The sequence below is a fragment of the Lynx rufus genome, unplaced genomic scaffold (assembly GCF_022079265.1).
Source record: "Lynx rufus isolate CCGP_SWC_20201006 ecotype Redwood Valley unplaced genomic scaffold, mLynRuf1.p SCAF_9, whole genome shotgun sequence".
NCBI lineage: Eukaryota > Metazoa > Chordata > Mammalia > Carnivora > Felidae > Lynx > Lynx rufus.
The window spans coordinates 53892063-54468778 of NW_025814897.1; the positions used below are offsets into that span (position 1 = coordinate 53892063).

General features: G+C 41.3%; 8 protein-coding genes and 1 pseudogene across 11 annotated transcripts in view; 6 read left to right on the top strand and 3 right to left on the bottom strand.

The window, feature by feature from the left end:
* The first annotated feature begins 34167 nt into the window (after positions 1 to 34167).
* NARS2 (asparaginyl-tRNA synthetase 2, mitochondrial) lies at positions 34168 to 169847 on the top strand. 2 transcript variants are annotated; one of them, XM_047071466.1, is made up of 15 exons: positions 34168 to 34656; positions 37942 to 38051; positions 38798 to 38918; positions 41098 to 41238; positions 47659 to 47739; positions 94334 to 94428; positions 124270 to 124402; positions 128473 to 128571; positions 128677 to 128714; positions 138266 to 138332; positions 139650 to 139787; positions 152706 to 152803; positions 155086 to 155112; positions 158354 to 158536; positions 166588 to 169847. In XM_047071466.1, the coding sequence occupies exons 1-14, from the start codon at positions 34516 to 34518 to the stop codon at positions 158496 to 158498; spliced, it is 1434 nt and encodes a 477-aa protein (XP_046927422.1). In that variant the 5' UTR covers positions 34168 to 34515; the 3' UTR covers positions 158499 to 158536; positions 166588 to 169847. The 2 variants fall into 2 exon arrangements, with proteins under 2 accessions (XP_046927422.1, XP_046927421.1); XM_047071465.1 differs by lacking the exon at positions 166588 to 169847 and having other exon boundaries at positions 158354 to 160294.
* Positions 169848 to 175129: 5282 nt separating this feature from the next.
* On the top strand, positions 175130 to 365903 carry GAB2 (GRB2 associated binding protein 2). Its single transcript, XM_047071266.1, has 10 exons — positions 175130 to 175294; positions 305596 to 305896; positions 335685 to 335928; positions 355616 to 356208; positions 357460 to 357554; positions 358539 to 358803; positions 359507 to 359597; positions 359863 to 359965; positions 361633 to 361758; positions 362445 to 365903. Exons 1-10 carry the CDS (start codon positions 175220 to 175222, stop codon positions 362586 to 362588), a joined length of 2037 nt encoding a protein of 678 aa, XP_046927222.1. The 5' UTR covers positions 175130 to 175219; the 3' UTR covers positions 362589 to 365903.
* Positions 233452 to 234519, bottom strand: LOC124504976 (proteasome subunit beta type-3-like; annotated as a pseudogene).
* An 895-nt stretch (positions 365904 to 366798) lies between the features above and the next one.
* USP35 (ubiquitin specific peptidase 35) lies at positions 366799 to 423571 on the bottom strand. 2 transcript variants are annotated; one of them, XM_047071264.1, is made up of 13 exons: positions 419297 to 420734; positions 418011 to 418131; positions 417658 to 417728; positions 416665 to 417346; positions 415498 to 415630; positions 413853 to 413982; positions 413344 to 413445; positions 411623 to 411781; positions 406728 to 406921; positions 371967 to 372060; positions 370935 to 371041; positions 369165 to 370419; positions 366799 to 367900 (listed from the first exon to the last, which is right to left on the bottom strand). In XM_047071264.1, the coding sequence occupies exons 4-13, from the start codon at positions 417335 to 417337 to the stop codon at positions 367733 to 367735; spliced, it is 3015 nt and encodes a 1004-aa protein (XP_046927220.1). In that variant the 5' UTR covers positions 417338 to 417346; positions 417658 to 417728; positions 418011 to 418131; positions 419297 to 420734; the 3' UTR covers positions 366799 to 367732. The 2 variants fall into 2 exon arrangements, with proteins under 2 accessions (XP_046927220.1, XP_046927221.1); XM_047071265.1 differs by lacking the exons at positions 417658 to 417728; positions 418011 to 418131; positions 419297 to 420734 and adding an exon at positions 423316 to 423571.
* A 315-nt stretch (positions 423572 to 423886) lies between these two features.
* Positions 423887 to 439644, top strand: KCTD21 (potassium channel tetramerization domain containing 21). Of its 2 annotated transcripts, XM_047071600.1 has the most exons (3): positions 423887 to 423971; positions 424506 to 424597; positions 436573 to 439644. In XM_047071600.1, the coding sequence occupies exon 3, from the start codon at positions 436603 to 436605 to the stop codon at positions 437383 to 437385; it is 783 nt and encodes a 260-aa protein (XP_046927556.1). In that variant the 5' UTR covers positions 423887 to 423971; positions 424506 to 424597; positions 436573 to 436602; the 3' UTR covers positions 437386 to 439644. The 2 variants fall into 2 exon arrangements, with proteins under 2 accessions (XP_046927556.1, XP_046927555.1); XM_047071599.1 differs by lacking the exon at positions 424506 to 424597 and having other exon boundaries at positions 423890 to 423971.
* Positions 439645 to 484617: 44973 nt separating this feature from the next.
* ALG8 (ALG8 alpha-1,3-glucosyltransferase) lies at positions 484618 to 511616 on the top strand. The gene is made up of 13 exons (XM_047071862.1): positions 484618 to 484728; positions 488418 to 488496; positions 493373 to 493566; positions 496262 to 496371; positions 498324 to 498391; positions 500652 to 500778; positions 501036 to 501139; positions 501833 to 501953; positions 505071 to 505210; positions 506781 to 506920; positions 508237 to 508334; positions 508652 to 508724; positions 510946 to 511616. Exons 1-13 carry the CDS (start codon positions 484634 to 484636, stop codon positions 511175 to 511177), a joined length of 1581 nt encoding a protein of 526 aa, XP_046927818.1. The 5' UTR covers positions 484618 to 484633; the 3' UTR covers positions 511178 to 511616.
* A 22311-nt stretch (positions 511617 to 533927) lies between these two features.
* NDUFC2 (NADH:ubiquinone oxidoreductase subunit C2) lies at positions 533928 to 543001 on the top strand. The gene is made up of 3 exons (XM_047072142.1): positions 533928 to 534197; positions 540258 to 540401; positions 542820 to 543001. Exons 1-3 carry the CDS (start codon positions 534029 to 534031, stop codon positions 542867 to 542869), a joined length of 363 nt encoding a protein of 120 aa, XP_046928098.1. The 5' UTR covers positions 533928 to 534028; the 3' UTR covers positions 542870 to 543001.
* A 3686-nt stretch (positions 543002 to 546687) lies between these two features.
* On the bottom strand, positions 546688 to 547158 carry THRSP (thyroid hormone responsive). The gene has a single exon (XM_047070547.1). It carries the CDS (start codon positions 547156 to 547158, stop codon positions 546688 to 546690), a length of 471 nt encoding a protein of 156 aa, XP_046926503.1.
* A 29043-nt stretch (positions 547159 to 576201) lies between these two features.
* The window catches only part of KCTD14 (potassium channel tetramerization domain containing 14), a 6517-nt gene continuing 6002 nt past the window's right edge, over positions 576202 to 576716 (top strand). The window contains exon 1 of the mRNA XM_047071975.1: positions 576202 to 576270. Coding sequence (XP_046927931.1) covers positions 576202 to 576270 — 69 coding nt within the window. The remainder of the gene's footprint in view (positions 576271 to 576716) is intronic.

The following is a 576716-nucleotide window of genomic DNA, read 5'->3' on the forward strand; positions in this document are numbered from 1 at the left end:
GCAGTTTGGCCTGAAGAACACGTTTGTTTTTTAAATCCAAAATAGACTCATGCCTCTCAAAACATACTCTTGATACAAGGAGCCCTTGGGTGAAGCTCTCGTGCCCATTAGCCTAGCTGATCGGTTCCATCTTGGCTACCTAACATCAGTCGAGACCTGCTGGGGACATCTACTTGAAGGTCAGAGCCAACATGAGAGCCAAGGGAATCATCTCCCTACACCATCCCCACCCTCTGAACCCTCCACCCCCACCCCCCACCAAAGTAATAGGATGGACTTGTAAAGATCAAAAACACAGAATTATTGCATGTTCCTTCACGTTTTGCCTTTCCTGGGCTCCACACCACCAAGGAGGCCCAGCATCAGTACGGGGAGAAGTTGAAGCATTCTTTCTTTAGAGAAAAGATCTCAGGTGTGGCGTAGGCAGCATCACGCACTGTGGTTTCACATCGGTACTGTTGCTCCTGGAGACGGTGCTTCTGGCCTGGCCTTTTGGAGTGGGCTTCCATTAGGGCTGGCAGGTGACATGGCACCTCCTTTCTCAGTCTGTCCTTCTGCTGAGACCAGCAGCCCCAATCTCACAGCAAGAGTGAGTCTGAAGGCATAAGCCAGAGTTCCCCATGCCCACCGAGTGGCCTCTGAGCATCAAATCCCACCCTCGATGGCACCTGCCCTTTTAGCACTAAGCTACTCAAAGTGTCCATTTCTTGGAGAAACCAGCCTTCCCTCACTGGCCCAGGTTCACGATTCTGCAGGATGTTGCCCTAGCAAAGGGTTTGTTTTGGAAGAGTTCCTGCCTTCTCCCCTGCCTTCCATGGGTACCATCGCCCCCTGATCCTCAGCCTCTCTGCCATTGCTTTAAACAGGACTTATTCCCCAGCTCTGTTTTTCGTAAGATGAGATTCCCTTTTTTTACCCAGCCTCCAGACAGACATCATTGGAGGGCAGAGCTATGACAAGGGAATGAAGGGGAAGAAACTCTGGGGTAAATTGCACCTTTAGCAGCCCCTGATGCTGGTCTCTCAGAATTGTTGGCTGAGAACCCAAGGAACAGCCCAGTGCCTGATTTCCACCTAGGGATGGAAAATTTGAAACAATCCCTAGGAAACTGACCAGAAGTTGAGAGTGGTTTAAATAATCAGGATGGGGTGGGGCAGAAGCAGAAAGTGACGGTGAGGCAAAGGAAGATAACACTGGGCAGTGTTTTCATAGACACATAACAAAAAAATCACATTTGCTTGAAAAAAAAATTATAAAGGACCTTTTCAGCTGTGACTTGTAAGTACCACCTTTGTAGGTGGCTGTTTCCATTATGCAAAGATCGGGCTTTCGGTGTGAAGTCTTAGAATGCAGGTTCACATCTGCAGCCTCGTGTTTGTGGTTGCCACGTGGTGAGGGCAGGGATGCTGAGCTTGGCGCCCAGGAGGAAGGAGCTTGCCAGGACTCTGCAGGATCCTGGGCTTTGGGGTTTGACATCCCTGGTGCTCAAAGTCGGATCTATTCTCCATTCCTCGTAGCAGCCACTAAGCCCAGTCCATGCCTTCTGGTCCTGAGCTGGGGCCTGCCTCCTGAGGGGTTCCAGAAAGAACCCAGTCTCCTCTTTCTGTTGGGATCCTTGTTACAACAAAAAGCCCTCCACTTGAGGCTTATAATTCCCAGCTAGGTTTATACACTTGTCTATATTTTATTGGAAGGGAGGGGGTTAAAAGAAAGAACTCTGTAGTTCAAGACCCTTTCATTTAACCGTCAGAAAACAGCAAACTCATTTTAAAGACTCATTGCTCAGGTGATAGAAACTTTATCCTCTCCAACCTTTACATTCTCAAAAACCAGCCCTGTGTACTTGACCGCCCCAGACAGCGGTGAGCTCTTAGGTTTCATCATGAATGTGGAAGATCAGAGTGGGGGGAGGCCTCGGTGGGGCTCATGTTGGGTTTCTTACCCCCTCTGGAATGCCAAAGGCATGACACTGGGTGACGCCTCGGTCCCCAAGAACATGTGATTGATTCTGAGGGCCAACTGCCAACGGAGAACCAGCCCTCAGGCAGGCTCAGCCATTCCGGCAGAAGCTGGGTCACAGATGTCTGGTGGGGCCCGGCAACCCTGGTTTCACCCAACACCAGAATCCCACTTTTCTAAACCCGCCTGTTCTTGAACACTTCTGAACCCGCAGCTTTGGCAAAAGGACTGTCCCAAGCTGCCTTTGGACGACCAACACTGGAGACTCTGGCCTTACCATGTGGAAATAGTTTTCCTGAAGTCTGGAACTAATTTTGAGAAGTTTTTTTCTCGACACTTTTGTGTTTCTAACACTGTATTCTTGACTGTGTAAATACCGACAAGGCTGTAAATAAATGCAGATGTAGATACCTTCTAGAAAAAGAAAAAAAAAGGCATAAAAACAAAACCAGAAGTGATCCCGTGTAGCCTTCGTTGACAAATAAAAGAATATTTTGTGTTTAAGGTGTCTGGTGGCCTTTGTTCAGAAAGTAGCGACTGCCTGAGCTAGTCCTCTGAGTTTGCACTTTTGGATGCTGCTCTGTTCTCGGGATGCCCTGGAAGACTCAGGTCCTTGGCCCCAGAATCCCTCGTAAGCTGCCATCAGCATTTCCAGAGGCCACATGACCCTGGGGCTTAGCCTCATGAATGTCATCATGCTGTGACATCAGCTATGTCCCAGGGCTCCCCCAGGCCATCCCGCACCCCCCCCCCAAGCTGATGTCTTCACTGGCCTCAGGGACAGACTCCAAGGGGCAGGAAAGCCCAATACTGCCCTGAAGAGAGAACCACTGGGCACAGAGTTGTCTCCTATGCTACGAGTTGCACTTTTTTTTTTTAATGTTTATTTATTTTTGAGGGAGAGCGAAAGCAGGGGAGAGGCGGGGGGGGGGGACAGAAGATCCAAAGTGGGCTCTGTGCTGACAGCAGAGACCCCGATGTGGGGCCTGAACTCAGGAACCATGAGATCATGACCTGAGCTGAAGTCAGATGCCTAACTGACTGAACTACCCAGGCACCCCGTACTTTTGAAACTAAATGAATGCGGAGTCCTCTTGCAAACTATTGGGGGGAAAAATTATTTTAGCATTTTTTCCCTTTCCTTTGTGTCTTCTTACTGTATCTTTAAAAATAAAAAAAAACTAAGGTAGTTATAATCACAGCATACAGGTAATTTTTCACCCTGCTTTTCTCACTTAACCTCACATTTAACCTCTCAGCTCTAGAAGTCCGAGATGACAGCTGGTCACTTCAGAAAGTGCATTTGCTAAGCCCAGCTCCCCGGTGTGAATGGCAAACCTTATGAAAATGCAAGTAATTGAGCAGAGGAGTAAGAGCAAGCCTCCCTGCCCTCCCGTTAGCCCCAGCACTGGCTCAGCACCAGGCCCTCTGGGAAGCTCCAGGCCCCTCCCTTCCCCCAGGCAACCAGTGGCTCTCCAGGCACAGAGACTCAGACCACCACTTTGCTGTGGTGCCAGGAGGCACCTACAGTGGTAGAGAAAATCCCTACTCCACTTTGGGAGTCAGGCCAACCTGGGTGCAGAAATTGGCTCCAGCTCTTACTATGGAATCATGGCAAGTCTTTTAACCCTTCTAAGCCTTGGTCTAACATCTGTGATGCCGGTATGATGATGCACATGCCTCAGAGGACACGGTATGCAATGAGGCACAATACAGCACAACGCGCTTTCTCCCAGGTAAGTTTTCTACAGCATACTCCTCCCTCCCCAGCCCCCACCCCCACGCCCACCTACTTTCCAAAGTCCCCTCCTCTTCCCACCACACTAGTGCTTCTCAACCTTGGGCCTCCATCAGATTCACCTGCAGAGCTTATCAAGACAGACTGCTGCTTCTCTCCCCGCCCCCACCCCCCTACAGAACTTCTGAATCAGTGGGGGTGTCTGAGTGGCTCAGTCCGTTAAGTGTCAGACCTCAGCTCAGGTCATGAACTCACAGTTCATGGGTTCAAGCTGACAACTCAGAGCCTGGAGCCTACTTCAGATTCTGTGCTCCCTGTCTCTCTGCCCCTCCTCTACTCACACTCTCTGTCTCTCAAAAATGAATAAACGTTAAAAATTAAAAAACAATTTCTGAATCAGTGGGTCTGAGACAGGGCCCATTAATTTGTATTTCTCACATCTTCCCAGGGTACAGTGATACCCCTTCATGCTTTGAGACCCAGGGCTGACTACACAGTCTACGAAACCTGCCGTGGACAGTACAGCAGGTGTATCAGACCCTCCCCTGCCACCCCCTCCTCTGTCTTCCTCTGTCAGCTGCACAGGAGCGCACCCCCCCCCCCGCCCCTCTCAAACATGCCCGTGGACCTTCACACCTGAGGGCCTTCACTGCTTCTTCAGGCCCAGCTGAAATGTATTCCTGACGCACTCTCGCAGCTCATTCCCCGGTCAGAAGGCACTCCCTGAGCGCCCGACGCGTGCCAGGCACTTCTCAATTACCCTTGCACGGGAACCCCTCGAGCCCCACGTCCCCACCGAGGCCGTGTCTTTTCTAATGCTCTGCGAGCGTCCCCGAGCGTCCCGTGTCCAAAGCAGGTGCTGCGCTGGGGGTCACCCTAGGTTCAGCTTTCCCTTTGCCTTAGGGGCTCACTCTCTCTGGTATATTTGAGAAACAGCGGGGTTGTCTCCTGTCCCCTTCTGAATGAAGGCCACCTCCCGTCTGAACTGGGGGCGGCTCCTCCACTGAACGCCCTGCCCCCTGCCGCAAGCCTCTGGAGCTGAGAGAGCGGAGCTTGGAGCTTGTCTTCTCCCCAGCGCCCCGGCCCCGCCCTCTGTAACCCCTTCCCCAATCAGGCTGAGGCTGATTCACCCTTTCTAGATCCGCAGGCCTAGAGGCCATGAAGGAAGCCACAACCTGTGAGGAAAAAGACTTTAAAAGTGAGTACTACTATACCTTTTCCCATATCAAAGGGAGAAGTGTCTAAGAATTGAACCTCTTAGGTTTAACCTCTTAGTTGCGCCTACAAGGGCTTTCCAGTTGGTCTCATCCCTCGCTGACTTTGTTCTCCATCCTCACTCTGGCACCCCTGTGGGTGTCTCTTCCTCCAAACCCACAGTGGAGATCTCTCTCCCGGCCATGGGACGCTCATCCCTGCTGGAGAGTCCACCTCTACCCCCATCAGGCAGTCCAGCATTTATTTTTTTTAAGATTATTTATTTATTTTTGAGAGAGAGAGAGAGAGAGAGAGAGAGCATGCACGAACACACAGGGGGAAGGGGCAGAGAGAGAGGTAGAGAGAGAATCCCAAGCAGGCTCCATGCTGTCAGCACAGAGCCCCACTTGGGGTTCCATCTCACAAACCATGAGATCATGACCTGAGCCGAAATCAAGAGTCCCACACTTAACCAACTGAGCTACCCAGGCACCCCCAGCATTTCTTTCTTGTCTGAATTCATCCGTCTGGAATAACCCCAGGATCAGCTCCAACCACCATCCCCCAGGCTGGTCCCCTTTCAGAAACGTGTCAGGGGCAGTAGGAGTTGCATATACATTCTTTGCCCTTCAAGACGTATCCAAAGCATATTTGTGGAGACATACGTTGCAAAGATATATATCAGTTCTTAGGGCTGTAGAATTTTAAGCCCATTGGAAAGAATAGAAGCATTTTCCTACCTGTCCTATAATCTCCAAGCCCACTTGTGTCTAGTAGAGGTCAGTAGGTGACAATGTACGCAGAGCAGGTGGGCTTTCACTTTGTCATCCCCTCTCTCAGCTTTAATATATGTCCATTCCAAACTCCCAGGACTAAATTCTTAGGGTAAAAATCTCTGGCCCAGTCTGTGAGATGGGAACAGAGGAAATTGAGTCATTCTTTTGGATGTAGATATTTATTATAGCACTGGGTGGGTGAACGGATGGATGGATGGAAAGATAATGGATGATGAAGTGAATGGATGCTATAACCAGGCCCTTGGGGAGGCATAGAAGAGAAATTGCAATTAATCAGCAAATGTGTAATGAGCACTTCACATATGTTAGATAAGATATTACCCCAAGCAGCCTAAAAGGGACCTTAAGATAGAAAACAGGACCCTTGGCTTAAAAAATCAGGGGGTGTAGAAAGATTCAGAAAACAGAGTAAGTGCTGTCACTACTCCAGAAAGAAGCCTCGGCACGCAGGCTTGCTAGAACTCCAAAGACTGGTGAAGGAGCAGATACTTTCTAGGTTTTGCCCCAAGAAAGTTGGCCAGAGGCCCAGTCTCTGGAACAAAGTGGCACCACAAGCTTGAGCTTCATCTAGGGAATAGGGAGTTTCCAGTTTTAGAGCAGAAGCATGGCAAGACAGCTAGGGAGTCCAGGCACTACAGTGTGTAGGGCTATTGGGAGCAGAACCCTATCAATATCCAAGGGTCCGGTCCAGACCCTGAGGGCAGGTGTATCTGGGTATAGGCAGGTGGGCTGGGCAGGCAAATAAGGCAAGGCTTCATACCTGGTAGGTGGGCTCACAGATGCCATGGTATCCACGCTTTACCAACATACATTTGGTTTTAGGAGGAAACAAGCTCTGGGGACTTGAGCTCATCCTCTGCCCATAACCTGTAATAGCAGGGCCGGCCCCACTTCCCACCTCCTGCCATGGCTAAGGCTCTTGATATGCTCCTTGCGTGATCAGCCTGTGATTTCCCCTAGAAATTCAGAGACTCCAGCTAACTTGAGAGGAGGAAGGGGACTGAGCCAAGTGCTAAGAAAGTGGTTCCAACAAAAACCACTTTCCAAGGTGCCAAAAAAGGGGAGCTCAGGGTAGGCTGATTGGGGGTGGGGAGGAATCTGAGAAAATTTCCTGGAAGAGGTGGGTTTGGTGAGAAAGGATTAGTTGAGAGTGGAAGACATTCCTGGTAGGAGGAAAGGGTGCTGTCTATATGGGCCAAGGGAATCATGGGCCTTTAAGCCCTACTCCTGTGAACCTAGTCCACACAAGCATAAAGCCAAAAATTCCCAGGAATATGACCCAGCATGGCTCAACTTTTTTCACACAGCAAAACTCACAATGGTTGATGTTTTTGGGTTTTTTTAATGTTTATTATTTTTGAGAGAGAGCCAGAGAGAGAGCATGAGCTAGGGAGGGGCAGAGAGAGAGAGGGAGACACAGAATCCAAAGCAGGCTCCAGGCTCTGAGCTGTCAGCACAGAGCCTGGCACAGAGCTCAAGCCCAAGAGCAGTGAGATCATAACCTGAACCGAAGTCAGATGCTTAACTGACTGAGCCACCCAGCTGCCCCACAATGGTTGATGTTTACATGCAGAACCCACTCTCATGGGTGTATCTAGATTTGGTAAAAGAAAGGTGTAGGTTATGTGCAAATCCCACCCAGCAAGCAAGAATATTTCCCCACTCAGAAAATATATCAGAATGCAAATGAGGGAGAGTGATCATACTACAGGGATAATTTTGGATGCACTCTATAACAAAAGGAATTATTTTGCAAAGCTGTACTTTATTATTCATAATAACTTACCTCTGACACGTGGCATCACTCTTCATAGTAACATGAAGACTGGGAACAACCGAACCTCTTTTTTTTTCATCTTCTTTTCTATCTTCAGTGAGGGAGTTCCCCATAAACAGATCCTGAACAAAGATTTGTCTGAAAGTTACTGGGAAGTGGTCCGAGGAAACACAGGTAGACAAATGAAGAGGAGGGACAAGAAAAGGCTATCACAGGTGTGAGATCAAGCAAAGTCCCAAGAGGGTAACTTTGGCTCAGTCCAGTGGGCGACTTGTGCAAATAAGCTAAGGAGTGCCTGAGAGCTGTCCCCAGCCGTGACAGGAGTATTGACACCTCTGTCAATCATGTGTTAAGGGCTGCCCCTGGGGATGTCATTTCCTGGTCACTTCTGGCTCTCAGTGCACTTGGCCAGCGGGCTCCACCAGCGTGAGGACAGCCTGCCTGCAAAGAGTCACAGGTGTTGGCTTTGGGGAATGAAATCACACAGCTTTCATTCATTTTGATCTGAGGAGGTTAGTGGGGTTTCGTAGCACCTGCTGTGGTCTCATTTCCTGCCTCATAGTGTGCACCTAGTAAATGCTGCTGGACTGTTGGCTAGTGACAAATGCATCCAAGAGAACAGGACACAGTAATCACACACATTAAGCAGACAGACAACGGGACCCCAACTGTTATGCTTACCACTATATCCTCGGCACCTGGCATAGGAAACGTTCACATGCGTTTGTTGGAAAAATTATGAATGAATCTTCCCCCCACACACCATGGTAATTCTTGATTTAAGAATATCTCCAGGGTCTCCCGAGTGCTCTCTTTCATTGCTTGCTTGACTATGGGACATTCAGGAAGGGCTCCTTGGGATCTTCCATATGGTGACCCTCCTCACTGGGCAAACATCCCCCAGCTGTTAGGCCCAATGTCTGCTCCTGTTCTCTCCTGATCATATGTTTCTACGGACATACGGTGAGGCTCAGTGAGGAGAGCTCAGCGAGATGCGGTAGGTGTGGGCTCTAGACCAAGTGCTACCTACATGAAATCTCATTTGCATATTCATGGTAGATATTATTACCTCCCATTTTGCATATGAGGCCTGGAGATGTTCATGATTTGTGCTGTTAAGCAATGGAATCAGAATTTGAATCCAGGTTGGCTTAACTCTAAATTTGAGGCTGTTTCTCTTATGTCTTAAACCTGGGGAGTAAGGAAATGTCTGATGTGAAGGGCTTCATACACTAAATGGTCTGTTGATGGCCAACCCCTTTCAAGCAGCCAGTGGCTCACCTGATGGCTATGCAACAGACATGAGGACTACCTGAGACTTTGCTCAACCCCAGACTCAGGGCCGCCTTCACAGGTGTGCAACCCGTGCAGTCACACAGGCCCCTGCGGTCAGAAGGGCCCTGCTCTTTGTTTACTGCTCTGCTGTCTCCATCTTGAAATTCATCATAGTTTTGAATAAGGGGTCCAGTATTTTCATTTTGCACCGGACTTTGCAATTCATATAGCCAATCCCCCGCCCCCACACACTGCTTACCCAGTGTGGACAAACTTAGCATGCTAGGTCATTCTCAGGGCATGAGGCAGAGAGTGGGCCCTGGAACTCCAAAGGGATGCTGTAGGCAAGAAAACTCTTACACATTTTGAGGGGGCAGAGGAGACTGAGTAGAACTAGCCTGATGGCTTCTCACCCCCATCAACACCTAGCCAGGAAATCCATACTCAATGGCAAACCTCTAAGTCCACTAAAGTGGCAAAGACCTGGGAAAGAAGGGGGTGTAGGGACAGTGGGGCACAAAGAAGCTAGTAGCCTAATCAGGGGAGGCTCCCAGGGGGAGGCAACACCCTGAGAAAAGAATGAAGAGGGGCGCCTGGGTGGCTCAGTCGGTTAGGTGTCAGACTTCGGCTCAGGTCATGATCTCACAGTTTGTGAGTTCAAGCCCCGCATGAGGCTCTGTGCTTACAGCTCAGAGACTGGAACCTGCTTCGGATTCTAGGTCTCCCTCTCTCTCTGCCTCTTCCCTGCTTGTGCTCTGTCTCTCTCTCTCTCTTTCTCTCTCTCTCTCAAAAATAAATAAACATTAAAAAAAAAAGAATGAAGAAGGGTATGGTGGGCAGAGGGCATGGTGAGGTAAAGGCACCGTGGTGTCTTGGGGGTACTTGGGCACATCTCCTGGGCAAGGCAAAGGAGGGACCTCAGGAATCAGGACTGGACTGATGGGCTGGGGCCAATCAGTGTGCTTGACTTTACCTCCTTGACCCTAGCTTTCTTGTGTATATTCTCCTGGGCCAGTAACCCTTCCCACCCCGAATCTTGCCAGGATGGCTGAAATTTATTGAGATAGGGGATTTGATCTTCTCCAGATAGATGTTTATCTGCTCTTCCATTCTATCGCACAGGGCAGGTGATGAGCTTATATAGCTAATTAGTGATTTCTTCACGTTGATAACGCCACCTAGTGGTCACCTGTCACACACACTTTGCCATTTGATCATACTGACATGCAGAAAAAAATGGAGAGATTATATAGGACCGTAATAATTCCCTGTCCTGCCCTGTACTTTGTGTGTTCACTTTGAAGTTCAGATGAACTTCATACAGGAATCCTTTTGACCTGCACAACAGCCCCAAAGTTGAGCAATGACTCTTGGAAGATGCTCCCAAAAGCACATGGATGCGCGCACACACATGCGCACACACACACACACACACACACACACACACCAGAAAGGGGACAGAGGAGAAAAAAAACAGCTCTGGAGGTCCCTTCCTCAGTGCCTTCTGATCCTTGGGCTACTGTGACAGGGTCCTTGAATCCTAGATATTCTGTCATAACACCACGTGGATGACTGCAGAGGCCAAGGCTGTGGCTGGAAGAAGGTGGTCAAAACAGCACTCATGACTTGTGGGCCTTTGGAAACTCACCTTGGACCTCTCCAAACATTCAGTAATAATCACATCAATAGCAAGAAGCAGGAGGAAAAGAGGAGCTAGAGGGGAAGATGCTGTTTCTTGAGAGCCATCTCCTTTAGGCATCCTCCGTGAATGCATTTTTGCAAGTGCATTAAATCTGTCTCAGAGTACAGCAAGGTTCAGATGGCAGTTAATATACACTGGGTGCCTACTGAGTGCCAGGCACTCTTCTGAGCACTTTAAATGTGTTTTCTCATTAAGTCCTGGCCATAGGACAACAAGAGAGGTAGTATTGCATCTCCATTGTGCAGGTAGGGAAATGGAGGGGCCTGTCTGAGGATGTGCAGCTAGTACGTGGAGGAAGTGATATCTGAAGCTGAACAATCCAGTTGCAGGGCATGTACGACTAAACCACTACTCAGGCTACCTAGTAGGCTGAGAGACAAGAAGAAACTGTATATACCCTGTCCTGGAGACTGCTGGAGAGGGAGGATATGTGATTGAATATCTGTAATGCATTTACTTATTCACTCGACAAATGTTTCCTGAAGGACATCTTCTTACACCAGGTCTGGGTGGGTACATAGGTGTAAATTATCCCCCCTCTGATGGGGAAGAGAAGCTGAACCCGATTGGACCTGCATACAAGTGATTCAGGATAGAGCAGGAGGCATTGGGACAAAAGCAGGGTCAAGGCACAGCTCACCAGGCAGTACTTGACATCTGGGCTAACTGGGTCTAAGGAATGCCACTCAGCCTAGCAAATAATGAATCCTCAGCAAACTGCTAGAATCCTAATTATATCTAAGAAGCCCCACTGAATCTCTCAGCTTTACGCTACCTACCTAGGAAGAGAAGGGGAGCACCGGACGAGGCAAGATTCTCCTTTTTACAGCAAAATAAGACTAGCTCCTTCTGGGGTCCAGGTTCCAGATAGACTGGCCTGAACTGCCATCTACTGGCCAACTGTACACACTGCACTGGGGATGAACAGGGTCCAGATGCAGAGGGAAAGGGACTGAAGGTAGCTGAATGCTTTGAACCCTAAGTAGCCTTGAGAGGGAGGTTGTCACCTCCATGTTTTACAACTAAAGAAGAGACTGAGTCTCTGAGAGGTGACAAGAGGTAATAATAGCTTTCATTTACCATTTTCCAGACACTGTGCCAAGCATTTCACATTCCTTATTCCCTTGAATCTTCTCAAGAATCCTGAGATTTATCTCCCCCTTTACTCGTCATATCTCTGAAATCCCTTTATTCTATCATAGTTCCATATTCTTCTTAAAGCCATGTGTGTGGGGGGACAGCAGGTCATTTGTACTATGGGAGTTCTTACAACCTGGGTTTGAGTGGTAGGTCTTCAGTGTCACCTCACTCTTACGTCTCCATGCCTCCTATAAGCTGGCATGGAGCCCTAAAAACTTAATTAAATTCAGGTCAATTGTTTCAAGCAGGACTAATTCATATGTTCTGTTGCATCCCATCAGGAGGCACATAACGTGTGGTTCTAGTGATGTTAAGATTTAGTTTTGTTAAAGCAATGTTGGGGGTGTCTGGGTGGCTCAGTTGGTTAAGTGTCCCACACTTGATTTGGGCTCAGATCATGATCTTGCAGTTTGTGGGTTCAAGCCCTTCTTTGGGCTCTGTGCTGACAGTGTGGAGATTGCTTAGGATTCTCTCTTTCTCTCTCTCTCCCTCTCTCCCTGCCCGTCCGTAACTTGTGCTTGCTCCCTCTCCCTCTCTCTCAAAATAAATAAATAAACATTAAAAAATATTTAAAAAAAAATTTTTTTTAAAGCAGTATTGACTTAAGTGGGACCCTTATTTAAAGAAGAACTTTCCAGGCACCTGAGTGGCTCATTTGGTTAAGTGTCCGACTTTGACTCAGGTCATGATCTCACAGTTCATGAGTTCGGGCCCCACATCGGGCTCTGGTTCTGACAGCTCAGAGCCTGGAGCCTGCTTCAGAATCTCTGTCTCCCTCTCTCTCTCCATCCCTCCCCTGCTTACAATCTCAATATCTTTCTCTCTCTCTCTCTCTCTCTCTCTCTCAAAATAAATAAACATTAAAAAAAATTTTTTTTAATATTTTAAAGGTGTTCTAAGAGTAAGGGTGAAGACTCTTGAAGCAAATGGAAAGAAAAAGTCTCAGAAAATAAATAAAAGATATAAGGAAACAAATGGAAACTTGTGGAAACTGCTAAAGAACACATGAAACAAAAGTTTAAAAACTCAATGGATGGTTCGGTATGGCAGAATGGAGATGACAGGGCAAGAATCAATGAAGATGAACTGATTAAATGATAGATAGATAGATAGATCCAACTGGGACATTTATCTTTCTTCATAAAGAGAATGCTCTAGTAATTGAACAACTTCTAGACATTTCTCAAAACATCTGTGTAACATTTTTATTGTTCGGAACTTCATTCTGCCCGTGAACAATTTTAGTATAATGGAAGTTCATTTTATTGTTAAAAATAAATGAATAATAAATAAGAGAGGGCCTGGGAAGCACAAATGATATTCATGTATTATAAACCAAGAATTATGACTAACCCAATTTGGTATGCCTGAGGTACAATTAGAAAAAAATAATTATGGTAACTTTTAGAAGGGTAGAAAAAGGGAGAAGGAGGAGCAGTTAGGGGAAGAAGAGAAAAAGGGAGAAGGAGAAGAAAAATGGGGTTTTTTTTCAACCATTTAACTCTGAAATACACTTCATATAAGAAAGGCATGGGGTGCCTGGGTGGCTCAGTTGGTTGAGCATCCAACTCTTGATTTCGGCTCAGGTCATGACTTGAGGGTCAATTGAGTCCTGCATTGGGCTGCAAGCTGAGTATGGAGACTGCTTAAGATTCTCAATCTCTCCCTTTGCTCCCTCCCCCTTTGCATGTGCTCTCTCTCTCTCAAAACAAATAAATATGTACGTGTTAATTAATTTAATTAAAACAAAATAAAAAATGAATTTTAAAAAGTTTAAAATAAAAATTCATTAGTTCATGATGACACTTGAAAAAAAGTCTTATTCTGGGGGGCACCTGGGTGGCTCAGTCAGTTAAGCGTCTGACAGCAACTCAGGTCATGATCTCACAGTTCATGAGTTCGAGCCCTGTGTCGGGTTCTGTGCTGACAGCTCAGAGCCTGGAGTCTGCTTCCAATTCTGTGTCTCTCTCTCTCTCTGCCCCTCCTCCACTCACGCTGCCTCTCTTTCTCAAAAATAAATAAACAGTAGAAAAAAAACCTTATTTATAATTTCTCTGTGTGTGTGTGTATCCATCCATACATATACATATACATATATGTGTGTGTATGTACACACACACACACACACACACACACAAACTAGGGTACCAGTGAATTGATTTGAAAACTGATCAACAAAGGGCAGAATCAAGAATGTGTTCCACCTTTTTTTTTTCTTTGAGAGAGAGAAAGAAAGTGCACCAGCAGAGAGAGAGACAGAGGGAGATAAAGAATCTTAAGCAGGCTCCATGTTCAGAGTGGAGCCTGACATGGCTCTATCCCCTGACCCAGGTATCATGACCTGACCTGAAATCAAGAGTCTGAGGCTCAACCAACTGAGCCACCCAGGCGCCCTGAGCGAATGAGTTTTTATGATGTGATGAGCTTCAGTCAATTGCCTTTTCATATATAAATTGTCCTTTGTTAGGACGGTTGACTTCTATTGTCCTTTTGACATGACCCCAGTTGCTTGCTAACAGAGTGAGATATCCCAAATTCACTTTGTACATTTCATACCTCAGAATTGGAATCAATCATTTCTCAAAAGATCTCTGGTTCCTTTTGGTGAGAAAATGTATTTAGAAACCACAGTCCAGAAGAGATGGGTGCTCGATGTTACAGGGTTTTTGTGGCATCTAGGCCTTTTCAGTGATCAGAGCTAGAATTATATTTTTTTAATGTGGAGGAAAATCACAACTTCTTACTGCATTTGTGATTATAATCTATAATTACATGGTTTTTGCATCTATGATTTTATACTTCATTATCTTTCCTCTTAAGCTGAATATTTTTATTTCAAAACACATTAATATAACTACTTTTTAAATTTATCCCACAAGAAACCTTTAATAGTTTCAACATGATAATGAGACAACTGAATATGGCTTAAGATTTCTTTGTAGAATTTTTTGGTTTTGTTTTTGTTGTAGTTTTATATCATTTGAAGAATTTTTTTTCTCAGTGTGTTTATGCTATGACCTTGGAATAGTTGGGCTTATTTGTTTCAATTTGTTTTTTATTGTTATTCTTTCTTCATATAACTTTATCTTTTTATGTATCTAAAACGTTAACATCATCCCAAGTCAAAACTATTTAATAACCTGAATTTATATGTCTGTCTTCTCCCCTCTATTTTTTTCTCTCCCCTCATACATAGCAATTAGACATTAGTTTAACATTTCTTTCTTCTTTCTGTCTTATTTATTTTATTTATTTGGCAAAAATTAGCACACTTGACCCTATTCTCTACCTTGCTTTTTTTTTTTCACTCAGCAATATATCCTAGAAATCACTTTCTTTCAGTATTTAATGATCTTTTCACTGCTTCTTGGAGCTTCATCATATTTCATTGTGTGGATGTACCATCATATCTTCAGCTAGCTCCCTATTGGTGGACATTCTGGGCTGTCTCCAATCATTTGTTACTATAAATTAAACTACAACTTGGTGCTTAGATCATATTTTATTTTTGTTGGTGTATCTTTGGAATCCTATTCCTAGAAGTGGGATTGCTGAGTCAAAAGATAAATGATCTATAACTTTGCTAACATGTCACCAAATTCCCTTATGAATTCCCTTGTAAATTCCCTTGTAAATTCCCTTACAACTTAAGTTGTATCATTTGGGTTCTTGCCAGAAAGGTACCAGGGTTCCAGAGTGCCTGTTTCCTTCATATCCTTCTCAACAGAACATTTTCTCAAAATTTTGAATGTTTGCCAATCTGATAGATGAGCAGTGATAAATATCCACATTTTATTTTTTCTATCTGATTATAATTGAGGTGGAGCATCTAACATGTGTAAGAGTGTTTTTGTTTAGTTCTCTTTCTGTGCCTATCTTTTGTCCTTTTCATTCCTGAAGAATTGTTGGTCTTTTTTTTCCCCTCAATTTTTCAAATGTTTAGGCCTTTATTTGTGATTTGAGCAGCAAAGCTTTTTCTAGTTGTCACTTGTCTTTTAGCTTTGCTTGCGCTGTTTTGCTCTGGAAAAAAAAAATTACAGCCTAATTTATCAAATTTTCTTTTATTGCTTATAGATTTTGAAACATAAGAAAATTTTCCTTCCCTTGGGTTATTGAAGTAGTAGGAACATTTAAGCTATAATTGAAAAAATGTTGGTGGCTCATTGTTTACTAGTTTGAGAGTTTAAAACTTTGGGTACCCAATCTTAGGGAGACCCCCACACTTAACACTTTTACAAGTTTTACCTCCAGAAATCTCATCTGGCTCTCAGGGTATAGGTTGAGAACAATCCCTTTATGCTTCCAGTAGAGGTAACCATCATGAAATATACCCAAATTTTCTCCTTAACAAAAGCCTGCCCTCAAAGGAAATTATTTTACCAGAGTGTAACCTACGTGGAAGAAGAGAAATACCCAACTACAGCCGCTTCTGCACTTTTCGTCTCACCTAAGGGGGGAAAAAAGCTGAAAATTGCTTGTAAAGGTCATAGCTTAAGGGCACAGGCTCTTTGAAAGTCTGAAACCTAATTATAGAATTATGGAATCTTCTCCCCCACACATGTACACACACCTTGTGGTACTACATAAATCAGTCTCCTGTATAGTAACAGGGCATTCATTACTACTGAAAGAACTGCAAAACTCAGACTTTGTTCAAGAAAGAGTCTCTAGTAGGAGAGACGCCTGGGTGGCTCAGTCAGTTAAGCATCTGACTTCAGCTCAGGTCGTGATCTCCTAGTTCATGAGTTTGGGCCCTGCATCAGGCCCTGTGCTGACAGCTCAGAGCCTGGAGCCTGCTTCAGATTCTGTGTCTCCCTCTCTCTACCCCTCCCCTGCTCACACTCTGTGTGTGTGTCTCTCTCTCTCAAAAATAAATAAACATTAAAAAAAATTTGAAGGAAGGAAGAAAGAAAGAAAAGAAAGAGTCTCTAAGGAATTCCAAAGATGACAGGTGAGACGAAAACAAGGACAGTACGGGAGATTTTAGCCTCTCTACAGCTACAGCAAACAGTAAACCTAGTCTAATTCAGATAAACACAAAACCTCACAATAAAGGCCTGTTTAACTCAATTCCCTTTACCTGATACTCCATGTCCAGCTTTCCACAAAAAAAGGGCCAAGGCATGCTAAAAAGCACAAGCATAGTCTGAAGAGATAAAGCAAGCCTCAAACCAGGCTCAGATGTGACATAAAGTGTGGAGCTATCAGACTAGGAATTTAAAATAACTGTGAGTGATATGCTAAGAGATCTAATGAAAATATGAACATGTAAAACAAATGGGTAGCTTAAGCTGAGATATGGAAACTCTAAGAAAGAATCAAAAGGAAAGCGTAGAACGCAAAAACAATATAACAAAGAAAGATGCCATTGATGGGCTCATCAGCAGACTGGATGTGGCTGATGGAAGAATCAACAAGTGTGAACATGTGTCAACAGAAACTTTCCAAACTGAGAAGGAGAAAGAAAAAAAAAGTAATAAGAAAAAGGAATGGAATATCCTAGAATTGTGGGACAATTACAAAAGGTACAACACATGTGTAACGAAATACCAGAAGGAGAAGAAAGGAAGGAACAGAAGAAATATTTGAAGTCACTAATGGCTGAGAATTTTCTAAAAGTAATGACAGACACCATACCTCAGATCCAGGAACCCCAGAGAATGTCAAATATGAGAAATTCCAAAACATTCACACATGAACATATTATGTTGAAACTGCAGAAAAATCAAAGAGAAAATTTTAAAATAAGGCACAAGGTGTGGGTGGGGGTGGGGAGAACGCTTACCTATAGAGGAATAAGGATAAGAATTATATCAAGTTTCTCTTCAGAAACCATGTAAGCAAGTAGAGAACAGAGTGAAGTATTTAAAGTATTAAAAGAAAAAAGCCCCAATTTAGAATTCTTTATCCAGTTGGTACTTACCTTTCAAAAGGAAAGGAGAAGTAAAGCCTTCCTCAAACAAATGAAAATTGAGGGAATTTGTCACCAGTAGATCTGCCTTACAAGAAATTTGTTAAAAGTTCTTCTGAGAGAAAGAAATTATAATGGTTAGAAACTCAGGTCTACGTAAAGAAAGTCAGGGTGTTAGGAATAAACGATGGTAAAATAACATTTTTTATTTTTATTTTATTTTTTTAGAGAGAGTGTGTGAGTGGGGGAAGGGCAGAGGGAGAGAGAGAGAGAGTCCTAAGCAGCTTCCACACTCAACACAGAGCCTGACATGGGGCTCAATCCCACAACCCTGCGGTGGAATCAAGAGTCGGATGCTGAACTGACTGAGCCATGGAGACGCCCTATTTTTTTATTCTTAATTTAAGAGATAACAATTCGTTCACAAGAATACAGATAATGCATTTGGTGATTATAGCTTAAAGATAAGTGAAATGACTGACATCAATGTTAGAAGAGTAAAAGCCAAAGGAGAAGAGAAACAAATAGAAAATAGTTATAAATATGGTAGATATTAAACCAACTATAGTCACTTTAAATTTGAATGTTCCAAATGCATCAAATAAGAGACAAACTATCAGAATGTATTAAAAAAGAAAAAGAACTCAAGTATACGTTGTCTATAGAAACTCACTTTAAATATAAAGGCACAGATTAAAAATAAAGGGATAATGAAAGACATACAAGGCTGATACTAGTCAAAAGAAAACTGAAGTAGCTGTAGTAATTTCGGACAAGGCTGACTTCAGAGCAAAGAAAATTATCAGGGATAAAAAGGAGCATTACATACTGATAAAGGGATCAATTAATTCTCCAGTAAATCTTAGCTTTTCAAATCAGTGGCTATTTGGTTGTGAGCACATGATGGGGGTGGTAACAGAAAAGGACATGAGAGGAATTAGTGATAGAAGATCATGAGGAAATTTTTAGGGGTGATGGAGTCACTACCTTGACTGTGGTGAAGGTTTCACCAGTGGACAGATGTGTCAAAACCTGTAATGTGTGTCAATTATAACCCAATAAAACCCTTCAAAAAAAAATTTTTTTTTCAATCTATGCTATCATCATCCTTCTCTAACTGAAAGCCATTATTCCTTTTCACAGGTAAGAAATTTGAAGCACAGACAAGTTAAGTTGCTTGCCCAAGATCGCTCAGCGAATAAATAGCAGTGTCAGAATTTGAAGTTAATTTGACTCCAGAGTCCATGCTCTTAAGCACTTTGCCTCAGTGAATTGAAGGAGGCCCGTGTTTCCATTGCTGCTTTTGGAGCTGGCCCAGAGGCTGTTTGCTATTGTTGAAGTAATCCTTGAGGACAGGGACATCCAACCACTGAAGACAGAGAAGTTCTAGAGAAGGCCTGAGTTCTCCCAGTGTCAGGAAACCAACTTACAACTCTGCAAGCGCCATGGGGAAGTGATAGGGATGGTATGTGTGTATCACATTTGAGTCTTTGGGATCTGAAAAGGGACTCTTCTCTCATAGCCTTCCTCCCTCCTGGGCCATGCCCACCCACACTGCCCAGCAGCTGGCATCAACTTTCAGAGCTCCCATTCACATACTCTTGATAAGATGATCAGGGAGTACGCTGGGGAGATGAACTGATTATACCTACTGCAAATAAGGAGGAAGAATACTGTAGTTTGATGAGGTGGACACATGCCTTCTTGGATCAGACTACCCTGGAACTGAATATCTGCCACTAACTAGATTTGTGGCCTTGGGCAAACCCTTTCTTGATCCTCAGTTTTCCCAAAGATAAATTAGGAACCATGTACTTACCTCACAGAATTATGAGTTTTCATTTAGATGACATAGGAGTGTCTTTTTTTTTTTTAATGTTTATATATTTTTGAGAGAGAGAGTGCAGGCGCATGAGTGGGGGAGGGGCAGAGAGAGAAGGGGACAGAGCATCCCAAGCAGGCTCTGCACTGATAGAAGAGAGCCCGATGCAGGGCTTGAACTTACGAACCATGAGATCATGACCTGAGCCGAAGTAAGGTGCTCAACTGACTGAGCCACCCAGGTGCCCCGGCGGAATGTCTCACACAGGAACCAGCACATACCACAGTATGTGGTATGCACAGTAAATAATGGTTACTATTACTATTGCATTAACTTCCTTATTCTGTGGAAGGAATGCCACATTGGCTTGTGACTAGACCACGCAGTGAATTCACTGACACCTTAGGAGAGCTTTAAAAAGGAGGGTATGCCCATGGTTTAGGTTGGATTTAGAGAGTCTTGCCAAAAGCAGAGTGATAAAGAAAATGATCTCGGTGGTTTCGTATGATGCTGATATTCTGTGGTCTCAGATTTTGAAACCCATGGATGAACTGAGAAAGGGAGTGTCAAAATGGACAGCTGACAGTCATAACTGTGGGCTTCCTTGTCTATGAACTCCTTGAAAGTAGAGACAAAGATATTTTTGTGTCCCTACTACCTAAAACAAGGTCTGGTGGCAATAACTGTTCAGTAAACATTTATTAAATCAGTCAATCCCCATACCTGCGCTTTGGGTTGCTGGTGGCAGGTCACCAGTTGTCCCTGTTTAGGATAGCTTCAGATGAGAGAAGTAAGAATGCATCCTATGAGCCACAGATAATATAAATCTTTCTGTGTAGGATAGTCTTATCATCCACCTTCCAGCTTAATCCAATTCAACATTACTTGAACACTTACTTATGCAAGTAACTTATGAACAACTTACCATGAAAGTATTAAAAGAAATCTATCTACTAAATACAAGTTAAATACTCTCATCAATAATAGATATTATCACTGCATGCTTATCCAGCTCTTGTCCTTCTCACACTGTCCAGGTCCCTCTGGGGGTCCCCAGCAAATACTCAGCCCCTGACTCAGCTCAAGGGTCCATTGATTTGCTAACACCTTCCTGTTACTCTGCTCAATACTCCTAATTGTTCCAAGCTTCAGCTCCCTGGATAGGATCTGAGCTCCTGACCTTTGCATATTTTCTTTTTGTCATCTTGTTCTGAACCAAAGCCACAAAGATGCTATTTGCTCTGATTTTGTAGCTCTAGTTTTCCTCCGGCCTGATGCCTACTTTTCATGTGACTTTTTACAAAAAGAGAAGAGAAAGAGCTCTAGATTTCTTGAAGGGATCAGACCCTTTTCCCTTTGGAACTCCCTTTATAATGTCAATATTTTAAAACTATCAAACTAAACAAGGCAGATTTTTTAGCAAGCTTATAGATTAGGATCTTTGCAATATGTTACAGCTAAATGTCAGACTGGATAATGTCAACATAAATCAAAATGGCCACCTAAGAATTGAAATGGTGTGCGAACTACTTGGGTCCCTAACATTCAGGAGGTAACACTGCATTAGCAGTTGTCCAAGTTAACAATGTTAGGCAACTAAATGTGGAACCTCCTGAGCATATGTTGGACGTTAGCTGATCAGCATTGATATTAATCATGCTTCGGACAGTAGACAGACAATCTATAAATTCCCAGTTGGCATCAAGGAAGAAAACTAATCTTACTTTCTTCTCTTGCTGTTGAAGCCCTGACCATATTTCTTGTTATACTTGAAGTAAGTTCATTGACTGTGCTCCATCTACACCTTGTACATACTTCTGTATTTGGGATTTACTGCCATCTATTCTAATTATTTCTTTATTTATCTCTCTCCCACACTAGCCTGTGAGATTCTTGAAGGCAGAGACGGTGGTTTACTAATACCTGCCAAGCCTGCAATGGAATAAGTAGGGGCTTGGGAATTAAAAAGATTTGAATTTAAATCCTGGCTCTTGAACTTTCTGTGTCATCATGGGTAAGTTTCTTAACTTCTCAAAGTCTAATAATGCTGATCTATAAAACAGGGATTTTAATACCTACTTAGAAGAGTTTATTAGGATTAAATTATATAACTGACTGTATTATAAAGATTCTTTGGTTGTAAACAACAGGAAGAAACTGTATCATTAACACTGGTTATAAGAACAGAAATAAACTCTGGCTAATTTGAGAAAAAAGAACATGACAACTAAATGCAATGTGTAATCTGGGATTGGATCCTGGGTGAGAAAGGGAAATTGATATAAATGACATTTTGGGGACAATTAGTATAATCTGAAAAGTGGATTACATGTAATAAAATAGTATTAAATCTTACATTTCCTGAATTTGATCCTTATATTGTGGTTACATAAGAGGACATCCTTGTTCTTAGGAAATAAACAACGTAGGATTTGGGGTAAAGGAGCATGGGTCTGTAACTTTGAAATGGCTTAGGAAAATATCATACATATATACTAAATATCCTGTATATAATATATATGTATAGCGTACACTTAAATACACATACCACATACATAATATGTATATAACATACAGAGTGCAATAAAGTAAGTATGCAAAATATTAATAATGCCTAAGTAAAGGGCATGGGAGTTATTTGAACTGTTCTGTCATTCCACATTACTTTGAAATACTTTGAAAATTCAAAACACTTTTAAAAGAAAAAAGGAAGGATTTATTGAAATAATCATGGAACTCTCAAAATTAATAGGAAGGCTGAAGAACCAGGTGAAGAAACTCAACAGGAACCAGGACGAGGACTATCAGAGTACCCTGGAAAACATGATGTTCTTCCTTTCCATCAGTTCACACAGGACTCACAATCCTAGGACAGAGTCCTGTTGAGTGAATCAGCACAGGGAGAAGGGATGGGATCTGGCAGAATGAGTTTCCAGATGGATTTACCATTGTATTGCTCAAAACCCAGGACAGTGCCTGGCTCAGCACATGGTGGGTGCTCAAAAAGTAATTTTTAATGCACATTTGTCTTCTAGCACATGACAGGCCCACAAGAAACCTACACAGGAGCGTTAGTTGTCTTCCTTTCCCTTTTGTACCTCTTAGCTATGTTCAAGTATACAATATACTGTTGTTAACTATAGTCATCATGCTGTACATTACATCCCCAGGACTTACTTATCTTTTCACAGAAGGGATTAGCATTTAAACTGATGGACTAAGAAAAGCAACTGACCGTCTCCAATGTGGGTGGGCATCATCCAATCCATTCAGGGATTGAACAGAAGAAAAAGGCAGAGGAAGGTTGAAATTCTCTCTGCCTGACTGAATGAGCTGGGACATCAGTCTTCTGCCCTCTTAGCTTTTGGTTCTCAGGCCTTCAGACTTGGACTGGTAGCTACACCATAGGCTCTCTGGCTGTTAAAACTTTCAAACTACACCAGTGGCCTTCCTTGGTCTCCAGCTTGCAAAGGACAGATCGTGAGACTTCTCAGGCTCCATAGTCACATGAGCCAATACCATTAAATACATACCTACATACAATACACAGTAACTCACTAACTCATTCACTCACTAATGAATTCACTAACTCAGGGTTCTCTAGAGAAACAACAAATAGAATATGTCTATCTCATACAGTAATACAGTAGCGCTAACTACTGGCAAGATGCCTCAGTTCCTCAGCATGTGGGCATCTTTGTAGGGCTAGGTGAGTATCTTTATGACATGGTACCTGGAAACTCCCAGAGAAATTGATCCAAGAGAAGCTGGAAGGGGCAGTATTTTTTTTTTTTTTTTGGACTTATCCTCAGAAGTCACACACTAAGACATCTGCTATATTATTTTGGTTATATGGACTAATCTTGTGCGACTTATGTGGAAAGGACTCTAAAAGGAGGCAAGGATCATTGCGTCCGTTTTAGAGACTGGGAACTACAACCAGTCACTAGGAAATGTAAACCAAACTGTATAATTTTACTGGGCTCCAGCCAAACTGATAAATATAAACTACTTTTTTTTAAGTAGGCTCCATGCCTGATGTGAGGCTGGAACTCACAACCCTGAGATCAAAGGTTGTATGCTCTACCAACTGAGCCAGCCAGGTGCCCCAAATATTAAATACTTTTTAAATGGGGATTACATCAACAGCTTTTTAATGTAACTTCTGATTAATGTGTTTGTTTGAATATACATATATACACACATATATCTACACACATACTTTGTAGAAATATATATACATATATATCTCATACTCCTTTGTGGTATATATTATACTCTAGTAAGAAATGTTAAGTTGCTTAATCTAATATATTGGAAATTAAAATTTTACATTTTTCTGTCAATGTACATGTTCTGAACGTAAAGCCTGAAAAGAGGAGGATAAATTAGTTTTGGGAAAGTCACATTATCAGTCGAATCTTCTTACCGCTGTCCATAGGGGATGGTGGAGCTCAAGGAAGTTCTGCTAGAAATGTAGGAGAAGAAATATCCAGGTCCCTGAATGTCCAGGCATGAGTTTTCTTGAGGTACAATCTACTTGCCATCCTTGTTTTAATATATCTTTCACAAGCCCCTTCTATTAGAAGTTCAAAACAGTTTACCAAGTCATCAGTATTTTTTTTCTTGTTTGGAAAACCAGGGGATAAGCATATCTCCTTTTTGTGTCTTTAAGTGCTTATGGAATTGTCTGTTCATTTTAGACCACTGGTGAGTGCTAGTGTTCCTTTGCATTCCAGAAAAACATCTCTTCCAAACTCTGCCATAAGGAAAAAATTCTCTTCAGTTAGAATTTGCATATTTTTAAGCAGAGGCTATTCTGTTCCAAACATATGGCTCATTATTTATGACATTATGTACCTATATCTATCTGTCCATATATACTGGGCTGAGAGGGTTAATCCCTCAGAAGCAGCAGGGAACTTTCTTAAATGAAAAAAAAAATTTGTCAAAAGTCTGCAGAAAATATTATGCTTGATAGTGGCAGCAAACCGAGGTTGGGGCAGTGGAAGTAGTCTGCCCAAAGTGCAAGCAATAAGGGGGTGTACAACTTTAGAAAATTTAAAAACATGGGGCAGTTGGTTAGGCATCTGACTCTTAATCTCCTCTCAGATCATGATCTCGCCATTGGTGAGGTTGAGCCCCACATCAGGCTCTGCACTGATGGTGGGGAGCCTACTTGAGATCCTGTCTCTCCTTCTCTCCGCCCCATCCATGCTTGTGTGCGCTCTCTCTCTCTCCCTCCCACCCTTTCCCTCTCTCTCTCTCTCAAAATAAATAAACTTTCAAAAATTGAAAAAAAAGAAAATTTAAAAACAATAATAAGATGGACCAAAAGCCAATCTGCTTTTTATTTACGGTTATAAACCAAAATTCTGTCTGTGATAAGGCACTCCTCCATGAAAAAAAATACCTAGGGGCACCTGGGTGACTCAGTCAGTTAGGCATCTGACTTTGGCTCAGGCCATGATCCCGTGGCTCTGAGTTCAAGCACTGCGTCGGGCTCTGTGCTGACAGCTGAGCCTGGAGCCTACTTTGGATTCTGTGTCTCCCTCTCTCTCTCTGCCCCTCCCCTGCTTGTACTCTGTTTCTCTCTCTCTCTCACTCTCTCTCTCTCTCTCAAAAATAAATAAAACATTTAAAACAATACCTAAACATTTGTGGAGTTTTATTATTTGGAAACATTTCTTTGTGCATAACATTTTTGGAAACTTTAGGAGAGAAAGTATCTGTTCTTTACATTTTTATTTTATCAGTGGGAAATGCTGCAAAAATGTAGGCATGACTGTAGGTATAGGCCGTGAAAAGATTTTCCCAGACAAGATGTACTGAGTGCTCATTATGAAGCTGTGTGTGCATTAAAGACATTTTGAAAAGCTAACTTCATTCTTTGAAGCTCTGAGTGAATGAAAAGAAAATATGAATATAGAAAGATCCACTCAGATTGTATTGTCTCTTACATGTAATTTTCTGAGTTATCTGGTTTTCTGCTATGAAATTTTAGAGGTTGGTTATACACAGCAATATTTGCAAACAGCCAGAATTAGCTTCAAACAATTTCAAGTGAAATTCCAAGCTTTAAGATTATTCCCTGAAGATTAACACACAGATGTATGTAGAAAAGACCATTAACCATGCAAAAAAAAAAGGCGGGGGGCAGGGGGGAGGTGGTGGTAAAAAAGTAAACCTTTGAATAGGAAAAAATCCATTTTTAAAGAAGAACAATAAGAGAAATGCCAAACGATGTTGGTCTTACATTGTCCAAATAAATCAAAGGGTAATTTTGAGCATCCATAATTTTGTTCAAGAACTAGACACTATTTCTAAAGCAGAGGATCAAATAATGTCAAGGTTTGCTCTCATTCGGCCATTTCCTCACACTACATCATAGTAAAGGCAACCCACAGAGTGGGTGAAGGTATTTGCACTGGTTATCACTGAGAAGAGCTTATGTCTAAATTATGGACGTAATGGGGCACCTGGTTGGCTGGATCAGTGGAACATGTGACTCTTGATCTTGGGGTTGTGGGTTCAAGCCCCATGTTGGATGTAGAGATTACTTAAAAATAATTTTTTTTAAGTTTGTTTATTTACTTTGAGAGACGGAGAGAGAAATTCTGAAGCAGGCTCCATGCTGTTAGCACAGAGCCCGATGAGGGCCTTGAACTCATGAACTGTGAGATCATGACCTGAGCCGAAATCAAGAGTCAGACAGTCAACCAAATGAGCCACCCAGGCACCCCTTAAAAATAAAAATCTTTTAAAAAAATAATAAATTATATACGTAAGAACTGGTGTAGATTAATTAGAAAATAAGTTACAAAGACTACTCAGTGGAAAAAATGGGCAAAAGATTTAGTGAATTCACTAAAGAAGACGACCTAGTGAAAATAAACATTTCAGGATGCTCAACAAGCAATAATCAGGGAGATGCAAACTAAAACTGCAATGAGATTAATACACCTCCACCAATATGGCTAAATTTAAAAGTCTGATGAGACCATGTGTCAGTGAGAAGGTAAAGCAACAGGAATTCCCAGAAGTGGCTGGTGACACTTTGGGAAAAGTCTGGCCCTGTTTACTAAAGCTGAAGTTTGTATATCTTGTGATACAGCAATTTCACTCCTAGATATTATTACCAGATTAAATACATACACATGTGCAATAAATTCTGTACAAAAATATTCGTAATAACCCCAAACTGGAAACAACCCAAACATCCATTAACAGAATGGATAAACTGGTTTATAATCATAAAATGGGATACCATATGTCAATGACAATGAACAAACTTTAGCTATAGGCAATGACATAGCTGATTCTCACAAAAATAATATGGAGGAAAAGAAATCATACACAAAAGAACACATACTGTATGACTGTATTTATATAAAGTCTAAAAATAGAGGAAACAAAATCATAATGTCTAGACTATATACTGAAGTGGTAAAACTGTAAAGAAAAGCAAAGATGGGGCGCCTGGGTGGCGCAGTCGGTTGAGCGTCCGACTTCAGCCAGGTCACGATCTCGCGGTCCGGGAGTTCGAGCCCCGTGTCAGGCTCTGGGCTGATGGCTCGGAGCCTGGAGCCTGTTTCCGATTCTGTGTCTCCCTCTCTCTCTGCCCCTCCCCCGTTCATGCTCTGTCTCTCTCTGTCCCAAAAATAAATAAAAACGTTGAAAAAAAAATAAAAAAAAAAAGAAAAGCAAAGATCACCAAGAAGGTCAGGAGAGTAGGGAGACTGTGCTTTCCAAGGGGAAGGGCCTGGGCTGGAAGAATCCTGGGAAAGTTCTTTTCCTTGACCTGGATGGTGGTTACTCAAGTATTCATTTCATAAGCATTCATTAACTACACTCTTATATTTTATGTATTTTTCTGTCATTTGCATGATAACAAAAACATTTTTTAAGTCTCCTTTTATCCTCATCAGTGAAAGCCTAGGCTATTACTATATCCCAAATTATAAGGCATAAAAATTTGCCTGCCTTACACACTAACCTATTTGCAGGGGATGTTATAATTTACTTTCAACCCCAGTTTCAGATGTGCAAACATTTATCAACGAGCTCACCAGTTAACAAGTATCAAACTCCAGAAATAACTGTACAAAATCAAAATTTGTCGTAACCTATCTAGTAGCAGACTGTGTCCAGTCTCTGATAAATCTAAATTTTAAAGGGTGGTAAAAACCTTAGCTACTCCTGGGAGTATGTTTTGTTTCATCTGCAGTGTAGTCACTGCATTATAGAAATCTATTTTCTAATGTTTATTTATTTTTTTGAGAGAGAGAGACAGAGTATGAGCGGGGGAGAGGCAGAGAGAGAGAGAGGGAGACACAGAATCCGAAGCAGACTCCAGGCTCTGAGCTGTCAGCACAGAGCCCGACGACGCAGGCCTCTAACCCATGAACTGTGAGATCATGACCTGAGCCAAAGTCAGATGCTTAACTGACTGAGCCACCCAGGTGCCCTAAGATCTTCTAGGATCTTAAAAGATTTCTAGGGTCTTAATAGATTTCCAGGTCTTAAAAACTAAATAAAATGAAATAAATAAAATAAAAATTTCCAGGTCTTTGCCACATGTATAGACACTAAAACCACAGTGGGTAAGATCAGGATCTCAAAATGGGGGATGAAGAGAGCAACTGGATACATAAAACAACCTTAAAGATATTTATGAAACAAATTTTTGTTTTATTTATTTTTATCATTTCTAGGAGTGTATCCTGCAGATATACATGTTGTGCATGCATCATGTATGAACAAAATACTCCGTGCAGATTGCACTTGGGCCTCAGCAGAGCCAGGTGAGGAAGAAAGTCCTGGTGCACTCCCAGGGTCATGCTCCACCCAGGGTGCACTGCCCCCTCCCCCCCAACACACCCGCCATGGAAGGCAGCATGGATGCAGGTTACTTTGTTACAGCTTCTTTGAAAATACATCAGGAGTTTGGGGAACCTGGGTGGCTCAGTGGTTTGGTTAAGCCTCTTCCTGACTCTTGGTCTGGGCTCAGGTTCTATGAGAGTGGAGGGCTCTGGGATGGCAGCAGGGAGCCTACTTGGGATTCAGTGTTTCCCTCTCTCTCTGCCACTCCCCTGCTTGCAGGCGCGCGCTCTCTCTCTCTCTCTCTCTCTAAACAAATAAATAAATAAACTTAAAATAATTTTTATAATTAAAAGGAAAAGTACATTAAAAGTTTAATAATAGTAGTAGCAGTAGTACAGAAGAAAAGAAGTTTGAGTCTCAGAGGGCCTCCTGAAGGCAAAAGGAAGAACCCAGGGAAAGGAGACCCAACTACAGAGCCAGAGTGTTTTTCAAAGTGAGTGGAGTCATCAGACAGCAGACCCAGGAATTTGCATTTCAACAATTGCTGCTGGTGTTTCCGAGTCCCACTGAAGAACTGCACCTAAAAGAAATTACAGAGTAGATAGAAATAATCTTGAGCCTTCTGCTTTGAGAATTAAAGAGAACTGGCTGATAAAATTTAGGGGATTCCTTAACTCTAAAACTCAAACAATGGGAAGTATGCAGATACCTACCATGTGCATTTGTCGATCACAGAATTCACAAGTCACTGCAGTTAACCCTGTCAACAGCCCTGTGAAGGAAGTCTAGCGTTTAAATGACTTCTTGAAGTTTCCACAGCAAGGGGGCCATGGACAAGATTTGAACCAGGACTCCTTTCGAATTGCCTGGCTAGTGCTCTTTCCACTATGCTATGGATAATGATGGGTGTTATGGTTGAAAAAGAATTTCAAGGAAAAACAAAAGAACAAAGAACATACAATCTCTAAAAACACTGAGATACTCTTTCTTAACCCAGAATTGGTAAAAAATCAAAAGCCTGACTCTGTCTGTTGTCACTAAAGGTATGGTGCTCTGAGAATCTTTGTATGCTTGCTGGAGGATATATAAATTAGAATCCTCACTCTGGAGAGCAATTTGTCAGTGCCTAGTAAAGTTGAAGGCACGTGGCTTCTGTACGTGAGGCTTATGATGCACAGACATGCTTTCATGTGTCCGATGTCGTTATTGCAGCATGCTAGTAACGAAGGGCAGATCCTGTTCTGTGGGGCTTGAAGCTTACATAATTTAGGAGGTTCTTTTTAAGGAAAATAATACAGAATTACGAATATTAAGGTAAATATTTGTTTAGAATGAGAGACAAGGTGCCTAGGTGGCTCAGTCGATTAAGCGGCTGACTTCAGCTCCAGTCATGATCTCACAGTCCGTGAGCTTGAGCCCCGCATCGGCTCTGTGCTGATAGCTCAGAGCCTGGAGCCTGCTTTGGATTCTGTGTCTCCCCCTCTCTCTGCCCCTCCTCCACTTGCGCTCTGTCTCTCTCTCTCTCTCTCTCAAAAGTGAATAAACATTAAAAAAAAAAGTTTTAGGGGCGCCTGGGTGGCTCAGTCGGTTGAGCGGCCGACTTTGGCTCAGGTCATGATCTCGCGGTCCATGAGTTCGAGCCTCACATCGGGCTCTGCGCTGACAGCTCAGAGCCTGGAGCCTGTTTCGGACTCTGTGTCTACCTCTCTCTGACCCTCCCCTGTTCATGCTCTGTCTCTCCCTGTCTCAAAAATAAATAAAACGTTAAGAAAAAAAATTAAAAAAAAAAAGTTTTAGAATGAGAGAAGTTACAAGAAATTTCTAGAACTTTGGCAATTCATGCCCTCTGAGTTCCTTTGGACTCAGATTGCTGATTGCTTCCGCTCTTGCTTTACAACTCCCAGCAGCTCCCAGCACTTTGGGGGTAGAGGGGGATGCTAAGAGGTTCACACCCTTATGAATTTCATATACTTTGCATTGCATAAATGCAAATAAGGAGCTTGGAGTTTACCCTTCATTAGCTTCATGATAAACCCACCTCTGTTTGTAATAGAAAAACATTGAAAGCAGCCCAAATAACTATCAGAATGAGAATGAATTGTGTCATATTCATATAACAGAATATTAAAAAGAATGAGCTGGAGCTACATGGTTATATCTCAAAAAGTAAATTTGAGTTGCAGAATAATTTATAGAGCAAGATACCATTAATTTAAAGTTTAAAAATCTGTAAAACAATACAAAAGACTATAAATGCATAATGTATATATACATATATGTATATGTACCTAGATGTGTGTATTATATATATAATTATTTGTATGTATGTGTCTAATTAAAATATAAAAACATGGAAAGAAATTATAAACACAGAATTCTGGATAGTGGTTACATCTATCCAGGAGGAAAAGTGGGAAATAGGATTGCAGAGGAGTACAAAGGAGATCCATTTCCTGGAAAGAGAAAGATCTCAAGGAGATAGGACAAAATATTAGGATTTGATATGACAAACTTAGGTGGTAGCTACCAGGTTTTATTACATTATTTTCTAAACTCTTCCATATGCAGGAAATAGTTTACATGTTTTTTTAAAAAAAGGCTCTTGCACTAGCCAGGGAAAGAAGATGCTTTCATCCTATCAGCAGACTTGATTCCCCTATTTTTTAAAGGTTATTTATTTATTTTGAAAGAGAGAGAGAGAGAGAGAGAGAGAGAGAGAGAATCCCAAGCAGACTCCACACTTGGAGCCTGACACAGGGCTCAAATTCATGAACTGTGAGATCGTGACCTGAGCCAGGATCAAGAGACGCTAAGCCAACTGAACCACCCAGGCACCACTGATTCTCCTATTTTTAATATTTAATTTCTATTTTTATTGAGGTATATGTAAGTAAAATGCACAAATCTTAAGTTTATAGCTCAAGGAATGTTTACATATGTGATCTACCCAGATCATTATCTAGAACGATGTCAACTCTCTTCATCACATACAATTCCCCTCTTCCTGGCTGTTATTCATCCTTTGGCTCAACTTAGATGTCACTTCCTCTAGGAAAGTGCAGATCCTGGAAAACCGCTAGGAAAACCACCTTTCTCTCTCTAGGGAAACCACCTTGCTTCCTCAACACTTGGTTACTACTGTGTCTTTTCCTTTCGTTGACCACTTGCTTGTCAGCTTCTCTTTATAATTATGAGCTGCTTTCCCGAAGGTTCCAAACTACAAATGTGTCTTCTTATTCCGCTTTGTGCCTGTGCCTTTCCATTTTTCAAGTTAAACCGTATTCACCCTTGTTAGCTTCTTCAGAGAAACCCAGGTTCCTTTACAATATTCATCCAATCCTTGTCTACAACTAATGTCTCCATAATTTCTGCATCAAATACTATGTTCCTCTATGTTTTGAGGTCATGACCTTGAAATCAAATTTTGGGTGTTGCGAGTTTCATGAGTGGATTCAAGCATAATGAAAACCCTGAATACAGAGTTGTATTTTATGACCACATTGGGTATCAGAGTGATGCCTGCTTTTTAGAAGTCCTGAAGCTTTGCAAGTTAAGCTAAAAACCTGTCATGCTGAGCCTGATTAAAACGTTCTCTAAAGCTGACAAGTAATGCTGACAGTGTTCATTGCCCAGACCCGTATTATCAAAAGGTAACAATAAGGACATTTCACTTCTGTTCCTCACTCCAGGGCACCTCAGGGAACTCCCAGAATCATAGAGAGCCCGGTAGGCATGCTAAAGAAGACAAGTCCTCTTTATGTTGTAGGGACAGCCACTGAAGAGTGGTTTAATCACTGGAGTAACAAGTGGGGAAGAGAATGGACTCTGGTGCCAGACTGCCAGTGTAACTTGGTAGAAGCTCGAAACCTCTCCAAGCTTCAGTTTCTCCTTTGGAAACTGGGGATGATGATGCTAACCCTACTTCAGAGGGATATTGTGTGGATTGAGTTCATATGTGAAAACTTCCTAGCACATAGGAAGCATTTTATAGCACTATTATTACCAGCATAGTAATATATTAATTTTGGAAAGATCATTCTGGCTACTGTCTGAAAGGTGACAAATCTAAAAAACAGCAGTGTCATTCCAACACTGAAAATAAAAATAAGAAAACACAATTTGATATAACACAAGATAAATACATGGAGTGGTTTGAACTTAGCACCAGACACATGATTGCTATAGTTGACTTTCAGTTGTATACATTTTCAGTTAACTACTGCTAATTTTCAGTTACACCCACTGGCTTCCCTTGTCTTCATCATACTAGTAGGCACTGGTCCCTGCTTAGAAATTAACTAACCCTTTGGCTTAAACAGGCAGTAAGTAAGAGGGTAAAGGAAGTAAGGTTCCTCACTTCCTGAGAAACCATAGTTCTTACAATTGACGGAGAAGGGGTGGAAAAAGAAGGCAAGACAGAAAAACAGCCCGGGTAGGAAGTGAGCCAGTTGGCCACTACTTTTCAACCCTTAGGCAAGGTAGGCATAGTCAAAGAGGAGATTTGAATTGAAAAACATGTTATTGCTGTGATTGAGTTCTTCCCAGATTTTGTAGCCAATACACCAAAGCCGTGCTTATTTTTTTGTTAAAGGCCCAAAGCTACATAATTCTGAAGGTATTTGGACGTTTCCATATTTAAATTTTTTTTTTATTTAAGCAATCTCTATGCCAAATGTGGGGCTCGAACTCATGACTCCAAGATCAAGAGTCACATCCTCTCCCAACTGAGCTAGCCAAGTGCCCCTCAATATTCTTTTTGCAAGGTTCAAGAAGTGTCCAAGAACTATGGTATTGTTGTGGGAGATATTTTTCAGTCTGTCTTAAGAACAGTTTTACAATTATTCCAGGCTGTTTGCCCTCCTGGCAACCTTTCCTGCCTACCTTCTGGCAGGAAATACTCTTTCTTACATCCCAACATTGCAAAATTCTGATCCTCCTCAAAAAACTCACCTTATTTCCTTCTCTAGACTACCACTCCACGTGGCTCATATATTTATGTGAACTTATTGGTTTATATTGCAATAATTTGTTTGGTTGCCGTTTCCTAGGTCCAGGCCATGAGCTTCTTGGTGGAAGGGACCATGATTTTATTTCCCACCTTGAGACATTGTATATAGCATAATAGTTTAGTGCATGGAGCCAGAGTTTCTAAGTTAAAATCTCACACCTATAGGATATATATCCTTGACTAAGTCATTTCACTTTCCTGTGCCCAAGTTCCCGTATCTATAAAATGGGCATAATAATAGCAGCAACTTTATGTTATTAGGCCTTCTTTCTTTTAATTAGATAGAAACCTTTTCATGATTGTCACTGAATTACAGAATTTTTTTTTAATTGGTGGTGGGGGGATAAACTTAAAAGGGTCATTGTTTCCTGGTCAAACAAATGCAGATAACTGTGTTGGAAAAAAAGAGATTTGAAGATTCCGGCAGGCAATGGCCAACATTCCCTCTAGCCTCTCCCCAACATCTTCACACGGTCGTGCCTTCTCTGAATGGCATAAACAAAGTCCCTTCAGTTACTCTTCAGTCGTCAGAGGGTTACCTTCTCCAGTAAGCCATCTCTGGCATCCTATCACTCTTATGCACTTCTCTGTTTAGATGTCTGATACCACACAACTGTGACTTAAGCAAGGGTCTGTGTCTCGTCTTTGTGCTCAGAACTCAGGAATGGCCGATATCCTCAGGCTAATCCTCTCAACAACTAAGTCTCCTGGAGGCTTTCCCTGTGCATCAGTCACTCCTTGCCTCTCAGTGTCCTTCGGCATCAACTGGAAGCTGTAGAAATGAAGACCTTTCAGACCTCATCCCAGCTGTGCTCCTCAGTTGCTCCAGCAACAACACCTACATACAACCAGAATGCTTTAGCTCCTGGCCCCGCCTCCTCCCCTGCTCAGCCAGCCCCTGCCTCCGGCCCGCCCCCTCCGTAAACTGGAGTCACCAGTGCGCACGCTCCTTCTTGGTCTCCTTGTAGCGTGATGACGTTGACGTTGGCTTGTGGCGTAGGGGCGGCGGCCGCGCGTGTTTCAGCTGGGGGAGGCGGTGTGGTCTGTGGGTTTGGAAAAGACGCGGGTCCCTGAAGTGTCTCTGCTGGCTACGGCGCGTGGTATTTTAGGCTTAGGCAGCTGGCTGTGTTGTCTCCGCTCCTCCCTGTCTGCGGAGAGGGAAGTGGCGGGGAGGTGGTTGGGGGCACAGCTGGAGCCCCTGAAGGGGAAGGGAGCAGCCGGGGTTAGGGGTAGGAGGTGTGGAGCGCGTGAGTGCAGGGCTGCGGTCCAGAATCGGGGAGCAGTCGATAGTAGGGGAGGGTTCCACAGGCAAAGTGCTCACCCGCCGGGATCCCTGCTGGTCCCGAGGAGAGCTTGCGGCAGCAGCGCGATGTTCGGGGCCCGGTGCCTGCTCCGAGCCCTGCGCTCCTGCACCTCAGCCCCCTGCCCGAGACACAAACCTTCCGCCAGACTGAGCGTTCGGGACGCGCTCGGGGCCCGGAGCACGAATGGGGAGCGCGTTAAGGTCCAGGTTGGTGTATGGGAAGGGGATGGGTTTTTCTTTTTAGTAACTTACATGCCACCTCCGTGTCTAGGCTTACCTTGTCAGGTCAGACAAAACGACAGACAGAGAAAGGAGGAAATGTTGGCCATCGTGTGCATTCACACTTTTCTCCTTTCCTTGCCTATCGTTAGTTTGCGCAGAACTGTTGGGATTGACTATGACGTGCTGGAACTTTGCTTTCACGGTACCAGAGCATTACCTGTAAACTTGTTAGTTATACGGCAGAATAAACGTACGAGCTTCTTTTCCTTTATCCCTCATAACGAATAACCACAGTTACATAGCGGTTGCCTTGAGCTAGCTCCATGAGAGCGGACACCATGTCTTACCGGTCTTGGTATTCCCATGTCTTACAGTAAATGTATGTTCAACTAAACAATGGCTTTTATTCAACTCTTAACCACCCTGAGGCCGAAAAAAGGGTTTGCACATAATGTATGTTTAATACATAGGAGAAAGAGTAGAGTGTAGCGGTTTGAAACAACTCTGGAGTCAGGGTGACTAGGTTCAAATCTGTGGCACTTAGTGGCTCATTAATTATGGGTCTCTTCTATAATAGTAATTATGGTCTCTTCTCTCCTCTAAACCCGTTTGCTTCTTATGGCAATGAAGCTAATAATAGCCTTAACCTCATAGAATGGTGAAGATTAAGTGAGATGACAGGTATTATGACATTTAGAACAGTGGCCCACAGTCAATCAATGTTAGCTGCTATTATTTCTCTTGCTAGTATTTGCAGCAGCTCTACAGAGAAGACTTTCCTTTAAGGGAGTAGACCAAGCAAGGTGGTTTGACCCTTTTCGGTTGCTGAAACACTGCTGCAGTTATTTTTGTTGTCCTCGAATTCTTTGATTTTTAGCAGTATGACTCCTCTGCATTTTTGGGGGTTTCATGTTTTTTCCATGATCCAAATCAAGCCCTTTTCTTGTATTCATCTATTAATTTGACATACATACATTAATGATCCCTTCTAAGTGGTAGTCAAGAAAGGATGCAAAGATAAAAAGAACAAAAGCTACTGCCTAGATCAGAGGCTTTCATTTTAGTGCTGTGTGGTCTAAGATAGTAGCTACCTGTCATTTGTGGCACTGAGCTCTTAAAATGTGGCTAGTCCACATTGAAGGGTAACTGTAAATTTAAAATACACACCAATTTTGGAGAACAAAAGAATACAAAATATCTCAATATATATATTGATTACACGTTGACAATGTTGGCAGAATGGGTTAGAATATTAAAGTTAAGTGTACCTGTCTACTTTTAGTGTGACCACTAAAACAAGCAAAATTACATATATGGCTCACATTATATGTTTGTGGGACAGCCTTGGTCTAATGGCTAAGACAAGTAATTGGGACAACGTGATAAGTATTAGTGGAATAAGGAACTTTGAGAAAACAGGGACATCCTTAACTATGTGAGGTCAAGGAAGACTTCTTGTGTTAAGTGACATTTCACTTGAGTCCTGAAGGATATGTTCCTCAGGGAGAGGAACTGGGGATGGGGTGGAGATCACATTCCAGAAAAGCTTGATAACATGAACTTTGAACTGAGAACTGTATTTGAATTCTAGCTCTACTCCTTGGGAACTGTGATTTTAATTATTTAGAGAGGTTGTCCTAACTTACTTAATATGTTCTTCATTTCTAAAATGAGAATATTCACTTCATTAAGTTCTTGTAAGGATTAAGTGTAAAATATTTATAAAGAGCTTAGAGCAGAAGCACATTAAACACTGCTCCACAAATGTTAACTTTTACTAACAAGTGAAAAGCAAGACAGTGGTGCTTTAGGAATTACTATTGATTAAACATAACCAAAGAGCCGCTGCCATCAGGGAAATGTGGGGAGGTGAAACCAGAAAGGGCACACTCGGTTGTGAAAGGCCTTGTATAGGAGACAGGCAATTTACACTTTTTTTCAGTGTAGCCCTAGAAAAAGACCAAAGGCTTTCTGGTAGACCTGGGTCCAAATTCAGGCTCTGTCTACCAGCAGTGTGACCTTTGACAACTTATTTGACTTCTCTGAGCCGAGGTTCTTCACTTGTGAGACAGGTTATAATGATAATCCACAGAGCTGTTGTGAGAAAAAGATGAGATAGTATATGAAGAAGGTAGTAAAACATTTGTCACATAGATTTTTAGTGCATGGTAGATATCCTTTCACTGAAAACCATTAACGAACTATCTACTGTGTCCCTGACAATGGCCTTCAAAGCCACTAAAGCATGGTTCTTAAACCTTCACAATATGATAGACATATGAATAAGTAATGGGAGAGCTTTAATAGCGTTGTCCGTAGGGTGTGGTGGGAACACAAAGTAAGGGTCAATACAGTTTTTCTAAATAGAATCCTCTCGCTTTTCCCAAGCATGTCTGATAATCAAACACAATCAGTTGTTCACAGTTTTTCAGTGTCTGCTAGAAGAATATTGTCTCTTCTGTGCTAGTTAAATTTAAGTTGGATGTGATCTGTGAGAGCTGTTTTTAGTGTTATTGGTTTTAGTGTTACTACTAGAAGACCTCATTTGTACTTACCTGTCATTTAAATTCACAGTGTCTTTGAAAGCTTATGTACTAAATATATGTCACAGTGAAAAGCTTTTTGAGAAGTCTGTGTGATATTTTGTAAAAGGAAAAATCCAATGAAGATGTTTCTGTTCTATAACTACATAATTTCCCTCCTGGGAGTTTAGTATAAAAGGAGACAGGGACCCAAATAATGTGCCCTATTATTATTACCTGGAATGAATACCCGGAATAGTCAATATTGGGGAAATTGATTATATGAATTAGGCTCATCGGCCTAATGGAATGTTAGGCATGTATTCAGAATGATGAGGTTTTTTTGTTTTTTTGTTTTTTAAATTAAGTTTACTTATTTATTTTGAGAGAGAGACAGAATAAGCAGGGGAGGGCAGGGAGAGAGAGTGTGAAGCCTGATGTGGGACTTGAACTCACGAACTGTGGTGATATGACCTGAGCCAAAACCAACCTGAACGCTCAACCAACTGAGCCACCCAGGTGCCCCTGAGAATGATGAGTTTTATATTAACAAAACAAAAAGGTGGAATGCCAAAGCTGTATCTCCCTGAGATAAGAATCCTATTGAATTATATATGCTAAAAGCAATTGATTTGTTAAGGCAGGACTGAGGACTTTTTTTTTCATTTAGTCTTGTGTGTGCATGTGTAATGAAAATGTAAAATATTTACATGTTTTAAACTCACATTTAGAAATTTTTCTTCATTAGGGATGGATTCGTTCAGTCCGATCCCAGAAGGAAGTGTTATTCCTGCATATAAATGATGGATCATCTTTGGAAAGCCTTCAAGTTGTAGCTGATTCAAGCTTTGACAGTAGGTAAGTTTTTTTTTTTAACAAAAGAATCTTTTTTTCATCTCCTTTGCTCCCCTTTTCCCTAATCCAATGTTCACATATTTTTTTTAATGTTTATTTTTGAGAGAGAGAGGGAGACAAAGGGTCTGAAGTGGGCTCTACACTGACAGCAGCAAGCCTGATGTGGGGCTTGAACTCACGAACCATGAGATCATGACCTGAGCCAAAGTTGGATGCTCAACCAACTGAGTCCCTTAGGCACCCCAGAGTGATCTTTCTAAACAGACCTGCTTTTCAAAGCTTTAAGGCTAAGTCCAAATACTTGGAATCAAGATCCTTCAAGCTCAGGCCTTTCTTTTTTATTTTTTTAAAGCTTGTGTTTTTATTTTGAGAGAAAGACAGTGCAAGTGGGGGAGGGACAGAGAAAGGGAGAGAGAGATAGTCCCAAGCAGGCTTTGTGGTATTAGCATGAAGCCCGACGCTGGGCTCCATCCCACAAGCGAGAACATGACCTAAGCTGAAATCAAGAGTCAGATGCTGAACTAACTGACTGAGCCACCCAGGCGCTCCCAGACCTTTCTTTTTTTTAACATCTTCACATAATAATATCCCCTACTTATCCTTTGCTTCAGTCTCTCTTAATTATTTGCTGCCCATTTAAGGGTGAAACCTCTATCATTAAATACTGTAATGTTCTGATAGCAAGTTTTGTATTAAAATGAACGTTCTGTATAATGATATCTTGTTTATGCTGTTTTTTGTTACTATAGAGAACTGGCTTTTGGGAGTTCTGTGGAAGTTCAAGGGCAGCTGGTGAAAAGTCCATCCAAAAAGCAGAATGTGGAACTGAAGGCAGAAAAAATTGAAATTGTTGGAAATTGTGATGCCAAAGTATGCTTCGTGATACTTCTATGGAGACTATTTAGGCTTAATTTAAAACAGCAATCTGTTTTAAGTGTGATTATTGGGAAGGTGGCACTTAGAACATGTTTCAGTTGTGACTTCCGAGATAATTGAAGCAGGCTATGGAGCCTGAGGAATGTAGAGAACATAGCAAACAGTATGTAAATGGCTGAATTTTATGACTGAAAGCAAAGTATTAACCTATACATCTCTTTGGACACCTGTCATAATTGAAACTTGCCACTTTTAGAAGCATGCCCAGTTAATTTCAGTGACAGAGACGTGCTGGGGAGAACGTGTTCTAAGGAAAGCCCTGCCTAGAAATGACTTTTACAGGATCTAGAACTGTGTTGTCCCAATATAGTAGCCACTAGCCACCTGCAGTTGTTTAGTATTAATTAATTTAATATTAAATCAAGTAATAAAATCAGTTCCTCAGTGACATTAGATACATTTTACATGCAGCTGCTGGCTACCATATTGGATAGTGTGGGTACGGAACTTATCACAGAAAATTCTGTCAGATAGTACTTATCATGCTTGGGCTGAAGAAAGATAAGAAATCCTACATTAAGACATGTTTGCTTAGCCCAAGCATGATAATACTGTCCCAACAGAATTTTTTCTGTTTTTGCAAGACTCCTTGTTAGTAGCTTTTATTCATCACCTGATAAAGAGGTTAGAGAGAATAAAATTATAGGTTGGCAATCCATCTTCTGAAATTGGAGAAAATGAGGCCCAGGCAGGAGACATGGCTTGCCCAAGGTTATATTGCTGACTAGTGCCACAGCTGGAATTTGTGTACTAGCCATTTGACTCCTCTGTAGTTTTGCTATACTTGTCTTCCAAGTATCTGATGAACAAAACACAAGGAAATATAGGGAAATTGCATCATTTTAATTCATTTTTATTTTTTTTTTTTGGATAATTGGAGGAAAATAAATATAAGGAAATAAGAAAATGGGCACCTTTTTGAAAAATGTCCTTCTGAATAGTTTTCCAAGAAATTCTAATAATACTAATAAATACTGATTGACATGTAAAATCAGGAATCAGGTTTTAAGGTTTCTGAAAAGTAGACTGTGAAAAATAATTTGGAATTCAGAGAGGAATGGAGATGGTAACCATTTTTGTTTTTGCTTTTTTTAGAGGGGTGTATGATTATTAAAATGCGCCATGTGTGTTACTCTTTTTAAGCCGTTCTCTCTTGGCTTCTGTGATTGTCCCTCACCTTCTCTTCCCCTTAATTTCAGTGTCATTTTGTAAGTATTCAGACATTAGGGAATTCTGGTCCCTACGCAGTCCCCAGACACCTACCTATTAATGTGGTCATATTTTGACTTCAGTAGGTATGGTGCTTATTTCTATTATGAAATAAATTAGCATGTGCACTAAAAGAAATAGATAAGACTATATGTAATAAGCTACCAGCTTGGCTTTTTTATTTAAAATAGTTTCTCTACTATCTTTTTTATTGAAACTTTGGTTTTGTTCTTTAGAACAAGTTTAGAACAGTTTGTTTTTATCTTCTAAATCTTGTAACATGAATGTTCACAGGGTGGAATATTTCTACATAGAGTCATAATTTGAAATTTTTGAAATATACACTACTCTGCTAGTGACAGAAGGCTGTTGACCCTCCCTCATGTTCTTAGACTTGTTGATAAACAGTGAAAAACAGTGCCAATTGATTATAAATGATTGTGGGCTTTCAAGACGTTTGGGTGATTTTAAAATTGAATGCCAGCTGTGTGTACACAGCTGTAGAAAATAATCTTTAATATCTACAATATTCTGAACTCCTATGTGCCAAACAGTGGACTGTTTTTGCATAATTATATACTAATCTCTCTATTTGTAAGTGGTGACCGATATAAGCTAATGGATAGAAATTTGATAAATAACAGATTAGACTCAGCAATACTAATTTTGCCCAAGGTTCCATGCCTAATAAGTAGTAGAGCTGGATTCAAAACCACATCTCTGATTCCTACCTCACCATTCAATTAACTTGTAGTTAATTGGACCATGTTCACTTATATTAAGAAATAGAGAAAGAAAGCTTTTAATTTTGTTACAAAGCATTACTATTTAACAAATATTCTGGAAACTGATTTTATAGAACATATGTCTTAGCTTTCAATTTGTTTTTTCCATTTATTGGCAGGCTTTTCCTCTTAAATATAAAGAGAGGCATCCTCTGGAGTATCTGAGACAGTATCCCCACCTCAGGTGCAGGACTAATGCTCTGGGTTCCATACTGAGGATTCGCAGTGAAGCCACAGCTGCTATTCATTCTTTCTTTAAGGTGAGGTGCTTGGTGTGCTTCTAGCTACTCTTTTTCTTTTTTCTTCCTAGCTGTTCTTTCTTGTGGAGAAATTGAATGATTGTAACCCTGGAGTGTTATCCTGAACGTTTTGTTAGTTACAGTGTTTATTCCAAGCACCCTTTACTTGCGTGGTACTTTTTTTCTTTGATTTAAAAATTTCTCGGGGCGCCTGGGTGGCTCAGTCGGTTGAGCGTCCGACTTCGCCTCAGGTCACGATCTCACGGTCCGTGAGTTCGAGCCCCGCGTCAGGCTCTGGGCTGACGGCTCAGAGCCTGGAGCCTGCTTCCGATTCTGTGTCTCCCTCTCTCTCTGCCCCTCCCCGTTCATGCTCTGTCTCTCTCTGTCCCAAAAATAAATAAACGTTAAAAAAAATTTTTTTTTAATTTCTCTTTATCACTGGTTTTAAGCAGTTAGATTATGATGTGCCGGCGCAGTTTTCTTTGTTCCTTGTGTTTAGACCTTGTTGAATTTCTTGGATCTATGGGTTTTAATTTTCATTAAGTTTTTCATCCATTATTTCTTCAAATATTTTTTATGTTACTTCCTGCCTTTGGAGACTTCTGTTGTCCATATATTAGGCCACTTGATACTTCCATAGCTCAGTGACGTTCTTTTCTTTTTTTTTTAATTTCTTTTTCCCTGTGTGTTTTTTTTTGGAAGGTAGTTTCTGCCCTTCTAGCTTCCTGATCTTTCCTTTTACAATGACTAATTTGTTGTTACTCCAATCCAGTGCATTTTTCATCTCACATTGTAGGTTTCATATCTCTATGTTTGATTTGGGCCTTTTGGAAAAAATATATTGCATGTCTCTGTTTAACTTTTAAAATATATGCAGGGCAGGGGCGCCTGGGTGGCTCAGTCAGTTGAGTGTCCAACTTCGGCTCAGGTCATGATCTCACAGTGTGGGTTCGAGCCCTGTGTCGGGCTCTGTGCTGATAGCTCAGAGCCGGGACCCTGCTTTGGATTCTGTGTCTCCCTCTCTCTCCGCTCCTCCCCCACTCATGCTCTGTCTCGTTGTCTCTCAAAAATAAACATAAAAAAAAATTAAAAAAAAAACATATACAGGGCAGTTTTATGCATTTTTTAAACATATATTAATTTTTATTTTACATTTACTTTCTTCTTTTTATTTTTTATTTTTTGAGACAGAGAGAGAGAGAGAGCACGGGCAGGGGAGAGGGGCAGAGGGAGAGAGAAAGAGAATCTTAAGCAGGCTTCACACTCAGCACCGAGCCCGACACAGGGCTCTATCCCATTATCCTGGGATCATGACCTGAGCTGAAGTCAAGAATCAGATGCTCAACTGACTGAGCCACCTAGGTGCCCCCACAATACGGTTTTAATTAAAAATATTTATGTTTTTAGTAGCTATTTGATATCTATTTTATGTCCTAATTCTATCATGTCTGTCAGTTATGAGTCAGCTTTGATTGATTCATTAGTCTCTTCATTACAGTTTATGATTTCTTGCCTCTTGGCATACCTGCTAATCTTTGGTTAGATGCCACAGACATTGTGAATTTTACCATGTTGGATATTTATAAAGCTTCTTAAATTTTGTTCTGGTGTGTGGTTAAGCTACTTGAAAACTGTTTGATCCTATTGGGTCTTTTATGATTTGGTAAATGGGTCTGGAACAGTGCTCAGTCTAGGGCTAATTAACCAGCCACATGTGAGCACCAGGCACTGTTTCCTCTAATCTTTCTGGATGGTTCTTTCCTTGGCCTTTGACAGTTTCCCCACATGGATGTGTCCGTCATCCCTCTACCTGACACACTAGAGTGACCCTCTGTACATCCTTGGAGTTCTCTGTGCTGCTCTCTCCTCTCTGATACTCTGTCCTATGAATTCTAGCCACTTTTGTCCCTTCACACTCTCAGCTCTGTCTCCTCAACTCAAGAGGTCTCCTGGGCTCCACTTTATTTCTCCCCCTCTTCCTGCTATGGCCTGGATAATCTCAAGGTGGTAAGCAGGGCTACTGATAGGATTTGCTAAGTATCTCCGGGATCACTCTCTTTTGTTGTCTGAATCCATCATCTTAAAAACCAGCCTTTCATGTGGTTTGCTTGTGGGGGCTTTATTTTTGTTTTTGGTAGGTTTTTTTGGTTGTTTCAAGGGGGAGGGTAAATCTGGTCCCTGTTTCTCCATCTTGGTCATAGGCATATTTTATACATAGTAAGCACTGATTTGAAAGTTATTGGTATTTTTTTCTTTATGTATATATTTTTTAATGTTTTTATTTATTTTTGAGAGAGAGACAGACTGAGTGCAAGCAGGGGGGGTACAGAGAGAGAGAGGGAGACACCAAATCTGAAGCAGGCTTCAGGCTCTGAGCTGTTAGTATAGAACCCGACGTGGGACTCGAACTCGTAAAGCACAAGATCATGACCTGAGCCGACGTCGGACGCTTAACTGACCGAGCCACCCAGGCGCCCTAAGAGTTATTGGTATTAATCAAGTAGATTGATGTACAACTAAAGGTATTTTGTCGTTTTTAGCTTTGCTTGTCAGCCATTTCCCCCTACCCAGGAAAGCCACAGTGGAATATAGTTGGTAAGTTGATGAGGTGAAGGGATCCTCCCCACATGTGGATGAGAGGACCCCAAAGGCAAGGAATGGCCCGGCACATGAGGTTCAGTGTTATTCTGAGTGGTTCTGGAGCTCTTCCTATGCCACTTCTCCAGATCCAGTTCATCTGCAGAGATTGTCTAACATCATACCCCTTCTTTGGACTGCATCCAAATTCATGCAGGGCCAGCCCAACCGTAGTTTACCATGAGAGTTCTTGCTCTTTGAAAAGTTCCTTTAGAGCGAATTTCTGGTGAAACAGCTAAAGAGCATCATGGCTTTAAAGCATATAGTTTTGAATAAACAAAGAAAAATAATCACATTATACTATATCATCCCATTATAGTTTGAAAGGGTGCATTTCCATATGCTCCATAAACTTTCTGTGCAACTTCCATATGGCTTTTTAGTAGTGCTTGAACCACACAAAATTTGTTCAGATCTAAAAATGTTTTTTTTCCCCATATGGCTTTAAACAGTGGATAAAGCCACCCTGCTTCAATACTGAAGGTTTTATAGATTTCTGGCCACTAGGTGGTGGTATTGGCAGTCCACTGACTAGTGAGCTTTACCTACTTTCTGTATATACTTCCTACTTGAGGCTTCTATAAATACGTAAACAACTTAAAAATAAACTGGGAAATTTTGAAATAAAAAAAACAAAGTAATATTTTAACTGGTTGAAAATAATGAATTTTAGCACTATTGGTTATAGTTATAAAGGTAGGTAATTTTGAGTATTATAAATTCACTTTTTAATTATGAAGCCTTGGAAAATATAATTCTGATAATTCTATAATGTTACCCACTTGTATGTGGAACAGTTGGGATTGGATTGAAATCACAGAGTACTAAGGGACATTAAATAATACTTATATGTTATTTAGTACTTTGGACTATAATTCACTACTTTAGGCATCCTAAAAGATGTTGAGACTTAAAACTCTATGTTTTAGTTTCTAAGTAAAAATTTCATAACTTAAAGTATCTTAACTTAAGAGGGACTATTTTAGTTTCTGTTTTTTCCTAATATTTTTAGATTAGAAAGTTAATTTTTTTGAAGTTTATTTATTTTGAGAACACACGTGCGTGGGAGAGGAGCAGAGAGAGAGGGAGAGAGAGAGAATCCCAAGCAGGCTCCATGCTGTCAGTGCAGAGCTGGATGCAGGGCTTGAACTCACCAACCACGAGATCATGACCTGAGCTGAAACCAAGAGTCAGGAGCTTAACTGACTGAACCACCCAGGCACCCTAGAAATTCAGTTGTTGGTTCAAGTGATCAAACGTGTTTTGTGTATGACTTGGTTTGTGCATAAAATTGACACATTTGCTATGCACCAAAATTTGGGTGTGGAGAAACCTCAAGGAATGAGTTATTTAGAAGAGCTAAGTTTCTCAAATAACAGGATTATCTCTTTAGGTACTATCTTTTTTTTCCAATTTCCAGTGGAGGTTATCCTAAAGTGTGTTACATATTTCCTTGCTTCCTAAATTGAGCCATTAAAGAGTTTGTCCTTTCTTGATGAGTCAAGGTTCTTCCTTTGAGTATCAGATTTTTCCCTCCTCTAGACGGATATGCCTTAAAAGCCTGCCAGGGTGTATTCTTTGCCCCTCTGTTGAATGACCCCAGACTACTGTGTCTTCGAGTTCTTGTGACTGCTTTTTATGGAAGTTTTTTTTTTTTGTCTTCTTGCTGTCATTTTTGGTTGCCAGTGGCTGACAGTTTTTGTCATTTTTTGTTGTTGATTGTAATTAAATAATGATACTTTGTGTGAATGTGAAAGATAAATACAGTCTGTGAGTGTTTGATATGCAAGGGCCTTAGTATGTGAATTAATTTTGTAATTTTTAGATACTCAGTGCCATATAAAACATCTGGTTCTAGAATGTGTATCTGTCAAAAATATTTAGATATTTAGAGGTGGTGTGTGGAATCAGAAAAATTGGGTAAGTGCGTGCTTTTATTTTTGGCCCCTTCTCTGGCCTTCCTATCTCTAGTTAGGAACCCCCTTGTGCAGGATGGGATAAATACTTGACAACTGTTACCCTGGTGGAGGCAGACAGTACTCCTCTGACTCCTTATTATTTTTCTTCCTTTTCATTTTTCTACTTCCCTATCTACTTTCTCTGTTTTGGATTTTGTTTTCAGTGCTTTGTTATTTTTCCTTTGGCCTCTCTTCATAGCTTTTGGTGGTAATGTTATACACTTTGATATAAGCCTTCTAGCAGTATTAGACTTAAAAAGCTGGTGACACCTTTTGAAAGGTTTAGTGTTAATTGAGTATTAAGAATAATTCCCACAACTTGAGTGATTTAAAAAAAAAAAAAACCCATATGGTTATTTTCATAAGATTTGCAGTTTTGTTTCTTGTGGCAATTGACCAGTTCTAACTTTGGCAATTACATTTAGCCGTTAAATTTTCTCCTCCCTCCCCCCCTCCCTCTCGCCACCCTCGTTTCCTTTGGATTTTTCACTTCCTTTCTTTGTTTACTGCACTCCTGCTCATAGTTGCCTGCATTCATGTGGAATAAATGATTCATGTCCATAATTCTTGGTTCCTAGGAGATAAAAATTTCATGCAGTAATGTTATTGATTATATTTCATTCATTGTCTATAATGTGCGTTGTGTGGCACCTCTAGGCACATGGCTCCCAGTTTAAGTACCTATTTGAATATTTTCTGAGACTCCTAATTTATAGTGTGAATATTTATTTAATCATTCTACATCCTAAGACAAGTTAACTGGGCACTTTGTATCATAGCAAGGATACTTGAATTCAACCTTTTTTAGGAAGGAAGGGGCAAATTTGGGAGGCCCCTAGTGTGATGCACTAGAGACATTTTACATTACACCAGTGATACACAGAATTTGGCAGAGATTAAATGTGTATGTATGAATGTATTGTATTGATTTCAAGACCCAAATTTTTGTGTGAAACACGTACTATTCTGCCTCTGCAGCATATGTTCACTTGTGCTACCTCCACGCCCACCTGCAACATTTACACGGAATGTAACCTTTTGCCTACATCCATAGTCAAAATGAAAGAAGCATAACCTTGAAGTTGCTGGGTTATTTCAATCCAACTAGCAAACAGCTTTTGTGGTTCACTAATGGAAATAGTTCAGACGTTGGAGCGGAAGAATTGCAATTGGCGCCTCAGTAATGGATGGATTTGCTGCTCAGAATCTTTGAGGGAAAGGAAGTGCAATGCCTGTGCCATGTGTAGTGTGCTGTGCCATCAATTTAATGACAGACTTCCTAAAAATCATTTCTGCCTTTTTTGCTATGTATTTCTCCAGTCCCTATTTGTCAACTTTAATTTTTCTCCTTTTTGGTGGTTTGTGACAATTAGAGGTCTCATTCCAAAATAGCTGCACTTCATATTGATCATTTGTAGTCCCTTAGCAATACAGGCAGCATTATTATGCATTAGCCTTAAGTGTGTGTGTGTATGTTAAATCACTACTAGTGTGCTAGAGAAGTGGGAAGAAAAAAACAGCACCAGAGAGACCCTGCAGGCCTAGGTTCCACTCCTGGCTCTCTCTGCCATTGACTAGATATGTGAATTTTTTGTTAAATCTCTCTGGGCCTCAGTTTCTGATGCTGTTTTGAAGTGATACTGGATTAGGTAATGTCTAAGTCAGTTTTTGATTTAAAATTCTTTGTGCTGCTGTGTACAGTGGAACCCTCAGCTTGATATCTCAATAGTTACATTTGGGGGGTTAGGGATTTGATATGGCAATCTCTTAGTGCTCTTTTAATAGTATAATAGAGTTGTTTCATGTACACATGTACTGAAAAAAAGTGGGTTTTCTTTTTTTCCAGGACAGTGGCTTTGTCCATATTCATACTCCAATAATCACATCCAATGACTGTGAAGGGGCTGGAGAACTGTTCCAAGTTGAAGTAAGTTGTGCTTCTCATCTTGAAGGATAGGTTGCTCTTCAATATTGTTCTTTTGAGGGTTTGCTTTAAATTTAATAAGAGTTGTATGGATAGACCATGACTAGAACCTGAAATGTTGTCAGTAGTAATCCTTAAAAAACATACATAGAAAATTCAAACCTCTCTGATTTCCTGTCCTACTGGCTATCTTACTTGCATTATGACTCAAAGGAATGGGTCTTTAATTTAGTACTTCATTTGCTTTCCTTCTACAACTATGAATTGGTGAACTAGAAAACCCTGAAGAGATTAATAAAGATTTTAAGATCCCTTTTGTGCATGTTAAGCCCTAGTTAATGTTTTTGGATATGAGTCATATTTTAAAAGATAAAATAAGAAAGTATACATGTGGATATTTTCTTCTCCAAAGTCTTTTAAAAACATGTTTTCATAAGAAATGTATACCTTATGTATACTTCATTAAGCCTCTGATTTTTTTTTTATTATCTTTTAGAGTTTATTCATTTATTTTGAGAGATAGAGAAAGCGCGAATCGGGGGGGGGGGGGGGGGGCAGAAAGGGGGAATCCCAAACAGGCTCTGCACTGTCAGCACAGAGCCAGATGCAGGACTCAAACCCACGAAGTGGGAGATCATGACCTGGGCCGAAGTTGGCCGCTTAACTAATAACTAAGCCACCCAGGTACCCCATGAATGCTCCAATTTTAATTCTTTGTTCAGCAGTAATTTTTTGAGCTCCTGATATATGCCAGGCATTGTCAGCTTGCCCTTGTTGCACATTATTTGAAAGTTACCAGTTTTGTTTTTTTTTTTTTACTTGTAGGCAGTTGAAAGTCATTCATTTACCAATTTCACAGCCTGTTTAAAATCATTGGCCAGTAATACAATAATACACAAAGAAATTATGTTAATAAGTGGTGCTTTTTGTATTTCTTTCATTTATTCAGTGATTTCTTTATCTCTAAGAAGTCAGAATTCTTATTTATACATCTGGGTGATTCCATTAAATGGCAAGACCTGTATATAATTGTTCTGCTCTAGTTCTGAACATCCTGACTCTTGATAATGGTGCTTTCTCTTATTATTGAACAAAGTATTCACTGGGAGAAGTTGTCCTGATGTGTTGAAGGCATTATTCAAAATGATAATCAAATGCTGTCTATATTCATACATAGTTTGAAGAAATCTTGATAGTTTTTGCAAAAACGCAAAATAAAAATTCTTCATTGAACATTTAAACTGGTAGTGTTAGCATTTATAAATATGAGTTCAAAAAAGGTAGCAAATGATAAAAGAACAATACCCACATTATGAAAAACATTCTCTTTAAGCATTTATGTTGTGTATTTTCTCTGCACCTTAATAGCCTTCTGAATACTGAAGTGAAGAAGAGTTACCCACCTTAACTACATGTCATAGTCCCTTATTCTAAGCAACCGAATATTAAAAACCAAATGACAGGTAAAGAAAGGTATAATTTAAAGGAGTTTTTACAAATAAGAAGGTAATTATTAAAGAGACCCAAATTAAACAAGTAAAAAAAAATCTGTAATAAACTGAAATAATGATACATTTGAAGATAACTGCTTTGCTACCAGGGAAATCCCATAAGCACGTCTGAATGATTACAGTCTGTGTGTTTTGGCTTTTAAACAATATAAGGCAAGCTACCAGTTAAGTATAAATACAGGAGAAGGGAAAGATAGATACTTCTGAAGCTAAACAAATGAGAAGTGTTCAGTGTTTGTGTCATTTCAGGGCCAGGTTAAAGAATTTCATATAGTGGAATTAGACTTGCCTATACAGGATACCAGAAAGAAATGCTCTGAAATTTTGTAGGCTCCTGCAGTCAGGCTTTAGATCAGGTTTCAGCAATTGGTGGCTTCTCTGCTATGACCTGCTGTCTTTGTTGCTTTTAGAAGTTTGGTGTTTAAGACTTGTCTTCTGCCCCTGCTGCTCCTCTGTCCTTTGAAAGCAGTGCTCCTTCTTATTCCCGCCTCAGACACCTCTGTTCAGTACTAATTCCAAGGGTCATTGTGTTAATTTCCTCCTAACTGCACGTAAAGGCACTGGGGTTTGAATCTTGGCACCCCACTGTTAGGAGGAAGTAGAGTTGCATATTTAAATTCTTCCTTCTCTTTATAGTGCTCTTTTTTACTGTGACAACAATGAAGTGTTAGTAACTATTTAAAGTTAAGGATGCCTAGTCCACACCCAAGTTTGAGGACAATAGTAAATGGCCACCTTGAAATGCACTATAGGAACGCATGCTTCTCTAATACACTCTTGAGAAGTGATAGCATGTCCCAGCATTTTAGTTCCTTTTTCTTCACTTCTGTTTCCTGCTTTAAGACTTTGGATATTTGTTAAGGTTTTGGTACTACTGAACACATATGGAGGAAGTTGCATTCAAGGCATGTGTATGTTATTCAGCAGACATTTGTACCACCTGTGTTCAAGATGCTAGCTCCTCCCTGAGAAGGTAAAAGAGATTAAAGCCAAGAATTAGAGATTATGACAAAAATTAGCTGTTCATTCTCTAAGATGAAACTGCTTTATGTATGTATTTGAGGTTACAGTGTTACCAATTACAAGTGGCATGGAATCTAGAGGAAAATTAGGTCCATGAGGATTGACTTGGTCAGTAAAATCTTCAAAATGAATTTGTGACTTGAGTGTAACCTAGGGAGAATATTCCTTATAGGGGAACACTGTGAGCAGAGTCAAGTAATTGAGTGTGGGGTTTTCCTTGGACTCTGGGTGGACAAATTAGAAGGTTCATATTGGTAAATGATAGAAAATAAACTTGGATAGCTATAGGAATGAAAAGATGGAGCAGATTTTTAAAAGAACTTTATTGAGATATAGTTTACATACCATAAAATTTACCCACTTAAAACATACAGTTCCATGGTTTTTAGTATATTCACCAGATTGTGCAGCCATCAGTTACTACAATCTAATTTTAGGCCTTTTCATCACCCCAAAGTGAAACCTGGTACCCATTAGCAGTCCCTTCGCATTCCCACCCCCAGCTTTAGGGAACGACTAAACTGCTCTCTATAGATTTGTCTTTTGGGGAACATTTCATATAAATGGAATCATATAACATTTCTGGCTTTTTTTCACTTAGCACGAAGTTTTTGAAGTTCATTCATGCTGTAGCATTTATCAGTACTTCATTCCCTTTAACATTCAACTAGTATACTGTTGTGTAGATGTACAACATTATGTTTATCCATTTGGCAGTTGTTTGGTATTTGGGTTGTTTCTACCTTCTGGCTGTTATGAATAATGCTACTATGAACATTTGTGAAAACATTTCGATGAACATATGATTTCATGTCTCTTGGGTGGAATTGCTGAGTCATATGGTAACCCTGTGTTTAATATTTTGAGAAGCTGCCAAACCATTTTCCAAAGTGACTGCACCATCGTATGTTACGACCCACAATGCATGGGGTTCCAGTTTCTCCACATCTTTGCCAACCCTTATTATTGCCCTTCTGTTTTTGTTTTTTTGTTTCTTAAACATAGCCATACCCAGAGGGTATGAAGTTGTATTTCATTGTTTGCTTTTTGCTTTTGACCATTTGCAATTTATATGTAAATGTGTAATTCACATTTAAGTTTTTAAAATTACAATTCTGTTATGCCAAAGCGTGATAGATAAATGGTCACACATTGTGAAATTAAATTAGGCTGAGAAAATCTAAAAGTAATACTTCATATAATAGGAATATTATTCAAGCCTAGAAATTACACATTTAAATACTTTTTAAAGCTAAGAATGAACTGAAAGTGTAAGCCTATTAAATGAAACCCAAGAAGATGTGTAATTTCATAGCTGAATCTCATACTGTGGGGAGTCTCATACTAAGATTTTCATGCTGAATCTTACACTGTATATTGAAGTTTGGCATTAGATTGGTTTGCTTTTGTGTTTGTGTGTGTGGTAATACATGTAACAAAATTTACCATTTTAACCATTTTTAAGTGTACAATTCAATACCATTAGTTCTGTTTACAGTGCTATACAACCGTTACTACTTTCGGTTTCTTAAAAGTTCTTCATCACTCCGACAGAAGCTCTGTGGCAGAAGCTCTTGATTCCCCTCTCCCCCTAGTAACCTCTAATCTACTTTTTCGCTCTATGGATTTCTCGTTCTGGAATTTCGTATAAATGGAATCATACAATATGTGGCCTTTTGTGTCTGGCTTCTGTTGTAGCATGTATCTGAATTTCATTTCTTTTTATTACTAAGTCATATTATACTGTGTGGATATACCATATTTTGTTCAACCATTTATTCACTGGTAGACATTAGGTTGTGTCTACCTTTGGATGTTATTGATAATGCTGCTCTGAATATTTGTGTACAAGTTTTTGTTTGAACACTTGTTTTCGGTTCTTCTGAGTATATACCAAGGAGTGGAACTGCTGGGTCATATGACTATTCTATGTTTAACTCTTTGAGAAACTGCCAAATTAATTTTCCACAGTGGCCGCACCATATTATATTCCCAGCAGCAGTGTGTGAGGGTTCCAGTTTCACTGCATCATCGCCAATGCTTGTAATTTTCAGTTTCTGATTATAGCCATTCTAATGGATGCAGTATCTCTTTGTGGGTTTGATTTGCACTTCCTTAATGACAAACAATGTTGAGCATCTTTTCATTTGCCTGTTGGTCATTTGTATATCTTTGGAGAAGTGTCTACTTAAGTCTTTTTTCAATTTTTTAATTAGCTTATTTGTCTTTTTGTTGTTGAGTATAGGAGTTCTTTTTCTTCTATTCTAGAAACAAGTCTATTCCCTCCATTTCTCCAGCAGTGTGAATGAAGCCTCTGATGTTGCCCCTGGGTGGCACAGCCTTGGTATGCCCTAATCTCCCAGAGATGGCATTGATTCTGGCTGGACTCTCTGGCCATCTCTTTCCCATAGCACACCCGGCTCTTAAACTCCACCAATTCCAGGTGATTGCACTATTGTTTTCAACAATATTCCGGAGCATAAATTGCTTCACAGACTGATCCAGTCAAATTCAGGCCCCTTTAAAGGTGTACTTCCCAAAGTCAGTGTTTGAATGTATCCTGAGCCCACAAAGTCTCCTCCCTGCTATCTCTCAGTTTCTCTCCAACAAACTAGCAGGTTTGCAGTTTAGTCTTTGTCTCCAGTGAGTCTGTCCATAGCTAGCATTAGCCTTTTAGCACAAGCATTTTTTTTTTTAATTTTTTTTCAACGTTTATTTTATTTATTTTTTGGGGGACAGAGAGAGACAGAGCATGAACGGGGGAGGGGCAGAGAGAGGGAGACACAGAATCGGAAACAGGCTCCAGGCTCTGAGCCATCAGCCCAGAGCCTGACGCGGGGCTCGAACTCACAGACCACGAGATCGTGACCTGGCTGAAGTCGGACGCTCAACCGACTGCGCCACCCAGGCGCCCCTAGCACAAGCATTTTTTAAGAGTACCCTTAGGTTTGAACTTCTCCATACTCTGTTGCAAATCAAGTTGGTTTCTTTAAAAAAGAATTGAAAGTGCTTTTATAGCCTGCTTCTATCCCTGGGCAAAATCCCTGAACCAGGCTGTGGTACTGGAGGCAGGGACAATGGACACTTCTCTCTAAGTGACATGCCGATATAGCAACCGAGCTCCACGGAGTGGGTGGCAGCCCCACGTCTCCTCGGCTTGCCTCTCCCAGTGTGGAACCCACACCCTGTGAGGCTGGGCAGGAGAATCAGGGCCCAGTATTCTTAGTGCCTTGCCCAAGGCCGAGCCTCCTTCTGATCAGCAGGGACTGGGCAGAAGAAGGGAGACCCTACCTCTTGGCCACATTCACCCAGAACTTAGCTTCAACAGTAGGTAGCTGTGGAGAAGGTGAGAAATGCTGGCATGCTGTCCCTCCTGCTAAGGTAGTCCTCCAGCTGGGAGCTGAGGTTTAAAAAAGCCTTCTTTCATTGGCTGTTTTATCTATCTGGAGTGGAGTTTCTGTCATGCTGAGCTGTGATGGGGAAGGGAGGGGGAGTGGGTTGTCATTCAAACACCACTTGTCCTTACCAAGTTTTGGTAGATTTTCTTGAATAGATGTTTCTTCATTTGCAGTATGTCCTTAGGACCATTCCCAGAGACTTTGAATGGCTGGGGTGAGGGTAAGGTGTGTTTTTTATTTTTTATTTTATAGCTTTCATCAGTTTCACTGAGGAGTGGGTCTGCGCAACTACCCCTCTGTCATGCCAAAGGTGAGAGTTAAAAAGGGGGAAAAAAGACTCGTTACTTTGAACTACTTTTTACCACCACAATCCTCAGTTTTCTCACTTGTAAAATGTGATTGACACTATGCTTATAAGTTGTAAGGATTAAGTGACACGTATGAAAACTTAAAACTGCTTTTCAAAAATAAAAGTTCATATGCAAACTTAATAAGATAAAATATGCAAAACTTAATAAGCAAAACTTTCTCTTTTCCGAACTGTTGTGCATTCTAGAAATGGTAACCGTAAGTTACTGGACCTCAGAAATTTTACTTCTTTTATGTTTTTATGGCTAAGTCATTTATGACACACATCATTTTGGTTCTGCTTGATGTTTGCACTCTTCTAATACTCTTACCTGTTTCTTTTAAACCTTCAAGATGGTATGAGGGCTAACCCAGCTCCAACCTCTTTTCAGAACAACTTTTTCATCTAACATGAAGCTTTTCCTTCTTCCAAATCCTGTTGTACTTGTGTTCAGTTGCTGTATAGCCTATTTTGACATTCAGTTGTTCTTTACTGGGGTTTTTTTACATGTTTTGTTTCCTCATGTAGATTGTAAATTTCTTACGGGGAAGAATTGTGTCCTCCACGCTACCTGACATTGGTGGGACATTTGGATGCTTGGGCTTTTTTTTTTTTTTTAAGTTTATTTATCTATTTTGAGAGAGAGAATTGGGGAGAATTGGGGAAGCAGAGAGAGAGAGAGAGAGAATTCAAGCCGGCTTCACACTGTCAGCGCAGAGCCCATCGTGTGGCTCAGACTTACCAATTGTGAGATCATGACCTGAGCCGAGATCAAGAGTTGGACGCTTAACCAACTGAGCCACCCAGGCACCCAGGATACTTGTTTTGATTAATATTTTCTGTGGGCGCTTTTAGCTTTGCAGAACTTTCAGCTTTAAGATTAATCCTTTTCTTCTTTGTCGAGAATGTTCATTTCTGCTAGGGGCATCCAGTTTCTGCCATGTGAAAAATGCCTACAACACATATGTAGGAAAATAGATAAGAGACATACATACTAGTGTTTGCCCCAGGCCCGGAGCCTACTGTTTTGTGTGCTTTGAATTTTTAATCATCTGCTTGTATTACTTAAAAACAACAACAACAAAAATATGTAAAAGTTACGTTCACAAGTGACAAAGGGTGTGTAAAAAATTAGTTTCCCTTCCACTCCTGACTCAGCTACCCAGTTCTCCTTGCCCTAGGCAGTCACTGTTCTCGTTTTCTCTTGAGAGTTTGTACCAGCCTTTATTTCTGTCAGCAATATGCGTGGGTGCTATTTCTTATGAATCATCTGTCAGTGTATTACCAAATTTTTTTAACTTTTCTTTTCCAATTTTAACCAGATACATTACTTTTTCAATGAAACTAATTAAAGAGAAGAAAGAAAATATCACAGTAGATTAAGAGAAGCAAATCTGCTTTCTGGGGCATTGAGAAGAGCACTGACTTGATACTGTGTTTTTGCTGTTTCCACTGTGAAGTGAGGATTTTGTGAATCAACACATGGTTTAAAAAAAAGAAAAATCCCTCAGACTGTGAGCCCATACAGCCTGCTGCTACTAGGTCTCATTCGGAAGACTGAGCTATTTCTTCCATCCTACGGCATCCACCAAGTAGAGTACGTTCTTAAAATGATCTAATCTCATCAGCCACACAACTGGACTAAAATTGCACTATTTGATTCATCTTGTAAATATTTGTTAATCCTCCTTTCTTGTGAAAACTACTGTGCTAGTTAGTGCTGTTTGACTTACAAAGTTATTTCCGTTTTGCTTCTCAGCAAATGAATTTGCAAGACATTTTTAAATGGGAAAAACAAAATCCAGGATAATAAATGCCACCAAAATAATGTGACTTTGAAAGCCAGACATATTAAAAGAAAATTGCAGATATTACAAGGATACATTTTAAGTCAAATCATTAAGAATATAAAAACACTGTGAAATCTGAATCCAGTTATGCTTGGGTTCATAATTTTAAAATAGTTTTACTTTGATTCAGATGCCAGTATTTTACCCTGATGATAGATCAAACTAATAACATCTAATGTTTTGTACAGTATGTTAAGTCAACTAATACTTTTATAGTACTTGATATATGTATGCTATTTCATTGGTGTTTTTTGTAATGTTAGACCACTAGACAGGCTTTCTAAAAGGACTAATCCCATTTTATTAGCTTTAAGTAATCCAGGCAGAAAAAGAAAGAGAAATAACATTTATTGAATACCAAGTATATTTCAGGCACCATGTCAAGTTCCTTTATATTATATCATCTTTTCAGCAACCTTTTGAAGTAGGAATTTGTTTGCCTTTGGGAGAACAAATACCGTGTGTTTCTTGTACATTATTGTATAATACCTGGTACATTCTCTGGCACGTGGTAGGTGCTCCATAAATATTTGTAGAGTAAGTTCTCTTTCTTTTTTACATGAGGAAACCAGGCTCAGATTTAAAAACAAAACAAAACAAAAAAAAACAGCTTACCAAAGACCGCACAGTTAAGGGACAGAGTTGTAGTTTAAACAAGAACTGTTTGGCAGTCAAGTAAATGCTGTTTGTACACATCACATTGACTCCTGAAATTGGCTTTTGAGAAAGATACCAAAACTTTAAAGTTTTGAAGTTAAAGATTCTTCATGAGGTAGCAGACTACTGTTCAGGGCTGAGCACCACACTAAAATAAAGTATCCTTGCCTTTTCTTTTTGGCCATTCTTCCCAGACGACCTTTTATTTTCCTTGGGGAAGGAGAATAACAACATTTACTGATAACCTATGGTTGACAAGAGCTTTAAGTACTGCTTGTTTTTGTATAAGTAACCTATGAGTAATTCTTAATTCATTTCATTAAATATCATGTAGATATCAAATAATGCAAGCTATGTAGGCAGTGTAAAGCATACACCTGTACCCATTACTGAACTTAAGAAATAGAACATTGTTAGTACCTTTGATCCCTCATTTTGTGCCTTTCCCATTCCATCTCCCTCCCTTTTCCTACTGTGCCAATTTTATGTTTGTTTTCCTGTGCTTTAAAAAAAAAAAAAAGTTTTAGGGGTGCCTGGGTGGTTTAGTCAGTTAAGTGTCGACTTCAGCTCAGGTCATGATCTCACAGTTTGTGATCAAGCCCCATGTTGGGCTGGCTGCTGTCAGTGCAGAGCCCACTTCGGATCCTGTTTACCCCTTTTTCTGCCCCTCCCCCGCTCTTGCTTGTGCTTTCTCTCTCTCTTTCTCAAAAATAAACAAACATTAAAATAGTTTTAGGGATGCCTGGCTAGCTGAGTCTTTTAAGTTCAGGTCATGTTCTCACAGTTAGTGAGATTGAGCCCTGCATTGGGCACTGATAACTGGAGCCTGCTTGGGATTTGGGATTCTCTCTCTCTCTCTCTCTCTCTCTCTCTCTCTCTCTCTCCCTCCCTCCTTCCCTCTCCGCTCCCCACCTGTCCCTCTCCTGCTCCTGCTTTCTCTCAAAATAAAAAAACTTTAAAAGGTAATAAATAAAAAAAATATTTTTACCACATGGGTGTGCTTGTAGGCAAAATATTGTTTCTTTTTGCATGGTTTTCAACTTAATACAAATGGAATCATTCTATTCTGTGATAAGTTGGGTTTTTGTTTTTGGTGTGGTTTTTTTTTCCCCCTCTGTATATTTCAATTCAATCCAAATCTCTGGGAAATAAGATTTAAGCATTAGTATTTTTTAAGGCTCTCCGGGTGATTCCAATATGCCTTCAAGAGTATTTACGAAATAGTGGAAGTGCATGTTTATAGTTTCAGTTTTGCTACATAAATCCAGATTTTTACTGAAAGAGAAGAATGTATTCAAACTCCCACCAGTAGGGTGTGCTGTTCCACATCCTTGCCAACACCTGATATTTTTAGTCTTCTAAAATTTCACCAATCTCAAGGATGTAAAGTGGGATCTTGATGTCATTTTCTCTGATAAATATTGAGGTTGGGAATGTTTTCTTATGGTTATTGGCCACTCATTTCTTTTTCTATAATATTTTCTATTGTGTTGTCTTTTCATATCAGTGTTTTTATATTCTGGATAATATTTACCCTTTGTTGAGTGTATTGTTGCAGATATTTTATCTCAGTTTCTGGCTTGCATTTTTTCTTTCTTTATAGTATCTTTTGATAAACAGTTCTTAATTTGAGTTTAGTCAAGCTTCAGTCATTTCCTTTATGGTCTGTGCTTTTGTATCTTGCTTAAGAAATCTTTTATTGGGATGCCTGAGTGGCTCAGTCGGTTAAGCATCCAACTTCAGCTTAGGTCATGATCTCATGGTTTGTGAGTTTGAGCCCTGTTTCGGGCTCAGTGGTGACAGCTCGGAGCCTAGAGCCTGCTTCTGATTCTGTCTCTCTTTCTGTCCCCTCTCCCACTTGCACTCTGTCTCTCTCAAAAATAAATAAACATTTAAAAAAGTTTTTTAAATAAATCTTTTATTGTCTCCTAAAAATTTTATAGCTTGTGCATTATACATATGTCTTTAATCTACCTGGAATTGAGTTTTGAATATGATGTAAGAGTCCCGGTTTTTTTTAATGGATAACTGTTTCAGCACTGTTTATTGAATAGTTCGTTTCTCTTCTTGTGATCACAGTTGCCAACTCTGTCATAAATCAAGTTTCCACATATGTGTGTGTTTCTGTATGTTGTATTCAGTGGTTTATCAGAATATTCCTATGCCAATACCTCACTCTCTCAATTGCTATAGCTATTTGAGAAATCTTAACATGTAGTAAGAATCTTTCTACCCGTTCTTAGGAGTTTCTTGGCTATCCTGGATCTTTTTCTCTTCCATAGAAATTAATCAATCATGTTGACAAGCCCCAAAAGGAACTCTATCTGGCCTTTAATTGGAATAGCACTGATTCTGTAGATCAATTTGGAAAAACTGGCATCTTTATGGTGTCAAATTCTTATCCCTGGACATGATAGATCACTCTGTATTAGGAGTTTTTAATCTTTTTCAAAACAGTTTAATCATTTTCTTTATACAGATTATGAATACCTTTTTATATTTAATCCTAGGCACTTTATATTTTTTGTATTATTAAATGTTGTGTTTATCTTTGGAAGTATATTTTTCATTTATTGGGTACAGTTTTCAATATATATGTATTAGAACAAGATTATTGTATATGCAGATATGTAATATGTTTACTGATATTTAGTATACTTTATCTGCCATTTACTGATATGTTAAAATCCTCTGGTACTTTTTCCATTTTTTCTCATAGTTTTTGCTTTATGTGTTCTTTAGGCTATGTTACTGGGTATATACAAACTTAGAACCACTTGTTGATTAAAATCAATGTGCAGTTTTATAGTGGGCCTCTTTCATTCTAGCACTGTTTTTTGCCTCATTGTCTATTTTGTTTGATGTTGACTTCATACTAACTCGGTTTTGATCAGTATTTGGCATGCTTTTTACTATCACTCATTGTTTTACTGTTAACCTTTTGATTTTGTCTTATGTTTATTTTTTTTTATATGAAATTTATTGACAAATTGGTTTCCATACAACACCCAGTGCTCATCCCAAAAGGTGCCCTCCTCAATACCCATCACCCACCCTCCCCTCCCTCCCACCCCCCATCAACCCTCAGTTTGTTCTCAGTTTTTAACAGTCTCTTATGCTTTGGCTCTCTCCCACTCTAACGTCCTTTTTTTTTTTTTTTCCTTCCCCTCCCCCATGGGTTCCTGTTAAGTTTCTCAGGATCCACATAAGAGTGATACCATATGGTATCTGTCTTTCTCTGTATGGCTTATTTCACTTAGCATCACACTCTCCAGTTCCATCCACGTTGCTACAAAAGGCCATATTTCATTTTTTCTCATTGCCACGTAGTATTCCATTGTGTATATAAACCACAATTTCTTTATCCATTCATCAGTTGATGGACATTTAGGCTCTTTCCATAATTTGGCTATTGTTGAGAGTGCTGCTATGAACATTGGGGTACAAGTGCCCCTATGCATCAGTACTCCTGTATCCCTTGGGTAAATTCCTAGCAGTGCTATTGCTGGGTCATAGGGTAGGTCTATTTTTAATTTTCTGAGGAACCTCCACACTGCTTTCCAGAGCGGCTGCACCAATTTGCATTCCCACCAACAGTGCAAGAGGGTTCCCGTTTCTCCACATCCTCGCCAGCATCTATAGTCTCCTGATTTGTTCATTTTGGCCACTCTGACTGGCGTGAGGTGATACCTGAGTGTGGTTTTGATTTGTATTTCCCTGATAAGGAGCGACGCTGAACATCTTTTCATGTGCCTGTTGGCCATCTGGATGTCTTCTTTAGAGAAGTGTCTATTCATGTCTTCTGCCCATTTCTTCACTGGGTTATTTGTTTTTCGGGTGTGGAGTTTGGTGAGCTCTTTATAGATTTTAGATACTAGCCCTTTGTCCGATATGTCATTTGCAAATATCTTTTCCCATTGCGTTGGTTGCCTTTTAGTTTTGTTGGTTGTTTCCTTTGCTGTGCAGAAGCTTTTTATCTTCATAAGGTCCCAGTAATTCACTTTTGCTTTTAATTCCCTTGCCTTTGGGGATGTGTCGAGTAAGAGATTGCTACGGCTGAGGTCAGAGAGGTCTTTTCCTGCTTTCTCCTCTAAGGTTTTGATGGTTTCCTGTCTCACATTTAGGTCCTTTATCCATTTTGAGTTTATTTTTGTAAATGGTGTGAGAAAGTGGTCTAGTTTCAACCTTCTGCATGTTGCTGTCCAGTTCTCCCAGCACCATTTGTTAAAGAGGCTGTCTTTTTTCCATTGGATGTTCTTTCCTGCTTTGTCAAAGATGAGTTGGCCATACGTTTGTGGGTCTAGTTCTGGGGTTTCTATTCTATTCCATTGGTCTGTGTGTCTGTTTTTGTGCCATTGTCTTATGTTTAAATTGTAATCTTGGAAACAGCATATAGTTTAGATTTTTGAAAACATTAAATCACTTAGTCTTTGCCCTTTTCCTGTTTAATTTAGTCCACTAATGTTTATTGTGATTGCTTATGCATTTGGATTTCTTTTAAACATCTTACTTGGTGCCTCTGTCCTTTTTTTTTTTTCTTTAAAAAAAAAAGTTCCTCCCTTTTTTGCCTTCTTTTGAAAAAATTAAAATCTTTTACTGGTTCTTTTTTGTGTGTGTGTGTGCTCCTTGTTTAGAAGAGACTGCTGGGGGCAAAGGAAAAAGGAGAATTTGAGGCAGTGATTCTCAATCTTGACTGCATGTTTAATTCACCTAGAAACATTAAAAAGTATGAATACCATGAGGCACCTGGGTGGCTCAGTCGGTTAAGCATCTGACTTCAGCTCAGGTCATGGTCTCATGGTCTGTGAGTTCAAGCCCCGTGTCAGGCTCTGTGCTCACAGCTCAGAGCCTGGAGCCTGCTTCGGATTCTGTGTCTCCCTCTCTCTCTGCTCCTCCCCTGCTCATGTTCTATCTCTGTCTCAAAAATAAATAAAAACATTTCTAAAAAATTAAAAAAAAAAGTATGAATACCTGGGCTGTGCCCCCAGAAATCCAAATTAATTGGTCTGAGATGTCATCTAGCCTGGGGAATTTTTAAAGCTTACCAGGTGCAGTCAATATTAAAAGCTACCGCCTTTGGAGAAACTCTTAAATATACGACATCAAATGTAGAAACAGGCTTAAAAAGCTAGGTGATTATGGTGAACATCCTTTTCTCCCCTATACCTATAACTCTTTTGCCTCTACCAACTAGGAAAATTCACTAGCTAGTTCAGTTTTTTTTCCCTGTTATGTACTAGTAAGCACAGCTTCATATTGTGTCATGTTGAGAATTTTTATTAAAAATTGTTTTTTAAATTAAAATGAGCAGGGGAGCACCTGACTGGCTCAGTCAATGGAACATGTGACTCTTGGTTGATTTGGGGATTGTGAGTACAAGCCCCACATTGGGTGTAGAGATTTCTTAAAAATAAAATCTTTTAAAAAATAATAAAATGAGCTGGTCCTCAAATCTTTATCCCGAAGATAAAGCTGACACATGAAACTGTAGATGGAATAACTAAATATTTAATTGGATTTTATATGGTAATTGTACAGAATTATTAAATGTCAAATGTAGTTCACATTTTGTTTGGTAAGTCTGCTAGGAGAATTCTCTGACAAGAGAAATTAGGTGCTAGAGTGGTTAGTAATGTCCACAGGACAAAGTAGGCAATTTGTGACTCTTTTTGATATTTCTGTCTTTGATTTTTGCTCTTAATTTTATCTTTCACTTTCTGCGATGAATAATTGTAGAAAGAGAAGCACGGTGAGTAAAATATATAGTGTATTAGGTATTGTAGTGACTGTCTCAAAAGGTAGCTCCCTAGTGTACTGTGCTTCCCAGTGTTAAAACCCTTCTGTTGTCCCCTCCCACACTTCATTTGAGCCATTTCTGTGTAACCAGTAAAGCAAGATAGAAATGAAGCTTCCTTAGCTAGGTCAAAACCTTAGTTTCTGCCTTTGGTCTTTCGGAATGTCAGCTCTAGGGGAAGGCAGCATCTGTATGAGAAGTCTGACTGCCATGAGACCATCATGCTTTGAGCTAGCCCACACTAGTCATGTGGGAAAGCTAAAGACAAAGATTCCAGGCCAGCACCCAGCTGTTGGAGCCATCCCAGCTAAGGTACCAGACTTGTGGTTGAAGAAATCATCTTGGATGTCTAGCCCAGTTGAACCTTCAGATGACTTCAGTCCCAGCAGCCATTTGGCTGTAACCACATGAGAGATCCCAAGCAAGAACCACCCAGATGAGCCTAAGCAACCCACAGAATCATGAAAGATAGCAGTAGATGTTTATTTTAAGCCACTGAGGTTTAGAGTGCTGTGTTACTCGGCAATGGATAATCAGAACAGATGGTGATTTGTACTGTGGAATAAATTAAAGTCGGGGAAAAGAGGTTAGGAAGTTGTTGGAAGGGCATTCAGGTTTAAACTGGGTGGTCAGAAAAAGACTCAGAAGATATTCAAACAAAAATATGATGGATGTGAGGGAGTGAGTGAGTAATGTTGATGCCTGGGGGAAGAACATTCTTCAGTCAGAAGGAATAGCAAATACAAAGGCCCTGTGCCTGAAGCTGCCTAAAGTTTTTAAGAAATAACCATGAAGGCCAGTGTAGATGTAGTGAACGAGGGGAACTCAGACTGGTGGTGTAACAGGTTGGGAGTAGGGGCAGGTGATCTAGGGCTGTGATGTTTAACTTCGTAAGGTGCAATATAACAAGTGTATTGTGATAACCCCTTTTTCTCTTGAAGTATAGATAATAGAAGCTTTTAAGCACTTTATTTTAAAAAGAAAATAATACAGTGTCCCCAGCTTCCTTATAAAGAAGACATTAGGTGAAAGTAATATAATTTGCATATTTCGTTGTATGAATGCTGTGGTGTGACAAGTCTAGATAGGCAAGCCATTATATAGAGTTGCTCACACTTTGAGAGCTGTAAATTAGGATTTAAATAGATATGTTGTATTAGTGACTCTAAAGCCATGAAATGTGTTGCTAATGATGTTGGGATTTTGTGATATAGTGAATAATTCTTGGTGTAGAGTTCTACACCAAAGTGCAAGCTTCCCTTAATTAACATGGAAGATGCATCCTGGAAGATTCAGAGTATATTGAAAGAACAAAATTCACATAATTCACAAGAATGTTCCATGGAATATTTGAAACTGATAGTACCCACTAAACACCAATACTTCTCCCTAATCATTGTGATGATCAAGATTCCTACTAGAAACCTCAGATAGAGGGCTTTACAAAAGGCCATTGTGAGAAATTTAACTTGTAGTGAGATGCAAAGTCATTAGGGAGTTCTAAGCAAAGGCATGATATAAATCACGTCTGTTTTAATGAAATTACTCTGCTGTATGGAGAATAAATGGTAGGTGGGTAAGTACAGAAGAAGAAGAACTACTTAAGAATCTAATGCAGTAATCCAGGTAGACAGATGATAGGGGTTTAGACCAGAGTTGAAATGGTAGATCCTAAAATGTGGTTGGATTCTGGATATATTTAGAAAGTAGTTTATGCATGTCAGCACCAAGGCACATTTTTTGTTGTTGTTGTTTTTGTTGTTGTTTTTGTCTCTACTCCTGGCCTGTATTTTCCCAGTAGTTATGATGGCGAGTCCACATCTGTTAAAACCTTTAAACTTTTAATATGGAGGAGATTGTTTTTTTCTACAAATGGTTGTTTCCATTGCTTATTTTTTATCATTTTATTTTTTTAAATTTTTTTCATCATGATAAGTGTACTCTTTAATCCCCATCCTGTATTTCCCCCCATTCCCCTCCCCACCTCCCCTCTGGTAACCATCAGTTCCTTCTCTGTAGTTAAGAGTCTGTTTCTTGGTTTGTCTTTTTTTTTTTCCTTTGCTCTTTTGTTTTGTTTCTTAAATTCCACATGTGAGTGAAATCATATGGTATTTGTCTTTGACTTATTTCGCTTAGCATAATACTCTAGCTCCATCCATTTTGTTGAAAATTAAATAATTAAATTAGAATACATTAAATAATTAAAGTATGAAGTTGACTTTCCTTTTTTTTTTTTTTTTTTTTTTTTTTTTTTGTTAACATGAACTTTAATGTTTCTGGTCCAGACATTAGAATTTAGTTAAGTGCTCAAATGAAAAGGTCAGCTTCATAAACACTAGAAAACTCTTTTGAGCTTATTCTTTTTAGGGCCAATGCCATTTAATTGTTTTGAGGAATGGATTTTTGTTGAAAGTCAGACACTTATTTTATGGTTGCCATCTTTGAAGGAAGCATTCCATGGCATTGTTGACTTAAGGAGACACTTTGATCTCCAAAAATGATACAAATCTTTTTTTGATGATGTTTGAGTAGCACCAAAATGATGACATTTATATTCATATGCTTTATAATAGTTTGTTCTTAAGTACCACAGCCACAGGTGAAAATGACCAAGCCCTTCTGTTCCAAGTATCATCATCTCGCTTTGCTCCACACAGCAACTGCAGGAATATGTTTTTACATTGTTGATTGGATTCAATTTTTATACTGGGAGGAGGTATGGGACATAAGGGACAGGCTTTCTTAGAAATTTGACAAGGATTCAAGATGCTTGCTGCAATTTTGTTTTATAAAGATTTGAGTGTCTATTATGTCTAGTGGTAGCCAAGTCCTTTAGGAGGGACAAAAGAAATATAAAATAGTCCCTATCAGGAAGGAACTAGGGAAGACATGAGTGCATACAAAGTTGAATAACATTATAAACCATTAAATGATTAGGTGGAGAAGATTGCTGAAGCATTATATCTCGGGGAACAGCAAAAACAAACACTGAGGGTAAGAATGACTAAGGTAAATGGAGGGAACAAGATCAGTTAGGTTTGAAGAGTATTTTCAATATGTTTTTCTGTTTTTCAGAGGTTTTAATTGAAAATAATAGAAAGAAGCCTGAAAAGGTAAAGGAGCTTAGAACAGAGTAGAGGACACACTGCAAAACCAGTGAGGATTTATAAGCTCGATGAAAGCATCAAGAATAGGGTAGAAGGAGGGAGAGATAGGAGTAGGTAGTAGATCATGGACATAAAATCTAGATATGAAGTGATACAGACCAGGTCTTGGTAGCGATGGTAAACATGGAAAGGAGGGAGCGAAAGAGAAGTTTTAAAGTGTTGACGAAAAGGTTTGGAACCAATGCTTTTATGATCAGAAAGAGCTAAAGGGGAATTTTTCTGATAAAGTCATATTTCAAATTAGCCTTTATTGCTTGAATATTTCCCTCCCGCCTCCTCTTAGGGTTCTCACTTTTTCCTTTACCTCAGTAAATGTGAGATGTTCATTTAGTTGATACGTACAAGTGGTTTGGAGACTTAACTCTGGACAATAGATTTCCCTTCTCATGGAAAAGGGCTAGAAAATGGGACAAGCTAGAAGCATGTCATATCTGTCTTTATAGCCCCAGTCTGATAACTAATATGGCCAAATTAATATTTTTTAAATGATAATGAAGAAAATGGTTGCTACATTTTCCCTTACCCCTTCATATTTGGGAGCAAATTTGACTTTTGGCAATTATTATTGTTTCTCTCCTGAAAGAAAAAAAAGGTAAGGCAGCATTGTTTATTCACCTTTTGTTTTGCCCCCACCTCACCCTCTGATCTTACAGACAACCAAACCCATTTTCTTGTTATTTCCTTTGTTCTTTCTCTCTTTCTCAACTGCTCAGCAGGAAAGCGGACTGTTTACAAACAGTCTGAGCTAACAACTTCCTTTTCTGCTGATCAAATAGTTGCCAAAATGAAACCTTTCACAGGGCTGAGGGTGGGTGTTCTAGCTAGTGGGTGTTCTGGAATGTAAATGGATCTTTATTTTAAGAAAGATTATTTTTATATTAGAAGTTCAGTGTATACCAAGATACACACATTTGTAGCGATTGGAAAGTAAGGAAACATGACCTGGACTTACTGGAGATTATTGAATCATTGAAAGACCTACTTACATGGCTTGTTAATAGTAGGAGACTCTCAAAACTACCATAATCAGCAAAGTAGAATATAGCTTATTGTGCCTGTTTTCCTTGGGTTTGGTTTTTATAGATGTGGGATGCAGTCTATGGCATGTCAGGGCAATTGCTGTGACAGGATACCAGCCCCCTTTGAGACACAGCTTGACAGGGAACATAAAACTACAAAACCACCAACCTTTGGGGACTATATGACAGATTTAGTTTCTCTGTTTTGTTTTATATAATCAGAATTCCATACTTAGGAGAGACTAATAGACTTTTTTAAAAAAGCATTTTGAATCCTATTGTGTTGTTTCTACTGACAGGAAAAAAAAAAAATAGAGCAACCTGGTGTATTAGAAAGATAATTGTACCAGAAGCTGAGAAATCTGGATTTTACTATTAGTCTTGCCAAAAACTATTTCAGTATGACATTTGACTTAGCATTTAACACAACATTTTTAAGCATTAGGGTCTTTTTTTTTTTTTCTCTTAATGGCAGTTATATTAAAGTCTCATCTAACTCAGAGTTTCTTTGATTCTTTATTATATGTGTCATGAAAGGCATAGCCTCTCAATAAACCCTTAAATGCAGTAAAGAAAGAAAATATGATATTCACTGGTTACGTGGAGCTTACAGATGGTAAGTAGTCTCCTTTTCCTTCATGCTCTTTAAAGGAAATTGCGGATTAGGGTAAACAGGGCAATGGCATGCTGTTTTGATTTTAGACCTTTTAGATTTCTGTGCCATGCTTCATCTTTATACATTCTGTTCTTGACTTTTCCTCCTGGGATTATGAGTAAATGAAATAGGGGAAAATGTAGGTGGGGGAGGAGGGGACAAAGTAGAAGATGGAAACAGGGTAAAAGGGAGTCAAATAGGATGTGGGTGCTTCGGTAACTTCGGAGGTCAAATAAATTTTCCATTGTTGATTGTCTTCTTTTCTACTGTTCGGTTTACTGCTCCTTACTCTCTCCTTGCTCTGTGTTTTACATGGAGTCAGAGTCAGATTTGTGTGGGCTTTTCTACTCTATTCCCTTGGGATTTTGAAACTACTCAGCTATATTTGTTCTGCTATGAGAACAGATAAAAAAACAGCAATTCGAAATACTTATTTAATATTTTCTTGGAAATCCTCAAAGAAACAGAGAGAAATTTAGACCCCCATGATAGGAAACTCCCTGGGATACACATATTTAAAAATTTTTTTTCTTGACTTTGTATTTTCTGTCTTCCAATGGCAGAATAACCTAGCAAAAGAACATTTTCTGTTGTGCAGGATAGAGAAAGGCTGGGTTAAATTGCATTGCACTATTTAAACTTTATGTGATCAGGGCAAAGTTAGTTGAATCAAAGCCCATTCAAGTGGGAGGAACTTTAAAATCATCCATTGTAATTTTCATATGTTTTTGCTCAAAAGTCATTTCTAAATAAAACCTTATACTGTGACCCAGTATATAAACTAGATAAAAGTAATTGTTTCTCAGGCAGCTCAAATCTGCATTGTTGGTCATTTTACGCTGATCGCCTGTATTAATATCAAGCAGAAAGTTGGAAGATTGCCAGAAAACATCTTAGTTATGTAGGACTCTGTACATATTGCAGGACAACCTTGACTCCTGTCCACTAAATCCCCCTAAAGTTTCCAAAATATTTGCTAGGAAACATTACCATCACCGTTGAGAGGCAGGAGTCTATGATCTCTCCTGCAGTAATCTTACCCAGTTCCAAGGCTTTGTGTGCCACCTACATACTGATGACTACAAACCGTTATCTCCATCCCCACCCTCTCTTTCTGGGCTCCAGATTTGTAAAAGCAACTGCCTACTTGATGTTTTTTCTTTGATGTCTAGTATACATTCAAACATAATATGTCTCAGATATAACTCTCAACTTCTTCTCTCCGTAGCCTCTTCCTCTTCCAGTCTTTACCATCTCAATAAAAGTTACTGCTACCGGTTCAGTTGTTTATTAAGTAAACAACCTAAAAGTGAAACTTATTCATGCTTGTCCTGTCTTCCTCAACCCCACATCCAATGTATTAGCAGATTTTGTTGATTTACCTCAGTGTAAATTCTCATTATCTCTCTTTCTGTTTCCAATGTTACCCTTCTGATCTAAGCCACTGTCTTTTCTTGCCTGTGATTAGTCTCACCATTTACACTCTTGTTCTCCTATTATCTGTTCTCCTCTCAGACACTAGTGTAATCTTAATACACATCATGCCAAAACACTGCTTAAAATATTTCAGTGGTTACTCTGTGTTCTTAAAATAAAATCGAAACTTCTTATCATGATTTATGAAGGCACTACAGTGATCTCACTCCTGCCTGCCTCTCCAACTGAATCTGTTAACACACTCTCTCTCTAATCCTAATCTTCTCAAGCTACAGTAACCTGCCTTCTACTCCTCAAATGTATGAAGCCCCTTTCTACTTCCTGGACTCTCCACTAGCTATTCTTTGTGTCTGGAATATTCCTCCCTCATAGAGCAAACCCATTCTCGTCCTTGAGGTCCCTGCTGACCCGTTGCTGCTTCAGAACACTGCCCACCCCACTCCCCCATATCCCTGACTCATTTATCACTACTTGTACTTATCTTGAATCTTTATTAGTTTACATGTTCATTTTCTTTCTTGCCCATGAGGCAATATAAGCTCCCAAAGAGAGCTCTTTTATTCATTGCTTTGTCTTTTTGTCTAGCACGGTGCCTGGATAAAGGAATGACTAGCATATACAGGTTATTATGGAAGTACATAGGAGGGTCCTTTTCCTAACCTAGGCTCAGAGTGAGCATTAGGCGTGGCCATTAGTAGTAAGAAGGCTTCATGGATCAGTGATTTTTATCAGCTGAATCTTGAAGGACAAGTAACTTAGTCCACTCAGGGCTTCTGGGTAGAGGGAGCAATGTACTGTGTACAAAGACCCAGAGATTAACGAGGGCATTTGCAATACAATTTGAGTAGGGTGCACAAAATGAGTATGAATTAGAGCAAGAAAGCTTTAGAAGGTTAATGCCAGAGAAGGAAGTTTCTTTTATGCTAGTTCAAGGGAGGCTTTGGGGAACCATCAAAGGATTTTTGTGTTGTTTTCAGAGTAATCAAAATTTCAGTTTTATAAAGATTGTTCTGGCAGGAGGCTTGAGGTTTGATTGGAAGTTTTCAGTATTGAAGACGGTGAGACTTCTGCCTATAATTCTATTTGGACATCTTCTATTTATTAAGGCTTTCTTTTAGGCCTTGATTGTGTTAAGTAACCTACTTTGTTTCCTCTTGGGGGAGACAAATTGTTTTGGTACAGCATTCCCTAAACCCCTTTACACTAAAAAGTTATGGAGGACCCTGACAAGCTTTTGTTATATGAGGTATATTGATATTTGCCACATTAGAAATCAAAGCTGAGAATAATTTAAAATTTTTATTACTTCATGTAAAGTTACTTATAGACTCATTATTTTAGCATAAATAAAATATTTTCTATGAAAAATAAATGTATTTTCTAAAACAAAAAGATTTCAGAAAAGTGGTATTGTTTTCTATATTTGTACATCTCATTAAAGTCTGACTAATATAAGACATCTGGATTCTCTTATTTCTGTCTGCATCTACTCTGTTGCAATGTGTTGTTTTAGTTGAAGGGGATTAAGATCTAGCCTCATATAGGTATGTAGTTGGAAAAGGAGTATTCTAGTAGTCTTTTCAGATTTCTGTGGCTATTCTTTGATATCACAATTGAACAAATGGTAGTTTTTTAAAGATTAGTTATGTTGCAGAATCTGTACTGATATTATAACGTACTGATCTCTTCCTTGGCTCTTGCTTATGCCTGGAATGCTCTTCCCAGTTCACACTACAGGCATATCCCAGAGACACTGCAGGTTCAGTTCCAGACCACTGAAGTAAAGTGAATATCATAATAAAGCAAGTCAAATGAACTTTTTGATTTCCTGTGCATATAAAAATTATGTTTACACTATACACGAGTCTCTTAAGTGTGCATTAGTATTATGTCTAAAAAAACACCTTAATTTAAAAATACTTTATTGCTAAAAAATGCTAACCATTGTCTGAGCTTTCAGTGAATTGTAACCTTTCTTGCTGGTGAGGGGTCTTGCCTAGATGTTGTTGGCAACCGCTGACTGATCAGGGTGGTGGTTGCTGAAGGATAGGGTGGCCGTGGCAGTTTCTTAAACTGCCTCTGTCAGTTGACTTTTCATTTCTTGAACAGTTTCTATGTAGCATGCAGTGCTGTTTGCTAGCGTTTTACCCTCACAATTCTTTCAGAATTGGAGTCAATCCTCCCAAACCCTGCTGTCATTTTATCAAGTAAGTTTATGTAATTTTCTGAATCCTTTGTGGTCATTTCAACAGTCTTTATAGCATCTTCACCAGGAGTAGATACTATCTCAAAAAACCACTTTCTTAATTCATCCATGAGAAGCCACTCCTCATCTGTTCAAGTTTTGTCATGAGATTGCAGCACTTAAGTCACATCTTCAGGATCCGCTTGTCATTCTAGTTCTCTTGCTATTTCTACCACAGCTGCAGTTACTTCCTCCACTGAAGTCTTGAACCCCATGAAGTCATCCTTGAGGGTTGGAATCCACAAACTCCTGTTCATGTTGATATTTTGACCTCTTCCCATGAATCACAAATGTTGTTCGTGGTATCTAGAATGGTGAATATTTTCCAGAAGGTCTTCTGTTTACTTTGCCCCAGTCTTTCTGAGAAATCACTATCTGTGGCAACTATAGCCTTGCAAAATGTATTTCTTATAGAAAGAGATTTAAAAATCAAAGTGACTCCTGATCCATGAGCTGCAGAATGGATGTTGTGTTACTTACAGGCATGAAAACACAATTCATTTTGTTGTACATCTCCATCAGAGCTCTTGGGTGACCAGGTGCATTGTCAATGAGCAGTAACATTTTGAAAATAATCTGTTTTTCTGAGCAGTAGATCTCAACAGTAGGCTTAAAATACTCAGGAAGCCATGTTGTAAACAGATGTGCTGTCATCCAGGCTTTGTTGTTCCATTTATAGAGCACAGGCAGAATAGATTTAGCATAATTCTTAAGGGCCCTAGGATTTTAGGAATGGTAAATGAGCACTGGCTTCAACTTAAAGTCACCAGCTGCATTAGCCCCTAACAAGAAAGTCAGCCTCTCCTTTGAAGCTTTGAAGCCAAGCATTGATTTCTCTCTAGCTGCAAAAGTCCTAGATGGCATCTTCTTCCAACAGAAGGCTTATTTTATCTGCATTGAAAATCTACTGTTTATTGTAGCCATTTTCATGAATTATCTTAGCTAGATCTTCTAGATAACTTGCTGTGGCTTCTGTATCAGCACTTGCTGTTTCACCTTGCATTTTTATGTTGTGGAGGCGGCTTCTTTCCTTAACACTCATGAACCAACTTCTGCTAGCTTCATATTTGTCTTCTGCAGCTTCCTCAGCCTTCCTAGAATCGAAGAGAGTTAGGGCTTTGCTCTGGATTAGACTTTGGCCTGAGGGAATATTGTAGCTGGTTTGATATTCTATCCAGACTACTAAAACTTTCTCCATATCAACAATAAGGCTGTTTTGCTTTCTTATTATTTATGCATTTACTGGATAGCACTTTTAATTTCCTTCAAGAACTTTTCCTATGTGCACAGGTGCACACAAGGTGGCTAACTAGTGCAAGAGAGCTGCCTTTCCACCTGCCTTGGCTTTCAATATCCCTTCCTTACTAAGCTTGATCATTTGTAGATTTTGATTTAAAGTGAGAGATGTGACACTATTCCTTTCACTGGAACACTTAGAGGCTATTGTAGGGTTATTAATTGGCTTAATCTCAGTGTTATGTCTCAGGGAATAGGGAAGCCTGAGGAGAGGGAGAGAGATGGAACAGCCAGTCAGTGGGACAATCAGAATACACACATTTATCAATTAAATTCACCATCTTATGTGGCTGGTTCATGGTATCCCACAACAATTACGCATCTGATCACAGATTCCCATAACAAATATAATAATAATGAAAATGTTTGAAGTATTATGAGAATTCCCAAATGTGACATAGACACCAAGTGAACAGATGCTGTTGGAAAAATGGCACCGATACACTTGCTCACTGCAGGGTTGCCACAAACCTTCAATTTGTAAAAACACACCAAAATCCCACAATATTTGTGAAGCACAATAAAACAAGGTATGCCTGTATAACCAATATATTTATATCCTTTCGTACTGTTACATTGAAATCCTTTGATCTGTATTACAATTTGAGTAATATACGTGGGATCTTTTTACCCATGTATAATTTTGTAGCATCATGTATTTGTTATTGGAAAATATTATCTGAGTTATACAGTTGTTTTAAACGTTGGCATATGTAAATTTATTAATATCCACTCTAAATATCATCAAAACAGTCTTTAAATATAAGGAAGCTATCAAGCTCACAGTGGCAGATTCACATTTTCCAAAATCCTAATTTTTGCTTGAAAGCTCAAATTTCATCATTGGGGAAAAAAAAATACTGTTGCTTGGTTTTTTTGCAATGATAGCTTCCCTTCATTCATTTTTGAGAAAATGTCAGCCAAATATCCAAGACTGCTAATCACTCTTTCAAGTAAAATTGGTGTTCCATGAAATAAAGTAGCTTGTTCAACTCTCAGCTCAATCACACAGTGCTTTTGCCTGAGACAGCATTTGTACTTCAGTATATCCCCCGCTTCAGTGTTTTATGTGTACTTCTTGATTTGTCATACCAAATACTAAAAAGACTTGTACTAAGGGTCAAGATTTAACAAAATTAATAAATAAAACATCTTCATCAAAGACACTCTATTTTTGGTTTTTGGTGTGTGTTTTTTTTTTTTTTTATTTTGTTTTTTTACTATTTTTAAAGCTTATTTACTTTGGGAAAGAGAGAGAGCAAGCTGGGGAGGGACAGAGAGAGAGAATCCCAAGTAGGCTCCACATTGCCAGCTCAGAGCCCAATTTGGGGCCTGAACTCATGAACCGTGAGGTTGTGACTTGAGCCAAAATCTAGAGTCAGATGCTTAACAGACTAAGTCACTCAGGCACCCCCATCAAAGACACTGTTAGGTGAAACTGGCTTGTTTTTGTTTTTGTTTTTGTTTTTGTTTTTGTTTTTGTTTTCATTGTGAATGCAGGTGGTGAAGAATACAAGGACTATTATAGTTTGGTGCCATTGCCATGATTTGAATGAGATGCCAGTAGTATTATGCAATTGCTGCACCATCAGTGCAAATATCAATGGAGTGGCAAAGACAACTCATTACTATTATTATGACAATAATATGGCAAATTTGAGCTCATGAGCTTTCTGAAAAGATCTTGGGAAACCCCACCCCACATAACCACAGACTACCTATTGAGAATCATCACTACTTTGATACAGTACAGTGTGAAATCTTATACACAGCTGGTGGCAAAGGACATTGGTGTAACCACTTGGAAAACAGTTTGCATAATCTACTAATGTCAAAGATAGGCATTCTCAACAGTTCCCCATGTAAATGCATGTCACTAGACATTAAAAATGTACATAACAGTATTACTCATACTAGCTTCAAGTGGGAACAGTTCAAATGTCTATCAACAGAATAGGTGAATTGTCAAAAATTAGAAAATGGAATACTCTACAATAATAAAAATGAATTTCAGCAAAACACAACAACATGGATAAGTCGCTTAAGTACAATTCTGAGTGAATGAAGTCAAACATACTATATGATTGCCTTTATATAAAGTCAGAAACAAAAGTAATCTAAAGCTTTTTTCTCAGCTTTACTGAGGTATAATTGACACCTAAAATTGTAAGATATGTTAAAGTGTAAATGATGATTCAATATACTTACACACTATGAAAGGATTCCCCCCGTGAAGTTTATTAGCACATGTACCACCTTACTTATATACCTTTTTTGGTGGGGAGGACATTTAAATTCTATTGTCTTAGCAAATTTCAATTACATAATACAGTGTTATCAACTGTAGTCATCATATTGTACATTAGATCCTCAGACCTTATTTTTTTTTTTTTTAATTTTTTTTTCAACGTTTTATTTATTTTTGGGACAGAGAGAGACAGAGCATGAACGGGGGAGGGGCAGAGAGAGAGGGAGACACAGAATCGGAAACAGGCTCCAGGCTCTGAGCCATCAGCCCAGAGCCTGACGCGGGGCTCGAACTCGCGGACCGCGAGATCGTGACCTGGCTGAAGTCGGACGCTTAACCGACTGCGCCACCCAGGCGCCCCATCCTCAGACCTTATTTATCTTATAACTGAACGTTTGTACCCTTTTACCATCCTTTCCCTATTTTCCCCACTGGCTAGCCACCACTTTCCTACTCTCTGTTTCTATGAGTTTGGTTTTTTTGGGTTTTTGTTGTTTTGTGTTTTAAGAGTCCACATTTAAGGGATATCATGAGGTATTTGCCTTTCTCTGTCTGGCTTTCTCCCTTAGCATGTTACCTTCAAGTTTCATCCATGTTGTTGCAAATGACAGGATTTCCTTCTTTTTTTTTTTTTTTTTAAGACTCAGTAATATTCCCCTGTGTATGTGTGTGCATGCATGTGTATATATGTGTATAAATACACACATCTCACAAATTTATGACATCTCACATCTACACATCTCACAACCATTCATCTGTTGACAAACACTTAAGTTATTTCCAGACCTTGGCTATTGTGAACAATGCTGTTACGAACATGGAGATACTCTTTGAGATAATGATTTCATATCCTTTGGATATAGACTCAGAAGCAGGATTGTTGTATCATATGGTAGTTCTATTTTTAATTTCTTGAGGAACCTCCATACTGTTTTGTATAGTGGCTTTGCCAGTTCACATTCCCACCAGCAAACATAAAATTTTGAGTTTCCTTTTCTCCACATCTTCCCTGGCATTTGTTATCCCTTATCTTTTTGGTAATAGAATCCTAACAGCTATTTCATTGTGGTTTTGGTTTGTATTTCTCTGATGATTAATGATGTTGAGCACCTTTTCTTGTACCTGTTGGCCATTTGTATGTCTTCTCTAGAACAATGTCTATTTAGGTCCTTTGCCCATTCTTTAATTGGTTTCTTTATTTTGCTATTGAGTTATATTGAGTTCTTTGTTTATTTTGGATATTAGCCCCTTATCAGATAGGTGATTTGCAAATATTTTCTCCCATTCCATAGGTTTCCTTTTCATCTTGTTGATGGTTTCCTTTGCTGTGCGGAAGCATTTTAGTTTGATATAGTCTTACTTGGGTTTCTCTGCTCTTGATGCCAAATCCAAAAATGTCATTGTCATGACCATTGTCAAGGAGCTTATCCTCTAGGTTGAAGTTCTAGGAGTTTTATGGCTTCAGGTCTGGTGTTCAAGTCTTTAATCCATTTTGAGTTAATTTTGTGGAAAAAGTGGTCTAGTTTCATTGTTTTGCTTGTAGCTGTCCAGTTTTCCCAACACAATTTCTTGAAGAGACTACCCTTTTCCCATTGTATATTTTTGGCTCCTTTGTTATAAATTAATTGACCATTTATGCATGAGTTTATTTCCGGAATCTGTTCTGTTCCATTTATCCATGTGTCTGTTATTATGCCAATAGCATACTGTCTTGATAGCTTTGTCATATAGTTGGAAATCAGGAAGTGTGATGCCTCCAGCTTTGCTTTTCTTTCTCAAGATTGCTTTGGCTATTCAGTCTTTTGTGGTTCTATACAAATGTTGGGATTTTTTCTATTTCTGTGAAAAATGCCACTGGAATTTTTATAGGGATTGCATTGCATCTGTAGATCGCTTTAGGGAGTATGGACATTTTCACAATATTAATTCTTTTGATCCATGAGCATGGAGGATCTTTTATTTGTGTCTTCTTCAGCTTCTTTCTTCAGTGTCTTAGTTTTCAATGTACAGATCTTTTGCCTCCTTGGTTAAATTTATTCCTGGGTGTTTGTTGTTCTAACTGTAAATGAGATTATTTTCTTTACTTCTCTTTCCATTAGTTCATTGTTGTTGTATAAAAATGCAGCAGATGTTTGTATATTGGTTTTGTATCTTGCCATTTTACTGAATATTTATTCTAACAGTTTTTTTTGTGGAGTCTTTAAGATTTTCCATGTAGAATACCTTATGTCATGTGCAAATATTGACAGTTTTACTTCTTCCTTTCCAATTTGGATGCCTTTTTTTTCTTTTTTTCCTTTTTTGCCTAATTACTCTGGCTAGGACTTCCATTACTATGCTGTTTAAAAGTGATGAGAGTGAACACCCTTGTCTTTTTCCTGATCTTAGAGGAAAGGCTTTCCACATTTCATTTCTGAGTATGATGTTAGCTGTGGGCTTGTCATAGATGGCCTTGTGTTGAGTACATTCCTTCTATACCCAAGTTATTGGGAGTTTTTATCATGAAAGAATGGTGAATTTTATCAAGTGCTTTTTCCTCATCAGCTGAGATGATCATATGATTTTTAACCTTCATTTTGTTCATGTTATATATCACATTGTTGGATATATGGATATTAAACCATCTTTGCATTCCTGGGATAAATCCACTTGATCATAGTGTATGGCCTTTTAATGTATAGTTGAATTTGGTTTGCTCATATTTTGTTGAGTGTGTTGTATCCATGTTCATCAGGAATATTGCCTATTATTTTCTTTTCTTCTAGTGTCTTTGCCTGGCTTTGGCATTATTAGGGTAATATTGCCCTTGTAAAATGAGTTTGGAAGTATTCCTTTTCATTTTTTGGATGAGTTTGAGAAGAATTGGGATTAGTTCTTCTTTAAATGTGGTAGAATTCACCAGTGAAACCCTCTCGTCCTGGACTTTGTCGGAAGGCTTTTGATTACTTTTCTTTATGGTAGGTGTATGTTTCTAGGAATTTATCTGTTTCTTCTAGATTGTCCAATTTGGGAGCATATAGTTATTCATAGTAATCTCATAATCCTTTGTATTTATGCGATATAAGTTGTAATGTCTCCTCTTTCATTTATAATTTTATTTATTGAGCCCTCTCTCTTTTTTCTTGGTAAGTTTAGCTAATGGTTTGCCTATTTTGTTTATCTTTTCAAAAACTAGCTCTTAGTTTTATTGATCTTTTCTGTTGTCTTTTTAGTTTCTATTTCATTTATTTCCACTCTATCTTTGTTATTCCTCCCTTCTGTTAACTTGGGGCTTAGTTTTTCTTAAAGAAGTAATGTCAGGTTTTGGTGGTTAGATTAACATTTGGGGAGGAAGGATGAGTTATTGGGGGGCACCTGGGTGGCTCAGTTAAGCATCCCACTTTGGCTCAGGTTATGATCCCACAGTTTGTGAGTTCATGCTCTGTGTTGGGCTCTGTGCTGACAGTGCAGAGCCTGGAGCCTGCTTCAGATTCTGTGTCTTCCTCTCTCTCTGCCCCTCCTCCACTCACACTGTCTCGCTCCCTCTCAAAAATGAATAAACATTTCAGAAAAAAAAAAAAAAAGATGAGTTATTGGAAGCAGGGTTACTAGAGTTTTGTCATATGTTCTTACTGTTCTATTTTATGTGCTGGGTAATAGTCATTGAGGCATATATTTTGTGATACATCATGGAGCTGTACATTTTCTGTACTTTTCTGCATGTGTGGTATATGTTGCAATAGAAAAGTTAAAGAAAAAAGATTAGCAGCTTTTTAGTGTTATTTCAGCAAATGCTTTTACTTAGAAACATGGTATTTTTGCCTCATAAGTAAATTATTACCTATTTTTTTAATGCTTTAAACCATGCAACCCCAGCATCAAAAACTGTCTTTTCTAAAGTTTTAACATGTTCACAAATTAAATTTTTTGTTTATATCAAGTGAGATTATATTCCTTATTGCTAGTGTAGTAAGCTTAAAAGTTCCAGCTAAGGAATATCTTAAATAATGAGGTGATAGTTAAGTCAGTTCTGTTCCTAAGGATTTATTTAATTATTAGTCTTATTATCTAATTCTGAAACCTTTGGGCACATCTACAAAGTGTAAAAAAATAAATACATTCCTGTTTCTGATTCTCATATTTGTGATAAACAAGCCAGTGTAAAGATCAAGATATGCCCTATCTGAACACAAACAAGCTCTACAGCTTCCTGGTGCTACTTGTGTCCTGTGTGAAGAATCCTTTATCTCTCTTTTGTTTACATTTGCTGAGACTGATAGAAATGAGACCATTTCTCTTGGCAAATGAAGGATATAGCATGTTGATTATAGAGATCCATCTATATGTTGACTTGAGTTTTTTTAATGGATTTTCCTTTTTAGAGTAGTTTCAGTTTGAGAGCGAGATTGAGCAAAAACACAAATACTTCCCATAAACTCCCTGCCCCATACGTGCATAGCCTCCTCCTTGTCAACATCCCCCACCAGAGTGGTACATTTGTTAAATTGTTGACTGTATTGACACATTATTGTCAACCAAAGTCCCTAGTTTGCATTAGGTTCACTCGTTGTGTTGTGTATTCTATGTTTGGACATAGCATTCTGTGTTGACGTGTATCTACCATTACAGTATCATACGTAGTCGTTTCACTGCTTTAAAAATCCTGTGTTCTACCTATTCATCCCTCTCTCCACCCTACCCCTGGCAACTGATCTTTGTTATTATCTCCATGGTTTTGTCTTTTCCAGAATGTCATATAGTTGGAATCCTATAGTATATAGCCTTTTCAAACTGGCTTTTTTCACTTAGTAATAGGCATTTGTTTCCTGTATGTCTTTTCATGGCCTGATAGCTCATTTCTTTTTAGCTGAATAATATTCTGGTATCTGGATGTACCACAGTTTATCCATTCACCTACTGAAGGACATCTTGGTTGCTTCCAAGTTTTGGCAGTTGTGAATAAAGCTGCTGTAAATATGTGTGCAGGTTTTGATACACGTTTTCAACTCCTTTGGGCAAATACCAAGCAGTGCGATTGCTCAAGAGTATATTTAGTTTTCTTTTTTTTTTTTAATTTTTTTTTTAACGTTTATTTATTTTTGAGACAGAGAGAGACAGAGCATGAATGGGGGAGGGACAGAGAGAGAGGGAGACACAGAATCGGAAGCAGGCTCCAAGCTCTGAGCCATCAGCCCAGAGCCTGACATGGGGCTCGAGCCCACAGACCGAGAGATCGTGACCTGAGCCGAAGTCGGACGTTTAACCGACTGAGCCACCCAGGCGCTCCATAGTTTTCTAAGAAACCACCAAACTGTTTTCTAAAGTGACTGCCCCATTTTGCATTCCCACCAGCAATGAACAGGAAAGAGTTCCTATTGCTGTATATCTTCACCAGCATTTGGTGTTATCGGTGTTCTGGATCTTGGCCATTCTAATATGTGTGTGGTGGTATTGACTGGCTTTTCAGCATGCTTGGCCAAGACGCTGCTTGTGAGGCATTTTCTATGGATCACATGCTTTGTATACCCCCACCCTCAGCCATAAAAATGAACAGCAGTTAGTTTTTTCAGCAATCTGTGAGCCAGTTTTTATCGGAATTTTGAACACTTAAAAGAATAAAAAACATGGGGAAAGTTCTGTAAGTTCCTTTGGGGTGCTAGATTCATTGATGAATGAGTCAGGAAGTTAGAACTTTGTTGATATAACCTCCTCCAGATGCATTCACAAGTTAGCAAAACTCAGTATCATTGCTTCATATTAAATAACTTTTGTTTCTGGGGCGCCTGGGTGGCGCAGTCGGTTAAGCGTCCGACTTCAGCCAGGTCACGATCTCACGGTCCGTGGGTTCGAGCCCCGCGTCGGGCTCTGGGCTGATGGCCCAGAGCCTGGAGCCTGTTTCTGATTCTGTGTCTCCCTCTCTCTCTGCTCCTCCCCCGTTCATGCTCTGTCTCGCTCTGTCCCAAAAATAAATAAAAAACGTTTAAAAAAATAAAAATAAATAAATAAATAAATAAATAAATAAATAAATAAATAACTTTTGTTTCATGGTGTTAACCCATGAAACTGAAAACAATTGGAGTTCCTCAGGGACCTTGTTATTCACTACTGTATGCCTGCATTTAACCTAGTGCTGGGCACATAAGAGTCACTTTAAATATTTGTTCAACTGAAAATTGAAGTAGGGCCTGGAAGTATGGGAGATAACTGTATTTTTCAACTGAGAATTTTTTTTTCAAATTTATTTTTCAACTGAGAGACATTGGAAAAGGCTTCATTCATGTTAATGCTAAAGAATACAGTGATCAAAAATGGTGGGCTGTACAATTTCTTTCTAGATAGGTCTCCTGAGGCAAGGGAAACAAAAGTAAACTGTTGGGACTACATCAAGATAAAAAGCTTCTGCGCAGTGAAGTAAATAATCAACAAAACTAAAAGGCAGCCTATGGAATAGGAGAAGATATTTGCAAATAACATACCCAGTAAAGGATTAGTATTCAAAATCAATAAAGAAGTTATCAAGCTCAACACCCGAAAAACAAATAACCTGATTAAAAAATGGGTGGAAGACATGAACAGACATTTCTCCAAAGAGGGCACCCAGATGGCCAACAGATACCTGAAAAGATGGTGAACATTTATCATCAGAGAAATGTAACTCAAACCTACAATGAAAGACCACCTCACTTACACCTGTCAGAATGGCTCAAATCAACAATGCAAGAAACAACAGGTGTTGGTGAGGCTGCAGACAAAGGGGAACCCTCTTATTCTGTTGGTGGGAATGCCAACTGGTACAGCTACTCTGGAAAATAGTATGGAGGTTCCTCAAAAAGTTAAAAATAGAACTAACCCACAATCCAGCAGTTGCATCACTAGATATTTACCCAAAGAATACAAAAATAAAATTCAAAGAGATAAATGTACCCTGATGTTTATAGCAGCATTATTTACTGTAACCAAATTATGGAAACAGCTCAAATGTTCATCAGTTGATAAGTGGATAAAGAAATGTGTACACACACAATGGAATATTACTCAGCCATAAAAAGAGTGAAATCTTGCCATTTACAGCAACGTGAATGGAATTAGAGAATATAATGCTAAATGAAATAAGTCAGAAAAAGACAAATACCATATGATCTCACTCATGTGTGGAATTTAAAAAACAAGCAAAGGGAAAAAGGGAGGGGGCAAACCAAGAAACAGACTCTTGGCTGTAGAGACCAAATGGATAGTTACCAGGGGGAGCTTAGTGGGAGGATGGGTTAAATAGGTGATGGGGATTAGAGTGTACTTGTGATGAGCTCTGGGTGATGTGTGGAAGTGTTGAATCACTATATTGTACACCTGAAACTAATATTACACTATATGTTAAGTAATTAGAATTTAAACAAAAAATTTAAAAAAAAAATAAAAAATTCATAAAATTGGTGGAATAACCAGAAATTAAAATATGCTATAAAGCATCTAAATTAGAGTGTTATTGGTGCATAAATAAACCGGGGGCTAGAACTTAAAGGCTCAGAAAGAGACCTCAGCTATACTACAAAGATTGTATCTTACATCATTGAAGTAAATGGCCCTAGGTCAATTTGGTAGCTATGTCATTGTGTCAACCAGAAATAAGTTGCAGAATTTTATTTACATTGTGGCAGATGGTGTGATGTGAATATATGTTTATCCCCCCAGCAATTTGGGGATAATAATGCTGTGGTAATTTGTAGTATCTCCAGCACATCAGTAGTAATTTCCATAATCTTAGAATTATAGTACATAATTCATCTACTTTTAACCCACCTTGAACATATTTCTTTCAAACTATGAGTATTTTATTTGGGAGAAATAATAAAATGTAAAAGAATATAAAGACACTTTTTTAAAGTACTGTACATTGAAATAAATTTTTAGAATCAGAGCATTTATTCATTTTGAAAAATATTTCCAAACATAAACCAGGAAGAATGCTTGGTATCTTATTACTTGCCTCATACTTAATGATGTTGGCATTATGGTGTTTTGGTAGTGTATAAAGTACTTTAATTTCTACTTTATTTCTTTAATTACATTTAGTTTAGTTACTTTGTTTTCTTTTTTAAGATACAGCAGAAACACAATATTCAGAGATTCAGAAAATTTATTTTTAAGGGGATTATTTTGGATCATAGAAGTCATTTTCCCTTGCAGAAGTTGTAATAATTATATTCATAGGGTAGCATAAGACTAATGCATCTTGTAGGTAAAATACTAGAACTTTTAAGGAAAACTTACAGAACACTGGTCACTAAGCAAAACAAAAATGGTGAAATTGAATTAAAAAAACCTTTATTTTGTGCTTGAAGAAAATAGGTTGAGAAGTATTGATATTTATGGGGATCAGACAGTTATATGCTGGACATTTTTAAGAGCTGTAAATATTGATCTGTGGTTTTTTTGTAATTTTAAACATACAGGAAAAGCATAGAAAGTAAACAATCAAATGTCACCCAACTCAATATTTTGCTTCAGAAACTTTTAGAAATAAATAAAACGTGTGATTTTTAGTATTATGTTTAATTTTTACTTTAAAACTTTTGGTTCTCCTGATGCTTTGTGTAAATTTGGGTAATTTTAAGACTTGCAAGTTTAAAGAAAGAAGGAAATTAACTGTCCCATAGGTGAGTGGGAGTGATTGGTTTACAGAGTAAAGGGTATCTAAGAAAGTACATAGATACATACCCTCTTTGGAACTGAGTGAGCCACATCCATGAGAATGCAGAAGCAGATGAAATTGATCAGATTTTTTCCCAAATTTTCCTGTTTGATGTCAGAATTAGGGGAACGGTGTTGAGTAAGCTTGGCAGGAGAGAGAATATGTCTTTGTTTTGTTTTAAAGGTTATGTCTTTATTTAGAGTGTGTGTGAGTGGGGCAGGGACAGAGAGAAAGGGAGTGAGAGAGAGAATCTCAAGTAGGCCCTGCACTGCCAGCACAGAGCCCGATGTGGGGCTTAAACCTACGAGCCATGAGATCATGATGTGAGCCAAAGTCAAGAACCAGACAACTAACCAACAGAGCCACACAGGTGCCCCAAGAATATGTCTTTTTATATCTAGCCAAAAATGGCATTTAATTATAAAAGATATCTGCAAATTATGTGCTTGTGAGTCAGAGTGGATAGGAGGAAGATAGAGTCATAGTAGGCACATAATTTATTTCTCTGAAGAAAATGAAAAGTTTTCTCTAAGCACTTTAACCATACAACCATATATTCAAAATACATTCTCTACCCTTTGTATTTTTAAAAATTCCTGTAGGTGCAACCCAGCAATTGCACTGCTAGGTATTCATCCAAATGATACAGAGTGCTCTGAAGGGGCACATGCACCCCAGTGTTTGTAGCAGTCCTGTCAACAATAGCCAAGGTATGGAAAGAACCCAAATGTCCAACAGATGAATGGATAAACAAGATGTGGTGTGTGTATGTATATGTATATATATACACACATATAAATACACACATATATATACTATTACTTAGTGATCAAAAAGAATGTAATTTTGCCATTTGCAACAATGTGGATGGAGTTGGAGTGTATTATATTAAGCCAGATAAGTCAGAAGAAAGACAAATATGATTTCATTCATGTGTAGAACTTGAGAACAAAACAGGTGAACGTAAGGGAACAAAACAGATGAACATAAGGGAAGGGAAGGGAAGCAAAAATAATATAAAAACAGAGAGGGAGACAAACCACAAGAGACTCTGAAATATAGAGAACAAACAGGGTGGCTTGTGTGGTGTTGGGTGGGGGGGATGGGCTAAATGGGCAAGGGGCATGAAGGAGGGCACTTATTGGAATGAGCACTGGGTGTTACATGTAAGTGATGAATCACTAAATTGTATTCCTGAAATCATTATTACACTACATGTTAAGTAACTTGGGTTTAAATTTAAAAAATAATAATGATAAATAAAGAATAAATTAATAAAATAAAAATTCTTGTAGGTGTTAATTGGGGTGACATTAAAGAAAGACACGGTAAACATCTATTTACAGGTCTACTAGGAAATAACAGAATTAATTATAAGCAGTATAATTATAAAAGTTAATATAAGAAATACTTCCTTTTTGTAGTACTCTGCTTATCAGTACCTATGTTTGAAAACAAACATACTGCTAAAAGTGTCCAAAGGTATCTTTTAGACCAGCAAAGCCATGACACTTTGCTAGAAGCTTTTATGGCTAAATGTGCTACATATGCCTTTTGTGCTTTCCTTGCTGCTTGTTTTTTTTTCCCTCTTTTTTAATGTTTTGTTTATTTTGAGAGAGAGGGTGCAAGTTGGGGGGGGGCAGGGAGAGAGGGAGAGAGAGAATCCCAAGCAGGCTCCGTGCTGTCAGCACACAGCCTGATGCAGGGTTTGAACCCATGAACCATGAGATCATGACCTGAGCAGATATCAAGAGTCAATCCCTTAATCAAGTGAGCCACCCAGGTGCCCCTTTCCTTGCTTTCTTTTTATCAGACTTCGTCTCTTCTGATTTCTGATGGCTAACTCCCTCCACTCGCACTTGACATCACTCTTGGTTAACAAGCATTTTTGGAACAATTAACTGGTCTCTGGCACTGTGCTAGGTATTTAATATACTAAGATGTATAAATTCATTCCCTATTCAAAGAACTCAGTGATCATTTGGCCTTCTCTTCTCTTGGCCTTCCCTCAACTGTTTTCATTACAGGTAGTGCAATGTAACCACCAACATTCTTCCTGGTATTTGACTTTGTTCCATACTTTGTTCTTGTTTTTTAAATTTTTTTATTGGTGCCGATCAAAGGAATCCATGCCACCATAGGACAAAAGATAAAATCATTAATGTTTATGTGATAAAGAATACACAGAGAATGGGGCACCTGGCTGGCTCGTTCATTAGAGCATACAACTCTTGATCTCAGGTCATGAGTTCAAGCACCACTTTGGGCATAGAGCTTACTTTAAAACAACAGCAATAATAATAATAAATGAAGTCTGTGTCAAAAAAAGATAGTGAAAAAAAAACGAATACACAGGGAATAAAACCCATATACCATTTGAGTACCTGCAGAGTCCTACTTTAAAAAATATATTATTTTAAATGTATTTTGGGGTTTGTTTTTTGGTTTTCTGTTTTGTTTTGCTTTGTTTTTTAGAGAGAGCACAGGTGAGTGGGGCAGGGGCCAGAGAGAGAGAGAGAGAATGAATCCCAAGCAGGCTCCATACTCTGTGCTGAGCCCAAAGTGGGACTCAATCCCACTACCCGAAGTTGGACTCTTAACTAACTGAGCCACCCAAGCACCCCCTTTTTTTTTTCTTTTTTTCTTTTTAAATGTTTACTCATTTTGGTAAAGAGAGAAAGAGAGTGCTCAAGCAGGGGAGAGTCAGAGAGAGCAGGAGAGAATTCCAAGCAGGCTCTAAGCTGTCAGCGCAGATCCTGACACAGGGTTCAATTTCAAGAACGGTGAGGTCATGACCTGAGTCAAAATCAAGAGGCAGACACTCAACCAACTGAGCCACCCAGGCACCTCCGAATGTGTATTCTTTTAATCTCAGCAATATGGAGTTCAGTTAAACATAATTTTCATTCATGGTGCACTGTCGTTATTGGTCTTCCCAAGGCACTTGTGTCATATTACTTTGTAACAAAACCATTTATTCTTTCCTATGAGTCTACAGGTCATTTGGGTGATACTGATCTCAGTTGGACCTGGTTAGCTGATGGTTTAGCTGGAAACTGGCCAATCTAGATGACCTCACATGTCTCTCAGACATGCCTAATCAGGGCATGATCTGTTTGCTAGCATAGGTCCAAGAAGGAATGTGGAAATGCATAGCTACTATTTTTGTAAATTTTTGTTACCATACCATCAGTCAAAACGAGTCACATGGCCAAACTCAGAATTAGGGTGTGATATACTAAGGGGTGCCAATACAGAGAGGTGTGAAAAATTGAAGCCATTAATTCAGTTAATCTAATCTAATCTAATCTAATCTAATCTAACACTGTAGTAATTGCAGTACAGCACTTGGTGGTTGCCGTAGAGCTACCATTGGTCAGTAGTACAGAAAAGCTAGAAACTAGAGATCACCCAGCCCTTCAGTATATGTGTGTCACTGGGGCAGACTGCCACAGTCTTCTGAGAGTCACGACTTGAGCTTTATTTTCTCCTCTCAAATCTTTTGCACTTACCTCTCCAATAGTAGATGACCAACTATAACCTGGAACCAAGCAGGAAAGGGAATTTTAGGAAACATAGTCCTTAGTTTGGATGGGGACAGTAATGCCAAGCTGGCAAAACACAATTCAACATAGTCCCTTTCTTGTTTTATTTTTTCCTCTTTATTCCAATCTCCTGTCCCATTCTTTTTTCTTCTCTTTTGGAGGTGCTCACTTTAATATTGTTGATATGTCATCTTTTATTGTGTCTATAGTCTCATAAAATATGAGTGATCTTTTATATGTGCTTTTAGTTTACATTAATGATAATGTACTATGAATCTTGTTCTGTTTCTTACTTTTTCCCATTTAATTCTGTTGAAATTCTGTCCCCGTAGGTACATTTATTTGTTGCTTCTCATTGGTACAAAATATTCAGTGGTATTTTTCTGCTACATTTTACTTATTCATTCTTCTAGTTAAGGGCTCTTTGGTTGTGTCCAGTTCCAAGTTACACCCAGAAAAAAAGTACTGCGTAAATGGTCTTCAATGTATTCCCTAATGGACTTGTATAAAAATTTTTCTGGAATATATATCGAGGAATATATTGCATGTGGCCTTCTCTCTCAAAGCCAGTGACAGCTTGTTGAATCCTTGTCCTTCTTCAAATCTCTGACTTCCTCTTTTGCAACCAGCTGTAGAAAATTCTGCTTTTAAAGGGCTCACGTGGTTAGGTTGGGGACACCCAGAAAATCTCCACATCTTGAGGCCATCTGACTTGGAAGTTTATTTTATTTTTGTATTTGGGGGACCTTTTAGTAAATAAACTGTAAGGCAGGAGGAATAAGTATCATCTCACTTTATTTTTTTTTTTAATTTTTTGCTCATTGCTTTATTTTTTTCATCACAAGTGTATTCTTTAATACCCATCCTCTATTTCGCCCATCCTCCCCCCACCCACTTGTCTGGTAACTATCAGTTTGTTTTCTATGGTTCTTTTCTCTATGGTTCTCTTTTTTCCTTTTATTTGCTCATTTGTTTTGTTTCTTAAATTCTGCTTATGAGTAAGATCCCATGATATTTGTCTTTTTCTGACTTATTTCACTTAGCATTATACTCTGTATCTCTATGTTGTGCAAATAGCAAGATTTCATACTTTTTAATGGCTAAATAATATCCCACTGTTACAATATAATAAATCCATCATACATACACACACACACACACACGCGCGCGCATATCACATCTTGTCTATCCATTCATCTGTCGATGGACACTTGGGGTGCTTCCATAGTTTGGCTATTGTAAATAATGCTGCAATAAATATAAGGGTGCATGTATACTTTGAATTCGTATTTTTGTATGGGGGTAAATACCCAGCAGTGCGATTACTGGATCGTAGGGGAGGTCTATTTTTAATTTTTTGAGGAGCCTCCATACAGTTTTCGAGAGTAGCTGCACCAGTTTGCATTCTCACCAACACTGCAAGAGAGGGTGTCCTCTTTCTCCACATCCTTGCCAACACCTGTTGTATCTTATGTTTTTTATTTTAGCCATTCTGACAGATATGAGGTGATACCTCATTGTAGTTTTGATTTGCATTTCCCTGATGATAAGTGATGATGAGCATCTTTTCATGTATCTGTTGGCCATCTGGTTGTCTTCTTTGGAGAAATGTCTGTTCATGTGTTCTGCCCATTTTTTAATGGGAATACTATTTGGTTTTTGTGTGTTGAGCTGTATAAGTCCTTTATATATTTTGGATACTAACCCTTTGTCAGATATGTTATTGCAAATATCTTCTCCCATTCAGTAGGTTGTCTTTTAGTTTTGTTTTTCCTTCCATGTGCAGAGCTTTTTATTTTGATGTAGTCCCAATAGTTTTTGTTTTTTTTGTTTTTGTTTTTGTTTTTTTCCTTTTCTTTCCTTTGCCTCAGTAGACATATCTAGATAAATGTTGCTACGGCAGATGTCAGAGAAATTACTGCATGTGTTCTCTGATTTGGAAATTGAATTGCAAAATCCCTTCTTGGCAGTTCCTGCCTTAGTGGTTGACTAAATAAAGCTGGGGTTGAGAACCTTGGGGTACATCTTAGAAATCTGCCTATCGTACCCTGAGTCTACACCTACACTTGACATTAAACAACTTTCTAATGTTTGTCAATCTGGTAAATGTAATGAATTTTTCTTAAAATGCCTTATTTTCATTTGCATTTCTTTAATTTGTAATGAATTTGAGTGTTTCCTCTTTCATCTCAGCCATTTGAATTTTCCTTTTTGTAAATCTCTTTTCATATCCCTTGCCCAGTTGGGAAGCAGCATATTTTCTTGTTTTCTTGGCAGGAGGCCCTTATATATCCTGTCCGTTAATCACTTGTCAATATTAGATGCTGAAAATATTTTATTCTTTTTTGAAAGATTTTATTATTAAGTGATCTCTACACCCAACATGGGGCTCAAACTCAACCCTGAGATCAAGAGTCACATTATCTATTGACTGAGCAAGCCAGGTGCCCTGAAAACATTTTCTTCTTAATCTGTCATTCTTCTTCTGACTTTGCTTATATACTTTCTTTATTAAATAGAAATCCGTAATGCTAATGTCAAATTTGTCAGGGCGCCTGGGTAGCTCAGTCGAATGGTTAAGTGTCCAACATTGGCTCAGGTCATGGTCTCATGGTTTGTAAGTCTGAGCCTAGCACTGGGCTCTCTGCTGTCAGTGCAGATCTTGCTTCGGATCCGCTGCCTCCCTTTCACTCTGCCTCTGTCTCTCAAAAATAAATAAAAGCATTTTTAAAAAACTAAAACATAATTGTTCATATTTCAGTTTATCATTTGGATTTGGTGGATCTTGTTAAAGAAGTCCTACCCACTGGCAAAGTCACAAATTGGATGCATAATTGGTATATTTTATTCTTCATTTCTAACAAGTATTGAAGATTACAAATCTTAAATTTGCAGTGTTATTAGTTTTTGACCCTGTCATCTCTAATAGTTACTTGTTTATATATGCTTTTTAAAAAATTGAGGTGAGGGGCGCCTGGGTGGCGCAGTCGGTTAAGCGTCCGACTTCAGCCAGGTCACGATCTCGCGGTCAGTGAGTTCGAGCCCCACGTCGGGCTCTGGGCTGATGGCTCGGAGCCTGGAGCCTGTTTCCGATTCTGTGTCTCCCTCTCTCTCTGCCCCTCGCCCGTTCATGCTCTGTCTCTCTCTGTCCCAAAAATAAATAAACGTTGAAAAAAAAAATTAAAAAAAAAATTGAGGTGAAATTCATATAACATAATTAACCATTTTAAAGGGTACATTTTGTGGCATTTAATGCATTTTTATCATGTTATATAACTACCACCCGTATCAAGTTCCAAAACATTTTCATTACCCCAAAAGAAAACTCCTGCCCGTTGCCATTTCTCCTTCCTCCTCCAGACCCATGGCTCTCACCAGTCTTTATGGATTTACCTCTTTGAGACATTTCCTTATAAATGGGATCATACAATATGTGGCCTTTTATGTCTTACTTTCACTTAGCATAACGTGTTCAAGGTAAGCCATGTTTCAATGTGTATATAAGTATTTCATTTCATCTTCTGGCTGAATATTATTCCATTCTTTGCATATATTAATTTTGTTCATTCATTTATCCATTAGTGGACATTTGAATTGTTTCCATCTCTGGCTATAGCAAATAGTGCTGTTACGAACATTAAGGTACATGTATGTATTTGAGTACCTGGCTTTTTTTTTTTTTAATGTTTTATTTATTTTTGAGAGAGAGAGAGAGTGCACGCACGTGCAAGAGGGAAGGGGAGGGGTAGAAAGAGAGGGAGACACAGAATCTGAAGCAGGCTCCAGGCTCCAAGCTGTCAACATAGAGCCCGACGCAGGCCTCGAACCCACAAACCTTGAGATCATGACCTGACCCAAAACCAAGTGTTGGATGCTTAACTGACTGAGCCACTCAGGTGCCCTGACTACCTGGCTTTAATTCTTTAAGGTATATACCTAGGAGTAGAATTGGTAGGTTGTATAGTAATTCTTTATCTTTTTAAGGAACCACCAAACTGTTTTCCTAAGCAACTACACCATTTAACGTTTCTGGTTTCACTCCATTATGACCAAGGAAAAAAACTTGTATGATTTCAGTCTTTTTTAGTTTATTGAGATGTGTTTTATGTCTTAGGATATGGTGTCCTCAACAATATTCCATGTGTACTTGAGACAAATGTGCAGTCTGCCATTGTTGGGTGGAGTCTATCACTTTTAAATTTCCTCTCTCTTAATTCAGCATGTCTTTGGTTGCTATAAACCTTTGACTGTTTTCCAGAGTTCCCACAGTTGATTCTGACAGTTTTTACTCATTATTTTTAGTTGTTCTGTGGAGGGACAGTCCTTCAGAGGTACCCATCCTGTCATGTTTGCCAACATCACTCTCAGTAATTCCTTTTTAAAATATTTTGTAATGTCTCTTTAACATTCTGAAGTAAAATGTATAGGTAATCTAACTTAATTCATAGAGAAGTTTAAAAAAAAACAATGTAATGTGGGGGGCCTGGGTGGCTCAGTTGGTTGGGCATCTGACTTCAGCTCAGGTCATGATCTTGCAGTTTGTGGGTTTGAGCCCCTCATTGGGCTCTGTGCTGACAGCTCAGAGCCTGGAGCCTGCTTAGAGTTCTGTGTCTCCCTCTCTGTTCCTGCCCTACTCGTGCTCTGTCTCTCTCTCTGTCTCTCTGTCTCTCTCTCTCTCATGAATAAACATTAAGGGGCGCCCGGGTGGCTCAGTCAGTTAGGCGTCCGACTTCGGCTCAGGTCATGATCTCACGGTTCGTGGGTTCCAGCCCCACGTCAGGCTCTGTGCTGACAGCTCAGAGCCTGGAGCCTGTTTCAGATTCTGTGTCTCCCACTCTCTCTGCTCCCCCCTGTTCACACTCTGTCTCTGTCTCAAAAATAAATAAACATTAAAAAAATTAAAAAAAAACTCAATGTAATGTATAAACTGTAGTGTATAGGAGAAATAAAAGGAAGTAATTTTTAAAGCATAGTATGAATTTCAGTATGTGAGTACATATGATATTGGAAGGCATAATGAAGTAGTGACATGTTTTACCTATTTAAATAAGTTGGATTAAAGAGATGTAAGAGGACCAGATTCCTTTTTGTTCAAATGCTAATAAGTGAAAGACTAAAATGTAGTCATAAAAACTAAACTTTTTATATGTACAGGAAATGAGAGAAATCACTTAAGGAGGAGTTGAGGTAAAACATCAATACAAATTATAGACTAAAGAGGTGAAAGAAAGGAGAAAGTGTAATATTCTTATAAATATGCTGGACCTTATTTGAATCATAATTGCTTTGTAAAGAGTGAGGAAATATATTTTTTTATTTGAAATCCTAACACATGTCAGGGCAAATATGTTAGTATTGAGTACTTAAGTCCCTGGAAACAACGTCCTTTCAGTGAATATGGGATTCAGAGATGGATTTTTAAAAAGCAGTGATGGGGAGTGCCCGGGTGGCTCACTTGGGTAAACGCCCAACTCTTCTTTTTAGCCCAGGTCGTGATCTCCCAGTTCATGGGTTTGGGCTCCATGCTGACAGAACAGTCTGCTTAGGATTCTCTCTCTCTCCCTCTCTCTGTCTGTCCCTCTCCCCCTGCCCCACCTCTCTAAATAAATAAACATTAAAAAAAATAAAAAGCAGTGATAGGACGTTTAGGACCAGTTTCAAAGTAAGTTTGAAAAATAACCAGCAATTACAAAATAAATGAATGATTTTAATTGGTAATTTTTACACTAGATTTCTCATTCATATACATATATGCCTATATATGATATGCAATATTTTTAGAACCAATGGAATTAAATAAGATGCCTTCATTTCTCTTTCTTTCTTTTTTTTTTTTTAAAAGTAGGCTTCGTGCCCAGCACAGAGCCCAAACTCCTGACCATGAGATCAAGACCAGAGTCAAGATCAAGAGTCAGATGCTAAGCCAACTGAGCCCCCCACGTGCCCTAAGAGGCCTTTGTTTCATGTATTTCTGTAATTCAGTATTTGATACTAAGTCTCTTAAAAGGAGTTTCACATTCTCTCTTGTGTATTTAAAATTGGCTTTTTTCAGGCACCTGGGTGGCTCAGTTAGGTGATCCTATGGTCGTGGGGCTCCACACTGAACATGGAGCCTGCCTTGGGGGATTCTCTCTCTGCCCCTTCCCTGCTTGCACACACTCTCTTAAAATATAAGTAAACAAAATAAAATAGGCTTTATGCTATAGTAACTGCACTGTTACACCAAAACACTTTCAAACATGCACAATTTGAGGTACAAGCATAAGTAAATTAATTTTCTTCCTAAAAAGTGAGTATAATAGTCATATCTGGATCCAGAAGCTTTCTTAAATTTATACTATTTAAATTGTGTTGACCTTCAGATAATTTTTTAGCTTGTTATAAATGTTGCCTAGCTTGTTTCCTACCTGTTTCAAATAGAATGAGCACCCTCTTTTGTAAATTTGTAAAGATCTTTAAATCTAATTGCTCCCAATCTTTTAAATATTTTTTTTTAAAGTTTATTTATTTATTTTGAGAGAGACAGAGACAGTACAAGCTGGGGGGAGCAGAGAGAGAGAGAGAGCGCGAGAGAGAAGCCCAAGCAAGCTCCACCCTGTCAGCACTGAGCTCTACGTGGGGCTCAAACCCACGAAACCACAAGATCGTGACCTGAGCCAAAACCAAGAATTGGACGCTTAACCTAAACCTGAGCTACCCAGGTGCCCCAGTTGCTCCCAATATCTTTTAAAGATAGGGTTCTGCTCTTCTTACCTCTGAGTTGTGGTGGAAATTAAGTGAAATAATGTAATAAAAGTTTATAATGTGTTTATAAAAATCTGCATTAAAAGCATTATTTTTTTTTTTCAACATTTATTTATTTTTTTTGGGACAGAGAGAGACAGAGCATGAACGGGGAAGGGGCAGAGAGAGAGGGAGACACAGAATCGGAAACAGGCTCCAGGCTCTGAGCCATCAGCCCAGAGCCTGACGCGGGGCTCGAACTCACGGACCGCGAGATCGTGACCTGGCTGAAGTCGGACGCTCAACCGACTGCGCCACCCAGGCGCCCCTAAAAGCATTATTAATAAAATTTAATAATAGGACAACACATGTTCTAGAGGCTATTCCCTTGAGAAAATCAAATCTCAAGTATAGGTCAGAATTTTAAGAGATTATATAATTCTTCACATTTAAAAATTTTAATTCATAGTCTCTTACTTTGGCTTGTCTCTCAATCAGAAATACTTTTTTTTTTTTTTAACCTTTATTTATTTTTGAGACAGAGAGAGACAGAGCATGAATGGGGGAAGGTCAGAGAGAGAGGGAGACACAGAATCTGAAACAGGCTCCAGGCGCTGAGCTGTCAGCACAGAGCCCAACACGGGGCTCAAACTCACGGACTGCGAGATCATGGCCTGAGCTGAAGTCGGACACTTAACTGACTGAGCCACCTAGGCGCCCCATCAATCAGAAATACTTTTTATGCAGAAATGTATTTTGTGACAAAAGTACTTTGCCCTTTGGTTGTTGTACATTTTGAAAATACAGAGCAAACTTCCTTGACCTTAGCACTTTCCAAGTAGGCATCTTCTCTTTTAAGAATATACTGAGAACTGCCTCCATTTTTAAGAAAATGACTTGTCCTCACATATGTTTAATTGCATTGTAATTTTTAGTTGTGGCATGTATGTGAATGCAAAAAGTAGAACAAAACATCTCATAGCTTTTTGTGGTTCGTGTTTTTCATTTGCAGCCTTCAAGTAAAATTAAGGTGCCTGAGGAGAATTTCTTCAATGTTCCTGCTTTCTTAACCGTTTCAGGACAACTTCACCTAGAAGTGATGTCAGGGTACAGAATTTTCTTTCTCTTTTGCTTTAATAGACTACTGATTATGGGTTGTGTAAGAGTGAAATAATGCTTTTCTTCCCAATGCTAAAACCTAAAAATTGAAATTAGTGTTTATAATTAGTCCACTTGAATTCACCAGAGTACATTTAGATTTCACAATAACCAGGTTTCTTCCAAAAATACAGTAGTCTAGACTTCTGGTTTTAGTGAAAAATATAATACTGGAAAGATGAAGTGATTTTTTTTCTTTCTGCTAATTTTTTTTTTTTTTTTTTGCGTAAATCTCACAATTTACGTGTACTTAATCATGTTTATGAAAGTAAAGGCAGTTTTAGTTCACATCAGAGCCAGGTATTAGCCCCTTTCATTTAAAAAAAACAAAAACAAAAAAAGTAGTACCTGGAACAGATGGAAGAAAAAAATTTTTTAAGTAATTGGCTTAAATATAGAAAATTAACCCACAGAACCATCAGGAGCGACATATGACAAATCAGAAAGTCTTGGAAGTCAGATCACATGGTCTTGAAAATAACATATACTTTACTTAGATTCTTTTTTCTGATTTATCTTTGAGACAGAAATTGTTATTTGATAAGTCTAATAACCAGATAATTAACAAGACTATCAGAATACTGTGCAGAAAACCTATTATTGTAATAGCCCTGTGAGAGTGTAGGATTTGCAGAGCTGTGTGTGGAAAAGGTCATGTTAGGCATGTCATGGAAAATTCCGTACGCCTTTCAAAGCATAATTTTAAAAAATTAAAGGGGCACCTGGGTGGCTCGGTCGGTTAAGCGGCCGACTTCGGCTCAGGTCATGATTTCACGGTCCGTGAGTTTGAGCCCCACGTCGGGCTCTGTGCTGACAGCTCAGAGCCTGGAGCCTGTTTCAGATTCTGTGTCTCCCTCTCTCTCTGCCCCTCCCCCATTCATGCTCTGTCTCTCTCTGTCTCAAAAATAAATAAACGTTAAAAAATAATTTAAAAAATTAAAATCATGCCTCATACAAATATAAACTGAACATGTATCAAATATTTTATTCAATTCATTAATTACTGAGGGAACAAGTAAAGGAGTAAGACTAGTTCAGAGAGCATTTGAAGAGCTGTATATTCATAGGCAATTTAAGAAAGGAATTTTAGAATAAGATTACTAGGGTAGTTACAAACTGGTTAATAATGTCCTAGACACCATTTCTTTAATTTGGAATTTTCTCTTCTACCTGACAAATGATTTGCAGCTCTACTAGACAAAAATCTACAAGTTAACATGTAAATTTACTTAATCTGGGGTATTTAATTCAATAGTAAATAGAATAATAGAGCAGAGTACTTTCTGATAAGCAATTAAATAACATTTGAATGGGTCTGTGTCCTCATAGTCCATTGAAAGGACACACTATTTACCTTGTGGCCTTACATCCAAGTTTTTTGCATAATCTTTCTTAATTTTTTGGTTTTCTTTTTTTTTTTATCTATAAAGTTAATGGCAAAGTACCTTCCCCTCAGAAATGTCCTAATACGTGAAAGACATAAATTTACCAAGTGTTTGCCATTATAATACCAACTAGTGGATTAAATATGTTCCCTCTTTCTCAGTAACGTGAAATGAACCATAGAACACAGTGTACAGCGAAACCTGACAGAAGATTAAATTGGCAGAAGAGGAGGTTCAGTATTGTTTAATGTGTTTTGAAGTATTTCTAATAAGTCAGTCAAATGTATCTAGTTGAATATGCATAGTTCTAGGACTATTAATATGCAGTACCTCATGTTTCAGATTAATGCCTGATTTAATCTCCAATGAAAAATTGTTACTCTTCCCTCTGCTTTTTCTTTCATTGTATTCAGCAGACTTTCAAATTTTTGTTTTTGTTTTGTTTTTGAGAGAGAGAGAGTGTGAGCAGGGAGAGATTGGGGGTCAGAGGATCTGAAGCAGGCTCAGTGCTGACAGCAGTGAGCCTGATGCGGGGCTCAAACTCACAAACCTGATCATGCCCTGAGCCGAAGTCGGATGCTCAACTGACTGAGCACCCAGGCACCCCTATTTAGTGGACTTTCAAAATGGAGTAAATGGTAGTTAAATTTGGAACGTCAACATTTTTCAAAAAAATATCTATGTTGATTTAGTGGTTTTATGGCTCCATATTAAAGTTTAATTTTGTTGTTGTTTTTAATAAACTTTCTAATTTTGAGAAATTTTTAAATATATAAAAGTTGCACAGATAGTGCAGACTTTTTTATACCTCTTGCCCAGTTTCCCCCATTCTTACTATTGTACATTGCCATGATACAGCCGACAAAACTAAGAACCCAATGTTAATACATTACTATTAACTGCACTCCAGACTTTATTTGGATTTCATGTTTTCCAGCAGTGCCTTCTTCTTCCAGGATCCAGTTTGTCATGCCTCCCCAGTCTCTTCTAGTCTGTATCAATTCATCAGTCTTTCTTTCTTTTTCATGACTTGTAGAATGTATCCCAGTCTGGATTTGTGTAATGTTTTTCTCATATTTAAACTGGGGTTATATGGGTTTTTGGAAAGAGTACTATAGAGGTGAAGTGATCTGATATCAGGGGGTATGTGACATCCATGTTAACCTTTATTAATATTTAATATTATTAACTTTATTACTTGGCTAAAATAGTGTCTGTTGGGTTTCTCCACTGAAAATATACTATTTTTCCCTTTCTTTGTTCTTTGGAAGTAAGTCACCAGGTCTAGCCCACCCTCACTCTAGGGAGGTGGGAGATAGAATTAAGCATCACCTCCTGGAAGGTAGGGTATTTGGAATTCTTCTGTATGGAACATTTGTTACCACTTCTCTCTTAGTGATTTTTATACTCACTTATATCAGGAGGGACTCATGTATTTATTTTATAGGTTGGGTTATACTCTAGTTCTGTTACATATTTTGTTGTTCAAACTGTCATAGTTTTAGCTGTTGGCAACTCATTCACATCAATTCTCATATCCTTTTGACATGCCCCTATCATTTTGTTTTTTGAGTACTTCCTTATTCTCTGGTACTGTAAGATACCCCTTATTTATTTATTTATTTATTTATTTATTTATTTATTAATGTATTTATTTATTTAGATCAGTGAACCTACACTGACACATTATTAATACTCTTAAGTTTGTAGTTTACATTAGGATTCACTTTTGGTGGTGTACATTCTATTGTTTTGGACAAATGTGTAATAATGGCATGTATCTGCCACTATAGTATCATTTAGAATAGTTTCACTATCCTATAAGTCCTCTGTGCTCTTCCCCTTCCCTTTTTTTGGTGCAAAAAGGTGATTTTAATTTTTTAGATTTTTTAAAAATATAATTTATTGTCAAATTGGCTAACATACAGTGTGTACAGTGTTTTGGGGAGGTTTTGGGGGGCTTGGGGGTAGATTCCTATGGTTCATTGCTTACATACAACACCCAGTGCCTATCCCAACAAGTGCCCTCTTGAATGCCCATCACCCATTTTCCCCTCTCCCCCAACCCCTCATTTGCCCTCGGTTTGTTCTCTAAGAGTCTCTTATGGTTTGCCTCCCTCCCTCTCTGTTTGTAACTATTTTTTTTCTCCTTCCCTTCCCCCACGGTCTTCTGTCAAGTTTCTCAAGTTCCACATATGAGTGAACACATATGATATCTGTCTTTCTCCGACTGACTTATTTCACTTAACATAATACCTTCCAGTTCCATACACATTGCTGCAAATGGCATGGTTTCATTCTTTCTCATTTTTGCCAAGTAATATTCCACTGTAGATATAAACCACATCTTCTTTATCCATTCATCAGTTGATAGACATTTAGGCTGTTTCCATAATTTGGCTATTGTTGAAAGTGCTGCTGTAAACATTGTGGCATGTGCCCCTGTACATCAGCACTCCCATATCCTTTGGGTAAATTCCTAGTAGTGCTATTGCTGGGTCGTAGGGTAGTTCTATTTTTAATACTGAAAAAGAAAACCAAAGCGGGAGGCATCACAATCCCAGACTTCAGCCTCTGCTACAAAGCTGTAATAGCAAGACAGTATGGTATTGGCACAAAAACAGACACATAGACCAGTGGAATAGAATAGAGAACCCAGAATTGGACCTACAGATGTATGGCCAACTAATCGTTGACAAAGCAGGAAGGAGTATCCAATGGAAAAAAGACAGTCTCTTTAGCAAACGGTGCTGAGACAACTGGACAGCAACACGCAGAAGAATGAAACGAGACCACTTTCTTACACCATTCACAAAAAATAAACTCAAAATGGATCAAAGACCTAAATGTGCTCTTCCTATTCATCACTCCCTCCCTCTTAATCCCTGGCAACCACTGTTCTTTTTACTGCCTCCAGAGTTTTGCCTTTTTCAGAATGTCCTATAGTCGGAATCGTAGAGTAAGTAGCCTTTTAAGATTGGTTTCTTTCACTTAGTGTTGTATACATTCAAGGTTCCTCCAGGTCTTGGTAGCTCATTTCTTTTTAGTGCTGAATAATATTCTATTATCTGGGTGGACCATAGTTTACCCATTCACCTGCCGAGGGATACCTTGGTTGCTCCCAAGTTTTGGCATTTATCCTAGGTTTTTAATTTTCCCTACCCAGACCCAGAATCAGCCATTTCTTCAGAGACTTGGTTCCTTTTACTGGAAAGTGTTATTTTAGAAACCAAGACTCAGTCACTGGGTATCTTGCTGCTCTAGGGGGATTATTGCTTCTACACCCTCAGTAGACACAGCTATAAATACATTTTTTAAATAAGAGAAAGCTAAGTGTTTTTATCATATTCTGCCTCTAAATATAACTTATACATGACATATTTATTCTGAGAAAATTAGGAATACTAAATTGCAAAACCTATGTTCAGAAATGTCATGTGATAAAAATTTACATTTCTTGTCAGTTAAAGCCAGAATAAGGAAAATATTCAACCTCATGTATTTGAAACAGCTTTTGATTATTATTGGTTTTTTATTTTATTTTATTTTTTTTATTTTATTTTATTTTATTTTATTTTATTTTATATTTTACTTTTTAATGTTCTTGAGAGAGAGAGAGAGAATGTATGAGCAGGGGAGGGGCAGAGAGAGGGAGACACAGAATCTGAAGCAGGCTACAGGCTCTGAGCTGTCAGCACAAAGCTGGATGCGGGGCTTGAACTCACAGACCACAAGATCATGATCTGAGCCAGGCACCCCTGATTATTATTGTTTTTCTTTTGTTGGTTTTGTTTTGCTTTTGCTTTTTGCTTTTGGTGTTTTGTTAACAGGTGTTTTTTCCTTATTATGTATTTTTCTAGTAAGCTATGAAGGCAAGCATATTTCAGTTTTATAACATGTTTTCCTCTTGAACATTGCTGTTGGAAATGTAAATTGGTAGAGCCTCTCTATAGAAATACCTTTTACCAAGGATTTCATGTCTAGGAATTTTTCTTAAGAGAATGATCTTACAACTTTGTAAAGATGTATAAACAAAAATGTTGAAAGCAACTTTATTCACTCTAGGGAAAATTACTAATAATCGAAATATCCATTTAGGAAGCTTGATTAACCCTCACTGTACCAAGAAAATAGTCATCACCTTTTACCATCTGGGGATAATTCACCTTATTTTTAAATAAATATTTTTAAGCCATCTTCTGAATAATTTTCAGAAGCAAAAATAAAGAAATAGTGAAAATCAACTTTATTAGAATTTTAATAAGAATTTAAACATAGCAAACCCAAATTTTTACAGACTGATTTATTGAGAGATAACTTACTTACCATAAAATTTATCAATTTAAAGGACACAATTCAATGGGTTTTAGTGTATTTTCACAGTTCAAATATCACCATAATCTAATTTAAGAATATTTTTGTCATCCAAAAAGAAACTTTTTCCCATTAGCACTTACCCTCTATCCTCCCTCCCACTCCGTGCAACCACTTGTCTACTTTATGTGTCTGTGCATTTGCCCATTCTGGATATTTCATACAAATGAAATACATAGTATATCATATTTTGTTCCACTTTGCATAATATTTTCAATGTCTGTACACATTGCAGCATGTAGTAGTATTTCATTTGATTTTATTGGCAAATAACATATATGAGTATACTATAGTTGTTTATACATTCAGCAGGTAATAATGGGCATTTGGGTTATTTCTACTTTTTGGCTATTATTAGTAAGAGCGAATATAGTGATAGCGAATAGTGAATATTTGAGTGCAAATATTTGTGTGACCATTTCTCTTGATAGGTACTTAGAAATGGAACCTGTGTGTCACATGGTAGGAACTGTGAGGAACTGCTAGGCTGTTTTCCACAGTGCCTGCATTACATTCTTGTCAACACGTACTGTATGTCTTTTTTATTGTGCCAAAATGGCATCTTATTATGGTTTTGATTTTCATTTCCCTAATGACTACTGATGGTGAGTGTGCCTGTTGGCCATTTGGATATCTTCTGTGGAAGACTGTCTATTTAAGTCTTTGGTTCATTTTTTTTTTCTTTTTTTTTTTTTTTTTTTCGGTTTGGTTGTCTTTTATTATTTAGTTGTGAGAGTTCTTTATATACTCTGGATATAAGTCCCTTATCAGATATATGATTTACACATTTTTTTTTTCTGATTCTTGGTGTTGTTTTTCATTGTCTTGATGATGGTAGCAAACCTCAATTTTTATTCCCACTTTTCTGGGTTTTAAAAATACCCCATCTAGACACAGCACTTTGAATGTAGCTATTTATTGACTGCAATGGCATGAACCAGAAATATATCTATACTTAATACAGATTCTCGATTTCAAATATTTCTTTAATATTGTCTAGCTTATTATTACTTCTTGTTCTTGCACTCTCATCATCAAAAAGTAATACTTTTGAAAACAGGATAGCTCATAATCTTGTTGAAGAAAGTTGGCCATCTATTTTGATCCATAATTGCAAAATATTTTTATTTTTAGATTCGTAAACACCAATTATCAAATCACTTAACTTCTTTTATTTCTACGTGATATTATTTCCTCCAAACACCCTTGTATACATCCTTGCCTTCAGCCTTTGTTCATTTATTAACCATATCAAGTAAATTCTTATGCACAAATGATGAAACAATATTGTTGCATACCCTTTCAGCAGAATGGTATGATCCAAGTTCTTGTTGCATATCATTGCATGATGAAGTCGTAACTGTAGAATAACTAATTGGATAAAAATATCATGTTTCCTTTTTGCCCTTAAAAATGTATTGTTCCCTTATCAGTTCTTGGGTTTGAGAAAATTCATTTAGGATATCGTTATCTGTGTAGGCTCATTGTCTGAGATTTCACTTATATACAACCAATTTTACCATTATTACTAGAGACTAGCTTGTTACTATCTGTCTCTTTGCGTTCATTTCCTGGCTTGCCTAATATTTATGAAGCATCTTTATCATTTTTCTTCTCTTTGTCATTGTGAGTGAAGAATAAAAGATCTCAATTCTCAACTGTGTTCTCTGAAAACTACAAAAAGACTTTAACAATACTGTCTCCAGGCTTTTCTTACAGATGACACAATTCTGTGTGTACTGCGGTAAGAAAATTGAGGATGATATAATGGTGCTGATTTATCTCATTCTGTATCTTCCTCTTATCCACTATGTGTCTGTCATAGGCACCCACCATTCTTCTATTTTCAATATTTTACTCTTTTTTAACCTAATTAGGAGTAATTGATGAGTAATGATGAAATAATTTATAGGATGATGAAATAGCAAAATGTTTTAAATATATAGGGAAAATAAGATCACTAAACCCTATATGCATCTTAGGTTCATGAAAGGATTCAGTTAGTTTTATTCTATTTGAACAAAGTGGTACAAATTTCTCTGTCTTTTGGATGACATCTGTAGTGGCTTGAATTAATGTACCCCAAAAAGAAATCCCTTGAATACAGCCTGATTTGGAAAAAAGATCTTTGCAGATAGAATCAAATTAAAATAGTGGATTAGGGTGGGCCTAAATTCACTGACTCTTATCTTTCAAAAGAAATAAGGGTGTTTGGATTCAGAGACATGGAGGAGATAGTCATGGAGGGAAGAAGACCATGTGAAGACAGAAGCAGAGATAGGAGTGATGCTGAGGAATGCATACTAAAGATTGCTGAGAGGCACCAGAAACTAGGAAGATTCCTCCTTAGAACCTTACAAGGAGCATGGCTCTGCCAACACTTCGATTTCAGATTTCTAGCATTTATAACTGTGAGAGAATAAATGTGTATGCTTTTACGCCTAGCACTTTGTGGTAATTTGTTATGACCACCTTAGGAAACTAATATAACTTTTAAGAAAGTATAAATCATGAAGTGCTAATTTAAGAAATAGTTAAAACGGCTCAACAACAGACTCCTAGCTGTAGAGAACAAACTGATGGTTACCAGAGGGGTGGTGGTTGGGAGGGTGGGTGAAATAGGGGATGGGGATTAAGAGTACACTTATCTTGATGAGCACTGAGTAATGGATGGAACTGTTGAATCACGATATTGTACACCTGAAACTAATATAACATTGTATGTTAACTCTACTGGAATTAAAATTTTCTTTAAAAATTCTTCCTCTTTCGGGGTGCCTGGGCGGCTCAGTCGGTTAAGCGTCCGACTTCGGCTCAGGTCATGATCTCACAGTTCGTGGGTTCGAGCCCTGTGTCAGGCTCTGAGCCTGGAACCTGCTTCAAATTCTGTGTCTACCTCTCTCTCTGCCCCTCCCCAGCTCGAACTCTGTCTCTCTCTCTCTCTCTCTCTCTCAAAAATAAACATTTAAAAAAAAATTAAAAAAAACTTCCTCTTTCAATATAACAACACATTGCTCAACAAAGAAACTTAAAAATTAAAACTGGATATAATGGACCTTGGCAATGAACTGAGGGTAAAATTAATTATGAATCATCCAAACAATGGAATACTGTACAGCTTTTAAAACTGATGATAAAGCTTTACACCATGTTGTTAAAAGGGGGAAAATGGTTATGAAACAGAAAGTAGAATGTGATTCCAGGTTTTTATAATGTGTATGCATGTGTGTGCAGGAAAAATATACATCATTGTTCAACTAATAAGCAGTGGCCATCTCTGCTAATTTTTATTTTCTTCTTTAAGTTTGTCTTTTATTCAGATCCAAAAAACTAGTATTTATTACTTTTTTAATCAGAAAAAATCAGCTGTTTCCATTGTGGGGACAAGGAGGAATCAGCTTACACTTCAAGTTGATTTTATTCTAGTTTGATTGTTTGCTTTGTGATTGGTATGAGCAATCTTAAACTCACTCCCGTGGGTCATCTCATCAGTTCACATGCTGAGCTCACAAGCCATGAAACATTCATACTCAGGATGTACTCATCCTGTTAAGTGGCTGTGGTAAGGATGTCAACATGTGAACCTGAGTTACAGAGGTATCCTTTATAATTGAGTGTGAAACTGTCTTCCCATCCCATATAACTTTCTCATTCCTCATCCACTTGATGCTTAGATGATTATCTGAACTTTGTTAATGTATACTTCTTTGGTTTTCAAGAGTCTTTTGATTATAGCTATTATTCATTCTATATGTTTTTGCACATGCCTGTTTCTAATGTCCCTCCCTGTAGCAGTAGACTGCTTTTTTTCCATATCTCATTTCTCCACAGCTCAACTGAAAGCAGACTTTCTCCTTGAGTCCTTCCCTGCTTTTCTCAAATATTATTTTTCTCTTTTTTCTTACAGTACTCACCTATCTCATGTCCTAAAGGAAAAAAGTTCCTCTTAACATTTAGCCAGTTTTTAGTTCTTTTCATGTCTACCTCATATTATAAACATCCTAAATATTTATGTCTACTAAAATTAGTAGATATTTAGTAAGTATTGGTAAATTGAATTCTCATTCTTCCAAATTTGTCTGTATAGTTTCTGCTATAAAATCAAGCCCACACCAGAGTTAAATATATATTAATCACTTCTTTTACTCTATTTCATGGAAAAGATATCACCATGAAACTTTGAGATCTTTAATTACCTAATTTCATGAATAATGAAATAGGAATAATGAATAATGATGGTTCTTTATGCTGTTCTCTTGATATGATAATGGGACCTTAAAGCAAAGAGATTTCTTTTTAGTGTATTATGTATGTTAAAAATTAACTATTTTGGGGCACCTGGATGGCTCAGTCAGTTAAGTGTCCGACTCTTAATTTTGGCTTAGGTCATGATCTCACTATTTGTGAGATCAAGCGCCATGTCAGGGTCTGACAGTGCAGAGCCTGCTTGGGAGTCCCCCCCCCCGCCCCCGTCCTTCTCCCCTGCTTGCATTCTCTCTCTCTCTCTCTCTCAAAAATAAATAAATAAACTTTAAAAAGGAAAAAAATAACTTTTGGTAGAAATATGAATTCGCAGACTATTTGTATAAAAGACTCAGGAACTTCATTGTCTCCTTACCAATTTCTTCATCTGTACAGTATAGCTAGCGGATGAGCATTTCAGGCAAATTGAGCAGTAAGTGCAGAGGCTTTTCATTTTTAGTAGGAATATTTAGTTTGGGTGCAGTACAGAGATTGTGAATATTTGGGTTAACCAGGGGTTGGGTATTGCCAAATGAGATTGATGGAAGTAGATAGGTACGGAAGGTCATGATCAAGAAGGAGTGAGGAAGTCGGGGTGGTGGGTGATGATGGAAAAAGTGGTGGATTTAAAGAATTGGTGGTCTCAATGAAGAATCATTGGTTCTTCAGTGCTGGAAGTGCTAGGTAGGGTTAAAATCTGCACAATTATGAGGTAATGGTCAAAGAATGGTGTTGTGAAATTCATATCTCCAATGTGAAATCTCTGCTCGGTTCCCACCTGTGAAATGCTAGTTGTCTTCTCCAGTTGGCTATTGTTTAACCATCTCAACATGTTCAAAACTAAATCCATCATCTTATTCCCTCAGTCTGTTTTTTCCTTCTGAATTCCCGATGCCAGGAAATGGTACTACCTTCTTTCCAGTTTGTGTTAATCTTTCCAGTAGCTGTGTTAATATCATCCCCAACTTTTCTTTTTCAACACCCATTGCATCTTTTCAGTCATTTGCATCTACTTCGTTTTGCTTCAGCTATCCTAAACTGCTTATAACTGTCTAATCACATCCTGTTTAATATACAGGTGTTTCTGTGCCTTTGTTGTTATTCTGCCTGGAATGTCCCCATGCCTTTGTCTAGCTAACCCCTGCTTATCCCATCTAAACTCAGCTTAAAAATGATCTCTCCCAGGGACGCCTGGGTGGCTTAGTGAGTTAAGCATCCGACTTCAGCTCAGGTCATGATCTCATGTTTGTGGGTTCAAGCCTCGTGACGGGCTCTATGCTGACAGGTTGGAGCCTGGAGCCTGCTTCGAATTCTGTGTCTCCCTGTCTCTCTGTACCTCCCCGCTTGCGCTCTCTCTCAAAAATAAGTAGATATTAAAAAAATTTTTTTAACTTAAAAAAAAGTCTCTCCCAGGATCCCCACTCCCACCCCCACATCTTACTTGTTTAAGTGTGCTTCTTTTGTACATCCGTGTTGCTTTATTCTGTTTTATAACACTGGAATCACTGATTTTTTTCTCTGTTGATTAGACTCTGAGCTTTTGGATTTAGGGACTGTTTAATTTTGTAACATTATTAATACAGAATCAAGACTTTAATACCTGTTGGAAAGGATTTCTAGCAATCCTATTTATAAAAAACTTGTAATTACCTGTTTATATGCTTATCTCCCAATTAGCCCACAAATTCCTCAAACTGTATCATGTTCCTCTTTGTCTTCATAATTTCTTTTGCTATCATTTGCCTGATTCAGAGCTCAAAAATCAACCTCCGCTTGACTGAACATTTGTTGAGAGTCAGCTGTGTACCAAACACTAGGTTAGGTGCTGGGATACAGAGATGAACACAACAGATAGGATCCCAACCTTCATGACCCTGTACAATCGAATGAGCATGATAGGCATTAAGTAAAAAACTCACAGCATGGTAACTGTTATATATACAAAAGACTGTCCTGAGGCAAGAACAGCATATGGCAAGGGAATTTCAACCTTGTCTAGGTCGAATTGAATTTAGAAGTAACCTTATCAGTGGAATGATTACATGAGAGTGCATTTTAAAATGTCATTTATATTTAATGACCCCTGGCTGTTATATTTAGTTTGGATTCTATTGCTTTTCTGTTCTTGGAACAACAGGACTCTAGTTAATACAACTTTAGAGCATTTCTGGTATACAGACTTTTAGTTACCCCAGTACATGTTATCTGTATTTGGTTGTGGAATGTCTTTTGGTACTTTAATGTCTTGTGTAATACACTATCCTTGAATGAATTATATTTAGCCAAATCATGAAAAGCTAGTAAACTATCTAGCTTTTCTGCCCTGTTCCCTTATCTACTTCCAAATACTTACAATCTTTTATTAAACTTTGTATGAAAAGGTTGTGACTTCGTATCCTATCTGACTTTAGGGCAACAGCCAGGATGAGAGGGATGTGGACATCATGGTCTAAAGAAATGGTTGAAGAATCTGAGTAAGTTTAGCATAGGAAAGGCAAAAGGGAGACATGATTTAAAATTTTTTCCAATCTATTTGTTGGGCTTTGGTTAGAGCCCTGTGTACAGATGAGTAAATGATTTTTTAAAGAAGAACTTTATTGAGATATAACTAACTTACCATAAAATTCACGCTTTAAAATTTATAATTCAGTAGTTTTTACTGTATTTGCAAAATTGTGCAACTGTAATTAGGGCCCAGGGGTGCAGGAGCACATGGCTTTGGAGGTCCCAAACAGACCAGGTTGAGCCCTTTGCTGCTGGCAAAATCCAAAGGCGGAAAGACAGGTGGTGGTGAAACAAGACAGGAATTTATATCAGTGAGGACCATGCTGGGAAAATAGCAGACTAATATCCCAAAGGCTGTCTCCAATGTGCTGAAAATACTGGCAGGTTCATATAAGGAAGATGTGGGACAAAGATTGGTGAGTTTGTGCAGGTGGGCGGTAAAGATCAGGTCGGTCATGGTTTTGGAGTCAGTCATGTGGGGGCTTGCTGAAGTCAGGGCAGTCAGTGCTCAAGGGGGTAGTTTTGGTTCCCATCACAGGATGCTTTGCCCATTGGGTCTTTTGCCTGAGTGAAAAGATAAGCTGGAAAGAACTTCAGTTAGAAAGTATAGTCTGAAGTCAAAATAGAGGCAGTTTAAAGCACAGCTGGGTCCTCTTTCACAACCATTACCACTATCTAATTTTATATTTTTTATAGTTTCATTACTTATCCATTAGTAGGCACCACCCATTCCTCTTCTCCCCAGCCCCTGGCAACCACTACTGGATTAGAAACAGTGGGAGTGGGGCCCGGCAATCTGTGTCATGACAAACCTATCAGGTGAGGATGATGCTGAGGACTACTGCCCTGGAGAAAGACTCTTCCCTGGTTGATGGCGACATCTGGCTTCCAGCCATTCTGTGGGAAGTGTGAGAGGGCTGACAGTTCTGTATGTAAACTCAATCAGTGAATCTCCATTTCCCCCATCTCCAGCCTCACCAAGGTTCTGTGTGCAGTTCACCTCCTGTCTTCTGCAGCATACTTAACTCTCTATTCTAGGTAATGGTTTCCAGACTTTGACACATTGGTCATCACTCAACAACTATTTCTTCAACCAAAGATTGGTTGAAGTCTCTTGTCCCCTGAAGACCCTCTTCCCCTTTCTTCCTTTTAACTTATTATTATTTTAAGATTGTCTCAGGAAGGAGTGAATGTAAATATCTGTGTTTTTTTTTTTTTTAAGATCTAATTGTCTTTATGAAATGATTCATGAATCGGGCATTACCCCATCTAGCAAGTAGAAGGGGGACTCCTATAAATATCTGTGTTCAATTTACTATTTGAACTTCATTTTTATTAGCTTGAGTGGTAATGATTTACTTTCATTTCTCGTTAGGCTCTGCATTATTTGTGTGATGAGTTAGTGCCTTTGTCTAACGCATTATTAACTCTGCAGTATCAGCATACCACCTTGCAAGTCTAAACATGGGCTTCTCTACCTATTTCTAGTATTGCATTCCTTTGTGAAGGCTGTTACTAATTTTCCTTTTCTCCACTTCAGGTGTATCAGAGAATCAGCCCCATTCTTCTTTTATCTCAGGTCTGGCTGAGCAAAATATCTAAAGGATTGAATGCCTTTGAAATAAGCACGTTTGCTGTGAGTTAAAAAAAATTACCAGTCAGTCCTTTGAGGAATGATACAAACAGAACTCATTTTGCATAAAATGCAATGCCTGTTAGCATTGTCTAACAGGTTACTATAGTGAGGTATCAATTAATCTGTAGTAATTTAAGCATTATGGATGGTAATTGGAACTATAAAGAGCAAAACTGATATTATTATTGTCTACAATTACTGTGTAATCTTGTCCAAATTCTGTTTTGCTCTGGTGGGTTTAATTACTTTTTTAGGAGAAGGGGGAAAAAAAATCTGTTTATTACATGTTTGTAGAATTTAAGTTGGGTTGGGAACAGAGAAAATTTGTGTCGTTTGTCTTTTTTTCCCCCTAGCTTGTTTTCTTCTACCTAAAAATAACTCTGGGTACTCATTTATTCGGTAATAATTTTAGTGTTTACCCAGATGGTATGTAACTGTGTTGGACACCAAGGAGAATGTTAAAAATATGGGACAGACTTGTCAATTGACATATAGAGGGTTGCCAGTGCTATTACAGAGTGAAGTAGCTACTGAGATAACGTTATCCCTACCAGAAAGTGCTGAATTTGTCCAAGCAAATTGTCATATAGTCAAACTTAAATTAGAATTCTCCTTTAAAAAAAAAAAACGAAAAACAAAAAAAACACTTTTTTATTTTTTTAAATGTTTATTTATTTTTGAGAGAGAGAGGCAGGGGAGGGGCAGAGAGAGAAGGAGACACAGAATCGGAAGTAGGCTCCAGGCTCTGAGCTGTTAGCACAGAGCCCGATGGGCTCGAACCCACGAACCATGAGATCACGGCCTGAACTGAAGTCAGATGGCTTAACCAACTGAGCCACCCACGTGCCCCAAATTAGCATTCTCCTTTTATACATACTAGTTTTGTAAGTTTATCTGAGCCTCCACTTCCTAACTATAAGGATGAATAGTAATGGCCTTGCAGAGCTATTGTGAGAATTAGATACTGTGTGCAGCCCAGTGTTTATCACAGTTTGACGCTGAAATGGTAAGTGCTGTGATGATGGTCGTTATGACATCTGGGACCTGTAGAACCCAGGGTGATTATAAAGAAAGAAGCCAAGGTGTTGTAACCAGGAAAAATAGCAGGCAGCCAGTTTCATAAGAGTAACAGCACTGGCGTTTATGCAAAGCAGAAGACTGAGACAAATAGTGAGTCTGCCAGAATTCAAAACTCACAAGACAAGACAGGTCAGAAGGTTAAACTATACCAGTACCTTGGAATGAAGGAAGGGATTAGGACACAAAAATAAGATACCTTTCAGAATTTGAAGACCAAATCAGAAATAAACTCTGAGAGCAGATCAGGTCATAATCTACCCTAAGAGCTGTGGTCAGCTATGTTGACAATGAGACATCACTGAGTTCTGGAATCTCTTGTTCTTTGAAGTAGATGATTGCTATGCCCCTTCTATGGTTCCAGGAGCCTGACACTTCACCTTTTATAGTGTAGTGATTAGAACTTAAGTAACAGGCCAATTGAGTAATTAAGCCAATGCATGAATAAGCGCTTTTTGTTATTGTTGTTTCTCAATCAACTTTATTGAATATACTTTATATACGAGAAAACCACCCATTGTAAATGTACAGTTCAATAAATTTTGACAAATTAATAAAGCCTTATAACCACTACTGTAATAAAAATAAATGTTTCTATCACCAAAATAAAAGTCCCCTGTTTCCCTTTGCAGGCAGTCTCCCTCTCTGGCCCCAGGCCCTAAACAACCATTGATCAACTTTCTGTTGTCACAGACTAGAATTTTCCTTTCCTGTAAGACTCCTGGGTGGCTCAGTTGGTTAAGCATCCAACTTCGGCTCAGGTCATGATCTCCCGGCTTGTGAGTTTGAGCCCTGCATCGAGCTCTGTGCTAACAGCTCGAATCCTCGAACCTGCTTCAGATCCTTTGTCTCCCTCACTCTTTGCCCCTCTCCCATTCATGTACTGTCTCTGTCTCTCAAAAATAAATAAACATTGAAAAAAATTTATTGAATTTTTCTTTTCTAGAATTTCATATAAATAGTATTTATATAATTTGTTTAGGTTTATATAAATAGTATTATACAGTATTTACTTTTTTGTATTTGACTTCTTTCACTCAACATAATGCTTTTGAGATTCATCCAGTAGTTTGTTCCTTTTTGTTGCTAAATATTATTCCATTGCATGAATATACAATTTGTTAATTCACTTACCTTTTGATGGACATTAGTTTCCAGTTTGGGGATATTATAATGAAACTGTATAAAAATTTATGCACAAGTCTATGTGTGCACATGTTTTCATTTCCTCTGGGTAAATACCTAGGAATTGCTGGATTGTATGGTAAATGTGTGGTTAATTTTATAAGAAACTGCCCAACAGTTTTGCGAAGTACTTGTATTATTTTATATGCCCACCAACAAAAGATGCGAGTTCTGTTTGATCCACGTGTTTGACAAAAATTGATGTTGTCAGTATTTTTTTTAGTCCTTCTAAGTATATGTCTCATTACAGTTTTAATTTGCATTTCTGTGATGACTAATATTGTTGAAATTTTTTTTCTCATATGCTTATTGGCCATTTATGTATCTTCTTTTGTTAACTGTGTTTTCAGTTCCTTTCCACATTTTTGTTAGGTTCTTTGTCTTTTTATTATTTAGTTATAAGAGTTATTCATATGCTTTAGATACTAGTCCTTTATCATATGTATGTATTGTACATACTTTCTCCCAGTGTGTCTTGCTATTTCCATCTTTTTACAGTACCTTTTAAAGACTAAAGTTTTTTTTTATTTTGTTGATACATACTTACTCACTTTTTTCTTAGTTGATTCATGATTTTTATATCTTACTCAAAAGGTTACAAGGATTTTCTTCTATTTTTTTCCTTAGGAATTTTGTCATTGTAGCTTGTACATTTAGGTCTGTGATTTCCCCTCCTAGTCTATATAAGCCTTGAGGGCAAAGGCCATGCCTGATTTATTTCTTTTTTTATAGTGGTTAGTAGCCTAATGTTTGTTTAATGAAGAAATAAATGAATATGACTTCATAGTAGATAATGATTGTTGTAAGATAGTTAGGCCCTAGGCTGCTATATCTATTTCTTCTCGGTTGGTTGCTATGACCTGTAGGCTTGAATTACTTCTGTACTTTTGACTTTTTTCACCAATCTTTCTACTTAAAAAAATTTTTTTTCCATCAAAAAATACATTAACACACCTGGAATAATATATTGGATCTGTTTAGATATTTTAATGTAACATTATTTCATTTAACAGAATTTCATTTTACCATCCCATATTGTTGGTATGAATTTCTTTTTGTATGAATTTAGAAACTTTGGTGTTATTAAAAATTATTTTAAATCACCTATAAACTATGTACATGAATTACAGAAACCACTTGTATGTATTTTGCTTTAGTAAGACAGATTTGCTTCCTTTTTTATAAAATAAAAGGAAATTTCATTTTTGCTTCTCGAAAAGAAATTGGTAATAAGACACTTAGCCAGCCATGGTTTTTTGCTTCTCTCTCACCAGTAGAAATTGGTAACAAATAAGCTCACTCACATTTGTTAGTTGATAATCGTATTTATTTCTCCTGATGTCAGTTCCCAGTTTATCTCCTATTGTATACCCCTGCACTGAAAAATTAAAACCCATATTTTGCCACTTGAAACAGGTGCATAGGACAGATAAATATACATGTGTCACATAAATCTCTACAATTTGGAGAACATGCAAAACCTGAGCCAGCCATATTTCACATTTAAGAGGCAAATTTAGTGTGTGGATCATGATGGAGGTTGAAAGATAAAGATAAAAACCTAAATGTTTTTGTTTCTGTAACATCTTTTAGTGACTTTTACTTAGTTTCTTCAACTGGGTAATTATTCTGTGCTTTCCTCCTGATTCTACTTCACAGCAGTATAGTGCAAGATTCAGTGAGAACATTTGAAGTCTGGGAAGACTGTGCTTTGGGGACTACTGTATAAAGAATTATCTCAAAATTTACAAGCATGCCCATTGTAGCCAAAATATGTGTTTGATATGATAATACTGGTATTTCATATATAGCTATTGAGCATTGAGTATGACAGGAGAATTTGAAGATACCTGCTCAAATTGTTCAATCCAAAGTCTCCCTACCTTTTGTGTAGATTATACCATAATCCATATAATTAAAAGTATTTGTTTTTAGTATTATTCAGCACTCATTGTTTCTTTTTGGCATTTAGTGACGTATTTATAAGTGAAACCAAATCAAAAGATGGAAGAACTATTCATTGTATCATGTATCTGTTTTGAATGTTCCTTCTCAGGAAACCACTATCATTGGAGAATAGTTGGTTCATCCTCATCTTTTGAAGATGATAAATGCAATGGCTTATAGTTGGCCATGGGATGATTTAATAGCCTGTCAAAGCCTGCTTCTCAGAGTTAGGTATGCACATAGATGGAAAGTTAAATAAAAGCTAGAAATATGGATTACTGAATAATTCTTAGGTTGTGTATCAGTGCCTTTCAGAAAGGCAGCCATTTTATCAGAAGAGGGAAACTATGGCTCCAAACACAAAGCAGGGCATTATTATTATAAAGCAACAGATATGAGACGGGAGGAGAGCCACAGGGACCTGACATGACAGGTCAATAGCTGTGGGTAAAGTAAAACATGTATGAGTAGGCCCCAGCAACTCTGGCCTCCTTTGATCCCTTCCCTCATGTCCCATTGTCTGAGCACATGTTTTTCTCAGTTGTTTATCTTCTGTATTCATTGAGAATTCAGCAGTCTACTTTGGTGCTAGACAGTAGGACTCACTGCAGCAATGGGAGTGTTCTGTATCTTCACTGTCCAATACAGTAGCCACTAGCTGCTGTATGTGGCTGTTGAGCACTTGAAATGTGGCCAGTTTGAGAGACTGAATTTTTATTAATTTTACTTAATTTTAAGTAGTGTAAATGTTAAATAGCCATATATGGCTAGTAGTCACCATATTGAACAGTGCAAATTTAACTGACCTCTGGCCAAAGCATAAAGCATTGAAGTCACTCGTGTTACATGCTGTGAGGTGCTAAGGTTTCTGTTGCCCTTAGCACAGTAATAATGCTGGACAAATACAGGTACTCAGGGTGTATTAATGTTTGTTGAGTTAAATTGAATGGACAGAGAGAGGAGAAAGGTAGGAAGTATGAAGAACTGAGTGGCATCGTGGTCAGGTGTTTGGGGCTCTGATGCCAATGCCTGCTCTTTAGTTTTAGTATAATTTTGTCATTTTTACTTTTTATTGTGTTCCATTAGTTTGTCCATCCTGTGTCTTTTTTGGTGCCTAAATATTGCATGGACACAAAATTACTTTTTAAATAGATGTGTAAGTAAAGTATAAAGAATAATGGTATATTCAACACTCTGGTCCTCCCAAAATGTTTCTGTAGTCTCCTCTACATACTTTCCCCTTCCCTCCCCATGAAAACTAGCCACTAGCCTCAATTTTGTGTTTATCATTTTTTGTTCATAGTGTCATCACATATGTTCATAAACAACTCATTTTTTAGTTTCACAAGCTTTTGAATTTTGTATAAATGGAATCATCTGTGTGTATTCTTCTATGACTTCCTTTATTCACTTAATATATTCCTAATAGCCTCCACATTGTTACCTTATATTCATGTTGCATAATCTATTCATTTTCGCTACTGTGGGATATTCCTTTGTATGAATATGCCACAAATCATCTATTTTATTACTGATGGGTATTTTTTCCTAGTGTTTTCCTAGTGCATTGTTGTGCAGCTCTGAAATCCCTGTATATGTCACTTGGTACACTCGTAAAAGACTTACTGCAGGGCCTAAATGGGTATTTCTCTATTCTGTGTCTTCCTTTTCTCCTCTCACCCATCCTTTCCCTCCCCCTCCTCTTCCTCCTCTTCTAGAATACAGGGAAAATGAATGCAGAGAAATAGAGATTTTTCTGCATTATTTCTGCAGGCCAAGTGTTCCTCTAAAAGCATCTTGCCTCTGTTTCTAGTCTGTCATGGTCTCTTTATGCTTTTGTGTTCATAGAACAAGCTCTGATTTGGAGTTGGTCAAGAATATTAAAAATGTCTTATTTCATTCTTAGTCTATAGCTCTTATGCAAATGGTACCTCTGTACCAGTTATTTGTCCCTTTTATGTTGCATTATATTTTTTTTTTCAACATTTATTTATTTTTGGGACAGAGAGAGACAGAGCATGAACAGGGGAGGGGCAGAGAGAGAGGGAGACACAGAATCGGAAACAGGCTCCAGGCTCTGAGCCATCAGCCCAGAGCCCGACGCGGGGCTCGAACTCACGGACTGCGAGATCGTGACCTGGCTGAAGTCGGACGCTTAACCGACTGCGCCACCCAGGCGCCCCTATGTTGCATTATAATTGGTAATTAGAAGGTCTGCATCAGCGGTTCTCAACTCTAGCTGTCCATTAGAATGTCTGGAGGGAAAGAAAGAATGTCTGGCTAGCCTTTTAAAAAATATAGGTGCATCATATTTCAACTGAAGCCCCCAGAAAAACAGATTTAATCGGTCTGCAGGTGGGACTGGGTCTCATGATTGTTTTTGAAGAACCATAACTTACTCTACACAGTCAAGATTGAGAACCCCACCCCCCCCTCCAGATCGGTTGTCCTCAAAGTGTTGTCCTTGGACCAGCAGCATCACTTGGGAGCTTGTAGAAATATGACCTCTCAGGCCTACCCTAAGACCTACTGAAGCAGAAACCTTGAGTGTGGGGTCCAGCAAGCTGAATTTTAACAAGCCCCAGGGAGTCTAATGCTGCTAAAGTTGTAGAACCACTGCAGTACATCATTTAAGCATTTACAACAAAACTTCCTTTTACTCAGTCAGTAAACTGACTGAATCCTTTTAGAATCCACAGTGTTCCACAACAGCTTTAGACCAGAGAGTAGCTAAAGGAGGTAGGGGGGAAAGACACATGCCAAAAAGAAGTCATTTTTGGTAAATCTCTGAGCCTGAGCAAAAGGGATCTTAAAAGCTATAAACTTTATTGGATGTGTTACCATTAGGTTGTAACCTAAAATGAAATGAAAAAGTATCCTGATTGACCATCAGTGCTTACTAAGAAAGGACTGTAGGTAGAGGAAAGCGTAAGATGGGAAAGAGCAGCCGTAAGTGGTCGGAAGTGGCAGTCTCAGAGATTGCAAGCAGCTGAAAGAGGAGTCAGAAATAGCCACCAAGAACAGGATGACCATGTTGTATAGTGCTTTTTGGGTAGCAAGGATAAAATGAAATGTGTGAAGTACCTCATGGACAATTAGTTCCAATAAACTTAAAAGAACTTTTTATTGTGATAAAATACACGTAACAAGAAGTTTACTATCCATGCCATTGTGCAACCAACACCACTGTCTAGTTCCAGAACATTTTCATCACTGGGAAATCCCATACCCACGAAGCATTCACTCTCTATTCCCCCTTCTCCCTGGTCCTTGGCGCTCACTCTTCTGCTTTCTGTCTCTAAATATTTGCCTGTTCTGGATATTTCACAGAAATGAAAGCTTACAATATGGGGCTTTTCATGTCTGCCTTCTTTAGTTTCAGCATAATGCCAAAGTTTATCCATATTGTGGGGTATATTAGTACTTCATTCCTCTTTCTGGTTGAATAATATTCCATTGTATGGATGTGTCACCTTTTGTTTTTCCATTAGTCTGTTAACATACATTTGGGGTTTTTCCAAGTTTTGGCTATCATGAATAATGCTGCTATGAACATTCATGTACAAGGTTTTGTTTCAACATCTATTTTCATTTCTTTGAGGTATATACTCAGAAGTAGAATTGCTGGGTCATATGATAATTCTATGTTTAACTTTTTGAGGGATCACCAGACTTCTCCACAGCAGCTGCACAATTTTACATTCCTACAAGCTGTGTATGAGGAGTTTCTCTACATCCTCACCAAAACATGTTATCGTTCATTTAAGAATTTTAGTCAAGAGGCTTTCTAAAAAAGGATATCAATTAGGGAATCTAAACATTTTTTAGAGTAGTGGTTCTTAATCATGGGTTCACATAATAATTACTTTTGGAACTTTTAAAATATACTCATTGCCACCACCCTTCTGAGTGAAGGTCTCCAGAGATAAAGCCAAGAATTAATACTCCTCATTGAGAACCATTTTCTGAAGTGGTGATTCTCAAGAATTTGGTCTGGAGATTCCCTGAGGCCTCCTGAGATCCTTTCAGGAGAGGCCTTTGAGATTAAAATTATTTTCATAGTAATACTAAGACAGTATTTGCCTTTTTCATTCTCATTCTCTCATGAGTGTACATTGAAGTTTTCCAAAGTCTTCGTGACATGTGATAGCACAACAGATTGAATGCATAAGCAGATATGAGAATCCAGCTGTCTTCTATTAAGCCAGACATGAAAGAGATTTATAAAAATGTAAAACAGTACCACTCCTCTTATGAATTTTTATTAAAAAATGTTCTTTATGACTTATATGGGTTTATCATTGTTTTAAAATCAACACAGTTTTTTAAATTTCTCAATTTTGATGGTAAATACTAGTGGACATAACCTACATAAACAAAATCCCTTTGAGATCTTCAGTAATTGAAAGTATAAAGAGGTCTTGAGACCAACCAAATGAGAACTTAGACCTTTGGAAAGAAAGGAAACAAACAAAAAAGTAGTTATTACCCATTTGTTGGACACTTACCATTTAGTTAATATGAGGTTAAGCTTTTCACATATTTTGTTTCATTTTATCTTTATAATAACTTCATGACATATGTATTAACTACATACATACATATGTATACTACATACTTAACCCCATTTTCACATGGAGAAATTTATTCTCAAAAGAAGTTAACTTGGCTAGTTCGTAAGTGGAGGAGCCAGGATTTCAGTTTAAGTTTTTAGAGTACATGTTCTTAATCATTACCATAACCTTAAAAAAGTAAGGGTCCTTTGTACAGGATGTAAGCCCAGGAAATTGTTGATAGTTCAATGCCATAATGACTCATCTACCTCTAGCATCAGGCCTCAGAAAGATAACCTCAGAAATCTTTATAGACTTCAATAATATGTAAATACCATGTGGTGCACGTACCACATTTTGTTCTCTTTAGTGGTCCTCATTATAAGGGCTGTTAAATACGAGAAGTATAAGAAGGATAATCTAGGTATGAATAGATGCAGTTGACAATGTTTAGCTTTAGCTTTTTTGGAAAAGTGATTTTAGTGTCTTATTGAAACAGGATAAATATTCATTTAGGACTGTCCGCAAATTATGGCCTTTTACAAAAATCTTATTTTCTAAGACCTCCTATCCAATCAGCCAGTCTGCTGAAGAGCCCATCATTGCAGGAATGATGAAGTGGAATAATTGTTCTAAATTGTTGGTATCCACTGTCACAAAAGCAAAAGAATCAGCTGTTGCTCTGTTTACATAGAATGAGACTTAGGGTGATTTTTTCATGTGATAATATTTCAGTTCATCAAGAAATAAAATCTTTGCTACATAGAGAAGTTCACCAGATCTAGTCCTTTTCAAAAATTTATTTGTTGACTATAGAGTAAAAACTAGTATATGGGCAGTCATTTTTCAAAAAACTGATTTTGTTATCTCCTAGTGCCTTCTGTGAAAAACTATTTTAGAAAATAGCAGAATTTTTTGCTTAGTAATTTATATTCTGTTTACCATCTTCCTCATATTACTCCTCTATCCTCACCCCTAACCTAATGCTGTTTCAAATATTCAGTTTGGGGATCAGCACATTTTATGGAAAACAAGTTATTTGCTTATTTGACAGACTGTAATTGTCTGGTGTTGTTGGGCACTGGGTTAAGACTGAGAGTAATATGATGAACCAAAAAATAGATAAGGTAATGAAATCTACAGACAAATGAAGGAGATGGACAGACATTAAACAAATGATCACATCTATGTGTTTCTTTTTTTTTTTTTTTTTAATTTTAAAAGGTGCTGTGAACAGGAGTACATGGTATTACTGAAAAGAGCCTAATGGGAGGATTGACTTAAGAAGGCTAGAAGAAGATTGAAGACAAAATGAGGGTAGGGGAAGGTGTGAGTTGCATTTGTGACAAGTCAGCAGATCAGTCGAATAGCTGATATGCTTCTGGAGCCTAGAGAAGAAATGTGGGCAGGAGATATAAATGTGTGAATTGTATGCCGATAGGTGATTGATTGAAATTTGTTGGCTGAGGTGAGCTCATTTAGGGAGAATGCCTACCGTGAGAACAGAGGAGCCTCTAGTGACTAAGTATTGAGGAACTCTAGTGTTTAATAAACAGCTAGAGTAGAAGGTAAGAGACAGAGATGGACATCAAATAAATAGGAAAACTAGAAGAATACAGTGTTAAATGTTTCAAGAGGAGAGAATCTTCCAAGGAGAATCAAATATCCAGACTTTCCTATTATCATGCTTGTTCCTACCTTAGACCTGTGTGCTTGATGTTCCCTTTTCTGGAATGTCCTTCCCCCAGAGCAAGATGTTATCTCCTTGGAGAAGAGTAGCCAACCCTCCAGGATTGTAGTCAGATTCTCTTGATCTTTGAAGCTCATTATACAGTTAAGATTAAATTTTGTTTGGGCCTCAAACTCAGTACTAAATCAAATATTTAGGAAACATTAAAGACAATTTTTTAAGAAATGTTTAACAGTGATGGTAGAGAATAATTTTTAGATTTGAGGATGCATCCTCCCTAAGGCATCTTGACATGAATTGTTGAAATGGTGAGAGCTCCGTCTTACACCCTTCCACCTAGTGTATCATTGGATGGTCAGAGGGAGAGGGGAAAGCTGAAAGGTAGGGGTCCGCTCTGTGGAAATAATGAATGGCAAATGTGTCATAGTATTGATAAGCCAGTGGATTCAAAGCAGTAGTAAAACAGATAATTTCTTTCTGAAAGATGGGAATACCATTTGACAAAGACTGTTTTAAAAGCTAGGTGAAAGCTGTGAGTTCATTTTAGTTCAATGGATGTTTTTTGAGCTGACCACAGACAAGTGATAGGAGGTTGGGAGTGGGGGCCTTAGGGAAAGTTGCAGATCCATCTTCTGCTGAATAAGTTCTTCCCCAGCTCAGGAACAGTAATTCCTCTATTCTTTCAAAATATGAAGATTAGCTCTTAAATTTTAGGGCCCAAAAGAATAAATGGCCAAGCACTCAGTGACCATTTTATAGTAATCCACTTACCAATTTATGGCTGTAGTACAACCTTTTTTTGGTAACTTTATTTTTTATTTTTAAAAAGCTGTTTTTGTAGTTAAGTTGGTTGATGTGTATTGAATGTACTTTTGTTATCTTAAACATCAAGTCCAAGCTCGTGGACTTTCCTTATATAGTTTGCCTCTCTCCGTAATTTGGCACAAGAATGCTTTTTAGTGCTGAGTGTTTTCTTTCTCTGCTGGTCTCTTCTCACAGCAGTACTGGCCTTTCACCTGGTTTTGTGTCTTATTTTAGAAATGGTCTTGTTGTCAGATCTTATTTTAAATGTTGGTTAGTCCAAGCCTTGCTGCAAATGTCTTTCATGTCTGTGGAAGACAGAAAAGAAGAAGAAGTCAGCATAAATTAAAATACGAATGATTTCACATGGACCTAGAAACAAAATTGTTGTAAAAGACACTAGAGATTAATGCCAAGCTGCTCCTATCTCCCACTCATGTAAGAATTTGAGACCAGAAAGGCTAAATGACTTGCTAAAGGTTAGGAAATATTGATGAAAATTTATCATTCTTCTTACATGAAGGCAACATATCCTAGTAAGCTATAACTTTAACACATAAAACAAATAAACTATTCGTCAGGTAGATAAATATATCAATATAATAAATACAATACAATAAATATATCAAACTACTCACCCTGATTATCTCTGAGAAGAGTATGGGGGGAGGTGCATTATAAAGTTTTCTTTGTAATTCTCTGGGTCTGTCAGTGTTCAGTTATGAGCATCATTATTTTCATATCGTGATAAAGGCCGTGACCACTAGGATCAGATCTGGATTTGAATCTGGCCTGTACCACTTAAGAGGCTGCGACTCTGTGACTTAAGGGAAAGCTTCTTAACCTCTCTTAAGTTCCATTTCTTAGCTTGAAAAAGAGAAGTAACAATACATACTTTATTGAGTTAACTATAAAGGAGTTAACTGTAAGGTTCTTACAGTTAGTGCGTGGCCCACAAGGAGTACTTCTAACAGCAGCTGCTATCGCTGGTACTTCTGCTGCTGTCCCTACTTTTATAAGCGAACACTGGGCACTGGCATAAGATGTTCATTATGGAATGATTAAATGTTCCTCTGCTTAAAGACTAGATACTGAATTAGGCAGTTTTGTAACATAGCTTCCAGATCATTTTAAATTTCTGTTAATTCAGAGGAAGCACATGGCCATCAGTTTTTACTTACCCTATTAGAGTAATACTTAACTCTTGGGTACCTCAATCAGAGCCTGATCCATATTATAATTAAAATAAGAATCCCTGGCATTCTTCATTATTTTATACTAGAGCGGCTTACCCTACATTGCTAGAGAAAATTATTAACCATCGTTAAACTAAAAATCCCTATTGCTACTCATCTTTGGGCACCCTACATAGAATTGCCATGTGAGAAGCAGATGTCCTTTTGACTGGAACTTGTAGTTCTTCTTATAAACTATTTTCTCTGTAACTAGTATCTTAATACAGATTATATGTGTCTTTTGAAAAACAGTCTCATTGGCTTTCCTTGTATATCAGGAAGATCACTGATGAAGTCTCAGAAAGAAATGTCATTTCATTTATGTAGATATACTACTGACAACCTACCTAGAGATTGTGTAGTCACAGATTGGAAACCCAGGGCCTTATAATTTTTTAGGTTATTATTTGGAACAGGCCTAGATTGTTTGACACCTTTTAGGTACTGAGTAACAGCCACAGTAAAATATATCTGAGTATTTTTCTGTACATTATTTGTAATGTTACTGTTTGTGAGCATGCTGTACTTTTCCACTTTACAACTGAGGAAGCCTGTCATCATCATTAGTACTCATTCATTCAGCATGAGCACCTGTTTTATCTTAGGCACTGGAGATGTAAATATGAATAAAACATGATTCCTGCTCTGGAAAATTTCGTAGTTTATTGGGAGAGAAAGACACATATTTAATTGCATTTCAAAGTGATATATTCTGTATAATATACGAACAAAATGTCATAGTCCTATAAAGGAGGGAACAGTAAATTTGGGGATGTATGGTAAGGTTACAAAGAGAAAGTGGCATTTGAGCCAAGTCTTGAAGGGCAGTTGGGAATTTGCTCTTTGGAGAGAGAGGAGCCAGTGATGGTCATTAGAGGCAGGGAACAGCCTAGCAAAGGCCTAAAGACTTGCCTGAGCATGCTGTGTGAGGGGAGTATCTTCAGCATAACCAGAGAAAAGGCTTTGAGAAAGAAAGTGAGTCAAAGTTAGGAGTTTGAATTGTATCATTTAAACAGTAGGGAATCATTGAAGATTTTTAAATTATGGCTGGTATAATCACACATGAGTTTGAGAAGTCATAGTAGCTTGGGGCTGGAGGAAGAAAGACAAGTGGCAGTCACCGGTTAAAAAGTTGTTGTAGTTCGGGGTGCCTGGGTGGCTCAGTCGGTTAGGCATCCAACTCTTGGTTTCGGCTCAGGTCGTGATCTCACAGTTGGTGATTTAGAGCCCTGAGTCAAGGTCTGTGCTGACAGCGCACATCCTGCTTGGGATTCTCTCTCTCCTACTCTCTCTGCCCCTCCCCTGCTTGCACTCTCTCTAAATAAGTTAATTAATTTTAAAAAGTTGTAGTTCTCCAGGCACTACATGAGAGTTTACACTAGCAGTATCTTTGAAGATTAAAAAAAAAAAAAGAAAAAGAAAAAGTGGGGGCAGGGGCACCTGGGCGGCTCAGTCAGTTAAGCATCCAACTCTTGATTTCAGCTCAGGTCATGATTCCGGGGTCATGTGTTTGAGCCCCTGTCAGGCTCCACACTGAGCAATGGGCACACTTGGGATTCTCTCTTTACCCCTCTGCTCCCTCCCCAACATGCACTCTCTCTCTCTCAAATAAAAAATAAATAAAATAAAATAAAATAAAATAAAATAAAATAAAATAAAATAAAATAAAATAAAATAATAAAGGGAGGGGCAGGGAGTCTCTGGATTTGCGAGAGTTTTCCTAGGTGTAAACAATATGATATGGGAAATGTGGGCAGTGGGAGAACTGGTTTGGGTGATGAGGTGGAGTAACTGAGATTAATAGAATTGTGGAAAGTGAAAAAGGAGAAGAAGGATTGTTCTTTGTTTTTTGTTTACTCTGGGAGCAGGGCAAGGATTTTCATTTTGCACAAGGTAGGGTCAGTGTTTTCAGGAACATTCTAGTAGGCACGTCTGGATCTGAAGTTCAACAGAGAGGTTACCATAGTAATATTTTTGAGTTCTTATTGTTTATTTTTCCATTAAAAACTAAGGTTCTTGGAGGTTAACTGATTATGGTTTCAGGAAGGTGACTAGAACCAAAACATAAATTCCTAAGCTTCTTACCAACTAGGCCTCAACTAAAATAGCCTTTTGAAAGAAAAAATAAATATCTTGATTTCCATTATAATTGTCTTACTGTTTTATTTCCTAGAGTATCTTAAAAAAAAAAAAGCCCAATGGGTGTGTGTGTGTGTGTGTGTGTGTGTGTGTGTGTGTCCATAATCTATTTTCTGCACTGTTTTCTGATCTTAGTGTTGTTTGACTAATGCCAGTCAAATGATGAATACTCACGATAATAGCTGAGGAGCCCCAAGTCTCTTGTTTTGTCCTAGCAAAATCTTAAAATTCAAAGATTAGATAGTCCTCAGGAAATACTCAGTATTTCATATATGTTTGATTTACCCCCAGTTGTTGGCCTGATTCCACATGAGGGAGACTCTAAGTGTTAAAGAATGAAAGTGTAGTGTCCACTTTTCTGCAGGAATTGAAAAGTAAGATTTTCCCCCACTATTTGAATTGTTGCGCTATGAGCTATTCTCTTGAATACCAGAGAATAAAGTAGACAGTTCTTCAAAATCCGTCTTCACCCCCAAGTTTCAGGGGTCATTCAGCGATCATTGAAACACTTGGGTGGTTGTGAAGGACCTGAGGAGGATTTGAGCAAGACAGATCACCATACATATCAGATACTCTTTTTTCACTTAAAAAAAAAAAAATGAGCATACTTTATCCATGTGAAATTCTAGTTTTAACTGTGACTATATAGAATCTCTGTGAAGCTTGTTGGGCTGTGGTATTTTTCCTTTACTTTGTTCTTGATTGCTGCGAAGTGTAGTTGCCTGCTGTTTAAGGCAGCTGCAGTTGAGTGCGCCCAGAAGTGGTTGATTCTATATTTAGTAAGCCATAGGGTTTGTAAAGCATTTGCAAATTCCTTCGGGATAAAATGGTTTCTATAAATGTAACATTTTTAATGAAACTATTATTATCACCCATTAGAGAAATATAGCAGCTAATATGGGTGGATTTGTGACAAGACAGAGGCACAAAACCTTTTACACTTAAGAGTACACTGAGTGTTTTAAATACTTAAAATTAATAATGTGAATCCTGTTTTTATACTTTTAATCTTGAATTACAGAGCTTTTACTCAAGTGTTTACCTTTGGTCCAACATTCCGAGCAGAGAATTCTCAGAGCCGGAGACACCTGGCAGAGTTTTATATGGTAGAAGCAGAGATTTCTTTTGTTGAGAGTCTTCAAGATCTCATGCAGGTAGGTATGCAAGTTTTAAAACAATTTCTGAATAACAGATATCTGTGAGATTGAAGTGCTTCTGTGTACATCTGTGCATTATAGGTGTTCATGGAGTGAAGAAGATGGAGAACTAAATTTGATAAACATTAAGTGCCTTTAAAGTATAAGAGTCAGACAGATTTAAGCTCATATCCCAGCTCTGCCATTACTTTTGTTTTGATGTTATCTAACCTTGATGATCTTTAGCTTTCTCAACTATAAAATGAGAATAATAGTAACTATTTCATAAGGTTATGGGGAGGAGTAAATGAAATAATGTTTGTATAATGTAAAGCACCTAGTATTGGGCCTGGCATATGGCAGGCTCAGTAAATGCTAGCTCTTGTTATTTGTTAGGCAAATAAATAAAACATCCTTATAGTTAGAGAAATGTCTCCATAGCTATATTGGAAAGCATGTACAGGAGCCAGCAGAGCTCTGTTTGGGAAGAAGAGGGACAAGAGGTACGGCCAGAGAGATAGTTAAGAGTCAGATCATGAAAGAAAGACTTTGTAAATGCCATACTAAGTAGTTTGGACTTAAAGGAGAAAGAGTTCTCAGTTGGGAAAAGCCATTGTCTATTATAGTTTAGAAACATCTCTTACGTAACAATTTAATTATTTAGAGGGAGATAAAAATGGGGGTGGGAGCTTTTTTAGGAGGCTGTGGCCATAATCCAGATAGAGCACATAAGCTCTGAAGTTGGATGGACCAGGAATGTTTAGCTCCACCACTTACTTGCTATGTGACCTTAGACAAAGGAGTTAATTCTCTGAGCCTCAGTTTCCTCATCTGTAAAATGAGAGTAATAGTTCCTACTTTAAAATTTTTTTTTTCAACGTTTATTTATTTTTGGGACAGAGAGAGACAGAGCATGAACGGGGGAGGGGCAGAGAGAGAGGGAGACACAGAATCGGAAACAGGCTCCAGGCTCTGAGCCATCAGCCCAGAGCCCGACGCGGGGCTCGAACTCACGGACCGCGAGATCGTGACCTGGCTGAAGTCGGACGCTTAACCGACTGCGCCACCCAGGCGCCCCAATAGTTCCTACTTTATGCGGTAGTTCAGAGGATTACACAGATAATATATATGAGGCACATAGAATAATAATAGGTCATGGCACTTTGTACCCAGAAATGATTGTTGTTATTATGAATTGTCTCTCCAGTACCACTAATATCTTAGTTTGGATTTGTAATTACAGAATGTTTCAACTTTCATCAACTCTCACTTCTATTCATTTTATATCTTTCTACTCTTACCCAGTAAATGGCCCAATTCTACTTAAAACATAAATACCACGTATATCATCAAATAGAATGGACTTACTATTTTATTATCCAGTCCTGGTTGGATTTCCTAGTAAACAAACTATAGAGCAGATTTGGGGGTTGGGATTATTGGGGAATGCTCTGGAGAACAATATCTGTAAGGAAAGGAAGAAAGCTGTATTGGGCAGAGGGAAAAGTTGAACTACAATGCATTTACAGAGGCCTTAGCTAATTCTTTGAGGAACTTTGGAGCTGGAATGTTCATAGTTGTCCCATAGGAAGACAAGGGGGTGGTGGGCCTTTGTTCTTTCCCTGTCAAACAGTTACCTGACATGGATTAGTCTTGGAAGAGACATACTCTTGCGTAAGATAGCACTCTTGGCCTGGCCAGTTCCTGAAGAGGAATCCAACCATGAGACATCAGCAGTTAATATTCCAAGTGGAGAAAAAACTCTTGGTCCTGAAGGGGTGTTTTGACCATACCCCACAGTATCCACTTACCCCTTTAACATCTCCCACTGATTGTTCTCGGATCAGTGTTCCCCAGGGGACGTTTTTGGTTGTCTCTCCTAGGAAGTGGATGGAAGAGACGGGTGAGTGGTTGCTACTGGCATCTAGTGGGTAAAGGCTAGGGATGCTGTTCAGCATGCTAAAATGCACAGGTCCCTCCCCCTCAACAAACAATTATCTGGCCAAAAATGGCAACAGTAATGCTGTCAAGTAGCTCTTTTCTAAGTTGTGGGGATTCAGGATCTGAGACTCACGAGGAGGCTTAAAATTCCTTAAGCAGCTTTCAGTCTGAGCATACCACCCTATTCTGTATTACTCTTTGATTTAGACAGTGAGAGTATTGTAAGCAGTGGGACCACACCCTTTACTCCCTGTTTTTGCCTTGACTCTCTCTGTCTCTCCTGCCCAAACATAGATATCAGAGAAAAGTTCCAAAGACAAAAGTTAGATTAGAATGTATTAAACATGATAACCTTTGCTCTATAATTGTATATTCTGTAACTAAATAATTCTTATTTGGTATTCCACTGAGTGGTACTCAGCACACACTGTTGAATGATTTTTAATTAATTGAAATGCAAGCTTTTCCTTAAAGACAGAAGAAAGATGTGCATCCCTGAAAATTAATCTTCTGCTTCTCTTAATTTTCTCCCTTTTATAAATTACATTCTGTGGAAATTATTATCTTGATGAAAATATGAAATCAGAGTAACAAAGGATTTTTCCCTCAAGAGGCATAAACAAATAAATATTACTATTTTTGACCCATTGAGTAATATATTTTTAAAAACATCTGAAGGTTATGCTAACCGTTCAGTTAAGTTTCTGTTTTCTTCAAATATATTTATAGAGCATAGTCTGAAAGTCAAGGTTAGAGAAGGCAATGATTTTCTTCTTCAAATGGAAATTTACTGCTCATGTGAAACACACCAGTTTAACAACCCCAGTGGTCAAAGTCTTCATCTTACAGATAGGTGTATTGTACCCCTTACTAGTACAGGCTTGGTATCCAATCAGCCTGTTTTTGTGTGTTCCCCGTATGTGCCAGCTTTTGTTAGTGATTGAGGTATATGACCCTTCATAAATAATTCAGTTACTTTGTGATTTCTTTATCTCACTGTTAGATTGAAGGTAATATAGGCTCAAGGGAAAAGATCTTTAGCTTCCTTTTGTTCTTCTTTCATCAGGTTTTTCCTTACTTTTCTACAAAAAAAAAATATATATATATATGTGTGTGTATATATATATATATATATATATATATATGCGCACGCACACACACACACTATATAAAAAATAAATGTATCTGGTTGTCGGTTGGTAATTAAATATGTTCCTGTATCTGGTCATATTAAGTTAATTCAGTAGATGCTTGTGCCCCACCCTGTGGGTACCATGATAGGGTGTACCAGAAATGCAAGAGAGGAAGGGAAGATACCTGACTTTGAGGCAGCCTGTACTTAATGAATGTCTGTATCTTTCTGAATACAACATTTAGAGGGCCTAATAGCTCCCTGACTTCAGACCAAAAATTTTAGTTTTGATTAGAAATATCTTCCATTCCACTTTTTTTCTTCTAACAAGAGTTTCTTCTGTGAGATGTCTGTGGATACTCCTAGTAGAATGAATTCTTACATACTGATTTGTGTTGTATCATGATTTGTGTTCTTTTTATTGTATGCTTTAGCAAAGCAAAAATCTACGTAGATTTATCTCTCTATATATAAAATCTATATAGGTGTATCTCATTGCTCCTCCAATTTTAAAGTCAACTTTCATTTACCAGTGACTGAATGAAGCACTTCTCAAAGTGTCTTACTGTTCACAACAACTAATGTTTGTTGTATGCTTCTCTGACCCAGGTACTAAAGCTAAGTCTTACACATGGATTATCTCATTTAATTATCATAACAATCCTGTGAACTAGGTACTGTCATTGTCCTGATTCTACAGTGAGTATATTGCAGTTTAGAGAGATGTCAGTTTTGGCTGTTCGTTTAACATCCTGCTTCAATACTAAGTATTGAAACTATGAACAGAAGAGTCATACAGTTTTCTTTCTTTTTTTTTTTTTACCCACTCTGGGAAGAAGTTGCACTGCCTCCCCAAAGCAATCTGGAAAACTGAACTAACTTGGTATAGTCCATTCAGGGATTAAGAAGCCTAATGGATTGATAGCCGCTAAAACCTGGAGATCAGTCCGCACCCTAAACAGGTTTTCATATAAAGTAGCCTACTTGTCAGGCAATTCTATGTCATTTCTCTTAGGTTATGGAGGGGCTCTTCAAGACTGCAACAATGATGGTTCTTTCAAACTGTACTGAAGATGTTGAACTCTGTCACAAATTCATAGCTCCTGGTCAAAAGGTAATTAGTTTTGTGGATAAAGTCCAATCCATCTACTCTTTAAGTATATTAATCACATATAAATATAATTGCATTTAATAATTTTTTTTCTCTTTTCTTACCAAGGACAGATTAGAACATATGCTAAAAAACAACTTTTTAATGTAAGTAATTATACTTTCTCTGAACTTTGTTTACACTTTATCACAGTATATATTGCACTCCATTAAATTTATATATATATATCTCTCCTTATCACAAGGAAGGCCCAGGTTTTAAATGTTTTTATAGCTCTTGTGTCTGCTTCCTAGGTGATAATGTTTCATGAATAAATAAATGAATAAATCATAGCAAGATAAATGAACAGAGTAATTATTAATTGTATTAATGCAATTCAAACTAATACTGACTTTAGTAATCAAAATTTGGCTCAATTAAAAAGCTTTTATTTTAATTCCCATATAATTAACATAGGGTATTATATCAGGTTCAGGTGATACAATGTGATTCAACAATTATATATGTTATTCATTGCTTATCATGATAAGTGTATTTTTAATCCCCATCACCTCCCCACCTCCCCTCTGGTAGCCATCCGTTTGTTCTCTATAGTTAAGAGTCTGGGGGGTTTTTTGGTTCGTCTGTTTTTTTCCTTGTTTGTTTTGTTTCTTAAGTCCTACATATAAGTGAAATCATATGGCATTTGTCTTTCTCTGACTGACTTAATTCTCTTAGCATTATACTCTCCAGATTCATCCATGTTGTTGTGAATGGCAAGATTTTGTTCCTTTTTTATGGCTGGGTAATATTCCATTGTGTACATATTGATACCACATCTTCTTTATCCATTCATCTATCAGTGGACACACTTCCATAATTTGGCTGTTGTAAATAGTGGTCAATAAACATAAGCACGCATACATTTTTTTTCAAATGAGTGTTTTTTAATTTTTTGGGTAAATACCCAGTAGTGGAATTACTGGATCATATGGTAGTTCTGTTTTTAATTTTTTGAGCAACCTCCATACTGTTTTCCACAGTGGCTGCACCAGTTGCATTCCCACCAATAGTGCACGAGGGTTCCTTTTTCTCCACATTTTTGCCAACACTTGTTTCATGTTTTGTTGATTTTAGCCTTTCTGACTGGTGTGAGGTGATACCTCATTGTGGTTTTAATTTACATTTCTCTGATGATGAGTGATGTTGAGCATCTTTTCATGTATCTGTTGGCCATCTGTCTATATCTTCTTGGAGAAATGTCTGTGTCTTCTGCCCATTTTTTAGTATATGTGCTGCCGAAGCGAGCACTTCTGCCCATTTTTTAATTGGACTATTTGTTTTTTGGGTGTTGAGTTATATCAGTTTTTTATATATTATTAATACTAACCCTTTATTGGCTATGTCATTTGCAGATGTCTTCTTCTGTTCAATAGGTTATCCTTTAATTTTGTCGATTGTTTCCTTTGCTGTGCCAAAGCTTTTTATTTTAGTGTAGTCCCCGTAGTTTATTTTGGCCTTTGTTTCCCTTGCCCCAGGAGACATATCTAAAAAAGTGTTGCTGTGGTTGAGGTCAGAGAAATTGCTGCCTGTGCTGTCCTCTAGGAGTCTATAGTTTCAGGCCTCACATTTAGGTTCTTAATCTATTTTGAGTTTATTTTTGTGTATGGTGTAAGAATGTGGTCCAGTTTTATTCTTTTGCATGTAGGTGTCCACTTTTCCCAACACCATTTGTTGAAGAGACTGCCTTTTTCCCATTGGATATTCTTGCCTCCTTGCCAAAGATAATTTGACCATGCAATTGTATGTTTATTTCTGGGCTCTTTATCTGTTCCATTGATCTGTGTGTCTCTTTTTGTGCCAGTACTATACATTTTGATTACTGCAGCTTTGTAGTACCTCTTGAAATCTAGGATTGTGATACCTCCGGTTTTGTTCATCTTTTTCAAGATTGCTTTGGCTATTTGGGGTCTTTTGTGGTTCTATACAAGTTTTAGAATTGTTTGTTCTACTTCTGTAAAAAATACTATTGGTATTTTGATAGGGATTGCATTAAAATTGTAGATTACTTTGGATAGTATGGACATTTTAACAGTATTTGTTTTTTCCAATCCATGAGCGTGGAATATCTTTCCATTTGTGTCATCTAAAAAACCAACTTATAAAATACATACATGTAATGTCTGCCTATCACTTTTATTGTTTCAGTCTTTTTTTTTAATTTACCTTCAATTGCTCTAATCTGATAATATATTCTAAACCTGGTTTTTTGGTGACTTTTTTAAATCTAAAGATCTGTGTTTTAAGTATAACACATACATTTGTTCTTCATTTCCACTATCCTATACAAGTAGTACTTGATATCAGACTATTAATTCCACTAACCGTACTAATCAGATAAGTTGTTCCATTTTACAGTTTATTATAAAACAAACACATACTTGATATGGGAAAAGAACAATAAGCAATCTCTCCATAAATAATACAAATCATTTATATAAGTCTTAGTATTCGGTGTATTTAGTGTGTATAGGAGTTAAGTTTGGTACTCAGAAGACTAGAAAATTGTTTCTGAACGTAAGTTGGTATCATTCTTCACTTGCTATCATTAGCTTTAGGAAGTTTTTGTTCTAAGAGAATAAAGAATTCAGCCTGTCCTGGAGAATGGTAATAAGAAAAACTTGGCATACTTGACTGAGCTGAGAATTTCAGATATCAGTGTAGACCTTCAGGCTACAAGTTAAAAGTGATGAGTCGTTGAGCCTGAATAAATAGCAAAACAACAGATGTAAGATCAGAAAAAGAGGAAATAGGAGCCCTATGATAGAGAATCGAAAGGCAGTGGAGTACAACTGAAAGCTTTTGAGGTTTTTTTTTTCTTTCACTTAAGTGTATATGGAGTATGTTAACTAACTGGAATTTAAATGAAAACTTGAAAAAAGGAAAAAACAGTGTATATTGAATTCTTACAATGTGCCAGGCTTGTTCTAAAATCTAAAACAACTGTTTTAAAGCAGCAAACAAAGCAGATAAAATTCCCTTCCTTCATTGAGCTTACATTTCTGGGGAGGAAATAAGAAACAAGAAACAAGATAAATAAGTAAAACATACAGTCTGTGAGAATGAATAATACTAAGGGAGAAGAAACCCAGAGAAGAGAGAGAAGATAAGACAAAAAGAGTGAAGAGGTAGAAGTTTTATTTAGTGTGACAGAGAAGATCTCACTGAGATGATTTTTTTTTTAATTTTTTTTTTTCAACGTTTATTTATTTTTGGGACAGAGAGAGACAGAGCATGAACGGGGGAGGGGCAGAGAGAGAGGGAGACACAGAATCGGAAGCAGGCTCCAGGCTCTGAGCCATCAGCCCAGAGCCCGACGCAGGGCTCGAACTCACGGAGCGCGAGATCGTGACCTGGCTGAAGTCGGACGCTTAACTGACTGCGCCACCCAGGCGCCCCTTTTCTTTTTTTTTTTTTTTAATTTTTTTTTTTTTTAGATGATTTTTGAGTAAAGAGTTAAAGAAACTAAGAGAACTAGCTATATGGATATGTGGAAAAAGAATATTCTAGGCAGAGGGAATAGCAAGTACAAAGGCCCTGAGGTTGGGCCATACCTGGTTTGTTCAAGTAATAGTGAGGAGTGGATAAGGGAAAAGGATAATAGAAGACAAGGAAAGGTGGTGGGAGGTGGAAAATCATGTATAGCTTTTTAGGTCACTGTGAAGAGTTTGGGTTTTTGCTTGAGTAAGGTAAGGAAACCATCGAAAGGTTCTGTGCAGGACTGATAAGATCTGAATTGGATTTAATAGGATCACTCTGGCTACTGGGTGAGAACAGACTTCAGGGTGAGAGCCAGCACAAGAGTGAGAGCAGAAAACCAACCAGAAGATTATTAGAGTCATCTGGATGAGAGTACATGATGATTTAGACCATGTATTAGATTTATACAGAGAAACAAAACCGACATGATGTGTATATGTAAATATTTATTTTTAAGGAATCATCTCCTACAGTGTGGATCCTTGAGGAGTTCAAAATTTGATGGAGTAGTTCAGCAGGCTAGAGTCTCAGGGAAGAGTTACAGCTGGGAGTCCAAAGGCATTCTGCTGGCAGAATTCCCTCTTTCTTGGGAGAGACCAGTCTTTGTCCTATTAAAGCCTTCAACTAATTGGATGTGGCCCACACTGTGGAGAGTACTCTGCTTTACTCAGAGTCCACTGATTTAAATGTTAATCTCACCCAAAAACACCTTCAGAGAAACATCCTGAATAATGTTTGAGCAAATACCTGAATACCATTGCCCAGCCAAGTTGACACATAAAATAACCATCATAGGCCAGGATGGTAGCAGTGGAGATAGTTTTTCTATTCTGGATATATTTTAAAGATAGAGCAAACAGGATGTGCTGAGAATATTTGGGAGAGAGAAAATAAGTCAAGAGTGACTTCAAACCTTTTGTCTTATACAGCTATAAAAATGGAGTTGCCGTTAACTGAGATTCGGAAAGTGGTATCCCCCTTGGGGGAAGTTGGGAGGAGGTATCAGGATCATCATCATCAGGTGTCATGTTAAGGCTGAGATTCTTTTCAGGTAGATGTTGGGTAGGCAGTTTCAGTGTACAGATCCGGAGCTTACAGAAGACTTCTGAACATTGCATATTGATAAAAGTAGTAAGTAAGCAGGTAGGAAAGAATTAATTTGGGCATCCGAAGGATCTGTGCTGGGGAGAGAAAACCAGAGAGAACATCTTATCTAGTGAATAAGATCTAAGATGGGAAAAAAATATCCACCTTTTATTGACTATTTGCTATGTGCCAGGTAGTGATACACTTTACATACACCAGTAGTTCGTTGTATCTTCACAACAACTCTGTGAATAGTTGTTACTGCCATTCTGTAGATGAAGAATCAACTCAGATTAGGCAAATAAAACATGAAATGGGGATTCAAACTCACTCGTCTGATTTCACAGCTCGTGCTTTCAACCACTATGCTTCATGTTATTCAAAAGGGCATTGGAATTAATGCTAGAGTAGCTGTAGCTCCTTGCTGTCCTTATGACCGTCACATATCACTTAACTTGTGCTTTGGAGTCCAGGTCTGTAAAATACTGAGGTTGGGAAATGACCTCGTGGGCTATGTCCCATCAATCATTGCCGGCATCATCATCCATTCCACGGCACAAATCATGGTTGTGGTTTAAATGTATACCTGTGATGATTTGTTTAGTGTTTTCAACTCCATATGGTAGGGAGCTTGTTGATTTTGTTTACTGTTACAACACCCCCCGTGCTTAGTACCTCTAACAGGAACTCAGTAAATATTTATTGAATAATGGAATGAATGAGTAAATGAAATTTGCGCGACCATGGGACCGAGAGTATTCTTCTTTAGGCTAGGTCCTCTCCCTGAGGTTTCCTGTTAACATGTATCACTGTTTACTCTGGGCAGTGAATGCAATGAGCTATGGCTTAGAGGACCTGGATTCTAATTCTGGCTATACTTGTTATCAGCCATTAGTCAGTGGGTTAGTATTTTTCAACACATATTTATTGGCTACCTGCTGTGAGTTAGGCACTATGCTAGTCATTAACAATTCAGTAGTGAATACAGGCAAGGATTGTTCCTTTTATGGAATTTAAAATCTAGAGCAAAAGATGAATAGTTAACTATTTGAATGATTATCTAATTACAACTATGAACTCGGTTAATAGTAAATCTTTAATCATTTTGAACCTCAGTTTCCTCTTCTATAAAGTAATAACTTGTCAGTGCACCTGGGTGGCTCAGTCACTTGAGCATCCAACTCTTGGTTTTCAGCTCAGGTCATGATCTCACAGTTCTCGGGTTCGAGCCCCACCTCAGGCTCCGTGCTAACCGTGCGGGGCCTGCTTGAGATTCTCTTTCTCCTTCTCTCTCTGCTCCTCCCCCACTTACACTCTCTTTCTCAAAATAAATAAACATGAAAAAAAGTAATAACTTGTCTATCATACTGTTTAAAGGATCTAATGACCATACTGCTTAAACAGTGTGCCAGGCTAGATAACTTAAATAAAACTCCTGCTACAAAACATCTAAAAATGCTTGTTAAAAATTATAAGAAAATTTTTAAATACACTATTGAATTCACTGGAAAGTAGGAGGAAGTTCCAGGAGCTAGAAGTGAAGAGGGAACTGAACACCAGAGGGGTATACATAAATGACATGACGTAGAGTTTTCTCAAGGTGTGGAGTATATGCTAGATGGAGGGGATGTTGCTAGATTTTGAAACCAAAGATTTTAACAGCCATAAGAGGACATGAGAGTAGACCTAAGCATGATGAATTAGAATTGAGACACTCCCCAAAGTATACATGCACATGCACACACACGCATACACAGAAGATACCATGTGACTTGTGTTCTTATGCATAAACAGATTTCATTGTATTCTTGGCCACTTGTTAGGATTGTTTTTTATGAAGATGTATTATTTAAAGGTCTTGTGTAGTAATTGAATTTAGCCTTTACCAAGCAGAAATAGAATTCATTTATTTTATTCTTCTTTATAGCATTAAGGTTTTTTTAAAAATAGAGTACTTACCTTCTTTTGCTCTTCGTTTATCTGTGAATTTGAGTCAAAGAATGCGAATAATTTTCTCTTAGCAGTTTTACTCCAACAGCTTCAGAATAATTTTCTTCATTCAACAATAAAAAATTTAAATATCAAGGTAGTTTGATACTGCATCATGCAATATCAGTGTCTGTTCCTCCTTCCTCAAAGTACTTTAGAAATAACTTCTGGGAAGAAGAACTATTATTCTCTGTACATACAAAAAAAAATTTACTAGAGAGAGAGTTCATAAAAGCCACTAAGGATATCCAGTGTCAGAACTGTAATTTGAACTCAAAAGCTGTGCTTCAACTTAGGGTGTAGGGGGAGTGGGGCAGAAGATCCAGAATAACAAGAGATACTTACACAGAGAGTCATTTTCTTAAAATAATGTAGCAGTAACATATCACTGGCACAAAATCCTGGTGCTTCCCACTTAGCTCTTATATTTGTCAGTATAAGGAGTAGATCATCTCAAGCAATTGATGGAATAGAACAATAGAATGTCTAAGCAGGAAAGAATTGTAGACAATGTAGTCCAATACCCTTATTTTACAAGTAGGAATATTTAATTTTTTTTTTTTTTACTGGTTGTATAAAACATTACAGAAATTTATAAAAAGTTTTCCTTAAGGTAAAGTGATTTACATAGTACCCAATAAGTGGTAGAGTCAGGGAGAACTCAGAGCCCATTGTGTTTGTTTTGATTGAGCATAATTAAACTCCCAAGTGTTCTAGGCATTATCTTAGTATTTAAAAGCTTAGGCTCTGGAGTCAGCACATCAGGTTTACTATTTATTTGTGTGAGTGATTTTTGGCAACTTACTGTCCCCTCTAACCTTCTATTCCCCTTCTGTAAAATACTCATTTAAAAATTATTACTACCATCAACACCATCACCATTGTTACCTTAGAAATAACTTGTTATGTAATACTAGATTTTAACTTGAATAAATTTTTCATCTTGGAAAAATCACTCAAAACAGCTTTGGAAGCTTCATTTGTGCTATATACATAACTCTTTCTAATTAGTTATCAGAGGTATGAACTTCATTTTTCCCTCAGTGAATAAGTTTGTGTTAAGTAAGTTACTTTTTGAACTCAAAGTCCTTTAGAAAATTTGTAGATCTTGGGGTTTTGTTTGGTTTGTTTTGGGGTTTGGGTGGAGGTTTTTTTGATGTTTTATTGTAGATTTTTGTTTTTAATCATCCAAAGTACTGTTGCAAATGGCATAGGGAAACTGACATTTTTGTTTACTACTAATAGGCATAAATTGGTAGAACACTATAAAAGGGAAGCAGAATCTTTGGCAGTATCAAAATATATAAAAACTGTAAATGTAAATACACATTGATCCAACAATTCTATTTTTTCCAAATTCAAAATTAATATGGAATTAATGTAGAATCATTTGTAATTGATGTATGTAGTCATGATTTCTAATAGTAAAAGATAGAAACAGCTGAAATGTCCATCAGTAGGTTAGTAGTTAAACTAATTAGGGTACAGCCACAAAATGGAATATTATGTAATAATTCAAAAAAATGAAGAAACTCTTTATATACTGATATGGAAAGATCTGCATGGCATGTGATTGAGGAAAACAAGTGTATATGGCAGCTATACTGTGGCTGTCATCTGTTAAACAAGATTGTATATTAATATTTGCTAATAGGTGTATAAAACTCTGTGGAAGGATACACAAGAAACCAATAACAGTGTTTGTATGTCAGGAGTGGAGCCAGGTAGCTATGAGACAGGAGATGTACGCTCTTTTAAACATAGTGATTTTTTTTTTTTACTATGTTCATATATTACCTATTAAGTTAAATTAAAACAAATGCTTGGCTTGACTTGCTTTAGACATGAGAGTTTCTTACTGAGATAACTAATGGTATTTTTCCTAGTCAGTCTTACAACCCTGAGCATGTATTACAAAGCCCTGACTATGGCCTGAAAGACTCCATAAGATCTGACCTCTGACTGTCTCTCCTATCTAATTTCCTGACATTCCTCCCCTTGTTCACTATGCTACAGGCACACTGACCTTTTTGTTCCTTGAATGAGCCAAACTGTTCCTTCACTTCAGGCCTTTGTACTTACTGTTCCTTTTGCCTGGAATACTTCCCCTCAGATATTTGTATGGTTCATTTCCTTATGTCATGCAGGTCCCCAGCTCAGTGAGACTTTTCTTGGCCATCTTATTTAAAATAGCACCCCCAAGAGGTGCCTGGGTGGCTCAGTCAGTTAAGCGTCCAACTCTGGGTCAGGTCATGACCTCATGGTTCATGAGTTCAAGCCCCGCGTCGGGCCCTGTGCTGACAGCCCAGAGCCTGGAGCCTGCTTCCAATTCTGTGTCTCCCTCTCTCTGCCCCTTCCCTGCTCACACTCTGTGTGTGTCTCTCTCTCTCAAAAATAGATAACATTAAAAAAAAATTTGTTTAATAAAATAAAATAGCGTCCCCAAACATCCTTTGTCTTCTCACCTTGCTTTATTTTTCTTCACAGCTCCAATAGCACCCTGACATGATATTCTTTATGTTTATCTTTCTTCCCACCCACCATCCCCATCACACACCACACATCACACCACACACACACACACACACACACACACACACACACACGAATATCTGCTCCATAAAGGCTTTGTTTTTATTTACTATTTCTCCAGTGCCTAGAATAATGCCTAGCACATAGTAGGTGCTCAATAAATGTATATTGTATGAATGAATGATGACTTTATAGAAAGACTTTTGCTCTTTCAACCTCAATATTTCATACCTTTTATTAGGGCATTGGCATAGCATGAATTCAGAGAAAATCTTTACTTGCTTAAGTGACTAGTTCCTCTGTGTACACTACAAGTAGATCAGGAATAGGATTATTGAATGGCTGTTTCTCTTCATACTGATCAGACTCTTGTACGATTAGATCAGCCTTAATTTCTGATTACTCAGTGATGATTTGTTTTTAATCATTCTTGATTACTCAATAACCACTTGGTACTCATTTGTGACCTCAAAGATTATATGGGAATAGGCCTTTTGTGGTTTTCAGATGGACTAATTAACAACATACCATTGCATTGACTTTTCTCTGCTTTTATCCTGTTCCTTTCCAGCATTTCTTATACTGAAGCAGTAGAGATCTTAAAGCAGGCATCTCAGAACTTCACCTTCACCCCAGAGGTAGTATTTTTATTTACATTTATATTAATACTTATATGTATCTCCCCCTGCTCTTGTCCTTATCATCTGTCATTAACAATGCTGACGTGTGGCTCAGTCGGTAGAGCATTCAACCCTTAATCTCAGGGTCGTGAGTTCAAACCCCATGTTGGGAGTAGAGCTTACTTTAAAAAAGAAAAAAAAAAAGAATCCTTTAAAATAATCTTATTTCTCTTATTAGCAGTGTTTAGTATTTGCTTATCTTTAGATTGGCCTTTTTTTGATGTTTGCTTAACCTTGTTGAAACAGTTAGAATAAATAATAATTTTGAAGTAGAATCCTATCCTTTATAATAGTCATGACTAAAGGGTTATAAAGAAGTTTCCCAAGTTTAGGAAGGTGAAAATCCTTTAAGAGAATGGTAACATATTCAGAGAGGTCACATGACTTATCAGTGGGCATGCCCATAATGTTAGAGGTGAGTCTCCTTGTTCCTATGTCAGAGCTTCTTCTCTATAATTAAGGTATTGGCAGACAGTAGGAATAATATAATGTTAAGAATTTCTATAATGACTCTATCTTCAAACTATTCCATATACTGTTCCTATCCCCAGTCCAGTCAGATCCTCTTATGAGTTATAATAGTTATGCTTGTTATATTTATAATCAGTTAATTTGTATAATTTTTTATTTAATATTTGTCTCCCACCCTGGAAGCTTCATGAAGTTGGGGATTCTGTTTTTCTCACCACTATGTTCAGTATCTAGCTAGCATGGTACCCGGGATTTAATAGGCACATTAGTATTTGTTGAATGAATAAACAGTGTTATTAAATATTCATCAGAACATCTGATATATGAATTGACTCTTTTATTAAAAAAAATTCACTGAGAGAAGCCATCTAGCCAGAGATAGACTGAATATTAGGAATATTATCTTTCATCATTTAATTTCCTGTGACTTAGGAACAGTAACCATAGAAGAAGCTGTAGGCGATATTAATAAAAGCCATGATTTTGAAGTCCATTTTTACACACTGTGGGAAGTGTACTTTATTTTCTTGCAGATGCGATTCATCTGCTAAATGCCGCTCCCCAAGATGGGGGACAGAAAGCATAGTGTTTATCTACTGGTTTCAGTTTTCATCTCTCCAGGCCTTCGGATGTTCTCATAACACACCTCTCTGTTTCACTTATCTGTGTAACCTCAGCAGACAGCTCCACACATCACTGATACACAGAGGAAGCCCTTGGAACTGATACAGGTTATTTTCGGGTACTGCATTGTGTATTTCAGCTTTGTCTTCTCCTTTGATAACTTCTTTTTTCTCACTACAGTGGGGTGTTGATCTACATACTGAACATGAAAAGTACCTGGTGAAACATTGTGGCAACATACCAGTCTTCGTCATTAATTATCCATTAGCACTCAAGCCTTTCTACATGAGGGATAATGAAGATGGCCCTCAGCACACAGTAAGAAAGATCACTAAATAAATCAGGGTTGGTCATCTCAGAGTCTGGGCTTTTCCCTTGATTTAATTTCATTTATCTTTTGGCATATTTTACAAAATTATATCCATCACTTGACCTGTCTTAAAGTAATAAAATTTCTCAAAGCACCTCTAAAAAAAAGTGTTCCTACAGAAGATCTCAGTGTTCTATAAACATATTTCCTCCTCTCTGTCGCATTATGTCCTTCTTAGTTTAGCAGATGCAAATGTAAATGTGTTTTTTGTTTTCTTTTGTTTTTTTAAGTAATTGAGAGGAAGTGGCCCAGAGCAGTGTTGAACAGTGGCAGGTCTACCGTCACGTAAAATACTGAGAAGGACTGAGGGGCGGAGGGATGCGGGTAAGAAAGGAAAGCAGTGGTATGATCAGGCGGAGGAAGAGCTTCCTTGGCAGAGCAGGAGGCTTAGAGTGCTTTGGTTTGGCTGTGATACAGAAATGGTGAGGCTGAATCTGGAGGGATCCGAGAGGGCCGGGCAGATTCTCCTGTCACTCCTCTTCTGACTGTCTCTTCTCTGTCTTTTCTCTGTCTCTTTCTCTGCTTTTGCCTCTCCTGTGCTCTGTCCTTTTTTCACCCTTAACTTTCATTGCTTTTTTATTCTTCTGGTTTACTTTTTCCTTTTGTTCTTTTTTTTTGTGTGTGTCTTTATCCCACTCTAACAAAATTAGCCGTAATATAAAATAAGAATATATTTTAATCTTTAAATACTTATTGAATAGTTAAATACTTAATATCATTAATGGTAAAAGTCTGTGAGACAAATAAATTATGTTTAACTCACAAAAGGTCTAAGACCTAAACTTTGCTATCTGGGGCTTTTCACTTGTCTCTAGATAAATACCAATAGAAAAATTATATCAGGGCCCACCAGTAAATAAAATGCCTTCATCTTAGGAATACAAGGTTCTCTATTTGAATGTATTACCTGTTTTCTCTATATATTATAGTATTAGTAAAATAGCATTAGCCATCGATTAATAGATTCCTATCAGGCGACACTACATCTCATCTCTAACTTGCCAAGAAACTTATTTCTCCCATTTTACAGATGAGAAGCTGGGGTTCAGGGACATCGATTGCACTTCCCATGGCTGCATAGGCAGCGAATGACAGAGTTGGTAATCAGATCTGACTCCCTCTGGCTCTGAAGTCTGTGTTCTTTCCTACTCTGTCATACTACCTCGAAGCCATAAATATAAAATTACATTGATTTTACGCATCCCACCTTTTCACACAACATTATCCAAAACCAGTGAGCGCACAGTTGATTTATGATTCTTATTTTCTCTTCTCCCTACCAACCTTCTGGTATAATTGATTATGAGAGAGGAATTGGCCCACAGGTCAACAGCAAAAAATAGGAGAGACTAGGACATAGATTACCCAGTCCTAAAAAATTCAGTATTGAGCCTACGTCACAAAACAGAACTGCGTCCATATGTGTTGGCTTTTTTATCACTCTATCCCATCCTGCTTCCACCTCGCCACTCCCCCCACCCCCATACACACGCCGTGTAGTGTTTGCATGTAACTTCCTGACGTTCAGCACTTCTCAGACATTCAGTTGTGCACTTCTTAAATACTCCTTCTCTCTATTATAATAATAATGTGGCATGGTGACAGCTGGTGACTACACTTGTTGTGGTGAGCATTGAGTAATGTATTTCATTGTTGAGTCACTGTTGTCCACCTGAAACTTATACATTGTATGTCAACTATACTTCAATGATTTAAAAATCAATTCAAAGTTTTTTAATTAATAACTTTGCCACTTTATAGACTTTCCTGGGTTACCCAGTCACCTTGAGCCTTCCTCTTCTGAATTTCTATAGCATGTAAAGAATTAGTAAAACTGGTAACGTTGTGTCTATTTTTTGTACTCTCTGTATTGGTTTTCCTTTCTCAAATGAAACTCTTCTCAGGATGGGAATAAGTTTCTTATAGCCACCATGGCTTCTACTACTCATTCTTCATTCCCTCTAACTGTGACTTCCACACCTGTCGTACCACTGAAGCAGCTCTTTCTAGGGTCAGTAATAACTGTCATGTTATTAAATCCACAGACTTTAAAAGTCTTAATTTTTACTTTACCTCTCGGCATTACTCAGCACTAATGGCTTTCTTATTTTGAAATTTTTCTCCTCCCTTGGCTCCTGTGACATTGCATTCTCCCAGTTTTCCTCTGTTCTCAGTGGTTTATTCTTTCTCAGTCTCTTATATAGGTTTGTCCTCTTCCATCGATCCAGTGGATGATGGGATTCCTCAGGGCTCCATCATAGATCTTTTTTCTCCTCGGGTGATTTCATCTGTACTCACAGCTTAATATTTATTTTCAGACAACTCAGACAGTCCTGTCTCTAATCCATACTTCTGCTCTGAGCTCTTACTGCCATTTATATGTCTCAGAGGCATCTCAGCAAATCTAAAACTTACCCACGATTTCTACTCTTCTCCCCTCCTCCCACCAAATTTGACCTTCTTTCAATGTTCCCTGCCATCTAAGCAAGCCATATACCAGCCTCGTCTTTGAAATCTTCCTCACTTCCCATATTCAAGCTGTTATGAAGTTGTCATTTTTATACTTTTAAATAAATCTCAAATCCATCCGCTTCTCCTCATTTCCACTTTTACCTTTTTAGATTAAGGTACCATCATCTCTTGCCTGGTTTATTTCAGAAGCTTCCTGACTGGTCCTCCTGTGTCCACTTTTTCCTCCTCTGAGTCATTTCTCCCCACTTCAGTGTAGGCTTTTAGAAAATGTGAATCTGGTTATGTTATCTCCCCTCTTAAAACCATTCAGTGGCCTCCCATTGCTTTTTGTACCAAAGTCAGAATCCTTTCTTTGGCCCCTAGGCTGCTCCTGTCTCTCTTGCCTGATGTACTATGCTGCTCCCCTTTGCTATTTCTGCTACATTCACATCACCCTTCCATGTCTTCAGACATGTACTGCTTTCTCTCATCATGGTATCTTTGCACAGTGTTCCCTCAATCTAGAACAATTTTCTTTACCTAAGTAATTTTGCTATTTCTCCAAATCTCTATTCAGTCATCATTTCCCCAGAGAAACCTTCCATGACCCTCCAGACTGAGTCAGAGACCACTGTTAGACATTACAGTGGTACCAGATTAAATTTCAGACCCAGAGCTACTAACTCTTCTTTTTTCTTTTTAATTTTTTTTTTACATTTATTTTTGAGAGAGAGAGCGAGCACACAAGCAAGGGAGGGGCAGAGAGAGAAGGAGACACAGAATCTGAAGCAGGCTCCAGGCTCCGAGCTGTCTGCACAGAGCTGGATGCGGGCTCAAACTCACAAACCGTGAGATTATGACCTGAGCCGAAGTCGGACACTCAACCGACTGAGCCACCCAGGCGCCCCAGAGCTACTAACTCTTAATTCATCATAATCCTTAACACAGTTGTAATTTTACATTTATTTTTATGACTGTTTAATTAACGACTCTTCTTTATGCCACAGGACTCGTGGACCTCCTTTTCACTCATCGTTGTATCCGTAGTACCTAGCATAATGCCTGGAGCGTCACAGGCACTTGATACCTATTTGGTGATAGATTGGGTATTGGGCAGATGGATGAATTGACCCCAACACAGTTGTAGACACACAGTGGAGAAGTAGTGAGTGAGTGACTTCATTTGCTGAGGAAACTTCTGGGAAGCCAAAGAACAGCTTTTCTCTAAACCTCTAGAGTGACAGTGACATATTGTATAAAGGAAAGTCCAGTGGCTTTAGAATCACTCTTAGGTTCAAGTCCCAGGTCTGTGTGTTATAGGCCATGTGATCTTAAGTAAACCACCTAATTTCTTTGAATCTTAGTTTCCCCATCCATAAAAAATAAGATGATAATCTTATTCCAGCCTTGTGAAGATTAAATTAGATAATCTAAGAAAAATATCTAGCACAGTGTTTGGGGTGGCAGGTAGTCAGTAAGTGCAAAGCTCTCTTTCCTTCTAAATTTTGATACAATCTTTATTGTGATAAAGCACAGTAATGTTAAAATAATGTGTTTTGCAACATCAAACATGCTCTTACACAAGATTCTTTAAAAAGCCATTCTCTGATAGACTGCAGTCGCAAACATTTCTTCCCTTATGACAAGTCTCTCTAATAATGTGGTCTCACAGTTTGAAAACTGAAAGTATTATAATGGTATTTTAGTGTCCTCATATAATTTAGACAGTACTGTAATATATAGCTTCTCAGAGCTAAATTATTAAAGCATAATGTAGTTAAACTATATATATATATATTAGACATAGATTATAACGTTGATTTATTAACATCCTAGATTTCAACCCACTTGTATAGGGTACCTGCTTTCATCCCCTACTTTATTTTTTTCAATGGTGAATGAACAGGCTTTGGGCCAAATAACTAAGTTCTGTGTTTCTTTTAGTTGGGCTATAATAACAGGTTGTGGGCAGGGTTGCAAGAGTTCCTGCACTGGGTGCAATGCAATGTAAAAAATTCAGACAGACATGTTTCATAGGTGCCTTCCCTGGGGAATCAAAAGAGAAGGGTAGAGAAACGTTTAGCCTGCATCTGTAACATTTAACCAGAGGTCATAAATAGTACAATTGTGTATTTTTCCAGTTGTTGTTCCTTTTTCTTTCTTTTCACCCCTTCCCCACCCCCTCCAAAAAACAAAAAATGAAGATAGGCACTATTATTATAATGAAAAGTACACTGGACTAAGGAGTTAATAGTGCCGGGCTTGAAATCCAGCTATCTTACTAGTTAGCTATATGACCTCAGTCAAGTCTGTCCAGTCTCTGAGCCTCACTTTCTCCCTCTGTAAAATCAGAGAATTGGATTAGATGACTCCACTGTACTAAACAGCTTTAAGATCATCTGTTTTCAAGTAGCATAAGTTTTTCCCCACTTGGATATATAAGAATAACTTGTAAATTAGTAAATATATTTGCTAGTTTGAAGGACACAGATCATGGGCCTAAATAAAATGAATCAAACAGGCAAAGTGCTGTATTTCCCTGGATCTGGGTCCCTAAGTAAGTCCTCCAAAGACCAGTGCCAAGTATTCAGTTAGGGAAATGGCTTTGCAGAGAAGAGGATCTTTTCATTCCAGCCATTGTGATCAGGAGAAAGTAACTGCCCAGCAGTCCCTGGTGAGATGCCAAGATCACCAGGTAATGTTCTAATTTTTTAAATTGTATCAGTATTACTTAGCAAATCACAAAAACTTAAGCATTAGTGGGCATTCAATAAAGTACATACTGTGAAGTTGGCTTGGAAGGAGTAATAGTCAACCAAGGGATATCTAATGAATTTCCCTGGCTGGTGCTAATTAACCAACCTCCATCAAACCAACAGAAATAGCAATGAAGGGAATGGCTAATTTTTCTCATATCTAGGACTAATGACTATCCAGGGCATTTATGTCAAAGTCGAAAGTATGCATTTTATTCCATCTAAAATGCTCCCAGACCAGCTAGCCATTTACTAGGCAAAGTCCATTTTTGGCCATTGCTACCTGCAGCCCATTTGAATCTTTACACCATCTCATCTGGAAGGCTCTCTTTCCTACCTGTGCCTCTTTGTTTTTAGGGCACAATACTGTCTGTCAGCAGTGAGAACAAAAGTTCATAGAGGCTGAAACCACAAACAGGTTTCCTGTGGTTTGTGGAACATTCTTCTTCTCTTGATAATAATACGTAATGTTCCTCCATTGTTGGTAGCAGCCTATGAGAAACTGAATAGGGAGGTGTTCAATTTGTGTTTTTCATTAATAGTTAAAAATACTGAGGTAGGAAGAAAGGTAGCAGAGGAAGGGATATTAAACTCCTCCCTCCCCCGAAATTAGCATAGAAAAGGTAATGTATTAAAGGCCTTATTCCTGTCTAGCCTAGTTTGTTTTTTAATTCAAGGTCTGCATTTTATTTTCAATATATTGATTGAAATCAAAGAGTAAGAGTCAAAGGGAGTGTCATAAATAGAGACCAGGGCTTGTGGAGCTTGAACACCAGCACAAACTATTTCTAGACAGTGTGCCGCCGCAACTGTGGGACTTAAACCAAATAAAAACTCACGTACAGTGGAGGAGGATGTGTCCAGCAGCATTCTGGCCTAGAAGATGTGTCCAAAGTGGAATAAGTTTTGTTTAGGACTAAGGAAGTTAGCTAAGAAGGTAGTACAATCATTTGTAGCCTTCATTGTTACCATGTAGGAGAGTGAAAGTTCAGCAGAACTAAAATCTTTCCACTTCTTTCAAGTCTGCCGAAGGTGCATAGGAACAGAAGTGCTCACATTTGGTCAAATTTGTGAAGAGGACTTTCTACGGTGTAGCCTAATTTTCACTTTCCCTAATGAAGGGCAGTATTGCTTGGCCCTAGCTCTGTAAGCGAGCCTCAGTCTCCCATAAACCACAGACATGCCAGCCCATAAGGGCAAATTGTAATCACCAGCTAATGTTCTAGGCAACTTGCTTGTTTCCAGCCTGTTTGCACTCTAACCCCCTACCACCCTTCACTTGGCAAACACACAGCCAAGTTTTTCTCATTAGTTCTTAAGGAATTTGTGTGATTCCCTCCATGTTTTACAATTTGTGCACCTTTATGTCATGATTTATATTATATCTGTATGTTCCCTTTACCTCCACTAGATCCCTGGAAAGACCCTAGTTTCTATAGTAATTAGCTCAGTAGTTACCAGGGGGAGACACAAGATAGAAGAATCCTTCCGGGAACCTCAACCCTAACTAAAAGGTATGGAAATTTGAAGGGGCTGTGTTAGTAATCTTTAGGGAATGCAGTATTTTTTATATCATATCAGAAGAAAGTGCAGCTGTGTGTATACCAAATGTAAATGTCTTTGTTTATAGTTGAGGAATACTTTGCTCTATTATATCTTCTCAGAAAGTGTGTAGAATCTCTTAGAGAGATGGGAGGATATCATGATAAAAGGAAAGCAGGAAGTATAATAATCTGACAGGGTCAAAAGGAAACTAAGCATATAGAAGAAGAGAAGGGAAGAAGGTTATATGGAGGAAGAAGAGAAAACAAGGCCTTTGTGGAGCTTTCTTTACAAAGAGATGAATCTGTCCTTGATAAAAAAGAAACGGCACCCTTTGGTCTTGGAGCATCCACGAGGCATTGTGAAGGAATGCTTTACTCAAAAGGTACATCTGTCTTAAGAGGAGAAGCAGCTTTACTCTTTGTCAAGAAAACATAACGTGAAATTCATCCACCTGGAGGTGTGAATTTTCAGACCATCCAAAGAATGGACATAGATGATGTATGTATTCCCTTCATGTCACAAAATTAGGAGTGATATGGGACTTGATCCAGAGGTCTTCTAAAATTTTTATTCAATTAAAATAGGCTATTTTGTTAAGTTCTTTCCTATTCTGGTAAGTTCTTTCCTTTTGCTTGATACGTTCCTCTCCCAGAGTAGAGTGGAAGAAAATAGGAGAACTGCTATTCTGACCTTAATTATAGCTAACAATGAGGATTTGGTTGGGAGAGTGGAAGTGGAAGGTGAAGGAGAGGGGAGGAAACAAGGTAAACTTTTCTAATGTACATAAGTAGTTGCCACTTCTCCCAGGATTGTACTTCCCTGCTCCATCAGCATGAGTTATGTGACTTGTATTGGCCAAAGAATAGTGAGCAAACGTGATCTACATGCATTACTCCTCGACAAATGCTTTAATACATAGTTGTCTGTGCTTTTTTTCCATCTGCCCAGTCAGCAATACCTCATAAAGAGGACTTTTTTTTTTTTTTTTTTAATCAGCTTCAAGCCAGGATGGACATGTAGCGTAAGTTTAAAAGATCCAATTCACTGTTGTAAAGCATTGGTTCTCAGTCAGGTGTTATTCTGTTTCGTCTCCCTACCCCCAACCCCCTACTCCCATGCAGGAGACATTTAGCAATGTCTGGCAACATTTCTGGTTGTCAGAACTAGGGCAGTGCAACTGGCATCTGGTGGAGAGAGGGCAGGTATGCTGTAAATATCCCACAACGCACAGGACAGACCCTCACAACAAAATTATCTGGCCAAAAATATCACTAATGCTGAGATTGAGAAGCCCTGTTGTAAACTTCTGGGATTGTTTATTACTAGGTTATTAGCATAATCTAACCTGTCCTGACTAATACAGCAACTACCACATTAATTTTATAATAGCTAATGTGGAAATAACTGGGCTTAACCAGCTGGATGCCTTCTTTATTAGGAAGACAGGTTTAAAGAAATCCAGCAGGGGGAATGTAGATATTGTACTATGGCATAAGATTTTGAAGGTGGTTCAAAAGATTCAGAAGCTACCAGTTCTACAACTATTGCTGTGCAGTTGCAAATATTCTAGATAAGCAAAAATTAAACAGAAAGGTCTAAAACCAGTATGGTTTCTCCAATGAACTCAAATATTAAAATAAAGGAGGTTTTTAATCAAAGATAAATATGCGTCTTTCATGGTCCTCTAAAAATAATATATATTTTTTAAATTTTTTAATGTTTATTTATTCTTGAGAGAAAGAGAGACAGAACATGAGTGGGGGGAGGGGTAGAGAGAGAGGGAGACACAGAATCAGCAGCAGGCTCCAGGCTCCGAGCTGTCAGCACAGAACCCGACGCAGTGCTGGAACTCCCAAACTGAGATATCATGACCTGAGTTGAAGTCAGACGCTCAACTGACTGAGCCACCCAGATATCCTCTGAAAATAATATTGAAGAAAACTAAGGTTCAAAATTAACATAATTGAGACCCACAGAAAGTGCTAAGATTTACAAAGGTTTTTTTTTTTTTTTTTTACTTGTTTTAGTTGCATTAGCAGTAAGACCAAGCAGGAAATGAGTGTCTTGTTTGATTCTTATAATGGATAGAGAAAGCAGAACAACTCCTTCCCTCATCATTGGCCACCAGCCCCAGCTGGACTATTATTTCTTATTCTTCCATGATAGCTGATTGTCCAGCATCTTTTTTTTTTTTTTTTTTTTTTTTTGAGGCAGTAGACCTTTATAGCTCTGGCTTTTAAAGCTTTGCCTACACTAAAAGTACCAGAAGAAATTACTGCTTACCTTTGTGGCTTGGAATTGCCTCAACTTCAAAACCTTGCAGAGATACCTGGGTGGTTCAATTAGTTGAGCTTCTGAGTTTTGGTTTTGGCTCAGGTCATGATCTCATCGGGAGATCGGCCCCCACATTGGACTCCATGCTGCCAGCACAGAGCCTGCTTGGGATTCTCTCTTTCCCTCTCTGCCCCTCCCCCACTCACGTGCACACATGCACACACTCATGCTCTCTCTCAAAATAAATAAACTTAAAAATAAAAAATAAAATCCTTGGAAATGATAGGTTTTAGATATACCTGTCCCTTGTTAGTAGTCAGAACTACCCAAAGGTGGAATGCTATATTTCAGGGGTAGTGGTTCTCAGTCTTTAAATATTTTAAAGCAAAGACCAGAGAACCACTTGGTTGTCTATTCTTTTCTAATCTTGATTCCTTATAAGTCTAAATTTAAAACAATGTATTAAAGTTAACAGATTTGGGGGAGGCACCTGGATGGCCTAGTTGGTTAAGCATCCGACTCAGTTTCGGCTCAGGTCATGATCTCATGGTTCGTGGGTTCGAGCCTCATGTCGGGCTCCATGCTGACAGCACAGAGCCTGCTTGAGATTCCCTCTCTCTAGCCCTCTATCACTGCCCCTCCCCTGTTCTTACTCTCTCTGCCCCTCCCCTGCTCTTTCTCTTTCTCTCAAATAAATAAACCTAAAAAATAAAGTTAAATTTTTGAACACATGTCTCAACTTCTAGGATATTTTAGCCATGTCCAAAGGCAAGATACTGAGAAATAAAGATGCCAGTCCTTCAGTGGCCGTAAAAACTCCCTTGAAATTTCCCCTTTCTCTGAGAATAGGAAGGGCAACTGCAGGGTTCTGATTGGAGTCCAACTCTATTAACTATATAGCCCATGACAGTTTACTCTAAGGCTGTCTTGTCCACCTGTCCAAAACTGTGTTTCATTACCTGTCATCGCATCTGAGTCACCAAATCCACATTCTGAATTACCTGCTTGGTCATTGTACTCCCCCCAAGTTCACAGAAGAATTACTAAAATGTGGTCAATAAGCAGTGGTAGTGTGACAAAATCTGTTTGTCTTCCCACCAGCTTATTGAGTGGTAAGAAATTTAGTAAAAGTAGAAGCCATTAGTGAATTTCTGTTCTTTCTCATTCTAATTCAGCCAAGTGAAGAAAATTATACCTGATGTTTTTCTCCTTTAACGATAATAATGAGGATGAGACATACAGTATTTGGAGCACATTCTTGAATTATTACATTCTTTATTAATCTCAATTATTTATAGAGGATATATCAGTCAAAAGTTCTGAAATCAGGGGCACATGGGTTGGTCAGTCAGTTAAGCATCCAATTCTTGATCTCAGCTCAGGTCTTGATCTCAGAGTCATGGGCTCCATGCTGGGTGTGAAGCCTACTTAGAAGAAAAAAAAAAGTTCTGAAATCAGAACAGGGTGATGGCTTAATAATACAATGAGGTAAAATTTAAGAAAAGAGTTTATACTATAATATGGCATTTAAAGATTAAAATGTGAGGGGCGCATGGCTGGCTAAGTTGTTAGAGCATGTGACTCTTGACCTTGGGATTGTGAGTTCAAGCCCCAGTTGAGTGTAGAGTTTACTTTAAAAATAATAATAATAATAATAATTGAAGATTAAAATATGCTTTATGTGGGGCACCTGGGTGGCTCATTTGGTTAAGTATCTGACTTCGGCTCAGGTCATGATTTCTTGGTTTGTGGGTTTGAGCCCTGCATTGGGCTCTGTGCTAACAGCTCAGAGCCTGGAGCCTGCTTCAGATTCTGTGTCTTCCTCTCTCTGCCCCTCCCCTGCTTGCACTCTGTCTCTCTCTCTCTCTCAAAAATAAATAAAAAATTTTTAAAAATTTTTTTAATTAAATAAATAAAATGTGTTTTATGAGTTCCTAATCTTTCATTTGTTGCATGCTTTTTTAGTTTTGTGCCTTTAGATTCTTGGTGTTAATAATGCTTACCCTGCCCCACAAAAAAGAATTACCAGATCACAAAATAATATAGATAGCAAATAAACATTCTCAAAAATTAAGTATTACTAGTAAATCGAGAAATACAAATTAAAATATGAAGCTGCCATTTTCCCCTATTAAAAGTTTTCTGTTATTTTCTTAACACAAAAGTGTAATACATCCTCATTGTAGAAAATAAAATACCAGAGAAAAGAAGAAATCACAGTGGCAGCATAATTAACATCTCATTATTTTAGATGCCAATCTTTTTTTCTTTCTGTGTCTAAGATTTATCTGTCATCTCCTATTGACATATGCTTGAACAAAATTTTGTTATTGTAAGTAGTGTCGCAACAAATACTCTATGCAGTAATCTTTTCTGTTTTTTTTCTTTTTTTCCTGTTTTTCGTTTTTTGCTTTTTGTTGTTTGGTTTTTTTTGCATCTCTGATTATTTTGTTAGGACTAGCTCCTAGAACTGCCATTGCCAGGTCACAGCATATGGATGTTTAAGGCTTTTGATTATCTTCTCCCAAGTTGCTGACCAGAAAGGTTTTGTCAGTCGTGGGAGAGTAGTGGCTCATGTATCTTCTAATCCATGCTGTTTATGTTGGTTTTTTGCCTTCACATTTTGATAACTCTAAAATGCTATCTCATTGTTTCAGTTTTTACTTCTTTGGTTAATCATCGGAACATTTTTGGGGCCCCTGGATGGCTCCATCGGTTAAGCGTCCACCTCTTGATTTCTGTTCAGGTCACGATCTCATGGTTCATGAGATCAAGCCCCACGCTGGGCTCTGCGCCAACAGCATAGAGCCTGCTTGGGATTCTGTCTCTCCCTGCCTCTCTATCTTTCCCTTCCCTGCTCGATCTCTCTCAAAATAAATAAACAAACGTTAAAAAAATAATCATCGGGGGCGCCTGGGTGGCTCAGTCAGTTAAGCGTCTGACTTCAGCTCAGGTTATGATCTCGCAGTTCATGAGTTTAAGCCCCGCGTGGGGCTCTGTGCTGACAGCTCAGAGCCTGGAGCCTGCTTCAGATTCTGTGTCTCCCTCTCTCTCTGCCCCTCTCCTGCTCACACTCTGTCTGTTTCTCTCTCTCTCTCTCTCAAGAAATAAACACTAAAAATAATAATAATAATCAGAACATATTTTACAAGTCCTACCAAAATACTATAAATTAAAGAAAAAATCTTCATTGTCAAATTATTAAAGAGAAAACAAACAACACACACCAAAATATTCAACAACAAAAAAGCAGTTAAATAAAAACTGATAACTTCTTTTTTTTTTTTTTAAGTTTATTTTATTCATTTTGAGAGAGAATAGGGGAAGGGCAGAGAGAGGGAGAGACAGAATCCCAAGCAGGCTCTGCATTGTCAGCACAGAGCCCTACGCAGGGCTTGATCTACCCCTCCCTGGCAAAGTGGGACTTTCCCTAGCCTGATTTTCAAAATAAAGAATACAACATCTAAAAACAAAAAATGCAATTTATTCTGCATGGTGATAGGTGATTTTTAATATCTCATAATTTTTAATACTTGCCACATTTTTTGTCACATTTTTTATAATTAACATACCACATTTGTGAAGAAAACACATTTAAATACATTGTATACATGGTGCAAGAAAGGAGAGGTAACTGTCCACAATTTCTGTATCATTTATTCTAAAGATTATATTAAAAATATGATTTTGAAACCACGTCAACAGATAACATAAATAATATTCTGGTAAGCAGTTAAATAGCCAGTCGCCAAAATGTTAAAAGTTCCACTTGCTTGAGAAGCTGACAATTGTTGGAATCCTCTGAACGTGTGAGATTGTTTATAGTTTTTTCCTTTTTAGGTTGCTGCTGTTGATCTTCTGGTTCCTGGAGTTGGAGAGCTCTTTGGAGGAAGCCTCAGAGAGGAACGGTACCATTTCTTAGAGCAGCGACTGGCCAGGTAATGATCAGACCTAAAAGAAACAAAGTTCAGAAATTGATGATGAGGCAGTCTTGGCAAAGTAACAGAGAAGAGTGAATGAGCCTCAGCGCCTGACTGACCTGGATCTCAGATTCTTTGTGGCCTTGAGCAAGTTGTCATGTGACTTCTCTGAGTTTCCCTGTCTTAAAGATTGGAACTGTTACGTGAAATAAGGCCATAGTGTTACTTGTCCACTAATTTGTATGTATCTCTCCCTATGGAAATTGCTTTAAAAAATTTTTTTTAATGTTCATTGATTTATTTTGAGAGAGAGAGCACGAGTGAGGGAGGGGCAGAGAGAGAGAGGGAGAGAGAATCCCAAGCAGGCTCCACACTGTCAGCGCAGAATGCGACACGGGGCTCCATCCCATGAATTATTTGATCATGTCCTGAGCTCAAATCAAGAGTCAGACGCTTAAGCACTGAGCCACCCAGGCACCCCAGAAATTGCTTTTTTAAAAGTTAATGATAGAAGCCAACCTTAAAGCTTGTCCTTCATTTTTTGTCTTCTCTGTGTACTTTATTTACTCTAAATTATGATTGGGGACATAAACAAAGACTCCTATAGGGACATAAAGACAGACTCTGAACCAGAGAAAGGATAAAGCTGGAGAAAGAAAGATACTAAAAATATCCACTAAACTAACATTTAGAATAAGCAGTTTTCCCTTCCTTGGGTTTTCTGCTATGTAAGGGTCTTGATTAAGCTATTTGAATAACTTATTTTAACTTGCTGTTTGAGACCTAGAAATTAATCCATAAAATGCAGAAAATGTTTTGGAGATGAGAAGTAGAGAATTGTGTTTCTAATTGAACTACCACTCCTATGCATGCGTGGTTTGCCAACAAACCACAATGACTTCCTAAACTAACCAAGGTTATAAACTTCTGTTTTCCATGGTTTCCACTTTTGCTGTGCCAGACTTTAAAAAAAAAAAAGTTTTTCCCATGCTGAAGGCTTAATCCCACTCTCCTACTCTCCAGATAATACTGGGTTTCAGAGTAACCTGGAAAAGCCATAATACTTTGAAAATATCCTGTAAAATTAGCCATTTGTAAGTTCTTCTTTTCCTAGTGGAGAAATGCTTAAAAAGTTGATGTTTTTTCCAAGATCCCAACCTATAAATCTGTTAGGTAACTTGGTTTTGTAATCCCAATCATTTGAACTGCTCTATTTGGTCAGGGTCCAGAAGAAAGGGAATAAATATGTTCTGGGAGGCTTCTTTTTTGTTAGTTAGGCCCCTAATTCCTTACTACTATAATGTTAGAAAGTCCTGGGAAAATTGTAGAATTGAAGTAAAGGTCAAACTCCTTAGATGGAAAGAATTTTAAGATTCTCTGGGTTTTTTTTAAGCACAATAAAAATCACACATGGCAAGAAACCTCATCTGTTGAAAGATTAATTGGTCTGTTTTCTTTGCTTGCTTCCTTCCTTCAGGAAACCTTTCCTCATAACATTACATGTTTACCTAATATCTGATTATATCCAAATTTATCTTTCCTAATGAAATGGTTATATGTGTTTCCCTATCTTAGGGATATATCTGTGACTTCTGTTCATGTTTTCTGTATATCTGGTTTTTTCATAGTCTTTATCACTTCAGATGCACTGTGATCCCAAACATTTTTTTAAAAAGCTGAAATTACTTTTTTTTTAAGATTTTATTTTTAAGTAATCTGTACACCCAACGTGAGTCTCAGACATAACTACACCGAAGTCAAGAGTCGCACACTCCACCGACCGAGCCAGCCAAGCTTTAAAGGGCTGAAATTAATTTTCATGAGTACTAAGAGCTTAAAACTTTATTAGCATTTTTCAAATTGGCCAGAAAACAATTTTCAACCATATTCTGGAGGCAGAATCTATATTATTATTTCAATGTTACAGAATGAAAGTTGTGTCTTTGTGTTCCTTCTGTGTGCCTCCCAGCACCCATAATTATGGTGCTTTTCTTATGTCACAGGACTGTAAGCTCATCTGACATGGACCCCTTCTTTTGGGCTCTGGACTATACTTCCTGTAGCATTTGTTGTCTCTGCCACTCACTTGATAACACCTTAGACTATTGGATACGTTAGCTTTCTTACCATATTAAAGGTTCAGCTTCTCAACTGTATTGCATGTTCTTTGAGAGCACAGGTTTTTGTGTGTACTTCTTTATAAAGAGCACTTTGCATACAACCCAGAATAAATGTTTGGTGGTTAGTATCTTTATCTTCTTGCCATTCTCTGAAAGAATTTTGTTATTTTCCTCTTACAGATCAGGACTAACGGAAGCCTACCAATGGTAAGAATGTGACCCTTAATCATTCTTATTATAGCTGTTTGGTCTGATTGTTACACAAGTTTTACGTGTATTCCCAAGGCACTGTGAAACATTGTTAAGAAAAATGAATAGTTCAGTTCTCAGATTATTTATTGTCTTTGAATCCTGGAAAAATAGTAATGATAGTGGCTGCCGTTTATTTATTACTTATTGGGTGCTGCTGGATAACTGTGTTAAAATTTTAATGTATATTTTCTTATGTAATTATCATAACACCCTGCGAGTTGGTTACTATTCTCATCTCCTTTTTATTACCCCTCCAGACCTAAGGTCTAGAGATATTAACTAACTTAACCAAGAGCACACAGAAACATGGAGCTGGGGCTTTTTTCCTAACCATTATGCTTCAGTTTCTCTGTGTGTGAAATTAGAGTTTGAGCGAAGCGATCCCTAAAGTCTGTAGAAATCTGTGCTGTGTAGGAAAGAGCACTTGTCTGCATTCATACATTTACTTCTCCAGAATTGCTCTGGTTTTCTTTCTGCAAACCCTTTCTTCAAGTACTTTTGAATACATACAAATTATGTACTTATATTTTTATATAGTAACTTTCCTTCAGGATCTTGGTGTAATAATACCAACAATATTATTAATTCTTCTGCTGTCCTCAGGAGAAGGAAGGGTCAAATTGTACACTTGCCTTTTGAAATACCTAGATTACAGAAGGGCAGAAGCCTAAAATGATGTGCAGGTCATGACCCTTAAATGCCTTATTATTTACCAATAGTGACTTTATTTTCTTATTTTTTATTTTTTCAATATATGAAGTTTATTGTCAAATTGGTTTCCATACAACACCCAGTGCTCATCCCAAAAGGTGCCCTCCTCAATACCCATCACCCACCCTCCCCTCCCTCCCACCCCCCATCAACCCTCTGTTCTCAGTACCAATAGTGACTTTAGACATACTTAATCCCTCTGAGTCTTGGTTTTCTTGGCTCTGAAATGGGATGATAATATCAACTTAAGAGGATTATTGTGAGGATGAAATGAAATAATATAGGGTAAGTATCTACCTAGAATAGAACCTCAGTAAAAGCTAGTTTCCTTTCCCCTTTCCTTTGTTCTGAGTCTCGCTATGAGGTAGATGAGCCTCCTGATTGAGCAAGCTTATGCGTTTTGCCTGTTTTTGTCTGTCTACAAGATAATCTTCATAGTATGCAAAAACTAGCTAAATACAAATTTTAATTGTTTGTTAAATAAGTGTAGGCCTTTCTGGTCTTACTCATTTCAGTACTATTCTTGTCCCAGCTAAAGTTTTCAAACTCTTAAGATCTCTAAATATAAATCTCTGTTATTCTACTCTGCTTCCTTTTATCTGGTAATCACAGTATTTTAAAGGTGGAAGGGATTTTAGAAATCTTCAAGTCTGCGATCTCTGCTAGTGTTCCACTACATTGTGAGTAACCACCCCAGGTGTCTAAAGATTTTACTCACTTCCTATTTCTCCGTGCCATATGCAAATAACATCTGTAACTAGTTCCACAAATTTTCGTGCCATCTCTTCTGTAACCTGGCTGCCGTAGAATCAGTTTAACAACAATCTAACAAACACATATTCCTTCGAAAACTTGTTTTTTAGAAGTGGATTTTTCTATATATCAAAGCAAGGGCAAGAAAAATGCTACAGACTAAACCCATCTGCTGAATTCAGTTTCCAGCCATTTATGCCAGTGTTTTGACATCGATGTATGAGAAATTTAGAGCCAGCTGAAACTATTGCTGGACTTTTAGCAGCCAGCCCAGATCCTGCAGGTGTTTGTGGCAGGTGGCTTGACAGGCCTTTCATCTCATTTTCTCAGTATATCAAAGTATGCCCTGCCCCCATGCCTTGTAAACTTGAAGTCAATTCAGCTACCAAACATTTCATTTACTCAAGATTGTGCTTTTTCCATTATTCCTGATAGTTCTTACTGGTCTGAAGTTTTATACTAGATACTCCTGTTCATTGATCCCTCGCTTGGTGGTAACTCACCCAGTTGCAATTCCTCTTTTATTTTAGAAAGATCCATATTCAATCTTAATTGCCTAAAATACCAATACATGTGGTCATTATTACTGATAGTGGGTAAATTAGGTAATAGTCTTTATACTTGAGGATCCAAATGACTACCGGCTATGGCACTTAAGTTTTATACTGGAAGTGATTTTACAAATCATTCAAGAAGCTATAAAGAAATCCCCCACCAAATGACATAATAAAAATACCTGTAAAGTCTTCCTCCTCCTTCCTTTCCTAAATTAATTTATGACAAGCCGGTGTATTGAAATCTGAGTTTGAATCATGGCTGTACCATTTTCTAGCCACATGATTTTAAATGGGAATAGAATTAGTATAGCTAGGTTTTGTAGGCTATCTAGCCTTCCAGAAAAATGGATTTGGACATACTATACTAGGTTTGAAGCACAGGACTGGAAATTTCACTCTAGCATTCAAGAGTATATTTTTGTGCCTTCAGACAACAAATCTTCATGGAGGAAGCATCTACTCCAGAGCAGACAGTAGAGATAAAATGGTTGAATAAGGCACAGTTCCTGTTCTTGATAGAGCTTACAATCTAATACAGAGGGTATCATTTTATAACCTATCAGGCAAAACTCTTCACTCTTCTCTCTGTATTGAACAACATGATTTTAGTAGGGAAAAAAAAGCATTAACAAACAAAAATAGAAGAAGAATATATTTTCAAGAAAATTAATAAAGTTATTAGAACATTTTCTGTAGTCTCATGAGGCAAATTTTCTTCATATAAGTACATAAATAACTTAAAAAGGATCAAGTGACCAAAGCCTATGAATGCATGACAGGAATGCTATTTGAGTTACCTTGGACAGCTCATTATAACTTGTTCTTCACCTGTCTTTGGAGGGAAAAGATTTGTTTACTACTGTGATGTAGATCATGGTGCCTGGGTGGCTCAGTTGATTGAGTACCAGACTCTTGATTTCAGCTCAGGTCATGATCTCATAGTTTGTGAGATCAAGTCTCATGTTGGGCTCTGCTCTGACAGCACGGAACCTGCTTGGGATTCATTCTCTCTCTCTCTCTCTCTCTCTCTTTCTGTCTCAAAATAAATAAACATTTTTTTAAAATGATGTAGATGGTAACAAATGGCTGCAAAATATTTTTGAAATGTAAAATTCTATCATGACATCTGATACAATACAGCATCTAATAGGTGATGATTCTCTTTTCAAAATCAGGTATCTGGACCTCCGTCGATTTGGATCTGTACCACATGGAGGCTTTGGGATGGGATTTGAACGCTATCTGCAGTGCATCTTGGGAATTGACAATATCAAAGATGTTATCCCTTTTCCAAGATTTACTCATTCGTGTGTTTTATAGCTGGAAGACCAGTTAAAGAAAATCACCCTTTGCCAGAGGTACTGCGTGTGAATGTGCATATAAGAGAATACATGTTTGAAGTATAGAAATGCAAAAGTTTTCAATATGTAATTGTCATGCCCTAAGATATGACCTATGAAAAATAGAAGTGATCATGATTTTCTTAGAAAGTTGAGAGCAATTCATGGAAAAATGAACTCTCTCAAAAAGATACTTGCAGCAGGTAGAATCTCAAAATCTATTATGTCAATTAAGAAGAAATGAAGAAACTAAACTGTGGTCTCAGAGGTCCTTTCAGACTCTTAAGACAGGATGAGATCATGTGTTTTACTTTGTCTTTAATCATTAGAGCACTGCTCTTTGTGACCTCTGAGAAACAACTAGGAGCTAAAAATAAAATGTTGGATCTTTTCTCCCTTTCCAGTTAATCTATGATAAATGCCCATCTTATTCTCACCGTTTTACTAAACATTACAGAAGAAAATATTCCTTTTGGGGTCTTTTTTGAGTTAATATTAAGTTAATGTTCTGAATTGAAATCTTTCATCAGACGGGGTGCAAAAAGTCACATTTAATAACTGCTGATCTTTAAGTATAAAAATAGCAAATGGGATGTATTAATTATTTAAACTAATGACTGTTGTAGTTTATAGTAGATGTTTGTAACTTCTCTAATAATAAAATAGATTTTTGATACCTCTGAAAGAAAAATACAGATATATTTTTAAATTCCATTTGACCTTTCCACAGTGAAAAGTGGAAGAAGGTATTTCCAGTGTAAGATGAGCATGCAAATGTAGCTAAACCTGAAGGACGGGTAATTTTGGACTCAAAAGGCAATATTGTCTATTAGAGTTTTTGTGAGGATTGCTGATTTGGGAATCTGATACCTGACAACTGTAGCACTTTACATGTATGATTTGGACAAGCCGTTTACTCTGTATGAGCTCATACATCATTTTCCTCAGAGTTGATACAACAATTACATGAAAGTGTGTGTGTGTGCATGTGTGTGCATGCACACACATGCACGCTTAAAACTGAAATACTACACAAATTTTTTTTAACTCTTGTAGTCTTCATTGAGTTACATATCTATGGACTTACAGCCAAATTATATGCTCAGTAGAATTTATATGTATCAAATAATGGTAAATGGCATGCATGCCTAAATAATCAATTTTCTAAGTCTCATTAGATAACTTATCTGAGGTTATTTCCTGATGAGTTTGTATGTGGACTTTATTTTATCCTAACCCAAAGCAAATGACTGAAAGGAACTGCCAAACCTTAGAGCTGGAAATCACAGAAGCCACTAAGATGTTCTCATGACCAAACTTCTGCCTGATGCAGAGAGAGCCTATACCTGGGCAGGCACTTGTTGGCAAAGAGCTCAGTATCCCACAAAATAGCTCATTCCATTTCTGAATCTGTCTCATTTTTCGTTTTTGTGGAGCTAAAATATGCTTCCCTAGAACTTTAATCCCCTGGGCTCAGATACCAAGTTTAGGGCAGGTAAAAAGAGATAATTAGAGCTTTCATAAGGCTTGCCTCAATCATGGGCTAGAGAGATAAATTCATTTGTTTGTGTAACAGATATTATTTAAGCTTACTCAGTATGCCAAGAATGGGGCTAGGTGGTAAATAAATGATAGTGAACAAAAGAGAAATGACCCATGCCTTCATGGAATTTACAGTCTATTAGAGAAGATACACAATCAGTAAGCAAACAAATGTATTTCAAAATATGACATATGCTATAATATTTTATAAAGAACAGGGCAAGCATAGGGGTGCCTGGGTGGCTCAGTCGGTTGAGCATCCGACTTCGGCTCAGGTCATGATCTTGCGGTCTGTGAGTTCGAGCCCCGCGTCGGGCTCTGTGCTGACAGCTCAGAGCCTGGAGCCTGCTTCGGATTCTGTGTCTCCCTCTCTCTCTGCCCCTCCCCCGCTCATGCTCTGTCTCTCTCTCTGTCAAAAATAAATAAACATAAAAAAAATTAAAAAAAAAAAGGAACAAGGCAAGCATAGATAACTTTGCTAGAGAAGGTATCTCTGAAAAGGTGATATTTAACCTTAGACCTGGAAGATAAATGCAGAAACCATTTTAAAACATTTGCAACATCAGTCAGTATTGATTTGACATTCAAGTCTTGATACTGTATTAATTTTGTGAAGTGAGAATCAGAGACTCTCACAGGCCCCCAACCTGAAGCACTAATATTTTCCCAGGCTCTCGGGCATCATGTCTCCAGTGATTTTTGAGGAACCAGATAGAATTATAATGTTAATATGATGGTGGGGCATCAAAAATAACAGTGATAGAAAGAACAGTGAATCACAGAAACCCCAGGTGCTGATCCCAGAGCCACCATTGATTTAGCTGGAGAGTGTTAATCTGGTACGATCATCTTTGTGCCCTCCAGTTATTTCACCTGCAGAACTATCATTTCGAAATAGATCAACTCTAAGGATTCTTTTTCTATCTCTTAATCTTTCAGGAATCTGTGCTGGAGATAGTCACTAATAACAATCGATTTAGAGTCTAACTTATACACTTGATTTTTAGCACATGTCAGGTCTCTGAAAATGTACAGTGAAGTCAAATCACTGAAAGTTCTGCAATAGACTTCAGTGTGTTCATTGTGTGTGTGCGTGGGGTGGGAGAAGGTCCTCCTCAAATAAACATCGTTCTTGCCTTTTTGGTAAGTTTCAGCAGTGTATTTCCCAACTTTCATACTTACTTGTTCTTTTCCTCTACGGTTGATCACACAGTGAGGATCTGGTTGAAGCCAAACACTTGCCACTCATCACAAGCCTCAAAATTGACATCTTTGACTCATTACTTTTATTTTACCGATAATTGAGCAACAGCAACTACTGGTGTCAGACAAAGATCATGAAAATGCCAAAACTAAACTCGCCGGCAGGGCAGACAGCATCTACAGGGAAAACTTTAAAATGCCCACTTGTCAGCTGCTATATGAATATCCAGATTCTGCAGAGAAGCAGCATTGTAGAATCCTGTGTAGAATGAATAAAAGTCAAGGACTACCCACGCTATAATACTGTTCTTATAGGGCTTAAACTGTGAGTTAAAAGGTGATTTGAGGGTGTTAACTTCTGCTTGAGTAACCAGTTTCCAATGAGGGAAAAATCAGATTCTGTTTTCCCAAGATTTCCAAACGTCACCTCAAAATAGCAACCCCAGCCACCCAAGAAAGAGTGTGTGTATTTTAAAACTTAGAAATGGTTTTTCCATCATTAATTTCCATTCTCATTTCAAATTTTGCATTAGGTGGGGAAAAATAGTTACTTTCCATCTGGCTGTCCTCTGGCCTGGTGAGGTTGTGCTTCTATTTATTCATTCATTCATGTATTTTTTTGGTCTCATAAGAACTTAATTGTGTGAGTGATCCATTCCAGATCTAGACATAATTCTCCCACCCTCTGACCCAGCCCAGAGACTGACTGTCACAGAACAGCAAAGGGACTGTTTGACCTTTTGTCCCTCTCAGACAGTATCTGCCAGAAGCGTCCCTCTACAATGTTATACATTCATTCTCTCTATAAATTGAATCTGGACATTCAAGCATGACTGAACAGGCACTGAAGATGCAAATGGTGAGATGGATTAACTCTACTCTTCTTTAAATCTCTTGTTTCAGATAATTATAGATGAAAGATGCTTATTTGGATCGGATTGCTATTTATTCACATATTTATTTTAGTAAGTGGTGAGGCAAGAACATAAAAATGCAGAGTTGAAAGACAAATTGGCCTGGATTGAATTGATAAGAAATGCGTGGGGCTTGTTGGCTTCTGATCAATATTTGTATTCAGTCTGCAATCTTAAGTATGTATAATAAAAAGAAAACAGGTGGGAGTAATATCTGACTGTAGTTTCTTCCCAGTGTATAGTCCAAATTAAAAGGCATTCAGGACAAAAAATAACCTTAATCACCTGACACAAAAATGATTACGATCTGTCCACAAGACAGATCTTATTAGATCATGACCAACACACCTCCAGAAACTTATACATTCTGCCATTACTGGAGTCCTGAATTACTCCTCTGATCAGCTAAGGTCCCAGGTAGCTCTTGGGCATTCTAGTTAGCTCCAGTTTGGTTTGGAGTCCAGTGAATTTACAACCACTATTAGCACACTGTGTGGGAGTTTCCAGGGAACTTTGTAAAGAAGTCAGGAGTTTGGGTGGTTCTTGAACTGTCATTCAGGCAGCTATTGAGTTAACATAGTTCATGACTCTTCTGTAACTTCCTGCTACATCTTTACTGTTCATAATTATTATTAGTAATATGACTATCAATTGAACATTGCTTTACAGTTTACAGAATTTTTTAATGTATTCACAATGTATTATGAACCTTGTTCTTTTGTAGCTTACTATGCCTCAAATTCATTTGGTTTAATAAAAGATTAGTTTGTTATGAAGATTGGTTATTAGGAATTCCTAATATCAAGGGAGAGTAAGACGGCAAATAAAGTCCACCACTCTTAGCCTCCAGAGAAACTGAAAGCACAGAGCTTTATGGTAACCAAAGAAGTTTGTATCTTAAGCCTCAGAGTTTAGTGGACATGTTGCAAAACACACACTTTGGCCTCTGATTTCCTTGTTTTACACAGGGGGGAGAGTTGAGAGGGTGAGGGAAATGACGGTCGAGTTCAAATGCATTCTAGTACAGAGAAGCACTGGAATAAAGGGCCCTGGACCCAGGAGTGTACTTAAGCTCACTGTGTCTCTCTCTCTCTTTTTTTTTTTTATGTGTTTATGCTCATATTTGCCTTACTTACCCTCCTCTTAGGATCATCCTAGAATATACATGGAAAGATAGATGCAGGAACTTTGGTGGGGATTATTAATATCCTCCCCCAAAGTGATCAGCCTTTGATATGTCAAGATGATGCTCTGAGAATAGAAACGTGGTAGGCCCATCCAGCACAGGTTTTATCATGCTACAAATACACATATGCACAGCTAGAACTGTATTCTGCAAAACCTGGGCCATTTGCAGCTGTGACTCTTTGACTTATAACCTTCTCTGCACACTGGTTCAACAATAACTGCTTTGCTCTTTTCCTAGGATCCTGGATTTGAAAATCTCTTAAAGATCATATTTCTTCCCCTGTCTGTGATGTATAAACTGCCCTCTCTTGTATTTTCCCAGCTCCTGGTAGTTTACCCTGTCCCTTCAGTGAATAGGAGCTCTCTACTTAAGGGAGAACTTTTGCTATCCTTGGAGAATTCTGACCTGATAATACCCAAACCTGCCTCTCTCTAGCAAATGTAATAAGGAACACAGGAACACCATTTCTTCTTCCCAGCCTTCTCTTCTCCAAGATAGAATCTCCGGGGCTGCACCCCACTAGGTTATTCATCGGGCAGTGTATTCTTAAAGTGGGCCTTTCTCTTGGTAGAGGAATGCTTCCCTCCACTGTCCACTCAGCTACTACCCAAGTATGCTGTGATACTGGTTTTGATACTAGAAGAGCTTAAAAGTCTCCAGTGCCTCCCTTCCAGCTGTCTTACATCCTCTAGTGGTTGCCTGTATATGTAATAACTGCTGAGGAATCTTAATTACGGTTTCAAAATGTTCAGGGCAATCCCATCCCCCTTCATTTGGGGATTGCAAAAATGGATTTGGGTCACATACACATTTGTTGTTGAAGAACATTAAGTTTTTTCACTGAAGATTTCCACCAATTCACATGATCTTTGCAGTGTCCCAAAAGGCAGGAACTCATTCCTGTACAGTTAGGATATAGCTGGCCAGTGATCTCTTTAAGTGTGATTTCCATCTTCTACATTCTGTACTAAAGGTTTTCACATCGGGAAACTGTTGGGTCATATTCCTGCCAGAAAATGTGGTGGAGGTTTAGTGTGTTGGAAAAGATATTAGACAAAGAAAAGACCTTTTCTTTTTTCTTTTTTTTTTTTTTTTTTTTGAGAGAGTGTGGGGGTGGGGGGTGTGTATGCACGCAAGCTGGGGAGGGGCAGAAGGAGAGAGAGGGAGACAATGTCAAGCAGGCTGCACACTCACTGCGGAGCCTGGAGATCAGCTCAGGGCTCATTCTCACCGTGAGATCATGACCTGAGCTGAAATCAAGAGTTGGACGCTTAACCCACTGAGCCTCCCAGGCGCCCCTCTGATTGAAGTCTTGACGCTCTGCTTTTGAACTGCGGAACCTTGAGCAAGTGATTTTATCTGTGGGTTTGGATAGGCATCTGCAGAATGAGGGTAGTGCTTATCTTACAAGTGTTGTGAGAAACAAAACTGTGTGAAAGGGTTCCCTAAACTGAAAAGACTGCACAAATATAAGATCTCCTGAGGGAAACCTTTTTAAAACTCAAAAAAAAAAAAAAAAAAACTGTATCGACTAAAATATCTATTGCATGTTGAATGAAATAGTTTATAGCCATCAAAAATTATGAGTGAAAATGTGTTCAAAAAATGTTAAATTGTAGTTTACAGTTACCAGTAGTGTAAAACCTGTGTACATGGACTAGAAGCATACGGGGAAAAAATGAAATCAGCTATTTCAGGGCAGTGGAATTGAGTGACTTTTTCTTTTAAAACCTCTTTGGTGTGTTCAGTTCAGTTCAGTAAACTTACTGAGCACTCAAACTGCCAGGTGCAGTGCTAGACTCTGCACATACAGAGATAAGTAGGACATGGGCCTTGCCTCAGGGACTCCCATTGCAGATGGTCTTGGGCAGAGTTTATTGTGAATAAGAATCACCTGGGGAGCTTATTAAAAATTTCAGGGGGCACCTGGGTGACTCAGTGGGTTAAGCATCCAACTCTTGATTTTGGCTCAGGTCATTGATCTCACAGTTCGTGAGATTGAGCCCCCATATTGTGCTGTGCTCTGTCAGTGTGGAGCCTGCTTGGGATTCTCTCTCTCCCTCTCTCTACCCCTCCCCTACTCACGCACACATGCGCTTCCTCTGTCCCTCTCTCTCTGTCTCCCCCAGAGTAAATAAACTTAAAAAAATTATTTAAAAATTTTCAGATTACCTTGGTTCTACCATAGAAAGTCTGATTCAGTAGATGGAACAGCTGGCAGTTTGCGTTTCTTAAACAGTCACCCTGAGTGATCCTAATGTAGGTGGTTTAATTCCATGCTGTGAGAAAGCTTCAGGGAGGTTTTAATATTTTTACAGTAAAAGGTAATAATTACACAAATCTGCTCATTGAAGAACATACTATTTTTGATTGTTCTGCCTGCACCTTGGAGCTGGTTTTTTATGCCTCTGTACCAAGGAGGGAAAGCCAGCCCACAGAGTGATGTTACTCTTAAATCCATGCAGCATGAAGCCTTCCACACCTCTTGACCTAGATCTGTTTTCCTCCCTTTCTTGTCCACTGCCTCCCCCATGTTTTTTCCCCCTGTGCATCTGTATCTCTCCCGCTCTGATTCTTCCAATGCCCAGTAATATATCAACATCCAGATTCTTCCCCTTCCTTTTTCCAGCCTGTCCCCCCCGCCAACCAGACATGTCAATTTTGTTGAAACAAACATGTCTGCTTTACTAACTTGTTCTGGAAGGCTCTTATGTATGGTTAGTATTTCTCAGAAAACTTAGGAGTGGGCTATTCACTGATCAACAACCACAAAATTATCATGTGTGGAAACTTCTGTGTTTTGGTGCTTGACTGTCGTATAGCTCTTGATTAACTTTTTTCCATTGGGTTAGCCGTCCTCAACAGATTGCTGTCCTGCCCGTCGAGCTGGAGTATACCCTGCATTCTGACACAGCACTGCTTGTCTCCACATGCCTGTAGATGGGCTTGGGTGGCTTTCCCAGGCGACACACCTGTCACCTCTTAGTCACCTAGAATCAAAATAATACAACTCTAATCACACTGAGGCTGTGAGGCTTTATTTTAGGAGGGGTGACACTCCAAAATGCAACTAGAGTTTCTACATTTTCACGTTTATGTTACTTGTACTTCAAGATACCAATGGTTGGACAGTGGCTTCCAGAATCACTCCTTTCATTATGCTCCCTGAAAACCATATGCAAATACCAGCCATCTTACACTGCCATTTGTCTTCTCTGCAGGAAGGAGAGCTCCGTAACACAAGAGAGACCGCATCCATCTTTGTATCTGCAGTGCCCTGGAGAGTATCCAGCACATAGTGGGTACTCATTAAAAAACTCTTGAATGAATTAGGTGTCATTGAGGTGTCCAAAAAAAAACCCAAAAAGAAAAGGAAAAAGAAATATGTCCATCAGACAACAGGGAAATTCTCCTTAAAAAGTAATTCCCAAACTGGTGTTTCCCTCTTTATGTATCTGAAATATTTCATAAAATTTTAAACTAGCCTTTTCAGCATAAAAATCCAAGTCTGGAGCCTTTGCCTGAACATAGAACAAAAAGTTAAAAATTAAAAGTATAAGTTCAACTGGTAATTTATCTTTAGGAGCTGTTACTGAACGTGAGTTTCTAAGGTGTCTCTCCTGGTGTTGCTTCTAGAGTACAGTAACTAAATAGAGTTCTCAAGAACTTCGCTCTCCTGTTCATCATTACAAAATCAGCACCGACCCATGTCCTTGCACACAGTGAGTGCTCAGTACATAACAAGTGAATATATTTGATTGAGGGGAGAAATTCACAGCAAGTCTCAGATGAACTCAGAGTTGCTCAGATTTTCAGTTAATTACTGCTAACTCAGTGCCTATCTCTGTGGGGCACCCCAAAACAAGAAAAACCTAAGAGCTCATAGTTTTAGTTCCCATGCAGCTGGATGATAATTCTCTGTGTTCCCACAATCCTTTGAACATACCTCTACTACAACATTGTCCACACACTACTGTAGACCCCTGCCTACCTATTTCTCTCCCCAGAAACACCCTGAACTTCTTAACTTCTTAACTTCTGGTCTTACTCATCTCGGTGTCCCTATGCTGAACTCATGGTAGTAGGCTCTCAGAAAATCCTTACTGAGAATTAAATAACAAGGACATAAATGACCTTTCCTAAGTAACATGTATTTGAATATATAGTTTGCATTGGGATAAGAGTATATGCCTTTCTAAGTGTTTTCAGAGTTTCAAACGATAGGTACTGGGTAAGTCCTGAAAGAAAGTAGATCAGTTTTCATGCCTCTCTTAAATACTTGGCAAGGTGTCAGTTTAGTTATCAAGCCCATTCCTGCTCTGAGAATCACCGCCCCCACCGCACCCTAGCCCATGGATCCCCTGCAGACATAGTGGGGACAGGAGCTTCCCTTGCTGAGTGGACTGGCAGTGGATACCTGACCCAAAATGGGCCAGTATCATTTTCCCTTGGAAAAGTGGGATTGAGAACACTAGAAAGTCTGGACTGGTTGCTTGGACCAGGAATATATAAACTTAGGAAATGCAGAGCAACCATGTGCCTCAAGAGACAGAGAAGGCAGTCTGCAGAGAGAAATGAAGGCACATGCTCGGAGATGAAAAACCAGATGGCCTGTGAGAGACAGACACACACATCCAAACTGGCTGCCTAGTTTTTGCTATATTTAGTCCTCAGTTACTAACCTTCCTGAGGCCAGATTATTCAACTTTTTCTTGGGTTCCATGGGATGTGCCTCTTTTTTTTTTTTAAACCAATAAATTTCCTATTTGGGCTTAAGGAAATTTAAAACAGGTATCTGCTTTTGCAACTAAAAGAGAACATTAATACACTATCTGATTTATGGAAAGAATTCTCATTACTTTTTGTTGTTGTTGTACTTCCATTACCTTTTAGTCATACCCCCACATTATCCCAGAATACATGTTAATCAGGAAATTATTTAGATGAGAAATTTCTGATAGATAAGATGCCATCGGAGGATAAGTGAGTGACATATTTGCTTTTCAAGTGTCTTGATACCCTGAGTCACAAAAACAAAACAAATGAATAGATGCTTATTTACAGAGGGGGGTTGGACAAATATCAGACCTTTTTTGAAGTGCAAAATCAGATTAGAGAGGTTTTGAAGAACCAATACATTTGGCAGCTTCCCAAGGCATCTATTTTTGAAGATTCTTTCCAAAACTATATAAGAATGGCTTTTGTCATAAGCCTTAGCTGGGTTTCAGACTAGCCAAAACTGCCAACTGTAAGAGACTAAATAAAAAAGCATGTGTGCCTAGAGCAAACCAGACCCTGCTGTTGGCCGGCCATAAACAATGAAAGTAAGATAAAAGATTTTGCTCTTCAGAAACAGTTCCAAATGTGTTTAGAGTTTTGTGTACCATATTCATTCAACCCTGGCATGCCGCACCCTGAATTTAGTCCTCGCTTAAAATAATCATTTTGAAAACATGCATGGAAAATAGGGAACTGGGAACTGCTAAAATCATCATTTGGTTCCGGAAAATTTTTTCTGAAGAAAATCTTCGGGCTTTTTCCTAGAATGTTACGAAAACGTTAACTTATAATGATTACTGCCAACATATTTCTAATCATTCTAGGAAAAGAAAACAGCAACAAATAAGTTTCCAGCTCTTTGCACAGTCAACACTCTGGACCTTGGAGAAGCTTGCATGTAATTTGACTGCAACTACTTTCCTTTTTTAGTTAATTGTGTTAAATGTGCCTCATAACTCCTAATCCCGGTGGGGCTGTCATTTAGAAGGGGCTGGGGGGAAGCTGTTTTAATTCTGGCTTTTGTTTCAGCCACTAAATGTAATACCACATGATTGTTGACCCAACAGTAATCCAGTTAAAAAACAGTCTTCAGAGTTACTGCATCATCAAAATTAACCCTGATTACATCAAATTATGTTGAAAACAGACCACAGCTGTTTGCCCTGTTGAAGCAACTGCTTGAGAGCTCATCCAGAAGATCTATCTGGGTGTCAGGAAGATACATTTTGTTTTTTATCTTTGTTTCTCGTCACAAATGTACGAGGGAAACACTATGTTCTTCCCAGGGTGCTTGGGGGAGTTGAAAACTTTGTGATCCTCCAGAATCCAAAATCTTCTTAATTCCAAAGTAGAAGAAAATCAGATCTTTTAAGGTTTCAGTTTTCTATAGAAAGGATGTCAGAAGAAGGAAATGTAAATCTATTGAGTATTGCTCTTGTCAGCAGGAAAGAAATGGAACTTTACAGAGAAGGATGGCGGGGCCTCCTCTGGTAGGCTGCGTGCAGTCATATGCTAGGGATGGCTCATACCAACCCATGAGCGCAGACGTGGTGAAAAATTTTGCAACCTGGTTGCTAAAAAATAGCATTATTAAAATTAAATAATTTTAAATGGAAAGTAACAAGAATCGGAGAAGATGGGAGACAGATTGGAACTCTCATACATTGCTGGTAATGCAAAATGGTGTAACCACTGTGGGAAACAGTTCAACCATTCCTTAAAAAGTTAAACACACGGGTGCCTGGCTGGCTCAGTCCGTAGAGCATGTGACTTTTGATCTCGGGGCCATGGGTTTGAGGCCCACGTTGGGTGTAGAGATTACTTTAAAAAAAAAAAATTAAGCACAGAGTCACCCTGTGATCCAGCAATTTGACTCCTAGGTATATACCCAAGAGCAGTGAAGATGTAGGTTCACACAAAAACTTGTACACATATGAATGTTCACAGCAACATTCATAGTAGCCAAAAAGTGGAAACAACTGAAATATCCATCAACTGAAGAATGAATAAATAAAATGTGATACATCCAGTCAAGGAAATATTAATATTTGTAATATTGCAATATTTGCAATAGAAGAACTGATGTATGCTACAACATGAATGGACCTTGAAAATGTTATAGAAAGTGAAAGAAGTCAGACACAAGAGACCATGGATTCCAATTATATGAAATGTCCAGAATTGGCAAATCCATAGAGACAAAGTAGATTAGTGGCTGCCGGGGGTTCAGATTAGGGGAATGAAGAGTGGCTGCTAATGGATATGGAATCTCTTTTGGGGGTAATAAAAATGGTCTAAAATTAGATAGCAATAACGGTTACATAACTCCGTGAAATACTAAAAACTGAGCTGCACACTTTAAAAGGGTGACTTTTATGGCATATGAATGATACATTAATAAGTTAACTCATAAACTTACAGTTAAATAAATTATATGAAAAACAAAGGGAATAAGTAACCAGAACTATCAGTTACTAATTCACTACATTTTCCTGTTATCTCTGCTCTGTCTATTGTATCTTTATTTTGGAAGTACTAAATAAAGATATATTATGAGCATCCCTTAACTGTATTCATGAACATAAAGTCTATAGCTTGAAATTGTTCAGGAAGGTGGGGAGGGTATAGTATTAGCACCACAAAAATTGTCGTATACTACAAATCAAGGCTACGTCCACTACAACCACCAGTGAGCCAGGTTTTAAACATTTATCAGCACAACACTGGTTGTATGGATCAGATAACCATTGTGGGTACCTCTGGTAGAAATAAAATGAGATGGTCTCCTGTGGCCTTTGGATCCCCAACAAAAATACTAGCAAATCTGCAAAGCCACTGTACATGCATTCATTGCAGAAGAAAATGACATTTCTGGTCAGCTGTTACAAGAAACTCAACTTGGACTCAGGAGACATATGTTCTCCTGTTTTGCTAGTATTGTGTTTGGGTACAAAGGGCTAAATGATAGAGCACCTGTAGTACTGTCACAATGAGGCCAGATATCAGACAAACCACATATGATTTAATTCTTAGCCCCAGAGAGGAGAGTATCTGGGGAGTCTGCACAACAGTGTCGGGGTTTGGAAACCAAAAGTTAACACAGTTACTTCTCTGGAGCCTGGAGATAGGAGTCAAAAGGTCTAAGGAGCCGTTGTTTTAGAAACTACCCCAGGATTTCAACCACCTGTGAACATGAAACTGCATAGGATTACCTCCACCTGCTCAGCCCCTTCCATGAGACCAGTCACTGTGGATTTAAACACTCTAGTTGCTTATAAGTACCTTCACAGATCCTGTTCTCTGGTGTGGATGGATCAGAGACTTCTGGATGCTTCAGGAGTCCACAGCTCCCAGTTGTCATCCATTAAGGGTTGTTTTTTTTCATTCTCACGACATTTAGGAGCATTGATTATGTGCCTGGCACCATGCAGAGAGGTTTTAGGGATACCACAAACGAGGACGACCCAGCCCTGCTCAGGTATTTGCAGTACAGTGTGATAACCTAATTTATATATGTGCAATGTGAATTCAAGAAAAACATGAACAACTGTGCTGAGGTGTGGGGATGGTGAGTTTTAAGGAAAGGGGTCTTGACATATGTTCAAGATCCAATCCAAGGTAGAAGTTCTCTGAAGGAAGTAAGAGGCCATCATGCAAAGTATGGTTTGGAATACCAGGGCACTTTCTCAGGGACTTGACAAGTCTTCGTTCCTGGGAGAATATGATAAATCCACAGCATGGTCTCTGAATACAGTGATGTACCACCCTCACCAGTGTCTGCAGAAATGTCCCAGAACCCTTACTGCCCCAAAGCAATTAGCACAAGTTCTAATTTTTCACAAAAGAGAAATTGGGAAACGGGACTTGCTCCAACTTTTCCCATAAGAAAGTTTATTTCCAGAATATCTAACACTGGGTGTAATGTCAAGTAACTCTCAGACTTTTAGCAGCTGCAGACAGGGAGGAAACCACACTATTAGGTCTTCAGCCACACCCCAAGCCCACTTTCAGATCTCTGTCCCATCCAGATGCCAGAAATTGATTTGAGTAGCTCACAGTAATTAGATGGAACTAAGTGAGCTCAAAGCATCCGGGGTTAAAGTGGCACACACCTCAACATTCATGAGAGTCCAGTGTCCTGAAAGTCACCAGCTGAGGTGGCTCAGCTGGCCACAATGACCTTAGCAAGCAGCACTCAGCTCTGAAATTAACCTGTCAACTAAATTGAAGGGGAGAAAAGGCTAGGCTAGGACACAAACATCCATCCCCACCCCCGGTCCAATCACTGACGTCAAGCTTGGCGTGGGTGGTATTAATCATGCCAGCCTGGTGTGCAGTTGAGGACAGCTCTCCTTCCAGCCCTTCCAACCCGTTCCTGGGACCGTTCCATCAGCCATGCACCTGCCGCTGGCCACAAACCCTCAACTCGCAGACAGGCACGGATGCAGGCTGTTGATGACGACACTCAAAGCCAGAGTGCACCCTTTAGAACCCAGGCTTGGGTGGGGGAGGGGCGGGAGCAAACCCTGTGCCCATGCTTTCTTCCCAGGTGTGCAGTTCTCTAATTTCTGCAATGCTTCCTCCAGAGAAGCTCTCACCATGAGATGGTCATTTCCTGAGGATTTAATGAGAATATAGGATTAATGACCCAAAGCACTCTTTGCAGCCGGTCATTAATTCCCCCCAGGAAATACCCATGGTCTTTAATCAAAATTGCCTAAATTATAGACTAGTGATGCGTGTCCTCACAGGTTTGGGGGCTGTGGGGGGCGGGGGCTGTCATCCCTACTGGTTCCAATAGATGGCGCCTATCTTCGTGTAAATAAACCACTCCTAATTCATTTCTCACTTCTCACCAGCGAAAACCAGAGGGCATTAACAACAACAAAAAACAGCACGCAGTGGAGAGGACTTAGTGAAGGCCCAGACGTTCTGTTCAAGGGCTGTCCCCAGGCCTGGCACACATCTCAGGCTCAGAAGACTGAGGCACACCAGGGTGCGGCCAGAGACCTTAACAACAGTCCAGCCTCCTGTGTGCAGTCTGAGCTGGGTGCTGGCAGCTAAGTAATGAGAAAGGTGGGGTGAGGCACCGAGCACCGAGAAGAGGCCCTTTCTGTAGGCTTTGGGGGAAGGAATGGGATGTTCAGAGAAGACTTCTTGAAGCTGATACAGGTTTCCCAGACTATCCACAAGTTTGCTTTATGCCCCTTCACTTTTACGAAAGACCTACATTACTGCTTGTTTTGCTCACCAACAGAATTTTCACCTTTTGGTGATGGTAATTGCTTCTTCACTTTACCCTATTTCAGCTTACCAAAGGGTTTCATGGGAACACACCCGTCTTGGATTGCAGGGGTAGGGGGAAACCTGTACTCTGTAACTGTTGTATTTCAAGGCCCCTCCTTTCATTGCCCACAAAACACCAAACTTTTCTTTTTCCACATGGAATTGTAAATAATGGGGAGGAAAGAGTCTTTTGCAAAACAATTTAAGAGCTTCTGGCAGAATGCAGCCCAACGCCCAACTAACCATTGCTGAATCTGCTGCCAGTCTGTCTTGAATCATACACCTATCAAAGGATATGTATCAGAAGACTACTCTTCTAGGGAAAGATGAGGCATATGTATGCCTGACTTGCATCATATACCTTCAGCTGCAGACAATCCATGCAGATCTCTCAGACTGCAATCCCTGAGACTTGGCACTATGACTCAGATGTGAATGAAGTCAGAAAGATTGCTTTATTTTGGTTGGGAGTCGCTGCCTCCTGATCGATTTGGCAGGCTTGAGTATTTTGATATTTGTCTCAGGGTTCCAAGGTACTAAAGCCAGAGGTTAAAATGGCCATAATTCTAGTGGCGGCCCTTAAATGTGGCATAAGGATCGCTCAATCAGAAAGCTAAGGCAGCTCCGATCCCAGCTGTAGCCTGATAGTTCTGGCTCTACATTCAATCCAGCAGGATAGTGAAATGAGGGGTGCAGGGGAGCTGACTTCTACCTCTCATGATGCTTAGAAAAGCTGGCAGATAGTAAAGGATTTGCTTTTACAAATTGATTAAAGTGAGTGAACTTTCTCCAACCCAGGTATAAAACCAGAACGATGTCCAACAGCTTGAAACAACTAGCTTCACTGCACAGAAACTGGAAAATGGACAAAATAGCCTTAGTCCAACGTGGTGTGGAGAGTGTGAGATGCTGTGTCTCCTACTTACCTGCCCATAGCACACTTCTCTATGGATAAAATGGATTACGACCCACTTGGCTCTCCATTGTACAGGCTTTGGCACTTTAGGCTTTCTGTAAAATGGGAATAATACCGCTCGCCCAATTTGTAGATTTGTGAAGACAAGTAAGTAAACAAGGAATGTAAAAGCGACCAGCACGTATTACTCTGTTTTCATCTTCACTTCTCCCGCCAAGGGGGTGCGAGAGTTAATCAAACTCTTGCTGGGAAGCGGATCACGTATTTCAGCCAGAACCTGACCCACTGAAACCTGAAACTCAGAGTGCATAGGAAACGCGAGCAGCCCTCGGGTCCCTTCCTGACGACCCTCTGTGAAAAATCGATTCTCGATCGAGGGCGCGCAGACCCTTCCCTTCACCCCACCCCCCGTTCCCACCAGGGGCGCGGCCGCATCCCCGGATCGCTGTTGAAGCTTGAGGGCGGAAAGCAAGACCCGGGGGCGTGGCTGGCGGCCAGCCGCCGGCCTCGGCGTCTGCTCAAACCTCGGGCTTCCCGGGTCCCTAGAGGCAAGGCGGTGTTTGCGTCTTTGAAGGCGGCCCGCCGGGGGGCGCGGCGGGCTGTGGGCGTGGCGAGCGCGCGCCGCCCTTTTTCCTGCTGTGGCGCCCCCACCGCGGCCCGGCTGGGAGTGCGCGCGGGCGCGCGCGGGGAGAGCGGGAGCGCGCGAGGCAGCCGGGCCCGCGCCGCGCCGCCTCGTCCTCGCCCCGCGGCCGCTGGCCGCCCCGGCCCCTCCCCTCCCCCGTGAGCTGCGCACCGCCGGCCGGCTGACCCAGCGGCCCGCGTCCGCGCCCTTGTCAGCCCGACCCCGCGGCGGGCTCCAGGCGGCCGGCAGCATGAGCGGCGGCGGCGACGTGGTGTGCACCGGCTGGCTGAGGAAATCGCCTCCCGAGAAGAAGTTGAGGCGCTATGTGAGTGCGGGCGACGAGCGGGTGCGGCCGCCGAGGGCGCGGGTGGAGGGCGCCCCGCGGCCTGCCCAGGGGCTGGGGGCTCCGGGAGGGGCGTCGCCGACGGAGAGGGCGGGCCCTGGGGGCCCCGGGGGGCGAGGAGCGGCCCGCGCGCCCCGCGACTCGGGGCTGTGTGGGGCACCTGCACACCTGTCACAGGTGCGCGGCCGAGGGGCGGAGCGGGCGGGCGGGCGGGCAGGTTGAGGCTGCGGCTCCTTCTTCGCCGGGCGGGCGCGGCGGCAGCGCCTCCCCAGCCAGCTTCCCTGTAAACTAAATACGGTATCGAAGTTTGTATTGATTGTTTTGGAGACCGAGAGAGTTGATTCCCGGGGCTGGGGGACCATAGTAACCCCGAGCGGCTTCAGCCTGCAGGGCTGCGGGAGTGGGCGGGAAAGGGGGGCGCAGGCTGCGGGGCGGCTCGGTCCGGCCCCCACAAAGGGCGAGGCTCCTCACACCCTTTCCCCCTTCCCTTTCTCTGCCCGCCCCTCCCGGTGACCGCCTGCTTCCTTCCAGTCCACAGCCTCTGCATCACGGGCAGCGTCAGCGGCATGTGCAGCTCTTGTATTAAGTGACTCATTTGTTTGTCCCCCTTCATTCCGTATGTCTCTCACAGACATCCCCCCACCCCACCCCACGATGGTGACATTGCAGTTTGGTCTGGTATAACTGGCCGGGATTTTGTGTCGTCCTTGGTGTCTGGGGTCGGGAGAAATCAAGGTTCTCAGTTGCCAGGTGGTGCTGACCGACGGTGTTTACCGAAATCGCTGGGACAGCTTCTCCCTTCCAAGTGAGAAACTGGCAACATCGAGCGAGGGGAAGGTGGGATACAGTCTGGTGCCGCCTGGTGAAGAGATCTGGCTAACCGCCCCTCTCGTCGCCCCCCCCCCCCATCCAGTGCCTTGCCTGGTGGGGTCAAAGTACACGATGGTAGTAATTACAATCAACTCTGGGCCGTTTGCAGGCGTTTGGAAATGGAAGTAAGGTCGGTATAAGGTGTCAAGGTCTCTCTTCTGTTCCGTTTTCACTTCCTTTGAAATGCCCTTGTTAAACTGACTCCTGGTGCTGGCCTCTCTGGGATCATTCCCACAGCATGAAAGTGAGCTGTTGCCTTCCAGCTGCAGTGCATCAAGGGAACTCCGAACAGACCCTGCCCTCTGTCAGCTGCACCAGTGGCTGTCCATGGGGGGAGAGGCAGAAGCTTAGCAGAGTTTCCTGTCTTGGCTCCCCAGATCAGAACTGAGGGACTTCTGGCCTCTGGATTGAGGAAGTGACATTCTGTTTTTCAAAGGAAATGTTGTTGGGGAGTGCAAGTGTGTGTGTGTATGTAAATGAAAGCAGGCTCTTATTTAAATCACTTGCTGGGAAGACTCTAACAGTGACTTTTCAAAGTGGACCTAGATTTAAAATACAGTAAAGATGAGGCAATGGAGGGTTCATCTCCGTTCTTACGTTCGTTTTTCAGGGATGTGCAAGGAGCCAAAGCATTACAACTGCTAAGAAAGAAACGTTCCCCCTTTTCAGAGTTGTATCAGCTCATTAGGAAAGGTGAATTTTTATATTAGGTTAAGGATGAGTAGTTTGCTATGGATGTTTTTATAATTATAAAAAACAAAACAAAAAGTTTTTGGCCCCAAAGAGCTTAAGAAAGCTATCAGTTGAAGTGTAGTAACATACCAGCTAGTGGAATAGAGTATCCAGTGACAAATGTGACTCTTAATTTTCGAATTAGAGCACTACCCTAAAGATCCTTGAAACTTTGCTTTTGATACAGTTTGCAAACAGTTTGACGCCATATCTCTATTTGATGACTACTTCAACTCTATCACCCAGACTCTCTTTACGACCCATTTCTTTGGTATTTTTGTTCCCAAGCAACTTTAGCTCAAAAACAAGTTTGGAGGCTTTGGGGTCAAGCAACTTTTTCACCCACTTGAAGTACTTGACATCCTACAGTCCTATGATGACCTCACCCGCTTTCCCACTTCCTTGCAGCTCCAGCCCATGGACATCTGATCAAACTACTAACAACTTCTCTTGGGCTTGGGTGTAATGTGTTCCGTTGATATGACTGAAACTGAGTGCGAGCTCAGTTCTCTTAGTTGAAACTGGGCTGAGTTGTCTAACCCCAAGCTCTTGGGGTTAGAGTCTGCCTTTACATCTTTTCTTTTTGGGCGTTGAGAATTTCTGCACCTTGCTTTAAGTTAAAACTTTGCCAGTTCCCTGTGTTCATTAGAGACCCAAATTCATTAGAATCAAACTAGGAAACAAGTTATTTCCCAGCCTCGTTACTAAACACACACTCTAAAATAGCTGCTTATTCTGGTATATACAATAGACATGTGGTATCATGGATTGTTAAGTCTCCATTTTAAGAATATATCACATATCTGAGATCAAGGGAAAAGAAGTTCATGAAATAGATTGCAACTATTTACAATGAATTTTAAAAAAACCTCTCTCTACTTTGAAGAGGTGGTAGGTTGAGGGAGGAAAAAACAACTTGAAGCCATAGCAAATGTTAGCAGAGATTAGGTTTAGGGATGTTTTTGTCAGCCTTTTCTAATTTATTAATCATAAGAAGATGTAAAGATCTATTCAGTATTGCTGTGCACTTTGGGGGAATTACAAAAAGTGACCTCTGGAAAATGGTGAGTATTGCCTCTGGACCATCATCATATGGTTGCAGTGGGAGGCTAGCGGGAGGAACAGCCCTCCCATCATGCTGTAGTGTGCATGTGTATGAGTGTGTGTGCATATACATGCACACACATATATAAGGCAGAAGCCAGATTTTCTTGAGGAAAAACATTTTATGACCTACACTGCTCTGTAATTTTCTATTGATTTCACTGGGGTAAAAGAAAGAAACTATGGACAGCCGCACCGCCCTCTAGTGGCTAATTTGGAGAAAATTGTGTAGTGATTCTAATGAACAACTGCTTTGAGGAAACTAATTGTTTATTTTATTAAGTCAACTTGCTTATTAAATATCTGTATCTCTGGATTTGATGCTCGGGATAAAAATTAAGCCATCCTGTCAGTCTTAGCAGATTACCTTGCCTTCTTCACCAAGAACATTGAAGCTATCAGAGGGTAGCTGTCTGCACATACTGCAACCAGATTTCCAAATTTACCTGCATCTGCATGATTCCTTTCCTTTTCCCTACTTCTTAGAGTAGATGAGGTGCCCCTTCTAACTGAGCAATCCTGCTACCTGTGCTTTGGATCATATCCCATCCTATCTGTTCAAGTCATTATTACCCTTTCTGTTAGGGATATTCTGTGTCTTCCCCTCTCTACCTATTTCTATCCATTAACATGTAAACACACTTCCTTTTAACAAAATCCTCCCTCAGTATCCCATCCTTTCCTTCTCACTGTGCTTTCTGCTTTTCTTTAGAGCTAAGCTTCTTCATGGTTGTTTATACTGTTTCCATTTCTCCTCCCTTCTTGTCAGTTGGTTCCAGTCTGAAACCTACTTTGTCATTTCACAAAAGCTGTTCTCTGAAAGGTGCCAGTGATACCCAGGTCACAGAATTCAGAGGTCTGTTTTTTCACTTCTCATTTTAATTTCTTCACTGCTTAGTCACAGTAGACCACTCACTCTTTCTTGAAGCACCTTATTCTTTTTTTTTTTTATTTTTATTTTTTTTTTAAATTTTTTTTTTCAACGTTTATTTATTTTTGGGACAGAGAGAGACAGAGCATGAACGGGGGAGGGGCAGAGAGAGAGGGAGACACAGAATCGGAAACAGGCTCCAGGCTCTGAGCCATCAGCCCAGAGCCTGACGCGGGGCTCGAACTCACGGACCGCGAGATCGTGACCTGGCTGAAGTCGGACGCTTAACCGACTGCGCCACCCAGGCGCCCCTGAAGCACCTTATTCTTAAGTGATATGATAAATGCCTGACTTTTCTCCCTTGTGTTTTTTTTTGTTTGTTTTTTGTTTTTTTTGTTTTTTGGCTGCTGTATGTCTCTTTTGCTAAATTGACCCTTGTTACCCAATCCTTAAAATTTGAAGCTCATTTATGGTCACAGTGGCTATGGTCTAGGCTCTTTTCTCCTTCTCAGTATCTTGTCCCTTCTCCTGGCTTCAGTTATCATTGCATGCTGGTTGTTATCAAGTTAAATTTCCATCCCAGAGTTGTGTTCTCAACTCCAGACCTGCATATACGGTTGTTAACTGGACATCTCTACTCGAATGTCTCCCAGTCATCACAAACTCACCACACCCAAAACTAAACTCTCATTCTTCATCCCATATCTGCTCAATAAATGGTGCCACTGACCACCCACTTGCTCAAATGTGAAACCGGAATCAGCCTTGACTCCCTGTCACCCACTATTCCACATCTAATCATTCACCAACCAAATCTACTAGTGCTATCATCTTAATATAGTTTTCTCTACACTTCTCCCTCCCCACTGCCATGACTCTTAATATTGTCATTTTAATAGCTGTCTGTTGATGGCTTACTTTGTGGCAAGCACTGTGCTTAGACCATTGATCTTTTAATTTAATCATTTTAGCCCTATGAGGAAGGAATGTGACTTGTCCAACATCACCTGGCTTTGTCCCAAAGCCTAAGCTTTTGTTGTTGTTGTTGTTGTTAATTAAACTTTTACTCTGAGGTAATCATAGGTACACATCTATTTGTAAAGACAGTAAAAAGAGATATGTGTACTCTTTACTCACTTTCTCCTAATGGTAACATTTAGCAAAACTATAGTGCAATATCACCATCAGGATATTGATAATGATAGACTCAAGATACAGGACATTTCCATCACCACGTGATCCCTCATGTTGCCCTTTTATAGTCCCATCCACTACCAAGGCATTCCCACCACATCCTTAGCCTGTGACAACCACTAATCTGTTCTCCATTTTTATGTTTTATTATTTCAAGAATCTTATATAAATGAATTTGTAAGTTTGTAACTTTGAGGGATTGGCTTTTTTCACTCAGCATAATTCTCTGGAGATTCATCCAAGTGGCTGTATATATCACTAGTCCATTCTTTTTAATGCCCGATAGTATTCCATGGTATACATGTACCATAATTCATTTCTCAAACTGTTCACTTACTGGTTTTAATTTACACTTTCTTATGGTAGATGATATTGAACATCTTTTCAGATGAATATTTATCATCTGTATGTCCTCTTTGGTCAAATGTCTTCCTTTAAGTCTTTTGTCCATTTTCTGTAAGAATTGTTTGGTTTTTGGTTTTTGGTTTGTTTGCTTTTTTAAGTTTTTATTTAAGTAATCTCTATTCCCCCTATGGGGCTTGAACTCAGGACCCGGAGGTCAAGAGTTGCATGCTCCTTCGATTGAGCCAGCCAGGTGCCCCTGGAGTGTTATTTTTCTTATGGTTGAGTTTTGAGAGTACTTTATATGCTCAAGATACTAGTCCTTGTCAAATAATGTGGCTTGCAAATATTTCCTCCCAGTCTATAACTCGTCTTTTCACCCACTTCACTGGGCTTTAGGAGAGCTAAAGTTTTTAGTTTGGATGAGATCCAGTTTATCAATTTTTCCTTCTATGAGTTGTACTTTTTTTTTGGTCAAGTCTAAGAACTCTTTGCTGAGCTAAAGCTGCAGAGCTTTTCTTCTTTTCCCTAAACATTTTTTAGTTTTAAGTCCATGATCTGTTTTTTAGTTAGTTTTGTAGGAGATTTGAAACTTTGAGATTTTTTTGGTGGTGTTGTGTGTTTTCGGCAATGGACTCCCAGTTGCCCCTGCACCTTTTGTTGACAAGGCCATGCTTCCTTTATTGAATTCCTTTTGCATCTTGGTCGTAAATCACTTGGGCATATTTGTTTGGGTCTATTTTCTATTCTGCTCCATAGTTCTACTGCCAATACCACATAGTCTTGATAACTATAGCTGTATGAGAAGTCTTAAAATCTGGTAGACTGATTTCTCCATTTTATTCCTGATCAGGTTAATCTTAATTTTTTTTTTAAGGTAAATTTGAAAAGTCAGCCTATCATTAGAAAATTTGAATAATACTAAAATACAAATAAAAATTACCTGTAATCCCATTAGTCTTGAATTTTTCTTTAAATTTGTCTTTTCAACACGGAATGTGAGTGTGACAAATATATTAGTTTAATAATTTATCAAGCAGCCATTATATGCCAAGCATTCAAGTTCTGGGACTATGCAGAAGAAGAAGAAGAAAAGGCTTCCTGGAGAGGTGGCCATGACTAGAAGTAAGCCAAAAGAAGAAAGTCTTCCAGACACTGAGACCACAGACAGTGGCGGCCAGTGGCAAAGAACTGCAGAGTGTGTGCAGGGACACTAAAGAGAGTTTGGTGTTGCTGGACCATCTACAGGGTGATGCAGATAATGGCCTATGAGGCTGAAGAGGTAGACAAGAAAGAACCTGTGGGTTGGAGAACAAGGGAGAGGTATAGATAACCAACAGGTACATGAAAAGGTGCTCAGCATTGTTAATCATCGGGGAAATGCAAATCAAAACCACAATGAGATATCACCTCACACCTGTCAGAATGGCTATAATTAAAAAGAAAACAGTATGGAACCTCCTCAAAAAATTAAAAATAGAAGTATCATATGATCCAACAATGCCATTTCTGGGTGTATATCCAAAGGAAATGAAAACAGGATGTTAAAGAGACATCTGCACTCCATGTTCATTATAGCATTATTCACAATAGCAAAGACATGGAAACAACCTAAGCATCCTTCAGTGGATAAATAGATAAAGAAGATGTGTGTGTCGTGTGTGCGTGTATGTACACACACACAAGAATATTATGCATCCATGAGAAGGAAGGAAATCCTGCCATTTGCAACAACATGGATGGACCTTGAGGGCATTATGCTAAGTGAAATAAGTCAGAGAAATACTGTATGATCTCACTTATATGTGGAATCTAAAACAGCTGAGCTCATAGAAATAGTAGAATTGTGGTTACTGGAGATTAAGAGCATGGGGGAAGTGAAGAGATATTAGTCAAAGGGTACAAACTTCCAATTAAAAATGAATTAAGTTATGGGGCACCTGGGTGGCTCAGTCAGTTAAGCGTCCAACTTCAGCTCAGGTCATGACCTCACAGTCTGTGAGCTCAAGCCCCGCATTGGGCTCCGCGCTGACAGCTCGGAGCCTGGGGCCTGCTTCCGATTCTGTGTCTCCCTCTCTCTCCACCCCTCCCCTGCTCACACTCTGTCTCTGTCTCTCTCTCTCTCAAAAATAAATAAACATAAAAAAAAATTAAAAAAAAATTAAGTTCTGAAGATCTAATGCACAGCCTTGTGATTGTACTTAAAATACCATGTCGTATACTCAAAAGTTGCTAAGAGAGTGGATGTTAAATGTTCCCATCAGAAAAAAGAAATGGTAATTGTGTGATGTGATAGAGGTGTTCGCTCATGCTGTGGTGGTATGTCATACTGCGATATACAAGTGTGTCGAGCCAATGTTATACCCCTTAAACTTACACATGTCAATTAGGCCTCAATCAAGCAAAGATAAAAAGGAGAAGGAGAACAACAACAACAAGGGAATAGGAGGTCTTCAGAAATAAGCAAATCTAAGATTTGTTCATCCTAAGAAGCCAGAGCTTTATTACAACAGACTCTTTGAGTGTTTAAATAAAATTTCTGTCTGGTCCACATTCCTGGGACAGATAGCCAGGCGGACATTCCTTTAGCGGCTTTCTGTTCTGTGGTCCTAATCACTGGATTGATTCTGTGATAGTGTTTAACATCAAAGAGACTGCTCTAACCCAGGGCCGGTCTCTGAGCTTCTTGTTACTAGCATTGGATCACAGTTCCTCATTTGGAATCAGCCACATGCCTATCAACAGATGAAGGAATAAATAAAATGTATTTTGTATAAATATATACCATGGAATATGATTCAGCTCAAAAGGAAGGAAGTTCTGACACATGAACATTCTACAACATGGATAAATCTTAGTGACGTTATGTTAAGTAAAATAAACCGATCTTGAAAGGACACAAGCTATATGATTCCGCTTATATGAAGCACCAAGGAGTCAGATTCATAGAGAGGGAAGGTAGAATGGTGGTTTCAGGGAGAGGAGAATGGGGAGCTATTGTTTGATGAGTACGGAGTTTCAGTTTTGTAAGATGAAAGCAGTTCTGGGGGATGTATGCTGATGATGATAGCACAACAGTGTGACTACTTCATGCCAGTGAACCGTGCACACTTAAAAATAGTTAAGATAAATGTTAGGATACGTGCATTTTAGCACAATTTCAAAAGAACACAACTCATTAGTGAAGGGTTAGTACGTGGCCCAGCTAATACTTCTCATCCAAGGGAAAAGACAGGATAGAATCCCTATAGCCCTGAATGCGTATGGAATGTCCTTTCAGGGATATCTGAGGACCAGAGGCAGTAAAATTGTACAAAGCAGGAATGCACGAATGCACGCCTGCTGCTTTGCTTAATGAAACAACTTTGATGTTGCTTTCTATTTCTCATTGGCCTTTCTCAAGCAGGAAGGGAATAATGGAATATGGTAACCTCAAGCTTATAGGAAATGCTGAGAAATAAAGGTTCCCGAGCAGGCTATTGCCTTCATCCAGTTAATGTTGACAAGCATTTATAGAGTATGTTTTGTGTCCTTTGTCTTCCCAAAGGAATAAATCAATTCTCAACACTGGCTTCAAGGAACCAGCAGTCTAGGGAGACCAGAAGTGTACATGTGAAACAGAGCAATGCCCTTGTATAGAGATATATGGTCCAGGTAGCAAGGATGTTCATGAAGGCAAGAGCTCTGGGCATGGAAAAAGATGGCAGGGCTTCTTGGAGTAGGAGTTGTGGATGTGAGTCAGACTCGAAACATCGGGGCCTAGGGATGAGCACTGGGTGTTGTATGGAAACCAATTTGACAATAAACTTCATACATTGGAAAAAAAAAAAAAAGAAACATCAGGGCCTAGTTAAAATGGGAAAGGGGCAGTGCACATGGGGTGGGGGGGAGGCAGTGAAATTCCATCCACAGTGGAGTCTTTAGTGGAAATCAGTGGTTTGAATAGTAAATAGCCGTGGGGATAGTCCGTGAAAGACGTTGGGTGATAGAATAACATTTATTAATAAAGCACATCACTCTAACTCAGTCTCTGCCTCTCAGATAGCCACTCCTTCAATGGGAAATGTCAGTCGTGTGTTGACATTGTTTGTATTCAGAAGATCTCTTTGTATTTCAAGGGCCTTTGGGTCCCTAAGCAAATGACTTGATTCTCTGAGCCTATATCATTGTCTATGAATCTGGTGTACTGTTTCTTCACAGGGTCTGAGAATTTATTAGGATAACAAGTGAAAACAATCTTAGTACAGTGTCTAGCCCAGAGTAGGTATTGAATAATGGAGGATGTTGCAGGAGGGGCTGGTGTCGATTTGCAATTGTTAACCCTCTCATAGGAACTCCGAACGTGAACATGAGGGTCTTCACGTCCTTTTCAAATTTGGGCCAGACCTGAATTTTATATAATATCAGAATGTAAGTGGAACCCCCAAGCTAGATATTCTGTCAACTCTAGGGAGTTAATCCTTTCCTGAAAGGAACATCTCATGGCTCTCCTGATCTCAGAGAAGGGAAGCAGAGCCACATGGTTATTTTATTTGCCTGAAGCTGTCACTTGGACCAGTCCCCGGGGAACGAGTGTGTGCTAGGGGATGTAAGATCAATGTGTGAGATTCTGGAGCCCGATTTCAAAAATGTTGGAAAAACTTCCCAGTAAGTGGTAAACCCTTTAAGCTCAGGTGTCTCCTTACCCTCCAGGAACCCCTGAAGTGAGCCCTCTTCTTGGCTTGTTTTTATGGTGTTGTTTCATACCCCCGCATTCTCGCATCAGGCTTGTATCAGTCTCCTTTTGCTAGATTACGAGCACGCTACCTGATGATATAAGCTTCCCACTTAGTGCTAGATGAAGCCTTGTCCAGTACTAGCTACAAGGAAGGCAAAGTTGCCGTCATTTATTCTTAACAGCTACCTCCCCTGCCCCCCAGCTTTAAACTTGTTTCTTTTTGTTCATTGGCCAGTTGTGAAAAATAAGAGAGTGAGTTCCATAATACCCTTCAAAGCAGTTAGTTAGGGTATTTTTAGTATCATTATGAGCTCACGTATTTAGATACATTTGATGTGTTTGAATCTTTTCAAGTTGTTTTACATTTTAAAAGATTTTACTTTTAAGTAACCTGTGTACCCAACTTGGGGCTGGAACTCACAACCCTGAATCAAGAGTTTTGTGTTCCACCAACTGAGCCAGGCACCCCTCTTGGTTATTCTTATTGATGTGCATGTTGTACAATCTTTAGCCAGTGACTGAAGATATTTAGGTTGGCTTCTCAGTCCCTTTGACATGATCTTACTAGTATTCGATAGTTTGTTATCTGGTATGACAAGATGTTTCAGGTTTGTTTTGTACATTGCCTGATCCAGACCTGAGATTAGCCAGTTCCTCAAAGAATCCTTTCCTTTCAGTAAAAATGTTATCCAGAAACTCACATGGGCGTTAAGGGGCTCTTATTGCTTGCTGGTTGGTCATACATATAATTTTACATGGTTATAAGCAACATGAACTGTCACTTGCATTCTGCTTCCCCTGCCCCCACAATCTACCACTGTGAATATTTTCACTTCTACATAGTATTTTTCCCATTTTTAGTGATGAAAAATTTCAGTCATACACAAAAATAAAGAAAATGGTCTCATGACCACCAATTCATAGTTTGAAATACTATCAAGGTTTTATCATATTTGTTTTATCTATCCCTTTTACTCTTTCTTTACTGGAATATTTTAAAGCAAATCCTGGGCATGTACATAATAAGTTTAAAAAAAAATATGCAAGTGAACGTACTGTATCTTATATACACATGTCCTCTGGTTAGACATCTGTGTTACTTCCACTTAACTCACTGTTATATGCTGTACAGACCTGTTATAGAGGTGGAATTTCTGAGAATTTCATCCCAGCTGATGAGCCACCGCATTTGGGTATCATACACTATCACTGCAACTCACTTGGAAGATTTTCTTGGACTGGCTATCAGTGTGTCTTTCCTTAGCCTGCTTTGGAAGAATGTTCTGGTTGGAGCTCTGCTGGCTTGCAAAAGCAAGGAAAAGTGTTAAGTTTTATATATAGTAGACAGGCTGATATCCTTGGGAGGATTATAGGAATGAGTCTGTTGCTTTGATCTTTTGATACAGTTTTCTAGAGGAAAAAGAAATGGATAGGTGTGTATACTGTATACTTCTTTGGATACCAGCAGAGGCTACAATGTGTTGAGTTTAATGCCCTTTAGAAATCTTGCAGGGATGCCTGGGTGACTCAGTCAGTTAAGCATCTGACTTGGGCTCAGGTAATGATCTTGCGGTTTGTGAGTTTGAGCCCTGTGTCGTGCTCTGTGCTTGCTGACGGCTCAGAGCCTGGAGCCTGCTTCAGATTCTGTGTCTTCCTCTCTCTCTGACCCTCCTCTGCTCATGCTCGTGCGCTCTCTCTCTGTCTCTCTCTCAAAAAATGAATAAACATTAAAAAAATTTTTTTTAAGTCTTGCAGAAATTACTGTCAATAACAAATGGTAAGAGTGTACAAAGTACATAGTATTCTCCTCCTAGTTTATAATCTTGCTGGGGAACATGCCTGAATTAGTATGTCAGGCAGTACAAATGGCAAAGACGAGTGCTGCAGGAGCCGAGGAGAGATGGCTCTCGTGTGGTCAGTGAGTTCAGTTTCAAAGGACCTATGTTTGTATTTTACTTGCTGGGTAATCTGCCATTTCACATTTCTATGCTTATTTCCTGATACATTCTTGGGACGCATTTCACGTGTCACCTTGTGGCTGCCTTTGATCCTGCCCTCCCCATCAGAAGCCAGCCTCTTCCTGGCTCTTGTGTTGTTATTTATGCCCTAGCACCAGTGACTGTTGGTTTAGCTTCTGGAGAGCACCCCATTCTTAGTTCACCCTTGTAGCCCTGGTACCTAAAGCACAATAAGTTACTGGTTGTGGTAGATAGAGCATGCGACCCCTGATCTTAGGGTTGTGAGTTCAAGCCCCATGTTCGGTGTGGAACCTACTTAAAAAAACAATGAGTTATTGGTTGACTAGTACTTCCTGTGCTTTTAGGTTTTGAATAAATATTACTTTAGGATTGGTTATGTTTCTTTGGAGACAAAAGAGCTTGAGCTGAAGTGGATTGAAGGTGCAATTTTTTTTAGCAACAAGTTTTGAGAACTTTCATAGGATAGGCTATTAAAAATTTATTTTTTTGTAATACTTAAATTTCACTCATAGTCAACTTACTGCAAACACAGGATTACAAAAAACAAATAGCGATATGAATAAGGAGCGCCTGTAATACCCCTACGATGGTGTAAACATTTTTTTAGTGTTTCCCAGTCTGTTTTTTTCTATATTTGTATGTGCTTTATACATTTACAAAGAATAAGACCGTATCACCTCTTGTGAAAAACGTTTCTTGAAAAACGTTTCTTCTTGAAAAAAAACGTTTTTTTTTTATTTATTTATTTTTGAGACAGAGAGAGACAGAGCATGAACGGGGGAGGGTCACAGAGAGAGGGAGACACAGAATCTGAAACAGGCTCCAGGCTCTGAGCTGTCAGCACAGAGCCCGACGCAGGGCTCGAACTCACGGAGTGTGAGATCATGACCTGAGCTGAAGTCGGACACTCAACCAACCAAGCCACTCAGGTGCCCCTAAGGCATGGCTTTTAATGGCTGCTTCAGCAAAGTAACATAACCCAACACTTCTCAAGTGTGTGGCGTATAAAGACACTTTAAACATCTTTACAGATTTTTGGTGTTGAATTAAATGATCTTTATTATTATGTCACGAAAGTGTCCATAAACAAAAACTGAGATACTAATGTACACTTACTAGCTCTTCTACAATTACAAAACCAAAGTAGATTAACAAAGCTTCAGAACCAATATACTTCGCATTAACAATAGTGGGTATTTTGCTGAAATTAAATTGCTCCTTGAGATGTGAATATGGCCCTTCCTCCTCTGGAGCCTGTGTGTTCTGTGCCCCATTCTTCTCTCTCATCTCATTTCTGTGTTTGAACTACAGTGAAACTTTGGTCTGTTTAGGAAACCGTTTGGCTTTTAATTGGTATGACCACATTTATATACCATCACCTCTGTCTTTTTTCATTAGTCATTAGTGTATGAAAATTAAGAAGCATACTTGATATTAATAGGATTATGAATGCAAATGCTGGTAATCAAATAGCAGCATTCTCTGGTAAGATGATCATTCAAATGATCTAGATTATGTTTATATATTTTAAGATCACCCTTAAGGTGAAATCTTGAAAACTGTTTGAAATGGATTTGCACATCCCTGGTAATATGCCGCTGGGCCCTATATTGAAAAATCCTGGTGTGCTGTAAAAGGCGTGTCCTCTGGGATTAGTCCTGGGTTAGAAGCCAAATTGAGCCTCCCACATGCTTTGCAGTCTTGAGCATATTTCTTTGTTTCAGAGCTCTGATTCCCTAATTTGTGAAGTGGAGATAATGGTAACTTTAACCAGTTAATTGAATAATTTTAACTCAGAGGGGTGTAAACATGAATGCTTATCTTTGTCCAGTCAGAACTCCCAATCGTGCTTTATCAAGATCTTCTCCTCTACGGGACAGATCACTTGATACCTTTGGCAGAGGCCACAGCCTTCTGGTCACTCTGGGTTATTGAAAGTCTACCATTTTAAAATTTCAGTATAGCCAATCGAAAGCTTTTCCTACTCCTATTACTGCCCAGACTTGTGGTTCTGAAGATATGAAGTGGAAGAAGGTAGATACTGTTTATTTTTATACTCCTCTTCTCCGTTCCTCCCTTTGGAGATTATAGGGATGGGGGAGGAATGGTCTGGGATACTTCTGCTCTGCCTGTTCTGGGCTCTGCCTCTTCTAGGCTCCAGTTCTGGTGTGTAGGGATGGGCAAGAGGGAAAGGGACAGGGATAAGTGTCTCTCTCTCTTTTTTAAGTTTATTTAGAGAGAGAGAGAGAGAGAGCAGGGGAGGGGCAGAGACAGAATCCCAAGCAGGTTATGTGTGTCAGCCCCAACTCAGGGCTCAAACCCATGTACCATGAGATCACGACCTGAGCCAAAATCAGCAGTTGGGTGCTTAACCACCTCAGCCACCCAGGCACCCCTTAAATGGCTGTCGTTGGGTCCTCCTTGATGGCATTTACTGTTACCTGACCAGCACTGCCTGTGTGTGTGCTCTCTACACTTATGAGTTCTTGAGAGGGTAGGTTCTCTAGATCTGGAGAAGAAACTGGTGTTAAGTTCTTTCAGCCTCTGTCAGGCCAGTCACTCCCTTTATTGTACCCCACAGCTGGGCCCCACTTGCTCATTTGACAGCCCTCTTGGGTGGGGATTTGATAAGAGAACTCAAGGCCAACAATTTCCATGGGACTGCTTGACCCAGGGGACTCACATCCATGCCAAACAGTGGGGGAATAGCATTGGTGCCCCTTCTCACTCCATTTCCCTTTTCCCTGTCCAGAATGGCACAGGGCAGATCTGTAAGTTAACTGCCTGAGCAGATAACCACTAGGCATTATAATTTTTAAAAAATCTTGCCCCAAGCCTTTTTTTTTTCGGCATCTCTAATCTGTGTAATGGATTCTCTTAGAAGAACCCTCTGTAGAGAGAGTACCACCCCAAAACACAGCACTACCTGCTAGGGCATGGTTTCCCCTCCTCCTCTCTACTCTTCCTTTGTGTAGTGTGGAGGGGAGAGAGGGCAGTGCAGAGGCACAGGTGATGGTTTTATTAGCAGGTGTCATACTATAGCTTCTTACCAAATTCTTGAAATAGTCCAGCCCCAGTTATAGACTGCTGTCTTTACCTTGTGGGAAATTTACCTCCTGTCTAATCTTAGCTGTGCATTCTCTTTGCTACTTTTGAGAGCAGTGGGAAAAGCCTCAGTCAACATTCACTTATATGACTCCCTTATAGATTGCTGTAGTATTAAATATGATAATGCCAGGCACATGGTGAGCACTCTGTAAATGGTAACTGTTACACTTAATGCAGCACCAAATTTATTTGACGCTAACGTTTGGCATTTAGGTAGTTTATTATTTTTTGCTATTCTAAATAATGCTGTGATGATCTTTGTAGCAAAGATTTGTATTCTTAAGATAATTCCTATAAACGGAATTTCTAATTCAAAGAGTGCAGTTATTTACAAGTTTTTGATACATTGTATCAGACTGCCTCTCAGAAAGGAGAAAGTTTTAGTTTCCCTGATTCTTCTCTGATACACATGGTAAATTTTTGAAAATACTTCACCATTTGACAGGTAAAAAAGTAGTTCCTTCTTCTAACTTTGATTTCTTTGCTACCAATTTGAATGCATTTTCACATATTATGGACTCATATTTTATAAAGAGTTGCATCTTCAAATGATAGGTACCTTCTGACATAAATGGTTGCTATAATTGGGAAGGACGACTGTGAGTGGCTTTGGGTGTGGTAAAAAGGGAACTTGGAATGACCTGAACAGGGAATTTCCCACAGTAGGGAGGGAAAAGATTGACCAGACCTGACCAGACTTCTCTTACTTAGCCATTCCCTTCCTAGACCTGTTTAGCTCTGATTCCATAGATTCCGCCCCCAGGCAGCCTTCTGATCTTAATTTGGAAAGGCCTACCTAAGATGTCACCTACCTCGTGCCACTTCCTGATTTACTTCTGATAGAGATTGTCTTCCCACATCATCTCATTATGCCTCCTTACAGCTCTTGTGACATTGCTATGTGACTGTGTTTTTAGATCTCTCCCCTTAATTATGTGCGCTCCTCAAAGGCAGTCATTTTTCTTTTTTAACCTAGAGTTTGGCACATAGGCACTCAAGCAGGAGATAAGGCGATGAATAGGAATCTTCCTTGCTCTCTGGTAACTCACAGTTTATCAAGGAAAATAGACATCTAAACTTACTAAATATCATGGAGAATATTCTGCTACACTAGAAGTTGAGCAGCGTGTTGCAGTGAAAGGGGGGGTACGACGAGTGATTCCACTTGGAGTGGAGCAGTATGAGGGAGGGCTCAGGGAATGTGACAGTTGAGGAAGGCTTTGAAGAACGAGTAGGTGTTCATCAAACAGATGGGCAAAGAACCTTTCAAGTAATGAGAACGACCTAACTAAGGATGCAAGCACGTGAATGTTGAGGGAAAGTGTTTGGATGGGGAAAGGATTAAGAATGAGGTCTAAGTGGCCCACTCTGTTCTCCCTAGGGACCCCAGTGTTGTTACCTTTACTCACCATGATCTCTTTGCTTTGCCTGGAATTTCTTCTCTCTCCCCTGAATCCTTGGACCCTATCAATCATTCTACAAAGCTACTGAGTACCTCTTGTTTACCATATGCCAAGGGAAAGAGGCAAAATTGATTTCATAGACAGCTCTGAATGGCATCATGGGAATGTCAGCCCCGTACTGAGAATATAGACAAGAGAATGATGTCTTACCAAATTCTTTTTGGACGACCCAGATTATAGCTTTTTTTTTTTTAATGTTTATTTATTTTTGAGAGAGAGACAGAGTCCGAGGAGGAGAGGGGCAGAGAGAGGGGGAGACATAGAATCTGAAGCAGGCTCTAGGCTCCAAGCTGTTAGCACAGAGCCCCATGCGGGGCTTGAACTCACAAACCATGAGATCATGACCTGAGCCGAAGTCAGACGCTTAGCTGACTGAGACACCCAGGCACCCCCTTCATGGCCTCTTTTAATGGCCCAGGCTTAGAAGTTACACAGTGTTACTTTTGTCATACTCCAGTGATTGAAGGAGTCACAAGCCCACTCAGATTCACAGAGAGGTAATAACATAGACTCACAGCCTCTTGGTAGATAGAACATCAAAGAATTTGTGGCCGGACGCCTGGGTGGCTCAGTTGGTTGAGCATCTGACTTGGACTCAGGTCATGATCTTGCAATTTATGAGTTCAAGCCCTGAGTTGGGCTCTGTGCTGACAGCTCACAACCTGGAGCCTGCTTCAGATTCTGTGTCTTTCTCTCTCTCTCTGCCCCTCCCTTACTTGCTGTCTGTCTTTGTGTCTCTCAGAAGTAAATAAACATTAAACAAATTTTTATTAAAAATTTGTCCTAATTTTTTTAATTTTTAAATTTTTTAATAAAAATTTTTAATAAAAATTTGTTTAATGCTTATTTATTTTTGAGAGACAGACAGAGAGAGAGAGAGAGAGAGAGAGAGAAAGAGCATGAGTGGGCGAGGGGCAGAGAGAGAGGAAGACACAGAATGTAAAGCAGGCTCCAGGCTCTGAGCTGTCAGTACAGAGCCCGATGCGGGGCTTGAAATCACGGACGGTGAGATCATGACCTGAGCCAAAGTTGGACACTCAACTGACTGAGCCACCCAGGCACCCCAACATTAAACAAATTTTTAAAAAAATAATTTTTGGCCATTTTTAAATCTGTCATAATAATACCTTAATTTTTCACAATAAACAGTCTCCCGTGAATCTTTCCGAAATTCAACTTCCTAAGAAGAGCTCTTTGAGTAAATACCTCATCTTTCAGAGTTTTGCCCACTTCCCTTTCACCACCCTAAAATCTTGTTTGGTCAGGGCAGGGGCTTTGTCTGCATCATTTATCTCCAAGACCTTCTCAGCCTGGAACAAAGTCTGAGAAACAGTTGATCCGGAATACCTATTAGTGACTGCTTAATAATAATGCCTCCCATGTCTTTGTGTGAGTATCTACGTGGTGTCCTCTGCTTCATTGTCCAGTTTGGGATGTATCCCGGAGTTGTTTGTTGAGTTGAGACTAATTCTGTTTGATCTTTGGGCATGATGTGCACAGACCCCCTATGGAGGTTGTGATGTGTTAGCACAAAGTTCCTGTCCACTGAGAACTCTGCTTTCACAGCACACCTCTGCTGGTCTGGCCACCTCATAATAACTTCTGAATGCCCTGCCTGCCAGACTCGAGCTTTCGGGGGTGAGCAGTGCTGCCCCATGCCCATCTTTTGGCCTCTTCCTGCTGCTGCCTCCAAGCCTTATAACAGCACAGGGCTGCACAGTGAACTTTAGTAGCCTGAAACCCACCCCATGTTATGTCTGGGATAATGAGTCTTGAAAATTTCTGAAGCTCCACTGCTCCCTGAGTTGAACCTGCTTTGATGGGAAGGAGGAGCGTGTATGCGGGGAGAGGGTATGTGAATGAGAATCGTGCCTTTGTTTACCTCTTGTGCCCCTTTCCTTCCCCATGGGGCCAGAGGGGCAGGCTTCTCTGCTGCTTCCCCTTCCTAGGCTAGGGCTTCTCCCCTGTCACATCCCCCTTTCCAGCTCCAGCTGGGCTGGTAATAACCAGGAGGCACTTGATGGAAGGAGTACATGAAGAGAAACTGCTCCGCCAACAGCAGGATACAAATTAGGAAACATTTCAAAAATACTGAAGCTCAGGTAAAATTATATTCTTTTGAAGCCCAAGTACAATTACCTAAAAACTAGTGACAGACTTGCTTCCTTCCCCCAAACCGCATTTTCACAACGCCAGTACCATAAGGGTTTGGACACTTTGTATCAGGAAGATGTTGTGGGGCACCCTCAGGACTCTAAAAGAGTGCTGCCCAGTCCTTGTTGCCGACTTCAAGGAGTGAATTCTTGAGCCTCGGTTTTCTCTTCAGCAAAATTGGCGTATGCTGCCAGTCCTCTGACAAGTTTAACATGACTGTTAAATGAATATTTGGATGATTTGCATGGAAACCAGTTTCCCATCCTCATGTGCCTAAAAGTTCCTAACACTGAGTGTTTCCAAATGATGTGAATTCAAATGCCAGCCTTCTGTGGCCTAGGTAAATCAGAACCTCTGAGGGATGGGGTCCATGGATGTGTGTTAAAAAGTTAATTCGTGTGACTTTGTGTGCCCACAATGAAAAACCTCTGCAAAAAAATAAAAAGACTAGAAATATAATACTGTAATAATCTGAGAGTCTTTTTATGAGATTGTCTGAGTCTTCTGTTGAAGTTGGGTTTGACCAAGTTAGATATCATTTATTTATAGCTTGCTCTTGTGGCCCCCAAAGTAGTAATAGCCTTGCCAAGCCTGGTTTCATAGATTCTAAACCCTTTGTAAACTGAGAGGGCAGGTACAAAGTGCCTCCTTATTTACATGGGCATTCGCAGCAGAGTTTTCTGTTAACTGGATTTGTGATTGCTAAGCTCTTAGCCCATAAGCGTTGTGCTCTTTTCGTTACTGAGGTTGGTGTGTGTGGTGTTAGTATAAACCAGCCACTAAAGTTGCCTGATCCTGAACTAATGCATTCGTGTGGTGGATACAAAAGGATCTATATTATCCTGAATAGAACTAAACAGTATTATCTTGTCCTTGTACAAAGTTATTGTGTAACAAATGCCTGAAATGCTTCTGCCAGGCATTGTGAGGAACTAGAGTGTTCCAACAAGGAGTCCTACTAAGCTGATAGTCCGTGACCTGTGGGGATTTGGGTAGGAGGGATAATCAGAGGGGCTGCAACTTTATAGAGTTTCAGCTTTTTTCTTCAATAACAGCTTTGTTGAGATATAATTCAGATACTATAAAATTCACCATTTTAAAGTGTATAATTCAGTGTTTTCAGTATATCCGAAAAGTTGTAAGACCATCACCACTGTTTAACTCCAGAACATTCTTATCCCCAAAGAAAACTTCATACCTAATAAGCAGTCACTCTCCATACCTTCCCTCCCAAATCCCATGGCGACCACTCTTCTATTTTCAGTCTCTACAGATTTGCCTACTCTGAATATTTCATACAAGTGGAATCATATAATATGTGGTCTTTTGTGACTTTTTTTTTTTTTTACTTAGCATAATCGTTTCCAGGTTCATCCATGATGTAGTGTTTATATACGTCATTCCTTTTTACGTCCGAATGATATTCCATTGTGTGAGTATATCACATTTTATTTAACAAGTTTAATAAGATTGTTAAATGAATGCTTGGATGATTTGCATGGAAACCAGTTTCCCATCCCATTCTTCCTAAAGGACCCAGTGGAATTGCTAGGTCATGTGGTAAGTCTGTGTTTAACTTTCCGAGGAGATGCCAAGCTACTTGTCTCAGTTTTTTTTTTTTTTTTAATAATAAGAATATATTCGCACGCTATTTTTGTACTTACAAATCAATTTTAAATTACTTTAAAAATAGAACAGTAAGTATTACAGGGGATGCTAAGAGTATATGCCCAGTCCTGATTGTGTTCTCTGGAACTTGCCAAGTTCTGCTGCCTTTATAAAAAATTAAAGTCCAAGAATCAAAACAGCAAAAGAGCAACTTCCTTCTTGTAGAGTCTCTAAAAGAAAAGATGGAGAAGAACATGGGCTCGTTCTTGATGTCAGTCTCAGATGTTTCCCCCACAGTAAAATGTTAATCTTCCCTCTTCTGACTTCAGAGCATGTTGATTGATACTCTGTTCTGGCACGTTGCACATTCTGCCCAGGAGCTAGGAGCTCTAATCCTGCTAGATTCTGAGAACGCTGAGAGCAGAGACTGAGCCATGTGCTCATATTTGTGGTGCCTGTATAAAGCATGTGCTTCATATGTACCCCTTAAAATTAATCGGAACTATATTAATATCCTTAGACTTTTCAAGGTGATATTAAAAGGAAAATTCTTTTCTGATGAAGATATCCATCGTTCACTTCTCTGTTAAGTGGAATTTCTCATTCCTCTGTTTCCACCCAAAGAGCTATGGTTTTAAGACACAGTTAACTATTTTTTCTTTTTTTTTTTTTTAAGAAAACAAATGTAGGCAAGACTTGTGGTAGGTGTAAGATGGTTACATTGCTTACTGTAAAGCTACACTCTCTAAAGATATCCATAGCTCTGAGGGCAAAAGGTTGGTAAAGAGCACTTAGATGAAGAGAAGAGAAATTTTAAGACTATATTGTGAGCCAGGGCTGCTGGGCGGCTCAGTCGGCTGAGCATCCAATTCTTGATTTCGGCTCAGGTCATGTTCTCATGGTTCATGAGAAGGAGCCCCACATCATCGGACTTGGTGCTGTCAGCATGGAGCCTGCTTGGAATTCTCCCTTACCCTCTCTTTACCCACCCACCCCCCAATAAATACATGAACATTGAAAAAATATATATAGTTCGAGCATGTGGACTTGCTTACTCATGTACAGATTTGTATGTTCATGCACACAGCACACAGATGTACACAAACTCTGTATTATCGCATTTAACCTCCACAGCAGCTCTAAGAGGTAGGCACTTTTGTTTTTTCTGTTTCATGGATGAGGAACTGAAGAACAGGGAATTGAGGAAATTTAGTAAGATTTCTCCATGAGAAAAGAAAGAAGTCAGATTTTGATCCCAAGCTGTCTGCCCCCAGTGCCTGGCTGGTCTCTCTGTGCTGAATAAGTGCATGTTCTTGATCAGGTAGATCTGAGTCTGAATCTGAGCTCTACTGTTGAGTAAGAATACAACCTCGGACAAATGATCTGATACCTCCCCACCTCCTTTCGACATGGGGTCCTCGATGAGCTGTGAGTCAAGTTCCTCATTCCATTTTAATTCCTTCTGCCACTTTGTGGCATGCCTTTGCTAACATTACCCAACCTGACAGTGACAGGATGGCAGATTTCAATGGACATGTTTGGAGTTTGGTTGTGTGACAAGTAAGCCGTTCAACACGTCCTTTTCTGGCTACGTTGACACCTTTGCTTTCTCACCCCACTGAGAGACCACTGTTATTATGGACTTAATTCTGACCCAGTGGGAAATACCCTGGTAATATGAACTTGATGAGAGCTTGGGAACATGATGGTCAATTTGGTTTACTATCAGTGAAGGTAGAAAATTGTACCCCATGGGAATGCAGGCTGGTGCAGCCACTCTGGAAAACAGTACGGAGGTTCCTCAAAAAACTAAAAATAGAACTACCCTATGACCCAGAAATTGCACTACTAGGCATTTATCCAGGGGGTACAGGTGTTCTGTTTCGAAGGGACACATGCACCCCCATGTTTATAGCAGCACTATCAACAATAGCCAAAGTATGGAAAGAGCCCAAATGTCCATCGATGGATGAATGGATAAAGAAGATGTGTGTGTGTGTATACATACACACATATGTATACACACACATGTATACACACATGTATACACACATATGTATACATATGTATACACACACATATACATACATACATACAATGGAGTATTACTCGGCAATCAAAAAGAATGAAATCTTGCCATTTGCAATTACATGGATGGAACTGGAGGGATAATAGCATAATAGCTAAGTGAAATTAGTCAGAGAAAGACAAAAATCATATGACTTCACTCATATGAGGACTTTAAGATGATCATAAGGGAAGGGAAACAAAAATAATATAAAAACAGGGAAGGGGACAAAACAGAAGAGACTCATAAATACAGAGAACAAACAGGGTTACTAGAGGGGTTGTGGGAGGGGCGATGGGCTACGTGGGTAAGGGGCACTAAGGAATCTACTCCTGAAATCGCTGTTGCACTCTATGCTAACTAATTTGGATGTAAATTTTAAAAAATAAAAAATAAAATTAAAAAAAAAAAAGATTGTACCCCAGACTTTGGGAATGTGTATTTCAGAAAGTGTGTATTTAAGATCTAGTGTATCTGGAGAAGATGGCCAAAGGCTTGTGGGAACCAGGTCCTAAAAGGAGTAGTTGTAGCCTCAGAGCCCTTTTGGTGTGAGGGAAAGGGAAAAAAATATATTTATTTTCCTCTAGCTATGATATTTCTTGTGCTTCAGTGTTTGAATTCATGAATTCTGTATCTTAATCTTACCTCCCATAGAAATAGTAGTATGACTTTCTGCTTTTGCTTGAAGTCTGTTTATAAAGTCAGACCAAAGTTATATTAAATGTGTTTTTTAAGAAATATTAGAGAATCTGAGAGAAAACTTCACCATGAGTAGAAGAACCATAGGCCATAACCACTAGTTTTGATCTCATACCATTGATCCTATTGAAATCCCTTGTTATTAGTAGACACACAAATAAAATTAATGTTTTCTGCTCCCGAATCTACAGGGACTTTATTAAAATTGGATGAACAGTATTTTCCAGTGCTTTGAGCTGTTAGAAGAATAGGCTTTATACATCCAGATGGCCAACCGACACATGAAAAAATGCTCAACATCACTCATCATCAGGGAAATACAAATCAAAACTACAATGAGATACCACCTTACACCTGTCAGAATGGCTAACATTAACAACTCAGGCAACAACAGATGTTGGTGAGGATGCAAAGAAAGAGGATGTCTTTTGCATTGTTGGTGGGAATGCAAGCTGGTGCAGCCACTCTGGAAAACAGTACGGAGCGTCCTCAAAAAACTAAAAATAGAACTACCCTGCGACCCAGTAATTGCACTACTAGGCATTTATCCATGGGATACAGGTGTGCTGTTTCGAAGGGACACTTGCACCCCCATGTTTATGGCAGCGCTATCAACAATAGCCAAAGTATGGAAAGAGCCCAAATGTCCATCGATGGATGAATGGATAAAGAAGATGTGGTATATATATATATACAATGGAGTGTTAACTCTTTTCAAAAAGAATGAAATCTTGCCATTTGCAACTATGTGGATGGAACTGGAGGGTATTATGCTAAGCAAAATTAGTCAGAGAAAGACAAATATATGACTTCATTCATATGAGGACTTTAAGAGACAAAAGGGAAGGGAAGCAAAAATAATATAAAAACAGGGAAAGGGACAAAACATGAGAGACTCTTAAGTATGGAGAACAAACAGAGGATTATTGGAGGGGGTTTGGGAGGGGGGATGGGCTATGTGGGTAAGGAGCATTAAGGAATCTACTCCTGAAATCATTGTTGCACTGTATTTGGATGTAAATTTTAAAAAATTAAAAATAAATATTAAAAAAAAGAAAGAGTAGGCTTTACTATGGCTAAATCTAAAGGGGGCTCTTGATTATAATTGGCTGTGAAAAGATAGAAATGAGTTGATCTCCATGCTTGTCGACTCGACTTTGTGTAGGGAACTATGCAGTACACAGTTATTTAAATGCTGTTCTTAGAAGGTCCATTAGGCATAAAAACATAACTATCCCTCTTGTTAATTGTACTAGGGGAAAAAAAGGCATAATTCAAGTCTTCCCTTTTGTGGATCCAGGAAAGCTTTGTTTTGGAATCTGGAGGCCTCAAAAGGAGAGGGCTAAGGAAATGTAGGCTTTTACTGAGTACCTACAGGATGCTCCTCACTGGGGATGTAAATGGTACAGTATTTGGCTTTCAGGAGCCTGCATTAGAAGGAAATCCATCAGTCGATCAATAGCTAACCGAGACCCACTGAGAAGAGTACTGCAGTGCAGGTGTAAACAGAGCCCTGCGAGAGCACATGGAGGGGCACAGCTAAGTGAGGGGGCAAGACCAGAGAAGGCTTCAGTGAGGTCTTGTGTGAAGGATGTCTGGAAGCCCCAGGGGGAGACTTCATTGGAAGGGGAGAAGAAAGGTATTCTAGCCAGAGAGAAGACCTTGTGAGCCTGGTCCCCTGCCGCGATGAGAAGGCAGCTGATGGGGGTGGGAGGGAGTATTGACAAGGTGAATGGCACCAAGTTAGAAAGACTCTTGTATGTTATGTTAAGGAGTCAGAGTTTTTATTCTTTAAGAATAGGGAACTGTGAAGATAGGGCATAGATTTTAATGGCCCTACCTCAGCCCTCAGACATGTGGTACAGCAGCCTTTGGTTTTATGGTCAAATAAGCTGGGAAACATTCCATACTATATTTCTCTTTTTTGGAGATAATATGTACGTAATCATATTGAAGACTCCAAAATGATAAACCCATGAAACTTGTTTAAAACTCAGTCAGATGTGTTCAAACATGTTTCTTTCTTTCTTTCTTTCTTTCTTTCTTTCTTTCTTTCTTTCTTTCTACCTTTTAGTATCATGTTTAGGACTTCTGAAATAGGGAAAGGAGAAGGAGAAACATCAGGTTTCTAGAAAAAGAAGAAGCTTGCTCACGAATCTAACAATATTTGGGGACAAGACGGCAGTTAGGGAAGGGGAGCCATTTTCTAAACCAGAGCCCTGGTGTGAGGTAGTCTGGGTTCTTATTCTGGCTTTGCTGTGAAATATGCTGTATGTCCTTGGCCAGTTCCCGGTCTAGAGACTCTTTCTCAAGACACAAATAATGCTGCCTGACCACAAATTAATTGGAAAGCGTGTTAAGCACTTTACGCACATTAGGTCATTAAATCCTCAAAGCAAACCTAAACTTAGATTCCCATTTCTGAGATGAGAAAACTGAGGGATTGAGGGATTGAAAAAACCATTCAAAGTCACTGGTCTAGTAAATGAAGTTTCTCAGGTAGGTGGGGGATGGGGCATTTTCAGTGGAAGAAACCGTGAAAAGGCACAGAAGTGAAAAGGGGCAGGCAGTCTTCAAGGAACCACATGTATTTTAATCTAGTGTGTAGCCCACTTGAAAGAATGGTAGGAAGCAAGAAGGAAAAAGGTTTGTTTAGGTCAGGTCATAGGGGGCCTTTGAATTTTATTTACATTTTATTGTGTAGCCATTATGGCATCTTTCTCATTTCATTTTCCAAGTGAGGGCTCATAAAGGTCTTACTTATTCAGTGTTCATTGATTCTCAGCTGGTATATATTTAAACATATAGGGTTATTTTATGTAGTGCTAAGAAGGGAAAAAATGTCTTAATGAAAGAGTGCTCTTAGACTTACTTGGACATGGAATTATAGTGGTCTCTGTCTTACATAAACAAAAAGAGAAGTATAAATGAAGTATGTTGGTAAAGGATTCCTAAAACTTCTTGATATTTGATTCCAGCCTTGAATCACTTTCTGACTCATTATCCACATTTTTCCACTTTTGTCCTCTATGCCATCAAGAACATTGAAGGTACAACACTTCTTTAAAAAGTTCCATTATTATTCATACTTTACTTCCAAGTCACTGACACATATTCTGTCGGTTTCAGCGCTGGCATTTTCTTGATCTTACCAGAAGATCTTAACAAAAAGTCTTCTCCTAGCTACTGAGATTTCTATTTCTCCCTGAAACGGACCTTGAATTGTTTATTCTGGCTTGTACTTGAGCAGTCACAGCACCAGAAATGACAACCAAGTACACCTTTGTTGACAGCTATGTCCCAACTGGAACGTAAGAAACATTCTGGTTCTGATATTAAAATATTCAAGAAAAAAGGAGATTTTACAATTAATGACATATGGTAGCTTACTGAAGGTCACACAGTGATAGAAGTAAGCAGGACCGATATTCAGAGGTAAGGAATATGGATCCTGGAGCCAGACTGCTCAAAACCCCCACTTGCAACCTTTGTGACATTGGGCAAGTTTCTCCACCTCTCGGAGTCAATTTCCTCATCTGTAAAATTAGGATAGGATAGTAACACCTGCCTTAAAGAGTTGTTGAGAAGAAAAAAACTGCAAAACACTTGGAACAGTGCCTGGTACCTATTAAGTGCTTGTGCACACGCTCTCTCTTTCTCTCTCTCTATACATGTATAATATATATAATCTTCTGTTATTATATATGTATATATATATATATATACATGTATATGTATATATGCATATATATGTGTGTGTGTATATATATATAAAATCTGTCAATAACATTTTTGAGAGAATCAATATCTGTGGAACATTTATATCTTTGGGCCTATTTAATAGATGGAGAAACTTGAGACTCAGATCAGCTCCTTCACACCCTCACAGCTAGTGAGTGACAGACCTGGAACTTGGGACTTCTGGTTTGATCCATTGCTTTTTCCATTGTTGTACTTTGTCTCCCTTCCTACTGGTTGTACCAGAAATATGGATACAGGATTGTATCCTTTGCATTGCTTTGCAGGGCTAGCCAATGGTCAGAGTGAATAGTGGTCTCAGAAAAGACATTCACTAGTGCCCCTTACTTGCAGTCCTGGAGGAGTTACCATCTTTGGCTGCCAGATTGATGTGTTGACAGTTTAGGTATATCTAGACATCACAGGGCATCCAAATAATGCTCTCCCTACTACTGTCTATAAGATTGGAGCTGCTTTGTTTTCTTGAGCATCACTGGATTTCTGGAATGAAATCCACCTAGTGTGAATCTTTCCTAATGTTAAAAATATAGCAGATAAACTGGATCTGGCATGCCAGATGACCACTTGGACCCTGTGATCTGAAGGATGGGGCATATCAGGGCCTGTCTCCTCCCTGAAGAGCCCACTGTAACTTGCTTCTTGTCAAGAATGTGTAAGGGCTCCTGTGTCACCTGTCTGCAATCATGCCTGGTAGACTGTTTATCCATATTTCTGCTGTTCTTTGTCTAAGCAGAGAGAATGGGGGAAAGAAGGGAAAAGTGAAGACAAAGTCTCTGGAAAAGCAGGATCCATAAAAGAGGCTCTTCTCTCCTTCCTTCTTCCCCCCAGGCTCAGCTCGTCCAAGAATAAGCTGATGCTGTTACCATCTTTCCTTTCTTCCACATTCCTGGGGACATGGGGTATAATTAATTATCTGGGGGCCACGTCTTTCTTCATTTGTTACATTTTGCTCTTCAGTGTCCCCTTTTCACCGGGACCCTAGGTCATCATTTGCCTGATGTTGTCTGACCAGGAGATTGAAGACACAGGTCAGCATAGGATACCAGGGCTCAGCTGAGGCCCTGACAGGAACCTCCCTCAGCAACAACAAGTGATGGCAAACATATTGGTGTAAGAGTCTGAAATGCAGATTCTATTTCAGAACCGAAGGGCTGGACAAAGACAGGAACTAAACAAGAAACCTTGGCTTCTGGTCAGTGCCACATTCAGAGACAAGGTATTCCTCATCTAAGGTCCCACAGCATTTCTCTCCAACTTCTGTTCCTCAGCAGAACCTCAGAAACCTATAGGTGCATCTTCTGTTTATAGCCAGATGCTTTTCCAGGAAGGTAGAGGCTTGTTTTCAACAAATGAATTATATTTAGCTTAACTTGATGTCATGTGTGGTTGTGGCTGAAAGACTGAGCTTCAGAGTCAGACCCAAATGGTTTTAATCCGGGCTCTTCTGCCTAATAGCTATGTGTCTGAGGAAATGTACTTCATCTGTTAAGCCTTGCTTTCTACAGCTACAAAATGGGGAGGAAAATAATACATATCACAGGGCCATTGTATTAAGAAATGATGTAGGGGTGCCTGGGTGGTTCAGTCGGTTAAGCATCCAACTCTTGATTTTGGCTCAGATCATGATCCAGTTCCACATCAGTCTCGAGCCGTGTGTCAGTCTCTGTGCTGAGTGTGGAGCCTACTTAAGATTCTCTCTTTCCCCCTCTGCCTCTCTTCCCAGCTTGTGTTTGTTCTCTCTCTCTCTCTCTTCTCTCTCTCAAAAAAAAAAAAAAAGCAGACAAACAAACAAAAAAAACAAATACTTAAGTCTCCACTGTGTTTATACCCTCAGTTGGATGTACAGGGATGCAGCAAAGGATAAGAAGGTCTCTGCTGGGGGACCTGGGTGGCTCAGTTGGTTGGACATCTGACTCTTGGTTTCAGCTCAGGTCATCATCTCACAGTTTCATGGGTTTGAGCTCCACGCTGACAGTGCAGACCCTGCTTGGGATTCTCTCTTTCCCTCTCTCTTTGCCCCTACCCCACTTGCACTGTCTCTGTCTCTCTCAAAATAAATAAACTTAAAAAAAATGTCTCTGCCTTTGAAGAAGTCTGTACTTTATACATGAATAATAAAAACTAGTACTTACCCATGGGAAACTAGTAACACTCTATATGGGGCCATCTCCTAGACCTTGGGCATGAAACTGAGCAAGAGACAAGGTGCCTGACAGTGGTACTTACATTCGGATTGGGGGTGTGCATTGAAGGCAAAATTATAGCACAGAGGGTATTAGGAAGTATGTATGTACAGGGTACAGTTTCAACTAAAATAGGGAAGGTTTCTGAGAACTGACATTTGAGCAAAAACTGAAACGAGATGAGGAAGGAACCATGCTGTTGTCTGGAACAGGAATTTCAGAAAGAAGGAACTGCAGGGGCAAAGCCTCTGAGTCAAGGGAGCATTTAGACAGCCCCAATAAAGGGAAGGATGGTAGGAAATGAAGCCAAAGAGGTAATGGGGAAATAGAAAACTTGGGCCATTGTGAGGAATTTCATATTAGCCAAGTGAGGCAAGAGTGAAATAAGCATTATGAAGGAATTAAGTGATGAGCTAATTGGATAAAATATTCAATATATAAATAAAATACTCAAAAATCAAGTCCCTCAAACACATTTTCTTCATACTGTTTTTATGTATGTCTGGATTGAAAATTATTTATTGTCCATGATTTTGGAGTTTTATCCTTAAATTTTGAGGTGGGAGAAGTTCCAGTTCTAGTGATGGTAAAGTAGATTTTATCAGATTCAATCTCCAGGGGGAAAAATTATAAGCTCTCAACAAAATATATTTTAAAAAATGATTGTTTGAGGTCATTGAAGAACAAACAGAGCAGGCAAAAACCAGAGAGGGTTTGACTTGTAAAATAAGGGATAGACATTGGGTGAAGCCACGGTTGTGCGGCTTTTCTTTTGAGGGTATTCCCTAAGGCCGATGGCTGGAACTCAAATTGAAAGCTGAAGACTTTGAGATTGACAAAACACTAGGAGAGGGTGAGGGAGAATCCTGGAAGAGGGGAGCAACAGAGTCTATGTATAAACACCCCTCAACTATTTGGTTGACCTCTGAATTGTACACAGGTGAGTGAGACCTTCAAGGCCTAAGGAGGAAACAACAGCTGGAGGGCCTAGTCTGCTGATCTCATATTTCAGCTGTTGCCCAACAGGGAGATAGATTTTATAGTCAGAGACCTACCAGGTTGGAAGGGCATGGGTAAGTACTTCAAGTTTTCAATGAGACCTTGGAAGGGCCACAACTTGAAATTACAGAGGCTGTCCCCAGACAATGGAGGGAGTCACCTTAGGACTAAGGGCACACCTTTCCCAACAAAGTACAACATAAAGCCTCCATAAGTTCGAGGTTATCCTTTAGTAATTCAGCTGCCTGCTAGACATAACTCACTCTTCAGAGAATGATAATGGAATTCATAATCTCTTCAATGTATCATCCAAAGTAAAAGATGATTCAACATGTGAGGAAGCTGGAAAATATGTCCATGCTCAAGAGAAAAATAAGTTTTTAGAGACCTACAAACAACCCAGGTGTTGGAATTCAGAGACAAGACCTTTAAAGAAACTATAATAGGGGTGTCTGGCTGGCCCGGTCAGTAGAGCATGCAACTCCTGATCATGGGGTGGTAAGTTCAAGCCCCACATTGAGAGGAGAGTTTGCTTAAAATAAATAAATTAAATAAATAAATAAATAAATAAATAAATAAATAAATAAATAAAATCTTTGGGAAGAAAAAAAAAGAAACTGTGATAAATATGTTCATGTGTACAGCAAAAAAAAAAAAAGGTTACAGTAGGGGAATGGATAGGGACTTTCAGTAAAGATTGGGAGATTTGGGGGGTGGGATCCAAATGGAAATTCTGTAACTAGAAAAGATAATATGAAATAAAAAATTAATTAGTGAGATTAACAGAACCTAAAGAAAAAAAGACAGGAACAGGAAAAATGACATAAGTTTAAGAGAGATTATTCAAACCAAAGTACAGAAAAAAGATTTAATAGAAAATAAATAGAAGCTCAGTGACTTCTGGGATAGTGTCAAGAAATCTAACATATGTATAATTGGAGTTCCAGAAAGGGTGGAGGTGGAGGAGACTAGGGCAGAAGAAAAATATTTGAAGGAATATTGGCTGAAATTTTGCCAAATTTGGTCACAAACAGCAACCCACAAATCCTGGAGGCTCAGTTAATTCCAAGCAGGATAAATGCAAAGAAGGACATGCCTAGGCCTATCATGGCCAAACTGCTTTAACAAGAAAAAAGAAAAAATTGTATAAATTTTTTTTTAATGGCCCAAGAGGGAAAGCACACACACACATACATGTTACCAGAATGATAGTCACTTTTGTCAGAAATAGTGGAAGCCAGAAGATAATGTAATAACATCGTTACAGTCCTAGAAGAACACTATCATTTTAGACCCTATACCCAGAGAAACCTTATGTTTTATATGTAAGGGCAAAATAAAAACATTGTCAGATTAAAACAAAAACAAAAATAAACTGAAAAAAATTACCAGATGACTGACCCACAATATAAAAAAAGTCTAGAAGAAATAATCCAGGCTGAAGGAAATTAGTACCAGATGGAAAATTAATTCTATAGGAAGGGAGGAAGGGTTGCCAGAAGAAATGATAAATATGACTAAATCTAAAAAATTATTTTTTTCTTGTCAATTTATAAAAGTAAATTGACTTTTTAAACCAAAAATAATAACAGCAGTGTATTTGGGGGGGGGGGTTTGTAACATACATAGAAGTAAAATGTATGACAGATATAGATAAATAGGTAGATAGACAGATATAGATGGCACAAGAATGGAATAGGGTGTAAGTGGAATTTCAAGTTTCTTTTTTTTTTTTTAACGTTTATTTATTATTGAAAGTCAGAGAGAGAGCATGAGCAGGGGAGGGGCAGAGGGAGAGGGAGACACAGAATTTGAAGCAGGCTCCAGGCTCTGAGCTGTCAGCACAGAGCCCAAAATAGGGCTCGAACTCACAAAGTGCGAGATCATGACCTGAGCCGAAGTCAGACACTTAACCGACTGAGCCACCCAGGTGCCCCTGGAATTTGAAGTTCCTTGCATAGTGTGATGAATTCAGGATGTGTATTATAATCTTAAGAACTAGCACCAAAGAAAGAAAGATGGAGGGAGAATAAGGGGAGAAAAGCTTAAAAGTTTGATTGAAAGAAGAGAGGAGAAACAAACAGAAATAAACTCTACTTAAACCTGACTATATCAATAAATATATTGATATATTGAATATAAATATTCAATTTATAAATATTATATATTGAATATAAATGAGCTAAACTAATTAAATGACCAAGATCATCATGTTGGATAAAAATTTAAGACTCAACTATAGTTGTATATCTCAATTTGGAAAGGAAAAAAAAAGGCTATGTAAGAATGTTTATAGCAGTTTTATTCATAATTGTCAAAAACTGGAAACTCCCAAATGGGCACTGTATTCCACAACTATAGAATTAATTTTCTTTTCAAATATTCAAGTAATACATATTCAGGTAATACATGTGAATCACAGCTAAGCTTTTTTGATTATCAGTCAAATGAAGTAGACTATGGCACCCTTCTTTTGTAAGTCAGGAAACAAGTCTCAGAGGAAGATTGGTCTTGTCCAAGATGGTAGTCTTGATGAGAGGGAGGACATTCTCACCAGGAAGATGAACAGTGAACATCTGTTCAACGTTAAAACTGTTCTTTCTACTTAAGAGCTCAGAGTGAGTTAGAGTATTAGATCTAGAAGCCAAGTCTCTTGAATCCTAGTCTAGAGCTATAAATCTGTATCATTTTCTTAATATACTCTAACAGAAATTTCTATAAAAAACCCATTTGCTCACCATTGTCAGTCTAACCAGTGGGAATCTGTTTTATTGGTCAGCTGAGTGATAAAACCTTGTCCTGATGGAAAGTTTTACCTTTTTTAATTTTCCCATTATTTTGAGTTTATGCTTACTAAGGAGGAAGCCAAGGCAAGGAGATAGCCAAGAACATTTTATTTTATTTTATTTTTTAATTTTATTTATTTTTTTATATATATATATGAAATTTATTGACAAATTGGTTTCCATACAACACCCAGTGCTCATCCCAAAAGGTGCCCTCCTCAATACCCATCATCCACCCTCCCCTCCCTCCCACCCCCCATCAACCCTCAGTTTGTTCTCAGTTTTTAACAGTCTCTTATGCTTTGGCTCTTTCCCACTCTAACGTCCTTTTTTTTTTTCTTTTTTTACTTCCCCTCCCCCATGGGTTCCTGTTAAGTTTCTCAGGATCCACATAAGAGTGAAACCATATGGTATCTGTCTTTCTCTGTATTAGCCAAGAACATTTTAATTGAGTCAAGTGGGACATGCTTTAATCAAGTCTTTGGTTTTACAACTTGTGGAAAATGCCTTGCTATCTCTTATTCATCTCGCCAAATCAGCATTTCAGTTTGGTACTCATGAGTGTTTAGAGAGTCATTGATGAACTAACTAGATTTCCTTTGGAGAATAGCTGAAGCTTCTGGAGGACAACAGTCTTAAATGAGACTGAAGAAGTATGAGATCACAATAGAAAATAATAGGAACAAAGGGAGTTATTGATTGATGATTCATAAATCTAGATAATCTCAAACACTTGTTTATTCCAGCTTTCCTTGTGGGTATACAGTGAACACTGTTGATTGCTTCCCTTATGTCCATTGCCCCCTTTCTCCTTCCTGGCAGCACCTTAATTTCTGTTAAGACATCTCTGTTGTTCTGGGGAAGGCGGCTCAATCTACCCTTAAGATTTGGCCAGTCAGCCATTCCATTCCCCTGACCACCATGATTGTTTTGGATTGGGCCTGTGGCTGAAGCAAGTACGATCTGAGCAAACTCTCATGGTGTGGTAATGTGGGTGTAATTTTGTTTGATCAGGAAGTGACTATCAGTCATGACCCTAGGCTTATAAAAGAGTTCACCCTAAGTGGATGTGCAATTGGAATGAAGGAGGTAAGAGAACCAGGGCCTTCCCATCAGGGCTGCTGTGAGGGTTGAATGAGATCTCATCCATAAAGCACCTTGAATAAAATCTGGCATAAAATATAAATTCATGTTTTAAGGACTTTTGAGTTAGTAATGACAGAAACTACTTCAGACAAACTTTTTAAAAAAAAAGGAGAAAGAAAGAAAAAGAAGAAATGTATTGGTATAATATTAAGCTGAGAAAATTGAAGAAAATGTGCTAGCTATCTGGGCAACTCTAGGGACTTTGGACCTAAAATCATATTTCAGTGCCCCCAGCACTCTCCTTGTGTCCAATTACTGCCTGTCTGTGGTTGCGTTTCTTTTCTCTAGGTGATAAGAAATGAAGGTCACCAGCAGCCCCCAGTCTCCCCATCTTTGTGACCCAAAAGGCAAGGTCCTTACTCCTGGAACTCCAAAGTGAAAAATATTAAGGAAGGTTTCTGACCTCTTGAGTCAAACTCACATCCCTGGACCAATGGCTATGGCCAGAGTAGGGCCATATGTGCTCCACCTAACACTCCCTAGGTAGGTGTGGGGCGCTATGAGTGGTAGTTCCACCCAGAATCATGTTTTCACTGCATAAAAAACAATTTCCCCCAAATGGTGCTAAATAGTAAAACAGTGTCCATAGTTATTGAGTATTGCTTTCCTTTCTAAACAGATTTATTCTCCTCTCTCTACTGGGGGCCAGGCAGGGAAAATAGGAAGTGAGGTTGGTTAAGTGTGAATTTTATTGTTCACTCACTCTATAGTAAGAAACGTTTGCATGTATTAGCCTAATTCATCTCATTTCATCTTTTTATTTTAATATTTATTTATCTTAGACTGAACACACAAACGGGAGTAGTGGGGGAGCAGAGAGAGAGAGGGAGAGAGAGAATCCGAATCAGGCTCCATGCTGCACCGCAGAGCTCGATGCAGCTCCATCTCATAAACCCATGAGATCATGACCTGAGCTGAAATCAAGAGTTGGACACTTAACTGACTGAGCCACTCAGGTGCCCCTCATCTCATTTAATCTTTGCTGCAATACTGTGTGGTAGATACTATTGCCTTTTCAGCCAGAAGACAAGATCAGGCTAAGAAACCAGCCCGGGAACACAAAATATATATGTGATAGAGCCAGCAGCTGAAGCGGGGTCCACTTGTCTCCCCAGTGTACCATGGTCCTCCGAATGAAGGAAGAAGCTATGCTTCCCTGGTCAACCCTCGTCACTCTCGTCCTCCCTCCGCATCATGAGCCTGCATTAGAACTTGAAACCTAGGTTTCTCCAGACCTATAAGGACATTCTTGTCTTATCTCACAGCAGACAAAGGATGTGCTCCCCATCTTACACACTAGAGTGCTTGCGTGTTGACCTGGAGAAGCTGGAGAACACATTTCTGAAAATAGCTTTTTACTTAAAGTGGTGAAACGGTTGTAGCAAGAGCTGCGTGGCCTATATTTGAATCCCACCACTTAGTACCTGGGCAGCATATTCTGTGCCTCATGCATGAAGTGAGGCTATTGATAGAACCTAGCTCACAGTGTTTGTTGTAAGGATTAAATGAGTTGATATATAAAGCACTTAGAACAGAATGTGGTACACAGCATGTCATTTATCAGTGTAAGCTCTCTATTAGAAGTGTTGTGGTTTGTTGTCATTAGTGAGCTCTTCTGATTAATGCCAAAGCAGGCAGCCTTTTTGCTTAAGGAATCTTCATTTGGCTAGTTGGGATCACATCTGGGATGTATGCGCTTGGCTCTCAAAGGGGTTAAACCTGTCCTAGTGTAATATAAGGCAGAAATAAATTACTTGTGATTTGGAAATACAGTTGTAAGGGGGAAGCAGTCTCCCTGTCTCATCCTGTTCACACACCTATTATTAACATTTCCCCCATTAATGTCCCCTAATCATATCTACATGCTGATCTCCCATGGACAGTCAGTGAAGTGGAGTACAGTGTCCACAGTGAAGAGCTAGGACAGCATGGCAGAACTCCAGGGTTGCAGGGCCCCCAGAGAGAATTTGAAGAGCACTGTATGTGACACATCAATCACTAAGTCACAGGGAAATGGAGGACTGCTTACTCTCACTGACTGGGTAAGCTTGATAGGTTGTGGGGTGGCCCAGTGCTGGGGCTCTTTCTCTGTCTCTGTGAAGCTCAAATCAGATTAGTACCTGATTCAGGGATTGGATCTGAGTCATTTGTAGTTGATAAATCCCAAGAGTTTGCCCCTACATCAGCAGCCTCCATATGTTGTTAAGTTGTTTAGTGATTGCTCCGGTCTGTTTATGAATCTCTCTTTGTAATTTTTCCATCTATTTGCTCTACAGTTAAATGATTTTTCCATGTAAGACATTTACAGCAAAAACTTCCCCCATGTCTCTGCAACTGAAAAGACATTTTATTCAGAAACAGAACCTTGGATTTTTCAAACTGTATCTGGATCAAAAGACAAAAGTCAGCCTACTTCAGAATCAAAGTGAACACTTGTAGACTTTGATTTCAAAAAGCTCATAGGATGGATGAGCATATTTTGTAATAGTAGTTTACTCCAAATACCTGAATGTTGCCAAGTGTGCAGTGTGTGGCCTACCCTTTATTACAAATATTCCTGTGTGTAAAATAGAATTCTCCTTACAGCAATGAGAACAACATCTGACTACATTTGGTGCTGTTCTTGATAGGAGATCAAGCTTAACAACTGCATTCTGGCATTTGTTCCCCTTCTCACCCACTGCTCGTTGTATGCATAGAATGAATAAACCCCTAGCATGTTCTTTCTTGGTTCTTACTTCCCAGATGTGTCTACCCACTCACTCAGAGAGAATAACGGGTCTCACCTTCATACTTCAGTAGAACAATGTGTATCCTCCCATTACAGTACTTACCACATTACATAACAGTTGTGTGTGATCCCTCTCCAGCTCTGGTGGAGTATCAGAATCTTGAAGATAGGTATATTCTCATTCATCTTTGTATTTTTGACATTCAGCATGATGCCCAGCACATAATAGACATTCAGCAAATATTTGAATGAATCATCATTTTATACATAAAGAAATGGATGATTAGTGAGGTTTAATGACTTTGACAAGTCAGTGTAGAAATAGGCCTAGAACTCAGTTCTTAAGTACCCCCTCCCCCAGCCTCATCTTGGGTCTTTCTGTCATAGTAGGTGTTTGTGGACACGGATAGTAAAGTCCTACAAAGACATAATTTTATAATGAGTTCAGAAATGGCACAACAAAAGCCAAACCTATGACATACAAGATTGTATTGTATTGTAAAGCCTTTAAATTTTTGTTTTTCTTTGGGAGTTGAGATGAGGTCATGAGATCAGACAGACACAGTAGTCAAGCATATGGAAAATCTTTATTGAGGAAGTGGTATTTTTAAGTTACAAAACTAAATTGGGATTAACTTGACTTTTTAAGTCACTTACTGGAACGTGTGATTGCACTTGCTCTGTTTATCATATGTTACATTTCGGTATTAGCTCTAGTCAGACCTTCTGATTTGTCAGATCCTTGCCAAATGGTCTCATAGAAGGTAACCTGGGACCGGAATGTTTCACTTAACAAAAGCCAGTCCTTCCACAGGCATGTGTTGATACCAACTGTGTGTCAGGCACTGTGCTAGGCTGGAGCAACAGAGAAGCCCCTTGCCTCACAGGAGCTATTAAGTCAGCTTTCCTCCCTAAATTGAACTTGTGCACAAAGTTGTAAATTTTGTGAAAGAGGTATATGTAGGTAACCTAACAACAAAGGAGTGGGGGTGGAAAGGCCCTGGTCAATAACGGTAACAATCATAACTACATTAATTGACTATCATGCCAGGTACTATTCTAAGCAATTTTGCATGCATTACTTACGTATTTGCTTTTGTTTTTCGAAGTTTTCCTTGTCTTGGCCCCTTCAGTATATTAAAGGATTTTTATCTCTGCATTCAAACCTTTGACCTTTTTTGTTTTATGACTTGGGCTGTATTATTTGATCAGAGAGAGTCATTACAACCACCTGGCAGCTTTAGAACTGGATGTTTATATAGTGTATATAACAGGGAAAAGTTATTCATATCACTGTTTACTATTTCCCCCTTACTTTCTCCCTGGTTTCCAAGGGGCATGGACTTTTGCTTTCTGGGTCTTCTCCCAGAACTCTACTTTGTTCTAGTAGGCTGAATGGGGCGAAAATGTCAAAATTAGGAAGACACATAATCTCTGTAATAAAAAATTAAAAGATGAAGAGGAAAGAGAATGCAGATTTACAACTGGGTTTGAAGGTTGGGGGCAGGGTAGGTTGGTGAGTGGGAGACCCTTGAACAACTGTAGTAATTAGTGAGAAGATAAAAAGTGTGGATTATAACTTTGATTGCTTTTATATCCATTGAGAAATGCAAATAAAGACTGGAATTACTTTTTTTTTTTTTTTTTTTACCTTTGATTGCTGGATTGATGGCTCTAAATACCATTCTGCCCAGGACTAAGGTAATTCCATCGTTGGGATTTATTCAGGTTACACTTACCCTGTCTTTCCACTTTAGCTGGCTTTTTGTCCTTTCAGTGCTTAATAGTTTTTCTGTTTAGGCAAGTAACTGATGAAAGAGGAATTCTTACATTCTTTTTAAGAGTTTTTCCTGAAAGGAAAATTTTAGAGTGAGTCTAGGAAATAACGCAAGCCTTATGTATCCACTGTTGCATCTTAAGGGGATGGTCGAATTTATCTGAAACAGTTATTTTTTGCCATAGGATCAACTAAGACTCGGATATCTTTCTTACTTACTGCAGTCCACTCTATACACAAGCGTATGTGTTGTTTGGGACTCAATTAATACATCTACCCGGATTCCCTTCGTTCTGCCTGACCCCCCAGACCCTAGTTGGCTTGCAAAATGGCTAGTCTTAGCTGCTGCTGCTTTTGCCATATTTCCTAACACTGCTGGCTGTCTCGGCCTTCCTCTGAGTGAGGGCTGGGCTCTGGTATAGTCTCTGTTGTGCCCACTGTGGAAAGAGCCACAGCAGCTCAGAGACCGAGGCTCCATCTGACCAGACCTAAATGGGTTCTGGCTGCTCCTACCACTTCCAGATTCAGAGGTAGAGTGTGTTCTTCCCCAGTGAATATCCAGAGGGGCTGGGTAGCACTGACAAAGGCTAGGTGGCCTGACAAAAAAAGTTGGAAGCTGGGGAGGGAAGGAGCCAACCAGTAAATTGCACACTGTCTGCTTTTTTCCTCCTCCCTTTCCCATTTCCTCACACACACTATTCTCAGATACAGTAGTTCTGTATAGTTTATCCTGAAACATTCTTGATCTTGCAGTTGGTTGTGTTTTCATGTTAACCTGTAGCCAGTTTATTAATACATAGCCTTGTGTTTGCTTTCCTTCCTACTCTGTCTTGCTAACCTTTATTCCTTCTGTGCTCTGGGATTTCAACACCTGAGTAAAAGCCAGGTAAGTTTTGTCGTAGGCTCTGTTTTCTAGGGAACCTGGACAGGGTAGTATTCAATGAAAAATAAATATCTTTTCCATCTCAGACCCTTGCCCAGTTTACCCTTGTTATTTTCTAATGTATTTAACAATATAATAGTAGGTAATATTTGAATGCTTATGTGCCAGACTTTAAGTCCTTATGATTAATGTACACCACAACCTTATGAGATAAAATAAACCATGGAGATAGTTCCATTTGAACATTCAGAGATCAATTACATTTATTTTTTAAAGGAATGACTATCACTTTTGTTAAAATAACACATATTCATTATAAATCGAGAATGGTGAAAAATCCAGACAAAGCAAAAACTCACCCAGATCTCACCCCAAATAACCATTAAGCAAATAACATTCCATGCAGTTCTCATGAACCTCTAGTTTTCACAACTGTGTAGTGTTGCATAAATGTAAGTGCTTTTGTTATTTCCATCATTTGCTGGCATATGAAACATGTTTCTTTCCCTCTAGTCCCAAAATTGCTTCCTGATATTATCTTGTGTCAAATGCACATGTATTACCAATGGAAATCTCTGGGCCAAAGCAAAAGATACTCAACAGCAAGGTGAACTGTGATTTCTCTGAGGAGAATGAGAACGCAAAATACCATAGAGATACAAGTTTCACATCCTAGAGTTTTATTTATTTTTTAAATGCTAATTCATTTTTTGAGAGAGAAACAGAGAGTGAGTGGGGGAGGGGCAGAGAGAGAAAGAGAGAGAGAGAAGACAGAATCCAAAGCAGGCTCCAGGCTCTGAGCTGTCAGCAGAGCCTGACTCAGGGCTCGAACTCATGAATTGTTAGATCATGACCTGAGCTGAAGTCGGACACTTAACTGACTGAGCCACCCAGGCACTGCAAACATCCTAGAGTTTTAGAACCAAAGAAACCATAGGGGATCAGAGGTACATTTAGGGTGATTCCATTACATTTTTTTAATTTTTTTTTTTATTTTTAGAGAGAGAGAGTGTGTGTGTTTGTGGGCAAGGGAGAGGAGCAGAGGGAAGGAGAGAGAAAGAATCTCAAGCAGGCTCCACCATCACTGTGGATCTGGACGTGGGGCTTGATCCCATGACCCTGGGATCATGATTTGATCCGAAATCAAGAGTCAGACGTTCAACCAATTGAGCCACCCAGGCACCCCCATTCCATTACATTTTAGATTTAAATTTTGCTACACTAAGGCATGGCTCAAAAGTAGTAGAGGCACTGATTTATCATTAAGATCATGTACACTATAAAACCACCCCAGATGAAGGGCAACAGACCCCTATTTTGAAAGCAGGGGTGACTCAGTTTCTAGTGTAGTGAGTGCCACTGATTAAGAGAATCAACTGGAGACCAGCAGGGATGGAGTTTTCCTGGCACTGGGGATGAACTACTTAACTTTGAAGATGATTTTCTAGGACCTGAGGTGAAGATTAAAACTTTTACAATGAAATTTTTTTCTTCTTTTCTTTTTTTGTTTGTTATGCTGTATAGTTCATTTCTATAGGTGTAGAGTCATTTTCATTAAATATCAGCTTCTGGGGCGCCTGGGTGTTTCAGCTGGTAAGGCATCCAACTTCGGCTCAGGTCTTGATCTTGGAGTTTGTGGGTTCTAGCCCCGCTTAGGGCTCTGGGCTGTCAGCTCAGAGTCTGGAGCCTGCTTCGGATTCTGTGTCTCTGTCTGTTTCTACACCTCCCCCACTAGCACTCTGTCTCTGTCTCTCTGTCTCTCTGTCTCTCTCAAAAATAAACATTAAAAAAATTTACAAAATAAATACCAGATTCTATTAGACTCCACTGTTTCTTCTCTGACTTGCTATGTACAAATACTGAAATTCTTGCTTTATATAGTGTGCTTTGTTCCATTTTTTATTAAAGCATTTGCTTATATTGTGGCTACCTGTATAGTAATTGGTGTACATTTATTTTAGATTTTAGCATGTTTTTTCATCACCAGTACCATATTTCACTGATTTCTGGGCAAATGTGACTTAGCTATAAAATCAATGTCTACTAGAATTTTTGAGTCAAAGCATTTAACAAAAGTTAAAGTGAATTTAAATTTTAATAGATGTTGTCAACTCACCTTTGAAAGAAATGATGAGAAATAAAGAATGACTGAATGGGTTCATTTTTTTTTCATATATTTTCAAGGTTTCGGGTTTATTTGGTTTTGTTTTGTTTTGTTTGCCTAGAATAGGCATAAAGTCCCTGTTTTGAGAATTTGAGGTGACAGAACTTTTCTGAATATCTTTCCAGATAGCAAGCCTATTTCAGAGCATATGGGAATTAGTCATATTAATGAGCAGTGTTAATCTGTTGATTGATCAAACAAACCAGCAAGGCAGTGGCTTAGATAACATTGCTGTTTGTGGACTTTCTGGTTGAAGAAAGAAATCTTGCCATTCGTAGCAAAGAAGTACCTAGACAAGTGTCCACAGGACAGTGTAGCCATAAGTGCTGTGAGAAATCAAGAAACAATGAGAGAATTAAGAATACAAATATTCTGGGGTATTTTCTGAAGGAGGCTTTCACCTCCTTGATGCTTGCCCAGACCTCCTTAGCTAGAACTCTTTCCTTCTCAAGTCCTGTAGCACTTAGTTTAAGACATTTGTATATAGTGACTATGTCTCTAAACCAAAAATCATGGTACATTGTTGTAATACAAAGGTCATAAGCTGGTATCTTTGGCCTGAATTCCATCCGCAGACTGTCTTTCTTTGCCTGTAGAGTTTTAAACAATTTTAATCAGTTATAGGTTATTAAAAGGTGAGAAATTTTACATAAAATTGTCAACGTCCAGATCTGGGAACACTGGGCCTAAATTTTTGCTTTGCAGCAATTAATTAGAAGTGTGAGGCAGCTGCCCACGTTAGCCAGAGCCTATAGGCTTTTAGATTCACTGTATTCTCTCCCCTCCCCCACCTTGGATCACCTGTGTATATACCTGCTTGGCTTTTCACCTCTCTCAAACGTATGCCCTCTGAAGGCAGGATTTTTGTCTGTTTTGTTCCACTGCTTTTTCCTCATGACCAGAATGTTGTCTGGCACATAGTAGGTTAAAGAATATTGTTTTCTTTTTCTTTATTTTTTTAATGTTTATTTATTTTTGAGACACACACACACACACACACACACACACACACACACACACACAGTGTGAGTGGGGGAGGGGCAGAAGGAGAGGCAGTGGGAGACACAGAATCTGAAGCAGGCTCCAGGCTCCAAGCTGTCAGCACAGAGCCCAATGCAGGGCGGGAACTCACCACAAGATCATGGCCTGAGCCAAAGTCCGACGCTTAACCGACTGAGCCACCCAGGTGCCCCAAGAATATTGTTTGATGGAAAGAATGAATTTTGACTCTTGGTCTTACTTTATGGGGGACAATGAGACAAAGGTTTTGATTTTCAACTCTTCTAGAGAGGGATAATGTTCCCCTTAACCCTTTAGGCATTATATATGGCTTAGCATTATAAGAGACCTGCCTTGTAGTATTTTGTATCCTTAATAATATCATACACATAGTGGATGTTTAAGTATTCTTTGAATGATTGGCAGAATTTTTAAGTTTCTCATGAAAAAGAACTTTGTGGGGGCGCCTGGGTGGCTCAGTCGGTTAAGCGTCCGACTTCAGCTCAGGTCACGATCTCGCGGTCCGCGAGTTCGAGTCCCGCGTCGGGCTCTGGGCTGATGGCTCAGAGCCTGGAGCCTGCTTCCGATTCTGTGTCTCCCTCTCCCTCTGCCACTCCCCCATTCATGCTCTGTCTCTCTCTGTCTCAAAAATAAATAAACGTTAAAAAATAAAAATAAAAAAGAACTTTGTGAATAAAGGCAGGGATATTAATGAATTTGTTCTAATGGGGGATCATGAAATGGCACATTTGAATTTCCAGCTATATTTTCTCCAGACCCTCAGCCCCAATTACATTCTGTTCACTATCAGAGTTTTGGACAGTCCTGACCCCTATTCTTTAGTAGCAGGATAAATTACTCTTCCTTCCTTACTCCGTGCCTACTCTTAGTACTTATACTCTCCTGGAGAACTTGTCTCCTACCATCAGTCTGTGATTTCCACATAGTCTGTTTGGTTTATTTTTGTATACCCAACAGCTAATATTTATAACATCTGTGCACCAACTCTGTATAAACACTGTGCTAGGAATTTACTAAATGTTTGAATTTAGTTGCATTGGTATTAGGAGTTGAATTAAAGCTTTTACACAACTTTACAGTTTATAAAACATTTCTGTATTGTCTCATTTGATCTTGAAATCAACTCTGAGAGCTGCAGATGAGAAAATCAAAGCCAGAGAACCGGTGACTCGTGTAGAGTCACAGGGCAGGAGTGACTGAACATCCAGGCTGCACTTTGCCAGTTAGTGGCTGAACATTCACTAAATTATGGTACATAGATAGGAAGGGATAGAACTGTGGAAGACTTGTCATTCTTGGCTGAGCAGTTTGGACCTGTGTCTTGAAATAAGGGAAAGGGAAATGTTTCTTGATAATTTATTTTTGGATGAGGGCTCTTGGCCATACAAGGCTTTATCCCCTCAATCTGGACCACAATAGCATTCCTTAGGGGGGTGAGAACGATGATGAGTATTCATTAGTTGCTTGCCTCACCCAGATTCCATTCCTACCTCCCAGAATTTTCCCTGTTTCCACCCAGCTCTTATGTACAATCAATTCCAATCAGTGGCTGTACTCTACTTTTTGGATCAAGGAATACCCCTCCCTTCTCTGTCTTCCTCCTTAGGGCTTTGGATAGGAGTCCTTTAATTGCTGTTGACTAAAGAGCTGGAGGCCAGCCCCTGCATACCGGGAATGCCAGTGGCTTTGTTAGCTGAGGAGGGCACTGCATTAGTACCGCCTGCCGCCTGCCTGCTAAATCCCAGAGCAGGTGGAGGAAATCTAATTAGCACTTAGTAAGCTAAGGCCTCTTGGAGAATTTCTGATAAAGAAAAGGTCAACGTAAAGGAGAAGCAACACAGAGAGACTTCGTTTTCCTAGTGCGAACTTTCTGAAACGGACTGGGTATGGAATAAGCTAGATTCTAATCCTTGCTTTACCGGTGGCTTTTTGGCCCCTGGCAAGTCCCTGTATTTATCTGAGGTTTCATTTTTCTGGTCTATGTCTACTCCTTTGCTAAACCGTCTTTCCTAAACAAATATTTGTTTTGTAAGAGTAGAAGGAACCTCAAATCATCAATTCACTACCACCTGGGAAGTTTTTCCCAGAATTCACATTCACATCTCACTCTGTATCAGTAGATACATAGTAAATATGTACAGTTTGGCGAGTTTCCCAGGAAAATTTTATAATATCCTTGGTTTATGCTTTTTGGAGAACTTAGCCACAAACAGCAGGCTTGAGGCTAGCAGAGTGTTTCCTCTGCACATAGTAGTTGCTCAGCGATATGTTTGGAGGGGACTTTTCCTGGGATGTCAAGTGGGGAGCTAGAATTGGCATTCCAATTAGAAGCAATAGAGAGAAGCACATTATAGACCATCCCAAGCATTAAGTATTTTACAAAATGGGGTTGAGAGTTGTTATTGAGTGTGAAGTCAGTGGTAGTTGTGACTAGCATTAAAAAAAAAAAAAATAGAATAGAGAATAGCATGCATTGTATCCAGTAAGGACATCTAATGAAACTTAAATTTATGAGTACTGTGCTGCAGTTTTAAAAGAATTTCTTGTTGGATTGTGGTCAAGGCCATCCATCTAGATAGATATCTGTATTGAGGTAAAGAGACTCCATAAGGGGAAGGACTGTCGAGAAACCATGTAGAAAAGACACCAGTCTTTACCCAAGCTGTTTGAGCAAATCACATTTTCTTCTGAATTTCATATTCTTATTTCTCATTGCCCTGAATATCCTCTGCCTGACTCCCCCTGTCCCTGCCCTATACACACATCTACTTGGCAAGACTTAAGTCAAATGTCCCTTCTCTAGCACATGCCTGATTCTAGAATATAGTGGGTACTTAGAATTACATGTTAAATGAGAACTTTCCCTCAAATTTCCAGGTGCTTTGTTGGGAGAGGGGTCTCCACTCAAACCTCTATTTATAGCTTTTTAAAAGATATATTTCTGTTTCTCTTCTCCTGGAGAACAGACACTGCTTTATTAGTCTGTGTATTCCCAGTACTTAATATAGTGCTTGGTATATAATAGGCGCTTCATAAATGTTGGAATATTTTTGAAGGGAATGTGTAAAGATGATTCAATAAAACACTGAGCACTTACTAGGCTTGTGGTAGGTGCTGGGATAGATAAAAAATATGTATAAAAGAACAACATCTTCCCCTAAAGAGCTTAGAGATTAAGAAATTGAAGCATAAGCACATAGAGTTGCTGACAAAGTCACTAGTATTAGTGTCTGGCTATAATGGTCACTGTGCAGATAAGGTGTAACTTACCATTTTTACATTTGTATATGGTCACCAAAACCAGACAAGAAGCATGTTTCTCTATCCTGATTTATTTTCTCAAGAAGTGAGTGAGAAACCTCGTTTCCCGTGTGATCTAGCAGTTCCAAAGTGCATTAATTTGAGGAGCCAAAAGGAGAGCCTCACCCTTTTTATATCAATTACTGAAAGGTTGTTTAAAATCTCCCATGATGATAATGGATTTGTCAGGGATAGCAATTCTTGCAGTGTTAGCAATTCTTGCTTTATATATTTTGAGACCAATATTTTAGAATTAGATATCTTCTCTACCTTTGAACCTCCTGTTTTTGCAAAGTGACCCTTTTGCTTTAATGTCTCTTTACTTAATATAAGTCATATAACCATAGTGTCATTTTTTTTGAATAGTATATATGCCTCATGTAATTTTTTCCAAACTTTGACTTTCAGCCTACTTGTGTTCTTATATTTTAGGTGCATCTTTTAAGAACAGTATATAGCTTGATTGTGTTTTTGTTTAGCCTGACAGTCTTTGTCTTTTAACTGAGAAGTTTAGGTAATTGATGTTTATTATGGTTAATAAAACAGTGAGACAGTCTTTGTCTTTTAATTGAATTTAATTGATTAACATTTATTGTAATTAAGGAAATATTTAGTTTTATTTCTCATATTGTTTTGCCTTCTGTGTGTTCTTGCCTTTTGGATTAAGTATTTTACTTTTTCTAATTTTATTTTTACTCCTCGACTAATTTGGAAATTATACTCTGTTTGCTTTGTTAACATATTCTATTATGCAAACTTACAAAGATTTTTAAATGTGTAATAGATAATACTTTAACATGGTTTTAATGTCAAATATTTTGAAAGGTATACTATGAAGAGTATAACTTCTTTCTCTCCCCATCTGCTTAAATCCAATCCATGTGTGTGTGTTTATAAAATATATATATATATGTTGCCCTATATATTCAACATAGATTATAAATATAAATACAAATATGTAGATACTCTCTTTAACTATTTCATACAAATGGCAGCATAAGGCACAATTTTATGTTTAGCCTTTTTTACTTAATAGTTCATCTTGATACTCTTTTCCATGTTAGTACATAAGGAGTTTCCTTCTCTAGTCCTTTCTGTTGTGTTTTTTTTTTAACAGTCAACTGGTATTTCATGAATTAATGGAACCATAACAAAATGTCTTTGATGGACATTTACATTGTTTTTCATCTTATTCCTTTAAACAGATCTGCAAAATGTACGTATGTCATCGTGCACATGTATTAGTTTGTCTCACAGTAAATTTCTAGAAAGGAATTTCTTGGTTAAAGGATAAATAGTATTAGAATTTTAATATACTATATGTAACTTTGCCACAGTACCCTCCATAGGGTGTGTAATTATTTCTACTCCCACCAGAAGTGTATGAAAGTGTCTGTTTTCCCACAGTTTTGTCCACATAGTTACCGAACTTCTGGATTTTTGCCAGTCCAATGAAATAGTATTTCAGTGTAGTTTTAATTCATATTTCTTTTTCTGTAAATAATTTGTTCATATGCTTTGCTTATTTTTCCACAGAGCTGTTAGTCTTACTAATTTATAGGACCTCTTTAAGAGATCAGCCTTTTATAATAGAAATTGCAATTTTTAGAACAGTATTTATGATTCTAACCCAGTTTATCATTTGTTTTCTTGCTTTGCCTATAGGGTGTGTGTGTGTGTGTGTGTGTGTGTGTGTGCGCACGCGCACATGTGTGTACACACTTGTGTGCTTGTTTGTTTATGTTGCCATGCAGGATTTGTAGGTTTTTGTGTAGTCACTCTAACGATTTTTCTTTTTTATGGCTTCTAGACAGCATGTAATAGAATGAGTTTCCCACTCAGAAGTTATAAAAGAAATTGTACTGTGCTTTATTTTATTACTTTTATGGTTGCATTTTATATTATGTTTAAATCTCTGCTTTGTTTGAAATATATACTGATCTGTGCTTAGAGGGACAGATTCACCTTTGTCATTTAAATCTCAAATGCCAAGAGACTCTTAAAAACTGAGAACAAACTGAGGGTTGATGGGGGGTGGGAGGGAGGGGAGGGTGGGTGATGGGTATTGAGGAGGGCACCTTTTGGGATGAGCACTGGGTGTTGTATGGAAACCAATTTGACAATAAATTTCATATATTGAAAAAAAAATCTCAAATGCCATCTTAAATCTTTTTCCCACAATTTGAAATGCCACATCTATCACAACCTAAATATTTTATGCATTAATACCCATTTGTGGATTTACAATATATTAAATTACAATGGTTGGTCTGTCTGTATATATGGCAACACACTTTGTTTTAACTAATGAGGTTTTATAGTATGGTTTTATCATATAGTTGCCTAAGTTTCCCGTTACTGATATTCTTGTTTATTTTTCTGTATGAACCTTAATAACTACCTTTTGTATTAAAAAAAAAAGTTGGTATTTTTACTGAGTTCATGTTAAATTTATAAATCCACTTAGGGAGAATTGAGCTGTTATTAGCTCATACATTCTAATTTGGCCTAAAGTAATATTCTTTCTGTATTAGTTTCTTGCAGTTACTATATAAAATTACTACAAATCTGTTGGCTTAAGACAATAGAAATTTAATCTCTCACAGTTCTAGAGGCCAGAAGTCCAAAACAAGGTGTCAAAGGGCTGCGCTCCCTCTGAAGACTCTAGAGAGAATCTTTTCTGTGCCTCTCCCAGTTTCTAGTGGCTCCAGATGATGGTGGCTCTGTCATTCTGTTCTCTCTCTCCATAGTCACATTGTCTCCTCCTTTTCTGTGTCTTCTCCTTTGTGTGTCTGTTTTAACTCTACCTCTCCTTCAGAAGAGTACATGTGATTGCATTTAGAGCCCACCTGGATTATCCAGGGAAAGTGCCTCCTCTCAAGATCTTTCACTTAGTCACATATTTTGCCATAGAAGATAATATTCACAGGTTCCAGGGATTAGAGTGCAGATGTAGGTTTTGGAGGAACCACGATTCAATACACTACACTATCCTTCTGAATTACATAAGAATCATAGAATAAACTCCTACCACTTCTCTTGTGTTCTTGTTCTCTAATATTTTAATTCTATCTTGTTTATTTATAACCACACCAGTTAAGTAGTATTCTTGTTTCACACTGGCAGTGTGCAGATTTCCCACATATTTATCAATATCTTTGCTCATGTGTGTTTCCTTTTAGTTTAGATATTCCACATGGGATCATTTTCCTTCTTCCTCAAGTACATCCTTTAGAATTGCCTGTAGTGATGGTCTGTATGTGGCAGTCTCTCTGTTTTCTCTCAATGATGGTTTTATCTTTCTTTCATTGTTGAAAGAGCATTATTAGCTGTAGACTTCTGCACTGACATTTAATATTTTTAAGATTTTATTCTTAGAACAGTTTTGGGTACAGAGCAAAATTGAAGAGAAGGTACAGAAATCTCCCATATAACGCCTACCCTTACACATGCATACACTCCCCTGTTATCATCATCCCCCATCAGAATGGTGCATTTTTTAAAATTGCTGCACCTGCATTAATATAATCACACAAAATTACATAGTATATATTATGTACACACTCTTGGTGTTGTACATTCTGTGGGTTTGAACAGATGCATCATGACATGCATCCGTCATTATGATATCCTACAGAATATTTTCACTACCCTGAGAATTTTCTGTGCTTCTCCTATTCATCTCTTCCCCTGTCCCCTAACCTCTGGCAACCATTGATCTCTTTACTATCTCCACAGTTTTGTTTTCTCCAGAATGTCATTTGTTGAAATCATATAGTTTGTAGCCTTTTCAGATTGGCTTCTTTCACTTTGTAATATCCATTTAAGATCCCTCTATGTCTTTTCATGGCTTTTGATAGTTTATTTTTTTTATTGAGTTATATTTGACATAACATTGTATAAGTTGAAGGTGTTCAACATAGTGATTTGATACATTTATTTGCAGTAAATGTACATATAATTGCCATAGCAATGGCTAACACCTCTATCTTGTCACATAATTATCATTTCTCCTGTGTTTGGAATAGTTTGTGTCTTTTTAGTGCTGAATAATATTTCACTGTCTGAATGTACCATAGTTTATCCATCCACCTTTTGACATTGTGGTTGCTTCCAGGTTTGGACAGTCATGAATAAAGCTGCTATGAATATCAGTGTGAAAGTTTTTATATAGACATAAGTTTTCATCTCCTTTGGGTAAATTCCAAGGAGCATGATAACTGGATCATATACTAAGAGTATGTTTATTTCATAAGAAACCACCAAATTGTTTTCCAAAACAGCTGTACCATTTTGCATTCCCCATCATCAGTGAATGAGAATTCCTGTTGGCACCACCCCACCAGCATTTGGTGTTGTCAGTGTTCTGGATTTTGGCTATTATAGTAGGTGTGTAATGGTATCTTATTGTTTTAATTTGCATTTCCCTGATGGCATATAACATGCAGCATCTTTTCATATGCTTATTTGCCATTTGTTTATCTTCTTTAGTGAGGTATGTGTTAAGGTCTTTGGCCCATTTTTTAAATCAGGGTATTTATTTCCTTATTGTTGAGGGGGTTTCTGATTTTATTTTTATTTTATTAAGTTTTTTATTTTAATTTCAGTCTAGTTAACATACAGTGCTGTATTAGTTTCAGGTATACAATACAGTGATTCAACAATTCTGTACATTATTCGGTGCTCATCATGATAAATGTACTCTTTAATCCCCATCACCTATTTCACCCCATTCCCCACCTGCCACCTTTCTGGTAACCATCAGTTTGTTCTCTATAGTTAAGTGTGTGCTTCTTGGTTCACCTCTCTCTGTCTCTTTTTTCCCCCCTCTTTGCTTGTTTGTTTTGTTTCTTAAATTCTACATATAAGTGAAATCACATGGTATTTGTCTTTTCTCTGACGGACTTACTTGTGTTAGCATTATACTCTCTAGCTCCATCCATGTTGGTGCAAGTGGCAAGATTTCATTCTTTTTATGATATATATATATATAATTTTTTATGATATATATATATGTAATTATATGTGAGAAATATATATCACATCTCTTTTATCCATTCATTTATCAATGGACCCTTGGCTGTTTCCATAATTTGGCTCTTGTAAATAATGCTGCAATACATATAAGGGTGCATGTATCCTTTTGAATCAGCACCTTTGTACTCTTTGAGTAAATAGCCAGTAGTGAGATTACTGGATCATAGGGTAGTTCTATTTTTAATTTCTTAAAGAACCTCCATACTGTTTTCCACAGTGGCTGCACCAGTTTGTATTTCCACCAGTAGTGCAAGAGGGTTCCTTTTTCTCCACATCTTCACTAACACTTGTTTGTCATGTTTTTGATTTTAGCCATCTGACAGGTGTGCAGTGATATCTCGTAGTTTTGATTTGTATTTCCCTAATGATGAGTGATGTTGAGCATCTTTTCCTGTGTCTGTTGGCCATCTATCTCTCTTCTTTAGAGAAATGTCTGTTCATGTCTTCTGCCCATTTTTTAATTGGATTGTTTGGTTTTGGGTGTTGAGTTGTATGAGTTCTTTATATATTTTGGATACTAACCCTTTTTTTGGATATGTCATTTGTAAATGTCTTCTCCCATTCAGCAGTTTATCTTTTAGTTTTGTTAGTTATTGCCAGATATTGAATTCTTGTATGACATTTTTTTTCTTTCAGTACTTTAAATATATCATTTCACTGCCTTCTGGCCTCCATGATTTCTGATGAGAAATCAGTTATTAATCATTTTGAAGATCCTTTGTATACAATGAGTCTCTCTTACTTTGTCTTTTGACAGTTTGATTTTAACGTGTCTCAGTGTGGATCTTTTTTCCCCCTTTTTGGTGCAGAAACCTTTTATTTGGATGTAGTCCCAATAGTTTACTTTTGTTTTTATTTCCCTTGCCTTCAGGAGAAATATCTAGAAAGGTATTGCTACAACCACTGTCAGAGAAATTATGCCTGTGCTCTCTTCTAGGATTTTTTATGATTTCAGGTCTCATATTTAGGTCCTTAATCCATTTTGAGTTTATTTATGTGTATGGTGTAATAAAGTGGTCCAGTTTCATTCTTTTGCATGTAGCTGTCCAGTTTTCCCAACAACATTTGTTGAAGAGACTGTGTTTTTCCCATTGCATATTCTTTCCTCCTTAGTTAAAAGATTAACTGACAATATGATTGTGGGTTATTGTTGAGTTTTAAGAGTTCCTTTGTGTATTTATCAGATGCATGTGTTAAAAATATTTTCTCCCTGTCTGTGGTTTGTCTTTTCATTCTCTTGACATTTCTTTTTTTTCACACATTGAAAATATTATTCTGTGGTCTTCTGGATCTTGCTGTTGAAAAGTCAGCTGATAGTCTAATGCTGTTCTTTTGTAGGTGATCTCTGCTTCTCTTTTAATATCTTAATTTTTGTCTTTGGTGTTCTTAAGTTTCATTACAATATGTTGCTTATTTCTATTTATCTTGCTTGACATTTGTTCAACTTCCTGGATATGAAGATTGGTGTTCTATCAGTGATTCTGGGAAAATTCTCAGCTGTTAGCTATTTGAATAATGCCTTCCTCCATCCTCTTTAACTCATTCTTGAACTTCAGTTAAAAGATTAGACCCTTTTACTATATCATCTATGTCTCTTAAACTCTCATATTTTCCATGTCTTTATTTCTTAGTCACATTCTATGGAATTTTTTTGGATCACTCTTCCAGTTCATTGTTTTGTTTTGTTGTTTTGTTTTGTTTTGTTTTGTTTTGTTTTAGCTGTGTCTAATCTGCTGTTTAACCTGGCCATTGACTTTATCATTTTAATTATAATTTCATTTCAGGAAGTTCTGTTTGGTTTGTTTTCAAATGCACTTGTGTTTTGTTTTTGTTTTTTATACTCTCTTGTTCCTTGCTAATTTTTGGCAAGCCTCTCTTTTAAATATTAGAATATAATATTCATAAACCTGTTATATTGTGTATCTAATTCCAATATCTGAAGTCTTTGAGGATCTGATTTTACTGTCTGTTTTTCCTGATTCTCATTCATGTGGCTTATTTCTGGGTGTGTGTTTTGTGTTTTGTTTTTAAGGTCTAATGTTTCTTTAGACTTTACCTGTAGAAAGTATGTGAGACCTGAGTTAAGCTTTTATTCCACCAGAAAGGATGAGGAGTTGCTTCTACCAATAGTCTGAAGACATAACTAACTGGACTACTTTTAGATCTTCACTTAAGATTGCATGGATTTGGGGGCACGTCGGTTAAGCATCTGACTCTTGGTTTCTGCCCAGGTCATGATCTCATGATTGGATTCATGAGTTCAAGCCCCACATCAGGCTCTGCGCTGATGGTGTGGAGGCTGCTTGGGATTCTCTGTCTCCCTCCCTCTTTGCCCCTCCCTCACTCACACTCTCTCTCTGTCTCTCTCAAAAATAAATAAACATTAAAAAAAAAAAAAAGATTGCATGGATTTGGTCACAAACCTTCACTAGAGCCAGCTTTTAGTTAGAGATTCTAAGAGACATTTTTCCTTCTCTACTGGCTAAAAGAAGACAGTTTCTTTATGGTCTCTTTCAGTGCTATTTGTGATTCATCTATGCACCAAAGGTATAGTCCCTTGGTATCCCAAGTGTATAAGGGGCTTCATATATGATTGTGAGCCCTGAGCTTTACCTTCTATTACCCACACCCAAGCAATCATTGCACACCCCTATCCCAACCACTGGAAAACCCTATTCTGCTTTTGGTCTGTATGATTTTGACTACTCGAGGTACTCCATATAAGTGGAATCATAGGGAATTTGCCCTTTAATGTCTGGCTTGTGTCACTTAGTATAATGTTTTCCAAGTTCATCCATGTTGTAGTGTGTACCAGAACTTCCTTTTTAATGTGGCTGAATAATCCAATATATGAATAAACCATATTTTCTTTGTCCTTTCATTGCTGATGGACATTTGGGTTGTTTCTGTCTGCTTTCATTCCATTTGATTTTTGTTCTGTGTACATTCCTTACTTTCTTCACAGTTCAGCATGATGCATTTTAAAAATTATTTTTTAGGAATATTTTATTTAGCTTTTTATTTTTCATTTTTATTAATTTATTTTAGAGAGAGAGCATGCAAACAGGGCAAAAAGTTGGGGAGGGAGAGAGCGAGAGAGAGAGAGCAAAAAAGAATCTTAAGCAGGCTCCATGTTCAGTGTGGAGCCCGACATGGGGCTTGATCCCACAACTCTGGGATCATGAGAATCAGACGCTCAACTGACTGAGCCACCCAGGCACCCTTATGTAGCTTTTTAAATTGTTTTCTTTGGGACGGTTAATTAAGAGGATCTAACCACCTGACTCCTGGAAACCAAAGTCTTATACCTTCTATATGAAGACCAGAAGACAACTGCAGAGAACACATTTTTTACATTCTTTCTTTTAGGCCACTATATAAAGAAAATTCTGAGATATGTGGCAAATTAATATATAGTTTTATGTGTTTTAGTTCTTCCCTGGAAGTCTGGTAGGTAATTTTTTCCTTATCTATGAGAAGACCTTTAGAATATCATAAGAAAACTCACCTTTTGGGATGAGCACTGGGTGTTGTATGGAAACCAATTTGTCAATAAACTTCATATAAAAAAAAATAATAATAATAAAAAAAAAAAAAAAAAAGGACGTTAGAGTGGGAGAGAGCCAAAGCATAAGAGACTGTTAAAAACTGAGAACAAACTGAGGGTTGATGGGGGGTGGGAGGGAGGGGCGGGTGGGTGATGGGTATTGAGGAGGGCACCTTTTGGGATGAGCACTGGGTGTTGTATGGAAACCAATTTGTCAATAAACTTCATATAAAAATAAATAAATAAATAAATAAATATATGTCCCTACCAAAAAAAAAAAAAAAGAAAACTCATCTCTTGCTTGTAGGATTTGGCATTCCTAGTGTGCTTTTTGTGCCAAACTCCACCCACCCCTGCATGCCCCAATATCCAATGGTGGCGTTTGAAACTTTTACAAAGATATCAAAATCACAGACTGAGCGAAAAGCTTTCATTCTACCCTCTCTCCTCTGCCACTGTGTCTTGAAGATGAGTTGGCCAAGGTTAGGTGACGGACTCAGGTTCATAGAAGGAGTCTGTGACAGTTAGAACTTTGGTTCTGTCCAAGTATAGCATGTACTGCTATGTCCTTTCTCTATTTGGGGAGACTCTGTGTGATCTGTTAATGAGTTCAGAGTTTGGTCTTATGAGAAGTTGCTATGGATTTTGATGAAGATGATCTGACACTGATATATGGGTCAGGGTAGAGGCAAAAATCCTCATCAGATTAACTGCTTGAAGACCAGAGTTGACTTTTCGAATATTACTCCACTCCTGTCTCCCCTATTCATAGGGTCTTTTTAGATAATAGAATGTTAGAGCTGAAGGAACCCTTGTGATCTTTTGGTCCAGTCCCAGGTTGCCTACAAGGACCTTTTGGAATCTTCTGCCTGGGAGCTTTGCTATTCTTTATAGATGAGAAACTGAAACCTAAAAGATGCAAATGATTTCCCCAAGGTCACATAAGGTGTTCATAGCAAAGCCAGACCTATACCCAGGTGTCCTAATTCCTATTCTAGCAGAGGATTTCCATCACACTAATGAATTTAACTTTATTCCTGATCTTCAACGATGCTCTGCTTTCACGATCTGTGTTTTAAGATTGTGAAATGTCCTAGGGGTGGTTTGACTTTGAGAATAAGCCAGAACCTGAAGGGTTAATAGAAATTGAACAATGAAGGGAGCTTCTTTCCCCTCTCCCTGACTGGGGAGCTGCTGGGATGTTTCACTTGCACCGCATGTGTTCCATTATGGTATAATGATGTAATTACCAGTAATGCTGCTAGAGTAGTGGTGGAGAGGCAGCATTAAGGAAAAGACTAGCCCCGTTCTCTCCTAAGAGCCATTTCAGCCTACTTCAGTCTATTAGATTGAAGATGCTGGAAGGCGAATGGCTTCAGCAGAAGAAAAGGTCAGATTTAAAAGCTTTTCTGGGCACGGTATTTATTGTTGCTTTTTTGACCTTCAGAAAAATCCCCTGTGTGTTTGTCCTTGATTCTTGCCTTTCCCATTAATGCTTGAAAGCTGCATTGCTGGATGGGCCAGGTCTTTGGCATAGATGGTTTTGTATGCAGTGTGATTTGAGAAGGTATAGCCCCCATCCAGATTTCTAGGCCTGTTGCCTTTCATACCATTATAGTGTCAGAAGTCTTTTTCATTCTTGAATGTTTTAGTTTTCAGTATCTCTGTATATATGTATAAAATATTATGTATAAGTTACATATATATTACATATGTAATCTATGTAAAATATGTATGCATATATATGTACACACTCTTCTGTAAATCTACTTAGATGTAAACAACTTATGAGATAATACTTTAAAATACAGAAGAATAAGAAATAAGACCTATTACCTTGGGCAGATCAATTAACCTTTCTGTGCATTTCTTCTGAAACATATAGCCTGCCACCTGATGATTATGAGGAAGTAATCATGGTCTTGGAAACATGACAGACACTTCCAAATGTCTTCCTGTTTGGAGACATGGGGTGTGCCCATTATACTCTCAGTGATGTCATATACCTGCTGGAACCAAGATACTGAGCTCATATGGACTATGAGACATACAGAATGGGAAGGTGTCAGTTCCTACTCTCAGGGAACTTTACCTTTATATATTAATTTGATTAACACAAAGGAAAACATTGGTTAGAATTGTAGAAAAGTAGGGGCACCTAGGGGGCTCAGTTGGTTAAGCATCCAATTTTGGCTCAAGTCATGATCTCGTGGTTCATGAGTTCAAGCCCACGTCGGGCTCTGTGCTGACAGCTCAGAGCCTGGTGCCTGCTTTGGATTCTGTGTCTCCCTCTGTTTCTGCCCCTCCTCCACTTGTGCTCTGTCTTTCTGTCTCTCAACAATGAGTAAACTTTTAAAAACAAACAAACAAAAAAAGAATTGTGCAAAGGTAGTTTTTATGTAGGTTATAAGAAGGCAAAAAAAAAAAAAAGTTTTGCTTACTTCAGTGCTTCTCAGAGTGGGTTCCCTGGGTCAGTAGCATCAGCATCATATAGGTGCCTATTAGAAGTGCAAATTCTTGGAGCACCTGGGTGACTCATTTGGTTGAGAGTTTGACTCTTGATGTTGGCTTGGGTTGTGATTTTGTGGTCCTGGGATAGAGCCCCTTATCAGGCTCTGCACTGGACATGGAGCCTGCTTGGGATTCTTTCTCTCACTCTCTCTCTACCCCTCCCTGGCTTTGGCATATGCTGTCTCCCTCTTTCTCAAAAATAAACATTAAAAAAAGAAGTGCAAATTCTCAAACCCCAAGCTAGGCCTACTGAACCATAAATTGTAGGGGTGGGAGCCTATAATCGGTGTTTTATAACCCCTTTAGTGATGGAGATACATACTGAAGTTTGAGAACCACTGCCTATTTTATGACTTAGTATTGAGCCATTTGATAATGTAAAATCCTTTATGGTTGTCTAGAGCTGCAGTAACCACTAGCCACAGGGATATTTAAATTTAAATAAACTAAAACAAAGTAAAATTATAAATCTAGCCTATTGGCTGCACTGCCACATTATAAGTGCTCAATAGACATACGTGGCTAGTGTCTACCATACTGGATAGTGCAGATGTAAACATTTTTGTCATCATAGAAATTAATGGTGAGCTCAGGGCAGTTGTCCTCAAACTTTGGCATGAATCAGATCACTTGGAAGACTTAGTAAAACATAAATTGCTAGACTCCGCTACAAGGATTTCTGATTCAGTAGGTCTGGGGTTTGGCTAGAGAAATTATTTTTCTGATTTTTCTAAATTTCCAGGTCATGCTGATGCCGCTGGTCCAGGGAGCACACTTTGAGAACTGCTGGTATAGAGTAAGGACTCTTGACCTGAAACCTGTAAATCTTTTATAGTTGAAGACAAAATATTGCATATATCCACATGATAAAAGTTACAGGAGGGGTGTCTGGGTGGCTCAATCAGTTAAGCTTCTGACTCTTGATTTCAGCTCAGGTCATGATCTCAAGGTTGTGAGATTGAGCCCCACATCGGGCTTTGTGCTGACTGCATGGATCATGCTTGGGATTCTTTCTCTCTCTTTCTCTGCTTCTCTCTCTCTCTCTCTCTCAAAACAAATAAGTAAACATTAAAAAAAGGTTATTGGATATAAGGCCTATACTTTCAGTCTCATAGTTTTTGGTTCATAGTTTTTGAAAGAAAAGCTTTTTTTTTTAAGTTTATTTATTTTGAGAGAGAAAGAGAGAGTGAGTGCACACAAGTTGGGGAGGGGCAGAGAGAGAGGGAGAGAGAGAGAGAATCCCAAGCAGGCTCCACACTGTCAGCAGAGCCCCATGTGGGGCTTGAACTCACAAATTAAGATCATGACCTGAGCCAAAATCAAGAGTCAGATGCTTAACTGACTAAACCACCCAGGTGTCCCAAATGAAATTACAACTATTTTATTAAAAAAAAAAAAAAGTAGACTCTGAGAACAGAGAGTTAGTCCACGCAGGCCTTCAGTGTCCTGGTGGTAATTGTGTCCTTCTCAATGATGTGGACAGTGACTCCCATTCCTGACACTGCATCCCTATCCAAGCATTCATCATGGCTTGTGAGATGGTTTCGGACAGGTGTTCTGGATCCGTGGTGGGCTCCCAGAGGGACTCATGCATCCCATATGTTTGTTCAGAGCAGATGCCACTGACCACAAAGTCCGTCAGTCAGCATGGGGCCAGTGAGGTCTAGAAAACAAATGAAGTGCTTAAAGGTCTTTGGGTCCAATCCAGAGATGATGGCTCTGTGTAGAAGGGTCCAAACCATTTCTCATATGACAGGTTGTCCACCGTGCTCATGAGGATGTAAGGCTTGATCTGCCAGCCTTCCTTCAGCTCATACAGACTTAGCTGGAACTTGAGATGCTGGGCAGCAGTCTGGACCTCAGTGGCGAGTCTGGCCAGGCCTATGTATAGCCGACCTTCCAGGGAAAGATCTTCTGGAAGTCTGTGGTCACCATCTGGGCCTGGATCCCTAAGTGCCTGTTGGCAGCAATGACCACACAGTTCTCCCCCTGCATGGCTGTGATGGTCCCTCCATTATAGGACATAATATACAGGACTGCGATGTACTGGGACCTCCAGTCACCACAGTTGCAGTCAACCAGCTAAGGCCAGTTAAGGCTAAGCAACCACTCTTGCTGCCTACTCTCTCAGGTGGGTCAGCAGATCAGTCAGGAAAACTTTTAGTCACACTTAACAGAAAATCTGAGTAAATTACAAGGACATTGGTGTTCATGTAGCCCAGTAAGAGGGAGGAAGCTTCAGGGTTCTGTCATTGACTCAAGCATGTTACCAAGAAAAACAGGCACTTTCTTTCCCCTTTAGAAAACTTGCGTTGTTTTGGTCAGAACTAGGTTATATGCCCACCTGTCTAGTCCAATCCTGGCAAAGGGAAATTGATTTGCATAATTGCTTTAGACCAGTTGTGATTCAACCCCTAGGGCTGAGGGGCAGGGGGTTTACCTTTCCCATGACCATGAAGTCTCTACCAGTTCTCTGAACAAAATAGTTCTGTAACAAGGTACAAAGAGAGAAATGGCTATTAAGTTGATAGGGATCTGTGTCTATCTCTGCGAGTGACCTGGAAAACATTAGGAACATCTGTTCTGCATCTTTTCTGCTCATGATATGCTTTCAACTTGCTAGACACAAGTAGGGCCTGGATATGCTCAGCTGTGAAGATTTACTTGGCTCTCTCCTCTCATACCTTAGGATAGGTCTGTGAAACAGTTCTGCTTGTAATGGGGATGAGGTGGGGTAGGATTTAAGAACTTGATCCAGGCCTCTGGGAATTAACATGAAGTCAGCCTGAAAGCTAGCCCCCCTCTGACTTTGGCCCCCGATTCTAAGAAGAGCTCTTGCCTGGTTCCTTTTGGCCAAGTCCTTCCCCTGCACTTTGATTCTTTAGGGATTCCCATTATTCTTTTTCTCTCCCTAGTCCTCTGACAGCTAGAGTGTTGGTCCTGAATTTTGGGAACAAACACTTGGATTCTGCTGCCAGACTGTCTGCATGCCTGGATCCCTGCTTTTCTCTTCCCATCCATATGTTTCAGATGCTCTGCTAAGTAAAGAGATCATGTCTTAAAGTGTATAATTTGAGTCTTCCATATAGAAACGATCAACAAAGCATTGGGAATTAATGATATCGTTGAAGAAGACATAAGGGGAAAGAAAAATGCTGAGAACAACCACCCTAGCCTACTGAATCAAATTAAGGGCATGATCATCTATGTTTTTATCTGTGAACTCCACAAATCAGTAGGCCTACCAATCACACATGAATCAACCCACATCAGTAGACCTAACAGTGTTCCTTGTGGCCCTAGGAGTCCAGAGAGTTGCCTGACGAAAGGGATGATGGCAGCTGAGTGGCAGAGCTCTCCCACGCCGGGTCGTCTATCCCCCAGAGCTCAAATTTATTTTTTTGTGTTATGGTTCTGCACAATATTTTGTATGTAAAAATAAAGGTTTACACTTCTTAGAGCTCCAGACCTGGAAGCTAGAAACAGGTGCTAAGCTGTAAACATGTGAAGCAGAAGCATAGTACTTTGCTGTTTTAGGAGCAAGGGATCAGACCCCTTTGTTCTCCTCTGGTTTTGAGCTGACTGTTGCCTTATTTAACAGCTGGATACAGTACACAATTGTTTGCAGCAAAAGTCCTGCAAGTTTGCTTCCTTTAAAAGCTTCTTCCGCAACTTCCCTGCCCCCATCCTCCCAGGACAGAAGTGGACACTGGGGGAGAATGTTTCAGTTCCCCTGCTGGGTTGTGGGTCTTTCTTTCACACCCTGTCCAGATCGTCTAGGGAATTTTTACTTTGCAAAGTTGCTTACCAGAAACAATTTGGCAGAGTGTAGTTTGGGGGAGGATGCTCTAGTTAAAGGAGCACAAAAGCACATGTCCCTGTGACTTCTTACCATGTGTGAAGAAGGGAGCAAAGGAGCTTTAGTAAAATTGCAGTTCAAACTAAATCGGGAGAGGAAATGAAGAACAACCAAAAATACTGCAGTTTGCAATAGGGCATCTAATCTCTGGTTCTCAATGCCACACACTAAGGATTATGACAGAATTTCAGTATATGTTTGTATATACTGTTTGAAAGTTTTTGTCTGGGATTATAATATACTAGTACACTGAAGTTGCCTATTTTTATAGTATAAACTTCAGAAAGTGAAGCTTGGCTGTGGGGGAATAAAAAGGCAACAGAGCAATTCTCAAAGAGGAAGTGCATGAGAATCTGAGGGTTTAGGGGGAAGATTATTTTTGGTTATAAACGGAGGGCCTTTGTTAAAAGTTGAAAAACATGTTTAGTCCAATCTTCTGAGACTCTGAGAGGGACAGTGACGTGACAGAGTCTCTAACTTAATTATACAAAGTTAATCCCAGAACCCAGGTCTCTTTACGCTCTGTCCACAATGTTGGTCCCAGTGCCGAGCCGCCCCTCCAGGTCCTAGTTTCCCATGGCCCATTTTCTGCAGCTCAAGGCACCTTCTTGTTGGCCTGGCTTCAGGGGAGATGGGCTACAGCTGGTCTGAAATAGGAAGACTGTAAATTTATTTAAACTTCCAGCATGATCCATTTGCCTTACTTTTTCCACTATGATGAATGAAAATGTAGACAAGAAAATGTTTCAGAAGATGGATAACTCAAAGAGAATAAGGAAAATGCAGAACAAGGAAGTGTGCAGTTTGTTTTTGCTTTTAAAAAGAAGCATATTTACAGAATGTCTTTTTTTTTTTTTTTTTTTTTTTACCTCTGTCATCTGTGACCCATTCGCCTGTTCAGCCAAGATATTTTGGCTTTTTTTCCCTGGGAAACCAGTGGGTGGGTGAATATGGAGGAGCCAAGAGTTAACAAAATACCAGCAGATGCTGGAACCGAGAGAGAGGATTGTCTTTGGCCTCACAAGCAGAGCTGCACCCCATTTCCCATCCTCCCAGTCTCCTTTGAAATAGACTGCTAAAACTCCCCTGCTTGAGAGGATTTCCCAGTTCTGATAAAGGAAATCTTCACTAACACTTCCTGTCTCTGGGCCATCACGGCTCTGCCTTTCTGAGGATGCCCTAAGCACTGTAGGAAATAATAGCATTGTCTTTGAAGTCAAGCTTACTGTTTTGAATCCAGATCCATCCTTGACTCTAACTCTACCATTTACATCTGGGTGGCTTTGGATGAATTTCTTAAATTTTCTGAACCTGTTTCCTCAACAGGTAAAAGAGCTAATAGTGCCTACCTCGTCAAATTTGTTAGAATTAAATAAGATAATATATATGAAGTGCCTTATTTTACCAAACACCTGATTGATATTCAATAAATGAAACACTTTATTGATACTAAATTACAGGGCTTTTGCAATACCACCCTTTTATGTACAGCTTTTTGTTTCCCCTGTGACCAAGAAGTGGGCGGTAGTAGCTTTTTAACTTGATTCTAGTGGTAGGAGAGGCAAAGTGAATTAATTTTTTTTCCTTATCAACTTTAAGGAATAATGTACACAAAATAAATCTGTTTAAATTCAGTGAGTTTGACAGTTGCTCTGCCCATGAAATGACTACTACAGTCAAGATACAGAACATTTCCCTTAGTCCCCCCAAAATTTCTCTTGTCCCTTTGCAATCTGTCCCTTTCTTTTTCCTCAGCCTCAGGCAAGCATTCCTCTGTTGTCAGATGAGTTTGCATTTTATGTGAATAGAATTATGTAATATAGACACTTTTGGTTTGACTTCTTTCCGCATAATGTTTTTTAGATGTGTCCATGTTGGTGCACAGGTCCTTTTTATCACTGAGTAGGATTCCACCTATTGATGGACATTGGGTTTTTTCAGTTTCTGGCTATTTTAAATAAAGCTGATAGGAGCATTTATTTGCACATCTTTGTGCGGATATATGTTTTCATTTCTCTTGTGTAAATACCCAGGAGTCAAATGGGCTGGGTCATAGAATAATTGTTTCTTAAACTTTTTAAAACATTGTTTTCCAGACTGGCTGTACTATTGTACATCCCCAGCAACAGTATGTGATTTTCAGTTGCTCTGCATTCTCATCAGCACTTGGTATGGTCAGTCTTTTTAATTTTAGTTTTTCTGATGGGTTTACAGGTAATAGTGTATAACTGTGGTTTCAGTTTACTTTTTCCTGATGTCTAATAATCGTTAGCATCTTTTCATGTGCTAACTGGCTTTTTGTATAGCTTCTTTTGTGTAGTCTCTGATTAAGGCTTCTGATCATTTTTTATATGGTTTCATTTATCTTCTTGTTAACTAAGTTCTAAGAGTTTTTTTAAATGGTCTGGGTACCAGCTTTTTGTAAGGTAGAAATAGCTGTAATTTTTCTGTTGGTGTGTGAAAACATGTATTTTCTTTCAGTATGGCTTGCCTTTTCATTTTCTTTAATGGTGCCATTTGAGGAGCAAAAGCTTTGAATTTTGGTGGTCTATTTATTCTGTTTTTCTTTTATGATTATGTTTTTTTGTTTGTTTTTCTGCCTCAAAGTTATGAAGATTTTTCTCTTATCTTTTCTTCGAGGAGCTGTGAGTTTTAGCTTTTACACTTAGATCTATGATCCATTTCAAGTTAAATTTTTTATATGGTGTGAGGTAAGGATTAATATGGAAATTATCTTTACAGTGTTTTATGTATCAGGAACTCTATTTAATTCTCAATAACTAAGTGTTCTAAGGTAATTATCCCTCATTTTAATGATGAGGAAAATAAGTCTCAGAAAGATTAAGTATCTTGTTCAGATCTTACAACCAAGATTCAAGTCCATGATGGCCCAATGCCAAATCCCATATTCTTTCTACTCTATTACACTGGCATTTTGTTTTCAATATTGAATTGGAATCTGTATTTTAAAAGCCCAGCTGTAACCTGTGAGAAGGGTATAAAAATACAGGATGACGCTGCCATTATCAGGACATTCATATCCCCAAGCACAACCTTATGACATTAACTATAGCAGGTATATTGGAATTAGGGCCCGGGACTCCATGTCAGGCCATTTGCTTAGGTCTGTATTTCAGAAGCTATAAATACAACTCTCTTGGTGCTCTCTTGACAAGAAACCTTATTATGAGTTCTTCTTCCATTTTACAGCGGTCCATCTGAAATATGAAGTTAAGTGCCTGGCCACACACCCAGTTAATCCTTAAGAGCACCCAGCTGGATAGCTGAGTCTCACTGTGTTTTGCTTCAGTTTTTATATTTGGAAAACAAATAATGAGTCAGTCTCCCTTCTCTCCCTCTCTCTTCTCCACCACCCCTTCTAAATTCTCTTAGATTCTGTGGTCACACTAGGTAAGTATCTTTTCCCTAAAATAACCTTTGAGCTGTGACAGACTCATGTGAGAGGAGAAGTCCCTTACTTTCTGATATTTAATTCCCCCCTTCCCCTTTGAAAGAAAGGTCTACTTAAGGCTCTTTGTTTTTGTCATTTTAGAAGAGTCTGAGTCTTATTAAGACCATTTTGTTTCTTTAAAAAATATATATGGGAGGGTTTGTGAAGATAACAGCTGTACCTCTCTGTTCTTGCTTTTCAACAATGTAGCTTTGGTAAATTCACTCCTTCTTTCTTTCTTTCTGAGGCTGTATGGTATAGGGGGAAGAGCACTGAGTTTTGAAGTAAGAAGTTTGTAGATTTGAATTCCAGCTCCAGTATTTACATAGGCAGCAAATCACTCAATCTCTGTGAAGTTGAACTTCCTTTTCCTTGCCTGTAAAATGGGCATAACAAGTGCTCTATGGATTTGTTATAGAATGTCTATACGATGTCTGGCATGTGTGTGTGCTTATATTATCTCTTCCTGTTCTCCTCTTCTATTATATCTCTTTCCAAAGAATAAACACTCTTTTTATGGGTTACTTATAAATAGTCTGAAGAAGGGGTGTTTGAGACTTGTAAAGGATGTTTTTTAGTACGGAGCCCTAATTTAAGATGCCTTAACAAATATACTGCTTTGTTTAAGCTGGGTAGTCTTATATCGAAGTCCAGCCATGGAAGGTGAAGCATTAAATTCATTCTGCCTGTTTTTTCCCTTGAGGATTCCAAGTAGATTATCCTGGGTCTCTAGAAGCAAACTCTACATCTGAGTGTTTGCTAGTGAGAAGCTTATCTTCTGGGCAGAAGCCTAAGTTGGGAGAAGAATGGAAGAGAAAAGATAGTCTATTTGGCTAATACAGACAGGATCAAGTATAGGTTAATGGGAAGAAGGGAACTCAGTTTACACATTTGGGAGTAGCTCCATCTTCTGCAATATAGCCTCCAAAACATGAATCTCTGTGTCAGTGGTGGGATGGGGACAAACCAGTGTCTCTCAGTAACTTCTGGTTACCACACCTTAAAAGTAGCCTCATTTTCCTGTCTTCCATGGGAGTCTTCTTTGCATTTCAGTCTGAGGAGTTGGCCCTTCACCCATTAAGGAGTCTGGGGTCTCCCCAGTCACCATTTCAAACCTGTCCATCCTTTGAGATACAATTCAGGGTTTACCTCTTCCAGGAAGCCTCCTTTGGCTACACTGCCAAGCTGGATGGTTCCTTGGCCATCCTAAAACATTCAAGTAGCCTTGAGAATCTTAATCTGTGAATATTTAGCAAGTATAAACTGTGTGTGTTGGGGAAGGGAGATTGTTTACAGAGATAGATCAGATGTAGTACCAGTGCCTGGCACTTACACTTGACTATTCTTTGTACACTTGTGTTTCCTCAACTGGATTCTCAAGCCTCTCAGAAGTCTGGTGATTACTTAACTCTAACCTAAGTCTCTCCTAATACGTATAAATGTAGCTCTAATTTCATTTCATTTGCCCAGGCTTCATACTGTCTATAATTTTGGATATAGTTTATCTCACTTCACATTATAAGTTTTAAAATGCTTGTTATAAATTTTGAAGATAATTTAATGACTGCAATGTGATTCAGCCATTAAAATACTTTGTAGCACCAGAATATTGGATCCTTAGCGTTTCTGGATAAAGAACAGGGGCATCATTGTATTATTAAGGCCCCTTAGTCAGACTTATCTTACGCAGCTTACCACTTACACCAAAAATTCTATTTTTCTCTCTTTAACTGTATATAGAATATTTTGGCTTTCCAACAAGTAAGATGAGATAATTAGTCCATTCCTATCATAAGGTATGTATTGTGTAACTAAATAACATTTACATTCAGATTTCTAAAATAAAGAAGTCTTAAGTTTCACCTGGGGATTGATTCTAAGAATTAAAAACTAATAAATATCCTTTTCAGTATTACAATTATATAAATATTTACAGCACAGAAGAATTGCATAAGTTGACCCATAAGAAGAAAATAAAGTTCTTTGGTACTAAACCCATGACACTTAAACGAGACTATTTCAAACATCAAGATCAAAAAGATTCTCTTTCTACATTCCATCACTTGCCATATTTTCTTTGCTTCATATTTACACCTTGTCTTTGTTTTTTGTTTTCTTGGGAGTTTTGGATTGCCTTTTTTTCCTGACTGAGGAAAGAAGCATCTGCCTTTACCTTATGACTAACATCAGTTGGCTTCCTAATCATACTGTTTGTTTTAGGGAAATAACTTTCATCTTTTATTATTTCTTTTTTACATTTTATTTATTTTTGAGAAAGAGAGAGACAGAGCACAAATGCGGGAGGGGCAGAGAGAGAGGGAAACACAGAATCCGAAGCAGGCTCCAGGCTCTGAGCTGTCAGCACAGAGCCCGATGCCGGGCTCAAACCCACGAACCATGACATCATGACCTGAGATGAAGTCAGTTGCTTAACCGACTGAGCCACCCAGATGCCCCAACTTTCATCTTAACACATTCTTCTCTAAGTCCACAGAGTTCCTGTTTTAATCTCAAAGCCTGCTATCATTTCATTGAAGTCCTGGGTTAAATTCCTTTCTTGTACCCTATGTCATCTCTTTCTTAGAATCCTTTTTAACTTTGCCATAAAGCATCCCTAAAAGCATCTTTCAGAAAGAGTGCATAGAAGTTAAACTTTCTATGTTCTTGTGTGTCTAAACTGTTTCTACCCAACTGGTTCTTTAGCAAGTTCTTCAATTAATCACTGATTTCTGCTCTTTTTCCTGACGTTGCTCTCCTTTTTCTTTGATTCTGTGATTTCAGTTACAATAGCTACTAGCTATAAGTGAGCTTGAAATCTGGCTCATCTGAATTAAGATATGATGTAAGTATAAAATACAAATCAGATTTCAAAGAACAAAAAGACAAGATAAAATATCTCATTTTTACATTGATTATATATTGAAATGATAATACTTTGGATATACTATTATAATTAATCCTATCTGTTTCTTTTTACTTTTTAAGCATAAAAAGAAATTTCAGAATTACGTATGTGGCTTGTATTACATTTCTTTTGAACAGTACTGCTCTGATCCCCAGCATGATACCTTTCTAGGCCTTATCAAGAAGCAGCATTGGCTACTACATGCATCTTTTCCCCATGTTCCTTTACCGGGCTTCCTTCACTTGGGTGGGCTGTAGATACATCTACATTGTAGCACATCTACCAATGTAATTCCATCTACTTCCCATCTTTTGAAAAGTGTTAAAAATTTCTGGTCTAGGGGTGCCTGGCTGGCTCAGTCAGTAGTACATGTGACTCTTAATCACATGTCAATTCAGAGTCATGAATTTGACCCCTCCCATTGAATGTAAATATTACTTTAAAAAAATGATAAAATGCATTAAAAAAAATGTTCTGGTCTGTTCTTTTTCTTTATTCTTCTCTCCCACCCTAAGCACAGGTATTCATTTATTCAGCCTTGTACTACTTTGTCATGTCTTTGGAATCTGGGAGGGAGGAGAAGTAAACATATTTTCAGTATTTCAATTGGGTAACAGAAGATTTTACTGATTCTGTCATTATTTTGAACAACAGTATGATGGTCATCTTCATGCATAAGTCTATCTGCATCTCTGGATATTAAGATGGATTTATGAAGTAGACATACAAGTTTAAATTATATGATTTTTTATGGATATTCATATACATATTGACACATTTATTCCCCCCAAAAGTAGCAATTTATGTTCTCAGTTGATAATTCAATAAAAGATAGGAGCTGTTATCCAAGAAGTCCCCAGATTCAATCTGAATCCTCTTATTTGGGCCTTTTATCTCAGCTTTTGTGGAAAGCATGGCCTGTTTTCTGAATCACTTAACTTTTATAAACCTTCATTTTCTTATTTGTAAAGTAGAGATAATCATACCCTGAAGTAATGTATATGAATGTTCATTTAAAGTAATATGTTCATTAATTCATCTCAGTAAGTGTTGAGAGCTTCCTATGTGGACTAAGTACCTATGCTATACTGGGAACTGTGGGGGATGTCCAAATGATATAGACCCTTACTTCAAAACTAATTTCATATGGAGGAAATAAAGTGGGATGTAGAGAATGCTTGGGTGGCTCAGTCGGTTGAGCGCCAGACTTCGGCTCAGGTCATGATCTCACCTCACAGTTAGTGGGTTCGAGCCCCGCATCAGGCTCTGTGCTGACAGCTCGGAGCCTGGAGCCTGCTTCGGATTCTGTGTCTCCCTCTCTCTCTCTCTGCCCCTTCTTGGCTCACTCACTACTCTCTCTCAAAAATAAATAAATGTTAAAAAATTTTTTAAAAATAAAGTGGGATATAGGACACATTCATAAGAAACTATAACACAGGTCTTTTTGTGATTTGTAAGAAGAGGTAGAGACAAGGTGTTAAAGAGGTTTAGTTGAGAAAGTTTTGCATTCTACTTAAAAATCAAAGGAAACAGTCTAGAGGAAGTGGCATTGAAGGTAATCCTTGAAGGAAGAGTATAATTTCAATGTATCTGGGGAGTAAGATTGGGGTACATAATGTGTGAGGATGAGCCCAAGCACAAAGGCACAGTGGGGAGTTCTGGGCAGATCAGTTGACAGTGGTCACTCTTGGCAGAAGCAAGGAAAAATTATGGGTAGAAATGTTTGTTTCTCTGAGTATCCTTATTTACATGTGCCACAGAATGAGGTACTCCCTATATTTATTTCTGCTGTGCTTTGATAGGGAAGATAGAGAAATCATTTTAAGCTGTTTTAGCTCCGACCAGAATTGAGTAGGCGAAGTCCATCTTGTCCATAGGGGCAAGAACACAATATATTTACACTGGCCTTTCTCTCCCACAGAAGACGGAAATTATGAGACATTTGAAAACAGTTCTGAGGCTATGACACATTATATTTATCTAATTAAATAATAACTGGCTTCAGAAATTTTAAGGTGGGGTCAGAGGAAGAAAATTCTTGAAGAATAACCAAGACAAATTCAAAGGTGGCAAAAGAGAGAGAGTAGTGAAGGAATTAGACCTTTGGTATCATCATGAAAAGGTAAGAAGTTTTGTGAAACAAAGATAAGGATTATGCTTTCTATCCTTCTTTCTGGCCCTCTCCCTTCTAGGACTTCACTTTTCAACTCTTGTTTGGTATCTTCAGGCTGTTGTCTGACCATCTAGAATTATTTTGAATATTACCCTCCTCCCTCCCTACCACCGTGCCCACGATTTTTTCATCCTCAGCAACATTCAGTATTCTCTTTCTTGTTGCCTATAAAATGAATTCAAGTTCCAATGCCTGATATTCAGGGCACCCCCAGCCCATCTGGCATCTCCAAGTTGTATTTACCAACTTACTTTACATTGTACCCCAGTACTCTAACCTTGAGTCTATGATTTAACATCTCTCATCCACTTCTTCTAATAGAAGTGTCTAGTTTATTTACTCAACAAACATTTATTGGATGCCTGTTATGTAGTATTTCTTCAGTAAACTTTAGTTAAGTAACTGCTGTGTTTCAGGCCTTATTTTAGAGCCTGTGAATAGAGAAATAGGAAAGGGGATAATGTTGGTAAATGGAAAAAGACCCTGAGACATAACTGGGGAATCTTGTATAGCATACAAAATGTAGGTGTGACAGGAGGTACCCACGTAGTGTTCCTTGAATAATCATTGCCTTCAGCTATGCTGAGCTAGATCACTGGTACACACTGTGGTCAAGGCTCAGGTAGCATTTAGGTTCAATTCAAATATATTGCCAAAAGGAAATGATGAAAGAAGTAGCTATCCTGACCCTGAACTAGAGTCATCAATATCAGAACTACAGATGGTTTCTTAAAAGACTTCACTCTTTCTGATTTACCTTGTCAAAATGATCAGCAGTTTCACTGTGTTTACAGCTAATAGCACTAGTAGGGCCCTTTTCTTTAAATGGTGACTCCCAAAGAACAGATGCTCAGAAGCTACCATATGCTTGCCTACCATATGGGCTCAGTTCCCACCTTAAATGAGTCTTGTTCCTTCCTGCCTCCATGTCACTGTTCATCAGTTTGGTGAGGAGAGATGATTTGGAGCTACAGCTGGGCTTGAGACCTGTAACCTTGGGCAATTTTTTTTTTTTTAAGTAGGCTCCAGGCCAAACATGGGGCTTGAACTCACAACCCTGAGATCAAGAGTCACACGCTCTACCAACTGAGCCAGCCAAGCACGCGCGCACACACACACACACACACACACACTTTTTGTCTTGGGCAAATTTTTTTAACTGATTAAATACTTTGAGATGATGATGATAATAATAATAATACTTGCCTTTCCCCGTGTCATCTGTTATAAGGTATCAATCATTTATGTGAAAGTACTTAGCATAGTATCTGTCACATGGAAAGTACTTTCTTTCCTCCGTTTCCAAGGGAGCTTCTACTCCTTTCCCCATCTCTATTAAAATTCTGCCCATCCCTTATTGAGCCCTTGTATCTCCAGTAAAACTTTTCCAGTAAAAACTCAGATGCAAGAGATAGAGGCTGTCTGTTGTGTCTTTGCTTTGTAGGATTTTAGCTTTTGAAGAAGGAGTTTTAAGTTGTAGGGGGAAATGGCACAGGAAAGGGTAGATGTCTGAACAAAATAGCATTGTATTTGGAAGCAGGAAAATAAGGGTCAGTGAAAGACAGTATGCAAATGATATAAAAAAAAAGGGTGTCTTATCACTGAATGCAAAGTGATTGATTTTTAGCCCATCTTATTCCAGCAGGCCAGAGACAAAGGTTGTCTCCAGTTCCTAGTATTAACCACAGCAAAGGGGCGACTCACTCCTTTTTATTCAGTGAGAGCTAGCTACCAATCTCCTGGATAACTCTGAGCTTTTAGAATTTGATGCAACATCTTGATTAGAACTGGACAGTCTATAGATTTTTCTAGGAAGGCCTAGCTTGGTCAGCAGAATAGAAAGCATCCAGAATGACATCAGTTTGGCAAGCTTTGAAGGGAACAATTAAAGATGGCCAACACAACTGCACGTTCTTTTATTTACCATTTCACACCTGGTGCAGTCAGGAAGCTACATTTAAAAAACAATTTTCTTCAAAAACCAAACCAAACCAAAACAAAACAAAACAACAACAACAAAAAAAAACCAAAACCCTGTAGTCAAAAAAGTACTCATTCACTGGAAAGCTGGAAGGATTCATTCTTTGGAGCCGATTGTTCACATTTGTAGAATTTACAATTTTGTAGATGGAAGGGGACTTTGAGTTGAATAGGGTCTTGAGAAGGAAACAAAAGGCTCTTGCTTTCTGCATGAACAGAGTTCATTCACAAGACAGTTTTTCTTGATCTATGAGGAGTGATTTCAGACAATTAGCTAATTGGTTGAGGGAGGTGACCTGTCAGCTTTGCAGAGAGGATGTCTGCTTTTAGGGACCCACATAGAGAAGACATCCTAAGCTTTCTATGACAGCCAAAAGCAACCCCATTAATCCTCCTATGTAATGGCCAGTCATAACCACAGATAAGGAGTGCATTTCACTTGAGAGTAAAGCCATGAAAACCCGACCAGCTGCCAACAGCTGATCACTGTCACCATCAGCTCAGTGTTGTTTTAGGCTTTGAAATATTTCTGAATGATCTTTCCAATTTGCTCTATTGTAAGGGGATAAGTGACCCTCCAGAAACAGTGTACTGTTTATTTTTAAGTGTTATCAGATGCTTAGTTTGTTGAAATGACACTTGCCTATTGTATAGAAAACAAGGGCCGAACTCATTTGTGGCCATCTTGAAAGCCCAAATGGGTGCAGAAAATGAGAGGGGAGATGGAAAGTTTCTGTAGGCAAATGTTAAATTTTTCTGGATTTCAAATATGAAAGAAATTCAGAATGGAAGAAGAAGGTCCTAGAGTGCTAAGAAGGGAATCACAAGAAGATAACTGATTGGGTCAATAAGTTGAATCCCTTTGCCCCTGGTCTGAGAGCCAATGAAATTGGTGTCATTGTTTTTTTGAAGCATATTATTAAGATGTATCCACGATATAAAATTTTACAGTAAGAATGGCTATGACCATCATAGGAGGAGCAGTCCCTCCAAACAAAACAACCACTGGACTGGTCATTAAGACACCTGAGTTTTCAGAGAACACGTGCACCCTTGTTAGTGTCATGTAAGAGTCAGGGTTTTGGATCTGTCATACATGGGCTTCAGTTCTGTTTGTGTCACTTACCTACCTTATAATCTTGGTTAAGCACATGGGAAGTATATCAGGAATCTTTTCAATTTATTAAGCTAATGGAGAGTGGTTTAAATCACCACCACATTACAAGAATTCTATGATAAGCAGTTGCCACCTTAGTTTTAAATACTCAGTGTTGTGCTTAAAGATGCTTATTCTTTGTATCTTCCTATTCAGCCTTCCGTAACATGCTGGCTTCTACTTTGTGGAAACAGGAAAATCAAAATGGGCCCCAGCAGATTTCTGCTTATGTCTCATTGTACAAAATGTGGAACATGGATACCTCCATTTACAAGAAGGGCTAGAAAAGGAAATGTTCTGCTTCTAGATTCTGTAATGAAGGCAAATAAGACAGAGATTGTGAATGGGTGTTATGTTATCCAGCCAACACTGCAGTGTTGGCTCAACATTCAATTCATGGTAAATGCTGTGATGATGATGATGATAACAGATAATCCCCCTCATGCTTTTCTCAAGATTCCACTGATAGGATATTAAACATTTTTACACTTTATGAAGTAATTTTACTTACCTGTGTGAAGAGTTTCTTGGTGGTTATTGTTATTGCGTGTTTGGAAGTTCCTTGATGATTGATTCAGAGAAGAAATGTCAACCAGGAAGGATAGCATAATCCAGGCCTTCACATTGACCTGGCCCAGCTCCAGACCTCCAGCCTTTCTAGACCACCCAGAACCACAGCAGTTGCTCACCACTCTAAACTCCTAGTATCACTTATGACATGTCTATTTGCTGCTTTATATTTTTTAAATACACATGGCTTCTTAACTAGATTTGGAGCTCCTTAATTTCAGGGTCTGCATAGAATGTGCCCTCTGGAATGTACAGAGGAACCTAATTGCTATTCATTTATTTACAGAACATTTTCTGTTTCTTGCTGTTACCTGGATGTGAGGTACTGTAGTTTTGGGGCATGATTAGAATGATGGTTTTCTGTGGGGGAGGAATTTATTTTCTTTTGCTCAAACCTCTACCATTTTTTCCTCCAACATCCCCCTTCTTGCTCTTCTCTCCTAAGAGAATAGTAGGGATTCTCAGGGGATGAAGTACATCATTCCATGTTTAATACTCTTTGATCTCTTCTTAACTAAGTCTTAACTTTGCCTTAACTCTGAGGAATTTTGCCCTACTTACTCTAGTAGGGCAAAAATTCCTGCCCCTCACTGCCATCTGGGAGACTACAGCCAAAAGGAAACCCTTTTGGGTTTCTTCTTTGGTGTCTTTTGTACACTCTGCCACTGTTTCTGTATCTTTTTGGAGAGTTGACTCAAGAGGCAAATAGAACTGGGCAAGGAAATCAAACCCATTAAAATCTACAATAAGATGTAAATGATTATGTGACCCTTTGCTGACACCAAATGCTAAGAATGTCTAGGATCTTGGAACTTGAGGATATTAGATGAATGTTTAACAAATAGTTTTTAGTAGCGAAGCCAATTGGAGAATCCTTTTGCCCAGTCCAAGGTGCTTTTAACATTGTTCTCTGCTAGTGCTATGGTCTTCAGAAGTCCATAATGGAATGTAGATGCCAGAGGAAACATAGCCAGATTTCTGAACACTTGAATCCAGAGGAGTTCTTCTCGTTGCCTTGACTCTGCAGCTTTAGAAGTAGAGATGAGGGTAGTTGCTAACATATTTTAGTTTAATTTATATCACTTCCTAAGTCACTAATCCAACTTACTTGTTTTGTTTCTAACTGCACAAAAGCCAAGAATTTCCAAACATCATTTTTCTCCTATCTTTTGGCCACTAATTTCCCCATACTTTATATTCCTGACTGATGATGGCTGTTGTTTAAATATAGCAAATGAAATGACAGCTGGGGTACCTATATGTCCTAAATTCTAAAATAAACTTAATGTGCAGATATCCGTAGACAAAACAAGACTCAAAATCCTAATTATTATCTATTAATATTATGAAGCATTTTGCCAGGGCTTGGGAGATTTGAGGTGTCAGTTAATTACCACCCCACTTTCTTCTTATATAGAGAAAAGGAAGAAGGAGCAGAATGAAGGTATTGACTCTACTCATGGCTGCTTAATAGCTCCTAAGGTGTAGTCTGAAGTCGGAAATCTAGGACTGCTCTTTGCAATGAGAGAAATCTATATCCCCAAGGAGTCTGTACAGTGAGAAAAGAGAAAGCCAAGGATCATAGATCATTTGTCTAATATCCTCATACAAGCATCCCCACAAAGACTGAAAAGGAGCACAGAGGTGCAGGAAGTTGTGGTATAAGATAACCCAAAGGATTTGGGAGCAGCCTTCAGGAAAGGAGGAGTACTTGGCTGCCTCACATGCTGCCAAGAAATCAGTGAAGGTACGAGCAGCAACAACAAACGTATCCCTAGGATTTTACAACAAAGGAAGTCTCAGATCATCCTTGATTTAAACAAAACAAAGAAAAAAGTGCTGTTCTCCCAGCCCTGCCTCCCTAGACTCGAATCACAGAGGACCACCTACAGTTTCTTTTCTAATGTACCTCCACATCTGGCTCACACTGTGTATAAAAAATAGGATACTGGAAGATCTTTGGCCTCACATTGTTTATTATAAACCTGGAAGAAGGACTTACCGTATGTGTCTCTGTTTGAAGGATGATTGGTGATAAGATTTTCCTTTGTAATTAGGGCCCCAAATTTCGGGGTATGAGGACTTATAAATTGCTCAATTAGGAAGCGTGCTGATGGAATGGCAGGGCAATGAGTTCTTGCTGACAGCCCAGCACTGCTCCCCTCCCTTCTGTTATTTGTGGAACCCATCTTCCCTATCAGACTGTGAGGTTCTTGATCCATTGTTGTTCGGTGCTGGGAGGGGGGCAGGAATTACACCAGTTTGGGGCTCAATAAATGTTTGGCAGAATTAAGCTTCTGGAAGTATAAGAGAAGGGGAAGGAGAAGGCTTTGAAAGCAAACTCCTGTCTTCTTCAGATTTCTGCACTGGCCTTAGGACATGGAAGGAACTCCCCAGGCCTGCTTCTGCCTCTGAGCACCTACTTGCCTCTAAGCGTCGTTTTCAGAATCAAACAGCACTCTCTTATAGCTACCTATTGGTCTCCTAATGTTGCATATTAGTTGCCCTAGTGTTCAAGCCAAGCTTTGACCTGACATCACATATGCCTTCAAGGGCAAATCAGTTTCCTTGCATTCCACCGCCAAACTTGTGCAGGTCTTCCAAGCTTTTTTTTTTTTTTTTTTTTTTTTAACGTTTATTTATTTTTGGGACAGAGAGAGACAGAGCATGAATGGGGGAGGGGCAGAGAGAGAGGGAGACACAGAATCGGAAACAGGCTCCAGGCTCCGAGCCATCAGCCCAGAGCCTGACGCGGGGCTCGAACTCACGGACCGCGAGATCGTGACCTGGCTGAAGTCGGACGCTTAACCGACTGCGCCACCCAGGCGCCCCCAAGCTTTTAAATCTTACTAACTCCTGGATCTTTGAGGTTTATGACTTAATAGTCTGCCTCACGGTTCATGAGTTCAAGCCCGCATCGAGCTCTCTGCTGTCAGTGCAGGGCCCACTTTCAGATCTTCTGTTCCCTTCTCTCTCTGCTCCTCCCCTGCTTGCACATGCTCGCTCGCTCTCTCTCAAAAATCAATAAAAATAAATAAATAAAATTCACTTGAAGATACAATATCATTTATACTACCTGTCTACTCTCATCACCTTTTGTGTCAAGCTATGTGTATAAAGTACTGGGGTTCCTACCTTCAGTGCTATGATGACTTGTATGAATAAAGAGCCTTGAACACAGTATGGACTTGATGAATGTTAAATGGAAATTTTAATCACATCAGGTGCCTGATGAGCTTTTCAGGGGAATAAAGCCAATGCTAAGTTGATGTCACTAGGTTTGAGGGTGGAGAGAGCTTCCAGCCTGGCAGCTTCCTCAGACACTTCTTGAAGAACTAAGGGCCCTCCCACTAGCATCCAATAGCCTGTGTATTTTTAGTCCTCACTTTTCATGTAAGTTTCCCGTTAACCGCTTGCAGGAAATCTTTTCTTGGACATAATCTGCCCATTTCCTGAAGTCTTCCTCTCTGCATTGTGTCAGTTTGGGGATGAATCAAGTCAGCAGTTTTAGAGAGTGTGTGTTCTCTTCCCTGCCGCAGCCTCCCCTTTTGTGGAATACCAGAAAGCTGCCTTTCTTGTCTGTTTCCAGGGGTGAAGAGAGGAGGGGCAAGCCCTTGGTGTGTGTCAGCCTCTTAGGCTGCCTGACACAAATGTCCTTTTGTATGTGGAGGGGGGCATGTGTGTGTTTTTCCCCTTCCCAATGGACACTTTCATTTATTAGGTCCGGATGGTGTCCTCAGAGCTGTAAACAATGGTGTAGGAGATAAAGAGCTGCCTTAGTGAGGAGGCTGTGGAGGCAGCAAATGGCTTTTCTTCTCTGTCCCCCACTCCCTTTGTCCATTGTGAGTTTCATCTGATTTGAGCCAGACTAGGTACCTCTGTCATCCCCTTCTAGGGCTGGAGCAGTATGGACACTGGGCCTTTTACCTCAGAGACTTCAAACTTGGAGAAAGGTTTTCTATGATAAGGATAACAATCCCTCATGTTTGTACAGTGTTGTTTTTAAACATGTTATGTCTTTTGAGGAAATGAAATTTTTACTTTGTTATCCCTTAAGAATTTAGGATCAAAAGATCCGAGTTTGAGTGCTGACCATTAGTAACTGTGAGACCTCAGGCAAGTTATGGAGCTAATAACAGTTCCCACCTCAGAGAGTGTTCCAAAGTTTAGATAAGAAAACGTATGTAAAGTGCCTGCCACATCGGAAGTGCCCAATAAAAAACAGAGCTGGTGGGAGAGGGTGTGCAATGAGATAATGGAGATGAATACACTGTACATGAAAATGCTAAACATCTTAGTTACTATCTGATTTGGGGTCTGAGAGTAAGCATTTTCTCTCCCCTCTAAAGCTACCCCTGCACCTGCACTCTCATTCTGACCTTTCCTTACCTTTCTCAGACACGGATCACTATGGGCTCTTCTTTCACATATTAGCACAGATCTGCTATCTGAAAGCAAACCACTGTCTCTCCAGGCCAGCCCGTCACCCAGTGTTTGGCACAAGGCAGGGTTCAACAATTACTTGAATAGATACTCATAGTGAAAAACTTTGAAATGCAGCCCCTTTCCCATTCACAGGGGCCTGCCCTTAGTCACTCAAACTTGTTTTTTATTTTTATTTTTATTCTCATACTCTGGGATCAGTGCAAGAGATGGAAACCATTCCAGATACTTTGAACAGGAAGGAATTTAATAAAAGGGATTAGATGCTTACCAAATGGTATGAAGAACTAAAGCTATGTGTTGTGGTCTGGGACTCCATGAACGATTTGTCTCCTCACCCCCAATACCCCTGGAGTGATCAGTCTAACACCCCACCCCCACTCAGTCAGTGGCTGTGAACTAGCATTTGACAAGTCGGACTGGAGAAGCCACTGCTACAACTGCCCCATGGCACTCTGGAAACTGGAAAGTGCATAAAACCCTTTCATGTCTGGACCCTTGCAGCCAAGGGAACAGAAAAAAATGGTCTTCCCTTTGCTTCGATCTTGTATGAGTGCAAATAACTGGCAGATTAACTGCAAGTGAATCTGGAGAAGGTGATTTTTTTTAGTTTTCCAGTATTTCCAACTAGAAGGGGAGTGGAGTAGAGGTTGAGTGAGCCAAGTTATCATATACCACACCAGCTTCATCTCAAGATATTTCCGGTGGCAATATGACAGAATCAAAGCCAGATGAGGAAATACAAATAAGTCCCAATGAATCAACTTGTTACCTTCCAAGTGCAGAATCACTTCCACAGAATGTGTTTTGGGTCACGTGTCTCTATGGGAACTCTTCCATATCTCTCCTTGGCCCTGAAAAGAGCCTGCCCCAGCCAGCTCTCCTTGTAACCCATGGGATACACTCAACAAATGTTTGAATGAATGCCCTCTGTATTTGTCAGGCACTGTTCTAGGCAAAGAGAACACAAAATCAAAACGAAAAATAAAGCTCTGCCTTCAGGAAGTTCTTGGTAGTCTAGTAGGGTGATACAGAGATGAACATAGTTACAAAATTATCAATGCTAAAATGAAGGTATTCTCAAGAATACAGTTGAGAGGTGCACATATCAGATTGGGAGATAAATGAGGATAAATACAAAAAAAAGCTATCTGTATTCACACAAAGAGTTAAATGTAAAGGATTTTTATTTTTTATTAAATTTTTAAATCTTTATTTATTTTTGAGAGAGAGAGAGAGCAAGAGAGAGAGAGAGCAGGGGAGGGGCAGAGAGAGAGGGAGATATAGAATCCGAAGCAGGCTCCAGCCTCTGAGTTGTCAGCACAGAGCCTGTCACAGGGCTCAAATTCACCCACCGTGAGATCATGACCTGAGCCGAGGTCGGACGCTTAACCAACTGAGCCACCCAGGCATTTATGAAGGATTTTTATTAATATTAAGAGCCTACGAGCCTAGCTTTATAAGCTTAAATATAATCTCTTTTTCTCCATCACCAAATCTAAGACACAAGACCCCCAAAATGTTCTTTATTTTTCCCAACATTTTTTAATGAAAATGTTCAACCATACAGCCAAGTTGAAAGAATTTTACAGTGTATTCCTATATATCTACCAATTCAATTCTGCCTTTAATATATCACTATATTTACAGTATCACTTCCTATCCATCTATCCATCCCTTTGTCCACCCATTATCAATCATACTTTTTTTTTTTTCAACGTTTATTTATTTTTTGGGACAGAGAGAGACAGAGCATGAACGGGGGAGGGGCAGAGAGAGAGAGACACACAGAATCGGAAACAGGCTCCAGGCTCTGAGCCATCAGCCCAGAGCCTGACGCGGGGCTCGAACTCACGGACCGCAAGATCGTGACCTGGCTGAAGTCGGACGCTTAACCGACTGCGCCACCCAGGCGCCCCTATCAATCTTACTTTTAAAAGCATTTAAAGTAAATTTCATACAGTATATTTCTCCCTAAATATTTCAGCATGCATATCATGAACTCATTAACTAGAGCTTAGCATTTTTTTAATATTTTTCTCTAAGGTAAAATTTACATGGAGAGAAATGCCAAGATCTTAAGTGAGCATTCTCTAAGATGTGACAGATGTGTGGACCTGTGTAGCTCAAACACCTATCAAGCTATAAAACATTACCATCATCCCAGAAAGTTTCCTCATGAGCCTTTCCAGACAGCCACCGTCACTTTCCAGAGGCAACCATTCTCATTTTTTCCCCACCCTAGATTATTTTTGCCTATTTTAGAATTTACTGGAAATGGAATCTTACAGAATGTGCTCTTTTGTGCAAGGCTTCTTTCGCTTAACACAATACTTTGGACATCCATCCATGTTGTAGATTATATTGATAGCCCATTCTTTTTTGTTGCTGAGTAGTAGTCCATTGCATGAATGTACCACATTTGTTTTTTGTTTTTTGGGTTTTTTTTAATCCATTCTCCTATGAATGGATACCTGGATTGTTTCCAGTTTGAGGCTATTATAAATAAATCCACTCTGAACCTGTAGTGTGCTTTTTTAAGAAAATACTTTTATTTCTTCAAACTGTTTCAGGTTTACAGAAAAATTGATAAGATAATACAGAGAGTGCCCATCTACTCCACACCCAGTTTCCTCTGTTATTAACATCTGACACTTGATGGCCTTTTTAAGACCCCCTTTCGCTTAGTGTTTTTGGCTGACTGTTTAACGGATTGCTGTTTGGGAAGGCTGCAAATGCAATGCCACCAGTAAATAACCTGCAACAGGAAATCACTTCTATCATCCCATTATTGACCCAGGATTTCTTTTATCGAGTAAGTTGGAATTATGGATGCCTAATGGTTGGTATGATACGTGGTTGCTTAAGGAATGGTTCAGGGTCAGCTCCTTAGGTTCTTGGGTCTGCAGATGAGGATCAGAGGGCTTATGTCTTTGTCTGCACTAGCAAAGGATCACCCTACCACCACACTTCCTGTCTTTTTCACTTCTAGGCTTTCCTCTCACCTCTGAAAAATCCTCAACAAGTTTGTAAGATTTTTTTTCCCAAAGCACAGCTTATGATTATAACAATTAATATTTATATTACACTTGCCAGTTTATAAAGATCTTTAACATCCATTTCTTCTTTATTTCAATCTAGAAAGGTATATATTATACTCATAGAGGAAATACTAAAGCTCAAAGAGATTAAATTACTTCTCCAAAGTCACGCTGCTAGTGATTACAGTTTAGGATATAAGCCCAGCTCTATCTTGCTATTAAATCCTGATTGTTTTTTTCTTTATATCGTATTCTTTCTACTCAAACTTTTGGGCCTTGACATTCTTTTTCAAGGCAAACCATTAGTAGATAATTTAAGACCCTCTGTGATTGAGACTCAACCTATTTTTTTCATTCCCATCTTTTCCTGGGCTCTAGAAACAGTCACTTGTTTATTGTTTCCTGAACAGTTCATGATTATTGCTACCTCCGTGCATTTTCATGATGTCTTCCCCTTTACATTCAGAATATTTTTTCTTCCATCCTTCATCTCTTGTTATAAGAATTTGTCTTGGGGCATATATTTCATACTGTAAGGCTCATCTTGTATATTATTACCTTCCCATGAAGCATCCCTTGATCACTCACTTCCTGCCACCATTCCTTTCCTACCACTGCCAATTCCCAGCATGAGGTGCACGTGTCCCTATCTGTTCATCTATTAGACTTTGAGTGCCCAGCAGACCTATTCCGTATTCAGTTACAAAGATGATTAAAACATGATCCCTTGAAGTTGCTTACAATCTATTAGGGGAATTAGACATGTACAGAAGTGATGATAATATAATGTAGGGATTAGAAACTGACCCAGCTATAGATTTATTGAGTTCCCACTGCATAACCAGAACAGATGCTCATTGTGTATTCGTAGAATTGTATTGAATAATGGACATAATGTTTTTGGGCTAACTAGGAATGACCTTGAGCATAGGCCAAGATGGTGGCTTACCTGCTGTGGATGAAGAACAGAGAAGGGGATCTCTGCCCAAGTAAATTTCAGTCCACCTTCTCATTAGTCTCCATCCCATATGGTTAGAACTCTGTCTTCTTTGGACATGTTTGAAGGTAGCAAACTGGGTTCTTAGGTGACTTAAACATTTTCTATAATATCATTTCATCTATTCAACAAAAGTCAATGAGTTCTTAGTCTATGTTATGTCTTTGAGAATATAGAGATAAACAAACTGTTACCCTCAAGAAGCTGAAGTAGCTCAGAGCAAAATGTAGACATCGTCACAGACAAATAATAAAATAATCTGAATCTTTTTGGGATAAGAACTAATTTATTTTTTAAGTCTTTACTTAAATTCCAATTAACATAGTGTGATACTGGTTTCATGTGTACAATATAGTGACTCAGCACTTCCACACAACACCTGGTGCTCATCACAACAAGTGCCCTCTTTGGTCTGCATCACCTGTTTAATCCATCCCCCTACCTCCTCCCCTCTGGTAACCATCAGATTGTTCTCTATAGTTAAGAGTCTGTTTCTTGGTTTGCCTCTCTCTCTCCTCTATTTTTTCCCCCTTTGCTTGTTTGTTTTGTTGGAATAAGAACTAATTTAAAGTAATAGTTTCTTTTCTTATAGGAGAGCCCTTCAAAGTGCTTTCATGACCATAATTTCAGTTATTTGCTCTTCATGTAGCCTTTTTTTGAGAACCCAGAGAAAAACATTAGTACATGTGATTCAATAGATTTGACTACTATTATTGACCTGTGACCACAATATATCATTTCATTTTATAAGGAAAACCAAATAAACACAAAAACAAAATCCCCCTGAAGGTTTATCAGTGTGAACTTAAGTAATTTTCATATTTGAATGGAATTCATGTGTGCTAATCCCACTCTGGTATCAAGTTGTGGTGATTTTAAATAAGACATTTACCTGAAAATAACACCTTTTCTACCTCACAAAGTCGGAAGTATCTTCCACAAAAAGTAATGAAGTTCTTCAGACACTCATGGAACAAGCTCCAACTTATAATTTGAGTGGGAAAAGTGAGCCTCAGTTACACTGTATGTATATATATGTATATACATACATATACATATATGTATATACATACATATATACATATATACATACATATATATGTATATGATCATGTATGTATGTATACATCATATATGTATGTATATATACATACATATATATGATCATTTGTATAAAAATGGAAATATTATATTTACTGTTACATATATGAAATGTATTTGAAATGAAACAGAAGAAACTTATAACAATGACTATTTCCACAAAGCAGAGTAGGATGGCTGGGTTAGGGTGAAAGCAGACTTTTTATAGTTTGCCATTTTAGACCTCCTGATTCCTGAGCCACATTACTTCTTCCCAAATACAGTGTTTAAAATGAAATGAGCAAAAATGGTTTGGGGATTCTTTACTATGAAATTTCATAGGAATAAACTACTGTGAATATTGTTTTTAATTCACAATGTTATTCATTTCATTTTTTTCTAGAAAACTCCCCCTCTGAGTGTAATCTCTATATCTTTTGACTTGACTCTTGACAAAGTAGTGGCTGTCAGGGTGTTGTTCAGTCACGTAAGCACGTAAGATTCTTAGAAATCACACACTTCAGGTTGATAATAGTTTCTGTGGTCAGGAAGAAGGCACATAAGAGCATAGATAGAGTTCTTAGAAACCTAGCCTTATAAACTTTCGGGGCTAGAAGAACCAGAAGTTCATTCCAGTCTACCCCTCATTGTATGTTTGTGTGCCCTCTGCAACATTCCTGCTTAGTGGTCATTGTCACTCGTTGTTGCCCAATATTATTAATAGAGATGCTGGCTACATCAAAAAGGGCCTCAACTGCATGATCTCTTAGCGATCCTGGAAGGATCACTGGACTAGAAGTCAGATTATTTGACTTCTAGCTTCAGCTCTGCCCCTAATTCACTATGTGGCCTCAGGCAAATCACTTTCCCTCTCTGGGTCTCTGTTTCTTCATTTGTAAAATTAGGGCATTAGACCATGCCAGGGATGGCAGGCAGGTATGAGGCATGGTGACTGCCAGTTTTCCCTCCTTGCCTATGACAGACATCACAGTTTTGGTTTCTTTATGAAGTCTCAGACTCCTCAGAATGCACAGATTTCCAGACAATCAGAACCAATAAGTGGAACTAGGATGGGACTCGGCAAGTGAGATGAAAGTCATTTCGTTCCAGCTCTGAGGTTCTCAAGCAGAGGCATGCTGGTAAGTGTTTAGCAACAGATTCTCAGGAAAACAAAACAAAACAAAACAAAACAACAACAAAAAAAAAAACAAAAAAAAAACAAAACAAAACAAAAAAAAAGAAGAAGAAGAAGCTGCTCTGATTTGTAGTACCTGCCAGTTTCCATGTTAGAAATACTCCCACCATGGCTGATTTCCAATTACTAAGGTGACATTAACTGGGTTGCAACATTCCTGAAAATTTAACAGTCCACTTTCATGAGCTCTGGTAGAAGCTGACTCTTGCACTGTAAAATCAATGACTTTGGATTAACTGGTCACAGTCATAAGTGGAAAAAATAAAAAGAAATGACCATTCTCCCTAGGGAATTTTTTCCCTATAAAGGGATTATATAGTCTTTGGGCTCTGAAAATACTTGAGTGTCATGAGACCTTGGGGAAATTATTTTACTTCCCTGAACCTCAGTTATACTGTCTGTAAAATGGGACTAAGGATTCCTATCTCACAGGATCATTGTCAGTAATGAGAGACTGCATATAAGTCACTTAGCACAGTGTCTAGAACATTATCTGACCTCTCGAATATTCCCCTCCCCTTACCATTGTGGGAGGCTGTTATGTTAGATTGTGTCTTTATCTTTAACAAACTCACAAAAGGCAAGCCATTGCTTTCCCTCCAGCCCTTCTGTTTTTCTAACTAAACATTCCCTTGACTCCCTTGACATTCCCTTTTCCTCTGTCCCCCCTGCTCAGTGTCTTTAATCTTCTGTCTGAATGGTATACAAATATTTAACCTTACTTATTCTTAACATTCTATCTGTCTTTATCTTCTATCCAGTCCTCTTTTGCTAATCCATGCTGCCAGAGATTATAGGCATCCTTGTGGATAGAGACCAACCCTGTGTAAGTCTCTTGGATTACCCTCCATCACTACACCATGAGCAAGTAAGTGCTAATAGTCAGTACTCTTCCATCAAACTCATATCAAGGCTGTTGCCAAAAGGAGCCCCTCTTACATGAGTACCAGAGGAGGCTGCTGAAGATCCATCTAGAGTTTAGTTGACAGACACCGAGTATGTGCTCATGACCCAAGAGCTGACAGCAGGTAGAAATAAATTCACAACTTAAGGACATATCCTTTTATTCTGCAAGTAGAGTACTTTTGAAAAGTTGTCCAAAAACAAAAGTTTAGCTAAAATATACATACAGTTGTCTCCCTTCTCCAGTATAATGTTTATAAAATAAGAGGTGTCAGAGGAAACATGGTGTCATCTGTGTGCATCTGCTAATTAGAACATCAGTTCTTCCAACACTGAATACAGATACTATGCTCCAGAATGTGCCAGGGGCTGGGAGGAAAAAGATAGGAGACATGGTTGTGCCTGCAAAGGAACTTGAAGTCTTTTTTTTTTTTTATGTTTATTTATTTATTTATTTTATTTTTTTTTTTTTTGAGAGAGAGGGTGGGGAGAGGGGTAGGGGCAGAGAGAGAGGGAGACATGGAATCTGAAGCAGGCTCCAGGCTCTGAGCCGTCAGCATAGACCCTGATGCACGGCTCAAAATCACAAACCATGAGATCATGACCTGAGCTGAAGTCAGATGCCCAACCAACTAAGCCACCCAGGAACCTCAGAATTTATAATCTTTAAGCAAGAGATGTCAGCCAACAAGTAAAACATACAGTGGTGAGTGCAGGAAGTCACAGAGGCAGTACGTGTAGTGATTTCCATTAGCCTAGGACTGTGCCAAAGTATCCTGGAAGAAATGTGAGAAAATTCTTTCCCTTTCTTTCCTCTCTTGTGAGAGAGCTTAGTACTATGCTAGGCTCAATAAATCCTGATACAAGTGTGATCATATCTACTCCCATTGCCTCAGTTACCATCCCTGTATAATGATGGGTTTCCAAATCTTTATCTCCAGTCCATGTATGCACTTTGAGGACTAAATCCTTGGCCTACAGTACAGCCCCACAAGAATACCTTGAAGACCCTCTAATTCTAGATCTTTAAAATTGAACTCTGTGCCACCTACCCTGTACCACATTTCCTCATGCTCCAGGAAAACTGTTAGTAGATGTCACAGTTTGCTCAAGCCAGAAGCCTCAAAGTCATTCTGGCAATCATTAAGAAGTTGATTCTAGCTATTAAATATCTCTTTCTTAGGGCGCCTGGGTGGCTCAGTTGGTTGAGCGTCCAACTTCAGCTCAGGTCATGATCTCACAGTTCGTGAGTTTGGGCCCTGCATCAGGCTCTGTGCTGACAGCTCAGAGCTTGGAGCCTGTTTCAGATTCTCTGTCTCCCTCTCTCTCTGCCCCTCCCCCACTTGTGCTGTGTGTCTCTCTCAAAAAGAAAAGAAAAGAAAAGAAAAAAGAAAAGAAAAGAAAAAAAGAAAATAAAAGAAAGAAGGAAGGAAGATCTCTTTCTCATTACTTTCTCTCACTCTCCATTGCCCCCCATAGCCTAAGCCACCATCGTTTCTCACTGGGACTATAATAACCTCCCAGTGGATGTGCCTGACCCTAATCTTGCTCTTTTCCAACTTTCACACAGCAGTCAGTGATCTTTCCAGAACATAAATCCAGTCATAGCACTCCCCTTTTAAAAACTCCAGTACTTAGCATGGAGTCCAAATTCCTTATCTTCTTCCCACTGGCTTTTTCTGAGCCCTTCAATAAGGATAAGACCCTCTTGCTGTTCATTCCATTAGCACACGATATTTCCCTTCATCGTAATATTTATCAAGCTTCATTATAGTTACTTGTTTCTTTTTTTTTAATTTAAATTGAAGTTAATACATAGTGTGATAATTGGTTTCAGGAGTAGAATTCAGTGATTCTACACCCAGTGCTCATCCCAACATAATTACTTGTTTCTTATTGATATCTGTGATAGATAGCAGGCTTTGAGATCAAGGACCATGTCTGTATTGTTTACTGCTATGCCCTTAGCCCCTAGCATAGTGCCTGGTATATGACAGAAAACTGAATGTGTAAATGAGTTCATTATTTTACATGAGTTTTAACTAATTATTTGCCATCCTGTAAAATGAACAGAAAGCCTTTAATGTAACTTGTTGGTAAGTTTGGTTAGTCATGTAGTGAATTTACTTATAGCAGACCTTCTTTAAGTTGTATACTTAGGTGAGAGATTGTAATTTTTGTCATTATATCTGGTTCTTTCAAGAGCCTAGAGATCAGCGTTACAAAACCTAAGGGAGAGTTAGAGGAGAAGACACAAGAGGAAAAAAATCTGAAGAACAGAAACTTCACCACCTTTTTTTCCTTCTAGTGCTATAATATGTATCTTCATGCGTATATCATTTTCTTTCCTTTGAATTATTCCCTTAGTCACTTGCCAGAAATGAGAATTACTGGGTAAAAGGAGATGAACATTTCTAAGGCTCTTGAAATACTGCCAAATTGTTTCCCAAACACATCATATCAACAAATAGCTTTGAGCAATGGACAAGGGTGTCTGCTTAATAACACTCTTATCACCACTGGGAAAGGTCATTAAAATCTCTTTTACTAGTTTAATAGCAGGGGGACAGGGTCTTCCCAATTCCCTTTACTCAGCATTGGGTCTTCTCAATGGGATTCTTCATGCAGCTCCTTCTGAAGGAGCATCCTGCCCCTCCAAGACTTGTTCAGCGGCTGTGGGGCTCACCGCCTCAGTAGCGTCTGGAGCACAGCATCTCCCTTGTGCCCCGGGCTGGGGGAAGGGGGAGGAGGGGAGAGAAGCAGCGATGGAGGGAAAACATAACACAGACCACACCATTGTTAGGGGATGAGGTCGCTGGGATAATGCTGTTAGAAGGGATGAAAAGAACGATTCTCCATTCTTGATTGTTGTGATTCCCAAGGATGAGCCAACAGCTCCAGCACTGGAAGGGATGGGTCTTTACTGCAGCCAGATGCTCCTTTTTCCAGTGCTGCCTTCCATTATTTCTGGAGAGAAGGGGGTGGGGGTAGCCTAGCAGCTGAAACAGATTAACTTTTATGCCTGTTTCTTCCCTTTGAGTGATTGCCCTGGACCTGGGGACATTCAGAATTAGTCAGAAACTGTTTAGAACTAAGAACATGGTTCAAGGTCCATGGTGTATAAGAGCCAACCTCCTGGAGTTTGTGCAGCATTCCTGCCTTTAATCTATGGGAGCTGCGTGAGGCAAATAGAGCTTCCTTTCCTCTCTTTCCCCACGGCCACTGCCTTCGTTCAAGCCTTCATCCTGTTTTGTCTGAGCCACAGCAATAGCTTCCTGTTTCCCTTAATCTAGCCTCCATACACTGTTACTAAAGTGATATTTCTACCATGCACGTCAGATCTTGTCACTCTCCAGTTTCAACTGTTAGTGCTTCCCCACTGCCTTCAGCATAAAAGTCAAGCTGCTTTCCCCAGCTTTCTGGGCATTTAGAAACCAGATCCCAAAGTGCCTTTCCAGACTGACTTTCACCTTTCCTCTGGACTGTGCTCTGCCTAGCATGTTCATTCTCTGCAAGGTGCTCCCTGGTATTGGTCTTTTGCCCTGTTTGCCCTTCTGCCTCTGTCCTATCTGATTGATTCCTTCCAGGTCTTTGCATCTCTCCTCAAAAAGCAAGCCCCCTCAATTATCATTACAACTATAGATTTTTCCTGGGTTTCCCTTAGCAGGGGAATCACTCTGTTCCTATCACCCTGTAGTGGCACTTAACATGTAGATCACCATCTCTGCATTTGTTTCTCCTGAATCAGGAACTATCGCCTTCCTTTTCTGTATTGGTATTTGTGAATCCCCAGCCCCTGCCACAACAGTTTGTGTATAATAAATGTTCAGAAATGTTTCCTTTCCTTCTTTTCTGCTAGTCTATTCCTAATCTGTCATTGACATTCAATGTATGTTTGTTTTTAAAGTTGAAATGGTATAGGGGCACCTGGGTGGCTCAGTCGGTTAAGCACCTGACTTCACTCTGGTCATGATCTCACAGTTCATGGGTTTGAGCCCTGCGTTGGGCTGTGTGCTGGCAGATCAGAGCTTGAAGCCTGCTTTGGATTCTGTGTCTCCCTCTCTCTGCCCCTCACCTGCTCACACTCTCTCTCTCTCTAAGATAAATAAACATTAAAAAAAATTTTTTAAGTTGAAACGGTATATAATGTAGTTTCATCTTTTTTTTTCCTCTTTTTTTAAAGTCCAGTGAGGGAAGGAATTCACTCCAGGATACACAGCCAGATTTAGTGGCAGAACTGGGGAGCTCTAATTGTTGGGGCTGAGTTCCTTAGGTGAACTGAAAAGAACCTTGAAATAAAGGATTATGTCAAAGGAAAGGAACGAACTAACAAGGTTCATTGCTAAGTGTTTGTTTGTTTTCCTGAGGGCTTCATATATGTTACTTTATTTTTTATTTTTGGAAATGTATTCCTTTTTTAAATTGTGGTAAAATACATAACATAAAACTTACCATCTTGAGCATTTTTAAGTGTACCCTTCAGTGGCATTAAGTGTATTCACATTGTCGTAAAGCCACAATCACCATCCACCTCCAGAATACTTTTCATCTTGCAAAACTAAAACTCTGCACACTTAACAATACCTCCCTATTCCCTCATCTTCCAGTCCCTGGCAGCCACCATTCTACTTTTCTGTGTCTATATATTTGACTACCCTGGGTACTTCACACAAGTAGAATCAGACAGGACTTTTATTAAGTATATAGTCCTCAAGGTTCATCCATGTTGTTGCATGTGTCAGACTCTCCCTCCTTTTAAGGCTCAATACATTCCATTGTATATATACTGCATTTTGTTTCTCCATCCATCCATCGATGGACACGGAGTTAGTTTTCCACATTTTGGCTCTTGTAAATAATGCTACTAACACCTGTTTAAGACCCTACTTTCAGTTCTTTTTAGTATATACTCAGAAGTGGAATTGTCCTATAGTAATTCTATTTTTAATTTTGGGGAGAACTGTCCCACTGTTTTCTGTAGCAACTGCCCCATTTTATATACCCAATGACAATTGGTATCATCTATGATATCAGTGTGAGGTGGTATCTCATTGTGATTTTTGTTGGCATTTCCCTAATGATTAGTAACGTTTGGCATTTTTGTGTACACCATATGTATATAATCTTTGAGGAAATATCTATTCAAACCCTTTGCCCATTTTTAAATCAGATTTTTTTGTTATTGTTATTAACCCCTTATCAGATAAACGATGTGCAGATATTTTCTCCCACTTGGGTTGTCCTTTCACTCCCTTGTGTCCTAGGATTCACAAAAGTGTTCAATTTTGATGTAGTCCAGTTTATCTATTTTTTTCTTTTTTAGTTTGTGCTTTTGGTGTCATATCCAAGAAATCATTACTAAATTCAGTATCATGAAGATTTGCCTCTATGTTTTCATCTAAGAGTTTTATAGTTTTAGGTTTTACGTGTAAGTCTTTGATCCATTTTAGTTAATTTTTATGCATGATATAAAGGTCCAGTTTCATTCCTTTGCATGTGAATATGCAGTTTTCCCAGCACTATTTTTTGGAAAGATCCATGTTGCCTCATTCTATATGCATGATAACCCTGGGTGTTACAATTCTTTCATGGATGAGAAAAGAGAAGTGAAACTATCCCTGAGGACACCCTAAAACCAGCCTCCTTTGTAAACTTGGCCTGCCAAAGGCACAGAAGAAGGGGGAAAAACCCATTTATGATACAAGGTTAGAAGAAAAGGGGAAAGGAGAGAAAAGGGGGAAAAATTGCAGCTATCCCTGAACAGAACTATACAGTATGTTTAGAGTTCACTTGAGAGCCTCTCCCCTTCTGCCCTTTTTCTCTCCTCTGTCCTCCTCTGTCTGTGCTTCTCTGATCCTGTCCCTTTTGAAATTACCTTGAGAGGGTCATTAAAGCTTTTCCATAGTCTGTCCCCAACCTGTTTTCTCAGCCTTATCTGCCCTTATCTGCTCTCTCCCTTCCTGCAACTGTCAACCTGTACTTGAGCTGCTCCAGGAACAGGCCCTACCTTGACACACCATTGTCATTTTATTCATGCTGCCTTTAGTGCATCTCATTATAATTATATTCATATTTGTATTGGTATTATATAGACATTTTTAATGTTTGTGAATGTGTGATCATTCAGCGTGTGCAATATAGTCTTACTTTGAGGGATTTTTAAAAGATCATGTGACATGGTTTTTGCCTACCAGTGACTGTGGTCTAGCTGGGAGAAGACAAAATACTTTTACATGCATTTTGCATTTTACTACTCTATATACATGTAGTGCTCACAACATTCAATGAATGGCAGGGAGGATTGGTTTTACCTCCATTTTCCTTGTAGGATACTAAAGAACAGCAAAGTTGAAGGGTTCGGCTACATAGGTGGCGGATTAAGGTAGGACTTGAAACTATGTGACTAACATATTACTTTGGAAAAAAAGGCTTGAAGTACAATCACAATGCTTTTGCCTTAGATTGTTGGCAATATTAATAGCCACTCCTGATTTACATGTGAGTCCTATGTAAAGGACCTCATGTGATTCCTGTCTGACTCAGGCACTCTGTGAATGCTTCCTTTACTTCTCCTTCCCGGCCCTGTGCTTTTATGGGTGAATTACACAGGACTTGATACTTCTAAGTCAAGAGGCTAAGGAAAAACCCAGTTAGGAATAGAGCACAGAACTCTCTCGTATTTTTCAGACAGTGAGTTCTTTTCAGTTACTCTTTCTGCAGCCTTTCTTGTGTTCTGTTCAACACCTTTTTTGTGGTAGGTAGATTTACGTTGGTAGGATCACTGAGGCGTAGTTGAAGCTGATCTGTACTGACGTCTTATTTTCAGTTTGTAGACGCCCCAGGGCACTCGTGTGACAAATGGTGCTGTGTAAATTAAGATGCAACTGAGGGTCTCTTCAGTGTTTCTTGAATTAAGTTTATTATGTGTGGTAATTTGCTCCTAGAGGGTTTTGTTGTTATTTGTTGTAGTGACTGTGGCAGTAATGAGCCTGCTCCCAGCATAGCTTGGCACGTGCCGTATGGATGGTTTATTTGCATTTGGCAGGACTCCATGGTGTACCCTGAACAAATGAATCAGCCTTTTGGGGGGCTGGGGAAACTGAATCATAGGGAGACTGTGAGTCCCCAGTGATCCTGAGAAGGGGGAATACCAGAGAGTTCTGTGTTATGTTCCTAACTGTGGGTTATTCCTTAGCCCATAGAGTATCAAGTCCCATGTAATTCACCCATAAAAGCACAGAGCCAGGAAGGAGAAGTAAAGGAACCATTCACAGAGTGCCTGAGTCAGACAGGAATCACATGAAGTGCTTTACACAGAACTCACATGTAAAGCAGGAATGGCTAATAATAGTTCAACAATCCAGGATTATGATCCAGTCTCAGGACTGTCTGCTTTATTGTAGTAAACACTTTATCCGGCAGCTGCACTGACCTAAGCCATTTGAAGAACTTAAAAAAAAAAAAAAAAAAAAAAAAAAAAACCCTTCAGAGTGGTCCCAGAGCCAACACACTAAAGCTTGTACACATCTGATTGTCACAAACAACCTTGTAAGATAAACAGAGAAGGTGATATTTCTTCATGAGTCAGTGAGGTCATGGAACTTGCCAGGGTCACACAGTAAATAGCAGACCGAGAGTTAAACCTGGATTTTCTGATCCCTGCTCAGGATTCTCTAAGATTTAACGTGAAATGGTGTATCATAATTTTGTATTTGCAGCTCCGGTGCCTACCTCCCTTGTTGAGTCTTCATAAGTCAGACCCGGAAATTTGCAGAAATTCCTGGCTGGGAAATATAAGGCAGGTCTGAGTTTGAGAGAGGAAGCCTTGGTTAGCAAGAAGACCCTGGAAGACAGAGTCAGAAGTCCTTGCTTTGCCACTTTCTAGTTTTCTGTCTACAGTTGAGTTACTTAGGTGCTTCATGCCCCAATTTCTTCTCTTTAAAATGAGATAATCTAGTAACTATTCATAGGATAGTTGTAAGGATTAAATGAGTTAATGTATGTAAAGTACAGGACACCGGGGTGGCTCAGTTGGTTAAGCATCCGACTTCGGCTCAGGGTATGATCTCACTGTTAGTGAGTTCAAGCCCCGCGTTGGGCTCTGTGCTGACAGCTTAGAGCCTGGAGCCTGCTTCGGATTCTGTGTCTTCCTCTCTCTCTGCTTCTCCCCTGCTCATGCTCTTGCACACTCCCATACATGCTCTCTCTCTCTATCTCAAAAAATAAGTAAATAACGTTAAAAAAATTTTTTTTAATAAAAAAATATATGTAAAGTGCTTAGTTCAGTGCCTTGCACACAGTAAATGTATTTAGCTTTTATTACTATGGTAAATACTACACAGTTTGTAAAAACCGCAAAAACTAATCTCCCTCTTTCTCCGTACTTTCTTATTGAAGAATTATAGGGAAATAATCTATCCACTCTTTGGCTTCTTCCTTCTCTGCCTGCTTGTCCTCCTCCCTCTCCACTTCCTTCCCGTCTTCTTTCACAGGACAGCCTGGCTCAGAGATTATAGTAAATACCAGGGGCATTCAGTTGATCACAATATCCATTTGGTTTAGGGCATCTCATATAATGTCCTGCCTTGTGACGTCGGCATGGAAGAAGAATTGTTTCCAGGCCTCGAATTGGGAGGGAGGTTGGTTTTCTTAGTCACATGCAGCAAGGCATGAGTCAATCCAGAACTGGACAGCATTGTTTATCAGATAGAATCATGTCAATAGGACCCTCCTCTACCTATTCCCTCGTGTCTCCCACTCCATCTCGGGACCATCAGATGTCTGGCTTCCCCATGAGCTGGCCTGACTGAACTTGTAGTAGGTATGTCTCTCAGGGCCCACTACCCCCTGTCTGATTTCACTTCTCCCTCAGTCCTCCCGTCTCCAGCTTTCTGGGTGTTTGGTTACTCTGCTCAACTAATTCCATCTTGGGTATTTGTGGAAAAAATTAATAAACATATTGAGGCATTAAAGAAGCAATATAAAAAGCATCTCCAAGTCAGTAACATCCTCCGCCTGGCCCATGGCCTGGCACAAAAGCAGTGGCTTAATGACAATTTGTTGAGTAAATTATTACTTTGGGTGTAAAATGCATTTACTCTCCTAACCATGTGTTTGAAGCCTGGTTCGAATACCACTTCCTTTGTAAAAACTGTTCTCATATCAAATATAAATTCTCCCACTTTTCTACTCTAAGAGAACTTTATAGGAAAGTTTATGTATGTAGAGTTTATCCTATATTCTTTATTTAGGGAAAGAAAAAAACTAAGCTTTCATATCTAATTCTCACAAAAACTGTGTCAGGATTATCATCTTCATTTTATAGCTGAAGACACAGAGGCTTAAGTGATAAGAAAGATCCCAAGTTTATGCCATTCATAAGTAGTAAAGCTGACCCCAGAATTTACTTTCAGCTGTTAAATTATTTCTGTTGGAATATATTCTTCAGGTGAATGTGTATTTTATTTGGTTGTGGCCATGTTTTAATTTCACCACTAAAATGGAAGCCCCTTTTAATCTAAGGACTATCTCTGTCTCATATTGTTGCATATGCTTCCCAGAGCTTCACACATAATAAGTGTTTGAAGGTAAAGTGCTGATTTTAACAAGGCTCTTTGACGCTGCAGTCAAAGGGGTGACCAATGGCAGAATTTCGTAGAAAATCAATGCAGAGAGAAAAAAAGTTTTAGGGAGGAGACAAACTTCTTTCCCTGTGTAGAGCTCCCTATTGGCCCTTCTTAACTTTTTAAGATGGACTCTAGAGCATAACCCTCTGGGTCCTCTTTCTGATAGTTTATGCCCCGCCTGTGAATTGTACCACTAAGTAGAGCCTTCACCCTTTCTCATACCTGAAGCCACGGCTCTGACACATGACATAGACTCAAGAGAACAGTGACGGTCCGATGCAACCAGTCCTGGGCCAAGGTCCTCCAGGGCTAACTGAGACTCATCACTATTAATATCTGAGTTTCTATTAATAGTCTCTTCTCACTGTGAGCTAATTTAAATCTTCTGTTCTCTAAGCTATTCTTAACTAAATGTTCTTGGGCCTGGGCCTGGTTCCCGGTTACAGATCATAACTCTCCATTTTCATTTTTTGTGTTTGCAGAAATAATAGGAATTCTGCCTCTGTTGATCCTCAGAGGAGAGATGGGGCTCTGTTGGAATTTGGGATGGGACAGTTCTTTGTTATACAGAACTGTCCATGCATTGTTTGAGGTTAGTATCGTGTCCCCTGTCCTAAATAATGCCTGTAGTGGTCCCCAGACACTGTGACAGTTTACCTTCGTGAAGTAAACACACAAATTTGCAAACCCTTGGAGAGTGGGCAGTTTTGCTACTGGTTGAAAGCCACTATAACCAGATGCCTATTTCTGCCACCTTGATTCTTGTTGATTTAATTCCCTTTCCAGGTTCGAACTAGGAGCGGGGACGTTCCCCTCTACATTTTGAGAAAAGGTTTTCGGCTTCTACAGAACCTTTTTTGTGTGTGGAGAGCAAATTAAGACTCTGAAATAGGATCTCTTGGGGGATTGGGCTCCTCAGACCAATTGAATGTCACTGTTACTCAGTCAAGACAGGTCTTAACCCCACTGGTTGGGGGGCAGTAGGTAAAGAATGAGGAATTAACTGTTAATGAGTAAATTAGTGTGGGGTTTCTTTTGGGTGGAAGATAATTAGGGTGGAATTAGGTGGTGGTGATGGTTGCACAACTTTCTGAATATACTATAAGCCACTGAACTGTGCACTTTAGAGTGAATTTTATGGTGTGTGAATCAGATCTTAATTTTTAAAAACTGCACTGTCTGCTCTTCTTAGTATTTTCCCCACCTATCACCCAGTTTCTCAAGCTTGAAACATAAAAAATCTTACAGTCAATTTCGACACTTGCCTTTCCCTTAGTTTCCATTTCTAATGGGTCTCTAGGATCTAACCTCTTCTTTTTTTTTCTCTAGGACCTCACTTCTAAGTAATTCTTGATCCCCCTTTTCTGCCTCTGTCCCTGTTACCAAGGACCCCACTCAAGCTCTCTTCCCTTACCTGTATTATTGTGACCATCTTAATTTCTTTTCCTGTCTCTAGACTCTGCCCACCCTCATCATCCTTCCAGGACACTTCTAACGATGTCTTCTGCAACATTTTATTGTATAATACACATACAAAAATGTATAAAACATACATTATAATAAAGTAACCGCTCATATTACTATTACTCAAGTCAAAAAAATTGACAGCACTGCAGAAATCCCTCTGATTTCTCTTCATAATCATATTCTTCTTACTTCACTCTGCCCCCCTCCCCCGCCCAAGCATAGCGACTTTTGTGCCTTTGTTTATAGTTTTACCATGAGTATGTGTATTCCTAAACAATAGTGTTAGTTTTGTCTATTTTTGAAATTTTATTTACTTATTTCGAGAGAGAGAGAGAGCAGGGGAAGGACAGAGGGATGAGAGAGAGAGAGAGTGAGCGAGAGAGAATACCAAGCAGGCTTTGCACTGCCAGTGCAGAGCCCAATGCAGGGTTAAACTCACAAACTGTGAGATCATTACATGAGCTGCAATCAAGAGTCTTAACTGACTGAGCCACCCAGGTACCCCAATTTTGTCTATTTTTGAACTTTATAGAAATGAAGTCACATTTTCAGTCTTGTTTTCTTCTCTCAACTTTAAGATCCTTTCATGTTGTTGTGTGTAGCTCAGTTATATTTATTTAAAACCTAGATCTGATCCTGTTTCTTCCAGCCATCTAGATGGTTAAGTCTACTTAATGCTACTTGATGTGGCAGCATTCCAGGCTTTCTGGGATAAGATCTGAACCTGCCTCCCTAGCCTCATTTGCTGTGACCTCCCCACGCTCTACATCATTCTTTTAATCACACAGAGAACTTGCTGTTCCCAGAAGATGCCGTATATTTCTATGCCTCTGTGTGTTTACAATATGGAATGTCTTCCTACCCTCTCCTCCTTGCATATTCTGTGACTCCCTTTTCAAGGTACAAGAAATCATTCTCTTTCCTATGTTCCATAATTTGTTATGCCTTTCTCCACTTTAACACAATTTGTCTGACTTAGGATAACTGAAAATGGTTGTTGAGCATGTAGAGTGAGCCAGGCACTGAGATTGGATTGGTGCTAAGTAAATGCTCAGTAAATGTTACTTTCTTCCCCACTTTGCATAGTGGATGTTCAGTCCTATAGTTGAATTTTTTCAGTGTGCCATCATTCCATCTTTAAATCAGCGGTCTAGGATATTGTGAGCTATCTACTCAGGAGCATCTTTTTGAAACCTTTCCTGATGGTCAAATTTCTGGCTGATGTGAGCAGTCTGTCAGGTACTTGGAGCTTCCAAGAGGCTTTTGTGCCTAAAGAGAAGTACTGTCATCTATGTATAGTTTGTTTACTGTTTAACTTCAAAACTTTGAAAATTTTGAAATTTTTTGTACATTTTTACATTAGTTACTTATATACTTGTTTACATTTTCTTAACATAACTGCAGTTAGAAGTTTAATTTGGCATTTCTCTTGAATACTTCAAAAACCTTAAATAGTAGATAAGACATAAACAAATACATTGATCACAAGTCTCTTTTTTTTTTAAGTTTATTTATGTATTTGAGAGATACAAGGACACCACAAGCAGGGAGGGGGGGGCAGAGAAAGAGAGAGAGGGAGAGAGAATCCCAAGTAGGTGCCACCCTGCCGGTGCAGAGCCTGACATGGGGCTCCAACTCACGAAACCGTGAGATCATGACCTGAGCCAAAACCAAGAGCCAGACACTTAACCAACTGAGCCACCCAGGCACCCCGATCACAAATCTCATTTGTATATTTATGCTTAAAACATTAACACCTTGGGTTTAATTAATTTCTTCATTATTTTTGTATTTATTTGCATTCTCTTCTCTGGCATCGCTATACTTATTTTGATAATCTTCCCAAGATTTAAGTTATAATTTTGAGTTTCCCAGGGAAATAACCTTTCCCAGAGAAATGACAAGAACACAACCTTATCAGGGTCTCAGTTGGTTAAGCGTCTGACTGTTGGTTCCGGCTCAGGTCATGATCTCATGGTCTATGAGTTCGAGCCCATCATGGGACTCCCCTGCTGACGGTGTGGAGCTGCTTTGGATTCTCTGTCTCCCTCTCTTTCTCCCCCTCCCCTGCTCACTGTCTCTGTCTCTCTCTCAAAAGTAAATAAATATTTTTAAAAAGAAAGAAAATAACCTAACCAGAATTAAAAGGGAAAGAAACACCTTTTCAAATTGGCAAAGTCCTGGTGTCCAATGACAGACTAGTTGACCTTTGGCTGGGGCACATGGCTTGGTTGTTTTCTCAGTGTTGTAGACCAACCACTGGTTAGGAGGCTGAACTTCCTTTCTCTAAATGAACTTCAGTTACATTAATGCAACTTTAGTTAATGACTTTCATATAGGTTTTACTTTTTATTTTTTTAATGTTTATTTCTTTATTAGAGAGAGACACACACAGAGATAGAGAATCCCAAACAGGTTCTGTGCTTGAACTCACAAAGCTTGAGATCATGACCTGAAACCAAAAGCAGACATTTAACTGACTGAGCCACCCAGGTGCCCGGTTTTACTTTCTTAAATTTTAATATATATTCCTTTTTAAAAAAAAATTTTTTTTTAACGTTTATTTATTTTGGAGACAAAGAGAGACAGAGCATGAATGGGGAGGGTCAGAGAGAGAGGGAGACACAGAATCTGAAACAGGCTCCAGGCTCTGAGCTGTCAGCACAGAGCCCAACGCGGGGCTCGAACTCACGGACCTCAAGATCATGACCTGAGCCAAAGTCGGACGCTTAACCGACTGAGCCACCCAGGCACCCCTAATATATATTCCTTGAAATGAGGAATTTTTTTTAGTTTCTTGCTTGGCCAGAGTTATAAAATACCGTCCAGTCATTATGGTGTCTGAGCCAATGTTAGCGTTATTCAGAACTTACCTATGCCTCAATATTAGGTCATTATAATTAGTGATGCATGTAGGGCAGTGGTTTTCAAAGTGTGGTTCCAGGACCAGCAATATCAGCATCTTCTGGAGAGTTTTTAGAAATGCAAATTCTCAGACATCCCTCCCCCCCCAACTCCAGACCCTCTAAATCAGAAACTCTGGGAATGGGGCCCAGAAATAGGCATTTTAACATGTGTCCTATAGGTAATTCTGGTACATGTTTTCCTCTTTTTTTTTTTTTTTTTTTTTTTCCTGGTGCATGTGAAAGTTTGAGAAGCATTGCTAGACAATGAGAGAATAGGAGTTCATGGAGTTAGCCATCCTTTGCAAGCTGAAGTGTTCTCTTGGGATGTACTACTGCACCCTCATTTCCCTTGGTCAGTGTTTATGACCACCAGCGCTCCTTAACTGTTAGATCCCCTCCCCCTTTTGTTAGTGATCTGTGTGACCACCAATGCTGATCAGTCCTTCCTGTTGTTTGTATAATTTCTACTTTTTCTTGTATTTCTTACTTACTCATAGTTCCCTGTATTGCTTCTTTCTTTTCTTACACTGATATAAACAGATACGCATCTATACTTTATATCACATATATTGCTTAATAGAAGAGAGGAAATGTCCAGTGTATTCACTCCCTTCTCAATAAAATCAATAAAAATATCAAATCCAATTATAGTCACCTTTTATACTTTATTTTTTGCCTTTTATATAAATTAAAAAAATCTTTGTACACTTTATTCCTTTAAATATTATGAACTCATATTTTCACAGGGTGAAGTTACTTTTAAAAGGTTACAACGTGGACTTTGGGAATTCCTTTAAATCTAGTCCTGATTTTCAGCAGTCCTTAGTGTTTTTCCTGTACAATTTAAAGCAGCCCTTGCTTTTATTATTGAATAAACGCATTCAGACCTATCCTAATTTTTTTTTATTCCGTAATATGGAATCCACTCCCCTCCAAAATGTTCTGATTCCTTTGGCAGAGAATAATACGAAGGACCCACATTCAAGACTGGAGGTGCACATGTGAGGCTGTGGTGTTCACACGCACTGCTCTCATGGGCCACTCACAGTGACTGGAGTTGGAAAGTTAATTTTTTTTTTTCAAATTTGAGTTTATATATGGGTTCCATACCTGACTTTCCCTAGAGTGTGTGGTTTTATTGACCCTGTTTTACATAGATATCAGGCAGTATTTTTAGCTACCACTGTGGTCTCTTTGCACTAAATTATGCCCCAATAACAGGGGTGTTTAGAGGCACATGACCAAAACAATGAGACGATAAAAGTTTATATTTGTACATAACCCTTTTGGGGCGCCTGGGTGGCGCAGTCGGTTAAGCGTCCGACTTCAGCCAGGTCACGATCTCACGGTCCGTGAGTTCGAGCCCCGCGTCAGGCTCTGGGCGGATGGCTCGGAGCCTGGAGCCTGTTTCCGATTCTGTGTCTCCCTCTCTCTCTGCCCCTCCCCCGTTCATGCTCTGTCTCTCTCTGTCCCAAAAATAAATGTTGAAAAAAAAAATAAATAAAATAAAAAATAACCCTTTTTTAAAAACATATATCTTACCCTATATTTTCCTTCTCTATAACCATGTAAGGTACCTGGAATTTGTTCTATTTTACAGATAAGGAAACCAAGGCTCACAGAGGTTAAGTGACTCATCAGGGTCACATAGCTAGTAAGTAATATCTGGAATTTGAACCACACAGCTTCATGCATTACCATGCATCTTTTCTGTCTTTTGTTTTCAAAAAGGTTACAAAACACTTGTGCATCTAAAATAACATAAATAATATTCAAAATGAAGCTTGTAGCCATTAACCAAGACCTGCTTACACATGAAATCTCTATTTATAATCCTTTTAGAGAAATTTTCTATTCCAGTTGCTGTATGTTGATAGTTTTAGAAAGTACATAGGTTTGGATTTGGTTGGGATTGATTATGATTAATGCAGATTAAGAAATCATCTTATATTCTGGTTTCTGGAAAGCTTATTTCAGTTTAGGGTATAGTACAGTAAAGTAGAAGGTTCTAACAAAAGTTAGAACAAGTACTAAATTTCTAAGTATAAGTCAGGCATGGTGGACAGGTATAAATTTAATATAAGGGTACGCATTCTAGATATTAAACTACCGGAGTTGATTCTGTATTTTTGTCTGCTGCAGCGTAACATTTTTTGCTCAGATAAGGGTTAAGGTCAGAAATGGTTTGTTTCAATCATTGAGTTTTATTTGGAAAGTCACCAGGGTTGAGCCTGGGAGCTACTTGACTTTTCCTTGAGGCAGCCATAGCTCCCCAATTGCAATCTGTGAACTTGTGCTCTGAAGCCATGGAAGAAATTGAATTTTGGGAAAGTAGCTGGAGCCCCAGAGGGTACCATGTCACAGGGTCAGGATGCCTCAAGATGGAAAAATTACCTAAAAACTGAGTCCCTGCTCTGGTATGTATTATTCAGCTCTCTTATTCACTCAGACAAAGGTGGAGAGGTTGCCTAGAAATAAAAGGATTAGGTGGTTTTTACTTCCTAAGATGAAAGGTCCTGGCACTTCTAGTTCCTGAAGTAGTCAGTACCTAACTCCACACAGACAACTCTGAATCAGAGAAGTGACTACCATTAGGCATGCAGTTCTAAAGCAGGCTTTGGGACACCTGGAGCCTAGTGTGCCACTTCCTCTTCTCATCAGGTCCCCTGTTCTGCATTCAGGATTCATTCCTATCTTCAACCCTGATCTCCAATCTGGTATCCGTCTAAAGTAAATATAAGTTATCGTAGACCACTACTAGGAAATTTGGGAAATTTAAGAGATAGGTTGTATACATATATCAAATCACCACAATGTACACTTTGAATATCTTACCATTTTTGTGTCATTTATACCTCAATGAAACTGAAAAAAATTTCCCCAAATTAAAAAATGCATGTAGGACTCAATTTAGAATAAAAGACTTTTTGTGTCCTGTCTTTAAAAAAAAAAAAATACTGGTATAATGATATGTGGCATGATAAAAAGGAGACTTGGGTTCTTGTTCCAGGTCTGTATGGAACTTCCATTCATGAGGTTAGTAGACCATTACTATTTTCTGGATGAATGTTCCTTGACCTACAGAGTGATGATAATACTCCTTTTCTTGCCTTTTCATAAGACAATTTTGAAAATATGGAAAAGAAATGCATACTCTGATAGCTTATCAGTACTGGGTCTTCAGCCAGCATTCAGTTTAGCTTTTGCTTTGTGAAGGGGAAGATAGGCATGGTCCCTGCCCTTCCAGAGAGTTCCCCCAAATGCATTTGTGCAGAATCTTAAAGGATTAGTAGTATTTTACAGGGAACATCTCAAAGGCACCAACTACAGGGTTTCTGGGTTAAAGCAGGTTATTCCTCCTGGAGTCTAGGATATTTGTGGGAGTAAGAATAAGAATAGAGAGAGGGAATGGTGTAGAAGCCAGTTACAGGAAGTAGCTTGGGTCAAATAAAAGAAGGTCCAGAAATTAGTTGGAAAGTTGTACTGTAGGCCAGTGCCTCCCAAACTTTCTCATATCATCATATAATATATATTCATATTCATTCATATACACTTTTCATTGTCAGGCTGCTTTCCTTAGTGTTGAAGTAATCAAAACCTTTCAGTAATTTGGGCACACTCTCATTGGTTCAAAGTGCTGCTAGGCAATAAGGAGCCTAGTTAACAGACCAGGAAAATTCCCTCTTCTTCCATCTCTCCAGAATCCCGGATTGTGATGGGATTTCAACTCTTTAGATTCATGCATTAGGACTCGATAGCTGTAGAAATAGAGTACATGAAAAATGGATCAGCCATCACTACCGATTTTACAAACCTTGAAAGATAAGCTTAGTAGTTGAAGGGTCTGGAAAGTGGGGAGGAAATGGATAGTGATTGCTAAGGGATATAGGATTTCTTTTTGGGGTGATGAAAATGTTCTGGAATTAGATAGTAGTGATAGTTGTACAACCTTGTGAATATACTAAAAAACATCATTGAACCATATACTTTAAAAGGATAAATTTTATGCCATGTGAATTATATCTCAATTTTTGGAAAAGGGTAATATGAGAATATTATGAGCAACTTTACCTGAGTAAACTTGATAACTTATATGCAGTTAACAAATTCTATGAAGGATGAAGCTGACACTGAGGAAAGTAAAAATCCAAATAGCCCTTGTATTTATTAAATACTTAAATTCTAATTAAAAACCTCCCACAAAGAAAACTCCAAGCCTGATGACTTCTCTGGTAAATTCTGTCTAACATTTAAGGAAGAAATGATACCATGTTGTTTCTTTCCAAATTGATCTCTAGATTTAATGCAATCCCAGTAAAAATCCAGCACTTTGGAGGTTTGTTTTTTTGATAGAAATTGATAATCTGATTCTAAAATTTGTATGGAAATGCAAAGGAACTAGAATAGCCAAACAATTTTGAAAATGACTGAAATTGGAGGATTTACACATTACCTGATTTCCAGGTAATTTCCAGGTAATTTCCAGGTAAACTGCAGTAATGAAGACAGTATGATACTGGCATAAGCATATAGAGAGATAAATTGAACATAATAGAGAATCCAGAAATAGACCTACATATATTTAGTCATTGACTTGGAACAAAAAAGCCAAAGCAGTCTCAGAGAGAGAGGATATTTCTTTTCCGAGACACTGCTAGAACAGCTGAATATCCATTTGAAAACCATGGACCATGATCCTTATCTCACAGTCTGTACCAAGATGGATCATAGACATAAACATAAAACTAAAATTATAAAAATTCCAGGAGAAAACAAAGCAGAAAATCTTTTTGTCTTGGGATATAAAGGAGTTTTTTAGAGAAGAAACATAAGACAGAAAAATGTCAGAGCTACTAAAAAAAAAACAATAAATTTGATTGCTCAAAATTAGAGACTTTTGCTCATTCAAAGACACCATTTAAAAAATGAAAAAGCAAGCCATAGACTGGGAGAAATATTCTCAGTACAGATAACTGACAAAAGACTGTACCCAGAAATATATAAAGAACTCTTACTCCTCAGTAATAAAGCAAAACAAACAAACAAAAAACCTCAGTTTAAAAATGGGCAAAAGATTTGAACAGACACATCACAAAAGAAGATCACGACCAATAAGCACATGGAAAATTGCTCAACATCATTAGTCATCAGGGCAATGCAAATTAAAAACATAGTGAGACACTACTGCACAGCCACTAGATTAGCTGTAATGGCTTAGTGTTTTGGAGAAGCTGAATTCTCATAAATTGCTGGTGGGAACACAAAAATTGACAACCACTTTGTAAAACAGTGTGACAGTTTCTTACAATATCAGGTATATGCTTACCATGTGATGCAGCCCGTTCATTTATAGGTATTTACCTAACAGAAATTAAAACATGTTGACAAAAAGACATGTGCATGAATTTTCATGGATGCTTTATTCATAATAGCCCCAAACTGGAAACAACTTAATTGTCCATCAATAGGTGAATGGATAAAGAAATTATGGTACCTTCATAAAATAGTATACTACCAGCAATTTAAAAACTACTGATGCTGGGGCGCCTGGGTGGCGCAGTCGGTTAAGCGTCTGACTTCAGCCAGGTCACGATCTCGTGGTCCATGAGTTCGAGCCCCGCGTCAGGCTCTGGGCTGATGGCTCAGAGCCTGGAGCCTGTTTCCGATTCTGTGTCTCCCTCTCTCTCTGCCCCTCCCCCGTTCATGCTCTGTCTCTCTCTGTCCCAAAAATAAATAAACGTTGAAAAAAAAAAATTTTAAAAACTACTGATGCTTACAGCAATATGGATGAATCATAAAACTTTATGTTGTATGTAAGAAGCCAGCCATGAAAGAATATATGCTATATTATTCCATTTCTATTATATTCTTGAAAAGACAGATCTAATTTATAGTGATAGAAAGTAGATCAGTGGTTGCCTGTGGCCAGGGTGGGGAGTAGAAATTAACCTGGAAATGGCTCAAGGGACCCCTTTAGGGTGTTGGAACTATTCTGTCTTAATTGTGGTGGTAGTTATATGATATGTACATTTGTCATACCTGAACTCTTAAAATGAGTGAATTTTAGGAGCGCCTGGGTGGTTCAGTTGGTAGAGTGTCCGACTTCGGCTCAGGTCATGATCTCGCAGTTTGTGAGTTCGGGTCCTGCCTCAGGCTCTGTGCTGACAGCTCAGAGCTCAGAGCCTGGAGTCTGCTTCAGGTTCTGTGTCTCCCCCTCTCTCTGCCCCTCCCATGCTCATGCTCTGTCTGTCTCTGTCTTTCAATAATAAATAAATGTTAAAAAAATTTATAATAAAAAATAGGTGAATTTTGTTGTATATAAAATTTATTGTATATGCCACTATAATTTTGACTTTAAAAAAACCAGGGGGAAAGGGGCAGCTGGGTGGCTCAGTCAGTTAAGCATCTGACTCTCGGTTTCATCTCAGGTCATGATCTCGTGGTTTCATGGGTTTGAGCCCCACAGCAGGCTCTGCACTGATAGTGTGGAGCCTGCTTGGGCTTCTCTCTGACTCTCCCCACCTCTGTCTGTCTGTCTCTCTCTCTCTCTCTCTCTCTCTCTCTGCCCCTTCCTTGTTCACGCTCTCTCTCAAAATAAATAAATTAAAAAAAAAAAGAGGTTAGAGTGGGAGAGAGCCAAAGCATAAGAGACTCTTAAAAACTGAGAACAAACTGAGGGTTGATGGGGGGTGGGAGGGAGGGGAGGGTGGGTGATGGGTATTGAGGAGGGCACCTTTTGGGATGAGCACTGGGTGTTGTATGGAAATCAATTTGCAATAAATTTCATATATTGAAAAATAAATAAATAGAAAAAAAAAGGGGGGGAGGGAGGCATTAGCCCAGAGGTCATTCTTCTAACACTGTATAAAGACTTATAAATTAAAAGAAACCTTTTAAAAGAGATCATATAGAGCCCATGGAATTGTCTCTGTATAGGAATGTGTTTCAGATACACATACTTCATGCAGCTGGATTAATGTAAATTAGAGCTCCCAGGAGGCAGGTGGGGCATTTATTTTGATCACCTGAACTAATCTTCGGAATTAGGTTGTTTCTCCTTCCATCCTTTGAATTACTTTCCTGCATTTATATTGAGTGCTTTGATTAGGGAAGAGAAGCCAAGCTCTGGAAGAGCCCCATGCCCAGTTCATCCTGTACTTTAGAAGTATCTCTTCAGAATATTTGCTCATGACCAGCAAATTCCAGAAAGCACTGGATTTTGTGCTTTTGCTCACATATATCTACAATCTGAGCACCTTAGGGAGATTCAGTCTGGTACGGTGGAATAAGAAGCCCTGCCTGACATTACCAACCCTTTGTGTTTTCCTGTGGCTTAAAATGTCAGTAATTGAAAGGAAGCTGCAGATCCACAGATAGAACATTCACACTTTATAAATGAGGACTCTGTGGACCAGAGCAGTAGTGTTCTCCCCAACCTGGGTTCACATGCCCAGTTAAATGACCAGAGAGAGAGCTAAAAGTACACCCCAGATCTCCATGACCCAGTTATTCTTTCAGTGCAGCTCACTAAATGGTAACCACATTTCATTAACCACCATTAACCATGCAGTTCAGTGTTTCTCTGAATGGGATTCTTGGACATTCTATTGTGGAGATACTTGTGTCCGGGACCCCACTCAAGACTAACTGAGTTTGAATCTCTATCGGGCCTGGTACCTGGGGATATCTGCATTTGAACATGTGTCTCCGAAATTCAGATACACACTGAGGTTTTGAGTACCTCTGTTGAAGCAAGGAAGTCACACAATCAGGTATGTGTTTAAGAAAGTATGAAACCAGGTCTGTAGGGAAGCCAAAGCCCAGGAGCCTTCTCTTCTCCCATTACTTGAAGTGGGGGAGCCTGATGAGAGAAGGCTTTGTCCTAGAGGAAGGGGAACAGTGTAGCTATATTGATGGGCATGATTTGTCTATCCTTCCTCCAACGTTGCCCTGGCTTTTTGATTTTTGTTTTTGGTAACCTTTGCTTAATTCGGGGCTTTAAATACAACTTAGAGCATTCAAGGACATGAGAAAGAGGTTCCTCAATGGAATGACCTTTGTTTCTCCAAAACACAAAGGGCTGGCAACAGCTCATTTGTTGTTTTGTCAATGGAAGAGGTAATTCCACTAATGGTTTCCATGAGTCCCCTGCAGAAAGATTGACCTGGTCTTTGGGAAATCAATCTCATACAATTTAGTCAATGTAATCACTCATACAAGGCTCTCTGGCTTCCCAGATGTGACACTCTCTCTCACACACGTGTCCAATTCATTTTACTCCTTTGTTTTTGATGCATTTGAGGCAAAGAATGCCCAAAATGCACTGTGATAGGCTTGTCAGAGAGATGTGGCTGTGGTTCTCACCCTAAGCCATGATATAGCCCAACTACTTGCTCAGGTAGGAAATCTTAGGAGTCTGCCTTTATACTTCCTTCTCCCATATCTCCCATATTCGGTCTGTTGCCAAGATTAGGCATTTCAGCCTCTGAAGTATATCTTGGATCTATATGTCCTTTGCCACTGTCCTGGTCCAGATCACCATTATTTCTTCAGAAGGTGTGTATTTGGCCTCCCTGCTCATGCTCTTTGCCCTCTACACTGCATTTGCCACAAACTAAGAAATGTAAATATGAAAATAAAGTGTAAAACCGTTCAGTGGTCTCATGTTTGTTTAAGACTACCATATAGATTAAATTGTGAAAGTTCCCTTCTTAGAAAAATTTATTTATTTTGAATGAGAGAGAGACAGAATGCATGAGCAGGGGAGGGAAAGAGAGAGAGGGAGAGCAAGAATCCCAAGCAGGCTCCACACTGTTAGCACAGATCCTAACATGGGGCTCCAACCCACAAACCGTGAGATCATGACCCAAGCCAAAGTCAAGAGCTGGACCCTTACCTGACTGAGCTACCCATGCACCCCAAAATGTGAAAGTTCCCTTATTTCTCTTATATACTCCACTCTCCTCCACAGAGAACCTCTGGTACCAGTTTGGAATACTTTTCTAAGTGTTTGTAAAACACAGGAGTGTGTGTGTGTGTGTGTGTGTGTGTGTGTGTGTGTGTGTGTGTGTACATATATGTATACTGTACATACACATATATATGTGGTGATGTGTATACATACGAGTTCATAAATAGGATCATACTACATTGTTCTCAAGTTTGTTTCTTCAATTGCTGATATGTCAATTTATTTAATTATATCCCTGTTAAGGGATCTTCTATTTAAGATAAAATCTAAACTTCATTAAATGACCTACAAGGCACCATCATCATCTATTGCTGCCTTTCCCTCCTCCTACTCTCTGCTCTGCTCATTATGCTCCAGCCATGACCTCCTGTCAGGTCCTCCCTTGAGCCAAGCTTTATTTCCTCTCAGGACCTTTGCAGATGCTTTCTTCTATGCCCAGGCAGGCTCCTCACCTGAGTACATGACAGTGGTTCCCACAGGGTGGCCTGGGTCCTTGAAAACATGAACACATACTTACACCAAGTATTTACCCCCTGAATTTACAAGTATCCATACTTTTTAAAAAATGTAGACAATTGAATTAATAAAATAATTGAGTTAATGAATTCATAGTAGTTTTTATCTATTAGCTAATAAATACTATAAAATCATTGCTCTATGGGGGAATTCTCAAATTCTAAATTTTACATTAACATTTGATATCAAGAATGATTGACCCGTACACTCAAAAACTAATATAACCTTGAATGTCAACCACAACTTAAAAAAAAAAAAGAAGTGATTGGTATACAGAAAAAACATAAAACTCTGCACGTGAAGCCCTTAAAATAATCCCAGACCACTTTTCCAGTAATTTCCTTTTCACAGTTTTTCATCCTCCTTCCTTCAACTTTACCAACCTTAGCTTTATTATTATTTGAACGCCCCAACGTTTTCCATCTGTAGTCATTCCTCCTAATCACAGATTTCAGATTCTACATTTGCAAATTCACCTACCTGCTAAAATTGATTTGTAACCCCCAAAGCAAAACTCACAGTGCTTTCTTTCATGATCAGGCACAGATGTGCCTGTGTGCAGAGCACTGGAAACTTTCAGTGCCCCACACACACATTCCCCAGCGGAGGTGACAGAGCGGTGCTCTGCCTTCTTGCTTCAGCTCTCATGCTCTTCCCTCCATCTGTTTAATGCCATGCTTTTCACTGGTGGTTTTGCTGTTTAAAAAGGGCCCCAAGCATAGTGTTCTGAAGCTCAGGAAAATTGTGCTGTGCCTTATGGAGAAAACACGTGTATTTACAACCTTCATTCAGACTTGAGTTACGGTGCTGTTGGCTGAATTCAGTTAATTCAGCCTGAATTCAGAACTGAATTCAGTCAATTCAGTTAATTGTTAATGAATCAACAATATATATTAAATGAGGAGTCTTTAAACACAAACATGAGATAAGATTATATCGGTTGACAAAAATATTGTGACCATGGGCTTGCAGGAAACTAACCCTGTTTTTCTCCTAGGAAAAATGAATATGCGTTCAATAATTTAGTGTTCATGGTGACTTTATAGGTCATAACTACTGTGAATAACAAGAGTTAACTGCATGCATATTATTGTCTTTTCCTGAAAAAGCCTTTTTCCCCTCCAGCCTTGTTTCTGCAACTGCAAAACTCCACTTATCCTCCAAGACCCAACCACAATGTTGCTTGTGCTCTTCAGCTTTCCCTGACTCCTCCCAGGTAGAGTGGTTCTCTGCTTGCAACCATTAGCAGAGTCCTGAGCTCAGAGTACTGAGCTACCTGGGTACTATCTTGAAGGACCTGGCAGTGATCTGTTGGATAAATGTTGATTGAATGATTGAAAGGAGGAAGGCAACTAAAACGGAATAGAAAAGAAATTGAAAGCGAAAGAAGCTGAAAATTGATTGAATCATGAATATGATAAGAGCATGTGGGAAGGACCCCTGAGTTACCCTTGTGGTAACAAACTGCTCTGGGTCTCAGTACTGGACACACGCTTAAGACCTGTGTTGACCAGATATTGACCTAAATTCCTTTAAATGAGAAAAGTCACCTAAGCCTACAAGGGGGAAACCTGGGCTCGGGATCAGCTTGATTTAGGACTTACATTTCATCAAGATCCATCTTTCTAACTTGACACTCATCAGGTTAGCTGTTCTCAGACTCCAAATGGCTGTCCCTACAACCTCAGGCTCATATCATCACAACTTTCTGTCCAGTGATAGAAGCCACTTTGAGTCAAAGACAGACTGGAGGCCTGGAGTTGAATCTTAATGACTGTTAAGACTGGCTTCGATCATGTGCCCATCAGTGAATCAAGGATCCCATGATCTCCCCCCTGAAGCCTAGGGTTGGAGTCGGTTTCACATAAAAGTGATCTTTCATATTTATGATGTCTGTGTGCCATCTCTCCCAGGATAGAGGTTGTTAGAATCCTGGAAGTGTTACATTAGCAGGTCATCTGGCAAAAAGGTTTTGTTTGTTTTTTTTCCAAAGAGGGACAAATAGATATTCTTTTTTTTTTCATATACCTTCCATTGAAGAGTTATAAAGTACATACCATGTACCAAGTACTTTGCTAAATGCTGGAGATACAAAAGTTCCCTGACCTCAGAATGTAACAGTCTTGTGATAAGATAAGGTTGATTCCATTCCCCAGGAACAAATAAGGTTCATTGGAGTCAGAGAGAAACTTCATTACTCAGATGGATGAGTCTGGAGCATGTAATTACGCTTCCCTTTCCTGGGGGATTTGGATTTGAGGAGTGGAAATAATTATGGACTAAGAGCTGGGACCTGGATTCTAATCCCTCTATTGCTGTCACCAACTTTGAACTTCACCTTTCACAGATTCTCTGGCCAGTGTCTCAGTATAGTCAGCAATTTATCTGTATTAGCTTCTCAAGTTCTTTCTGGACCCTAGCCCTGACCCACCACAAGATGTAGGGCAGATCTCTGCCAATTGTTTAACCTCAATGAAACTCATTTTTCTCATCTGTGAAAAGGGGATCATATTTGCCTTACAGCATTGATTTGGATTAAATGTGATAATGGATAGAAAGCACATGATATATAGGAAGAGCTCAGCAAGTGCCATTTTTCCCCCCTCAGGAAAGTCATAGTCATTTTCCTCACATAGTAAAGTCACTATGGTCTAGAGTAGTTGAAGGATTCTTAGAGGAAGAATAGCAAGAAGCCCTTCCTCACTCAAGAAGTGTTCCTCCAGAAATTTGTGACCATTACATGATCCACTGGACTCTTATTGTTTGTTCTTAACTGTTATGGGACAAAAGATTGGCCTGGTGTACTTCATGCTGCAGTGTATAGAGATGTGGTTGTGCCTCACATACTCACAAGTCAAATCAAATTCTTCTATGTCTTTGTGATTGTTTGAACTGGAAGTTTCACTAAAAGAAAGGTGAATGAGTGTGTGTGTGTGTGTGTGTGTGTGCGCAATTGTGATGTTGGTGAAATTTTTTTTTTTTACATATAAAGCAAAGAACTTTTTGAAGATGAAAATATGTTTTTAGTATCCCTAATAAGTTCAGTCAGTTGATACCATCCAGGAACCTCAGATTCTGAGGTTATATTATAACTAACTATAATCCTCACTTGACAGGACTCTCCTGGTTTGTTAGTACTTTTGGGCTTCACTCTCATCAGAAAGAGGGAAGTTCAAAGGACACACCCATTTCTAGGAGTTACACAAAACCCTCTTCCAAGAAGTGTCTTGACCTTTCTACAATTTTAACCACAAGGCATGTGAGATTTGGTATCTAGAAAGATGATATGAAGCTCAAGAAGTCCTTAGTCATCAAAGAAAAGTTCTGTTATCTTCAGTTGATACCTAAGGCAAGGCAGAAAATTCTGGGGTTTTGGAAACGTTTTCAGCTGTTAAGGCTGAAAATACAAAGGGGTTCTAGTTAACAGTTGGTTATTTAAAAGCACACGTCCCTGTGTTTTGAGAATCTAATCTGATTGAATGAGGTGTTACAATATTAGATTTTCTTGGTTACTAATACATAAGACTCTCAAAATTGGAAGAGACCTTAATCCCTTGTCTGTCTGTTGATCCACTGATTGAGGCCCCTTTCAGTCCCCCTTCTCACCCTTAGCCTAAGCCAGGGGTCGGCAAAAATATCTTGCCCAATACAACTTTTTCTACCTAGTTTTATTGGAATACAGCCATTCTTGTTTGCTTACAAATTGTCTGTGGCTTCTTCCCTGCCATTATGGATTTGAATAGTTGTGACAGACTATATGGCCTGCAAAGCATGAAAGAATTACTCTCTGCCCTTTACAGAACAAGTTTGCTGACCCCTGGCCTAGGCTGTCTTGTCTTCAGTATCCCCAATGCTGAGTAGTTCCCCAGTTTCCAAGGGCCCTGCTTTGGACCACTCTTTCAGAAAATTCTTACTTACACTGAGCAAAAATCTGCTTTTCTGTAGTACATGCCTGTTGGCAGTAGTTCAACTTTAGAATGTGGGATCACCCAAAATAAATCAAACTGCTCTTCCACATGTCAGCCTGTTATATCTTAGAACATTATAATCATGACTCCAGGCAGAAGCTCACTGAATCCTAGTACTATAGGATTTCGAGTCCCATCACCACAGCCAGACCTGAACATAACATCCTATGCACTGTGGCCAGTGTAGAGCTAATTTGCCCCCCCCACCACCACCTAAGGGTTCTAGGTGCCAAGAGCAACAGGAGGAAGTCATGGCCTCATTCTACACGCTACCTTGGAATCTAACGTAAAGAACAGAGACAGATTCATATGGGACATGCACTCCTCTCAACACTGGGAGTGATGCAATTTCCAGGTCATGTGTACTCACATGTGGTCTAAACGGTTGTGAAATGGTTTTGGTTTTTTTGACTGGATTTGGGTACAAAAGGAAAACAGTCACTTCTGTTTCATCAGAGAAGATGGTGGTGTTCTCTTAATCACAGACACAAATGGAAGGTTCTAACTTTCCTGAGAGTAGGCCCCTATACCCTATACTCTTTTAAGCCCCATTGTTGAATAAAGTGACTTGCATTGCCTTTCCCTTTCTGACTCCTTGTCGTTTTCTTTCAGGATGGCAGATTACTGCAACAGCTTTCTAAATAGTTTTTTCTGCCTCTCATTTTTCCTTTCTGTGGCTTGTCTTCATCATTGTGCCAGATAACAGCACAGCAACAGTTACTTCTCTGCTGATCTATACTCTTCAGTGGCTCCCCATTACCAATAAAAGAAAGAATTTCTTAGCGTGGTGTTAAAGGCTTTCCAGGACCCCTGAGCTCTTCTTTTTCTCCTTTTCTACACTTTTAAAAGAGACCATTCCATATGTTCTGAACTTGTCTTACCTTTTCCCATACCCAGACCTTGGTCATACTGTGTCCTGTAGAAGAAATGTCCATTTCTCCTTCCTTCCCCAAACTATTACACCCTATCTTCTTCATTGTTCATATTCATTCATATTTCTCTTTCTCCCTTTCTCTCTCCATGCCCCAACCAAATTTTATTACCTACTTCAGGGGTCTAATAATATATTATATATTTCTTTATGGTACTTCTAAAAATTTGCCCTTTTTTAAAAAATTAAGTAGACCCCACCCCCAACATGGGGCTTGAACTCACGACCCTGAGGTCAAGTGTCAGATGATCTACCGACTGAGCCAGGCAGGTACCCCAACATTTGCTTTTCATTGTAGGGACATGTGTTCATCTCTTTTGTTCCTGCAACATTGTAAACTCTTAAGTTACTTGAAAGTAATTAATCTTACCTCTTTTCTATATCCCTCAAACATTTAGCAGAATTTGTGCTTGTTTTACTGAATGCTACAAAGGAGCTTGTTGATTTGGTATGAGCAGTGAAGTAGCAGGAAGAACTGAATAGAAGTAGTTAATTTTGAACCTGAGAAACTGAAGAAGAGTCATAGCTTTAACCAAAAGAGACAGAATTCAGAGCGGTTGCTGATGTGTGATGCAGGGCAAGAAGGAAGAAAAGATAATGCCTTTTTTTTTTAAGTTTGTTTATTTATTTTGAGAGAGAGAGTGTGTGTGAGCATTGGAGGGGCAGAGAGAGAGGGAGAGAGAGAATCCCAAACAGACTCTATGCTGTTAGCACACTGAGCTTGATGTGGGCTTCAAATTCAGGAACCATGAGATCATGACCTGAGCCAAAACCAAGAATCAGACTCTTAACCGACTGAGCCACCCAGGTGCTCCAATAATGTCTTCTTAATGGTGATTGAGAAGAAAGAACATGGAGTGGAAAATCTGGGGATCTTCTGTAATGATAACTCTTCTGCCAATTTCATGATCTCACAAATCTCCTTGGACTGCTTTTAATTCGAGAACTATGTACTTGGCACCTATCATGCCAAGGTTGGTTCTGGGTGCGTTTACGTTTTTTAATTTTACTTATTACTGTATGCAATATTATTAGTTTTGTATTTTTCCCCTTTTATATGCCTGGTTATTGAGGCTTAGGAAACTTAAAAAAATTTGTCCAAGTTTATAGAGCAAGAACAAGGACTGTAATTCGAGTCTTTTCACTCTGAGCTCAGGCTTTTCTCATCCCACTCTATAGCATCTCAGTCCTGCTCTCCTTAGTTCTGTGCATTTGTGCCCCTTGCTTTGAGTTTGTGTTGCTCTGAATTAATAGGTTTTTTTCTGCCTGGCTGGGTTGTACCAGGAATTAGGAAGAAAGAGATACCCTTTTAACTCTTCATATTGTCTATTTGACATTTTTAAGTGGCTTAATACAGCTTATTATTGAAAACAAGAAAAAAACTCATGGTGAGATGTTTAAGCATATAAGTATGTACACTTATGTTTTAATGAAATTTAGCTAGTTCACTTAGTTCAATGAATAAGAGCACTCATGCACTGCAGGAAGGCCCTGTGTGAGGTTCTGTGAAAGGGGAAGACTCTCTGTTCTGAAAAAGCTCTAGATGTTGGAACCTTGAATGAAGGATGATCAAAAATGGTGACATTAGAGGACAGCATTCAAATATAAGAAAAACTTTGGACAATTTAGACAGGGAAGATTGGGATGCTTTTCAGACAGGGAAATTGAGCATGTGAAGGTAGAAAAGTATATTTAGGAAACAGTGAAAAATCAACTTGGTTTGAGTAGTAACAGTGTGTGTATATATATGTATGTATGTATGTATGTATATATCACATTATAAATAAAGGAGTATAAATGAGATGGGAATGCAGGTTTGAGCTGAATCGTAAAGGCCCTAAAACTGAGCCCCAGGACTCGAGCCCATCAGCAGATGGAATGGATAAACAAAATGTGACATCTACACATAATGGAATATTATTCAGCCTTAAAAGGGAATGAGATTTTGACACATGCTACAACATGGATTAACATTGCAGACCTCATGCTAAGTGAAATAAGCCAGTCACAAGAGGGCCAATATTGTATGATTCCACATATATGAGTAGTCCATTTCACAGAGACAGAAAGTATAATGGTGGTTTTTAGGGACAGGGTATAGTGGAGAATTGGGAATTAGTGTTTAACAGACATAGAATTTCAGTTGGGGAAGATGAAAAAGGTGTTTATGGCTCTACAACAATGTGAATATACTTAATGCCACAGAAATAACTGTACAATTAAGTAGTTAAAATAGTAAATTTTATGTTCAGTGTATTTTACCACATTGAAAATAAATTTAAATTTTTTTAATTAAAAAAAAAAACCCTAGGGGCGCCTGGGTGGCTCAGTCGGTTGAGCAGCCGACTTCGGCTCAGGTCACGATCTCGCGGTGCGTGAGTTCGAGCCCCGCGTCAGGCTCTGGGTTGACAGCTCGGAGCCTGGAGCCTGTTTCAGATTCTGTGTCTCCCTCTCTCTGACCCTCCCCCGTTCATACTCTGTCTCTCTCTGTCTCAAAAATAAATAAACGTTAAAAAAATTAAAAAAAAAAAACCCTAAACCATAGAATTTGAACTTTGCTATGCAATTGACAGGGAACCATTAAAATTTTGGATAGTGGGAGGAGTAACGTGATCAGAGTTTTGCTCTGATTAAACTGGAAGATTAGGGGCACCTGGATGGTTCAGTCAGTTAAGTGTCCAACTTTGGCACAGGTCATCATCTCATGGTTCATGAGTTCGAGCCCCACATCAGACTCTGCTGTCAGCACAGAGCCCACTTTGGATCCTGTCCCCCTTTCTCTGCCCTTTCCCTGTCATGCCCCCTATCCCCTTCTCAAAAATAAGTATTTATAAAAACTAGAAGATTAAACTGGATGCATTTTATAAGTATTTAATTAGGAAACTAGCATGGCAGTCCACGTGTACATAATAAGCACTTGAAATAGAGCAGAAACGCAAGCATGATATGGGCATTTCTTTTTTTTTTTTTAACGTTTTTATTTATTTTTGAGAGAGAGTGCAAGCGGGGAGGGGCAGGGGGAGGGGGACACAGAATCTGAAGCAGGCTCTAGGCTCTGAGCTGTCAGCACAGAGCCAGATGCGAGGATTGAACCCATGAACCGTGAGATCATGACCTGAGCTGAAGTCGGACGCTTAACCAATGGAGCCACCCAGGCTGGGCATTTCTGAAAAGTGTTGCAATGAACATACTTGTGCGTGTATTTTGGTGGATATATGTACATAATTATTTAGGGCATGTATCTAGGAGTAGAATTGTGAGGTCCTGGGGTATATGTTCAGCTTTTGTAGATACTGCCATAGTTTCCCAAGATGGTTATACCAATTTACACTCTTACTAATACGGTATGGAAAGTTTCAGTTTCTCCATATTCTTCCCCATGCTTATTACTATCAGTCTTTGTTGTTATAACCATTCTGGTGGTTGTGTAGTGGTATTAATTTGCATTTTGCAATGACTAATGAAATCAAGATCTTCTTTTATGCTTATAGCCTTTTGGATGGATGTCTTTTGTGTAGTGCCTATTCAGATCTTTTGCCCATTTTTCTATTAAGTGGTCTTTCTCCTGCTAATATGTGGAGTTGGATTTTTTTTAAATATATTCTGAATATGAGTCTTCATGGATATATGTATTGTAAATATCTCCTCTTACTCACTTGGTTTTTCATCCTCTTGATGGTGACCAGACACTAAGTGTAATGTACTAACATTGATCACTTTTTCTCTTGTATTATTAGCAACTTTTGAGTATTCCACAAATTTGTGTAGCTCAAAGCCATGAAGGCATTTTCCTCTAAATGCTTTATAATGTTGTATCTTTCACATTTGGATTTATAATGATCTGAAATTAATTTTCATATATAGCATAAAAAAGGATTAAGAATCTTTTGGGGCATCTGAATCGTTCAGTCAGTTAAGCACCCAACTCTTGATTTCAGCTCAGGTCATAATCTCACAGTTTGTGAGTTCAAGCCCCATGCCAGGCTCAGCATTGACAGGAGTCTGCTTGGTCTCCCTCTGCCCATCCCCTGCTTGTGCACTCTCTCTCTCTCTTTCTCTCTCAAAAATAAACAACCATTTAAGAATAAAAAGAATCTTTCTTCATACTTACCAAATGACCTATCACCGTTTATTGAAAAGACAGTTCTTTTCTTTATAGCACTGCAGTATCAACTTTTTCACAAATCTAGTGATGAAGTATGTATGGGTCTGTTTCTGGAACCTTCTGTTCCAATGGCCTATTTGTCTATCTTTTAGGCTTGAGCTGCTTTTAGTCTTCTAAATAGACAAGGCTTTCCTCCCAGTGGTTACCCTTGGTTATACCCACCTAGCCCTAGAAATGGAAAGTAGAATGTATTAGTTATTTATTACAGCATAACAAAAGGTTTAAAACTTACTGGCTTAAAACAACAATAAATATTATTATTTCTTAGGTTTTCTGTGAGTCGAGAACTCAGGAGCACTTTAGATTGGTGGATTTGGCTCAGGGTCTCTCATTAAATTACAGTTAAAAAGTTGCCTACTCCTGCAGGCATCTGAAGGCTTGGCTGGGGCTGAAGTATCTGCTTCTAAGAATAGCTCATTTACATGGCTGGCAGGAGGCCTTACTTAGTTCCTCACCATGTGCACTCCTCGGTACTGCTTGAGTATCCTCACAACATGGCAGCTTATCCAAAGGCAAACAGGAAAGAAGCTATAGCATCTTTAATTACTTAGCCTTCAAAGCTGCACGGTCATTTATGCAATATGCTGTTGGTCATCCTTATTCAGTATGGGAGGGGACTACATAAGGCTATACTGGAAAATAAGACTCATTGAGGGCTATCGTGGAGACTACTACACAGAAAAAGAGAAGAAGCTTGTTGGCATCTTAAGTTTATTGTTTCTCTGGGAACTTTTATTCCCTAAGGCCTAGAATCATACCTTGCCTGGACAGCCTACAATCCCTAGAGCTGGCATGTAGTTTGAAAGGTTTGGAAATCCTGGTGAGTCTTGGTATTTTGTGCCCTCCTGCTCAGAAGTCTGAACTCTGAAGTTTATTCATATTTTCACAGTATGATTCCCTAAGATCCCATCCCTATCCCTGACTGGAAAAGATTGAGGACAGCTGGATCTGGTCATAGTCGGTAGCCAGCTGTTAACCTTTCTCTCCATGATCTTTATTTTTCTTCTCTGAGAAATAGTCCTTTCCTCCTTATGGTTTTCTTCAAATACATTTCCCATCTGTGAACATTCCAATTCTCTTGTGGACCAGTTTCCTTTTAATTAACTTTATTTTGAGATAATTTTAGTTTCATATGTAGTGGTAAAAGTAATACAGAGACCCCACATACCCTCTACTAGTTTCCTCACAATGGTAACATCTTCTGAAACTGTACTACAACATCACAAGAATGTTGATATTGATACAGTCAAGATCTAGAACATTTCCATCACCGCAGGAATCTTTCATACTGTCCTTTTATAGCCATACTCACATCTGTCCTACTCCAAGCCCCTCCTTTAAACCACTGACAACCACTAATCTTCTGTCCGTTTCAAGAATGGTACATAAGTGGAATTGGGCAGTATGTAGCCTTTTGGGATTGGCTTTGTTGATGCTGCCTAACTCTGTGGAGATTCACTCAAGACTTTGCATGTGTCAATACTTTTTTTTTTTTATTGCTGAGTAGTATCCTATGGCATCACAGTTTATTTAACCATTTACCTATTGAAGGACATTTAGATTGTTCCAGTTTGGAGCTATTATAAACAAAATTTATATAAACATTCATGAAAATTTTTTGTATGAATGTAAATCTTTATTTCTCTGGGATAACTACCCAGCAGAGCAGAGCAGTTGCTGTGGTGTATAGGAGTTGCATGTTTAGTTTTTTTTTTTTAATGACCAAACTGTTTTCCAGGGTGGCTATATCATTTTAGATTCTTTCTTTTTTTTTTTTTTTTTTTAGTTTATTTATTTAAGAGTGGGAGAGAGGGAGAAGGAAAGAGAGAATCTCAAGCAGGCTCCATGCTTTCAGCACAGAGACTGACAAGGGGCTCAATCCCACAAACCTGCAAGATCATAACCTGAGCCAAAATCAAGAGTCAGACACTCAACCAACAAAGCCACCCAGGCACCCTGATCATTTTAGACTCTTACCAGCAATATTGAGTGACCCGTTTTCTCTGCCTCATTGCCAGCATTTCGTGTTGTTGTTATTTTAGCAATTCTGATAGATCTGTGATATCTCATTGTATTTTAATTTCTGTTTCCAGAACAGCTAAAGATATTGAGCATCTTTACATATATACAGATTTACCATCTGTATATTCTCTTCAGTGAAGTGTCTTCCATGTCTTTTGCCCTTGTCCTAATTCCCTTTTATGACTGTTGAGTGTGATAGTTTTCTATATGTTACCAGATATTATTCTTTGTTGAATATGTGGTTTGCAAGTATTTTCTCCCACTCAAAAGCTTCTCTTTTTATCTTTTTTAAAATTTTTATTATTTAAGTATATTTGATATGCAGTGTTACTAGTTTGAGGTGCACAACATAGTGGTTTGACATTTCTATACATTATGCAGTGTTCACCATGATAGTGTAGTTACCATCTGTCATCATACAACACTGTTACGGTATTATTCCCTATGCTATACTTTTCATCTCCATGACTTATTTATGAGAGAAAGTCTATACCTCTGTGTCCACTTCAACTATTTCACACATTCCCCCCACCTCCACCCCTGTGGCTACTACCAGTTTGTTCTCTACATTTATGAGCCTGTTTCTGGTTTGTTGCTGTTGTTTGTTTGCTTGTTTTGATTTCGAGATTCCACAGGTAAGTAAAATCACATGGTATTTGTCTTTCTCTGACTTAATTCATTTAGCATAATACCCTCTACGTACATACGCATTGTTTCAAATGCAAGATCTCTTTTAATGGGCAAGTAACATTCCTCTGTGTGTGTGTGTATGTGTGTGTACACATCTTCTTTATTCATTCATCTATGGATGGACACTTGGATTGTTTCCATATCTTGGCTGTTGTAAATAATGCTGAAATGAATATAGAGATGCATGTATCTTTTTGATTTAGTGTTTTCAGGGTTTTTGATGGGGGGAATGGTAAATATCTAGAAGTAGAATTACTGGATCATATGATAGTTCTATTTTTAATTTTTCGAGGAAGCACCATACTGTTTTCCACAGTGATTTCACCAGTTTAAATTTTCATCAGCAACACAAGGGTTCCCTTTTCTCCACATCCTTGCCTACACTTACTATATTTCTTGTCTTTTTGATAATAACCATTCTAACTGGTGTGAAGTGATATCTCATTGTGGTTTTATTTTCATTTCCCTGACGATTACTAATGTTGAGCATCTTTTCATTTTTGTCTGTGTTAACTATCTGTATGTCTTCTTTAGGGAAATGTCTATTCAGATCCTCTGCCCATATTTTAATCAAATATTTTTTTCTTTTGGTTTTTGAGTTGCATAAGTTCTTTATTTTTTTTATATTAACCCTTTGTCAGATAAATCATTGGCAAATATCTTTTCCCACCCAGTAGGTTGGTTTGTTTTGTTTTGTTTTGTTGATGGTTTCCTTCACTATGCAAAAGCTTTTTATTTTGGTGTAGTCCCACTTGTTGTTTTTGGTTTTGTTTCTTTTGCCTGAAGAGAAATATTCATAAATATATTGCTAAGGCTGCTGTCCAAGAGACTACTGCCTGTGTTTTCATTTAGGAATTTTATGGTTCCACATCTCACGTTTAGATCTTGAATCCATTTTGAGTTTGTTTTTATAAGAAATTTCTTTCTTTTGCATAAAGTTGTCTAGTTTTCCCAGCACCATTTACTGAAGAGACTGTCTTTTCTCCATTCTATATTCTTGCCTCCTTTGTCATAGATGAATTGATTGTGTAAGCATGAGGTTTTTTTCTGGGCTCTTCATCCTATTTGATTGATTTGTGTATTTATTTTTGTGCCAGTATCATACTGTTTTGATTACTATAGCTTTGTATTATATCTTGAAATCTGGGATGTGATACCTCCAGCTTTGTTCTTTCTCAAGATTGTTTTGGCTGGGGGTGCTGGGTGGCTCAGTCGGTTAAGCATCTGACTCTCAGCTCAGGTCATCATCTCACAGTTCATGGGCTCAGGACCCATGTTGAGCCCCGTTGTCAGGCTCTGCACTGACAGCATGGAGCCTGCTTCGGATTTTCTCTCTCTCCCTCTATCTCTCTGCCGCTCCCCTGCTTGCTCGCTTGCTCTCTCTCTCTCAAAATAAATAAACATGTTTTTAAAAAAGATTGCTTTGGCTATTCAGGTTCTTTTGTGGCACTATCCAACTTTTAGTATTATTTGTTCTAGTTTTTTAAAAATCCTTTTGGTATTTTTATAGGGATTATATTGAATCTGTCATTTGCTTTGGGTAGTGTGGACATTTTTTTTTTAATATTTTTTTTAACGTTTATTTATTTTTGGGACAGAGAGAGACAGAGCATGAACGGGGGAGGGGCAGAGAGAGAGGGAGACACAGAATCGGAAATAGGCTCCAGGCTCTGAGCCATCAGCCCAGAGCCTGACGCGGGGCTCGAACCCACGGACCGCGAGATCGTGACCTGGCTGAAGTCGGACGCTTAACCGACTGCGCCACCCAGGCGCCCCATGGACATTTTAACAATAATAATCTGTCTAATTCGTGAGCATGGTATATCTTTCCATTTGCTTATATCATCTTCTGTTTCTTTCATTAATTTCTAATAGTTTTCAGAGTATAGGTCTTTTGCTTCCTTGGTTAAATTTATTCCTAGGTATTCTTTTTGGTGCAATTGTAAATGAGGTTATTTCTTAATTTATCTTTCTGCTACCTCATTATTAGTGTATAGAAACACTAATACACAAAACATTTCTGTATATTTTGTATCCTGAAACTTTACTGAATTCATTTATCAGTTCTACTAATATTTTGGTAAAATCTTTAGGATTTATTATGTATAGTGTCATGTCATTAACAAATAGTGAAAGTTTTATTTCTTCCTTACCACTTTGGATGCCTTTTGTTTCTCATCTGATTGGTGCCAGCTAGGACTTCCAGTACTATAGTGAACAGAAGTGAGTGGGGTTCCATGGTGTAATGGTTAGCACTCTGGACTCTGAACAAAAATGGCAAGGTGGACATTCATTTTTGCTGATCTTACAGGAAAAGTATTCAGTTTTTCACCATTGAATATGATGTTAGCTGTGAGTTTTTCAAATATGGCTTTTATTATGTGGAGGTGTGTTCCCTCAAAACCAACTTTGTTGAGAGTTTTTATCCTTCATTTTGTTAATGTGATGTATCACATTGGTTGATTTGTGGATATTTAACCATTCCTACATCCCCAGAATAAATCCCACTCGATTGTTGCGAATGATATTTTTAGTGCATTGTTGAATTGGGTGTGCTGATATTTTGTTGAAGATTTTGGCATTTATGTTCATCAGAGATACTTGCGTAGAGTTTTGTTTAGTAGCCACTTTTTCTGGTTTTGGTATCAGAGTAATGCTGGCCTCATAGAATGAATTTGGAAGCTTTCTTTTCTTTTTCTATTTTGTGAAATAGTTTGAGACAAATAGTTATTTACTCTTCTTTAATGTTTGGTAGAATTAACTTGTGAAGCCATTTTGGCCTGGACTTCTGTTTGTTGGAAGGTTTTTTGTTTTTGCTTTTGTTTTTGTTTTTAATTACCAATTCAATTTTTTTTTTACTAGTAATCAGTCTGTTTTGATTTTCTGTTCATTCTTGATTCAGTTTTGGAAGATTGTGTGTTTCCAGGAATTCATTCCATTTCTGCTAGGTTGTACAGTTTGTTGGCATATAATTTTTTGTAGTAGTCCCTTACAATCTTTTGTATTTCTGTGGTGCTGGTTGTTACTTCTCCTTTTTCATTTCTAGTTTTATTTATTTGAGTTCTCTCTTTTTTTTTTCTTGATGGGTCTGACTAAAAGTTTATCAATTTTATTTGTCTTTTCAAAGAACTACCTCTTGGTTTTGTTGATATTTCCTCTGTTTTTTTAGTCTCACTTCATTTATCTCTGCTGTGATCTTTATTGTTTCCTGCAATTTACTAACCTCGGGCTTTGTTCATTTTCTAGTTCCTTTAAATGTAAGGTTAAATGGTTTGAGGTGTTTTTTTTTTTTTTTATTTGTTTCTTGAGGTAGACCTGTATTGCTATAAATTTCCCTCTTAGAACTGCTTTCACTGCATCCCAAAGATCTTAGGCCATTGTGTTTTTGTTTTTATTTGTCTCCATGTGTTTTTTTTAATTTCATTTTTTAATTTTTTATTGACCCACTGGTTGTTTAATAGCATGTTGTTTAGCTTCTATGTGTTTGTGATTTTTTCCAGTTTCATTTTGTTTTATTTTTTATTGTAATTGATGTCTAGTTTCCTTACTGTTGTAGTCAGAAAAGATGTTTGATGTGATTTCAATCTTCTTAGATATACTGAGATTTTTTTGTGGCCTAACATGCAGTTTTTCCTCAAGATTGTTCCATGTGCACTTAAAAAGAATGTGTAGTCTGCTGTTTTTTGATAGAATGTTCTGTACATATCTGTTAGGTTCATCAGATCTAATGTGTCATTCAGAGGCACTGTTTCCTTATTGATATTCTCTCTGCATGATCTGTTTATTGATGTGAGTGGAGTGTTAAAGTCCCCTACCATTACTGTATTAATTGTCAACTTCTCTCTTTATGACTCTTACTCATCGCTTTATGTGTTTAGGTGCTCCTGTGTTAGATGCATAGATATTTACAATTGTTATATCTTCTTTTTGGATTGATTGCTTTCTCATTATTTAACACTTGTTTGTCCCTTGTTACATTGTTTTCAAGTCTATTTTGTCTGATACAAGTATTGCCATACTAGCTTTTTTTTTACCCCCTCATTTCTGTTTGCATGAAATATCTTTCTTCATCCCTTCACTTTCAGTCTGTATGTGTCTTTTCATCCTCTTAAAGACTTTTGCATAGCAAAAGTTTTACATTTCATTGAAGTCTAATTTATAAGCTTTTGCCTTTTATGGATTCTGTTTTTGGTGTCAAGTCTGAGAACTCTTTCTTAGCCCTAAACCTGATAGATTTCCTCCGTTTTTTTGTCCTAAATGTTTTCTAGTTTTACATTTAAATCTATCATTCATTTTTAGTTCTTATATAAGAGGTGAGATTTAGATTTAGTTCTTTATGGATATCCACTTGCTTCAGCATTATTTGTTGAAATGGCTGTCTTTCTTCCATTGAATTGCTTTTCACCCTTGTCAGAAATCCGTTGGGTGTATTTGTGTGGCTCTGTTTATGGGTTCTCTCTTCTATTCCTTTGTTCTGTGTGTGTGTCCCTCTGACAGTGCCACATAGTCTTGAGAACTGTATGTGTATATATAATAATTATTGGAATCTAGTGAATTAATAGCCCCTCTTTTATCATATTTTTCAATTTTTTTTACACTTTCTTTGCCTTCCTATATACATTTTAGTGTAATTTTCTTTACATCTGTAAAAACTCTTGATGAAATTTTGAGATTATGTTAAACCTGAGCATCAATTTGGGGAGATGTACTATGTTGAGTATTCTCATTCATGATCATGGTATTTGGTTTTTTTTTTTCTTTCTTCAGCATTGTATAGCTATCAGCATACATGTCCTGTGCATATTCTGTTAGATTTACACTTATTTAATTTTTTAAAAACAAACTATAAATAGCATTTTATTTTTATTCTCTATGCCCACATGTTCACTGCTAGCATATTGAAGCAGATTGATTTTTATATGTTTATCTTGTATCTTGTGACCTTACTTGACTCATTAGTCCCAGGAGATTTTTAGCTCTTTTTTTTCTTTTTTCTTCCTAATTCCTTGGGATTTTCTATGTGGAAAATAATATCATCTGCAAATAGGGACAGTTTTTTTCTTCATTTCCAAACTGTATGCCTTTTATGTCCATTTCTTTATTGTCCTCACTAGAATTTTCAGCAAGAGTGGTGAGAGTAAGCAGACATCCTTGCCTTGTTTCGGATTTTAGGGGGAAAGCATTCATTCTTTCAATACAAAGTAGAATGTTGGTGTTGATCTTTTGTTGGTGCTTTTTATCAAATTAAGAAAGCTCCCCCCTCTTCCTATTTTTTAAGTGTTGTTATTATAAATAGGGATCAAATTTTGTCAAATTTTTTTTCTGTATTCATTGATATGACCATGTGGTTTTTCTTTAGTCTATTACTATGGTGGATTACACTGATTGATTTTTGAATATTGAATTAGTTTTACATCCTTGAGATAACCCTCACTTGGTTACATTATATAATTCTTTATATTATCTTGCTGATTTCTCTTTGTATTTTATGTTTAAGTCCATGATCGATTTTGACTTAATTTTTGTTAAGAAATTTTGTATAGATATAAGAACAGTCTTGAAAAAGCATTCTTCTTGTAACATATTCAGGTCCCATGTTCTCCTTGCATTATGTGTCAGTAATCCAACAGTAATTTTTCATTTGTGTATCATGAGACACTTTCAAGCTGAAGGCCCCAGATTTCCTTATAAATATTTAGTACATGGTCAGGGGCGCCTGGCTGGCTCAGTTGGAAGAGCATCAACTCTTGATCTCGGGGTTGTGAGTTTGAGTCCCACATTGGGTGTAAAAATTAATAAATAAACTAAAAAAAATAAAAATATTTATTTATTACATGGTCAATGTTCATATCAGAATGAAGAGAACAAGAGAGTAAAGAACTCACATCATATAGAATCCACACTATACCTTTATCTTTCTTAATCTCTTTGCTGTACTTCTCTTGCTGTCCTCCTTTCCTGCTTCTGTGAAAATATATATATTTAAGTTGCATTTATTAGTTTGAGTAAATTAATATATTGATAGAATGAAGAAAGTCAATAGATCTTTATTGAGCTCTCATATAGACCAAACACTTTTCCAAGTAACTTTTGGCCAGAAAGGAGCCTAACCTCAAGATGTTCAGAGCTTAAAGGGGAGGAAGATATATAAATAACTGAAATGCCAAAGAAAGCACAAATTATTAAGAGAGTATAAGACAGAAGCACCAGCTCTACCCAGGGAAGTTAGTAAAGCCCTTCCAGGGGAAGTGATAATTCAAGCTGGCACTGAAGGGACATAGGAATTTTCTAGATAGACAAGGTGAGGGTAAAGTCATTCTAGGAAGATGCAGTAGGTTGTGCAAAGACAGGAAGGCATGCAATTATCTGGTATATTTGGAGAATAATATGTAATTTGTTATGCACTGTAGTAAGTTCTGTAAGACCAGGAATTCATGCTGTACGCTCAACATCTAGAATACTGCCTGTAGCATAGTAAGCACTAAACAAATACTTGTTGGATGGATGGGTGGATGGATGGATGGATGGATGGATGGAAAGAAGAAAGCAAGGAGGTATAAATGAGGCCAGAGAGATAAGAAAAATTCAGCGATAAGAAGCCTTGTTTAGTAACATTTAGCAAAATGCCTACCATCAAGATTCATAGAAGGATACAGATGTTGTTCATAATATACTTGGGAAGAAACAATAAATTCCAAAATTTCTGTAATATGTTGTAAAAAATGACAGGCCATAAAAACTACATAAAAAGTGTTACAAAGGTTCAGAAGAAGTAGAGGTCCATTTCAGCTGAGAAGATCAGAGAAGTTGTCATTGGAGCTAGACTCTTTGAAGTTGGTTATACTTGTGTTCTCAGTTGTTTGATTTAAAAAAGAAATGTGCATAGACTTGGAGAGAAATGGTGTGGCAGAAGAGGGATGGGAATTTGGGACTAGGCTAGACAGCCTTGCCTGCTTGGTCATAAATTTATCAGCATTTTATAAGCAGTCATTTATCAGCCTACACCACTTCCTTGGAAGCAGAACCTGACAGGCTCTGATGTTATCTGTAGTAAACACCTTTCTCTTGTTTATGTGGGTGTCTCTGTGTTTGTTTATGCTTGTACCTGCACATCAGTGATTTGGAGACAGCTCTTTCTGCAGAGACCAGCACTGGAGGGGACACATCAACTGAAACACAAGCTAAACTATTAACAATACCTTTTAAAAATGCACCTTGCTACTCACACACTTCCATGTATATGCATGCACCTGCTACATGGACCACAAGCACACCCAGAGTTCTATAAGCCAATGACCTGGGAAAGATTTTAGGTGACTGTAAATATATAGTTCTTATTTTTTGTTTTCCTCAGCTTGATTCTATCTGGCCATACCTTATATTCATTTTGAGGTAAGACTTATTAAGCATCAGTTATATCCCTGTAACCTACTGGATGCTGTAAGGAGTTCATGTAATAAAATAATTACTCATTAATCCAATACATAGTTATTGATAACCAGCTGTGTGTCAGGCACTATTTGAAACACTGAAGATGCAGCATGGGATTTTAAAAAATCATTCCTTGTGTTTACATTTTGAGAGGTAGATACAGACATTCAACAAAAATGTGGCATTTTAGATGGTGTAAGTACTAGTAAGAGCAGTGTTGCAGAGTAAGGGGGTAAGAGAGTGTGAGGGTTGGGTGATTAAGAATGGCTGCCCCCGTAATGGGATATTTGAATAGAGACTTGAAGGAAAGATGTCTGGGGGAAGAGTATTCCAGGCAGAAGGAACACCCAGAGCAAAGACGCTGAGGCAGAAGTATGTGGCCAGGGTGGCGAGAGCAGAATGGCCAAGGCAGAGCATGGCTGGAGATGAGGTAAGAGGTGTTGGATGGGGGAGAGTTGACCGTCACATCAGACCCACTGGCCATTGTGCAGACTTTGGTTTTTACTCTGAGATGAGAAGCCTTTGGGGATTTTGTGCAGAGAAGTGACACAGTCTGATTTACATCAGCTTCCATGTTGAGCATCAGTTGCAGGATGAAAGGGTAGAAGCAGGAGGACTACAGAATGGTGGGCTAGACCGAGTGAACTGTTTGAACCAACAGGATTTGTTGTAGATGTGGAATGTGAAAGAAGGGAGTCCATGATGACCTCTCACTATATGTGGTCTGAGCACCTGGAAGGCTGGAGCTGCTATTAACTGAGATGGGAAAGATTGCAGGAAGAACAGGCTTGGAGGATGTAAAGAGCTCAGTTTTGAGCACACTGGGTTTAAGATGCTTATTAGTGAAGAGTTGGGTATAAGACTCTGGAGTTCAGTGGATGGACCTGGGATGGAGAAATACATTTGGGAAGTACAGCAATTAGATGGTCTTTAAAGCTGTGAAACTGAATAAAATAACCTAGGGTGTGGGTGTAGAGAGAGGAGAGACAGAGACTGAGAAGTGAGCATGGAAGCATTCCAATATTTAGAGGTCAGAGAGATGAGAAAGAACCAGCCCTGGAGTCTGAAAAAGAGGCTGGGGAGGAGGAAAGTTGAGGGTGAGCCAAGGGAAGAAGGTGCTTCAAAGAGGACAGAATAAACCATTATCAGGTGTTGTTGAGAGATCAAATAAAACCCAAAAGTTGCTTTAGCAGCCTTGAAGTCTTTGAGAACTTTGTTATGCAGTGGTGGGGCAGCCTGATTAGATTGCTTTCCACCAAAGAATGGCAAGAGAGGAGACAAATGTCCAGTAATATAGAAAACTCTTTGAGGTTTTACTCTAAAGAAAACTGGGCCATCATTAGAGGGGAACATGGGATTAAGTCAAGCTTTATATTTTTTTCCCCATGATGGGGGATGTTGGTGTCCTTATGGGAATGATCCTAGTAGGGAGGGAAAATGCAGTGCTTCCAGAGAATGGGAGAATCATACAGTGGTGTCGGTCCCCTTGTAGGTGAAAGGGGGCACACAGATAGAAGGATGTTGGCTTTAGATCAGACGAACTGTGCATGCTCCCTAATAACAGGCTACTTTGCTTCAGATGCGGGCAGATCAGTAAATTTGGTGATGGAGCATATGTAAATTCTCTTGATTGCTTATATTTTCTCATGAAACCAAAAAGTGGCCATGTTGGACGTTTAGAGAGAGAGAAGCTCAGGGACAGTAGCCAAAGAGCAAGAGAAAATCTTAGACAAGGTAACTGAGATAGGATCTTGGGGCAGCCTGGGAGCCCACATCTACAAATGACTTAACTACAGCAAATCAGTAGTTAAGCATAGCCTCAACCCAAGGCTATTACATGCAGCATCTTTTTACCACTTTGTGTGGTGTCTGCTCACAGATTACTCAGTCTTATTGAAAAAATGGAATATACAAGACAGGATAAGAGAATATGTGATCAAGTGTTAAATTCTATAGTATGAAATGATACAAGGAGTTTATTCATTCAGTGATACATATAGAGTATTTAATATGTGCAAGGCCCTATTACAAGTACTTGGGCTATTGCAAGGAGCAAGACAGTGAAAAAAATCTTAAAGTTATGTGCTTCAGAGAAGTTTTAAGTTATTTTTTAAAATTTTTATTTATTTTCAGAAAGCAAGAGTGTGAGTAGGGGAGGGACAGAGAGAGAGGATGAGAGAATCCCAAGTAGGCTCCGTGCTGTCAGCACAGAGCCCAATGCTGGGCTCTGTCTTACGAGCTGTGAGATCATGACCTGAGCCCAAACCAAGAGTTGGACACTTAACTGAGCCACCCAGGCACCCCCCACTTCAGAGAAGTTTTAGAAGGCTTTCTAGGTGATTCTTCCAAGGCACCATCATTTGCTTGAAAAGCACAATATACCACACACAAATTAGGGAATTGTTTTTCTGCTGCTGGCTGTGTGTGATACTGCTTCTTTGCTTCCACTCACCATGACTTGTTGGGGTCCCTATCCATATACTGAGATGCTGTGGTTTTGCAAGTTCCACCCTGACTAACAGTACTATGAGTTTGAATCTGTATTCCAGCATAGGGAATAATTGCTCGAAAATGTCTTAGTCTCCATCTAATTTCTTAATCTAAAAAATTGGAATGCCACATCTCATTTCAGAATGATAAGACCCTGTTCCATAGTGAAGTGTTGCGCTAACACACATTCTAAAATCATCCTCCATTTTTAAAATTTTTTTTTTTCAACGTTTATTTATTTTTGGGACAGAGAGAGACAGAGCATGAACGGGGGAGGGGCAGAGAGAGAGGGAGACACAGAATCGGAAACAGGCTCCAGGCTCTGAGCCATCAGCACAGAGCCCGACGCGGGGCTCAAACTCACGGACCGCGAGATCGTGACCTGGCTGAAGTCGGACGCTTAACCGACTGCGCCACCCAGGCGCCCCATCCTCCATTTTTTAAACTGTGGTGAAGTATGAAAGAGAAATAAGGGCCATGTTCAGCCTGCAGGTGCAACAGTCCCCATCCTTAACCTAGTGATTTCTGAGCACCTGTGAGAAGCTTTGAACTAACTAATGACCTTTTTCCCCTCTTTTTCCTTCTTCCTCCTCAGGCCTGGAAGAAGCGATGGTTTATCCTGCGGAGTGGCCGGATGAGTGGTGACCCAGATGTTCTGGAATACTACAAGAACGATCACTCTAAGAAGCCCTTGAGGATCATCAACCTGAACTTCTGTGAGCAAGTGGATGCAGGCCTGACCTTCAACAAGAAGGAGCTGCAGGATAGTTTTGTGTTTGACATCAAGACCAGTGAGCGCACCTTTTATCTGGTGGCCGAGACGGAGGAGGACATGAATAAGTGGGTCCAGAGCATCTGCCAGATCTGTGGCTTCAATCAGGCTGAGGAGAGCACAGGTAGGAGAGCAAACAGGAACCTTTTTCCCAAGTGGCAAGGTGCTTCCTGGAGCAGGCTTAGCAGTTGGGACTAAGATGAAGGCCTTCAGATCCCTTGAGCAAGGACAGCCCACTGCAGCTAAAAGCGTTCATCTTTGGCAGAGGAGTAATAGGCAAAGAGTAAGACTGTGAAGGGTTTGATCAAATACTAGAGGAACCCTGGCCCTAATTACATTCAAATGGGAAACAGATATGTTGAGGTTATGAGGAAGCTAAAGGTACTTTGTGGTATTTCTTCAGGTACCTCAACACCACTCCATTTCTCAGCCCTGCACCTTTCTCCCCTTCCCTCAGCTTTCTAGCCCTCTGTGCTCTCTTACCCACCACTTATCCCAGAGGGCAGTCCTCACCTTGATTCCTTCTCTGGTCCGCCTCTGCGTGTTCTAGCCCATCTATTTCAGACCATCCTGCACAGCTACACGTGCCACTTTTTTTCCTTTGGGTTTGGGGTAATTACTGTTGATATATAATCCAGCGTTCTTTGATACTCACTTGGGAGGGGATAGGTGAGAGAGGGAAATGCCGATTTATATTTGGGTCTTGTTGACTTTCACAGAATAGTAGCCCAACTTTTGTAACTGAGTTTTGAGTTGCAGAAATGCCCTTTGACAGTTGTTTGGGCTCATCCCCAAACTTGGGGATGATTGAGAAATAGGTTTTTATGTTTGGGTTTTTTTTTTCCTGAGGCAGGCGGAGAGCTTAAATCAGTAGTTCTTAAACCTGGCTGCACAACAGAATTAAAGGAGAGCATTTTTAAAATGTTGATGCCAAGGACCCATGCCAGATCAGCTCACTAGGAATCTCAGGGGTGGGACCTAGGCATAAGTGTCTCTTCACAGCTTCATTCTGAGTAGCAAGCATCCGAGGCTCAGCAACCATTTTCTGTAAATATTTGAAGGCCAATTTTTTTTGCAACTCTCTAAAAACATACAAACTGGAGCTCCTGGGTGGCTCAGTCTTTTAAACATCTGACTCTTGATTTTGGCTTGGATCATGATCTCACAGTTCATGGGTTCAGCGGTATAAAGCCTCCTTGGGATTCTTTCTCTCCTCTCTCTGCCCCTTCCCCACTCATGTGCACGCGTGTGCGCCCTCTCTCTCAAAATAAATAAATTTTAAAAAATAAAAAAACACGGAAACCATTCTTAGCTCATCAGCAACATCAACATCATCTGAGAACCTGTTAGAAATGCAGATTCTTAGGATCACCCCAGCCAGACTTACTGAATCAGAAACTCTTGGAGTAGGGCCCAGCAATCTGTGTTTTTACAACCCTCCTGGTGATTCTGATGCACGATTAAGTCTGAAAACAGCTAGTTTAGACTCTTGCTACTGAGAGTGCGGTTGGGGAACCCAAAGCATCAGCTTCTCATGGGAACTTCCAACTCTGATTTGCAGAATCAGAATATATATGTATTTTTTTAAACTTATTTTGAAATAATCTTAGACTTTCAGTAGAGTTGCAAAAATTGTACAGTAAGTTCCCATGTATCTTTCCCTCAGCTTTCCCTATCTTACTCAACCATGGTACAGCTATCAAAACTGTGCAGTTAACATTGGTACAAAGCTTTCAAGTACAGTATATTTGGATTTCACCTCTTTTTTCACCCTTGTCTTCATTCCTCAGGATTCAGCCCAGCATACCACATTAGATTTAATGATTATGTCTCCATATCTCCTCCAATCTGTGACAGTTCCTAAGTCTTTTTTTTCTTTCTTTCTTTTTTTTTTTTTTTTTGACTTTGATCCTTTCAAAAAGTATTGGTTAGATATTTTGTAGAGTGTCCCTCAGTTTGGGTTTATCTGATGTTTTCTCATGATTAGATGGAGGCTATAAGTTTGGGGGAGAGTACACAGAGGTGTGCCTTTCTCACATTGTATCAGAGGGCACGTGGTAGCAGTATGTCTTATTACCTACTGGTCATGTGTACCTTGATCTCTTGGTTAAGGTAGTATCTGCCAAGCTCCTCCATTGTAAAGTCACTGTCTTTGCTTTTGCAATTAATAAATATTTTGGAGGAAATACTTTAATGATCAATTATCCTATTTCTCCTTAAACTTTCGCCCACTAATTCTAACACTCACCAATGGATGCTCACAGTCATCATGTGTGCAACAGTGATTACTGTGGTATTCTAATGGTGGTGTTCTGGTTGCCCCAAAATCTGAATTTTATTAAGATCTCCAGGTGATTTGTATGCACATTAAATTTTGTATACAATTAAATTTTGGGAAGCCCTGGTCTGGATTACTCATTCCCAAGCCTCTTGGGTCATCTGAATCACCTGAAAAGCTCTTTACCTTTTAAATTACAGGTGGTGATTCAGTAGATCTGATTTTAGGCTAAGGAATCAATAGTTTCTAGGGGCGCCTGGGTGGCTCAGTCAGTTAAGCATCCGACTTCGGCTCAGGTCATGATCTCGAGGTCCGTGAGTTCGAGCTCCGCGTCGGGCTCTGTGCTGACCGCTCAGAGCCTGGAGCCTGTTTCAAATTCTGTGTCTCCCTCTCTGTCTGACCCTCCCCCGTTCATGCTCTGTCTCTCTCTGTCTCAAAAATAAATAAACGTTAAAAAAAAATAGTTTCTAAAGCCCTTTCTACAGAATGGGAGAAAATATTTCTGGGTCATATACCTGATAAAGGTCTAGTATCTAGAATATAAAAGGAGCTCTTACAAGTCAATAACAGCAACAAAAAGATGACCCCATTTGAAAACGGGCAAAGGAACTGTGTAGACATTTCTCCAGAGAAAATACATAGAATAGATGGCCAATAAGCACATGAAAAGATGCTGAACATGATTACGCATTAGAAAATGGAAATCAAAACCACAATGAGATACCACTTCATACTCACTAGAATGGCTATGATCAAAAAGATGGACAATGACAAGTGTTGGCAGGGGTGTGGAGAAACATCCATTACTCATCCATCCCTCTGCATTGCTAGCAGGAGTGTAAAATGGTACAGCTACTGCAGAAAACAGTGTGGAAGTTTTTCAAAAAGTTAAACCTACAACCCAATAATTCTCTTCCTAAGCATATACTCAAGAGAAATGAAAACAAATGTTCACACAAAAACTTGCACACAAACGTTCATAGCAGCACTATTCACGATGACCAAAAAGTGAACACAACCTGAATTATCCATCAGGTTAGTCCATTATCCAACAAGTAAACAGTATGTGGTGTGGTGTGTGTGTATTATTTAGCCATAAAATGGAATGATCTAACATTCCACGTTGTACATTCTACACATGCATGAATCATGAAAACATTGTGCTAAATGGAAGAAAACACAAAGCATCACATAGTTTTTTATTCCATTTATTTGAAATGTCAGAATAAGAAAATCCATAGAGACAGGAGATAGATTGGTGGTTGACAGTGGGAGAATGAGGAGTGCCTGCTAACGAGTATGGGATTTCGTTTAGGGGGATAAAATGTTCTGGGATTTGATAGTGATGATGGTTGTAAAATTTTGTGAATATACTAAAAACTACTGAATTTTGCATTTTGAAATTGGGGAAATTTATGATACATGAATTATATCTCAGTTTATTTTTTAAAGTTCCTAAGTTGATTCTGACAGCCAGCCAGGTTTGGGAACACCCGTCCAGACTTAGGGCCAGCACCATGAGCATGAGACCTATGCAGTCTCACAGGGCTCCACCCTTAGCCTTGCACTTGGGTAATGCTGTACTGTCCCCATTTTGAAGTCCTTCATTTTTTTTTTATAATTGTTTAAGGTGTACAGTGTGAAGATATGATACATGTGTATGTTGCAAAATGATTACCACAGTAAGGTTAGTTAACACATCTATTATCTCACATAGTTAGGATTTGTGTGTGTATATGGTGGGAACTTTTAACACCTGTTCTCTCAACAATGTTCAAATATATATTACAGTATTATTAACTATAGTCACTATGTTGTACATTATATCCCCAAGACTAATTCGTTTTATAACTAGAAGTTTGTACCCTTGATCTTCATCCATTTCCCCTGCCTCTGCCCCTGGTAACCACCAATCTACTCTCTGTTTCTGTGAGTTTGTTTTTTTTTTCAGCTTCCACGTACTAAGTGAGGTTATACAGTATTTGTTCTTCTCTGACTTATTTCACTTAGCATAATGCCCTCAAGGTTCATCTATATTGTCATAAATGGCAGGATTTACTTATTTTTTATGACTGAATAGTATTACATATGTATTTATAAAATTTCCTTTATCCATTCATCCATTAGTGGACACAGATTGTTTCCATGTCTTGGCTATTATAAGTAGTGCTGCAGTGAATATGGGGGTGTAGATACCTCTTCAAGGTGATTTCAGTTCCTTCAGATATATATGCATAATTGGAATTGCTGGATCATATGGTAGTTCTATTTTTAATTTTTTGAGAAACCTCCATACTGTTTTCCATAGTGGCTGTACCAATTTATGTTCCCACCAGTAGTCACAAGGGTTCCCTTTTCTCTACATCCTTGCTCACAGTAATCTCTTAGTTTTTGATAATAGCCCGTTAGCAGGCTCTCTCTTTGTGGTTTTGGTTTTATTTGCATTTCCCTGATAATTAATGACCTGTGCCTTTTCAGGTAACTGTTGCCCATATGAATATCTTCCTTGGAAGAGTGTCTATTCAGATCCTATGACCACTTTTTAATTGGGTTATCTGTTTTTATTTTTGTTTTTGCTATTGAGTTGTAGGAATTCCTTATGTACTTTAGTTATTAACCCCGTATCAGATATTTGAAAATACATATCTTATTCCATTTCTTTGATTGCCTTTTCATCTTGTTACTTTTGCTGTGCCAAAGCTTTTTAGTTTTTTTTTTTAATTTTTTTTAATCTTTATTTAATTTTGAGAGAGACAGAGCATGAGTGGGGGCGGGGCAGAGAGAGAGGTGACACAGAATCCAAAGCAGGCTCCAGGCTCTGAGCTGTCAGCACAGAGCTGAACGCGGGTCTCAAATTCACAAACTGTGAGATCATGACCTGAGCCTAAATCGGATGCTTAACTGGCTGAGCCACCAAGATGCCTGAAAGCTTTTTAGTTTAATGTAGTTCCATTTGTTTAATTTTGCTTTTCTTATTTGTATTTTTCGTATCATATCCAAAAAACTCCTTGCCAATACCACCATCAAGGAATCTTTTTTTCTGTTTTCTCTTGGGAGTTTTATGGTTTCAGATCTTACATTTATCTATCTATCTATCTATCTATCTATCTATCTAAGCATGCACACATGAGTGGGGGAGGGGCAGAGAGAGAAGGAGAGAGAATCCCAATCAGACTTTGCACTGTCAGTGCAGAGCCAGATGCAGAGCTCTATCCCAAGAACTATGAGATGATGACCTGAGCTGAAATCAAGAGTGGGATGCTCAACCAACTGAGCCACCTAGATGCCCTTAGGTCTTACATTTAAATCTTTAATCCATTTTGAGTTAGTTTTTGTGAGTAATATAAGGGTCCAGTTTCATTTGTTGCATGTCAGTGTCCAGTTTTCCTAGCACCATTTTTTTTGAAGACACTATCTTTTCCCCACTGAGTATGCTTGGCTCCCTTGTCAAATATTAGTTGACCATACATGTGGGGCTTTCTATTATGTTCCATTGATCTGTGTGTCTGTTTTTATGTCATACCATACTGTTTTGATTACTATAGCTTTGTCATATAGACTGAAATCAGGAAGTGTGATACCTGCAACTTTATTCTTCTTTCTCAGGATTGCTTTTGCTATTTGGAATCTTTTGTGGTTCCATATGAATTTTAAAATTGTTTTTCTATTATTGTAAAAAAAAAATGACATTGGGGGGCGCCTGGGTGGCGCAGTCGGTTGAGCGTCCGACTTCAGCCAGGTCACGATCTCGCGGTCTGGGAGTTCGAGCCCCGCGTCGGGCTCTGGGCTGATGGCTCGGAGCCTGGAGCCTGTTTCCGATTCTGTGTCTCCCTCTCTCTCTGCCCCTCCCCCGTTCATGCTCTGTCTCTCTCTGTCCCAAAAATGGAAAATAAACGTTGAAAAAAAAAATTTAAAAAAAAATGACATTGGGAGGGGTGCCCAGTTGTCTCCACTGAGTGTCCCGCTTCAGCTCAGGTCATGATCTCTTGGCTTGTGAGTTCGAGCCCTGCGTCAGGCTGTATGCTGACAGCTCAGAACCTGGAGCCTGCTTCAGATTCTGTGTCCCTCTCTTGCTATGCCCCTCCCCCACTCATGTTCCGTCTCTCTCTCTCTCTCTCTCTCTCTCTCTCTGAAGAATAAATAAACATTAAAAAAAATTTTTTAATGACATTGGAGCTTTGATAGGGATTTCACTGAATCTGTAAATGACTTTGGGTAGTGTGAACCTTTTAACAATGTTAATTCTTCCAATCCATAAACATGAGATACCTTTCCATTTATTTGTGTTGAAGTTCTTAACTTTTGAACAAGGAGCCGCATTTTCACTTTGTACCAGACTCTGCAAATTATGTAGTCAGTTGTGCCTGGACTAGATGTCCTGTCTTAGCAATTCTGTGATTCTGTTCTTCCTTGCAGATTATGAGTCTGCATTTACTCTTAGTATCTTTGGTATAATCTTTGTTTCCTGAATGGAATTTCCCCAAATTTCTGTCATTTATAGGCTTCATGAATTTTTTGTTTTTCCCTTTATTTTATTCCTGATGAAAGAATAAAAAGCTTATTGGGGGAAAAAAGGGAGAGAGAGAATAAAAAAGGAATCAAAAGAACAGGAGGGAGAGGCATCTGGGTGGCTCAGTCGGTTAAGCATCCAACTTCAGCTCAGGTTGGATCTCACAGTCTGTGAGTTTGAGTCCCATGTCAGGCTCTCCACCGACAGCTCAGAGTCTGGAGTCTCCCACTCTCTCTCTGCCCCTCCCCCATTCACACCGTCTCTCTCTCTCTCTCTCTCAAAAATAAAATAAAAACATAAAAAATTAAAAAAAAAAGGCAGAAGGGAAAAACCATAGACTTAGCTCCCCAACCCCAGTCTCCAAGCTTTCATAAATGTTAGAGATAGGTCCAAAGAATACCTCAGCTTAAAAAAAATAATAATAGGTATGATTGGGGAAGAAAGTAATCAGAAAGCAATTGCTTTTTTTTATTTAAGTTTTTAAATTTTAATTCCAGTATAGTTAACATACAGTATTATATTACAACATAGTGATTCAACAATTCTATACATTACTCAGTGCTCATCATAATAAATGTACTCTTTAATCCCCATCACCTGTTTCACCCATTGCTCCCCCACCTCCCCTTTGGTAACCCTCTGCTCTCTCTAGTTAAGAGTCTGTTTCTTGATTTCTCTCTTTTTTCCTATGCTCATTTGTTTTGTCTCTTAAATTCCACATATGAGTGAAATCATATGGTATTTGTCTTTCTCTCACTGACTTTCTTCACTTAGCATAATATACTCTAGATACATCCATGTTGGTGCAAATGGCAAGATTTCATTCATACACATAGACACACGCATGCATACACACATACACACACCCCACATCTTCTTTATCCATTCAGCTATCGAGGGACATTTGGGCTACTTCCATAGTTTGGCTGTTGTAAATAATAGTGGTGCATGTATCCCTTTGTATTAGTGTTTTTGTATTTGGGGGGTAAATGCCCAATAGTGTGATTATTGGATTGCGGGATAGTTTTATTTCCAACTTTCTGACGAACGTCCATACTGTTTTCCACAGTGGCTGCACCAGTTTGCGTTTCCACCAATAGTGCACGAGGGTTCCTTTTTCTTCACATCCACGCCTATATCTGTTGTTTCTTGTGTTAATTTTTTCTTCTTGTATTTTTTATTTTAGCCATTCCAACAAGTGTGATGTGATATCTCATTGTGGTTTTGATTTGCATTTTCCTGATGATGTGTGATGTTGAGCATCTTTTCAACGTTTATTTATTTTTGGGACAGAGAGAGACAGAACATGAACGGGGGAGGGGCAGAGAGAGAGGGAGACACAGAATCGGAAACAGGCTCCAGGCTCTGAGCCATCAGCCCAGAGCCCGACGCGGGGCTCGAACTCACGGACCGCGAGATCGTGACCTGGCTGAAGTCGGACGCTTAACCAACTGCGCCACCCAGGCGCCCCCTGAGCATCTTTTTATGTGTCTGTCGCCATCTGGATTTCTTTGGAGAAATATCTGTTCATGTCTTCTGCCCATTTTTTAAAAAGTATTTATTTATTTTGTGAAAGAGTACATGCATGTAAGCTGGGGAAGGGCTGAGAGACTCCCTGCGTTGTTAGAGCAGAGCCTAACACAGGACTTGATCTCATGAACTGTGAGATCATGACTTGAACTGAAATCAAAAGTCAGATGCTTAGCAAACTGAAGCACCCAGGCGCCCCTCTTCTGCCCATTTTTTAATTGGATTATTTGTTTTTTGGGTGTTGAGTTGTGTCAGCTCTTTATTTATTCTGGGTACTAACCCTTTATCAGATATGTTATTTGCAAATGTCTTCTCCCATTCCATAGGTTACCTTTTAGTTTTGTTGATCGTTTCCTTCACAACAATCAATTTTTATTTTGATGAAGTCCTAATAGTTTATTTTTGCTTTTGTTTCCCTTGCCTCAGGACACCCATCTAGGAAAAAAAGCTGCTACAACCAGTGTCAGAGAAATTACTGCCTCTGCTCTCTTCAGGGATTTTTTATGGTTTCAAGTGTCACATTTAGGTCTTAATCCATTTTGAGTTTATTTAGATGTATGGTGTAAGAAAGTGTCCAGTTTCACTCTTTGGCATGTGGCTGTCCAGTTTCCCTACACCATTTGTTGAAGAGACTGTATTTTTCCCACTGCATATTCTTTCCCCCTTTGTCGAAGATTAATTGACCATGTAATTGTGGGTTTATTTCCTGGGTTTTCTCTTCTGTTCCATTAATCTATGTGAGCAAATTCCTTTTAATTGAATTATTTCCTTGTGGGATTAGAGGTGTTCCTACCAAGACAAACATATCCTTGAGATATAACAAAAATTACTCTTGGTGCAAATATATTTTTTTAATCACAAATTTAAAAAGGAATTATTATCTGGATCCTTTTATTGTATAGGATTTAAGTACAGTTCAAATGCAAATATGTAGAACCACATATTTATCTAGGCTTGTTTTCTTTGGTAGGAAAATTCATCCATTCATGCACTTATTTTGTGATGGTCCTTGTCACAACCACTGAGGTTACAAAGATGACCAGTAGAGTTCCAGTGCTCAGATATCTTAGTCTAGTGAAGGGGGCAGACCTCTAACCAGGCAGTCACAGGGGAGTACTGTAATAGAGGCATCACCAAGCATGGAGACACCAGCCTGTACCACCAGCTCAATGAGGGAAGGGAGGAGGGAAAAGTAACAAATAATCAAGTCAGTATTTTTCCACTAACCTTGTCTTTTAAAAGATATATTCCCTTAAACCTTCACCTTATTTTCTTAAGGGGATTATTTTATTAGATGCCAGGTAGTTTCATTACCAGAGCAAGGATATTGTCTGTGACAGAAGTTTTGGATTCTTTGTGAGATCTTTCTGAGGGAGACAACAGGCTTTTCTTCCATCATAGGAGAATTTACTGTGTTAAAAGATCCGGCCACATAATGGCTTACGTTTTAATTTAGAGACTTTCTTAAAAATGGATTATGTCTATAAAACCCTCAGATAAGGAATTATAAAGCCTAATCACCCAAATAAGTGGGGTTTTTTAACTGAGAGTCAGGAATAGAGGAGAAGCAGGAAGGAAATTAACATTTGATTACCTACTTTTATTTATTTCATTTAATCACTTTTATCAACTGTGTTTCCATTCTTTTCTTTTTTTAATTTTTAATGTTTTCATTTTTAAATATAATTTATTGTCAAATTGGCTTACATACGACACCCAGTGCTCATCCCAACAAGTGTCCTCCTCCCTGCCCATCCCCCACTTTCCCCTCTCCCCCATCCACCATCTACCCTTAGTTTGTTCTCAGTCCTTAAGAGTCTCTTATGGTTTGCCTCCCTCCCTCTGTAACTTTCCCCCCCTCCCCCATGGTCTTCTGTTAAGTTTCTCAAGATCCACGTATGAGTGAAAACATATGATATTGTCCTTCTCTGACTGACTTATTTCCATTCTTTGCAAATAAGGAGAATGAGTGCTTCTTCTTCCCTGCCTAGCACTCCAGGACCCCAGCTCTTCTCTGTCCTCCTACCTGCCTTGGCTGGGTTCACATGGGCTCTCTGTCATCTGTCCCTGAGGCTTCCTTAATACAACACTGCTCTCGTTTTGCTGGGGCTTACTGAGAATAATCCAGTCTCTTGGGTGTCAGTGTCAGCAGCCTTCTTATATGGAAAACACCCGGTACTGACGCCTAACCCTCAGTGGCCACAAAAGAAAATAATTGGAGCTATATATTGAGCATGTACTCTATGTGAAGTAGGAGCTCTGCATAAAGTTTCACTAAAAATTCACATGAATCCTTTTTTTTTTTTTTTTAATTTTTTTTCAACGTTTATTTATTTTTGGGACAGAGAGAGACAGAGCATGAACAGGGGAGGGGCAGAGAGAGAGGGAGACACAGAATCGGAAGCAGGCTCCAGGCTCTGAGCCATCAGCCCAGAGCCCGACGCGGGGCTCGAACTCACGGACCGCAAGATCGTGACCTGGCTGAAGTCGGACGCTTAACCGACTGCGCCACCCAGGCGCCCCTCACATGAATCCTTTGAGGGAGGAACAGTTTTGACCCAAAATCACACAGCTAGAAAATGACAGCCAAGATTCTAGTCTAACCCAGGTATGACTTTGCATTATAATATGCTGCCTCTTGGGGTGCCTGGTGGCTCAGTCGGTTGAACCCCTGACTCTGGCCCAGGCCATGATTTCATGGTCCGTGAGCTCGAGCCCTGCATCAGGCTCTGTGCTGACAGCTCAGAACCCAGAGCCTGCTTCTCATTCTGTGTCTCCCTCTCTCTTTCTGCCCCTCTGCCACTCATGCTCTGTCTCTCTCTCTCAAAAACTAAATAAACATAAAAAAAATTTTTTTAAGTAATATGCTCTTTGTCTCTTACCTCCTGGAATATAAACATCTGCCAGAACCAAGTCCAGATATTGTTGCCTCTTTGGACCTTATGCGTTGGGCTGGAAGCACTCTCTGACCCCTTCCACAAGGGGTCCTACAGCTGGCTCAGGTTTCCCTCCTCACCAACCCATATTGCTCAAATCCTTCCACTGGACTGTCCCAAGAATTTAGTAAACTCTAGGGTTTTAATCCAGTCATCACACACTATTGCTGAATCTGTAGGCTGGGGGTAAGGATACCTGAGTTTGAATCACAACTCTGGGGTTATATGAACAGGTCATGTGATTGGAATCCCAGTGTCTTTTTGTTGAATAGAGATAAAATTATCTTCTCCCCCAGTGACTCTGCTTCTCTCTGGATTCACCAAGACAGACCTCAGACCTCTGACAGCCACTTCGGTTTCATAGTCCCCAGAGGAGTATTGGCCTTGTGTTCTGTGCAGAGCTATTCCCTGGGGCTGTGCAAGGCTGTATCCCTGCTCACTGCTTGATCCTGGAAACATTCCATTCCATGGGAAGCCTCCTTCAAGCAGATATACCCTTTTTCCTTCTTTATGTAAGAGTTGTGATGGGACCCATTTAAAAAAAAAAAAAAACACTTCTGTTTTTCACTTTCGTCTGGAAGAGGTTCTATGGCAGATGGAGTCTTAAAAAAAAAAAAAAAGCCTTATTGCCACCCCCAGCTTCTTCTTTCTACTGCCACCCTCCAACTCCTCACATACCCTAGCCAAAAATGCCTAGGATAAAAGCTGTCTAGGATCAAGAACAGACCAGGAGTGAAACTGAGTCTAAATATGGACATAAGGATGGAGGAAACTCTGTCCAAAAGGAAACCAGGGATGATGCTCCAGAAGGAAAAGCAATTCCAAGAATATCAAGAAGGTTTCATATCACATGTGTAGAGTCTGGGGGGGCGGCGGGGGGTGTGTGCGCACAGATGTACGCACAAGCACAAAAATAAGAACCCCATCTTCCTCTGGGAATCAAAATAGCCTTCAGTCCCCAGAGTAAGGGAGCAGGAAGCTTCTGTGAGCTCTGTTTATGAGCAGGCGAGTCTGAGTCCTCACATTTGTGGCCCAGTTGTGGGCAGCTGTCCCTGACCAGATGCACCACACACAAAAAGAACCAGCCATCAGCACAGAGCTTTGATGAATTATTCATGGGCTCAGGAGGCATCCACTGTTAGGAAGCCCTCACCCCTATCCTTTGAATCCTCCAAGGCGAGGACTCCTTCCCTTTGTCCCCTCCCTGCTTTATGTATTCAGTAACTATTCTGAGGCCTGCACAGCCATTTTTACATGGACTCTGAAAGGCACACTAGCTGTACTTGAGTCCCAGCTCTGTGATTTATTTGCTTTATGATACTGAATAAGTAACTTTATCTCTTTGGGGTTTCATCATCTATAAAGTGGAAGTGATGCTCCCTCTCAGTTGTTGGGAGGAAGGTAGGACAATAGTTGCACAGTGTGAACAATACCTGCTTGGTTCACTGTTTTCCCTGTAGTGGTTGTGGTGATGATGATTTTTATATGTTTAGGTCAAGATGAACAGGATTTAAGTATCTGGTGTCCTTAGAGGACTTGACAGACTACAAAACACTTATACAGTCTCCTTTCAGTGTAAAGAAACAAACAAAATAAGATAGGGCTGCTAGCATTCTTCCTCTTGCACGGGTAAGGATGCTAAGGTTTAAATGGTGCAGAAAGCAGTGTTGCTGAGGCTAGAATCCAAGACTTTAACTCCGTCCAAGGACTGTGTGCTCTAACTCCTCATTAGTCCTAGCCCTGCTTCGCAGACCTGTTTGCTACAGCTTCTTGTAAGTCACAAAATAGCCAGCAGGGGGTAAAAGCAGGAAGTTTCTACGTCACTGAGAACTGACCATTTAGAAAGTAAAGTGCTGTCTATACATTAATATTAAACTTTGAGGGCTAAATTACCAAGGTAGCATAATCTATCTTATTTGTTTAATTTTATTTTAATTCAGGTATAGATAACATACAGTATTATATTAGTTTCAGGTATATAATATAGTGATTCAACACTTGCATACAACACCCAGCGCTAATCACAAGTGCACTCCTTTATCCCCATCACCTATTTCACCCATCCCCCCCATCTACCTCCCCTCTGGTAACCATCAGTTCTCTATAGTTAAGAGTCAGCTTCTCGGTTTATTTCTTTCTTTTCCTTTGTTCATTTTTTGTGTTTTTTTAAATTCCACATAGGCATGGAATCATACAGTATTTGTCTTTCTCTGACTTTTTCTGCTTAACATAATACATTGTAGCTCCATCCATGTTGTTGCAAATGGCAATATTTCATTCTTTTTTATGGCTGAGTAATATTCCATTGTGTATATATACCACATCTTTATCCATCAGTTGATGGACACTTGGGCTGCTTCCATAATTTGGCTGTTGTAAATAATGCTGCAATAAACATAGGGGTGTATGTATCTTTTAAAATTAGTGTTTTTGTCAGGCGCCTGGGTAGCTCAGTTGGTTAAGCCCAACTTCAGCTCAGGTCATGATTTCACAGCCTGTGGGTTCAAGCCCCACATGGGGCTCTGTGCTGACAGCTCAGAGCCTGGAGCCTGCTCCAGATTCTATCTCTGTCTCTCTCTCTCTCTCTGCACCCCCCTACTCACACTCTGTCTGTCTGTCTCTCTCTCAAAAAATAAACATTAAAAAAATTGTTTTATTTATTTTTTTAACATTTTTATTTATCTTTGAGAGACAGAGACAGAGTGCAAGCAGGGGAGGGGCAGAAAGAGGAGGAGACACATAATTGGACGCAGGCTCCAGTCTCTGAGCTGTCAGCACAGAGGCCAATGTGAGGCTTGAACCCACCAACTGTGAGATCATGACCTGAGCCGAAGGTAGACGCTTAACCAACTGAGTCACCCAGGCGCCCCCCAAAATTTTTTAAATAAAATTAGTGTTTTTGTACTCTTTGGATAAATACCCAGTAGTGTGGTTACTGGATCATATGGTAGTTCTATTTTTAACTTTTGAGGAACCTCCATATTGTTCTCCGCAGTGGCTGCATGGTTCGCGTTCCCACCAGCCATGCGTGAGAGTTCCTTTTTCTCTACACCCTCACCAGTACATGTTATTTAGCACAATCCATCTTAGACTTGCTAACAAACCGCTAGAACTAGAACTCAGGGAGTGTCCTTAGTAATTCTTGAAGATTTTGAAATAAGGCCTGGGCCTCCTCCATATGCTATGTATCATTTCAGCTCTTTCCCTTCTTCTGACCCCCCTCACAGGAGCTTCATGGCAGTCATATGCCCAGCTCTGTGGAATAAGGACTTCTCAGAGTTCCAACTAACCGTTCTTTATCTCTACCACAGCTTTGAGTTAGGCTGCCCCACCTTTAAGTATTTTGTAAATACTGAAACTTCTAGTGATCCATGAGTTTCCCTAGTACCTCGACAGCAGAATTGCTTTAAGTCCTGAGTCCCCACTGGATGCTTTTGGGAAATCTTCAACCTTCAGTGGGAGACTATTATCAAGGGCAGGAAGGGGGTATCTTCAAACAGCTCCTTCCTTTCTAGAAAGAAGGACTGGTGCCTTAAAGGTCAGGACCCCTTATTCCAGCTGGACATTGGACAGCAGGGAGGGCTGTGGTGGAGCCAGGCAGTCCACCCAGATGCCCTCTGGTGACCTTGGTCCTTTCCCCCAGATGCAGTGAGTGGGAGAGCCATGAGTGGAGGAGGGCAGGGAGGAAAGAGGCCTTTCTCAGAGACCTCACCCTTTCTCTCTTCTTATCCTTGGGAGGACCATCTCCTCCCTTGTTTCCTCTCCTACCTTTCGCTCTTGGTGGTTTTGTTTTTGTTTTGTTTTGTTTTTTGGCCGAGCTCAGGTCCCCCAGCTCCTCTGGGGGATCCTTATTGGAAGCTTAGAGCAAATGTGGGAGGTAAAATGTAGCTTCTCCTGAGGCTGACAAGTTCCTTGAGGAGCAAAGAACAGAGTAGAGACTGACCCGGGCCCCAGCCCAGAGGCGGAGGCTGCTGTCTGAATCACCCACCCTTTTTTTCCACTGAGACAATGAGGAAAATAAACATCCAGACTAGTTTCCAGCCAGATCTGAAATCCTCATGCCTTTTTTTAAAAGAAAAATGTTATTCTAAATAACTCTGAAATATCAGGCCTTCATCCTCCATCTTTTTTTGTTTGTTTTCTTTTGTCTACAGCTGGGTCTGCTCACACTGAGAGTAGGTTTTGAGTTGGGACATGAACTCCATAAAATCCCCACAGGCACCCCTGTGCTCTTCTGGAGCAGGCTCTAGCCCAGGCCTACAGGGAGGCCCAGCCCCCCTGGAGGAGGAGAAGGCGTCGGGGAGAAACCCAACCCTCTTCTTTTCATTCTGAGCCTGGATCCCTCTTCCTGCTTTCCCTTTCGTACCAGACATGCCCCCTCACCAGCCCCCAGGCAGCCAGCGTGGATTAGGTCTAGTGTTTACCTGCCAGAACCCATAGACTGCTAGAGAGGAGAGCACCTCATCCCGACTCTTCAATCCCAGAAGCCTCTGACAGCTCTCAGACATCTCTTGAGACGTCCCCCCATTTTTGTTCTTTGAGTTGCTTCTGATTATCTTTAGAGAAGGAGGGTAATTAAGTATTGTTGAATTGGTCCCAGACCAGATTCCAAAGCCCAATCTGAGTCTATTTTTCTTCTAGAGATAGAATTATGACTTTGATTTTAGGGGTAAGTCACCTTGGGCCTCAGAAGATCTTGATCATTTAAACATCCACTCACATACAGCTCTTTGTAGGATTCTGAGCTCAACAAAATCAGTAGGCATGGTCATCTGTCTCTAGGATATGAATTGGGAGTCAAAGTCCTGGTTTTAAATTTCAGCTTTGTTACTGATTCAGTGTGTTGATCTTAGTTTCTTCAACTATAAACTAAAATTGGAGACCAAAATGGTAATTTTCAAGCTTTTTTCTTTGCATTGCTTGTTAACTGTATCTTGCATGGAACATAACATATAAAACAGGTGAAAGGAAGCCACCTTGAATATTGCAGGGGACAGAGAGTCAAGTGCTGCCAGCTGGAGGTGGACCCAGAAGGCCTGCCCTCTCTCACTCCCATGGTGACCCGGGAAGGCTGGGACACAGTGTAAAAATATTGGTCTGCTGCAAACATGCTAAAAAGTACAACGATAAACAAAAATAAAGAATTTAAAAAAATAAAAACTCAAGATGGATGATGTACTAACTAGACTGAAGAGACAGGGTGTGCCACTGACCTAAATTTCATTTTACATAGCTATCATTTGTTTATTGTTTGCTTTTATTCACCATCTCCTCGCCCCTTTTGTGGATGAAGTCAGTGAACAAAATTCTTCATGGCTGGTGAATCATATTAGCCAAAACACTCAGCCAAGACAGAGAAGGGAATAGATTTCATAGAATGAGAAAATTCTAGAATATGAGGTCTTGAAAATGCCCTTAGAGAGGGTTTAGTTCCAAACTCCTCAAATAACACAGTATCCAAAGGTCAAAGGAGGGGAGCTAATTTGCTCAAAATCCTACAGCTAACTGGCAAGGCTAGAATTGGCACCTGGGTTTCTTGGCTTCCAGCTAGTGTTCCAGACTATGGTGATGGTGATAGCATCTAACATTTACATAAGGCTATATAATTTATAAAGTGTACCTACCTACACTTTATACACATGTGGACATACATACATATATATATACACACACACATACACACTGATCTAGAAGGCCACTTTAATACAAAGAGCGTAGATCTTGGCATCATATAAATACATGAACCCACAACATTGATGACGTCAGTCTTAACACAGGTAAGTTAATTTGCTTTTCTGAGCCTCAATTTCTGTATCACTAAAATAGAAACAAGACATTCTTCACAAGATCATTATGAAGATTAGATAAGAGCCCACTTAAATTACACAGCACAGGATTTGGTACACGATAAGGGCACACTGAATATCTCTTAAACGTGTAGCCCGTAAATCGTCGTTGCCTTCCCAGTGATCTTCACAGCGGTCCTTTGAGTATATGCACCATGCTCCTCTTCTGTCCCCCATACTGAAACATCCTAAGTAACACTGTCTCTATTTTACCCAAACTCCAGAACGTTTTTACTGAGCGTGATTAGCATGTTTATCAGATAAACCTTGCTGACTTCCTTGATTTGAGATACATTACACTTAATTTATTGAGGTGCTCAAAAACAAAGGTGTCTCTTTAAATGTACTAATACTACTAATAAAAGCTAATATTTACATAGAGCTTACTATGTGCAAGGGACCATTCTGAGCATTTCACAGATCTTAACTCATATAATCTTATGAGATAGATACCTATTATTATTCCCATTTTACAGATGAGGAAATTGGGGCACACAGAGGTTCAGTAACTTTCCCTAATTCACACAACTAGTAAGCAAAGGAGCTGGGATTCAGACCCAGACAGTCTGGTTCCAGCGTCCATGCTCTTAACTATTAAGCCCATATCCTGAAATTCCAGATGCAGTCCTTGCCTCAAGTCATCAAAGTCCCCGTACAGAGTCTTCAGCACATGCACAAAGTCCTGGGAAAGACTTCCCGCTGCCTTTGCACTCTCTTGACTTTCTGTGGCTTTGCCAAGGTAGGCGCTCTCCTTATATTCCTTTAAGAGGACATCACACAGAGTTCTTGCTGCTTTTAAATTAAACCTAAGCCAGATTTTCCTCACTGACCTAAACCATAGCTTCCATTCCCTCTGAATCTGGGACAAATGTTCTTACACCCACTAGAGTCCCCATAATTACAATCATGGGTGACAGGCCAGCTGTGGGACTTGACCATTAGTGAATACATTTTCCCTTCAAAAAATCCATCAGAGCAATGGCCCCCTGGACAAAGGCACCAAGGACATATTTCTCAGATGATTGGTGATCTGAGTGTAAAAGGCTTTGGACTGAAGGACCAGAGGACTGGGTTCTAATTCTGGGTTTGTGGTTTACCTGCAGTATGAACCTGGCCCAACCACTTGTTCCTCAAGCACTGTTTTAGACTCTGAGGCTAGGAGTTCAGGTGTTCTGAGAAGCAGATGCAAGATGAGTTAAGACCTGCAAGGGATTTATTGGGTGAGACACCTGTGAGGGATAATGGGAAGGAGTGGGAGAAGGGAGCAAAGCCTTTCAGTGGGGTACAGGACTGACACCTGTGACAGAAGGCAAGGAGAAGGATTAGACTGCAGTACAGTTCTAGGACAGTTTCCTCTGGATCAGTGAACGTTCTCAAGAGAAGGTCTCTGTTTAAAGGAGTCTCGTGTCTCACAGGAACAGGCCTGTAGCAATACTCCTGCCATTTCCTTTGACACTGGATGAGAATGGCTATGGGGAGTTGAGGGATGCAGAAGGCCAGCAGCTGGGGCCATCAGTCAGTTCTGCCCACATCAGGAGATAGAGAGGCAGAATTTTATGGCCAGCCACTGAAGCATCAATGGTGAATAGAACATGTGAGGTTCAGACTCTTAAGGGAGCTCACAGTCAAGTGGGAAGAGACAGATGAAAAAATGTTTAAGTGGTAGCAATAAGTGCTTTGATGAGGAGAAGAAGACAGAGTAATGTGATTAGGAGTAGCTTGAGGTCAGATGATCAGGAAAGGCCTTTCTGAGCCTTGGTTTCTTTATTGGTCCTATTAAAATAGTTTTTTTTTTTTTTTGCCCATTCCAGTGGATATTTGTGTAGCACTTATAATTTATAAGTATATGCTCCTCATCTACCCTCACATATTGCTGGATAATAGAATGATCCTTCAGCTTGGTGTGTAAAAGACTTGGGATTGAGTCCTGGTTTGGGCATTTCCTGAGAGCTCTAGATCACTGAGTAAGTCATTTTATTCCTCTGAGTCGTAGTCTCATCTTATGTTAAATGAATCTGGAAAGATCACTGCCCTGCCAACTTTGTAGGGCTGTTATAAATGTCAAAGTTGTCGAGAGCAACCTACAATTGGAAAATAAAATTATAATAAAAATTTCTTTTACAACAGCTTCAGAAAATAAAGCACTTAATTAATTTAACAAAAATCGTATAAGATCTCTGTACAGCAAGTGACAAAACATTGCCAGGAGAAATGAAGAGGACCCAGTAAAGGGAGAGAGAAACCATGTTGTAAAGTAGAACATTCACTAATGTTACTGTGTTGTTTCTCCCTGGATTGATCTATAGATTGAGCCCAATCTCTGTCATAATCCCAGCATGCTTTTTTTGTATTAATTATACCAAAGCAAATGAGAAGGTACTGTATACACATAGGAAAGTATTACTGTTTTATCAAAGAGTATGTCAATAATAATTCTGACCCTTTCCAGTCATAATATGGTCCTTTTTTTGAGAACTTCAGGGAACCATGTTAGATCATTAGGTGGAAGCTCTTTTCACTGTCCTCAGAAGTAGAAAAGTCTACTCAAACTTAGAATGTTTATTGTTCTTCTAATGAGATGTATTACTAGAAAAAAAACACTAAACCTGAAAAATAAGGGACTTACATTCTTTCTCAGGACTACCAATCAGTCACTGGTAAGAAAATACTTGGTCTCTCTGGACCTTAGATTTCTTATCAGTAAAATAAAATATTAAACTAAGTGATCTGTTGGTCAGTTCCAGACCTGTGCGTCTGTGATATGGAAGAAGAATAAACCATTATGGATCAGAAAGAACAATCTGGTGACTTCTCTCCAAGCCTGGTTCAATATAAGTTTATCATGTTACTTTTGTGAACCCTTTGATTCCATATGCTAACCAGCGACTAGCATGTTGTTTGTGCCCAAGATGTACTAAAATGAAAAAGAACAGGATTTCTTATAATTATACTAATGCACTTTCCAAACTGGCTTTTCTTGTGATTCCTCCTTTTGATTTTTTTCAAAGCATAAGTTTGGGATTCATTGGTCTTGGTTTCAGCCTCTGTCTCCTTAATGATGAACTTAAATTAGATGCTAATATTTTGAAAGAGGACATGGTTACACAAACCAGAATGACAGTTTCTAGTCCAGAGGTTGCCAAACTTCCTCTGTAAAAGGTCAGATTGTAAATATTGTATTTACCATTATGTTCTCTCACAAGTACTCAACTTCACTGTTGTAGCACATAAGCAGCCATAAACAGTATGTAAATGAATAGCTGTGTTCCAATAAAACTTTATTTATAAAAACAGCTGGTAGGCCCAGTTTGACTTATGGTCCATAGTTTGCCACCCCCTATTCTCATGTAATAACATACCTTGACAGGCCTACCAAGACACATTTACATATGGTCTTAGGTGTTGGCCTTTATAACAGTGTTAAAAAGATAGCAAGCACTTCTGGGGTGCTACCGAGGTAGATTAGGCAGTTAAGTGTCCGACTTGATTTTGGCTCAGGTCATGAACTTGCGGGGTTCTTGAGATTGAATCCCACATCAGGCTGTGCGCTGATAGTGCAGAGCCTGCTTGGGATTCTCTCTCTCCCTCTCTATTTACCCCTCCCCCATGCATACTCTCTCTCAAAATAAATAAACTTTGAAAAAAAAATCGCTTCCTTTTGGATCCAGCAGAAAAAACCTAGAGTTGTTGAGGCGTCAAGATACAAGACTGGAAGATGAGTAGGAAAGCTACATATATGAAGCCAGGAGACTGTTGTGACACCAGGACTGGAGGCAGCAACTAAGAAAAGCTGCCGGTTAGAATTTGGGTCCTTCCAGGCTCTTTGCCTCTGGGGTCCTCTACGTACCTCACAAAGGCCAGTTGAGTTCATTTGTACTTCCTGGCACCAGTCCTGGCTCTGATCAAACCCTGAAGGTCTGCGAACACCAAGCTTAAGCTCTTCTCCCATGTCAGGCCACCTTCCACGATGGAGTGCTGAGGAAGGACCTCCCTCTGTGATGTACTGATGTGCAGGGACCGTGGCATCTCTTTACTCCCTGGGACAACCCTACAGGTTGCTATTTTACAAACTGTACAAACTAGGACTCTTAAGGTTTTTTTTAATCTTTATTTATCTTTGAGAGAGAGCAAGCGAGTGAGCAGGGAAGGGGCAGAGAGAGAGAAGGGAGACACAGAATCTGAAGGAGGCTCCAGGCTCTGAACTGTCAGCACAGAGCCCAATGCAGGGCTCGAACTCACAGACTGTGAGATCATAACCTGAGCCAAAGTCGGATACTTAACCGACGAACCCACCCAGGTGCCCCCAAACTAGGATTCTTAGATTCACACGCCATCCTTAGGTCCCACAGCTAGTAAGCTAAGATTCAGATTTCAAAATCCATGTTCATTTTCCATACCACACTGCCTCTCCCAAATCCACAGTTGTACTTCAGGTAATGCTCGGTCTCCTGAGTCCCTCAGCCTCCCCACCCAGAGCAGAGCAGTGTAGGTATTGTTCTGGTGATTTTTGCCACTGCTGATGATTCTTGATAAGCACCTTCCATTTTAGGATCGGACACTTGTGTTTCACACTGGTTGCCAGTTGTCCCTTAAGTGAAAGTCAGTGTAAAAGAAGGCAGGGGAAGCTCACCTCTTAGGAAGTTGGTTAGCTTAACTTACAATGATATTTTTGTGGGAAGGTCACAAGGGTCAAGTGCATCATTGCCATGTGAGCTTGTGGTGCCCACTAGATAGACTGATTCCTATGGGAATACCATTAGGTTCCCAAAGTTCCTTGGGGGAGGGCAGAAGTGCTGCCTTGAAGAGAAATAGGGTCTTTCTAAATGCAGTATAAACCCGTAGAGCAGGGACAGGATCCGTTCTTTCTGATGGGCCTGCAGCTCCTGCTGTAGTACCCACAGTCAGTGCTCATGACCCTAAGTAAATGGCAGGAGTGGTTCATTCCCAGTATGAATTAACTCTCCGAGCGGGATGCCCAGCCAACCCAGCCCCACTCCAAGGAGAAGGAGTAAGGTCTGTCACAAATGAGGTCCGGCATACGTAGGTGCATACATAGGTGTGGCAGGTTAGGGGAAAACAAAACTTGTAACCTGATCTCCTCTAAAATGAACAGGACAGTGCATGGCTAAATATAGATTGGCTGCCCTAAAACAGATATACACACAAGCCAGAAAACCTCACAAAGTGATAATTCTTCCCACCCTACAAGAATAGTTTACATTTGGATCCTGGAGCTATTCATTCATTTTTTCTGACCCAAGGAAGAATAACTCACCACCGTGGTGTGTTTATTGAACACCTTGTTCTCAATCAGACATTTACTAGGCACAGAGGATTGTGCTAAACACTGTCAGAGAAACAGAGATGGGCCAGATCCCGGCTTCTACCAGCTCAGTACCAACTTTTGTGTGACAGATTTGTGAACTCCAACACAAGTAGAATAAGCAGCAGAATGAGGTAGTATAAAAGGTTTAGAGGAACGCATGATTAATTCTAACTGGAGACCATAAGGAGAGCCTGGAATTTGCTCTGGCCTGTAGTTTCCCCTCTCTAAAGTGAGGATCCCAAGGGCAGAGATGGTTATGTAAGGATATGTGGCATGCCTCTCGGCTACAGTCACTCTCTTTCCCTCCCCTGCATCCTTCACAAAATCAATTTCTGCTAAAGCGTACTGAGAGATCCTATATGTCAAGGTCAGGATGTTCTGACTTGGCTCTCAGAGCCCTTTGGGGTAGGCGGAGGAGTGGGGGAAGTGTTCTTTCTCAGATCCTTCCCCAGAGAAGGGGACGCATCAGGCAGCCTAGTCCTACAGGGTAGTCTCACAGGGTCTTACGTTACTGCCTGCCTCTGCCTCCCCTTTTTTCTTTCTCTGTTTTGTAGTTTTTATAAACCACTAGAAGATGTATTTTTGAGCTTGGGGAATTATTTATACCAGTCTTTAGTAGTTTGGTCCAGCAAATGTTTACTTACCATGCAAATGTGAGTAACATAATAAACTCATGACAAAATAACAGTCCTGCCAGTCAGTGTCCTGGTGATGAGATCCCCTGACTTGATTGCCTCTCCCCTCCCCTGCACGTTATGGGGAGTACATCTTCATTCACACCGATACATCGTTCTTTCCGTGTGGTAGAAGGACCCCTGAAGGAGGAGATCTGAATTCTTATTCCAGGATTCAGGTCTGCCCTACCATGTGGCTTTGGACAAGGAGCCTCACCTCTCTGGGCCACAGTTTCTCCAATCGGAAATGAGAGATGTGGGTGAGTGGGAAGGACAGTGGTGATAAATGAGCAGTTAGACTCCAGGGCCCTTTCTAGTTGCCATATTATGTGAGTTATCGTATGAGTGAAGCTATTTTGTGTTTGGCCTTAAATTTATGAATAATTCCTCTAATTATGATGTGTGCCGGATGATTCTCAGGATTATTCACCTTAAATAATTTCTTGTGATTGTGAGTTAAAATGAACTGTTGATCCAGTCTTACCCTCAGCACCTGTCAGCATGCTTTTGTTTTTAGAATTCTCTACCCTCTGGTCCCTGTTCTTTGGTTAGCTTTCTGCAGGGGGCCACTCACCCTGTAGAATCCTATACTATTCTCTTTTCAAAATGTGTTCATTGACTGCCTTCTCTTTGGCATTTGACAACATGAAAAATGAGGTGCAGAGAGATTAAAAGTTTTGCTTAGGTCCCTCTGGTAAAATGGTTTCTGACCCATGTTTCTGAACCCACATCAGGGCCTTTTCTGTAACACATTGTTCCTTTTGGACCCTAGATAGATGATAGAAAAAGCCAGTGAGAACAAGGGTGGCTTCCAGTTTGTAATTTTGATGATGCAAAAAAAAAGATTTTTTGGAAGAATTTGTGTTCTCATTTGGGTCTCTGAGTTTGCTTTGCCCCTGATTTTTCAGTTGACCTTAATTCTTCTACCTGTGTCCTGGAATTAAGAACCAGACATTATTGGGGTGCCTGGGTGTGTCATTCGGTTAAGCATCCAATTCTTGATTTGGGCTCAGGTCATGATCTCACAGTCATGGGATTGAGCCCCATGTTGGGCTTTGTGCTGACTATGTGGAGCCTGCTTGGGATTCTCTCTCCCTCTCTCTGCCCCTCCCTCCAATGCATGCTCTCTCTTTCTCTAAAAATAAATAAACAAACATTTAAAAAAACAAAAATAAATAAAATCAAAAGAACCAGAGATTATTAAAAGCGAAACCAGTTGATCTTATTCTATCTCTGTGTAAATATGTCTCATGAGGTCTTACATGGAACTGCTCTCTTACGTTTCCCAAAGATGGCTTTTATGTATATCCCTGACCTAATCCAAGTTCTTCCTTTTTTGAATAGAGAAAATGAGTCCCAGGAAGGTGAAATGGCATGCCCAAGATCACTCAGCCGGTTAGAGCAGAGCTTGGCCTAGACTGTCATTCTGTTAGTTGACTCTGCCTTTCATAAAGCTAATACCGTTCCTCACTCAGGGATCTCGTGGGAGCTCTTTTCTCTACATAAATGAAAAGAATTGGCTTTGAAGAAAGTGAGATCTGTTTCAGATAGGCTCTGATGCTTTCTAGCTGTGTGACCCCAGAGCTCATTATTAACTTCTCTGAACTTTAGTTTCTTCATCCAAAAAGAAGGGAACAAAATGGAAATAATAATTTCTACCTCGCAGAGTAGACTAGACACACATAGTAGGTGCTTAGTAAATGGCAGCGATGATTATTATAGTCAGTATTGTCCTTTTTGGTCTCCTTCCACATATAACATCATACAAGTTATAGTTGGAACTAAAACAGACAACAGTTACCTTCCACGCGTTCTCTGTTGCTTGGAAAGCTCCTCCATACCTCTCGGCCCATTTCAAGGTTGCAGCATTTCCACATGTATTACGGAATCAGAGCAGGCACTTTGCTAAGTGCTTCATATGTATGATCTCAAACTAAGCGGCAGCCCTGGAAAACTATGTATTTTACCTGTTGAACAGGTGAGGAACAAAGAGGTTTGTGTAACTGTCCAAGGCCACAGAGCAAGGATTTAGCAGATCCAGGCTTTGAATCCAGCCTGGGTCCCAGCATGTGCTTTGGTCTACCACTTTATGGGTTCTGATACCCACTGAGGCTTGGGGCAGGGATTTGGGGAGAGAGAAGGATAAAGATAAAAAGGGCATTGAGATAAGGGAACCAGTCATTATTTGGCCAGTCATCTTTTCCAGAAACTCCCGCCAACTGCCCCTTTCCTGCTCCTGTTATCACTAGCCAGTTGATGGCTGGGCTGGGCAGGGCTGGGTTGGGCTGGGCCCCTCTACTAAAATCCTTCAGAGCTTTCCTGTTCTAGAGTTTTGCAAGAAGGTGGGCGGAGTGTTTGTGCACTGGGCAGGCTTCCCAGGGGTGATTGTGGAAAGGAAGGGGAGTGATTTTTAGGGCCCTAAAAAGAAGCCAGGAAGAAGAGGAAAAAATAAAACCCTTTTTAAAAGAAAACAAATTGACTCAAGCATTTTCTGGCATTATCTTTAGTCTAGACATGGAGATAGAAGCCCAGGCCTGGAGTCTGAAAACGTCCATTTTCTTCTTGCTATATAACTGACCTTCCTAATGACCCAAGACACATCATTACACCAGCGTTATAGCCACATACCAAAAACAGCCCAGCCACATGCCTTTAGCATTCTTTTCTTCCCTTCAAGAGGTAGCCAGGCAATAAAAACAAATCCTATGCACGTTTTATGCAACTGCATGGATTTGTTTTCACACCTGTGCGTTTTTTTATTCACCTTTTACACTTTGGGTCTTTTGACCCCAAACATGACTTCTTGATATTTTGTTTTGTTGAAATTCCTACTGTCTTGCCATGATTGTGGGGTGAACCCCCCCTGAACAATAAGGTTGGAGGACAGGCAGGGAACTGAAGATAGGAAAGGGAGAATGTCTCTTACTCAATCTATTTTAGTAAGGAGTGTTCAGTATTCTCTTTAGAGAGGAAATAAGCTAAAGGTCAGATGTATTTAATTAGACCATTAATCTCTTGCACATAATTAACACTTCATACTTTGCAAAGTGTTTATACGTGTGTGTGTGTGTGTTTTTAAATGCACGTACCATGCATCACCCATTTAAAGTGTACAAGTCATTGTTTTTTTAGCATGTTCACAGGGTTGTGCAACCGTCACCACCGTCTAATTCTGGAACATTTTCATTACCCCAAAAAGAAACCCCATACTCATTAGCATTCACTCCCCATGCCCACTCCCCCATCCCACCCCCACCCCTGGGAAACCACTAGTCTGCTTGCTATCTTTATGGATGTGCTGATTCTAGACATTTCACGTAAATAAAGCCATATAATTTATAGTCTTTTACACTGGCTTCTTTCACTTCGCACAGTGTTTTGGAGATTCATCCTGTTGGGGCATGTATTAGTATTTCATATGGCTGAATAATATTCCATTGTATAGCTATATCACATTTTGTTTATCCAGTCTCTACCTCTGTCATCACAATGGTGTTCTCCCTATGTGTCTTTGTCTGCTGTTCTTATAAGTACACCCATCACTATGACCTCATTTTAACTAATTAGATCTGCAAAGATGCTATTTTCAAACAAGGTCACATTCTGAGGTTCCATGTAAAAGTGAGTTTGGAGGGGGACACTATAGCAAGCAGAAATGAGATTTTGGCAAGGTTTAGTCCCAAAACAGCTTCAAAAGAGCTTTTCTGGAGTGGCAGATCATTATGGAGCTGATTGATTTCATAGACATGGCTTTATTTTTGTAGAATGGAGTTCCAAGTGGGCCCAACTCATCATAACCCCTACTTCATCTTAGCAGACCTTGAAAGCCTCTCCTATTTTGACCACAAGAAACAAGCATATTTGGTTTTGTGCTAGTAAAAATTATTTTATTCATTCAACAAGTATATATTCAGTACCCACTGTGAGCTGGAACTGCTTTAGGCAGCAGGAATACAGAAGTGACTAGAATACCTTTTGAGAATTTACAGCATGCAGAGTTGTCCCGACCCTTTGTGCAGTTCATTCTTATGACCATCTTATGTCTTGTTGCATTCTTACGACCATCTTATTGCAAACTGAGACTCAGGTGAAGTGGTTTCTCCAGCTCTACAGATTTCTCAGATTTGATCCACAGACTGAGCAGAGGGCTCCAGCCACGAGGACAGGTCACTCCTCTTTTATACAGATCCACAGTCCAAGCATGCAACGTAGGGGGCATGCAGGATGTATGGGTGCCAGGCAGGAGAAGTAGATTGTGACAGAATGGCCTTTCTTGTCAGACTTGGGAACCTGAACTTTATTCTGAACGCAGTGAGGAATCAGTGAACGTTATTGAGGGAGTGTGGCCTGATGCTACATGCTTCGTTTGTCTAACCAACACATGTTTATGGACTTGTGTCACATACTGGGCTTGATGCAAGGGATAAAAGTGTTAGAAAAGAGACAGTGTCTCTGCCCTCACTGAGCTTACATCCAGATATATGGAGTGATAGGACAGAAAAGTTACTATTTTCCTAAAATTCTGTTTGAAACACAAGGAATGATTGGTCAGAAATAAGGTTAAAGAAATAAACAGAAAAATGGTTTTAAAAAGAGAGAGCTTTGTACGTTGTCCTGAGGATAACAGGTATCCACTGAAGAATTTTAAGCAGGGCAGGGACATAGTGACATGGTGCGGTTGTTGACAAACAGAGAGGGGTTGTAGTAACACCTACATTTCCAGCTCAGCTGATTGGATGGTGATGTTGATGTACTTCACGGAGAAGCAGGACACAGGAGGAGGAGATCACTGAGCTTGACCTGCTTGTGGGACATCTGAATGGAGATGCCCAACAGGCATCTTAGATGAGAGCCCAGGAAAGAGAACAGAGTTAAAGATGGATTTTTTGAGAGTTGTCATCACCTGGCTGGAAGAGAACACCCCGGGAGAGTGTCCTGAGTCAGTGATGATAGAGGAGGCTCTGGGGTGAAACCCTGAAAAATGCATCCACTGAAAGGGTGGCAAAGGTAGAGGAGTCCAAAAGGACCACAGTGGAAGGTAGAAACGCACCAGAGGCTTCCTCTTGGCACCTTCCCTATGTCTTCTCAGGCCGCGGCTTTGCCCATCCCTGGCTCCATGGCTACTCCATCCCCTAGCATAAACCCTCTCCCCTCTGCCATTAGAGAGTTCATCTTGCAAATCTAATGGAGTAATGAAGCCATTGATTCTGTTAACAAACATCCAGTTCACTACAAGACCTGTAATGGGAATTCATTTTGGAGGTCAATACAGCTGTCGATGGAACAGTTTTTCCCCAGAGGCCCATGGCTTTTCTGTTGTACACAGGCAGAAGTTGTTCTGCCTCGCATCAGTAAAGACTGGGGACTAATTAATGCGATAGAGCACTAACAAGCTGGTGATCCTGCCTAGGGCCATGAGAAGTGTACTAAAATAGGTCAGATGATGGGGAGTAGAAACAGAAGTATGTCCCCTCTGAAAAGATTTGACTAGCCCTAGAAAGCCCCCATCACCACCCCTGAAATGTCATCCCCCACTAGCTATCACATCACCAGCAATTACATCTTTAAAACTTTATTTCTTTTGAACAAGAAGTTTCACCGTGGAATTATTGTGTGCTCCATGACCTTTTTTCTCCTTCCACAGACTAAGAAATGTCTATGCGCCTGGCCTTTATTAGGTGAATCCTGGGACTGTAGACATAACAGCATCAGGCACTGTTCATAGAAACAAGGCCAGGCAGGGAGGCAGAGTGACAGTGGACATAATGAAGCACAGGCCAAGTGCTATTGGCAGCCAGAAAAAGGACTGAGTCCAGGAAGGTTTCAGAGAGAATATGATATCCATGTAGGGTCTTCAAGTCTGCATATGAGTGCCAGTGGAGTAGAAGTGAAATCCAGGCGGAAGGAACAGCATAAGCCATGAGAAAGAGTTGTAAAAGAGGCTGGTGTGTCTGGGGACTGATGAAGCTTCCGAATGCCTCGGGTACAGGAGGAGAGAAGCAGGAAGTAGGTCAGACTGTGAAAGGCCTTATGTGTTACGCTCAGGAACTTGGACTAGGCTTGGAGAACCAGCCAAATGAGTAATGCCCTTGGCTGGGAGGGTAGTACTCTCAGCTATGATCTATCTTTAATACCTTGCTGCTTTTCTAGCACAACAGAGGGGAGTTTAAGATGAGAATTAAGAGAAAAAAGACCAATTGACACAGAGTGGTGGGCACAAGAGTTGGGGAACAGGGAACATCGTTGTCCTCAGAGGACTTGGAAGGGCAGGCAGGAGGAGCTGGGACCAGTCTTCCATGGGACGGTCTGCCGCAAGTACATTTCTGCTTTTATCATTTACACAATAAGGTACACTCCAGGGTCTGAATCAATGAGTCTTCAGGAAGCAAAGCTCATTTAACAAAGCCAGCCTTAGCTTTGACAGAGGTGATGATGGCAGGAGCCTCCAAAGAGGAGGAGGGCAGTGGCACTTACTGCCCTCCCTCTGGAGAAGGGCCAGAGTCACAGTCCTGAGCCATGGACAGCCACACCTCCTGGGAGCAGGGCCATCACCATCAGGGTTGTGAGAGGGAGCACACTCCAGACGACTCCAGGAGCAGTGCCGAGGGACAGGGCATCTCCGTTTCCACCAGGAGGCCACAGTCTTTCACTCAGGGAGACAGAGAAGGAGCAGGTGTGTGAGGGGGAGAGAAGGCTGCTGCTGGATCATTGCCTCTGCTCTTAATATCTCTTCTTCCTCTGACATCCCACTTTGGGATAAGGCCACTTTTCTTCCCCTTTTCAGTCACAGAGCTCCTTCTCTTGTTTCACAGACTCCCTGAGAAACATGTCCTCTGCCAGTCACGGCCCCCGCTCTTCTCCAGCTGAGCTCAGCAGCTCCAGTCAGCACCTTCTTCGAGAACGCAAGTCCTCAGCCCCATCGCACTCCAGCCAGCCAACCTTGTTCACCTTTGAACCCCCTGTGTCCAACCACATGCAGCCCACCTTGTCCACCAGTGCGCCTCAGGAGTATCTCTACTTGCACCAGTGCATAAGCCGGAGAGCGGAAAATGCAAGGTAGGAGACTGCTGTAAGCAGCGGTGGGGCAAGCACCCACTCACAGGACCTAGTCGCTTTCCGTCCTACAGTTTTTAATTTTAAAGACAGGGGAGTGAAATGGTTTCTCTTCTCAGGTGAACAGACGTATTTATTAACAGAGCATCCTTCTTTTGCTTAGGTAACCTTCACATTTTATTGCTATACAGTGATAATTGGGTTCCTCCGGAACCCATGATCAGAAAGGTTGCTATAAAAATGTTTTGTTTAATTTGGAGGAAAAAAGGCACTAGGGGCTAGAGTTTCAGAATTGGGAAAAAAATCAATTTATTTGCTGGCATTAAGAATATATCTATAAACCAATGCTTTCAACAATAGCCAAATTATGGAAAGAGCCTAAATGTCCATCAACTGATGAATGGATAAAGAAGATGTGGTTTATATGTACAATGGAGTACTACTTGGCAATAAGAAAGAATGAAATCCTGACATTTGCAGCAACATGGATGTAACTGGAGGGTATTTTCCTAAGTGAAAGGAGTCAGTCAGAGAAAGATAGATATCATATGTGTTTACTCATATGTGGATCTTGAGAAACTTAACAGAAGACCATGGGGGAAGGGAAGGGGAAAAAATAGTTACAAACAGAGAGGGAGGGAGGCAAACTGTAAGAGACTCTTAAATACAGAGAACAAACTGAGAGTTGTTGGGTGGGGGGAGAGGGGCAAATGGGTGACAGGCATTGAGGAGGGCACTTGTTGGGATGAGCACTGGGTTTTGTACATAAGCAGCAAATCACGGAATCTACCCCAAAACCAAGAGTACACTGTACACACTGTATGTTACCCAACTTGACAATAAATTGTATTTAAAAAAAAGAATATAGCTATAAAATCTTACACTACTCAACAGATCCATATCTCACTTTTGCTCTAGAGCTGCACTGTTCTGCATGGTAGTCACTATCCATACGTGGTGATTTAAATGTGAATGGATTCAAATGAAATAAAATTTAAAATTAAGTTCTCAGTTGCACTAGCCACATTTCAAGTGCTCAGTAGCCACATGTGGCTAATGGCTGCTGTACTGGACAGCACAGATAAGGAAGCATCTCACCATCACAGGAAGTTCTAGAGCAAGGACTTCCTGGTCGAGAATAATGGTCTTTGTATTTCTGGCACCAATCTCTCTCACAGGTGTGGAGCCTGTAGATATTTTTATTACCTTTTATTCCCATTGCTAGGGTAAGCAAAAGCACAGAAATGATGGACTTTGCCAGAGCTTGTTCCCAGTTACTACCATGGCCAGCAGGCTACAAATCACATTTCTTAATTAATTTAGAAATACCTAATTTGTGTTAACAAAAATTAAGGCAATTAGAGAACTATGTATCACGCCATGGAACATTTTCATGTATAATCTCACGTGACCCAATCAAAGGCACTGAGAGGTAGCCAGTCTAGCTCCCTTCTCCCCGCCTCATAGATGAAGAAAATGAGGTTCACAACTAAGAAGTGACAGAGGTAGGGCTAGAAACCAGGTCTGCTTGTTTCTGGTCCTAGACTCTACACTGCACGATTCTGCTTCTGGGTCTCTGAGTCATTTACCATCACACAACAGAGGCTCCCCGCACTCAGTCTTAAGGTTGTCTCAATGCCCATTTTCATTTGTTTCAGGATTCATTCATTTGTGACCTTTTAGTAGTTCAAACACGATCAACTTAGACATAAGGAGCTGAGTTCTTAAAAAAAAAAAAAAAGGACGAATTAGCCAAGATCACTGAACTAGTTAGCGGCAGTGCTGTAAATAGCACTGATTCTCCTGAATCACACACCCGAGACAGGCAGTGGGGTGTGACCAGAAGCAGATCACAGGCTTTGGAGTCCATCAGATATGGGACCAAATTCAGGTTCTGCTACTTTCCTTGTGATCTAATTCTTTAACCTCCTGAGCTTCCATTTCCTTATCTGCAGGATGGAAGTAACGAATTCTGAGGTTTACTGATGAGCATAAAATGACAGAACACATATACCCAGTAGTGCGTCCTCAGCACATATTAACGTTTCTTCTCCTTGTGCTGCATCCCCCTCTCCTGCACGTGTGATTGCCTGAGATTAGAGAGGGGGAGGTCTTCAAATCATAGTTCTATCTAAAGACAGTGTACTTTCTCTTAATGCCTCTCAAAGTGCATATGAAATACCTGGGGATCTGGTTGAAATGCTGATTCAGTGGGCCTGGAGGGGGTCCTGAGATCCTGCCTTTCTGCTAAACACCAGATGATGCCAGTGCGGCATGTCTGTAGATCACACTTCAAGCAGAAGGCTTTATCTAATATTGACAACTGCCACCACCCCCACTCCGATGGTGCTGCTAAAGCAACAGATATAGAAATGTCTCTGCTTGAATTAGCAGTTGTGGCCCACTCTCTGCACCTCCTCCTCCTCTGTAAAACCTCTGTTAATTTTCCTAGATGAAATTTATTTCTTCCCTGCATTCCCACAGCAATTTTTTATTCTCTCTCACACAGCATTTGGAACTCTCTGCTTCATATTATGGATATTTATATTAATATATTTCTGCATTTTGTGAAGACAAGACCAAAGGCATATAGTAGGTGCATAAAAAATATCAAAACAAATTTCCTATAGAGAGTCAACATCATAGGGGAGACCAGACTTGTCTGGCAGCAGCTGGGGAGGCAGCTTTACTGCGGGCTTTTCTCTGTGTCGCTGCTTTCACTTGTGTGGGTGTGGGAGCAAGAGAGTGATGAGTAGGATCTTGGAGACTTTGGGAAAAAATAAGTTCAAACAATGTTTGCAGAATTCCCAAGTGATAGAGGGTGGGAAGGAAGCTTTCTTCGGTCCAGAAACACCATATAGTTTCTGAAAGTGTTGGAGTAGTTTGCATGATACTAAACATACTGTGGGGCACCTGGGTGGCTCAGTCGGTTAAGCATTCGACTTTGGCTCAGGTCATGATCTCACACTCTGTGAGTTCGAGCCCTGCATCGGGCTCTGTGCTGACGGCTCAGAGCCTAGAGCCTGTTTCGGATTCTGTGTCTCCCTCTCTCTGACCCTCCCCCATTCACTCTCTGTCTTTCTCTGTCTCAAAAATAAATAAACATTAAAAAAAATTTAAGCATACTGTAACAATTATAAACTCCAAACACAATATGAAAAAGCAACTGTTCAAGCACTGAAGAGCAATCAAAAAGCAGGCAGAAACTGAGAGATTTGACTCTTTCAAGGAGCTAGCAGCATACAAAGACATTAAAATATGTGTGTTAATTGCTATAATATGTGGGGGTAGGGGAGGAGGGACTGGATCCTGAGTGAAGAGATGGTGAGATTCAGGAGAGAGCTAGAAACTCTGGAAAATAACTGAGAGGTTCCAGTTCCTGTGTGGTGGCAGAAACACTCCCTCCCACTGGTCACAACTGAACACTGTGGACAAAATACAATTACCCTGTCATTGTTTTGAGTCTAGAAAAATAAAATGAGGCAAATTATAAAGGGGAGAAAAATTTGGAGCTGCAGCTACACAGAGACGAATTTCTGTATCTCATGGAATTTCCCTGAAGGCAGGCCTGCTCGCCCAGCAGCACAGCAGAGCGCACAGCTGAAACTCTAATGGAAACCCCATATTTCTTGGTAGAGGAACCAGAAAAGGAGCCCTTTGGGGGGCTGGAAAGGAGTAGAGTACCCAGAGTGAAGACAGTTGGAGAAGAGATTTCCTAATTCTGGGTGTGAAACCGCACAAGTCTCAGGCTCACTGTGAGCTGCATGGATGTTGGACAGACCACACCAGCACAGCAGAGGTTTTGAGAACTACACTGAGATTTGCACTCTGACACACAGAAGGAGACACAGAACTTGGCAGCCTGAATCTAACCACATAGGTTGCCTGCAAAACAAAAACCTCCACGTTCTCCAGAGGATTATAACAGAACCCAGAGTCCACACAGCATAATATCACAACATAGCATAATATCACAACATTAAGTATATAATCCAAAATTTCTCAGCATACAGAGAACCGGCAATGGGTAACTGGTTCTCAAGGGAAAACACTGATGCCAACTCCAACATAACCCAGATGTTGGAATTATCAGACACAAATTTAAAAGCCTGTATTATAACGATATTCCATGTGATGAAGGAAACTGCATTTGAAATTAAGGGAAAGAAAAAAACTATGAACCCCCACGTTTATATCCTGCAAAATTGTTCTTTAGGAATGAAAACAAAATCAAGAGATTCTCAGAGGAAAGAAAAATAAGAGCGTTTCCAAGAGATCAGATTTAAAGAAGTGATAAGGAAGTTCTTCAGGCTGAAGCAAAATAGTACCAAAAGGAAACTAAATCTTCAGGAATGAAGGAAGGGCAGCAGAAATAGGAGTTATCTGCATAATTTTCCCCCTAAGTTCCTTAAAATATGTGAGTGTTGAAGGCAAGTATTAAACATTGTCTAGTGAGGTTTTCACCTGGTTTTCACTCTTCAGCCAAAAGTGCTTCCTTTGCCATTTCTTACCATATAAGTCCCCTTTTGACATGTTCTCCCAGTTTTCATTTATCTGGAAAGATCTGTATTTTACCTTCATTTCTGAGATATTTTTGCTGGATATAACATTCTGGAATGATAGTGTTATTTTCTTTTGGCATTTTAAAGTATGTCATTCTATAGTCTTCTGCCATTCATTGTTTCTGATGAGAGGTCAGATGTTATTTTTATTCGTAGAATCCTATGTGCTATGTATCTTTCTTCCTCTGAATGTTTTTTTTCTCCTTTTAAAAAAAAATTGTGAAATACACATAACATAAAATTTACCATCTCAGTTATTTTTAAGTGTACAGTTCAGTAATGTAGAGTACTTTCTTCCACACTGTTATACAGCCAATCTCCAGAACTCTTTTCATCTTGCAAAACTGAAACTCTCCACCCACTAAAAATTCCCCGTTTCCCCTTTCCCCTACTCCCTGACAATCTTCTTTCTACTGTCTGTATGAAGCTGAATTCTCTAGGTAACTCATATAAATGGAATCATATAGTATTTGTCTTTTTGTAAGTGGCTTTTTTCACTTAGAATAATGTCTTCAAATTTCATCCATTTTATAGCATATGTCAGAATTACCATCCTTTTTATGGCTGAATAATACTTCATTGCCTGTATATGCCACATTTTGTTTATTTCCCCCTAAATAGACACCTTGATTGCTTCCACCATTTGGCTATTTTGGATAATTGGGCTCTGTACATGGGTGTACAAATACTCTTCAAAGACTCAGCTTTCAATTATTTTGGGGTACACCCAGACATAGAATTGCTGAGTCCTCTGGTGATTATATTTTCTATCTTTTGAGAAACTGCCATACTGTTTTTCATAGTGGCTGCACCATTTTACAACAGTACACAAGGGTTACGGTTTCTCCATATCCTTGCCAATGTTCGTTATTTTCTGGGTTTTTTGATAGTAGCCATCCTAATGTCTATGAGGTGGTATCTCACTGTGTTTTTATTTGCACTTCCCTTCCATAATGATTAGTGATGTTCAGCATCTTTTCATGTCTTGGTGGCTATTTGAATATCTTTGGAGAAATGTCTTTGTAGGCCTCTGTCCATTTTGTTTTTAATCTGGTTGGTTTGTTGTTGTTATTGGGTTGTAGAAGTTCTTTGTATATTCTCGATATTAACCCCTTACCAAATATATGATTTACAGATATTTCCCCCATTCTGTAGATTACCTTTCACTCTGTTGATTGTGTCCTTTGATGCCAAGAAGTTTTATACTTTGATGTAGTCCAATGTATCTATTTTTACTTTTGTTGCCTGTGCTTTTTGGTGTCTATATAAAAAAATCATTGCCAAATCCAGTGTCAGGAAGCTTTTCCTCTTACATTTTCTTCTCCGAGTTTATAGATTTAGGTCTTATGTTTAGGTCTTTGATCATTTTTTTGTTAATTTTTTACATATGATCTAAGGTAAAGATCCAGCTTCATTTCTTTGCATACAGACATCCAATTTTCCCAGCACCATTAGATGAAAAGACTCCACTGGATTATTTGTTTTTCAGGTGTGGAGTTTGGTGAGTTCTTTATAGATTTCGGATACTATCCCTTTGTCTGATATGTCATTTGCAAATATCTTCTCCCATTCCGTTGGTTGCCTTTGTTGATTGTTTCCTTTGCAGTGCAGAAGCTTTTTATCCTCATGAGGTCTCAATAGTTCATTTTTGCTTTTAATTCCCTTGCCTTTGGAGATGTGTCAAGTGAGAAATTGCTGCAGCTGAGGTCAGAGAGGTTTTTTCCAGCTTTGTCCTCTAGGGTTTTGATGGTTTCCTGTCTCACATTCAGGTCCTTTATCCGTTTTGAGTTTATTTTTGTGAATGGTGTAAGAAAGTGGTCTAGTTTCATTCTTCTGCATGTTGCTGTCCAGTTCTCCCAGCACCATGTGTTAAAGAGATTGTCTTTTTTCCATTGGATGTTCTTTCCTGCTTTGTCAAAGATTAGTTGCCCATACATTTGTGGGTCCTATTCTGGAGTCTCTATTCTATTCCCTTGGTTGATGTGTCTGTTTTTGTACCAATACCACGATTTCTTGATGATGACAGCTTTGTAGTAGAGACTAAAGTCTGGGATTGTGATGCCTGCTGCTTTGGTCTTCTTCTTCAGTATTACTTTGGCTATTTGGGGTCTTTTGTGGTTCCATACAAATTTTAGGATTGCTTGTTCTAGCTTCGAGAAGAATGCTGGTGCAATTTTGAATGGGATTGCATTGAATGTGTATATTGCTTTGGGTAGTATTGACATTTTGACAATATTTATTCTTCCAATCCATGAGCGTGGAATGTTTTTCCATTTCTTTGTATCTTCTTCAATTTCCTTCATAAGCTTGCTGTAGTTTTCAGCATACAGATCTTTTATATCTTTGGTTATATTTATCCCTAGGTATTTTATGCTTCTTGGTGCAATTGTGAATGGGATAAGTTTCTTTATTTGTCTTTCTGTTGCTTCATTATTAGTGTATAAGAATGTAACTGATTTCTGTACACTGATTTTGTATCCTGCAACTTTGAGGAATTTATGTATCAGTTCTAGCAGACTTTTGGTGGAGTCTATTGGGTTTTCCATGTATAATATCATGTCATCTGCAAAAAGTGAAAGCTTGACTTCATCTTTGCCAATTTTGATGCCTTTGATTTCCTTTTGTTGTCTGATGGCTGATGCTAGCACTTCGAACACTATGTTAAACAACAGCGATGAGAGTGGATATCCCTGTCGTGTTCGTGATCTCAGGGGGAAAGGTCTCAGTTTTTCGCCCACTGAGGATGATTATTAGCTGTGGGCTTTTCATAAATGGCTTTCTCCGCACCCCAAAAATAAATAATCCAGTGAAGAAATAGGCAGAGAACATGAATAGACACTTCTCTAAAGAAGACATCCAGATGGCCAGCAGGCACATGAAAAGATGCTCAGCGTCACTCCTCATAAGGGAAATACAAGTCAAAACCACACTGAGATATCACCTCAGGCCAGTCAGAGTGGCCAAAATGAATAAATCAGGAGACTATAGATGCTGGAGAGGATGTGGAGAAACGGAAACCCTCTTGCACTGTTGGTGGGAATGCAAACTGGTGCAGCCACTCTGGAAAACAGTGTGGAGGTTCCTCAAAAAATTAAAAATAGACCTACTCTATGACCCAGCAATAGCACTGCTAGTAATTTGCCCAAGGGATACAGGAGTTCTGATGCATAGGGCACTTGTACCCCAATGTTTATAGCAGCACTTTAAACAATAGCCAAATTATGGAAAGAGCCTAAATGTCCATCAACTGATGAATGGATAAAGAAATTGTGGTTTATGTACACAGTGGAATACTACTTGGCAGTGAGAAAGAATGAAATATGGCCCTTTGTAGCAACGTGGATGGAACTGGAGAGTGTGATGCTACGTGAAATAAGTCATACAGAGAAAGACAGATACCATATGTTTTCACTCTTATGTGGATCCTGAGAAACTTAACGGAAGACCATGGGGGAAGGGAAAGAAAAAAAACAAAAAAGTTCGGGAGAGAGCCAAAGCATAAGAGACTCTTAAAAACTGAGAACAAACTGAGGGTTGATGGGGGGTGGGAGGGAGGGGAAAGTGGGTGATGGGCATTGAGGAGGGCACCTGTTGGGATGAGCACTGGGTGTTGTATGGAAACCAATTTGACAATAAATTTCATATTAAAAAAAACTTATTGAATATGTCATACACCTGAAGAAAAAAAAAAAAAGACTGGGCATTCCCCCATTGAATGGTCTGAGCAACTATGCTGAAAAATCATTAAATCATATACATGAGGGTTGTATTCTATTCCATTGGTCTAGACATCTATCTTTATGCCAGTACCACACTTTTAATTATTGTAGCTTTATAATAATATGTTTTGAAATCAGGAAGTGTGAGACTTTTCACTTTGTTCACCTTTCACTTTGTTTGGAAGGTTGTTTTGGCTGTTTGGGCTTCTGACAGTTTTATGACTTTTTTCTTTGGCTTTCAGCAGTTTGACTACAATATTCCTAGGTGTGTTTTTCTTTGTTTAGGCTTCATTTACTTTCTGATTCTATTTGTTTCTATTTTTGATCCAGCACAACAAAATTACCAATATTTCTTCAAGTTTTTTTTTTTTTTTTTGCCCCATTCCATCTCTGCTTTCCTTCTATTCTTCATAGGTTAGACCACTTGATACTGACCCAAATATCACTGATACTACTCATTTTCAATAATTTTTGGAGGGTAATTGAAGTACAGTCACTGTCAATATGTATTAACTTTCCTCATGCCCCTTTATAATCCATCCTTCCCTCTATCTCATTCCTCAGGAACTACCAACAATATTTCTATCACTACATTAGTTTTCATTTTCTAGAAGATTACTTGAGTAGAATCATTATAGTATTTACTTTTTTCCTGCCTTCTTTCAATCAATGTAATACTTTTGAGATTTATCCATGTTGTTACATGGATCTTTAGTTGTTCCTTTTTATTGCTAAGTAGTAATTCAGTGTACCTTTATTTTTTTTAATATATGAAATTTATTGTCAAATTGGTTTCCGTACAACACCCAGTGCTCATCCCAAAAGATGCCCTCTTCAATACCCATCACCTACCATCCCCTCCCTCCCACCCCCCATCAACCCTCAGTTTGTTCTCAGTTTTTAAGAGTCTCTTATGCTTTGGCTCTCTCCCACTCTAACCTCTTTTTTTTTTTCCTTCCCCTCCCCCATGGGTTTCTTTTAAGCTTCTCAGGATCCACATAAGAGTGAAAACATATGGTATCTGTCTTTCTCTGTATGACTTATTTCAATTAGCATCACACTCCGGTTCCATCCATGTTGCTACAAAGGGCCATATTTCATTCTTTCTCATTGCCACGTAGTACTCCATTGTGTATATAAACCACAATTTCTTTATCCATTCATCAGTTGATGGACATTTAGGCTCTTTCCATAATTTGGCTGTTGCTGAAAGTGCTGCTATAAACATTGGGGTACAAGTGCCCCTATGCATCAGAACTCCTGTATCCCTTGGGTAAATTCCTAGCAGTGCTACTGCTGGGTCATAGGGTAGGTCTATTTTTAGTTTTTTGAGGAACCTCCACACTGTTTTCCAGAGCGGCTGCACCAGTTTGCATTCCCACCAACAGTGCAAGAGGGTTTCCGTTTCTCCACATCCTCTCCAGCATCTATAGTCTCCTGATTTATTCATTTTGGCCACTCTGACTGGCCTGAGGTGATATCTGAGTGTGGTTTTGATTTGTATTTCCCTGATGAGGAGCGACGTTGAGCATCTTTTCATGTGCCTGTTGGCCATTTGGATGTGTTCTTTAGAGAAGTGTCTATTCATGTTTTCTGCCTGTTTCTTCACTGGATTATTTGTTTTTTGGGTGTGGAGTTTGGTGAGCTCTTTATAGATTTTGGATACTAGCCCTTTGTCCGATATGTCATTTGCAAATATCTTTTCCCATTCCGTTGGTTGCCTTTTAGTTTTGTTGGTTGTTTCCTTTGCTGTGCAGAAGCTTTTTATCTTCATGAGGTCCCAATAGTTCATTTTTGCTTTTAATTCCCTTGCCTTTGGAGATGTGTCAAGTAAGAAATTGCTGCGGCTGAGGTCAGAGAGGTCTTTTCCTGTTTTCTCCTCTAGGGTTTTGATGGTTTCCTGTCTCACATTCAGGTCCTGTATCCATTTTGAGTTTATTTTCGCAGTGTACCTTTATATCACAATTCATTTATCCATTCCCGTGTTGAGGGGCACTTGGATTGTTTCCAGTTTTAGCTATTACAAGTTAAGGTGTGTTTGTACATACACAGCCACTAAAAAATCACGGTGTACACATTTGCTTCATTTCTTTTGGGTAAATACCTAGAAAGCCCGGCCCAGGTAGTTTTACTTGTGAATTCTATCAAATATTCAAGCATAAAATAACACAAATATTACCCACATTCTTTCAGGAAACATAAGAGGTGGGGGTCTTTTGTAACTCATTTTTTAACACCAAAATACCCTTTATGAACCTGACAAAGATTATGAGAATGAAAATTGGAAGTCTATATTCCTTGTGGATACAGATACACACACACACACACATATGCTAGGAATAATTTAAATATATTAGGGAATATATGTGTGTATATACATCATTAGGGTTAAGACATCATGATAAAGTGGGGCGCCTGGATGGCTCAGTCAGTTGAGCATCCCAGCTTCGGCTCAGGTCATGATCTTGTGGTTCATGAGTTCAAACCCTGCATCCATCTCTGTGCTGACAGCTCATCGCCTGGAGCCTGCTTCAGATTCTATGTCTCCCTCTCTGCCCCACCCCTGCGTGCGTGCGCTCACATGCTCTCTCGCTCTCAAAAACAAATATTAAAAAAAAAAAGCCTTCATGATAAAGTAGTGCTCATCTCAGGAATGCAAGGTTGGATTGATATTAAGAAACCAACCAGTGTAATTCATTACATCAGGAGAGTAAGGAACAAAATAATATAATCATCAGCTTAGTAAATGCAGAGAAAGCATTTGACAGAACTCAATGCTTCTCCATAAAAAATTTTCTCAGGAAGCTATAAATAGAGGAGAACTTCTTCAAATTAGTAATAGACTTCTGAGGATAACCAAAAGCTAATATCATACCTAACAGAGAAATCTTAAGTATACTCTCATAATACTGGAAACAAGGACAGAATGCCTGCTCTCACCACTTCTGTTCAACATTGTGCTAGAGAATCTGGCCAGTTCAATAAAGGGACAAACAGGATAAAAGGCACAAAGATGAGAAAGGAAAATGTATGGCACAAAAACAGACACTCAGATCAATGGAACAGAATAGAGAACCCAGAAATGGACCCACAAACGTATGGCCAACTAATCTTTGACAAAGCAGGAAAGAATATCCAATGGAATAAAGACAGTCTCTTCAGCAAGTGGTGCTAGGAAAACTGGACAGCGACATACAGAAGAATGAACCTGGACCACTTTCTTACATCATACATAAACTCAAAATGGATGAAAGACCTAAATGTAAGACAGGAAGTCATCAAAATGCTCAAGGAGAAAGCAGGAAAAAACCTCTTTGATCTTGGCTGCAGCAACTTCTTACTCAACACGTCTCCAGAGGCAAGGGAAACAAAAGCAAAAACGAACTATTGGGACCTCATCAAAATAAAAAGCTTCTGCACAGCAAAGGAAACAATAGCAAAACTAAAAGGCAACCGACAGAATGGGAGAAGATATTTGCAAATGACATAGCCGATGAAGGGTTAGTATCCAAAATCTATAAAGAACTTATCAAACTCAACACCCACAATCCAAATAATCCAGTGAAGAAATGGGCAAAAGACATGAATACACACTTTTCCAAACAAGACATCCAGATAGATGGGTAACAGACACATGAAAAAATGGTCAACATCACTCAGTATCAGGAAATACAAATCAAAACCACAATGAGATACCACCTCAGACCTCTCTGAATGGCTAACATTAACAACTCAGGCAACAACAGAGGTTGGCAAGGATGTGGAGAAAGAGGATCTCTTTTGCACTGCTGGTGGGAATGCAAACTGGTGCAGCCACTCTGGAAAACAGTATGGAGGTTCCTCAAAAATTAAAAATAGAACTACCCTATGACCCAGCAATTAACACTACTAGGTATTTATCCAAGGGATACAGGGATGCTGTTTTGAAGCAGCACATGCACCCCAATGTTTATAGCAGCACTATCAACAATAGCCAAAGTATGGAAAGAGCCCAAATGTCCATTGATGGATGAATGGATAAATAAGATGTGTGTGTGTGTGTGTGTGTGTGTGTGTGTGTGTGTGTGTGTATATACACACACACACACACACACATATATATATATGATGGAATATTACTCGGCACTCGAAAAGAATGAATTCTTGCCATTTGCAACTATGTGGATGGAACTAGAGGGTATTATGCTAAGCGAAATTAGAGAAAGACAAATACCGTATGACTTCACTCATATGAGGACTTTAAGACACACAACAGATGAACACAAGGGAAAGGAAGCAAAAATAATATAAAAACAGGGAGGGGGACAAAACATAAAAGACTCTTAAATATGGAGAACAAACAGAGGGTTACTGGAGGAGTTGTGAGGGGGGGATGGGCTAAATGGGTAAGGGACATTAAGGAATCTACTCCTGAAATCATTGTTGAACTATATGCTAACAAACTTAGATGTAAATTTAAAAAAAAATTAAAAATTTTAAAAAAAGGAAGATGTAACACTGTCTCTATAGGTGACTTGATTGTTTATATAAAAATTGTAAAGAGTCTAAAAAAAACTACTAGAATGAATAGTGAATTTAGCAGGGTCACAGGATAAAGGATTATTATATAAAAGCTAATTTTTACATACTAGCACTAGCAAAAACTGGAAAACGAACTTAAAAAAATTCTCTATAATGATGCCAAAAAACATGGACTACTTAGGAATAAAAAAGACACGCAGGACCTCTTCACTGAAATCATTGTCACACACTGTTGTGGGATATTAGAGACCTAAATACAGAGAGTGATAGACTGTAGTTATGAATTGGAAGACCCAATATTATTAAAATGGCAAATCTTCCCAAATTGATCTATAATTCCACTGCAGTCCAAGTAAAAATCCCAGTAAGATTTTTCATAGAAATTGTTAAGCTAAGTTTAAAATTCATATGAAAATACAAACAATTTAGAATAACCATGATTTTTAAAAGAACAGCAACAAAATTAGAGGACTTGTACTCCCTAACTTCAAGACTTACATCAAACAAATGTTCATCAAGACGGTGTTGTATTGCTGCAAAGATAAACACACAAAGCTCACTAGAACAGAATCGTGAAGCCTGTGTGCGCACGGGTGGCCTGTGTTGACAAAAATGCCAATAGGGAAATGAAAAGTCTTTTCTCTTTTACAGAAAAAATTATTTATTTATTCAGAGAGAGTGCCTGCATGAGTGGAGGAGAGACAGAGAGAGAATCCCAAGCAGGCTCCACACCCCGTGCTGAGCCCAACACAGGACTTGATCTCACAACCATGAGACCATGACCTGAGCTGAAATCAAAAGTCAAATGCTTAACTGACTGAGCCACCCAGGTACCCCAGGAAAATGAAAGTCTCTTCAAACAGTGGTGCTGGAACAGCTGGATATCCTTATAGGAATTTTTTAAAAAATTATTGATATCACACTACTCAAAAGTTAAATGTGTCAGAGACCTAAGTGTAAAATCTGATACTGTGAAATTTCTGCATGAAAACATCTTTGTGATCTTGAGGCAAGCAGAGATTTTTATACTAGACTACAAAAGGCAAGAATCATAAAAGAAAATAAATTAATAAAGTAGTGTAATCACAATTAAAACTTTTGCTGTTCAGAAAACTCCATTAAAAAACAAAATGTCAATTCACAAAATATGAGAAAATATTTGAAACAAATATATCTGACACAGGATTTATTTCTAGAAAATATAAAGAACTATTACAACTTACGACAACCCATTTTTTTTTAATGGGCAAAAGATTTGAATAGACACTTCACATAGAAAAAGATATAGAAATGGCAAATGGAAGGATGCTGGATCACCAGGGAAATGTGAATTAAAACCTCCGAGCAATTTTGCTTCATTTCCACTGGAATGGGTAAAATGAAAAAGACTGACAATACCAAGTATCGGTAAGTATGTGGATGTACTATTTCTGACATTCACATTACATATTAGGTGTTCTGGACAAAAGAAACAATGCTTTACAGTTTACAAACCACCGTCCCATTAGTAACCTCACTTGATCTCCAAAATAACCTCATAGGGTTACTTCTAAGCAGGGACTTGTAAGCGAGAACCAGCTCGTTCACCTCTGCCTAGCATAGATATAAATATGTCTGTTGAGATTATTATAGTGAAACAGTATTTACTGAGGCTAATAACCAGCCATCTATCTATTCCTTTTTTCATTTATGGGGGAACTCCACATGTTTTACAGTAAATTAAGCACCCTAAAAGATAAAACTATGAATTATTTATCAGGACTTTTACTTCAGTTTTACTCACTCGTCTTCCTTCAAGTACTGGATATGCATTCTGGCCAAAATGACTTTGTTCTTAAAATCTAGCTCTTGCACTGAACAAAAATAACTAACTCCTCAAAAGTAGTAACTATCGCCAAGGAAGGAGTTTTAAACAGACACCATCAAGAAAAGCAGAGTCCTTTCAGTCTTTGAAGACCAATTAGTGTCCCTGGATTTATTTTTGCCCTCCAGCCTTTTAAAGGCCTCATTTCAGATTCTAGACCTTTGCTGTCTTCCTATTTCAAGCAGTCTGTTCAACCTGTAGCGGGAGGTACATTGCGGTGAGTCACATGCCTTAGAAAGCTGTAATTCAAGGGTGGGGGGAAAAGAAATTTCAAGTGATGAGATTCTAGAATGAAAGCGTTACCCTGCAGCAATATTCTGCAGAAATATGGTAGATTAAAAATAAAATCAGAGGGGCGCCTGGGTGGCTCAGTGGGTTGAGCATCTGACTCTTGATTTTGGCTCAGATCACAATTCCCAGGGTTGTGGGATCGAGCCCTGTGTCAGGCTCTGCATTGAGTGGGTAGCCTGCTTCTTAAGATTCTCTCTCTCTTCCTCTGCCCCTCTCTCCCATTCGTGTGCTCTAAAATAAAAAGTAAAAAAAAAAAAAAAGTGAAATCAGAAATGTCACTGACCAAAGACCTTACCTTTGGTTAATCATTTCTAAGACTTCTCTGACTCATTCACCTGAGGGTGGCTTTGACTGACTAAAGGCAGAGAACATACAACTTTTAGTTTCATTTAGTTTTATATATATAAGTTTGCTCTGTAACCACAATGAGAAGGCGGGCTCAAACCTGCAGCCAGAAGGGTTTGAGATACAAAGATCACCTCACTTCTTGGAGATTGTGAAACAGTGTTTTCTGAGTTTTCTTCCCTCATTGGAAGGATCCACACATCCCATGTGGGACGGGTAAATGCAGAAGGATGGTCCACATGACCTCTTAAGATTGCCAGTGACAGTTACAGAACTAAATGGTGGTTATTTTGCTTACAATCATTTGTGAATTAGCTTTCCTTAAATGGGAACATACCCATTAAAAATCAAACTGGGCTCTTCATTGTTAAGGTACTTGGAGTCTAGAAGGGTGAAATCATGGTGTTGTGCCGTACATAAAATTATATGGAGAAATGCCAAAGAACTATTGCAAAATAAAGTGCTGAGGAAAACTAGGAAACCGTTGATAAAAGATAAGGGGGAGGTTTGGGGTAGGTATTAAGACCAGAGCATGAGTAAGAAGTGATGTGATGATAGCGACACCCACCAACAGCCGCAGGAACGGGAGTGAGAGGCACTGAGCGCGGGCTTGAGGGAGTATGTTTTCTCAAACTTGTCTCTGCTCCCCTACGCATCCATCACCTCCCTGCACAACTCGGCCATTTACTGTTTCTCTTGTGTGATATGTGAGGGTCATAGTTGTCTGTCAGAACTGTGAGGATGTTCCTTTTATGAGGCCTCCATTGGCCCACAGCCCTGCAAGAGAAGCCTCTCTCAAAACCCACCGCTTCCAGGTGCTCATCCCAGGAAAGCAGCTCAGGACCCCACAGTGACAGAGGCCTTGGGGAAGGTTGACATGAGCCTAGTGAAGGACGAGTGCTCAAAAGTGCCCTCCTGCTCTGTGCAGGGGACAGAGGGGACAGGCTGTGGCATCACTCTGAGCAGAGTACCCAGGCCGGTGCAGACCCAGTTCTGCTGTCCTAGCACGCAGCTTCCGGCAATTTTGTTCCCCTTATGTAACTCCTTTCACTTGACTCTTGAAGTAATGACCGCCCCCTCCCCACGCATTGGCATGATCCGCCACATGTCAGGCACTGTGCCAGGGCGCAGGGGCAGGTGGAAGCGGTGAGACCCGGCCTCGAACGGCTTTCACAGGAGGCGAGTGAGTGCTCTAGTAGAAGTACAGTGTGTGCTGGGAGCAAAGGGGAAGGAGTAATTAAAGTGAAGAGGAGAATTAGAAGGCCTGTCACACCTTTGTGGAGCAAAAGCACTTTTTTTTTTTTTTGTACTTTGTGTAAAATTCTAATGCATCAAGGAAGCTTTCCAGAGAAAGGTAAATAATGCAAGCGCAGGGCTGGAGCATAGACCACATGGGCCACGTTTAGGGACAAGTGAGGAGCTTAGTAACTGAAGAAGAGGAGGATGGGACAGCAGGACGTTGGGACATAATCTAGTGGGTCCTGAAGGGGAAGGTTTTCAGTCTGCTGATCCAGAGCGTGGCCAAGGTCAGGAGATGGGCCAGCAGCACTAACACTTTTGTTTATTCATTTGTTTTCTTATATGTTCATTGACTTGTCCATTCAGCAATCATTTATGCATCATTCCCCCTGTGACAGCGCTAATCCAGGGGCCGAGGAAGGAAGAATATTAAGACACAGTTTCTTTCCTGGAGGAAATATCTCCGTCTGGTGGAGAGGACAAGTACAGTGGTAACTGACCCAGATAATAATTGCTACCTGCTCCAAGAACAGAGTTGAGCAAGTGATTGATTATGTTTGGAGGTAGAGGATGGTCAGAAACAGCTTTAAAAAGTGTGTCATTTGAGCTGAGTTTAAGGGATAAATGGGAGCAGGAGCTCGCCGGATTACAGTGGGAAGCCTTTCAGACCGCATGAACAACACAACAAGCCCAGAAGCTTGGCTGCATGGGGCACACTAGGAACAAGGGGAGTTAGCTGAGTGGTTCCAGATTTGGAGGGGAAACAGGGAGAAGAGACTAGAGACGTAAATTAGATCTGGAATATGGCTTAGTCCTGAAGGCAGTGGGACAGTGTTGAAAATGTGTAAGCTGGGACGTCAGGAAAGTAAATGTCTGTAGGACGTAGGGAGGATCAGAGAGGTCCCGACAGACTGTAGGGAGATAGATGTGTTACTAGCCCTTTCATTTATGCGGAAGAAAAGCCAGGAGGACCGGAACTGGGGTGGATTCGGTAGGACCTGATAGGGTTATCGAGTGAGAAATTATAATGTGGGTAACTCCTGGGTTCCTGGCTTGAGTGAGTGGTGCATTCCTAAGACTGTTCAGACAGGAAGAAGATGATGAGTTCATTCTTGAATAAGGTGAAGGTTGGAATAAAATTATGTGAAACATTGAACAATGTTTTAGGGTTACTGCAGGATATGTGTGATGTGCTCCCCACCCCACCTTAAAATCCTCCAGGGGCTCCCCTGTTCCCAGCAGCCCCAGCCTGGGCCCTCCATGTCACCGCTCAGCCCTACCTCCTAACACTTGTTCCAGCCTGAGCAACTTGCAGTTCCTTTACCTTGCTAGGTTGTGTTCTACTTCTTAATGCATCTAACTAGAACACCTTTTTCCTTCTCTTGCTTTTTGCCTGGCCTATTTCGAGACTCACTCAAAGGTAAGATCTTTAAAGAAGCTTCCCCTGACATTCTCTACCACCACTGCCAGGGAGGTTTAGTATAAATCTGCCAAAAGCCGAATGCTCACCCACGTGATTGTAATGAGTTTGTATGTATGTCACCTCCTCTACCACTATGTCCCCCAGGACAGGAGGCATCTGTGTATCTACTGTTCCCAGCCCAGATGGAAAATAGGACATCAGTAAATGTTTGTTAAATGAACAGATCCCAGTGCCAGTGGGGGCATCCAACCTTATATCTACCATTGCCCCCCCTATCCTTTATTCCAAGCTCTCCATTATCTAAAGGCTAGTTGTTCAGTCATCTAGGCCCATGGCCCTTGGCTTGGTTATTTGTGTGAAATGGAATAGGAAAGGAGAAAGAACCCTGAGGCCTAGAGAGGAGGGCCGCTAAAGGGTTGGGGACTGAAATGGAACTCCCCAAGTAGTCAAGGATGCAAGTTTACAAGAGCCTAGCCTGGCCTAGACTAGCCCTGTGAGCCTTCCTCTTTCTAAACTACTGGGCCCTATTTTCTATCACCATCTGGTGGCCACATCTATAAATAACAAGCTCCCCAAGAGCTAAAAGAGCTTCTATAAGGCAGAGTTCCATGGATTGGCCCCAGAGGGCTATAGCTCCTCACCTGCCCCAGCTGTAACGTGCATATTTGTATGTATACAAGATTTGCCTCATGCAAGTAAGAAGTGCAAAGAACTTTCATTTTTTAGTTATTATTTACTTTACTTTATTTTACGTTATTTTAGAGCGTGAGCCAGGGAAAGGGGCAGAGATAAAGAGAGAATCTCAAGCAGGCTCCATGCTCAGTGTAGAGTCTGACATGAGCCTCAATCCCAAAACCCTGGGATCATGACCTGAACCGACTTGAGCCAACCAGAAGCTCAACTGACTGAGCCAACCAGAAGAGCCAAGAACTTTTAATCAGATTCTTAAAGAAGCTTATAGCCTCCAAAAGGCTGACCGTTGGAAAACCGACACTCACATAAAATAAGTGATTTGTTTGTTAGTTTGTGACACCAACTTACGGTTTCTTTCCACTGTCTCAAGGCTTTTGTATACAAATGTATGTATTCTGTGGTACTTACAGCAGCAAACAAATCGGTGGTATAGCTGTCTTATTTATCTATCCAGAAGGTTGAAGGGTAAGAGCGACCTCGGCTAATCACAGCCGGCTGGGGGTAGAGGGAGGGATAAATGCTAACACCATTGAACATCTATATATTAGACATACTGGAGTCGAATTTCTAAACACCCTTCAAAGTATGTTTTTTTCTTAATGTTTATTTATTTTTGAGAGAGAAAGAGAATGCATGAGCAGGGGAGGGGCAGAGAGAGAGAGAGAGGGGGACAGAGGATCCAAAGCAGGCTCTGTGCTGACAGCAGTGAGCCCGATGTGGGGCTCACACTCACAAACCAGAAGGTCATGACCTGAGCCGAAGTCTGAAGCTTAACTGACTGAGCCACTCAGGTGCCCCTAAAATATGTTTCTAATCATCATTTTTGTAGATATATTAACTAAAGCTCAGAAAGAGAAAGTGCCTTGCCCAAAGTCACGCAGCTAGTAAATCAAGAGAAACCAGCCTGCCTCCTCAGCCTGTTTTGCCTCACCAGTCAGCCACACAGGGCTTTGAACGAGCCAGTTTGTGTCCCCGGTAGACGGTCCTGGCCCCCTTTAACCTGCCCCGTCCCTTCCCTTTTTCTCTCTCTTAGGAGTGCCAGCTTCTCTCAGGGCACCAGGGCCTCGTTTCTCATGAGGAGCGACACAGCTGTACAGAAACTTGCCCAGGGCAATGGACACTGCGTCAATGGGGTCAGCGGTCAAGTCCATGGCTTCTATAGCCTCCCCAAGCCAAGCCGGCACAATACAGAATTCAGAGACAGTACCTACGACCTCCCCCGGAGCCTGGCCTCCCACGGCCACACCAAGGGCAGCCTTACAGGCTCTGAGACCGATAATGAGGACATATACACCTTCAAGACACCCAGCAACACTCTATGTCGGGAGTTTGGGGACCTCCTGGTGGACAATATGGACGTTCCAGCCACCCCACTCTCAGCCTACCAGATCCCTAGGACATTCACGCTGGACAAGAACCACAATGCCATGGCAGTGGCCACTCCTGGGGATTCGGCCATAGCTCCCCCACCCCGGCCCCCCAAGCCGAGTCAGGCAGAAACACCTCGATGGGGCAGTCCTCAGCAGAGACCTCCAATCAGTGAAAGCAGCAGATCCGTCTCTGCCGCTGCCACCATCCCCAGGCGCAATACCCTCCCGGCGATGGACAGCAGCCGGCTCCACCGAGGTTGGTGTAAACCCCAGCTGCGACCCTGGGGAAAGGGAGGGAGCGTGGCAGTTCTCAGTAACGTGCTAGCCTTTGGTCATCCATACCGAGGAGACCTAGGCCCACCACAGGTTCAGGCGTCTTGTACCCAGACCCTTCCCAGCTGGTGCCCCAACGCCGGAGGCTAGTAGGAGACTCTGCAGTGCAGGAGTGTGGCCGACTCTGTCTGAGAGAAGTTACTATTGTACTGAAGGAGATGGAACATTCTTGGTTAACCACAGCATAAGTTATTATGGGTTTCAAAGTCCAAATCACAGTATTTGATTCATTTTTATATAAAACCAAAGACTGAACAAATAAATTTAGAGGACCATTTCAAACTGGAGCCAAACCTATGTGGGCTAACAGACTATTAAAACAAATTTTGAGCTATTAAATATTTTCTAAGCCATACTTGAATTTCTTTGGTTAAAGTCTGAACGTCTCTCTGAAGCATATACATTTTCTTGTCACTGACTCCCCCTGAGCACGTTCCAGCTCTGCATAAGCCACCTCTGTTTGATGAAAAACTACAGTAATATTAATCTTTCATTTTCATCTTGCTGGATAGCTTGCAAAGTCTGCTCTTACCCACCCTGTTGCTGAAGCCACATAGTGAGCCTGAGAGTTTGGTGGGACAAAGCCTCATAGTCTCCCATTTCCCATGAGGCCTGTGGTAGTTAAGAGACTTATTCAGGGTTGCAGAGTCCATCAGTGCCAGAAGTGGGACTTGGACCCGGGGTCCTGAGTCTCGGCACAGTACTCTTTCAGTCTGTCAACTATTCAATCAATCAACTTGTGCTTTGGAATTGAAATGATACATATGTGTATAAAACATGTCCCTACCCTTCAGAGAGCTCACATCTAGTTGGGGAAATAAAAGCACATGAAAATTAGTCAAGTATCCTTATTCCTGTAGTATCTGTACGAGTAATGACCTGAGGGAGTGGGACAGGCATTCAGTGGTATAGGAGTTAAAGGAGAGGCGCATACCTGTAGGAAGAAGTAGTTCAGAAAGGATCCTCTGTTGGTGCCAACACTGGGGCTAGATCTAGAAGTCTGGGAGGAATTTTTGAACTGAGGAATGACATGATGGAAGTAATACCCTATCACTTGGGGTTGAGGGTAGTATCTTCTGGAGTAAGACCCTGAGCAACACTGGTGAGGGTTTGGGGAAGTGTCAGCACATGGATCAGCTGGGAGTGCGTGTGAATCTTCGTTCCTGTCTCGTAGCTTCTTCCTGTGAATCCTACGAGTACCCCCAGCGAGGAGGAGAGAGTGCAGGCCGGTCTGCCGAGTCCATGAATGATGCGGTCCGTTCTTTCCTGGTGAGTGGGGGTCAGCCAGGGGTCCTCAGGCCAGCCCAGCTGGGCTAAAGTTCACATCCCATGGAACAAGGGAGTGGTGGCATCTCCCTCATAGGACCCTGCCTAGTTCCTTGTCTCAGTTCAGATCCCTGGGTTTTTAGAAAGTAAGATACAGGTGTCTGGTGTGGAAGTGTGCTAGACTACAAGACTACCAGCCCTGCCAATAAGTAGGACAGGTCTAGAATGCAGAGGACCTGGGCTCTGAAGTCCCACCTGGAGGAGGGCCTATGGTGTGAGACTCCGGGTAGGGGCAGTGCTCGGTCAGTCATGGTGACAGAATTATGATTTGAGTGCAGGATCCCGGGCTGGCCTCTGGACAGGGCTGACCACGACTCTCCGACAGACTAGGGCCTGGCCTCATGCCCATTGGAAAGACCAGACATTGGGTAACTAAAGCAGAAGCAACTTAGTTGTATGTGTGGACAGACAGGGCAGGAGTGGAAGAAAGGCTATAGCCAGGGTTCTTGCATTGTGCAACACGGCGGTCACACCGAGAGCTGGACTAGGGAAGCGCACCTGGCCCAGACCTCGCCAGCCAGGGCCAAGCTTTACTTTATGCTCCTTGCCCTGCTAGGGCTTGAGACTCTGACCTGCTAATGGTGAGTCTGGACTTGAGGTGGAATAAGGGTTCTAGACCAAACCTGTGTGGTCAGTGGCCTGGGCCACCGCAGCCTTGGTCAGACACCCAGAAAGCCTTGTGGACCCAGCCACCAAGGGTACTTATTCGAAAGATTTATTGAAAATTTTATGTGGGTCACAAGGGATCATGGAAACTAGAAGGGACCCACAGACTTGATTTCTTTCTGCCTCCCACTGCACTTTCTACTTGGTCTTCCCAGGGCAGCTAACTCAGTTACCACTTCCCTTTTGCCTTGTATACAAATTCTCACCCCTTCTTGTTTCTTCATGGTAGTTACTGCTGTATTTCTTCCACTCTCCCTCTAGCCAGGGAAAACAGTTGTAGGCCGGTCAGATAGCGCCAATTCTGAGGACAACTACGTGCCCATGAATCCAGGTTCCTCCACCCTGCTGGCCATGGAGCGAGCAGGTGATAATTCCCAGAGTGTCTACATCCCCATGAGCCCAGGACCCCATCACTTTGACGCGCTTGGCTACCCCTCAACAGCCCTTTCTCTGCACCGGGGCCCCAGCCGAGGGAGTGAGATCCAGCCACCCCCTGTCAACCGCAACCTCAAACCTGACCGGAAAGGTAAGTCTCCTCTTTCCCCTGTCCCATGTCTGGACAGTGTCCAAGAACCATTTTCACTCATTTGCATTCATTCGGGGATCGGGTGGATCCTGAACTTTCCTTGCAAGGAAGTGTTTAGTCTCTGAACCCCCGAACTCTCACACACATACACAAACACTCAAATTCATTCCAGTGGTCTAGGGACCAGCTACTGGCGTAGCCTGGGCAGGAGTGCAGGCATGAGCAGGACAGGACACATTCGGGTTGCAGTTCTGCCACCTGCCAACATGGGGTTAGAAGCAAATCATTGTGCATCTCTGAGCCTTGTTTCTCACTTGAGAAATGTGAATACTTGCCTCCTAGAGCACTGAGGGACACAGGTAACATACCTAAAAGTGCCTTATAAAGTATGAGATGCTGTTGGAGGATACGGGATGAGTATTAAATCTGGGAGGAACAATCTGTTGTCAGACCCAGTGTCCCCATTTTGGATTCTGAAAATATGATTGCTACAGTGCAGAGAAAATATCATTTGGGATCTGAAGACATGGCTTCAGTGCCTGTCAACATAGGCAAAGATTATAGAACCTGCTGAGCCTCAGTTTCCCTGCTTACAAGTGGGAATACGAAAGTATTTATAAATATACTTGTGTGTTATACGTAAGCGTGTGTATGTGTGGCATTATCGTGTGGCTGATCATTTGACTCTCTGTTCCTGCTCCAGCAAAGCCAACACCACTTGACCTGAGAAACAACACTGTCATCGATGAGCTCCCCTTCAAGTCACCTGTCACCAAGTCTTGGTCGAGGGCTGTGTGAGTTATCTGTTTGTGGATGCGGGACCTGGGAACAGGGCTGTGAGGGCTGGCCAGGGCAAGGGGTGGGGTCCAGAGAGCTGCATCCCGATGCTGGCGGTAGCTGAGCAGTCTCTTGGTCTCTCAGGGCTGGGTTTCCTCATCTGTGGAGGGGGAGTGATTGTACCCGTTCTGTATCAGATCCGAATGTGATAATGGAGGGTGGAGCTGCGAAGGTGGAGACAGAACTGTCCCCCTGAGTTTACTCCGTCTTCTCCCTACCCAGTCACACCTTCAACTCCAGCTCCTCCCAGTACTGCCGCCCCATCTCCACCCAGAGCATCACCAGCACGGACTCCGGAGACAGCGAAGAGAACTACGTCCCTATGGTACGTCCTCTGCGGTCTGCAGGAATGCCGCCCTCAGACTATCCTGGGACCACCTCAGTTACCCATGATTTGTGATGACTTTGCTGCTGCAATTCTTGAGCACAAGTGTGTCGAGCACTGTGGGGTAATGATAGAGGCAAGGAAGACACGGTCTCTGCCCTCCAGGAGGCCATGGTTTTAAAGGGCGGAGAAGGTCTGCCACTCATGACTGTGACACGGGTGGCATGGTCAGTATTCCTGGAGAGCCAGTGCTGTGGGGACACAATTGTGGGATGGGCAGTCATATCTGGCTGGGGAGAGGGAAGGCGGCCGTGTAGAAGGAGGGAACACAGAGAATGACCGTTAACTATGGCTACAGGTGGAGGCTGTGCTGAATCCAGATCATGAAGGACCCTGAATGCTGTCTTGGGAGGTCCGGACTTTCCTGTGGGGCACAGGGAGCCCCAGAAGGTTTAGCAGTCCAGGCGATTAGAAAGGGGCTTCAGAATAGTCATAGGGAGCATGTAGAGAGTAACTAGAGCATCCTTCAAAGTTGACTTTTTTCTTCTTTCCTGTTAAAATCTTTGTGCTGTTGCCACAAACATGAGCAAGAATGTGAGCATAAGCATTTTTTTAAATTTTTTTTAACTTTATTTTTGAGAGGGAGAGGCAGAGAGAGAGGGAGACACAGAATCTGAAGCAGGCTCTGAACTGTCAGCACAGAGCCCGACGTGGGGCTGGAACTCACCGACCACAAGATCATGACCTGAGCCAAAGTCGGACAGTTAACCGACAGAGCCACCCAGGTGCCCTGAGCATAAGCATTTATTGAATTATCTCCTCAGGGGTGGCCAAACACACATAACATGACTCACGGTGGTGAAGGCCACGGTAGAGGTATAAACACAGGCAGCACAGGAGAAGTTTCCTCCCTGAGATTTTCACTGGAGAGGGAATGGCTGCCCCGCACCTGGGAGTTGCTGCATGAATAATGAAAAAACGAATCAACCAAACAGTAAGCAGCCAAAAACAGAACACAGGACTTTTGCCATTCTCATTAGAATATGACTTCAGGAAAATCGTAGACAAGTTGGTCTTGATGGAGACAGGAGCCTAGAGCGTATCACTTGTGCAGCCCAGGGCTGAAGCCGTCCTGCTCAGATCTGGTGGGAGTGAGCTGCTTTCGGGTGACGGCCCCACGCCGGGCCAGGGAGAGGAGCTTCAGAGAAGCAGGTTTGGTACAACAGAAGACTTTCCAACCTGCAGGGCATAAAGGAAATGTGCCCCTTCTTAGGGGCCAGCAAGCCAAGGCCGGGTCGGTCAGGGAACCTGAGAGATCTGGCCCGACGGCCCAGAAGGGAGGTGGCCTGGCACAGTGGGAGCAACACAGGTTTGGGAGTTAAAAACAGACCCGGCTCCCATCCCTGCTCATGAACTGTACGACCATAGGCAAGTCACTTTGCTTCTCTGAACCACAGCTTTATCTTTGCTTTAAATAAACAAGAATAGTAATAATACCTACATCACAGGGTTGCGGTGAGGGCTTAAATGAGAACATGAGAAGTCCCTGGCCCTGGTGCATGACTCCAAGCGGGCCCTCTCCTCCCTCCCAGAGATGTGTGTATTCCCAGGTGGTGGGTTACTCTGTCTCCTCAACTGACTGATGGTTTTTCCTTCCTTTGTGATAGCAAAACCCAGTGTCTGCGTCTCCCATCCCCAGCGGCACCAGCAGTCCGGCCCCTAAGAAGAGCACGGGCAGCGTTGACTATCTGGCCCTGGACTTCCAGCCGAGCTCCCCCAGCCCCCACCGCAAGGTACGGGGCTCGGTGGGAGTGGTGGAGTGCCTGGCTGCCGGCTACTCTACCGCTTTTCATTTAGTCTGGGTCTTAGAGGGCTCACATGCCTCCTCTCTCACACACATGGGTGCTTGAAGTCCCTACGACCATTTCAGCCAGTCCATCCCCCTTGTACAGCTGAGCAAATGGACCCACACCAGGACACAGGAGCTGCTCAGGGTGACAGAATGGGATCTTGTGTCCTGGTCCTGAGCTCCTCTTTGAAAACTCACTGTCTAGGTGCATCAACTAAGTGCCTCTGATACGGGGACCTGCAGAGGGGATGCCTGGGCCCCGGAGAGCCCTCCACAGGAAGCATACTTAGCTGCCGGGTCCAGACGGCTGGGTGGCTGTGAGAGCTCGCTGCTGGCTGCTGCTTGTTGGCACCCAGCAAATTCTTTCTGGATGAGTGGCCACAGGGAGGTGGGTGGAGGCAGAGATGGAAGACCTGGGACCCCTAGGAGTTGGGAAATCAGGAGCGCTGACAAGAGGCTGTTACATGAGCAGGAGTGATGATGCAGTTTGGGCTTTAAAGGCCAGTTTCAGAAAGAGAATACAGGCTCCTGAGGCCAGTCAGGGTGGCAGGCAGAGGCCCATCCCTTTGAGGCAGCTCACAAAGAGCCCCCTTACTGACAGCTCACAGCACTTCCCCATTCTGTCCTCAGCCGTCCACGTCCTCTGTGACTTCCGATGAGAAGGTAGACTACGTTCAGGTGGACAAGGAGAAGACCCAGGCTCTGCAGAGCACCATGCAGGAGTGGACGGACGTGAGGCAGTCCTCGGAGCCTTCCAAGGGCACCAAGCTGTGACACAGGGGCCACCAAGTCTGGGGAGGCGCCTGGAGGTAGAGTCACTGGAGCTGGCTCCTCCCCGTCTGTCTGCCCCCGCCCCCTTCTCTCCAGTTGTCCCCTCCACTCTGGCCTTCAAAGCACTTGATGTCAGGGACCCTGAACCCTTCTCCTGGGAGGTGAGGGCCTGATCAAGGCACTACTCTGCCCACTCAGGGCCCACCTTTGATTTTTATCAGTAATGGCCATCCTCTACCCACCTTAGTTAGAGCTATTGCCAAAAAGCATCCTTCAGCCTCTTTCTGTCCTTTAGACCTAAATACCTACTAGGCGTTGGGAGGGGCTGGGGCTCTGAGCCAGATTCCACACCTCACATACGGTCTTGGCCCTCAAGCCCTCTTCCCTCCAGCTACTGGGCTACCTCTCCTTAAGTCCCACAAGATGCCACGTCATCTCGCTGGTCCAAGGAGCCCAGGACCAGCAGACCAAAGTGGACATGGACTTCTTCATCCTTGTCTTTCTTGGTAGGGGAGAGGCAAGGCCACCAAAAGATGGAGTTGAGAAGGAAGGTTAGAGGTGGTCTTGAGGGACAGAGGAATGAGATCCCAGGTGCAGAAGGCAGTTGATATGGGCAGGGGCCTCCTAACTTTGTAGCTGTTGTAGGTTGGGAGAGCCAGAAGAATGAGGACAAAAGGAAGGAAAACGGAGGATAGGCAACCAAAAACAAGGGGCAGGGGGTGACAAGGACCCTGTGGAGTCAGGGCCCCCAGGACTGTGGAGCTTACAGGCCCTCTTCCCTGGGCGTACCCGCTAGAGGAGGCTTCGATGGTGCTGGGTGTGCAGTGGGGGGAGGCAAGTGATGCAGGGTCGGGGTGGACTGGAGGTGCTTTAGGGCCGTATACCGTAGTGGGGAGGGTGCAGCAAGTGAGTTTGTGCAAGACAGGCGGTGGGGGTGGGCAGATGACTGACAGATGGGAGGCAGGGTAAGGATGGTGGAGGTGGACAGTGCCTGGGGATGCAGAAAGCGAAGGAGCCACGTGTGCAGGGCAGACCGAGGGCAGCGGGGAAAGCAGGCAGGGGAGAGTGGTGTCCCCAAGGATGGGTAGGAGAGCAGGGGCTCGTGCCAGGGCCCAATGGAGATACGAGTGTGGTGCCGGGAGCCCATAGTGCTTGCCCAGTTCATCTTACAGCCGTTGCTCCCTGCTAGCCCAGTGCCACACTGGACTCAGACCTGACCCTGCAGGGTACAGGAGGCAGGACCTCACCCCCAGGTACTTTCTGGCAAGCTGGGGAGGAGGGACCCAAATCTTGCAGAGTAACTGGGCAGATCAGATGTTTCGTCCAACCACGAAGAGACCTCCTTCCTTTGGGAAAAAAATAAAAGACTTCCCACCCTGCCTGGTGGAGGTGGCTACCGGTCACCAATCAGCCCTTGCGAGCCCACACCTGGCCCTTCTCTAAGAAGCTCTGACCTGGCAGAAATTATTTTCTCAACAGTAGCCGGTCTCCTAACTCAGCTGCATTTCGTAATGCCTGCTGGGGCCAGGTTCTGGAAACACAGGGATTAATCAGTTTGTGCGCTTGAGAAGGCAGGGGTGGCAGGAGTCACGAGGGCATTGGACATTGGTAACGGCTGTGAGAGACTGGAAATATTGATGGAGAGCACAGGCAACAAGGCTACTTCTTCGGGAGGTTGGTGCAGATCAGGCCGGAGGAGGTGGTATCTAGGAAAAGGGGGTGCCAAAGATGGAGTTTTCTAGGGGAGGAGGGCAGGGCTGGGGGTCCAATGGAGGAAGAAGGAAAAAAACTTGGAAAGCCTTTGGGAGTATGGGTCCAATCCTTCCCAAGCCCTGGGGCTGGTGGCAGTGACCTATACCGTGTCCTGTAAGGCCCTCTCCAAAGAGTCTCCTAGGGCAGAGCGTTTAATGGTGCTCCCCCTTAGCCCCAGGATGCCCTAATAATGTCAGCACTTTCAGAACGTACCACAATGTGAATGAAATTGGCTGCAGTCTTTAGAAACGGAGGTGTTCAGGTCTGATGTCCAAGGAGGCCTCAGGGTTCGGGCTCTTCGTTCCTGTACCTCCCAGACCCTTGGGCTGGAAGTGGGGGAGGAGGGTAGAGATGGCAGGAAGCATAAGGGGAAATGGGCCTGTTGAAGGTGGAGACTCCGGCTCACAGGCTTCAAACTGTCAGGTGACTAGTATACATCTGTCAGTTCTGTTTAAAAAGCTGATCAATGGCCCTCTCCCTGGTGGCCTGGCAAGGATAGACCCCAGGTTGGAGATGCCTTCCCAGCTGGCACAGCTCCCACGAGGACTCCTTGGGCCCGGGGCTCCACCTCTGCAAAGTTCAACTGGAGCAGGAACAAGCAGAGTGGGAAGGAGGGTTGCAGAGCAATGGGCAAAAAAAGCCAGGTGTGAAGGGGCCACCAATTTTGAAAGGGTGTTAGATTAGCCCCTGAGGCCCTTCCGCGCTGAGCTGTGCTAAGGGAAAACTCCCTGCTCTGGAACATCTTTCCCAGGGTCTGGCTCACCGGGGAGGGGCAGCACCCAGAGTATTAATCAGTTAACCCAGCCCCCTCCCCGAGATGGAGTTCAGTGACATCTACATTGGAAACCCTTCAGCTATGCCCTGTTCCTAGGAGAGAAGCACAACTATTCTGGAGCGAGTGGAGCAAGGGCTCCACTCCAGCCTGCCCTCTGGCCCCTTTATTTGCTGCAGGGCTATAGCCTTGGCCCTGGCTGACCAGTCTCTCCCCCTGACCCCCTTTTGACAGCTCTGGACTTAAGAGGACAGGGTGGAGGCAAGTTAGCACTTGGTCTACAAAGAGGGAAGCGAGGCTGGGCATGTAAGCTCTGAAGCTCCCTCTTCTCTGGAGGGCCTGCATTCTGGGGCTCCCCAAGCTCCCTGGATGGCCTGAGGGGCCCCCTGGAGATTCAGGATGTCATGTGATAGTTGGTGGTGTGTATTCTTGTGTGTTGGTTACACGTGTCTTGAAATTTAGAATCATGTCGCACAGAATTGTCTATTTGTTGGGAAGAGAAAATGGGCTGGCAGCCCAGTCTTAGATTCTTGCCCTGTTAGACCATTTAAAATTGACATTTAATTTTTCAAATCACTGTTGGTGCCTAATCACTTAAGTTATTAATTTATTCTGTTTTCTTTAAAAAAAAATTTGTAACATGTATTTATCCTCTGTGAGTAGGGGTGGGGTGGGAGTGTGTTCCAGTGGGTCCTGTTTTTGCTGTGGTGACACATGGTACAGGCCTGGAGCTTGCAGGTCCCTTTTTACTGTGGTGTTGGAGCAGGACAACAATAAAGTCCATTAGACGCAAATGGAGACGGCTGCTGGAGCTTGCCTCATCTGAAGGGGATGGAGTCCACACGCACTCACACCCAGCCTGGGTGCTCCAGTGGGCACCAGTTTGCTCCCTTTCACTTTAATAGTAAGTAACTGGGCACCTGTCCTGACTGGGAACAAGAACGAATCCTCCTTACCTTGGAATTTGTATTCCTGATGTACAAAATGGTGCACAGAGCGTAGAGAGGAATTCTGAGAGTGACTTGGTCTCTGACAGACTATGGGTCCGGCTTCTAGTCCACCGGCTCCAGGGTCTGTGACATTTCCACCTCAGCACAGGCCTAAGCCCCTGGCCACACCACTGCCTCCCTCCCTTCTCTGCCCTCTCAAAGACGAGGGGCAGCGTTGGTGGAAAGGACTCGTGCATGCCTTTCCAGCTCCAAGAATGAGATGGCAGCTGGGGAAGGACCTGGGTGCAGGCCCAGGGAGCTGCCTCCCACCTTTCCGGGCCCAGATGTGTCCCAAGAGGGGCCACACACTGGCCCCAAGTACTCAAAGGAAGGAGGTAACAGCACTAGCCAGTTCGGAGCAGTCTAGAGCTCTCAGGGTCTGAAAAATCCCCAGATGCAAGGGCTTTGGCTTCACCTGAGAGTTGAGTCCCTTGGACAGTATCCCATAGGGAAGCCCCCAGCCTGGGCACCTGTCCCGCCTCTCAGGATACTGAACGTGTTCTCCCTTCTGCCCGCACCCAAGTATGCCCCCCACCACCGGTCCCACCCAGCTCTGCCCTCTGGGCAGAGTCCTCACCTTTGACTTAAAAGCGTGCATTCACCTCCCATGGCATGTCACTACTGCCCAGACACAGCAAGAACCTAAGGGCATGGCAGACATCACAGCCACTGAGGCAGGAAGAATGACATCTTTGAAGGCTTCAGAGAACCTATTTTTATTCCTGTTTGAGACCCTGAGTCTCTCCTCTCCATTTAGAAGGGTACAGCAGTGTCAGGGCACAATGAGGTCAATATCTGCTCCTCTACCAAACCACCCCCACCAGCCCCCAGGCCGCACTCTAAAGCCAACTGATGAGGAGCTGAGCCAGCCAGCTTTCCTCAGGACGGACAATGGCTTCGCGAGCAACACAAACACATTTGCAGTAAAATAAGGATTCTCTATCTTCACCAGAAAGGGGATGCAAAAGGTGGCATCTCAGGCACTGAGGCAGGCTAGGGGGGAGGGAGACTGGGGAGTAAGGGTCTCCCGCTGTGACGAGGGGACTGTCCTCCCCTCTACGCACCACTGTTTGGTGTGGAGGGAGACCGTCTCTGATCCTGTGCCAGGCTGCTTCCCACCTCCACTCCTCTCAAAAAAGTACAACGGGTGCAGGCAACCACACACAGTGCCTCTGAAACCCCCCTCAGAGAAACAAGAAGGTGGCCACCGCTGTGACACACAAGTCCCCACATGCTGCTCTGCTTTTTGTAGTAGAGAGCAATAGGATTGTCTGAAAGGAGCTAGAAGGGAAATGCTACTTGATGCCAAAACACTAGAGCTGTGGAGTTCAGCCCTGCTGGGGAGACAGGGGGACAAGGCCCAGACAGTGTCCATCGAAGCTGCTTCAAGTTGACCAGGACACTTGGGTGTAAAATCTTAAAGGGGCTGATCCCAGTGTCAGGGGCTTGGGGCTCACCTCCATATCCGAGTCTCTGCAGACCCTTCAGGCTGAGGACCGGTGTCCCAGAAGCTTCCTCTCCACCTCTCCTGCCTCCTCAGACCCCACCTGGCAGAGCGCCTCTGTCCCCACCCAGTTCCCAGAGGGAAGGGGTCAAGGCCTCCCCTGAGGTTTCAGGCTGGGGAAGAGTCCACATTAGAAGACCAGTCTGTGGAAGTCCCCGCCATTGCCACCTGCAGGATTGCAGCCTCCCGGAGAGCCTTCGTCCTCATCCTTGTCTTCATCGAAGCCCCTCCCCCAGTGCGGAGATGCTGGGAGTGCAGAGATGTAGGCCGCCCTGCTCCGTGCCTCCTTCTCCTGCTCCTGGAAACACAGATGGGGCGGGGGAGGCTTAACATTCAGGCTCTGAAGCCAGAGTCTTCCCCTCACTCCCTGCCCTACTGCTGTCCAGCACAGCATCTCTGAGTGTCTCCCGCGGCCGCTGGGGCCACAGCTTCTGCCCAAGGAGTGTTCCAGCTCAGTGGGAGGATGGGTTGGAGAGGATCCATCCTTCTACCCTGTATCTCAGCTTCAAAACCCTTCCTCCTTCTCCCAGTAAAATCTCTCAGCCCCTCGGTTTTATAAAAGAAACGCATTCATACAAGACTATGAATAACCAACAAGGGCCTGACATGGCACCAGGGAGGAGGGTCCAGGGACTTAAAGATCAGGTCACAGCACACAGGGACCTCTCCACAGGTTTCCTGATGCAACTGTCCAGCTCAGTGCCTCTCAAGGCATTAAGAACAAACTCACCGGTGAGACACATCTTCCTCAGGCTGAACTGAGACCAGCCTCAAGGAGACTCCTTACCGCTGGCCCTGCCTCTGACAGCCCAGCAGAAATGTACAATCAGGCCTGCTATCCCCACTCAAAACACCGACTACCTGGCACTTAATGTCCACAGGTCCTGGTGCGACTACTCTGCTGTTCCAGCTGCTAAGTATTCTGATACTGCCCCTGACTCTAAAGAGGGGAGTAGATGGCACATGAGAAGAGGTTTGGGGCAGGGTGGCCCCCGGGTACCCCTGGAAGCCTCAACTCTTCATTCATAAAACCCCGTGTTGCTCCTTCAGGTACACGAGACAAACGTTAACAAATAACGGAAAGTCTGTTCCTCTGAAGTTAAGGATTCTGTCTAGTCCACCAACATATTCCCAGCACAAAGTAGCTGATGAAAGGACAGCAGAAAAAGGAGATGGGACACCTGGGTGGCTCAGGTCATGATCTCACAGTGAGCTGGAGGCCCCCTGTGGAACCTGCTTGGAATTCTCTCCACCCTTCCCCTCATGCAAGCTTTCTCTCTCTCAAAATAAACATGAAAAAAAGAGATGGGGGCGTCTGTGTGGCTCAATTGGTTGAGCTTCTGACTCTCGATGTGGGTTCAGGTCATGATCTCAATGTGAGGTGCAGCCTGCTTGGGATTCTCTCTCTGGCCTTCCCCCCCACCGCCCAACGTGTGCTTTCTCTCTCTCAAACATTAAAAAGAAAAGGAGGACACAGGGGAGCAATAACGCATCCAAGCTGCTGGTTGTGGGGGAAGCCCTCCACCCAGGAGCTCAGCCCCAGCCCAGGAGGGCCTGCTCACCTGCAGGTAAAGGATGTTGTCTTTGGAAATGGCCTCCATCAAGTCTTTGTGGAGGGTGGGCTCTGCCCGACCTCTGGGAGAGCTCGGCTCGGTCTCAGGCCCCTCCCCAGGCCGCTGCCGGTAAAAGAGCACGTAGGCCGTGTCCTTGGGGAAGAAGGAGGTGACATTACTGACGGACTCGAAGGAAGAGAAGGACACCCGAGTGTCGTTGAACAGGTACCACTGGTTCTCGGGCTCGGGCCTGTCCGCAGTGCCCAAAGAGGGGGCCGGGCGGGCGGCGCCCTCGCGGGCATAGCAGTAGTAGTGGCCGCTCTCCGAGGACACTCCCGAGTGCACGACGACACTGCAGAGGTCGTAGGCCTGGCCGCGGCCCCCGGCCAGAGGCAGGCGGAGCAGCAAGGGGATGGAGACGTCGTCCAGGATCTTGCGGCGGCGCATGGAGCGCAAGTCAAAGGAGAAGCGCAGCAGGGTCAGGATGAGGTAGCGCGGCCCCTGGCTCAGCTCCACTGCCTTCTCGGCGTCCTGCAGCGAGGCACAAGGCTCGCAGTAGTAGCGGTTCTCCGCCGTCAGCCGCTCGGGGGACAGGAAGTAGTTGACCAGGTCCAGGACGGACCGGGAGCCCTCCCCGGCGGCGCCCCTCTGGCTCCCTGGCCCCGTGCCGTCCTCTTCCTTCTCCTTTGCGGTCTCTGCCTCCTTCTCCTTCTCAGCCTTCTCTTCCTCCTCTGCTACCGCCTCCTTCTCTTTCTCTTCCTCCTCCTCCTGCTCTCGGGGCCTCTCCTCCTCCCGAGCTTCCTCCTCCACTTCCTCCTCCCTCTCCACCTTCTCCTCCCCACTGATCTGCCCCCCAGGTCCCTGGGGGCCCAGACCTTCAATGTCCAGGACGGCAGTGGGGGCGTCCCCCGTGACACAATGTTTCCTCTGCCTCCGAGAACCCACCCTGCTTGGAACCTGGGCTTGGGATGGTGACGGGGGGTCCCCGACCCCAACGTCCTCTGCAGGAAGCATCACTGAGCCCAGGCGGCGGCGGCGACAGCGGTCGGTGGGGGGGAAAGCGAGAGAGAGGTCCGTGAAGGCCTCTTCCCTGGAGGAGATGTTGAGACAGTGGAGGCAGCGTATCCGAGTAACAATCTTGCCTCCGAACATCTTCTCCACAGAGGTGGGACTTGGGCTGGGGGGCTCCTCCGGTGGGGAGGGCGAGCTGGACTGCTTGAGCTTTTGGCAGATCCTGGTCCCCGTCTTCTCCTCCTCGTGTAGCCTGGAGCAGAGAGCACAGGGCCTTCACACACAGGCACAGATCCTTGCCCCGTGCTCGGGCCTGATTTGTGCCATCTACCTTTTCTGCAGGCCACACGTTTAGATGCATGCATGCGTCCGCACAGGGACTACACACAGGTGTGCAAAATGTCATCCATGCACGTGCACACTCACAAGCCAAGCACATGTACCACATACCCCCCCCCCATACACACAAACCTGCCACACGAAGACAGGCCGTACCTGCGTGCACGTGCCCCCAGAGCTATGCTGAACACGCGCCCCTGCACTCAGGCAAGCACAGCACACGCGTGTGCACATACTAACCCCCTCCCCGGTCATACACGCAGACCCTGCCCACCGCTCACACGCCTCCACACACATTACGCTTTCCACAAGTGCAGCGTGGCACCCGTTTCCAGGAGGAGGCAACAGGGCCGGAGACACAGGCTATCCCACAGGCACCCTTCTCCAGCCCTGAAGCCCCCATGCAGAGCCAGGTCTGGCCGCCCTCACCGATCCAACAGGTACTTCAGGTACTCAGAGCAGTCCTGCTGGGTGCCAGGGCTGAACCAGGGTGTCCAGGATGCAGACAGGAAATTCTCTGGAGAAATGGCAGGCCTCTAGGACCAATGCAGATGAAAGACAGGGTCAGGAGCAGGAGGCCACTCACTAACCAGCTTGGCCAAGTGCTAGGCCTGAGGGTCCACCTGGGGATTCTCTGTCCCAAACATCTGGCCTCCTCTCTGAAGTCTTCCCCCTTCCTAGTTGTACCTGACCTGACCCATCCCATCCCACCAAGGCCATGCAGCCAATGAGCATGGCATTAGGTTCATGGAGAAGAACAATCCTCTAAGAACTCACTCTTTCCCGACACATCTCCAGACCCTTGTTCAATGCCATTCCTTCTGCCTAAAATACCTTTCCTCCATCAAAAACTTAAAGAGTTCAAGTCCCAGATGTGCCGACGCCTGTTCTGTGCCATCTTCCCAGTGATCCCCTCCACCATCACAATCGTTTGCTCCCCTCCCTCCCTTGCAAGCATAGGACACACTGCACCTCCCTCTGTTTGAGCACGACCGTTGTTAGCTGCAGGTCTGCCTCCCCCAGCAGACTGGGAGCTCCGTGAAGGCAGGAGCTGTGGCTGACTCACCTCCGTGGCCCCCACAGGGCCTCACATAATGCTTGGCTAAGGGCTTTAGGTTCCATGAGGGCGGGGACCGTGAACAAAACAACAACACCCCTCAGGGTGACTGGCAGTGCAAGTGCTCCAAAATGACAGATGAGCAAAGCAGCATCTAATGTGAGGGAGTGAATCACTGAGGGGAGACAGGTGGGCAGAACACAGAAGGGGCTCAAAGAAACACTCCCTCTCCTGTCCCACAAGGCACTAAATCGGCCATGAACCCGTGCCAGCCCCAACCTGGGGCTGAACAGCTTGTATCAGGAAGCAGGGACTTAGGGCCAGATGCAGACAGGTCCTGGGGAAGGGAAGGGTGTCAGACCAGAGCCTCCTCTCCACCACACCCCAACTCCCCCTGCACTCACCTGGCTGTGCTCCAGGAAGGCAAAGAGCCACTGCAGCTTGGTCATCAAGGGCTGTGAGTTGTTCTCTGTCAATCTGAGCACACAGTGTCTGAAGCTTCAAAATAAAGCAGAAGCACCCAGGTAAGCCAAGGGCATCCAAGGAGCCCCTACTCAACCACAGCACAAACAGGGCAGCCAGTTAAAGGCAAAACAGCCATTTCAATCTCAAGTCTGTGTCGGGGGCCGGGGAAGAAGAGCAGATGAATAACCCAGCTTAGACCATGAGGTGACCCCTGCAGCTCCTTCCAGTTCAGACAGCTCATGACTCCAAGTTCAAAGATTCAAAGGTGCTAAGATCCTATGGTCTTGGGAGTTCTAAGGCTAGAAGTCTCGGGCACGCACCAGAGTCTGTGCCAGTATGGATCATCACCAGCCACCGTAGCCATTCATGCCCGTCTCCTCCTTCCCTCGGAAATGGTGTTCAGACCTACCCAAAGCAGCAGGCCTTGCTCCAACCTTGACCCTCCAAGTCCTCTCTTACAGCCCCTTCTTAGGGCCCCTGCACCATGGTCCTAGGACCACGCCGAGCGGTTCCCCTGCCTTCGAGTGAGGGCAGGGGTCAATGTGAGGAGTCTGCTAAATAAAGGGGACACAGTGGGGCCAGACTGACTCCCAGCAACAGAGTATGATCCTGGAGGAGACAAGATCATACCGCTGGCACCCGCATTACTTGGAACAAGCCAATTCTCAGGCCTCACCTCAGCTGCTGTTCTCACAAGCAGCTCTAGGCAAACAGGTCAGGCATCTTTCCAACCTGAGCCCACTGCATATAACAGTGTTATCAAAGCGTGGTCCACCTACCTGTCTGCCACAAAGTTTAAGTTCAGAAGCTGAGTGAGCATTTAGGAACATGTACCCACAGACTTTAATTTCAGAAGCTGAATGAGCACTTAGCAACATGTATAGCAATCTGACCTATGAGCATATAAGCCCATGGCCTTTCTCCCAGTAAGTCATCTGACCATATTTTACAGAGATTTAACAGTCTGAGCAGACTCTAAGCTGGAAAAAAATAATCCTTCACCAGGTCTGAGAAGTATACGTGTTAGGAAGTGCTAAAGATTAGCTCCAACCTCCCCCTAGTGTATCTGAAGCTCAGAGAGGAGAAACCAATTTGAGGTCATACCATAAGGTGAAGCAAAGCTTACCTGCTCTATTAATTTTTAAAAAGATGTCTAAATGTGGTGATGAAGGAGGAGTCAAATGGATCAACAGAATATAACAGAGAACCCAGAAATAGACCCCCATAAATATAGTCAACTGACCTTTGACAAAGGAGCAAAGGCAAAAAAAAAAAAAAAAAAAAAGGAGCAAAGAGTCTTGTCAACAAATGGTGCTGGAACAATTAGACATCTACATTAAAACTAGAGAGAGAGAGAGAGAGAGAGAGAGAGAGAGAGAGAATATATATCTATATGAGGCGCCTGGGCAGCTCAGTCAGTTAAAATGTCCAACTCCTGATCTCAGCTCAGGTCATGATCTCACAAACCATGAGATCAAGCCCCAAGTCGGGCTCTGCACTGACACCACAGAGCCTACTTGGGATTCTTCCTCTGCCCCTCCCCTGCCCATGCACTTGAGCTCTCTCCCTGTCTCTCTCAAAATAAAGAAACTTATATATACAAACACCTAAACATGTACCTGACATCACAAAAAGTCACTCAAAATGGATCACAGACCTAAATATAAAATGCAAAACCATAAAATTCTGTGAAGATAACAAAGGAAAAAACTACATGACCTTGGGTATGGTGCCACCTTTTTAGATGCAACACCAAAAACAGAATCTAAAAATACAATTGACAAACTGCCTTTTAAAATCTTCTGTTAAAGACATTATCAAGAGAATTAAAAGATAAGCCAGAGACTAGGAGAAAATATGTGCAAAAGACCTATCTGATAAAGCCATATTCTCCAAAATGTACCAATAATTCTTAAAACTCAACAGAAGAAAACCAATGACCGATTAAAAACTGGGCCAAATACAGGGGTAGTGAGGGTCCAACACAGTGGTGTAGTAAGGTCCTGAACTCCACAGACACACTCCATCTACAGCTACCTATGGACTGTTTCCCTCTGAAAAAGATCTGAAGTCTAGAGGAACTGCTTCTCCACAACAAAGGAGAGAAGGGCCACACTGAGATGCTAGGAGATGCAGAAACACTGTCTTGCAAACCCCCCCCCCGCCACCCTCGGGGGCAGAGACACAAAACTGGGAGGGACGTCACTAGACAGGTGCTTCTCCCAGGGAACAGGGGAGTCGATGCCTCCCATCTGGCAGCCCAGTGCCTGGGATCTGCACTGGAGAGACGAGCCCCCAGAACATCTGACTGGGAAAACCAAGGGTCCCAACGTGCTACAATAAACAGAGATTCCCCTCTTAGAGGGCTTGCCCTGAGATCGAGTGAAAAAACAACAGTTTGCAAAGCGTCTAAACTATATGTTAGACAAATTCATTTGCTGATCTGGGGACAACAGCTGGAGGAGCAGGGGACAGCTGAGATGCTCCCTGGAGACGGAGGCACTGGTGGACACCACCGCCTCACTCCGCAGAGACTGCTGGCACAGGCGGGCAAACTCGGTCCTGGCACCCACCCACCACCTTCCTGGACAGGAGAGCAAGCAGGATCATGACACCTGCTGAGGCCAGAGAGCACAGGCGGTGGCAGTGTTCCCCTGCTCCCCAGCTGGGGCAGGCAAACACAAATTGTCACAGACTTCTCCCACTCCCTGGCTAAAATCTGCTACTGCAGGCAGATGCAACAGTCCTCCCCCAACCCCGCCACCAAAGCTGGCATGCGCACAGAGACGGGGCACTCTCCCACCGTACTACTGAAGTCCAAAGGCATACGCAGTCATGACATTTTTCTATTGTCTTTCTGAAGTGCCCCCCCCCCCCCCACTGACCCTGACATGTCTGGCTGCCTTGCTAAAGTGAGTAGGTATGCACAATCCACACAGGAGAGAGATACCACTTGATCGACTGGTGCTGGTGGCCCGACAGGGCCAGTGTTAGTGAGTTCCACAGAAAGGTAACAAACAGACAGTTCTTGGCAGGCTACCACCCCCAGGGCGCTGTACAGACAACAGACTGAAACACAACCCAATTCTTCCTGTGAAAAAGGCCAAATAGGTAGCCCAGAGCATCAGCCTAAGGGAAAGGCTTCGGGTTTTCCACTCATCTGGAGGCTAAGAAGGACTTCCAGGGAATAGAAGGAGATGCCATCCTCACGCACAGCCTTTATCTCACTACCTAGACAAAACTCCCAGAAAGGAGCTTCTACGCTTGTCTGGAGCCGAGATTTTTAAAACTGCTGTCCAGGAGACACCTCCAGATCTCCTGGTCTGGAGGCCAGCAGGGACTACTATTATAGCAACATAGGGCTAAATATATTTGTATACTTAAAAGCCAATGCCCAAGAGTCTGGCTTCCCATCACCTGAAACCAGGTGGTAAATGAGATCCCTCCCCTTAAGATCACTGACTGGTCTTGGCACACCCTCATATAGGGTTGTATTAATAGGTACATATCAAGAATAAATCAGGTGGTTTAGAAAAATCACAAAAGTTCTTGATAAAAACTCTCAAGAAAGTAGGGATAGAAGGATCATAACTCAAGATGAAAAAAGCCATATATGAAAGACCCACCACTAATATCCTCAATGGAGAAAAACTGAGAGCTTTCTCTCTAAGGTCAGGAGTATGACAGGGATGTCCACTCTTAACACTGTTGTTTAACGTAGTGTTGGAAGTCCTAGTCTCAGCAATCAGACAACATAAAAGAATAAAAGGCATCTAAATCAGCAAGGAAGAAGTCAAACTTTCACTCTTCACAGATGACATGATACTCTATATGGAAAACCCAAAAGATTCCACCAAAAAACTGCTAGAACTGATCCATGAATTCAGCAAAGTCACAGGATATAAAATCAATACACAGAAATCAGTTGCATTTCTATACACCAATAATGAAACAACAGAAAGAGAAATCAAGGAATTGATCCCATTTACAAATGCACCAAAAACCATAAAATACCTAGGAATAAATCTAACCACAGAGGTGAAAAATCTATACACTGAACACTAGAGAAAGCTCATGAAGTAAACTGAAAAAGGCAAAAAAAAAAAAATGGAAAAATAACCCATGCTCATGGATTGGAAAAATATTGCTAAAATGTCGATACCACCCAAAGCCATCTACATATTCAATGCAATCCCTATCAAAATAACACCAGCATTCTTCACAAAGCTAGAACAAACAATCCTAAAATTTGTATGGAACCAGAAAAGACCCTGAATAGCCAAAACAATCTTGAAAAAGAAAACCAAAGCAGGAGGCATCACAATCCCAACTTCAAGCTGTCTTACAAAGTTGTAATCATGAAGACAGTATGGCACTGGCACAAGAACAGACACTCAGATCAACGGAACAGAATAGAGAACCCAGAAATGGACCCACAAACGTATGGCCAACTAATCTTTGACAAAGCAGGAGAGAATATCCAATGGAATAAAGACAGTCTCTTCAGCAAGTGGTGCTGGGAAAACTGGACAGCGACATGCAGAAGAATGAACCTGGACCACTTTCTTACACCATACACAGAAATAAACTCAAAATGGGGGCGCCTGGGTGGCTCAGTCAGTTAAATGTCCGACTTCGGCTTGGGTCATGATCTCCTGGTTTGTGGGTTCAAGCCCCATGTCGGGCTCTGTGCTGAAAGCTCAGAGCCTGGAGACTGCTCCAGATTCTGCCTCCCTCTCTCTTTGCCCCTCCCCTGCTCACGCTTTATCTCTGTCTCTCAAAAATGAATAAAAATGCTAAAAAATAAACTCAAAATAGATTAAACCTAAATGTAATATAGGAAGCCATCAAAATCCTAGAGGAAAAAGCAGGCAAAAACCTCTTTGACCTCAGCCACACCAACTTCTTACCCAACATGTCTCCAGAGGCAAGGGAAATAAATAAAAGCAAAAATGAACCATTGGGACCTCATCAAGATAAAAAGCTTCTGCAAAGCAAAGGAAACAATCAGCAAAACTAAAAGGCAACTGACAGAGTAGGAGAAGGTATCTGCAAATGACGTATCTGATAAAGGGTTTGTATCCAAAATCTATGAAGAACTTACCAAACTCAACACCCAAAAAACATAATCCAGTGAAGACATGGGCAAAAGACCAGAATAGACACTTTTCCAAAGAAGACATCCAGATAGATGGCTAAATGACACATGAAAAAATGGTCAACATCACTCAGTATGAGGGAAATACAAATCAAAACCACAATGAGATACCACCTCACACCTGTTATAATGGCTAACATCAACAACTCAGGCAACAGCAGATGTTGGCAAGGATGCGGAGAAAGAGGATCTCTTTTGCATTGTTGGTGGGACTGCAAACTGGTGAAGCCACTCTGGAAAACAGTATGGAGGTTCCTCAAAAAATTAAGAACAGAACTACCCTACAACCCAGCAATTGCACTACTAGGTATTTATCCAAGGGATACAGGGGTGTTGTCTTGAAGAGGCACATGCACCCCAATGTTTATAGCAGCACTATTGACAATAGCCGAAGTATGGAAAGAGCTCAAATGTCCATCGACAGATGAACAAAGAAAATGTGGTGTGTGTATACACACACACACATATACACATATACACAGTGGAGTATTACTCGGCAATCAAAAAGAATAAAATCTTGTCATTTGCAACAACATGGATGGAACTAGACAGTATTATGCTAAGCGAAATAAGTCAACCAGAGAAAGACAAATATCGTATGACTCCACTCATGAAGAATTTAAGATACAAAACAGATGAACATAAGGGAAGGAAAGTAAAAATAATATAAAAACAGGGAGGGGAACAAAACATAAGAGGCTCTTAAATACAGAGAACTGAGGGTTGCTGGAGGGGCTGTGGGTGGGGGAATGGGCTAAATGGGCAAGTGGCATTAAGGAAGACACTTGTTGGGATGAGCACTGGGAGTTAGACACAGGGATGAATCACTGGAATCTACTCCTGAAATAGGAGTATTGCTATATGCTAACTATATGGGTGTAAATTTAAAAATTAAAAAAAAAAATTTTTTTTAATTACGAAAGTTCAAGAGATGACCAAGAACTAGGGCAAAGGTGAACAAAAATCACCAGAGGCAGCTATTTTACCTAATACATAGAAATAAACACACACACAGAATCAAGTGAAATGAGGAAACAGAACTGTGCTCCAAACAAAAGAATGAGACAAGCCTCAGAAAAAGACCTTAAGGATATGGAGATAAGTAATCTACCTGATAAAGAATTCAAATTAATGGGTATAAAGATGCTCACCAATCTTGGGGAGGAGTGGATGAACAGTGAGAACCTCAACAGAAAACCAGAAAACATAAGGAAGTACCACACAGAAGTCACACAGCTGAAGAATACAACAACTCCAAAGAAAAATACATTAAGGCAGCTCAACAGCAGAATGGATGAAAGAAGAAATCAGCACGGGGTGGAGCCAAGATGGCAGAACAGCATGGAAGTTTTTCGTGTGTCTCGCGTCCATGAAATGCAGCCAGATCAACACTAAACCATCCTGAACACCTAGATAACTGATCTGAGGATTAACACAACAATCTGCACAACCTGAACCACAGAACTCAGTGGGTACATGGCGCGGAGAGGTGAACTGGGGGAGAGAGAAGCCGCGGGGGCAGGAAGCTGTTTTTGTGTGCGGAGAGAGGACAGAGATGGGGGTAGGGGGGAGAGTTTGGGAAAAGCACCCCCAACCCCGCCAAAAGCAGCTGGAGAAAAAGTGGAAAAGTAGAAACAGCCGCAGGGACTGAACTAAAAAGGGAGAAAGGAGAGGGCTTAAATTCCACTAGGACTCTGTAAACAGGGGGAGCCTAGAGTCTGAAACTCCACAGCTCAATACCTGGCAGTGCTCTGATGGGAAAGGCAAATCCCCAGCAGCACAGTGGGGTCTGGGAGGTTCTCAGGCCACACGGGGAGAAGTGGTTCCACCGCTGGAAGGGCTTTTGGTAGAGGCTCTGCAGCCACCAGGTCCCAGCAGCCCCCAGAGAACAACCACATTCGCTGGTGCTGGAGGAAGGTCATTGAGGGTGAAGCCTGGTGCCAGACATGTGTTGTGATTTTCCATGATCTCTGAAACACTGCTGCTACACGATAGCGTGAACTTTTTCTGGGGCAGGCTGGCGCCTAGCTGCACTCTCTGGGCATCATCAGCAGCATGGTCCCAAGAACCATGCTTGGCTGGCACCTGGCCATTGCTCTGAGACCCTCCCCCAGAGGATCTGAGCAAGTCAAAGCCGCAGTTCCTCAGAAGTGAGGGGTCGGGAAACAGCCATGTTTGAGATAAAACTCAGGAGGAAGGTGCCACCTGGCAACCTGACAGCTTGGTCATAGACAGTGTAAAAGCAGGGAGGGGATGGAAGCTGGAGACAAAGGATGGGTGCGCGATTGCTAGTCAGGGAGAGCATAGAGTTCCAATACCAGAAACCCAATAACAGAGACTGAGTAGCTGGATGATGTCATTTTCACCCCTTGTGCATGCGCATGCACACCTACAAGCCAGAACAATCCACCCCAGTAAGCTAAGTAGCACCATCTAGTGGAGAACAGAGCTGTTACACTAAGCCCCGCCCAACTGGGCCAACCTCACTCTTCAGGAACACCACAAACCTCTCCACCTGCTTAGTTTACGGGCTATAAAGTGCTTCATGGTTTGACTTCTAGGGGAAACCAATGTAATTTCAAACGTATTTCAGTCTATTCATTGGCCCATCTATTCAATTTTTCTTTTTCGTTTCTTTTTTTTTCCTTGAATACAGAAAGAGAAAAAAATTTTATTTTTTTTATTAAAAATATTTTTTCTACTTTTTCTTTTTCATATATTTTCCAAATCCTATTTTATTACATTTCATTTTATTCTATTTCATTGTATTCATTTTCTCAAATTTTCAAACTCTTCCTTTTTGTCTCTATCAAGCTCCTTTCAATAACCAGATCAAAACACATCTAGAATCTAACATCATTTATTTGATTTTGTGTGTGTGTGTTGTTTTTAATTTTTTAATTATATATTTATTTTTTAACTTATCAATTCCTTTTCTCCCTTCAAAATGACAAAATGAAGGAATTCACCCCAAAAAAAGAGCAGGAAGAAACGACAGCCAGGGACTTAATCAACACAGATACAAGATGTCTGAACCAGAATTTAGAAACACGGTAATAAAAATACTAGCTGGGATCGAAAATAGATTAAAATCCCTCTCTGCAGAGATAAAAGAAGTAAAAACTAGTCAGGATGACTATGGAATAAAATAGGCTATAACTAAGCTGCAATCTCAGATGCATGCCACAGTGGCAAGGATGGATGAGGCAGAACAGTGAATCAGTGATAAAGAGGACAAATTTATAGAAAGAAGAAAGCAGCAAACGGGAAGATAAAGCAATGGAACTCAGAACAGCAAAAAGGAAACAGAATTTTAGAAAAATGAAGAAAACTCAAGGGACCTCTGAGACAACATCAAGCAGAGTAAGATTCATACTATAGGGGTCCCAAAAGAAGAAAGAAAGGGGTAGAAAATGTATCTGAAGAAACAGGCTGAAAACTTCCCTAACCTGGGGAAAGAAACAGACATCCAAGTCTAGAAAGCCCAGGCAGTTTCAAAGAAGATGAACCAAAAGACAGCCACAACAAGAAACATTACAATTAAAATGTCAAAAATGAAAGGGAGAATCTTAAAAGCACCAAGAGAAAAACACCATCAGAAACTGGACAGGCCAGAGGAGAGTTGATGGGGCAGATTCAAAGTACCTCCTGGGGCAACTAGATGGCTCAGTCAGTTAAGCATCCACCTTCAGCTCAGGTCATGATCTCATGGCTTGTGAGTTTAAGCACTGCATAGGGCTCTGTGCTGATGGCTCGAAGCCTGGAATCTGCCTCTCTTTCTGCCTCTCCCCTTCTCATACTCACTTGCACACATGCACTCTCTCAAAAAGAAAAAAAAAAAAAAAACTTCCAACCAATAATACTCTACCCTGCAAGGTGATCACTCAAATTTGAAGGAGAGACAAAGAGTTTTAAAGACAAGCAAAAGCTGGGGTGCCTGGGTGGCTCAGTCAGTTAAGCATCCAACTCTTGATTTCAGCCCAGGTCACAATCTCACGGTTTGTGAGTTCAAGCTCCACATCAGGCTCTACACAGACAGTGTGGAGTCTACTTGGGATTCTCTCCCTCTCTGTCCCTCCCCTGTGCACTCGCTCTCAAAAAATAATTTAAAACTTAAAAAAAAAAAAAAAGGACTAGCAAAAGCTAAAGGAATTCATCACTACTAAACAGGCCTTACAAAAAATAATAAAGAGATTTCATTAGGCTGAAAAGAATGTCACTAATTAACAAAAGAAAACACACAAAAGTAAAAAGCTCACTGCAGAAGGTAAATATACAGTAAAGATAATAGATTAATCAGTTATAAGGTACTAAGAAAATTAAAAGGTATCACAAAATTAACTGAACCTGTAATAATTTGCTTAACATATACATTTTAATAAAAAGATATAAACAGTGATATCAAAAACATAAATCTAGGGAGGGGAGTAAAAATGTACTTTTCAAATGTGTTCAACTATCAGTTGTTATCAAAATAAAATGTTACATAAATAGGATGATGTATGTGAACATCACAATAACCACAAACCAAAACTATACAAAGAAAATGAGAAAAGAATCTAATATTTTTTAAGAAAATGTTAAAAAGAAAAAGAAAGGAACTATAAACACAGGCAGAAAACAATTAACAAAATGGCAGTAAGTACATAATTCTCAATAATTACTTTCAATGTAAATGGACTAAATTCTTCAATCAGAAGAGTGGCTGAATGGATTAAAAAAACAGTACCCATCCATATACCCTGCCTACAAGAGACTCTCTTAGAAGTAGGGACCCACAGACTGCAAGTGAAGGGACGGAAAAAAAAAAGATATTCCACACAAATGGAAATGAAAAAAAAAGGTGGTGAAACCATACTCACATCAAACACAATGGAATTTACAAGTACTTTAACAAAAGACAAAGAGGGGCATCACAGGGTGATAGAGGGGTTGATCTAGTAAGAAGATACAACACTTATAAATATGTATGCACATAAAAAAGGAAGAAAATGACAACAATACAATAGTAAGGGATTTTAATACCCCACTTGCATCAATGTATCAATTATCCAGACAGAAAAATCAATAAAGAAACATCAACTTTCAACAACACATTAGACCAGATGAATTTAACAGATAAATACAGAACCCTCCATCCAAAACCAGGAGAATATACATTCTATTCAAAAAAAATTTTTTTTTTCAACGTTTATTTATTTTTGGGACAGAGAGAGACAGAGCATGAATGGGGGAGGGGCAGAGAGAGAGGGAGACACAGAACTGGAAACAGGCTCCAGGCTCTGAGCCATCAGCCCAGAGCCCGACGCAGGGCTCGAACTCACGGACCGCGAGATCATGACCTGGCTGAAGTCGGACGCTTAACCGACTGCGCCACCCAGGCGCCCCGAATATACATTCTATTCAAATGCACATGGTACATTCTGCCAGATACATCACACGTTAGGATGCAAAAGAAGTCTCAATAAATTCACGACAACTGAAAACATATCTAGCATCTTCTCTGACCACAATCATTTACAAGAAGGAAAATGGGAGAATTACTAATATGTGGTCATTAAACCACATATTAAAACTAAACGACTACTAGGTCACAGAAGAAATCAAAAAATACCTAGAGATAAATGAAAACAGAAATACACCAACATCTATGGGATGCAGCAAAATAAGTTCTAAGAGGGAAGCTCACGGTAGTACAGGCCTACCTCAAGAAACAAATCACAAACCATTTAACTTTACACCTAAAGGAACTAGAAAAAGAACAAAGCCCAAAGTTAGTGGAAGAAAGGAAATAATAAAGATCACAGCATAAATGAAATAGAAACACACAATAGAAATGATCAATGAAACTGAGAGCTGGTTCTTTGAAAACAAAATACATAAACGGTGCTGGGAAGACTGGACAGCTACATGCACAAGAATGGACCTACACCACTATCTTACATCTTAACACAAAAACCAACTCAAAATGGATTAAACACTTGAATGTAATATTGTAAACCATGAAACTCCTAGAAAAAAACACCGGTGGTAAAACTACTTGATATCTGTCTTGGCAATGTCTTTTTGGACAAGGCAAGGGAAACAAAAACAAAAATATTACATCAGACTAACAACGTGCACAGTAAAAGAAATCATCAAAAAATGAAAAGACAGCCTACTGAATGAAAAAGGTATTTGCAAATGATATATCTGATAAGGAGTTAATACCCAAATTATATCAAGAACTCACAACTCAGTATTTTAATTTTTTTTTTTCAACGTTTATTTATTTTTGGGACAGAGAGAGACAGAGCACGAATGGGGGAGGGGCAGAGAGAGAGGGAGACACAGAACCGGAAACAGGCTCCAGGCTCTGAGCCATCAGCCCAGAGCCCGACGCGGGGCTCGAACTCACGGACCGCGAGATCGTGACCTGGCTGAAGTCGGACGCTCAACCGACTGCGCCACCCAGGCGCCCCACAACTCAGTATTTTAAAAATCCAATTACAAATGGACAGAGGGGGATGACAGTGGAGGACAGGTGAACGTCTGACTTTGGCTCAGGTCATAATCTCAGGGTTTGTGAGTTTGAGCGCTTCATCAGGCTCGCTGCTGTTAGTGTGGAGCCCACTTCGGATCCTCTGTCCCCCTCTCTCTTTGCCCCTCCCTGACTTGCACTCTCTCAAAAATAAATAAAACATTTTTTAAAAAATGGACAGAGGATATGAATAGATTTTTTCCAAAGAAGACATCCAGATGGCCAACAGGTACATAAAAAGATGCTCAACATCACTCATCATTCAGGGAAATGCAAATGAAAACCACAATGAGATATCACCTTACACCTGGCAGAATGGCTAGAATCAAAAAGAGAAGAGATAGCAAGTGCTGGCAAGGATGTGGAGAAAAGGGAGCCCTCGTCCACTGTTGGTGGGAATGTAAATTGGTGCAACCACTGTGGGAGACAGTATGGAGATTCCTCAAAAAGTTAAAAATAGAACTATTATAGGGGTGCCTGGGTGGCTCAGTCGTTTGAGCATCCAACTCTTTATTTCAGCTCCGATCATGATCCCAAGGTCATGGGATCGAGCGGAGTCTGCCTAGGATTCTCTCCCTCCCTCCCTCTGCCCCTATCCCCTGTTCACATACCCTTTCTATGAATCAATCAACCAGTCAGTCATGAGGATGTAATATACAACTTGGATAATATATAGTCAATAATATTGTATTAACTTCGTAAAGGGACAGATGGTAACTAGACTTCCTGTGATCATTTCACGCTGCACACAAATGTTGAATACTATGCTGTAAACCCAAAACATAATTGTCATACGTCAATTAGAACTCAATTTAAGGGGCGCCTGGGTGGCGCAGTCGGTTAAGCGTCCGACTTCAGCCAGGTCACGATCTCGCGGTCCGTGAGTTCGAGCCCCGCGTCAGGCTCTGGGCTGATGGCTCGGAGCCTGGAGCCTGTTTCCGGTTCTGTGTCTCCCTCTCTCTCTGCCCCTCCCCCGTTCATGCTCTGTCTCTCTCTGTCCCAAAAAGAAATAAACGTTGAAAAAAAAAAAATTTAAAAAAAAAAAAAAAAGAACTCAATTTAAAAAAGAGCCAAACATCTTAACAGGCACTTCACCAAAAACATACACGTGGCAAATAAGCACACTGAAAAGATACTCCACATCATATGTCGTTAGAGAAATGCAAATTAAAACAAGATAAGTTCTGGTCCAAGATGGTGATGTAGAAGACCCTACACTTACATCCTCCAGACATATCAAATCTACATCCCTTTACAGAGCAACTCCTCCCAAAGAAGAACTAAAGGCTGACTGAACAGCTTCTGCACAGGAGACAGACCACATAAAGAACAAGACAGACACACAGTTCACACACTACCAACTCTGTGAACTGCAGGGTGGAGGAGTAGTACTGAGGGACCACGAGCAGATCTGTCTACCCTGAGGCACAGACAAAAAACAAAACAAAACAAAACAAAAACAAAAAAACCCCACCTCAGTTTGTAACTAGAATATGAAGGAACCAGCCTTAGAACCCTGCCAAATAGCAAGGGAGCTGCTGGAACTCTCTTCAGATAAAAGGACTGGTGAGCACCACAGTTTATGGTCATTACAGCTGTGGCCATCTCTCCAAGGTGACACAGTCACAAAGGACCCTGGAAATCACCAGGCCCACATCGCTTTGGCTCCAGATGGCTTGCTAGGGTACCTGCAGCTCAGAGCACTCCAGGATGTCCCAGCTCACACCTGCTTTGGTGCCAGCCAGTCCACCAGGGCACCCCCCACAAGGAGTGCCCCAAGACTGGGGAGCCTGGGTGGCTCCGTCGGTTGAGCGTCTGACTTCGACTCAGGTCATGATCTCGTGGTTTGTGAGTTCGAGCTCTGCGTCGCGCTCTATGCTAACAGCTCAGAGCTGGAGCCTGCTTCTTATTCTGCGTCTCCTCCTCTCTCTGCCCCTCCCATGCTCATGCTCTCTCAATAATAAATAAACATTTAAAAAAAAAAAGGAGTGCCCCAAGACAGCCTAGCTTGCATCCTGCCTCAGCTCCAGCTGCCCCACCAGGGAACCCCACTTGCAGAGTATCGCAGACAGCCCGCCTTGTGAACACTGTGGCTTCAGCTGTCCTGCCAGGGTGTCCTTTGTGCAGAGCACCTTGGGATGCCCTGGCCCATACCCTACCTCAGCTCTAGCCATCCCAAGGTGCCCACTGCACAAAGCACCCTGAGATACCCTGGCCCACAGAGGCCATAGCTCCAGCCACCCCACCAGGATGCCCTCCACACTGAGCAACCCCAGACACCCCAGCCTGCACCCACTTCAGCTTCAGCTGTCCTGCCAGGCACCCTTTGTGCAGAGAGCCCCAGGACCACCCCAGCCTGCACCCACTTCAGCTACAGCTCCCCCACCGGGGTCTGAAGTGAGTCTCTTATAGGCAGCATCTGGATGGGTTTTGTTTATCCATTCCACCACTCTAGGTCTTCTGATTATGGCATTTAGACCATATACATTTAAAGAAACTACTGAGATATATGCACTTACCACCATTTTAAAGATTGTTTTCTGGTTGTTTTTGTCATTCTTCTCTGTTCCTTTCTTCTTCTCCTATACTCTTCCCTTGTGACTGATAACCGTTCTTAGTGTTATGCTTGGCTTTCTATTTTCTGTGTGTATATTATAGGTTTTGAGTTTGTGGTAACCATTAGGTTCACATATAACATCCTAAGTATACAGCAGTCTATATTAAGCTGATGGTCACTTAAGTTCAGACACATTCTAAAAAGAACATTTTTACTCGCCCCACCAGATTTTACGTATATGTTGACATATAATTATATTTTTTTACTCTTAATTTTATTTCTTTTTATTATTATCATTAAGTTTCTTACTTCTAATTATAGCCTCTTTGTTTTCCACTTTAAAGAAATCTTTTTTTTTATTTTTAATTTTTTAATATTTATTTTTGAGACAGAGAGAGACAGAATGCGAGTGGGGGAGGGGCAGAGTGAGAGGAAGACACAGAATCCGAAACAGGCTCCAGGCTCCGAGCTGTCAGCACAGAGCCCGATGCGGGGCTCGAACCCACGAACCGTGAGATCATGACCTGAGCTGAAGTCGGACGCTTAACCAACTGAGCCACCCAGGCGCCCCTAAAGAAATCTTTTTCATGTCTCTTGTAAGGCCGCTTTAGTAACCTTGCTGGATAGAGTGCTCTTGATTGTAGGTGTTTTCCTTTCACTGCTTTGAAAGAAGTCATGCCACTCCCTTGTGGCCTGCAAAGAAGGTGCCCCCGGCAGGATAGGTGAAGTTTAACTGCACACTAGCTGGAGGGTGTAAGGCGCTGAGCACAGGGGAAGCCCTGATGGTGTTGTCTGAAGCCAAGGGCAACGCAGGCTGAGGTGTCCCAGGGTGATCCATGCAAATGGAAGCAAACAAACAAACAAAAGCAGGTGACAATACTTAGATACAATAAACTTTGAGACAAAGCCTGTGACATGAGAAAAAGAAGGCCATTACATAGTGATAAAGGATCAATTCAACAAGAGGTCATACTTATTGAAAATACCTATGCAGATATTTGAGCCTGGGTGGCTCAGTCACTAAGCATCTGACTTCGGCTCAGGTCATGATCTCAAGGTTCAGTTAAGATCAAGGTTAGTTCAGGCCCCACTCCATGGGAGATCGTGTCCTGCTCTGGGTAAGCATGGGCCTCACTTCGGGTGAGCCCCACTTCTCTCTCTCCCCTCTCTCTCTCTCTCCCTCCCTCTCTCTGCCCCCTCATGGGATTTTCTCTCTCTTTCTGCCTCTCGCTCACTTTTGCCCTCTCCCAAAAAAAAAAAAGGTAAGTATCTACGCAGCCAACACTAGAGCAACTAAACACACTCCTCAAACAACAAATGGGTGGGTCAAGGAAGAAATCAAAGAGGAAATTTTTTAAAAACACATATAAAAACCCAACAGTTCAAAATCTTTGGGATGTGGCAAAAGCAGTTCTAAAAGGGAAGTTTGTACTAATACAGGCCTACCTCAAGAAACAAGAAAACCTCAAAAAAATCTAATCTTATACATAAATGAACTAGAAAAAAAAAAGCCCAAGGTTACTAAATGGAAGGAAATAATAAAGATCACAGCAGAGATAAATGAAACAGGAACTAAAAAATACCTATCAATGAAACCAAGAGCTGGCTGTTTAAAAAGATTTTTTAAAAATTGATACACCTTTGAGCCACTCATCATGGAAAAAAGACAGATGACCCAACTAAATAAAATTAGAAACAAAAGAAAACAAATGACACCACAGAAATACAAAGGATTATAAGAGACTACTACAAAAAACTATATGCCAACAAACTGGACAACCTAGAACAAATGGATAAATTCCAAGAAACATACAATCTTCCAAAACTAAATCAAGAATAGAACATCTGCACAGACCAGTTACTAGTAACAAAACTGAATCAGTAATCAACTACCAACAAACAAAAATCCAAGACCAGATAAATTCTCAGGTGAATTCTACCAAACATTCTCCTCAAACTATTCCACAAAATAGAAAAAAAGGCTTCCAAATATATTCTATGACATCAGCATTACTAATACCCAAACCAAAGATACTACAAAAAACAAAAACCCACAGGTCAATATCCCCAATGAACACAGATGCAAAAATCCTCAACAAGATATTAACAAACCAAATCCAACAATGCATTAAAAGAACGATTCACCACAACGAAGTGGGATTTATTCCAGGGTGCACAAATGGTACACTATTCACAAACCAAAGAGATACATATTAACAAAACAAACTATAAAATCATATGATCACCTCAAAAGACAGAGAAAATGCCTTTGACAAAATTCAACATCTGTTCGTGGTAAAAACTCTCCCTGTGTTACAGAAAGCATACCTCAACATAATAAAGGCCATATATGAAAAACTCACAGCTAACATCACACTCAATGGTGACAAACAGAACTTTTCCTATAAGATCAGGAACAGGACAAAGATGTCCATTCTCACCATTATTCAACATGGAACTGACATCCAAGCCACAACAGCTGAGAAATAAAAGGCATCCAAATTGGGAAGAAGTTTAACTATCACTATTTGCAGGTAACATGCTATACACAGAAAATCTTAAAGACTCCACCTTTTCAAAAAACTATTAGAATAAACAAATCAATAAAGTTGCAGAATACAAAATTAATACACAGAAATCCGTTACATTTTTATACACTAATAAAAAAGTATCAGAAAGAGAAGTTATGAAAATAATTCCATTTATAATTATACCAAAATATTAAAAGACCTAGGAATAAACTTAACAAAGAAGGTAAAAGACCTGTACTCTGAAAACAATAAAACAATTGATGAAAGAAATTGAAGACACGGGCACCTGAGTGGCTGTCACAGAAGCATCCAAATTGGGCTCAGGTCATGATCTCACCGTTTTTGAGTTCAAGCCCTGCACCAGGCTCTGTGCTGACAGCTCAGAGTCTGGAGCCTGCATCGGATTCTGTGTCTCCCTCTCTCTCTGCCCCTCCCCTGCTCACACTTTTCTCTCTCTCTCAAAAAATAAACATTAAAAAAAAAATTTTTTTTTTAATTTTTTTTTTCAACGTTTATTTATTTTTGGGACAGAGAGAGACAGAGCATGAACGGGGGAGGGGCAGAGAGAGAGGGAGACACAGAATCGGAAACAGGCTCCAGGCTCTGAGCCATCAGCCCAGAGCCCGACGCGGGGCTCGAACTCACGGACCGCGAGATCGTGACCTGGCTGAAGTCGGACGCTTAACCGACTGCGCCACCCAGGCACCCCAAAAAAATTTTTTTAAAAAGAAAGAAATTGAAGACACCAAAATGGAAAGTTATTCCATGTTCATGGATTCAGAGAATTAATACTGTTAACATGTCCATGCTACCCAAAGCAATCTAGAGATTCAATGCAATCCCCATCAAAATACCAGCAACATTTGGCACCAAACTAGAACAAGCAATCCTAAAATTTGTATGGAACCACAAAAGACCCTGAACTGCCAAAAGTAGTTTCGAGAAAGAACAAAGCTGGAGGCATCACAATCCCACATTTCAACATATACTACATAGCTGCAATAATCTCAACAGTATGGCAGTGGCACAAAAATAGACACATAGATCAATGAAACAAAGTAGAGAGCCCAAAAATAAACTCACCATTTTATGGCCAGTCACCCTACAACAAAGGAGGCAAGAATATACAATGGGGAAGTCTTTTTGCCAAATGGCACTGGAAAAACTGGATAGGTACATACAAAAGAATAAAACTGAACCAACTTCTTATACCACACACAAAAATAAACTCAAATGGATTAAAGACCTAAATGTGTGACATGAAACCATAAAACTCCTAGAAGACAACACAGGCCAAGTAATTTCTTTGACATCAGCCTTAGCAATGTATTTTTAGGTAGGTCTCCTCAGACAAGGAGAACAAAGGCCTAAACTACTGGGAACACACCAAAAAGAAAAGCTATTGCACAGCAAAGGAAACCATCTACCCAACAAAAAGGTAACCTACTAAACAGATATTTTCAAATGATACAGCCTGTTAAGAATATCCAAATATAAAAATAAGTTATTCAACTCAATGCCAAAACTTAATCCAATTTTTAAAAATGAGAAGATGACCCTAAAGAGACATTTTTCCAAAGATGATACAGATGGCCAACAGACACATGAAAAGATGTTCAACATCACTCATCATCAGGGAAATGCAAATCAAAACCACAATGAAATATCACCTCACATCTGGCTGAATGGCTAGACTCAAAAAGACAAGAAATGAGCACTGGCAAAGATATGGAGAAAACAGAACCCTCGTGCTCTGTTGGTAGGAATGCAAGATGGTGTAGCCACTGTGGAAAACAGTATGGAGATTCCTCAAAAAATTAAAAAAAGAACTACCATACAATCTAGTAATTCCACTATTGGGTACTTACCCAAAGAAAACAAAAACTAATTTGAAAAGACATACACAGCCCCATGTTTACTGCAGCATTATTTACAATAGCCAAGATATGGAAGTAACCCAAGTGTCCATCCATAAATAAATAACAATGAGGTGGTATATATATGTCTGTGTGTATATATATATATATATTAGATATATACAGATATAGATATATAATGGAATATTACTCAGCCATAAAGAACAAGATCTTGCCATTTATAACATGGATGGACCTAGAGAGTATTACGCTAAATGAAATAAATCAAAGACATGGGGCGCCTGGGTGGCTCAGTCGGTTAAGCGTCCGACTTCAGCTCAGGTCACGATCTCACGGTCCATGAGTTCGAACCCCGCGTCGGGCTCTGGGCTGATGGCTCAGAGCCTGGAGCCTGTTTCCGATTCTGTGTCTCCCTCTCTCTCTGCCCCTCCCCTGTTCATGCTCTGTCTCTGTCTCAAAAATAAATAAACGTTAAAAAAAAATAAATTAAAAAAAATAAATCAAAGACAAATACCATATGATTTCGCTTATATGTGTAGTCTTTTTGAGCAAAAGCAGAAAAACAGACTCATAAATACAGAGAAGATGGCTGCCAGGGGGAGGGGTGCAGGGGGATGGGGAAAATGGGTAAAGGGGAATGATATAAGCTTCCAGTTATGGAATAAGTTCCAAGGATAAAAGATATAGTACAGAGAATATAATCAATGCATTATGATAGCATTCTATAGCAACAGATGGTAGCTACACCTGTGGTGAGCATACCATAATATACAGACTTGTCAAACCAGTATTCTGTACAACTGAAATTAATGTAACTTTGTATGTCAATTATATTCCAGTAATAAGTAAGTAGAATGGTCAAACTCATGGAAGCAGAGAGCAGAACAGTAGTTGACAGGGGCAGGAAAGAGAAGGAAATGGTCAAAGGGCATAAAGTTTTGGCTATGCTAGACAAATGAATTCCAGAGATCTACGTAAAACAGCAACAAGATACTACTACACATCTATTAGAATAGTTAAAATCCCAAACACAGAAAACACCAAACATTGGCAAGGATGTAGAGCAACAGGAAATCTCATTCATTGCTGGTGGGAATGCATAATGGTACAGCCACTCTGGAAGACGTCTCGGCAGTTTCTCTTCCTTTTTTCTTCTCTTTTAAGCAGTTTCTTACAAAACCAAACCATCTAATACAGCTATCATGCTTCTTGTTATTTACCCAAAGGAACGGACCCTTTTGTCCACACAAATTTATTTTTTTATTTTTTCATGTTTTATTTACTCTTGAAAGAGAAAGAGCGTGCGCGCGCGCGCGAGAGAGAGAGAGAGAGAGAGAGAGCGCGCGCGCGCGCACGCGAGAGCATGAGCAAGGGAGGGGCAGTGCAAGAGACGGACCCAGAATCCAAAGCAGGCTCCAGGCTCTGAGCTGCACACAGCCCGACGCGGGGCTCGAACCCACAAACTGTGAGATCGTGACCTAAGCCAAAGTTGGACGCTTAACTAACTGAGGCACCCAGGCACCCCCCCTTTTTTTTAATTTTAAGTAGCCAACATACAGTGCAATATTGGTTTCTACAGCAACTTTATTCTTAATTGCCAAACTTATAAGTAACCAATATGTCCTTCAATAGTCAAATGGATACTCTGTAGTTCATCCAGACAATGGAATACTATTCAGCACTAAAAAGAAATGAGCTCTCACGCCATGAAAAGAAATGGAGAAACCTTAAATGCATATTGCTAACAGAAAGAAACCAATCTGAAAAGTACAAACCGATATGAAACTGTATGATTCCAATCTAGAAAAGGCAAAACTATGGAAACCATGAAAAGATCAGTGGCTGTCAGGAACTCGAGGGGGAAAAACAGGAAGATCACAGAGGATATTTAGGGCAACGAAAGTATTCTGTATGATACCACAGTGATAGATACATGTCCTTTTACATTTGTCCAGACCAACACAATGTACAACACCAAGAATGAACATAAACTGTGGACTTTGGGTGATTATGATGTGTCAATGTAGGCTCATCCTTGGTTTAAAAAATAAAGAAGTATACTGGGGAGCCTGGGGGGGCTCACTTGGTTAAATGCCTGACTCATAATCTCAACTCAGGTCTTGATCTCAGAGTCATGAGTTCAAGCCGCACGTTGGGTTCCATGCTGGGCATGAATAGCCTCTTTAAAAAAAAATTTTTTTTTAAAGAAGTGTATTGTTCTTGTGAGTGATATTCATATTGAGGGAGGCAATGCAAGTGTACAAAGTGTATGGTAAATCTCTATACCTTCCCCTCAATTTTGTTGTAAACCTAAAATTGCTCTTAAAAAGGGGGAAAAAGTCTTAAATTAAGAGAGAGGAGGGATTCTGGGAAGATGACAGAGTAGTAAACACCAGGAAACTATCTCCCCACCTAGACAAAAATTGCATTGGCAGAATCGGTCTAATGTTGACTATCTGAAAACTCTAGAGTCCTCTGAAAGCTTGCACACTGTGGGGAAGGCTTCCACTGTAAACCACCATCAATTTCACCTCTGAGCACAGTAGCAAGTATCCATCTCCCAAACCCCAGCCAAATGACAGACAGCTGTGTGCGTTTCTAAAAACAGCTTACACACAGCCTACAGCAGATAGGGAGGGTAAAAAGTACTCCTGTCTCCCACATATTGGGGATCTATGCCTTGAGTGCTGCTTCTGATCATGAAGGCGCAAAGAGGCAGGCAGCCATTGCCACTGCATACACACACCTTACTCCACTGTTGCCAGCCCCTCAACCTCAAGCTAAAATAACTGACAGGAGATTTAAAAGGCCAGGGCTCCTCTGCCCTCCCTTACTTTTTACCTTTCCCATTTCAGGAGCCAGACACTAAAGACTAGAACATTCAGAAACTGCATATATAGGTAAAATTAGAAAGTGGCTGCACACGCCCAAGGAAAGGCTCAGAAAAGACGATGAGGACATTATATTTACCCCTCAGGCCCATCTTCAGCACAAAGATGGCCTCTAACAATTAAAAAACAAAAAAACTCACAGCAAACACCGGGAAAGGGAGGGAATGTGATTTCCAGAGTTACCACATCATGAAAATCGAACATCCAGAGTTCAACAAGGAATCAGAAGACATACAAAGAAATGGGAAAGTATGGCCCAGTCCAAGGAAAAAAAATCATCCAACAAAGTATGTCCCTGAAAAAGACTTAATGGCCAATGAATCAAAGACTTTGAAATAACAGCCTTAAAGATGATTAAAAAAACTAAAGGAAGGTGTGAAGAAAGTCATGGAGACAATGTGTGAACAAAATGAAAATGTCAACGAAGAGACAGAAAACCCAAATAGAAACCTAAAAGAAATTCTGGAGCTGAAAAGAACAAGAACTTAAATTAAAAGTTCAGTACAGGGATTCCAAGGCAGATTTGAGCAGGCAGAAGAGCCAGTGACCTTGAAGACAGAACAATGGAAATCATCACAGCTGCGTAACTGAAAGACTGACGAGAAGTGAACAGAACCTAAGAGAACTGTGAAACACCATCAAAAGGACCAACATATACATCATCAGAGTCCCAGAAAAAGAAAGGAGGGCAAAAAAGGGGCAGAGAGAATATCTGAAGAAATAATGACTGAAAACTACCCCCAAAATTTGATTAAATACACAAATTAGTCAGGGCGCCTGGGTGGCTCAGTCGGTTAAGCGTCCAAGTTCGGCTCAGGTCATGATCTCACAGTTCGTGAGTTCGAGACCCATGTCAGACTCTGTGCTGACAGCTCAGAGCCTGGAGCCTGCTTTGGATTCTGTGTCTCCCTCTCTCTCTGCCCCTCCCCTGCTCGTACTCCATCTCTGACTCTCAAAAATCCCCATGGTAACAACAAAGAATACAACTATACAATAATCACATAAGGAAATTAAGAAAGAATTTAAACATTTCGCTATAGGGGCGCCTGGGTGGCTCAGTCAGCTAAGTGTCCGACTTCAGCTCAGGTCATGATCTTGCAGTTTGTGAGTTCGAGCCCTGCATCAGGCTCCATGCTAAGAGCTCAGAGCCTGGAGCCTGCTTCAGATTCTGTGTCTCCGCCTCTCTCTGCCCCTCCCATGCTCATACTCTGTCTCTCAATAATAAATAAACATTAAAAAAATTTTTTTTTACATTTTGCTATAAAAAAAAAATCAACTTAGGGGCGCCTGGGTGGCGCAGTCGGTTAAGCGTCCGACTTCAGCCAGGTCACGATCTCGCGGTCCGTGGGTTCGAGCCCCGCGTCGGGCTCTGGGCTGATGGCTCAGAGCCTGGAGCCTGTTTCCGATTCTGTGTCTCTCTCTCTCTCTCGGCCCCTCCCCCGTTCATGCTCTGTCTCTCTCTGTCCCAAAAATAAATAAAAAACGTTGAAAAAAATTTAAAAAAAAAAAAAATCAACTGGAAGAGCGCCTGGGTGGTTAAGCATCTGACTTTGGCCCACGTCATGATCTCACAGTTCATGGGTTCAAGCCCCGCATCGGGCTCTCTGCTGACAGCTCAGAGCCAGGAGCCTGCTTCAGATCCTGTGCCTTCCTCTGTTTCTCAAAAATAAGCGTTAATTAAAAAAAAAAAAAAAAAAAACAACTGGACACAGAAGATGACAGGAATGCAAGATATTAGGGACAAAAGAGCTATAGGGTATGTTAAAAAAAAAATGGCACAATGACAGAAGTCCCTCCTGATCAAATTACTGTAAAAGTAAACAGATTAAACTCTCCAATAAAAAAGCAAAGATTGGCAGAATGGACAAAAATACACAATCCAACAATATACTGTCTATGAGAGACTCATTTGCAATCCAAAGACAGCTGGAAAGTGAAAGGATGGAAAAGGATATTCCATGCAAATGAAAACCAGAACAGAGCAGAAGTAGCTGGACTAATGTCAGACAAAACACACTAAGTCAAAAAAGCTAACAAGAGACAAAGAAGGACTTTATATATTCATAAAAAACAATACAGCAAAAAGATAGTAATTACAAACATTTATGCACCAAATGACAGACCATCAAAATAGATGAAGCAAACACTGAGAGAATTCAAGGGAGAAATCGACATTTCTACCCTAACAGCTGGAGGCCTCAGTACCCCACCCACAATCACAGATAGAACAACCAGAAAGAAGATAAGGCAACAGAGGACTTAACACAATAACCACCCAGGTCTAACAGATGTATACAGAACACTCAACACAACACCAGCAGATTACACATTCTCAAGTGCACTGAGGTCTTTTCCAGAAAGACTATAAACTTAGGCCACAAATGAGTTCTCAGTAAATTTTAAAAGATAAATATCAAAGTATCTTCTCTGACCACACGTGGATAAACCATATTCAATAACATAAATAGAACTAGAAAATTCACAAGATTGTGGAAATTAAACAATACACTTTTTAACAACCAAAGATCAAAGAAGACCTCACAAGGAAAATTAGAAACTACTTAGATACAAATGATAACAAAAACACAACATACCAAAATTTATGGGATACAGCAAAAGTAGTGATTAAAGGAGAACATAGTTATAAATGCTATTAAAAAGCAAGAGGGGCGCCTGGGTGGCTCAGTTTGTTGAGCATCCGACTTTGGCTCAGGTCATGATCTCACAGTCTGTGAGTTTGAGCCCTGTGTCAGGCTCTGTGCCGACAGCTCAGGGCCTGGAGCCTGCTTCGCATTCTGTGTCTCCCTCCCTCTCTGCCCCTCCCCCGTTCATGCTCTGTCTCTCTGTGTCACAAAAATAAACAAACATTAAAAAAACAAACAAACAAAAAACAAGAAAGATTTCAGGGGCACCTGGGTGGCTCAGCCAGTTAAGTGTCTGACTCTTGATCTAGGCTCAGGTCATGATCTCACGGTTCATGAGTTCAATCTCCACACGAGGCTCTGTGCTGACAGAATGGAGACTGCTTGGGATTCTCTCTCCCTCTCTCTGCCCCTCCCCTACGTGTGTTCTTGTTTGCTCTCTCAAAATAAATAAACTTTAGGGGCTCCTGGGTGGCTCAGGCAGTTAAGTGTCCAACTCTTGATTTCGGCTTAGGTCATGATCTCCCAGGTGGTGGAATCAAGCCCCGCACTGGGCTCTGCGCTGACAACACAGAGTCTGCTTGGGATTCTCTCTCCCTCTCTGCCCTTTCCCACTTGTACCTTTCTCTCTCTCTCAAAGTAAATAAAAAATAAGCATTTAAAATCAAACAAATGAATAAGCTTAAAAAAAAGATTTTTTACAAATTAAAAAGATTTTTTACATCAACAACCTGGATTCACAACTTAAAGAACTAGAAAAAGAACTAAACCCAAAGCCAGAAGGATTAGAGCAGAGATGAATAAAACAGAAAACAGAAAAACAGGGGAGAAAAAAAAAAAAAATCAATAAAGCCAAAAGGTGGTTCTTCAAAAAGAGCCAAAAAATTGACAAACGTTTAGCTAAGTGGACTAAGGAAAAAAAGGCTCAAATTACTAAAATCAGCAAGTAACATGGGGGCATTAGCACCAATTCAATAGAAATAAAAAGGATAATAAGAGAGTAATATGAATAGTAGTCTGAACAGACCAAAACTAGTAAGGAGATTGAACAGTAATCAAAAATCTCCCAAGGAAAAAGTCCTGGAGCTCATGGCTTTCGAGTAAATTCTACCAATCTTAAAGAAGCATACCAAACTTTCCCAAACTTTTCTGAAAAACGAAAAAGCAAAGAACACTTCCTATTTATTCTAGGAGGTCAGCATAACCCTGATACCAAAGCCAGCCAGAGACATTAAAAGAAAACTACAGACTAATACCCTTATGCAAACATCCTCAGCAAAATACTAGCAAACAGAATTCAGCAGCACATTAAAAGCATTCTGCACTATAACCACATAGCATTTATTCCTGGAAAGCAAGGATGGTTCAACATACAAAAAAAAATTAATCACTGTAATATACATACGTCACCAGAATAAAGGAGAGAACCACATGATCACCTCAACTGATACAGAGGAAGCATTTGACAAAATGCAACATACTTTTATGACAAAAAATCCTTTACACAATAGAAGGAAATTACCCCCATGTAATAAAAGCCATATATTAAAAACCCAGAGCGAACATTAACACTCAATGGTGAAAGACTAAAAGCTTTTCCTCAAGATAAGGAACAATGCAACAATGTCTATTTTCGCCTCTTCTATTCAACACAGGACTAGAAGGTCTAGCCAGAGCAACCACGCAAAAAAAAGTAAATGTAAGTAAAATTATCTTTCTGCAGATGATATAATCTTGTATATAGAAAATCCTAACGGCCACAGTAAAAGCTGTTAGAACTAATAATTTAGCAAAGTAGCAGGATACAAAGTTAACACACCAAAACCAGCTGCATTTTTATACCCCAACAATGAACAATTCAAAAAGGAAATTATAAAAACAATTCCAATTACAATAGTATCAAAAAGAGTAAAATGCTTAAGATTAACCAAAGAGGTAAAAGACTGCACAATGGAAACTTCACAGCTTTGCTGAAAGAAGTAGAGACATAAATAAATGGAAACACATTTCATGTTCATGCATTAAGAGTTAATATTATAAAAATGTGAATATTTCCCAAAGTGATCTACACATTCAATGCAATCCCTATGAAAATCCAATGATTTTGCAGCAACCGAAAAAAAAAAAACCACATTCCAAAATTCATATTGGAATCCCATGGGATCAGAAATCATGAAAAACAATCTTGAAAAAGATTAACAGACTGGAGAATTCACACTTCCTGATGTTAAAACCTACTACACAAAGCTACAGTGATCAAAACACTGTGATACTGGCATAAAGACAAACATAGAGACCAGTGGAATGAAAAACAGGTCAAATGATCTTTAACAAAGTGCCAAGATCATTCAATGGAGGAAAGAATAGTCTTTTCAAGAAATGGTACTGGGAAAACTAAATGTCCATAAACAAAAGAATGAAGTTGGCCCCTTATCTAACACCATGTATAAAAATCAACTCAGAATGGATCAAGGACCTAAATTTACAACAAAACTCTTGGAAGAAAACATAGAACAAAAGCTTCACATTGGATTTGGCAATGATCTAAGATAGGACACCAAAGTCACAGGCAACAACAAAATTAAACAGACTTCACAAAATGTAAAATTTGTGCATAACGACACCATTCAGGGTTTCACGTCAAGATGAAAGGATCCTGAACTCAACTCCTCTCACAGACACACTAAATATACAGCTACATATGGAACAATTCCCTTTGCAATAAATCTAAAAACTAAGCAACTCCTACATATCACGTGAAACAGAAAAAAACAACATTGAAATGGGTAGGAGAGGTGGAGACAATTTCAACAGAAACCCCATCCCCAGCATGGTGACCCACAACCAGGAGGGAAATCATAACCACCAGCTTCTTCCTGAGGAGAGAAGCGTTTGAACCCTATTTCTGCCACTCTAACTTTTAAGACCTGCACCTGAAGGATGGTCCCCAAAGTATCTACCTTTGAAAATCAACGGGGCTAATGTCCACAAAACCAACAATGCTACAACAAACTGAGAAACCGTGCTTAAACGGCTTGCATGGACCAAGCATGGCTAACCCGCCAGGAGCCAGCAGAGGCAGCTGAGTGAATCAAGCCCAGTCTTTCTGGGAAAAAGGTCCATTTGTCTATCCTAGAAGTTCAGCCTGCAAGCAGGCTTCTAATTTAACACACATCTAGGGCCTAACGAAATATTTTCCAAAGACTGCAGAGAATAACAGGTGTCATCTCTGCACTCTCTCTCTCTGCCTCACTCCAGGTTGCATTGCCCAGAAAAGAGCTTATGCATATATCTGGTGCCCTGGTTTTTGCAGGTGCCACCCAGGGAGCACCCCTTGAATGTCTGACTCTCATGGCCAGAGAAGCTTACACGTGTAAATCACACAGGGGTGTAACAAACAGAAAACAGCTGAACTACCATATCAGGGAACAGCAGAGAGGCAGCAGACAGAAATGCACAATCTTTCCGTGAAAGAGGACTATTAGGTTATCTTCACAGATAGAAATGCCCATCTCCCAGTCCTCCCCTGAAAGAGGTTTATTTGCATACTTTAAAAGCTGCTACCTGAGGGCCTGGCTTCTAATAAGCCCTGCATCAAGAGGGCCTGAGATCCTCCCTTTTAGGACACTGACAGGTCTTGGCACAGTCTGAACTACTGAGAGGCACCAAGAAAAAAGTAGGCTGTTTGGACAATCACAGTGGTTTGAGAGACAGCCAAAAAAGCAAGGGCAAGGATGAACAAAAAGCTTCATCTACACAAGGCTACTCCTTCAAGACTGGGAGGGGTGGCTGTTTTATCTAATGCATAGAAACCAACACAGAGAGTCAAGGATGATGAAGAAACAGAGAACCGTATTCCAAATGAAAGAACAAGATAAAACCTCAGAAAAATGGAGACCAGTGGGATGCCTGGGTGGCTCAGTCGGTTAAGTGTCTGACGTCAGCTCAGGTCATGATCTCATGGCTCATGAGTTCAAGCCCCACATCAGGCTCTATGCTGACAGCTCGGAGCCTGGAGCCTGCTTCAGATTCTGTGTCTCCCTCCCCTGCTCACGCATGCTCTCTCTCTCTCAAAAATAAATAAACATTAAAAAAAAAAAAAAAAAAGGGCAGCTAGAATAAAACAACTTGTTACAGACAAGGGAACCCTCATAAGAATATCAGCATATTTTCAGCGAAAATTTTGCAGACTAGAAAGGAGTGCCACAGGTTAAAGAAACAAAAACCCTCCTACCAAGAATACTCTACCCAGCAAAGCTGTCCTTCAGAATTGAAGGAGAGTTTTCCATACAGGCAAAAGCTGAAGGAGTTCATCACCACTATAGCAGCTTAACAAGAAATGTTAAAGGGACTGCTTTAAGCTGAAAGGTACTAATTAGCAACAGGAAAGTATATGAAAGTATAAATCTCACTAATAAAGATAAATGTATATTAAAATTCAGAATAATATAATTTTGCAAAGGTGGTAGGTTCATCACTTACAAAGCTAGTGTGAAGGTTAAAGACAAAAGTAGTAAAAGGAACTAGAACTACAATAATTTAAGAGATATGCAAGATAAAAGGAAGTAAATTGTGACATCAAAAACATAAAACATGGCGGGGGATTAACAACTAGAGCTTTAGAATGCATTCAAAATTAAGTCATCAACTCGAAATAGACTGTTATAAATATGTTATTTTATGTTAGCATGGCAACCACAAAACAAAAACGTACAGTAGATACACAAAAGAGAAAGAGAAAGAAATCTAAGCATGCCACTACAGAAAATCATCAAATCACAAAGGAAGAGGGCAAGAGAAGAAAGGTACAAAGGAATTACAAAGCAGCCAGAAAATAATTAGCAAAATAGCATTAAGTATGTGCCTACTGATAATTACTTTAAATGTAAATGGACTACACTCTTCCATCAAAGGATACAGGGTGGCTGAATAGATTAAAAAAAAAAAAAGCCATCTATATGCTGCCTACAAGAGACGCTCACTTCAAATGTACACAGATTGAAACTGAAGGGATACAAAGAGGTATTTCATGAAAATGGAAACCAGAAGAAAGCTGGGTAGCTGTACTTAAAATAGACTTGTAGGCACGATCGTAAAAAGAGACCAAAAAAAAGGCCAATATATATTCAGAAAAGGTCAATCCAAAAAGAAAACATCTGTAAATATTTATGCACCAAACATAGGAGCACCTAAATATATAAGCAAATATTAACAGACCTAAAGGGAGAAATGGACACAATACAATAATAACAGGGGACTTTAATACCCCAATTCTGTTAATGCATAGATCACTGAGACAGAAAAATCAGTAAGAAAACGTTGGGCTCACATATTAGAACAGAGGAGTAGAACAGACATTTACAGAACACTCCAGACAAAAGTAATAGAATACACATTCTACTTAAGCTCATGTGGTACATTCTCCAGGACAGATCATATGTTGGGCCACAAGTCTCAATAAACTTAAGAAGACTAAAATCATATCAAGCATCTTTTCTGACCACAATGGTATGAAACTAGAAATGACTTACAAGAAAAAAACAGAAAATTCACAAATATGTGGACACTAAAAAACATGCTACTGACCAACCAGTGGGTCAAAGAAGAAATAAAAAGAGAAGTTACAAAATACCCTAAGACAAATGAAAATACAGCATACTAAATATGGGATGCAGGAAAAGCAATTCTAAGAGGAAGTTCATAGTGATAAATACTTACGTTACAAGAAAGATCTCTAATGAACGAACTTTACACCTCAAGGAACTAGAAAAAGAACTAAGCCCCAAAATAAGATGAAGGAAATAAAGACCAGAGCAAAAATAAATGAAACAGAGACTAAAAATACAATAGCAAATATCAGTGAAACTAAGAGCTGTTTTTTTGAAAAGATAAACAAAATAGACAAACCTTTAGCTACACTCACCAAGGAAAAATGAGAGAGGACATAAAACTAAATAAATAAAAGAGACATTACAACTGATACCACAGAAATACGAAGGATCGTACTATGAACAATTATACTCGAACAAACTGGACAACCTGGAAGAAATGGAGAAGTTCTTAGAAACATACAAACTGTAAAGACTGAATTACAAAGAAGTAGAAAATCTGAACAGACTGATTGCTAGTAAAGAGACGGATTCAGTAATTAAAAACCTTCCAACAAACAAAAGACCAGGACCAGATGGCTTCACTGAATTGTCCCAAACATTCAAAGAATTAACGCCAAGCCTTCTCACACTCTCCCCCCCACAAAAAACAGAACAAAACAACCAGAAGAGGGAATACTTCCAAACTCATTTTATAAGGCCAGCATTACCCTAACACCAAAATCAGACAACACAGGAGAATTATAGGCCAATATCCCTGATGAACATAGATGTAAAAATCCTCAGCAAAATATTAGCAAACCAAATTCAACAATACACATTAATGGTTCATACAACATGATCAAGTTGGATATATAGGAGGAATGCAAAGATGGTTCAACATCCACAAAGTAATCAATACGGCACACCATATAACAAAACGGATAAATATCATGATTGTCTCATAGACACATAAAGTATTTGATAAAATTCAATTTACCCACTTATGAATAATAAAAACTCTCGGAGCACCTGGGTGGCTCAGTCAAGTTAAGCGTCCAACTTCGACTCAGGTCATGATCTCACTGTTCGTGAGTTCCAGCCCCACATCAGGCTCTGTGCTGACAGCTCAGAGCCTGGAGCCTGCTTTGGATTCTGTGTCTCCCTCTCTCTGCCCCTTCCCTGCTCACACTCTTGTCTCTCTCTCAAAAATGAATAAACATTAAAAAATAATAATAAAATAAAAAACTCTCAAAAATAGTTGGTATAAAGGAAACCTAACTCAACATAATAAAGAACATCTGTGACAAGGTCATAGTCAACAACATACTCGATGAAAACCTGAAAGCTTTTCCTCTAAGATCACGAACAAGATAAGGATGTCCACTCTCATCACTTTTATTCAACATGGTACTGGAAGTCCTAGCTAATAATTAGGCAAGAAAAAGAAAAGGCATCATTATTGGACAAAGAAATAAAACTGTCTCTATTTGTAGACGATATGATATTACATATTAAAAAACCCTAGACTCCTCACCAAAAAAACCCTTAGAATAAATGAATTCAGTAAAGTTGCAGGATAAAAAAAATCAATATGCAAAAGTCCGCTGCATTTCAATACAGTAATAACAAACTATAAGAATGATAAATTTAAAAACAACCCACATTTACAATTCTATCAAATTTAACCAAGGAGGTAAAAGACCTGTACAGTAGTCCCCACTTACCATTAGGAGATACATTCCAAGACTCCCAGTGGATGCCTGAAACTACAGATAGTACCAAATCCTGTATGTACTGTTTTCTCCTATATATATACCTATGATAAAGCTTATTTTATCAATTAGGTACTGTAAGACATTAGCAACAATAAAATTATAACCACATACTGTAATAAAAGTTATGTGAATGATCTCTCTAAATATTGTACTGTATTCACCCTTATTCCTATAATGATGTAAGATGATAAAATGCCTATGTGATGAGATGAAGCAAACGGAATGAGACAGGCATTGGGACGTAGTGTTAGGCTCCTACCCTGACCTTCTGACAACACATCAGAATAAGGATCACTGATGAAAGAAACTGAATGTTAGGCTACTACCCTGAACTTCTGACAACATATCAGAATGAGGATCACTGATGAAAGAAATTGGAGATGACACAAATAAATGGAAAGATATTCTGTGTTCATGGATTAGAAAAAATAATACTGTTAAAATGTCCGTAATACCCAAAGCAACTTAAAATTCAATGAAATCCTTATGAAAATTCTACTGGCATTTTTCACCAAACAGAACTACCCTAAAATCTATATGGAACCACAAAAGACTTCAAATAGTCCAATCAATTTTAAAAAAGAAAAAGCTGAAGACATCAAGATTCCGGATTTCAAACTACATTACAAAACTAAGATAATCAAAACAATATGGGACTGGCATAAAAAGACAAATAGATCAATGGAACAGAAGACAGTGCCCGAAAATAAACCCATGCTTATTTGCCCAATCAATATACAAGAAAGGAGCTAAGAAGATACAAGGGGGAAAGGACAGTCTCTTCAATAAATAATGTTGGGATAACTGGACAGCCATATGCAAAAGGATGAAACTGGACCCTTATCTTACAACATACACAAAAATCAACTCAAAATGGATTAAGATTTGCACGTAAGACTTGAAACCATCTTACTTTATAAGAAAACATAGTCTGGGGTGCCTGAGTTACACATCTGACTCTTAATTTCAGCTCAGGTCATGATCTCACAGTTTCATGAGTTGGAGCCCCATGTCCAGGCTCCTCACTGACAGTGCAGAGCTTGCTTGGGATTCTCTCTGCCCCTCCCTTGCTTGAGTGTTCTCTCTTTCAAAATAAACAAACTTAAAAGTAAAATATATACACATACATACATATATATATATATATGTATATATACACACACATACACACATACATACATACATATATATACATAATCTGTAAGCTCCTTAACATCATCTTGGTGATGATTTTTTTTGGATCTGACACTAAAAATAAAGATGACAAAAGCAAAATAAACAAGCAGGGCTACACTGAACTAAAAAGCTTCTGCACGTCAAAGGAAACCATCAACAAAATAAGAAGGCATCCTACAGCATAAGAGAACATATTTGCAAATCACATATCTGATAATAGGTTAATATCCTAATATCCTAAATATCCTAAAATACATATATTCCTTATACATGTAATGAATATTACTCAGCCATGAGAATGAAGGTAATCCTACAATTTATGACAATTGGATGAACCTAGAGGGCATTATGGAAAGTGAAGCCAGACAGAAAAACACAAATACTGTGTGATGTCACTTACGTATGGAATCAAACAAAATAATAGAGAACAGATTGGTGGTTGCCAGAGGTGGGGAGTGGGTGAAATAGGTGAAGGTCGTCAAAAGGTACATACTTCCAGTTATAATAACAAGTCCTGGGATTTAATGTATAGCACAGTGACTATAGTTAATAATACTGTATTGTATACTTGGAAGTTGCTAAGAGAGTAAATCTTAAAAGTCCTCATCACACAAAAGAAAAATTTTAATTGTGTGTGGTGATGGATGTTAACCAGACTTATCGTGGTGATCATTTCATAAGATATACTATATCAGATATATTGTACACTTGAAGTTAATAGAACGTCAAATATATCTCAATAATAAATACAACTTCAACAAAAATTTTTAAAATATCCAGATCAAAAAGGCAACCCAGATTACGGGAGAAATATTTGCAATTAATGTATCTGAGAAGAGACTGATATCCATAATACATAAGAACTCCTAAAATTCAACCAAAAAACAACCTGATTCAAAATGAGCAAAGGACTTAAGTAGACATTTCCCCCAAGGAAGATATACACACGGCCAATGAGTACATGAAAATATGCTCAACATCACTGATCATTAGGAAAATGCAAATCAAAACTACAGCGGAATACCACCTCACACCCACTGGGATGGCTACTGTCAAAAAACCAATGTCGGGGAGGATATGGACAAACTGAAACCCTCATGCACCACTGGGAATGCAAACTGGTGCAGCCACTGTGGAAGACAGTACAGAGGTTCCTCAAAAAATTAAAAACAGAACTACCGTAGGAGCCAACTATTTCACTTCTAGACATATATGCAGAAGAATTGAAAGTAGTATCTCAAAGAGTTATTTGTACACCCATGTTCACAGCAGCATTATTCACGATAGCCAAAATGTAAAAACACTTGGGTTGCCAGTATAATAAGGTTGTCAGAGGCTGGGGGAAGGGAGAATGGGAACATGAGAAGTTATTGTTTAATTACAGAGTTTCAGATTTACAAGATGAAAGTTACATGGATGGATGATGGAAAGTTGTACAACAATGTGAATGCATTTACCACTAAACTGCACAATTACAATGGTTAATACAGTAAATGTTATGTGCATTTTAAACACGCACACACACAAATTGGGGGGAAAAGATGTCCACTTCTGTGGCTGAAACTCTGAGTGATTTTTAAGCAAGCCTTATGTTGGATAGGTAGCCACTGAGAAAAAAGATTTTGTTTTAGTAGAGGGAGCAGAGGCTGTCTAAGACCAGGATGAATGGAAGTTCTATTCGGAAAGACACAATCCACCCAGGGGAAAAAATCAGTGATGTTGACCAACCCTGTGCAAAACCCGTTCCAGCCCCTGAAGTCCCATCTCAAGCTCCCATCCAGTGTTGACCTTCTGCCTTGGCAATGGCCTGGAGCCCTTTGGGACCTCTCACTTGCCCCATCAAGACCTACAGACTGCAGGGAATTATGCCAGCAATGCAAAGCAAGACCCATCCTCTCCAAACCCCCATCCCCACCCCCATTCACCAGGGAGCCCAAAGGAGAGAGGCAGGGGCAGAGAGGAAATATGAAAGCAGCACCTACTCAGAAGCCATGAATAAGGCTTGAAGAATGCTGTTCACGTAGCATGTGTTTCCCAAATTGATTAAACCAATCTTGCCCGTGTCTGACTTGGCCATGAGCCGGGGGTAGAAACCAGCCAGCTCACTCTTCTGCGAGGTCCAGGCATCTTGCCCCAGCAGCTGCTTGATGCGGTCCTCATTGGGAACATGGAGGTCCTGAGGAGGGAACAAGTTAGCAGGATGGTGGGGACCACGGTCAGCTCTAAAAATATCACTTCCTCTGGGAAGTCTTCTTGGACTATGGCCTACCCCACCCCTACCCAAGCACACTGCCCCACAAATGTTCTCAATATATGTGTTAACAGCTTTCTGCTTCCAAACTTACTCTAGGTTCTCATTCTGACACGTGGGACTTCTATATGACCTTTTCATGTCACAACTGTCTTAGGAAGGTATAAAATTCCCATCTTATAGATGAAAAAACTAAGACTCAGAGAAAAGAATTTTCCAGGGATATACAAGCAGTAAGCAAATAATCCACATGTTCTTAGAGGAGCCCAGGGTACAGCAGACTCTAAGCAATGACCACACAGGCTCACCAGTCAACAGATTCAACAGAGTCAAGATCTCAGTCCTAATCCTGACTCTTGTCTTAACTAGCTGCCTGGCCATGGTCAGTGAGCCTCTCAGACTCAATTTCCTCATATGCATCAAGTGAGGCATATCAATTTGGCATGCCATACTCTCACTGTGCCTGTGAGTATGCACACAATGATGCTCCCACTTCTTCTACTTTTAGGTTTGCCATCAGGTTTAGTCACCGCCTCCAAGCAAGATCCCACAGACAGGATGGTGGAGGGTCTTGGGGGCCTAAGGTATGGGTCCCTGGTCACAGACAGGATGGTGGAGGGTCCTGGGGGCCTGAGGTATGGGTTCCTGGTCAAGGGCTCAGGGATTAGCATGCTTCTTATTCATTCTCCTCACTTTAAAACGTGCACCTAAAAGAACATTACCCAGCACGGGTTCTAATGATAATCTATTTTAAAGGAAAACACCTAGGCATAATAGAGAGTTACTTCACAGATTTACATGACGTTCCTCAAAGCCCTATCATTTCCAGATCCTAAGCACAGTCCCCAGATTTGTCCGAGCCTCCAGAGTTTCAAACCAGCTGAGCATTGAAAGCCCTAGTCTCCCCAGTGCACATCGTCTGACCACTGCAAAAGGTCCGGTTCAAGCAGTGGTTTAACGCTTCTATTTGCTCATTTCCCAAGAACATTTACCAGATCAGTCAACTCTCACAAATGGTAAAAGAAAGAAAAAAAAAAAAAAAAGTAAGAACTTCCAAGCCAAGATAAAAAGATGCAAGCTCGTTATCTTCTCAGTTCCTTCTTTTTTCTTCCTATTATTCCCTATCTAATTCCCACTCCACACAAAACATGAATAGGGACAAAAAGGCAATAAAAAAAAGAACTTCACGCATGTAGACAAGTACACACACACACAAAGATGCAAAACTATCCACACTACAGAAAAAAAAAACATCAAATGTCATTTTTCCCAAAGAAGGTAACTTGGTACTCTTAGGAACATAAAACCATGAAGTAAGTTTCAAGCTCCTAATGTTACTGGAAATTTATATACAATGGCTCCCTTAGCAAGTACCACAGCTCCCAGAGAAACTGCCTAAGAGAACCTTCCAGAACTGATTTATAGAGGAGCCTTTATACAAAGAAGAATGTGCTCATGGAAGAGATGTAAAAGAACTTTATAAACAATAAAATCCAAGGTACCTGAGTGGCTCAGTTGGTTAAGCGTCCGACTTTGGCTCAGGTCATGATCTCACAGCTCATGAGCTCAAGCCCCACACTGGGCTCTGTGCTGACAGCTAAGAGCTTGAAGCATGCTTTGGATTCTGTGTGTGTCTCTCTCTGTCTGCCCCTCCCCTGCTCATGCTCTCTCTCTCTCAAAACTAAAAAAAAATTTTTTGTATAAAAAAAACCATAAAATCCTATGGAGAGGGGTACCCGGGTGGCTTAGTCAGTTAAGCATCTGATTCTGGGTTTCAGCTCAGGCCATGATCTCACAGCTCATGAGTTCAAGCCTCAAGACAGGCTCTGCCCAGAGACTGCCTGGGATTCATTCTCTCTCTCTCCATAAGTAAGTAAATAAATCTTAGAAAAAAAATTTTTTTAAATTCTATGGATACATTGCTCTCTTGCCTCTCAAACTAGTTTATATCAAAGGGTGTTCAAAGCCACAGGGCAAATACAGCACACCTCCCTTGGAGCTATATTCTCTAATATTCAAGGAATAAAAATGTTTACATTAAAACAAATGTTCATCATTATGAAATCCATATTTGAATCTCTGAGATAAAATGAGATTTTAGAGAAACACTGAGCTTATATCAGGCTGCTTGGGTAACTCCCCTTTCTGGGCTCAAGTATTCGGAGGAAATGTTTGGGAAGCCCCTATCTGCTAGATTGAACAGAATCAGTCTGGTTTCAGGCCCTCCAGTCTGATCTTTCTGATGTCCCTTCCACTCTGTTGACAAACTGCGCATTCCCCTCCCACACCTTTCCCTCTGATGCCTCTGGAAAGGAGGGCTTCATCCTGCCAGTCCCCATCCCTCAAAGCCTAACTCCTATATCCCCTCTCTACAAGACTTTCCCAGATCTTCTCAAGTGGGGTACACATGTTCTCTATACTTATAAAGCCTAGCTGCCTGCACCTAGTGGTAAAGGTATTTACAGACTCACTGTCCCCTGGATCAGACCACAGCCCCTAGTGTGAAAAGCCTGGGTCTCACTCAGTGTGGGTTTCCCTCAGGGCCCAGTGCAGGGCCATGCTCCCTCCTCTTCGTTCACACCTCCAGGAGAGCATTCTCCATATGCTAATTCACTCACATATTTGCAGGACACAGAGGTCAAAACATGGTCCCTGCCCTCCAGAAGCTCACAGGCTAATAGGAAACAGTAATAGTCACTTCCCCCAAGTCAAAGCCCTGTCTCCTCTGCTCATCTACCTCCAGTGACAGGCAGCTTGTGATCTAGCAAGGTACCCACTTGTATTGTAGGCAGGCTCTCTCAAATTCTCAGGCTGGAAAAACTGCCAAGACCCAAGCAAATGCCAGAGGTTTTGTTGATTGCATCTACTCTGTCTCACTCATGGTGGATTGTTCCCTTGTGTGTTTTGTCATTTTTGGATTATAAACTCATCTTTAGCACTACTTTATCTTTGTGACTTGAAAGCATTTTCATTTCTGTTTCTATGAGGCAACTCGGGTATTACAAGTTCATAACCATTTTTAACGTTAGTGCCTAAGCTTACTTAGTGCCTTTGTGGAGTCCCACAAAGACAGTGAGAACTCAAACCCTAAACCCGTAAGAGAGCAGGCCAATGATAACAAAATTCATTTTTCTCAATCCTGAGCGCAGACAAAGCCAGAAAAGTTTCCTCAACATCTACTTGACATGCATGTATTTTTTCTAGGTCACTCATTTGCCAACAATAAAGCCTTTCTTGGGTCCTAGAATATATGGGCTTCTTAGTGCTAATGCCCTAGTGGGAGCAGGCCCTAAGCCTCACCCCCTGTCCCTACAAGCTCAAGCTGCTTAGTGACTAAGGTTTCACCCTCCCTCGTTCCCTCCCCACCCCAGGGCAAAAAGAGCATCATCTCTCACTTACCTTTCTGGATTCCAGTTCTCGCTTCCTTTTTGGCCCCTGGGGATTCCCCATTACTTTCTTGCAAGCTCAGCTATGTACTTAAAAAGACGTTTGTTATATTTTAACAAGCATTTCTAGGTGTTCTATAGTGGGACGCTTTTCAGATTATCTATCTGCTGTGACTACGGAAACGAAAGTCAGATCAGAGGGTCTATAATAAGGGCCACCACCTACCTAGACATCTTTCACCCACACTTGGACCTGTCCTCTGTATCAGGCAATGGGAAAGGGCTCAGCAACCAAGCACCCTGCTTAGGTCTCTCACTACCTGCATGACTTTGCACAAGTCACCAAGCCTCTCCAAGTCTCATTTCCCTCATCTATGAGATTCAGGTAACAATAGTACCTGCTTGTTTCTTGTGGGCATTAACAAACAAAATACATGGAAAACACTGTCAAATGTCGCACTACCTACAAATGTTATTGTCCTAGCAACCTAGCAAGCCCAGGTCAGAATCCCCTTCTTCCCGGTAGCTTCCCCCTCCAACTGGGGATGATCCTTCCTGTCTCTGGTTCCTCACAGGTGTTTCCTAAGACACTTAGATCAGAGTGACTTCTGGGCAGGCCTGTCACCCCGCTAGGCGGCAAGCTCCTCAGTGGAGGAGACTTGTTCTGCCTCGAGCCCGTGTCCCCAGTTCCCAGCCTGGGTCTTGCACAAAGCAGAGCATCAGTAAAGCCATGTGAACACAGGTAAACAATCCCTGCTCTGGAGTGCTACAGCTGGGGGAGACAGACACACAGATAGACAGTGACAGCACGTGACAAAGGGATGTGGGAGCTGTAGAAGCTCAAAGAAGTCCTGACCCAGCCTGCAGTGGAGAGGGGGTTATCGAGAGTTGTCAGGAAAAGCTTTCTGAGGGAAGTAACACTTGAGCAGAGCCTTAGTGGAGAAGATTCAATGGAAACAGGAGCTATCCAGGCAGATCAAGAGAACAGTTTATAGTTAGAAGACAGAATGACATATGCAAAGGCTTGGAAAATCAAGAGAGGTGACCCATCTGGGGAAATGGCAGGTGGTTCAGTGTGCCTGAAGCACAGGTGGGCCAGGGGAGGTGATGGGAGACAGGCAGAGACCAAATGATGGGGGGCTGTCACTAACCTGTATTAGGGTATTATGGCATTGAGCAAGGCCCAAACCAGCACCTTTTTTGGAGTAGGGCAAGGGAGCAGTGGGAGACTGTCACTCACCTTAATGGCCTCCATGACAGGCTCATACAGATCTGGGAAGCCTGGAAACCGGAAGACCATGCAATGGACCAGCTCCGCCAGCTGCTCCAGGCAGCTGGTCCCCGAGTTGGAGTCCTCCTTGACCAGAGAGGCCACCATGGGGGGGATGTGAGGGAGGAGCTGTGAGAGGAGAGGAGGATTAGGCTCAGTACCATTTACCACTCACCTGAGCCATGGGTTGGTGGTCAGTGCTGAAAATACCTAGAGCTCCTTGAGGCAGGGAGGTCTTCCACCTGCCACTGTCCCCCTTATCTACATGGGACTCCATGCTATGCAGGCAAGTGACTCTTTTCACAATACACATGACCTTGGATATCCTGCCTCAGTCTCTTCATTTGTCAAATGGGATAAATAATTCCTTCCCCACACTTGAGAGGAGGCCTGAACCCAAGCCCAGCTGATAAGCTTCAGCCAACTGGCCTTCTAGGAGAGCCTAGCCTGAGTGACCAGGACTACTCTTCTCTCCACCATCATTCTTTCACCAAACACTTACAGGTCAAGCACTTCACCCTCACAATGACTTTATTAGGCAATTATTACTCCCATCTTATAGATGAAGAAATTGAGGTTGGAGAGATTACATAATTTACCAAGAACTTCCCCTATGTGTTATGGGAGAAGTAACACATGATGTGTCTGTCTGAATCCAAAGCCTGTTTCTTTCCTCTGTGCTACAGAGTGCTAACTTTCAAACCATGGGGGTGCTCTACCATAATGTCCCAGGGATGGACAGAGTCAGCCCACAGGAACTGGGAGCAGGGAGCTCAGGAGAAGGATGCGAATAAACAAGTATCTGTCCAGTCCCTGGAAAGGAACTTGTGGCAGGCTTTTGACAAATATCATCTCATCTAACACTCTCCCACCATCCTAGGGGCTTACCATGTTCCAAGCCCTCAGAGGTAAACACCTGGCCCAAAGTCACCACATCTGGCAAATGGCAGAGATGGGACTCAATCCCAACTACTCCAATCCCTGGTTCTGTGCTTTTCCCACTGCAGCAAATCATAAAGCATGAAATTTATGCCCTGACCAGGAGCCATGAGTATCTAGGGACCCATCTGCAGATCTAGGGAAGAAAGGCAGGAAGGTACCCACCCACCCCCCCCCCCTGCCAAGGACTACAAGCTGTCCTTCCCAAGGGACAGCCCCAAACATAGCAGAAAGGGCCCTGAGCTGGAGGCCAGGCCACCCGGGTGCTGGTCAGCAGCAAGGTATAAGAAAGACAATGGGCAGAAGTCAAACCAACTTTGCTAGAATCTTCCCTGTACTGCTCACCAGCTGTGTGTCTGGTACAAGTGATTTAGCCTCCCTAAATTGCAGTTTCCTCAGCTGAAAAACGGAAAAAAGGACAGACTCTCCTTTAGGGCTGACAGTTAATATGTCCTGCATTTAGTACTGTGCCTAGCACACAACAGGCACCCAAAGAACAGTAGCTGACTTCATTCTAGGGCTGTCACTCTACTATGGGCCTGTTGGGAGGCCATGCAAATTCTCTGGCCTTAGTCTCCTAAAAAAACTCCTGCAAAATGGAGTCTCAAGTCTCCTCCAGCCCTAATACACTGGATTTTAAGGTCTTGGGCTTCAAACCCCCAACCCCAATAGAGACAGCATGTCTGCTCTCCACCCAAACCATTGGGGGATGAAGGGCCGCCCATCCTCAGGCCAGCACGCAGGGCCCTTACCAGGTGGAAGGCTTCATGGGAGTGCTGGAAGGTCAGGAGCATGTACTTGAGGACAGACAAGGCAGCTCCCCGGACAATGGGGTACAGAAGCTTGGAGAAAACCTGGAAGAGAGTCCCTGGTGAGGAGTCCCCCACACCTGGGCCACAGAGGCCAAGTGCAGCCACAGGCCTGAGAGGTGATCAGAGACACCAGAGGTAAAGCAGCAGACCCATGCAAGACCAAGAACACAGACATGCCACAGATCTAGTCGATGGACAGATGGGTAGTAACACAGATATCTGATGGGAGGGATGGATGGATAGACAGACCCAAAGTGACAGACACATATTCTTGAATGAGCAGAGAAATCAATGTGGGAAACCTGAGGCCCACAGAGGGGCAGTGAATTATCCCGGGTCACAGAAAGCTTGGGTGAGAGCCCCAGTGCTCTGCCTCCCAGACCCACACTGCCCCTGGCAAGAGAGAGTGGGAAAAGCTGTAAGCCAGGGCTAGGACAGGGGCCACCAACCTTCTCAATTTTGGCGAGCGAAACCTCAATCAAGATGCTGAACTTCTTAACAGCGGCCAAGCCCTTCAACAGTGCAATGATCCACTTGTCAATGTTCTTCCCCAGGGGCCACGACACCCAGTCGATCATCCTGGTGAGGGGAGTGACAATGACACAAGGACCAGGGAGGCCCAAAAGCCTGGGTGGGGGCAGCCCAGGCACTAGCCATGATGTCCTGAGACCCCACACTTATCCGCACCTACACAGAGCAGCCCTGGGGTCCCAGGGATGGACAAGACACCTCTGAGAACTGCAAATGAGCCCAGCACAGGCATCTGGCAGAGACTGGGGCTCCCAGTGCAGCAGGAGGTGGGACAGGCACTCTCAACAGCCCAAACCTCACTCCCCCGCCACACACGAGGCTGCAGTGGCAGACTAGGGCTTTCAACTGTCTCTGTCTGGACCATGGGGCCCAACCACAGGAGCACTGCCCCCAGGTTCGAAGCTTTGGCTCCAGCAAACCCTTGCCTGTGACCTAGACCATGTCACTTTCTCTAGCCTCAGTTTCCTCCTCTGTAAAATGGAGACAATACCTACCTCACAGGACTGTGGTATGGATTAAAAGAGGTAACAATAGCTAACTCTCATGGTATTAATTCTGCACCAAGCACTACTCCATCTGCCTTACGTGTATTAACCCATCTGACCCCCACAAGATAATGCTTGTATGCACACAGCATGAAGCTGCCACATAGAAGGCACTCAGGAAAATGTCACTATATCATTACTTTTGGACTCAGTACACTATACTATAAAGAGGTCGAACAACAAAAGAATAAGGTCATAATAATTATGATGGTAATTATCACCACTGCTCTAAGCACTTTACACGTGTTATTTTATTTAATCCTTGCAACGACCCCATAAGATGGGTTCAATTACACAACATTTTATAAATGAAGCTGAGACCTACAGAGGTGTAGTAACTTGCCCAAAGTCACACAGGCTAGAAGCAGTAGAGCCAGGACAACTTACTTCTGGAGCCCACACTCTTCCCCACTAAAGACAAGAAATTCAGGAAGGCCCACTGGAGATGGTAGATCTGCACGCAGGTATGGAAAGCATGGCAGGGGAAGCATGCCAGGTGAGTGGGATCTACAGGGCCAACGGCCTGCAGGGAGGAGGGTAGGCAGTATATTCTAGGATCACTGGACCAGCAGGTGGGGCTAGATCACAGGTTCGATGACATTCAAATGAGGTGAGGAGATATGCAAAAGCAATGAGCTGAAAAGCATCCAAACTCCATTTATCATACCTGCCAAACTCAGAATGCACTTCATAACATACTTGCAGCTTCTAGTATGACCCCATGGAAGCCTAACAACTTCTGACACCACCTTTGCTATTACAGAGGGGGAAACCGAGGCTCAAAGAGTTCACTGACTTCTCCGGGATCACAGAGCTGGCAACCAACCTGAGAGCACTACTAGGGAAAGGCTCTCTGTGTCTCCCACATCCAGTCCTAGGCCAGGCACGGAGCAGGACTCAAAAAAATACGGATGAATGAAAAAGCATGAGGGCCTGGACCTCCTGACACTAAATCTAGCCCAGCAACCGCACCCAGTATAAGGAGAGAGACCTGATCCCCACCCAGCCTTCAGCCCACCTGCTGATGGCCGTCAGCATCTGAGAGTCTGTCACACTGTCATCATTGCTGAGGTTCCGGACGACACCATCCATTAGCTCCAATGGGAGGTGCTGGACCACACTGGCCAGGGCGCTAGATGGAGGCTCTTCCTCTGGAATAGGGGAACTGGGATGAGCTTAGCAAGACAGGTAGACGCCTCACCTCCCCCAATACCCCATGCCTTCATGCTGCCAAGGAACTAGGCTAGGCTTCTGAAAAGAGCACAGAGGGGCCACCCCCTTAACTCCTACAGCCCCTCCAATCCCACCTTAGCTTATTCACTCATCAAACCTTCACGTGCCCTGTACTGGGCACAGAGAAAGCACTGACCACCCCCTCACCACCACTAATTGTACCTATATAGGCAAAATCTGTAAGAAAGGGTAACATTAGGGTTGGCAAGAACAGATAGAAGGGCTGTGTGACTTGAGGGAGGACATTCCAGGTGGAACCACACAAAGGACTAGAGATGAGAAAGAACATTTAGTTATCAAAATCTGTTGTCCAACTGGATAAGAGCTTATACACCTGACCTTGGCTCTCTTTGTCCCACCAGGTGCATTCCTTTCCTCTCAACTGAACAGCCCTATAATCAGGGAAGGCACGGATCTTATTTCACTCGTTTATACTGTAGTCCAAGTACCACAATTGCCAATGGAGGACCAAGCGTTTACATTTCAGAGTTGAGATGTTCAGGCTCCATCCTGAGTCCAGAGCTTCACCTCTGCCTGCCTGGTACACTTTGCCCCTGCTGCTGCCCATCTCTCAAAATCTGAATCGAAAGTCACCCTTCTACAAAACCCACCTGACCCAAAGGGCATGATGACACCACCCCTTTCCTGTTGTCTCACTCAGACCCTAGTCCTGCTTCTGGCCAGCATGATCTGGGTCCCTCCTTCACCTCACCCAGCAGTCTGCTCCTGAGTGTGCCCATCACCCACCACAGGATAAGACCCACAGCAGGACCCCAGGATAGCCCTAATTAAAGTAAGGAACATTGCATTCCCCCACCTGCGCATTAGCCCCTTACACACACCTGCCACAGGGCACACCAAGCACGGGAACCCGCACCTACAGCCACCTGCCCGGCGCACATTGGGCTCATGGAGCACACGAGCCCCCACGCCAGCCCCCGCGCACACACACCTGTGCAAGAGATGACGGCAAACAGCTCCTTCAGGCAGGGCAGGATGGCAGCGGGCTGAGCGCGCCACAGCTGCGCCAGGAGCCCGCTCACCTGCTGGGCCTGCTCCAGGAACTCCACGGCGCCCTCCTCGCCCTCGGCCGGACAACGGAAGCGACCCAGGCAGCGCACCAGCTGCTGGCAGAAAAGCAGGCGGTGCGGGCCGTCGGGGACGCAGCGCGGATGCCTCGCCAGTAACCGGGCGACTTGCGCGCAGACCGCGGGCCCCGGGCGCTCACACACGGTGCGCAGCACCTCCCGCCGGAGCAGCGCAAACACCTCGTCGGCCGCGGGCCCCTCGGGTAACAGCTGCAGGCCGAGCTGTACGCAGGCGAGAGCACGGGCGCCCGGCGGGCCGGCGCCACCCTGCAGCAGGCGAAGCACGCGGCGCGCGCTGAAGAACTCGGCGAAGACTTCCGGGTGGTGGCGACCGGCCACGTGTAGCAGCTGGCAGCCCACGCGGCGCGGCAGCTCCTCCGCGCCGCCCACGTAGAGGCGCGCGCCCAGCGCCAGCAGCGCCAGGCACTGCTCCCGCTCCAGCGGCTGCCGCGCCGCCTCCAGCACGCGCCGCACCAGGCCCTGCTTCACACTCGCGGGGTACGAGGATGTCACCACCGCCTCCAGGATCTTGTCCATGATGCCGCGCTGCAGGGAACAGGGAGCAGGGTCACACTCTGTCCAGCAGGTCCAGTTCCCCAAGCGAGCCCCCGGAACTAAGACTTGGGGCGAGCAACCACCTCTCTGGGCCTCGGTTTTATCATTTGTGAAATGGGGCGAGGATACCTGCCTCACTGGGAGGTATGCAATGAAGCAAAACACAATGCCAGGCATGTAATGAGCCCCAGGGAGTTGTCGTTATTGCTGATAAGCGCTTTTAATCTCATAAAGGCAATATCTGAACCTTCCACCCCTTCCCCCACTCTTCTGCCCTCCTCTCCCCAGGCCTCCCTGGTGACCTCATCCACTCTTGGGGCAGGTAGCAGCTGGATATAGAAGCTGTTGTCCAGAACCTTGGCCAAGTCCCATCCTGGGGGGAGAAGGGAGGGGTCACACACACACACACACAAACACAAAATCACACCTCCGGGGAGGGAGGGCTTAGGGTCCCAAGGAAGAACAGGGAGATCCCCGCACACTTTATTCTGCCCCAAATCCACTTCTTGCCATTTCCCAAGTGAGCTACACCTTTCCAAGACTCCACGTTTTTGTGTATGCTGTGCCTTTTGCCTGAAACATCCTATCTCCCAGGACCTCCACCACCACCACACACACACAGCCAGCCAAACTCCTATTTTCCTTCAGAGCTTACCTCAAACACCCTGTCTTCAGTTAGAATATCCCTGGACCTCCAGGCGTGAATTCATCCCTCACCCTCCATTCCTACAGCCACCTGTAGCCTCTTCCTCCATTATAGCTGGGGTCACAATTCCCTCCAATAAAGCAGAATATTTCATGTCTGTGTGGCCCTGGCTCCACAGACTTGCACGCTCAAGGCCCTGCCTGCCCCCCACCCAGCCTGATCCCACACCAGCCCCTCACTCTTGATTCACTGTGTTCTCCCTGCCACTGGGCCCTTTGCATATGCTCCTCCCTCCTTGACTCACGCTGCAGACTTCCGGCTCAAATTCACTTCCTCAAGGAAGCCCTCCCCAACCTCTTTGTCTGGGTCAAACACCCCTGTTAACAATTTCAGAGCACCCTGTCCTTCTTTATAGCACTTATCATGATCACTTGGATGAAGTCAGCCTCCTCCACTATACTATATAGGCTCCTGAGAGCAGGAACCATGTCAGTTTTGTTCACTCACCTAGCCCAGTGCCTGATTCGTAGTAGGCATTTGTTGAAGAAACAAATGCAAAATACGGTGAGTTACTGCTACCTTATTCCTCTGAGCCACAATAGCCTTCCCTTTCTCCTCCCTTTGGGCAGTTTCCTGGAAGCCTTTCTCCCAAGCTGACCCACTTTTCTCCTGCTTCTCATGCTGGTTCACAAAGGTAAAGCTTGTGCTCCTAACATCCAACTTTCAGCTTCTAGAAGACAGCCATTTCTTTGCTTCTTTGTATAATCCCACTCTAGGCAGGACCTGATACAAGGTTCAGCGTCCAGGTGTTTAAACTTATTGGCTCAGTAAAAACTATCCTTGAGAGCTGGAGTTGGTGTAAAGACAAGCCAGACATTCACTAAATGAGGGGCCGGAAACTTATTCAGAACCACAGATATTGTGGGCCCCCGACTCTGTGCCAGGCCCTATGGAGATGCTCCCTTCTCTGTTCTGGCTCTTGGCTGAGACCAAGCTTCCATTACGGCACGTGTTACCAAGCAATGGGCCCATTTGTTTAAGTCTCTGTCTCTCTCACAAGGCTGTGAGCTCCTCAGGGCAAGCACTAGGGCTTCTCAGTGGCTGGCATCTCCGAGATTACTGTGGGGGAAGCCAGAGTACAGATCTGTGGTCCCCAAATACTGGCTTGGCTGCCTCAGAGTCACCTGGGTACTTAGTACAAATTCATATGCCTAGGGCCCACTCCAAGCCTCCTGGAATAATGTGTTGAACTCTTTACTCCAAATAAGATTCAACCAGAAATGAAGTCTTCTTACCATCACTGTTACTTCTGCTCTCTGAGCCTGGTTCCACCCTGCAGGGTTGTTGTTAAAGCAAATATAAAGTCCTCAGCATGGTGCTGGGCACAGGAAAGTGCTCAGAAAGTATCAGTCCCCTTCACTTTAGAAGCAAAGTCCATGCCCTTAGGAATTTCTCGTCCCTAAAAGTCTGGGGGTGGCGGCAAACACGTTGGTCAAGAGTGCCAGTGCAAGGCATAATCTCAAAAGACCTCTTAAAACTGATCTCCCTTCATCCCTGGTCCTCCCTTTCCTAGGCAGTGCTTGTGACCAACCTCCCTTATAGACCGTCCCTGCAAAACCCTACCCCTGCCCTCCAGGCCAGTGGACTTAATATGCTCTCAACAAAGGATGCCAAGAAATCCTGTTACTCAGGCAGCCAAAAGAAGCCCTAATCGATGAGATATTGACATCATGTGTGGAGGAAGAGAACCTGGGGGCAGGCAGAAATGGAGTTCTGGGACTACGGAAGGTTCTGGAAATGGAAAGAAAAACAGATTAGGAATGAGGAGTCCTACATTCTAGTGTGACCTTAGGCAAATATTATTTTAGTCTTGCAACTCATTATGTGTCCTTGAGCAAATCCCATCATAAGCCTCTTTTCTGCAAAATGGGGATAAATGATATCAGGTTGAACCACATGAAAGCAAAGGGTCAGATGTTGGCAATTTCATATCATTCTACCTGAAACCTACCACATAAGATGGTTTGCACCTGGAAGCTCGTCCAGTAGCTCTTCCAGCACCTGGAAGCTCTGGCCTCAGAGATCACAGCCCTCACAGAATGGCGCAGGCCAGCCACGCAGCCTCTGTGCAGTCCGTGGCCTGGCCACTCCAAGCAAGCCCTGCCTACCTGCCCCCACTCCCACACAGGCAGTCTGAGGTCAGCTGTCACCATGGTCACCAACTAAACCCACTCAATATCTTGGGTGCATTCATGCAAAAGGGTTTTAGAGGCTTGGAGCTCACCTGACCTCATCACAGGCCACAAAAAGCAGACAAGACGAGGCCTGATTTCCCTAGGGCATGGTTGGAAAAGTGGAGGATGAACAAGAGAGAGGGACACAGCCTTGGCAGGGTGGGATAAGAACCTGCACTTGGTCTCCCTGGGGGAGGAAGTAGCAGACTGCCAGCATTCCTCAGGGGAGGTTGGATTACTCCTCTAGGCTCTGGACAAGGAGACGGCCTGTCGGTGCTGGCTCTGACCCAAGAGACAGCTGCCCCACACCAAATGCAGCAGCACACAGCAGCCGTAACCTCCCTCAGAAGAGCCTGCATTAAAAGCATGAGGCCCAGGTTCTCTGCTTCTGAATCACCAGGTGACCTTGGGTGAGTCCCTGCCAGGCTCCTCAGTTTTTTCACCTGGAAAATGGAGACCATTTTAGCCCTGGCAGGGAATGGGACAAGGTGTAAAAAAGATGAGGGCTGGGCAGTCATGAGTCTATTCTTGGGCTATTTCGCACCAAGGGGGGAAACAGACACTGTCCGGGAAGGGGACAAGCAGACACACACTCCGGAACTTGCTGATTCTACCAGGAATTTTATCCATTAGTCCTCACTGCCAACTTAGCATTTCCCCCATCTCTCCCTGAGCTCCAGCAGCACCCAAGATCAGCTCCTCTTTACTTCTTGCCTGAACTAGTGCAGTAGCCTCCTAACTCATCTCCTCATTCCCTGCCTCAATCCATCCTCCAATAGAGGTATGTGTTCTGCAGGATAGAGTCCAGGCTTTGAATCTAGCCCAGGCACTATGCCCCATGGTGCCCATAGCCTTTCACCATTCTGAGGTGCTCTTTCACCATTCTGAGCCTCGGAGCCCCAAAATGGGAGATGACCACCTGACCACCCCTTAGCCTTTCCCCGCCAACGCTGCTGCTCTTCCCCAAGCCTTTGGCTTATACCTCTCATTGTCAGGCATAACAGCCTGACAGTCCCAGCAACCCCCAGTCTGCTCTAGGGCACACGCTAAGCATACAGGAACATCACAATCCCTCGCCCTGGAAGACCCAGATCCTTTTAACTGTCCCTCTCAGATGACCCTTCGCATTTCCACTGTGTATTGACAGGTCTCTGGTCCTGCATGGTGAAGCCTGACTCATCTCCACCACCCCCAAAGCACTGTGTCTGGGGGTGTGTGTGTATAATGTCCTGCCCTGCCCCCATACCCTGGGCCCTAATTCAGCCTTCCTCATCCCTCCCTGGTCTCTCTGACCCACCCACCCTGATAACATCTTCAGATTAATCTCATTAGATGATAAGCTCCATCCTGCCATGCCTTGCTCAGAACTCACAAGGCTCCCTAGCCCCTTCAGCATAAGATCCAAACTCCAGAGCTTGACATTCAAGCCCTTTCTGTGACACCTGGCTGATGGGGGGAAGGGATGGACATGAACTTGACAAACACTGTTTGGTTACAAATCTGAAGGAATTTGCACAGTGGGCTTTTCCTCCTGGCCACCTTTTGGTGATGTCCTCTCTTCTGGGAAAGGCTTCTCCCTTTTCTCTCCTGGCAAATTCTGACTCATCCTCTGATGCCCAGGTCACATGCCCCCTTCTCTGGGAAACCTTTCCTAACCCCTCTGCAATCCAAGTCTCTTTGCTTTTCTCATCCCTCAGCAGAGCCACTGGATTCTAGGTCTATCTTCTCACCAGGCTAGGATCTTCTTTGGAAATAGATCCAATCCCCTATTTGTGCCCTACTGCCCAGCACAAGACCAGGCAGAGAGGTGAAGGAGTGCCTAGTGCCCGGTGAGAAACATGTGACAGCAAGATGAGATACAACTGAAGATATAACCAGAAAACACCTTCCAGAGACTGGCCCAGTCAGTGCCCTCTCCTCAGCCAGGTCTGGTCTTCCATATCCATAACCCTAAGACTCAAACATCAGCCAAGAAAGTCCCTACAGAGGTCACCGGACAGGACCCAATGAGGCTTTAGCTTTTTAAAAATGACTCAAACAACCAAAGCAGAAGGAAAAAACAAAAACTGTTCCTGGTTAGCTCTCAGGCCAAAAGCTCACAGAATCCAATGGGACAGGGGAGGGGGCTTCAGGAAAGTCTCAACCTCTCCCTACCTCAGAGCACAGACGACCCTCCAAGCCCTAAGCCAGTACCTAAGAGTGGAGAAGCCCATTTCTTCTCTCTCTGACCCTCACACCCAGTCTTCCTCCTCTGACTCCCCTGGGTGCCAGAGCTGCCTGGGGAGCACTAAGCTGACCCTCCCAGCACCCTCCCCCCACCCAGATCTCTGGACAGCAATATCTGCCTCTGAATTTTTTTTAACTTAATTTCTTCTACCTAAGGCAGCCCTGAAAGAATCCCCTTGCCCTACTACTGGGAGGCCCTTGCCTGGGCCACCAAACTGTCTCCTAGAAAGAAAGAAAAAAAAGGGTTTTACTGGTAAAAAGCAACAGCTCTTTTACTGAAGGGGAATGGAAGGAGAGAAAAGAAGAGGGTAGGAGCATATATTCCCTTCTCAGAAACCCAGGGATCACTCATCCCTGCTGGGGCCACCCCTCACATGTCCCCACCCCCACCCCAGGGTTTCTGGAAGGGCGGGCACCAGGCTAACACACAAGGAGTCTCATGTCTTGTAGAGGGAATATACCCGGGCGAGGTTGCTGAGAACAGAAGCCCATTCCAGGCGGGTGCGACCTCTTAGCCCCCCAGTTTGTGCCCCATCTTAGTCCCACCCTTCCTTCCAGTTATACCGGTGCACTGGCGCCCAGCCCAGGCTGGGGCTGCGGTCCCCACGAAAGGCCGGTGAGCTTCATGGTTGAGGGGGAGGGCAGGATCACCACCAAACACAATTGATGAAAGAGGATGAAGCCCAGAGAGGGGCAGCTACTCGCCCAAGGTCACACAGCGAGGCCCAAGTTGCACCTGGACCTCCCTTCTCCCAGCCCCAAACTCTGGGAGCCCTTCGCGCGTGCCCAGGGCTCTCGAACCGCCAGGGTGCAGACACTCCCCACAACCTGCACACACGACCCGACCCCCTTACCTCTGGGACCCCGGTGGCCCCTGCCTCAGACCCAGCTCTTGGGTGGGGCGCTCAGGCCTGGCAGGACTAGGCTAGGCCAGGCTAGGTCAGGGCGAGTCCTCTGCTCCCCCTGGAGTGGGGACGCCCTCCGCCAGGTCCCGCTCAGCAGGCAGGGATGCTGCTTCCACTGCAAAGTCCAAACTCCCCACCCAGCTCTGTACAAGCTTGTACCCAGTGAGCTCGACTCAGCCGCGCGGCCGCTAGGCTGCGGGGCTGCGGGGCTGCGGGACGAAGCGTGGGGAGGGGCGAGGTGCGGGAAACGGGGAGGAGCCGGAGCGGGGGCCACCCTGGGAACCGCCACTCAGGCCGCGTCCCCTTTAAGGCCAGCCGGTCTCAGCTCTAGCGGGGGCGGGGCGGGGAGCTGGACGGCTCACCGCAATGCCTCGTGGGAGATGGAGTTTGCGCTAAGCGTGCCGAGCCGCAAAGAGACCAGGGAGAACTACAAATCCCGGAGCGCCGCGCGCGGGTCCCGGGCCGCCACGCCCCTGGGCTGGGCTCTGGCCCTCCTCCCCCCTCGCAAAGCTGCGCTGGCCGCCCGCGGAGGGGAGGCTGCAGAGCGAGGGCAGGAGGTGGGTGCGGCGCGGCGCGAGCGGAGACTCGGGGCGCAGAGACAGCCGGTGAGGGGACGCGGGCCCAGCTGGCACCTGTCCTACTATGAGAGGTCATCTTGCCTATTTTAGCCTCGCCATTCTCATCTGTGCAATGGGGATGGCAACGCCAGAGACTGCGGGGGAGGGGGCGCTTGTTGGGAAGAAGGGGCGGAGCTGGTGGAAAGAGTCTGGCGGGATGGGGAAGGTTGGAAAAGCCCGGATTAAGAGGGTCGAGACTGTGGGCGGAGTCTGGTGGGTGGGGCAACGAGGGGCGGAGTCTCTAGGTGAGGAGGAGAACTAGAGTGAGGTCGGAGGAGCGGGTGGCCAGGGCTGGGGCGTCAGTACTGAGAAAGCCGATAAGGCAAGCCTAGGTTAGACTGGTTGGGATGGTCCAAAAAGCATTGGGGAAAGAGGGGCGGAGACACAGAGATGGAAAGGATCCTTCCCAGCCCCGGAAAGCCCAGGGTTGGCCGCGCGTTGATACAGTTTGGGTACAGGGGTGCCCGAGTGGGCAAATACCCATGAATGCACAGAACAAACATCTTCCTTTCCTTGTGATAGAAATAAAGAGCCCATCCCTTGAACTCAGTGCGTCACACATGATCTCATTCAACGCTCTTACCCTGTAGAGGCGGCACCGTATCTATTTACAGGTGAGGAACAAGAGGCTTAGAGAAGTGAAGTAACTTGCCCCAAACCATAGGACTCCTTACTCCAAAGACCCTGCTTTATTTCCTGCACTTCGGGGAGACAGAGGTTTAATCTGGAGTGGATGGCAGGGAAGAAACAAGAGTTTAGATGTCCTGCTGTATGCAGGTTGTGTGACAGGACCAGCTTCAACCTTTCTGAATGCCAACCTCTAAGGCAACCCTCCTATGGATAGTGTGAAGATGAAATGAGATGGATTTCAAAGCCCTCTGTTTATGCATTCTAAAGGTTGAGGAGCAGGAAGACCACAGAAAGAGAGTGGTTGAAATGGAGTGCTTGTGTCTGAGGAAAACCACAAGAGGAAGCCTGAGAGTAAGCTGAGAGGATGCAGGAAAATTCTGGAAGAAGATGGGGGATGGTGGTGGTTGTTGGGAGTCTGCACCAGGTACTTTGCTGTGCAAATGGAGAAGCTGGGTTGTCAGGTCAGGTGGCTTCCCTCCAGCTCACCTTTCCCTGTGCTGTGCCCTAACTGGGCAGCTCACTGCAGGGCCCCTGTGTGTCACCTGAGTTTAGAAAGCACCTTTTCCCCCTACAGTGTGGGCTGTGGGGGTATTGAGCAGCCTGTGGGCTTCTTAGAGATACGAACTGGGCAAAACAGAGCTGAAAGTACATCTGTTGGGTGTGGGGACGCCAGGAACTGGGAGGTGAAGGGCGGTGCTCCCATATGGTCCCCAGGGCTGTGAGCCAGTCTTTATCTTGGTGGACTGAGTAAGCAGGGGAAAGTCTCATCCAGCTTACTGGGAGACACATTACTCACTCTGAGTATTGTCACCCTTGAAAGTTACCCAGCCATGTTCAATCTATCTTCTACACAGTGGGAATTCCTCCATTTACTTCCAGGTGGTCACCTGGGCTTGGCTTAGATTCCAAACTGAAACTTCAAGAATGTGTTTCAAAATAAAAAGTTTTTAAGATTCAGGAGGTGGTGATGAACCTCCTTATTGGTAGATGTCAGTCTGGGGTGAAGAAAACAGATCTGACTAAGGGGAAGAAATTTCCCCTTCCCCTACTCTGCCTGCTTCTGGCGGGTACGAAGAGGGAAGATCTCAGCCTCAACAGAGTGGCCAGGCACTACCTAAACAAAGTAGGCTTTTGGTAAGAGGTGGAAATAAAATGTTCTGAAGATGTAGAGAAGAAAGAAAGGAATTCCAGCTGAGGGGACTGACAGATGAAAGGGATTTTCTTTTAGAGTGCAGGCAAAAGGGATGACAGCAAATTGCAGAGATCAGAGAGGGCCTGACATGGATAATGATAGTATCCACTTCATCTATGAAATCAACATGCAGAAGGTGCCTAGCACAGTAATAACTGCTCAGCCATTATTCTTGCTGCTGTTGTTACAGTCACCATCTATCCAGAATTGGCCCAGGCCCACACAGCTAACATGTCAGAGCCTAATTCAAACACAGGCCTGGGTGATGCCAAAGCCCCTCCGGTTTTTTGCCCACCCACAACATTTCTAAGGCCCAGAATGGGCCCCGCTTTGTGAACATGACAGGAGTTTCTTTCCTGCTGTAGTAGCAGAGACTCTAGGTTCTGGAGGAGGCAGGGGGAACAAGGCCTGAACAGCCATCTTCTCCCAGCCTGGATCCCAACACAGAAACAGGCAGGCCTGGCACTGTGGTTTCTGTGAGCGGTGGGTCTATGGAGAGAGACTACTCAGGTTTAAATTCTGTCTCCTCCACCAACTGTGGGCTATTTTAGCTTAGCCCTGGTTGGCTCCCTCATCCTCCAAAGCACGGCAACACATGGAGAGGAAAATTACCAGATTATAATGCTTCTTGGTAGTAGTAATAACAGATGTGTTTATTGAACCTGGCTGGTTTGGGGGTCGGGCACTCTGACTGGAATTTTACGTCTATAGTCCCATGAGGGAAGCATTCTTTTCTTCCCTCTTTCAAAATAAAAATATTTTTAGAATTTTCAAGGCTACAGATAAGTTTAAAGAGTAGCCTTTCACCTATATGCACCAATTCGCCCTTTGCTGATTTTCCTTTTACACATACCTTTTTGCTAAACTATTTACAAATTACAGATATCTTGACACTTGACCCCTAAATTCTTCAGCATGTAACTCCTAGTTACAGAATTCTCCTACATAACCATAATACTATTATCGTACCTAAGAAAATTTGAAAGAAGTAAATATCACTTAATAAACAGTATACTCACATTTCTCCAACTGCCAATCTTACGTAGTTGGGTTTTTGTTTTGTTTTTCTTTTTTGTCAGAAGTAGTCAAGATTCATGCATTATATTTAGTTACTTTTCTTTAAGCAACTCATTTACTCTACATAGAGCCTCTTCTACCTGTATAAATTTGGTTATTTTATCAATGGTTATTCAGGGTTGTTGGTTTTTTGTTTTTTGTTTTTCCTTTCTGGCAACGTCATGTTCTTCTTACTGCATCCCATCAGAAAGTGTATAATATCAGGGTCCTACTATCCATGAATGCTAAATTTGATTGTTGGTTAAGGTCATGACTGCCTGATCTCTCCATTGGTGTAATTTTTCCCTTTGTCATTAGTCTTTGGAGTGATTCCTTGAGAATGTCGAAATTGTGTGTTCCCAGTAAGCTTTCACTACATCCATTGATGATCCTTGCCCGAGTTGCAACATTGAAAGTTGCAGAGTGGTAATTTTCTAAGTGTGCCATTCTTTCTCTATTTATTAGCTGGTATTCTTTGTTATAGAATAATTTTTTCCACTGTTTGTGTGTGTCTTTCTCTCCTCTCCCTGTCTTTTTTCTTCTTGGAGTAACAAAGAGTCATGATTTTTTTTAAATTCAATGTGTTATAACCCATTATCATCATTAATCTTTTTGTTCTTCAAATTATTTCCAAATTTGGCCTAAGAGAGTCCCTTCAGGCCAGCTCCCGTGTTGTGTTTTAATTGCGATATGATTGACATTTAACATTGTATTAGTTTTAGGTATACAACATAATGATTTGACATATGTATATATTGCAAAATGATTATCCCAATAAGTTCAGTTACCATTCACCACAACACATAGTTACAAAAATACTTTTTTTCCTTTGATGAGAACTTTTAAGATCTTCCGTGTTGTTTTCACAAGATCTCATTAATCTTTCATTGCTTCTTTGCTGTGTGGCAAGAGATGTTCCAGGCTCACCTCGCACTTCTTCTATCAAAGTCCCAGAACCATTAATTTCTCCAGGAAACCCTGGTTTCTTTTTGTAGGAGATGACATTTAGAAACCAAGATCTGGAGTCAGGTGTGCTCATTGCTACTGGGGTGCTACTGGTAGGCTCTTTGAGTGAGCAGAGCTAAGAAATGATGGATGGATGGATGGACGGACGGACGGACAGGCGGACAGGTAGAGAAGTAATTATCAGTAGATTTATTGTTGTTACAACTGGGCGTCACTGTGTAGAAGGAATAGATTGCATGGCAAGTAGTTTCATTATGGAAGCTCAATGGGCAGTAATATAGGAAATTGCACAGAAAGCCCATGCCTAAAGACTCTGAGTGTATGGACTGTTGGCCAAAACCTCTGTGGCTCGGTTCAGTCTCTTGCTCAAGACCCAGATTACAGAAGACCCCAGGCTGCCTCCAAAGGACTGTTCTCTGAGCCATGTCCAAGCCCAGAACCTTCTACAGGCCATGACTCAGAAATCAAGAATGCACATGAAGCCCTGGGTCAGGGACTCATTCTCTCTGCGTGGGTGAAATCAAGATTATGTGATTTGTTCTGCCAGGGTCACAGAGTTGTGGTAAAGATCAATATATATTTATTTTTTAATTGCTAATAAGTCTTTTCAGTACATATTATAAATTTCCTTCTCCTTTTCGTTTCAATACCACAGTTTGGAATGTCATTGCTTTATAATCCTATTTAATACATTACTAGTAGTTACTAGTTATCTTAACTAGCATTTAAGGTAATTACTCTTTTTCAAATATTCTTTCAAGTTATCACTTATCAATTTTTCCAAAGTAAGATTTTAATCTTTTTTTTTAATCCTTTGAAGAAATACTATTGGGATTTGGATTAGGACAGCATAACAACTGTAGTTAATTTTAGAACAACTTGAAGATATTTCATCTCTTTCAGAAGCATTACAAGTCTCTATTCAAATCCTCTTTATGCTTCCTAATAAAGTATTATGGTTTATATTACTGGAAGGGACACAGGCTTTGGAGAGAGACCTCATTTGGAATTCTAGCTCTGCTGCCTCTAGCTGTGTGATCTTCAGCAGCTGTCATCACTACTCTGTGCATCAGTTTTATAATCCTAAACACCGGGATAACACTCGTACCTACCTCACAGCATCTGTGTGGTGTTTTTTTGTTTGTTTTTTTTTTTTTCCAACGTTTATTTATTTTTGGGACAGAGAGAGACAGAGCATGAACGGGGGAGGGGCAGAGAGAGAGAGGGAGACACAGAATCGGAAACAGGCTCCAGGCTCCGAGCCATCAGCCCAGAGCCTGACACAGGGCTGGAACTCATGGACCGCGAGATCCTGACCTGGCTGAAGTCGGACGCTTAACCGACTGCGCCACCCAGGCGCCCCTGTGTGGTGTTTTAATGAAATAGTCTGTTGGAAAGTGCCTCACATAGCTCAGGGCATGTCCTTGGTTCTCAGGAAGTGTTGATTCTCTACACCCTGGTCTTTATGTAGGTCAGAATCAAATTCAGATGGCAGGTGTAAGAGCACCTTGTAAGAGGTAGGAGGGGAACAAGTGACAGATCTCTCCAAGGGCCTTTGTTCACAATCCACACTTTGCAGTTAGACAGGCCTAGACTTGAATCCTGGCTCTGACACTGTTTGGTGCAAGTTCCCTACCTCTTAAAGCCTGAGGTTCTCATTTGCAAAGTGCAGATAATACTTTTCTTGAAAGGGTGTTATGGGGCTTAAATGAGCTCATATGTATAACAGAGCTAGCAGGTATGGTACACAGCAGGTACTCAGCATTAGCTGTGTCTTGCATGAGGACTGCAGGGACACGTGGGTGCCTGGACCACGTTTTAAAGTAGGACTCTAGAGCAATGTCTTGGCTGCCCTTCCTCACAGGACATCTGCTGTCAAAGAATTCTATTTTCTGTGTCACAGAAAGGTAGAGGTTGCAGCCAGGTAATTTCCAGGCCCCAGACTGGAATTTCCCTTTGCATGGTACCAGGCTGGGCCTCAAGACCCCCTCTCATTTGGGCCACAGACCCATTCCAGAAAGGAGAGAATTCCAGCAGCAACTTCCAAGGCCCCCTGGCCTCCCCAACTCGGGCGGTCTGGGGATCAGCATGGCATAATTTCCTGGTTTGATGGTTTGACACCAGCCCTTTTCTCAAACAGGGAAAGAGGGCTAATCTCTTGCTTGGTTTTTTAGTCGAGAGGCAGGCTTGGAAAGCCTCCTGCTGAAGAAACATAATTCGTTCAGTGGTGATTTCTTTTATCTACTTCCTGGTCCTGTGTGAGTTCTCATTCATCCTTTCTAATCTGGCTCTGAAAAACCTGGCATTTTGTGTTTCGTGGCTTTGTCATTAGACATCATCGGCTGCTATTGAAATAGAAGGGCTTGGGCTTCTCAGTGGATTTGCCCTGTGTCAGCCATGGAGGCACTGTGGGCTGTCCTCGGGTCCTGTCCCCACTTCCATCAATGGGAGTGGGCAGAGCCCCAGGCCGGCCACAGACCCACCACCCAAGGACATTTCCATCTGGTCGGGATGGAGAATAGGGTATGTGCATCTCTCACTCACATTAAGAACCCGTGGTGGGAAAGAGGAATGATCACAAGTGTTGGACCCACACAGAACTGGATTCAGATCCCAGCTCCTCCACTGACTCCTACACTTTCTGAGCCTCAGTTTCCTCATCTGTAAAATGGAGATAATAATAGTCTCTTTCACAGGGTGCTTATGAAGACATCAAATGAAGGAATGCATGTACAGCATTTAGCACAATAGTATCATTTTCTGTACTTTTCTATATGGTTTTATTGCAAATAAAATGCTATCAAGTGTTACATGAAGCTCCTCACATAGAGCAGGAGGTGTGCGCTAGGTAAGTGGTAACCGTCTTGCCAAGCAGGCTGCAGAGCAGTGTTTTTAAAGGCTGCTTCAGAGATTGTCAAACTTGTCTGAAGCTATCACAGCCCTTTATTGCTGTTACAACTCTGCAGCCTGAGTGGGCTGAGAACGGGCTCTCTGCTAGTTGGCTGTGTGTCCAGTCTCTCCGAGTCCACTTTCCTGTCATCTGCCAAACGGAGCATGATGCCTACTTTGTAGGATTGCTCCAAGAATTTAAAAGGCTGGTGAGTGTAAAGGCCTTGGATGTAGTAAAACACCCAGTAAATGTTCATCCGTCCCACCCTGCTGTCCACCCCCCTCCCCCATCCCCATGACACTAGCATCCGCTGTGTGCTAGGCAGTGCCTGTGCGGGGACATGAGATGTGTCTGTGCTTCAAGGAGATCACAACCTAGGCAGTGGTTTTCAACAACAATTTTTGTCACAGCTCACAGTATGAAGACATACTTTAGATCACCATCCAGTTCACGCACAAACACACACAACTGAAAAAAAAAGTTTCCCAACAATATATGTAGCTGGTCACAACCCATTGTGTTGATTTCATGAGACAATCCCAATCTTGATCCTTTTTCCAGTTTATGAAGTCATAATTTACATACAGTGAAAACTCACCCTCTTGAGGTATACTGTTACATGAATTTTCATAACTTTTATAACTACCACCACATCAAGACATAGAGTGTTCCCATGACTCCAAGGTATTCCCTCTTGCCTGTTTGTAGCCAATTTTTCCCCAGTCCAGGCCCTAGCAATTACTGGTCTGATTTCTGTCTCTATAGTTTTACCTTTTTTAGAATGTTACATAAATAAGATCACATACCTCTGTAACCTTTTTTTTTTTTTTAATGTTTATTTACTTTCGAGAGAGAGAGAGACAAAGTACAAGCAGGTGAAAGGCAGAGAGGGAGACACAGAATCCAAAGCAGGCTCCAGGCTCTAAGCTGTCAGCACGGAGCCTGACACGGGGCTCAAACTCACAAACATGAGAGAGAATGACCTGAGCCAAAGTCAGACACTTAACCGACTAAGCCACCCAGGCGCCCTACCTATGTAACCTTTTGAGGCTGGCTTCTTTTACTTAACATAATGCTTTTGACATTCTTCTCTTGTGGTATATGTCAGTAGCTAGTCCCTTTGTATTCCTGAGTCATATTCCATTGTATGGTTGTGTGACAGTGTGTTTACCACTTACATTTTAGTTGTTTCCAGGTTTGAGCAATTATGAATAAAGCTGCTATAACTATTCAGGTACAGGTGTTTGCATGGACATATGTCCTCATTTCTCTGGGTACATAATGAGGAGTGGGATTGATGGGTCGTGCGGAAACTGAATGCCAAACTTCCACCATGGTTGTACCATTTTGCATTCTCACCGGCAATGCAGGAGACTCATTGCTCTGTATAGTCAGCAGTGTTCGGTATGATCCGATTTTTTTTTTAAGTTTATGTATTTATTTTGAGAGAGAGAGCATGGGGGAGGGGTAGAGAGGGACGGAGGGAGGGAGGGAGAAAATCCCAAGCAGGCTGTGCGCTGTCAGCACAGAGCCCAACGTGAGGCTCAAACTCATGAACCATGAGATCATGCCCTGAACTGAAATCAAGAGTCGGGTGCTTAACCGACTGAGCCACCCAGGTGCCCTGGTATGGTCAGATTTTTTTATTGGATCCATTTTAATAGGTATACAGTGTTATCTAATTGTGGTTTTAAGTTTCATGTCCTTCATGACTATTGCTGTTGAGCTTTTTTTTCAAGTGGTTATTTGTCATCAATATGTCTTTGGTGAAGTGTGTGTTCAGATCATCTGCCCATTTTTTCATTGGGTTGTCTGTTTTCTGTTTTGAGAGCTCTTTCTATATTCTTGTTAACAACCTTTTATCATATCTATGTTTTGCAAATACTTTCTGCCAGTGTGTCTTATTTTCATTTTCTCAACACTGCCTTTTGAAGAGGAGTTTTTCGTTTGGTGAAGTCCAGTGTGTCGATTTTTTTATGGTTTGTGCCTTTTGGGTCCCATGCAACAAATCTTTGCCTAACCCAAAGTCACAAAGGTTTTCTCCCAGAAGTTTTAGTTTTCAAAAGATTTTACCGATAGGTCTGTGGTCTGTTTGGAGTTAATTTTTCCTACATGGTACGAGATATGGGTCAAGGTTCTTTTTTTTGGATGTGGATGTCCAGTGATCTGCACCTTGAAGGAGTGCAAATCAGCTCATAACATGATGGAATGGTGGGCATGGCCAGGTAGGCTGTGCAAAGGACCAGGAAGCCCCAAGAGGAGAGCTGTTAACCTAGTGGAGATCTGGGGATGGCCTTACAGACACAGTGGCTCATAGGTGGGGCCTTCAAGGTTGACAGCAGAGAAGATGGAGAGGGTGGTATAGGGAGAGCAAAGTCAGGCAGGTGACAGCATGAGGATGTGTGCAGTGCCATCTGGAATGCGGGAGGATAGAGTGGGGGAGGGGCTGGAGGTGAGCTTGGAAGAGCAAGGTGGTCTGGCCAGGCAGTAGTGCTCCAGAAGACTGAAATGGAAGGTGGAGAGGAAGAAGGCAGGGAGCCAGATGAGAAGGTAAGGAGAGCAGAGGAGAAGCCAGAGCCCGGGGAGGGCTTTAGGGATGCGTTTGAAGAGTCAGAGTGAGAAAAATTATAGGGATGAGGACTCGGAGCTGCCTCCTGGATCATAGGCTCAGGCAGTTGAGTGGCTGAGAAGCATTCACTGTGGGTTTGGGGGAAGAGGAATTCTGTGTCAGGCCTTCTGATACCCGTGGAACATCAAGGTGGAGAAGTCCAGGACACAGCTGAGGATACACAGGGGACTGGAGCTCAGTGAGGATCGTCGGTTCATCCCCACCTGACCACAAACCCTTCATCACACAAAGCTTTCAGCACCTCCTGCCCCGAGGTGCCAGGTCCTGTCCTCATGTGTCCTTGTGCCATTTACACCATGACCTGTACACCTGTGATGGTGGAAAATGGGGGCTTGGATGGCTGAGCTCTGTGACTTGTGGGCATGGAGAGAATACCACAGAGAGCACCTTAGACTGAGGGAGGGGGCAGGAAATCTGGCTTCTAACCAGTCTCCGCCCCGGCTGCCTGTGTGGCTGACAGGCAGTGACGATGCCAGGGAGTCGCACAGCTCCGGGGAAGAGGCAGGAAGGCAGATGCTCTGCTGCTTTTGCAAGCAGAGGAATAGGAGTTTGGGTACCCACCCAAGAGCCCCCAGGTATGCCAGGTGTGCCTTGTGGCTCCCGACTATCACCCTCCCTCTCCCCCCCCCCCACCACCCAGTGCTCTGAGCTCTTCAGCACTAACGTACAGAGGAGATATGGGGTCTGCAGCCCACAGAACCAACAGCAAAGACAGCCCAGCCTCTCTGATGCCTGAGGCTGCTCTTTCCATGTTGCTGAGCTACTGGATAGAGCCCGGGCCTGAAGTCAAGCAGATGGGGCGCCTGGGTTGCTCAGTCGGTTAAGTGTCTGACTTTGGCTCAGGTCATGATCTCACAGTTTGTGAGTTCCAGCCCCACATGAGGCTTTCCACTGTCAGTACAGAGCCGGCTTCAGATCCTCTGTCCGCCCCCCCCCCTTCTGCCTCTCCCTCACCCACACTCTTTCTCTAAAATAAACATTAAAAAAAATTTTTTTTTAAGGAAATCAAGGAGAGAGACTGAAAACTAACATATGCAAATTACTACCTAGAAAGAAAAGGAAGATTCTGGAAAGAGGAAGGGGATGGCACTGGCTCGTGGGTCCATCTCCTGCCTGGGCCCTCTGTAGACAGAACTGACCAGTGTCAGCCCTGAAGCCAGAGCACCTTCCCGCAGCTGCAGGTCCCCACACAGCAGCCATCCCTTCCTCAGCCCTAGCCCCACCCCTTCAGTTGGACCTCCCCGCTGTCCCACAGCCCATCTGCTCCAGGCTTCTGCTGCCAATTTTGTAACTTCACCATGGCTCGTTTCTCCAGACATTCCAGATGGTTAATGCCTTTCTACAGTATCAAAGTGCCCCATTAGATGAGGAAGGAGTCATGAGGTGACCCCCTAGACAGTTGGGTGGGGCAGCTGAGCATCTCCCTCCACCAGCATAGACGGCCTCCATTTTCTGGCAGGAGTCTCCATCCCCTGGAGTTAAGGGGGTCTTAGTGCAGCCAGCCTCCTCAGAAGACAGGCATGGTGAGGGTAAGAAGTGCTCTGGCCTGCTCATCATCCTTGCTGGGTGACTTTGGGGAAGTCCTCCCTCAGACCTCTGTTTTCCCATGTGGATAGTAAGCATGCCAGAATTCATTCCTGACCTACTCCCTTAGCTCTGGGTCCATCTCCCTTGTCACTGCACCCTCACTGCCTCTTGTCTTGGTCTCCCTGCCAGCCTTTTCTTTTTGAGGGCGGCACTGGGTCCAATTCTTCTTTGTGGCCCTCACACCCAGCATCAGGGAAGGGTTGCTTAATCTGTTCCACAGGTGGGATCTTGGGAAAGTATGTTGGAAGCTGAGGGTACATCCCTTCCTTTCTAGAACCTTAAAGAGAAGTTAGACTCCAAGACTTCAGGTTGAAGGAGACTCACCAGCCTTAGACACTGGAGGCTGCAAGGTAGTGGGGAGAAGGGCTTGTTAAGGAGAGAAACAGGTAGAGAATGGGTAAAGGGTGCTCCGTGCAGAGTCCCACGTTTGCACTGAAACTCAAATTCTTCAGAGGTAGCTGGGGTGTCATCATGATCGGAAAGGGCAGGCCACCAGAAGTCAAGAACATCTTCATTGCAAGGCTAATTGTTACAGGAGGATGAGAGTCCAACAAGGGGTGTCAGAGTCCAGAGGGCTGAGTGGCCCATTGTAAGCCTGGGACAGAGATGGAAATGACACTAATCATAGCTATTCATTGTAAAATCCTTGAGATAGACTAATAATAAGAAGGCATCATTGGTACAGCAGAAGGGAGTGCTGGGCTGGGAGACCTAAATCTCAGAGCATTGGCTAGGTACTTAGAAGGTACCAGTGTTTGACTAGTAAGCATTTACGTATTTTTCTCTCTCACATAAAGGAACCTGGGTTTGAAACTTGGCATGGCCCTTCACCTCTCTGAGCATGAGGAATGAATCCTGACCGTGTTCCTCATCTGCACGATTGGGATGGATGGTGATATTGTCTAAGTCAAAAGATGTATCACCAGTATGTAAACAAATGTGTGTAAGGGCAGGTAACAGAGCATTTAGTCCAAGCACATTTTCTTTCCTTCCTTAGAGCAGTGGTTCTGTGTCTTAACTGAACATTTAGAATCACCAAGGGTGCTTTTAAAAAATACCAGTGCTAGGGTATTAAAGACCAATTACAATAATCTCTGGAGGGCAGGACCCAGGCTTTGTTTTTTCATTTTTTCTTTTTTTTTTAACTCCCTAGTGAACCTAATATGCTTAAATAATGTGGCAATTATCTCATCAGGTACTAATTCATTTCAACCTCTAGGACTATAGGCTTGATCTACAATAAGGAGTTGAGAACTGTACATACATTGATGTTATGGTCTGAATGCTTGTGTCCCCCAGGTCCCTATATTGAAATCCTAATCTCCAGTGTGATGGACGTAGCACCTTTAGGAGGTGATTAGGCTGTGAGAATAGAGCCCCCATGAACAGGATTCGTGCCTTTATAAAAGAGACTCTAAAAAGAGCTCTCTTGCCCCTTCTGTTACATGAGGACCCAGTGAGAAGACAGCCCTTGCCAGACACCAAATCTGCCTACACCTTGATCTTGGACTTTCCAGCCTCTAGAACTGTGAGAGATAAATGCTTAAGCCACCTGGTCTATGGTATTCTTTTATACCAGCCTCAACAGACTAAGACACCAGATATGGTTGGGTAATTTCTCACTTCTCTCCCTCTCTAGGACTACTTTCCAGCACCCCAGCCTCCTGCCATGTCTGACCCCATCACACTCAACGTTGGGGGGAAGCTCTATACAACTTCACTGGCAACCTTGACCAGCTTCCCCGACTCCATGCTGGGTGCCATGTTCAGTGGAAAGATGCCCACCAAGAGGGACAGCCAGGGCAACTGCTTCATTGACCGTGATGGCAAAGTGTTCCGCTACATCCTCAACTTCCTGCGGACCTCCCACTTGGACTTGCCTGAGGACTTCCAGGAGATGGGCCTGCTCCGAAGGGAGGCCGACTTCTACCAGGTGCAGCCCCTGATTGAGGCACTGCAGGAGAAGGAGGTGGAGCTCTCCAAGGCTGAGAAGAATGCCATGCTCAATATCACCCTGAACCAGCGTGTGCAGACAGTCCACTTCACCGTGAGGGAGGCACCTCAGATCTATAGCCTCTCTTCCTCCAGTATGGAGGTCTTCAATGCCAACATCTTCAGTACCTCTTGCCTCTTCCTCAAGCTCCTTGGCTCCAAGCTCTTCTATTGCTCCAACGGTAATCTCTCCTCCATCACGAGCCACTTGCAGGATCCCAACCACCTGACTCTGGACTGGGTGGCCAATGTGGAGGGCCTGCCAGAGGAGGAGTACACCAAGCAGAACCTCAAGAGGCTCTGGGTGGTGCCAGCCAACAAGCAAATCAACAGCTTCCAGGTCTTCGTGGAGGAGGTGCTGAAAATTGCTCTGAGTGATGGCTTCTGCATCGATTCTTCTCACCCACACGCTGTGGATTTTATGAACAATAAGATTATTCGATTAATACGGTACAGGTAAAAGGACCCCAGGAACACTGAAGGAGGGGGCTTCCAAGAAGCTGCATGTCAGCCAAGGTCCTGGAGAGTGTCTCACCAGTGGTGTGAGGCAGGGCGCTTTACTAATCTGTATTAACCGCATAGCAGGACTTGATTCCCCCCACAATGCAGTCTACCTATAGGAATCCGTGTGTCCTCTCAACGGAGCTACCTTTTTCCTTGCCACTTTGAGCTACAGATGGGCAGTTTGTCATAAGTGAAGTGCCTGCCAGTGTGTCCTAAAGGAGGCCACAGGAGGGCTTTCTGGCTACAAAGGAATGGCGAATTTTCCACAGGCTCCAGCTCTCTCTGTACCACTAGGCAGTGCCTCACTTAGCCATCTATGAAAGGAGCCCCTGGTGGAGGGAAAGGGGTGAAAACAAGAAGCTTCCTTCAGTTTCCCAGGACCTAAAGTAACCAGAGATCCCCACCCTACCTGCTCCTCTGTCCCTAGGATGCAGCCGGGATCTTGGACTTGTTTGCCCAGGGACAACCATGTTTGGCTGGCGTGGAAATGCAGTATGATTTCAGAGCTGCGTTTTGGGCCCCCACTGTGGTGGGGAGAGATTTGAGCTGTGGCATGGCCTAGAGGAGTGAGCATCCAGGCAGGGTTCAGAAGATGGGGATATCCCTCTGGACTGGGCCAAATGTAGACATGTGGGGATTTTTCACTTCACAGGTGAGCTGCTGTCCCTGCGAAGATTTTAAAGTACCTGGAGCCAGTGCAACAGAAGGCGTTTCATAACGTGGACTGTTACATGACTTCTGTAATCCTTTCCCCAAGAATTTGAAGTATCATTGAAAGAGGTCATTTTAAATAATAATTATGGACTCTCAGGGTTGGAAAGTAATTTAGTGGTCGCTTAGCCCTTCCTGGCCCCCAGCACACCCCCGCCCATTTGGGGCTAAGCACCTCTCCCCAGCACCTTCAAGTGATCACATCCCTCCTTGCATACTTCCAGCAACGGGAAGCTCATCAACCCCAAGACAGCCCCTGCCGTGGTTGGCCAGTGCTGTTAGAAAGCCCTTCCTTACATTGAACCAAAATCTGTTCTTCCACGCCCATTTTCTAGTCTTGGATCTAGACCTTCTTTCTCACTCAGAGGTATGTTTGTTTACTCTTTCACAATAGTCACCTTAAAAGGCCAGACCCTTATTCTGAAAATATTATTACTCAAATTAGGATTCCCCCTGGGATTTGTCCAGAACCAAGGTTAACCCCCTTCCCATCCCTTGTAAGTCAGCCCCATTTTGTGATCGCTTCACTTTGTTTTGTGACACCCATTTCATCCGCCTCCTCACCGTCTGTGGCTCCACATAGCTTTTGACCACCTCCTGTTGGAGGATAAAGATTTGTTGCCCCAAGAAAGTGTTGCCAGAGGAAGGAGGCCAGGATATGGCAGGGCGGATTGCACCAAGGAGCCCTGGAGTTACCATAACACTCCTCTCAGAGTAAGCGTCCAGGCACTGTGACATTGCTCGGAAAGAAGTGGCCTTCTGCTGTGGTACAGTTTCTGGTCATAACCAACCCGTGGACCTCCCTGGGATAAGGTCCAGAGCAAGACACCTCAAGCCACCACTTTCCAAGGGGTGATGAATAGTGCAGACCTCAAAACTGCACATTATGATTCATCCCTGAAGTTTGGCCTTGGGAATCTTCCCCATTGGGTAGGGGCTCTTGGACAAAACCAGGGAAGCCTAGTGACACAGGCACCCACAGCAGATGGGCTGAGGAAGGGACTTCCTATAATTACACCCTGGGAACAAGGAGCTTGTATGCTGGGCTGTGGGCAAGGCTGCATCCGTTAGGTAATAAAGGCCTTTTCCCCCTACAGTGGGACCCAGGAGTCTCTGACAGCTGTCCCAGGTCACCAGACCAATAGTACTCGGGAAGGTCACTCAGGAGAACCCAGGTTAGAACAGACATAGCAGAAGCTGTGACCACAATAAAACAGTTTATCACCACTGCCCTTTTCCTTCTCCATAAAAAGTATCTTTCTCCATCTTCTTGGTGCTTCTTAATTCAAACAGCTTGACGTTAGAGAAAGTAAAGGACTTGTGAAGCCACTAATGTGCTGTGTGACTGTGCAAGTCGCCCACCTCACTGAGCCATCTCCATTTCTTCATCTGTGAAATGGGCATAACAGTAATACATAACCCTACCTACCTCACAGGGCTGTTGTGAGGATCAAATGAAATAATGTACGTGAGAATACAGTATAAATGATCATCAGTGTTACTATTTTGCATCTGCTTATTTACAAGGGGTGAAAAATACCCTGGCCTTGGAGTCAGGCTGACCTGAATTTGAATTCTGGCTCCATCCCTTGTTATGGAACCTTGGACCAGTCACAGGGCCACTGATTTGTTTCCTTGTGGGATAACAACCTCACCTCCCAGTGTTCTGTGACTTAAATGAGCTGGTGGCCGTGAAAATTCCTAGCTAGGCCTGGCACATAGGAACTCAGTAGATACTTGCTCTTTCAGGAAGTCATATTGGTGGACTGCCGTGCAGGGAGCACCTCGAGAGGACAATTTAGCAAGCCCACCTGGAGCATTTGGTGTGTGGGCCCCGAGGATGGAAACAGCCACAAACAAATTCAATCTGGAAAAGGCTTAGAGGACCACAAAATATGCTGTGGGAACTTGAAAGCAAGTTCTGGTCTCACAAACGGCTTAAGGGACGAACAAGCCAGGCCTCTAAGGGTAAGTTGGGTTGTGACAGCTAAGCAGGGTACCATGGGTGCAGGAAACAGCACGAGCAGAGAGCAGGGAGCCAGGTGGAAAGGGTGAGCCCTCACGTGACTCCAGCACAAGGGGAGTGACAGGTGGTGCATTCAGCACATTTGCTGTGCATGCGTCTCAGGTGCGGGCAGCCATTGCTTAGCAAAACTAAGAAGCACATGGAGTGGTAGAGGCAGCACCATGCCAGAGGACGAGTGAGTCAGTGCGAGTGTGCACAGGGAGGCAAGGATGTGCATCTTGTGAGCCCTTCGCTGCCCGATGGTGATCTGTGATCTCAACCAGGCAGTTTAGTCTTTTGCACAGCCAAGAGCTTTGTCTCAACTGAAGGGCAATGCCAGGCACGCGTGAACTTGTCAGCTTTCCATTCCTATCCTTGGTGTGATCCCAAGCAAGAAGAGGGGCAGTCAGAAAGGGAGCTGGGGGGAATCCTAAGGCATTTTGGTGTTACCACGTCCTGAGGCCAGCCACCAAATAGGGCCCCTGCATGCTTGAAGGCCATCTCAAGCACTGCTTCCTGTGACCTTCCTATGACCTCACACCCTCAAAACCATCTAAAGCCCTTTACCCTTTTATGAAGGGCAAACCTTGTAACTCTCTGTTCTGCCTTGAGGCTGGAGCTCCCTGTACAGAGGTGGCCATGGTTCCCCTCCCTCCCCCATATGTGCCCAACACAGCCTCAGGCCAGGATTGCGGTCACTCTGCTTTGTAAACAGATGTGTGGCCTAAAACATAGCACTTTTGTAACTGCCCCTTTGTTCACCCCAAGTGTCCAGCTTTCTTTTACAAATCATTCTTAAAACATGCTACTGTGATTGGAGGCTTGATCAAGGTCAGCCTTAGATTTCTCAGCTCATGTATCTAGACAGCCAGCCCATCCCTTTCCTGTGGTCTCTTCACTGACCACCTGAGTCTGTACGTGGGGGGAGGGGGGGCAGGGATGGCCTTGGGCTGATGGAGGTGGTTGGCAGGGAAATGAGGCCCCATGATCCTCTTGCAGAGCAAAACAACCTGATAACCAGCCCACCAAAGGGAGGGGCCGGGCTTTTTTCCAGGTCCTGTGGGGTCCTGGCTCTGGCAGCTCCATGAGCCCAGTGACCTCAGTCTCCTTTAGAACCTTCAGGACAGCGTGGCACCAAGCAGAAAACCATGGAGACAGTCTGATGCCATGTTCACCCCAGTCTGGGGCATAGGGACCAAGGGGGAGAAAAGGCCTATGTAAGCCAGAGGTTCACTGAGCAACCCACAGCACCCAGAACCCCACTCGACACAAAAGATAACAAAACAAGCTCTGTGGCGCCACTGTCTGGCTTTGATTTCTGGGCCGGAAGTGCATGGCCAGCTGGACGTGTCTGACCCTCACTTAGCCTGGTCTTATTTCCCGCCAACTTCCCTGGCCCTCCAACCCCAATATACAAGGCATCTCAAAGCTTTTGTCAACATTTCTCATTTCGCTGGCAGCCCTAGAGTGTTCTAGTCCATTCTCATGCCAAGTCTCTCCCCTAAGCCTAGGTTCCCTCTTACTGAGGTTTTGGGTAAAGGCCCAGTTGAGTCACATTGGAAATCCTCTAGAGATCCTGCCAGCTAAAGACAAAGGTTAATGGGTTGTGACATGACCCCAATTATCTCACTTATAAATCGGATACTGGATTTGCTTCATAAACACCCTTTTGTGTTTATGAACCTTGTAGGTTTATGAACCTTATAGGTTCCCAAGCTCCTTCACATCCATACTGTCCTTTCATAGAACTCTAGAATGTGTATGCCATGCGTCTCCTCACCTGTGCCTGAGTTGTGCTTTATTGTTCTGTCTTCATAGCAAACATCTGCCCATCCTTCAACACTCTGCATAAGCCTTGCCTCCTTGGCTCCCCAAGCAGGGTTAGTCCCACCCCCTCTTTGTACCACCCTATATCTGGTGAGGACTTTTACCATCATATTGCAGCTATTCACAGTCAGCAGTTGTGTTGCTAAATATGTAACAACCAGCTCTCAGAGAAAAGCCCTGATTTGTAGCATTGGCCAGTTTCAATGGTGCAAACACTCTCATTGTAGTGGATATCAAGTTACTGAAGTGGTATCACTGATCATCAGGAAAAAGAGGCACACAATGGGCTCTGGAGAGCCAGAGTGAGCCTGCTCCGACACAAGAACTGAGTGCCTATGAGGGCAGAAGCTCTGTCTTGCTCTTTGTCTCACCAGCGCCCAGCACACATAAGGTGCTCAGGACCTCTGCTATCATGATGTCCTCTCTTGCTCAAACTCCTTCTTGCTCCAAACTCTTGCTCAAACTTTTCCTATAGTATAAGAAAAAGCCCAAAGTTCATAACCTTTTACAGACAGACTTCAACCTACATTAAAGAGCATAGATTCTGGAGTGAGACTGCCTGAAATCAAATCCTGGCTTTGCCACATAATGGATATGTAACCTCAGGCAGGCAAGTTACTTAACCTCTCCATTTCCTTGTCTGTAAAGTAGAGGTAATAATACCCACCTCATAGAGTTGTTGCAAAAGTTTGATGAGGAATACATCCATAGCTTTTTGAGCAGTGCCTGGAGTATACAGTAAGTGCCATACTTACATTACCTATTACTATTACCATTATTATTATCGTCCTCATCATCACTTTCTGTCCTCATCTTTCACCGTGATCTTACTTGCCCACTTTCTCAGTGTCCTCTACATAATCCACATGGATTTCCATCTGCTGACCTTTGCCCAAGCCACTCACACTGCTTGGAGTGTCCCACCCTCTCCTCTCCAGTGACCCAAACCCTCCTGTCCACGCAGACACCATTCTTACCCTCCATCGCCCTCCCACTGAGTCCCTCCTCCTCTGGTTTTCCAGTGTCCTTCTGGTTGGCATCTCCATGGACCTGAGAATTGGATCATCACATGTTCTGTTTATTCATTTATTCTGTGAAGTACCTGCCACATTCTAACCCCAGAGCTAGACTCTGGGAAATCAAAGCTGAACCCAAACATTTCTCCACTGGAACATGTAAACAGATTCCAGTATTGTGGGCAGTGCTCAGGTGGAAGTCTACTCCAGGCAGACCACATAAGTGGGATCTCAAATGGGATGTCCAGGCTTAGCAACAACTCCTCAAGGTACACATCATTTTACAGTTTACAAAGCACTTTGCTTCCTTTTTCTCATTTAATCCCCACAACAGCAGCTCTGAGAGAAGGAGCATAGGAGGGGCTTTTTTCAGAGATAAGGAAACTGAAGTGCAGAGAGAGAAAATTACTTTCCTGTGGCCACACTGCATGTAAGTACATGCCTGGCACATATTAGGCCCTTGGCTATTGAACTAAATGTCATTTAATTTACATTAAGTGGCCAAGTTGAGGAGAGAACCCGGTCTGAATCCTCCTTCAGGATTATTTCTACTCAACTGTGAGGCCAAGAACAGAACTGGGTTTCCAAGTGCCAGGACTCTGGCAGCGTTCTAGGTGACCTTGGGCAAATCCCTTCCCTGTCCTGGCCTGAAAGCGTCCTTGGCAAAATGCATCAAGGGGAAGTTCAGCTCTACCAGCTAGCAGGCTCTTCTAGCCAGTGCTGGATAGAAAAATGTTCTGTGGAACTATGTGAGCAGAGACCAGAAGTCCCTTGATGAGGCTTCAGGGACTGGCCCTGCATGTCTTCTCCTAGACTTTAGTCCTGTTAACAGATACTCGGTGATGGAGCAGTCCTGGGATTTTTGCATTTCCAGTGGGAAATGATGGACTCTAGCAAGTGTTGCTGGGGCTAAAACCACCAAGCAAAGTGGAGTCACTTGGATGGCGTGTCACACCACTGGCACTCCCCTGAGTGAAGTCAGAAAGCTTTTGTGAGGGTGAGGCTCATTCCCCTTCCTCCTTAGAAGAGGAGGCATGTTAGACAAGATGAGCACCCATCATCATTCCTGAGCAGAGAGAAGGGCTGCTGAGAGGACTATTTAGAACATGACATCCATTGTCTATTTTTTGGCATAGAATCTAAGAGTGTTGTGCTAGAAGGAAACATAACTGACCATGAAAGGCAAAGAGGAAAGAGAACTGGCCTTCAGTCAAGCAGACCAGTCTAAACCTTGGCTCTGCTGTATGACATGGGCAAGCATCTGAGCTCTCTGTCTCAATGACTTCATCTACCAAGTGGGGATAAAATACCTGCATTACCTACCTGATGGAGCGATTATAAGGACTAAGTGGGAAAATGTGTGGAATGTGCCTGATTACCTCTTCTTTGCTTCCTCTCTGTACTGCTTGCTCTCCACACTGGACAGAACTCTCCTAATGCAAGGACTACCTCTTACACTTCTGTAGCCTCGGCCTTGAGCACACTGCCTCCAAGGGGAGATTCTTGGTTCATGTTTGTTGAATGAATAAGTGAACTTCATTGCCTTACCCATGTCACTGCAGATCTGTATGCTGTTCCTTCCCCTGGGCTATGTGGAGGCTCACTTCCCTCTGAGTTCTGCCCCTGGCACTTTCCAATGGGGAAAATGGACTGGGCCACAAAGCTGGTCAGTGTGACAGCCTGGGTCAGCTTCCTGTGGGCTGGACCTGCCCCTCCCCACCTCCCTCCCCAGTGCCCAGCATAGGCCCTCATTTGATGCCAAGAAATCCAACTGACAACAATAAGGGCTAACACTTATGAGCCAGCAACATTCTAAGTACTTTATTGTCATGAATATTTTTAATCCTCACCAGAGCCATGTGAGGTAGGAACAATTTACTGTCTCTGTTTTATAGGTGAGTATTATGGGATCAATTGTCTCCTCCAAAATTCATGTGTTGAAGTTGTAACCCCCAACACCTAACAATGTAACTGTATTAGAGAGTCTTTAAAGAGTCTATCCAGCACTGGCTAGAAGAGCCTGCTAGCTGGTAGAGCTGAACTTCACCTTGATGCATTTTGCCAAGGACACTTTCAGGCCAGGACAGGGAAGGGATTTGCCCAAGGTCACCTAGAACGCTGGTGGAAAGGCCTGGACCAGAGTCCTGGCACTTGGAAACCCAGTTCTGTTCTTGGCCTCACAGTTGAGTAGAAATAATCCTGAAGGAGGATTCAGACTGGGTTCTCCCCTCAACCTGGCCACTTAATGTTAATTAAATGACATTTAGTTCAATAGCCAAGGGCCTAAAGAGGAAATTAAGTTAAATGAGGTCATTAGGTTGGACCCTAATCCAATATGACTGGTGTCTTTATAAGAAGCAGAAATTTGGGAGTGCCTCGGTGGCCCAGTTGGTTAAGTGTCCAACTCTTGATTTCGGCTCAGGTCATAATCTCATGGTCATGATATCGAGCCCCTGTGTTAGGCTCTGCACTGGGCATGGAGCCTGCTTAAGCTTCTCTCTCCCTCTTCTCTGCCCCTCTCAAATAAATGAATAAATAAATAAAATAAGAAATTTGGACACAGACAGGAAGGAAAACCTAGTGACGACACAAGGAGAAGCCAAGGGGGGGTTGGCCTCAGAAGAAGACAACTCTTGCCAACACCTTGATTTTGGACTTCTAACCTCCAGAACTGAGGAAATATATTTCTTTTGTTTTAGCCACCCGGTCTGTGGTTGTTTTTCAGGGCCGCCCTGGCTGACTAGTGCAGTGAGGGAGCTGAGGCACAGAGAAGTAAAACAGCCAGGAAGAGGCCAAAAGGAGATTTGTAGGCAATTGGCCCCACCACCCACGCTCTGAACCACCACCGCCACCACGGCTCTGGCCCAGAGCAGTGCCGCTTCCCAAGGCTGCTGCTGCTTCTCAGCCCCACAGGCAGCCTGTCCAGCCCGGGTGGGCTCCCGGCAGCCCTTCTGTCTGGGATTCCTCCAGCTGAGTGTGGTCAGTAACACTGGGATGGGCTCGGGGCAGAGAAGAAAAGATGGACCACAATGGTGGGGTTGAGAACAGAAAACACACACACACACACACACACACACACACACACACACGCACATCCTTGTTCCCAGGGTTCTTATCTTCCAGAGCACGGTTCTTCTGCCTCTTCACACGACCTTGGAATCACACCATAATGCAAACACAGTCTGATGCTCAACTCTGGCACATATCCTGTCATTAAAAACCCAGGGCCAGGTAACAACTACCACCGGCCAGGCACCATTGGGAGTGTTACCTATACGATCTCATTTAATCTTAACAACAATCTGAGAGGTCACTAGCATAACACCCATTTACAAGTGAAGACAGTGAGACCCACATTGATTAAATGGCCTAAGGGAATGAAGCCAGAAAATGGCAGAGCTAAGATTTGAGACCAAGTCTGTCTGATGCAGAGGCCCAGAGCCACCACGTCACATGACTCCAGGGGCCCTATTCACACAGAAGAATAGAGTACAGCGTGACTACTGCACCTTGGAGTTGTGCAGTCCCCAGCCCCGCAAGCCTCCCCTGTCCCCAACCTCCTCATGTTTCTAATCTAAGGATGGAGATGCCATTTCCTCAGGCCCAGACCTGAGCCTGTTCTCCTGGCTGACATTACCCATTGGGGAAGACAGGCAGGGAAACAAATGATTTCCATCCAGTGAGATTCCTGCTCTGTTAGAAAGGCAAAGACGACGGGCTGAAGGGGGAACTGAGAGAACCAGGGACCACACTGGAGAGGAAACAGAGGATGATTCACCAAGGGAGACATCCTTGTGATGAGTATTAGAGGGTGAGTAGAAGCTTCTTAGGCAGACAAGGAAGGGTATTTAGCCAAAAAGGACACCATGTGCAAATAATAATAATAGCTAATATTGATTAAGCATTCATTAGGTACCAGGCACAATGCTGGGCACTGTACTTACAGTATCTCATTCAGTTCTCACAACAACCTAGGCAATAAGTACTTTAACCAGTTTTACAGATAACAAAACTGAGGCTCAGAGAGGGTGACTAACCTACTCAAAGTCACACAGCTGAGAATGGGTAGAACCAGGATTGCTACCCTGATCTGCTGTTTCAAAAGCCTGTGCTCTCACCACTGTCATGTTACCATATTTATACAAAAGACTGGAGTTGAAAGTTAATAAAAGAATTTTAATGTTTACTTAACAATTTCTCTGATTTTTCCAACTATTATTAATGGTGATCAGCTCTTTCTCCAGCCTTTTCTGACTAGAGAGGGTGGGGAGAGCTTCACATCCAGGGATATAGTAGACTCAAATTTGGCAGTGAGATGGGGCAGGATGGGGCAGTGAGCTAGAGCAGAGCTTGTTTACGTTTGGAAGATTCTAGGGCCTTGTGAAATTTTCAATATTTTTTGCTTTGCCTTAAAGAAAATCCAAACAAACTAGAAAACATTTCCTCTCTACAGGCCCCACCATTTTAAGAAAAGGGAGGAAGATCCATTTAGTGAATTCCATCCAAGTTGATCTGGTGCCCTGCTGGCCAGAGGCCCCAGCTTGAGTTTTGAGTGTTTTGTTCTGCTGTTTTTGAGGACTGGGTCAGCAAAATACAACCCAGGATTGTTTGTCTATTTTTCTCTGTTTCCTCATGACTCCCAGACAAGACTTGCCAAAACTCACTCTCCCACCAGCACTCTCAAAGAGGTCCTCTTTGGGGTGAGATGTAAGACAGAATTAAGAAAGGCTCAAGCATGCAGGAAGAAGGCTTTTCCAAACTTTCCATGCACAGACAAGGTGGTTGTGTGTTAGAGAGAGCAGGGCTGGGAGTCAGGAGTCCTGGGGTCTGGCCTTTTTCTCTCACTTGTTTTGTGATGCAGACAAGTCCCTCAGCCTCTTTGGACTTGTTTCCTTGTATGTGAAATAGTGGAGTCAGCTACTCATTCAACAAACACAAACAAAGGACCTTCCACATATAGGCACCATGCTGACAGCTGGGGATACCACGGCGTGATTTGGGGGTCACTGTTTCAGGAGAGCTTCCAGTGCAGGGCCGGGAGCAAATAGTAAAGGGAACAAAGAGGAAAGAGGGGCGGTCTCCCTCCCTGACTGGAGACACAGGTGAGGTTAGAGAAACAATATCTGGGCTGGACTTTAAAGGGCAGGTAGAGTTTGCTAGAGCCAGAAATTGGGGAAAGGCATTCCAGCAGAGCCCAGGCTCAGTGACCACAAAGAGCAAGGCCACTTCTGAAACAGAGGCACTAGATGGGGAGGCGGGTGGGGGATAGGAATGGTTGAGGGTCTAGGCACACTACCTGACTTCAAGTCCTGGCTCTACCACTTGCTGGCTATGTGACCTTCAGCAAAGTGTTTCACCTCTCTGAGCCTAATTTCCTAATCAGACAACTGGGAAGAATAATTCTACTCATGTGATCGAGTTCTGTAAGGATCAGATGAGTCAATGCACACAGACACTTAGAACAACACCTAGCACCTGTTACACACTCAATGCACAAGAATCTTAATTCTTTTTTTTTAATGTTTATCTACTTTTGAGAGAGAGAGAGAGAGAAAGAGCACGTGGGGGAGGGGCAGAGAGAGAAGGAGACACAGAATCCGAAGCAGGCTCCAGGCTCCAAGCTGTCAGCACAGAGCCCGATGTGGGGCTCGAACTCACAGACTGCGAAATCATGACCTGAGCCCAAGTCGGACACTTAACCAACTGAGCCACTCAGGTGCCCCAGCAATGCACAATAATTATCAATACTGCTATTATTCTATGCAGACAGTTGAGGCTAGAGACTAGCTAGACCCTAGGCTAAAGGAATAGATTAAAATGTACCCTGGAACCAGACTATGAAGGATTCTGTATGATAGGTTTGTTCAATTCAATCACTGGGTGTTTCCTACGCATCTGGCACTGGGAATATGGTGCTAAGCCAGAGACATACCCTGCGTCTAAGTCATTGCCACAGAGAAGGGCTGCCAGAGGGTGTCAAAGGAGGGAAGCAGCAGAGGTTAAATGTAGTAGAAGCAATCCATGAAAGCTCATGCCTTTCACCATCATGCAACCTTTACATAACAGAAAAGGGGCCTGCCCTGATGGAGCCTGCATTCAAACGCGGACAGATACCCTCTCTTATAATTCCATGTGGCATGGCTATTCCCACACATGGGCAGTTAAGACTTGCCCTAGGGCTCAGGGGATGGCAAAACTGAAATAAATAGTAAGGACAACAAGAGTTAGATCGCCTTCAGGTCAGGTCTACTCTTCAGCTTGGAACACTGTACGGGAGGCTTCATTCTGTACATACATCAGAGGCAATCAAAGGTCCTATATGGCCTATGTAGACTGCTCCAAGTCCCAATCCCCAGAAAGAGACCCAGACAGACAGCTGGTCTTTCACTTGCCTGTCTCAGGCATATCTTTCACACCAATTTTTTCTCTTGTACTTAATTGTTCTTTCACAATTGTCTCTTACAAAGGATCATCATTCCCTCAAAGAAGAGACCTGTCCTCCCACAAGGATATGCCCGTTCCCTATGACTTCAAGGTATGCAGTTCCTTAGGAAAAAAGATGATAAACTGACTATAGCAGAGGCTGCTAGTTGTCCCTCAGTATCTGTTTTTCCCTACTTCTTTCTGTAAGAACTCATGAATTTTTGCCAGGCACTTATCCACCCAAAAGAAAGACCATGTGTCCCAGCCTCCCTTGCAGGTAGGTATGGCCATATGACTAAAATCTGGCCAACAGGACATGAGAAGTGGTGTAGGTTACTTCTGAGGCATGTCCCTAAATTGAGGGAATGTACCCCTCTTTGTCCCTTCCTTCCTTATGCTGGCTGGAATAGCAGACATGTGGCAGGAGCAGCCATCATGGACCATGACATGAAGGCCATATGCTGAGGATGGTGAAGCCACAATAGAGAAGGAACCTGGGTCACTGAAATCACAGAGTGTTCTATCAGCCCAGGACTGATGACCTCTACAATCCTATTAGAGAAAGAAATGTCAACCTTATCAGCCCATGGTTTCTTTTCACATGTAAGCAAACATAATCAAAACAAATACTTCCATCTTATCCTATAAGACAAACTCACATATAAGATTGTAGAGGACTGTTTCAGTACACCAAGCCAAGCTGTGTGTCAAGAACCCCTTTCTGAAAGTTGGTCTTGCTGCCCCGAGCCTAGTCCAGTGAGCCTCCGAGGAGCTCTGAGGTCCAGCATTCCCCCTTACCCCTGGGTTGGCTCAGTTCTCCTGCCAGGGGCCAAGGCTTTGTCTGAACCCCAGCTTCCTTCCCTGGATCCAGAAAACTTCTGGCTCTGTCAGTCCTTCTGTCTATACTCTGGCCACTGGACCATTCTCTCTAGTCATAGGTTGAAACTCTGCTTCATAAGGAAAAGTTCCCTGGAACAAAGATGTTTCTTTGCCACCTGCTATGATATAGGCATTGCAGGTGAGGTATTTTCAGTATGAATTGGGGAACCGCTCTTTGACCTGGCTTGCTAAAGTATTGCCTAAGGAGTCCAAGCTCTCCTGGTAAATTTAGCATTAGGTATTTATAGCCTCTGTTGCCTACATTTTCCCACATATTAAATAGGCAGATAACTGGGAACCTCAGACTGATCCTCGTCTGTCCCCTAGCTTACATTCAGGATTTATGTAATCATGGTGTTCATCTGATAAAGGGAGACCCCCCTCTTCCCATAATGTGTGGTACAGCCCAGTTCGGTTCCATCTGGAAATTTTCAGTGTTCGTGAACTTCACAGGAAGGGGCATAAGATGCCAACGGTTCATGGGACAAAGTGCAAAGGGGCTCCAAAGGGGCTGGAGCAGGGGAAATATTAGCAAGCTTGGCCTCCATGTTCCTTACAATGTGCCTATCGTGAGATGTGGGTTGTCATGGCAATGAAAGGTTGGCAGTTGGACACTGGAAGAAGACTGTGTCATGTTGTCATGGAAGATGAAGCATTTGAGACACAGACAGTTTGATCAAAATATACCTCACTGAGCTCAGTGGAAACCCCAGAGGTTGTTCCTATGATATCATTAAGTACCATGAGCCCAGTACAATACATAGTATCCCCAAGACCCCAGGGGTCAAGTCATCTCAAAAGGGGCTCTTAATGAGGTAAAACATTTCCACTGCAGAGACTTGGACAACTGTGCCCAGCCCCAGGCTCTAATTTGGACCCCACATGCCAGTGCTACCTTAGGTCCCATTCAAGTGGGGACTAACATGTTCCACAGTGGAATTTTCCCTTCTGTACTCTGCCCTCCTCTCTATGCTAGCCTACCAGTGAGGCCTCTGCATGTCTCTTGGTCAGGCCCAAGAAGCTGTAAGAGAGACATACACATGAACTTCATTCATTCTCTTTATTCATTCCAGTGTGCCAAATCTTCCCAATTCTTTAAGATCTAATTCAAATGGCCTCTCCTCCAGGAAGCTTTCCTTACTTCATCCACTAAGCTCCTCTTGCTATTTTTAATTACAATAATAATAATAATCTGTTAGGCCCTCATAAAGAGCCAGGCACCAAGCTGTTATTTACAAACATAATCATTCAATCAAATCCTCACGAGGACCTCATGAGATAAGGGTTATTATGTCCATTCTATAGATGAGGAAACTGAGGCTGAGAGAGATGAAGTGCTGTGCCCAAGGTCATAGAGCTGGTAAGTGACTGAGTCAGGATTTGAGCGCAGGTGTACCTACTAACCACTGTAGTGCACTCTTTCACTGAAAATGCACACTTACTTCTTGAAACTGCCCTGGTTCTTTACCTCCATGTGCACCCTCTGTTAAGATGGGATAAATTCCAATCCACTCCAGCTTTGGCAGCCTCTGATTCTGGGATCATTAGAGGGAGCAGTGAAGGGGACACAGGGCCTTCTTGGTGGCTCTCTGTTGCTGGTTTCCCTTCTAAAAGAGTGTCCTCGTTCCTCTCCACCTCCCCTCAGTCCTTTATGCAGGGTGCAGCTTTAGAATTCCTGGACTCAGCTTCTGAATATCGATTGTTTGCAGGAGCAAGTCAGCAATTTGTGGTTTCCCGACAATGGCCTTGTGTTCTATAATAGAACCGGGCTTGTTTGCATTTCTATCATCAGGCAAGGCACAGGCCTGGGGTCTGGCCTGCCCTTTTGCCTGATGATCTGGAATTATTCTGTCATCTGTCCCAACCCTTCAGAGTGGTGAACACAGGCTGAGCTCTGCTATCAGAAAGCTAAAACCCAAATAAAACTGCAACTCTTTCCCAGAAAAGGGATCGTTATGATGCCTGTTCTTTTAAATATGTATTTTGCTACTTTAAAAGAAAAAAAGTGGGTTTAAATCCAGGATGGTCATGTTCATAAAGGGGTAGGGAAGCAAGCACCCTCATATATTATTGGTGGGATATAAACTAATGTGATTTCTTTGAAGGACTAGTTGGTACCATTTTTTTATGTTTATTTATTTTTGAGAGAGAAAGAGTGTTGTGTGTACACAAGAGGGGGAGGGGAACAGAGGATCCCAAGCGGCCTCCGCGCTGACAGCAGAGAGGCCCCCAGCACAGGGCTTGAACTAACAAACCATGAGATCATGACCTGAGCCGAAGTCGGACACTGAACAGCCTGAGCCACCCAGGCGCCCTTGGTTGGTACCATTTATTGACATTTCAAATGTGCAAACCTTTTAATGCAGCACTTGCAGTTCTAAAAATTTATCTTACAGACATTCTTGTACATTATGCAAAAGCATATGTACAAAGATGTTTTCTCTTGGATTATTTATAACAAAAACGTTAGGAATCTAAATGGCCATCAGCTAGGGACTTATTAAATAAATAAATAATTGTTTAACCACACAATGGAACACTCTGTGGCCATTTTTTAAAAGAAATACATTTGTATGTGAAGAAATGGAACATCCTCCAAAATATACTATAAAATTAAAACAGCAAGATTCTTGGTGGGGGGAGGGGAACTGTGTGTGAAAAAAGGGGTGTGTGTGTGTGTGTGTGTGTGTGCACATATAGAACAAAATCCAGGAAAAACATTAGGAAACTATCAACATTGATTACTTCTGAGTAAAAGGCCTGACCATCTGGAGTAGGAGGGAAACTAACTACCAAGTTGAACTGGTTTGACCTGTTTCCCATGTACTTACATTACTTTTACTTAAAAAGCATCCAGGGGGCACCTGGGTGGTTCAGTTGGTTAAGCTTCCAGCTCTTTTTTCTTTTTTAAAGCTTATTAATTTATTTTGAGAGACACAGAGAACACAGGAGGGGCATAGAGACAGGGAGAGAGAAAATCCTAAGCAGGCTTCATGCTGTCAACACAGAGCCCAGCACAGGGGCTCTATCCTACCAACAGTGGGATTATGACCCCAGCTGAAACCAAGAGCCAGAGGCTTAACTGACTGAGCTACCCAGGATCCCCGGGGCTGACTTTTGATTTAGGTAGGTCAAGATCCCATGGTTCGTAGATCAAGCCCTACGTCCAGCTTTGTGCTGGCAGTGCAGAGCCTGTTTGGGATTGTCTCTCTCTCCCTCTCTCTCTTCCCCTCCCCTTGCACACACTGTCTCTCTCACTCTCCTTCTCTCAAAATAAACACTTTTTTTAAAAGGCAGTAGGATAGGAAACATATATTCTTATCCAAACCAAACCAACTCCTGCTTTTCTAACCTGTTGCTGTCTTCCTCACTTATTCCCATAAACTGAGCTGCTCCTGCATCAAGTGCAATGCCTTGCTTTATGTAAAGTTCTGCTTTTTGTATATTTTCACGTATAGGGTAAGTAATGCTCAGTATCTCAATTTTATAGCTGAGGAAACTCAGAAAGTAAGTAAATTCCCGTGATGGTTAGTTTGTGTGCTGATATGGTTATACTATAGTACTCAATTACTTAATTAAAAATGAAATCAATGGGCGCCTGGGTGGCTCAGTCGGTTGGGCGTCTGACTTCAGTTCAGGTCATGATCTCACAGTCTGTGAGTTCAAGCCCCGCATCGGGCTCTGTGCTGACAGCTCAGAGCCTGGAGCCTGCTTCAGATTCTGTGTCTCCCTCCCTCTCTGCCCCTCCCCTGCTCATGCTCTCTGTCTCAAAAATAAATAAAAACCTTTAAAAAAAATTTTTTTTAATGAAATCAAATCAGGGGTGCCTAGGTGGTTCAGTCAGTTGAATGCCACTCTTGATTTCGACTCAGGTCATGGTCTCACAGTTCAAGAGTGCGAGCCCTATGTTGGGCCCTGTGCTGCCAGTGCAGAGCCTGCTTGGGATTCTCTCTCTCCTTTTCTGTTTCCTGCTCACATGCTCTCGCTCGCTCTCTCTCTCTCTCTCTCTCTCAAAATAAATAAATACACTTAAAAAAATGAAATCAAGTCTACAGACTGATGTAGTTATTTTGTAGATGTGGTTACTACTTATAATCAGTTGACTTTTAGATAATGGAGACTATCCTCAAAATCTGGATAGGCCCCATCCAGTCAGTTAAAAAGGCCTTAAGAGGAAAACTGAGGTTTCCTGCAGGAGGAGGAAATTCACCTCTGGACTGTTGCTTTGGCTCCTCCTACTTGAGAATTTCCAGCCTGCTGGCCTGCCCTACGGATTCCAGACTTGCCAACAACCATAATCCCAAAAGGCAATTTCTTGCAATAAGTCAATCTCTCCCTCCCTCCCTATCTCCTCCTCTCCCTCTCTCTACAGATATACATATATTCGGCTGTAGAGAATATATGTATATATAGAGAGATACAGGCTCTGTTTCTCTGATAGAACCCTGACTGATACACTTCCTGAGATCACAGGGCAAATAATTGACACAGATGGGGTTTAAATCTATATCCATCTGTCTTCAGAGTATCTGTCTCCCCACCAGATGCCAGAGCAAGCTTGACACAACACAAATGGGTTCATGTGACCAGCCCATGTGAATCCTTTCATTGAATCCATCACCTACACGATAAAATAAAAATTCCTAGCATGACTGTGTCAAAGCCCTTTTGATTGCAAGTGACAGAGATGCAACTTGAACTGGCTTGAGAAAACTTAAGGCAGGGTAGTATGCTTTACATACTGGAGAAGTTAAGAAGTGCTGGTTTTACCAGGACTGGTTTCTCTCAAGTGCTTAGCTTTGCTTTACTTTTTTTTTTTTTAATTTGTAATCTCTTTCTTGATCAGCTGTCCCTTCATAGTGGCAAGATGGTTGCTGTTGCCCCAGCCTGCACACTCTTAGGTCCAATCCTATGGAAAAAGGGAACCCATTCCTCCCAAATTAAAAGTATAAGGTATAGGAAACATTGAATTTGGGGGGCTCTTTTGGTTTGATGTGGACATGTGTCACTGTTAGCAGTGATGTACTATGCATCAGTTGGCCTGGGTCTGCACCATGTGTATGGATGGGGTCTGCCCTGCCCAACCATAATGGACTGAGAATAAGGTAGAGTAGATCCCCAAATGAAAATCAGGGGTTGTTACCGGAAGTAGATGAATGAATGCTGAGCAGTCCAAAATGTCCACTTCAGTGACATCCAAGATTGGACATCACCTTGCCCTTACTCAACTCTTTCTCATACCCCAAAACTATGCTCAGGCTTTATTCAGTCACTTGCCACTCCTTGAACACACCTCAAACCCTCCTTACTCTATGCCTTTTTCTTGCTATTCTTTTTACCTAGAATACTATTCCTTCCCACCCTCCTTCTAAAAAAGATTACCTTTTTTTAAGACCATCTCAAACAATAACTTCTCCAGGAGGCCTTCGTGGATGCCGCAAAATGAATTACCCTCTCCCTCTTGTTTGTTTTTGTAGATAGTTTTGTTTTTATATAGAAGCATTGGCACATTTTTTCTGATATCATGATGATTTAAGCACCTGTGTAGTTTCTCCTAGTCTGTAAATTCCTTGAAGGCAAGGACAATAAATCAATCACATTCATAACCCATACAGTGCCTATAATAGTGTATTGAATGCATTTGTTTGAGCATATGTTTATAAGGCATCTCTGTTCTGCAGCAGGTTCCATGCTGGGTATTGGAGAAAACACTATAGAAAAACACAACTGGATCACATTTGCTTCTATCTAAATTGAATGGCAATTCCTTTCAAGAGCCACTTAGGTATGACAGTAATAAATGACAGTAACAAATCCATAATTTCAACACAGTCTGACACTGAAGTGTACAATCTCAACCACTGTGCAATACCATCTTCCAATGGTTAGAGCATAGGATATGGAATCCCACAAACCTGGGTTCAATTCCTGACTCCCCCAATTCCTAGGGTATGGCCTTTGGTAAGTTGTTACATATTTCCAAAACTGCAATGTCTTCCATCTATAAAGTGGGCATTATAGTTATATCTACCTCATAAGACTGTGGTGAGAATTAAGTGAGTTGATCCACATAAAGCATGTAGCACAGTGCTTGGCACACAGTAAGTGCTAGGTGAATGTTTCTATTGTGACATTTCCCAGAAAATTTGAGCCCCTCAGGTATGGTTTGGAAGGAAAAATCTAAACAGAGATAACATAAGAATTGGATTTTGGGTCGGGGAGAACAGACAAGAGGAAGAAGGGAGTTAAGGAACTGTGCAATGGAGTGCAAAATCTGAGGAAAAAGTCAGCCAGTGAGAAATTCTGACTGATGACATTGACCAATAAATAATGATGATGATAATAGTAATCGGAGATACAAAATGCTTACCATGTACGAGGCAATTCTAAGTATTTTCTATATAGTAATTCAGTTCTCAAGACAATACCATGAGATATGTACCATCATCTTTCTCATCTTTTTTTTTTTTAATTTTTTTTTCAACGTTTTTTATTTATTTTTGGGACAGAGAGAGACAGAGCATGAACGGGGGAGGGGCAGAGAGAGAGGGAGACACAGAATCGGAAACAGGCTCCAGGCTCCGAGCCATCAGCCCAGAGCCTGACGCGGGGCTCGAACTCACAGACCGCGAGATCGTGACCTGGCTGAAGTCGGACGCTTAACCGACTGCGCCACCCAGGCGCCCCTCTCATCTTATATAAATAAAGAAATCGAGCTATAGAGAAGTTAAACCACTTATATGTGAAGTTTAACAGTTTAGTGACTGGTAAAACCAAGATTGGAAACCCTAGAGTCTGATTCCTAAGTTTTTCTTCTTTTTTTTCTTTAAAGATTTTATTTTGTGAGCACCTGGGTGGCTCAGTCAATTAAGTATCTGGGTCTTGATTTCAACTCAGGCCATGATCCCAGGGTCATGGGATTGAGCCCTGTGTCAGGCTCTGTGCTGAGTGTGGAGCCTACTGAAGATTCTCTCTTTCTCCCTCTGCCCCTCTCCCCTGCTTACACGTGCTCTCTCTAAAATAAATAAAATGAGAAAAAAATGTTTAAAAAAAGATTTCACTTTAAAAAAATTTTTACATATATTTTTTGAGAGAGAGAGAGAGAGAGAGAGAGGCTGCGTACAAGCAGGGGAGGGGCAGAGAGAGGGAGACATAGAATCTGAGCAGGGTCCAGGCTGTCAGCACAGAGTCCAATGCAGGGCTCAAACCCACAGACCAGGAGATCATGACCTGAGCCAAAGTTGGACACTTAACCAACTGAGCCACCCACGCACCCCTAAAAAAAAAAAGATTTTATTCTATACACCCAACATGGGACTTGAACTCACAATCCCAGGATCAAGAGTTGTATGCTCTACTGACTGAGCCAGCCAGACAACCACCCACCCTGCCCCAGCAAGTCTTTCTTTTTAATCAGTATGCTATACAGCAGAGGGCAATTTGGGGAAGTAAAAAAAAAAAAACCTCAGAATTCAATAAAATAATCCAAAATGGGGACCAGTGTTCCTGCAGAAAGATGTCCCATCACAGTGTCATTTATTAAACACCTGCTATGTGCCAAGAACTGCTTTTGGTGTTTACACTTAACACTCAATCCTCACAAAAACCTTAGGAGGTAGGAACTGTCATCCCTATTTTTATTTTTTAATTTTTTATTATTTGGAGGGGGGAGAGTGTGTGTGTGCACATGAGAGTGAATGGGGAGTGGGGGATAGAGGGAGAGGGAGAAAGAGAATCTCAAGCAGGCTCCATGCCCAGTGCAGAGCCCAATGTAGTGCTCGATCCCATGATCGTGAGATCATGACCTGAGCCAAAATCAAGAGTCAGACACTTAACCAACTGAGCCACCTAAGGAACCCATCACCATTTTCAGATGATGAATTTGAAATTAAGTAATCTACCCAGGGCTACACAGCTAGTAAGCAGACTGGAACTCAACTATGTATGCCTCCAAACCCTCACCCCTCCCCGTACAGCAAAATTTGGCAACGACTTAAGTACCCAATAATAGAACAGTTAAGGAAGTTTGGCTGTATCTACTTCTGCAAATTCAGCTACTAAAACTTAGGATTTTAATAGCATTGGAAATTTTTCTCATGTTAAATGAATATTTTAAGTGAACAGATAAAATTGCATTTATAGTATAATCTCAGCTAGGTTAAAACATGCATTAAAAAAATATGGAGAGGCCAGTACCTGGGTGTCACAGTCCGTTGAGCATCGGACTTTGGCTCAGGTCATGATCTCTCATGGTTCTTGAGTTTGAGCCCCACATTGGGCTCTGTGCTGACAGCAAGGAGCCTGGAGCCTGCTGTGTCTCCTGCTCTCTCTCTCTCTCTCTGCCCCTGCCTGCTTGTGTACATGCTTCTCTCTCTCTCTCTCTCTCTCCCTCCCTCCCTGTCCTTTTCTCCCTCTGCCCCTCTCCCCCACTCTCTCTCTAAAACAAAAACAAAAAGGTTGGAATTAAATATGCCAGTTGCCTCTGGGTAGTATAATTTTTTCCATGTTTCTGTACTTTTAAATTTTTTACAATGAACATGTAGGATTTTTATAACCAGAAACTAATAAATGAATACTTTTTAAAACAAGGCTCTACATTTTACTTTTATTTTTAATTTTTTTAAGTTTATTTATTTATTTTGAGAGAGAGAGAGAGAGCGAACAAGCAAGCGGGGGAGGGGCAGAGAGAGTGGGAGAAAGAGAATCCCAAGCAGGCTCACTGCTGTCAGCACAGAGCCTGACATGGGGCTCAAACTCACAAACCATGAGATCACGACCTGAGCAGAAATCAAGAGTCAGACACTTAACCGACTGAGCCACCCAGGAGCCCCTCCACTTTTTATTCTTTGAGGGCCCTCCTCAGAATGGCACTGGTGGCAGAACTGCAAAGGAGATTGCATGCACAACCTCTATGATCGCCTGTATGGATGCCCGAGTCCCAGTAGAAAAAGAACAGAACACTAATACAGATAGGGACATTTTAGCAGAGAAACCTTAGAACCTGAAACTTTCAGATTCTCCTTAATTCTCTGTTCCAGCAGAAGCAACCCATTCCCTCTTGCCAAAAGAAAGCAGTCTCTCCTCGTCTGGAGATGTTACAAAAGCTGAACAAAGGCAGGTACGTGATAAGATGACACTTGCTCTATTCTGTATCTGACTCATCACCCTCTCAGCTACCAGGCTAATAACCAGAATTGGGTATTGGCCTGGGCTGGAAAAGAAGGATCTCTGTCCTGAGAGGAGATGAGTTCTATACCAAAGGTATTTCAAGCCCTGGCTGATGCATGCTGGAAGGAAGGAAGGGAACATGTGTGGAGATGGATCTTGAAAATATTAGACTTAAGGGGATGGAACACAAGGTTGGATAGGGGAGAAAAGACCTCTCAGGGCTGTTGGATATGGAGTGTAAGCAGACACTGATTATACCAGGAGCCCCAACCACTAGGAGCTTCTGGTTAGAGTGAGGAATATGGAAGTCAAGTAATAAAAGGACTTCTAGCCCTAGCCCATTTCACAATGGTGAAATACATTCATAGACCTACCCTGTAGTTAATCCCCCAATTTTTGAGAGTGCAGATTAGTAGAGATATATTTAGCAGATATAAGAATCTTTGCATTAATTTTTTAACCTGAGGAGTAAGAGCCTTTATAGTAGAAAGGGCCAGCTGCAAATCCTTGATATTACCCAACCAGCCCACTGCTGCATCCAGCCAAGAGGGTAAATGAGAAACAACACTGCATTTAGCAGGAATTGCAGAGATTACTACCATCATAAAGGTTTAGAAGATACGAGACTATTCATCCCATTATATCCTTTTTCATGTCACCTCTCTGGCCTCTGCAAAAACCAAATAGGTCCTGACAGATGATGGTGAACTATCATAAACCTACAACTTGTAACCTTAATCGTAGCTGCCATGATGAATGTGGTATTCTAACCGTAATGTATCCCCTAGCCCTTGAAAGGTCACTATTGATCTGACAAACATGTTCTTCTCAATACCTATTGCTAAAGAGGATCAAAACCAGTTTATCTGGGGCTCCTGACGGGTTCAGTTGGAAGAACATGTGACTCTTGATCTCAGGGTCATGGGTTTGAGCCCCATGTTGGGCGTAGAGATTACATAAACAAACAAACAAACTTTAAAAAAGGATAGAAGTCCACATTCACTGTGTTGCCCCAAGTCTATGTCAACTCTCTTGCTCTGTCACAGAGTAGCCTATAGACCCCTTGATCATCTTCTCATTCCATAAAACATCCACAATAGTGCCCTAGAATAGTCCCCTACTAGTGGTCCTGGTAGATGGGACAAGAAAGGTACCTTAGATGCCCCAATGAGACTAAGTATTCCAGAGATTGGGGGATAAATCCCCCATGAAGATTCAGGGGCTTGCCATGTTAGAAAAGTTTTTAGTGGTTCAATGGCCTAGGGTATGTAGAATATCCCATCTAAGGTAAAGGATGAGTTTTTTCACTAGCATTCTTATCACTGAGAAAGAGCCATGGTGCTTGGTAGATTTTGGAGGTGGCATATCTTGGGCTACAAGTGCTGCTCTGATCCATTTATCTGCTGACTTGGAAGTCTGCCAGTTCTGTTTGAGCTGAGAGCAAGGGAGGGTTCTGTAGCAGATTCAGTCTGTAGTGTAAGTTACCTTGACACTCGGGCATATGACCCAGAAGATCTATGGGGCATAAGGGTGCTGTACAGCACCTTTTAAAAACTCTATAAGGAGGAGTGCCTGGGTGTCTCAGTTGGTTAAGCGTCTGACTTCAGCTCAGGTCATGATCTCATGGTCCATGGGTTTGAGCCCCGCATCCGACCCTGTGCTGGCAGCTTAGAACCTGGAGCCTGCTTTGGATTCTGTGTCTCCCTCTCTCTCTGCACCTCCCCTGCTCACACTCTGTGTGTGTGTGTGTGTCCCTCTCTCAAAAACAAATAAACATTTAAAAAAAATTTTTTTTTAAACTCCATAAGGAGAGTTACAGGCTTAGAGTTTTTGGGGTAAGACTATGCCTTCTGTGGCAGAGAACCATTCATCATTTAAATTTTTTTTTTCAACGTTTTTTTATTTATTTTTGGGACAGAGAGAGACAGAGCATGAACGGGGGAGGGGCAGAGAGAGAGGGAGACACAGAATCGGAAACAGGCTCCAGGCTCCGAGCCATCAGCCCAGAGCCCGACGCGGTGCTCGAACTCACGGACCGCGAGATCGTGACCTGGCTGAAGTCGGACGCTTAACCGACTGCGCCACCCAGGCGCCCCGAACCATTCATCATTTAAAAACAGATTGCTACAAGGTCCTAGTAGAGAGTAATTGCTTGACCATGGGATATCATGTTTGGTAGGCTGAATAATGGACTCCCCAAAGATATCTATGTCTTAATCCCTGGAACTTGTGAATGCTACTTTACATGGCAAAAAAGGAGTTTGCAGATGTAAGTTTGAATCCTGAGTTGGGAGAGATTATTCTAGATTATTCATGTGGGCCCTAAATGCAATCACACATATCCTTATGAGAGGAAAGCAGAAGCAGATTTGACATGCAGAGAGAAAAGATGCAAAGTGACCATAAAGGCAGAGACTGAAGTAATGCATCCACAATCCAAAAAATGCTAGTAGGCACCAGAAGCTGGAAGAGGCAGGGAATAGATTCTCCCCTTAAGCCGCCAGAAGGAGCATAGTCCTGCTGAGACCTTGACTTCAACCCACTAACCTCTCTTCCTTACCTCACACTATGGATCTTATGAGGAAGGAGATCAGCCCACATAACATACTGACAGAGAAGGAAAAAGCTCAAACCTACTTCAGAGATGGGTTGGTGCAATTTGTTGGTACTCGTCAAAAATGGACAGCTGCTTCATGGGTCAGGGGTGACTATAAGAGTTAGTGATTAAGAGAAAATCCTCCCAATGGACAGAGCTACAATCAATACTCTTGATTAACCACTTTGAGAGGACAGAAAAGTGGCCTGAGGTACATTTCTACATGTTCTCCTGATGGTTAGAGACTTGAGTGAAACAATATTGGAAGATTGGACTAAGGAAATCTGGGCAAGAAAAAGGTGGATAGACCTGTGGGAATCAGTATGTATGTCTCTGTATCCCAAGTTAATGCCCACAAGTGAGCATCTACCATAGAGAAGGTGCTCAAAAACCAGAAGAGAGGATGATCCTGCCTATTGTTGTCAGTCAGCCTCTCTCCTCAGCTACCTCAGTGCTAGCATAATGGGCCCATTTGTTGAGTGGTTACAATGGCAAACAGGATGGGCTCAACAGGATGGACTCCCTCTTGCTAAAGCTGATATAGTTATGGTTTTTGCTAAATGTCTAAAAAGTCAGTAGCAAAAACCAGACATGATACTATATATAGAAAGCCTTTGGGGTGCCTGGGTGGCTCAGTTGGTTAGCATTACAACTTCAGTTCAGGTCATGATCTCATGGTTCATGGGTTTGAGACCCAAGTTGGGCTCTGCACTGACAGCTCAGAGCCTGGAGTCTGCTTCGGATTCTGTGACTCCCTCTCTCTGCCCCTCCCCTACTTGTGCTCTCTCTCGCTCTCTCAAAAATAAATAAATAAACTTAAAAAAAGAAAGAAAGCCCTAAAGACTCCACTAAAAAACTGCTAGAACTGATAAATGAATTCATTAAAAATCACAGGATATAAAATCAGTGTACAGAAATTTGTTGCATTCCTATACACTATCGTTATAAGAAAACAATCCCATTTATAATTGCATCAAAAACAATAAAACATCTAGAAATAAACTTACTAAAGAGGTGAAAGACCAGGACTCTGAAACTGTAAAACACCAATAAAAGAAATTCAAGATAATGCAAAGAAATCGAAAGACATTCCATCTTCATGGATTGGAAGAATGAATACTATTAAAGTGTCTATACTACCCAGAACAATCTACAGATTTAATGCAATTCCTATCAAAATACCAACAGCATTTTTCACAGAACTAGAACAGTCCAAAAACTTGTATGGAACCACAAAAGACCTCAAATAGCCAAAGAAATCTTGAGAAAAAAAACAAAACAAAACAAAACTGGAGGAATCACAATTCCAGATTTCAAGTTACATCACAAAGCAGGAGTAATTAAAACAGTACAGAACTGGCCTAAAAATAGACACACAGATCAATCGAATAGAATAGGAAACCCAGAAGTAACCCCACAGTTATATGGTCAATTAATCTTCGACAAAGGAGAATGAATATACAATGGCAAAAGGAGTCTCTTCAACAAATGATGTTGGGAAAACTGGACAGCCACATGCAAAAGAAGGAAACTGGACTACTTTCTTCACCATACACAAAAATAAACTCAAAATGGATTAAAGACCTAAATGTGAGACCTGAAACCATAAAAATCCTTGAAGAGAGCTCAAGCAGTAATCTCTCTGACATTGGCTATAGCAACATTTTTCTAGGTATGTCTCCTTGAGACAAAGGATATAAAAGCAAGAATAAACTACTGGGACTACAACAAAATTAAAAACTTCTACACAGAGAAGGAAACAATCAAAACTAAAAGGCAACCAACCTACAGAATGGGAGATCTTTGCAAATGACATATCCAATAAAGGGTTAGTATCGAAGATATATAAAGAACTTATGCAACTTAGCGCATGTGAGTAGCTCAGTTGGCTAAGTGTCCAACTCTTGATTTGATCTCATGCTTGTGGGATTGGGCCTTGCATCTGGTTCTGTGCTGACAGGATACACCCTGCTTGGGATTTTTCTCTCCTGCTTGCTCTGCCCCTCCCCTGCTCACAATCTTTCTCTCAAAATAAATAAAAACTTTTTTTTAAAAAAAAGGAACTTATACAGGGGCACCTGGGTGGCTCAGTCAGTTGAGAGTCCGACTTTGGCTCAAGTCATGATCTCGCAGTTCGTGGGTTCGAGCCCCATGTCAGGCTCCGTGCTGACAGCTCAGAGCCTGGAACCTGCTTCAGATTCTGTATCTCCCTCTCTCTCTCTGCCCCTGCCCCGCTCACACTTTGTCTCTCTCTGTGTCAAAAATAAATAAACATTAAAAAAAAATTTTTTAAAGAACTTATACAACTAAATGCCCAAAAAACAAATAACTCAATTAAAAAATGGGCAGAACACATAAACAGACATTTCTCTGAAGAAGACATCCAGATGGCCAGCAGACACATGAAAAGATATTCATCATCACTTACCATCAGGGAAATGCAAATCAAAACTACAATGAGATATCACCTCATACGTGTCAGAATGGCTAAAATCAAGAACACAAGAAACAATAAGTGCTGGTGAGGATATGGAGAAAACGCAACACTCCTGCGCTGTTGGTGGGAATGCAAACTGGGGCAGCCACTGTGGAAAACTGTATGGAGTTTCCTCAAAAAGTTAAAAACAGAACTATCCTATGATCCAGCAATCACACTACCAGTGTTTACCCAAAAAATACAAAAACACTAATTCAAAGGGATACATGCAGCCCTGTGTTTATTGGAGCATTATTTAGGCAATAGCCAAACTATGCAGTCAAACGTTCTGCCCCTAAGCTATACCCCTGGCAATAGCCAAACTATGGAAGCAGCCCAAGTGTCCATCAATTGATAAATAAAGAAGATGTGATGTATATATATATACAATGGAATGTTATCCAGCCATTAAAAAATAATGAAATCTTGCCTTTTGCAATGACATGGATGAAGCTAGTGAGTATTATGTTAAATGAAATAAGTCAGTCAGAGAAAGACAAATACCATATAATTTCACCCATGTGTAATTTAAGAAACAAAACAAGCAAAGGAAAAAAGAGAGAGAGAGAGATGAACCAAGAAACAGACTCTTAACTATAGAGAACAAACTGGTAGTTACCAGAGGAGAGGGGAATGGGTAAACAGGTGATGGGGATTAAGGAGTGCACTTGTTATGATGAGCACGGGATGACATATGGAATTGTTGAATCATTTATTGTACACCTGAAACACTGTAACATACTGTACACCTGAAACATATAACACTATATGTTAACTAACTGGAATTAAAATAAAAACCTAAAAACAAATTAATTTAATTTAATTTTAAAAAAGAAGAAGAACTGATACAACTCAATACCCAAAAAACAAATAACCCAATTAAATAATGGGCAGAAGACATGAACAGACATTTCTCCAAAGAAGACATACAGATGGCCAGCAGACACATGAAAAGATATTCATCATCACTTACCATCAGGGAAATGCAAATCAAAACTATAATGAGACGTCACCTCACACCTGCTAGAATGGCTAAAGCCAACAACATAAGAAACAATAAGTGTTGACCAGGATGTGGAGCAACAGGGACCCTCATGCACTGTTGGTGGGAATGTAAACTAGTGCACCGACTATGGAAAACAATACAGAGGTTCCTCAAAAAGTTAAAAATAGAACTACCCTACAATCCAGCAATCACACTACCAGTATTTACCCAAAAAATACAAAAACACTAATCAAAGGAATACACACACCCCTATGTTTATTGCAGCATTATTTACAATAGCCAAACTATGGAAGCAGCCCAAGTGTCCATTCATAGATGAATGGATAACGAAGATGTGGTATAGAGGTGCCTGGGTGGCTCAGTCAGTTAAGCATCTGGCTTAAGCTTAGGTCATGATCTTGTGGTTCATGGGTTCGAGTTCCACATCAGGCACTGAGGGGCTCTGTGCTGACAGCTCAGAGCCTAGAGCCTGCTTCGTGGATTCTGTGTCTCCCTCTCTCTCTGCCCCTCCCCCACGCATTCTTTCTCTCTCTCTCTCTCTCTCTTTCTCTCTCTCAAAAATAAATAAAACATTAAAATTTTTTTTAAAAGACGTGGTATATATATTTACAGTAGAATATTATTCAGCCATAAAAAATGAAATCTTGTCATTTGCAATGAGATGGATGGAGCTGGAAGTATAATGCCAAGCAAAATAAATCTGTCAGAGAAAGACAAACACCATATGATCTCATTCATATGTGGAATTTAAGAAAGAAAACAAATAAGCAAAGGAGAAATACAAAGAGAGAGGCAAACCAAGAAACAGATTCTTAACTATAGAGAACAAACTAATGGTTACCAGAGGGGAAACAGGGATGGGGGAAACAGAAGATGGGGATTAAAGAGTACAATTATTATGGATAGAGCTAGAGAGTATTATGTTAAGTGAAATAAGTCAGTCAGAGAAAGACAAATACCATATGATTTTACTCATACGTGGAATCTGAGAAATGACACAATGAACATAGGGGAGAAAAAAGAGAGAGAGAAACCAGAAAACAGACTCTTAACTGTAGAGAATAAACTGATGGTTACCAGAGGGGAGGTGGTTGGGGGGATTGGTTAAATAGGTGATGGGGATTAAGGAGGGCACTTGTGATGAGAACTGGGTGTTATATGTAAGTGATGAATCACTAAATCCTACACCAGAAACCAATATTACATGTATGTTACCTAAATGGAATTTGATAAAAACTTGGAAGAAGAAAAAAGATGAAAAAATTTTTAAAAAAAGAACTCCAGTCAATAAAATGTATTTGATATGATTCTGCTTAAATAAATAAATTAAGAAAGTAAGTAAGTAAGTGGCGGGAGGGGGGGGTGGTTGGGGGGGGGAAGGCCAATTGATCCAGGTTGTGGCTCTAGCACTGCAGGAAACTGGGTAGAAGAGAATATGGGTCTGTATTGCCTCTAATAACTGCAAGCGCACCTAGTTATTTCAAAATAAAACATTTTATTAAAAAAAAAAAAGCCAGTAGCAATGACCAATACTGAGCTCTCAGCATAACACCAATCCTTAAGGAAACCAGTCAGCCTCTTTGTGGCAAGTTAATTACATTGAACCTCTTCAGTCCTGGAAAGAGCAGTGAAATTATGCCCACCCTGGATATGATTTTGCCTTCATTGCCTATACTAGAACTACCATCTGAAAGCTTCCAAGATTCCTGAGCCCACACAACATTGACTCAGAGCAAGGGACCCACTTTTAGCAAAGGAGGTACTGACTATAGAGATCCACTGATCATACTGTATACTTCATCAGCTAGAAAAACTGTTACCAGAATTGTGGAATTTTCTTTTTTTTTTTTTAAGATTTTCTTTCTTTTTTAATGTTTATTTATTTTTGAGAGAGAGAGAGAGCACATGCAGGGAAGGGGCAGAGAGGGAGAGGGAGATAGAGAATCTGAAGCAGGCTCTGTGCTGTCAGCACAAAGCCAGTCATGGAGTTCAACATGGGGCTTGAACCCACGAACCGTGAGATCATGACCTGAGCCAAAGCTGAATGCTCTACTGACTGAGCCATCAGGTGCCTCTGTGGAATTTTCTGTTAAAGCTCAGTTAAGAGGCTCTACCGACTGAGCCAGCCAGGCACCCCACCTGACCAAGTTTCTTAACCTGTCCAATGCTGTCCTCATAATGTTTACATAAATGAGATGTCTTTGTATTGCATTTAGCTTGATGTTTGGCATAGATAAATGCATGCTAATAATTGAATAATTGTCATTAATTATGTCCTAGTTCACATGGAGCTGGGCACCATCCAAAATTCTAAGGTTCTGTGGGTTATACCTTTTTTGTCTTCTTTTAAGTTACCCCCAAACCCCTAAAGCAAAGATGACAGAAATAGGCGTCCTGGCAGCAGCAAGATACATTATAGGAAAAAAACCCACTGGATACCCTTCAGCACTCAAAAATATAAGTTGCTGGCACAGTGGCTTAGTGACATCAGTGAACTAGAAATAAATGAAAACTGATCATTTAGCTCTCACAAACTCTTGCCTCTGAGGACTCATGACAGGTAGCTCAAGTTGTAAGGCCCCAAACAATGGAGAAGCAGTGATGACAAAAGCCTTACCAAGAACACGACATGGGGTCCTTAATTCCTTCAGAAATCCTACAGAAAGTTTCAGGAAATTCCAGAGACAATAAACCTGGTTAAGGAAGTGGGTGTGTGCACATGCATGCAGGATGTATTCGTGCACATGCACACACACACACACACACACACACACACACACACACCTGCTTGAGGGCTGGGAATAAATAGGAAAGGACTGATGGGATTTAATACGTAAAGCTGGTGAGGGATAAAAAGCACCTCCTTCAACATCAGCTTGCTAGGGCATTAGAGGAGGGTGAGAAATGTGCAGGTGGAGAAACCTGGCATCGCTGAATAAGAACCACAGGCTAGAACAATACTAGGTTGGCCTTCTGCTTTGAAATCACTTTGTGTGCAGTAGCAAGTATCGCAGCCAATGAGGTTTATCCAAGAAGAGCTTATCACTAATGAAAACTTTTCCCAGTTCCCCACCCACCCACCCACCCCCCCAGTCCCTCTGCCTTGATGACTTGAAAGCACTTCTTAGCCAGGCAGGTGGGTTTTAATAATAAGCTACCCAGCAGGCTAGCCAGGTTCCCAGTGTGAAGCTTCAGATATCAGGTGGGGATTAGAATGAAGTGTGGTTGGTGGAACACAAAGGAATAATTAGAAGTCACCTTCTCATCTTACAGCCAAGGTGCAGAGAGGAAAAGACACCTGTCCAGGGATACACAGCAAGTTAGAGGCAACACTGGAACTACATTTACAGTTTAGACCCTGGATCAGCCTCTTTCTTTTTGCATTGTAAAGATCCCTGGGAACCACCAGATCAAATTAACATCAACCCCTTCATTCTTTTGTTGTTTTTTTTCAGTCAATTATTCTTATCAATTGTCAAATTCATTTACTCAATAACTGTTACTAAGGCCCCTGTGCAGGGAGCTGGGCTAACCAAAATGAATGAAATAAGACCTGACTCAGACTCATGGGTAAAACACTCATAAACATACAGTTAGGTAAAGGAATGGGGAAATAATTATCTTTGCTGCTAGCTCCAGAATTCCTCTTTGGAAAGGACTTGGCTTTGTTTGGGAAAACACTTTGTGAAGCTCTTGGGTAGAAGGAGAGGCCCTGAGGAGAAAGTGCCCTAGAACTGCTCTGCATGAGAAAAGCTCTGGAAGCCCTTTGTTGCTTCTGAGAGTAAGGGAAGATCAGAGAAATGGGGGGACTGGTACTGCCCAAGGAAAGGGAAGAGGAGGAAACACCCTGTGGCCAAGTAGCCAAAGAGGACTGAAGAGGGCCAAGGTGACTCCCAGGGACTTTAAAAGATTTTCTGTGTTACCCCAAGCTCTTCAGGAAAGCCCTCTGCATTCATAAGTACTGTTGTGTGAGCAAACTTTGCCTGGAAACCACTGAAGGAGCAAAATTTCCCATCTGGATTTCAAGGTGAAAATACAGGCTGCAGGTGAGGAAGTAGGAAGTCCAGGAGAAAAGGGGATGCGAAAATGTAAGTCTGAGATTCTGCAGAAGGATGAGGGAGGGCTTCAGCTTCCACAAAGCTGTCAAATTGGGAGGAAATGGTTAGGCAAAGTCAGTTTTACCTAGATTTTAAGAATCTCGGAGGCCCTAGCTGCCATTGGGGTTACAATTACAACAGCTACCAGTAAATTCTGTAAAAGAAGCCTGCCTAAAGTGCTTTAGAAAAATTTCAGACTATTTGAGATGGGTCATGAAGGAGTTGTGAGAACTTGTCACACTGGAAGAAGAGGGCATCTTGGAAAGCAGAATGACCCATGCAGAGATTCAGATGTATGAAGAGCGCAGTGCGTCCAGAGAAGAGAAGTTCCATGTGGCTAGGATAGGTTTAGTGGAGGACGCGGGATGAAGTGAAGCTGAAGAAGCCAGCAGGGGCCACCACAGGAAGGCCTGAATGACAGCTTCAACTTTTACCTGTAGATAGGAAGACCCACACTGTAGAAGATGACTCTGGAGGTGGTGCAGCACCAGGCTTGTGATTTGGTTATTCTCTCCTTTGTGTACCTTTATGCCTTGCACATACCTCTAACTGCTGCAACCATCACACTCTACCAGCAATTGACCATGTGTTGTGTGCTTTGGAAGATCTTGAGCTCCAGGTAGGCCGGAAACATTCAGGTGGCAGAATAATTAGACAGTCCTGAATGCAAATCCTACCTCCTCAACTTATTGAGTGTTCTTGGGCAAGTTATTTAACTGCCCTGAGCCTCAGTTTCCTCATCTGCAAAGTGGAGATAATCATAGTACTTGTCTCAAAGGATGGTAGTGAAGATAAAAAGAACAGAATTGCTCAGCATGATGCCAGCATACATTAGTCCTTAGGCAAAGCAACTCTTGTTCTGATTCACCCTTGAAATGCATAGCCTAGCATACAGCCTGCACATTTTCGGCAGAAACGTACATGAGGGGGACAACTTTTGATAAGGAGGACAAACTAGACATGTAAATGAAGGGCCCTCCTACAAGAGTCTGGGTTGTTGGTTTTGTTTTGTTTTTTTTCATCTAGATATAATCATTTTCCCAATATCATAAGAACGTGGCTGAGGCATCTATGGTAGTTTTAAAACAGGTCAATAAATTCTTTGATATTCCTTCCTTTAAGAGGTGGAGTCTAACTGCCCTCTGCTAGAGTGTGGGCTGGATTTAGTAGATAGCTTCTAACAAATAGAATAAAGCAGAAGTGACAATGTATAGCTTCAGAGACTGGGTTACAAAAGGCATTGTGACTCGCTCCTTACTGGTTCTTGGATCACTCGCTCTAGAAGCAGCTAGTTGCCGTGTCCTGAGGACATTCACACAGCCTAAGGAAACGTCCATGTGGGGAAGAACTAAGGCCTGCTGACCGTGGAAGTGTATCCTCCTGCTCCAGTCAAGTCTTCAGTCGACCTCAGCCTCTAATTGCATCCCGACTACAACCTCATGAAAGACCCTAAGCCAGAACCACCCAACAGAGCCACTCTTGAATTCCTGACCACATAAGCAATGAGATAATAAATGTTTCTTGTGTTAAGCCATCAAGTTTTGAGGTAATTGGTTATGTATCAATAGAGAACTAATACAATATCTAAATGCAATGCTTGGAATTTGATTCTCTCTTTCTGATTTTAATTATAGCCTTCAAGTGACATGTACAATCATCCTGAGGCATAAAAATATATAATTTATTAAATTAATCATCATCTTTGTTTTGGGTTCCAAAAAATATAAGAATTAAAAACAGGGGCGCCTGGGTGGCTCAGTAGGTTAAGCGTCCGACTTCGGCTCAGGTCATGATCTCGCGGTCCGTGAGTTCAAGCCCCGCGTCGGGCTCTGTGCTGACAGCTCAGAGCCTGGAGCCTGTTTCGGATTCTGTGTCTCCCTCTCTGCCCCTCCCCCGTTCATGCTCTGTCTCTCTCTGTCTCAAAAATAAATAAACATTAAAAAAAAAAGAATTAAAAACAAAAACAAGGGGTCAGTTGGGAAGACGGTAGAGTAGGAGGGCCTTAAGCTCACCTCGACCTACAGATACAACTAGTTAACACCCGTATCAGCATAAATAACCCAGAAAATGAACAAAAGCCTGGAAGAACAAACTCCACAACTAAAGGCAGGTAAGAGGCCACAATGAAAAAGGTAGGAAGGGCAAAGACACAATCTGGGAGTGAAAAGACTATGGCTATCAGCAGTGGGGAGGGAGCCTCACACTTCTCACACCTCAGAGCCCAAGAACAGGAAGGAGGAATCTCAGTAATATTTGCCTTTGAAAATGAGAGGGGACTGAATTTCATGAATTCTTAAAACCAGTATGACTCAAAGCCTGGAATTTTAAAAATCAGCTCTGGGAGAGCCCAGAAGGCATTAGAAAGCAGAGTCCCCTCCCTTAAAGAGACAGCACTACAAACAGCAGATAGGATACAGAACCAGCAGTTTGAAAAATGCCAGGGGCAGATGGGAAGGAGAGTGATTTGCTCATCTCAAAGCACAGCCCAGAGGAACAGGGGTCACTGGAAACCCCTCCAGAAACAAAGGAGCTGGCAGGTGCCATTCCCCACCCCCACCCCCATCCCCCAACATAAACTGCCACCTGCAGGAACCAGAGGAGAGGTGCCCACACTCCTTACTAAACCCTGCCCCCCCCACCCCCACACTTCACAGGATCTGCCTTTCTCAGGCAAGCTAGCCTAAGTCTTGGTGCTGTGGGCCTCTCCCCCAGAAGACCATTGTAAATCCTGCCAACACCACATCTCCTGACCCACGCATTTTGCAGGACCTCAGTTCTGGTGGCAGCAGGAACACATCTCCTTTTGCAAGCAGACCACTGCACACTTCGCTGCCCACAATAGGCAAAGAGAGCCTCTGCAGACAAGTGGAGTGAAAGAAAAAGAGACTAAGACTTAACAGCAGATCGCATGCAAAACACAGAGGAAACACTCCCTGAAGTGTCAGGTGCTAGGGTACAGGGGACACTGCACTGCAGGGCACTACAGGACCTCTTCTTCATAAGGCTGTTATCTTTAACAGCAAGAGAAGTAGCTGACTTTCCTAACACACTGAAACAGACACAGAAACTCAGACAAAATGGGGAGACAGAGAAATGCGTGCCAAATTAAAGAACAGGACCAAACCACAGTATGAGACCTAAGCGAGATAGATATAATATGCCTAATAGAGAACTTAAAGAAATGTTCATAAAGATACTCACTGGACTTGAGAAAAGAGGGGGAAGGGACATCAGTGAGACCCTTAATACAGAAATAAAAAAGAATCAGAGCTCAAGAAGACAATAAATGAAATTAAAAATATAGTTGATGGGAAAAATAGCAGGTTATGAAGCAGAGGAACAAATTGACCTGGAAGACAGAGTAATGGAAAGTAATCAAGCTCAGCAAAGGAGAGAAAAGGAAATTATGCAAATAGAGAATAGTCTGATGGAACTCAGGGACTCCATCAAGTTTAATAACAAACATCTGCATTTTGTAGGTCAAGGCAGTGACATGATATAGTAAAAGTGCTAAAAGAGAAAAATCTGCAGCCAAAAATACTCTGTTCAACAAGGCTATCATTCAGAATAGAAGGAGAAATAAAGAGTTTCTCAGACAAACAAAACTGAAGGAGTTGATGACCACTAAACCAGCCCTACAAGAAATGTTAAAGAGGACTTTTTGAGTGGAAAGGAAAGAACATGAAAAGAGAGTATGAGAAGTGAATCGCTTCTCGGCCTTTTGGCTAAGACAAGAGGAGGGTATGTAAGGCGAAAAACACAAAAGCAGTAAAAAGTATTTCTGTAAAAATCAGTCAAGGGATTCATACAATTAAAATGATATAAAATATGACACCACATACCTAAACATGGGAAAGAAAGGAATAAAGAATGGGTTTAAACGTAAGCGACCATCAACCTAACATAGATGGCCATATGCACAAGATGTTACATACAAATCTCATGGTAACCACAAATCAAAAACCAGTAATAGATATGCAAATAATAAAGAGAAAGAAATCCAAATATGCCACTAAAGAAAGCCAACAAACCATGAAAGAGAGCAAGGGAAGAAAGGATCAGAGAAAATCTATAGAAACAACCACAAAACAAGTAACAAAATGGCAATAAATACATATCTATCAATAATTACTTTGAAGGTAAATGGACTAAATGCTCCAATAAAAAGACATTAGGGTGACAGGGTGGATTAAAAAAACATGATGCATTTATATGCTGCATACAAGAGACTCATTTCAGACCAAAAGACACCTGCAGATTAAAAGTGAGGATGTGAAGAAACATTTATCATACAAATGGATGCTCAAAGAAAGCTGGGGCACCAATACTTATATCAGATAAAATAAACTTTAAATATTTTTAACGTTTATTTATTTATTTATTTATTTATTTATTTATTTATTTATTTATTTTTACTTTCACAAATATTTTATTGCCCTCACATTCTTACTGCTATTACTGCTGGGATTCATTTCAAATTTTTATTTTATTTCATTTATTTATTTACTTATTTATTTTTTTAATTTAATTTTTTTAATTTACATCCAAGTTAGTTAGCAGATAGTGCAACAATGATTACAGGAGTAGATTCCTTAATGCCCCTTACCCATTTAGCCCATCCTCCCTCCCACAACCCCTCCAGTAACCCTCTGTTCTCCATATTTAAGAGTCTCTTACATTTTGTCCCCTTCCCTGTATTTATATTGTTTTTGCTTCCCTTCCCTTGTGTTCATCTGTCCTTTTCTTAAAGTTCTCATATGAGTGAAGTCATATATTTGTCTTTCTCTGACTAATTTCGCTTAGCATTAATACCCTCCAGTTTCATCCACATAGTTGCAAATGGCAAGATTTAATTCTTTTTGATTGCCAAGTAATACTCCAGTGTGTGTGTGTGTGTGTGTGTGTGTGTGTGTGTGTGTACCACATCTTTATCCATTCATCCGTTGATGGACATTTGGGCTCTTTCCATACTTTGGCTATTGTTGATAGTGCTGCTGTAAACATTGGGGTGCATGTGTCCCTTCGAAACAGCACACCTGTATCCCGTGGATAAATACCTGGTACTGCAATTACTGGGTCATAGGGTAGTTCTATTTTTAATTCTTTGAGGAACCTCCATACTGTTTTCCAGAGTGGCTGCACCAGTTTGCAGTCCCACCAGCAGTGCAAAAGAGTTCCTCTTTCTCTGCATCCTCACCGTCTGCTGTTGCCTGAGTTGTTAATGTTAGCCATTCTGACAGGTGTGAGGTGGTATCTCATTGTGGTTTTGATTTGTATTTCCCTGATGATGAGTGATGTGGAACATTTTCTCATGTGTTGGTTGGCCATCTGGATGTCTTCTTTGGAGAAGTGTCTATTCATGTCTTTTGCCCATTTCTTCACTGGCTTATTTGTTTTTTGGGTGTTGAGTTTGATAAGTGCTTTATAGATTTTGGATACTAACCCTTTATCGGATATTGTTTGCAAATATCTTCTCCCATTCCATCGGTTGCCTTTTAGTTTTGCTGACTGTTTCCTTCACTGTGCAGAAGTTTTTTATCTTGATGAGGTCCCAATAGGTCATTTTTACTTTTGTTTCCCTTGCCTCTGGAGATGTGTTGAGTAAGAAGTTGCTGTGGCCAAGATCAAAGAGGTTTTTGCCTGCTTTCTCCTCGAGGATTCTGATGGCTTCCTGTCTTACATTTAGGTCTTTCATCCATTTTGAGTTTATTTTTGTGTATCGTGTAAGAAAGTGGTCCAGGTTCATTTTTCTGCATGTTGCTGTCCAGTTTTCCTAGCACCACTTGCTGAAGAGACTGTCTTTATTCCATTGAATATTCTTTCCTGCTTTGTCAAAGATTAGTTGGCCAAAAGTTTATTTATTTTGAAAGAGAGAGAGAGGGGGGCGCCTGGGTGGCTCAGTCGGTTGGGCGGCCGACTTCGGCTCAGGTCATGATCTCGTGGTCCGTGAGTTCGAGCCCCACGTCGGGCTCTGTGCTGACTGCTCAGAGCCTGGAGTCTGTTTCGGATTCTGTGTCTCCCTCTCTCTGACCCTCCCCCGTTCATGCTCTGTCTCTCTCTGTCTCAAAAATAAATAAACGTTAAAAATTAAAAAAAAAAAAAGAGAGAGAGAGAAAGAGAAAGAGCATGCAGCGAGCAGGGGAGGGGCAGAGAGAGAGAATCCCAAGCAGACTCCATACCCAGCACCAAGCCCCATGTGGGGCTCAATCTCAAATAAACAACCTAAACTTATACCTAAAGGAGCTAGAAAGAGAACAAACAAAACCCAAACCAGCAAATGGAAAGAAATAATAAAAATCAGATCAGAAATAGATGACATACAAACAAACAAAAAAACCACACAATTGAACAGATCAATGAAACAAGGAGCTAATTCTTTTAATCGATCAACAAAATTGATAAACCTCTAGCAAGACTCATTTTATTTTATTTTTTCTTTTAATTTTTTTTAATGTTTACTTATTTTTGAAAGAGAGAGTGAGACAGAGCATGAGCAGGGGAGGGCCAGAGAGAGGGGGAGACAAAGAATTGGAAGCAGGCTCCAGGCTCGGAGCTGTCAGCACAGACCTGGACGAGGGGCTCGAACCCCAAACCATGAGATCATGACCTGAGCCAAAGTCAGACACTTAACCGACTGAGCCATCCAGGCACCTACTAGCAAGACTCATTTTAAAAAGAGAGAGATAGGACCCAAATAAACAAAATTACTAATGAAAAAGGAAAAATAACAATCAACATCACAGAAATACAAGTAATTATAACAAGATATTATGAAAACCTATATGCCAACAAATTGGGCAACTTAGAAGAACTGAATAAACTCATAGAAATATTTCATCTACCAAAACCAAAGCAGGAAGAAATAGAAAATTGAACAGACCAATGACCAGGAATGAAATTGAATCAGTAATAAGAAAAACTCCCAAAAAACAAAAGCCCAAGACTAGAGAGCTTCACAGGTGGATTCTACCAAACATTTAAAGAAGACTTAATACCAAAAAAAAGGGGAGTTAATACCCATTCTTCTTAAACTATTCAAAAAAATACAAGATGAAGGAAAACTTCCAAATTCATTCTATGAGGCCAGTATCACCCCGATACCAAAGCCAGATAAAGACACCACAAAAAAAGAGAACTGCATACCAATAATTCTAATGAATATAGATGAAAAATCCTCAACAAAATATTAGCAAATTGAATCTAACAATATATTAAAAAAATCAAACACCATGTTCAAATGGGATTTATTCCCAGAATGTAAGGTTAGTTTCATATTTGCAAAACAATCAATGTGATATGTCACATCAATAAGAGAAAGGATAAAAACCATATGATCATTTCAATGGATGCAGAAATAGCATTTCAAAGTGTATCCATTCATGATAAACCACCCCCCTGCAAAGTAGGTCTAGAGGGAACATATCTCAACATAATAAAGACCTCATATGAAAAACCTACAGCCAACATCATATTCAATGGTGGAAAACTGAGGGTTTTTCCCCTCTAAGGTAGGAACACAACAAGGGTGTCCACTTTCACCACTTTTTTCACATTTTTTAAGTTTATCTATTTATTTTGAGAGGGAGGGAGGAGGCAGAGAGAAAGAAAAAGAATCCCAAGCAGGTCCTGTGATCAACACAGAGCCCAACAGGGGACTTGATCCCACTACTGTGACATCATGATCTAAGCCGAAATAAAGAATCAGATGCACAACCAATTGAGCCACCCAGGTGCCCCCACTTCCACCACTTTTATTTAACATAGCACTGGAAGTCATAGCCACAACAATTAGACAACATAAAGAAATAAAAGGGCATCCAAACTGGTAAGGAAGAAGTAAAACTCTCACTGTTTGCAGATGACATGATGCTATATATAGAAAACCCTAAAAATTCCACCAAAAAACTACTAGAACTGATAAATGAATTTATTAAAGTCACAGGATACAAAATCAATGTACAGAAATCTGTTGCATTCCTATACACTATTATTATAAGAAAAGAATCCCATTTATTGACAGCACCAAAAACAATAGAACATCTAGGAATAAACTTACTAAAGAGATGAAAGAACAGGACTCTGAAAACTAAAAACACTGATGAAAGAAATTCAACATGATGCAAAAAAATAGAAAGACATTTCACGCTCATGTTGGAAGAACAGGTATTATTAAAGTGTCTATACTACCCAGAGCAATCTACAGATTTAATGCAATCTCTATCAAACTACCAACAGCATTTTGCACAGAGCTAGAACAATCATAAAATTTGTATGGAACCACAAAAGGCCTGAACTAGCCAAACCAATCTCAAGAAAGAAAAACAAAACTGGAGGAATCACAATTACAGATTTCAAGTTATATTACAAAGCAGGAGTAATTAAAATAGTATGGAACTGGCATAAAAATAGACACATAGATCAATAGAATAGGAAACCCAGAAATAACCCCATAATTATATGGTCAATTAATCTTCAACAAAGGAGGAATGAATATACAATGGCAAAAAGAGTCTCTTCAACAAAAGGTGCTGGGAAAACTGGGCAGCCACAAGCAAACAAAGGAAAATGGATCACTTTCTTCATCATACACAAACATAAACTCAAAATGGATTAAAGACCTAATGTGAGACCATAAAATCTGAAACTATAAAAAACCTTCAAGAGAGCATAGGCAGCAATCTCTCTAACATCAGCTATCACAACATTTTTCTAGATGTGTCTCCTGAGACAAGGGAAATAAAAGCAAAACTAAACTATTGACTACATCAAGATAAAAAGCTTCTGCAGAATAAAGGAATCAACAAAACTAAAAGGCAACCTAAAGAATGGGAGAAGATATTTGCAAACAACATATCCAATAAAGGGTTAGTATCCAAGATATATAAAGAACTGATACAACTCGGGGCGCCTGGGTGGCTCAGTCGGTTAAGCGTCCGACTTCAGCTCAGGTCACAATCTTGCGGTCCGTGAGTTCGAGCCCCGCGTCGGGCTCTGGGCTGATGGCTCAGAGCCTGGAGCCTGCTTCTGATTCTGTGCCTCCCTCTCTCTCTGCCCCTCCCCCGTTCATGCTCTGTCTCTCTCTGTCTCAAAAATAAATAAACGTTAAAAAAAATTAAAAATAAAAAAAAGAACTGATACAACTCAATACCCAAAAAACAAATAACCCAATTTAAAAAATGAACAATAGACATGAAAAGACATTTCTCCAAAGAAGACATCCAGATGGCCAGCAGACACATGAAGAGATGCTCAATACCACTCATCATCAGGGAAATGCAAATCAAAATTACAATGAGATATCACTTCTTCACACCTGTCAGAATGGCTAAAATCAACAGCCCAATAAACAATAAGTGTTGACCAGGATGTGGAGCAAAAGGAACCCTCATGCACAGTTGGTGGGATGTAAACTAGTGCACCTACTATGGAAAACAGTATGGAGGTTCCTCAAAAAGTTAAAAAAAGAACTATCCTACAATCCAGCAATCACACTACCAGTATTTACCCAAAAAAATACAAAAACACTAATTCAAAGGGATACATGCACCCCTATGTTTATTGCAGCATTATGTACAATAGCCAAACTATGCAAGCAGCCCAAGTGTCCATTGATAGATAGATAGAGAAGATGTGGTATATGTAAAATGGAATGTTATTCAGCCATAAAGAAGAATGAAATTTTGCCATTTGCAACAACATGGCTAGAGCTAGGGAATATAATTCTGAGCAAAATAAATTAGAGAAAAACAAATACCATATGCTCTCACTCATATGTAGAATTTAAGAAACAAATGAGCAGGGGCGCCTCGGTGGCTCAGTCAGTTAAGCAATAGACTTCAGCTCAAGTCATGATCTCATGGTTCGTGGGTTCAAGCCCCACATTGGTCTCTCTGCTGTCAGTGCAGAGCCTGCTTCAGATCCCCTGTGTCCCTCTTTATGCCCCTCCTCTCCCCTGCTCCCTGGCTCTCTCTTTCTCTCGAAAGAAAGAAAGAAAGAAAGAAAGAAAGAAAGAAAGAAAGAAAGAAATGAGCAAAGGGATAAAGAGAGAGAGAGAGAAACCAAGAAACAGACTCTTAAACTCTTAACTATAGAGAACAAACTTATGGTTACCAGGGGGAGATGGGTTTGGGGGTGGGGAATAAAGAGTACACTTACCAGCAGGCCTGGATGGCTCCATTGGTTGGGTGTCCCACTCTTGATTCAGCTAAGGTCATGATCCCAGGGCCATGAGATCGAGTCCTGCGTTGGGCTCCGCACTGAGCATGGAACATTTTAAGATTCTCTATTTCCCTCTGCCCCTCTCCCCCGCGTGTATGCTCTCTCTTTCTAAAATAAAAATAAAAGAACATTTTAAAAAAAAGAGTACACTTATCATGATGAAAATAAATAAAATATTTTTAAAAATAAAAAAATAAAAATAAGTCTCTAGGCATTCAGAATCCACAGAGCTGCTATACAGTTTGTGGGATAATCAAAAATCTGAGCATCCTCTGAGAGAGAAGCTTGTTACAGTGGTCGGGAGAACTTTCAGACACCAGCAATGCACCCAGAACTGAGAGCAGAATGAATTAACTCTTCAGAAAGGAGAGGCCAGATCATGTGGTTTATCAAAACCTTCTTCACCAAGTTGTGTATTGTTCTACCTGCTCAGGTTTTCAAGCTGGAAGACGCTTAGAAACAGAGATTGGCCCTTTTCAGCAATTTCTCTCTAAGTCCTAGATCTATTCATTCTGGGTGGTGCACCATAGAAAAAGGAAGGACTCAGGGGTAGGAGAGACTGAAACTAGAATCCTGTCTCAGATACTCACACCATTCAACAAATAAATACTAAGTCCATAGATTGTGCCAGCTGCTGCTGCTACTATGGTGAGTAAAAACAGACAAGCTCCTTGCCCCTATGGAGTGAATTCCTAGTAGGAGAATTTTTTTAATTTAATTTAATTTTTTAATTTACATCCAAATTATTTAGTATATAGTGCAACAATGATTTCAGGAGTAGATTCCTTAGTGCCCCTTACCCATTTAGCCCATCCGCCCTCCCACAACCCCTCCAGCAACCCTCAGTTTGTTCTCCATATTTATGAGTCTCTTCTATTTTGTCCCCCTCCCTGTTTTTATATTATTTTTGTTTACCTTCCCTTATGTTCATCTGTTTTGTCTCTTAAAGTCCTCATAAAGTCATACGATTTTTGTCTTTCTCTAATTTCACTGAGCCTAATACCCTCCAGTTCCATCCACGTAGTTGCAAATGGCAAGATTTCATTCTTTTTGATTGCCAAGTAATACTCCATTGTGTGTGTGTGTATGTATGTGTGTGTGTGTGTGTGTGTGTGTGTGTGTGTGTGTATATATATATATATATATATATATATATACACCACATCTTCTTTATCCATTCATCCATTGATGGACATGGACATTTGGGCTCTTTCCAGACTTAGGCTATTGTTGATAGTGCTGCTATAAACATGGGGGTGCATGTGCCCCTTTGAAACAGCATACCTGTATCCTTTGGATAAATGACTAGTAGTACAATTGCTGGGTGGTAGGTTAGTTCTATTTTTAGTTTTTTAAGGAACCTCCATACTGTTTTCCAGAGTGGCTGCACCAGTTTGCATTCCCACTAGTAGGAGAATTAAGTAATCATGCAAATAAATGCAATTGCACTGGACAGGCCAGGGAAGGACAAGGCCAGGGAAGACTTCCCAGGGGGAAGTGGTGCTTGATCTGAGAGCTAATGAATTGATAGTTAAGTAGCCTAAAAGGATGTTAAAAATGATACAGCAGGCCCAAAATGGAGTCACTTATGTGAAGCTCCACACTGCAAAACCAGGACTTATTAGTGTCAGCTCTCCCACAAATAGAATCTGAAACTAGTAAATCAGGAATTGCCTAATCAGCACTAGTTAGGTAATCTGCCTGCTAGACCCCTGCTATCCCCTAAAGGAAAGTAACCTAGCAATAGCCAACCTGCTTTTTTGCCTAGTACAACCTCTTGTTCCTGCATCTGCCTCTGAAAGTCTCATTTCATACAGCTCTTCAGAGCTCTTCTCAATCTTCTAGAGTGGATGCTGCTTGATTCATGAATCACTGTATAAGATCTTGAAAGTTTACTGAGTTGAGAGGCACCTGGGTGGCTCAGTTAAGCATTCAACTTCAGCTCAGGTCATGATCTCATAGTTCTCAGGTTCAAGCCCCACATTGGGCTCTGTGCTGTCAGTGTGGCGCCTACTTCAGATCCTCTGTCTCCCTCTCTCTCTGCCCCTCCCCTGCTCTCTCTCTCTCTCTCTCTCTCTCTCTCTCTCTCACACACACACTCTCTCTCTCTCTCTCTGTCTCCAAAATATATAAACACTAAAAAAAATAAAATTTACTGAGTTGAATTTTGTGGGTTTTTTTAAGTTTTTTCAAGTTTATTTATTTTTGAGAGAGACAGAGACAGAGTGTGAGCAGGGGAGGGACAGAGAGAGAGAAAGACAGAGTCCGAAGCAGGCTCCAGGCTCTGAGCTGTCAGCACAGCACAGAGCCTGATGCGGGGCTCAAACTCACAACCGCAAGATCATGACCTGAGTTGAAGTCGGTTGCTTAACTGACTGAATCACCCAGGCACCACGAATTTTGTTTTGTAATAGGGAGAAGGAAGAATATTCCAGATGAAGGAAGAGAATGCATAAAGGCACGATGACAGGAGAGAACGTGCATGTGCCAGAGCCTGAGAGCAGACCAGTGAGGCAGAGTGTAGAAGGTTTCAGAGGAGGGGATACATGTGAGAGATATGAAGCTCAAAAGACAGGACTCGGCAATAGCAGTTAGGAATACTTTCGTGGAATGAACAGACAACCTGACCAACAGTGGCTTGAACACATGAGAGTGTGTGTGTACATATATGTGTGTGCACGTTTCCTCAGATAAGAAGTTTCCTGAGACAAGAAAAAGATAGTAAGAATTCCAGAAGTAAGGGGGATTTGAATAGGAGTTCAGTGATGCCAGGGCCAACATGAAGCTCTTTTTCCTCACAGCTGAATCCAGCTCCATGCTTCATGATCAAATCCAAGGCAGGAAGAATTGGAAAAGGGGGCAAAATTCAAGACAACAGTCTCTTTTATCAGGAAAGGAAAACCTTTCTCAAACCACCCTCCTCCCCCAGCAGACCTAACTGTGTAATCAGGCCACTTTTAGCTGCGAGGGAAGCTGGAAGTTCAACTTTTTGGCTTTTCTATCCTCTTTAGAAAAAAATGGAAAAGGTAGAAGAGGATTGGGAATGCATGTTGAGTTAGTCAATTCACAGTGAGTTTGCAAGTACAGGGTGGGGGAGTGAACAACTGGATGGTTGATATCATTCTGATTAGATAATATTGCAACATAGTGAGTTCAGTTTTGGGAATATTGAGCTTGAAGGTATATGGTAAACTGAATCCCTGGAACCTGTGAATATTACTGCCTATGACAAAAGGGACTCTGCAGAAATGATTAAATTAAATTTTGAGAAAGGGAGATTATTTTGTATTATCCAGGTGGGCCCTAGATGTAATCACATGTGTCCTCACAAGAGGGAAGCACAGGGAGATTTGAGCCCAGAATAACACTAGATGTGACAATAGAAGGAAGAGGTTACAGATGTGAGGAAGGGGCCATGGAATTTAGGCAACTTCAAAAACTAAAAGAAAATAGATTCTCCCCTCAGAGCCTCCAGAAGGAACCAATGACACCTTAACTTTAGCCTGTCGAGATTGATTTTAGACTTCTGACCTCGAGAACTGTAAGAGAATAAATTTGCACTGTTTTAAGCTTATGCTTTAAGTTTGTGGTAATTTGTTACAGCAAGAATAGGAAACTAATGCAAGTTGCCTTTAAAACATCTAAGAGAGGTCAGTTAGGCAGTTGGATATAAGGGTCTGGAGGTGAAAGAAGAGGGCTAGGCATGAGGTCTACATTTGAGTGTCATATTCAGGTGTGTAGCATTTGAAGATGTAGAAGGACATAAGCTCCTATGAGGAGAGTGACACTGTCACCTACATGCTGTGCATGTTTCAGCAAGATACTTAACTTCTCTGAAACCATTATTTATTGAGCCTTTATTCTGTCCTGGCACCATACAGAGCTATTTACGTGCACTCATTCAATACTCTCAGCCATTTTATGAGCTAGACACCATTTTTATCTATTTACAGAACAGGAAACTGAGGTTTAGAGAGATTAGTCATGTGTCCAAGATCAGACAGTACATGATGTAGTGAGACTAACTCCATTCCTCATGCCTTGGCCCTTATAGCCCATGCACCAGCAGCACTGGCACGATCTAGGAGTCTGTTAGCCCTACTGAATCAGAATCTGAATCTTCACAAGATCCCCAAGTTATTTATACTTTGTGTGACAAGCACTAGACTCTAGCCTGCGTCCATAATGGGTTCCACTCTGGCAGGTGCCGCACCAAGAACCTAACTCCGAGTTCTAGAAGCACAGACGTTTTACACCTCTGCATCTTTGCTCACACCATTCTCTACCTGGAGCTGACACTTCTGTTCAGGTGCCTGCATTAGGCACCTCCAGGATTCTCAGGTGCTTTCGACTACAACAACTCTCGGGTTACAATGCTGTCTCCTCCACTAAGTCTCCGGTGCAAGATACGGTCCTCTCTCGCCTAGGTACCCCAAAGCCGGGTTTTGCCAGGCAAAAAGCAGGAAACGCCAGAGCAGACACCCAGCAACTATTTAAAGATAAGTATGAAGCAGCTAACGAAACTTAAACTTGTCGCCAACTTAACTTGTCGCCGTAAGAAATCCGCGCAGACACTGTCACGCCCTGCCGAGCCCTGGAGTGAGACGGGGCGGTGAAAGGACAGTTAGCGGGAGGTTTAAATGACACAGCACTAGAGTCCCACAGCCGGACTGGCTGAGCGCATGCGCGCAGCGGCCTAGGCACCGCCTCAGACGGCCTTAACCGCATGCGCGGGAGCCCGGATGTGGATCCAGTTGGTTGAAAGCGCCGGGCGCTACAGTAATGGCCGCTCTCGGAATTGCGATGGGTGGTGGCAATTGGTTTTCGGCTTTGGCGCTCGGGGTGACTCTCCTCAAATGCCTTCTCATCCCCACATAGTAAGGGACCCGCACCACGGTTGGTCAAAGCGGGAGAGAGAAGCGAGGATGCCCGTGGGTGGGAGGAGGAAAGGGAACTTGAACGCTCATGTAGGCTCCGCTATGCTTTTGCTAAGCTTCCCGCTCCGCCGATTGATTGTTACTTGACCTGAGAACTAGATCATAGCCCTGGATGGCTGGGTTCAGGCTTGGCGCTGACTGACTTAAGTGTTTTTAAGCCTTGGGTCTTCATCCTTAATATGCAGATTAAGAACACTCACCTCCACCATTCGTTCGGCTGTATTTAACAGTTGTCTGCTGGGCTAGGCACTAGAGATCCAGTGGTGAGAAAGACATTTCCGATTCTTGCCCTCAATAGATTAGTGGGGGCAGACAAAAACGAATGTTTCAGATTGTGATAGGATGTATACAAGAAATTGACTACAGGTCAAGGCTTTACTCCTCTTTTAGGAGGTGATGTTTGAGTTAAAATTTGAAGGATGAAAGAGAATAAGCCATGTAAAAATCAATTCAAGCATAGGAGAGAATAAGTGTAAATGCCCTGTGGTAGGAAAAAAAACCTCAAGAGCATTCTGGGAACAGAAAGTGACCCTTGTTGCTGAAGAGCATGATGGGAGGAGGAGAATGGCACAGGATGAGGTGGACAGTGGCCAGATCACACAGGATTAGATTGCTATTTGAAAAATAGAGGGGCAAGGCTGAAAGCATGGAAACCAGTTAGGAAGTATCCACCAAGTAATATGTATACTGTGGGTACTCAATATTAGCTTCCACCATCTGTTCATCCTTCCTAACTCTTATCCCATCATTTATCCTTTCATTCCTTTTCTCCCTTCCTTCCAGGTCTCCCCACCCCTTCCCAGTTTAGGTTTTGGTTTACTGGTATCATTTGGTTCAAGTTCTTGGTGATATCCTGCTGGGTATGGAAGAACTGTATGGATAGAGTGTACATTTATACTGATGTGTCTATGTAATTATATAAGCAATGAAATGTGTGTAGGTTTAGCAAAATGACTTACAGGGACTTAGAAAAAGGAGTTGGTCAGTTGAACTTTCTGTGCAACTGAAAATAAATAAGAAACATATCTCCATTTTAAAAGCAAATTGGAAAAAAAAATCTTTCTAAAATGAGGAAATTCCTTTCAAATCGGAGTGAAAGGGAATTCTTTTTTTTTTTTAACTGTAGATCTGTGTATGTAAAGTAATGTTTCTTGCTTTAGTTACTTCAGGGTTGTTACTTTCAATACTGCTCTTAGTCCAGGATTAAGAGCATATATAGTTGTAGTTAATGTTCTGCTTCTCAACTGCAAAACCCTGGGATGTGAGAGGGAAGGACTACAGCATTACGGTATTACAGGATAAATGTAAATATAGTGAACAAACTGTTAACTGCTTTTTGTATACCATGTACTGGGCTAGGTACTACAGGGGAGGACAAAATGGATATGATCACTAATCCTATAAAGGGTATAGTTTAGTAGGATAACAGTTCCAGCAACAAATCAAAGTAAATATGTAATTACACAACTACACTTGTGTTAAGTGTTATGAAGAAAATTAGCCAGTAATCCTGTAGGAAAGTACTGTATGATCAAATGTTTAATCATATAAATAGAATGTATTGTGTGCAAGTGTATCAAAATTGTTTTATTTCGTCATTCACTTCACTATGCTCTTGTTATGATGTGCTGAACAGGGAACATGGTTAGTGAAAGGAAGATAAACCTGGCTGTTACTACAAAACTTAGTTTAACAGTGTTTAAAGAACACAACTTTTTTATCTGTCTCATAATTTGGACCTCTTGTGTACATACTGCTAATAACATGAAGACCTTTCTCTGCACTATATGCAAATGGTAACTAAACAAAGCCACTTTGAATCCTTAAAGGTTCTTTCCAGGTTTATGACAGTAATTGTGTTTACATTTTATGGTGCCTAGTATTGACACAGTGTTATATCTCTATATTAAACAGATAAATCCATTAAAAAAAAAGTGTTATAAGGGAAAAGAATGGGATTCTATAAGGGGACTAACTAGGGAGACTTAATTAGATTGGGTGTCAAGGAAAGTCTCAGGAATTGACATGTAATTGGAGGCCTGAAGACCACGCCCAATACATGTCTTTTGATAAACATATGTAAATGTATTTCTGTTGACTACTGAATATACTTAGAAATTAAAATGCTAGATCAATTTTGAATTGTGATTTTGAGGAATCCATAGGAAATTAAGGGGACATTGTCAGCAGGAATTTGGAGATACCTATCTCTAGAACTCAGGAAAGAGATCAAGCTTGTACTGTGGTTTGGAAGTCATCATTGTACTGTTAATAATGGAAGCAATAAGAATGAATAAGATTGTCCAGAGTAGAATAAGTTGCATAAAAAGAGGACCAAGAACTGAACATAGGGGATCATCAGCGTTTACCTGATGAATATTGGAATGGAAAGCCATGAAAGTTGGCTAGGAAACTCAGGAGATAGCTGACACTGGAAAGGTTGTATAAAACATTGAAAAGTGTTAATCGGGTTTTGCTGTGGAACTTGTTGACTTTGATGATGAGTGGTTAACTCCACAGGAATGTGTTGAGCCCGTCTGTATATCAGGTGCTGTTCAAGACATGGAAGGGAAATACTGCAGTAGACAAATGGGGAAAGAAAATTATTCTAAAGAGGGGAGAAAGGCACAGAATATGCCACCCCAAAATATGTCTCTTTGCCATAAGGATTATTTGGGGCTGATTATTTGGAGAAACTGCAGATACAGGAGAAGCTCTGAAAACTGTAGAAGTTACCCTTTTAATAAGATTTGTAAGTTTTTCCTTTTTATAAGGAAAATTTATGTGAGAAAGGGGGCCTGTACCAGAAAGAGAGCTGTTACCAGAGATCACTTTTCCACCTGAGAGACTTATCTGCTGGCAGGGTGACCTTTGTGCACCAAACATCTTCTCACTTGAATTCCTTCTCCCCATTTGAGGCCCCAGGCTCCTATCCCTGTCCTTAGTTCAGGGTGGTATATAAGCCTTAATCATTTGGCCACTGTTTAAGCCTCATGTCTTTCTCATCTCTTTTCAGGCTCCCATATATACATATATTATTAAAATTGGCTTTTTTTTTCTCCTGCTAAATTTGTCTTATGTCAGTTTAATTCTTAGACCAGCTACAGAACTTAGAAGGGTAGAAGAGAAAATGTTTCTTTCCCTGCAGGAGAGATTCTTGACTATATTTACACATAGTGAGGAATTAGGAGACATGGGAAAGGCTGGTCAGGGGCCTTTTCTCACCTTCTCCATCTGATGAACTCCTACTCATCCTTCAAGTTCTAGCTGGTGTGTGAAGCATTTTCCAGATAATGAATATTGTTAGAATTCTTTGTGAACAAGAGTAAGTGACCTCTGAGCAATAGCCAGAAGACCTCCCTTAAGAAAGAGTATGGGATTTTGCCCAGCCCTTTAGATAACTCCAAGAACCTTTTCACTTACTTGTAGATCCCCAACTTTTCCAGAAGGAGGTCTGGCCTTCAGATAAGTGAGGTGTTTCAGGATTATGTAATGCCTGTTTGTGTTTTTAGAGGATCATGAACTATGGCTGTATAGGAGTGTTAGTCCATTTAAAAGCATAATTTTAGAAATGTGAAATTGATAAATGTAACAAAATCTCATTTTACTCATCTGATTACTTTGAATAGCCATTCCACAGATTTTGAAGTACACCGAAACTGGCTTGCTATCACTCACAGTTTGCCAGTATCACAGTGGTATTATGAGGTAAGTTTAAATTTTCACTTTTTTGGTGGATTGTCTTTTACAGTGATGTGTGAAATCATATAAGCCTTACCGATATCAGAAGTTTTCCATGTGATTATAACTCTAATTAATCTTTATAAAAATTGTACTTTTTCCTCAGTTCTGCCCTCTGACACTATTAGGGAATCCCTGTACTTCAAAATGAGTTTCCCAAACAATAAATTAGAAATTATAATATTTGCCACACCCCTTTTGAAAGAATTTGGGACTGGGAAAGAGGAATAATTAGATTCCAGGCCTGGCTCTGTCACAACATGGAAAATGTATTTCATTTCTCTGAGCCTTAGTTTCTCATCTGGCACATGAAGATTAGGAATGAATTATTTCTAAGATCCTGCCCATCCCCACTATTTATGAAAAAAGAAATAATCAAATGTGATATATAGGTTTCTGATAATATACAAACCATTCTCTTCTATTATTTATGAAAATTATGTATTTTTATTTCTGGTATGAATTACTAAGTTGCATATGACATTTCAGAAGTGTCTTGATCAAAAATAGCACTCTGCTGCAGGGAGGTTTTTTTAAGACAATCTGCAAAGTTTTCTCTTAATTCATTGTTGCTTTTTGGGTTTGTTTGTTTGTTTGTTTGTTGTCAGATCAGAATAGTCCTTTGTACCAAAAAAGCTTAAGAACAATTGACCTAAGGGACCGAGTTCTTCTCACATAATAACATTATAAGTATTTGATAGGAATGCTAAGGATCTTTAAGTAATTGCTTTAGTATAAGATAGTTCAGTTTGCACATATACATATCCATTAGAAGACATTTTGTGTGGCCTGGCGGTCAAGAGTTTGGGGCTGTGATTCCAGACCACCTCTCTGTGACTTTCAGTTCTGCCAGCTAACACCCATGCTGAGTGACTGGGCAAACTGCTTGACCTCTCAAAGCCTCAACATACCTAACTATTAAATGATAATAAGTATTAGAGTGAAATGAATATGATGCTTATAATACTTAGCACAGTGCTTGGAACAGAAGTGCTCAGTAAACATTAAGAGTTATTAAGAATTAGCATTATTCATATTATGACCCTTAAATAAGAAAGCAGCCCCCTGTCTTCCTTTTCTCTCTGACCATTCCTTCTTTGTCTCCTTTGTTAACTTTTCCTCATCTGTACACCCTTTAAACAGCTGGTACTCTCTAGGGTTCTCTTTGTGGTACAGAATTTCAATTCTGTAACTCTTTCTGGATGTTCTCTCATTTGTTCCTATAACCTTCACCACTGTCTGTAAACTTAGGATTCCTAGAACACTATTTAGGCTAAAGCTGTCTTCTTTATCAATTTATTTTAGATAAAAGAGTCTTATATAAAAGATACTCTTGTGGTACCTGGCTGGCTCAGTCAGTAGAGCATGCAGCTCTTGATTTCAGGGTTGTGAGTTCAAGCCCCACATTGGACATAGAGCTTACTAAAGGAAAAAAAAAAAAAGTATTCTTTTAATGGTATACTTCTTTGTTCCTCCTGCTCTGCTCAAAAATAACCACAAGAGCCAATAAGGAGCAAAACTAAGTTGTGGACAAGGCTTGACTATATGAGACAAGAACCTCACAGTAGGGGATAAGGCTGGAGAGGCACATGAGGTCAGGTCTGGAAGGGTCTCTCTGACGTGGTAAGGAGAGTGAACATGTGAGCAGTGGACTACCTAACTGTGACTTCAAACCTACCTTTCTGCTCTTGCTTCAGCTTAAATTGATTGGTTGACTGGTTGGGAAAGACACCAAAGAGACCCACAGTAAATACTTGTGGAATGAACACAGTTGTTTTGAATCTTCATATGAAGAAGTTGGATATTTCTTTTTTTTCTTTAAAGTTTATTGGTTTATTTTGAGAGAGAGCATGCGCATGCACACACGTGAGTGGGAGAGGGGCAGAGAGAAGGAAAGAGAATCCCAAGCAGGCTCCAGTGCCATCAGTGAAGAGCCCAACATGGGTCTCAAACTCTCAAACCCTAAGATCATGACCTGAGTTGAAATCAAGAGTCAGATGATTAACCAACTGAGCCACCCAGGCGCCGTGAAATTAGATGTTTCTATATCTGAAGAAATAGCTCTTCTTGAGAGCAAGATAGAGTTGCTCATATTAAGCAGTGTGGTAAGCAGCCAAGGGCGTTGCACCTAAGACCAGATATCATGAAACCAGCACGGGCTGACAACTCCTAGAACTGATAACCAGCAGAACCAGAAGAAGCCTGCAAAGACCCAAGACTGATTAAGCTCCTTTAAAAAGGGAGGACTTTTGCAGCAAACTGTCAGACTCTCCAGACGTTGAATACAGTGAAAGGGTCAGTGGGTCTTTGCAGGCTTCTTCTGGTTCTGCTGGTTATCAGTTCTGGGAGTTGTCAGCATGTTCTGGTTTCATGATATATGGTCTTAGTTGCAACGCCCTTGGCTGCTTACCACACTACTTGACATGAGCCACTGCTTGACATGAGTGACTCCATCTTGCTCTCTACAGCTCTGTTGTACTAGCTTACTGAGCTAATGGATTTGGAGTCAGAAGCCCCAGATTTTAGTTCCACTTCTGCCAAATATTAGTGAAGTGATGGAACTGTTTACTTGGGAGGAAATGATAGCTAATAGCCTAACTGGCTTCCCAAAAACTGTTGAGGTAATAAAATGGCCCAGATGGAAATCCTTGAGGTCCAGAGAACCTTCTGAGCTAGATTTGGAAAGTCTTTGTGTGGGGAATAGGAGCAGCATGTAGAGAGCCTCTGAGTGGTATGGAATTGGGACTAGCAAAGAAACGACAGGGACATTTTATTTTGGAAAAATGGCCATCTCCCAGGCAGCACCTGTCCCTCCCAGTTTTTTTCAATGCTTTTCCTAGTCCCCATTTTATTTAAAGTAATAAATGTTCCAAATAAGGTAAAGTAGGACAAAACCTTTTACACTTCTGTAGAGTAAATGGCTCTTTCAGGGTAGAGTGAACTCTGACATAGAAACTGTAGCTGGGAACTGCAGATGTTAAAGCTGATGTTGACTTTCCTGGAATTATATGGAGGAGTAATTTCTAAATTTGTTTCTTAAATATCTATACCCTAGCAAGAAAACATTAAAATAAAAAAATTTTTTTAAGTTTATTTATTTTGAGAGACCGAGCACATACAGGGAGGGGCAGAGGGAGAGGGAGAGAGAGAGAATCCCAAGTAGCTTCTGCACTATGCAGAGCCCGATGCAGGTCTCCAACTCACAAACCGTGAGATCATGACCTGAGCTGAAATCAAGAGCTGGACGCTTAACCTACTGAGTCACCCAGATACCCCGCAAGAAAACATTTTGATCATTTACTACTCCATGTGAGTTTATTTATAAATTACAAAAGTACTGCCTTATTAATATACTATTAAAAGTAGACATTAAACAGGATGAAATTAAAAAATAGAATTTCTAACTTTTCTTTCTCCAATTTAATAGCTCATCCTGTTTACACTCCCCATTGGAAACTTGGGATTAGGGAAGGAACTTTTCATAGAGAATTTAATGGGTGGGTTCATAGCCTGAGTGCTTAAGACATACAGCCTCTGGGTTTGCCTCAGATCTGAGGCTTTCTACATGTTGGTACCTGCAGGGGGAGGAAACAAGCTACTTCTTATCTGGACCCAAAGTTGTCATTTAGCCTTACCATGAACAAAGAGCTAACAAGTAGTTTGTCAGAGTCTCTCTCACCTCATTTTATACCACAGAGCGACCCTAAATAGCAGTCCCTATGAGCACTCAGTTAGTACCCAGTGAACCTTCAGTGCAATTCCAGAAGGAGAGGAATTTCCCATTGAAAAGAGCAACAAATACAGAGTAGGGAGATTATTATTACCATCTGAGCTCTTAGAGGTGCAAGGTCTGAGTTTAGTTTTAGGGACATCCTATGGTGATAGCAATAATTTTTTAAATGATAGATAATATTTACGGACACTTTGTTTCTGGTTCAATACTATGTAAATAGTATTTGAAATGCGTATGTAAAATTTAGTGCAGTAATGAGGTAGGTACATCCCTGTTGTTTGGGTGAGGAAATGGAGACTTAGAGTAATCTAACAAAACATAATATCCTGAAGTTATATATTTCATATACTATTTCATATGATCTGTATTTTCATTTACTCATTAGTGATTGCTTATTTATTTAACTAATGATTTTTTCATACTTAATATATCAGGCACTTACTAAAGGTTCAGAATACAGAAATGGCAAGGAGTGACTTTTGCTCTCTTAATCTCAGTATCTGATAACCTATAAGAACAAAAGATAAATAGCATTTGTGTTATCTTTTGTCATTCATAACTGTGTTTCATATGTATTATATCAATTAACCCTCACAATACCTCATTTTACGAATAGAGAAGTTGAGTCTCTGAGACAGAACTTGAACCCAAGCTAGTGAATCATTTGTTATACCATAGCTCCCTTTTTATATTTAGATGAGTAGCACCATGTCAGAACCAAGGTTATTATTGCAAGTTTCATTAATTTTCTTTGAAATATAGTTAATTCTATTTAAGGAAAATTGAAGACCATTATTAAATAACTTAGGAACCAGGTTTTGGTGGTCTGCTCAGTCTTACATAGAAATTACTCTATAATTTAATCATTTATTTAAAGTTTTGGTTTTTTTTTTTTAATCTCTGTACTCATTGTGGGACTTGAACTCACAATCCCAAAATCAAGAGTCGCACGCTCTTCCAACTGAGCCAGCCAGGCACCCCAGGTCATATTTTAAATGCAATTTTATTTCATGTGCTTTTTTAAAGACTAGAGAGTGAGGATTTTCAGTCTTTACATCCACTTTGTTTATTCAGTTATTTAGGATATGTTCTATTTTTTTATTTTTACAGGCAACTTCAGAATGGACCTTGGATTATCCGCCTTTTTTTGCGTGGTTTGAGTATGCCCTGTCACATGTTGCCAAATATTTTGATCAAGAGATGCTGAATGTCCGTAATCTGAACTATTCCAGCTCGAGAACCTTACTTTTCCAGAGATTTTCTGTCATCTTTACAGATGCACTCTTTGTGTATGCTGTCCACGAGTAAGTCTGAGAATGTCATTTTGTGTGGAAGGTGTTGAGGACATAATACAATATTAAGTAGTATTAACTGGTTCTTCATTTGAGAGAAACAAAGCTCACATGATAGCAAATTCTAGAATAGTTCTGAACTCTGTTACTGTGTTTTAAACTGTACAGTGAGTAATTACAGTAGGTAGTCTAGCTATATCTTGTGGAAGACAATGGGGAATGAGGTGGGATTACAAGGCAGAGGCAGAACGAGAGACTGTGAGTGTTCTGAGGAGTAGTCTCACGTAGAGTTCCATGACCATTTCTCCTGCTCAGAATGGCTCCATATGCTTTTCTTTCCTTTCTTGTAACCGGCCCCCAGAGGTTTCTGTGACCTACCCTATTCTTTAGGATATACACACACGTACATACAGCACACACACTCGTGTACACATATTCATTCTGCTGACCACCAATGGAGTGTCCATTCTAGTAAACTCAGGAAACCTTACTGAGTGCTTTTAGTTGTTGTTTCTGGACTCTTTCCTTCATGAAGACTCTTCACTAACTTAAAAATTTTTTTTAATGTTTATTCATTTTAGAGAAACAGAGCACAGGCAGGGGGGAGGGGCAGAGAGAGAGGGAGAGAGAATTGGAAGCAGACTCCAGGCTCTGAACTCTCAGTACATGAGCTATGAGATCATGACCAGAGCCGAAGTCTGCCACTTAACCGACTGAGCCACCCAGGCGCCTTAGACTCTTCAGTAATTTTAAGTTATGTTTATATTTTATATTTTTATGCTTTGCATCTTTTACTTATAAATTAATTTTAGTTGAATAGACATATATACAATGTCTTGCACAGTGACTTGTAAGTAGTAAGTTCTCGGTTAATGTTGGTTCCTATTCTGTCCCAATACTTTATTAAGCCTGCTGGTATGATGTGACAGACCACCAGCTGTGTCCCTTCATGACCCTTGTCACAAATGGATCATTTCTATTTGTGAGGCCCTCTACACTGAACCCCTGCCCCATTTAGGCAAGAGTCCCTTGGCAACGTTTTAACCCCTGCTCATTCTCAAGGAGTAGTTCCCACTTGACACCTTAACATTCAATCTGTTTATGACCTAGCAAGAGTTGGAAGGGAAAGTGAGTTGTGATGTACTCCTTTAAACTCAAAATGGTCGAATTGAAGTTCCTAGAGAAGGCATATAAGCAGAAGGAAGAGGGAATAGAATTCATTTCTACCTACAGTGTAGAAGGAACAGTTAAATAAGATATAAATTGTTGAGATCTATGTCCCAGTTCCCAGAACCAGGCACAAAGTATAGACAGTAACTTAATTTTCTCAATTACCCTGTAAGGTTACTGTCTCTGTTGATGAAATAGGCTCCATGGAGGAAAAGCAGAACACCTTTTGCTAACCCCTCTTTAATTGCATCTTTATTGTCTGTTTCTTTTTTTGGGCTTAGATTTCTGTTTCTGCGATTTGCCGATACTCAGACGTATTTTTTAAAATCCTTTTTCTGGGATTATACATCGTTGTCAAAATTTTGGAAAACAGGAAACCACACATGTACACAAAGTAGAAGTGACCCATACTCCTCCACTTACAGCTATCACCATCACCATTTTGCTATATATTATTTCATTCTCTCTTCTATGTCTGAATATAATTTTTATAAAATAAAAATAGGATCATAATTTTTTTCATTTGCTATTGTCATTTAATAATAGATCTTGACCTTTAAATGATACACATTTTTAATAAATGTTTTTAAAATTATTTGGACAATCAGGAGCTATGAGTTTGTGGCTCTATTTTTTTTTTTTTTAAGGGGATGTTAGATCTGATAGGATTTATTTATTTTTAATGTTCACTTTTGAGAGAGAGAAACAGAGCATGAGCGGGGGAGGGTCAGAGAGATAGGGAGACATAGAATCTGAAGCAGTCTCCAGGCTCTGAGCTGTCAGCATAGAGCCCAACATGGGGCTCAAACTCACAAACCGTGAGATCATGACTTGAGCCAAAGTTGGGGCTTAATCAACTGAGCCACTGAGGCACCCCATTCTATTTTTTTTCAAATGTTTATTTATTTATTTTTGAGAGAGAGAGAGTAAGTAGGGGAGCAGTAGAGAGAGAGGGAGGGATTAAATCCCAAGCAGGCTCTGTGCTGTCAGGGCATAGCCCAATGCAGGGCTCGAACCCACAAACCATGACTTGAGCCAAAATCAAGAGTCGGACGCTTAACCAACTGAGCCATCCAGGTGCTCATCGTGGCTCTATTTTTAATTTGGCTGCTATGATATATAATTTAGAGTACCATATTATTCTGGTCTGCATTTTTTTATTATAGTTGATATACCATGTTACACTGTTACATTAGTTTCAGGTATGGTCTGCATTTTTTACACTTCAGGACTAAATAGTGTGTGCCCTCTCAACTTTCAAAATCCTTCCCTTTGAGTTTATGGTGGCTGTTTATTTTTCATTTTACTAAATGAAGACTGTTTAAAATCAGCAGAGCTGAGAAAGAGACACGGAACTGACCCTGAGGTCTTTGTTTCTGCTGTCACCTTTTTAAGCCGTCAAGAACAGCATGGACAGTTTATCAGGAATAGCTAATAAAATATGTCTGAGTGTATCAGAGTGTACTCTGTAGTGGTATGGTGATGTTCTAATGAAGATAAAAGCTCTTTCTGCTTCCTTCCTGGTGTTCCACTGTAGGTGCTGTAAATGCATTGATGGGAAAAAAGCAGGTAAAGAACTTACAGAGAAGCCAAAGTTTATTCTATCAGTGTTACTGCTGTGGAACTTCGGGTTGTTAATCGTGGACCGTATCCTTGACATTTTCTGCACTATTCCCTTACTTACTCTGATATATACTAAGTATGAGATTAATTATTTCTTCGGTGGTAATTCTGAAATGTGAGCTGCTTTTGAGAATGGGTGTGGGGTGGGTCCGTGGGTTCCTAAAACTATGGTTTCTATGGGTTCTCCCAACTGTACCAGACACTGATTTTGAGAGAACTTTGTTTCTGAAAAGCTAGTGGTGATATTCAAGAACCAGTTAAACCATCAGTAAAGCAATATACTGGGATTTGTTAACTGTCTTTAGATTCATCAGATACATATATCTTACATAGTTTTAGAACACATTATTCTAAATACCTTTTCTAGGAAAGGGCCTGTCTCAGTGTTACATATGGGACCAGGCAGACCTTCATGCTCTTCTACCACCTTAGATTACCACATATTAACAGGCAAAGTTCTTAAATCCAGAAGATACGAATGAAACTAAAATCTTAACGACAGGAGCCTAGTATTTTACGGTTTTCATAAAAGTAGCCATATGTGAGGAAAACACCCACACTTTGGTTCAAGTCTGACCTGGACTCAGCTCTTAGCTATGGCATTGCAGTAGCTTTAGGCCGTGTGTAGATTAATGGCTCTGAGCTCTGATATCCTCACAGGTTCGCTGTGAGGCTTACTAAGATTGTGTATATATACTATAAACGAGGGGGTGCTGCATGCCAGTGGCCTTCAGTAGCTGTTAGGTCCCTTCCTTTCTCATCCCTAATTTAAATTTTTTTTTTCAATGTTTATTTTTTTATGTTTGGGACAGAGAGAGACAGAGCATGAACGGGGGAGGGGCAGAGAGAGAGGGAGACACAGAATCGGAAACAGGCTCCAGGCTCTGAGCCATCAGCCCAGAGCCTGACGCGGGTCTCGAACTCACGGACCGCGAGATCGTGATCGTGACCTGGCTGAAGTCGGACGCTTAACCGACTGCGCCACCCAGGCGACCCTCTCATCCCTAATTTAAAAAACAAAACCAGAAAACCCCCTGTCCTGTAGCTGCTGGGTCTTTAAGATAGAAAAAACATGGGAAAGTTTCCTGGTTTTCTTCTTAAACATAATTTTTTTTATCCCCTATATAATCCTTGGCACTATATACATTTATTTTATTTTATTTTTTATTTTTTAAAATTTACATCCAAATTAGTTAACATATAGTGCAACAATGATTTCAGGAGTAGATTCCTTGTGCCCCTTACCCATTTAGCCCATCCCCTCTCCCACAACCCCTCCTGTAACCCTCAGTTTGTTCTCCATATTTATGAGTCTCTTCTGTTTTGTCCCCCTCCCTGTTTTTATATTATTTTGCTTCCCTTTCCTTATGTTTATCTGCTTTGTCTCTTAAAGTCCTTATATGAGTGAAGTCATACGATTTTTGTCTTTCTCTAATTTCACTTAACATAATACCCTCCAGTTCCATCCACATAGTTGCAAATAGCAAGATTTCATTCTTTTTGAAAAGAGTAACACTCCATTGTATATATATACCACATCTTCTTTATCCATTCACCCATCGATGGACATTTGGGCTCTTTCCATACTTTGGCTATTGTTGATAGTGCTGCCATAAACATGGGGGTGCATGTGTCCCTTCGAAACAGCACACCTGTATCCCGTGGATAAATGCCTAGTAGTGCAATTGCTGGGTCGTAGGGTAATTCTATTTTTAGTTTTTTGAGGAACCTCCATACTGTTTTCCAGAGTGGCTGCACCAGCTTGCATTCCCAGGCACTATATACATTTTAATTAGAGTTTGTCTAAGGTTTGACTCTGTTTATAGAAAACACATTTATGAGAAGTTCAAACTGGAGGAATATTTTAGTCTTTAGTTTACCTATTAGGAAAGCATTTGCATTTTTATATTCAATCTGCTGGCACAATTCAACTTAAATTTCGTATCCTCTGTTGTCTTTCCTTAATCTAAGTCCAGATATTCATTTCCAGTACAATGGTTTTTTATTTGGATTAATGCTACTCTCCATTGCACGATTATTTCAGGTAAATACAAAATAGGCTGATTAGATTTTTGCCCTTAAGTCTGACTTTGAGCTTTGAAAGGCAACAATAAGTTGGTGATGGGTAGACTTATTTGATGGACTGTTTTGAATTGTCAAGCACTATAGATAATTTTATTGCATATTTCTCATAAATCCCATCTTCTCTTTTGACAATAATTTTCTTCCTTTTACGCATAGACTCTAGAAACTTGTTAGAGGGTGGCAGGCCTGAAATAAACTTGTGTTGCTGTATTTGGCTGGAATCATTTACCTAGGAATGAAGTCTCCAGTTTTTACAATATAATAACTGATGGTGGGGTTTCGTCGTCAGAAGTATATAGCATAGTGTAATGGAAAGTATGGGATTTGGAATCAGAAGATTTGAGTTGAAATCCTGACTGACCCTAATGAACTGTATGACTCAGACAGGGCTCACACAAATGCATTGGCTACTTTGGGTTAGGTACATTATATATAATATCTTATTGAGTAAACCTCACAACTATTCTATGAAATTATTGTCATTATTTTCCTCCTCTTTATAGAGGAAGAAATCAGAAGTTCATACTTTGGGGTCACCTCTCTGTATGCTGGATAAGAATCCTTAGCACTGGCGTTTAGGAATTTATAGGGAATTTTGATTCACAGTCAGGTTTGGGAACCATTACCCGAAAGTAAGTCATTTAACCCCCTCAGCCACAGTTTTTGCATCCATAAAATGAAATGTACCTCTTATTACATTCTTATTTGTAAAATGGGGACCCCCTACCTCACAGGGACTTTGGAAAGATCAAATTTGATAATCTGCTTTAAAATTCTTTGTCAACTATAAATGTCTGGATAAGTTTTTGTCTTTTAACCATAAAAAGCCATGTAGCACTTAGAGCATAATTGGCATTCAGTGAATGATTGTTAAATAAAGTTTAGCTAGACCTTCTCTGAATCTTAAGTTGAAAAAGCGGTGATCAGAGATCTGGAAACAACCCATTATTTTTCCTGATCATTCCTCACTCATCTATTCTAGAGCACACCCTGATGAGACAGTGAGAGAAGGAACCTGGCCTTTCATGGCCCCTTTGGCAGCTTCCTTCCTGAACCACAGGAACATTATCTCATTTGATCCCCAAATTCCTGTGAGGTAGGTAGAATTCAGATTTATTTAGTTATAGTCAACTTGGGGATTTTTTGTTGTTGTTGTTTATTTGTTTTAAATCAGAATACCTTTAGTTCTTGTAGGTAGTTTGTTAGGATCAAGTACTGTACTCGGTGCCTTCAGCCTGATACTACTGTATGTTACCTGATCTATAACACCAGATTTAGGTGGCTCTTTGGTAGCATAACATCATATGTATTCTTTCATACTCTCATCCCCAGGTCCAGGGGATGAGGGTGATTGAATTCTCTGGGCTTCAGATCTTTAAGGAGCATTGGGGTGTGTTTTTATGATAATGTGTCCTGTACCTTAGCATCAAGCTTAGTATTAAATAAATATTTGTTGCAGTAATGAACTAGGCTCAGTATAAAAACTAACTAGAATCACTTGCCTGTTTTCTCCTTATATTGCATGTAGAATATTTGCCTGAAATTTAAAACCTTTTTATTATAGCAAACTTAAATCATATACAAAAGTAGAGAAAATAAGAATAGCACAGTGATCTACACACAAACACACACAAGATTATTTTGAAACATATCCCAGATGATTTCATTCATTAAGCATGTCAGAATATAGATTTTAAAATATGTATTTTTTAAATTGTGTTGAAATACACATAAAATTAACTATCAACCATTTTTTTAGTGTACAGGCTAGTATTGTTTTAAGTATATTCACATTGTTATGCAACCAGTCTCCAGGGTTTTTTTATTTTTTAATAAACTTAATTTTTAAAAATAGTCCTAGGTTTATAGAAAAGTTAACAAAGATAGTACAGAGAGTCCCTGTGCCCCTCACCCATTTTCCCCTCATGCCACCATCTTACATAACTATGACACTTTCATAGTTCATTCTTTCAACAAGACTAAAAAACACTATTGTACACCTAAAACCAGCATAACACTGTATGGTTAACTATCTGGAATTAAAATTAAAACTTAAAAAACAAAAAAAGACTAAAAAATCAACATTGGTGCTGCACTCAGATTTCACCAGTTTTTCCACTAATGTTATTTTTCTGTTCCAGGATCCAACCAGGATACTACATTACTACATTTAGTTTACCCTGAATTTTAAAGTGATATTTCCCTTTTAAATCTCCTAGAAAAGGCATATGGAAGGAGCATTTCTCTTTGCTGTTCTTCTACACTTCAAGCACATCTACCTCTATGTAGCCCCAGCTTATGGTGTATACCTGCTACGGTCTTACTGTTTCACTGCAAATAAATCAGGCAAGTTTTAGTGACAATAACGAAACCTTTATTTTCTTTTTCCTTGATTTGGTAGCTTGCTTCTTGAGAGGATTTTATGAGGCACAGCAGATATCTCTCATTTATTGATCCTATAAACCCTTGACCATTCTGACTTTTCTGTGCTCTTGTCACATCATGAAGGTTGGTGTGCTATCAGGGGATACTTCTGGTTTTAGCATATTGTATAAGTTATGGTTTTCCATGCTCCTGGTAACGGTAATGTTCCTTTTCTGTAGATGGATCTGTCCGATGGAACAGTTTCAGCTTTGTCCGTGTTATTTCTCTAGGACTGATTGTTTTTTTAGTTTCTGCTCTTTCACTGGGTCCCTTCCTAGCCTTGGTAAGTCCTTTATTTTTTAAATTAAGCAATACATGTTTTTTGTTGTTGCTGCTGTTGTTTAGAAAAAAATAATAAAACAAAGAATGTATAAAAGAAGCAAATCTACTTTTTTCGGATTCTTCCCCAGTATGACTCCCCAAAGACAGAATGGTGTTCTTTCAGACATTTTGGTTCATATTCAAATACGTATCTGTATGTTTACATGTTTAACTATATGTCTTTCACACACATAGACACACACACACACAGAATTGATGATCATTGTTCGCAGATTTCCTTATTTGCTCATTTCCTTACTTGTGATAATTTATTTGTAACTCCAAAATCAATACTAATGGTGTTGCATAGTCATTCACTGACAACATTCAAAGTGCCTAGAATATTATAGATGTTCGATGAATATTTTTCGTTTTCCCCTTTTTCCCTCACCCTGGGGTCTCCTCCTTTGCAGCTCGTAAATTCTTCCCTTATTATAATTATCTCATAGCAGTACTGGACTGGTATTCAGCATATCTTGTCCCACTCAACAGATGAGTAGGTTAGACAAGAGGAGGTTCTGTGAACTGCTCAGGATCACACAACTACTTGAGGGAACAAGGACTAGAACTTTCTACACGCTATGTCACAGATGGTTCTTTAGTTCTCTTTTTGCATTTGGAAAAGATCGGTCACTGTTTAATCTCTTTTCTACAGAACCAACTGCCTCAAGTCTTGTCCCGACTCTTCCCTTTCAAGAGGGGCCTCTGCCATGCATATTGGGCTCCAAACTTCTGGGCTTTGTACAATGCTTTGGACAAAGTGCTCTCCATCATTGGTATAGTAGCCAGCCTTCTTACTTAGACGATGGATTTGGACAAGTCATACTGAGAAATGGAAAATCCTGCTTTGTGTTTTGAATGTGGCTGAACTGTTTGTTCTCTGGCCTTGTGTCTCAGCTTTCAGAATAAACAGGGGAGCAGTTCTAGGGACTAAGGTTTCAGTGTAGTAGACAGGCTGTGTTCCTTATAAAAACCATTTGTGGCAATGAGGTTGATCCTTTGCTTTGGAAAAAAAAAATACAATATTTAGACATTTTTAAAAGGTAATTTTTGCCTTGAGTAAAATGTTATTCAGCAGTTAACTCTGCTTTTAAACTTAAATGTGTGCAGAAGGAAAGAAGACTGTGTAAGCTGTGACTCTAGGTGTTCTATCAGTAAGGAAAATGATAGCCATGCATGAGATGAGAAGAAATGGGAAACCTAGGCTAGGCTTTTAAGTTTGGGTTGTGATAAAATAATAATAATAATAATAATAATAATAATAATAATAATGTATATCTTAAGATGGTTCTACTGAAAATAATTCACTCTAGAATAACTCACAGTAGTTTGTGAATATAGCCTAGCTTGATGGGAAATGGGGAGGATCAAGAGAAAGGTCAGTAAGCTTTGTCTGAAAAAAAATGGGCCAGATAGTAAATAGTTTAGGCTTGGCAGACCACATAAGGTGTTTTTGTTTGTTTGTTTTACCACCTTGAAAAATATAAAAACTCTTCCTAGCTTCGGGCTATGCAAAAATTAGTCACAGGCTGGGGATTTGGCCCTCAAGGTAGAATTTGCCAATTCCTGATCTAGAGTCTGATGATTTGGTTGGAGGCCCACCTGCATAAATGAGTGGCTCTGTGGCATTCTTCAAGTCACTTGATTCTTCTAGTGAGTATAATAAGAGGATAATGTAAGTAACTGTACCAATGCACTATGTTGTAAGAAACATGCAATAATAAAAAAATGCTAGGTTGTTAGTAGCAGGGGCGTTGTAGCCAGACAGATCTGAGTTTAATTCTACCACCTATCACTTGTGTGACTTTGGACAAGTTATACATCTCTCTGTGCCTCAGGGGTCTGAAAGTAATGGCTACAAATCTCTTGGCACAAGTAGCTGCTGTCACTGTTTTGGTGCATACTTAAAGGAAATCATAATTTGGTATTATCCCTCACCCACTGTGAATCCAGCCTTGATGTCCAAGGACTCTTACAAGGAATTTCTTAACATTTGTATTCAAAAACCTTAAATAACCAGCATGGTATGAGGTATAAGGGCCACTTTCCTTGTCCGAGTGAGAAAACTAGGCTGTACATTATCTTATATATCTGCCTCTTCAAAGATGTCTTGGTCATGAATAGACACTTTTCTAAAGAAGACATCCAGATAGCCAACATGCACATGAAAAGATGCTCAACGTCACCCCTCATCAGGGAAATACAAATCAAAACTACACTGAGATATCACCTCATGCCAGTCAGAGTGGCTAAAATGAACAAATCAGGAGACTATAGATGCTGGCAAGAATGTGGAGAAACGGGAACCCTCTTGCACCGTTGGTGGGAATGCAAACTGGTGCAGCCGCTCTGGACAACAGTGTGGCGGTTCCTCAAAAAATTAAAAATAGATCTACCCTATGACCCAGCAATAGCACTGCTAGGAATTTACCCAAGGGATACAGGAGTGCTGATGCATAGGGGTACTTGTACCCCAGTGTTTATAGCAGCACTTTCAACAATAGCCAAATTATGGAAAGAGCCTAAATGTCCATCAACTGATGAATGGATAAAGAAGATGTGGTTAATATATACAATGGAATACTACTTGGCTATGAGAAAGAATGATATCTGGCCATTTGTAGCAACGTGGATGGAACTGGAGAGTATTATGCTAAGTGAAATAAGTCAGGCAGAGAAAGACAGATACATGTTTTCACTCATGTGGATCCTAAGAAACTTAACGGAAGTCCATGGGGGAGGGAAAGGGGGGGGGGGAGTTACAGAGAGAGAAGGAGGCAAACCATAACAGACTCTTAAATCCTGGGAACAAACTGAGGGTTGATGGGGGGTGGGGGAGAGAGGAAAGTGGGTGATGGGTATTGAGGAGGGCACCTGTTGGGATGAGCACTGGGTGTTGTATGGAAACCAATTTGACAACAAATTATATTTAATATATAAAAAAAAAGATGTCTTGGTCAGTGGCAGTAGCTTTAAGAGAGACTCATCAGACTGAAGGGAAAAGGAAAGAGGTTAATGAATACAAAATAATTTGGTAGTGTACACCTCCCCACATTTCACTGATTTTCAGTAGATCTTGTCTACTACAAGGCCATGCTCAGACTGTCCTTGGCTGTCCTATTAGCTTGTTTGGGATGGGATTTGCATCATCATCCTCAGACTTGGTCATCTAATAAGTATTCCTTGAACACGTATGTGCTGGGGATAAAAATGGATTAATAATCATTTCTGCTTTTAAGAAATCCAATACAGTGGAGGAAATGAGTGCATAAACAGATACAGGGCAGTAGGGTGAACACTAGATAGAGACATGTACAGGGTCCATATGTGTGTACCTAGCCCACAAGAAAATCAGCTCTACTTTTTTATTTAAAAGATTTCTCAGATGAGGGAGTGAATTAGGAGTTAACTTAGAGAAGTGATTAGGCCATTCTAAGCTAAGGGGACAAGTGTGGAGAGTGCTATGTCAATTCATTGTGGCCAGGCCACATTTAATCAAGCAGAGGATATGAGATTGGAGAGGAAGGGGCTAGATCATGGAAGACAGTTTATGCCGTGCTTGGGAATATGGACTTTATAGGCAATGAAGGATTCCAAGCTGGGATGTGACCCTGGTCAGACTTGCATTTTAGAAGCCTGCTTCATTTTAGAGGTGAGAGAGAGCAGATTGATATTCATACTGTCTGCATGAATTCCCTGTTCCAGTGCAAAAAGCTGCTTTGCATCATATGATCTCAAGACCAGAGGCATTTTAGATAAAATAATAATACAGAGTTGAGTTTTAATACAGCTCGACCTTGAAGCAACAATAAGATTTAGTAGATTTTTTTTTTTTCTCGAGGAGTTGGTTGACCAAATATAAAAATAAAACAAAATATCTACTTATTCTCTAGGTTTGGAATTGAAACTTCTTGATCCCAACAAAATTCCCAAGGCCTCAATGACAAGTGGTTTGGTTCAGCAGTTCCAACACACAGTCCTTCCCTCAGTGACTCCCTTGGCCACCCTCATCTGCACTCTGATTGCCATATTGGTAAGAATTCACCCATGGTACTCGTTTCTTGAGTTTTCTCTGCTTTTCTTTTGTGTGGCTGGTTAATTTCATCTTTCAGGTTTTTCCAACTATAGGACAAATACCATAGCTGTCATCCTGCTGCAGACTGAGGTATTTCAGAGCAATTCTTAGAGTAATTTTGAACACCTTAAGGAAAGATTACTAGTACAACCTCTGCGAGAGAGATCCTTGCTGTGGCTGTTAGATCATTTGTTCATGATCTGAGGGGAAAAAAAGAAAAGCCCAGAGAGGAAGGGCCAAGGACTGCACTGTGGAGAAGGAAAATGTGTGTAGTGGGAACATCCAGGTTTCTGTTGTTGTTTTCATCCGTGGCTAACTGGTCAAAAATCCAAAGTTGCCTGGACTGCGTGGATATTTTGTCTTGATGACGACAATGAGTTAAGAGAATCAACAGTGGCTCTTTGAGTGTCAAACATTGAATCTAACATGACTCAGATGGTGTTAGAGGCTTCGTTCATAGCTGTTTTTGTTTGTGATCATGATGCTCTCAATTTCATGATATAATTTTAATGGCATTCAGTATAAATAACTCAATTCTACTTTAATTATACTCAGTTTTAATTTTGGTTTCTAAAAGATCAAACCTATTAAGATACCTGACCCCGCTTAATTAAGTGGCAGTGCTGATGGGTAATTAAGTTCTGCTGGCCTACTTGTTCCCATGTTCTAACTGCCTAAAACTTTCTAAAACGTCAGCCTCATAAGCTGCATATGGAAGGCCCTAGTTTTATTATAAATTACAATCCAGCCCACAAAGCTAGGTATGTATTTATTAATATGGTAAAATCTAATTTATTATTAGCCTCAAAATGTTTTTGAACTTTTGTAGTTTGACCTGATATCAGTCATTCAGTATTAATTCTGATGAACAGAATTAATTTTTTTAAGTTTATTTATTTATTTTGAGAGAGACCGTGAGCAGGGGAGGGACAGAGAGAGAAGGAGACGGAGAATCCTAAATAGGCTCCATGCACAGAGCCCCCCCAACACAGGGCTCAGAGTCATGAAACTGCAAGATCATGACCAGAGCCAAAGTAAAGAGTCAGACATTCAACTGACTGAACCACCCAGGTGCCCTGAACAGAATTATTAATGAGTTAAATATGTATTTCCAAAGCCTTCTTTTCTGAGTAGGTTTTTAGTTGTTGTTGTTGTTGTCTTGTTTTGTTTTTGAGAGGGAGTGTGCATGAGCCAGGGAGGGTCAGAGGGAGAGAGAGAATCCCAAGAAGTCTCTGTGCTGTGAGCACACAGCCCGACTCAGGGCTTGATTTCACAACCATGAGATCATGACCTGAGCTGAAATCAGGAGTCAGACACTTAACTGACTGAGCCATCCAGGCGCCCCCTGTGTAGTTTTTGTAACTTCTGGTGGAGTGTTCACATGGTGATGAATTAACCCAGTGTAAGGGAGAATAGTCTAAGATGTACTGGTTTGCAGAGATGATATAAATTGTATTCGCCTGAACAATGTTTCTGTAAAGCCTATTTTGAGTGATACTGAAGTTTTATCTTTGCCTGTTGTTTCTAGCCCTCTGTTTTCTGTCTTTGGTTTAAACCCCAAGGGCCCAGAGGCTTTCTGCGATGTCTAATTCTTTGTGCCTTGAGCTCCTTCCTATTTGGGTGGCACGTCCATGAAAAAGCCATACTCCTTGCAGTTCTCCCGATGAGGTAAGCACATAACTCAGTCAGCCGGCATTTCTGGCAGATTTCGTAATGAGCCTGTTGTTTTCCATTTGACATGTTCAGTGGGATAGGCAAAGGCAAAGATGTACAGGAATAGATTTATACTAGGACAGGACAGGGATGCTTAACTTGGGATCGCTGGGCCTGGGAATATGCACACACAGTTACTGCTGTTTTTTGTTAAGGGTACTACAGCAATTAAGAACCATGATACAAGGTGTTAGATCTGGATATTGAATGGCAGCATGGTATAGAAAAGCATAGGCTTTGGTGTCACCTCATTGGCGAAAATAAGATTTCATGGTTTCTTGTTAAGTGTTGTTAGAGTAATGATTGAGTCCATTATGGAGTAAAATTTAATATTTGTACAGAACTTCACATTTTGCAGAACTCTTGTTGAGGTGGTTTTTGGTGGGGAGAAGAGGGGTTTGGTTGGGTTTTTTTCTTTTTGCATTTTTTTTTCTTTTGAGCCTCACAGCAACCTTTAAGGTAATTAGGATAAATGGATATCATCCCGTCTTAACATCTACAGAAACTGGGCTCAGAGAGTCTAAATGACTTATCCAAAGCCACACAGCTAGCAAGTAGCACAGTTAGGACTTAAACCTGAATGTTATGATGCTGGTTCCTATGATCTTTTCACTGTACCATGCTAAAAAATTAAAAATTAAAAAAAATTAAATGCAGTAGTGTCCATTTTGCATATAATTAAATCCTGATAGATAGATGATATTAGAATTAGCCTTTTTTTTTCCTTGAGATTTTTCTTAAATCTTGAGAGAAATTAAGCTCTGAAGGAAGCTTAAGCAAATTTGTCACGTCAGTATATGGCTTGTCTGGATTCATTCAACAACGTAGAGTTTCCAAATTAAGAAATAGAGCAAAACTTCTAATGTCTTTAATTAGAACTCATACTAAGCACCATCAGGCATGGGGCACTGCCCAAGAGAAGAGCTCCAGGTCTGGAAATTAAACTCCCAAGTCCTGTCTCCCTGGCTACCACCACTAGGCAGCTCCTAGTCCCACCATGTCCCTTTCTGTGAGGAAGGCAGTTATTCAGGGAAGCAAGACTCTTTTTCAATACTCCCCAATTCAGTGTGGTACATTCTTCCATCAGTTGCTTAAATTTTCCCACGAAATTAATATTCTCAATTACATTGGACTTGTAGCAAAGATCAGTATGTTAGCTTATGCATAAGCCAGTGCTAGAAATAATAGATGCCGTTTATTCAAGCTGTCTGCTGCAAGTGTAAGTTTCAGTTGTTGTTTTAAGGAATTATTATAAGAATTTTTATTTTTAGCCTTCTTTCTGTGGGAAAAGCAGGAGATGCTTCAATTTTTCTGATTCTGACCACAACGGGACATTATTCCCTCTTCCCTCTGCTCTTCACTGCACCAGGTAAACAGCTTTTTATTTTAGAGAGAGAGAGATTTGATTGCCATGCCTTTTTCATCAGGGCCTAGAGATCAATATATCTCATTTAAATGACCTTAAAATCTCTTGGAAGGAGAGAGCTCCTCCATGCTCTTAAATAAAACCTCTAATTTGTTCCTAATCCTCAGTATCTTTAGATGTCACAAAGATGCATCATTAAGCTCAAAAAGCATTGCCAGCACTATATAGCTGTGCCAGTGTGCTTATTATATTGCCTTGAGTATCATATATCTTTCTCTGATCAACTGAATTATCATCTGTATTTTTTTTTCTTTTAACAGAACTTCCCACTAAAATCTTACTCATGTTACTATTTACCACCTATAGTATTTCCTCACTGAAGACTCTATTCAGGTAATCCAAAAGAGTACATTTAAAATTATGTTTGCTGTTGTGAAATGTTTATTCCTAAATGGTCCGTTAAGCCTTTAAAAAATATTTTTTTTCAATGTTTATTTTTGAGAGAGAGAGAGTGCACAAGCAGGGGAGGCACAGAGAGAGAGGAGGACAGAGGATGTGAAGCAGGCTCCACACTAACAGTTGAGAGCCCAATGCGGGGTTTGAACTTGCAAACCATGAGATCATGACCTGAGCCCAAAAAGCTGCCAGAATTTTTTTAGGGACGAATTACCCATAATCACATCACTCTGACATGACAACATAGTTCATGTCTTTAACTGAAGGACTATTTGAGGAGGGACTACCTAACTTAAATTAAAACCTTATATGAAAACTTAATATTAGAATGTAAAATATGCATTATGAGTAAAGCCACATAAATATAGATGCATAAAGCTAATATATATGTAGGGGCGCCTGGGTGGCTCAGTCAGTTAAGCGTCTGACTCTTGGTTTTGGCTCAGGTCATGATCTCATGGTTCAGGGATTTGAGCCCCACATTGGGCTCCACACTGACATGCGGAATCTGCTTGGGATTCTCTATCTCCCTCTCTCTCTGCCCCTCCCCTGCTTGCTCTCTCTGTCTCTCAAAATAAATAAATAAACTTCAAAAAATATTTAAAAAAAAATTTTTTTAATGTTTATTTTTGAGAGAGAGAGTGAGTGCCAGCGGGGGAGGGGCAGAGAGAGAGAGAGAGAGAGAGAGAGAGAGAGGGAGACACAGAAACCGAAGCAGACTTCAGGCTCTGAGCTGTCAGCACAGAGCCTGACGTGGGGCTCGAACCCATGAGCTGTGAGATCACTACCTGAGCCGAAGTCAGATGCTCAACCCACTGAGCCACCCAGGCGCCCCTACTTCAAAAAATATTTTTAGGGGCACCTGGGTGGCGCAGTCGGTTAAGCGTCCGACTTCAGCCAGGTCACGATCTCACGGTCCGTGAGTTCGAGCCCCGCGTCGGGCTCTGGGCTGATGGCTCAGAGCCTGGAGCCTGTTTCCGATTCTGTGTCTCCTTCTCTCTCTGCCCCTCCCCCGTTCATGCTCTGTCTCTCTCTGTCCCCCAAAAAAATAAATAAACGTTGAAAAAAAAATTAAAAAAAAAAAATTAAAAAAAAATATTTTTAAATAAATATATGTAAAAATTCTTGTTATAGAATTATGGGTAGAATTTTTTCTCTTCTAAACTTAATATAATGTTATCCATATAATTTTTTTAAAGCTCCTTTATGATTCATATATGATTATGTCCATAAGCCTCATATACTTAATTATATTACAACTCAGTTCTCACCATATGACCCAGCAATTCCACTGTTAGTATATACCCAAAAGAACTGAAAAGAGGAACTCAAACAGATACTTGTACACAGTGTCCATTGCAGCTTTATTCACTGTGCCAAAAGGTGGGAACACCCCAAGTGTCCATCAGCAAATGAATGGCTAAACAAAAGCTGGTGTATACATACAGTGGAGTACTGATCACTCAGAAAGAGGAAGGAAGTTCTGATGTGTGCTACAACATGGATGAACCTTGAAAACATGGGCTAAGTGAACTAAGCCAGACACAGAAGGACAAATACTATATAAATGCTGTAGAATAGGCAAATTCATAGAGACAAAAAGTAAATTAGAGGTTACAGAGTAGAGGTTCGGGAGGAGGAATGGGGAGTGATTATTGCTTGATGTTTCCAGAGATTCTGTTGGGGTGATGAAAATGTTTTGAAAGTGGATAGTGATGTTGGTAGCAGAACACTATCAATACACTTACTGGGACTGAATGGCATACTTAAAAATGGTTAAATAGCAAGTTGTATGTTATTTTACCAAAACAAAAGCGTCTTGAAAACCATCAATTACCTATTGTGTAGCATTTTTTTACATCAGCGTCACAGCATCCAGCTCCCTTTCCTCCCCCAGATGCAGAGCTGGTTCTCTCAGCAGCTTCACTGAGGCGACAGCATGGGTAGATGACGATTGGGTAAATCTGGATTGTTGAGCTAGTGCAGTGGTATATCATTCTCCATTTTTTCTAAATGTGAAATTGAATGCACTCTTTTGACAATGGCTTTAGCTATCATTCACATCAGGACGGTGCAGGTGGGAAGCTTCAGCTGAGAGATGTTTGCTAAACCAGGATGACTTGTTTAAAATGAGACTTTTCTCTCCTTTTGTCTTCAGAAAAGAAAAACCTCTTTTTAATTGGTTGGAAACTTTCTACCTCCTTGGCTTGGGGCCTCTGGAAGTCTTCTGTGAATTTCTATTCCCTTTCACCTCCTGGAAGCTGAAGTACCCCTTTATCCCTTTGTTACTGACCTCAGTGTATTGTGCAGCCGGCATCACATATGCTTGGTTCAAACTGTATGTTTCAGTGTTGTCTGACCCTCCTTCCAGCAAGACAAAGAAACAATGAATAAAGGAACTGCTTGGATGTCTTCCAAGCAATTATTTCATGGGAAATTAATCAGAACTTGAAGAAAGTTGCTGGTGGCATGAACCATTCATTTCAGTGGTTCTGTTTGGAAGACCATTCTTCTAAACTTGGCCTTGCCCAGCCTAGCGACGTGATTGTCACCATGGTGAGAAGCCACTTATCCTCCCTAAGCAATGAAGCACATTTGAAACAAATCTCGCCTTGCCCTGTTCAAGTCATCTGAGATGATTCAGACTGCTGTGCTTGCTCATAGCAAGCAGGGAGTCTACCAACAACATGATTATTTGTAGCCTGTGATGACCATTGTCAGGCTATAAAGCATAATTAGAATCATGTGCTAAGGGAAATAGAAATAAAATGCTGTTTTGTATTTCTGAGCAAGAATGTTCTGGATCATTATCCGCTCCTATATTTTCCTACTGGCGTGTGCACACAAACAGGTGATGTTCTGTCCCCATTCTATACACCTTGTTCCAAGAGGTGGTTTTTGTTGTTGGTTTTGTTTTGTTTTGTTTTGTTTTTTTTGAAATTATACAATAACAATACTCACAAAGCCAGGGGGTGAATACCTAATGAGCTGGTTTGGCCTGTCAGCATATCAACGCTTGCGTTGAGTTAAGGACATCTTGTACAGTTCATTTATTCTAACAGCAAGCTCTGCAGTTTTGATAAGGCTGCCACTTCTTAAACTTTCATCGTATGAACAAACTTAAGTGGTTTTTGCAGCCTGGCCATGTCCTCTCCCTTCTAGAAGAGTCCTTCACACACACTTTTTATCCACGACCCCAGTTTGCCGAATATCTGCTGCACATTCAAATTCAGCCGACGTTTATCTAGCCAACACCAGGACCTTTCACACATTTTATTTACCCCTTATCCTCTAAGAAGATCAGAGTCCAAGTCAATGGCATCCTGCGATGCTAATCCAGCTATCCCATCCCTTGAATCCACTCAACTTTCTGGAGACGTCTTTTGAGTGCATTGCAGAGATAAAGATGGAGATTTTGCCAAAGGGGAAGAGAAGCATAGCCCCTCCAGCCTATTTTCCTCACCACAGTCCCCTTGGCACTTCGTGTTCCAGCTGTCCTAACAACTGCAAATTGCCAGTGTGCCATGCTGCTTTGTGCCTCTGCTCCCTTTCATCCATTCTGCTTCCTGTCTCTCGGCTGACTTTCCTACCCTGTCATGTGATTGTACGTACTTCATCAAAATTAAACTTAACTGCTACCCTATGTATGAATATGCAGGTAATATGGTGTAGTGATCAAGAATAGGAGCCCCAGAGTCACACAGCCTGATCTTAAATCCTGCCTCCATCATTTTTTTATCTGCAGCCAGGTTATGTAGCCATCCTTTGCCTCAATCTCCTTGTCGCTAAAATGATTACAAAAAATTTAGAATGCTGCCTGACACATGAATGTGCAATAAATATCACTTGATATTTTTATGAATCCTTTCCTCTGCCTCAACCTTCTCTTCCCATGCCCCAGAACTGAGTACCCTCACCATGTGTGAGCTCCCATGCTGGGGAGTCTACATCTAATATTAATTCGTTTATCTTTTTTCCCCAGGAGGTACTAGCAGTTTGAGAGCAGAGACCACACTTGTCTTAATAGCCCCAGTTTTTGGCACAGTTGAATGAATGAAGCACACCGCACAGGTCATAAATCTAAGTGTTTACTAATACCAGCATTAATGCAAGACTCAGTGTAGTTCACATCTTGGCCAATTGATGTGCAAGCAAAAAAAAAAAGAAAGAAAGAAATTAGAAGTTGAATTTAGATGCATATCAACAAGGCCAAATTTAATCGTACTTTGTAGATTGTTCTGTGATGCCAGAACTGGAAGAGCCTATGTGGTGCAGAGATTTCCAGAATGTTCTGAAGAGCATGGGATGTTCCTGAGAGTTGTCTCAGAGGCTCTGGGCCCTGTCCCATCTTCCACCAAAGCAAATATGCTTTAATCTATTTCATATATTGGGCTTTGCATAAATTTTTGTTTGACAAAGAGTTCAAAGTCCAAATACAGTTTCTTTAAATCAACTCAGCCTCAAGGGGCACCTGGTAGCTCAGTTGGTGGAGCCTCCAACTCTTGATTTTGGCTCAGGTCATGGTCTCCCAGTTCATGGGATTGATTGAGCCCCATGGCAGTGTCCTCACTGACAACGCAGAGCCTGCTTGGGATTTTCTCTCTCTCCTCTCTGCCCCTTCCCCTGCTTGTGCTCACTCAAAAGAAATAAACATTTAAAAAATAAAATAAAGCAACCTCTTATGTTACCAGGAGGGAAACTGCTCCAGAGACAGGAATATCTTGTTGGTGCCACACAGACTCAAACCCACACTCCTGCCTATGGCCCAGGACTCTCCCAAGTACCATACTTCGTATTCATATATTTAAACTTTGCAAGATGTGGCTGGCTTTCAATAACAAATTTCTAGGTTTCAGCAGTTCCTAAGTAAACCAAAGTGCTGTTCAAAATGTTTTGAAATCTAGAATTAAGTAAAGTCAAGAACAAGCTAAGGTTACTGCCAAAATTTAAATAGGGTATATAAATAACTCCTTTTTTACCTGCTGTTTAATTTATATGCAGTGTGCCAAGCTTTAAGAAGATAAAAGAAAAGAAAGATGGGAGGGACTTGGTACTGTTGCTCCCAGTATCTTTACCCAAGCAGGGGCGTAGAGCCAGAACCAGCAGGGAGCTACCAGGAAGATGGACTGCCTTTCTAGCCTGAAACTGCTATGGTGTCCTTGTTAATCACCACCTGAAGCTACTCTTTCTGAAGGAAGCACTTCAGTGTCAGTGAACTGCCCCCTACATACAGTCTATGTGGCTGTTATGCAGCTAATGGAGCAGGAAAGCATTCCAATAAAATATGGCCTTTGAAAAACTACTCTTGAGTAGTTTGATGAAATTACATGTCCATCGTGATTGTGGTAAAAAGCAAATCTTTTGACCCCTCTATCTCATTTCTGGTGCTCCAAAGAAACAGACTACTGTGCTGATGGCAGCTGAGATTAGAGCAAACCTATAAACCTCAAAAACTTGAGTCAGTACAGCCGTTAGTATCTCACAATGAAGTCCTATATTCAGCATGCCCGTTTAATAGAAAGATCGATAAATGTACCAATTTTTCTGTTTTGGTCCCAGGAGTCAGAAATAAAAACAATAGGGGCACCTGGGTGGCTCAGTCACTTAAGTGTCTGACTTTGGCTCAGGTCATGATCTCATGGCTTGTGAGTTTGAGCCCCACATTAGGCTCCATTCTAACAGTGTGGAGCCTGTTTGGGATTCTCTCTCTCTCCCTCTCTCTCTGCCCCTCCCCCACTCATGCTCACTCTCTCAAAATAAATAAACTATAAAAAATATTTAAAACAAAAAACAATATGCCTATTTCCTATGAAAAGGACAGGACCTGAAATATACCTATGTACAGAATCACAGGACTCTAGAATCCTAGAAAGGCTCTCAGATGATTACTTGGCACATTTTTAACAGTTTTCTTGACAATAAATAGTCAGTGTGGAAGTGTTCACCACGTCATAAAACAGCCCCTCCCATATTCCCTAGGGCATTTAATGCTGAATTAATATTTTTCTTCCTCTGACTTTTACTAGTTAGTCTCTGGAGGAGTACATAATGAGGTCCTATTCCCATTTATGACAGCCTTTCAAGTGATATACAAAAGGAAAATCCCATATTGTGTCCTCTTTTGTTGAGTGCCAAGTACTCTTCTAGGCATTACCTCTTTTACCCTTCCTAAAACTTTGGAAATCAAATTCATTTATTATTCCTTTAAAAAAAAATTCACAGGAGCACCTGGGTGGCTTAGTCAGTTAAGTGTTCAACTCTTTTATTTTAAATTTTTTTTTCAATGTTTATTTATTTTTGGGACAGAGAGAGACAGAGCATGAACAGGGGAGGGGCAGAGAGAGAGGGAGACACAGAATCGGAAACAGGCTCCAGGCTCTGAGCCATCAGCCCAGAGCCCGACGCGGGGCTCGAACTCACGGACCGCGAGATCGTGACCTGGCTGAAGTCGGACGCTTAACCGACTGCGCCACCCAGGCGCCCCAAGTGTTCAACTCTTAATTTCGGCTCAGATCATGATCTCACGGTTGGTGAGATTGAGTCCTGCGTTGGGCTCTAGGTGGACAGTGAGGAGCCTGCTTGGGATTCTCTCTCCCTCTCTCTCTGCTTCTCCCCCATGCATGTGAATGCTTGTGTTCTCTCTCACGCTCGCTCTCTCTCTCTGTCTCTCAAAATAAAAATAAACTTTAAAAAATTACAAAAAACATATTCACTGAATTCCTACTGAGTATTTTGTACTATGCTAGGTGCTAGAGATCAAAAGGTAAACAGAGACATATTCCTGCCTTCAAGGAGTTTATATTCTAGTGACTGGAGAGTCCTGAAAGCCAGAAAGAGTGGCATGAGCTGAAGTTGGAGAAGTAGGCAAGGCCCAAGTCATGCAGGGTCTTTTAGGCCATTGTAAAGAAATGAAATTTTATTTTGAGTACAATGAGAACAAAAGGGTTTAAAAATTTCTGAATTGATTTTCATGTACATGGAGCAAAATTCAAAAAGTCCCCAGCCACCCAGTTCCCCTACCAACAGGGCAACCATTGCCATCAATATCTTATATCATTGCAGAGACACCAGACATATCTGTATGTTTATAAACACACAAACGGTACCATTCCACACACTGTTATGACCTTGCTTTTTCTTCCTTAATGTATTTTGGAGTTCATTCCATTATAGGTATATATAAAATTCCATCATGCTTTTTTAACAGCTGCATAATATCTGTATCTGTTATCTATTGCTGTGTAACAAACTCTGTGGCTGAAAAAGTGCATCTCTTATCTCAAAATTGTAGGTCAGGAATCCAGGCTCAAGCTTATCTGGTTCTCTGCTTTGGGGTCTCTCACAGGCTCCAGTGACACCTTGGAGCTATGTTCTCATCTCAGGGTTTGACTGGGGACAGATCTGTTTTCATGCTCACACAGTTGTTGGCAGAATGCAGTTCTTTGTGGGTTGTAGAACTGATGACCTCAGTTTCTTGCTGACTGTTGGGTAGAGGCTACCCTCAGTTCCTTGTGGTGTAAGCCTCCCCATAAGGTAACTCACAACAGAGCAGCAGACTTCATCAAAGTCAGCAAGGGAGAGAGTCTGCTAGCAAGACAGATGTATGTTATGTGATGTAATCATGGAAGTGACCTCTTGCCACCTTTGCCCCATTCTGTATATTAGAAGGAAGTCCACATGTCCCACCTACACTAAAGGGGAGGGGATTACACTGGGCTTGAGTACCAGGAGGCAGAGATAATTGGGGGCCATTTTCAAGTCTGTCCATTAAGGTATCCATTGTATAGATGGACCATAATTTATTTAACAAGTTTCCTCTCAATGGACCTTTGTTTCCAGTATACTTTATTCTGCACATGCGCTAGGATTGCACATGTTATAGGATTAAATTTCTAGAAGTGGTTTCTGGGTTGAAAGCTATGTGCATTTAAAAATTGGTCGAATATTAGGGGCATCTGGGTGGCTCAGTAGGTTAAGCATCCGACTTCGGCTCAGGTCACGATCTCAGTGAGTTCGAGCCCCACATCGGGCTCCATGCTGACAGCTTGGAGCCTGTAGCCTGCTTTGGATTCTGTGTCTCCCTCTCTCTGCTCCTCCCCTGCTTGCACTCTGTCTCTCTCTCTCTCTCAAAAAAATAAATAAACATTTAAAAATTTTTTAAGGAAAAAGATTATTAAAAAAAAAGATTAGATTGACAAATTTTACTATATCAGAAATTTTTTTATTTAAAAAAAATTTTTTAAGTTTATTAATTTTTGAGAGAGTCAGAGTGTGAGCAAGGCAGGGGGCAGGGTGGGGCCCGCAGAGAGAGACACACACACAGAATCCGAAGCAGGCTCCAGGATCTGAGCTGTCAGCACAGAGCCCGATGCAGGGCTCGAACTCACAAACTGCGAGATCATGACCCAAGCTGAATTTGGATGCTTAATCGACTGAGCCACCCAGGCACCCCTACTATATCAGATTTTTAACTTCTGTGACTTCTAGCCTTATAAACAAAGTTACAAGACAAACAACAGATTAAGGAAGAGTATTTTATAACATATATAGGAAAGGATTCATATTACCTTACACAAGAAGTTTCTACAAATCATTTTTAAAAAGACAACTCCAGGGGACATCTGGGTGACTCAGTCCATTAAATGTCCCACTCTTCATTTCAGCTCAGGTCATGATCTCACGGTTCATGAAATCGAGCCCTGCATCAGGCTCTATACTGACAGCATGGAGTCTGCTTGAGATTCTCTCGCCCTCTGCCCCTGCCCCACTTATTCTCTCTCTTTCTCAGTCTCTCTCTCTCTCTCTCTCTCTCTCTCTCTCCCATTCTGTCTCTCAAAAATAAACAAATAAACTTAAAAAAAAAAAAAAGAAGGCAATCCTAGGGGTGCCTGGCTGGCTCAGTTGGTGGAGACTGTGGCTCTTGATCTCAGGTTGTGAGTTCAAGCCCCATGTTGGATGCAGAGAGTGCTTAAAAATAAAATCTTAATAAAAAAGAAAGACAACTCTAAAGAAAATAAGCAAAGTATATGAACAAGCAACGAAACAGAAGGAAACTCAAATGGAAAATAACTATTTTCATTGGATAATGGGGAAATGCAAATTAAAACAACATTGAGCTCCCATTTTTCACCATCAGATTGGCAAAAATTAGTGTCACAATAGAAAACATTGCTACTTTCACACATATTGTGGATGGAAATGGAAATTGGATCAGTCTTTTCATACAGGAACTTGGTGGTATCTAGTAAAATTGAAAATTCATATATTCTGAAACTCTTTTACATGGACTTATATAATATCTATACAGAGATATATATATACAGAATGTATAGACCTTTAAAACCACACACAAAAAATTGTTTTATATTATTTATGAATTCATTTATTAACATTAATATGGATACTAATATACATACGGAATTTAGGATCATGGTTGCCTCTAGGAAGGAAGGAAAAAGACTGGGACGTAAGGTTGAGGTCAAGAGGAATTTTAGCTTCGTACTGTATTATTTACATATCTTTGAAGGAGAATATATACAAATGTGTGCATCTGTGTATATACATCAGGAAACAATAAATCTGAAGTAAATACAACAAAATGTTACGATGGTGAATATATGAGTATTTATTATATTGTTCCTTATACTTGAATATTTTTAAAACTTTTTTTCAATGTGAAGAAGACTTTTATTTTTCGACATACTTAATTTGAGATGTTTGTAAGATATCCTGGCAGAGATTTCAAGTAGGAGAATAGATGTATCATTTGAGCCCAGAAGAGAGTTTGGGCTAGAGTAAAAAATGCTAGAATCATCAATATATACATGATAATTAAGGCTAAGGAAGTAGATATGTCACCTAAGGAAAGAGAAGAGATAGTAAAGAGAAGAGGACCCAGGACAAGTCTTGAGGAAATCTAACCTTTGCAAGCTGAGAAGAAATAGAGGATGGAAACTGAGAAAATGAAACCAGTGAAGCAAGAGAAAAATTAGGAGTGTATGGTGTCCTGGAAGCTAAAGGAAGAGAGTGTTAATTGAAAGTATGAAGAGGACAACCGTGTCTAATGCTGCTGAGATGTTGAGTAAAATCAATGAGTGTGATAATATGGAGGTCACTGGTATTCTCCTTAGGGTAATTTAATTGAAGGTGAGAGCAGAAGGACATTGTCCTGGGTGACCAAGATTCTTAGACAAGACACACAAAGCACAATCACAAAGAAAGAAAATGGATAAATGTCCCTACATAAAAACAGTAAATTTCATTAGTGTTGAGAGTATCTGTGGAATTACTACAAATCAGCCAGTAAAAAAGACGATCCAATCCAAAAGAAAAGTGAATAAAAGATAAACAATCAACTAATTCACAGAAGAGGAAACTGGAATGGTCACTATTTTGAATGGTCAAAATATTCGTTTTCAATAAATATGAAAAGAGATTCAATTTTACTAATAATCAAGGAATGGCAAAACAATAACGAAATAACATTTCTACCAGTAGATTGGCAAAATCGAAGTTTGACAATGGCAACAGGCAGGGGTTGCCAAGGAAACCAACAGAATCAAGTGGAAAGCTATTAGAACTAGTAAGCGCTTAGCAAAATGCTAGACATAAGAATATCTTAATCAACGTTTAGAAAAAGTAATCGAATATAAGCTATCATTCCCAATGGTTACAGAAACTACACATACCTAGAGACAAACTAACAAAAATGTGTAATAGTTTTATGGAGAAAATTATAATGTTTTAATGAGGGATATAAAAAGAAAATTTGAATAAATGGAGACATATATACAATGTCCATGCATGAGAAGGCTCAGCATTTTAAATATATCAATTCTCCTCACATCAGTTTATAAATTCATTACAGTTCTAATCAGTACCCCCAGTGATATTTTCCAGGGAATTTGACAAGGTGATTTTAAAAATGAGGACACATAGAAGTGTACAAATAGTGGGGCGCCTGGGTGGCGCAGTCGGTTAAGCGTCCGGCTTCAGCCAGGTCACGATCTCGCGGTCCGTGGGTTCGAGCCCCGCGTCGGGCTCTGGGCTGATGGCTCAGAGCCTGGAGCCTGTTTCTGATTCTGTGTCTCCCTCTCTCTCTGCCCCTCCCCCATTCATGCTCTGTCTCTCTCTGTCCCAAAAATAAATAAACGTTGAAAAAAAAAAAAAAAAGAAGTGTACAAATAGTAATAATAACCACTAACATTTACTGTGAGCTAGCTTTTGAAAAAATATGTGGGTAACATGCCCCACCAGAAATAAAAGAATATTACAAAGTTGTAGTTATTAATGACCCAGCAATCGCACTATCAGGTATTTATCCAAAGGATACAATATAGATTCGAAGGGGCACATGCACCCCAATGTTTATAGCAGCATTATCAACCATAATTAAACTATGTCGAGAGCCCAATGTCCATCGGCTGATGAATGAATAAAGACAATATGGTATATATACAATGGAATATTACTCAGCCATCAAAAGGAATGAAATCTTGCCATTTGCAACAATGTGGATGGAGCTAGAATGTATTATGTGAAATGAAATGAGTCAATCAGAGAAAGACAAATACCATTTGATTTTACCCATATGTGGAATTTAAGAAACAAAACAGATGAACATATGGGAGGGAGGTGGACAAGAGAAGGAAACAAACCACAAGAGACTCTTAATGATAGAGAACAAACTTGGGTTGACAAAGGGAAGTGGGTGGGAGATGGGCTAGATGAATGATGGGTACTAAGGAGGACACTTGTGGTGAGCACTGAGTGTTGTATGTAAGTGATGAATCACTGAATTCTACTCTGAAACAATATTGCATTGTATGTTAACTAAAATTTAAATATAAATAAGTAAATAATAAACAAAGTTGTAGCTATTAGTGTGACAAAGGTACAGTAATTAGTAAAGAAATCTGTAGAATAAAATAAAGTTCAGAAATAGACTATGACTGTTAACCAACCCTTTTGTGGTAATCATTTCACAATATACATGTCTATCAAATCATCACATTTTATACCTTTAATTTATGTTATATCACAATAATGTCATAACAAAGCTGGAGATTTTTAATTTTAAAAAACAAATAAATAGACTATAGCATTTCTGATAGCATGATGCATAATAGAGTTGGAGTTGATTATTGGTGGGTGAGTATGATGAACTACTTAATAAATGGTGTTGGGCCAGTTCTCATGTGTAACATTCCACATACCCAACACGAAAATAAAATCCAAATGGATTAAAGACTTACACATAGGAAATTAAAACCTGGGAAAAATATATAGGGTCATATCTTTATGATCACAGAATACAGATTTCTTTTTTTTTAATGTTTATTTATTTGGGGGGTGAGAGGGGCAGAAAAAGAGGGAGAGAGAGGATCCCAAGCAGGTTCCACACTCACTGCAGAGCCGGATGCAGGGCCTGAACTCACAAATGATCATGACCTAAGCCAAAATCAAGAGTTAGATACTTAACCCACTGACCCACCCAGGTGCACCATGGAATAAAGATTTTTAAACAATATGAAAAACATAGACCATACAAAAAAGATTGATATATTTGACTAAGTCAATTCTTTCACTTCTGTATTACTTAAAAAATATCCTCCATAAATAATGCTCAAGGGCAAACAAAAGATTTGGAAAAGATATCTGCTACCTATATAACATGGGATTAGCATCATAATATGTAAAGAATTCGGGGCGCCTGGGTGACTAGGTTAGGCGTCCAACTTCAGCTCAGGTCATGATCTCATCTGGAGCCTGCCTCGGATTCTGTGTCTCCCTCTCTCTCTGCCCCTCCCCCACTCATGCTCTGCCTCCCTCCGTCTCTCAAAAATGAATAAATTGTAAAAAAAAAGAATATGTAAAGAATTCTACAAATCAATCAATAAATAAAAGACAATTCAAAGGAACAAAATGGACCAAGGATAAAACCCAGCAATTTGCTGAAGAAAAGACCCAGATGACCAATAAATCTATGAAAGACTTCTCATAACCTTTCTAATCATCATGTATATTTACATTAAAATGAGATGTTTTTCTTTTTAAAACGTATATTTAAAAAAAAGGAAAAATGCATTGTTGACCCCACATTGCAAAACGATCTTTTTTTTTAAGCTTATTATTTATTTTGAGAGAAGAGTGAGAAAAAGTGGGGGAGGAACAGAGAGAGAGGGAGAAAGAGAATCCCAAGCAGACTCTGCACTGTCAGAGCAGAGCACAATGTGGGGCTCAAACTCAAGACAAACGCTTAACCAGCTGAATCACCCGGGTGCCCCAAGTGTGTGACTCTCGATCTCAGGTTTTTAAGTTCCAGCCCCACACTGAGGGTAGAGATTACTTAAAAATCATAAAACAAACGGGTGCCTGGGTGGCTCAGTCAGTTAAGCATCCAGCTCAGGTCATGATCTCACAGTTCATGAGATGAAGCTCTGCATCAGGCTCTGTGTTGACAGCTTGGAGCCTGGAGCCTGCTTGGGATTCTGTGTCTCCCTCTCTCTCTGCCCCTCCTGCAGTCTCTCTCTCAAAAATAAATAAACATTTTAAAAAAGAATGAAAATTGAAACTAGACCACTTTCTCACACCATTCGCAAAAATAAACTCAAAATGGATAAAGGACCTGAATGTGAGACAGGAAACCATCAAAACCCTAGAGGAGAAAGCAGGAAAAGACCTCTCTGACCTCAGCCGCAGCAATTTCTTACTTGATACATCCCCAAAGGCAACGGAATTAAAAGCAAAAATGAACTACTGGGACCTTATGAAGATAAAAAGCTTCTGCACAGCAAAGGAAACAACCAACAAAACTAAAAGGCAACCAACGGAATGGGAAAAGATATTTGCAAATGACATATCAGACAAAGGGCTAGTATCCAAAATCTATAAAGAGCTCACCAAACTCCACACCCGAAAAACAAATAACCCAGTGAAGAAATGGGCAGAAAACATGAATGGACACTTCTCTAAAGAACATATCCGGGATTCTGGGAAGATGGCGGCGTAGGAGGACGCTGGGCTCACCGCGCATCCTGCTGATCACTTAGATTCCACCTACACCTGCCTAAATAACCCAGAAAACCGCCAGAGGATTAGCAGAACAGAGTCACCGGACCCAAGTGCAGACGAGAGGCCCACGGAAGAGGGTAGGAAGGGCGGCGAGGCGGTGCGCGCTCCACGGACTGGCGGGAGGGAGCCGGGGCGGAGGGGCGGCTCGCCGGCCAAGCAGAGCCCCCGAGTCCGGCTTGCAAAAGCGGAGGGGCCTGACGGACTGTGTTCCGACAGCAAGCGCGACTTAGCGTCTGGGAGGTCATAAGTTAACAGCTCTGCTCGGAAAGCGGGAAGGCTGGAGGACAAAGGGAGGGTGAGCTGCGGAGCCCCCGGACGACAGAGCTCAGTTTGGCGGGGAACAAAGGCGCTCGCCAGCGCCATCTCCCCCGCCCATCCCCCAGCCAAAATCCCAAAGGGAACCGGCTCCAGCCAGGGAAATTGCTCGCTCCGCGCGAACACCCAACTCTGTGCTTCTGCGGAGCCAAACCTCCGGCAGCGATCTGACTCCCTCCGGCTGCCACAGGGCCCCTCCTGAAGTGGATCACCTAAGGAGAAGCGAGCTAAGCCTGCCCCCCCTGCCGCCGTGCACCTTGCCTTCCCACCCCAGCTAATACGCCAGATCCCCAGCATCACAAGCCTGGCAGTGTGCAAGTAGCCCAGACGGGCCACGCCACCCCACAGTGAATCCCGCCCCTAGGAGAGGGGAAGAGAAGGCACACACCAGTCTGACTGTGGCCCCAGCGGTGGGCTGGGGGCAGACATCAGGTCGGACTGTGGCCCCGCCCACCAACTCCAGTTATACACCACAGCACAGGGGAAGTGCCCTGCAGGCCCTCACCACACCAGGGACTATCCAAAATGACCAAGCGGAAGAATTCCCCTCAGAAGAATCTCCAGGAAATAACAACAGCTAATGAGCTGATCAAAAAGGATTTAAATAATATAACAGAAAGTGAATTTAGAATAATAGTCATAAAATTAATCGCTGGGCTGGAAAACAGCATACAGGACAGCAGAGAATCTCTTGCTACAGACATCAGGGGACTAAGGAACAGTCACGAGGAGCTGAAAAACGCTTTAAAGGAAATGGAAAACAAAATGCAAACCACCACGGCTCGGATGGAAGAGGCAGAGGAGAGAATAGGTGAACTAGAAGATAAAGTTATGGAAAAAGAGGAAGCTGAGAAAAAGAGAGATAAAAAAATCCAGGAGTATGAGGGGAAAATTAGAGAACTAAGTGATACACTAAAAAGAAATAATATACGCATAATTGGTATCCCAGAGGAGGAAGAGAGAGGGAAAGGTGCTGAAGGGGTACTTGAAGAAATCATAGCTGAGAACTTCCCTGAACTGGGGAAGGAAAAAGGCATTGAAATCCAAGAGGCACAGAGAACTCCCTTCAGACGTAACTTGAATCGATCTTCTGCACGACATATCATAGTGAAACTGGCAAAATACAAGGATAAAGAGAAAATTCTGAAAGCAGCAAGGGGTAAACGTGCCCTCACATATAAAGGGAGACCTATAAGACTCGTGACTGATCTCTCTTTTGAAACTTGGCAGGCCAGAAAGAATTGGCACGAGATTTTCAGGGTGCTAGACAGCAAAAATATGCAGCCGAGAATCCTTTATCCAGCAAGTCTGTCATTTAGAATAGAAGGAGAGATAAAGGTCTTCCCAAACAAACAAAAACTGAAGGAATTTGTCACCACTAAACCAGCCCTACAAGAGATCCTAAGGGGGACCCTGTGAGACAAAGTACCAGAGACATCACTACAAGCATAAAACATACAGACATCACAATGACTCTAAACCCGTATCTTTCTATAATAACACTGAATGTAAATGGATTAAATGCGCCAACCAAAAGACATAGGGTATCAGAATGGATAAAAAAACAAGACCCATCTATTTGCTGTCTACAAGAGACTCATTTTAGACCTGAGGACACCTTTAGATTCAGAGTGAGGGGATGGAGAACTATTTATCATGCTACTGGAAGCCAGAAGAAAGCTGGAGTAGCCATACTTATATCAGACAAACTAGACTTTAAATTAAAGGCTGTAACAAGAGATGAAGAAGGACATTATATAATAGTTACAGGGTCTATCCATCAGGAAGAGCTAACAATTATAAATGTCTATGCGCCGAATACCGGAGCCCCCAAATATATAAAACAATTACTCATAAACAGAAGCAACCTTATTGATAAGAATGTGGTAATTGCTGGGGACTTTAACACCCCACTTACAGAAATGGATAGATCATCTAGACACACGGTCAATAAAGAAACAAGGGCCCTGAATGAGACACTGGATCAGATGGACTTGACAGATATATTTAGAACTCTGCATCCCAAAGCAACAGAATATACTTTCTTCTCGAGTGCACATGGAACATTCTCCAAGATAGATCATATACTGGGTCACAAAACAGCCCTTCATAAGTTTACAAGAATTGAAATTATACCATGCATACTTTTAGACCACAATGCTATGAAGCTTGAAATCAACCACAGGAAAAAGTCTGGAAAACCTCCAAAAGCATGGAGGTTAAAGAACACCCTACTAACGAATGAGTGGGTCAACCAGGCAATTAGAGAAGAAATCAAAAAATATATGGAAACAAACGAAAATGAAAATACAACAATCCAAACGCTTTGGGACGCAGCGAAGGCAGTCCTGAGAGGAAAATACATTGCAATCCAGGCCTATCTCAAGAAACAAGAAAAATCCCAAATACAAAATCTAACAGCACACCTCAAGGAAATAGAAGCAGAACAGCAAAGGCAGCCTAAACCCAGCAGAAGAAGAGAAATAATAAAGATCAGAGCAGAAATAAACAATATAGAATCTAAAAAAACTGTAGAGCAGATCAACGAAACCAAGAGTTGGTTTTTTGAAAAAATAAACAAAATTGACAAACCTCTAGCCAGGCTTCTCAAAAAGAAAAGGGAGATGACCCAAATAGATAAAATCATGAATGAAAATGGAATGATTACAACCAATCCCTCAGAGATACAAACAATTATCAGGGAATACTATGAAAAATTATATGCCAACAAATTGGACAACCTGGAAGAAATGGACAAATTCCTGAACACCCACACTCTTCCAAAACTCAATCAGGAGGAAATAGAAAGCTTGAACAGACCCATAACCAGCGAAGAAATTGAATCGGTTATCAAAAATCTCCCAACAAATAAGAGTCCAGGACCAGATGGCTTCCCAGGGGAGTTCTACCAGACGTTTAAAGCAGAGATAATACCTATCCTTCTCAAGCTATTCCAAGAAATAGAAAGGGAAGGAAAACTTCCAGACTCATTCTATGAAGCCAGTATTACTTTGATTCCTAAACCAGACAGAGACCCAGTAAAAAAAGAGAACTACAGGCCAATATCCCTGATGAATATGGATGCCAAAATTCTCAATAAGATACTAGCAAATCGAATTCAACAGCATATAAAAAGAATTATTCACCATGATCAAGTGGGATTCATTCCTGGGATGCAGGGCTGGTTCAACATTCGCAAATCAATCAACGTGATACATCACATTAACAAAAAAAAAGAGAAGAACCATATGATCCTGTCAATCGATGCAGAAAAGGCCTTTGACAAAATCCAGCACCCTTTCTTAATAAAAACCCTTGAGAAAGTCGGGATAGAAGGAACATACTTAAAGATCATAAAAGCCATTTATGAAAAGCCCACAGCTAACATCATCCTCAACGGGGAAAAACTGAGAGCTTTTTCCCTGAGATCAGGAACACGACAGGGATGCCCACTCTCACCGCTGTTGTTTAACATAGTGCTGGAAGTTCTAGCATCAGCAATCAGACACCAAAAGGAAATCAAAGGCATCAAAATTGGCAAAGATGAAGTCAAGCTTTCGCTTTTTGCAGATGACATGATATTATACATGGAAAATCCGATAGACTCCACCAAAAGTCTGCTAGAACTGATACAGGAATTCAGCAAAGTTGCAGGATACAAAATCAATGTACAGAAATCAGTTGCATTCTTATACACTAACAATGAAGCAACAGAAAGACAAATAAAGAAACTGATCCCATTCACAATTGCGCCAAGAAGCATAAAATACCTAGGAATAAATCTAACCAAAGATGTAAAGGATCTGTATGCTGAAAACTATAGAAAGCTTATGAAGGTAATTGAAGAAGATTTAAAGAAATGGAAAGACATTCCCTGCTCATGGATTGGAAAAATAAATATTGTCAAAATGTCAATACTACCCAAAGCTATCTACACATTCAATGCAATCCCAATCAAAATTGCACCAGCATTCTTCTCGAAACTAGAACAAGCAATCCTAAAATTCATATGGAACCACAAAAGGCCCCGAATAGCCAAAGGAATTTTGAAGAAGAAGACCAAAGCAGGAGGCATCACAATCCCAGACTTTAGCCTCTACTACAAAGCTGTCATCATCAAGACAGCATGGTATTGGCACAAAAACAGACACACAGACCAATGGAATAGAATAGAAACCCCAGAACTAGACCCACAAACATATGGCCAACTCATCTTTGACAAAGCAGGAAAGAACATCCAATGGAAAAAAGACAGCCTCTTTAACAAATGGTGCTGGGAGAACTGGACAGCAACATGCAGAAGGTTGAAACTAGACCACTTTCTCACACCATTTACAAAAATAAACTCAAAATGGATAAAGGACCTAAATGTGAGACAGGAAACCATCAGAACCTTAGAGGAGAAAGCAGGAAAAGACCTCTCTGACCTCAGCCGTAGCAATCTCTTACTCGACACATCCCCAAAGGCAAGGGAATTAAAAGCAAAAGTGAATTACTGGGACCTTATGAAGATAAAAAGCTTCAGCACAGCAAAGGAAACAACCAACAAAACTAAAAGGCAACCAACGGAATGGGAAAAGATATTTGCAAATGACATATCGGACAAAGGGCTAGTATCTAAAATCTATAAAGAGCTCACCAAACTCCACACCCGAAAAACAAATAACCCAGTGAAGAAATGGGCAGAAAACATGAATAGACACTTCTCTAAAGAAGACATCCAGATGGCCAACAGGCACATGAAAAGATGTTCAGCGTCGCTCCTTATCAGGGAAATACAAATCAAAACCACACTCAGGTATCACCTCACGCCAGTCAGAGTGGCCAAAATGAACAAATCAGGAGACTATAGATGCTGGAGAGGATGTGGAGAAACGGGAACCCTCTTGCACTGTTGGTGGGAATGCAAATTGGTGCAGCCGCTCTGGAAAGCAGTGTGGAGGTTCCTCAGAAAATTAAAAATAGACCTACCCTATGACCCAGCAATAGCACTGCTAGGAATCTACCCAAGGGATACAGGAGTACTGATGCATAGGGGCACTTGTACCCCAATGTTCATAGCAGCACTCTCAACAATAGCCAAATTATGGAAAGAGCCTAAATGTCCATCCACTGATGAATGGATAAAGAAATTGTGGTTTATATACACAATGGAATACTACGTGGCAATGAGAAAAAATGAAATATGGCCTTTTGTAGCAACGTGGATGGAACTGGAGAGTGTGATGCTAAGTGAAATAAGCCATACAGAGAAAGACAGATACCATATGGTTTCACTCTTATGTGGATCCTGAGAAACTTAACAGGAACCCATGGGGGAGGGGAAGGAAAAAAAAAAAAAAAAAAAAAAAAAGGACGTTAGAGTGGGAGAGAGCCAAAGCATAAGAGACTGTTAAAAACTGAGAACAGGGGCGCCTGGGTGGCGCAGTCGGTTAAGCGTCCGACTTCAGCCAGGTCACGATCTCACGGTCCGGGAGTTCGAGCCCCGCGTCAGGCTCTGGGCTGACGGCTCGGAGCCTGGAGCCTGTTTCCGATTCTGTGTCTCCCTCTCTCTCTGCCCCTCCCCCATTCATGCTCTGTCTCTCTCTGTCCCAAAAATGAATAAACGTTGAAAAAAAAAAATTAAAAAAAAAAAAACAAAAAAAAAAACTGAGAACAAACTGAGGGTTGATGGGGGGTGGGAGGGAGGGGCGGGTGGGTGATGGGTATTGAGGAGGGCACCTTTTGGGATGAGCACTGGGTGTTGTATGGAAACCAATTTGTCAATAAACTTCATATAAAAAAAAAAAAAAAAAAAAGAACATATCCGGATGGCCAACAGGCACATGAAAAGATGCTCAACGTCGCTCCTCATCAGGGAAATACAAATCAAAACCACACTCAGATATCACCTCAGGCAGTCAGAGTGGCCAAAATGAACAAATCAGGAGACTATAGATGCTGGAGAGGATGTGGAGAAACGGGGACCCTCTTGCACTGTTGGTGGGAATGCAAATTGGTGCAGCCACTCTGGAAAACAGTGTGGAGGTTCCTCAAAAAATTAAAAATAGACCTACCCTATGACCCAGCAATAGCACTGCTAGGAATTTACCCAAGGGACACAAGAGTACTGCTGCATAGGGGCACTTGTACCCCAATGTTTATAGCAGCACTCTCAACAATAGCCAAATTATGGAAAGAGCCTAAATGTCCATCAACTGATGAATGGATAAAGAAATTGTGGTTTATATACACAATGGAGTACTACGTGGCAATGAGAAAGAATGAAATATGGCCCTTTGTAGCAACATGGATGGAACTGGAGAGTGTGATGCTAAGTGAAATAAGCCATACAGAGAAAGACAGATACCATATGGTTTCACTCTTATGTGGATCCTGAGATCCACATAAAAAAAAAGAGGTTAGAGTGGGAGAGAGCCAAAGCATGAGAGACTGTTAAAAACTGAGAACAAACTGAGGGTTGATGGGGGGTGGGAGGGAGGGGAGGGTGGGGGATGGGTATTGAGGAGGGCACCTTTTGGGATGAGCACTGGGTGTTGTATGGAAACCAATTTGACAATAAACTTCATATATTGAAAAATAAAATAAAATAAAATGTATGAGGAAAAAAAATTTAAAAAAGAATGAAAAAAACTTAAACAAAAAATTTCTGCATCTCAAAGGAAATAATCAGCATAGTGAAAAGGCAACCTCTGGAATGGGAGAAAATATTTGCAAATCTATATCTGGTAAGGGATTAATAGTTAGAATGTATAAGGAACTTCCACAACCCAACAACAAAAAGAACCAAATAACCTGAATTTTAAATGACCAAAGGACTTGAACAGACAATTCTCCAAAGAAGATATAGACATGGCCAATAAGTTGGTGTCTGAAAAGAAGCTCAACATCACTAATCATAAGAGAAATGCAAATCAGAACCACAATGAGATAACAGCTCACATTCAACAGGATGGCCCCTATCAAAAGAACATTAAACAGCAGGTGTAGGTAAGAACGTGGAGAACCCGGAATCCTTAGGCACTGTGGGAACATAATAAAATGGTGCAGACTTATGGAAAACAGTAGAGAGGTTCCTCAAAAAAATAAAAAATAGAATTACCATATGATTCAGCAATCCCACTTCTGGGATATATCTAAAAGAACTCAAAGCAGGACCTTGGGATATTTGCAAACTTATTTTCATGGCAGTATTATTCACAATAGGTAAGAGGTGGAAGCTACACAAATGTCCATTGACAGATGAATGGATAAAGCAAATGTAGTGTCTACTTTTTGTGATGGAATATTATGCAGCCTCAAAAGGAAGAAAATCCTGTCACATGCAGCAATATGATTTCATCTCAAAGACATTATGGTAAGTGAAATAAGCCAGTCACAAAAGGACAAATATTATATAATTCCATACATATGAAGTATCTACAGAAGTCAGAATCATAGAAACAGAAAAGTAGAGGTGGCTGCCAAAGCTGGAGGGAAGAGGGACATGGAATTAGTGTTTAATGGGTGTAGAGTTTCAGTTTTGAAGGATGAAGGAGTTCTAGAGATATGTTGCATGACGATGTGAATATAGTTAATACTAATGAGCTGTATGCTTAAAAATGGTTAAGATGGTAAATTTAATGCTATGTATTTTTTACCATAATAAAAAAGTTAAAATTTTAATGTAGCAATATAAATTTATTATTATATTAAATATATCATAAACCCAAAAGTGTGTAATGCACATGTAAAGTCAAAAATAATAAAATGTACACTCATGTACCCACCACACCTTAGAAATAGAATATTATTAATACCATAAAGGCCTTATGTGTGCTTCTCCTTCCCCAGAGATAATAATCCTGAATATTTATGTTAATCCTTCTCTTGCTTTTCTTTCCAAATTTACCAACATGTGTATCTCTAAACAATATATTTTTGCCTAACAAATATAAATATAAATATAAATATTTATATAAATATTTATATAAATATAAATATAAACTTTATATAAATATAAATACCACAATTTATTTTCTGTTTCTTCTTCTTATTATTATTATATAGAGAAAGAGCAAAAGCAGGGGAGAGGAGCAGAGAGAGAGAAAGAGAGAGAGAGAGAGAGAGAGAGAGAGAGAATCTCAAGCAGGCCCCAAACTCAGCATGGAGCCCTACTTGGGGCTTGATCCCACAACCCTGGGATCATGACCTGAGCCAAAATGAAGAGTCAGTTTCCTAACCGACTGAGCCACCCAGGTGCCCCTTCTTTTCTTTTCTTTTTGTTTGTTTGTTTGTTTAATGTTTTTATTTGTGAGAGAGAGTGCAAGCAGGGGAGGGGCAGAGAGAAGGCGACTGAGGATCTGAAGTGGGCTATGTGTTGACAGCTGAGAGCCCAATGCAGGGCTAGAACTCACAAATTTTTAGATCATGACCTGAGCTGAGGTTGGACACTTAACCAACTGAGCCACCCAAGGAGCCCCTTCTATTCCGTTCTTAACGGACATTTAGGATGTTCCCAGTTTGGGAGAATTATAAATGGCTATTGCTCCTGTGAATATTCTTTTTCTTTTTTTGACGTTTATTCATTTTTGAGAGACAGAGAGAGACAGAGCGTGAGTGGGGGAGGGGCAGAGAAAGAGGGAGAAACAGAATCTGAAGCAGGTTCCAGGCTCTGGGCTCTGGGCTGTCCTACGTGGGGCTTGAACCCATGAACCATGAGATCATGACCTGAGCCAAAGTCAGACACTTATCGACGGAATCACTCAGGTGCTTCTACTCCTGCATATATTCTTGTACATCTCCTAATCCTAGTACATGTATTCAAGTTTCTCTGGACACTAGAGTATAGGCTTAGAGTATAGATGTTCAAGGAACTGAAAACAATCTAAATATCCATCAAAAGGGTAATGGATAAATTAAATGTGACATATTTATATGATGGAATATTATACAGTAGTCAAAATGAATGAATCAGGGGTGCCTGGGTAGCTCAGTTGGTTAAGCGTTCCACTCTTGATTTCAGCTCAGGTTATGTTCTCCCAGTTGGTGAGATTAAGCCCCATGTCCGGCTCTGTGCTAACAGCGTGGAGCCTGCTTGGGATTCTCTCTCTCCCTGTTTCTCTGCCCCTCCCCTGCTCGTTTATGCACTCTCTCTCAACATAAATTAGTAAACTTTCAAAAAAAAAAAAAGGAATGAATCATTGCATGCAATGATAAAAGTGAGAGAAAAGAGGAACAATGAATTATACTATTTGGGTAAAAAAACATAACAAACACAAATAACATGATATTAAATATATGTAAAGATATAAAAAGTGAATTGGAAGTATATATACTAAACTCATGACAGTGGTTCTCTGGGGAAGAAGAGAGAGGGGACTTAGCTTTATTTATAGTGTTTTATTTCCTTTAAAAAAAAGGTTAAAAATAAATATGACAAAACATTAATGGTTGTGAATTCTGAGTGGTAGAATATGGTTATTTGTTATCTTGTCCCAGATTGGACTTAGAAAAATGTGGGGGAGAAGAATGTGTAAATATCATTTAAATATTTTTAAGTGTTTGCCTAAGAGTTCATTTAGTATTCAAAATTTACACAACTTACTATGGGAAATTTTAAGTGGTTTCCCTTCTTTTGATGTAGTTTTAAAAATAAACACTGAGGTTTTTTTAAAAATTGTAAAACAGCTTTATTATATGTCATTCTATTTCCATAGGACTGATTTCCAGCTCTGTAATTACTGGATCAAAGAGTGTGAAACTTTGAAACATTTGCTGCTTTCCAGGCAACTCCCAATATACATTACCTAGGGAAATCCTAACTTGAAATATTATAGATCTGGGAGTGATTTTTATGAGACACAAAAGGTCCATCCTTTATTTAATCATTCTTAACTGATATTTAATTCTTCCACTTTGGAGCTCAATACCTCTGATACGTATACTTTTGCATTAATCTCTGGTTTAATCAGCATTTATCTAGGTAAAATGTTGACCTCACTAATGAATGAACACGAAAAGAAGACATTGCCACTCAAATCAGGAAGGGTTTTCGAAAGAGAGCTGTTCAAAAGTAGAAGCTCCCCATTACTGGAGGTAGGGAAGCAAAGACTTGGCAATTACTTGGCAGAATGTTATAAATTCCTTCTTTCATTCTTCAAACCTGTGGGGAACACCTTTTCCTTGAGCTACGTGCAAGGACGTAAAGACTCAGAGGTGAAAATTTTTAGGGTGCTGCCACCCAAGCTGACTTTCAAGAGTTTGGCTAAATGATCCAATCCTGATGTTCTCTGAATTCTTTGTTGCTGGCTGGATCTTAATTTTAGGCTTTGGAAGGTGTGCCTGTGAACAACGGGAAATTCAGCAAATGAAACTAGCTTTTATGATTTTGATTAATTACGTTTCTTAGAACGATCCGTCAAACCTACTTGTGGGTGTTGGATACAAAGATCAATTCGGCCTGAAGGACCATTCAGGGGAGGGGGAAGGAGAGGCAATTCGGGCGGGGGGCGTCGAGAGCAAAAAAAAAAAAAAAAAAAAAAAAAAAAAAGCAGTATCTACTAGTCTCTGAGCTCTGCTCATTTGGTGTACCCTAGACCCCGCGGTACCAAGCCCAGGAAACCCTACCCGCCAGCATCAGCGCCGGCGGGAGGGCAAGCAGCACCGGCCATTTGATAACCCGGAACTTCGTGTGCGGGGTCCCTGCAGCAGCGCGCACGGGGAAGCGTATGGGCGCTGTACCGCCCTGCGCCATGCCCTTCAGCCGGGCTCTCGGAGGAGAAAGCTCGCGGCTTGGGCCGAGGCGGTGGTCCTGGTGGTTTTCTTTGTAGTTGGCGGTCCGAGGCTAGGCCTCCAGCGGGAACGGCATCACCATGATGAGCGGACGGCCGGGCCGAGTGCCCTTACAGTTCCTGCCGGATGAGGCCCGGAGCCTCCCACCGCCCAAGCTTACCGACCCGAGACTCGTCTACATGGGTTTCTTGGGCTACTGCTCCGGCCTGATTGATAACGCGATCCGGCGAAGGCCGGTGGTGACTGCCGGTGAGGGCTGCGCGGGCGGGATCGGCTGGGAGGAGAGGGGGTCTCAGGGCTGTGGGTTGGTTCCTCCATAGGCTGCCCAAGGTCCTTTCGATTTTCCGGGCCTTTTCACCTAACAGGCCCCGCCTCGCCTCCCTGGGGCATCCGTGTCCCGGGAGCTCTTCAGAACCCGATAGGGCCAAAGTGTTACTTGGCACTTAACAATTGAGGGCAATGAAACCCAAGGCCCCACAGTGAGTCTGTGAAGAACCCAGGATTGAATTGCCAGGTCCTCAATGAGGAAATTGAGCTTCAGAGGGGTTAATGCAACTTGCCCAAGGTCATATGGTTGTTAGGTAGCCTGTTTTTAATTTTTTTTAATGTTTATTTATTTTTGAGAGAGAGAGAGAGACAGACAGCAGGGAGAGACAGCAGGGGGGAGGGCAGAGAGAGAGGGAGACACAGAATCTAAAGCAGGCTCCAGGTTCCGAGGTGTCGGCACAGAGCCTGCTATGGGGGCTCGAACCCAGGAATGGGGAGATCATGACCTGAGCCGAAGCCGGACACTTAACCCACTGAGCCACCCAGGCGCTCCTAAGTAGCCTGTTTTTAGACCTCAAGTCTGTATTTGAAAGTAGTGCTTTTCAAACTTAATGTACATACTGGTAACCTGGGGATCTTTTTAAAATGCGGATTCTAATTTATCAAGTCTGGAGAGAAGCGTGATGTTTACAAACTCCCAGATACTGTTGATGATGCTAGTCTAGAGACCCCCTTTGAGTAGGAGAGGATAAAACCACTGGGCTGTATTTTCCAGTAGCATGTCAGTGGCCTCCTGTCAGATAATGGCTGACACAGTAGCTGGGCAAAGGGCAGTGGATTTCCAAAGGGAAAAGAGGAGGGAAACTTTGGAAGAGCTGTCTTTTTTTAAATGGTTTTCTTTATTTTTGAAGGAGAGAGAGAAACAGAGCATGAGCAAGGGAAGAACAGAGAGAGAGGGAGACACAGAATTCGAAGCAGGCTCCAGGCTCTAAGCTGTCAGCACAGAGCCTGACGTGGGGCTCAAACCCACGAGCTGTGAGATCGTGACTCGAGCCGAAGTCAGTTGTTTAACCAACTGAGCCACCCAGGCGCCCCTGGAAGAGGTGTGTTTGAACTTACCTATGATTTATCGAATTCTAGGAGAGTTTTTCAGGCCTTTGAGAAGCTAGTGGAAGTAATGGAGGTAAGGGCCTCTGAATGGGGAACAGTTTGATGATTGAGTGTATAGAATAGGATAATGAGGGTAAGAAGGAGATTTAGGTAGATCAGGGCACATTATACTCTAGGCAGACAGGAACCTTTTTAGCTTTTGAGAGCTATTGGCAGATGGGGAGTGGAGAGATGCAGTAAGCAGGCCTTGTGTTTTAAGTAGTCTCCATGCCCAACATGGGCCTTGAACTCATGACTGTGACATGAAGAGTCAGATGCTCTACAAACTGAGCCAGCCAGGTCCCCCAGGCCTTGTGTTTTGTTTTGTTTTTTCTTTTAAATGTTTATTTATTTATTTTGAGAGAGACAGAGCACACGTGAGTGGGGAGGGGCACAGGGGGCATGGAGAGAATACCAAGCGGGTCCTTTGCTGTCAGCATAGAGCCTCACGTGGGGCTTGAAATCAGGAACCCTGGAGAACATGACGTGAGCCGAAATCAAGAGTCAGATGCTTATCCGACTGAGCCTCCCAGGGGCACCAGGCCTTGTATTTTAAAGAGAAGGTCACCTTTGTCAGTGCAAAGCACTGATTGGAGCCGAGGAACTCAGTTTAGAAGAAAGCTAATACAGTGGTTCAGGCGACCAGGAATCACTTCACTTGTTCCTCTTTTGGCCACCTTGCAGCTGTATGTCATGCCTGAAGTCCAGCTTTCAGCTCACCAAATCTTAGCGTTTCCAGTGCTCAAATAGTATTGAAATCCCATCTCCCTTAGACATGACCCTCCTCCATCCAAAGGAGTGGGCTTTGTCTACTTCTGCCTCTGGGGAGATAAGGTTTTCTCCCTTTTCATCACCACTCCATATTTGCCCCAGCCTGTCACAGCTGCACTTTGCAACTCGATGGCCTTGCTCCTCTCTTTCCTATCTGTGTTAGCTTGGACAAGTTACTTGGTCGGGCCATTCAGAGGCAAAATTTCTTCATCTGTAAAATGAGAGGAATTAATCTTTGCATATTTGTTGTGGGAATTAAGTGAGATTCTAGAGATAAAATGCCTGGCTTACAGAAGGTACTAGACAAAGTTTCTATTCCTTAGCTGTTGTTATGCAAACAGTTTACCATATATTTGTTTGTTGAGCATTTACTAAGTTCTTTCTTTGTGCCAGGAAGGGTTACATACCAGGTATATGGGGTGAGGAATATCGTCCCTGCCCTTGAAGAGCTCCTAGTCGAGTCAGACAAGTGAACGGTCCATTATGGGTCTAGGCATGACAGATAATGTGTTTTCATAGAAGTAGGTGAGCAGAGAGCACTTTGGGAGCACAGAGGAGGTACAGATTGGAGAGATACTATTCCAGAGGAAGAACATAGTGGTCAAGAGCACATGATTTTGGGTTTGACACCACTCCATTCTACTAGCCATTCAATTCTGGGGAAGTTACTTATCTCTTTGAGCTTTAGTTTCCTTACATATGAAATAGAGATAATATCTACCTCTGTGTGGCTGTGAGAACTAGATGAGATGATGTATAAAGCCCTTAACCTAGGGCCTAGGGGTTAGAGTTCCTGAGTTCCCCGGGGCTTCCTCGGTCTTGAGAACTTTATTGAAATGGTTCTCAGCAGCATTTACTGAAGCACATTATGTTTGTCTAGTTTAATGACAGTCATATAGCAGTATTCAGTAAGTATTGAATAACTAAATGTATGTAGATTACAAGGAAGTCTAAAACATGGTCCCAGGCCTTGAAAGACTCACAAATCAGACAAGCATATCCATTTAAAAGGCCAAATGGTATAAGTTTATGCATGTTGGGTAACAGCTGTGACAGAGGAGTGGGGAAGGAGAAAGATATGGTGGATTTTCAAACTATAGCCGTGGAAAGTATCTGGCATTCTGTGGGTAGCATTGGAATATTCTGTAAATGAAATCAAATTGTGCAGATCTTTTTCAAGTTAGCAGAAAATATTAAATAGAATTTTTTTCTTGAGCTTTTCTCCCATCCCAAGTTCTAAACCACTGATAGTAGTTACCACTTACCTGCTCTAAATTTATAGTCAGTTGGTATCTAAGTGTCTACCACAAAATTAAATATATTTATTGATTTCTAGTATAATATATCAGTAGTTAATGGTGTTCTGCAAAGAACACCATGGCTTCCAAGTTTAAATTCACTTGGGGAGCCTGGGTGGCTCAGCCGGTTGAGCGTCCGACTTCGGCTCAGGTCATGATCTCGTGGTCCGTGAGCTCGAGCCCTGCATTGGGCTCTGTGCTGACAGCTCAGAGCCTGGAGCCTGCTTCAGATTCTGTGTCTCCCTCTCTCTGCCACTCCCCCACCCATGGTCTGTCTCTCTCTCGCTCTCTCTGAAAAATAAATAAACCTAAAAAAATTTTTTTAATTCACTTAATAAAGGGAAAACGATTGTGGAGGGGTTGTGCATGTGGTGGGAGGGAGGCCACCACTGAGAGGGAGAGAAGAGGTTAAGGAAAGGAGGACTTGGGAAGGGGCCAAACCATGCCCTTGAGGGCTGGGACACTAACATCACCATCTGAAACATTCAGGGAATCTTTTCCTATGAGGAATATACATAAGCATAGAGAGTCTAGGTCTTTGTGTCTGTGTCGTCCAGTGGCATATAGAAGAAGAACTCAGCACACTTTGCTGTATTGCAGGTGGCCCATTAGGGGGAGTGATGGCTGTTTGGGGTCAGGGAGAATGCGAAAGAGCCTGAACCCTGTCCAGTCCCAGATTGTAGTACTATTTTGAATTTTTATTGTTTTACACATTTTTCCAAAAATATTTTTACACGCATTTTCTTTTGGTTTATATAATACTGCCATGAGAACGATAGGATAGGTATCATCTTTGTTTTAGAGGTAGTAAATTGACTTGCCCAAAACCTTTTATCCATTTATTAAATATTAAGTGCTGTCTACGTGCTGGTACACAAAAATGAATTAAACATTGGCTTTGCGGGGTAGTAGATAGAAATAATCTGTATAGCATTTAACATGCTAATAGAGAGGAGTTCACCCTGTTTTAACCCTGTTAAGGAAAATTCTGGGATGACTTCTTAGCAGAAGTGATGTCTGAATTGAATCTTGAAGGATGGGGGCAGAGGTTGTCTGGGCAGAGAAATAACCAGTGGGTGGTATGAGGAATTAAAAGCAGTTCAGTATTGGGCGCCTGGGTGTCTCAATCGGTTAAATGTCCTACTTTAGCTCGGGTCCTGTTCTCACAGTTCGTGGGTTTAAGCCCTGCTTCATACTCTGTGCTGACAGTTCAGAGCCTGGAGCCTACTTTGGATTCTGTGTCTCCCGCTCTCTCTACCCCTCCCTGCTTGCACACTGTCTGTCTCTGTCTCTCAAAGAGAAATTAAAAAAAAAAAAAGTAGTTCAGTATCATGGGGTGCCTGGGTGGCTCAGTCAGTTAAGTGTCTGACCCTTGATTTCTGCTCCGGTCATGATCTCATGGTTGGGGAGTTCAAGTCCACATTGGGGTCTGCACTGATAGCAAAGAACTTGCTTGGGATTCTCTCTCTGCCCCTCCCCTGCTCTCTCTCTCTAAAAATTAATTAAAAATAAAAATAGAAGTAGTTCAGTATTGCTGGAACACAATGTGCGTATCAGGGAATGTTAGATAAAGATGGGAGAGTCAGTTCATGAAAGACCTGGGAGGTCATTATCTAGGAGTTTGGTCTCCTATTGGGTATAATTGAAGGAGAAAGGGCTGACAAGCTAGGTTTGTATTTTAGTTAAAATTCCTCTAGTGACAGGGTACAGACTGGGATAAGTGCAGAGTAGAAAATGAGATGAAAGGGAGATTGAGTTCCCTGAAGTGAGGCAAGGAAATATTTACAAGGTAGAATTGACAGGACTCAGTGACAGAATGTGGGGAAAGAGCATTAAAAAAAGGGATGAGTACTGTGATTACCCAGGACTTGATTTCCTGGGTGATTGGTCTTACAAAAGGTGATTAGGAAGGAAGGAAGTTCGTTTGGGGATATGCAGGTGAACACACGTGTCAAACATTTGGATATATCTGTTACTCACCTTGGATATCTGAGTCAGACATACTTGCAGGTCACTAGAACATGGATGGTAAATAAAACTATAGGAATAAACGAATTCTTCAAAGCAATATATGTGGGATAAGAAGAAGAGGGCTGGGGATAGAATTCTGGGGCATAGCTAGAAAATCAAACCTGTGGTTAGCCTTTTTTAAAAGATGCTTCTGTATATAAAGTTCAGACCTTTGGATCTCCCATTCAGACTTTAAATTTTGGCTTTCCTTAGATCACATGATTTGGTCCTCCCCAGTCTCATTATAATAGGATGATTTTTTAAATCTAGTTTTCGAATAGGTACTCATACACATGGTACAAAATTTAGAAGGTAAGAAGAGAATTGATAGTGTAGCTGGCTGCTTTGGTAACCAGTAAATATGCAGATACAAATTGGTGTATGGAGACAAACCAAACTGCTTTCTGAGCATTTATAAAGGACTTCATCTCTGTCACATCACATCCTGAACAGGTCCTGGAATACAAGTTAGTTTAGATCTTCAGGATTTTGTTCTTAATCCACCTTTTCCCATAAAGAAATTTATAAAACCTAAATTTGAAAAATCTTGAGTTCGTTTTGCATAAGTGAATAAATGAATGAATAAATAAACATGGATTCTATTCATAGTAATGTTTGTAGATTTAATGTTGGTTTTCATAATTGATGTCAGGGTCAAGGCTGTTTTTGCAAAAGAGCCATGTAGAAAAACCTTTTTTTTTAAAGAATGGTGGAAGAAATAACAATAAATTACATATCTGAACTGCAAAGCTGTGATTTTAAATACACATTGATGGATTTTTGCTTTCTTTGGAATTTATTGTTTGAATTTCAGGTTTACATCGCCAGCTTCTATATGTTACTTCTTTTGTCTTTATTGGATATTATCTTTTAAAACGTCAAGATTATATGTATGCTGTGAAGGACCATGATATGTTTGCATATGTAAAATCACATCCAGAGGATTTTCCTGAAAAAGGTATTTCATTTATTTATTTGATTTATTATTTTTTGAAAAAGGTGTTTCAGGGGCGCCTGGGTGGCTCAGTCAGTTAAGCGTCCGACTTTATGATCCTACGGTTCATGGGTTCAAGCCCCGCATCAGGCTCTGTGCTGACAGCTCAAAGCCTGGAGCCTGCTTTGGATTCTGTGTTTCTGTCTCTCTCTGCCCTTCACCTGCTCACACTCTGTCTCTCTGTCTCTCTCTCTCAAAATTAAATAAGTAAACATAAAAAAAGAGAAAGGTATTTCAAGTTACCTATAGTGAACCTCTTTCTTACCCTGTATCATTTGCCCTGGTTAATCTTATACATGCCTGTGGCTTCAGGTACATTCAGTATTCTGTTGACTCTCACATCATTGCCTATGTATTAGGATTCTCTTGAATTTGTATATCCAGTTCCTAGCCGAGTACCTCTGTGTCCCTCAGACAGCAAACAGATTTTATGTCCCCTCTGCCTGGGCAGACTTCTGTTCTGTGTTCTGCATTGGTGAGTGGCACTGTTGTCCACCTGGTTACTCCAGCCAGAAGCCTGGGAAGTGTCTTCCAGTCTTTCTGTGACCTCTCATTAGTCCTCAAGTCTTATCATTCTACTTCCTATTTCTCAATCCTAAACTCCCATCTCTCTCCCACTGCCACTACCCCAGTTCACACCCTTATAATCTCTTGCTTGAACTCTTGCACTTGCCTCCAGCACACCTCTGCCTTCAGTCTTACTGAAGATCATGTCTCTGGATAAATGTGGCTATGCATAATAATAGGCATTGCTTACAGTAGCTATCTATTGCCTATCGGACAAAATCCAGACTGTTTAGGAGGGCTTATTTCCCCAGGCTGAGCTAATTGCCTGCTAGAAAGACTTTGCCCATACCTTTTATCTACCACATAACATGTACATGTCTGTCTCCCTCACTAGACTGTAGCTTCATCTTTGTTTCCCCAGCCCTCTAGTATAAAGCCTATACTAGTAAGCAATAAATAATAGCTGATCTGATCTACACAAAAACCTGTCTCACTCCTGTCAGTCATCTCCTGCCTTGTGAAATTCTGTGTCCTAAATCTGCCCTATATCCTGGGTAATGCTCAACTCTGTACCTTCTTGATCGTCCTCTTCCTCCATTTTTACCTGTCCATCTAGCAAATTCCAACCTAAGATTCATCATCTCGAAGAAGTCTTGGCCCAGCTACAGACAGGAATTTCCTCAGTACACTCTACTTACCACTCTTCAACTATGAATATGATTGTAATATAACTGTTGTCTTGTTTGTATTTTAATACATATACATAATACAGATGTACATATATGTGAAGGAATGAATGAACAAATGTAGAAAAACTTTGAACTTACATAGATTTTAAAGAGATATTTAAATATTTACATATTCACAAAAATGTGTAATATTAAGCATTTAAATTTTATTATACTAAAGGATGGTCTCTAATGTCCTATTTAGCTCTAAAATTTTATTACTCTATTTAATATTCCCATAGCCTTTAATCACATATGTGATGTTCATGGTGGATCAAAAAGGTATAGCTTTCTTTACCAATGAAGAATTCAAAGGGTAGAGTACAAAGCCATGAATAATGGATGTATCAGGGATGGGGAGTAGGCAAATGCACGTTAGCATTGGAATCTTGGAAACCGTGATTCCTAACAGACCCAGTGGCAGAGCAGTCCTCGGTCCCAGGCCTGTGGCTCATTGCCTCCTGTTTATACTAGCTCCCTCTGTCAGTGGGAGCCTGTGTAGCCTTACAGACTCATTCTGTCTCTGAGCAGCATATCAGTGGCAGGTGTGCTGAGAGCCTCTTGCACTGACAGCAGGGACATGGAAAGCTTGACCACCTCGACTCCTGGTCCTGCAGCTGACCTGTGCTCCTCCCTGTTTATTCCTTCCATTACCCCGTCAGCCAGGGCCCTCTGGCAGCGCTCTGTCCCTCTGGGCAGCCATCTGGATGTCACCAGAGTCTTCCAAAGTTACCCTTCATCCAGTGAAACAGTGTCTCAGGGATTGCCAAGCTATGGTTGAGGACAAGAACCTAAGGAAATTCTTAGAGGAGTTTCTGTCTACAAGAATATTAACTGTTAATTTTTCTTTAGGAAATACGATTTTTAAAACATAACTTAAGGGGCTTCTGAGTGGCTTAATTGGTTTAGCATCTGACTTCAGCTAAGGTCATGATCTCACGGTTCCTGGGTTTGAGCCCTACATTTGGGCTCTGTGCTGACAGCTCTAAGCCCAGAGCGTGCTCAATTCTGTGTCTCCCTCTCTCTCTGACCGTCTCCGACTTGTGTTCTGTCTCTCTCAAAAATAAATAAACATAGGAAAAAATTTTTTAATAAAAATAAAACCTAATTTAAAAATAATTTTTTTTGTGATCTTTCCTTTTTATAGATAAGAAAACTTATGGTGACTTTCTTGAAGAATTCCATCCAGTGCGTTGAAGTCTCCAAAATGCTTACTTTGGTTTCACTGATACCAGTTATGTCTGAATTTTGTGAAACATGTTTCCATGATACCTGAAGTTTATGTTAATCTGTATGTTAACACTTTGTGATTAAAATGGTCATCATGAACACTCTTGACTCCTTTTTGTCATAAGAAAAATAATTCACTGGAGAATGGTCCGTTTCCATTCACCCAATTTTAAGAAGACATCTGGCAGATTTACAGTGGGGTTTAGGTGGGGGGCCTGGGTGGCTCAGTCAATTAAGCCTCCAACTTCAGCTCAGGTCATGTTCTCACAGTTCGTGGGTTCAATCCCTGCTTCAGGCTCTGCTGACAGTTCAGAGCCTGGAACCTACTTCAGATTCTGTTGTCTCCCTCTCTCCCTCCCCTTCCCCTGCTTGCTCTCTCTCTCTCTCTCTCTCTCTCTCTCTCTCTCTCAAAAATAAACATTAAAAAAAATTTTTTTTAATAAAATAAAATGGAGTTTAGGGGCACCTGGGTGGTTCAGTCAAGCATTCCTGACTTTTGATTTCGGGGCCTGCTTAAGATTCTCTCTGTCTTTCTCTCTCAAATAAAAAATAAAATGAAGTTGAGTCGAGTTAGCAAACCAGCCTGTGGGCCAAATGTTGTCCGCTGCCAGAACGGTTTATTGGAATATAGCCATGCTTGTTTGCCTGTCTATGGTTGTTTCCATGCTATAATGACAGAGTTGAGTAGTTGTGACAGACGTTATGGCCTGCAAAAGCTAAACTCTTTAATATATGGCCGATTACAGAAAAAGCTTACCTGTTCCCAGTGCTGGTAAAAGCAAAATAAAGTAACCCAGATTATGGAGGGTTTTCTGAATTTGCAGAATAATTTGGGCTTGATTCTATAGGTGGTGGGAAGTCACTAAAGGCTTTTTTTAGTGGAATAGCACAGTCAGGCTTGTATTTCTGAGCTCTCTGCAACAATCAACATAAAGGTGGTTTAGGAGGAGACTCAAGACCAGAAGAACTGTTGGAACACTGATACTGCAAAGGGGTCTTTGGTTATGATCCAGGGATCACCCAGGAGAAAGTGGGCTCAGCAGCTAACACTGTCTACAGCAGAGCTTGGTGTGATTAAAGGTAAAAACCCCACCTAACTGGAACGAATTTACCCTTTATCGCTTCACAAATCCAAATGTTTATCCAAAATGTGTTTGTTTGCAAGCTCAGATTTTATAATCAGATTGGTTTGGAGAGATTAATAAAATTATTTCTCAATACATTATATCAAATTAGAATGAATATTCGCATGTGGTTCCTGGACAAAATCAGATGAGTTCCATCTATTCTCTTGGGTCTCACTTGTTAAAAATGAAATTATGTCTGAGAAATTACTTCAGAACCTAATGAAGATGGGGCGCCTGGGTGGCTCAGGTCATGATCTCACTGCTTGTGAGCTCAAGCCCCACATCGGGCTCTGTGCTGACAGCTCAGAGCCTGGAGCCTGCTTTGGATTCTGTCTCTGTCTCTCTGCCCCTCCCCTACTCGCTCTCTTCTCTCTCAAATATGAAACAAATTTTTTTTTAAGCTAATGAAGATATATATAAGTACAAAGTTTTGGGTTTTTTACTGCTACTGCAATAAATACGTTTATAGTTCACTTGTGGTTGGCAGGTACATGAGTGTGAACCATTCATCCCAAGGGACTTTGCTATGCCTTAGTTCTGGAGGGTAAAAAGCAAGGGCTAGCGCAAATACATGGTAAGGGTGGGAGAAAGTCAACCTATAATAATAGCACTCACATGCCAGGTGCTTTTGATTCATCATCTTTAATTTCCATAACAATCTTGTGAGGTAATACTATCCCATTTTATAGATGAGGAAATTTAGGCTCCGGTGAGTTGAATTAACGTCCAAGATCACATGGTAAATGACTGCCCAGAGAAAGGATGTGAATTTCAGTTGGGTCAGATGCTAAAACCTACGTCCTTTCTGGCATACCACACTGGCCAGGTAATACCTAGCCCCTCATGAAGCACTGGCCACCACCCCAAGCTGCTAAGAGGGTGAGGGGAGCTGTGAATAACAGCAGGCATCCTAAAGGTGACCTGGTGCCAAGTCCACAAGCTAGTGCTCAGAGTGAGAGAAGCATCCCAGAGAGCCAAGTCTCCTTTGTTTGCTTCCAGCGGTAGGTCCAGGCCTTTCTGGTCTGCGTCAGAGCTAGCGAAGTGTTCCGTGTCCTCATCAGAGTCTGCCCTCTGCCACTTAAAGGGATCTGTGGAGAGCCGAAATTTAAGAAACCGAGTCAGTATAAACTCATACAACGTGCCTATTTAGGTAGGAAAAACAACGCAGCAGCTCATTGCTGTAGGGAAATCTGGCAATGCAGTTAGCAGTGTAAGAGTTGGGGTGTCAGAGCTGCGGTAACAGCTACTTTCACCTCCGCGTTTCACTCACAGGGAAACTGCAAGGCAGACAGGTGAAGTTGTCTGGGGTCATACAGGGTCAGTGGTAGACCCAAGACCAGAGCCCAGATTTTTTAACTTCTGCTGTACCAGATAGCCTCCATGAACATCAGGTTATGGTGTGCTCAAACATGGTGCAGAATGGCTGCTCTCGTCTTTGAAGGAGTTGGGTGCGGTTTCTTTTCTATTTTGTTGCTAAAGTTGACACTAACAAATTGGATTTTTGTTCTAGTTTTTTTTTTTAATGTTTATTTATTTTTGAGACAGAGAGGGACAGAGTGAGAGCAGGGAAGGGGCAGAGAGAGAGACACACACACAGAATCTGAAGCAGGCTCCAGGCTCTCAGAGCCCGACACGGGGCTCGAACCCACGAACCATGAGAGTTGGAGCCAAAGTTGGAGGCTTAACCAACTGAGCCACCTAGGCGCCCCTGTTTTGTTTTGTTTTTAATTAAAGTATAGTTGACACACATAGAGGGGGTTAGGGGGTTTCTCTCCAGCCCAGGATGCAGGGTTCTAAGGTTCTAGGGCAATCCACTAGCACAGAGAAAGGGAACTGGATTTGAGTTAAGCCAGGGTACATTCATTTCCTGAGTAACCTGGGACTCTTTTTACTTCTCAGGCCCCCAGTTTTTTCATCTGTAAAAGGGAATGATAGTTCCATTAGAAAATTGATATGCAAGTGATTTTTTTTTTTTTAATTTGAGAGAGAGAGCAAGGGAGAGAGTGCCATTGCGGGGAGGGGCTGAGCGAGGGAGAGAGAGAATCCTAAGCAGGCTCCATGCTCACCGTGGAGCCCTACATGGGGCTCGGTCCCATGACCCTGGGATCACAACCTGAGCCAAAATCAAGAGTCAGAGGCTCAACCCACTGAGCCAGCCAGGTGCCCCATATGCAAGTGATTTTTAAACTATAAAACTATTGAAGTGCCAATAGTTGTTTTTACTAAGACTATTATGATTCAGTGAAGAAACAGAAACCCAGGGAAGTGAGCCAGTGAAACCAAGGCCTTAGTGGTAGAGTCAGAACTTGAACCAGAGTTGCTGACCCAAGCATTCACATACTTGCTAGTAAATGCACCCATGCACAAACACATATATGTGCACATAAGGTATGCATTCACAGGCCATCTTTCTTATTATCACCATGCAGTTCGTGGCCATTACTTACCAATTCTGGGTCCAGAGAATAAGACAGGCCTGGCCTTGAGCCCTCGCAGGTCCTGGTCTCAATACCCTGCAGTGAGGGTACCTGTCTGAGACCCAGGCTCTCCCTCTCCCACTGGGCTGTGCACTGCTCCAGCTCATCTCCCCTGGAATATCCCTCAATGGACTCTGACACCCACCAATGAGCCACCATTACCTTCCCTAGAGTCCGAGGCCTACTTGGCCTCTCCTGTTATCTCCTGGTATGTCCTTGTCACCTCCTCAGCTTTCAGGGTAAGGTGGGTGAGGATGTGATGAAGGCTGGAAAAGTGCAGGTGGAACTGGGCTTCCAGGTCCAGCTGCCCCAAGATCCTCTCCTCCTCATCCTTCTCTGTCTTTGCAGCTTCATTCTCAGCCTCACTGGCCCTGCCATCTGCCACCTTGGACCTCCACTCCTCTCGGGGCAGCAGCCCGTGGTCCACATCCATGCGGATGGCCTTGAGCATGGTGAAGTAGTTGTAGAGATCAGGGGCCCCATCCTGGGCCCGGTGCCCGTGCACATTAAACTGCATGTCCCGCAGGAGGCTGGGGATCATCACCACCTGCTCCATGTTACGCACCACGGCCGAGTACCGGTCCATGACAGTCACCAGGCAGTTCTTGGGGTAGTGCTTGGTTTGCACCTGCATGATGGCTGCTGTTTCCATGCCGAGTCCAGCAGACTGCCCCAGCACTACGTCGAGACCATTTTTATGTCCGGAAGTGACAGCAGTTTGACAGGATGCCAAAGCCCGCCAGTGGGTCAACACAAACCTGTTTTAGGCCAATCCCAGGGCTTGGGCACCAACGTCTATATCAGGCGATCCATCTGCCCAGAGACAGACCTGCCAGCCCTCTGTCTGTCATTTCAGCACTCTGTGACCGCCTCAGCAAGCACCCGCCTCCTCCTTCACCAGCGCAACTGGCTTGTTAGAGGGAAGCTTTTCTCTTTGGCAACCAGTGTGCTTGACCCCAGGGCAGTCATGAGTTCTTTCAGGTTATCTGAGACCAAGCTGCCTCTTCACTGACTGCCTCCTTTTTTTTTTTTTTTTTTTAATTTTTCTTAACGTTTATTTTTGAGAGACAGAGAAAGACAGAGAGTGGGCAGGGGAGGGGCAGAGAGAAAAGGAGACACAGAATCTGAAGCAGGCTCCAGGCTCTGAGCTGTCAGCACAGAGCCCAACATGAGGCTCAAACCCATGAACCGTGAGATCATGACCTGAGCTGAAGCTGGACACTTAACCGGCTGAGCCACCCAGGCGCCACTTCACTGCCTGCCTCTTAATGTACAAGTTCACTTCTTTAGCCTGGGGTGCCTCAGCTGCTAAATGAACTAGGGAGGAGGGTCATGAAATGAAACAGCTCGTTATGGGACAAAGAGCACTGACATAGGAGCCAGAAGCCCAATTCTGCAACTTCCCAGCTGTGTTTTCTGGTTGTTTGCTGGCTAACACTTATTGAAAACCTACTTCACATCAAGTTCTGCACTAAGTTAAAGTAACTTGCCCATGGCCCCATTGGAGCTGGGATGGCAGCCCAGGACCACTTCACTCCCACCTCCAGTCAGAGCTCTAGACCTATGTGTGAGGTTGCATAAGTTGTACATGTTAAATGGATCCGTATCCTGATCTGTAAATTTCAGATGTTGTAATGATTAAATAAGATAAAGCCATTGAAAATGCTCTGTAAACCACAAAGCACAGTTCCCAGGTGCATTATCTGTGAAGATACTAGATGAATGCAGGTCACTGTCAACTGTAACCTCCAATTCCAGCAGTTACGATGCTTCCTCTTCACCACCGACCTAGTCCTTTGACCAGCAGTCTTAGAAGACAATAATCTTTTGCAAAACCACGTTATCACAGTTGACACACTGCATTTGCTCTATTATTTATGAGATAATTAGGAAAACTGAGGCCCAGAGAGTGGCTCAAAGTTGTGCAACAAGTAAGTGTCAGAGTCAAGTGGAGAACAAGTCCTTCCAAGTTCTGGTTCAGGCACCTGCTCACAACACCACCTTGGGTGGAAAGATCTGCTAGGTGCTTCTGCCCCAGCAATGGGGAGAGAGGAGGAGAGCATAGGGAGGGGATCTTGTCTCACCTAAGCCACTCTCACCCCTACCTCAGGGCAGGAGTCCCCTCTGCATTCACTTGACTCACTCTCTTGACTCCATTTGCCCATTCCCTACCACTCCCATGGCCAGAGATACAAGAAAGTTCATCTTTATTTCTAAATGAATTCTACCTGCCTTTAGCCCCTCCCATTAAATTAAATTGTAATATTCACCCCATCCCACCCCAAAGTTGCCTGCCTTAACTATGCTTCTGTTAGCACAACAGGGTTGTGTGAAACACCATTTCCCAGTCTTTAACTTGCTCAATCCCCACAGCAGCCCTATGGGGCAGAAAAACATTGGCAGCCCTCTTTTCACACAAGGAAACAGCTGAAAGGAGGAGGTACTTGTCCAAGGGCTCAAACCTGACAAGATGAGGCTTGGCCCAGCTCTCCAGCCCTCAGAGGAAAACCAAGGTCGGCTCTCTCTCCAAGTGCCCTTTCTGGACTGGCCATGCACATAGCCACAGGTAACCTGGGGTCATCCTGCGTTAGACAGGTGGCCTTGCTTCTCCAGGGCAGAGAGGACAGCCAAGTCCAGGCCACAGGCTTGCTGTGAAGGGCAAAGCTTCCACTTTAACCTTTCCTGTATCACAGATTGTGGAGTGGAACAGAGAAGAGAAGCCAGCTCTTCCTCCCCATGGCTATGTGGCCCCGGACTAGTCACCGCTCCTCTCTCAGCCTCAGCTTCTTCCTATGGTGTAATCATGATGACACTGGTTGAGGGCTTGCTTTTCTAAGCAAAGTGCTTAGAACAGAACTCAATCCTCCCAGTAATGACATGTGGCAGGAGTTGAGGAAATTGAGGTCTATGGGGGTAAAGTAACCAGCCTACGAATACACATTATTAGTCCTTAAGCAAGGAGGAGTTGAGATGAGTAATAACTCCCACCATGGAGATTACAGATGATATTTATGAAATATCTGGTATATTGCGACCTCAATAAATTTGCACTGCCTTCTGGCATTTCTGTTTTCCTCCTTTCTGTCCTCCCAACCCCTCTTTTATTCCCTCATTCTAGGACTTGCTACATACATTTCCATTCACTGTGCACCTGTCCCAGGGCCCAGTGCTGCAAATGTTCGGTAGATACTAGCTGATTAATGACCATTAGATTCACTTCTTGCGGGGCGCCTGGATGGCTCAGTCAGTTAAGCGTCTGACTTTTGCTCAGGTCACGATCTCGCAGTTTGTGAGTTTGAGCGCCACGTCAGGCTCTGTGCTGACAGCCCAGAGCCTGGAACCTGCTTTGGATTCTGTGTCTCCCTCTCTCTCTCTCTCTCTCTCTCTCTACGCCTCCCCCTGCTTGTGTGTGTGTGTGTGTGTGTGTGCGCGCGTGCACGCTCTCTCTCTCTCAAAGATAAATAAATAAACGTAAAATTAAATAAATAAATAAATAAATAAATAAATAAATAAAAGATTCACTTCTTGATACATTCTAGTGCCTTTGGTCATAATGTCCAGTTGCCTTGAAAAACAGCGTCCCTGGCTTGGCAGGAGGCAGTCGTGAGGACTCTGGCCGGTGAGGGAGCCTGAGCATCTGCAGCTACTGCTGGTGCTAACATTGAGACTCTTTTCCAGAACTGCTCCTCAGGGAAGGAGGGACGTGACATACTCCTGTTCTGACAGTCTTCATTGTCCAGGTTGCTCTCCCCATACTTTACTGCAAACTAAACTCTTAGCAAGACACACGGGCCCAAAATTACCTCCACCAGTCAGAGGGGTAAAGAATTTGCATAAAACTGTTTCCTACACTATGAGTAGAAAAAAGCAAGTTTTCTAAATTAATAGAGTAAGTGAAAGAATTTAATTTTAACAGGGTACTTAAGTAAATATTTGATTAACTCATTTCCAGCCCTAAAAGTTTTTTTTTTTTTTTACCTTCATTGGGAAAACCATTCTTTAAATGTTTTCTCCTCAGAAAAAAATGGGCTTCCTTTGTAATCGAACATCCAAGATGGCTGAGCAGCGGGTACAGCCAAAGACCACGAGCCTGGACACTGTAGTTCGGGTTTGGGGCTGCTGCCAGGCCCACTTGCAAGCAGGCACCCTGCACCCTGGGGTCCGCGGTTGTAAAATGAAGGGATGGGAGGTCTCTGAAGGGAAGACCCTTTCAGCCCTAATTGTGTAACTTCTTCTGAACCCATGTCCAGGTCCCTAAGGGCATTACCCTGCCTTAGTTCTTGTGTTTTGAACCTAGCCCTGGAAAACATGATGTGGACAGGGCTGGGGGAGCTGACTCTGGCATGGTGGGCAGGCCAGAAGTGCCCTGCAAGTGGCCTGGGGCCGACCAAGGCCTCCCTGGGCCTCCTCCCATCTATTCAACGAGGGGGCCGATCTTTGTTAGAGCCTCTCCAGCTCAGACTTTGAGGGAGTCCACCTGAGCACAGGGCCCCCGTGCCCTTCTGTGTCATTCTGCCTCTGCTGTTTGTGTCCCAATCCCATCTTGGGCCAGTCTGTTCCCAGATGTGTTCCTGGACCTGGCCCAGAGGGACCGAGTGAGTGCCACGTGTGTGAGTGAGCAAATGGGTGTTAGTGAAAAAGGGAGAAAGTGAACAAATTGGTAATTAGGAGAATAAAAGGGCCACGTGAGTAAGTGCAGACCATACGAGGAGCCCTGGGAAGGAGGACACGGCCGGTGTCCAGACAGCAGGCTACAAACTGAGGCTGCCTCCAGGTCTGCCTGGCAGATGGAACGCCCTGGATGAAATGTTGCTGAATTAGCGGCTGCCCAGTGTCTCCGATTAGAAGACAGAGAGACGGGATCTGAGGGGATAGGCTGAACTCAGACAAGTTCTAGGAGTGAGGAGGGGAAAGGAGGAAGACAGAAAAGAAGGGACGTGGGCTCTTTTCAGGGGATTTAGTAGGGCAGGAGAGGTGGTTCTGATTCAGCCAGGTCCACTGGACTCAGGTGTCCTTGCTCTCAAGATGCCACATCCCAGGGCTGGGAGATTATCTGGTCCAGCTGGGCCACTGCAGGTAAGGAGGTCCTGGCCATGGAGAGGACAAAGGTAGCAGAAGCTGGACTAGATCTCAAGTGTCCCTGAGTTTCCCCAGTCTTCCTTTCTCCCCCCCCTTCCCCCGCTCTCAGGTGGGGAAACTGAGGCTGAGTGAGGCACTTCACTGGCATGGCCTCTGCAAAGCTGACAGTGGCCTCATCCTCAGGGTATCTGAATGCCCCAAGTTGGATAAACAGATATAGCACGAGATGGTCGGGTCAAGGCCCCCAAGGGCCAGGCCAGGAACACCATGTGAATGTGGTACAAGGGGTAAGATGATGAGGTTGTGCTCTGGGACTGCCAGTGTCCAAGTAACCCTGGCTGCACTTCAACCCATGCAGCTACAGAATGGACTCAGACTATGGTTGCGACAACTTTTCTTAGGTTGATGGTTTTTTAAAGTTTATTTATTTATTGAGTAATTTCTGCCCCCAACGTGTGGCTTGAACTCATGACCCCAAGACCAAGAGTTGCATGCTCCTCCGACTGAGCCAGTCAGGCACCCCCAAGTTTTCTAGTTTTAAAAATGACTCTTTTTTGTAAGTTTATTTATTTTGAGAGAGAACACACTCAAAGGGGAAGGGCAGAAAGAAAGAGAGAGAGAGAGAGAGAGAGAGAGAGAGAGAGAATTCCAAGCAGGCTCTGCACCGAGTGCAGAGCCTGACATGGAGCTCGAACCCATGAACTGTGAGATCATGACATGAGCCAAAACCAAGAGTTGGACGCTTAACTGACTAAGCCACCCAGGTACCCCCAAAATGACTTTTATACACTCATCATCATCATCATCATCATCTGATATCTATGGGCCTCAGGCTGCTTTTCTTTACACTGTTACTTCAGTCCTGACCTATGGGGGAACACATGGGGTCAAGAGTCAAGAACTTTTCTACGCCCGTACTCCCAGTACTTGAACCCCTCTGGTGTGCTCTATTCTCTGGGGTGCCACAGGGAGGCAGGAGAAAGCAGTTGGTTCCTGCTTTCCAGAACCTGGCTCCCTCTGTCACTCAGGGGACCTCATATATTGAGAGCTTATTCTGCTCGCACTGTGCTGGGCCTGGGGATATAGCAAGGCACAAAGCAGACACAGCACTCACTCAGGCACTTTATATCTACTGGGGAGAAAGCCACAAAGAACATATGCACAGATAAATATAATACTACATTGTGACATGTACTAGAAATAAAATAACTAACATAATGAGCTAGAGCCTTGCTACTTAGTACAAGTGTGGTCTGCAGACCAGCAGCATCTAACCACCAGGGAAGGGAGTTCATCAGAAATGCAGATTCTCAGGGCCTCCCCAGGACCTATTGGATGAGAAACTGCATTTCAGCAAGATCCCCCAGGGATGTGTGTGGCCAGGGAGTCAAGCATTCACTCCAAACACGGTTATTACCCTGAGGAAGAAGAAATATCTATGCTGGGACCTGAATATTCTCAGCTTCTGGAGGATCTATCTCCCAGGCAGAGGGAACAGTCAGTGTGACTGATCATAATATATTCTCCTTAAAGACACAACTAACTCACTGGGTAACCTTAAACAAGCCACTCCACCCCTCTGGGCCTCAGTTTACCAACTGAAAAACTGAGGAGCTGGCCTAAGTAGAGACTCTTTCAAGCAAAAAACAAAAACAAACAACCAAAAAAAAAAAAAGACCAAAACCACTATCTTTTGAATGAAGGGTTTTAAGGCATCAAGAGTCAAATGACCGGCTAAGAAAGAGCTATTTGAGGGAGCAGTAGGGTCCCTTCTCTGGAGTCCTCAGGTCACCCCAAGAGGCCCGGGCCTTTTCTGTTACTCGGGAATGCAGGCATGTCTGCAGTTCAAGGAACCCATCACAAACTCCACTGTCACAAAGGTTCCTTGTGAATGGCTGCCCGGAGTAGACCCGGGAAACGCAGGTCTTCCCATCCAGCCTCCACTCCCAAATTCCCCCCTGTCACACTCCTCCCTCAGTTCTGGGAAGACCTACTCCTTCCTCTAGCTGATGCAACCAGCTTGGGGTCAGCCTAGGGCTTCTGGTCTCCCCGAGTAAGAGGCAGAGGCAGAAGTGGTCCCCAATGAGTCAAAATCTGGATTGTCAGAGTTGGACATAGGATAGCTATCATGCACCCAACCTCTCCTTTATTGATGAGAAAACTGAGGCTTCACCTTGTATTTCTAATCATGTATTGTTCACTCCCCTGAAAGGCCATATGTATCACTTACAATAGGGCTATATTTAAAAATTCTGCGACCAGGGGCACCTGGGTGGCTCAGTTGGTTAAGCATCTGACTTCGGCTGGGTTGTGATCACAGTTTGTAAGTTCAAGCCCTGTGTCAGCGCAGAGCCCGAAGCCTGTTTTGGATTTTGTGTCTCTTTCTCTCTCTCTGCCCTCCCTCCCTTGCTCACGGTCTGTCTCTCTCTCTCTCAAAAATAAATAAACATTAAAAAAAACTCTTTTAATTCTGTGACTAGATAAGACTAGTCACTCAAACAGAAAGCCTGTCTGTCTCTCTTCTACCTGGGAGCCCCTGAGGGCAAGAAACTGGTCTAACTCTTCCTTGTGACCCCAGGACCCCAGGAGCTTAAGAAAGTTTCCTTAGTTTGTTGACTGAAAGGATGCATGAATGAAAACTGTGGGGATCTGTCTACTTGGGTGTGCTTCCCAGGTATTTCCTCACTCCGTTTTCCATTTTCTTCATTCAACACACTTTTACTGAGCTCCCCCCAGGGGAGGCACTCAGTGGAGAGCCTACCAACAGCAGCACCCGGACTCCAGAGAGCTCAGCAGTGGTGGGGCCTTGGCTCAGTTGCCTCCTTCCAAGATGGCCAGATCCTGACAGAGGATCTCCATGAGTCACCCTTGCTGGGGGGACCTTTCGCTCTGCCCACAGAGCTGACCCACAGGCTGGGACCCAGGCCAGAGTCTAGGAGGTGACTAAGGACCCTGCCCACCCTGGACAGGAGCTGGGAGAAGGCTTGGCTGGAAAAGGAGGAGACGCTGACCAAGGGCCATAAGCTCATACACAAAACTCAGCCCATGAACACACTTCTTTCAGGGTTCTCAGACCTCCTGAAATGCCCAGAGTCTAAGAGACCCCCAAAAACAAACCACCAGAGTCCAGAGTCAAAGCTAAGCAGCAAGGGTCATTTATTGCAGGTTCGAACCTGGACCTCTGCGCCCCCGTTGCCGGTGACGCCAAGAGGCCCTGAGAGAGGTTTTTACACCCCTTTTATAGACAGGTACAAACAAGTCATGGGGAAATCAGGAATTTTCCACAGTTACAGAGCTGCAATTGGTTGGTGTTTAAAGTTGGACACTTAACAGTATTCGATTGGCTCCTGCCTTTAGGTCAGACCACAACCGGGGGTACGGGTATCACAATGATTGATCAGGAATACACGGATGTGCCAAGCAACAATGATTGATCAGGAGTACACGGATGTGCCAAGTAACAATGGTTGATCAAGAATATACGGATGTGCCAGGCAATAATGATTGATCAGGAATACATGGGCGCGCCAAGCAATTGTACAGAAGCGGAACAAGCTGGTTAAGCTTGGTTAGGTTTCAGTTTCCCATAACTTAAGCTTTTAAGTTTCAATTTTCTCAGGCCTCTCACTCCCAGCCCTTAATCCACCCCCAGCCATCTCCTGGGACCTCCTTCTCTTTCCAGCCTATGATCCATGGTGATTCCTGCTCTGGCTTCTCCATGATTCTTCCCTGTACAATCTTCCTGCTGTACACAAAATACCAGCCCCTCTCTAACTCAAATACCTTCAGTAATTCCTTGTGTTAGCTTCCTATGGCCGCTGTCACAAATCACCATAAACTGAGTGGCTTAAAGCAACACAAACTTACTATCCCACAGTCCCAGAAGTCAGAAGTCCAAAATGGGTCTCACTGGCCTAAAATCAAGGTGTCAACAGGCTGTGTTCTTTTTGGAGGCTCTGGGGGAGAATCTATTCTCTTGCCTTCTCCATATTCTAGGGGTTGCCTGCATTTCCGGGTTCATGGCCCCTTCCTTCATCTCCAGAGCCAGCAAAGCATTCTCAGACTGCCATCTCTCTGTTTTCCCCTCTTCCAGTTACAAGAACTGCTGTCATCACATTATGCCTAGCTGGATAATCCAGGATAATCTTCCTATCTCAAGGCCCACTGATTAGCAATCTTAAATTTTTTTTTAAAGGTTTATTCATTTTTGAGAGACAGAGAGAGACAGAGCATGAGCAGGGGAGGGGTAGAGAGAGAGGGAGACACAGAATCCAAAACAGGCTCCAGGCTCTGAGTTGTCAGCACTGAGCCCAACGCGGGGCTCGAACTCATGAACAGTGAGATCATGACCTGAGCTGAAGTCGAGGCTCAACCGACCGAGCCACCCAGGCGCAGAGAGAGAGAGAGAGAGAGAGAGAGAGAGAGAGAGAGAGATAATCATAGGTTCCAAGTTCAGCGCAGAGCCTGACTTGGGGCTTGATCCTATGACTCTGGGATCATGACCTGAACTGAAATCAACAGTTGGACCCTCAACCTCTTGAGCCACCCAAGAATATATAGAATATATTTAAGTATACATACATATCATATGTATTCTATATAGTAGGATATATCCATTCCAATTTTTCTGATTTGCTGCATCTATATTTTATTTACGAATACGTACATAAACAGTAAATAAAAACTTACATGGGAATGAAAACACGAATTTAAGGAGCCGTGTGGGGGTGGTGAAAGCGTACTTCATGTTTATTAGATCTTATTTCTCAGGCTGAGTCATGGGTACACGAATATTTTCATATTCATTCTCTAATATATTTGAATTCGTTAAGTTCTTAAAAACAAAAACCAAAAAAAAAAAAAAAAAAAAGGAAAAGTGGGAAATGTCTTTCAGGCAGAAGTACCAGCTTGAGTAAAAGCCCAGACACTCAAAATAGCAAAAATACCGATGATTCCTCAAGACACGCCCCGCACCCTCCTAAACTCCGCCGTAACTTCCAAAGCCTTGCTCCTCCTCTTCCCGCCTCGCCCCTTTTGCCCGGGCTCCCCCTACCGCGGCTGACTTTTCTGACCAGATAGCCCACTCCTCTATCGGATAGGCCCTCCTCCTCGCTGCGAGTGTACGCCTGTCCTCTGACCCTTCCCTCTACCGACTTGTGCCTTGCTGCAAAAAATGCTGGCTCCGAAGCGGCTGGGCGGGGCGCCGGCCGCTGCGGCTCCCGCCAGCAGGGGGCGCTGGGGGGCAGGCGAGGACCTCAGCTTCGCTGCAGGGATCCTGACCGCCTGCCAGCCAGCCGGGACTGGTCTCCAGCGGAAACACACACGAGTTTCCAGGCGATTAATTGTCCGCCTCGTCTTAATAGAAAAGTGTTGGCCGACAGGGGAGAGAGTGGGAGGAAAATCTTCTCAGCGTTCCAGGATCCCACTCACAAGATAGGCGTCATTAAGGTTTTGGAGTTATTTATTAAAGGAGCTTGACTCAGCAGGTGAAAGCACGAAAGCGATTTCTTTTTTCCCCTGCCACTGCCCTTTCGAACGGATTCTGTGGACTCTTGCTTCACTGTTCCCGGATGAAATCTCGGCTAAGTCCCCTAGCTTTTCTGAGTCTCTCGTTTATTGCTGGGTAGTCTTAAGTGCAGGCCTGAGTTACAGCAAAACTCTCCCGGTTCCGGCTACCTCTGGCTGGGACACCTGGTGGCTTGGGGGGGCTGGGCGGCCTCGCGCAGTTAGCTACTCCTGCGCCTCCCCAGGCTGCTTCTGGCTAGTTAGGGCCGGGTGGGGGAGGAGAAGGCACAGCCTGGGAGGTCACTGGCGCGTGGCAGATTCCATATGCTGACACTTTTTCTTAGGAGCACTTTGATGGGCTCCTTGGAGACCCACCCCACGCCCCGTTTAACAGCAACACCCCTAAGAAAAGCGGATGCCTCCTCCTTCAGGCTGATTACAACCCCTCGCTTCGGCATCCCTACTTACACCTCCATTCTCATTCTGCTGGGTTCCCCTTACCCCTAAATGAAAGTCCTCTTCCGCGGGGTCCTTTTCCATAAGGCCTACATTCTGCTCCTTTCTGTGGGGTCTGCAGGTGTTGCAGGAAACACAGCTGAAGTGCAGCCCCTTGCCAAGAGCCCCTCCACTTGCCAGCTCTCACCAGATTCCAGATCCCAGAATCTCTCCCTCCAAGATTCCTCAAATAGTTCTCCTGAAGCCTCTGTCTCCTAGTTTGAGGGGAAGGGAGGACAGCTTCTTCCGCTCTTTGGTGAGGAGTGGGTTGGAGGACAGGCAGGGTCTGACAATTCTCCAAACAGCATGTCTTCCCACGGTCCTGGGGGATTTCGCTTGCTTACTGTGGCCAGGAGTAGGTGAGGACGTGGGTTCCCCCGTCCTTCGGAGTACTGCATATGTGGTCCAGCCTCTCAGTTTAGCGTCAGCAACTCTGCCAATGTTTCAGCCTTTGGGGCCTCCCCTGAAATTCTGAGGTGACTGGGAAAGCCTTTGTTTACATCTTATTAATTTCCAGAATTTACCGGAGAGCTGTGTCTCTAATCTCAGCCCAGAAAAGACCTCATCAGAAGATCTACCCAAAACACAAATCTGATGGTCAGTCCCTTGCAAAAAATCTTCACCCTCCAGCTGTTGCTGGAGGCATGCTGCATTTCAATTCCTAGGCTTTACGGATACTTCCCTAACCTTATGCTTTCTCTCATACCTTTGCCTTTCCTTCCACCAGAGGAGTTTTAGCTCCACTTCTCCACTTAGCTGACTCCTGTGGTTTTTGAAGACCAGAGTCAAAATGTCACCTCCTCCAGGAAGGCTTCCCTGACTGTGACACCCTCCATCATGTTTCCACTGGTCTTGTCACAAATAGTGTTTTTTTGTAATTGTCTCAATCTACACCTATCTCCTCACTCGATTCTGAGCTTTTTGAAGGCAAGGATGATATTTGTTTTGTTAAGTATGTTTACATTTTTTAAAGTTCATTTATTTATTTTGAGAGAGAGAGAGAAAGCGCATGTGTGTGTTCAAGTGGAAAAGGGGCAGTGAAAGAGGGCGAGAGAGAATCCCAAGCAACATGGGGCTAGATCTCACCAACCATAAGATCTTGACCTGAGCAGAAATCAAGAGTCCAATGCTCAAGCGACTGAGCCACCCAGAGTGGTGCCCAGAGTGTACTTACATTTTTATATGAAAAATAGCTTCCAAAAAGTCAAAATTACCCATAATCCCACCACTTCCTTTTGATATCACAGAAAAGACAAAGAGTCTCCTTTCTCCTGCCTGTCCTGCCAATCCTAACCTCCAGTGACAACCACTTTTAAGAGGGTGGTAGGATTCCTTACTGTCTTTTCCTGGCATGTGGGCATGTGCACACGCACACATACACATACACACAATTGAATCCTTCTTACTATACTTCTTGGTCTGCAATTTCCATTTTCACGTAACAATCTATCATGGGTATCTTTCCATGTTAGTGCGTATGATTTTATCCCGTTCTCTTTTCTTCTTATTGTGTGTGTGTTTATATATACAACATAAAACTTTCCATTTTAACCATTTTTAAAATTTATTTATTTATTTTGAAATGGGGAGAAGGGCAGAGAGAGAGACAGAGAGAGAGAATCCCAAGCAGCCTCTGCTGCCAGTGCAGAGCCTGATGCGGGGCTTGATCTCACAAACTGTGAGATCATGACGTGAGCTGGAGTCCCGAGTTGGACGATTAACTGACTGAGACATGCAGGCGCCCCTAACCATGGTTAAGTATGCAATTTGGCAGCATCAATTACATTCGCAGTATTGTGCAACCATCAACCACCATCAATTCCCAAAACTTTTCAACACTTCAAACAGAAACTCTGTACCCATTAAGCAATAACTCACTGTCTTCTGCCACCATGACCCCTGCTAACCTCTAATCTCCTTTCTGTCTCTGTGAATGCTGCATTCTTTTCTAATGGCTGAATATTATTCCACAGTAGAAGACATCATCATTTATTTAACCTTTCTCTACTAATGGACGTTCAAGGTGTTCCCAATTTTTTGATAATACAAACCATGCTGCAAAAAAATCCCCACGCATAATACATGTGGGAATATTTTGTTCGAAGAAAGTCCCAGGAGTGAGCTGCTGGAACATAAGGTATGCGCGTTTATTTTTTTAATTTTTTTTCACGTTTATTTATTTTTGAGAGAGACAGAGCACGAATGGGAGAGGGGCAGACCGAGAAGGAGACAAAGAATCTGAAGCAGCTCCAGACTCCGAGCTGTCAGCACAGAACCCGAAGCGGGGCTCGAACTCATGAACTGTGAGATCATGACCTCGGCCAAAGTCAGACACTTAACTGACTGAACCACCCAGGCACCCCAAGGTATGTGTGTTTAAAAGTCTAACAAATACTTACCACTCTTTGCATCAAAATTATCTTGAACCTGAAAGTTCTTAACTCCCATCCCCAGATATTCTGGTCTAATAAAGCTGAATGAGGGCCCCGCAACCTGGATGACACACATGGCTGTGGGGCCTGAATCTGCTGCATTCCTGGGTCTCCAGCATCCAACCCCGAGCCTGCCCAAAGAGAGGGGGTTTCCTTCCAGGAGCAACATCCTAAACTCCAGTGCCCCTACCTTGCCAAGGCTGCCCTGGTGAGTCATGAGGCACAGTGTGCTGGCCCCCACGATGACAAAGCCTCTAAGGGAAGCTGGATTGATGGATTGTGCATCTCCCAACCTGGAAGCCCTGAGTCACTCTCGTTTACCAGGTGGCTCCCAATTCCGTGATCGGTTAGCTCTGCCCTTTGTGGGAGGCAAACTCACAGCTCATTCAAATCAAGGCCTATCAAGGAGGGGCGCCTGGGTGGCGCAGTCGGTTAAGCGTCTGACTTCAGCCAGGTCACGATCTCGCGGTCCGTGAGTTCGAGCCCCGCATCAGGCTCTGGGCAGATGGCTCGGAGCCTGGAGCCTGTTTCCGATTCTGTGTCTCCCTCTCTCTCTGCCCCTCCCCGTTCATGCTCTGTCTCTCTCTGTCCCAAAAATAAAAACGTTGAAAAAAAAATAAAAAAAAAAACGTTGGGGGAAAAAAAAAAAAAAGGGGGCGCCTGGGTGGCGCAGTCGGTTAAGCGTCCGACTTCAGCCAGGTCACGATCTCGCGCTCCGTGAGTTCGAGCCCGACGCCGGGCTCTGGGCTGATGGCTCAGAGCCTGGAGCCTGTTTCTGATTCTGTGTCTCCCTCTCTCTCTGCCCCTCCCCCGTTCATGCTCTGTCTCTCTCTGTCCCAAAAATAAATAAACGTTGAAAAAAAAATTAAAAAAAAAAAAAGGCCTATCAAGGAAAAGCCTGCCTTATCTCCCTGGGGGAAATTATGACTCACGGCTGGAGTGGTGGGTGGAGGACAGAGAGCCATGGAGAGAAACAGAAAAGAGACCGAAACAAGGCTGAGTCTGTCTGAGGAAAATGAAAAGGTGAAGGAAAAGAGTAGAGAGGCAGAGTAAGTAGAGAGACAAGAGGCAGAGAGAAAGAAGACCAGAGTCAGAGGGGAGACATAGAAAGGAGAAGTGGAGGGAGAAGGAGAAAACAAAAGGAAAGAGAAAATGAATAAGAAAGGAAAAGAAAGAGAACACAGGAAAAAGAAAACAGAATGAGGAGCAGGAGGTGGGTGAGTTCCTTAGCTGGTGTTTCGAATCAGTCCAGAAAAAATAAATGCTCCTGCTTCAGATCCCAGGTAGACACCGGTGAGGGAAGTGACCTGGCTTTGAGTCTCAGGCCCTGCCTGTAAACCAGCTCCAGTTTTCAGTCGACTCTGAACTTGGGGCAAAAACATACTCAGACACAGCCACCCCGCATGTGCCTGGATGGGGGGCACAGACTTCTAAGCCATTTGGCAACAAGGAGCAAGATCCTCAAAAAAGTGCACGTCCCGGGGCGCCTGGGTGGCTCAGTCAGTAAAACGTCCGACTTCCGCTCAGGTCATGATCTCGCGGTCTGTGAGTTCAAGCCCCGCGTCGGGCTCTGTGCTGACAGCTCGGAGCCTGGAGCCTGCCTTGGGTTCTGTGTCTCCCTGTCTCTCTGCCCCTCCCATGCTCATGCTCTGTCTGTCTCTGTCTCTCAATAATAAATAAATGTTTAAAAATTAAAAAAAAAAAAGTGCACGTCCCTTGCACAGTGTCTTAGATTAAAGGATGCTCGTTGCAGTGCTATTTATAGTAAAGGAGAAAAAAGACAGACAGAAGAAAGAAATGAATTGTGACTTAACAGATTTGTGATACATTCATACAACACAAAGCTGTGTAGTCATTACAAAGTCATTACAAAGGGTACTGCACAGCCCTTAACGAATTGAGGGATATCCTCATGATACTAGATGAAAAAAAATGAAGTGCATTCATGTTTAAGTTTTTTTAAATATTTATTTAGAGAGAGAAGACAGAGCATGAGCAGGACAGGGGCAGAGAGAGAGGGGACACGGAATCCGAAGCGGGCTCCAGACTCTGACCTGTCAGCACCAAGCCCGACACCAGGCTTGAACTGTGAACCCACGAACTGTGAGATCATGACCTGAGCCGAAGTCGGACGCTTAGCCGACTGAGCCACCCAGGCGCCCCTAAGTGCATTCATGTTTAAATCAATCTTTGAAAGGTATGATTCAAATTTTATTAGTGGATATGTGTGTAATGAGGGTGGCAAACCTCTTCCCTGGCTCAGACGCTTCTCAAAATTCCATTCAGTTCAACCTGTGCTAAGACGTAGTTATTTTTTTGACAATCTCAAGTCCAGACCCCACCCCTTCCCTGTTAGCTCCATGGGAAATTTCCCCAAGGGAAATTCCCATTAAAGTCTTATGGGGGTGGGAGGGAAGGTTCCTAGTCCCTGCTCTCACTAAAGAAGTCCAAGTGATTGCATTTGTAGTCTACCTGCTCCTGGTATAGCCAGGGGCCTGCCTATGAACATAGTGGCAGAAGCCATCACTTCTGCAGTGAAATCTTAGTCAGGCTCATGCCGCCAGGACCCCATGAGCTCCCGGTCCTTGGCCTCAGTGAACACTGAAATTCCCCTGTTACTTGCCACCGGAAGCCCTGTCTGACACTCCTGCTGGGTTCGGGTGCCGGAAGTCTTCTGCTACCACTCCCCACGAGGTGTGCACGGCACCCCCGTTCCCTTGGGTTCAGGTGTCCTGGGGCTGCGTGGGAAGGAGTCCGTCAGCCGGGGGGTACACACTAGGGCAGGCAGCCAGTGAGTGGGGAGCTGGATGGGATGCAGATCGCTCCTCTCTAGGGACCAAAGGAGGATGAGCAGACAGAGGTCCTGGGCAGAGGCCATGGGAGGTGCTCTTCTACAGAAGGCAGTAGTCAACTAGCCCCCACGTGTATCTGGGCTAGAGGCTGCTAGCATGCCCTAAAAAAGGGGGGTCTGGAGAGGAGTAGAGAGGATATCCAATCTCTCGCTCAGACTGCACCAGGGAGAGGTGTTCAGGGCTTCAAGAGATGTCAGGGCAGGGGCGGGGGTGGTGGTTGCTGCCCACCAGGAGCAGACACCTGAGGACTCAGGAGGTCTCGGGACTTGGGGCACTGCCCATGTTGCTGCTCACTTTGTTCTACGCTGTCTCTGCTTCGCAGGCTTCTGTCAGAAACTCTTAGATGAGAAGGGTCTCTGAGTGTGTTAGGGGAGTATCAAGGGAGTATTGGGGAACCCTGGGGCAGGAGTGGGTAGCAATGATTTTTTTTTAATTATTTTTGTTTATTTATTTTTGAGAGAGAGAAAGAGAGCGAGCATGCATGGGGGAGGGGGGGGAAAGAGAGAGGGACAGAGAGAATTCCAAGCAGACTCCTTGCTGTCAGTGCAGAGCCTGACATGGGGCTCAAACTCACGAACCGTGAGATCATGACCTGAGCCGAAATCAAGAGTCAGACGCTTAACCAACTGAACCAGTGTAACCATTTCTAGTGCAAAACAAAACAAAACAAAACAAAAAACATTACTCAGCATCTCAGAAGTTCCCCTATCTTTGGGTGGCAATGATTTTATTTTATTTTATTATTTTTTTAATATTTATTTATTGAGAGAGAGTGCACAAGCAAGTGGGGGAGAGGGGCAGCGAGAGAGAATCCCAAGCAGGATCCACACTCAGCACAGAGCCCAATGTGGGGCTTGATCTCACAACTTCAAGATCACAACGGCAAGATCACAACCACACGATTACAACCTGAGCTGACATGAAGAATTGGAGGCTTAACGGAGCCACCCAGGCACCCCAGGGTGGCAATGATTTTCAAGAGGGAAGTGAGCAGGGTCTGAGAGCAAAGGAAAAAGGAAGGAAAAGATCCTTCTCCAGTCTGGGCTGATGTGTGGTCCTGAGGACTCAGCAGGAGAGCCCCCTGCTTTGTTCACACCAGCTAGTGAACTGGCCTATGTGCAGATCTCAGACACACCACACACTTGGTGTCTTGGACCGGCCCTCAGAACTTGGTAAGCGGGTTTGTAGCCATAGGCAGCCCTGCAGAGAAAGGCAAAGAACAGGGTGTTCACAGAGGCTCACAGATCAGACAGGGCTGGGCTGAAAGCATGAGGGCAAACAGGGAAGATGATCATTCCCGGCTGGGCTGGCAGGGTGTGTGCCCAACAGGGTCAGGGAATGGCCAGTCCCAGAGGAGTGGCCAAAATAGACACTATTTGCTCCCTGAAGTTTCTGTTTGTCCAGGAATGATTCACATGAGTTCCACTGATCAATTTTTCCTCCTCTTTTCGCACTGTGAGTAGCTGAGTAGGGCACAGAGAGGCACCATGGAACAAGCACCGCTGTAACATCAGGGAGACCTGTGTTCGAAGCCTGCTCTAGGCCATGTGACTTTGGAAAAGTCACATTCCCTCTCTGACCTAGGTTTCCTCATCGGCAAAATGGGACAACATGTACCTCCTAAGATTGTTGTGAAGAGAAAATGAGATCACCCATAATTGCATGGGCCAGGTACTTAATAAAGGTTCCTTTCCTTTGCCGCTTTGTCATTTAGCACAGATTCATTTGAGACCTAGTGTGTAGCAGGCACTGTGCCAGGCGCTGGGCAGAGAGTGGTGAACAAAACAGATATGGAAACTGGCTGCCCCCGTGGAGCTTAGAATCCAACGAGTGGGGCAGACATGAAATAAACAAGCAAGCAAATACACACCATGAAGGGAAAGCACAGCGTGCTATGGAGAAGATTCTTGGTGAGACTTTAGGTAGAGTCCCCTTACCAATCAGTGCCTCTGTTTTATCTTCAGTCAGGTGTAGCTAAAAATGCCTAGCTCACAGAATTGTGAGGATGAGACCCAATCGTGTATAGAAAGTGCCCTGCATGGCGCCTGGCACATGGTGGATACCCAGTGAAGTCAGTTCCCTTCCTGTCCCAGGTCGTGATTAATTGTCAAGTGATAGCAGAGACAATGCACACACACGCACACATGCACACACACACACAGAGTCGAGAACACCTACAGGCAGGACACACCCAGGCTTACTCAAGCTACATATTTGTGGAGAGTTTAATAATGACACTCTTTATAAAGGCATGGCAGCATCAAGGAATAGAGCATCCCCTAGGGCTATTAATAGGAGGGGGGGGGCCTGCAGAGAGCGAGGAAGAGAACAATTACCAGAACCCAAGAGAATAGCTGGGTGGACTCGGCACCTGACAGGAGCTGGGCAGGGAGGGAGCCGAGGGAATAAGCACTCTGACCTTAGCCTCCCCTTATCCTCTGATATCCTGGTAGGCCCCCCATGGGACAAGCAAAGATGAAAGCCAGAGGCAGGGAGGCTGTGTAGATGTAACCCCTGAAGATCGGCCTCCAGGGTAGAGAGCGGAGGAAGGGTGAAATAGATCTGTAGAAACAAATAGCAAAGATAAAGCACAGGGTCCATATCCACTGGATATATATGTGGATATAAGTGATAGATATATCTTTAGAATATAAGTGACAGATATATCCGATGTAAAATGGCCTAAGTCAAAAGGGAATACCTTTGGTACCTAATTGGACATTCCAGGGATAGGGCCATAGGAATAGTTTGATCAGTGCTCAAATGATAGCTAGAAACAAGTTTGTTATCATCTCTCAATTCTACTTTCCTTCATATGTCAACTTCATTCTCAAGATACATGTAGTGGCAATATGGTGGCAGTAAAGGAGGGGTTGGTCCCCAGAGAACAACCAGTCCTTTGCAAGAAAGGATGGTGAGTAGAAGCCAGGTGGAAATGTTACACATCTCCACTACAGTTTATGTCTGAGTGCTTACCTTCCATAAACTCAGGTGACAGGGATTGGTATTACATGCTTCACTATGGCCAGTTGGGGGAATGTGGATCACTCAGGGCCCTTCAGTCCTACCTCTGCGTTGAAGGGACATGAAGATTACCTAGCCCAGGGACCTTATTTTACAGGTAGCAAAACTGAGTCCCAGTGAGAAGAAGGGCATTGCACAAGACCATGTAAGTGATGTCAAGACCAGGACTTAAACCCAGGTCACATGATCTGTCCTCTATAGGACTTGTTTCTGTTTTGTTTTGTTTTTTAAGTTTTATTTTATTTATTTAAGTAATCTCTACATCCAACCTGGGGCTCAAACTCACAGCCCTAATATCAAGAGTCCACACCCCCCACCAACTGAGCCAGCCAGATGCCCCTACAGGACTTGTTCTTTAAAAAAGAAGCAAGAAATACCCCTAGAGAATGTTTGGAGAAAGGAAGGAAGGAAAGAATGAAAGAAGGAAGGAAGGTGAAAGGGGACAGAAGACAGACATATATATTATAAGAAATTAAGACAGTATGAAAGAATATACAATGAAAAGTAATTTTCCTCCCGTGGATGACTCCTACTCTTCTCTCCAGAGGTAATGATGATCAAGTCTCCTGTATGTCCTTCTGGAAATTATCAGTGCAAATGCAGAAGTGTGTATACGTATATTATCATTGTATTACTATTTTGAAGACCTTTCTATATTACTGCATAGAGGTCTGCATCATTTTTTGTAGTGCATGTAGAGTAATCTAGAATATGGATGTATTCTAATTTATTCAACTAGTCCCCAAGTAATGGACATTTAGGATGTTTCTATTCTAGTCTTTTTCTATAGAAAAAAGACTATAAACAGTTATTCTATAAACAATGCTGCAGGGGCGCCTGCGTGGCTCAGTCGGTTAAGCATCTGACTTCAGCTCAGGTCATGATCTCACAGTCCGTGGGTTCAAGCCCCGCGTCGGGCTCTGAACTGTCAGCACAGAGCCTGGAGCCTACTTCGGATTCTGTGTCTCCCTCTCTCTCTGACTGTCCCCTGCTCATGCTCTGTCTCTCTCTGTCTCAAAAATAAATAAAAACATTTAAAAAATTTTTATAAACAATGCTGCAAAGAACATCTTTGTACACACATAGTGTCAACACCTGTGCTCTAGAGGCTAACTCTAAGAGTGGAAATGACACCCTTTAAAGAATTCATCCTGACGTCACTTTCACCAGAAGGAACCAGGAGTGATAATGTTGGAAGGGATCTTAAGCATCATCAACCCTAGTTGTCCACTTTGCATTATGTGAATGAGGAAACGGAAGTCTTGGGTATGACAGGGACCTGCTGGTAAATTCAGGCTAGACCACTATGGGTTCTAAAAGAGGCTATGGAGGAAAGAGGGAGGGGTTGGGAGTCAGGCAGCGCTGGCTCTGTGCCCTGGCCTGGCAGGGCAGGGAGTGATCAACACAACAGGCTCTGGAGCCAGGCTCTGGATTTGATCTGAACGTAGAAAAACAGCCTTTCTAAATTTCAATTTCCTCACTTGGAAAATGGAGATGATTTCAGTCTTCCCTTAGTCTTCCTTACAGAGTTGCCATGAAGATAAGTGAGATAATGCGTATGAAACAAAGTTTACCTTTTATTACCATCCCCCACTCTGGGTATCTCGATGCCTGCCCCTTGCAAGGGGCATCATTGCAAGGGTTAAAAGGCCCATGAATTGGTGAACTATGGGCACACTTGGCCTCCAGCCATGCTCCGTGTCCCTGCAGTCAAGGCCAAGCTGAGCAAATTCTAACATCTACCCAGAAGCTCTGGCTGCCTCCTCCCTCCAGAGAGGAGCTTGGGTCTGGGGTAAGTCAGAGGGAGGGCTTCAAATGGAAGCCCAGCTATGCTTCCTCCCTATACCGGTCTCCAGGGATGGGCACCTGTGCCTGCCCTGTGCCTGGCATTGACTGTACACTGACTCCTGGAAACTCTGTAAGGGCATCACAACGCCCATTTTTGAGGTGAAGAAAGTGAGGCTCCCAGAGTTAAGGAGACTTGCTTCTTTTTTTTTTTAAGTTTACCTATTTATTTATTTTGAGAGAGAGAGAGAGAGAGAGCAGGAGAGGGGCAGAGAGAAAGAAGAGAGAGAGAATCCGAAATAGATCCAAGCTCCATGCTGAGCCCAACTTGGGGCTTGATCTCATGATCCGAACCATGAGATCATCTCACGACCATGAGATCATGACCTGAGCCAAAATCAAGAGTCAGACACTTAACGGACTGAACCACCCAGGCATCCCAAGGAGGCTTGCTTCTAAATAAAATTCCCCAGGCAGAGCTGGGGGGGGGGGGCGCTTCCTAGGGGGATGGGATCACACGTCGAATGACTATGTAGTTGATTCATTGAGGCACTACTTTGGGGTTTATAATGTGGCCTTTGCATTGACAGGCTGTCTTAGCCAAAGGTGATTAAAAAGGGACACCCCTCTTTACTCCTGTCAGACCTCCTTCTTTTAGTTCCTCCTCTAACTCAGCACCTCCCTCCTGCCCCAGGGGCTCAGGGACCTGTGAACCCTTCACTACACACCGTCCTTCCCCTCACCCTTCAGACTTCACCCCAGGAAGACTTCACTGCCCTTGCTCCCCCCTAATAAGCTCCCTATGATCTGTATGCTCTCATGATTCTTTGGTCTTTCCCCTCAGAGCACTGATCACCCTGTGTAATCAGATACTTCTTTGTGTGGTTCTTTATCAGTCTATGGCCCTGCTGACAGTGAGCCCCTGCAGCTGGCTCTTGTCCTCTGGTTCACTACTCTTTTCCCAGTGCCTGGCACCATGATCAACACACAGTAGGCACTCAGGTACCTGTGTCCTTCCTCTCTGAAAGGGAATAGCTCTACCTGCTACCAGTGTTGTTCTGAAGATTAAATAGGACAAAGCTCTCCAAGGTGCCTGGCCTAAAGTCGGGCCGGCCTGGCCCAGCCCTGGACCATTCTCTAAGGACCTGCATAATTCTCAAGTGGGTGTGGAGCAGAGGGAAGGGAAGAGGGTCCTCATGGGTTGGCAGGGGTCTCCCCCTGCTGCCGGGCCCACAAAGGGCGCCTTGTGTGGAACTGGTGGCAGGATGCCTTGTGGGACAGCTGGGCCCAGGGCTGCCAGACCTGGGCTGGGCTGGGCTGGGCACTTGGCCACAGGCAACCCTCTAAGGACCCTTTCATCTGAGTCCCAGCTGCCACTTGGCTGGCTGGCTCAAAGCCCGGCCGCCTGGAGAGGAGAGGGGCTGGCAGCTTTGTCTCAGGAAGAACAAAGAGAGGGATGAGTGGGAGGAGGGCAGAGGGAAGCAGTGCTTGCTCTTGGAATCAGGCCAAAGGGAAACAAGATCCAGTCATAGGCAACACCAAGGGGCTGTTTGAATTCTTTTGTTGCCATAGCATCAAACAAGACAGGATTGCAAAGAGCATCTCAGGCAACATCCCAACACCCACCATGTTATAATGGAGAATTAAGGCCCAGAGGGAAGCAGAGACCTGCCGAAGGTGACACACGAATGGCAGAGCCAGAACTAGAGCCCTGATCTCTTGTCTCCCAGGGATGGAGGAATCTGAAAGAGCCGCTTCGTCTCTGAGATCCTCAGGGTCCTCATACTTAAAGTGTAGGGAGTGCTAGTTCCAATTTTGAATGGTGAGGGTCAAATGTACTAATGGATATAAAAGGAAGATGAGGTCCATTTGAGTTGGGACTTGAAAATTGTTTCCCAGAGAGCTATGGGGAAAGGTATTCTGAACAGCATAAATAAAGTCAGGAAGGCATTGACTTGCTGGGTGTATTTCAGGGAAGCCCGGACTGGGGAAGAAACAGGAAATGAAGCGAAAAGCCCAGGCTGCTTGGTCATGTGAGAAGTGCCCACTGTCTCCCTGAGTGTCTAGCCCTCCTTTCTGGGGTAATGACCCTTCAGAACTCAGCTTCCCCATGGAATCGCTCCGGCTCATGCATCTGATCAGCCTGCAGGGACAAGTTGGACCATGTAAGGGTGAGTGGGCACAGGGGCTGTGCAGAGCCTGTGGGAGGCTCTCCAGCCAGACACGGTGGGCAGGGAAGCTTGCCTTGAGGAGATCACAGCAGCCTCCCCGTGCTCGATCCCATTTGCAGAATCCTGATGTTCAAGGTATATACTATGCCCAGTGACTTAGTCCATTTGGGCTGTTATACCCAAAATGCCATAAACTTCATGGCTGTTAAACAACAAACATTTCTTTTTCATAGTTCTGAAGGTTAGGAAGTACAAGATCATGGTGCTGGTAGATTTGGTGTCTGGTGAGAGCTCACTTCCTGGTTCATAGACAGCTGTCTTCTCATTGCATCCTCAAATGGTAGAAGGAAGACTCTCTGGGGGTCTTTTTAATTTTTTTAATTTTTATTATAATTTATTTATTTTTTAATGTTTATTGTTGAGAGAGACAGAGAGAGACAGAGCATGAATGGGGGAGGGGCAGAGAGAGAGGGAGACACAGAATCTGAAGCAGGTTCCAGGCTCTGAGCTGTCAGCAGAGAGCCCAACACGGGGCTCAAACTCATGAACCATGAGATCATGACCTGAACCAAAGTCAGATGCTTAACCGCTTAACCGACTGAGCCATCCAGGCGCCCCCCCCTTTAAGGATTTTTATGGTTTTAGATCTCATGTTGGTCTTCCATCCATTTTGAGTTTTTTGCCTATGGTGTAAGAATGTGGTTGAGTTTCATTCTTTTGCATGTAGCTGTCCAGTTTTCCCAACGCCATTTGTTAAAGAGTCTCTTTTTCCCATTTTGTATTCATTCTTCCTTTGTTGAAGATTAATTGATCATATAATTGTGGGTTTGTTTCTGAGTTTTCTATTCGGTTCCAAGATCTGCCTCATTCTTTTTCATAGGTATATAGTATTCCAAGACATTGACAAATAAAAAATCATGGTTTATTCAACCATACCTCTAAATTTCTAATTGTTGCCACCACAAACAAAACAGTGATACACGTATTTGTTCATATTCTTACAGAGCAGTTTTTATTTCTATTGGATAGGTTCTCAAAAGTGGGACTCTTGGGTCAAATGGTGGGCACCTCTTTCCAATCAGCAAAGCTTAAGGAACTTTGTCCCTGTATCCTTACCACCTCTGGCATATTGTTATTCTTCTTAATATTTGCCAAAATGACAGATTAGAAATATCACAGCATTGCTCCTTTGATTGCATTTTCTCAACCCCTGCTAAATTTTGGTAACTTCAGTTATTTTACTTTTAATTTTTAGAAGTTCTATTTGGCTTTTCTCAAATCTGCTTGGGTAATTTTTTAATTTTTATTTTAGAAATAGAGACAGAGAGCCAGTAGGGGCAGAGGGAAGGGAGAGAGAGAGAGAGAGACAGAGAGAGAGAGAGAAAGAGAGAGAGAGAGAGTATCTTAAGCAGGCCCCATGTTCAGCACAGAGCCCCTGACACAGGCTTCATCCCACGACCCTGAGATCATGAGATTCGGATGCTCAACCAACTGGGACACCCGGGTACCCCCAAATCTGCCTTGATCATATCTTTTTTTTTTTAAGTTTATTTTGAGAGAAAGAGAGAGGCAGGGAGAGAGGGAGAGAGATAATCTCAAGCAGTCTCCATGCTGTCAATGCAGAGCCGGATGAGGGGCTCAAACTCTTATGAACTGTGAGATCACGACCTGAGGTGAAATCAAGAGTCAGACGCTTAACCAACTCTTGACAGCACCGAGGTGCCCCTTTGATTATACATTTTTGCTCTTCACTCATCTTTTAGATAACACTTATATTTATTTAAGTCCATTAAACATTTATTGTATTTTTTAAGTTTATTTTTTTATTTTGTGTGTGTGCATGTGCGTGTGTGTGTGTGTGTGTGTGACACACACACACACAGAGAGAGAGAGAGAGAGAGATAGAGAGAGAGGATACCAAGCAGACTCCACACCCAGTGTAGAGCCTGATTCTGGGCTCGAACTCACGACCATGAGGTCATGACCTGAGCTGAAACAGAATTGGATGCCCAACCAAATGAGCCACCCAGGTGGCTCATAGCCCATTAAACACTTATTTTATATTTTATATCCAATTACCTCAATATCTAAGGTGCTTGTGAATCTGTTGACTCTTGCTCATGGCTGTTTATTTACTTCTGTAGTTTGAGGCTTTAGACTGTGAGTGTGTATTTGTTGGACTGTGTGGGTTCTTTCAAGCTTGGTGTGACTGTGGACTTTCCTCCAGGAGGGGTTTTCATTTTCTTTGTCAGGTATCCGAGGGCTTTACCATTCCAGGTCCATTTAAATTAAATTCCTAGCTGATATTGCTGCTTTTGACCATTAAACAAGTGAATATTTGGGCCCCAGATCCATTTGAGCTTTAGCCTATAATCAGACCTTTTCGGGGAAGACTTTTCCCTCCCCAGAACCAAGGAATGAAGCAGGTACAGCATTCCTCTTTGAGTGGAGAATTGTTTTATAATTTACACTTTTATAGTCTCTGATCTGACATTCTACCCTGTGAGTATCCCAGTCTTTGTCTCCTACTTTCTCTCTTTAAAATACAGACATACCTCTTTTTTATTGCACTTCACTTTATTGTGCTTCACAGATACTGCGTGTTTTTTTTGTTTTTTGGTTTTTTTTGTACAAACTGAACATTTGTGGCAATCCTGCCTCAAGCAAGTGTGTCAGTGCCATTTTTCCAACAACATTCACTCACTTTGTGTCTCTCTGTCATATTCTTGCAATATTTCACTTTTACACTATGACTATATTTGCTATAGTGGTCTGTGATCAGTGATCTTTGATGTTTCTACTGTAATTGTCTTGGGGTGCCATGAACCATGCCCATCTAAGATGGCACATTTAATCAATAAATGTTGTGTGTGTTCTGACTGCTCCACTGACCAGCCATTCCCCCCTCTCTCTCCCTCTCCTTGGGCCTCCCGATTCCCTGAGACACAACAGCATTGAAATTAGGCCAGTGAATAACCCTATACTGGCCTCTAGTTGTTCAAGTCAAAGGAAGAATTACACATTTCTCACTTTATTTATTTTTAATGTTTTTTATTTATTCTTGAGAGAGAGACAGAGACAGAGACGGAGTGTGAGCAGGGGAGGGTCAGAGAGAGAGAGAGAGAGAGAGAGAGAGAGAGAGAGAATCTGAAGCAGGCTCCAGGCTCTGAGCTGTCAGCAAAGGGCCCGATGCAGGGTTCGAACTCACGAACCGTGAGATCATGACCCGAGCTGAAGTCGGCTGCTTTACCGACTGAGCCACCCAGGTGCCCCACACATTTCTCACTTTAAATCAAAGCTAGAAATGATTAAGTTTCATGAAGAAAGCTTGTCGAAAACTGAGACAGGCCAAAAGCTAGGTTTCTTACACCCAACAACCAAGGTGTGTATACCAAGAAAAATTTCTTGAAGGAACTTAAAAGTGCTATTCCAGTGAACACACGAATGGTATGAAAGGAAACAGACTTATTGCAACGTGGGGAAAGTTTGGGTGGTCTGGATAGAAATCAAACCAGCCACAACATTCCCTCACACCAAAGCCTAATCCAGAGCAAGGCCCTAACTCTCTTCAATTCTACAAAGCCTGAGAGAGGTGAGGAAGCTGCGGAAGAAAAGTTTGAAGCTAGCAGAGGCGGGTTCCTGAGGTTTAAGTTCTCAAGCCCCAGGTTAGGACTAGAGATTACTTAAAAATTAAAAAAAATCTTTTTTAAATTTTTTTTTTCTCCAACGTTTTTATTTATTTTTGGGACAGAGAGAGACAGAGCATGAATTGGGGAGGGTCAGAGAGAGAGGGAGACACAGAATCGGAAACAGGCTCCAGGCTCTGAGCAATCAGCCCAGAGCCCGACGCGGGGCTCGAACTCACGGACCGCGAGATCGTGACCTGGCTGAAGTCGGACGCTTAACCGACTGCGCCACCCAGGCGCCCCTAAAAAAAAATCTTTTAAAAAATTTTTCAAAAAAAAAAAGGAAATAAATACATTTCATAAGGCTATAGCTGCCATAGAGAGTGATTCCTCTGATGGATCTGGGCAAAGTCATTTGAAAATCTTTTGGAAAGGATTCACCATTCTAGATGCCATGAAGAACATTCATGATTCATAGGAAGAGGTCACAATTTCAACATGAACAGGAGTTTAGATGTTGATTCCAGGGGCGCCTGGGTGGCTCAGTCGGTTGGGTGTCTGACTTCAGCTCAGGTCATGATCTCAAGGTCTGTGAGTTTGAGCCCTGCATCGGGCTCTGTGCTGATAGCTCGGAGCCTGGAGCCTGCTTCAGATTCTGTGTCTCCCTCTCTCTCTGCCTCTCCCCAACTCATGCTCTCTCTCTCAAAAATAAATAAAACTTGGGAAAAAAAAAAAAGTTGATTCCAGCTGTCGTAGGTAAATTTGAGGGATTCAAGACCTCCGCGGAGGAAAGTTACTGCAGATCTGGTGGAAACCACAAAAGAACTAGAATTAGAAGTAGAGCTTGAGGGTGTGCCCGACTTGCTGTAATCTCAGGATAAAACTTGAATGGATGAGGAGTTACTTCTTGTGGATGAGCAACGCAGTTGGTTTCTCGAGGTGGAATCTACTGCTGGTGAAGATGCTGTGAAGATTGTTGAAATGACAACGACAAATGTAGAAAATTATAGAAACTTAGTTGTTAAAACAGCTACAGTGTTTGAGAGGATTGATCCCAATTCTGAAAAAAGTTCTGAGGGTAAAATGCTATGGAACAGCATTGCATGCTACAGAGAAATCATTCATGAAAGGAAGGGTCAATGGATATGGCAACTTCATTGTTGTTTTATTTTAAGACATTGCCAAAGCCACGCCAGGCTTCAGCAACCACCACCCTGACCAGTCAGCAGCCATCAGTATTGGGGCAAGACCTTCCACCAACACAAAGATTATGAACTCTGTACTGTTTTCCATAGTGGTTGTATGTTACTGAGTCAATCTTTTTTACTTTATTTTTTAGAACAGTTTTAGATGTGCAGAGAAACTGAGAAGAAGCACACTCAGTTTCCTCTATTTTTTTTTTAAGCTTCCATTTTTAAGTAATCTCTACACCCAACATGGGGCTCAAATCTACAGGCCCAAGATCAAGAGTTGCATGCTCTACGGACTGAGCCAGCCAGGCATCCCTTCCCCTATTCTTAACATATTTCATTTGTATGGTACACTTGTTACTGTTAATGAGCCAACACTGATACACTATTATTAACTAAAGCCAATGGCTTATTCATATTTCCTCAGTTTTTACCTAATGTCTATTTTCTTTTCCAGGATCCCATCTAGAATTCCACATTACATTACATTTAGTTGCCATGTTTCTTGGTTGTGACAATTTCTCAGATTTTCCTTGTTTTTAATGACAATTCTTGTTTTGAGAATTATTGGTCAGGTATGTCATGGGATGCCCCTCTATTGGAATTTTTTTAAGTTTATTTATTTATTTTGAGAGAGAGAGAGAGCAAGCAGGGCGGGGCAGAGAGAGGGAGAGAGACAATCCCAGGCACTGTTAGTGCAGAGCCTGATGTGAAGCTCGAACCCACCAGCTGTGAGATCATGACCTGAGCCTAAGTCGGTTGCTTAACCATCTGAGCTACCCAGGTGCCCCGGAATTTGTTTGATGTTTTGTTTTGTTTTGTTTCATGATTAGATTGGGATTATGGGGTTGAGCAGACGATCACAGAGATAAAGTGCTATTTCCATCACATCACATCAAGGGTACTTACTGTCATCAAAATATGAGTCTTGATGTTGACCTTGATTACCTGGCTGAAATAGGGTTTATCAGTTTTCTCTTTTTTTCCTTTGCACACTATCCTCTTTGGAAGAAAGTCACTATGCATGCACAGACCATACTTTAGGAGTGAGGAGTTACGCCCCGGCCCCTTAGGGGTTTGTTTTAACAAGCAAAATAACTCACACAACAGTTATTTTAGCTCTTTTCATCGTTGGTCATGCTTTGCACTTTTAGCAGCTGATCTGAAGTGGATGAATATCCCACACTGGCCACCAGCATCTCTTGGAGCCCACTTTCCTCGTTTGTAAAATAGGTGTTGTTTATCCTTCACCACCGTAGGATTGTAGGGAGTAGAAAGTCTCCTGCTGTCAATGTCAGTTCCCTCCGCCTCCCCCGTTTGGCTGTCTGGGAAGCCCCTCCCACAGAGGGTCAGTGACCAGACTAGGGACTCACGGCAAGCCTGTCGGAGCCCAAGTCAACCCCAGGCTCTAACCACACCCTGGACGCACTTTGCCCCACCTGGGGGGCGTGGAGCAAAGGTGCACTTCCGCCAGCCAGCCACAAGTACCTGGCACGTGGCAGGGCTGGGCGCCCAGCTGCCTGCGGGAACGGGAAGATGAGCCTTCCCTCGGGGCCCCGCTCCCTGCGGCTCCACCGGGCCTCGCCCCCTGCGGGCCCGCCGGTGGTGAGTGCGCAGCAGGGGCGGGTGGGAGGACGGCTTATTCCCCTGTCCCCGCGCCTCTGCCTTCTTTCGCTCCTTCCAGTGACCCCCCGTGCGCCCCTTTGTCGGGGTCTGAGTTCCCTTGCTTCTGGCGGGCCTCTGGCTCACGCTCTTCTCTTCTAGCTGGTTCTGGCTTTGATCGCTCTCTTTAGGCGCAAGGTGCCCGTCCCCTTCCGGCTCAGTCCAGCCGCTCCTCTTTGACCTCTTTCCTGAGTGGGTGCTTTTGTTGGTCTTCTGTGCTCAGTCTTTGTTTTTGGCTGTTTTCTGCGTGTCTCCTCTTGGTCTCCAGGCTCGTCCTAGTGCACCTCTCTTCCTTTGCCCTTCCTCCTCCCGTGTTTGGGAGCAGACGACCCAACTAAAGGCGGCCTTACCCACCACATACCCATCCTCTCCAGCCTGCCCCTGCCCAG

Bases quoted from the DNA above. Each gene is read 5' to 3' on its own strand.
- GAB2 (XM_047071266.1), top strand. From the start codon at position 175,220: ATGAGCGGCGGCGGCGACGTGGTGTGCACCGGCTGGCTGAGGAAATCG. The intron at 357,555-358,538 runs GTGAGTGGGGGT...CTCTCCCTCTAG, and splicing joins ATGCGGTCCGTTCTTTCCTG to CCAGGGAAAACAGTTGTAGG. The intron at 361,759-362,444 runs GTACGGGGCTCG...TTCTGTCCTCAG, and splicing joins CCCCCAGCCCCCACCGCAAG to CCGTCCACGTCCTCTGTGAC.
- THRSP (XM_047070547.1), bottom strand. From the start codon at position 547,158: ATGGAAACAGCAGCCATCATGCAGGTGCAAACCAAGCACTACCCCAAG.
- ALG8 (XM_047071862.1), top strand. From the start codon at position 484,634: ATGGCCGCTCTCGGAATTGCGATGGGTGGTGGCAATTGGTTTTCGGCT. The intron at 505,211-506,780 runs GTAAGAATTCAC...TGTTGTTTCTAG, and splicing joins GCACTCTGATTGCCATATTG to CCCTCTGTTTTCTGTCTTTG. The intron at 508,335-508,651 runs GTAAACAGCTTT...TTCTTTTAACAG, and splicing joins TCTGCTCTTCACTGCACCAG to AACTTCCCACTAAAATCTTA.
- USP35 (XM_047071265.1), bottom strand. From the start codon at position 417,337: ATGGACAAGATCCTGGAGGCGGTGGTGACATCCTCGTACCCCGCGAGT. The intron at 411,782-413,343 runs GTAAGGGCCCTG...CTCCTCTCACAG, and splicing joins CCCATGAAGCCTTCCACCTG to CTCCTCCCTCACATCCCCCC. The intron at 372,061-406,727 runs GTAGGTGCTGCT...TTTATTTTGAAG, and splicing joins GCCTTATTCATGGCTTCTGA to CTTCAGACACTGTGTGCTCA.
- KCTD21 (XM_047071600.1), top strand. From the start codon at position 436,603: ATGTCTGACCCCATCACACTCAACGTTGGGGGGAAGCTCTATACAACT.
- NARS2 (XM_047071466.1), top strand. From the start codon at position 34,516: ATGTTCGGGGCCCGGTGCCTGCTCCGAGCCCTGCGCTCCTGCACCTCA. The intron at 47,740-94,333 runs GTAAGTTGTGCT...TTTCATTTGCAG, and splicing joins GAGAACTGTTCCAAGTTGAA to CCTTCAAGTAAAATTAAGGT. The intron at 128,715-138,265 runs GTAAGTAATTAT...GTTCCTTTCCAG, and splicing joins CTAAAAAACAACTTTTTAAT to CATTTCTTATACTGAAGCAG.
- NDUFC2 (XM_047072142.1), top strand. From the start codon at position 534,029: ATGATGAGCGGACGGCCGGGCCGAGTGCCCTTACAGTTCCTGCCGGAT. The intron at 534,198-540,257 runs GTGAGGGCTGCG...TTTGAATTTCAG, and splicing joins AAGGCCGGTGGTGACTGCCG to GTTTACATCGCCAGCTTCTA. The intron at 540,402-542,819 runs GTATTTCATTTA...TCCTTTTTATAG, and splicing joins AGAGGATTTTCCTGAAAAAG to ATAAGAAAACTTATGGTGAC.